The sequence below is a fragment of the Phyllostomus discolor genome, chromosome 11, assembly GCF_004126475.2.
Source record: "Phyllostomus discolor isolate MPI-MPIP mPhyDis1 chromosome 11, mPhyDis1.pri.v3, whole genome shotgun sequence".
Taxonomy (NCBI): Eukaryota; Metazoa; Chordata; class Mammalia; order Chiroptera; family Phyllostomidae; genus Phyllostomus; species Phyllostomus discolor.
The window spans coordinates 68,544,721-69,044,441 of NC_040913.2; the positions used below are offsets into that span (position 1 = coordinate 68,544,721).

Sequence of the window (499,721 nt, forward strand, 5' to 3'; positions counted from 1 at the left end):
ATAGAAGCATTTTGTCTCCTTTTAAAGTGGAGAAGAAATATATTTTTGGTTCTAGATTATGCCAGTTAATAGAGGAAACCTCAGGAGATGGGAGAAAGGAAACAAAAAGGGGAGGTGGTAGAGGAGAGGGGAGACAAACTGAAGAGGATGGAGAAAGGACTACAGAAATTAAAAGGAGGAGAGATATTTACAAATACAGGAAAGAGACACATGGCAAGAAGAAAGGAAAGGAGACAAGGAGAGAGAAGGAAGGAGACACTGGGTTTCATGTTGAGAGGAGGATCGTACGTACTGTGTGTGTACAGCCTGCATTTATTTGGGCTGTTAGCATCCATTCAACCGGCATGCACTGCACACCTGCTGTGTGCCTGGGTGTTGGGGAGGGTTCAAATTTGCATAGGCTAGTCCTTGCTGTCATAACATTTACACTTCGAAAGAGGCAGAAAACACACACAGCTACTGAACAGGACAGAGCTGCAGCGAAGTGGCAGCAGGGGCCCTGGCTGTCTGCTCTCTGCTGTCCCCCAGTGTCACCACAGGGCCTGGCACCTAGTGGGCTATCGTGAAATGGTTCTTGTGTTAAATGCTAACTTGTGATGTAAATATATAAGCACGCAAGAGGCACGGACTGCTTCCAGTTGGGAGGAGAGCAGGCAAGAAAGGTTTCCTAAAGATCGATGCTTGAAGGACAGGTAGGATATTCATAAGCCAAGTTGTGGGACAAGACTTTTTAGACAAGCTCCACAGTGTGAAGCTGCAGAGCCGGTATAGCTTTGGGGCATGAAAATGCCAGATTATCTGAACGCAGGATTTGCATCAGGAAGGTGATACAGTTGAAAGACATTAATGTTAGGTTGTTCTGGTTTTTGAAAATTGTCAAGAGGTTAAGTCTTCCTTTGGACAAGAAGGAGGGGTGGGCATCAAAGATGTTTTTAGCAACCAAATGAAGAATTAGACTTAAGTTCATCAAGATGAGTTTGATAAACTCGGAAACGTCTTGCCTGGAGCACCTGCAGCATAGTTTCTGACAGGAGGGTCGGTAATTTGTTACCCGTCTTTGGTAATTTGTTACCCGTCATTTGGGTCCCGTCTTTGACCCAATCTCTAGGAGTGCTTGCTCAAAACAAAGACGCCTGGCCCTTGCAGATATTATATTTCTTAGCTCTGGGGTGAGGTCGAAGATCCGTGTTTAAATAAGCTATCCAGTACATGAAATTTCCTATACATAAGGCTACCTAAAACTGGCTTAGAAACTAGACCAGAGAGGAGGTGTATTAGTTATCTATTGCTGTGTAACAAGTGTCCTCCCAATTGTGTCTTAATACAACACAAATTTACCACCTTAATGTTGCAGGCCGGGAATTCAAGAGTGGCTTAAGTGGGTGATCTCGTGAATTTGCACTGAAGCTCTAGGCCAATGCTGCAGTCAGCTGAAGGTTTGACTGGGGCTATAGATTGCATGTCCAAGTTCATTCTGTGGCTATTGGCAGGAGCCCCCAGTTCTTCTCCACGTGGGCTTGTCCATAGGATTGGTCATAACATAGCAGCTGGCTTTCTGAGGAGTAAATGATCCAAGTGCAGGAAACACACACACACCAAGACAAGCTGTAACGCCATTTATAGGCAACACAATGCAGTCCCCCCTCCTTATCTGTGGTTGGTCAACAGTGCTCTGAAAATAGTAAACGGTAAATTCCAGAGAAAAAACAACTCATGTTTTCTTTTTTTTTAAGATTTATATTTATTTATCCTTAAAAAGAGAAGAGAAGGAGAGAAATAGCAAAGTGTGAGAGAAACATTGATCCGTTGCCTCTTGTACACCCCCTACTAGGGACCTGGCTTACAACCCAGGTTTGTGCCTTGACTGGGAATCGAACCAGCAACCTTTCAGCCCACAGGCCAGCACTTAATTCACTGAGCCACACTAGCCAGGGCCCTACTTTTTTATTGAATTTACTGGGGTGACATTGGTTAATAAAATTACATAGGTTTCAGGTGTACAGTTCGTTAATACATCACCTGTGTTCAGCACTCCAGGTTAAGTCTCCTTCCATTCCCATTAACTAAGCCCATACCCTCTTCTATTCCCCTACCCCCTTTCTCTCTGGTAATGATCATTCTATCATCTGTGTCTATGAAACTCATTAGTTTTAAACTGCGTGCCACTCCAATGAAATCTTTCCTGCTCTGCCCTGCTCTAGACATAAACCACCCTTTCCTCCAGCATATTCACACTATACATGCTACGCACACCTTAGTGACTTAGTAGCCGTCTCTGTGATCAGATCGACTATCATGGCATCATGGTGCTTTTGCTCAAGTCACCCTCCTTTTACTTAACAATGGCCCAAAGCCATTCACATAACTTTTATTACACTGTATTGTTATAATTCTTCCATTTTATGATTGTTATTGTTATTAATCTCTTACTGTTCCTAATTTATCAATTAAACTTTATCATAGATATACATATATAGGAAAAAACATAGTATATACAGGGTTTGGTACTACCCGTGGTTGTAGCCAACCCCTGGTGCTCTAGGAACGTATCCCCCACAGCCAAGGCAAGGACCACTGCACTAGGAGGGGGATCGCTGAGGCTGCCTTGGAGTCTAGGTGCCCTAGGAGGCAAAATCCATAACCTAGGTGTGAAGCGATAGCTTGAAATGATAGTACGTGATGTGAAATACTGTGACCTACTGTGTCTGAACTCTTACTACTTCCAGAAACTGTTGTAAGCATTTTACATGTTTTACCTCATTTAACCATTGTTAACAACTTAATGAGTTAGGTAGGCGCTGCTGTTATGCAGAGGGCGAACCCAAAGGACAGAGAGGTGAGTAGCAATGTGGGAGCGCTGTGATAAAGGACCTGGAGAGAGGTGAAACGTGGTGGAAGGTAATTGGTTGTTACAAGTGCCCTATGGAATTTTTACTGCCTAATGAACCACTCTTCACGGTTCATCAGCTGTTCACTCCACAGAATGTTAGGATTCACTGTGAGCTGGCCACAGCTAACCAGGGGCAAATGTCACTGCAGCCAAAAAACACCCCACAGGCCATTCATTTAATGAGCAGAGGGGAACAGAACCTAAACCAGAAACTCCTGCCTGTTAGGATGCCTGGGATGGTTCCTAAATAGCTAGGTCTGGAAGGCTCTTTCTAACCCTGAGTACCTTCTGCAGTTTGGAGAGGCTGGAGGCAGCAAGACAGTGTGGTGTTTGAACAGAGCAAGCCAGGCTCCTGAATTTACTAGACAGGCTGGGGAGAGGTGGACTGTTTTACTACATCTTTCCCCAACAAGTGCGGTCTGGGGTTCGCCAAATCCAGCCACTTTTCTCCAGTTTTGTACTTTTCTCCTCAGGGGAACATACCCTCCAATGTCTCTGTCTCCACTCCAATTTCCCCTGAGAGCTCCTCCTCCGGTCCTCAGGCAGCTCCTCCCTTCATGCGCCGCCCCAACCTGTTCTGGCTGAAATTCTCAAAGTTCTTGACCTTCAGATTTTTTTTTACTTTTCGTGTCACTGTGGTTTCCAGTCTCCATCTTTCCAGCCTTCCTCCTTCTTGATCCTGTCCTACAAAGCCACACCGGTACTGGCAAGTGCCCGAGAGTTTTGATCATTTACTTAGTGGCAACAAAAGAAAAAAAGTAAGATCCAAAAGACGCTGGAGCAGAACCCGAGAGGTGAGCCGACTTGGCCCGTGGGACTCGGTGTAACTGAGAAAGGCCTGCCGGCCCCCGCTGGCTCCACCTTGCAAGAAACCTTGAGCTCTAGGGTGGAGAAGGGGCCGGGCCGCTGATATGAATAAGTTATGCAGAGACCCGAGATGGCGGGACCAGCAATGAACCGTCGGAGACTGCGGGTGGACCATGTGGCCTGGGCCTGGACCACCGCTGCGAGGCCAGTGGGCCCCCGGGACAGCGGGCCTGGCGTGCAGCCGGCCGCCGGGCCCCGCCGCCGCCGCCTGGCCCTGGAGCGTGTCCAGGAGCCCGGGCGGGGCCGCCAGCGCCCAGCCAGTCACCCCGGCATGCGGGCCGTGGGTGGGGCAGCGCGGGCGGGCCGGGGCTGAGGGACGCTGTTTGCCAACCTCTCACTGGAGTGTTTGTCCAGCCAGCCAGTGCGGCTCGCGGGTGCCTCTGCCTGTCCCTCCCTTCCTTCCCAGACAGCTTTGGCCGCCCCAACTGGACGTGGTGGGTGCGCGGGTCGCCCGGCCAGGTGAGCCCCGGCGCTGCAGGTGGGTGCCGTGGTGGAGGCAGAGGCCGAGAAGGGGAGGTCGGGAGAAGACTGGGGACCGGGCGGTGGGAGGTGGAGGGGGGTTTTTGGGGGGGAGCGGGAGGGCGCAGGGCTGGCGAGCGGCTAGGCCTGCGTGCCACGGCCCCTCCGCCGCGCGCGGGTAGGCTCAGGTGCAGGAATGGGCGGCGAGCAGGGCCCCGGCGGACGGGCGTCCGGTGTCCGGTGTCTGGTGTCCGGTGTCTCGAGCGCCGGCGGTGAGCCAGGGGGCCGGGGCTCCCGGTCGCTCTAGGGGGGACCCCGGAGGAGGCGGGCACAAGGCACGTGGGAGAGCCTCGGGGCAGTTCTGGGCTGCGGGCGGGGCTCGGTGTCCCCGAGGAGCGTGTGCACACTCGTCAGGCCGGGCTCCGCCCGGGAGGGAGCTGGGGCTGCGGGGTTGTGGCGGCCCGGGAGGGTCTGGGCTGCTCCAAGGTTTCTGGACTCCAGTCCAACAGCCCCAGCGCCCCACCGTCTCCCCCGCCGGCCCCCGCCTCCCGCGGCCCCGCGACCTGCGCACCACGCCGGTGCGGCCGCAGCGACTCGCCGTGGACGAGCACACGCACACACGTGGGTAGAGCCGTGGGGACCCCTTCGACCCACACCTTCCAAGAGAGAAAGGGAAATGGTTTCAGCGCGCCAGCACCGGGGTATCCTGCGGGCCCTGAGCGCGGAAGACCGGGGCCTGCTTCAGACTCAGACAAGGGCCCCGGGTTAGTTCGATGGCGATGGCCTTCCTCCACGAGCGGGCGCCGAGCGGTCCCTGCCCTCCCTCCCGCGCCCGAAGCGGGTGGGCGTGGAGACGCAGTGAGAAGTCACAACTTGTCTCTTCCCTCCCCAGGGTCGCGGGGAAGAGGCGAGTGTGGCAGATCTCTCTAAACGCAGTCTCCTCTCCTGTGAAAAGGCCTTTATTTGATTGCCTGTTTAATGGAGACGACTTAGATGCAATATTTTTTAAGTGAACAAATGGAAAGCATATGTGGCCATAGATTTGGCGTGTGAGTGGAATTTTCTAGAGAAGTTTGTGTGTGCAGTAATTTCAAATTTCTAAGGAATGGTATATATTTACAAAACTTACCGAATTGCCGTCAGCTCTGGTAATTTATTTTATCCTCAAAATGGCCCCTTTACAGATGGATCAATAAGATAAAGTTGAATAAGATAATTGCGAATCTGAAAACAGAGCTGGCTATTAAAAATAATTAAAATTCAAACTGTATTCTTAACATTATAGTCATACTGTCGACATTATAATTTGTTGTGATTTATGCTGTATCTCAGGTTGTTGTTTGCTTGCTTTGGTTTTTGTTTTGTCTCCGAGTCATTAAAGCACACCCCTTGTTTTGTAGAGCAGGGCTGGGACGTGTGCGAGTCAGGCCAGGTCTGCGGGCATCCTGGAAGACACGGGACCCTGTGGCCCTGGAGGAATTGAGTTTTGACCCTGTGGCCCTGGAGGAATTTAGTTTTGGAATACATAGCAGATGTGGGCTTATGGCTTGTCCTTACTGTCTTTTAAGAAAAGTGGTGCAGAGGAAGAAAACTGAGTCCGCTGAGCGCCTTCTTTCTGTTGGGTCCTGAGTGAATGGAAGTGTGTGGCACTCGGCGCGTCAGGGGAAGTCACTGGAGTTTGATTCAGCGTCACGATGACTATCCTGTCAGACAGCGAAAGCGGGGCAAACCCTGGCTGGTTAAGTTCCTCGTTCCTATTTCCTCTACCCTGGCTGACTCTGCTCGGCTCTGAACCTTCACACAGATTGTCTGGCATAGTCCTCAGAGGATTCACAGTGCAGGCCTTCCTGCACAGACGCAGAAACTGAGTCCAGAGAAGTGAAGTCACAGCCCAGAGTCACACAGCTCATGAGAGGCAGAGCTGAGATTCTGGGCGGGGGCCTTTGCCAGTTGTCCTCTGAGCACCCTGTGCAGGGTTTGACTTTTCCATCTGAAAGCCTGGGGGAGGAAAGAGTCCGTTCACACCTGTAGGAATCAACAGGCTTAGAATGGCATACGTGTCACTTAGCTGCCTGACCACAGGACTGTTGTCAATTGAGTCCCCAGGTATCCTTTGAAGACACAGGGAAGCCACTGTCTTTCCTTCAAGATCTGCTAGTTAACTTTCATGCTAAAGATCCACGTTTGCTTCAAAAGGCAAAACAAAAAGTGAAAACTGTGGGCGAACCTCAGCATCTCCCCACAGAGCTGCTGTGGCTGAGGCATCTGCCCGAGAGGCCCTCTGTGGCACACAGCTTCAGTTCAGCATTTCCGTGCTCGCCAGAAGTTGCTGGTCTTCATTCAGATATTTCACATGTGATGTGATATCACAGTCTGATGATGTTCTGGCTCTGGGTTCGCAAAGAAACTCCACGGTACTGGTGGAGTCCAGTCGAGCCGGCTCAGAGCCAGGCTGCCCCAGGTCCACCACCCTCCGTCTTCTCCATCTGAGACGTGGGGCGAGTGGGAGGCTGAACCCCGAGGGCTGCTGTGAAGACGAAAGGAGTTAATACACGTAGCGTGCTGAAGGCAGTGGCTGCAACAGTGAGTGGATGCTCTTGTTACCAGGCGTACTCTGTGTGGGGGAGAGGGGAGGGATGTGAATTTGGCACTTTCAGGGTTTTATTAGCTTTTAGGTTCTACCCACGCTGTTGCTGTTGCTGGGATTCACCCCATTTGAAACGGGGAACAAAGAAGCAGCCTCAGGTTTCCTCAGGCCCCTCATTTTCTACCATGTTTTATTTCTGTGAAAGTCAACGATTGGAGGCTTGGAAGGGCCAACAGAAGGGCATTCTCACTGGAATGCTAAGGGGTCATCCACTTTGATTTCTCAGAACTTCATCTCAACCAAATTCTTCCTCTGAATTTGTCTCCAAATTCTTCCTCTGGAGACAAGAGGTTGGTCTTGGGGCCCTCTCTCTCCATTAGTGTGAATTTAGTGAGCCCTGCCCCTTGGGAGGCTGTTAGAACCTCAAAGTCAAGAAAATGTCACAGGACATCTATTTTGTGGCTGTTTTAGCCTTTGAGGCTCACCTCAAAGCAAAATACAAAGGTAGATCCTGGGATAGGCATGCTTGGTTGAACTGGAGCCAGACACTGCTTTTAATTTATTTTAATTTTCTCTTAATATTGTGTTTCATTCAAATTCCAGTAGTTGAATGCTGCAGAAGATAGATTATAGGATGCAGTTAGCAAGAATAGTTGCAGACTGCTACACAAGGAATAGTTAGTAAATCTATGTGCTATGTTATGCAAACCACTTTAGGTTTGAGCACTAGTTTCAAAAGACTGGCACAGATGGAGAAGCAGTTTGTAAGGAAGAGGAGGAAGAGAGGAAACTCGGGGACACTCCCGGGGGGGCGGGGGTGGGAGGAGCACCACCGTCTGGCTGTGTGGATGGCAACAGGGGGAGGAACCTAGAGGCTTAGGAACTGGGGTGAAGTCTAAGAGAGTTTGAACTTAGTTTGGAGAAATCACATGTGAAAGGGCATGGCTACATAGTGAGATTATTGAGGCATGATAAGCAACAAATTATTAGTCAGTTTCTTAGAATTTTGGTGAGCCTACCACATTGAAACAAATGAAAGTCTTTTTTCCAGAATGGAAATGTACATATAATTTCCTTCTTGTTAAAAAGTATGATTGGCTTTTCTTTTTAATTTTTAAATGTTATTTATTTATTCTTAGAGATAGGGGGAAGGAGGGAAGAAGGGAGAGAAACATTGATGAGTGAGAGATAAATCTTGGTTGCTTCTTGCACAGCCTCAACTGGGGACCTGGCCACAAGCCAGGCACGTGTCCTGCCTGGGAATCACAATGATGACCTTTTGGTTCTCAGACCGGCACTCAATCCACTGAGCCACAGCAGTCAGGGCTTTTTTTTTTTTTTTAATCAACCGAACAGAAATGTGTAAAGTGGAATGAGACGTCAGTGGAATCGTCAGCCCCCTTCCAGTAGAGCCACTGTGAGGCACTTGTGAATATACTAGTCCATGCCACACTCAGGTGAGAAATCAAAGTGGACAACTCCTTGACATTCCAGTGAACATCCTCCAGTTGGCCCTTCTATGCTTCCAATTGCTGACTTTCAGTCTTTTTAAAGGAGCCTCTAATGAACTCTTTTTTAAAGCAAGGATCCTTTGTAATGAACCTAGCCACCTCTCCGTTCCCCCAGTTTATCTGATCTGTAAATTTAGATTTTATTAAATTAGGTTATCTGCAGGAGGTACACCTAAAACCTGGTGACCTTCCAGAATGTACGTGAAGGTTCTCTCCTGCACTCGCACTGTTTTCATAGTTCTAGTAGGTTGTCTGAAATTGCATTGTCCTTCTGTGAAGATGAGAGAACACGTGTGTTTATTCAGTGCTACTACGTTTAAGGGGAAAGTGGGAAAGTAACATTGTGGTCTAATTTTTATTTCTTCTTTTTCCTTCCTTGAGCATGGTTCTGTTTCGGTTTGGTTTGAGGTAGGCAATTCTGTGAGGTCTCAAAAACAGTATTTTTTTTAAAATCAGTTGTTTGGAAAGAACCTTTAATTTCCTCCTCTCTTTTTTTTTCTTTATTTCTTTTCTGAGCCACACAGTTGGTTTGTTAGGCTCTGAGGTAGTAATGTGTTTGCTTGGCTGGAACAAGGCCAAACCTCTGTTAAATTTTCTGTTTCCCTGAGGCTGACCTGTAAAAAAGTTAGGGTTTGCTTTGTTTTGTTTTGATAAAGTATCTTTGGAAATTACGGGTAGAGGTTACACAAACTCAACGAAGCGTGCCTCGGCTTTTCTTTTCTTTTCCTCATAAATGAAAAGCAATACTGCATTTCCGCCCAGCTTTATTCGTAAGCCTGTCCTTGCCTGGCATCTACACATTTTAATAGTGCCTGCTTTTTGGCTGTTGCTCCTGGCAGGTTCACGAACGGCGTTTTGGGCAGGATGTTCGGTGCCAGGAACCAAGAGCCCGTTTGCTGAGTTATTATCCCCGTCACTCGGGGCTGCTGTGAGTCTCTGGGAAGGAAGGTCCTTCCAAGCGCCAGCCCAGGTGGAGGGCACACCAGGAAGCCATTTTCAAGAACTTCTGCCACAGGTGTAAAAGACTCCAGAGCTGCGAAGATGCTGAAACAGATACTGTCGGAGATGTACATAGATCCTGATCTGCTGGCAGAGCTCAGCGAAGAGCAGAAACAGATCCTGTTCTTCAAGATGAGGGAGGAACAGATCCGCCGATGGAAAGAAAGAGAAGCAGCAATGGAAAAAAAGGAGTCCTTGCCAGTGAAATCCAGACCAAAGAAAGGTAAACTTAGCCACGTTTCTCCTGTGAATGCGCTAGGGGGACGGCTCCTGGCTCGTGTGAACATTTCACGCTAGTCAGAAGTAAGCCTTGTCGAGTTCCAGTTTAGTGGATGGACCCTAAGTGTTATTGAGATTCTAATAGGGCAATTTATCAACTTGAAGTCTACACTCAGGAGCACATACACACACACAGCAATTACCCTGGAGTTGTGTAAGCAGATTGCTTGAAACCAGACCGACCTTGGGCTGAAGTAAAAAGTCACCTGTGAGTTTGATGTGAGGGGCATTAAGGAAGGTTTCTATCCCCACTATTATCACAGATGCCTAGTGATCTACTTACCAGCATACAAAGTCCTTGTATCAGCATCTTTATAGCAATTGTGTTTGCATCTTTCAGATTTGAAGAGATTTTTCTTTGAGTTATCATTTTAAGAGAACCACCCCTTAAAATACAAATACTGCTACAAGGAAAAAAGTAATAATGTTTTTTAGTATTATAATTTCTTTTAGTGTGAGTTAACTTTTCAGATCTATTTCTTCCTGAGCCAAGGGATTCCTTGGTAGCTTGAGAGGCCTTTTGAAACTGTGGGGGAGGAATTCTCTGAGCATCGAGACTTAGAGTATGTATACACAGTCATAGAAAAGCACACGGTAACCTCCCTCCCCAGCCAGCGCCCTTACCCGCCCCGTCATATTTTATTATGGATGAATAACTAAGTTGTTTTTTAAAAACACACAGCTTTCAAGGTCACTTACACAGGCATTCAAGACCAATTTCTCCTCATTTTTTGTTAAGCTAGGGAAAACAAAATTTGATAAAGCCATTCAGGGCTTCAAAGATTGAAAAAATGAATCTTACTTGAACACTGATATGAGCAGACTTAAAAAGGAAGTCAGTTTAGTGACCTTTGCCTTATACTACTTTTTATTAAAACCTTTTTCCAATTAAGCCTTCATAATGATATAGAAATAAATGAGTATCTCATTCATTAGTATTACTGTTATTATCAGTGGCAGGTATTTGTTAAATTTGTCAGGCACTATGCAAAGCACATTTACCTACGTGGTATCTCACCTTCACAAAACTTCTGCAAAGTCAGTATTAATTTTCCCATTTTACAAATGAAGAAAACGGGATCAGAGCGGTAATATATGCAAGGTCACACCTCGGGTAGGCAGGTGCCCAGTTCTGTTGGCTATCACAGTGCTCTCCACCATCCAAAACAGAATTTTTCCTTCCACAAGTAACACGCCCAAACTGAAGCATCACCCTCTCACCTTTCTGAACTGGTTTATGCCTCTCCTTGAGTTCTTTATCAGAGTGGACCAGGTACAACTGGGCCTCTCTGGGCGCCAAGTTCACTGTGGACATAACACACTGATGTGGTGGGTTACTTTGGGGACTAATAAGAGCTGAAAGGTTCTGTCCCTTGGAGTCAGTGGCCCAGGCTGCTTGTTAGGCTCTGGGTTTCTTACGTTTGCTGAATCCATCTCCCTGTGGTGACTTAAGAAACAGTTGCAGTTTCTTTGCTTAAATTCTTCCTTTACAGAGTTTTGATTCTACCTCTCAGAAAACCTGTATAACTGTATGAGTTAAGTGATCATGAAAAAATGTATTACTATACACAGTGAACGTTTTATCGGTATTTCATGTGAGGAGTTTATTATTCCCTTAAATTTAACACTTGGAAAAATATATTTTGCATTAAGCTAGTTCCTCTTCTGACCACAGAAAAGGCAAGTTTTTGAGATTCTTTTCCCACTTCCCACTAAAAAGACAGTAGCTCTCTGTCTGTCGCATTGTTCTGCCTCTGGAGCTGAGGCCACAGATAAAGGCAGTGTGGTCATGGCAGGTGATTTCCAGAGGTGTGTTCTGCCACAGGCCTTCTAGCCCCTGGCCAGTGTGTCTTTAGAGGCCTCACCCTGGGCTCCGCTCCTTCTAGGCCTACCCTGCCTGCCTTCCCCACCTCCCGGCCTCTCTGCCTCCCCCCGCCTCCCCCCCCCCCCCACCTCTCCCCCACCTCCACCCCCTTCCCACCCAGCCAGCTTGTACCAGGCTGATTTGAGTTCTGTTTTTTTCTCTGCGGTTCTTAGCCAGGCTGCAGCTTTGGAGATGTTCCTGGCTCTTTATATGCATCATTGAGTTTGTCTGGTTGGTTTTGTGAGTTTGTTACCCCAGTACATTTAATTTTAAAAATGTAAATAAATATATCTTAGGCCCACCCCCCACTGCTTGACCCCAGTCCAGCCCATCACATGGCCCTGCTTTCACTGTGGTCCGGGCGTTGTTCTGTCTGCACGGCCGGCTGGCTCTGGTGAGGTTTCAGGGAGCGTCACTGAACTGTGTGACAGTGCGCATCCTCGGCGCCTGCCCACCTTTTAGTCCTTGAAAGGCTAAAGTAGGAGGGGCTAAAGTAAGTAAAACAACCGGAAGTAAGGACTTAATTCAGTAATGGATCAGAAAACCATTTCAAAATGTGGTGGGGAAATGTGATTCCTAGAGAGGGGGACATACGGACCTCCTCTGCCTGCGGGGGTTGCGAGTGCCGCTGTCCCGGGATGGCCGCGAGGCGCGCATGGTTATGGAGCTCTGGAATGAAGCTCCTCTCACTGAGGCGCGCTTTCGGTGCAAATGACCGATTTCAAAGACGTGGTAGGAAGGAGATAATGTAAAATACCACATTAATAATTTTATATTCATTCCATATTGACACAGTATTTTGGATATCTTGAGCAAAGTTTTACATATTAACATAGACTCACCTGTTGTTTGTAGTTTGCAATGGAGCTACTCCGGAGGTGTGAGTACAGAGGCAGCTCACATGTGGACAGCGCTGCTCCAGTCTATAAAAGTAGCACCGGCCGGTGTTGAGTGCGCTGACAGTGTCTGGGCCCTGAACTCAGTGAGGAAATACATTATCACATGAATACTCAGAGCCAGACCTGAGGCTCAATTCATGTTCACACTTTTGAGGCTGAGGGATGAAATGGACCTTGAGTCTCTTTCCCAACGCTGGTCCTAGGAACAAATATGCTGCATGTGGAGCTTACCTGGAGCTTGATAATGTGTGCTGGCATCGGGGCCTGCCCTGGAGCCTTCATCCTGCGTGGTGTTTTCCAGAGGAGGCCTTTGCTTAGCAGAGGGCTGCCCAGCATTGGTTCACTGGGTCTCTCTGAAGTCGCCGGAAACCTTATGCAATAGGGTGGGACCTGGTCACTGTGTGTGTGCCCTTGAAAGGGACTTGGGGTCCTGGAACTTCACTTGCTGCATTCTCATTGTTGCCAAATGGGGAAGTGCTTTATGCAAAGCCTTCCGTTGTTCAGGAAACAATGATCTAGCCCTTGGCTTCCTCCATCTGCAAAGTCCAGTTCCTTCTCTCCCTTCACTCTCAACCCCACTGTGGTGTCCTCCACCACTGGATTTAGTTCTTACCTCAGCTGATGCTCCAGCCACGTCTGAGCTGCTGCTGAGTCTCTCTCTCTCTCCTGGCGTCATGGGTCTCCTGCTGTCTCCAGGACAGTTTCTTTTCCATCTCTGCCTGACCCCTGAGCATCTGTGCTCCCCAGGGGGTGCCTCACTTGAAGTCTGAAGGGCTGGTTCTGGCCCCGTGTCCTGCCTTAGTCTGTTCCCCTAACTCTGACCTTGATAGCACAACTGAGCTTGGCTTCTTACGTGGTGAGCATCCATGTGTAGGTGATAGCAGCCCCTCTCAGCCCCTGAGCTTGTGGATGCTGCTGGTCTCCTCCCCTGACAGAAGTTCTCACCTCACCCCCACCTGCTTCCCCAGATGCAGCACTGTGCAGGTTCCCCAGCTTCCCGCTGTCTTTTTCTCTCTAAAATAAGCATAAAAAATTATTAACGTTTTAAAAGAGGGACTTTAGTGTTAGTCACTACAGGGTTACTACCCAGGATAACAAATCTGGCAACCAGTGGGGAAAGCAGCAGTCTTAAGTAGTTTCAGGAAGTCCTGACAGGGCTCGCTGCGGTCCTCGTTAACCTGCGCCTGGGCTGGACTGAGCCTTCTCCTCGCCCATCTTGCTGTGCGAAGCCCAGAGGGAATGTGACAGTAACGCCCCCCTCCTCCCTGAGCTGCTTCAGCAGAGTCCTGTTTATGTTTGTTATCCTGGCATCCGTTTGGGGGCTTCACTGTTTGCTCTCCGAAGTGTTTCAGTTTGGATGATACAGTACGAGGCTGCCCTAAACACACCAGAGGTATCGTGGTCACGCATGCCAGTTTTGAATTCTAGTTTCAATTTCACTAGCTCTATGATCTCAGACAAGTTACTTACCCTGCCTAAACCTTAATTTCCTCATGGTAAAACAGGGTTAGTAATAGCCTTGGGGAGACTCTAAATATTTAATGGCAAACACAACACAAGCATCTGCCAGAAGGGACATGGGGCGCTGGCCGGGGACTCAGTTGGTTAGAGTATCATCCGGGTATGCCAAGGTAGTGGGTTTGATCCCAGGTCAGGGCACACACAAGAATCAACCAATGAATGTATAAATAAATGGAACAATAAAATTGACCTCTCTTTCTCATCAATAATGAAAAAGAAAATAAAGAAAAAGAAGGGACATGGCCAGCCAGGCATTTGTCTTTCGTTTGCTTTCTGGATCAGGGGTGGCTTATCCTAGAAGCGGGGCCAGAGTGGTGGGAGGTACTTAGAATGTTCAGAGTTTAGGGAAGTATATCGATATTTTAACAACCTGGGTACAGGTAGGTGCCCTGCTTGTATCAGCCTCGATGACCCCCCCCATCCCCCCATTGTATTTAAATTTGTTAGGAGGCCCCTGGTGTGGATGCTCTTCTGTCTTCCATGAATCCAGTCCCTTGGCCAGTCCTCTCTGTGGGGATGGGGTGTACAGTTTCCCCCTTATCCATGGCTTCGATTTCCATGGTTTTAGTTACCCTTGTCAACTGCAGTCAGAAATATTAAATGGAAAATTCCTGAAGTAAACAATTCCTAAGTTTCAAGCTGCACTGTTTTGGGCAGCATGATGCAATCCCATGCTGTTCTGCCGTGTGCCCTGCCTCCGGACACCCCTGTCCAGCATGTCCAAGTTGTGGACACTCCCTGCCTGCCTGCTTCTGAGCTGCTGTCTCAGCTCTCAGATCCACTGTGGCAGGAGCACCCTGCTGGGGCTCAAATGACCCTTACTCCACTTAGTAATGTCCCCAAAGCCACTCACATAACTTTTGGTACAGTATATTGTTGTAATTCTTCTATTTTATTACTATCGTTGTTAACCTCTCTCTGTGCATAATTTATAAACTATCGCGGGGATGTGCATATAGGAATAAATACAGTATGCATAGGGTTCGGTACTACTCACAGCCTCAGGCATCCACTGGGGGTCTTGGAACACATCCCCCGTGCAGAGGGGGGTGACTGTATAATTCTCCTCCCTCCCTCTCACACCCTCCCCTGTTACCCTGGTTGGTTGTCCCGAGTTTGATCCAGTCACAGCGGAGTCCATATGCTGACTCGGAAGCACAGTCTCAGAGCTGGGAGGGCCCTGGTGCTGCGTGGACCTACACGTGAGGGGACCATCCACACTGACACCTCCAGTGTCTCCCTCCTGCACCCCTGCATCGCCGGCCCGTGCGACTGGCCCTGGGAATCACTGTGTCCGATTCAGGGCAATCAGACACAGTGATGACCTGAACGGTGTCATGCTGAAATATAAGCCTGGAAGAAGCCCAGCCACCTCCTCGTCAAGGACACGTGTCACCCGCTTCATGCGATATTTTATAGCACTGTATTTAGACGTTACATGTGGGGAATGAGGTGTGGGTATGAGTCTCTGCACAGCAATTCTTTGTGCTGTGGTACCAAGCAGGCCGGAGCCACTATTCTAGAAAATCTGTTTTTAGAAGAAATTCTCAAGCATCCCTAAGATAGCAAACATGACCAGCACTGTAATATATAAGCATGATTCAAGGACTGGGAGAAAAGCTTGTAATTAAATGGAAGTGCTATATAAAGTTCCCTCTCTCATTGTCCTCTGACTGAAGTGCTTGTAATTTCAAGGTGAAGTAGACAGAAAATCCAGAATGCCTGGATAGCACTGCATGTGTGTATATTATATAAAATACACACACACATATAATTTTAACTTAGAATAAAAGTTATATTTTTAAATTTTGTTTATTATTTTTATCTTCACCAAAGGACATTTTTTCATTGCTTTCAGAGACAGAGAAACATCAATGTGTGAGAGAAGCATCCATGTGCTGCTTCTCATTCACACCTGGACTGGGGATCGGCACCTGGACCAGGAATCAAACCCACAACCTATGTGTGTTCCCTGACTGAAAGTTAAACCCATGACCTTTCAGTTACGGGACAACGTACCAACTAACTGAGCCACACTGGTCAGGCCTTGATTTTTAATTTTAAAATATTTCTCAATTACAGTTTGTATTCAACATTATATTAGTTTCAGGTATACAGCATAGTGGCTAGACATTTATATAACTTACAGAGTGACGCCCCCATAAGTCCGGTACCTGCCTGGCACCACATGCTGCATTACAGTATTATTGACTGTATTCCCCTGCTGAGCTTTACGTCCCCTTGTCTGTTCTGTAACTGCCACTTTGTACTCCTTAATCCCTCACCTTCTCACCTCCCATCTGACCATCAGTTTATCCTCTGTATACAGGAGTCTGTTTGTTTTGTTTGTTTATTTATTTTTTTACCTTCCACTTATCAGTGAAATCCCAGGGTGTGGCTGCCCCCTTAGGAGCCCTTAAGTTTGTACCTTTACCTTCAGGAAGTATTTGGGGATGGAAATGTGGTTCTGAACCTACCAGTTTTCAGCTCTTGCCAGACTGGAGCTTCTCTGCTCTCCTTGTCAACACTGTCTCGTTTACCTGTTCTCCGAGTGTCCCTCTACCCATCAGTCCCTGAGCCTGGTCCCTGGCACCCGTCCTACAATCCAGCGGTGGAACCTGCCCTTGTTTCCCGTTTGGAGATATCTTCCAGCTGCCTGTGCTCCGGCCGATGCTCCTTCTGTCTCTTGGCCTGTGTGCAGTGCCCAGAGCACAGCAGGCACTCAGTAAATAACGAACTTCTCCAGAGCGCGTACTAGCAGCCTCCGTCTTTCGCCGTTGTTTCTGTCTCACTCTTTCAGCCTGTCCCCACCTGTCTCCTCCACGTTGTCCTCTCTGAGGCGGCTCAGTCCTCCTCCCTTCTCCCCTCCTCTCAGCGCATGGGCTCTGTTCCCTCTGCTCCTCCCTCGGCCGCGTGGCCCTGCGTTCTCTTCGCCTCCTTCCCTGTCAGTCAGTTACTCAGGAATCAGAATCTGGTTTTGTTTTGTTTGGTTTGGTTTCCTTTTGAACCAGCACTCTCTTTGCTCTCCCTTTTCTTTTGCCTCCTGAATAGAGCACGTGCTTTTCCAAGGCTCTCTCCTCGGCTTTGTTCTCTCTGTGACTTCATCTGTGCTGCTGGCTTCAACAACACCATCTGTGAGGTCACCCCAACCTCACGTGGTCCATCTCAGCCTCGCTTCTGACTTCAGTTCCATACTTTAGTATCAACTGAAACTCTGCGTGCAGATTTCTAGTAAAATTAAAAATAATTTTTTCTACATCTGCAAAATAGCTCACTCTCTAACTCCTCGAACAAATGCACTTTCTCAATGTCACTGTTCCTGCTGTCCTACCACTGACCTCCCAGTGGTTAAGTCTCAAAATGTTGGCATCATCTTTGAGTCCTTCCTTGATTCAGCCACCTGGACCTTACTGTCCAGCGTGACACTGCCCTTTCCCTCATTCAGGCTGTGGTTGCCCCCTCCTGTGTTCCCACCCTTCCTCTCTCCGCACTCAGTCACCGGGCTCCCACCTCCGGCCACCCTCACCCACCAGGTGCTGACAGGCCCCGGCGCGTCTTAGATCGCTCCTCTCATATGGGCACCACCAGCCCATACAGTCACGGGCCTTTTGTTGGTCACGAGATCAGGAACGGAGCTAGTATTTTCTGAGCATTTATCATGCGACAGGTCTGTGAGGCCAGAGTTACTACCTGGGTCTTATTAAAGAGGGAATTCAGGCTAAGAGAGGTAAAGTGACATAGATATGGTCACATAAAAAGTTGGTGGGAGCGCTGGGATCTCAGTGCCCCTTTCTGTGTTTATGCAGTACGGGCCCGAAGTTTAAATCCTCTAGCCAGGTGTCTAGGACCTGTGCCCTGTGGGGTTTGCCCCCCTGCACAATCCTCACCCTGTGTCCGGTGAATTCTAAACCTTTCCCAGCTCCGGTCAAGACCCTTCTTCCCCATAACCCCCACCGATTCCCTGCTGTGACCTCCAATCGTGCTGTTCTTTGTGTTGGGCACCAAACCCTCTCCTGCTCCCTAAATTCCACATCCCTCCACCAAAACTCAGCACAGACAATGTCCCTTCCTATTTCTTCTCTGTCCTTCCAGAGCAATTCCTCCATCCTTTGAACCCTCGTTGGACTTAAAATGTAAGATGGCCTTCCAAACTTGTTAGTTCATCTTCTGAAGCATTCCCTTACCACCTTAAACACCACCCTCCCACAAGGTGTTGCTTTTATAATTAATTAATTATTCAATGCCTGCCCCCTCCAACTGGAACGTAAGTTCCCTGAGGGCAGGAAGTGGTTGCTGTTGTTCACGTTTTTGCACGCATCTACCTCAGTGCCTGCACAGAGCAGACACATGATATAGTTTATCAGATATGTGACCTCATGCCTCGCTCTTTCTCTCAGACTCTAGGTGACTTGCAGGGAGTGGCCCCATCTGTTTTATCCATGTGTCTCCTGCAGCATCTGGCTCTGCCTTGTGCTCAGAGTTGGAAACTCCCAAGTCTTTGTGGAGTGAACTAAACAGAGGCTTAATGCCCTCCTTCACATCGGCAGGGGGCTGAGGGTATCAGAGTCTCCCCCCACCCGCCTAAGGTTTTAGCGTGGTGTGTGGAACCCTGGAAGCCTCCGCAGTCTCTCTACTTTCAGCCCTCGTATGAAAGCCCCTGAGGGTGAGGAGTAGTCAGGACGGAGATTACCGTCAATGCCACTCTGTCCATAGACCTCCTTTTTTGGCACCTGGCTAAATCTGACATTTTGTGTCTAATTCTCTTTCTTCTTGTCCCCAAACCACAATCTTTTTTAACTGCACCATACTCTCACCGCCCGCCTCCTTTTAAAGTGCCAAGACTCCGTCGGGTCCTCTGCTTCGGTTCTCTTCTCTAGTCTTAGTTTCTGAGGACCCTCCTCTGCTCCCAGGCAGCGCTGGGATTTCTCTCCCCCACCCCCCAGAGCAGTGCCTCCTGCCCCCGCCTGCACCTTGTGGGCATCTCTGGAGACGGTTTTGGGAGACGCGTGTGCTGTGCAGCACTGAGCAGAGCTTCTGGGATTCCTGGGTACCCCTGGGTACCCCTGTGGCCCCCCCACCTCGCCCCAGCACTCTGCTAGTCTCCTCTCAGGACATCTCCCTCCTGCTGTCAAAAACATGGTGGAGTGTGACTTAGGTGAAGGTTGAGAGATGGACACAGTGAAAAATGTTATTAGTTGCCCCGAGAGAGTGTGGTAGAGGGAGTTTTATGAGGTGTGACAGCTTTCGGAAGTTAATGAGCCATTTGGCATTTCTCCAAACGGAGCCCAGCTGGCTAGGGCTTGTCCCCAGGAGGGCGCACTCGGGACTGATCTCCCTTCACCCCTGGATAGCCCTTCCCTGTTTCTGCACTAGTGAAACGGCGTGAGGTCAGCTTCCTCCTGAAGGATACAGTCACTCCTTTCATAGTGAAGGCTGTGATTCATCTCCCCACCCCCACCCAGTGTCTTACCCAGCATCTTGCAGAAAGTCTCCACTGCGCCGGGCAGAGGCGAAGCACCTGGGAAACGCACAGCTCTGACCGAGCAGCTGCTTCTTCAGTGAATTCCCAGGCAACAGTAGGAAGTAGGGCAACAATGCGGGGGACAGAAGATGCTTTAATTGGAAACCTTCTTCTACTTAATGTAAGGAGACAAGACAATCCCAGTGTGGATTTCCAACCCAGAAGTGTGGTCTGGCCTGTGTTCCACTTGGGTGCCTTTTACATGTACCCGGACCCCCGGCAGGTTTGAGGTCCTCAAGGCCCTGGGATTTTGACCAGAACCAACTGTGGACCGGGGTGGCCCTGGGCAGTTCTGCACTGGGGCCTTCAGATTTAGCTGCAGCTCTGGCCTCTCCCAGCTGTGCTCCACTTTCCCTGGGTTTCAGGGAGCGTGACCTGTGCGGCCAGTCCAGGGAGTAGGGCACTGGGCTGTAACAGAACCCTTGTGACCAATTGTAAACAAGGGTTATTTAAGTAGCTTCACCACGTATCACACTACCAGTAGCATTATCTTCTCACAAGCGGGTGTGAATCTCTGAGCAGCCCTATAAGTAAACAGTAGGAGAGTGATGATAGCAGTTAACCTCTCTTGAACTCCTAGTACGAGGCAGGCACTAGGGCACAGGTGGCAAACACAAGGCCCGAGGGCTGAATCCGGCCCTCCCTCTTGTTTTATCTGGTGGGCACCTTGTTTTTGCCCAGCGGCAGCACCGAGCTCTTGCTTAACTGTTAAGGAGTAGTTACATTTATACAGTCCTAAAATTACATTCAGCCCTTTGAAGGCAACTGCAAGGCTGATGTGACCCCCCCCCCCCCCCCAGTGAAAATGAGTTTGACACCCCTGCCTCAGGGGAAGTGCCTGGTGTGCCTAGCCTGCCCATTCCCATGGCAGTCCTGTGTAGCAGGTATTAGTATTCCCACGTCGCAGGGGAGGAGACCGAGGCTTAAAGAGGTTGAGTAACTTGTCCAAGTCACAAAGCTAGTAGATGGCAGGGCTAAGATTTAACTCTAAAATGTATGCATTTTAGCCAGCAATGGAGCCTAGAGAGAGACTAGGAACACCAGCCTCTGGAGCAGCTGTTAATTCTGGGTCACAGGGACATGCTAGGCTCCAGGGGTTCCGGTAGCTGGCATTAGCTCTGCTGCCCTAAAGGTTGATGTAAATAATGCATGCTTTCTTCCCACCTTGCCTTCCTCATTGATAAAACAGACACATTCAAAACCCATATGTATCATATTTTAAAACAAACGTTGCTGCAGCCGCCGCCAACTGTCACCGTGTCCACTGCTGCCTAGAAAAGCTGCTCGTCCCCGGGAGAGTGGGAAGTGATTTGCTTCATCTAGTTATTTTCCCCCCAAAGACCCTAAATCCTTTAGCGATGGGAAACATACTAACCCCCACCGAAAGATTCTGTTCGATCCAAAGTTTGTTTTGCTTGCAGAGAACAGCAAATCTGTTCATTGGAAACTGGGAGCGGATAAAGAAGTCTGGGTCTGGGTGATGGGCGAGCACCACCTGGACAAACCCTACGATGTGCTCTGCAATGAAATTGTCGCCGAGAGGGCCCTGAAAGCACAGCAGGAGGCAGAAGAGCTCAGGTAGGAGATCTGCAAGCCCACAGCAGATGAGGCCAGGGTGCTGCTTGCTCACCACATCTCCTGAGAGCGTAGGGTGGGATTTCAGGGTCACTAACTTAGATTTCTCTGGGAAGTCTCTTTAGACATCTGGTAATCCCCTTCCTTCCCACAGTGCTATCCAATCAGCTGGGTCATGTTCCCACTCATTCTCATTTTGTTCTGGATGTTGTTTCCCCAGCGGTCACTGGCTTCACCAGAAGCATGCTAGAGCAATGCGGGCCGATACAGCTGAACAGCAGTGATGTAAGTGACTGCTCACGCTTCAGGCCTTCAGAGAAATGGCTTAGACATGGGCAGCTGAGTAGGCAGGCCTGTGAGGTGCTTACACTGTGCTAGGCACTGGGAATTCAAAAATGAATAAAGAGCTTCCACTCAGGAAGGACAAACAGGCAGCTGCCTACAGCCAAAACAGACTGTGATGGGTGCTACAATCAAGTTATAAACAGGGCATTAACAGAGCCTGTCATTCAGATCCACAGAAGAGGGGGCATCTGAATTGAGCCTGGAAGGAAAAGTAGCATTTTCTGGCTACAGAAGGTCAGAAAGGAAATTGCAGGCAGAGGGTATAATCAGGACCCCTAAACTCTAAACTTGATACGTGGTTCTTCAGGTAACGTTGAGTTATTCTGAGTGTTCGGGGCACAGGGGCACAGAGAGGGGACGGGGGCCATGCTCTAAAGTGCCCGAAGGCCAGGTTTAGGAGTTCGGACCTCGGTCTGTGTACAGTGAAGAGGTTTTTGAATAAGGAAGGGACATGATCAACTGGAGATGCAGGAAGGCGACTTGGTGGTGGCAACGAGAGAGATGACAGATGCCCTCTGCTTGGTGCCCCAGGTGGCCTCTGTGAAGCCTGCTATCCCTTGAGTGCTGATAGCCCTATCAGAGCTGGTGAAATAGATTCAGGCACACGGACCTCCATGCAGATCCCAGGGGCTGATGATACTGCCCACCCACTTCCGTAACTTAGAACTATGAATGGGCCTACAGAGATGAAGGCATTATTTGCTGCTGATTACAGGAAGGCAGTGTACCCTGGCAGTTTAACTTCTGAACCAGCAGTTGGGCAGACGTGAGTTCGAATCCTGGCTCTCCACTATGTGGCCTTGGATAAAGTACATAATTATTTTGAGCCTCTTATAAAAAGTAAAGATAACATTACTTTTACTTTTTATAATAAGTAAAGGTAAGTAAAGGACTTCCTCATACGGATTAAGTTTATGTCTTTCAAATACCAAGCAAAGAGCCCAGCATATGATAAGCACTCAGTAAATCATATCTATTCCTGTTTTTCATATAATTTGAACCTAGACATCTGCTTTGGAAAAGCTGTCGATACTGAAGAATGTTTTTGATGACCCCATATTTGTTTCCCTTCAGCAAAGCTCAGCCCAAAGAACTCACCAACAGCTTCACCTCGAAGTCACATTACTGTGACCCGCAGACACCTTGCACCTGGGAGCCTCAGAACCTCGGTCAGAAAGCAGCGGGAGAGGAGGAGTCGGGGCCAGACTCGAGACCAGCACCACCCCTCAAAGAAGAGAAAACTCCAGTGAGTCTTTCCTTCTGTAAATGTGCAGAATTCCGTCGCGGTGGGAGATAGAGATACTGGGACCCTGAGGTCAGTGTAGCTGGGCGTCAGGTCTTTCCTTGCAGGCCCTGCTATTCGTGTGGGGGCTCTGGTTCGCCTGTTACTTCCCCGAAAAGGTAAAGCACCCCTTCTTCATGGGACTGATGTGTGGGAAAAAAAGAACTCTAGGAATAAAATCTTGCTTTTGAAGATATTCTCAGGGTTTTTTCTTCCCTGTTGTGTATCTTTTATAACGGAGGTCAGCAGTTTTTCAGTGAAGGGCCAGAGAGTAAACACTTGAGACTTTGTGGGCCCCGTGGTCTCTGTTAGGATGAAGGGCCTGTCTGCGTTCCTTTTGGAGCCTTTGTTTGCCAAGCCGGGCGGAGGGCGGGTTCGGGCTGCAGGCTGCAGTTGGCTGACCCCTGTCCCGTAACGATGGCCTATCTGTGCTCTCAATTTTGCTCCATCGAGTCTTCCCCTGTTTGTTGAGGACAAACATCAGTGCCTCTTTGGTCAGAGGTTCCTGCCTGTATTGTGGGGACAGCTGTCCCTCAACACAGCAGAAGTTTCTACTTAGAACTGGTAGGAATTCTCTTATGTTCCAGGTAGTTTAGGAAGCTCGGATGTAAGCTCTTGCTCCAGGTGGCTTAAGAAGCTCTTGCTACACAGATTATAGTTTGGAAGAGCAATCATAGTATATTATAAAGTACCCCCTTGGGCTGGGGGTTTCATTACACCGAGAATTAGCAGGAGGTTTGCATGTGTTCGACTTCCGTTCAGGTCCTCGGCTCTCTGACAAGGGCTGCATGTCCTCTTGACCTCTTTGAGGCTGTTTGAAAGGGGTATGATTGTCTGTCTTGCCTACTTCACTGACCCCCCACATGGTGAAGCACACTGCTGAGTGTCTCATCTAAATTCTCACAATGACATCGTGACCTGGGATCTGTTTGCACTTGTCCATCTTATAGGTGAGGAAGCTGTGGGTAGGTGTGGCTGCTCCGCCTGCCTAGGGTCTTGCAGTTGATAAGAGACTGAACCAGGATCCAGACCTAGGTCTGCAGGAGCCCTACATGGGTCACTCCGTAACTCCTGTGCCCGATGGCCTTATTAATATGAGGAATGTGAAAAAGCTTTATGAAGGGCTAAAAATATGAAGTTTAAAATATTCAGAGCTACACAATTCTAAAATCTGGTTTATGCCCCAGGCTCAGCCCTGGGTACTTTCCTCATGGTTGCAGATTTTCCCTCCCAGACCTGCTTTGCACTCAACACGTTTAATGCCAAACTCCCTCCACACAGCTGGCGCCCTTTCCACGTCCCTAACGTTGAAACAGCAGCAACAACCAAACAGCTCCTTCAAGAGCATTAAGTCTGCAGGACTCTCCTTGTGCTTGAATTACAGTACTTTCCTAGACAACAAATTTCACAAGTAAGATGAAAGATTAAAATAAAAATTAGATACCATGGTATTTCCTGGGTCATAAATATTCCAGGGAGAGTGGCGCTCTTCCATTCCTGAGACATCTGCTCGGCCATCATAGGGAATGCCATTGGGGCCGGGGGTGAGGAAGCATGTAGGTACAGGCATACGGAAAACACAGGTAGGAGCTTTTTCCATTCTTGTGTTTCATCTGTCCCTGCATCAGAGAAAATGCTTTCAGGGTCTTAGAAAAAAATCTGTAGACAGTGAGGAGAGGGCCCAAGATGGGTGGATTTACTCATTTATTTAAGAAGTTCCCATTACGTGCAAGGCACTGAGATGGCAGTGTAGGAGGGAAACAGGCACCGCTGTCATGAACTTCACAGCTGAGGAAGCGGGCCGAGACCGCGTGTAGCAGATCATTTCGAACAGTGATACACGCTCGAAGGGAAAGGGCCCGTGTTCATGTCCCCCCAGCACACTAGCACTGGAGCAGTACCAGGGATCGCAGGACGGCTTTGCAGAGGACACGCAGCTGCAGACAGCCACACAGGACGCCCGCGGCCGGCAGTTCCAGCAAAGGGCCAGTGTGGGCAACGGCTGTGCCCCTGGAGGGAATGGGGGCTTTGGGGACACCGAAGAAGGCTGTGTGGCTGGGGTGTAGATGGGAAGGAGGAGAGTTCATTATTGAGTAAGAGGGCGGGGGGTGGGGGAAGGGCCAGCCAGGACAGGGTCTTGGGGGCAACGTAAGTGTATTGACCCTTTTTTTCAAGAATAGGAAATTGTCAATGATTTTGAAGCAAGAGCTTGACCTGATCAGATTTGTATTTTGAAAGGAACTGATCATGTGTGGATCAGAGTGGGTGGGAGGAGCAAGGTTTCCAGCACAACCCAAGTCTCTCAGCTTGGGTGCCTGGGAGAACCAGGGGTGCCATAGCATAAATAGAAGCAACTGGAGAGGAGCTGGTTTTAAAGGAGCTCATGAGTCTGGTTTAGAGACAGCAAGGATTTCTCATGCTACTTGAGGCGGCAGTAGTGGATATAAAATGATTTTATGCATAACAGTAAAATACGCACAGTTTGACTTAGAGTTCGCAAAGCTTTTTCTCATACATTTATTTCATTTCATAAAACTCCTGTGAGTAGGCCATGCAAGTATTATTTCTTTTGTACAGATAAAGAAACTAATGCTCAGAGATGAAATGATTTGCCTCCAAATAACAGAAAGCCCTTGTTTTTACACAGCTTCTTGAATTCATTCTCTAAAACACTTGAGGTATCTGCAACAGAATTCATCACCTGCTGTTTCAGATGAGCACTCTGGTGAGAAGGCAGGACTAGAGCTTAGGGAGCTGTCCAGTGTATATTTCCAAAAAGCAATTGGGGTTTGCACAGTAAAGATTCTCATGTTCCAGCCACAGTTTAACTGTAATATCTACAAGGACATTCTCATGTCTTTAAAATTTAATGGCTTACCCCAGGCCTAAAATTTATAATAAACAGAAAAATTACCTAGCATATTTTATTTAGTTTTAAGTGATCCTGATGCTTATTTAAATAACCATAAAAAGATTTAAAGAGTAGCCAGTCTTCTAGGATATTGTAAACCACAAACAAAATCAGCTCTAGACTTACTATGTAAAATGATCGTGTTAGATTTGCAATACATTTCCACATGACAGATCACCACCAGTGTGCCCCAGTTAAATTCAACCCAAATATTGACCAGCACTGTAGAAATTCTTGTGCCAGAGTCACTTACTTATAGGAGACAGTGCTTCTACTTGATGAAGACCCCATGTATTTATAGTGAGGAAGAAGAGAGGACTGGATTTTTGCATTTGTATCAGCCAGTTGCCCCCCAGCAAGGTTTGGGGCGGTATTCTATAATCAGTGCTATAAATAATGTAAGTAGTCCCATGTTATTTCAAGTCGGGTTTTCCCTTCAGTATAAGGTACATATTTTCAGAGCTTTTTGGGTTTCAGAATAGTTAGTAAGGGCTTGTGGATCTGTAGTAGGTTTTTGAGCTATGGTAATATAATGAGACCAAGTATGGTAAAATGTAGTAAGAAGGATGGGGTTTTCATTCTGACTCTGTCTCTGCAGGATTTCATTTTCCTTGTCTATAAATGAGGGACTTTTAAACAGTTTGTAGTCACGGAGCAGAAGTGCATTACTCTCCACACCTGCACCCAGGGCAGACATCACTAATCGATGGCAGCACTCCTCCCTGCAGAGCCAGGCTTGCCCTCACATCCTTGTCCACAGGCTGCTCTGGGCAGCCATGCCTGGTCATGGAAGCTAGCTGTGGAGATGGAATCTGTTTGCTTAGATGATTCCTCACAGGTTTCCATCTAGCTCTAAACTTTCACAGTCCTAAACGACGCCCATGCCTGCATGACCTGAAGCAAGATATTTTCTCATATCACTTTGGCTGTTAAGGAGAGCTTTTATACAGTTTCAGTGGATGAGCCATACCATAAGGTCCAGACTTCTCACGTTCAAGCAGAAGTTAGACAAGGGCGTGAGGTCTATGGCCAGAGTTAACTCAGTCTTATATCTGGAAATAAGGCACAAATTATGTCTTCCTCAGTCAATTAGCAGTCTTATCCTGAGCTTTTCACCTTAGCCCTCTACTCCTAGACTCAAAACTGAAACTCTTCATCCAGCTGGGACAAAGCTGATCTTCACACACTAAAAATGAGAAAGTTGTCCCTTCCCTTCCATGGAGTGAGAACACTGAGAAGCCCAATCCATAGGGCTGCCCTGGATTCTTTTGTACCATGATTCATTTTATTTGGGTACCTGCATTACCAGGCAGCTTCACCCGAGGACATCTCTCCTGGAACAATGAGAGATCTGCCCCGTTCCAAAGGCCCTCAGTGCCACAGGAAGCAAATCTGGGGGCTTTGAGAGGACTTGTTTGACCCCTGCTTCAGGGTTTAGAAAACACTGGGTCCAGCCTCAGAGCATCTTTCTACACATGATTATCTTTACAAAAAAAAATTTTAAGGACATGTTTATGTTGATTTAAAATTTTTAACATAACAAAGAGCCCGTTTAAGTCCCAGATACCTTGATGCTGGACTTGACCCAGCAGCGACCCTCTAGTCTGAGAGTGGACGTTTCAGTCCTGAGAGGCAGCTCCGTGGCTTGAGAAAGTGTGCGGGGAGGAATTAATTTCCATTATAAAATAGGGATTAAGTTAGCATACTGTTTCTTTACAAAGGAAGCTGAGACACTGTACAAATACAAGGATGCTTGCCCAGTATCATCCGATGAAAGCAGAAAGAATTGTCCCCTGCAGTCCTTCCATTAGAAGACACTATTCTTACTATCATGAGCCCAGCATTGGTCCTTCTAATCTTTCGGAGGAAGAGCTGGAAGCAGAGGGAGGCTGGGTGGTTTGTGCAAGCTGAGGAGGAGGCCGAAATAATGCCTCGATTAGAGCTGAGTGTGTGGTTTTCATTTTGAAAAGCTGTTGCCCTCTACAAAATACCTGACCTGTCCTTATTTTCTGCAGTGGTGACAGCACTTGGGGAACTCCGAAATGATGCTCTGCTCAGTGCCTTGTCAGGGCGCTGTGATTCTCAGTGGGTCATAGCGAACGGTGTGCCTGGTGCCTGTCACCAAACTGGAGGTGGTGGTGCATGTCGGGGTTTAGCTGTCACTCCACCATGTTCCGAGACCTGCAGGTTGGGAAGCAGGTGCCATTCGCAGGCAAAGGTGAATCTGATGGGGAGTTCATAGGAGCCAGAGGAGATGACAGGTGATGTGCTCTGTGAGCAGACTTACCCTGCCGCCCGTGCCCTGGGGGGAGTTGGGGTAAGAACTTGGGGCACCATAGCTGATCAGATGTTGTTAGGGGCCCCCGGTGTGGACAGCCCTCCACAGGCAGCGGTGTTTTTCCCCTCTCCTGCAAGAGAATTTGAGAAAACAGAGCAGTTCTACATGTGTTTGGGAGAAGGGCAGAGAATGCTAATGCAAAGATAAACCCCCTTTGTGTTTTTCCGTTCTACATAATTTGTAGGCTGGGAACTCAATAATCAGTGGGCCAACTGTCCTTGCCCCAAAGGGAACCTTGAATAAAACTATATCTGCTCACTTGTAGATTTTATCTCCAGAGAATTAGTTGTTATTTTTACAGAAATGGCCTTCAGCGCGGACCACACTGCAAAACAGGAGATTAAAAAAAAAATTAGAACACAAACATGTAGGATTCAAAGCATTAAAAAAAAAAGACCTTGAAACTAGTAGAAGGAAAAGCCTTGGGCAAGATTCTTTCCTTTAATATCTTCTTTAACCAAAGGGAGTTAGAGGTGAGACCTTCCCACCCCTACTATGTGCACGCTGACACACACATGTTGCCCATGCAACACCTACACTCACACACTTCCCACAACACCACAAGCCTCTGACAACAGCTTTTAAGTCTGTCATTTCACTGTAACAAATGGTAACAAAAACTTGCCATTAAAATGTACATTTTGATCGTAAATTTGACATTGAAACCATAGTGGTTTTCAGTTCTATTTTTAGGTGTTTTTCTAATTCATAGCCATATGTTCCCATTAGTAGGTAACAGTGAAGGAACAACCCATAAAATGATTTTCAGACACAATGAGAGACTTCCTCATCGGTTTTCCTTCCTCAGTGAGGAAACAAGAGACCGACCACAGTTAGCTTCTGTCCACTCAGAAACCAGCGGTTCTTTAAAACCGGATTTCAGGTGTCTGTCCCTGTAAACGAGAGATTCAGAAACAAGAGACTAAGACCAGACCACTTCTTTGAAAAAATAGAAGATAGTATGCTGAACTGCATTTTTTGGATCCTTATTCATCTCCAGGTCCTCCTGCATAGCAACCAAAGTTTGGGGTTTTGTGTGGCTTGGGCTTTCGGTAAAGGGTGGAGAGCAACATGAGGGCACAGCTCCTCAGGCGACTGAATGGGAAGTGAGTGCTAAGCCTGGTGAGTTGGCAAGGTGGGGAAGCTTGCCCCCGCCCCAGAGAGATGCCCTGGGCCTGGGCTTGGTGGCACCGTGTCGGGGTGGCCTCCCTCTTGTCTGTAGACAGCCATATTGCCAACCCCTGAAAGGGAGTCGGGCTCACAGTTATGCCAAGGAAGCCCACTGTAAGAGGACGAAAGAAGTGTTCCTGAAATGCAGACTAGAATTCTGAGTTGGATGTGGGAAAAGAGGGATCGTCCCAAACCAGTAACTGTTTCCTGTTTGTAATGTCCTCCCTTTTAGCGTACGTGTAGGGTACATTTCAGTACTACTTTTGTGAAAGATAAGTATTGGGTATAGTATCGGAATGAGGAATTAATTGTGCTCATTTTGTTAATTCAGGAGGAAGGTCATAATTAGACAGTTACACAATTACCGAAGCAGTTCTGTGTAACTGTAATAGAAACTTGGGGTAGTGTGTAAGGTAAAATTTTATGTAAGATAGATTCATAAATCCTGGACCTTAAAAGCCATTGAAGTTGTTGTTGTTGTGTGTGTGTGTGTGTGTGTGTGTTTGTGTGTGTATGTGTGTGTGTGTGTTTAAACAGTATGCTCCATGAAAAGCTTAACAGAAAGTAAATTACAGAAGGGAAAAACACTTCTGGTGTGAGAGTTGTACATTAGGAAGTTGGTGACACAACTTGGTTTTGTATGACTGTGAGTGATATTTGCAATACTCCACGTACCCAGCTCACTGGAGGTGGGGTGCGGGGAGAAAAGGAGGGGGTCCTGAGTTAGGAGACGTGCAGTCCTGCTGACCACGCAGAGTCTGTTATCCAGTCTCTCTGGGACTGTTTTGTTCTCTGAAAAATCGAGGTTACAATAGCTACATATCTGGTTTGAATGTGAGAATGAAATGAAATAATATACATAAAATTGTTATGGGAAGTATTAATGTATTATATACATGTTTTTCTATCCTTATTCATAGTTAGGTTCCTACTTTCCACTCTGTCAAGACTTCCCAAATCAATCATGTTTTTAAGACTCCTTGACTATTGTCTTAACAATCCTTTATTACTTTGTACTTATACTTTATATCTAATAATGACTTTGTTTCCCTTGCTTTTCTTCTTTTTCTCTTTTACGGAAAACATGTCTGGCATCTCTGTGGTGAGAATGTAAGAGTGGCGTTTGAATCTCCTATCTGGAATGCTTTGCTGTAACAACCCTTACCAGTTTTGCACTACTGTGTTTTGGGGGGATGTTCCTGCCCAGCTCTGATGTTCGCACATTGTTTTGAGGGGCTAGAAGGTGACTTGGTGTGAAGGTGACGTGTTGTGATGAAGTGGACATATATCCATCCAGTATGGGAGTTCTGTCCTCACATATGCTCAAAATCCACTCAGACTGTATTATTTAAAGGTGTGCCATAGAATTGCACATCATATTAGAGTCTGCTGTACTTTAAGTCAGGCTATCCAGTAGTTTCCGTGCGTAGATTTTGCTAGAGAAAAGATTCCCTCTGGCCTCTGTTGTCCTAATTCATGTTTCAATAAAACCATTCCACAGGGACTATGTACTATATTTTCAGCAGTAAAATTGATTGCTCTGTTTTTAATCCTGTTAGTCTAGTTGGCCTTAGGAAATATCTCCACTCTCTCTATATTGTTATTCTTTGTGACTTTATTAAAGCACAGGTCTATTATTCTGACTCTCCCATTATTTTTAAAGGAAAAACTAACTCCCAGTCGTTCAAGAGCTGAAGGTTGGAGTCATCATCGGGAAATTCCTTTTGCGCTTATGGCAGCTGGGAATAGAGCTGTCTGATTGTTGTGGTGGCTTGTGCAGCTCGATGAGTGAGTGATGAATCACTGGTTTTCACAGAATTTAAATTCAGCCAATCTTGATTAATATTAAAACTAGACTGGCATACCTTTTGGTGACTGAGAAAGTGCTTGATGAATTTATAATGTGCTCCTTCATTCACCAAGTGCTTATGGAGGCCTCCTTACATGCCAGTTTCTGTGGTGCTAGCGAGACTCCAGATGTCCGAGGCTGACTGGGTCTGGGCCCTCAGGGAGCTTGCTGTTCTGACAGTCAGTCTGTTAAGGGACCATGGATGTAAGAGGTGTGAGAACAGGGCTAGTAAATATCAGTTATTAACCTAGCAGTTTGTTTCCAAGAGTAGACTCTTGATTTTAGCCCATTAATGCATCAATCTCATCTTCACCATAAAAATTGAGTGCTAATCATGTTCTATTTATGGAAACTTTCTGGTTTACTTGGTGCTTGGCATTTATCGGATTGCATAGTCCTACTTTTAAACAGAGTAAGTATTAACTTACTGGCCAGAGTGAACTGTTTTTCAAGCCAGTTTTAAAAGTGTAATGAGACTAAACCCTCATATTACACATAGTTTCTGGGAGGAATATAATTTGTAAACACATCAATGTTGCTAGCAGCATCTTTGGATAGCCCAACTGCTTCTGCGGATACTCTAAGTTAATGGTAAGTATACGTGACATATGTTCCATCCCTCGGTCGGCATGGACGGGCTCTGCCCCCGCTCGTGAGAGAGGGCCGTCACCGCATCGTGATTCGGTGTCTGATGGGTGTCCACTAGCTTCTGATGTCATTGGCTTCCAAGTTTTCCCTTTATTTGGGGGGAACTTTTGTGTAAATATTGTGCAGCAGTTTTATTTTATCATTAAGTTAATTGGTTAGTAACATTATATAAATTCCGGGTGTACAGCTTTATCATATGACACGTGTACACTCTATTGCGTGCCACCACTGTAAGCTTAATCTCCTTCCGCCACCGTATGTTTGCTCTCCTTTCCCCTCTTCACGCTCCCCCAGCCTCTTCCCCTCTGGTGACCACCATTCTGTTGTCTGTATCTGTGAGTTTGTTTGCATTTTGTTTGCTCATTTGTTGTTTTCTGTTTTATATCTCACATGTGAATGAAATCATACAGTTCTTATCCTCTTCCATCTGACTCATGTCACTTGGCATAACGCTGAAGGTCCACCCACGCCATCAAAGAGGACAGTATTCCATCTTCTTATGGTGGAGTGGTCCTTTGTATGTGTGTGCAACATCTTCTTTATCCAATCATCCCTCGAAGGACACTTAGGATACTTTCATATCTTGGCTATTGTGAATAATGCCTATGTTCATAGCAGCAATACAGTTTTTATTTTTAAATAAAGGAAATATGAAGCAGATAAGACTGCGTTAACTCTGCCCATAGAGTTTCCTTGGTTGCAGAGGTCAGCAGGTGGGCGGTGACTGCAGTGGGTTTTGGGCATGGGGGCAGACGTGTGTTCCCTGGGATACCCCGCAGAATGAGCAAGTAGGCATGGGGAGGACATAGGCTTTAGTCCCTGCTCTTCTACCTACTAATAAGTCACCTTACCCTTTTGACACCCTTATGGGGTTGATATGAAGATCAAATGACGTACTAGACATGAAAGTACTTTGTTTGTGATTCTGTTCCTGTTCTGCTTGTTTGCTCAGTTATGTTTTTTTAGATTCAGTTGTTGATAGTTGTGAATTTGCTGCCCTTTAAATGTTCATAGCTTTGATCTTCTTTTTCTTAGATAAGCTGCTTTAACATTTATTATAATAAGGGCTTGGTGATGATGAACTCCTTTAGCTTTACCTTGTGTGAGAAGCACTTTATCTGTCCTTCCTTTCTAAATGATAGTTTTGCTGGATAGAGTAATCTTGGATGTAGGTTCTTTTTATCAATTTGAATACTTCTCGCCAGTCCCTTCTTGCCTACAAAGTTTCTCTTGCTGCTTTTAAGATTCTCTCTTTAGCTTTAACCTTTGGCATTTTAATTATGATGTGTCTTGGTGTGGTCCTCTTTGGGAGGACCGCTTGGGACTCTCTGTGCTTTCTGCACTTGAATGTCTATTTACTTAACCAAAGTAAGGAGGTTTTCTTTCTTTCTTTTTTTTTTCAAATAAGTTTTTCATTTCTCGCTCTTCCTCTTCTCCTTACTGGCATCCCTATGATTCAGATATTGGTATGTTTAAAGTTGTCCCAGATGTTCCTAAGCCTGTTCTTGTTTGTTTGTTTTTTTAATTCGTTTTTCTCCCTGCTATTCTGATTGAATGTTTTTTCCTTCCTTGTGTTCCAAATCATTGGTTTGATCCTTGGCTTCATCCTCACCGCTGTTGGTTCCCTGTAGCTTTTTCTTTATTTCACTTAATTTAACCTTCGTTTCTTCCCCTATGTTTTTGCCATACTCAGTGAGTTCTTTGAATATCTTGATCACCAGTGTTTTGAACTCTGCATCTGATAGGTTGGTTGGTTACCTCTGTTTCGTTTAGTTCTTTTCCTGGGGTTTTGTTCTGTTCTTTCATTTGGGCCATATTTCTTTGTCTCCTCAGTTCATCAGCCTCCCTGTGTTTGTGTCTGTGTATTAGGTTTTGTGTGTACAGGCTTTGACTTTCTGTAAAAGACACCTGTAAATTGTGTGGGGCAGAGCCTTAGGTAATCACCTGGTCACACTATTCTCAACTTATTATATCCTACTTAGCATATTCCCTGGATTTGTAGAACTTGTAAGTATACCTGAAGGAACCTGCTCTACACAAGCCTTGTTTAAGTTCTTCATATTATTTTAACACTTTGGAATAATGGCAAATCTTCTTTTGCCTTGAAAATCAGTATTTTTATAATTTTATAAATGTGGTTCTTAGCACGTGTGAATAGTTTAGAATTTACAATATGTTTTAGCCATATGGAAATCCTTGAATAGAAGTATTGATCTCTGGGTTGGTTGTTAAACTGATCAATTATTTAGGCTAAAACTCTTCTGTAAGAACCAGCTTTGGTCATTAAAACCAACACCTACAACTTCAAAGGAAGAATGCCAGCCCTGAGTGGCACCAGTAGGTGGTGCTGACAGTCACAAAGGTCCCTCTAGTCCCTAGCACCACATCCTTTTCATTTTCTGGTTCATGTGTCTGTGCTTAGCTTTGAATTATTTTAAGAATATTAATAGCCCATCATGTCTGACAGGTACAAAAGCAGTGAGTATGTGGGAAGTGCTAGTGAGACAAGGAATATGATGATGAAAGAAAAATTAACCGTAAGAAAAAAGCAAGTGGTGAGAAAACAATGTTGTGTGTGTGTATATAGATAAATAAATAGCCCAGGTGAAGGGCTATTGCTAAGGGACAGAGAATAACTCACACAGTATGTTTGAAGTGTACCCGTGCAGATGACACTGTTTGGCCAGTGATCGGGAAGAAATACTTGGTGAGACACACATTGCTTTGGAATACATGAATTAGAAGAGCAGAGCCAGATGCCTCTTAGCCCGATGCTAATTCAGGAAACACCTGACAGCTTAATTTGTTCGGCGACATAGAGGCTGAGCACGGTGGGGGTGCGGCTGGCTGACCAAACCTCTGTCCACAGTTCTGCTGGGTGCACGGGCCCAGGTCCTTCTGAAGCAAATGGGTGGAGAGGCTCTGAGAGCAGCTAGCGTGGGTGGAGCCTGTCTACAGCATTTGAGGAGGTTGCCTGCCTCCTAGTTTTCAACAAAGAAACGGATCCTTTTTGCAAAGGGATGATGCCCTACACATAGCTCTTCTGTCATTGAGGAAAGGGAGTGCGAGCCTGGCTTTAAAGCTCACATTCCCTAGAGTGGGGAGTGTATTCAGAGACTGCAAGAATGAGCCCTTCAAAGTTATCTGGGACTTTTGAACAGACTTAGACAAACCTGGTGGAGCAGTTCTAACCTGTTCATAAAGAGAGGAACTGGTTACCGTACCCTTCTGCCGTGGATGCAGAGCAGCTCTGTATGTTCTTATGACACTAAAATAAGAAACAAGTGAGACAGAGTATGTGAGTAGCAATTGTGACACCTATAGGATTCATTGCTTTGCCAGGTAATAAGTGTAAGAAATCTTTGACCTGCAGCCTCATTTTCCTATCATTACAATGCTGACTGTGGGAAAAGCATACACTCTGGTGCCAGCCAGCCGTGTGATCTCAGCAAGCCACAATGCAACTCCTCTGAGGGTCACTTTCCTCACCTGAAGATCAGGCATGGTGCTGCCTATCCACCAGAGATGTTGCAAGAAATAAAAACAACACACACTAATGCAGTGCCAGGTCATAGCAGGACCCATCGTTGGTGGAATTAGCCATAACAGCAGCGTGCATGACTAGCAGAAATGCAGCAGACAGCTTGATGAGTGTGCCGCCGGCAACTGTGGTGGCCGGTTCTAACTATCCGCTAAGATAGACCAAACTTCTGTAACAGACCAGAAAAGTAATGGTTAAAACACAGTAGAAGTTCACCTTTCTCCCTTACAACATCCAGGACCGGAGTCTGGTGCGGGAGGGCGCAGTCAGGCAGCCACTCGGGCTCTGGTGGCTGTGTCGTCTTCAGTAGTGCTAGCACGACAGCCACCGCCATTCCAGCCCAAAGGGAGGGGAAGTTGCCGGGACACTGTCTGAAGGGAGTTTTAGGGCCCAAACAGAAGTGAAAAATGCCAGTCACCACCTGCATTATTATATTGGAGATCACATATTCCACACGGCGCTTCTAAATGCTAGGGCTACCTAGGTCCTAGCACACATGCCCAGTTACTGTGAAAAAAAGAGGCAAAATTGAGGTATCCATGCTGGTTTATCACATAGCATAGCAAGTACCCAGAAGGAGCTCCCCTTTTCGCTCTGTGCTGAATCTTAATACCAACCTTTTTCTGAAAATAGGCAGATAATTTCTGATCTGTGCCAAAGTTCAGGGATGAGGCCTCAGGCACAAGCACAAAGTCATGGTAATATGGGTGGGGGGTGCTATCTCGGGCTGTGCAGTCCCTGCTGAGACTTGGCCCAGATTCTGCACTCAAGCCAGGGACAGGGTGACGAGGGCCTGTGTAACTGACCTGGTTTTAAGAGGCTCCTGGTGTGATGTGCCAGCTCAGTCACAGTGCCAGAAAGGTTGGCACAGGGCTGGCAGGGATAGCACCAGGCAATCCAGGCGGTGCATCTGGGAACCCCACTAGCAGGAGTTGCCCCTTGGGAAATCCATCTAGAGTAGCAGAAGCCCAGATACCGGATTGGGTAACGGGGTCAGAGGAAGGAGAGGGGAGGAATGTGATCAGTCAGGGAAAGTGGGCAGGGTGCCCAGGCACCAAGCTGGTATCCCAGGCATGCCTCCAGTCCTAGGTGGGGGGTAAGGCCACACAGTTGAATGGCAGAGACTAAGCACTGCTCTGGTCTGACCTGAAACAGGGCATGGGTAGGACAGGGATTTGGAGAGGAAGCGGAGATTTAGATTAAGAACTAATGTGGACATCTAGAAGTCATCTCCGAGGCCCTGGGGCCTGCTGGGAGCAAGACACACACACCTGCTTGTCACGAGCAGAGCACCAGCCCCTGGCTCTTGGTGGCCCTGCTGCCTCCGTCAGGATCCGCTCAGGAGCCCAGGTGCTGGTGGGAAATCTGGGGATCCGGTTGTGAGGGTGGGAGCAGCATTAGAGAATGTTGAAAGGAGAGAAACATTAACAGATTATTTTCTGAAACTGCACTGCAGCTCTCAAATGGTATAAAAATGTGTTTCATTTAATTTTTAGTCACCCTCCAGTTCCTCAAGAAATATTCAACAAATGTTGGCAGATTCTATCAATCGTATGAAGGCATATGGATTTCACCAGGTAAAAGATTTAAATTCTGTCTTTAAGGGGCTAAATGCATAGCCATTTCCACTAATGTTTCATAAATTGGTCTGTTGGTCTCATGCAGCAGTGAAATTAAGCAGCAGAATGTGAAATCTGTCTCTAAAAGCGTGTGAACCTAGCTGTTCATCTTCACCTGTTCAGCTGGGGTTGAAAAAGTATTGAGTATCATGGAAAGAACAGATGCCAAGGCGTATCTGCTAGACTCCTCAGTGAAGATCTAAACCGGAGACGATATCCCGGGCTGCTGCGAACACTGGGGAAGACTGATTTCGGAGAGTGATAAATGAGGCACTGACTTGCCAGAAATAGTGCATTCAGACAAAGTCCCTTACGTGTTCATTGTTTCTATGAGCCTGTCCCTTTACCCTGTCCAGTGTCTTGTACCACCCACATCCACTGTGCCAGAGTGACTCCGGGCACTCAGGTCTCCCCGGCATGCAGCCAGACAGAAGATCCCCGTCTCGGGCCGAGCCCACTTCCTCCATTGTGCTAGATCGGTACCACGTCATGCGTTGCTCACGATCCATGAGAGGCTCTAGGGGAAGGGTCCGAGTGGCCAACCACAGACCGGAGATGGGGACTGCGGCAGAGGCCGGCTCTGGGGCCTGCGTTCCCGTGGACAGTACGATCAGTTCCTTGATTTCTCTGTGGGGACATGAACTTGAATAATTCACGTTTTAGACTTCAGGAAATCCTGGTGGAGTTTTGGAGCTGCAGTCCTACAGATATAATGTGTACCTTTTTCTAAAAGAGCAGCCATAGAGTAACTAAAGGGAATTTTCAGTGATGCTGCCCGGGTGTCACTTTAAATGAGGATGGGGAGAAAGACAAAGGCTCGGTGTCCTTCCGGCCGGCATTCATGAGTGTCTCCCATGTGCAAGGGAGACTGTTATGGGAGTGCTGTTATGGACGCTGGAGGAAAGGATAATTTTTTAAATTTTTCTTTTTTAAGATTTTATTTATTTGTTTTTAGAAAAAGGGAGGAAGAAAGAGAGGGAGAGGAACATCAATGTGTGGTTGCCTCTCATGTACCCCCAAATGGGAACCTGGCCCACCACCCAGGCATGTGCCCTTGACTGGGAATTGAACTGGCGACCCTTTGGTTTGCAGGCCGGTGCTCAATCCACTGAGCTACACCAGTCGGGTGAAACTGTAATGTTTTAAATAGAGAAAGTAAAGATCAGCTTATAAGGGTTTGCTAAAAGTAAATTTTCTGGAGGGATCCTTAGAGAAACTCAGGATAAGTTCTTAACTTTTCTGGCTGCTTTGAATAAATACAATGGTCAGGGCGAGAGCTCATCTGCTGTTACTCTGTGAACCTCACTACTTTTGTCTCCTTTCCCACTGCACCCACGCATATTACTCTGTAGATTAAAAATCAATATGATTTACTAAATATGGCACTCTCAGACATATTTCTTATTTTATATTTTCCATGTTTCTTATTTTAAAAAATGTTTTTGTTTTATTTTTTAAAACAAAAGAATTCCTTTTGGAGCCACCTAAAGCCATATATCAGGAGCACATTTTCTGACTCGTGGTTCCAGAGCCTGTGGCAACAAGGCCGAGTCACCGCCGGGATGCACCCTCGTCCTGGGGACCCGTCAGGGACTGTAGTGTTTCCGTGGCTCCTAGGAAACAGTGTTTACACACCGCTTAGGGGACTCAGTTTAAAGCAGATAAGTGCTATGTCTGAGAAAAATGAATATTTATGGAACTCTTACTATACACTGTGCTAAGCACTTTTAAAAAATTACTTAGCCCTCATTATAACCTACCAAACATTCTTGATTTTCTAATTTGACTTAGGGGGAGCAGCCCGAAAGAGGCTCAGGAACCGCCTGGGGGTTGTACGATGAGGAGCCAGCTGCAGCTGTAGCCACGCTGTGCCCCCCCCACCCCACAGCGCCCCATTGCTCCCCACCCCCGGGTCAGGGCCAGAGAGGGTCAGAGAGCAATCAGGCGTGTGCGGAGCCCTCCTCCTCAAGGAAAACTTCCACGGTTGCTTACTGGTGTCTGTTTCTGGTTTTTTAAACAGAAGAAAGAATCCTCGAAGAAAACACAAGATGAAGAAATAAAACAAATAGGGGACGAGAGAACCAAGCAGATTTACAAGAGCTGGAAAGAGGATTCGGAGTGGCAGGCGTCCTGTGAGTACCCGGAGGCCCTGGAAGCCGACTGGCTCACACAATAAAATGGCCAATCTAGAAAGCACTGAAAGAGGTCATTGAGAGATCGATGTTCTGACACTACATTATCCCTGAAAGGCTGAAGAGCCACTTGTTGAATAGCAGAAAGGTTCTCAATTCATCTTGTACCATCAAAATTATGATGTGTTTATTTAATAGAATGGTATATAGCTATAAAAAAACCCAACATGTTTCCAAAGAGTATTTTTATGACCTTGGCATATGTTTATATCTTTTTAGCTTGGAAAAGAAAAAAAAAAAACATTATAAAATAGTATGCAAATCCTCTCTATTTTCAAATGTCTAAGTATATAGAAGAAAAGAAGTGGAAGGCTATTAACATGTTAACACTCAAGAGGTGGGACTCAAGATTACTTCCTCGAGTTCTTGTTATTCTGTAATTTCCTACATGTTCAACAGTGAATACATCTTAACTTTGTAATCAGGAGAGCACAGGAATCACAGGCTGGATACCTCAGCGTCCCTCCCATGCCCGTGGCCAGCCCTGACCCTTTTTCAATTAGCATCGTCAGAGATAAACCCTTGAGGGAGGGTCAGCACAGGTGAAGGCAGAGCAGGGCCTGCTCCAGGATGCTAGGCAAGTTCAAGTCTGACTTGGGACTAGTGTTTCCATTGGTCTCAGACAGAGAAGCTGTCACTGCCAGATCAGCCCTTGAGGCTGCTTGGAGGAGGGAAGTGGCAATGTTTGCAAGTTGTTGAGAATCTGAAATTGATCTTCAGTTCCATTACAAGGAGCACCATTAAAATGATAGTTTTTGTGAAATGAAAATATTTGCAAGATCCAATCACTTTCCTGCAGTGAAATCCTAGCATAATAGAAATCTTTGGCATCTCTTTGAAGTCACACATACCAGGGTTTGACTAATGATGCCCGAAGTGTAAATACACTCAAGAAAAATTATCCTTATATCCTGCATTAGAGGCTTTTAATACTTTGTTGCTAAAACAAAAGCAAAATAAAACAATAAACTCTCTATTTACAAAGCACCATAAAGAGGCAGCCTCAGGGTACTTTCCCCTGTACAGACCTGTTCTGGTTCTGATCTTCGAGGTTGAGGATCACTTTACTTCCCCCTCTGACAGGCTGATTGAGAGTGGCTTCAGCTGACAGTGGGCTCTGACATGGGGGCCTCACTGCCTGGTCCCCCCCACCTGCCTGCACAGCCTGAGCCTGTGAATGGTTCCTGACAGCCTGATCTTCTTCGCTCCTGACTCAGGGCAGGTGACATCCTAAACTCCCGTTGGTGGGAAGGAGTGACCATCACCTCTTATTATTCAAAGACCCGCCCCTCTCGCCCACACCCCACACCCTGGAATCCTCACTCAGGCCGTGACTCCTTACTTAGTCTTGCTTACTGCAGGGAAGTCTCCAACAAATGGTTCTACATTTCCGTCCTGTCCCCTCTTCCTCCTCTTCCTTCTCCCTCCCTCTCAGAAAGTACCCAGACTCCCATCTAAAGAGGAATTCTGCCGTGAACGCTGGGCTCTGGTGAATGTGCAAGCCCTAATCATCAGAATAACAGGCATCAAGGGCGATTGTTCATTATTATCAGCAGATGCCAGAATCTGTTCTCCAGGTGCGGTGCCAATTCTTCTAACCGTCTCTGGGGGCCTTCCTCAAACCTTTTGTTTCTCTAGTGCGAAAATCCAAAGCAGCGGATGAGAAGAGACGCTCCCTGGCCAAACAAGCACGGGAAGACTACAAGAGGTTATCCCAAAAAGCAAGAAGCAGTGAGGGACTGCAGAGCCCCCCAAGTGTTCCACAGAAACCAAAGAGACCCCCCCTTCCACCCAAGCCTAAGTTCCTACACCCAGCGGAGTACCCCCGAAAGCCTCTGAGGTAAGCAGCCGCACAGATGGCTTCGAGAGCAAGGGTTGAATGAGCTGAGTGAGGGCCAGTTGCACGACGGGCCGTGGGAAGTGGAGACGGGCTGGGTGGCTAAATGCAGCCTCTCTGCTAGGCCTGTCTTCCTGAGACGCCTGGTCTGGCACTCACCCCCTTCTTGTCGGTAGAGCATCCGTGCCATGTACCTCAATACTTAACATGCCCGGTGACTCAGTGAGCTGGCACCCTGTGTTCGCTGGCTTCCTGCGCCGCCAGCCTAACCCCACCTGGTGGCAGTGGGTGAGCCGAGGAAGGGGCAGCAGGAGACAACCAGGGTTCCCTGATTCCCAGTGTGGCTCGTAGTGGGGTCACTGAGAACATCACAGCAGGAACCTAAGGGCTTGCCGACTTCCATGTCATCAGGGGGGCTACATCTCCATGGCCCCTCAGGACTAAAGGCTGGGTGGCAGCTCTTCCTCCGGGTCGAGGAGGCGCGCTCACGTGTCGAGGAGTTGGAAATGTTCTTTTCTGCGGGAACTCTTTGGTTGTTGACGGTGGTGCTTTTGCCTCCTGGTTGTGGAAGAACTAGGCACAACAATTCCTAAAGACAAAGCACCATAACGTTCCAGCAGAACCCAATTATAAAATTATTCTCCCCTGGTTATCGGTATGCGATTGTTTCATATTCTAATATGTGGAAAGGCAATATATAAGATAACCAGGAGAAATGAAATATTGACTGAGTGAAACAGAACTGTCTATGAAGGCCTACCTTCTGAAATAAAAACTAAGAATAGTTCTCTGTTATGAGGATGGAGAAATAAAAACAAACAAAAATCTCCCCTCTGCTCGGAATCAGTAGTTACCTTCAAGGTTTTCCCTAACGGGGATGATGACCTCAGAGGAAATGTGAAGGTGGACCTTTTCCTCTGCTGTGATTACTTCTGCTTACTCAGTGGAAAGGTTCCACTTTGGGACTAAATGACCATGTTCCACAGAGGGACAGTTTGGGGCATGACTTTTCTCCCACGGACAACAAAACAAGGAAGGTCATCAGGAAGCAGGGCTCCTTGTGGTTTTGTGGCCCTGCACCCGAGTCTGTCTGGGAGCAGTGGCCCCAGGCCCCGGCAGGTCCAGGGAGGTACCTGCTCCTGTTCCCCAGGCCCTTCCGAGGGTGGGGGAGTGACTTGTGCCCTCGCCTGTGCTGTTTTTAGAGCACAGTGTCTGTCTGCGATGGACAACAATGAAGGTGGCCTTCACTAAGGGCGATTCTTGTTTTAAGCTGTGCTCATTGTGCTCATTCTTTCAACCTAAGACACTTGCATTAAGTGCTTCATGTGAGGCAGTCAGACTGGCTGGCTTTAAGGCTGATGCTTTAAACAGTGATGACTGAGGTTACGTAGGGTCCAGCCCAGCAAAACACAGAGGCCAGCTGTCCTGCGGGAGTTTTCCCTCGGTCTCCAAAGACTTCTCAAGGAAAAAAATACCTAATTTGAAAACTAGTATGAAAAACTTACCATGTGATCTCACGCGTGTGTAGTGCCTGCTCCCCAGGAAAGTTAAATATTATAGGCTATTTTCTCCAAAATGCTATGTATGCATGTATGTATATGCATAGGTACATATGTAAATGTCCATCTGACATATGTCACATGTAACTCATGGTAACATATGTACCATAAAAAGCATAAAGAGTCGTAATGTTAATTTCATGACAGAACATTCCAGTATCTCATCCACACTCGTTTTTACACTGAATTATGCTCACAATAGTGAGCTTTTCATGGGGATTGGGTATGTGTTTGTTACATTGCAATGGTACTTTTTGTAACGGAAACTGACTTACATTCCAGAACTTAAGTTCTGCTACTGAATAGCTTTCCAAAGGCTTCTGCTGCCTGTGCCTTTTTCTTACCAATCTCAAAACACTCTTCCTTCTTTAACTTTATATTTCTCAGACTGTCTTTTAACAGAACTAAACCTCTTCAAAGTGTGGGAGAGAAGAAACCAAGTCAGGGAGGTGAGTGGATAGAGAAAGAAGAGAAAAGGTTAGGGAAGAAGTTTATTTTGTTGCATTCGATTTGTTGTGTTTGCAAGAACATGTTCTCCAGGAAAATAGTGCTGGGGGGTGTATGTCACTTTTTAATGCTTATTTTCTCAAGTTTTAATTGGTAGTTAATGGAGCTTCTAATTCACACTAAAAATAAATTAAAATCTATGCATTAACGCAGCAGTAGCTTAAAAGACTATCCCTGTAGGGTTGGAAGGACAAATGACAGACTTACGTTCCTTCCTGTTTTCTGCTCGTGAGGGGCGGTGGCAGTGCATGTGTCCAACCTCCCATCAGCTCGGCCCATGTAATTAGATGTTCTGATGTTTATAGTTCTCATTTCTCTCTCCCTCCCCCTCTCGCTCCCTCTCCCTCTCTCTCTCTCTCTCTCTCTCTCTAAGGCAAAAGTGGTTTTACAGTTGTTAGATGGAAAACAATACAATAATTACTAACTACTAACACAAGAATAAACTGTGTTTCACATACAACTAGAAACCTACTTTTGCCCCACCCTGTGCATATATATATATATATATATATATATATACACACACATATGTAATTTTTGAAGGCATCGTTTTCAAAATAGTTCAATCTAACTTGATAAATGGTCTCACGAATGACAGAAATCAGGGATTGACGAGGACAGGCTCCGGCTGTGCCCCGGAGGACATCATCCGATGGTTTAAGGAGGAGCAGCTGCCTCTGCGAGCAGGCTACGAGAAAGCGTCCGACACCATCGCTCCCTGGTTCCACGGTGAGTGCAGAGGGCCTCCACTGGAGCCGCTTCTGATGGCAGATAAACTGCTGATCCACCAGGAGGGCACAAAGGATAAAGGCTGACTTTTATGTGGGCTGCCCAAGGAGAGTCTTTGCAGTTATTTTCACAATGCAGATTTTCAAAGCCTTCTCTGTGAGCTCCATTTCCATGACATATTTAGAAAAAGCAGTCAGCAGCCGTGGTCGCTGTATGCACGCACGGTGGGTTAATGTATCACCACAAATAAAACACCACTGGGTGGGCGGGAAAAGCAGTGCCAGGGCTCTCAACTGCACCACCTTCTGTCTCTGGGCCCCTGAGGGAGTCAGACCTGGCCACTGGGCACGGCGGGGGGGGGGGGGGGGGGGCGGGGAGGGTCAGGTTGGGCATCGGTGCGGCAGTCACAGAGTCGGCTGTCCAATACCTCGTTGAGCGACCTTGAGCAAATCATCTTCTTTCTCTGCAGCAAATCAACTTGCCTAAGCCTCATTAGCCTCATCTGTTAAACGTAGGAGTTGAACTTGTGATCTTTAACTTAAAAATTCTGTGCTTTTGATCCAGTCCGTAGTGAAGGCTACAAGATGGGCTTGTGGGAGCCTGAGCAGATATTAGCTAATAACTACACGGTCCGGCACAAATAACGCCCCTTTTTTTAAATTAAAAAATCTTTTATTACCAAATCATAAGCATGTAATTCTGTAACATAACAAAATCACACTCAAGCACACCAAATGACATTTTAGGTGAAATGTTAAAACTAAAACTATAAATTATTACTCCCATATTATTACCCTACCAACCACACTCAAGCAGGCCTTACTTCTGCTGGACCCTGTATTTCTTTATTTGACCCTAGAAACTCGATTAATTCAAGCCCCCATGCACCCAGCTCACATTTCACTGAGCTCTTAGTTTCTTGGACTTGAAGAAAATGAAGTGGTTTTGTTTTTTGTTTTGCCTCAATTGGCTTCTTAGGTCTGTGGTTACATTGGATTCATTAGGTTACTGTGGCTGTAAGTTCAACACGAGTGCTTTAAACACAAATAAAGCTCCCTCACAGGGCGTACTTGTGCTAAAGGATACCTTGGTTCGAGTGGTGTTGAGGCTTCTCTCTTTTAGGTAGTGTTGTCTCACACATACATAGATCTGCAGAATAAGCTCTCAGTCATAATACCTGGCAGACTCTTCTAAAAAGAACACGGTTGTTTGTGGTAGGCTTTCTGCTAAAGGGCTGCTTTTGCAGTTAGAACCGGTCCACAGAACTGCCTGGTCATCCTGGAAAATGCCTGTTCTTTGGCAATCCGTGTTTTTGTAAGTGTCCGCTTTCAGGGGTGGTCCCCTCCTGCCTAGGACCAGGTCGTAACCTCCTTCCTTCCCATTTCGCTTAAAGACACTGGAAGAAAGAGTGACGATAGTGTCAAAAGACAAAGAGAATGCAGGTCAATGGCACGTTCGTCATGGTGATTGTGGCTTGTCTCATAGCCGCCTTTTTTATTTCCCTTTTCAAGATAAGAACTGAACTGAGGAAATCAGCCACTTTGTCGTCTCTGTGTCGTTGGGCAGGAGATGCTCTCATCCCCGAGGACGAGGGTGGTCGTTTAACAGCAGAGAGTGAGAAATTGCCAATGTCAGTTGGCGTTATTAAAAATCCTGGTACTTGAACTTGCAGTTCAATTTGAAACAGTTGCCTAAAGCTAAGAGAAGACAGTTGGACTAAAGTTCCAGCTGGAACTTGGGTTTAAAAAGAAGATCCTTGAGTTTTACATAGAAAAACTTACTAACTGCTTTGTTGTTGATTTATTTTCATTTATACAAATATTTATCATAGGCCTAAGCAAAATAAATAACATACAGGAAAACAGCATAATAGATACACAACCATATAGTCAATATAAATGATTGTTTTCAGTTTTAGGGAGACGAATTTCACATATTTCTATGATAAGGAGGGATCACATCTTATCTTTTTGAAGTATAATTATTTATGTATCAGGAACCCTGCTTTGAAACGTTGGGATAGAAGCTCTTCTCTACTGGTTTACCAGTTGGCTTTCATTGTCATAAATTTGCCTTCTGCAATTATTGCTTTGGTCACCTGACTTTTCGCCTCCCAGAGGTTCATCCTTGCACCCTTCTCTCCCAGTTAGCTGTGTTAAGGATGGGCATGGATCAGGGGACGAGGGAAATGAAGGTACTGGGTCGCCGGCTGGTGGGGCTGGGTGGGAGGTGGCCTGCTGTCAGTTAAAAGAAGGAACAGAGGAGAATGAGGAAACTTAGGGAAGGAAAGGAGAGAAGAGGGCAGACAATGAGCTCGTTTGGGATGAGTTTGAAGTGCTGTTAGGACAGTCGAGTGGAAATATCCACTTGACAATCGGATTAATGGGTCTGTGTTAGAGGTAACAGGTTGGCGTTGTCAGCACGTGATTCAAAGCCTGAGGGGATGAGATTTTCCAGGAGTGAGGGGAGAAGAATGACAGGAGAAGACCCAGGACAAAAGCCGGGGGAGCCCCAGGGTTCAGTGCAATGGCAGAGAGCCCAGAGCTCTGTCCCAGGTCTCCTCTCCCTCCTGTATGCCATAACGGAGCACCGTGATGTACCTTGGAGATATCCTGCCATGGGACATGCTCTGTGATGCCCCTTTTGTAATCAGGGAAATAGGTATTGCCTCTGAACTCCTAAGATGTAGGAGCTTGACGAAGAAACCCATGTGCAAGAGAGATCCTGAAATGCAAGGCTACCCTCTGTTTCCTGCGCATCTTTCCATGATCTCAGGCAAATCTAGATAAGGGAAGTCTCCCCACATCCACTTCTCCCTCAGTGAGGCCACGGGGCCCAACTTTCACTGGACTTTTGGTCCCACTGGTTATGTGGGACGTGTGGGAGAGCACACTGGAAAGATGCTCAAGTTCTTTTTCATGTTTCGTTCATTTTCCTTGGCGCCAAAGCACATTTCTAGCTTTTAGGTGCATCAGTTTGGTGTTGTGACCCAGGTGGAATAACGCAGAGACTTGCTGGCCATCTCTTGGCTGCTTCCCGCAGCGGGTTGGAAATCAGGGACCTCATTCCAGGCCACGTGCACTCATTCCGTCCCTGGGCACCTTCCCACCTGCCCCGTGGGAAGGACCTCCCTGCACATCCCTAGCTCGGCCTACTGCACTGTGCAACCCCCGGGGCGCAAAGGGCGAGTGGGAGCCCCCACAGTCTTGGGAGAAGGCTTTGTGAAGGAATTTGGTAGTTGGCTTTTTTTTTATTTTTTAAGTACTCTATTTTGAATTGTTAAATAAATTCCCCATACAGGACATGTACCTTAAAAAACAACAGCAACAACAACAAAAAACTAGATTAGTCCTATGTACTTATAATTATTTCTATTTTGAATGGGATCTTTAAAACTAACTCATTGGTGTAAGGAAATTATGTTTTTTAATAAGATTTTATTATTTATTTTTAGAGAGAGGGGAAGGGAGGGAGAATAAGAGCGAGAGAAACATCAATTTGTTGCCTCTCATACATACCCTAACTGGGGGACTGAACCTGCAACCCAGATTAGATACCTCGACTGGGAATTGAACCATCGACCTTTTGCTTTGTAGAACAATGCCTAACCAACTGAGCCATACCCGTCTGAGCAGAAAATTATGTTTTTATATATTTATCTTGAATCCAGAAACACGGAAGTCTGATAGTAATTCTCATTGTCTGTCAGAGGATTCTGGTGGAGCTGTCATTTTCTGAGACCTTAATATGTGCCAAGCATTATAGCAAGCACTTTAAAGGAGATCATTTTTATTCCCACTTTATAGACTAAGAACCTAGGAACTAAGGTGTTAAGTTCTTCTCCAGGCTTCTACCACCCTGGGCTGCACAGACTACATTCCAGCAGCACAGAAAATCCTGCGAACGGCACTGCTCTAGGAGGTGCCTGGGCATCAGGCAGAGGGAGGGGTGGAGCGCTTCTCTCTGCCCTGCCTCAGCCCCAGGGGTAGGAGCCTCTGAGCGGGTGTTCGGCTCTCGGGAGCTTTAGCCCAGCTGCGCCGGCCGCACGTTCTTCAGAGCCAGGAGCGGTCCGGTAAACCCTCGTGTGGGGAGACCCCTGCATTGTTCTGGATGCCATAGTTCTGCCACGTCCCACCTGGACTCAGCTTTACAACAGACTGTTGCTGGGAGATCTGGTTCACTTCAGAAACTGGTGAAGGAAGCCCTGGCCAGGGGGCTCGGTGGGTTGGAGCATCGTCCCATGCACCAAAAGGCTACGGGTCTGATCCCCAGTCAGGGTGTGGCTGATCTGTATTTCTCTCTCACATCGATGTTTCTCTCTCCCCACAACCCCCCTCCCCCCATGCTCCTGGGTGAAGATAAAGAAAGGGTAAAAATAACCAATGAAGTAAAAAAGCTTTTTTAAATTACCCCTGCTCACCATCACAGAAATCCTCCCATGACCTCAGATGGGTTGGGCTTCTGTACGGAGGGCGCTGGTCAGAAGGAGGTGGCCCGGCGGTGTCACAGCCTTTATGGCTGGATGGGGACCCCTGCTTCAGGATTCTTGGTCGTGCGTGGGCAAGTCAGGACGTAAAAAACACTGCAAGGGGACTGCTCGAGTCCACATGACTAGTATCTGACACTGGATTTGGTTTGGCATTCAAGGCCTCCCTTCCCGGGCAGACAGAGCTCAGGGCTGGGCAGTGATCCGGAACGCACCCCCTGCCCTTGCTGCAGTCATGACAAATCACGCATCGGCATGTATCACCAGATGTGCCAAGAGACTGTGCTTTTCAGGAATAAGAATCCTGTTTAAAGCAGAAGGGACAAAGGCTAGTTCCAATAGCACTTACCTTCCCAACCTGCCATCGGCACCACTGTGTGCAAGGAGTCTCCATGAGGGCCTCTGCTTTGCCACGGAATCACTTTATTGTGTTCTGTTGTCTCCGGACATTAGACAGCGCCAAGTTCTGCACACAATGGGCGATAATTACAGTCGGAGAGGCTTCAAGCCTTGGTTTACAGCTACTGTATGACCTGCTTTTAGGAGCAATTTGGCCTTAACCCAGGCTTGGTTATAATTTCCCAGAAGAGCTTTCACTTTAGGGGTCCAAACCCGTCTGGACAACATCCAGACATTGTAAGTTACAACATCTGCCCCATCAGTTGAAGTCACTCGGGGTTTCAGAATCAGCCTGTTGGTGGGTCTGGGAGGGGAAAGAACTCTTCCTCCAGAGTGCCGCGTCCCCTCCACTCGTGGGAGGTGCAGCACCTGGGAAAGCCATCCCTGCTTCCATGCAGTCAGATCCAGGGTCTTCCGACCTCGGTCCTGCACAGCCCCTGGGCAGACCGGTTCCCCACTGCCTCGTTGCAGCTCACGGCAGGCCTCTGCAGCTTATCAGTGGGGCCAGGCGTGTTTAGAAAGGTAAAGCAGGTGGACGGAAGCAGCAGTCGGACCTGTCCGAGCTTGTGCAGGCATCATTTAAGTACATAAATTGGACAGTGCCACCGCTGACCCAAGAGACTCACTTGGCATCTGTAGTGTCTGCAGTTTCCAGTGGCTCAGTCCTATTGGGGACAGGGCAGGGAGGTGACCAGATGTGCTGGCTGTCACCCACTGGCATCACTAACCCCGCCGGGCACAAACTCACTGGAGCTGGGGCCCTGGGACGAGGGGCCTTTCTCTTCTGTTTCAAGGGCATTCCCTATCTGTGAGTGGAGTTGGGGCAGGGTGTGCCATGCCTTTTCATTGCCCACAGCTCTTACCCCTGCCTCTCACTGGGGCCAAGCCTCGTGAACTGCAAGTCTGAGGTCGGGCCCCCTGGAGGGTGCAGGGCAGGGACGCAACCAGAAGGGCTGGCAGGTTGGTCTCAGCTGGGAAACGACAGGTGGTTTTTTAAATCCTGCCTTTATTAAAGGCCTCCTTACAAAAACAAGAAAGTAGAGCTGTTTTTATTTTATGCTTTTCTATGGATAATTAGAGTTCAGTCCTCAACTAACTTTACCCACGACAAGACAGAAGGGCTGTGATTGCCTTTTCATTAGGTGGTTTTTCCCCCTAATGATATGAGACGGAGTATCAGCCGCAGAACAGGAGGAGACAAGCGCTTCTGTCGGCTGAGATGGAAAACGACACTAGGGCAGGGTCCCCAACCCATGGCCGTGAACTGGGCTGGGCTGTGGCCTGCCAGGAACCAGGCCGCACAGCAGGAGGCGAGCAGTGGGTGAGTGAGCGTGCTTTGACTGCGTTACTGCCTGGGCTCTGCCTCTTGTCTCCCTTCCACCCCCACCCAGTGCGTGGAAGAACTGTCTTCCACTGAACCGGCCCCTGGTGTCAGAGAGGCTGGGGGGGTTGGGGACGGCTGCACCAAGGGAACGCTGCTCCTCCCTCCCAAACCAGAGCTCACTGAGCAATTCGACCTCACCCTCTTCCCAAGACATGTTGGTGTGCTTTCTGTATGTTTGAACATCCCCGATTCATCTGAGGAATTACGGTAGGAGTAAGAAGGGAAACTGGACTATGAGCCACACCTCCTGAGTTTGAACTAATCAGAGAAGAGTCTGGTCTGAATTAGTGTGAATTCATGAGGCATCTAAACTATATATATGAAAATGTATACATATATAAAGACAATATATATGAAGATACACACACACACACACACACGTGCTGCCCCCGGGTATATATCCATGTGTCTGTCTCTTTAAATATATGAAGAGTTTCATTCCCTTGAGCATGTGTGAACACACACACACACACACACACAGAGGGTCTGGCACAAATAATGCCCCTTTTTATTACAAAATCATACACATGTAATTCTATAACATCACAATATCACACTCAAGCACACCATTTGATATTTTAGGTGAAATTTTTAAAATAAAACTAGAAATTATTACACCCATATTATTACCCCACCAGCCACACTCAAGCAGGCGTATGGTTCTGCTGGACTATTTGTATATATACATATACATACATATATATGAATTTGTGTGCACACATATATGTGTGTATACATGTATATACATGTGTGTGTGTGTATTTCCTTTATGCCAATGACCATCATTTAGGAGCAGCTGCAGCGGAGGGCGCTCTGTGGACCTGGGTCTGGCCCGGAAGTGTCGCTGACTCGCTGACTCGGGGAGCGGGGTTTCTCACTCCAGCACCGCTGACATTTGGGTTGGGGGATGGATTGTAGTGGGAAGCCCTCCCGTGCACTCGGGGATGTCCAGCAGTGTCCCTGGCCTCTACATACTGGGTGCCAGCAGCAGACACACACACCCCTGCCCACGACAACCAGAAAGGCCTCTCGGGAATTTCCAGACATCGCCCTGCTTGAGAACCTCTGTTCTAGACCAAGCAGGGCCATTCCCCGGGACACAGGGTCCTCATCAGCGCACTGAGGAGAGTATCTTCAAGCCCCTCCCAGGGTGACTGTCAAGGGTCCTGCCAGCCTCAGAAGCCACCTAAGCCCTGTGTCGCTGTAACTGGGTGTATAAGTGGAAATTTGTTCTCCCTGTTAAACATTTACGTTCTTATTTATACTCTCCATTGGCTGATGTAACCTGCCCTGCCCAAATTCCAGATTCCAGAAGATGAATATTTTGCTATAGTCCTCAGATGCCCAAAATGGACTTAAAAGCATGCTTATTTTTACCAAACTTTATCCGCACAGCGGTGTTTCACAGAGGAGAGTTTTGGACCCGATTTGGCTGAAATACCTGCTTTTCTCGCCCACAGGAATCCTCTCACTGAAGAGAGCAAACGAACTTCTGAGCACGTGCGTGCCGGGCAGCTTTCTGATCCGCGTCAGCGAAAGGATCAGAGGCTACGCGCTGTCCTACCTGTCCCAGGACGGCTGTAAGCACTTCCTCATCGACGCCTCCACCGACTCCTACAGCTTCCTGGGCGTGGACCAGCTGCAGCACGCCACCCTGGCGGAGCTGGTGGAGTACCACAAGGTGAGACGGTGACACACGGGACTCAGCTGCCCTGTGAATCACTGCTCTGCGGCAACTCGGACAATGAAAGGCAATTACCAGAAAAACAATTGAGATGAGTAATGTGGGATTAGTCTTCGATAATTCCTCCTGATAATCAGGATTCGTAATTGCATGGCCTTTATCTTTGAGCCTAGTTCCTCCTCAAGCACTCAGGGAGACCCCCCTTGGGCAGAAGACATAGGAGAGGCTAGAAAACGTGTACTTCCCCTGATCACATCTGGGGACATGCCTAAGCTAGAATTCGAGGGAGGGAAAGAGAGTACAGGGCAGTGTGCGGATGAGAAAAATCCCTTTTTAAATTGTCGTAAACCATAGCACTTTGTGTAGACCAAGGGTCGGCAGGAAGGTCTGTGCTCCGAGAAGGTGGGAGAGGCACGCCACCCTCGTTTATTCTGTCCTAACACCCGGCCCAGCCTCACCTGTGCCTTCGGATTCACAGGAGGAACCCATCACCTCCCTGGGGAAGGAGCTCCTCCTGTACCCCTGTGGCCAGCAGGACCAGCCCCCCGACTACCTGGAGCTCTTCGAGTGATGGCCCCCAACACGTCACCCTGCAGCCTCCAGCTGGGCTTTCCTCCGGAGAGACACCGCTGAAACGGATGTTTGCACATGAAGCCAAAATGACCCTGCGGCAGAGCCAGTACTGACCAATAGACAGTGTCCGTGGAGTCCTACGGAAATCTGTCTCCTGCACGAGTGCTGGCATCTCACGTTGAGGGGAAGTTACCTGGGCACTAGATGCGCTCCAAAAGTGAAGGGAGACTCCCCACTTCAGTGACTGCCCAGCATGAGGGCTACCACCTTAACGATGCACGTGAGATCAAGTGAACAAAGAAGATACTGAAAGCTTTCCAGAATGAAGGTGTTCTTTCAAAACCAGTAGCTGGTGGGAACTATTTCATGGCATGGACACTGTCTCTTGGCATCATCTCAGGAGGTCTCATGGTCCTGTTTATGTGAAGTTACATTCTGGCTTCAGGGAGCTAGCAAAAAAAAAACTATTTATCAATGGCTGGTGACTCCCCACACACACTTAAGTTATTGGGCATGTGGGAGCCAGGATGTAAGAGACATAGCACGACACAGTTGGGAATGTAAATTGAATGCATTTTAAAATATAGGGTGGGAGGCTTAACATGTGCAACACCGCTGTGGACCAGGAGAGCGAGCAGACATCTGTGAGAGCACTTCCGCAGTCAGGATGGCCCGGACCACGCCTGCCCATGTACTTGGGCTCTACCCAGGAGCACACCAAGGATGGACATGCGCATGTGAGGTGCTACTTACTGGGGGTGACTGACAGAAGAGTGAGAGGTGTGGACACTACTTCTTGCAGGTTGAACTGTGTGCCTCAAAAGATATGTTGAAGGCCTAGCCTCCATACCTATGAATGTAGCCTTATTGGGACACAGGGTCTTTGCAGATGGAATCGAGTTAGGATGAGGTCATACTGAATTAGGGTGGCCCCCATAATCAGTGACTGGCATCATTATAAGGAAAGAGGGATTTGGAAACAGATGCACTCATGAGACGACAGAGCAGAGATTGGAGTGATGCAGTTACAAGGCAGGACTGCCAAGGATCGGCAGCGACCATGAGGAGCTAGAAGAGCAGAGCGGCACGGGACAGCCTCTCCCAGGGCCTTAAAGGAAACGTCGCCCTGCTGACACCTTGACTTGCAGACTCGAGCCTCTATAACTATGGGAGAATAAGTTTCTGTTGTTTTAAGCCAGTGAGTTTCTGGTAGTGTTACCGCAGCCCTAGGAAACCAATGCAGAAGTTACACAATTACGGAACCTGATGCACATCCCCTACCCTTTGTTGATATACAGTCTGCCCTCCTCGTAATGAAGGAGAAATGGGAGAGGAGAAGGACTTTCCTCTGGCTCTATTCAGCTCGGGGACGCAGAGTTGCTCAGCCAGGAGTCTTCCGCTCCACCGCACCCTGCCTCCAGCCTCAACACGTGGATGGCCTGACCGAGGAGGCTCGGAGCCATGAGAGCATCCTTCCAGGAAGGTGGAGACTTACTCATACTTTAGGCCTAACTCCCTGTGGCAGCGTTGTTCTAAAGGAAGCAGGAGGTGGTAGCAACTTGCTCGGGAGGTTGTTGGTTGTGTAAAGCATTCACTGACGGTGTAAAATGTGCCCTGAAAAGAGGGCAGGGTGTGTGTCTGTGCATAAATATGTATGAGCGTGCATGGGTGGGTATGTGTACTTGAATGGGAAAGTGTTTACACACGGATAGTCATGAGTTTCTTGAACTGTTCGGTGTGGTTTCTACAGTCTGAGGGACGCTCTCGGACAATCGTCTAGGAGAACCCGTCACCAGCTCGTTTCTGTGACGCCGTAGTCACGGCACGGAAGAACTGCAGAGCCGCATGGGGCTGGGAGTCGAGAACCTCCCTGAACCCCAGTTTTCACTTCTAATAAAACAAGGCATTTTAAATAGGTGATCTTTGCTACTTCCTTTCAGCTATGAAATCTTCCAGTTCTGAAACGAATACAAAAGTACCCTGTAGTCACTAATAACTGTGAAGACATGGAAGATTCCAGCATCACCCTCCACCTAAAATTGTTTTTGGAGGAAATAAGTGCAGTCAGATCCAACTATAACTACACTAAGGGACATCCTACTGGGGGAAGATTTAGAAAACAGGAAGTGACCCGACTGAGTTCTGCACTATTTTATCCTGCCGGTTATTGACACTCGGAAGAATAGAATGTCCACTGTTTGATGATATGATGGTGAGAAGTAATACCTGAAACTCTGAGGGAAGGAGAATACTTGATAGAATTCAGAAATTGATCACAACTAAATGGGGTGGAGGAGACCTGAGTTCTCATCCCAGCTCCACTGTCAGACTCAGTCTCCCTGGGTCTGACCCTAGTTATGGCCCAAGGGGAGGCTGCCCACACCCGGTCCTGGTCTCCTCCTACTGCTGCCTCAACCAGCCCAGCACCCAGGCCTGTCCGCCCAAGGTGTCTTGGCTGGGATGTTGCCCCCATGTCATGTCAGGTACCCCAACCCCTGGTACTACAACTCACCTGCCTCTTCAGGACTATGAGCAAATGCCCCTCCCTCGACTCCCTCAAAGAGATTCCGGAATCTCCCCTTCACTCATCGCAGGCTCTCTGGTTGCCACCTCCCCACCTCCAGACCCACACGTACCTGTAAGGCCCCTGGTACTGGTCCCCTGCCCTACAGCACTGTAGTGGAATGCACACGAAAGTTACTTTGTCCCTCTGTGTCACCAGCAGTGCTAAGCAATGCCAGGGAATCTTAGTTGACTCAAACCTTACACTGAGAAGAGGAAAAACACAGGGACAGTTAAGAAGAAAAAGGACCAATTCAAAGGAGGAAACGAAAAATGGGGCATGCACAGGCCACTAAAAATATCTCAAGCGCATTGACAGGAGAAATTGCCTATCAGAGCTAACGCTTTGGATTAACCACCCCGTCCTCCACTGCCAAACAGCAAGGCCAGCACCTTAGCCTTATCTCTCGGGGCTGAGTAGGGGGCGGGGTGGAGCTCCCGGACAGGCGTCCCAGCCAGGCCCCTCCCTACCGTTCCCGACAGCCCGTGTGCTGCGGGTGTGGTGTGCTTGGCTCCGTGTGGGGCTAATAATTAGAATAAGTAATTATATGCATTTTTCCTTCAGCCTTTCTTTGAATGTGACTTGAGAGTTTTACAGTTTGTTTTTAAATTTTTTTAAATTTTTACTTATTTTTCTTAACCCCCTCAAATAGGGTTTAACATCCTAGCAGGCCAGGTGATACTTATTGTTCTCGTCCTTTATTCACGAGTTGGAAGGTAGTTTGGTGGTGGGCCGGTGCGGGGGTTAGAACCTGTGGGAGTAATGGTGGCGGGACTCAATTTTTCTGCTCATTGCAAGTTGAGGTGTCTGACTCTCAGGTGGATAAAGAGTCAGTCCAGTTTACCAAGCATCCCACCTGGGGACTGCCTGCAGCTACAGGCCACTGATGGCGGCCAGGCCCTCCCTGGACCTCGGGGTGGCTGTGAGCAGTGTCAGCCCCGAGGCAGCACAGCACTGGCTGCTCTGCCCAGACTCCCCCCTGCGCCCCGTCCCTAAGAAGAGTGGACCAGGCAGGCACAGCCCACAGGTACCAGGACTCACTACTCCACAGGGCGTCTGCGTTGGACCAGCCACGCAGGGACATTCTGAAAGGCACCTCTGCCGAGAGAATATTTTCTGGGTTGAAACCAACACCCAAAGCCCCCAACCATCTGGCATAAAACCCCATAGACTTTGGCGGCAACAGTGAAGCACTGAGCCCGCCAAGAAAAGCAGCTTTGAGTTCAAATGTGAAGCTAATCATAATACGGATCACACAAGCTGCGGGTTATTCCATGGGTGTCGGCCATAAAACACACCCATCCAAGGGGCTGCCCGAGGGCTTTATCATCAATTCTCAGAAACAACGTCAGGTCTTTTTCAAAGAGCAAGTACTCCCACCTGCCCTCCCCTCCTACTGAAGGCAGTCTTTACGTCTAGCACCTTGGGCTTCCTAGGCTTCCTGGGAGCGCTAGCTGGCAGGTAATTACCCAGCAGCTGGAGGGAGGCGCGGCCAGCTGTCCCTGGATCACTGCGTTAACAAGTCTTCGTTCACTGTCAGGATTCTGTAGGTGAGGCTGGTGAGTGGAGAACCCGTGGGAAACCCCGACTCCAGAGGACAGGCCCTGGATTCACCCCAGGCCAAAGCTTCCCCCACCCCCACCCCCGAGACCTTCAAGCCCTCTGGAGCTGGGACCATGGTGCGGGTCACTTTCTGGTTGGGCCTCCAGGCTAGTTCTATACCCTGTCTCAGCCTTGGTTTTCTGCACCTGTAAAATGGGAGTAATGACTTTCCCTACCTCAGAAGGTTGGCATTATGTCCGGAAGGTGCCTGGCTGTGTTCCTCACTTCAAAATCCTGTAATGCCCAGGGGATCATCAGCTCCAAATACTGAGTGTTGAATTTAGAGGATAATGAATATTATCCATTATATTTCTATTTTATGCTGCTAGTAACCCTTCTTCAGATAGACTGAAACTGTTTTCAGAATAATAGCAAGAAAGGACAGCAACACACACATGTTGGGTTCGGGATCTGTGACGTGTGACCCACAGTGGCCCTCTGCAGCCAAGCAGGACTGGGCATGGGGATTAGTGTCGACTAACACCAGCTGAACATGGGTACCTGCCACGCGTCTGATGTGTCCTCAGGCCATCATGCATGTTTACTCACTTAATATTCACTATAACCACATGACATGGACGAGACTGCATCCATCACCCTGAACGAGGAAACGGGCACGGAGACGCTGAGTGGCTGGTCTAAGGTCGTACAGGTTGCAGGTGAAAGAGGTGGAGTTTGGACCCAACTGTCCAGCTGGGAAAGCCACAATACTAACTACCACGCTGAACAGAACCCTCATAAGGTCAGATAGCATCAGAAGACTCTCAGAACCCTTAAAACAGTGCCCTGTGACAGTGCCCTGTTTCTTACCTGTTGAAAATTCCTAGGCCTGATCCTCTCTTCATCCCAATGTGTGTGTGGAGAGAAGCAAGTTGGCCATGTTCACAAATACAAAGGAGGGGCCACAAAGTAGATGATTGGAGACAGCAGTGTGGGGGTACGTAGTTAACAACTGGCTGGGGTGGGGGGTGAAGGGCGAGGCTCAGGGGGAGTCCTGATGTGTAGGTAGCCTTCACTAATTGCTGATTTCCATGGTGTAAATACTCCCACCACGGTCAACTTCCAATTCCCAGCCTGCCATTCCTGAGTGAGGAGTGGGAAGAGGTGCTAACAATCAGCTCTTCTGAGGCTGTGTGAGCACTCTGAGCGTGGAGGAGACCTGAGGCTGAGATCAGAGGCCCCGGCTCCGGTGGGATGACGGGGGCCAGTTACCAGGTGATTTATATCCAGCATCGGGTTGGCCAAAAAGCCCATCACGTTTTTTCTATACAATGGCTATAAGTGGTGCTTAGGTGTTTTTAACTCCATTTGAAAGGACTTCGTTAGAATTGTACTGTGACAGCTGTCATATCAGTGTGCATTTAAAAAACTATCAAAATTGGTGAATTTTTGTGCAGCCATTTTAATATTGAAGATGGAAGAAGATACGCAGCACTTTCGGCATATTATGCTTTATTAATTCAAGAAGGGTAAAAACGCAACTGAAACACAGGAAAAAGATCTGTGCAGTGTGTGGAGAAGGGACTGTGACTGATTGATCACGTCAAAAGTGGTTTTTGAAGTTGCTTGGTACTACTGACATTTTGGCCAAATAATTCTCTGCTGTGGGGCTGTCTCATGCATTGGAAGATGTTTAGCAGCACCCCTGGCCTCTGCCCACTAGAAGCCAAGAGCAGGAGATAGCCGACATACTCAAAATATCCACATGAATAAAGTTACTAGTGAAAACGAAATCTGTGTCTTCTATTTTATGGAAAACACCCAACAGACTTTTTGGCCTACCCAGGAAGAACACAGGGAGGGTGCAGAGGGTGGGAAGGGCCCTGACACAAACCCGGGGTTCGGGGCCTCCCTGGCAGCATCCTCCCTTCCGAAGAGGTAATGCGACTGGGTCCTTCAAGCCACAGGCTCATTATGCGTTCCTTTGCTGTCTCAGGTTAAATTCCAAGCCCCTAATTACAACATTTCAGGGGGACCTTTGCTAGTCCTACTCTTGGGGAAGGACTAGGGAGAGGTCCCGCTGTGGACTGCACGTCCCCACAAAATGTAGGTGTTCCATGTCCAGTGTGATGGTGTTGGAGGTGGGGCCTTCTGGAGGCAATTAGGTCATGAGGATGGAGCCCCATGATGGGATTCCTGTCGTTTTTAAGAACAGGAGGAGGGCTCTCGGCCACGTGAGGACATTGGGAGAAGGGCCCTCACCAGACCCTGTATCTGCTGGTGCCTTGACCTTGAATTTCCCAGCTTCCAAACCGTGGGAAATCAACACTCGTTGTGTGCACTGGTGCACTCGTTGCCATTTTGGGTGAAGCAGCCCAAACTAAGACAGATTTCCCTCTTGTCTGTGCATTAAGAGGGCTCCTGCCTTTTGATAAAACTGTCTTACCTGACTAAGCTTTAAAAAGAGAAAAACAGTTTAATATTATGCTGTTTCCTCTTTTCTGCTACCTTCAGCAACTTTAAAACCCAATTACATTGTCTTGGGCATCTGTGATGCGCAATTTAAACCAGCACCAACAGCTGGTCAGCCCACCTGCTGGATGCTCCAGCCCGCCTGGCCCTGGGGTCAAACACTTGCTGCCAGCCGCCAGGCTCGCTGGAAACGCAGCCTCCTGACCCTGGGAGAACGCGGCAGGTGTGCGGGTCAGTCCCACAAAGCTGTCAGAGCCCCTGGGGAGACAGGCCAGACTCGGGGCCCGATGTTCCAATATCACAGTGTGTATAAAAACACAAAACACAATTAGAGTTGAAAGAGGGCTTGGAAATCATTTCTCAACTTCTTCTAATAAAAAGAACGAATACATTGTGTTAACAGCCAGGTTTATCACTTTACGGTTCTCTCCTCCCTCCAGACCAGCGATTTTTGACCTTCCTCATCTCACGGTGCACGTAACCTAATCATTAAAATTCTGCAGCACACCAAAAAATTACATCTTTTTACACCTGACCAAAAAAATAGGTATAATTTTGGTTCATTCACCCTGGATGGCTATGGTTGTGTTGGCTGTTGTCATTTTTTTATTTGACAGTCTAAGGCGGCGGTCCCCGACTGTTGTGGCACCAGGGACTGGTTTCTTGGAAGACAATTTTTCCAGGGACCGGGGTGAGGAGGATGGTTTGGGGAGGATTCAAGTGCACTGCATTCCAGCTCACCTCCTGCTGCGGGGCCTGGTTCCTCACAGGCCACAGACCGGTACTGGTCCATGGCCCAGAGGTTGGGGACCCCTGATCGAGGGGAAAAGAGGCCAGTGTCCCTGACAAAGTTAGGTGTTGCATGCTTTACAAATGCTTGCAGCACACTGATTAAAAATTGTTGCTCAAAACAAAACAAAAAAAAACTAGCAAAATATAACCAAAGACACGGAAATAGGGGATAGTCTGACAGTGGCCAGAGGGGAGAGAAGAGGGAATTTCAGGGGGGAATGGGTAGGGATTACAGGAACAAATTTGGAGGACAAAAACTAGGGGTGGGGGGTAATGGAGGGAAGGGGGGAGGGTTGGGTGGGTGGGCTGGAATGGGAGTAGGGGGGAGAAAACTGTACTTGAACAATGATTAAAATAAAAATTAAAAAAAATTGTTGCCCTTGATCGGGTGGTTCTCAACCAGGGGTGGTTTGCCCTCCCTGGGATGTTGGACAGCAATGCGCTGGTTGTCAGCCTGGGTGAGAGACACCTGGGTGAGAGACATCTGGGCGTCTAAGTGGCAAGAGGCCAGGGATGCTGCCAGATGCCCTGTGGCGCTCAGGCAGCCCCACGGCGAGGAACGGGTTAGCCCCAGGTGGCCACAGTGCCCAGGCTGGGAAACCCTGGTCTGTGCACAAAGAAGCTCTTCCGAACACTGAAGACATGGCATCCTTGCTCCAGGAGGAAGTCGTATCTACAAATCATATTTTATTAGCCGTCCGATGCCACCTTCCATCCGTGTCCTGTGTTTTCATTAAATTTTATGAACTACCAGCACACATCAATACAATGCATTTTTTTTATAACACTCCAACAGCTTGAATGTTCTTGAAGCTTTTAAACAAGGACCGGACTGTGGGCAAACAGAAGACAAGGAATCAGAGATAATTAGCTCATGCATCTGGTCCCGGCTAATAAATAAATAATTTTCACATGAATGTAGAAACCACTCAATGTTAACTCCATTTATTTTTTAAATAGTTGGAAACTGTGATAAAATGCAATTTTCAGAAGCGTCTTGGTGACTGAGTAGAACTGCTTCATTTAAAAAACAACAAAGTTATGTCCCCCTGGACTGGGGCAGGTGAACGTGTAGCAAAATCTTCCTTCCCACGAGAGACTCCGGCAGATGAAGTGATCTTTCACAAATACATTTTCCTGCCATTCTTCTCGTGGCAGCCAGATGCCAGGAAGAGCACCCTGCTTGGAAAAGAGATTGTTTGGTTCACACGGTATTTACTTTGGTTTGTTTAAACAAGTAAGGAAGCGAGCCCCAGTTCTCCTGAGGACAAATTGTGTGTTCTTGCTTTTGAATAAATCAAGGTACCACCAGTTTGAAAGAGTTTCCTTTTCTGTCAAGATAAAAAAAAAGTATACTTTTGTTTCCCTCCAGTGTGCAGTGGCTCCTCTTTAGCATCGCTCATGGTGTAAAGTGTGTGTGTGTCTTTGATCCGGCAGTGGCCCCGCACACGCCCTCCCCACGACGAAGGTCCGACACCAGGGCCTGACAGGGCCGGCGCTCGCTCGGCCTGGCCTCGGGGACGGGCATCATCCGCTGCTCGGAACGGGAAGCTCCCATGATGTACCCAAAAGTGTCTTCTTAAAGAACAGAAAAGTGTGTGCTAACTTGTGCTCTCTGAGTAAGGCTTGGGAATTGGTCGTTAAATAAGCAAAACATAACTCTTGAGCAAAAGGAAAGTGCGTTTTTAAAATAAAATTAACAAATGGGCATAGTTAAAACTACAACAGAAAAGATGAGCAGATCATTTTTGGTTAATCTTGGGGGGAAAGGACACACAGTTATTCTTTCTTGTCTAGTCCATTTGGTTTTCCTTTGTATACTCACAAGAGCGCAATGAGGCTATCTTTGAATGTTCATGTAGTCTTCTCGGCTGCCTTCTGATTTTTAACATTCCTAAACACTACAGCCCTACTGACATAATCATTCAGATGGGGAGAAATCTGTTTGCCTTTCATTCTAATGGATTTTCTCAAAACTGGCTGTAATTCATGAATATTTCAATGAGCATAAAAAACACAGATCTCACTGTGCTGCAAACACAATCAAAACGTCCACATCATCAAGCTTCTAGTCTCACAATCACTCTCCTTTGTCAGACGCTGGGGAGGGTGCGTTGGGGCTACTGTTGCAGGCAATGTGTGTGTGTGGCGGGGTGTTAGTTCCTGCTGCATAAAACCACGTAGGCAGAAACTGGAGGCTCTCTCCTCCCATCGGTTACTCATCAGCCAAATTCTTTCTTGCCCTTTACGAAAATCTTTTCCTTGTTGCAGCCACTTGTCAGGTTAATTGCAAAAGGAAAAATGAAACATCTCCCCAAATGTATCCCTGGGAGTTCATGTTTTTTTGCTGCTTGTCTTCTGTTTCTGTTTGCGAAGGTGAGCCTCTATCTCGTGCCGGAAGACCAGCATGCCCAGCTGCCCGTGGGAGGCCTCGTTCATGGCCTTGGACTGCATGCACATCTTGTACTGTTCGGGGGTCAGCTCGTCCACACAGCGCTTCTCGTGCCAGAGGTGGAAGAGCCCCCGCACGGGCGTCCGCACCACTATGAGGTTGCTGTGGAGGTACTTGCGATACAGGTGCACGTCCTCTCCGCCCCAGCCTTTGATGTCCAAATCGAACCCACCTGCGGGAGAGAACACACCGCTGAGTCATGCCGGGCCCCCATCTCCTGGTCTATAGTTGCTTTCCCAAGCCGCACAAGCACAGAACTTTGCGGGAAGAGAGAAAGCATTTAGGGGAGATGAATCTCACTGCCCCTCCAAATTATGCATGTCCATCCGAGTCAGAGAACTGAGAATTCTTGAACAGAGAGGAGCTTGATGGCGGCCAGCACCAAGTCCTGGAGATGACAAGACTGCAGACAGAACCCCCAGCATTTGCCTGCCTTGAAGAGGTATCAGCAATGCTAATGAATGATCAGCCTCTGATTAAGGCTGCAGCAGCCTCCGACCTTCAACCCAAAACCCCCAAATGGCAATGCACGCATTTGTCTCTGAAGATGGCCTGCTCCTGCCGTTTCAAATGGGACGGACCAGAGGCGAGCGGCAGCATCTCAGTGTGAAGGGAAACCACATCCCACAGAAACACTCTTCCTTTTGGGGACTAGAGTGGTCCCCAAAAGCTGTGTATCCACTACAAGCTACTGAAAGGACTCACGTTAAAGGGCCGGCCTCAGTCAGTTCTGAAGCTCAACTCAGAAAACCTTGTTTCACATGGGAATGGACTCCTTCTTGGTGTGAGTTTGGTCCCCTAAACTCTCACCTTGGTAAATTGAGAGGCCCCAGGTTGTTTCTTAACCTAAAGCCCACTGTGCCTCAAGTAGAACAAAACAAAAACTGGCCTCTTTTTTGTCATTGTTCCTTTCTCACCTGGGGGACTTATCCAGCTCTCACAAGAGAGAGTGGAGTGATTGCCCACACCTTTCCTCAGTCAGCACGTAGCCCTTCTGTCCCCCACAGCCCCCACGCCGTGCCGCTCAGATCGGGGCCACCCCTGGATCGAAGGGGGCTCACCAAGCACAGGGAAACCGCCCCGAACCCTGGGCCAGGTGTACGAGTGCCTGTGGCCCCTGAAGTGTGTGCGGGCAAAGGCCATGCTGAGTCAAGGTCTGGAATTTGAGCCTCTGTTCTCTTCCACTTCACCTGCCTTGGACTTTGTTTTCTTTACCCTGAAATGAAGCGGATGTCATCCCCCAAAGAGACAGCAACGTAAGGGGCAGTGTTCAATTAGCTGTAACCGGTTCACGCTCCCACTGGTCTTGCCCAGCTTATTGAATAGATGGCATGCAAGTACGTGGCACTTGCAAGTTAACACAGATGGCAAGGAATGACTGGGGGACAGGTGTGACCCAAAGATTCAATCTGAGGCCTACTGAGAGAGAAAGCACCCGTCCCAGCCCGCCATTCCCATGTTTTTCCATTACAGCTGTGCCCTATCTTTAGGGAGAAAAATGTGTTATAAACCCACATTTGATAAACATACATCATCACAACATAACATTTCCCTGTGCACAGAGCAAGGAAAGAATTCCTTCAAATGGAAATCTCCTTTAGAAAAGTTTTTTTAAATATGTCATTTTAGGACATTGATTAGCACCAAATCATTTAGGATCATTTCTTAGAGAAACCAGAGAACACCTGTGGTTCACTGCCGGTTACCTGAGGGCGCCCGCCACTCAGAGACCGGCATCCTGGGCGCTGCGCTTCTCACAGGACCTGACTTCACGTAGTTTGTTTTTTTTTTTCTTTCTAACTGGTGATTTCTGTGAGCATTCAGTGTCTCTGTAGACCCCCTGGCCTCTGAACAAACACCCGGGCTGCTCAGAGACACTCACTGATCTCAGAACGAGAAGCTTCCGGCCTTGGGCTGGAGGGGGGCAGACAGGGACAGAGGAGCAGGCTCTGGGAGGCCCTCAGGGACTGGGTGGAGGTGGGCGTCTCCACACTGGGGAGGACAGGACCTCCCCGGCTCCAGCCTGGCCTGGGGCCACCCAGAGCCCCAGCCCGGACAAGGCTCTGACCTGTGTGTCCACTTCTGACCATGTGCCATCCAGGGCTCCAGTCCCTTCAGGGGCACATGAGCTCGCACCCCCTTGGGGAGAGAGTGTGGAATCTCCAGGGGGCCGGCAGGCTCTGCTCTCATCCCGGCCGAGCCACTCCCTTGCTGTGCGGTCCCTCTGCCTCTGAGAGCCTTGGTGCCCTCAGCTGAGCGTGAGGGCCTTCCCCGTCCATGCCCTGCCAACCTGTGTGTGTGGGTGTGTACGCACTAGCACACTCAGTCGGAGACTCAGAGACCGGGGGACACCTGGAATCTTCACAGGCGCAGCAGAGAGAAATTAGGCTCTTTTCTGGTGTGTGATTTCCCAAAACTCCCCATGTCACCCTATTTTTCAATGGACCCCCTAGGGTGAAGGCCCAGGAAGTTCTACATGGCGGGGCGCGGGGGCCAGACTGGGCTGGAACTGGGCGGCACTGGGGGAACTGTTTGAAGCCGCCTCTACTCCTCAGATATGAGCCTTATCTGGGACGGCTGACAGGTGCTGACGGAGCTCAGAGGGGCGAAAGTGCCACGCACTCGCCGGCCCCCTCCTGGTCCAGCCCCAAGACCATGACAAGAGGAATGAACTTGAACGGCCTTTCCTTAGGAAGCGGCACCACCTGTGCCCCTAGACTCCTTAGAAGCGGACTGATTCCCTTGCGGCCATTCCCTGGCCTCTAGGTGGCAGTAGAGATGCAGACTTGTTGCAAGTTGGTCTGTCTTACCTATATTGATGAAGTCTGACCGATACTGACATGTCATCCCAAATCCAAAGTCTCTCCAAAATCCAGTTTCCTTCTTTATGACCTGCAAGGAAAACACTGTCATGTGAGGGGGAAGGACAGAGTGGATAATAGGAAAGAGAGATCATTCAGAAACCCGTCTAAGTAACGTTCCGCAGGGAGCCTATCCCAGCCCTGACAAACAGCCACAGCTCCGTGTGGGAAATGCAGATGGAGTTGGTGCCTTTGGACGGTAAGGAACAGCCAGCTCACCAGTTCCAAAACAGGGCCTTGTGATTTTTGGCACCTGCAGCTGGGATGTGTCTAGGGCACAGGCATGAAAACACACATTTACACACACACACACACACACACTCAAAAACCAACCAGAGAGCAAGGTTTTGGGTGGCACCATGGAAAAGCCACCTACGTGTCTGGCCTGACACCAGTGCCAGTGAGAATTGGAGGCCTCGGCCCCTCACACAGAGCTGGGCAGGGAGCCAGCAAAGGGCTCAGGAAGTTGAGCAAAGGGAGAGAGAACAGCTCGGAATTGAGCTGTGCTGGCACAGTGCGCGCAGGGCTCCCTTGGGGAAGGAAAGGGAAACCTGAGACTCGGGCGTGTGACTCGGGCTCTGCTCTTCTGCTGGAGGAAAAGGGCACCGAGAGTCCAGCTCATGAAGAAAGACTCTGTCCATTCATCTTTCAACTGGTTTAAAACCAAACCGCTCCAGAGCCCTTGTGCGCGTGTGGCCGGGCTGCAGGGCTGCGAGAGGCCATCCAAGCAGCGACTGTCTTTAAAAGGCGAGGCCTGGCCCTGCCCCATCCCTTACTTCATGAGTGAATTTCCAGTGTGCTCGCTGAAGCTGCAAGACTTTGAAAACACTGCTCTCTCTATTTTTGGCTGAGGTAATTCTGGGAATGGTTTTGGGACCTATTTTAATAGTTACTTTTCATGATTCCCTTTCGTAGTTAACACAGGTGACTCCATGGAAGGAAGCTCCCTGGGGGAGAAGGGAGGGGCGGCTGAGGCAGGGCCCGTCCCCTCGGGTTTCTGCACTTTCCGTCTGGGACAGCTGGCGCTATGCTGCCCCCAGCTAATGAGAAACAGTGTGTGCCTGGTCCCAGCTTGGCCGCTGGCTGGCTTTTTTGCCTCAGGCAGGTCCTGCACTTCCCTGAGCCCCGAGTTCCTTTCCTGCGACTGAGGAAGTTCAGCTAAATCCGCCCAAAAGGCCTCTTCCAGCTCTGAGATCCAAACGGTTATCCTGTTACTGCCGTTTCGCCTCCCTGAAGTTTCCCGCTACCTATCCCACAGGCTAAACTGTATTCGACCAATGGCTTGCAGGAGGGTTGATGAACTTGAGAACAATCTTATTTTTACCCCAACCTCCACAGCAAGGTCGCGGACATCAGTGGGAGCTCGGGTCAGGACCGCCTGAGGAACTCAAAGACCCAAAGAGGCTTGTCGGCTGGTGTGGCCGCCGGCACACGCACTCCAGCTCTTCCTCAGGACAGAGGCCTGTTGCACCACACCTCCAAGTGACAAGGCAATTTCATTAGTATCAACTGGGAAGATTTTTCAGGGCAGGGAAGTCTGGGAAAGTTTCCAGTGAGTCGGTTTTTAAAAATGGTTCTCTTTCGTCCCTGTCATAGCAGGGACACCATTGCTGCTGCAGCTAATGGCTCAACAGCCTTCCTGCCGGCCTGGGCACAGCCACACCCTCTAAGCCTCTGGATGAAAATGGAGCCACAGGGAGTGCCAGGACCCAAACTTCAAATATTTGGCTGAGGTCTGTATGGAACGTGAAAGAGAAAGCTCCAAATGGAGAAAACAGTGGGTCAGGGCTTGGGAAGAGAGACGGGGGGATGGCAAGATGTGGGTGGCCTTCCCAGGCCCAGGGTGAGCGGGCGCAGAGCCTCACCAGTGGAACAAAGGGAAGAGCGACCCTCAGCTGGGGGCAGTGTGACAGAAACAAATGGGTCTGTGAGCAGGGGAATGAGCGATATGAATACTTATTAACATTGGCTTTAAAGCTGGCAGGCCATGAAAAGCCACTGTTTGAGGAGCTCGTTGGAATTCAGCCCTTCTTGGTGGGGCCGAGGTGAAAGCACCCACAGCACAGCACGTCAGGGCAAGATGGAGTACACTTACTAGGGTTCATTCACTGGAGCGGCTCCACTGGAGCGGCCTAGCTGGGAGTGAGTGCTCTCGAGTGCACAGCGGATCACAGCACGCTCCCACTTAAAGTCCTGCAGTGGTTTTAATTGCACTCTCTCTCATGCAATTAGGACAAAATCCGGGAGGAAAGCTCCAGCCTGCAAAGGCCCCATGTGACCTGGACCCTGCCTGCCTTGCCTATCTCGTGTGCCCCTTACACACAGACCCCTTCTGTTTTGCTCCTCAAACACACCCGGCTCACAGGTCTCCACAGCTGGGCACTTGCAGACCCTGTCCCAGGGTCACCCTGTCCTGTTCACTCCTGGGCTCTCTGCTCCAAAGTCATTGCTCAGAGTTGTCATCCTGGCCCTCCCAGCCACTGTCAACCCTTCCCACTCGTGTCATCCTCTACACCATCCCCTGGTCTATTTTCTCTACAAGCCAGGCTCTCTGGATGCATCTGTTTCTGTTAGCTTCACTCACCACCACAGGTGAACACAAGCTCAGGGCCCCAGAATCATTCACGGCTGTGTCTGCAGTCCCCGGGTCACTGTCTCGCACATACGAGGCACTCGGTAAATAGAGTAACTTGTCAGTGAACATCACAGATAGGTTCTGCGACTTCAAATGAAACAACATATACCAAAACCAGTTTTACCACAGGCTGATTGATATAAGCAGGAGTTGATGCCCTATGGCATCTCATCAACATTATACAGGAACAACATTGAACAAAACGATGTTATTTAAGGATCTGCTGTACTGCTCCAGTGAATGAATGAGGGGCAGTCCCAGGGCAGAGACAACATCAAACCAGTGGGAGCAGACGTGGTTCACGCCAGGAATCTTGTCAGGGAGTGAGTGGTTCAGCGAAGGCCTAGGAATTCCAGTGGGAAAACGCTCAGAACTGGGTGGCTCTGGACACAGACAAAGACATTTTCACCTTCCTGGGGTCTAAGCAGAGGGCTTAACTTTGTAGAACTTTGGCCCCAAGCATAAGGAGCTCCACTGTTCTGGACCAGCACTGAAAAGAGACACACCAATGATGTCTGGAGGAGAAAGAAATCCTAACATAAAGATTAGACTTTAAAAGAGAAACATGGTGCCCTGACTGGTGTGGCTCAGTTGGTTCGGCATCATCCCACAAAGCAAAAGGTCTCTGGTCCAACTCCTGGTCAGGGCACATGCCTGGGTTGTGGGTTTGACCCCCAATTGGGGTGCATAAGAGAGGCAACTAATTGATCAATGTTTCGCACTTCGATGTTTCTCTCCTTGTCTTTCTCCCTCCCTTCCCTTCTCTCTAAAAATAAATAAAAGTTTTTAAAAAAATAAAATAGAAACATCTCCTTCTTCCAACCTGAATTTCCTCATCTGTTTTCAAGTATTATTCTCATTTTTTAAAATGTCTTTCCAGGGCTGGCCTCCTCTGAACTCTCTGAGGCACCCCTTCCTCTCCCCACCTTGACCTTGGCAGAGCACTGCAGGTCATGAATACACCGAAAGGGCAGTTGTTGAGCCTGCTCTCCCAGACCTGCAGCTCTGGGGGTGATTTATGTGACGGGGGTGATTATTTTCTGTTAGGCCCAAAACAAGCACGAATCAGCATCTCTCCCCAAAGACACGGGAGGCGACCACCCTGCAGCCACAGGGGGTGGGAGCTGGGAGCCAGCAGCGCCTGTCAGGTTCGCAGCGCTGACTTGGACCACTGCCCATGAAGCAGTCTGGGCCCTAAAATACAATAAGTAATGCACAGTCAGGCAGAGTAGTTCCCCTAAATCAAAGAGTCTCCCAAGAACCGAACTGGGCCTGAGCAGCCTCACGTTCGCCAGAAGCTCCCTGGGCGTGTGTGCAGCCCGTGCGGCCCCCAGGCCCCATGCTGAGAAGGCTTCAGGCCCCATTCAATGCTCTGCTGTTGCCACCCTGACATTCCTAGTAATTTCTGAACACGGGTCCTGCCCCTTCATTGTGCACTGGGCCCCACCAGGTAGGTAGCCAGCCCCGTCCATGAGCAGCAGACACCTTGAGCTTCAGGGTCTTCTGTGGCTGGGTCGGGTGCCCCTGACCCCACACTACCCCTTCCTCATCATCTGGACCTGGGGGGCTTCGTGAGCACACTGTGCCAGATTCCGGGGGCTAGGTGCAATGGGCATGCACCCCGTGGGTAAGGCACGGTGCCGTGACAGTTTCTGTTTCTTGGGAAATAAAGTATCCTGGAGCCACAGCTTTCAAAGAACTGGTGTAAGAATGGACTCAAGTGCCATCTCCTCCAAGACTTGTGCTAAACCACATTTTCGACAAGTCATCTTCACAAAAAGAAGTGTCTTTGGAAGCATATCATGCTGGACAGGGAATGGTCCAGGTTCCCCCTGTTTTGGGGGTCTGTAACCGAAGGCCAGACTCCACGTCTCCTGGAAGTACTCTGAGGCCACAGGGTAAGTCCACTCGGCACCCTCGCCTGTCTCCGTCACACGGTGGCACATGCATTCCCGGTCCTGCCATTCAGTGGTCTGGGCAGGAGACTTCTGCCTCAAGCTTCACGTTTCTCATCTGGAAATGAGCACGATAACCCCCTTCGCCTTACTGAGTGCCACGTGAGGTAACGCAGGCTCAGCAGTGGCTTATGAAAGCCTACAGAGGCTGCATCTATTACTGTTGCTCGTGGTACTCAGTGTCTGCTTCCCAAATGAAGAAAAACAGACTCTGCCCGGGCAGCAATTCTTGTGGATTTAAACTGAAATGCAATTTAGTGGCAAAAACTTCTCGGAGGCAAGCAAAGAGGTCAGGGTCTAATCAGAAGGAGGGTGAGGACAAAGGCTGGCACACCCTCCGTGCACTGAACAGAGTGGCACAGAGTCACCGGAGGTGAATGCTGGGTGGACGCACGACAGAAAGATGCCGGGCACCGTGGGCATCAGTGGCACGGAGACGGCCCTGTGGCAGAAGGAGACTAGGAGACACCGGGCAGGGCGCACACCCGGCCGAGTCTATTGAGCCGGGACCCTGAACCAGGCACTGGGGTTTGTGAACACCTTCTCTGGGATGGGCTTTGGAGTCAGTTTCCAGTGGAGAGTTGATCCCAACAAGGAATCAGGGTTGCAGTGTGGGAGGCAGCCAGGATGCCGCGAATTTCTTGCCAGCTCTGCGTGGAGGGACATGGCATCCTGAAACAGGCCTCGGTGGGGGCATTGACACCGCGGGAAGAGGCAGACACTGTGAGTGAGGGCTCGCCGCCCTTGTCAGAGAGCAGGTTGTTAAACATTCCCAGCACACCGCTGGCTTTATGCCATGCCAGATTTTGTACTGGAATTATCTGCATTTTGGAAACAGCTCTGGCAGCGGGTGAAGGAAAGACTGGTGCGGAAGAGGGAAGGGGTGTGGAGACAGAAGCGGTGAGAGGCTGCCGCCGTGGCCCCAGCCAGCACTGACAAGGCTTGAACCAGAAAAGTGAATGTTAGTAATTGTTGAAATTACAGTCATTCTTTCTCAGAGAGCCTTTTCTACATTGAAGCATCAGCAAGTTTCATTTCAGGTGTAAACTCTTCCTGCATTTCCAATGAAACATTAGTATAAAATCCCATGATTTCACTTACTACGTATTACTACTGGTCTGTACACAAAAGTACAGAAACAAGTAGTCTGAACACACACAGAAGTCCTAAGCTTGGTTTCTTGCTTTTGTCTGCAGACAAATATTATCAAATGACAGTGGCAACAGTCAGGAGAGGTAATAACTAGCACATTGACTATGAGGTCATATCTGCAGGGCTGCTGGGGAAAAAAAAGTCTTTTATTTGCATTTATAAGAAACTTTTGTCACAGCGATATGCAGGGTCTATGTTCTCCCTCCGCCTTTGGTACTGAAGCATTCCAGGATGTAAAAGCGAGAACGTGTTGATACAGCATGTGCATCACATCATTCTAGACGGAGCCAAAATGAGCCCTTAGTAGGAAGTCCTTCCTGAGTTATCCCTCTCTAATTAGTACCTTTATTTTATGTCTTCTTGGCTCCTACACATTCTAGTTCCAGTGTATTAATTTCTGTAGTTTTATGTCTCCCTTGGAATTTTGTCAGGTCATTTCCTTTACATTTAAGCACCTCCTTTAGATCTTAAGCAAATCTATTTCCACTGCACTAGAGTAAGGAAATGCTAGTTTTGGCCTGAGCTCTGCTACTAGCTGGCTGTGCGATCTCGGGCAAGTCGATAAAAAAGAAGGGGGTAGTGGAAGTTCCCAAACAACCACTCTGAGTACACAAAACTCCCCCAGGCTTCTGACTCCCTGACCGGCACCTGGCCCAGCTCTCTAAGCAGCAGGTGCTCCAGAAACGGCTCATCCGGTAACGGCCATAATCAATACTTCTCTTTTTCAGATGGAGACCCTTGCAACTCACAGATAGCTGCTGTGTTTCTTGGGACTGAATAGTCATCAATGTTGAACCCCAAAAGATCAGACCTATGTGGTCCGGGGAAGGTCGAAGGTGCATTTAGAAGTAAATGTGAAAGGCTGCAGGACGACTCGGGTTCCAGCCATGGGCATAGCAGTCTGAGTCCTGGTTCTGGCCTGACCACCAGCGCTGAGGACCCGAGACCCTGGCTTCATGGCACCCTGCCTCTGGCTCCCCTCGGTCCTGCTCCCCTGCGGGAATGGTAATGATGAAATACAGCTTTTCACCTGGGAAATGAAAAAGAGTCCTTGCAAGCAAGTAAGGTCTTTAGGAGTTTGAAGTTAAAACCTTAATCACACCTGATGTCAAACGTAACATGGCACTTTATCTAAAATCAAAGGAACTTTTACTCTGATTGGTTGAAAGAAAATAAATCCTGTATCCCATTTCCCCCTCAAACCCTATTAGATGCTTAGAACTCTTCCAGAATGGAAATAAGAAGTTTTTCTGTCTCAACGAGGGTGGATAGAAATTGGTTTTGGGGGGAGTGAAAACCTCTTCCTGTGTTTATGTATGAAGTACATATATGTACATAAAGCACATAAACAGACATTCAGCATACCTCTGGCGTTAGAATTTCACTGGGGGAAGGGAAAACTGTATTATTACTGTTCTGCATGGCTTGGGTCCCAAGTGCTGGGACAATGCAGAACCACGCTGGGACATGAGCCTCATCCAACCAGAAAAAGCCCAAGCTGAAACTTTCTACAACAGGTTGTGACATCAGCTGCCACAGGTTAACTGCAGGGAGGCACAGGAAATGGCTGGAGAGAACAGGTTTCGCTACTTCTGGAAGCTTAAACACAGAGTCCACCTTACTAAAGAATCTCATAAGACATATTTTCAGTGAAAAGCAGTTTACCCTCCCATTGCAAACAAGCATGCAGGACTGGTCCCATCACTTCTCATTTTCACACGGCAGACTTCCTTTCCGCAGCCGACGAGGTACCCGATGGGAAGACACGTGGCTTTGCCTCAGCAGGAGACAAAGCAAGGCAACGTCGAAGAGCAGAAGCCCCCAGGCCAGATGCTCCCGAGAGGCAGCCTGAGCTAGCACACTGCTTCGGAGGCGCACAGCGGAGCTCTCGGCAGGAAAAGACCACACCCAACTTGGGGAACAACAACAAGAATGGGAAATTGACTCTCAAAGGGGCATGCCTGTGTGTGGTACAGAGACCCTCTTCTGGCGTGTCTCTTCTCCCTGTTGTCTATCCTGCTTCTCCGCCAAATGGACTGACTCACGCCACCACCAGCGGAGGCGACGCAGCTTACAGAGCTCCTCGGTGGCTATGTGGTCCCACTCCACTATCCATCACCTATGCAGCTAAGATCCTAGCAGAGCAGCCACCTCGCAGGTGCCACTGGTGATGCCAATGTCCCCTCTCCCCACCCCGCCCGGGCACTGCAATGCGTGGGAATAATGGGAGGGCACGGGATCTAGTCCCTGCTCCCCCGCCGACTTGCTCACTGTGTGCTGGGGTGAGCCACCCCTTCCTGGCTTCCGGCTCCCCTCTGTCACATGGGACACGAATCTCACCTTTCTTACCTTGCGGGATTTGGTAATAATAAAGAGAAAATGTGATGCATCCATAATGCAATAATACTAGTTTCCAAAAACCATCGAAGAAAACTAGGAAGGTGTGAAATTACCTTTCTGCAAGGTGCTATTCCTATTTATTTTCCACTTTTAAATACTGCAAGCACCTTCAATCAACAAGGCACTGGGAGCAAAGGCCAGAACGTCTGCCAATCTTAAAAATTAATACACGAATCAGTCCACAGATTCCCACTCACCTCTGCCATGGTCAGGTGCCCCTGGAAATGAAAGACACGACACAGAGCCACACAAAGGCACCTGCGGCGCTAGTACTCACCAGCTGCTGTTCCAAGGGCGGGACCGCATCGTGATGGCCGTATATGATGCCAGGATTGTACTGACTGAAAAGGACAGGATAAAATACTTTCCTCCCTGCAAACCAGAAAACAAACATTCACTGAAAGCAACAGATCAAACTATTAGGTTAGTTCATGTATATTCAGCGCTCTGAAACACCCTGGATATGTGCATTCACTCTTCCTTCCCCTCCACTGAAGTCCAAAACAGGCCGCAGAAGTTCTGCACCACGTGGACCAGACGCACAGACTCTCAAACAGTTCTGGCCTCTCAGCCCAAGAGTGACATTCAAAATACTGACAGTCGGTGGCATCAACCAATGAGAGTGGGTGTGGAAGACAGTCCCGATGCCCTCTGCCCTGCCAGGCATGAACCCTTTCGTTGCTGGCTCGTGGGGCAGTCTGAGGGGTTGCCAGAGGCTGCAGTGACTTCGGGCAGCAGAAGTAGAATTAGGGAGCTCAGGGCAGTTACTCTTCACCAGTTTACGTGCAGAGTTTCCAGATTTTAATAACCGATGTGCCCATTCCAGTAGTGACCAGCTGAGTATCAGTCTTGTCTATGAGTCAGACTCCATGAAAGTAACTTGCACCTTGTGGGGCATTTCTGCTCAGAGCGCTTCCTCCCTTCGTAACTGCCCACGGCTACTCCTTTCCCTGTGGTTTCAGGGCGTTTCTCCAGGTCACGTCCTCCCCAGCCCACTTTCTCCTGTGGACGTCCACCAAAGCCAACCTCGCAGGTGGAAGTGGAAAAGAGGTTAGAAATATGAACTTGGGACAAAGAGTCCCAAAGCTATGGTGGTCGACGGGCCCATGCTGTGACACCAGAGGAGAAATCAAACCAGAGGATTTTCCTCTCCTTTGTCACTGGGGTAAAAAAAAGCTGACTCAGAAGCAGGACACAGAGTGAACTGTGAAGACCACAGTGTGAGTGTGAGAGGGCTAAGCGCCACCCTGAGGCGGAGGAGGAGCCGACACCCCAGGCCCTTACCTGGCTGTGTGTTCAGCCGACAGGTATTGAGGAATTCAGAGGTGAAGTAGATGTCAACGTCACAGAAAAAGAGAAGGACATTGCTACCCTTCCAGAAGCGGGCTCCAATGTCAAGTCCCTTTCCCCGGGAAAACTCTCCGTTCAGCTGGATGAAGGTGAAGTTCCTGAAGTTGGCAGCTCTAAACGGAAAGATGACAGGGTCACCGTAGGCCCACACTTCCCAGGCCAATAGAATCCCCTGGGAAACGCGTGAGCGTGGCCCATCCACACCTGGCCACGTGTCTTGTGTGACCCCGAGGGCACTGAGACAACCAAGCGGTCACAAAACACTCCGGACTCATCGGGGACTCACTGGCATTGAGGGTTCCAAGAGCAAACGTCTAGTGAAGTTTCAGTTCCAATTTGTGTCTTGTTTCTCAGGAATTTCCCCCAACTGAAAACTGCACTGTCATGATTAATATATATGTTTTTTTGTGATGGAGGAAACTTGAACCAGTGAAGACCAGGTCACCAAAACCCAGGAAAGTCTCCACGCCTCTGAGTCACCCCAGCGAATCCACTGGGCCCGGGCAATGAAATCCCGCTGGAATGGCCCCACCTGGCCTCTTCTCATCTCTGTGCAGCTCTAGGAGTCAGGCTCCAGGGTCCTGATTCATGCCTTTCCCCAAACAGACTGACACCTGATCCCTTCCCAGTGCCCAGGTGAAGCGGCAGAGCAAGTACCGCAAGGAAAACGCCAGACTTGGGTTCAGAAGCCTAGGCCTGCCTCGGATGCGGCTCCCCTGCAGATTAACTCTGAGATCTAGGCAAGCCCATTAATCCCCCAGAACCTCAGTTGTCTCATCTGCAAAACAGGAATAACACCACCTTCCCTAATTGTCTCACAAACTTATTAGTCAGATAAGCACCGCCAAGCCTGTAAAGCACAGGGTAAGCTGCCGTCGTTAGCACAGGCGAGGTTCCCAGGCCTGTGGCCGGCAGGAAGCCCAGAGGTTCCATGTGGCTGTTCTTTCCCAGGGGCAGCAGCGCCTTCTGAAATGTCCTGAGCGCAAGTTTCGGGAATTCATTCAGTGCCTAGTGGGACAGGGATTGCCTTCTCCCAGACAGAACCAGAGAACCACGTTTAGCCCTGCCCTTTCCTGCTGACAGCACCCTTCTCGTCATACTCTGAGCCCTCCCGCCCCCCGCTACCTGGCCTGCCCCCTCCCCCAACGTCTCTCTAATCTTGATGTGGTCAAAATGCACACAGAACCCAACTTCCATTTTTTACGGTTATTTGTGTATTCCAAAGAACTATCTTTGGTAAAGTTCAACACAAATATAGAGTCATAAACTTTCCGAATGCTACTCTGTGCTTGTATCTGGTGATTCAATCAGCAGAACAAGTTCTGCTACCCCTTCCCTGACTTACCATCCTTCAGATCTGGGAGTGAGCTTGGTGTTTTATCTCGGGGATCTGTGGGCCCCATCCTGTCTGTGTCCAAGGCCAGCCAGGCTTTCCAGACTTAGCTCGAGGAGGAGGCGGGAGGCCTGGCGGTGGGAAGGGCCCTAGTGGATGAGTCAGGAACCCGGGACCCAGGGCCTAGAACCTCGCCCGGCCCGGAGGGTGCTACGCAGATGTTTGTGAACGAACGTGTGATTAGAGGAATGACTCCAGTCCTGGCTCTGCCCCTACTGGACTGGGGGCGAGCCCCTTCATTTCACTGGCCCCAGTCTCCTCACTGTAAAATCTGATGGTCATAGAGCCCGAAGGCCCCTTTGCACTCTAAAATTCTATTCTTCTGCATTCTGCACCCTGTCTGGCACGGCTCCACATTTCGAGACATTTTCCTCCTCTTTCAGGGCTTGACCTTCACTCTTCCTCTGGCTGGGGGGCCGTGTTCACATTTTCTGTGAGCAGCCCCGAGGTGCTGCCCCACGGCCCCTTCAGGCCTTGGGCTGGCCCCGGTAACGGACAGCTACCTCCCCGTCTCCAGAACGGGTCAGGTGCAGTCCTCCTTGTCTCCCTAGACGTCTCTGTAGCCCAGCCCCTGAAAGGTGGGCTGAACTCCCTTCTCCCTGCCCTCTTTGTTCCGTTTTATGAGACGTTTTACCCGGATGCTTGTCTGTTCATCTGAGGGAGTCTCTGACCAGGTCTCACAGTTCACCGTCCTGTGACCATCTTTCTCTCACAGCCAGGAGCAGGTCTCTTTCTTTGCTTGTCTCAAGGTTCATGGTCTTTGAGACACCCCCACCCCCCACCCCCCAGACCACAGGGAGAGCCACAGCTGCTCTGCAGAGCAGGGGGGACTGGCATACCCACGCACAGGGCAGCAGCATGGCATCCTCGCTCAGACTGCATCTGACTCATAGCTCAGGGTCCTCCTGCAAGAGGTCTTCCAGAGGCTACACCACTTGAGAGCTCAAATACAGAAATGCTTCATAGCCAAACAACAGCAAGCAATCTTTGTCAAGGGAAGAAGAACACAGCTTCCTAATACTTTGCATTACAGGAACTGCCGATTTCCCTCCCTGAACAGTCTACAGCCCATTTGTATAGATAGACCAAATATTTACAAAAGTCGCCCTGGCTGGTGTGGCAGCTGTGAACCAAAGGGTCCCCGGTTCGATTCCCAGTCAGGGTATAGGCCTCAGTTGTGGGCCAGGTCCCCAGCTGGGGGTGCACGAGAGGCAGCCACACAATGACGTTTCTCACCCTCTGTTTCTCCCTCTCTTCCCCCTCTCTAAAAATAAATACATAAAATCTTTAAAAAACTATTTACAAAAGTCATGTTGAATACATAAATAAGAACTCGAGGCAGTATCAGAAACCGAGGTAACAGTATCGAAGATATGACAACCTGGAGGCGGTCACCCTTGGAGTGCATGCTAGAGAGACAGTGAAGGGGTCGTTTGGCGTATATATACGCTTACCCAATACATATGTTGATCTGGTTTGTTCTGTCCCCAAACTCTCCAGACCCTGGCTTGAGCTGCTCTGCTCTGCTGCAGCAGGGGGCTTGCCTGGCAGTCAAAGGCACAGGGGAAGGGGTGGGGAGGACATTGTTCCAGTGTTTGAGGAGAACTTCACTGGGAAGAACGTTTTTAAAAAAAGATTTTATTTATTTATTTTTAGAGAGGGAAGGGAGGGAGAAAGAGAGGGAGAGAGAAACATCAATGTGCAGTTGCTGGGGGTCATGGCCTGCAACCCAGGCATGTACCCTGACTGGGAATCAAACCTGAGACACTTTGGTTTGCAGCCCGCACTCAATCCACTGAGCTACGCCAGCCAGGGGGAAGAACTTTTTAAAAAGTCTTAAATCATCTACCTCTAGGCTTCAACGTATTGCCTTTGGGGAAAGAGAGTTCAGGAAAATGGATGCTGGGGGACCCTCCAACCTCTCTATAAGGATGAAGCAATCCATGTTGTGTCTGTGGCAGCAATACCCAATCTACACCTGCATTTCACACCCCATCTCCAGAGAGCCTGTGGGCCACACAGGAGGCCCAGGACACGGCACCCAGCTCCATCCAACCGCTGCACACACAGACGCCCATGAGCCCCACGACCAGTGCATATGTGGCACCAGCACCCTCCCCTCGCCCACACAGACCCCACCCAGCCCAGCACTGCCTAACTCCCTCACCCGCCCTGAGCAGAGCTGGCCAGCAGGAGCCATGTGTCATACTGCTGGCCTGGCAGCACGCATACATGATGTCTCTGTGCCGGAGGCCTAATCAGGGCCCGGGCATCAGTGCACGCAGAGGTGAGGGCAGGGTGGCTGGGGACAGTCATCACCAGCCTGGGAAGCCCCACCAGCCAGTCCAGGGCACTGCACTGCAGGAGGCCCAGGGCTAACCTGAAGTTGTCACCCACCTGTGGCTTGAGTGTGGCTGCCAGACCACCGTGCTGAGCTAGGAGTCCCTCTGCGGATGGGCAATGGCACTAACCTTCCTCCTGACCACTCAACCCCAGCACTTCTGGGGGAGGCCCACTCTTTCCTCTCTTGCCATCAGAAGGGCCTCGGATCATCAACAAGTGCTCTCTACAAAGCAAGGGGGCGGGGCTGGAAACACCAGAAAAAGAATCCAAAGGACTTCACTTCCCCTCTTTCCCAGACAGAGAGACTAATATGCCGTCAAACACCTGCACCTGGAAGTGGGGCCCCTCCACCCCCTCCGCTCACCTCAAACTCATCGGCACCAGCTCCAGCTCCACAACACAGGACACAACGGGGCAACTGGGTTCTGCAAGACAGCCGGGCCCCTTCCCTCAACACATCCCACGACCTCACTCAGAAACACTGCTCGCTGGCCAAGGTACTCGATCACTAGGCCGGAGTACCCCTGCTCAACGGTGTTTGAAACAATGTATTAAGAGGCAGCCATGCCATTCAAAAGCAAGGACACATTTCAGTGTGGAACACTGATGTGCCCCAGCGCGGTCTGGCCACGGTGGGTTTCAAGCCTGTACAGCATGGCTACAGGCTGTAACACCAAGACGCAGACCACAGAGCTGCACAGACGGGGACCCTGTGTTGTCCCCTGTCTGTCCCCCTGCCCCACAGCGGGCAGCCAGAAGATGGCTACCGATGGCATGCCCATGGCTGGGACCTCCTGTCTCTGCTCAGGGGTCCCTCCACCGACTGCGCTCTCTCCATCCGCTCCAGAGAGAGTCACACTTCATCTTCAGGACCCACATCAGGAGTCACTGCCCCTCACACCTGCTGCAAACTGAAACCCCTCTCTGGGCTCCCTTCTCGGTCCCACCTCTGTCCTCCTGTGTCCCCTGCCTTCCTCTGCCTTTGCTTGGGCAGACATGCACAGGACGACCTAGCCGGCTTCCGACCTTGGAGGACAGGGCCTGCTCCCTCAGGTGGGCTCTGGAGAAACCCCGGCACGTAGTCCACCTCCCACACCAGAGAGAGTCATGGCCAACAGATTCCAAAGGACAGGCACAAACCCAGGCTTTTAATATGAAGACAAATACATCGATAACAGAAAAAAGGAGAGCTGAGGAAAAAAAGATTCAATCTGGTTTGAAAAATGCAATTCACCCATACAAAGAAATGTAATATTTTGTGGCATGTCTCGTAAGGCATGGGCATTTTTTTATGGTAGGACGAGAGCACTACTTTCTATACGCTGTGATTTCCTATTATAAATCAGAGTCTGCAGTTTCAAAGGCCACATGATTACTCATAATTATCTCTTCTTTTCTTCTTGACTTGTATTATTGGCTGATGAACTCTTGAGCTTTTCTTTCAATTCCTCTCTTTTACAGAGTAAGTCTGGTGTATGGGGACTCCTCCCAGTCATATATAACCATTCTGGCAGAGGTTATAATGACCTGGGAAAGCACAGTGTCTACTAGAGATTTAATTTCTCTAACTGACTTGCATTTCCCAGAACTGCTGGATTGAAAATGATAAAAGATCTTGCTGTCTAATATGATTTATTCTAACACAGACTTCTTCCCATCATTGCAAGGAAATTGTGTTAATGTGGGACTTCCCACAATAGCCCTTCATTTTAAAAAAGCACTTCAAATTTACATAGAAACCAGTATTATACTCAATGTGTAATTTACAATTTTAAATCTAACAGCCCTAAATATTGAACTCGCTTATAAGTTCTACTTACTGAAGACATTTGAATACAGTAAAGAGTTAACAGTAGGCACTTTAAACAATCAATGTAGAATTTTCTAGACTGTGAGCTTATATCAGCCTGCTTATACAACTGTTTTAACAAGTTTCTTTTGAAAACATAAACCACTGACCAACCATTAGCTAGACTATCTAAATAAGAAAATGAGAACTCAAATTAATATAATTATAAAGAAAAGAAGAGATATCACAACTGGTAACACAGAAACACAAAGTATCATAAGAGGACTACTATGTATAATTATATGGTAATAAGTTATATAACTTACAAAAAAAGTGAATAAATTCATGAAACAGACAAGTTACCAAGACTGAATCATGAATAGAGAAATCTGAACACATTAATGTGATGGCAGGCAGATTAAATCAGTAATCAAAAACCTCCTAACAAATAAACGCCCAGGATTGCTGGTTTCACTGGTGAATCCCACCAAACTTTTAAAGATAAATTAATCCCAATCCTTCTACACAAACTCTTGCAAAATCTTGAAGAGGAAAGATCACTTCCAAACTCATTTGACAAGGCCAGCCTTATTATGATACCAAAGCCAGACAAGGAAATTACAAGAACAGAAAATTACAGGCCAATATCCCTGGTGAATGCAGATGCAAACATCCTCAACAAAAGGCAGCAAACTGAATTCAAGAGCACATTAAAAGGATCACACACCACAATCAAGTGGGATTCACCACTGAGAGGCACGGATAACTCAACATCTGCAAATTAACAACTATCATTATACCACGTTAACAGAATAAAGAATGAAATCATGTGATCATTTTAATAGGTGCAGATAAAGCATCTGAAAAATGCAACATCTTTCATGACAAAAACTCTTGAAATATTAGGTACAGAAGGAATGTACCTCAACATCAGGCCAGGTATGACGAGTCCGCAGCTAACATCACTCTCAGTGTGAAACGTTAAGAGCCTTTCCTCTAAAATCAGGACCAAGACGAGGGTGCCTACTCTCACCACTCCCATTCAGCACAGTCCTAAAATGTCCTAGCCGGAGCAGTCAGGCAATACAAATGAACAAAAGGTATTCAAATAGAAAAGGGAGGTGTAAAATTGTCTTTGTTTGCAGATGATGTGATCCCATATATTGAAAATCCTAAAGAGTCCATGAAAACTGCTAGAACTAATCAGCAAATTTAGTAAAATTGCAGGATAAAAAAATAACATGAAAATCAGTCATGTTTCTACACACAATGAGCTATCTGAAAGAGAAATTAAGAAAGCAACCCACTTACCATGAATCAAGAACAACAGAACAAAAAGGAGTGAAGTGCTGATAGATGCTACAATGTGGATGAACCTCAGAAACATTGTGCTAAGAGAGGAAGCCAGATGCCAAAGGTCATATGTGATATGATTTCATTTATATGAAATATGCAGAATAGGATAAATCCATATTTTTAAATGCTTTTTCTGTGTGTATAAAGATGGCCATGTGGTTTTGGTTTTGTGTATTATGCTGATTGATTTTTGTTGAGTCAATCTTGAATTCCTAGATAAATCTCATGTGATCATGGTATATGATCCTTTTTCTTTGTGGCTGGATTCAGTCTGCTAGTGTTTTGTTGAAGATTTTTGCATCTAATATTTGTAAGAGATACTGGCCTGTAGTTTTTTCCTTGTTATGTCTTTTTTCATTTGGTTTTTCATTATAGCTGACATACAATGTTATATAAGTTTCACAGAGCGAGATGGAGAATGTTCTCTCTTCTGTACTTTGAAAGTTTGTGAAGCGTTGGCATTAAATCATCTTTAATGATTGGTAGACATCAGCAGTGGAGTGATTTTAGCTGGGCTTTTCTTTGTGGGTAGTTTTTTTAATTACTATTTCATTCTATCTATTTATTATTTTATTAAAATAGTATCTTTATAGCCTTAGCCGGGTGGCTCAGTTGGTTGGAGTGTCATCCCATACACCAAAAGGTTGTGGGTTCAATTCCCAGTCAGGGAGCATACCTAGGATGTGGGTTCAATCCCCAGTTGGGGCATGTACAGGAGGCAACCAACTGATGTTTTTCTCACATCAGTGTCTGTCTGTCTGTCTGTCTCTCTCTCTCCAAAGCAACAAACACAGATTCAGGTAAAGATTAAAAAATAAAAATTAAAAAATAAAGTGATATCTTTATACATGTGTGTATCAATATAGTATTTAAGCAATATTTATTGCTTTATGCAGTTATCTTTTAAATCATGTAGAAAAAAATACTGTATTTTATATTCCCCCATGTCATTACTTTCACTTCCAGTCCTTATTTCTTCACATGGATTTTAGTTGGTGTTTAGTGACCTTTCACTTCGGACTCAGGTCTCCTTTTCACAGCATGTTGCCTAGCGATGAAGTCTCTCAGTCCTTCTTTCTCTGAGGAGGCCTCATTTCTCCCTTACATCTGATGGATGGTTTTGCTGCACGCAGATTTTTTCTTTTTTATTTGTTTAAATTTTATTTTAATTGTTGTTCAAGTACAGTTTTCTGTTCTTTACTCCCAGCCCAGCCCACCCTCCCATCCCTCCCCACCTCCCTCCCATTTCCACCCCCAATTAGTTTATGTCCATGTGTCTTTTCTACTTGTTCCTGCAAACCCTTCCCCTTTTCCCCTGAAATTCCCTCCCCCCTCCCCTCTGGTCACTGTCAGCCTGTCCTCTATTTCAGTGTCTTTGGTTATATTTTGCTTGTTTGTTTGTTTTGTTGTTTAGGATCCTGTTAAAGGTGACATCATATACATGCCGATTTCTTGGTTGAGTTGTCTCTCAGCACTTTGACTACACCATCGCTCTTGGACTCCACTGTTTCTGAGGAGAAGTCAGCTGTTGGTCTTATTAAGGATCCTTTGGACCAGATGAGTTGCTTCACTATTGCTGTTTGTGACATTCTCTCTTTGTCTTTCAGCCATTTGATCAGATATACCTGGTATGGATTTGAGTTTTCCCCTTTGGAGTTTGTTGAGTTTCTTGGATGTATAATGTTTTTTGTTAAATTTGAGGAGTTTGGGGCCATTACTCTTAAATATTTTTTCTGCCCTTTTCTCTCTCTCTCCTCTCTCTGGGAGTCCCATTATGTCTTTGCTGGCATTCTTGACGATATACTACCAGTCTCTAAGGTTTGTTCATTTTCTTCATTGGTTTCTTTTTTTATTTTTGTTTCTTGTCGTGGACCTATGTCGTGGACCTATTTTAAACTTCCTTGATTCTTTTTCCTTCCTATTCAAACCTGAAATAAGTACCCTCCCCATAAATTACACTTTTTTTATTTTAGTATTTTACTTCTCACCTACAGAATTTCTATTTGGCTTTAAAAAAATAACCTCTAACTCTTTATTTGGTGAGACATGGTTCTATTTGGTGAGATGTGGTTCTCAAAATTTGCTTTAAACATGTTCTTTAAATAGTTCTTTAAATATGGTCTCTTTTAATTCTTTGAACATTTTTAATACAGTGATTTAAAGTCTTTGTCTAGTTGTTCTAAAACCTGGGTTTCCTCAGAGACAATTTCTAGTGGTCAGTTTTTTTCCTGTGCGTGAATCATATGTTTTGTTTCTGTATATGCCTCATAATTTTAAAAAATTGAACATTTTAAATAATGTCATGTGGCAACCCCAGAAATCAGAATCTCCCCAGGTTTGTTGTTGTAGTTTTTTGCTTATTTCATGACTTTCATAAATAATTCTATTATGTGTGACCACTTAGTATTAAAGTAATGATTAGAAAGAGATTTCCTTTAACGCCTGGAACCACTAAGTCTTTACGTCTTTGTAGAGGGACTTTGTGTGCATGTTGGGGTATGCCACAAACACTCCACCAGGCAGCTGATAACTTAACCTTAGTCTTCTTCCCTTCCTGCACAGAGCCCCAAGGTCGTCCAGAGAGGAAATGTCAGGGCCTGCTCAGGTCTTTCCTAAGTATGAGCACAGCCCCGGACCTATGTCTGCCCTTCCAGGTCCCTGGAAATACACTGGAGCATTTCAAGCCCCTGTGAAGATCTCACTCCCCAGCTTCACCTTTTAAGCTTTTTGATTAGTCTGTTGTTTGTCCCAACTCTTACCTACCACTGCAGGCAGCCACAAAGTTATAGGCTTTCTGTAATTTTTTTTTAAACAAACTCCCCCTAGAGAAAAGGCTCTTTCCACTGGAGAGCTCTGAGCCAAGTGGAATAAGGACAACCTTGTAAGTGGAGTCTTCAAGGGACCCCAGACAGGTCTACTAATGAGAGTTCTTGGGAATAATGCTCGAAAGGAGCTTTAGCCCCATTCTGGCCCCTGGTGGCTGCCAGGCTGTGGCTCTTGCTGTGCTTGAGGGCTGTTGGATTCCAAGGCTACTGAAGGGCTGAAGGGGTTGGGGGAACAGGGCAAGTTAGAGCTCCAAGAAGCTCCCTGTTCACACCAAAATTGAATAAGTTTTTAATTTTCCTAGGATAAATGCTTTACAGATTGTTGCAAGCTTTGTTTAATTTCCAGGGTTCTTAGAAAACTGATTCTAACCACTGTAACTTCTCATTACTTTTGAGGAGAGTGTTTGCATAGACCTTTATTTCACTGACATCATGTTTCTTTCTTCTAACCATTGCGTTGTATTCCATTGCATGACCTTCATATCATTTCATTGTTTTCATAATATACCTTCCCAATATATTTATATGGAAAGATGTTGAATCTTCAGAAATTTCAGAATAGCGCGAGCACCCACACACCCTTCACCTAGCTAGATTCACCGGGTGCTAGCATCGGCCACCTGTTCTTCCTTCCTCTGAACCATCTGAGACCTGGGTGCAGAGGTCACGGCAGCTTTACCCTCAAAGACAAGTATCTCTCAAGAGCCCTGACACTTTCCTTTATGACCTTATAATGATCACAGTCAGGCTACTGAACATTGCTACAAAGCTGTAATCTATATGCCACGTTCAAATCCCCCAGGGAACTGAGAATGCCTGAAAACACAGGCATGTCTCTGTCAAGAGCTGGAACGCCAGGCAGAATCGTGCCGAGCGTCGTCTCCGGCCAGCGCTGGGGGAGGCAGCCACAGGCCTGCGTGCTGCCGTCACGTGTGAGGAGTTTCCGAGGGTACGAGACGCCTCATCTGCAGGGGAGCGGTTCACTGTGTCACTTTTCTCATTTTAGCAGGTGAGATTACCTAAATGTTCCTCCTTTAAGAAAAGATTAAATGAAGCAACAATTCTGCCAAATTTCAGAAACAAATCAAAACCAAACAGAATAAAACCTTCCCCCCAAATTTCCTTCTGGAGTGTCCTGATAAGTCTTCCTGAGGGTACATGTCAAACAATACCTTGAAGGCGGTGTGATGTGCTAACACACCCATGGCAAGGCATGTACCACACACACACACACACCCTTTCTGATGTCACATAACTGCAATGGCAGGGCAGTGTCTCATTTCTAGTGCATCAGTCTCAGAGACGAGTCCTCTGAAAGACGCCTTTGTTACCTCATGACTGAGCAAAGGTGAACTCACAATGTAGTAAATGTCAGCTCATGCCAACTCATCCACCAGTTACAATTTTTTTAACATAATTTCCTAATGCAGCAGGTCCCCAGATAACGTTACGGTCAATGTCATTTTGTTATAAGGTTGATGAAATGCTGTGGGAACTTAACTCTTGTTTGAATCGATTAGCCTATGGTAAAAGGGGTTTCACTGGACACTGTTTCACTTAAAGTCACAGAACCTCTTGAGGACATTAAGTGAGGACTTACTGCACACAGCTCCAAGCAAATGTCCACCTCAGCCAGCATTCCTCAGGGTGCGAGCCACGGGCCACCCACATCAACATGTGGAACTCATCCTGAGTGCTGGATCCCAGGAACGTGCATTTTCAAAAGCGTCCCAGGTTATACAAAGCACATTTATATTTGAGAACCACTGAGCGAGGCTTTAACCTGAGATTAACTGAAGCTTTATGGGAAAAACTCTGTGGAATAAGAATCAGCTTTGCAAACTGATATGTACTGTTTTCTGTAGCAATGGCTTTTACATATTTTGACCAAAGCTCTTACAAAGGAATATGTTATATATTATGACACAGAACACACACACAAACAGAAATTAAAAATTCATGAAACAATATTTATCCTTACATACTTGTGATGCATTCTGATATATTTTATCCACTGTACCTCAATTTTTAAAAACACTGAACAGAACTCCCTGAATCTATTTCACAATCCTCTAATGAATCACAAACTACAGTTTGCAAAACACTGTAATCAACTGAGAAGCAAAGCTCAACTGAGGGAGCACGAACCAAGTGAGTAAAACATCACACGTAGTCATCAAGTGGGATTTTTAAGAGATATTCTTAAAATATATACATTTAGCTGGATTTAGAACAGTTTAATCATGATACTGATATCCAAATGAGAGAAATTTCATTTAGCCTGATTTCAAATCTTATTACTGTCAACTAACAATTAACAATTAAGGGTTTTAGGATGGAGTACATTGGAGTAAAAATTGGGTGCGATTTTAAGACTGGGAGTCCTGGTAAATTCACACACGAGGCTGAGGACCTGGCCCTCCCACGTGTCAGAGACAGCAGCCTGAGTAAGAACCTCGCTAAGGCTCAGTTGTTTTTATCTATGAAATGGGGCCAGTAACGGCCCCTATCTTGTAAGGTTGCTGTGAATATTAAGTAAGATCACCTACACAAATAATGACGATTATTATTCAAAGCTAAGATGCATTTGAACAGGAGTTATACCATCTTAAAAGAATGAAAAAATGATTAAATGAAGCTCCTTATATAACTTTTCACTTAGATTACCATGTGTACAAATTTACTGTAAGCTGGTATTATCTTTCTCTCGATAAACACTGAACAGTTTCCGAAGAAGGCACTTCATTAAGTGCTGGAGTTACAAAGAAGCATGTGATATGGCACCTGATTAAGCAGCTTGTCACCCAGTTAGGGCAACAGGAAGAAATGTAAACACCAAATCATATGCTGAGTGCCAAGTGTAACAGGTGCTTAAAGGGACTATAGTTCAGAACACAGCGGACTGGAGGTCAGAAAGAGCCCCAGAGGTGTGGCCCCAGGAGGGGATGGAAGGGTGGGGGGTTTGAGTAAGTAGAAAGGAGGGTGGAGAAAACGTCGAGTGGGAGAGAATAGTGGGAGCGAACACAAGGGGGGCCAGCTATGCCCCCAGTGTGGCCGGGCACCGTGAGTCACCAGGACAGAGTGAGAGGTAAGAGCCAGTTTGGGCGCCAGGCCTGGGCCATGGGAATTTGACTCAGGCTGGCTGCAGAGGGCGCAACATTCCTAGGAGAGGTGGCCCGATCAAAGCAATACAATGGAGGGGGCAGGACATGTCCCAAGGCAGCAGGGACATCAACCCTGCAAATGTCACTAGTTAACAGAATGAGGACACCAATGCAAAAGATGGGGTTCCAGTAAATTTTGTCAGCGTTCCTACAGTGCCTCTTTAAAGCACTGATCTCTGGCACAAAGTTACCCACACGAAGTTTTAAGTAAAGATCCCTATCCTCAAGTGATATAACTTTTCTTGTTCAGATTCTGTTCACTCTTTGCTTATAACCCAACCTCTGATTGAGAAGTCAGCTTGCTGGGTAATTGATGTGGTAAAGCATGCCTCGGTAATGAGCCCTTAAGCACTCTAGTCACTACAAAGGGTATTTCCCGTAACCATGACTAAACCGGCTACTCATCCACCAGCGTAAATTTGGCTGCATGTATCTATCAGCAAATGTCTGGTCCTTTAATGTCGTGGGAACGCACCAGACCCAATGGGACTGAGCTTCTCGATCCTGGCTGCACGTTAGGGACACCTGGATAGCAAGCTACTCAAAAACCTCAGAAGGGGAAGCTGGCGGCCGTCAAGGCCTCCCTCAGACAGCCCCTGGGGTGGACCGCCACTTTCTCAGGCAATGGCTTTCCATTCTGGCTGCATGTTTGAATCACCTGGGAAACCTTAAAAGGATCGGTGCCCAGGGATGGACACTTCCAGAGATGACAGAAACTCTCCACTATGCAGAGGACGTGAGTTCTAACAGCTCATGCTCCTCATTCCTAAGCAGAGATGAAAAGGATATCGCAATGCATCACAGTTGAGAGGTTTCTATTTCGCTTACATTTAGGATATTCCACTATTTTATTCTTTGATTTCCCTTCAACAGAGGCCATCGCTTTAAGCTGTTACTAGTTTTAAACTCTTAAGTGCTAACTGATTTAGAACAGAGGTCAGCAAACTTTCTCTGTGAAGGACAGGTAGAGAGTCTAGGCTGTGAGTCTCACAGTCTCTGTCCCCACCCCTGAACTCTGCAGGAGTGCCACAAAGCCCATAAGTGACGTGCAAACCGATGAGCGTGCCTGCACTCCAATAGAAACTTCTCCACCAAAAGAAGTGGACAAAATTTCGCTAGTGGAGTGCCTCAGAATGTTCGGATGATTATAATTAGCATTCTGATCTTATGCCCAATGATACAAAATTAGTACCAAAGCATGAAAATAAATACCAAAAGTGCGCTCAATCTTGGAATCTTATCCTTTGACTATCACCTTACTACTATTTACCAGAAATTCAACAGAAGCCCTGGTTTTATATCTAGACCATATGTACCTGTACAGACTCTCTCTGCCACTGAGGACTAGTGACCGCCCTCCAAGCTTCCCTTATAGAGGGGCTACTGCCCCCACACCCCCAACCTCGATCACTCAACCAGAATTCTGCAGACCTCCTTGGCAAACCCCAGGGGACTGTGGCAGTGCTGTCCCAGCTTCCTCGCTAGTAGAAAATGCCATAGATATTTATTAAATAAATGCTTGTATGTTTGTTGTGGCAGGGAAACACCCATCCCTGCTGGCTCTGGATGCATTGTTTTCCCCACGCAACTGGGGAAATGGGGTATAAACATACAACCCTAAGTCTAACCTTTTGGTGAAGTAATTTCTGTTCAACTGGGTAGATTTAATTAAGGATCCTGCCATCACTTCTGACATTCTCCGATCTCTCAAAATGCATAGCAAATGAAAGTCAGAGGGGCAGGCCATCTGCTGAGTGGATCTCACTCTCAGCCTTACAAGCTGTGGCTGAGACGGAGCCACCGCACAGCTGTGCCCGTCCCAACTCCCGCTCTGGCATTGAGGCCCCACCTCTGCAGCGCTGAGAGTGAAGACATGCAGTGATGCGGAAGCCCAGAGAGAAGCCTGTTCCCTACCCTGGCGCTCAGGGCAGTTTATCTCAAAGTCACTATCGACACCGTGCACAGTGAGGACCAGTGTCAGGCAGGCGATCTCCTGGGGAATGAGGGAGCAGAATTCTCCCTACACACGGTCAGCAACAAGCCAGTCTCGTAGCTGACCTACAGTGTTAAGGGAAACAAAAAAACAAACTAAAGCAGGAGTTTCAGCCGGGGATGTGTCTGAGCTCAGGCGCCATGACGCCGGGTCACGGCTCCACATCGTACTTACTTGGAAGTGTTTTCAAGTATTCCCTTGACCTCGTTCATGTCTTCTTTCCCAAAGTAAACAACGGTGAGATGAATCCTCCCATCCTGCTGGATGCACGTCTCCCTAGAAAACAGAACACATGTGTGTCTGGACCTGTTTTCCCAACGACGGGAAAGGCCCAAACAAATACCTGTTTGGTAAAGTGCACAGGAGTTTGAAGTCAACTGAGTGACTTGTCAGGAGGGCCGAGATGGGGCATTTCTGGCCAGCTACCACAATTACCTGTATTTGTATTTATCTCACCAGGAAACAATGAAATTTAAGTGAGCGAACCTAGTAAATGAAAACCCACATGTCCAATCTGCCGTAGGCTGCACCCATCGGGACCACCCAGGGTCACGAGATGGCACTGACCCTGCCTTCTCTGCCGTTAGAAGTCTAGGACGTGAAGAACACACACACTCTACTTTCCAGATGAGCAAGCTAAAGTCCAGAGAGGGGAAGACTAGAATCCTTGTCTGTGACGTTTCTCTTGTGTGCCAAGCCCTCTTAAAGACTGGGTGCGTGAAGGTAAAGAGACATTCTTTCTTGTAAGAGTGTAGAAATCTTTGGTGACACCCTGGGGGTGGCTGTCCAAAGGCATGATAAAGCAGAAGCACAGGTGCTGTCTGTCACCCTCCCCAGGCAGATGTAGTTACCTTCACTACACCCCCATGTCCCCTCTCCCCGTGACTGCAATTGTCCCAGGCTCCTGGCACTTCATGCGGCAGGGTCCCGACAGCCCTCTCAGGGCCAGGTCTCTGGCTCTGGATTGGTCTACACCTGCTTTCCCCAGCAAAGCGGACGTTAATTAGCCATGTCCTGTGCTCTCACCGGTAACCCCCAGCTAGCGTGGAACGATCCGCTGCTGTGTGTGTACTATGTGTGTACATGTATATGCAGATGTGCGTGTGAGTGTATGTGTGTAAATATACATGTAATAAACATGTGTTTATGTATGTGGGCCTATGTATAAATATGCATATGTATGTGTGTGCATAATTTTAATAGGTGTTTTCTGGAAGCATGTTAATGGAAAGATTCTACTGGTGAGATGACATTTTGTGATACTTTGATATTTTGCATGTCCTTCCATTTTATTGCTTTTGTCACTGTGTTGCCTACTTTCCTTAGCCCCCAAACAACGATCCACACCGTAGCTTTCCAGAAAGCCCTGAGCTCTAATTGCAGGGGCCAGTTTATTCAAGGCACTTTACAATGAAATAAAAAAGGAGTGATTGTCTAGCCAGGATGGCTGGGAGAAGTCCAAAGAAACAGATGATTTAGTTCCTGACCTCAAAAAACTTATAGAAGAAATAATATGAGCTCAAAGAAAATAAGGACACCTCATGGCACTGATAAAAATTAAAGAGAATTCTGAAAGCACAGGAAATTCGGTGGGCGAGGGCCTTGAAAGGTGGAAAGGATTTGAAAAGGCAGAGGGGAGAACAGAGAGAGTCCGGGTGGAAGAAATATGAGGGGAGATTATATTGACTCTGGGCAAAGGGCATGCAGGGCTCCCCCTGCTCACAGGCTTGGTTCTGAGAATTCTGTTTATTTCCTGCTGAAGAAAGGTAAGGGCTGCCTCTGAAATTCAGACTGATGGCAGAGCTCTTAAAAGCAGACAAGGGACCAATAACAAATGCCTGGGATGTGACAATGTGCTTCAAACTTAGAGCTCCCTCAGAGCCCCAGTCCCTGCAGACTCAATCGTCACCTGCGAACAATAAAATTCTCTGTGCATAAACGATCCCTTTTGCACACTTGCCAGGTAGAAGAAAAGAATATACACAGCACCAGGCTCCAGAAAAACTGCTTTGAATGGTGTGTGCAATTACAAAAAATCCACCCCAGAATCATTAGAGGTGTTACCCACTGAGCCTGAATTAAAAAAGTATTCTTGTTTTCTTTTCTGGGAACATCTTTGCTGGCATTTTAAAATCCATTCAAAGCACTTCCTGTTTTCAAGCAATAAAGCAGATACATTGGACCTTGACTCTGCATTCACCAGCTGAGGCCTCCCCAAAAGCAAAACAGAATTTGCTCAGAGGTCCACTCCAGGGTTCCATTCCATTCATTCATTTCTTCCTTCCTTCATTCAACAAACAATAACCAAACAAACAACATACCATGTGCCAAATACTCTACCAGAGGAGCTTAAAAAATAAGACATTTCTGCCCTTGAGAATTTCTCCATATTATGCATGACTGAAACTGTCTGTAAAGCAATAAACAAATACTCAATGAGAAATTGAGCGTAGTACTACGGAAACATCACTCTCTGTCTGAATGGTCTTGTAATGTTTGTATTTTTCCAAAGAGTTCTCCCTAGACTTTAGCCCAACGATGTGAATGAGAAAGAGTGTGTATGTGGGTTACCATGTACATGATGCTGTCTGTGTTTTGCTCTGAATATTTGTACCTGGACACAGTCTGCCTGGATCCCTCAAGCTAACTTTGTTATGGAAAGCATTATTCTAGTGTAGCATCAGATTTAAAAAGAATAAGAATGTATGGTCTCTGTTGGGGAGCCAACCATCCAGTTTGCCTGGGACTCTCCTTTAGCCCTAAAATCCACATCCCTGGAAACTCCTCGGTCCCATGCAAACAGGACAACTGGTCATCCTCCCTGTCTCAGAGATTTCACAGTGTATTGGAAGACATGGACAGTTGAAGCGCTATCATACAAGGCAGGATGGAATAACTTCAGGGACAGTACAGTGGTCTACAAAGGGTGTTTGCCTTTGAAAAGATAATGCTTTCAATAAATTAATTTCAAATAGTGATAACTGCAAACCATGTATCAAAATGTGGAGAAGAGCAAAAGTCTTGCTACCAATAAATGACCAATGAAAGGGACATACTTTTCTGCCTTAAACGTCACAAAAAGGAGACCAAGAAGAGAAACGGAAGATTCTGTTTCAGCTGCATGCAGCTCCCAGAGGAGCCAGAGAAGCAGGGCTGGGAGAAGGCAGCCCCGGGGAATGGCTGGTCTGGGGAGAGACAGGAGCCCCAGCTCCCACTGCAGCGTCTCGGCACAGGAAGAGCCACAGCGGACATTTGGTCTCCCCACGCCACACAAAAAGTTGAGAGGGAAGAAAGAACTATCCTAATTATGCTGTGTGAAGTGACCCCTGCAAAAGAGGTAGACTTGGCAGAACCAAAGGACAAAAGACCATCACATTGAGTCAAGATCTGTCCTGAGAGCAGGAAGAGGAGAAGGGATGAGAGATGCTAACAACCCGATGAAGCATCTTAGACATGTCTTCCTTTGACACACGTGAACCTCTAAGGGAGCCAAAACCTTACCATTTCTCCTCTTTTTGACTTGTGGGAGCTTTCAAAAGAGCTGCTGAAGACTACAGTAAATGAGATGAGAAGGAAGCAGATGGGGCTGATTCTCTCTGACGTTCCAGGCCTCAGCCCTTACCTGAGGACCTCTTCTAAGAGCCGAATAAGCCACCCCTCAGGGAAAAGATCCCTCTGCTATTAAGCAGAGTGAGCTGGTGCCACTCACAGGTCCATCCCAGGACTCGGAAGAGCCACAGGAATTGGGAACCTCCAACAGAGGCTGCACAAAGCCTCAGCCAAGTGCCTGCTCCCCTCTCCTTGTTCTCTCAAACTACAAATGAAGTAAGTAGAGCAGTGAATACCCTGTCCTCCGAATACAGCTAGGAGTGGGAGGCAAACAGTTCTCGGTCAAGACACAGAGGCAGCCAAGAAGAATCCACCCATAAGTCAGAGCAAATGGTCTGGGTGGCCTCTGTGTGCCATAAGAAGAGGGATGAAGACAAACATCACAGCTACCATGTTTCAAGAATAACAACCAAATTAAAGGAAGAAAGAGAAAGAGAATTAAGAACACAATAGTGTTCAAAAACCCAATGAGAAACCTAGTCTGAAAGAAAATACAACTCCAATAGAAGAAAATGTCCTACAAATGGTTCACACTTTCTTAATAAAATGTGAATTCAATTTTAAAAAGTTCAAAGAAGAGCACCAACTGGAGTAGCTCAGTTGACTCGGCATCGTCCAGCAAACCAGAAGGTCACTGGTTCGATTCCTGGTCAGGGCACATGCCTGGGTTGCAGGTTTGGTCCCCAGTCAGGGTACACACAAGAAACAACTCATCAATATTTCTCTCTCACATGGATGTTTCTCTCCCTCTCCTCTCCCTCCCTTCCCCTATCTGTATAATAAAAATTAAATAAAATTTAAAATGTTCAAAGAGGCCCTGGCTGGTGTAGCTCAGTGGATTGAGCATGGGCCTGCGAACCAAAAGGTCACGGGTTCGATTCCTAGTCAGGGCGCATGCCTGGGTTGTGGGCCAGATCACCAGTACAGAATACTTGAGAGGCAACCACACACTGATTTTTCTCTCCCTCTCTTTCTCCCTCCCTTCCCTTTTCTCTACAAGTATATAAATAAAATCTTTTTAAAAAATGTTCAAAGAAAAAATGACAAAAACAACAGATTATGCCTCACAGGCACACTCTATGCTTAGAAAATATATTGATAAACAAAACAAACGGAAGTAATAATTTAAAATACTGGGGTACAGAATAGATATATCTGAAAATCAAATTCCTCACATAAAAGAAAGGCTTATGTGAAAGCAGATAAAAGACAAAGGCATTAAAAATAGAGAGAAGCTAAAAAAATTGAGAAGACCTGAGAATATACAATTGTGTCTACGAAGCAGAGAATCCAACAACAATAACAACAACAAAAACAGGAGAAGTACTCAAAATTAGAACAGCAAAAATAGTTCCCTAAAATGAAAATATCCATGAAGCAAAAAATGGTAACTGAATTACAGGAAAATCTGAGACTGAACCATAGGCACTGAGATGAGATATATCCTGATTAAGTTATTACTACACGATTGGAGACAAAAGAAGGAATTCTTTGGGCATGAAGGTAAGCATAAGTCCCTTACAGGAGAGACAAACTAGAGCTGTCTGAGCACTTCTCCATGGTACCAGTAGGTGCCAGAAGAATGTCTGTCTGCAAACTCCCGAGGAAAGGAAGTGTCCCCCAAGAATTTCAAGTCCAGCCAAGTTATACTTAAACTATCAAGATGATAAGTAGACCTTCTATTCTCAAGAACTTATGATTCAGCCCTCGCTGGTGTGGCTCAGAGGATTGAGTGCCAGCATTGCGAACCAAAGCGTCGCCAGTTCAATTCCCAGTCAGGGCACCTGCCTGGGTTGCAGGCGAGGTCACCAGTAGTGGGCATGCAACAGGCAACCACACATTGACGTTTCTCTACCTCTCTTTCTCCCTCCATTTCCCTCTCTCTAAAAACAAACAAACAAACAAACAAACAAACAAATAAATAAAATCTTTTAAAAAAGGAACTTATGATTCTTCTTGAAAAAATTTCTTGACCATGAAATATAGCCAACCAAGGCCTCAGAAATGAAGAAGCTATTGTCAGAGGGCTGATAACAAATACACTAAATCCACTTAAGTGTAGGAATTGTGGTTATAATACAGGCTGCAATGTTTGCAAACCCTGACAAGGTACAAATGAAAAATTAGAAAACAGGACATAGGAGAGGGAGAAAGCAAAACTGTGCTAATTCCCTCTTCTTATTGTAACTTTCCAATCAATCCAGTCTAAAACTAAAATGTGTGGTAAAAACATACATAATAATTCCAACTTTCTGTCTTACAAAATCACCATTTTAACTTTAGAGGTATCTCTTAGGAAGCAGTATTTCTTATAGTTGAGAAACATTTTCTTAAAGATCAGCAATTTGTCCTGTTATACTTCAGATTCTCTTCTATAAATTTAAGTAAGGTAAAATTCAATTCTTTAACTGAAAGTAGAATATATAGTATATCTCATGTTGTATTAAAGTATCCCTAGCCAGTTTTTATATCTGCAAATATACAAAGAAAGGTACCTAGAACAGTATTCAAATTATTATTTAAAATGATTAATTTTGGGAGGCAGGGTCAGAAGTGAATTTTTAAAGAACTTAACCCTTGTTGTGTTCTCTTTGCTTAAACACCTTATAATAGCCATGTATCACTTTTAAAAACTAAAAAGTCGTGTTTAAATTATAAAAGCCAAAAAATCCTGTCATTGAATTTTTAAACAAAACACACAGTAACTATATAAACATTTATAAAAGAGAGAGAATCCAAAAGAAGAAAATAAATTACCCATCATTCCATCTTCAGTGCCTAGCAGTTAATAATTTCCAGTCTTAGGATGGAAGGGACTTCATAAAGACAACATCAAATATTTAATAAATAGCCCCTTATATTTTCTCCCAATACTTTTTATGGTCATATTAATTGCATTTAAACATTTAATTGACCAGAGTTGACTTTGGGTTTTGGTGTGAAGTAAGAATTAATTTTTTTCTGTGTTTACCTAGCAGTGCTAAAGCCATGCCCTGAACAATCCATTCTCTGATGGCTAATCTGAAGTGCCACCTTTACCCACGTAGAATTAAACAGCCTCAGGTTTGAGTACCATCTCTCATCTCATTTTTTTCAGAAGCCTCAATACCCTCAGAAACGCTGGACCACAGAGCAAACTCCCCACTCAGGTTTCTGCTCACGTGTCCCCTGCCCTGGGAAGCCCTTCTTGAGCCCCACTGTCCCCTGTGGCTATCTCCGCTGTCGCTTCCAGCTTCGTGTGAGTAGACTGACCTCCGTGAAGGCAGGCACCGCATCTCCAGCCCGTCTTCTCGGCCCTATGTTGGGTGGAGTGTCCGGCACACACACAGGCCTCCCCAGAGCAGGGGGCATCTCAAGGTAACAGTGAAGATACAGTCCCTGGGACGTGTGTTTGTTTTTAAAACATTAACTAGAAGTACATTTCACTTTACCATCTCAATATCAGTGACTTGTGAGCCACTTACTTTTACTTTTTTCAACAATATTTCCCTTCTAGGTTTATTTCCATTGTTAATTACTTGCAATCCTCATGACACTAAGGCAGTATGTATCTTACATATACATGCCAGTCATGGATGTCTTGCTATTTCAAGCCCCGGAGTCCTACCCAGAGGACTTGGCCCTCCCCTGAGCAGACATTCCTTTAGCGCAAGCACCACCTTACCAAGGCCGGCACACTCAGAGACTGGTGGGCTATATGCTGAAGCACGTCTCAGGGCCCTTAATCCGGCCAGCTCTGGGCAGCTTCCCAGCTAAAGGAACTGGTCCTCGAAATGGGCACATCAGCTGCTGGGAGTAATGATTTGACTCACCACCTAGTGTGAGGCACAGGTTCAGCCCTTCTAAGGACATGATGCTTAATCAACCAGCAGTGCTCTGCCATTCCAAAGAAAACACAGAGACAGAACATAGAAACACCACGGAAAGGCTGAGAGAGGCCAAAGCTACAGGGACACTTCAGTACTGGAGCTGGAAGAACACAGCCAAGGGTCAAGTGATGGTGGCCACAGGGATGTTCTACAAACTGGGAACAAGCGGAAAGATCGTACCCTCAGACCGTATGATATCACAGAAAAGACAAAGAGAGTTATGATAGCTTTCTCCGAGTATTTGCAAGCCTACGATGTTTAAGAGGAAATGGATTTCTTCAGTTATTTCTTCAGAGGCCAGCACCGGGGCCCACTGGGTGAAATTACAGGGAGGCGGACTTCAGGTTCCAATAAACGTGAGCTTTCCACCTGGAGCTGGTCAACGCAGAGGAAGCGTACCTTGTGAAGCAGGTAGTTACCTGGGACACACACAGATTGCATAGAAAAACTGCCCGTCAGCATGCTATCAACGGGTTCTGCACTAAGGGAGGGTTAGACCAAATGATCTCCAAAGGTCTCTTCTAAGACTACTGGATTCTGACCTTAAAATTTAATTTGAAAGTTACTCTTCAAATGTAAAAATTACAAAAAGAGTGCATTCATTATCCAGAATTTTAGCAAGTATGAACCATACCCTTATACTCAGCATTACTGGCTTTTAATAATGTGAATTTAATGATAAAAGATGAAAAATGAATTTGATCTTCCAAGATTTATAATCGGACACATAGGACTTCCTATCTTTAAAACAAGCTGACTGAGTAAGTTAGCTGATTAACCTGGACCAGTAAGTGAATGTTAGTCACTCCAGCTTATAAAATCCAACATTGCGCAAGACCTTAAGAGACGCACATGTGAAAACTGCACTCCTGCATCTGAAAATAAAGCCCCACTTAGTCTTCTTGAGTAGCTACAGAAATGAGCACCTGGAAACTTCTTGGCATGATTCTAAATTTAGTCTCTGGAGAGACATAGGTTAGAATAAAAAATAGATTCTGATTCACTCCACTCCAGCCGCTGCTAGAGTGGGACAGCAAACAAAGCCAGCCTGCGGCAGAGCAAGCTTGGCCTCTAGCACAAGTCCACAGCCACGAGGCGCTCGCCTTTGAGAGTCTGGGCGGGGGCCCACTCTGCTGATGGAATAGCATGGGCCCTGCTGCCCCAAACCTGAGGCCACAGTCAGGTTGGAACTGCACACAGCAGGCAGGAGGCCATCTTTGCAGATCCTGATGAAAACCCAGTGCTTCCTACTTTCCCCTCCTGAAGGTAAATCTGCTTATCTGGAAGCTTTTATAATTGCTTTAAGGGAAAGGCAAACACAAACGATAACACTGAAGTGAAGAAAACAGAAGTGAACAAGAAGAGAAAGAAGCCTTTGTGCTTGGCAGGGGAAATGAGGGAGATGACGGGAAATGATATCAGCATTTAACGCGCACCACATGGAGGAAGATAAACAGGTGCAAACAAACCAACCTGAAATTCTGCATGAACTGTCGGAACTTGTCCACCCTCCTTGCCAGGGGCACGATCACATTGATAAGTGTGTTGGCCATGTTGAGTTTTTCTTTTTTTACTTTCATGATAGGGCCAAACGGTCGAAACAAGACCAGTCGTCTGAATTCGTGCTTGTGGTCCCCTTTGAACGTGAGCTCATACAAAGTGCCTTTATCCCTTTCCGTGCGGTAGATCCCTGTTAACAGAAACACAGGAAAAATTTCTTATCACTGAGATCTAGCACAAAATGACTTTAAAAAAACAAATTAAAAAAAAATAAAATCTCTACATCCAATAATTATTTAAAAGACTCAAAATGCTCCCACTTTAAAAAATCCCCAAAGACATCAAAATACCATTAGTTTAAAATCAAAGTTATGAAGACTTCATAAAAACAGGGTAAGTGTGTAATGTTGGGTATGAAACTATATTTAGCAGCATTAAAGAGAGGACTGTAAGGAAATATGTCAAAATAAGACTGGCTATGTTGTCGAGTGGGGTTATGTATTTTTTCCTTTTCTGCCACTATCTGCATTTTCTGCAATAAGATTAGATAAATGATCATGTTTATTTAATTCAATTACTGCACTAATATTATCTCTTACAAATTATAGCCATTTCAGATGAACTGACCATAGTGATCTATTCAAGGTAACTTGGAGTGGCTCAGGGTCCGTCCTACGGGTCATAGGGCCCTCTGGAAGCTTCTGGAAGCATTAAAACAGAAAACACTTAAAATGCCCGGCATCATGAGAGCCACACATCTTAATTTCAGGTTGTCCTTCCTGCCTCTGGGAAGCAGCCGAGCTCAGTGCTCCACTGCAACTGTTTATGGACCACCCCCCAAAACTGTGTTCTGCCCCGTGTCACTGTTACTGAAACCCCACACAGTCTCCCTTCTCAGGCTGAAGACGTGACCCAGAATCTCGGCTCAGCTCCCCGGGTGAGCCTCCCAAAGGCCAGGCCCAGCAGAACTTCCCTGTGTAATGGGTGCCCGACCCCTGGCGCCTACACCCCACTGCCTTGCCAGTCATGGGTATCGTGGGCATTTTCCCTATAGTAAAAAAATAAATAAATAAAGGTAAAATTCAACAAATCACCAAGTAAGCTTTCTCATCTGTTATCTTTGGTTTGCCATGTTTTCTCTTTCATGCCCGCAATAGCTAGAAAGCACGCCCTAGTCTCTGAGTAGCCGCACAAGCACCTTTCCAGGGAACTGTCAGCCAGGGTCATTACAGTTCTCAGGGCCTCTCCCAAACCGCTTCTCTTTTCTTCCTCACTCTCCCCCCTCTTTTCTTCAGTGGGAACTACAGGTTTCCTTCCCAAACTGCCCAGTCCTCACCTCTGTCCTTTGCCTGATAAGAGCCTTTCAAACTATAACCTGTTTTATGGCCACTTTGATCCTTTTGAGCTTGGATCCCCTTCAGGTGTGACACAGAGGACTTCGGGATTTTTATAGTGCCATTTCTCACAGCTGTCCCACACCTGCCTGGAAACACAAAGTGTGCAATCCCCAGGCAGTGACAGTTGAGCGCAGGTGACCGGAGGGACTGACGCAGAGTTACAAGGACTGAGTCCTCTTCTGAAGCCTTTGTCACTTCCTTGGGTGACAGGGAAGTCAGGGAAGCTGAGAGAAGTTTGCTGAACTCATGTTGAAACAGAATTCAGAGCCCCTGCCGGGGCCATTCATGGGAGAGAGGAGGAGGTTCATTTCTTCGGAAGCTCAAAGGATCTCTGTGACAATGTGAACTGGTTTTCTTCAAAGGCTGTTAATTCTCTCAGGCAACTAGTAACTCATTAAGGAATCAGGCTCTTCCCACACCGCTAACATGTCTACACAGCTGGATAGGCCACCAACTCCAGGGCCCAAGTAGGATTGGGCTGAGTCAGAAGGGAGTTGCATTCGGTAACAGCATGTCGGCGCCACGCAACAGGCCTGCCGGGGTCGGTGGCTGAGTCTTGTCAAGCTCCCGCTGTTCACGTCAGCAAGTGTACCCTCTCCACACAGCAATAAATGTGGGAAAGGCTGCTGACAGTTTAATGTGCAGATAAAAATGTATGTGGGCCAGGGATTGTTTTTTTTTTTAACTAAGTCATTTTCTTTTTCAGCACCAGAATAAGAATCATTAATTTTTTAAATCTAAATCCACAGATTTGAAAATACAGGTAGAGATATATACAAACTCGTCTCAGGAGATGAACATCTATTTATAAAGAACCCAGAGAATGAAATGTCTTATTAATAAGGATTCTTAGAACCACATCAGATGGCTGCCTGTGCGGAGCGTGCACACCCCGCCCGGAGTGACAGGCAGCAGGCGCGTTAGCGGTGTCCAGGGAGGCCAGTGCACCCAGGCCAACTCACAGCCACCGTCCCACCTGCTTTCTCACTGTCTTCTGCATCCTCTGCCCCGAAACAGTTATTACATCAACACTATTGCATTTCCCCATACTCTGCCTAATCAAATTAATTATGGCTTATAAATCTAATTGTAGATTCCTTTAGTCTACCTATTTTAAATAAGTTATTTAAAACTCTCTTGCAACCTATGTCCACGGAAACCCACACCCAGCCATCGGCTCCTTACACCCAGAGGCACGCACTCCTACACGGGCACACATGCAGCACTCTCAGGCTCCTTGTGACACCAAGGACAGCACCTAACTGGACCCTTGTGCCTTCTAGAAATCTTTATTGGTGGAAACACAAAGGGACTGAGAGAGACGGGGACAGAAACATTCTGAGGCAGGAATGGTTTTAACCAATAAGCTGGCATGCACAGTGGCCAATGCAAACTGGTCACATAAACACCTTCCTTGTGATATTTTATAGGATAGCGTCATTTTCATGCACTATGCAAACTGAAGATCAAACTAAGAATTTGGGAGCTCGCTTAAATTTTGGTTTAGACACCCTAACTGGCATCCTCTTTTCCCTTCGTTCTCTCCATGCTTACTTTGAGTTTGGTGTTGCTGCTCCCTGCATAAGTATCCTAATGCTCACCTTACCCTACTCCGGGCAGCTGAGCCCTAGAATGGCCAGCTAGGTGGGGACACCTCCCGGTTTCCAAGAGACAGTTCCACGGCCTGCCGAAAATGTTTACACCTTCAGCAGACAAGGAGCTAACCAGATGCCCCCTCTCTGCACCCTGACTTCAATGTAGGACCTCAGAAATCATGAAGTCAGGCCCTGGCCGGTATGGCTCAATGGTTGGAGCGTCATCTCATAAACTGAGAAACATTGCTTGCAGGTTCGATTCCCAGTCAGGACACGTGACTAGGTTGCAGGTTTGAACCTTAGTCAAGGCATGTGTGAGAGCCAACCAATTGATGTTTCTCTCTCACATCAATGTTTCTCTCCCTTTCTTCCCCTCTCTCTAAAATCAACAAGCATGTCCTCGGGTGAGGATGAAAAAATGAAGAAGAAATCATGAGATTAAGGAGGTACCACTCCTTACGCTCACATCCTCGCCCTCACTCAACCTGACCGTACACAGGCTGTGGCCAGTGCTGCGCTGCTGAGCCCAGAAGTGTCTCCACTTTCATCCCTGCCCCTGCCACCCTCCTACATGGAGCCTTGGTCTGCCCGCAGGACTGCTGCCATCTGCTGCACACCCATGTTCCACGCCCAGGCCCCAGTACATCCTGCACATGCCCTTTGACTCTTAGCCCTCCTATGGCACCACTACCATCCTGCTTTCCCCGTAGCTCAGGAGCCCTCACCAGCTTCCCAAACCCTAGAGAATAAAGTACCAACACCATGGCCAGCTTTAAAGACCCCCCATATTGGGCCCCCACCTACTGTCCTAACGGCAGGTCTTGCCCCTGCCTCATGTAAAAATCGGGGCTCCAGTCAAGCTGGTCGATACTGAGCACATACAACCACTCTCCCCCAGGAGAAACTGGAAGCCTCCTACAGTGCTGGTGGGAATGTAGAATGGAAAACAGTTGGGCGGTTCCTCAGAAAGATAAACACAGAATTGTCACATGATCCAGCAATCCCACTTCTGGGTAAGTACCCAGAAGCAATGAGAACAGAGGCTCGAACAGATACTTGTGCACACATGTCCACAGGAGCATCTTCCCAGCAGCCAAGGGATGGAAACAAACCCAACTTCCATCAACAGATACACGGATAAACAAGACATGCTATATGCATACAATGGAATATTAGTCTTTAAAGGAATGAAATTCTGATACACTTACAACACGATGAACCTTGAAAACACAAGTGACGTGAAATAAACCGATCACAAAAGGATAAATATTGCAGGATTCCCCTTACGTGAGGTACTTAGAATAGTCAAGCTCATAGAGACAGACAGTAGATTAGTGGTTATCAGGGGCTGGGCGGGGCGGGGGGTGGGGCAGCAGAGCAGGGAATGGGGAATTAGTGTTTAAAGGGCACAGAGTTCCTGCCTGACATGATGAAAAAGTTCTGGAAATGGCACTGGTGATGCTTATATAACAACGTACATGTACATAATGCCATGAAGCTATACACTTAAAAATGATGAAAATGGTAAGTTGTATGTTATGTGTGTTTTACCACCGTCACTGCTCTCCTCTGACGAGGCTTTGCACTTTCTCCAGCCGCACTCTCCCAGCAGTCCACCCTCCCCCTTGCACCCTCCCCAGTTGGACCCTCCTCCTCTGGGAAGACTCCCCGCGAGTCTCAGCCCCGAGTGATCACTCAATCCTCCAGGCACTTGAGTCTAAGGGCTTTCCCACTCTTCTTGACTGAACCACCTTTTTGGCCCAGGAGAGCATGAAAGGACAGCATCTAGTCCAGCCTTTCCACTTTACAGATGAGCACACCAAGGCCCCGAGAAGCTGTGCTTTGCCTGCGTTCACCACATGCATTCATGACTGGTGGGAACAGACCCCTGCACGTGGGTTCACACCCTAGAGGCCACTTTTCATATGTGACTTGAATAACTCAGAGTGCAGAAAAGCAGGAACGTAAAAACCGAAAGTCCAAATCAACAGTCGCAAGTCTGTAGTAAAGTCTTAGTTCGCTTCACTTACCCACAGATAATCCACATCCACCCTCAGGGCTGTCCTTTTCCTTTAGTAACAATAGAGACAGTTGCTAAACAACCATCAACTGAATTCACAGTCTATTACACATTCAAAGCAGTGCATTTCGAAAGGAGGTGTTTTCATGAACAAGTATCGCTAAGAAGAAAAGGAAGGGTACACAGGAACGGAAGATCTATAACGGGCAGAAATGCTGACAGTAGTCAACAGTGACAGGTCACCTCCTGGCAGCGGGCGAGGAGGCAGACCATCACTCTAAAAAGAAATTTAAATGTCTGCGGTCATTTAATATAAAGAGAAAACACTCCACCCATGTAAATTGCCTCTGAGCTATCACGTACCTACTTACTCTGTTCCTGCAAGAGGAAGAGCACATTATTCTGACTCTGTTCAAGAAGCGAAACTCGGAAATACTTGAGAGAGGTTTTACTCCAAGATGATGCTTCGGTTATCTAGAAAATTCTGAGTAGATAGACTATCTCAGTCCCAGGCCACACGAGGTGAACAAGGCACCAGCACGGTGCCATCTGTAGTCAGATCTATTTTCCTAGAGAAAGTAGCTGATATTTGACATTTGTGCAAAGAGGTCCTAAGACTGCCAGATGCTCAGATACTGTAGCATGAATACTCTCTCCCTAAAACAAACAAACAAACAAACAAACAAACAAAAACCAATAAGAAGTGACCACTTAAAGCTTTTCCTCATCTGCAGGGTCACAGAAATGCCTGTGGGCGCCTTGCTCCCTCCGGCACCGCAGGGCGTCTGTGCAGAGCAGCTTCTGGACAGATTCTGATTCAAGTTTATCACCGTTTTCCACTTCTACTAAACGTGTCTTTCATTTGATAAGAAGCAGTTGCACAGACTGATGTCCACTGCAACAATTCATAAAAGGCTTTTCCTGTTTCTATTTATTGCATTTGGTGTGTACTCGTGTCACAGATCCAAGCAAATTCAACACCTGGCTCTTAGTCAGAAATTTCTAAGAACCTCACTTACTCAGAGCTCCTCCTTACTTCACCACTAGTACTAACATCTTTCTACAGCCATGTTTCCCCCCACAAAACTGAAACCTACCTATCACTCCATGAAACTGGTCGGTATCTGACAGTAGGTAGGGAGCAAACTGATTGCTGTGTGGTGGCGAGCTGGGCTCCTCACCAGGTGACCCACCAGCCTCACACGGTTCATATTCACCTGACATGGCTATTTTTATCTTTATCGATCTTCCCTATAGCTGTTATTTACCATGGACTGTGGTCTGTATTAGATATAAAGGTGAGCATGACAAAAATCACCGTGCTTTCAGAATTCACATTCTAGAGAAGGCAGGCAGGTAAACAGAACAGGCGAAAATAACAGGAGAAGCATCTGTGAGAGTCTGTCCACAGTGTAAGGGAAGAGAAAGGAGGGCATCTCCACCTGCTGGAGGGTGGGGGCAGTTTGATGCTAAGGATATTTCAGCAGAACTGAAGACTGACTGCGTGTTTGCCATGGCTACAAAATCAGAGGGCATTCTGCGGAAGATAACAGCATAAGCAAATATATTGAGTAAACAGAACAAGCAGAAACCAACTTGTTATGTTTGGTAAACTTCAGCAAGGCTGGGATGCAAGCAGTAGGAGTGGAAGAGAGGTGGGCGATGAGGCTGGCCAATCAGCCTGGGCCACCAATGCGGCGGGTCATCCTCACAGCTTTGGAGCTCAGAAGCACGCTAGGTCTTTAACAGGAATGAGACGAGAGACCGTTCCACTGTTCCCATCTCACAGCAGTGTGGAGTGTGAATGGATGATGGGGAATGAGACCAGAGAGCAACAAGGGAAGAACCACAACCATTCAGCAAGAAACAGCAAGGCCAGAAAGGTGATGAGCAGCAGAAATAGCAGGGGAGAAGTAGGTTAGGACTGGGATGGCAGGAGAGGGGAGGAGAAGGCAGTGCGACTCTGGTCGCAGGTGAGAACAGGGACATGAGTTCAGCTCTGGATGTACTGACTTGAGGAGCTCCATGGGGGGGTCTGATGAGCAGCGGACAGGCCTTTTTCAGACAGAGGTAGGTGTCCCAGCACATCAGGTGCAGCTGTGAGTGTGGGTTAGGTCACACAGGAAGTCTGCGGAATGAGAAGAGGGAGCCGAGGACGCAGGCCTGGGTAGCCCAACCGTGCAGGTGCAGAGTGCACAGGCCCATGGAAGAGACGGAGAGGTCGGTGGCAATGAGAGAAGTGCAGAGAGCGGCAGGGCGGAGCAGCAGGGAGGCCACCCCGCAGGGGAGGAAGGGGCACTCCACAGTGCAGCTGTTACATCAAGGTTAAGCACGCTGAGGACAAAATGGGACCCTGGATGGCAAGCAGGAGATCACTGGTGACCTTATCAGTAATGGTTTCAGGTGAGTGACCTGGCTTCAGGGATGAAGCCAGATCTCAAAGTTGAGGAAGTAGGAGTACTTTTCTTTGAACTTGACTCAACAAGTTTATTCCTGCCTCAGGACATTTGCTTTGCCCATTCCTTGCCCTCTCCCTGGGATGCTTTCCCCCCAGGGTCCCAGCATGACCGACCCTTCTCCCCTTTTAGGTCTCTACCCGAATGCCACCTCCTCAAAGAGGCCTTCCTGGTTTCACTCTCCAAAGCGCACCCCCCCCCCCAGTCTCTCTGTCACCTCTTTCACAGGACTCTGTTTTCACTGCACATTATCCGACTGTGTTTACTTACCCACCTATTGATTACTGTTCCTTCCACTAGAGAGTCAGCTCTATGGAAACCTAATGGATGTCTGCTGCAGAGAACAGAAGGGCGGGAGGGAAGTGAGGCGCTTGGGTAAGCCAGGAATGAATGCCGTGGAGTGGCAGCCAGAGGAACTTACAGAGCTAACGGTGCCTTCTTTTTAAGGACTGGGGGGAGGGGAGGAACAACTCCAAATGAAACAACTCCAAAGGGGAGGAAGGAACAAACAGAAATGGATAGCAAGGCTACAGGATGGAATGAGGAAACGAGAGGTGGGAGGCATCCGCTACCCGGGGAAGGCCTGGGTCATGGACAGAGAAGGGTAAGGAGGAGAGTGGGGTGTGGACGGCCCAGGTTTGGGGCAAGGAGCCAAAGGAACTGGAGCGAACAAACATCAGTAATTTCTCAGTGAAGGACGGGGAAGGCAACACTGGGAGTGAGCCGACTGGGGTGCGGCACAGACTCTGAGCGGAGTGATGTGGGGCTGGGACGGTGATGGGGAGATTGGGAGACAGAGCTGGGTGAGGACGTGGAAAGGGGTAACAAAACAGGACAAGTGGGAGGCGGGGCTGGAGATGCTGATTTTGCACCTTCACCATCCGCACGTCCATTCAGTGACCCTCCCAGTGGCGTGGAGGATGGGGAAAGGGGGAGAAAAGATGGGGGGCTCACTGATCTAGGACTGGGCACCGCAGGACAAGGGTGAAGGGCACGGAAGTCAGGCACTGGGAAGAAAGTGGCTGAAGGAAAACACCGTGGGGTCCAGGAGAGGGAGGGGGAGAGGCAGGGTCAACGGACGTGAAATGGGTCGAAGTGGGAATAAACAACGAAGAGACTGCAGTCTGAAGTACTAACAGAATGCGTGGGAAGAAAAGGATTTCTGAGGATGTTTAAGTTTAAGGAAAAAGCGGGGCTCTTCCGGATATGAACAGGCCCGGGGTACAGCTGCACTGGAAATCGGGCCTCTGCACTTCCTCTCCCTCCAGGCGTGCGCGTTGGCCGAGCAGCCAAGGTGCTGCTCAGGACTCTGAGCAGATACACAGATCTCTTTTCACCCCAAGTTCCTATTCCTCAAGGGCTGTTAGCTTCTTAGGAAGAAATGGCAGCTCCACCTCTTTCCATAACCTTACTTTAAGAAACCGAATGCGAAAATGTACACAGCCCACCTGGACTAACTGGAGTTTCAGAGGCTAAATCACAGCGGTGTGGGGGCTAAGGTGGTGCAGAGTCCTGCAGGGATTCCAGAACAAACATCCGAGGAAGGGAAGTCAGAACGGCCACTATCAGGGTAGCTTCCGAACAGCTGCGGCGCTTCCTCTCAAAACACCGGGAGACGGTGTGTCCAGGATGTGGTTGAAAAGCAGAACTTTTAAGATAGAGGCGGTGGCAATGAGCAAGGTCAAAGAGCAAGGAACGTGCATCCCCACCATTGTCTCTGGCTAACCATTGGGTTGTCTGTGCCCAGCTGTCCCTAAGATAGGGGACAAACAGCCTAACTGTGTTTGCGTCACCTGAGTGTGTCTCAAACCATGTTCACAACTGTCATCTTCATTCTAAAAAGTCTCCAAAGCGGTAGGCCATCTACCCGTTCCCTTTCACAGATGGTGAACTGGGGCCTTGCCAGAAGTTAAATAAGTAACTTGTTCAAGGTTACAAATGATAAACTCACAGAGAGACGGCAAAATGACTGAACTTAAGAGTGTGGGACGGTGAAGCTCTTTAAAGGTTAATCAACTTTACAATCAAAGGAATGTTTACAACTCTTCTTTCCTTTCTGTTCTTTTTTTCTTTCTGAGGCTGACTTTTGAAGACAGAAACCATCAATAAAGACACTTCAAAAAGCTAATCAACTTTTGAGGTATACCAGAAAAGTCAGTCTTAAAATTTGCCTTTGAAGATTAAGATAATACATGATTGATTGAATCACTGACATCAGTGTCCTCAACTTTGAAAAGTGGGATTAATAATAACGCACGCAGGAAGTAAATTAATACACGTAGACGTGCAGGCCTGTAATGGGAGGGACTCGGTGATGTCAGCAATAACAACTGTCACTATAGGACTATTTTGTCACGCTGCTTGGCCCCATCAGCCGTGTCATGCACTGCTGCTATCGGTCACACAGGTCAGCTCAGGGATGAGCCCCTCTTGCTGGGCTGCACACTGACATTAAATATGCCTGGAAGCTGAACCTCATCACTTATTTTTTTGCTTGTCACTGTGGATCCAGAGATGGCAGGATTCTCAATATTCTGGTAAAAAAAAAAAGCCTGGTGATATACAAATTAGCATTTATAATATTTGAATCTAGGTAACTTTTTAGCAATATCGCAATAGGATTTTTTAGCTGTTGCTTGAGAAACCCATTTCTAATGTATAAGATCAACAGGAATTTTCCAATTGTTGACCTCATAGCCCTGTATCAGGTACCACAACATTTTAACTCTCTACACGGCCCCTCATACCAGTCAGCACGACTCTCACCACCTTGCACCTGCAGCCCCCACCCCCAGTCAGTAACATAGTTAGAATGGCCTCCTTCCTGATGCTGGACACTCCCAGCCTCTTGGCTGCTCCTGCTGCCTCTGATGCTTGACCAACACCTGTGCCAGAGGCTCAGATCTAGCCCTGACTTGGCCCCTGACTTTGTACCACCTGAAACAAAATACTGAATGACTCTGGGTCCTATGTTCTAGTCTTAAAAATCAAGTACACATTGGATGCATCAAGGAAAAGAACAACTTGCATCACTTAAAGGCATTTATTTTATTTGAGTAACTCATCTAATTAGTCAGTGGTGAGAATTCACTTCAATAAGTCAGATGAAGACAAATTCCACAGGATTTCACATATAGGTGGAATCTGAAGAACAAAATGAACGACACAGAAACAGACCCACAGATACAGAGAACAGACTGATGGTTGCCAGAGGGGAGTGGGGCTGGGGGTTGGGCGAGAAAGGTGAACAGACCAAGATGTACAGATTGGGAGTTACGGCATCCTTATGGCCACGTGCCACCGTGTAGGCATTTGGTTTTGTTTGCACACTGGTTTGTGGGTTTTCTTTTATTTTGGGGGCAAATCGCAATAGCTAAAAATATAACTATCCTAAGCTGTAAAAAGTATGTTCCAACCACTGTAAAGTTCTGAAGAAAACCCCCTGGTTTTTTCAGCTTTCAATGGGAAAAATGAATCCTGTGTTCCTCTTTCCTCCAGGTCCTAGAAACGCAGACTCGGACATGGACACGCACCTGCACTTGGCCGCCACGGGAAAACACGGCACACAGGAGGGCGCAGAGACCGTTTCTCCTTTGGAGTGAAAAGCACACTAGAAAACAAACTTAATACCGGCTACTGGGAGCTATGAGGCTTTTCAGCCCAACAGGAACATACTTCTTAATAGAATAACCTACCTTAGAATCATGCAGAAACCCTGTGAGGCGGTGAATCATAACACAACCCCTTAGGTAATGAAGCAAAGGAAAGTTCTTAGAGAGACAGTCTGACCCAGGAGGAAGAGCGACCTGAATTTTCACGCCATTCAACCAAAAACTTGCTCTGTGACTTTGGACAAAGTTCTCAAAGCTTCAGTTTTCCCAGCTGTGTAACACAGGCACTAAACATAATGACTCACTGTGTCCACAAAATAACAATAAGCCAGAAGAAACACAATTGCAATCTTAGGATTAAGAGAGCTACTGCCTCTACAAAACTCCTGCAGTAACTTCAGTAACATATCAAAAGAGTGATGTTGTACAACTAAAGCATAACTTCCATAGGATATCAAAATAATGTGGTCTATCAGACATGCAGTTTTCATGATAGTTTAACATAAGGAATTTTCTTTCAACTCAGAGGGGATTATAACAATAGGTAATATTTAACCTATTTAGGTAGTAACTCCCTAGATACTGTTTTTGTCAAGTAAGTCATGACCTCCCAAGTTCTTTGACAATGTTCCCACCAAGGGAAGAGGTCTACATCCCCTAAGGTTGAATCTGAGTGGGCTTGTGACTGCTTTGCCTACAGGAGGACAGCTGAGCGATATGGCTTCCCCCGTTTGCTGGAACATTCTCTCTGGGAGCCCAGGATGCCCTGTGAGAAGTGCAGCTACCCTGAGACCACCATGCTGTGAAGGAGCGCCACCCCAGGGGCAGGCCACGCCCAGGCATGCCCATTAGCAGTCCGGAGCCTCCTGTCATCACAGCCCAGCTGCAGATCTGTGAGGAAACAGGCATTCAGATGATTCTAGACCCCAGCTGTCCAGTCAGCCGCAGCCTTCCAACATTCCCAGACGAGGCCCCAGACATGCTGGAACAGGGACAAGCCAACCCCACTGTGTCCTTTCTGAATTCTGGGCCATCAGCATATAACAATGGTGATCTTGAGCCACTAAATTCTGGGATGATTTGTAATGCAGCAGTAATAACTGGGGCACATGTAACTGGTAATGACATGCAAATATGTAAATATGCCATACTACTCAGTAACAGTAGACACAAACACCCGCTATCAGTTTTTGTGCTCGAGGCATTATTGGCATCCTCTTATGGCACGCTCATTAGAAATGTGCCAGAACATAAGGCCATCCAACTTCCACATGGAGCCGGACAAGGAGAATTCCCCAACCAGGACTAAACTTTTTGAGTTCTAGACAAGATGGAAGCATAGGTAGAAACGTTTTGCTTCCTTGCACAACCAAAAGAAGGATAACAACGAATTTAAACACAAAAAGACAACCAGAACTGCCAGAAAATCAAACTGTGTGGAAATCCGACAACCAAAGAGTTAGAGAAACATTCATCCAGTCTGGTAGGAGGGGCTGAGATGGGCAGCTGGGGCAGAGAGGATGCACAGCAACGCCGTGGACTGGACAGTCCCACATTTGGGTGCAGATAAGCCAGGAGGAACAACTGGGGAGCAAGACAGACCACAAAACCCAGGGTTCCAATGCAGGAAACTAAAGACTCAACACCTCTGGTTGTAAAATCCTGTGGGGGTTTTGACAGGGGGAGAATCTCCCTGTCTCACAGGAGAGTTCATTGGAGAGACCCACAGGGCCCTAGAACATACACAAACCCACCCATGTGGAAATCAGCACCTCAAAGGGCCCAATCCACTTGTGGGAAGTGAGGGAAGTGACGGGCAGTGGGGCGAGAGCCAAGCAAGCTGCATTGTTTCCTGTCTGACCCCTCCCCTACAGATAACACTGCACCGCAGCCAAGAGGGTTGCTCCACCCTGGTAAATATCTAAGGTTCCACCCCTTACTAGGTAACAGGTGAGCCAACACAAAGAAATACGGCCCAAATGAAAGAACGGAAAAAACTCCAGAAAAAAAAACTAAGCAACAAGGAAGTAGAAGACAACCTATCAGATGCAAGTTCAAAACACTGGTAATCATTATGCTCACAGAATTGACTGAGCTCAATTGCAAAATAAAGGAACAAATGAAGGATACCCAAAATGAAATAAAGGAAAATGTACAGGGAACTAACAGTGATGAGAAGGAAACTGGGCCTCAAATCAATGATTTGGAACAAAAGGAAAAAATAAACATCCAACCAGGATAGAATGAAGAAACAAGAATTCAAAAAAAAATGAGGAGAGGCTTAGAAACCATCAGAACAACTTTAAACATTCAACATCTGAGTCATCAGGCTGCCAGAAGGAGAAAAGGAAGAGCAAGAAATTAAAAACTTATGTGAAAAACCAATGAACGAGAACTTCCCCAATCTGGCAAAGGAAATAGACTTCCAGGAAGTCCAGGAAGCTCACAAAGTCCCAAAGAGGTTGGACCCAAGAAAGCACACACCAAGGCACATTATAATTACAGTACCCAAAATTAGAGATAAGAAGAGAATCTTAAAAGCAGCAAGAGAAAAGGAGACAGTTACCTACAAAGAAGTTCCCATAAGACTATCAGCTGATTTCCCAAAAGAAACCTTGCAGGCAAGAAGGGACTGGAAAGAAGTATTTGAAGTCATGAAAGGCAAGGACCTATATCCAAGATTGCTCTATCCAGCAAAGCTATCATTTAGAATGGAAGGCTAGATAAAGTGCTTCCCACATAAGGTCAAGTTAAGGGAGTTTGTCATCATCACACCCTTATTATATGAAATGTTAAAGGGACTTATCTAAGAAATAGAAGAAGATCAAGAACTATGAACAATAAAATGACAACAAACTCACAACTGTCAACAACTGAACCTAAAAAACAAAAACAAAAACTGAGCAAACAACTAGAACACGAACAAAATCACAGAAATGAAGATCACATGTAGGGTTATCAATGGGGAGCGGGAAGGAGGAATGGTGTAAAAAGGTACAGGGAATAAGGAGCATAATTGGTAAGTACAAAATAGACAGGGGGAGGTTAAGAATACTATAGGAAATGGAGAAGCCAAAGACCTTATATGTATGACCATGGACATGAACAAAGGGCGGGGGGTGGAATGTAAGAAGGAGGGGGGTACAGGGAAAAGGGTGATAAAGGGGAGAAAAAAATTGGGACAACTGTAAAAAAATAATGAATAAAATATATACTTTAAAAAAAGTTTCCTCAGAAAAATGGTCTAGGCCTACTAAATGCATGGACAAATAGGCAGCTGAGACCCAAAATCCCATGCAGTTAACTGAGCATGGCTGCACTAAATTCAGCATAGAAAACTTTTCAAGTGGACATCAAACTCTTACTTTGGGCATAAAAATCACACAAATAAACAAAGACCCCTTGGTCAAACACCCACTGACAGCTATTTTAATTAGGGCTCTTGATTCAGTCTCTAAAATAAAAATGTACTCTGGTTATATAAATAGTTAACTTGGGAGACATAAACTCTAACATATCAAGAATTACCTCAAGTCTAAATATACCGATTAAAAGGAAGACACTGGCAGAGCAGATTAAACACACACACACAACACAACTGTAGGCTGTCCGCAAAAAACTCTCTTCAACGAATGGCAGAGGGATGCTGAAAGAAAAAGGATGGAGACGGATATACCATGCAAACATTTACAAAAAAAGAATTGGCTATATAAGATGGAGTAGATTTAGTAGATTTTAGAACAAAGGAAATTACTAGAGACAAAGAGGAACATTATAAAGTGATAAAAGGATCAATCTACCAGGAAGACATAATGAGCTGCAATGGTTATGCACCAAACAACTGAGCTTCAAAACACATAGAGCAAAACTGACAGAGCTGAAAGAAGAAATAGACAATCCCACAATCATAGTTGAGGACTTCAATCCCCTTACTGGCAACTGAAAGAACTACTGGATGTAAAATCATGAAGGAGAGATAAGATGTGAACAACACAATCAGCCAACAGGATCTAGTAGACACATACAGAACATTCTACCCAACAATAGCAAAATACACATTTTTTTTCAAGCATCCATGGAACACTCAACAAGACAGGCTATATTTGGGGCCATAAAACAAACTAAAAATTTTAAAAGAATTGAAACTATACCAAGTGTATTCTCTCATCATAATAAATTCAAAGTAGAAGTCAGTAACAGAAAGACAAGAAAATCTCTAAACACTTGGAAATTAAACAACATATTTCTTTGTAACCCATGGGTCAAAGAAAACTCAAAGAAAATTTTAAAAATACATTTAATTAAATAGTTAACATGCTGTATAAGGTTAGATATAGAAGAGTTGGTATTATAGGATATCTAACCAAGAATAATTATTCAGAAACCACTGATTTTAAGTCACAGGTCTATTACCTGTTCAGCTCTTCCTAACAATAAAAGCATGAGTCAGTGTGCTTGGACATTCTAGAGAAGTGCCTGGCACATCACAGGAGTTCAGTCCACACATATCTGTTGAACGAACCAATGTCTGCCTTCCTGTGTGGACTGACAAGTAGTGGGCGGGAGCACGGCATCTAGAGCTGGGGGCATGGGGTTAAGTTCCCACTGTGGAATCTCGGGGAAGCAATGGAATCTTTGCCTTTGTGTCCTTAGTCATGAAATAAAATTGATCATCATAAAAGACTATGTCAGAAGATTGCTGCGAGGATTGGAGTGCACACAATACACAAAATATTTTAAGCACCCAGTAAGCATTAGCTAGCATACTACTTGGGGTTGTGGGAAGAAAATTGTCATTCCCCTTCCCCAAAGAAAGTCAAGTACTCGTTAGACAGAAAAGAGTAAATATATTTCACTATGTTTCACAAAGAGTATCACAATGTCCAGGGAGCAGCCCCCAGGACAGGCACAGGCTTGAGAACTATTACCCATGAGGCTATCTCAGCTCTATATCTCGTGATACCTTTAAAGCAACGGTTCGCAGCCACAGCTGCACATTGGAATCACTTGGGGAGCTTTAAAAATCATGATGCCCTGTTCCCATCCCCGGAGATTCTGATTTCATTCATCTGTAGTGCAGCCCGGACCACCCCCAAGAGACTGTCATGTGCAGCCGAGGTCAGAAGGCACTGCTTCCAGGAACATAATTTCACTGCTCCCACCATCTAGTGATTCCCAAATGGAGGCGAAGCCATTCACCGGCAGTCACGGGGCACTGGTACTCTTCAGTATGATTCTAGAAGTTAAGTAATGACAAAAGTAATGCCTTCCCCTTTTCCACCACTGAATTGCTCCATTACTCTAAATTACGTTGGTAAAGGAGCATTAATGTTGCAGGAGTCTAATGTAATAGAAGTTTTTATCCCTGAAGGCCTGAGAATCAAATAAAACTGGAGTGAGCAACACTGAAATCAGAAGAGCTTCTAGCCCTCTGTACTTGTTATTCTTGTTAAAAGGACCTTTAAGTACATGTGTGTAACAGCAATGATCTTGGTAAGCCCTGGGTTTTGCATGTTATACAACATGCATTTTAGGTGAGTGTTTGGATGGGGAGCATTTCTATAACAACATGGAGATGAAATATTGGCAGCACAAGGAAACCATGAGTGCCTGCAGAATGGCTTATCTGATGGTGATACAGACATGAAATACAAAGAGAAAACCCCAAATGGTAAATGGCCTTGTGAATGACTGCAGTTATGACATGTTGGTCCAACTGAAGAGAGGGAATTGGAAAGTGATATGAGAAAATACTGCACTCAGAGACGGGGACCCATCTGTAAACCTTTTGTGAAAGTTGTCTTCTGGCCTCAGGGCCTCATCCATTTCAATAAAGATGGCAGTCATTAAGCTGTCACCAACACAGAATAAGACAATTCAAATTCCACAGCTACAAAGAAAAACACTCCAGACTCTGTCCTCCTTTGTATGATAGTTTATTCTCAAAGTAGACCATGGGGGAAGGTCTCAGGGGACTGGAAGACCATGGTGAGTGCAAGGGTTCTCCAAGTGTCATTTGTGGGCCTGTGGTCCAAATGCCCTGCAGGCTGGCCTTCGGTTTTACCCCTGCTAACAACCGGATACAGCTGAATTTCTGCTTTTTCTCCCACTGCCACGTGCAAAATCTAGATACTTCATACTTTCTCACTAATTCCCCTTCATATAAGCTTATGGAGTCTTAACTGTAGTGGTTGGGGCTTATGAAGAAACCTGGTGCCACACAGAAGGAACACAGATCAAAGGGTGTAAGAAGAGCTGTTATAACCAGGCACATCCCGAGAATTAGGGGCAGTCCTGCAGCTTCAGGCACAGAAAGCCTGGACAGTTAGGATTCCCCATTGAGTGCTCTCAGAAGCTATGAGATGTCAAGGACTGAGGGGGAGCCACATTTCTTGACTTAAGCAGAAAAGACACCTTTCCGTGAATCACACCAGCACCTGTCTTCAGGAAAGACCGTTTCCCTGCATACTGGCTCTCTTAAAGAAGCAGGTGCGACAGAAACAGTGGGCTGACAGATGCCTCTCTGTAGCAGAGCACTAAAAGAATAATTCTTGACTTCCAGCCAAGATGGAGGCATAGGTAGACGCAATGTGCCTCCTCCCACAACCAAAACTAAGGAAAACAAAAACTTAGAAGCAAAAAAACAACCAGAACAGAAATGAACTGAATGGAAGTCTAACTCCCATACATCCAGACCGGTAAGGAGGGGCGGAGACGGAGGCCTATGGAGAGGGGTCTAGGGGTCCCGGCAGGAAAAAGCGGTAGCTGGCAGACGCGGGCGTGCAGGGCGCAGACATCAGTTGGCGGACCCCAGAACTGCAGGGGCAGCTGATGGACCCGGTGGCAGACCCTGGGCTCGGGGGCAACGAGCAGACCCAGTGAGGTGCGCAAGGCAGCTGGCTGTCGGAAGTCACACATTTGTGTGCAGATAAACTAGGCGAAAACGGCAGCAACACAGACCACGCAACCCAGGGACCCAGTGCCAGGAAACAAAGCCTGAAGGCACCGATTGAAATCAACTGTGGGGGTTGAGGCCGGGAGAATCTCTCAGCCTCACAGGAGGCTCCTTGGGGAGACCCACAGAGTCTGAGAAAGTACATAGCCCACCCACCCGGGAGCCAACACCAGAAGGGCCCAATTTGCTTGTGGGAAGCAGCAAAGGGGACTGAAGTCCTAGAGAGAGCGGAGCAGGCGCCATTGTGCCCTCTCGGACCCTGCCCCCATGAACAGCGTCACAACCCAGCAACTGAGGTGTCCCGCCTTGGTGAACACCTAAGGCTCCGCCCCTCATACACAACAAGCGTGACCAGACCAAGGGGGGCAGGAAGATGGCTCAAACAGAATTAAGAGCCCCTCCGCCAGTAGTTTTAAGTGACCAAGAGATAGCCAACCTATCAGATGCACAGTTCAAAGCACTGGTGATCAGGATGCTCACAGAATTGGTTGACTTTGGTCATAAATTAGATGAACAAATGCAGGCTACGATAAGAGAAATGAAGGAAAATGCACAGGGAACCAATAGTGATGGAATGAAAACTGGGTTTCAAATCAATGGAAGGGACCAGAAGGAAGAAAGGAACAACCAAACACAAAAGAATGAAGAAACAAGAATTCAAAAAAATGAGGAGAAGCTTAGGAACCTCCAGGACATCTTTAAACGTTCCAACATCCGAATTATAGGGGTACCAGAAGGGGAAGAGTACATGCGTGTAACAAACAAGCTGAAAAGTTATTTGGACAAATAATAAAGGAGAACTTTCCCAGTCTGGCAAGGGAAATAGACTTCCAGGAAGTCCAGGAAGCTCAGAGAGTCCCAAAGAAGTTGGACCCAAGGAGGAACACACCAAGGCACATCATAATTACACTAGCCAAGGTAAAAATGAAGGAGAGAATTCTAGAAGCAGCAAGAGATAAGGGAACAGTTACCTATAAAGGAGTTCCCATCAGAATGTCAGCTTATTTCTCAAAAGAGACCTTACAGGCAAGAAGGGGTTGGAAAGAAGTATTCGGAGTCATGAAAAGCAAGGACCTACATCCAAGATTGCTCTATCCAGCTAAGCTTTCATTTAGAATGGAAGGGCAGATAAAGTGCTTCTCAGATAAGGCCAAGTTAAAGGAGTTCATCATTACTAAACCCTTATTATATGAAATGTTAAAGGGACTTATCCAAGAAAAAGAAGATAAAAAATATGAACAGTAAAAAAAGACATCAAACTCATAGTTAGTAACAACCATAACTAAAACAAAAGCAAACTAAGCAAACAAATAGAACAGGAACAGAACCACAGAAATGGAGATCACATGGAGGGTTAGCAACAGGGGAGTGGGAGGAGGAGAGAGAGGGAAAAGATATAGAAAATAAGTAGCAAAGACAATAGGTAGAAAATAGACAGGAAGGGCAAGAATAGTATGGGAAATGTAGAAGCTGAAGAACTTATGACACATGGACATGAGCTAAAGGGGGAGAATGTTGGGTGGGAGGGGGTGGGCAGGGTGAGGGGAGTGAAGGGGGAAAATGGGACAACTGTAATAGAATAATCAATAAAATATATTTAAAAAAAAAGACTGGAGAAAGCCAAAACTCTCTGTGACCTAAAGCATTCCTGAGAGTACGCTTAATACAACTTTAAAGACATTAAAAGTTTATGGTTGCAAAAAAAAAAAAAAAAAAAAAGAATTCTTGTGTGGTGGGTAGGCTTATTTTCAGATTAAATTATAAATAACTACATCAATGCATATTTCAGTTGCCTCCTTCTTAAATTCCAACTAGGAAACAAGGAGTGTGTTTTATACAAATCTAGTAAAGCACACACATGCTGAAGCATCACCAGGAATCTCTGATTCTCTGAGCAACGTAGTGATGAGGAATGCGTAGTGCTAGGAAGTAAAATGTGAATTTACCCAGAGGGGCTTGTTTCTCACCCTGTTTCACATCCCCCCGCCACCAGCTTACCTCAGCAGTGCGTTATGTGTAAGATTAGAAGCAACATGGCAGCATTGGGAAGAGAAAGGAGACTGTTCCTCTTAAACAGCAACACTGACATGTTCTCACAGTGCCAGGCACAGGCAAGGACGGTGTGTCCCACCCCTGCTCTCTGCGGCTCTGGTCTCGCACTACTGAGGGATGCCAGGTCCACGCACTTAAGCAAGTTCCCCCTGCACCAAGACATTTCCCTGCACAAGTACCAATCATGCTCCTTTTTGCTGGAAACAAAGTTACAATTCTTTTTCCAAGTTTTAAAGGCCATCATGAACTAGACACCAGCCTTATAATGCAGCAGATTCTCGTGTGTGGCTAATAAAATCACAATTGCTCTTTCCAGTCACATCTTACAACTGTGCAGCCTCAGTGACCCCAGCTGGGCCCCCAGTGCGCAAGATGTTTGCCCTCCCATCTGCCCCACGCTGCCAGGCGGCACCTCCCTAATCACTGTCCTGTTTAATCTTCATGCATGTATGATGTCTCTTACTGCGTTTACAATGTCTCTTATTCCCAACTAGAGTAGGGATTTCATCTTATTTTGAATCATTGCTACACTCTACGACCTAAAAAATGGGGAGGACTTTAGCAGAAGCTGAGTAAAGACAAGCAGACAGGTGTGCCTCTAGGGGCTGCAGTGTAGTTGAGGCTTTAAAATGTCACAGCTCTCTAGCTAACGACCCTGCCCGAGGACTTCGGCAAGGCTACCCAAGCTCCCCTTGACCCCCAAATCACAGCACGGGGCAATACCCAAATGGACCTGAGAACTGCCCTGCGTTTGGAAGAGTGCAAACCACAGACACAAATATGTTCTTGTAGTCAAAATGCATTTCTGAGTCCTCAAGATGCAGCACAGCAGCCGGGGCACAGAAAGGGCTCAGCATGAGTTTGCTACATGACCACATATGCATGACATCACTGGCACCCCAGCACCCCAGTAGCTGCTCAGAGTTTAAATCAACAGACATGTATCAACCCCTTTTTATGCACAAAGCTCAAAATTATAGACACAGGGATAAAACAATATTTTGTCTTCCTAAGTAAACACACACACCACACACACACAACCACCCCTGAATGCACGCACACGTACGGTCCCCTCAGTGGTCCCCATGGGACTCCCCTCTGTGACCTCACGTCCACCCGTCTTGTCACCCACTCCGCACGCCTGCAACAGTGTTTGAGCGGGCACTCGATGCTGTTGAAGGAGTAGGAACTAAAAAGGCCGTCTACTCTTTAATGCCTGTGTGAACACATGTCCTCTGAGGAAACCAAGGTGAAGAGAAATCCTTTAACCATTATTTTTAGAGAAGACAGTTAACCTACATTCCCATGCCAACTCACGCTTTTACGTGCTGCTTCTCCTCTGAAGAATTAGCTCCATTTTTTTCTCAAGCTGACAACTCTAAAGAGCTTACATTTTATCCCTGAGAGCTTGTGCTTCAGCACTTACTCATGTTCTGCCCCAGGGACTCATCTATCATGTTAACATTTAAAAAGCTCTATGAACTGGGTCCTGCCACACAGTCTTGCTTTAAAAAGACAAACAATTTCACAAAAGACAACCGACACCCAGAAGAGATGACCAGTTCACCGCCAGGAGTACCTGCGGTGTCTGGAAATGAAAGAAGAGCTTCTTTTACTGCTGCTCTCGCTTACTCAAATGGGGGCCAGGTCCAAAGAGCGCCGCTGCCCTGTCTCCGTGACAGGGAGGTCCCAGCCACAGCCTGCCCGGGAGGAAGGGGCAGCTGGGTCAAGACCACAGCAGAGTCTGCACTGAGCACAAAGGGCAAAAGGAAGGAGCCCTGGGCCCGAGAAACTAGAGCTTAACAGCAATTAACATGATGAACGGAAAGTCAATAAGGATAAAGGGTAAAATTCCAGACAAGAATAACGGTCAGGCTTTGAAAGACTCAGCCGTTCATAAACTCCAGCAGGCGAGAAGCCACGGCCCTAACAAACTCGCCTGCAGCTTCGGCTCCGGGGCTCGGTGCACGTCTGCAGCTCGCAGTGCTTCCCAGCCCAGAAGTGTCTTTCCACATGCCAGCCGCACCATCCCGCCCGTGCCATCCAACTCTTAATGGGGCTCTAATTAGGGAAACACTGAGGAGTCATGAAATCCTGGTGCTCTCTCTAGCCAAAGAAGGCTCAGGGCTTTGGAATGGAACACAGCAGCCCAGAGAAAGAAATGAGGAAGAATGAAAACGAACCTTCCAAGGTATGCTGGAATAAATGTGAGTGAATACTGATATTCTTCCTACGTCCAGAATTCTCCACATCACACAGTTCCCAAGAGACACCCTTTCACGTCAACAGACACTGTATGCACAAAAATGACTACTAACACACTGCAGACATTTCAAATATGGCCACTGGTAACCATAATATTAAAACACTGGGTTAGATTGCAATTGTAACTTTGTGAATGAAACTTCTCAAACCTTCTTCACCAAGAAACTTGTAATTTTGCTTATATTAAATGATATTTTGGAGATGAGGCAAAAAAAAAAAAGGGCAATGAACCTACCACTGTCTCAATGGTGTCTTAGAGAAAATCAGCTATACTGGCAGAGGATATGAGGAGCCAGGAGAGGAATCTAACAAGTTTCTGGGACTCTAAAACACTTTCTCCCAGCCCACCAACAAGTAATCTCGGTGGTAACAATCATTAGCATCTGTTGGGCCAGGCACTGCTAAAAATGCATTAAGTGCAGTAGTCCACATATTCCTTGAAAAAACTCAGGAGGCATTATCAATGTTCATTTAGAGGAGTTAGGCACCCTATCCACGTACCACAATTAGTTAAATGGTTCAAGTGAGGCTTAACTCTAGGCAGCCTGCCTCCAAAGCCAGACTTACGAAAGAAGACAGTGCAGGGATGGGACTGTCTAATAAACGCGCCCCACTGTGAGAGAAGAGAAAATGCATCCTGATCTCCTTCTCTAGTTCCTGGCACAGAGCTCTTCTGTATAATTTCCCAAGTGGTAACAGCACTAGGACCATTTTTTGTTTCAGTATTTGGCCTTTGAACCTAGGTTTTTGCCTAGGGATCCTGAAACCCTTCTAGAATTTCCTTGGGTGACAGGACCATCTTTTGTTTTGATGAAGTGACTCTGAGTGGGCTCCTGGATGGCTCCTGGGTGAGGGCTGGTCACCAGAGAGACCAAGTCACTATTAGAAGCTTGGAATTGTCAGCCCCGCCCCCAAATCTCTAGAGAAGAGAGAAGTGTTGAAAATGGAGTTGATGATTAGCCATGCCTGCATAATAAGACCTCCATAAAACCCCAAACATACAGGGCTCAGGTGTTGGGAACCACCCTGTCTGGATTCAGAAACTGTAACCCCCCGTGGCTAAGGCTGAGTGAGAGACCTTGGGGCCATAAGCCACTAAGGAGACAAAGCTTATCTCCCTGGCAGCGGCTCCGCCTCTGCCCCCTTTACTTCACCTGCTTGGCCCCCAGTGTATGACTGGTTAGTCAATGACGGGTAAGATTCCTTAAGGCAGGGATGACCTAAGACAGGCATGGTCACGAAGGGGCCCTCAGGGAAGGACTTGGGGGGCTATACAAAAAGGGGGTGATGGACCCTTGCCCTTCGGCTTTGACATAAGCCTAAGTCCTCATTCTATTTACAGGAAGTCTCCTAATCTTTTGGCTGCCTTACTTCCCCTGCCTGACTTAAGCGTGAAACAATGCTGGAGGTGGGTGTAGCCCTGTTCTGGAAAGGGTGGGTTCCCTAGGGCATCAGGCATAAGAAAGTGCATAAAATCCTATGAAACCTACTTTGCTAATACCCTCAATTTAAATGATAAGAGTCCAATCAGGAAGCGAGTTTGTTCCCCAAAGTTTTATGGCCCTTTAACTACCTGACCCTGACTCAGAATAAGCCCTCAGAGTTCTCTGAATGTTATCTATTGTTTGATCATTTCTACCTGACAATGACTGATGAGCTTTAACTATACACCCTGTATTCCTATGCAAATTAACCCAATAAGAGCCCACTGAGGAACAGGTTCCTTGTCCTTCCCCTTTGAGAGATAGGCCACCTTTCTTCCCCAAGCAGATCATGTCTTGGTAGACTTATTCTCATCCATGGCAGATGGGGGGGCCCTGTGGGCAGAGCCCCCTCACACTCAGGGAGCTTTCAGGTTGATGAACAGGTGGAAGTGCAGGAGAGTGGTGGACCTGGAGAGGGTGTGGAAGTTCCACACCCCTCCCGTCCCATGCATCTCTTCCATCTGGATGTTCCTCTGTATCCTTTATCATATCCTTCTCTAAGAAACCAGTTATCTAGTAAGTAAAATGTCTGTGAGTTGCTCTAGCATCTAAAATAGGTATAGGGGGCAGAGAAGGATCCTGTGGGATTGAGTCCTTAACCTGTGGAGCCCAGTGCTGTCTTCAGGCAGATAGTTTCAGAACTGAGTTGAATTATAGGACACCCAGATAGTGTAAGAGAAATGTCTGTTGGCCGTGTAGGGAACATCCACTCCCCACACACATGCACATTGGAATTGGGTGTAGAATCCTTTTACCTGTTCACCAGTCACAGTAGAATTGATGGGTTTTGATTTTACATAGAGCCAAGATTGTTGAAAACTAATTATATGCAATTATAAGTGTGTGTAAATATGGCCAAGAAGAAACAATCGCCCCCATTGGGAGGGTAGAAGATGTATCTCCTATAGGTACAGTATGGAGATTGGGGGATGGGATCCCTGAGACAAGTTAACAAGAAAGAGAGGGGTGTGAGTCGCAGTGGGAGGTGGTGTCCTTGGAAGAGATGGAGGATGGGCCGAGGGAGAGAACCAGAATGACTACTAAAACACCAGGTGCACAGTTAAAACAGCTTTCTACTTTGAAGACTCAAATCAAAATACAGAGATATGAAGGAATAAAAGTATCATATGAAATCGTCACTGTTAAATATTTACTGAATAGCACAGTGATTACCTTTATGTGTTTAGACCTTTAATTCCTAGCCTTTGTCTCAGAGAAAAAATAAAATAAGCAAAAACTTACTCATCACTCTGCAGAGCCATCAAAGGAAATGTTTTTGCTCCTATGCTCTTGTTCCTACCCACTCTGTGAGTTCATTCATTCACTCAACAAACATTTGTCAGCATCTATGTATTAGGGCTTAACGTTTGAGCTATTCAGTGGTATGAGGAATGGCTCCTCATCTCAGTTCAGTGGGGGGCCCAGAAAATGTAGCAACCACAGGACACAGATGCTATGAAAGAGAGGTGAGTGGGGTCTGCACCATCAAGTGTCCTATTGTCACTGGCTCCCTGGACAATGACATCTTTCTTTTGCCTTATAAAACAGAGCTGAGTATATATTTCCAATTTCAAATTTAAAATAAAAAGCTCTCCTTCCATCCTTCCACCCTTTTGCTAGGAGGCTTTTACTCAGGAAGCCAAGTTGAGCTGCTCTCAGCTGTGATGGTTCATTTACATACACTTCTGAGTGCTGTGTGTTCTAACTGAAGCCTCTGTCCACAACTTGAGTGGCACACGCAGAAGCCAAATCTGGCTCCAGGCTCAGAAAATGCCCGATCGCCTCCACGGACTAATCACCACATGGACCAGCTGCCTTCATGGATCATCTGCTCTCTCAATGTCCCCAAAATGTCTCTAACTTCTGGGATTGAGCGTAAGAGCCAACAGTGTCCAGGAGCCAATGCTGATCGATAGCCTCCCTCCTGCAGCCGACTTTCCAGCTCCTCTGGAAATAGCACAGAGAACACTACTAATTTAGGCATTCTAAATATATGGCGCATAATACAGACCAAGCTGCAGATGGCAGGCCACATATGAGAGGCTGCTGCAGCTCACGCTACTTTTCACAAACCGACTGCAAAACATATTTTTGGGAAAGAAGGGAAAAGGGAGAGACAGGCTAAAAAAGAAAAGGCACTGTTGACAGTGGGATCTTTTTTTTTAAGGGAAGGAAGAAGAGGTGTTTTGTTCTTTCCTCTTGCCATTTAAAACTCCAATCCTGCTCCTAGGAGCATCAGGAGGCTCTTCTGTAAAAAAGTTAGAAAGCAGTGTAAGGTGCCAGAAGGAAATGACTCAGACAGAGAGCAGCAGAGCCGCTGGCAATGTCAGCTGAACACAGGTTCTGCCGAACCCTCGTTTAGGCCCATGAGGACCAAGAGCCACTGTCCTCCAGAGCCAATGTGTGAGGGTAAAGCTGCCTCCACGTGGAACTTTATGTTGAATTGTTCCCTCCAGTGTGGATACCTGCAATCAACCACAGTGAAGGCAGAGACAGAACTTAGGGCACAAAAAACCTGTGTTCAAACTTCTTCCAAGACGCTGATAATGTGAACCCTGAGGACTGAGAAGGGCTCCTGGTGGTTACCTGGGAGCAGAGGGTTGGGGAAAAGGCAGAGCCTAGCAGCCATTTCTGCACTGAGGCCTCTCATGTAAACTGTGCTTCATGGAAAAGCCACTAGATTGATTGCCTGCCTGCCTGCCTGCCTGCACTGAGCTCCTGCCATAGAGCCAGCTCTCATAAAGGAGTTTCTGGAGCCCTATCACAACCAACAGGACTGAGGCTTTTCCCATCCGCCTGGAGCTACACAGCTCTGACCAATCAGGGTGGCTCCATTCTGACCAATCAGGGACCAGGGCAGGGACTTCTGTCTCTATAAACCAGCTCCCCTCTGGCTAGGGAGCACACTTTCCACCAAAAACTATGTGACTCTGCTTTAAGCGACTAGAGCAGAGGGGACCTGCCTCACAACCATGCTGTTGCCACAGAAGCAGTGCTGGAGCACTACAGAGCTGTGCACAGCGGGTCTGGACTAAGATGGTGTCAGTCCTGTCAACTAAGAGGGCATCGAGGAAAGCCATGTTTAGAGCGTGCACAGCAGGGCAGCGACTCAGAGGGACACTGCAACCCCTCAAGTCTATGCAGTACAACACGGTAGACAACAGGTGCTCATCCGAAGGGTAGCACCACCCTCTCAAAACATGTGCGGTAGAGTGACGTAATCAATGTGTGCTTATCAAGGTGGCACAAAGAGAATGTGTTAATCAGAAGCTGATGCAACGTTGCCATCACACAAGAGTATTGAAAGCCAAGGCCTTCGAACAGACAGCTGCAATGGCCAAGAGACGCTCTGCTGCTCCAATGGACCTGCTGTAGCTGATGCCGAAGCTGCCACAGACTCCATCTTGCAAGACACTGCCTAGCCTCCCAGACCCAGACCTGATCTGGACCCTTGGGGCTCAGGTTCATTATCCCCCAATTCTCTTGTGTGATGTTACTGCTGACTGTTTCTGAGTGGTTATTATTGTTATTGGGTTACTGTAGATTTGGACTGAACCTGCATTAATAAAAGCTGAGTAAATGGCATCGTCACCTGCGTTGACTCACTGTTATTTCTTGGTGCCGTAGGGCTGGTGGCCCTGCACCTCCTGTCCGTGACAAAGGCCAGAGGCTGGATTATAGGACAGACTCTACCACGAAACATTCGGTCGTGACCTGAGTCATTCCACAGAAGTGCTGTATCACAGCCTGCTCTATTATCTGGAGCTGTCTGCACTAAATAAAGTTTCCCTCTTCACCACACTCAAAATGAGGGACTTGTGTTGGCATTGAATTGGCACCAATGGTCACTAGTTGACAACAATCACCGTCCTAAAAACAACCTTCACCTTCACAGGCTGACTGCCTCCTCCGGTCTTGGTATTTAGGGTGAAGGTCAGTTGAGATTGAGAAAGTTACCTACAATTTTTTTTTCTTTTTGGATTCTTCAGATGGACCAGGAAGCAGGCAGAAGTGCACTAATACCACCTAGAAGTCTGTGTCTGTTTCAACTACCAGATTTTGTCACTATGAAGAAATCAAACATAGTTTCTTTTTTGAATCATGTCAACATGACTCAAGCATTGAGTAAGAGCAACAAATTTTCAAAGTAGAATATTTGGAAAACACAGCATCACCTAGAATTCCACTACTGAGGACTAAAACCATAAATGATTTGTTATAGTATTTTCATCCTCTCAATTTTTTTCTTTACACAGATAGATGTAATCTTTATAATTATTTTCACAATTAAAATTATAGTTTTTCTCATGGCTTTGACCCATTTTACTTAATGGTTACTGAATAAATTATTTTAATTGATACACAGTATTCCACTGCATCAGTCCACATGATGTTCCCAGTCTCCTATTGTCAAGACACTTGGGTCATTCTACTTACTTGCTATTAAAAATAATTCTACAATGAACATTCTTGATATAAAGATTCATGGGCATTTCTGAGAATAAGTTCTCAGAAATAAAAATACTGGGAAAGGTATAAACATTTCAAAGGCTCTTGATATAAACTACCTTACGCAATGGTTGAATTAATTTATACTGTCACTACTCAGTATAAATGTTCATTTCACCTCACCAGTGTCATGCATTGTCACTTTTTTAAGGGTGGCAATTTAACATTCTATTTTTGTTTTAACTTGTATCTATTTCTCACTTTTTCATATGTATATCAGACACCCGTATCTCTTCTTTTGTGATCTGTTTATGTCTTTTGCCCATTTATCCTTCACAATGTTTACCTGGATTGAAGGTTAGGCAAGAACTTGTATGGTGCGCATGCAGTTCTTTAACCAAATAAAACAAGGTCTTTTTAGATTTCACTCTCAGCATTCCATGTGTGTCTCTCTGTTTCTCTCTCCAAAAGGCATGACTGATTCTGAATAACTTTGGTGCCTAACTGAAGGGTACTAAGTCATACTTTTATACCCATTCACTTTGTATGAGGCTATACAGTCTGCTGTTTTTCATGAATTCCAGTGCAATTTAGTTTGTGGGTAGAGGTTACAGAGATTAATGGTTTCATTAAACACAGAAGAAAGGCCAAAGTACACTTTGTACTATTAATAAACTCTATTTACTTATTGACCATAATCATAATTTGAGGAGGTTCAGCCGTGAACTTGAAAATGAATAACACGTTTATGAACTATATAGCCTTATAGGAACACTGGCACCTTTTGAGAATCCTTTAGAAAATGTTGTCCAGAAATTCATAGGATTCAAGTAACAAAATATTAACCCTATGAAATCATGAAGGTTCCTGTTCCGAGAAGCACACAACCTTCACCTGAGATGGACCAACCTTCCCTTGGGCCATGCCTGACATACAGTAAACATTCAGTGAATGCTGGGCAGCAAATTCATCAGCCTCTTCGGTTCTGGCACACTACTCCTGATGTCCTGGTTCAGATCTAACCTCCTGCCTGTTTCCTGGTGTCTAGCTGAACCCCAGACCTCTATCAGTGTCTAGCCCCTTGAACTCTGTGCTGTCTGCTTGGGCCGCCCTGCCAACTGGTACCAGCCAAGCCTTGCTCCTGCCCCTGTCTCACTTGGTTTCGCCCTACAGGCTTTCCTGGGAATGGCATATTCCTCCTCAGTACCAGCTGGAGGCCCAGCTGTGTTTGGTCTCGCAGCTGCTCCTGCCAGCCCGGCTGCTGGGCCCCGCTCTGACAGCCACCGCCCAGCAATGGCATCCGTGCTTTCAGTTCTCATGCCTGAACGTTTGGCTTCAAACTAGTGAAGGCATGCCTGGAAAATGAGTTCCAAATTGGAAATTCGTTCTTCAGGCAGTCAGTGGACACCATAGTCAGAAACATGAAAAGAGAGATTTTTCATATTTCTGTCTGTTGAATTAATAATCTTAGAGTAAAAGCAAATCTAGCTCTTCCTTCTTGCAGCCTCTGCGCCAGCTCCCGGTCCCCTTCTGTAAGGAGGATGGGATGTAGCACTTACACAAGCAGGAAAGAGATTTGACATCAATAAGTATCACAGCAGCCTTACATTCTTTTGTGAAAAAGCCACGATATAAATGTGTTCATAGTAGCTTACTCATCGAACTCTCCTGAGAAACGCCTGTGGAAAACCCTGGGAGTCCACAGCTAGCTGTGAAGAACGACCACCTCCCCAACAAGGTCAGCCCCCCTCCTGTCCTGCCCGCTGCCACGGCCTCAGTTCGGGGGCCTTCACCACCTGACTGTTTTTCAAGTCTTTCATTAGTCTCCGAGCATTCACCCCCCCACCCTTTTTTTTGAGAACCAAGATCATGTCATGTTTATTTGTATTTATTTATAAGTGGCTTTACTGAGATATAATTCACAAAGCAAACACTTTACTATTTAAAGCATACAAGTCACATTTTTTTTTTACTATATTCACATAGCTGTGCAACCACAATCTAATTTAAGAGCACTCGTCTCCCCAGAAAAGAAACCCTGGACCAATCAGCAGTCGCTCGGCAGCCCCTCCCCCACCCCCACCCGCCAGGCCACCGCACTCCACCTTCCGCCATCTCTACAGCTCGGCCTGTTCTGGACACCTCACAGAAATGGAATCACAAAATACGTCATCTTTTGTATCCAGAGTCTTTCACTCAGCATGTTTTCAGGAAACATCTGTGTGGTAACGTGTATCATTTCTATGACAAATAATTCTCTGTCATATGGATACATCACATGTTGTGTATTAATCTACATACTGATGAATATTTGGAATGTTCCACTATTTTGGCTATTGTGAACAATCCTACTACAAACATTCACATACCAGTTTTGGTGTAAATACATGTCCTCATTTCTCAAGTAGAATTGTTGGGTCATGGAGTAACTGTGTGTTTAACATTTTAACCTTTTGTCCTGTAAGGCAGACTGGTGTACAAACCCTTGGATAGCATGCAAAGCTCTCGACAGTTTCTGACCGTGCTAATTCTCTCTCCCGTGCACCACTTATTTGAGGTATGACTCTGCTCTCCTCACGTGTGTACATGGGTGTCCCTCCCACTGGGCCTCGGGGCTCGTGAGGGGGCAGGGACCATGAATGCAGCCTCGTCCCTCCCCAGCTCTGACGATGTCTGTTACACAGAGCATGTCCAGTGCAGGAACAGACCACTTAACATCCAAGCCTTTAAAACTCTCGAAGCATAAGTCTCACTCGCTCCCATTACCCATCTATTCCTGCATTAACACGCTCTGAAGTTTCAAGCAGTGCTTAACCTAGTTACCTCCTCCTGCAACTTAATTTCCTCTCGGCTCTGCTCTCTACCATCAGTATTCTCCCTACAAAAACCTCCACATGAAGTCACCTCTCAGAATTGTATTTAACAAGCCAAAGAGCACTCTCCAACGCTGGAAAGGTCTATTCCTTCGCTTCGTCTATGGTCAGAGTAAAAACCGCAGGCCGGAGGCAGCAGGAGAGCCAGGTAGGATTCAGGTAAGCGTTTCCAGGACGGAGTCACTCTGTGGTGTTTATCCCTCTCCCACCTCAGCTCCTGGAGGCCCTATGACGAGAATGAAGCCATCCGGCCAACGGGCGCAGCAGACCCATCTCTCTGAAGAACAAGCCCGCCTCACTCTGTGGGTGCAGATTTCTGATGGGCAACCTCACGGAAACAGACGGACAGAGGGGAAAGCTCCTCGCAGCCCCTGTTGGCTGCTTGCAGTCAGGACGTCTCAGCGCTGCCATCCGTCGGCTCCCCTTGCCCATAAGTCAGATAGTTTCTGATTTTTGTGCAGAGAAGTGCTGGCTGCTCCCAGAGACATTTACAGTGCAGAGGAAATGGGGGTGGGGGTGGGGTGGGGAAATAGTCCTTTACTTAAGAATGGGTTGTGTTCAAATGTTTACCTCGAAGTCACTCAGAAGTCACAGAAGCAATACGATCTATCTGTGTGGCGAAGTTCTCAGACCAGCCCACAGAAACCTCTGTAACCCACTGTGTGCCCATGGTGCAGCATTTATAGTGCCATATAAATCGGCCCGAAATCCATGCAGTTAGGACTTCAAAAGTTAGAACCACATTTTGAATGGGAAAAGGGATTGCCCCTCCCCCACCAGACAGGTGGCAGGCTGGGCACTAGGGAAGTCTAAGTCACTGGCGATAGCCCCAATGGCTCGCAGGGCACGATGGGCTCCAGACCATGAGGATGGGCACAGGGATGGGGAGGTGGCAGTGGTGGAGGGGGGCAGGTAGGGAAGCAGAGGTGACTGTCTGGGACAGGGACCCACAGGAAGAAGAGGATTAGAAGGGAGAGCACAGCCCCCCAGGGTGCTAAAGTCTTAGCTTTATTTCCTAACTGAAGGTTTGTGCATGGTGCAGATGAAGAGGTGGGCAGCGGGTGTTGACAGTTCGCCACCAATGTATCCCCAGACCTGCAGGGGTAGGGCCGTGCAGGAGCCAGTGGATATTCGAGGCGGGGATGAGATATTACCTTTTCCCTTCCCTCTAATACCATTTCACCCCACGCCCCAGCCCAGCTACCGTGGGACTTGTGTCAACACTGCCGTGAGGACACCAGGGATTCTGGGTAAAGACCAAGGTGAAAAGAAGCAAGGGATGGAAAACAATAACCCCAAATCCTGGGGGCAAACAAGGAGACAGCTCAGCCCCCAGTTTGGGGTGTTTGTGGTGTTTGGGGATGTGTGCTTGTAAAGGGTATCTGGTCACAATACGAATAAGTTTACTTTTATGATGACATGGCATCTGACAGATGACATCCAAGTGCCCATCACTTCCACATTAAAAACTCAAACAAATGATAATACAAGGTTACAAGGTAGGGTTTGAGGCAACAGTGTCATTTCTTTGATTCATGGCCACAGGAAAGAGGTCATGGGATTTGAGGTTTTCATTAAAGTAAATCTAATGACAGACTTCCAGATTCGGGGTGTGACTGCAACATTCCCATTCTCGGGTAAAATCAGTGCAAGTCAGCTCTGTCAAACTGCTGGACTGTGTGTGGTGCCTGAAACCAGACTGTAAGAAGAGATTATTGATTTGTATGGAAATGGAAATAGACAAAGGAATCAATAGGTTTTAAATTATTACTTTAAAAAGTGGCTTCACACTTCTGCTTCCACTGCAGGATGTAATGAGCTTGAGGAAGCATCACTTACAACAAAAAAAGAGCCAGACCATTTTCAAGTGCAAGCCTTGTTTGAGCTTGATGGAGAGCTGAGGTCACAGAACCAACAGCTGGCCCAAAATCTGAGAACAGACAGGGGCCTGCAGGGAGAGCAGAGGCGACTGGACACTGGTAAGAAGAAATGAACAAAATGATGAGGCCAAGTGCAGGCTGGCAGGTCAGGGAGGCCCCGGGGTTCTAGAAAGTAGAGAAGCCTGGGCCCCTCCGCAGGCTCTGTCTCCAGGAGCCTCACCGGGTATTTGCAGAGAAATTAGAAAGTGCCCATGCGGTGCAGGCCCAGGTGTGGGGAGCAGTAGCCACGCGGGGGGAGGCAAGAAACTTCTCCCAAACTTTTCTCTACTGCCTATTGTTCCTAGGGAACAAAAACTTCATGAGTGGGGAGAGGGCAACAAACGCTGTCACCCTCGGAGAACTGGTGAAAAATCACAGAGTTGGGGGAAAGGAGGAGTCAAAAAGGCCTTATTTCCGGCAGTGGGCAGCGGAACACCTCGGGATCCAGTGATGAGGTGCCTGTTCAGGACTGAGATTTAATCAGAACCTCAGGGATGGCCCCATCCCCCACTGCACTGCACAGCTAAGCCCACAAGCCCGAGTAACAAGTCACGGCAGAATGGCTGCACAGGGACAGGAGAGAAGCACCAGAAGTCCTTGAAGGTTCGGTGCCAAGGGAAACCCTAGGCTGCAGGGCGGGCACCCGGCCTCGGGCAAAAGCACTTTCCTCCTGCAGACCCAAAGGATCACCAAGGGGATTTAAAGCCTGGGGTGCGCTGAGGGGAACCCTAACCACAGCAAAACTCACACCCAGCCCAAGTCCTGACTAGATTAACTCACCCCCAGATCCACACAACACACTAAAAACCCAGGAGAAAGAAAAGAGTGCCATTTCCAGGCATAAACGTGAGTCATCTCAGTTTCTACTAGCTGCACATGATGTCTGGTTTTCAACAAAAATTGTGAGGCATAAGAAAAGGCAAGAAAAAAAGAAAGCAAGAATTAGAACAACAAAGCAATGAGGCCCAGGTATGCCAAAGATGTTAGAATTATATGGTGGAAAACTTAGAATAATTATGATTAATATGTTAAAGGATCTAATGGAAAAAATGACAAACATGTGTGATCAGATGGGGAACTTTAGCAGAGAGATGAAACTTGTAAGAATCAAATGGAAGTGCTAGAAATTAAAAAGACAGTAAAAGAGATAAAGAATGCCTTGGAGGGATTCACCGGTAGCCTTCTCTCTGCTGAGGAAAGCATCAGTGAACCTGAGGTGGGTCCCGAAAAGTTACCCAAACTGAAACACAAGAAAAAAAGTGGAAACACAGACAAAAACCAGAACATCCAAGAGCCGTGAGACCATGTGGAGCAGAGGAACATGCACGTGACTGGAATCCCAGCCAAGACAGAAAGAACAGGGCACAGACGTGTCCGAAGAAACACTTGCTCAGAATTTCCCAAAATGAATGACAGACATCAAACTACAGATCTGAGCAGTGTGGAGCCACAACAGCCAGTGGGAGACACACGAGAACCACACAAAACCAAACTGAGGCCTCACTTGGGTCACAGTACTGCACCAGCGCTGTCGTCCCAGTTTGGATAATCGCACCCTTATGTAAAACGCTGACACTGGGGGAAGCTGGTGAACTCTACAGGAGCTCTATGTGCTATTTTTGCAACTCTTCTATAATCCTAAAATATTTCAAAATGAAAAGGTTTTAAGAGTGGTTTTAGTGCTAGGTACTACATGGAGAGCGTGCCAGTAAAACCTAGGGGAGAAAATAAAAATAACTTCCTAAAGAAGCGATGCTCCCCACCTGCTTATCCCCTGGCATTTGTGCTCTTGAGTTTACAGCAAATCGGCTTTGCGGTCTGTTCTAGGAACGAAGCACAACTGACTGGATTACTTCTTGGGAAAATATCCTCCAACCCAAACACGAATTTACAGTGGAACTTTGAGAGCAGAGCGGATTTGTAAGGTGAGCGTTATGTATACCTTAGGTTTTATATAAACTTTTCTTCCAAAGGTCTCAAGCCACTTCTTTTTACACATATTGATTGTGCAATGTGTACAGGGGGTACGCGAGTTGAAAGCTGAATTAGACATGGACCAGCCCTCTGGGAGTGCACTGCATACAGGGGGCAGTAAGATGGGGGCTGGGGGGTGAGGCCAGGGACCTCCAGGTACAGGCAGGAGGACCTTGGTGGAGTGAGACTTCCCCAAGGCTCATTTAGCTGGTTCCCAAAAAGGAAAGGTGGCATCAAGGCTGCAATTAATGAATAAAAAACCTATCGAGTACCAATTACTGCTGCTGGAAGTTGTCAGTAAAGACAACTGAGTGGAAATGGAGTGGAAACTGAGTGCTGAGTGGGAATGGAGCACTACAAACCTAGACGGGGGAATGGGAAGGGCCCTTGAGCACAGTATACCACCTCGGGGACAATGAGAGAGGACTTCCTGCTGGGGGAATCAGAATAGCTTTCCGGGAGGGAGGTCTGACAGGACGTCTGACACTGGGCCCCAGGCTGGGAGCCCGGCTTCTCCAGCAGAGGAGCACGCACACAGCAGGGAACGGCGGCAGCGCACACAGAAAACAGGAAGCATTCGGAGGAAGGAGGGGAGGGCAGGAAGGGGCAGCAGGAAATGAAAAGGGAAGTTGGGGTCAGATCTTGGAGTCCTCCAGCAGTGCCTACACCGTAAATTTATATAAAATCTAAATCTAGGAAAGTTGTGTATTTTGGAGAAGATAACAGAAATGTAAGCCTTATTTCTTCCCTTAAGGAACAGACAACACACCAGACAATCCTTAAGGGATCTCAACTAGCCCTGAATTCAGCGTGCTCTCCTGACTCTTTCAACTCCCTGCTCCTTTCCAAAATTCTGAGAAGAAACACATGCCTGGGCTGTTTAAATAATGCTTTTTGTGCTAAAGGCCTCGGGTGCCTCATGCTCTTCCCTCGGTGAAGTGAGCCGTTTGCCTCCTGCAGCTTCTTCCTGTGTCTCCGCTTGTCTCCCCCAGGAGTTCATGGTCTCCTTCTCTTCCTATGAAAACTTCTTCCCGAGAAAACTTATATAGCTCACCAGGGTAGGACCTCTCCCCGGGGGGGTTGCAAGCCTTGCATGTATTTTTAAAATATTTTTTCACATCACTGAGGGACCAGAGATGCATGTGCATTGTGTCCAAGACCCCAGGAGGCAACAGGCCACACAGTGAGGAGCTAATATCTGAAGTTCTAGAATCCTGGCTCTGTCACTCTCCAGCAGAGTGACTTTGAGGATATCACTCGACCTCTTTGGGTTTTGGATTTGACATTGACAAAATGAAGATAATGAGAGTGTCCACCTCCCTAGTGGAAGAGGGGTACAATTAGTGTTTGTGAAAGGTCAGAAACAGTACCTGGGGCAGAGGTGAGGTCAGCAAGAAAAAAATGAGGGCAGCCCCATCTCCAGTCCCTAGGACCTCCACGATGCTGCCACTGAGCACCGGTGAACCACACACAGCACTCGAGGGGAGGTGGTGGGCAATGTGGGACTCAGAACTGAGCTCTGAGAAGGTGCTCTGAGCACCTTCTGAGACGGAAGAGCCTTCTAACCCCCAAAGCAGACAATCCCTACAAGCTGAGCTCCTAGGCCCAGCGCTGCGGTACTTTGTGAGCTACAGCCCAAGTGACTCGGGTCCTGCTTGCTGGCTAAGCTGGTCTCCACCCCACAACCCCAGTCCTGAGTCAGTTGGCTTTCTGGTGCCCCTCCCTCTGCCTCCAACCTATCCCGGACCTCACTCCCTCTGCAGTAACCCCTTCTCACCCTTCAAGACCGGCTCAGGTCCCACCTCCCTCAATGTCTTGCTTGAGCATCTGCTTGCGTCCAGCCACCAGTTCTGAAGCCCACAGCACTAAGGGTCAGCTCCCCCAACTGAGCCCTCAGTCATTCAGAGTTTAGTCTCCGCATGAGTTTAATAGTGGCCTTCAGGTCTGAGACCTGGCTTTATTCTCCTCTCCAGCCCATCCCCCCCAACCCCACAAACAGCTGGGGATGGTCTGCACACATGGCAGGTGCCCACCCACTCACGCTGACTAAGCCTTGGTGCAGGGCCTCACCCATGCTCCCCACAGAGGACCGACTGGGGGTCTGGTTAAAAACTGCAGACCCTCTCTGTAAACACCAGCTCCTACCTGACCTGACTGACCAGGCTGAAGTCTGAGCAGCAGCCCCTGCCTATCAGTGGGGCTGCACACTCACGTGAGGGTGGCGGCCTGCCTCCCCACCTTCCCCCACCCCTCCCACTCCCACAGAGCGTGTGTCCTTCCGATCTGCGTGAGGCCCTAGGTCTGGCCCTCTCTCCACTGAGTCTTTGCTCTCGCCACTCTGGCTGAAGCCAACCCCTCCATCTTGCACACCCAGAGCATCACAGGCGCTCTCTTGCAGCCCCTTCTTAATACAAAACAAAGGCTTGAAGAAAATGATGCCTCAAATATATTTGAAAATGCCCTGATAACAAAGTTGCTTTGAATGAGTATGGTAGAAATACTAACAAAGTCATCACAAAACAAAGTCCGACTTGCCAGCTTCTGCAGTCTTGCAACAAAATGCCTCGTGCACACAGGATGGCCGTCACACACGGCTCCGCATGCCCCAGCCACTGAGGGCCAACACGGCTGCTGCTCCGTACACGTCGGACTTCACAGTTAACCTTCTAACCCTGCCCTCCTCTCTCTTTACCTTTCCTTCCTGTTCTCCTGACCTGGGGTGTAGGGTCTAGACGGCAGGGCTCAGGGCAAAAGGAAAATGTAGGGTCCCTTGTTCACAACATACCGAGAATTTCAAAATACTCTGTGACAGCAAAGCATTTACTCTAGTGCCAGGCTCTTCTGCTCAGGGCTGGAGGGCGCGGCCCCTCCCAGTGGCAAAAACCCAGGCTGGGACACTCTTTCTCATCCTCAGCAAGGGGAGAATTCACTCTCCAAACTATAGCCTCAAGCCATTTATTTGCATTTAAGTTTTTTTTTTAATTGTTGTTCAATTACAGTTTTCTCTCTTTTACTCCCATCCAAGTCCACCCCCTCATCCTTCCTCACGTCCCTCCCATTTCCACCCCCTCTAGTTTTTGTCCTTTATACTTGTTCCTATAAACCCTTCCCCTTTTCCCCTGAAATTCCCCCCCCCCCCCCCCCCCCCCCGCTTTCCCCTCTGGTCACTGTCAGCCTGCTCTCTATTTCAGTGTCTTTGGTTATATTTTGCTTGTTTGTTTGTTGTTTAGGTTCCTGTTAAAGGTGAGATCATATGGTATTTGTCTTTCACCTCCTGGGTTATTTTGCTTAGCATAATGCTTTCCAGTTCCATCCATGCTGTCACAAAGGATAGGAGCTCCTTCTTGCTTTCTGCTGCATAGAATTCTATGCATTTAAGCTTCTTAATCTCTGATTTTAGAATAATGAGCATTTCTCCCTCCTTAAAGGAACTTCAAGCAATTAGAAACAAATGAGGAGATTTGTGGGAGCAAATGGAATAGAGGGGACAGGGGAACTTGGGTCAGCTCAGACCTTAACAGCAGACCAGTGTGGTGGGTCCAGGGCATGGTGACAACGTGAGGGGGCTCGGGAGGGCCATCCTGAGTTCTGCTGCCCTCGCTTCCCTAGAGATGCCAGCTGAGAACTGAGGCAACTCAAGACCTGAGGTCCCCTTGCTGTCTTGCCTGCCAGCTGGTGTCCCTGCACCACACTCTCTTGCAAACACAGGCTAGGCCCGCCCGCTGTGCGGAATCCCTGCTCTGGTGTATTTCTGCACTGCACCCCTCCCCAGGTTCCCAGAAATGCATCTGAATGACTGCCTCGACATCTCTACTGCAAGTCACAGAGCTGTCGACAAAGAAGCACATACTTATGGTCCCAAGTACCTTGCTCTCCAAGCCCCCAGGACCTGGATTTGACTTGTCTAAAAACGCTTTAGCAAAGTGGTCATAAGGTGTCCCTTAGAGGTTATGATGAGACGGACAATGGAAGTCGAAAGCTCAGGATCTCCATGCCTTGCCTTAGCTCTGCAGAAAGCACGAGGGCCCGGCTGTAGAGTGCAGAATGTTGGGATTACTGTGCAGGCAGCTGCTAAGGTTGTACAGTTCTACACCCTTGTTTTAAAATATATCATAGGGTGTCCTGAAGACCTTCACTTTCTAGTGGATCGTAGCTTGGCTCCGCATTGCCCCAAATCAAGTCTTCCAGTGTCTTACCCCCTCTTGACACCACTAACCCTGCAAAAGCTGCAGGAGGGTGGGCTGCACGGGCTGGTGGCAGAGGGCGGCCCCATGGGGTCAGTAGTCACAGATGCCTCGCATAGCATTCACATGATCAGATGTTTGGATTGTAGAAGTGGAATAATTCAAAAGCCAAACTGTTCTACGGAATGACATCAAATCTACGTCTGAGAGCTCTGTTTAAAGATACAAAGTCAAAGCCCCAGGTTGTGCTGCTCAGAGCCTGTACACCCCACACTGAAGGAGCAAGTGAGCTCCATGCACGAGGAAGGGGTTTCCGCTGCCTTGGGGAGATGAACACTCTGGCGTCCAAAGGCACAGGGTCTGGTCACGGTTTTCTTTCTACTTGGACTTCTTTTCCCAGATGGTCGTAACCAAAAAATTTGGTGAGAATCCAACACAAAAATCAGTGCCAATGAAACATGTGGGGGAAAGGAAAGGAGGCAAACATTGCACCCTCTGTGTTTGAGAGATACGTAAGAATTAAATCAATGTAGATCATAAATTAGGTAGTCATCAAGGTGGTATTCTCCCTTCGCAAGCTTCATAGAATTGTAGAAAGTGGACGCAGTCGGACCAAACTATAAGTAATCTGTTTGAATTCCTCCTTTTATGGAGGAAGTTCCCCAAGGGGAGGTGGTGTGTCCTTGGTCAACAAGCAGAGCGGGAGGCAGAGCACCTCAGGGATGGCTGCCTGGCAAAGCGAAGACCAGAAGCGGAAGCAGTGCTTTGTACTGTGCAGAAGGCTGGGGCTGGGCAGGGCCTCGGAGGACATCCAGGCCAGGCCCCCTATTGACAGATGTGAGACTGAGGCTCAAGGAGCTTAAGTGTGTTGGTCAAAGTTGCACAGCTTCCCACACTCACGTCGTCATGCCACCTGCCTCACCGTTAGCCTTTGGTTTCATGTGCCTATTATCATCTGGAAGCATTCCAGGGCTTTGATCACGTTGCTGTAAGCACAAAGAATCCCCGTGTTTACTATACTCATTCGGGGTTTGGCAAATCTGTCGCCTTTGTTTAAAGCTTTGAGTGTGTGGAACATCTCACTAGTAACATAAAATGTTCCCATGGACTTCTAAATTGCCCTGACTTTTGGCCCACGAACTCCCAAACACAAACTCTCCCTCTCTAAGGTTATGCTTGGAGACCCAAATACGTTACTCCAAAGATGTATTGTACTTCACCCCTATAAGATCCTGTCACTTGCTCTAATTCATCACAGAACACAGATTTCAGATGAGACCCTTTCCATCCCCCTTCTCTCTCCTTGACTAGGTACAGATCAAAGAATCGTAAATCAGGATTGAAAGGTCCTCAAACGTAATTCAGTCCAACCACCTCTGTGAGGCTAGAAGCACGAATTCCAGCCCCCCCGCCCACCCCCCCCCCCCCCCCCCCCCCCCCGTCCAAGCAGCTGTCAGCTGATCCTCGTACTCACGGGAGCCCCCGCTTCGTTTGGAAACAGCGCTGTTTCAGAATTACTCCTTACGCTGAATTTATCTCTGCCTCCCTGCAACTTCCTCCGACTGGCAGCGTCTCTCAGAATGCCCCATTTCCCGAGACTAGGAAAGACTGACTCCACAATATTTTGTGACAAGAGCAAAAAAATGAAAGAAGCTGCTTCTCACAACAGTCAAATATGTGTAAATACAGGGATGGGCAAAAGTAGGTTTACAGTTGTTCATATGGGAACCAACGAATAAATAACAACACAAGAATAAACTCTGTTTCGTGTACTCACAGCTGTAAACCTACTTTTACCCACCCCTGTATATTTAAAGCGCGTGTGCCTATTCACTCATCGTCTGAAAAGCGCTGACTAGACTTTCACCACATTTGGAAAGTGCGTGTGGACTGATCTGCTTTGAAACGCAGGCTGTGCGCTGCCTGTGAAACCAACACAGCACCCCCGCAAGTACAGCGCCTCCGACGGGAAGTCAGCCGCATCTCAGGGCACATACACTTGGGGACAAGAGGCCTGTGCCACTGCTGATAGAGACCAACGGTCCTACGCATTAAGATGTGTAAGAAAAGCAGGTGGAGATTTCAAATACAAACACAGGTTGAAAATCACAAGGGTAAACATTCCAAATTGTAGACTCTGACTTGTAATTGAGTTCTTTTGAAATGGCTTTGTATGCGGACAGCTTCTGTAGCATAATTCAGGGCCAGTGGCAACCAGGATTCATTTTTAAGGATGTTTAATGATTTCCCTGGGGGTCAGCAAGTAAGATAATATATGTGGAAATGTTCCATAAATTCTGGAACACTGTAAAGTCTGAGGCTGCATCATCATGGTATTTCAGAGCCAGAGTGCTCGCCATGAATTTATACTTGCAGCTGCTGAGTGTGCCAGGCATTTTTAATACCTCATCTAAGTGAGTTAAAAAAAAAATCTTGACACCGAAAGCTTGGTCTTGTAAAAGATTTCTTGACCTCGCTCTACGTCTACGAAAAATGATACTATCACAAAATTGCATGAATTTATAGTTCACATATAAAGTGGGGGGAAATCATAAGACAGGAAAATGTCCAAAGAGCACACAGGCATGAACAGCAGTGGAGGGGTTTCTGCCACAACTGCAGAGAGGCCGTGTTGCCCGCAGGCTGAGGAGAGATGGTGGGCACGGAGCTTAGGCAGTGAGGGGGCATTTGGACACAGCTATGGTACACGTCGGGGAAGTCGGACTGGATCTCTCAAGAAACGGGGGAAGAGTTGGATGCCTTTGGAGGCACTTCCTCTCCCAGATTATTAGCTGATTTTGAACCAGTAACAATGGGAAAATTGATAAGGGAGAAAATACAAAGGAGTCTGCCAAGAAACTAGACAAGCTTTCTTCTGAAGTTAGACAAAATCAAACACAAATTAAAACGACGTTGTTCTGTGCCTGTAAGCAAAAGCTCAGTCATTCATCTCACTAGCTTCCATATGCTCCTTAGGCTCCATCCACACAATATACAACCTAGCGGTTACTGGCTTGGGCTGTGAAATCCGACCTCCACAGTTCAAATCCTGGCTCTGTCACTTACTAACTGAGCAACCTTAGGTAATTTACTTACTTAATTGGAACCTCTATTCCCTTATCCCCTAATGGGGTCATTATGAGGAAAAAGTGAATTAGTATGTGTCAAGTCCCCAGAACAGCGTGTGGCAAACGTAAGAACTATACAGTACATTTGCTGCCCTTCTCCTGTTCTTGGGCCTCACGACCAGGCCGTGCCTGGAGAGAAATGCCTGTGAAAAGGGATAAATTAAAACTGCCTATCACAGTCCTCTTGGGTTTCAAAGTTTTATGTTTGCATTTTGTTTTACTTTATTTCTTTATTTTTTTAAAAGAAAGCAAGTTCTACTTTCCTCTGCCAAGAAACAATGAATCTGTCCACTCAATGACTGCGGTTTCCATGAGAAAGTAAGTGGAAACAGATGTTTCTGAGAAATAAAAACCACACTATATACCTTTAGTGTCGGTCACATAGAACTTCCCACCAGCCATCCCCAGAGCCAACTGCCAGCCTCCCACAGCTGTGACCTGCCCGGGGGGCTGGACCCAGATGCCTTTTCCTCTACTTCCTACCCCAATCCACAAACTTGCCAACCTTCTATGAAATCCGAGGCTGTGTAAGGATGCTGATTTAGGCTGCTCTCCGCAGGGCTATTCAGGGTCTCCAAGGCTGACTCGATAGCTTCTACCAACTCATCCCGCTTGTCTTTCCTCACGGGTTTCTCCTCGGGGTGGCGGGTCAGGCCAGTCTCCAACTGGTACACTTTCTGCAGGGTGAAACTATCGAAAGGCACTGCGGCGTACTCAGTGGCCAGCTTGACGCCGGCATGCACCTCCGCCTTGTCCACCTGTGAGTGCAGGAAGGCCAGCAGGTCAGCCTGGGTTTTCTCAGGGGCGCCCCGCTCAGGGCCCAGGCCCGCGGCATCGCTGGCATGGTACTGTGCATTCTTGAGCTGCTCACTCCTCTCCTGTAGCTCCTCCTTCAGCTGTGCGATCTGCCTCTTGAGGCTGCTGATGTAGTTGCGGTGCTGCTCCTCCCACTCCTGCAGGACAGCCTGGTACCCTTCCTTCCCCGTGGGGCTGTTGGCCCGGGGCAGCCCCAGCTGCTCCTCGTTGCCTTTGGGAGTACAGGCCAACATGTAGAGGACGGAGATGGCACAGCAGAGAAGCACCAGCAGAACCACCACCCGAGAGATCCACGCAAGCAGCCCCCGGCGAACCATCGTCATTCAGGAATCAGCCATGCGTCCAGCACTGGTGACATCCCAGAACGTCTGGGCCCCGCGGAAGGGCTTCCTCGGACTAGACCACAGGGAGCACGCGTTTGGGGCCCCCTGAGCTGCCTTCATCCATTTCCTTCTAAAACACTTCTCGTCTCTTGGAGTCAACTGGCATGAGGAGCACTTTTCCTACTTCTAGAGGATAGTCTTCCAGGCAGAAGCAACAAGTGAGCTGAAACCTCCAAATTTTCACATTCATGCCCATGATAGCCTTCCAAATCTGCAGCAGAGGACAGCAGAGGACCTGGGAAGAGACCAAATGACAATAACACTTAATCAACATAACAACACACTTATGTTCATGATGGCAATCAATATTCAATAGGCCACCCTTGAGGTTTATGGAAAATGCTTATGACAGGTGGTTAAATACTGTTAAGTGTCTGTAAATCGGAATGCAAGCATGCATTTGCAGAGTAAGGTACACAGAAAACGAGGGGTACAGAACAAGATTAGAAGAAAACACGGACGGCAAAATGTGAATTCTCTCTGGGTGGAAGGATTAACCATGGATTTTCTGCATCTCTACACTCCAATGTACCTTGTAAGTTTCCCACAATGGCACATACTATTTTGATGGTTAAGAGGGGAAAAGCAAGACTTGAATGACACTGAAAACTGCAGGCAGGGGCTTCTCTGCCCAGGGTTTGCCCAGCAAGCAGGGCTGCAGAAGGCGAGGCCCACCGGGGCTCACCTGCGGGCGCCCATTCAGCGCAGGCCTCAAAGCTCAAAGCGGTCTTCAAGCAAACCGGCGAGGTGGTGGGGAAGGCCCTGGAGGTTCAAACATGCAAACAGTAGATGTGGCCAACAGCATTCAGAAGGGGGGCAGGGGACAGTTGTAGTAGCTGCCTCTCCAATCCGACACGTGGACAGGGGACGATGAGTTCACCATAGAGAGAGACGAAGTTGGGAGAAGAGCAGGGACCCGATACGCTGTCCTGTCAGGACTTGAACCCCAGGCCTGCCTCTGCTCCAGCCTCTAGGAGGAATTCTGTGTCCTGACCACTCATCAGAAACATCCGGATGGATCACCAGGCCTTTCCCCTGACTACACGCTCTGCCCCTCAGCTCCAAACCCCTGTAACGCGTGAGTCGACCTGACTCGCCATTTCCCCAGGCGTCCTTCCACTGTCCCCCACCCATCACACACATTGCCACAGCATACCGCTCCTCCCGTGCTCCCCCTTCCTTAACACCGGCCTGAGCCAGAAAGAAACAGAGAATAATCGGTGGAAAATAGATCAAGTAACATTTCCTGTGTAGAGAGGACTTTTTAAAACTCTTCCTAGATGCATCTTTTTCTACCACTTCTCTTTTTTAAAAAAAAGCTCTCTGAGGGTACCATGTGCTGGCCTTTTTATAAAATTTGACATTTTCAATAAGCCACATAATACTAAGTTATTACTTCATCTTCGCCCAACCAGAATCTGGGCCAAAAAGCATCTCTTTTACTGGCAGTCTGACCCCTTTACTGCGGTGAATTAAGAACTTCAGGACCCCTGGGAGAAGACAGAGATGTTCCTTCTAGCATTCTCCCCATGCTGGCAATGTCGTAAACAATAAAGGCTCACTGACCATCTAAGTAGTCACCCGCCATATACCATGGTCACACATGACAGTCCCCCTGCAGTCCCCCTGGTGATGTGACTCTTGCAGATATCGTTATGTTATCAAAGCAGTTTATTTCTTAATTGTCCTTAAACATTGAACACATAACATTCTTTCCAGCACTTCCCTTGGCCTGAGGATTCTCTTTCCCATAATTGAGAACAATACACAGTTATTGGTGCTAAGTTTAACGTGCATGTTTAGCCCTGGGAGCCTTTGCTGTCTGATGAAAATCTTGGGATTTGTATAATTACTATAATTCTGTGATTAAAAACATCTCAGCTTTGGTATTCGGGCACCTTGCTGTTTTTAATGAAATCTCTCAGATAAACTCATTATATCCAAGTATTAAATTACTAGTGAAGATGTATTATCACATTTTTCTGCCACTTTAAAGACTTTTACTTTAAATGAGTTGTCATTAAGAACAAAATAAGCAAATCAAAAAGCAAAAATGAAATTCTCAACACAATTTATTGTGCTGCAGAAACAAAGTATGCCATCCTTCTAACAGATTTTTAATGGAATAATTGTCACATTTGCATAGTAAATTGAAATCATGTTGGTGAACTGAAGCAATGTACTGAAGCCAAAGAAACTTAGCGCTGCACGATAATTGCTTTGTTCTGTTCCATACGTCTCTCTAAAGTCTAGTTCAGCTTTTGGAATTCACTAGTATAAATTTCAAAGTTCTTTAATATTCCATTCTTCCAGATGCAAAAGGAGAAAAAAACAGATTTTAGAAGTATATGACTTATTAAAAGGAATAATAAAAAAACCATAAAAACTACTACCAAAGAAGCAGTACTGAATTTCTCCTTTTAAATGTCAGAGACAGAAACTGCATGACAGAAACAAAATTCTGCGTCCTTTCATAGACAAGCATTTTCTAATGATTCTTGCAATCTCGTCTGTGATCAAAACAGCAACAACTGGCCAGCCCATAGGGGCTGGGAGTACCTGCCTGATGAAGTCAGAAGGCTTATCCTTCAGATCCTGGCTTCCATGGAAAGTTCAAGGTTTTCATTTGGCAGCACAGAACATCGTTCTTAAGAGCAGATGGCACTTTACCAGCTCTGCCACATCTCGGAAAGAACACTTCGATGAGGTGTAGCCAGACCAAACAAACAGCTTAGCCACAAAGGCCCTGTGCAATCTCTCCCTGTCTCTGCAGAGGTGTTGCGGGAATTCAAGAGTTAACATTTATAATGTGTTTACAGACTTGCAGATGGAAAGCACCGTGTAATTACCAAGCCCTATTACAAGTCAGAGATGACAGTGAAAATATAGCTTTAGGGGACCACAGCAGCATGTGCTACTATTTCTGAAACTTAGAAAAGGCACCCAGATTTTAGACTAGGTGGGTCTTTGGGGGTGGTTGGGGACAGGGGAGGAGTGGCGAGCAAGAAGAATCCCCTGTCAGTGGCCAATTTTAGGACATTGGAAGAAGAGAGATGCATATTACTTTTTTTTTTTTAATTAGAGAAAATCCTTGTTACTGATCTGGTTCCTTGCCACTTGCATTTTTAAATGTCCATCCTTACTAATTGGTTTTGCCACTTTTTATCCCTGGCCAAATCCCTAAGGATGGTTCTTGTCCAAAACAATGGATTCATTGATTAGGCCGAAGGGAACATCCAATCACAACAGTATCGCTGCCAATCTTACAATCTAGGCAAGGGGCTGCTTCAGGGAGTTGCGGCACTTTGCGAGCACTTAAGGCAGGGAGTCTCAAAGACATGGGGTCACGGCAAGGGGCCCAGCCCTGGAGCGGGCTCCTCAGACTCCAGGTGCCTGACAGCCCTGACACCCTGCCCAGCCCAAGGAGTATCCCGGACACCCCCTACCAACCCCCATCTCCAAATACCATAGCAATGGCACCAGGATGGGTCCCAGTCACAGTCTCCTCCTAGGACACTGTTGTTACCCATCCTTGTAACGAATGTGTATGAAACACCTGCTATGTCCTATATACTGTGTAAGAAGGTACAATAGACAAGAAGATGAGTCAAGCACAAGTTCTAACATCAGCAAGTTTATAAGCTTATTGAGGAATTAACTAAGGCCTTCTCCAATAACTATAACATGAGCCCAAAGAGGCAAATGCCATTAAAATAGATACAAAATGCGAATGCCATGCTCCTACCTGCTAAATATATGTGTATTAAAGGAAGCAGAGGATTGAGAGGTATAAACAAATAAACTTTTCATAATTTTTAATTATTGATTTGAGAAGGAGAGAGAGAAACATCAATTTGCTGTTCCACTTATTTATGCATTCATTGGTTGACTTTTTTATGTGCCCTGAACGGGGATCAAACCCTCAACCTTGCATATCAAGATGATGCTCTGACCAACAGAGATACCCAGCCAGGGTAAAATAAATAAATTTTAAAGTGACAAAAGCTTAAAATAAATGTTAGGCATCAACAACGCTTGTTAAAATAAGAGAAGCAAGTGGCTACAGATAAAGTTTATCATCTCATCTTAGAGCAGAAGCTCCCAGCAGTAAAACTATGACAGAGCTAAGTGTGGCCCAGAGTCTAACACTTCCCCAAAACAGGGACAGTGGGAATCAGAATTTCTATGGCCAGGACAGAAGTAGCTATTAGAAGGGGTGTGTGCACTTTACTCTACAGGTCCCGGTGAATATCCAGATCACAACAACTGCATATGATGACAGAGAGCTGCCAGACGTGTTTACTAATGTCCACAGACGCTCAAAGACCCAAAGGACTCCCGGACAAGCCCCACTGGTGAAACGCTGCCAGGGCAGCAGCAGGCAGAGGGAATGGTGGCTTCATGGCGAGGCCAGGCCAGGCAGCAATGCTCGCTGCCGTGACTGGTCTTGTGAGTGATAAAGAAAACTATTCAAGGAGTGGCAATAAAATCTACAAGACACCTCCACCTGGTGTTCTGGCACAGCCAAAAAAGGCTGATGGGGAAGAAAACAAGCAGTGTCTACTGGGCCAGCAAGGGGCAGACCAAAGCCCGCGCCGCCGCGGGAGGCTATCCCACTTGGGCGCACACAATGGGCTCTTTGATGGCAAGGGCACAAGCTAGCCTTCCGTCAAGGGTAAGCTGTACTCACAGAACATAAATCAAGGTCGTATCTCCTGAGTACACACACCATCCTAAGTGTGTGTGGAAAAGGCATTGGGCAGGGATTCTTATTCGGAGTTTTTAAATGCTCTCAAAAATGCACATAAAGTGAATACTGTAAACTTAACTCCAACACTTGGCTCCATTTAGAATTCCCTGTACTGCGGTTTAGCCCCCATGTGTGCAGGGGGGCGGGGGGGGCAGCTTCCAGGATGGCCCGCAGGACCCCATCTCCTCGTTTCCACACCACGGTGTGTTTCTCTCCCACCCACGCTGACCCAGGGACCGACCTGAGCGGCAGAGGGGAAGAAAGCGCTGCAAAATTTAACAGAAGATGATAAAAAGCCACTGTGAGAGCTGAAAGATCCTGAACTTCTCGGCCCAATTCCCAGTATACATTATGTTTACAGACTTTTCTTCCCCATTTGTCCTCCATCTGCTTTCACTTAAAGGAAATGAGTACATACGATCAACTCCTGCAACTGCTTTGTGGAGTCCACAACAATCTGCCTCCTGTACACACTTAAGGAGTTGGTGAGGCTGAGCACTCGCAAAGAAATTAAAATAGCCTGAAATGAGCGTGAGAAGAGCCCACAATCTCCCTAAGCCACGTCCACCTGGACTCTTTAGAGCAGGGGTTCTCCAATATTGCAGATCCTTCTAGAACTCAGTTTCTTTCTTTTTATTATTACTTTACTAAATTGGTTGCGGTAACACTGGTTAATAACATGTGAATCTCAAGTGTATATACAAATAGAAATATCTGTATACTCTATGGTCAGGTTTCTTTCTTCCACTGAGCCTTTAGTCAGCATGCACTCATGTGCCAAGTGCTTTTGCCTCAAGTGTGTTCCTGGGAGCAACTGAAAAGCTGAGGCAAGGAGGTTGGCAGATTAGGGTCCGTCTACACACGAAGAGGTGCTGAAGCCACATCCCAGAGAGGGGACGGGGCTGCCGCTCAGAGTCAGCAACCAAACATCCAGAGTGTGGCACTGGCCGGGAGGAGTCCGGAGCACTCCTCCCTGGCCTCCTCCAGTGCAGACACTGGGCCACTTGGCCTGGACCCGAGGCTCTGCCCTCACACAGGAGGGATCCACACGGGCAGGGGCTCTGCCCTCACACAGGAGGGATCCACACGGGCAGGGGCAGCCCAGGTCGGACCCGGCAGTTCTGCTGACTCCGGCACTCAGCACCAGCTGTCTTCAAACATAGTAAACACAAATAGCACATCCCAGGCAGTAAATAGCTTTGAGCAAGTACATAGATGGAATTTATTCATTTATAAGTTATATACAGTATTACAGTGTTGTTATATTATGTATTCACAAAACAATACCACTATAGTAAGGAAATGTAAATGTTATAAATGTTTTCTCTCTCCAATGGACCATCCTAGGCACCCCGGGAGCCCTGCTGTAGGTTCCCATAGAGGTGACTTCCTGATTGTGCTTCACGTTTCCACGGGTCACAGCTCCAGCCACTGCTGATGCCAGAGTCCCGGCATCAGGCTCCTGCCTCCCTGCCCTGCTCCTTGGTGTGACTTCACTGCCTCCAGACCCCACCGATTCCAGGCCAAGGTCCCCAACACCTGCTGCCAGGCCTCTGCAGGAATACGCTTCCCTCCCTTTCTAACCCGGAGGACTTGGACTTGGCCTTCAAAATGGCCCTTGAGGGTCTTCTCCATGAGGTCCTTCCTATAACCCAGTTCCGATCTCCAGGGACCAGCATGGCGTGACCCCCCCAAAAACCAGCCTGATCACTTCCCAGTCAGGAATTCCCTAGTTGAGAGGTGCCCCTTCAGCACCTGGACTCCACACTGGTCTCCTGAAAGCTTCGTTCTGATCCCTTGTTCTCTACTTTGAAGCAGGAAAAGGGGAATGTGACAAAAAGGAAATGAGGCCCACTAATCAGAAAATGAAGACACAGAGATTAATGACAGCCTCGTGTGCCGAAAAGGTGGGAACAGCCCAAAGCCTTTTTGGTATTCTCCTTTGTTTTTATTTTGATTTTTAATTGTGGGTGAGCCTCTGGAGGAAAGACTTGATAGAGAGGGACTTCCTGAATAGGCATAGATTTTCCATGACCCTCACGCCCCTCTGCCACCTCCAACACTGTTTCAGAAAGGATCTCGGGCAGTCAGTCGGCCTAAGAGATGGCCGTGGAGGTGGAGTGAAAAGAGGAGGCACTACAAGAGCCTTAGAATAAGTAGCATAAAGAGCCCTCTCCCCAAAGGAAAGTATCTCAAGCACATATGCAGGGCTGAGTCGGCTGCCAAAAGTCCATAGAGAGACCCGGCACCCGGTCCTGTAGGGCTCTCCGTGGCTGGGGGCACCGCCCTGCCCGCCAGCGTGAGAACCCCCTGGAACCAGGCTCCCAACACCCTCTCATGGCTCATAATTACAACCACTTTGTGCGCATTTACTTTAGGCCAGTCAAGGTATGAAGCACTTTACAAACATTATCTCATTTAATCCTCAAAACAATCCCATGGGCTAAGTCTCATCATCCCCATTAAAGATAAGGAAACTGAGGCTTAGGGCAGTGAAGTAACTTGCCCAAGGCTCACCACCGGCCAGCAGCCAAGCCAGCTTCAAATCCAGCTCAGTCTGATGCTAAAACCCTGCTCTTACCCACTAGGCAATACTACTCACCACCCTCAATAATCCTAAATAAAGCTGACGTGTCATTGTGCACACGGCATGTTCAGTTTTCCTTGCTTCTGAGCTCCTCATGAGTCTTCCTATTCATGAGTCTGCCTGGCCCCTTAGACGGGGCACTGTTTTTCTCTATAAAAGTTTTTGCCTCCCCAGCTAGCTGGGATTTGCATTTCCAAACCCTTACGAGCTACACAAACTCACACTATTCCTGGAAATGACACCGGTTCCGCTGTGCCCAGCACAAGCCTCATTCTGGCCCCAGGCAGAATTCCTCAGCACCAGTCACATGCTTCTGAGCAGGTGCCCAGAGCTCATACCCACACATCAGGTTTAAGACAGCTCAACTAAAAAGCAACCTGGCAAATGAAATTTTTAATTGACAGAGATTTTCTTCTTTGAAGGAAGGAACAAAGAGAACACCTCTAGGTCAGTTAAGATGCTGGCTGGCGTCACCACGGACTTCTCTCCTGTCAAACACCGAGTCCTCGCTTCTTCCCTCCAGAGTGCAGTGAATGAGATGCCCGAGCAACAACCAACATGCTCGGGGGCAGGCGGAAGTCAGCCCTGACATCATGGGGCCTCAGGGAAGCACGCCCCCGAGGGACCGCGTCCCAGGTCACCCAGCACAGTTCCAGGGAAATGCACACAGCTAATTAACAAGAAGAGGACTAATTAAAAGTGAGCAATGCTCTGCAGCCAAGTCCCTCTGATTGAGCAATAAGCACAGGGCCCTGGGCAGATGCCAGGCGGAGTGGAGGAGTGGTAAATACCAGCTCTGAGGTGAGGGCAAAGGTGTGTATCATAACACACTGTGCTGTGAAGGTGGTTGTGGTGGCTCCAGGTGAAATGGGCTCAACTTAATTTTTTTTATTTTTATTTTTAATTTATTGATTTGAGAGAGAGAGAGAAAAAGAGGGGATGGAGAGACAGAGAGAGAGAGCGAGCGAGCACGCAACATTGACCTGCTGTTCCACTTATCAATATATTCATCAATTGACTCTTGTATGTGCCCTGACCAGGGGTCGAACCTGCAACCTTGACACATTGGGACAACGCTCCGACCAACTAAGCTACCTGACCAGTGCCAAGATGGGCTCACTTTAGTTACCGTGAAGCAGCACAGGGAGGAAAAAAAGGAGCCCCCTCCTTCCTCATCAGTAGATAGAAGGGAAGAGGAAGATGAGAAATAAAGTATATGTCTCTACCATGTACCAAGCAGTGGTTTTAAAACGTTTCTAGACACAGAACTCCCAGAAAAAAGCACTATAAAAAGCCTAATTCATTAACAGCTAAAGGTAAAAATGTTCACTTTGGGTCAGAGGCAGTCACCTTTCAGGCAGATCACCCAAAAGAGGGGCTCCCCCAAGGACTGTCGGGGAATCACTACACCTGCATTACCTGCTGTCTCACCTGACCTCATGGGAGTCATTGATCCCTATTCTCCAGGGTCTGGGGAGGCTGGGCGACTGACCCACACAGGTAGCAGGCCTCCACATCCCAAAACACGCCTAAGTCATCGACTTCCATCAACACTACTTGACTGAAGCAGTTCAACCAACCTGGCCTTGCAGAGTACAGACAGAGCTACACAACATGCACAGAATTCACACCAGCAAAGGGGAGGCAGTGCCCACAAGTGGGGCCACAGAAAAACAGCTGCAAAGCTGAGAACCCATGCTACAGGGAAAGCCCTGGCAGCAGAACAAAGCAGAGCCTCTGAAGAGAACCAGGATGCAGGCACCAGTCTGTAAAAGCACAGAATGGGGCTTCTCTTGAAGGCGAGAGAACTAGGGGATGCATACACACCCTCACCCTTCTCCGCCTTGGGTCCCCCTCGGTGAGACCCTGCTTTAGTGCAACCAGTGATGACCCGAAGAGCTGGCCAGAGCCGTGGTCCCCTCGTGGCGGGTGTGTGCTGCCCTCTCCCAGAGGTGTCACGCTGTCGCCCTCACACCAATCCAGGGCATCAGCCAGCAAGACTCATCATGAGTTCAGCCCCAGGTCTCGTGAAAGAAGAGAGTGAGCACAGCGAAGTCTCCACACCCAGGGGCGAGCCCCAAGGGAACTGGCCCTGGAAGCATCTGGAATTGAAAGGGGCTGACACCCCCCCTCTGAGTCCTTTGATGTGTTCTGCGGGTGCGGGTGCGCTGAAGTGAGAAGGGTTAAGAAGGAAACTGCTACTTTGAGTCAAGACAAAATACACAGCACAGCTCCCCTCGGTTTCCCCTTTCCTTCCCCACCTACAAGGAACACAATAGCACACAAACAAGGGTCTTTCTTTAGAAAGTGGTTATTATATGACGGGGCTAGAGAAAGACCGGCTTGCGTGGAATTATTTTAGAAACCCCAGGAAGCTAGACCAGCAGAGCCTTTGCTCGATAGGCCCTCTCTCTGGGGACGGAAATAGAACCATAGAAAAAATTACCAAGAGGATGCCCTATAGTATATAATAGATAATTATATTGTTCTTTTCATACACACCAAAGAACCTCAAGCTGATAGCAGATCCTGTTGTTTAGGTTCAGGTTCCAATCCACCATGCCTCCAGCACTCTTTCCGGGGTTCCTCACCCTCTCCTCAGGTTCCTTCCCCACCCCCCAGCACCCAGGGCCAGGTCTACCTTGTCTTCTCCTCTCCCTGCTAGGAAGCTCACTGATTGTTGAGGGATTCACTGAAAACATTTTAAGATTTTTACTCCCGTAAAGAAATTTATCTGCAATAGACACTGTCTTATTTCTACACAAGATAGATGTCACAGAGCCCTTATTTAATGCAAGTTTGTTTTATAGTTTAATACTATTTAACAGTCTACTAACATGTTCCCTCTGCGTCACTCCTAAACTGTTCCATGTTCTTCTGTAAATGTTCACCTTCCTATCTATGACCCACTCCACCTGCATCTTCCTCCTCCTTCTCCGGTGTCTCCAAGGAGGCAGGTTCTATTCACGGCATACCCATTTTGCAGATAAGAACATTGAGGCAGATATTAGTCACTTGCCCAAGTCAACCAGCAATGAAATGGCAAACCTGGGTTTCTGACCCAGGCAGCATCTCTCTCTGGTCTGTGCCCTTGGCGACTGTGCCACACTGTTTCTCTATAATTGGCTATGAGCTTTAACAGAGGTGTTCCTATTGTGAAGGGAAGGCAGAGAGAGAGAGCGAAGGCTGACCTGGGAATGCACAGGTCAGAGGGGAAGGGGCAGGGGAGGAACGGGGGTCAGGCTGCCCAGCAAAGAGCCCTGGAGGGAAGAGTGCTCTCACCAGAGCCCGACCGTGCTGGCACCCCAACCCCAGACTTCCAGCTCCCGGAACCACGCACAACAGATGTCTGGTATTTAAGCTAGCAGTTGATGTTACTTTATATCAGCAGCCTGTGCTGACTAGGACAGGCCCTTATGTCATGACAGGGAATTTAAATTTTACTCTCTAGGGATGGGGAGCCAGCCATCTAGGTTTTGAAACTAGCAAGTCACATGATCAGAAAGCAATTTTAGCCATGGGCAATGCTGAGGTGGGCTGGAGAGGGGAAGGTCAGCAGTAGGCAGACCAGGAGCGAGGCCACTGCACCACCACAGTGCTCTGAATAAGGGACTCGGAGGCACAGCACTAAATGCAGGGGGAGGGGCGGGTTCAGGAGCTATTTCTTGGTACCATCTCCAGGACATGGAGAATGAGATCCAGGATTTGGCTTGTGTGACTCAGAGGATGGAGCTGCCATTGAAAAAGAGCACACACAAGAGAAGATTTAGCAGAAAGACGAGTGTGGTTTCAGACGTGCAGACTTGGCTCTGCCCTTGGGAACAGCAGGTAGAGCGGGAGGACTTTGGAAGGGAGGCCCTGCCCGCACCCCTCCACCTGCACAGGTGGGCGCCCACCCTGCTGATCCCGCACCTTGCTGAGACTTCACACTTAGACTCGCTGGGCTCTCCGAAGGGCTTTCCTGTCTTCCATCGCCTGCATCCCGTCAGTACGGTCTGGCCGTTGAGAGCACAGGTTCTGGGGTACTTCCCATTGAAGTCCTGCAGTTACGTGGCTCGTCTTAGCACTTGTGTCGTGAACACAGAGAGCACCGAGGGCCTGTCTCGCAGACCCTCATGAAGAGTAAACGAGACAGTGTGTGCAAGGTGCTCAGCACAGCGCCTGGCACAAATCTCCTCCGCGACAGCGCGAGCCAGAACACGGCCACATCCCATCAGAGGGACAAGCCTGGCATTCACACCATTTCACTGATGAGAAAACGTAACATGAAGAAATAGCTGGTATTCAAGCCTGGCGTAGCTCAGTGGATTGAGCTCAGGCTGCGAACCAAAGTGTCGCAGGTTCGATTCCCAGTCAGGGTACATGCCTGGGTTACAGGCCATGACCCCCAGCAACCTCACATTGATGTTTCTCTCTCTCTCTCTCTCTCTCTGTCTCCCTTCCTTCCCTCTCTAAAAAAATAAATAAATAAAGTCTTAAAAAATACATTAAAAAAAAAGAAAAAAAAGAAATAGTTGGTATTCAGATGAAGTCACAAAGCTGGTTTAAAGCACAGTCAGAACCAGAACCCAGAACTCCAGACTCCCAGTCTCTTGCCTCGAACTTTAAATCAAAGTAACTCTTTCATATCCTTATCATCCCATGAAGCCCAGTCTATTTTTTAAAAGGAAACAGTAGTGTACTATAAAGCTCTCCCCAAGCTGCCCTTTAAACAAAGCTATAGGGATCTCATGCAGGTTGCAGGGAGATTTAAAAGACAATTGCATGCAAAAGGCTCAGTTCAGTGACCCCAAAATAGTGCAGGGGTACAGGGGAGGGTTTCTTTATGTTTCTTCACCATTTGGGTTGCAGGATGATATATTTCACCACTGTGGCATGAGACTGCAAGCAGTAAGCAAGCTTTTGTGACCAAAGGACGGACCTGTCGAGCCCTGGGCACAGCTCCGCTGGTGCAGAACTGCCGAGTCACTAGTGAAGGGACAGCAGGTACTATCTGGGAGAAATCTCAGAACCTACTAAGGTATTTTTGAAATGCAATTTTCAGTAACTCAAAATGAGGTGATTCAATACACCTGTGTTCTAATTTCAGCTACTGGAACTAGAGGTATTCCCAGGGTTCAAAAGAAAGCTTAAAACAACAATAAAAGCTGCTTCCAAAAATAAGGTTTCTTGATGTCTCCAGTGAGAGGAGATCCTTGACACTGTCTTTTGACAGCACACGATTATCCTGGTATGTAACAGCCCTCAGTGCAGAGCTGTCCAGGATGGGCAGAAGATGTCTCTTCTGGAAAGACAAATTGGAATAGCATCCTTTTGAGTACCCCAAACTGAACCTGCAATGATTGCTGAAATGACTACAACAGTACTCAGTACACAGCCTCCGAGGAGCGAAACCAACACACACTTCCAACCTGTGCTGCACGGCCCGTGCCGTAGCAGGCACCTGTGGACAATGCACAGTGGCTGCGGAACCACCCCATGCTGTTCCACCCGCCTGCTTTCCCGCAAAGGTGGTGTGTGGGCCCTGGCCAGCGAGGCTCAGTTGGTTGGAGCATCATCCTGTAACTAAAAAATTACAGGTTCGATGCCTGGTCAAGGCACATACCTAAGTTGCAAGTTCAATCCCTGGACCAGTCTAGGTACATTTGATCCCCGGTCCCAACCTGTGCAAGAGACAACCAATCAATGCTTCTCTCCGCATCAATGTTTCCCTTTCTCCCTTCCCCTCTCCCTCTCTCTCTCTAAAACCAATGAAAATATGTCCTCAGGTGAGGATTAAAAAAAAATTTTTTAAAGGTGGCCTATGGGCCTCTTCTAAAAGCACGTACTCCAGAGAAACAACATGAATACAGAAAATAACTTTTCTGAAATTCAGCAAAAATATTATAATAAATGTGAATTTTATCCACCCAGCCATCAAACAGGTACTGCACACTTATGTCTGAAAGGGACCATGTCAACTACGGTCGGGGACACGGAGAAGGGTCCATCGAAGTCCCTGCTCCCACAAAGTAACAGGCAGTGGGAGGGGAAGGTATAAGAATGACTATGACTCTGAGGAATGTGATCGCTCATCAGTGACATCAACAAAATGCTGCTGTAGTTCAGAGGAGAACAAGATCGTTCTGGCTGGGAAGATCACAGACATTTCAGATGAACTTTTCGAGGTGGATATTATTATTTCTTAGCAGAGGATGGGGACCCCTGGGAGAGGCAGTAAATGATCATGGATAGAAAATATGCAGACCTAATTAAGGTTATTCCACTCATCCTCCAACTCTACTATTACGGATGCATATTGCCTTAATAAAAAAAGAAAAAATAAAGAACTCTAAAAATCTACCATTTTACTGAGTGTTTATTTTTTTCCCTAGATATCCTTCTGGTCTAATTGTGTCTGTTACTGTTCAAGCCTTTTACATATGCCCCAGGGCCAGATGAAGATGCAATGGACCTTGTCACTGTCCTTATTTATTATTTTAATATTAGATCTTCTATGTAGAAAGAAGAGTTGGAATTCTTTTTTTCTTGAAACCAAACTAATGGGTCTCAAGACTGATGTAAACGCAATTATCCTGTGGAATAGTGAGTCTGAGGAGGGTTCAGCCTTTAATGAGCATTGCTTTATCTCTATTAAAAGCCTATAATGAGATAAGATTTTTAAGAAGTTCTCTTAGTTACGAGGGCTAACACTGTTGCTTGGCTAACACTTAGCAGATGCTTATTTCTGACTTTCTGGCTCAGTGGTAGGACAGACATAAGCCAAAACATAACAAAACAAAGCGAAGGGCACCTGTGTCAGGTAGTCCTCAACCTCAGCCTAAGAATCAGACCGAAGATGCTGGAAAGAAAATGAGGCCTTCTCTACTGCGGTCACTTAGAAACCAGCTCTAAGAAGCAACCAGGGAAACCGGAAACAGTGCGAAACACAAACGACCACCTCCCCAGGCCTCTCAGCACCGCACATAATGTATCTGCTTTGTCGCCCTTTCCCCACAGCAAGTCAGAAAGACAAGTGAGGCCCTTCAGGGCAGAAAGTGTGCGTCGTCTGTCTGATTTATCTGCCAGACCAGGGTATCCAGGGCACACAGTCCCGGTGACAAAGTTGATCAAAAAGTGATGTTAATTTTCTTTAAACAAATGTGAAAATGCTTAGCAGAGTATAAACTGAGGCACTCACAATGGGTGGTATTACTACAGCTTTTATCTTCATTATGACTGGCACTAAGAACTTGCAGAAATCTCAGAGGGATATCACTTGAGGAAACCAAATTAGGAGGCAAGAATCGGGGAAAAAAAAATCATTGTTTCAGCTCTCAGATCACTGGCGCCTGCCTCTCTCCTCCAGCTCTCTCCTCCTGCCTGCTCCCCCCTGTACGCACTGCCCACCCCTGCCTGGCACCAGGTGTGTTCTCAGGGCCTTCCCTGCATAGCCCGGCCCGGGCAGCTGCACTCTGCCTCCCCTCCCCCAGACACAGGCGGGCAGCTGGCAGAGACTGCTCAGTGTGTGGTCTGGCTCAGACAGGTGAGCAGAGACCTCTCAGCAGCCTCGCTCACGAAGGTGCAGTACGTAACCCAGAGGGAAGTTGCCAGGTGGGAGCAGGGTGAGAGCAGCGGGCACTGGGAGCGGAACCGAGTCACAGCGATGCCCAGAGCCACAGGTGCACAGGCTGGGCGCCTTGTCAGCGCCGGATGGGTGAGGCCAGAGGTGCCTTCTCACTGCTGCTCCTAGTGGAGGGACTCCTATCAGGGCCCACTGATGCTGCTTGCTGTCCCATCCCACTGCCCACCCACTCACCTTTCCCCAAATCCAGCAGGTTCTAGGGAAAAGAACATGGTCCTGGAGGCAGAAGCCCAGGTTCCACCTCCAAGTATTACAACCCCTAACTAGGAGGGTAAGATAGCCATCATTTAAGGAGCCCTTAACTTTAAACTTGTAGATAAATTTAGGATAGACAGATTAAAATTATAGAAAAAACAAAAATACTTATTTGACTGATAAAGATATTACTTACACCCAATAGCAGTCAATCAGAAATGAAAATAAACTATTTCTGAAAATATCGTGTAATTTAATAGGAAAAAAGCTGTGCACCTTACAAAGTTCAGTCTGTATACTACTCTTGGGAACTGCATCCTGAATAAAGGAAACTATAACCAGATTTTAAAAATACTTGGATTACCCTTTGCAACATTGGAATTACGGAAGCTGTGGCATTCTAGGACTGGACAAAACGCTAATAGTCTTAAGACAACAAACAGTTTAACAAACATACTGAAGACTCATGAAGTGCCAGAGTGCCAGGTCTAGTTCAAGGTAGTAGATCTCTGTATCTCTCTGGATATAGGTATTGATCTGTACCTGTATGATGATACTTAGATAGACCAAGTATAGATACACAGACACAGATATAGCTCACGATATAAAGATGCATAAGACAGAAGTCCTGCCCTCAGGGGTGTAAAGTATAGTGAAGGAGAGAGACACGTGAACAGACAAATCAGTGAGTTAACTGCTATGATACAGGAGCAAAAGGTAACAAGGAATTGACATAGAAGAGCAGCATTCAATCCAACCTCGAGGGTTCAGGAAAGGCTTTCTGCGTGACGCGGCACCTGACTTAGGTCTTGGGGGAGTTTAGCAAGGAAGAGAAAGAAATAACCGATGGCAGGGCTTGGAGGCCTGAAGCAGCACCATGCAGGCAGATAGGATGGCTGGAATGTGAGGTGAGGCTGTCGGATCAGGCTGCAGAGAACCCTGGGCACTGGATTTAGGGAGAAGATTATGAACGTTGGCCTTGGACACGTTAAGTTGAAATGCCTCTGAAACATCCAGATGGAGGTGGTGAACAAGCACAGCAGAGAGGAAGTCTAGCCTAGAGACAGAAATTCAGGGCCATCAGCCCACAGGTGGTAATCAAACCACAGGACAGAGTGAGACAACTTAGGGAGCATGCAGTGCGAGAAGGCAATCTGGTTCTGAGTCTGCAGGAACTCCAACACTGAGTGGCCAGGGATGGAGACAAGCCTGCAAACGAGGCAAAGACCCCAAGTGGGTTTCAACTTGAGCATTTCTAGTGCTGTCCATGACTGAGCAGGGAAGTCTGCCTATTCCAAGTTCAGTGTTAGGAAGCCCATTTTTGCCACCTACCCAAACCATGCTCTCCAAACCAAACTGGAAACAAAGCTGCTGTTTTGGTCCCCTCTGCCTGAATAGTTTCTAAATCTTGTTCAGAACTGTAAAGGGGTATGGGGGGCGGGGGGGGGGGTGGGAGAAAAGGAAGAAAGCAACCCCTGACCTTCAGAAGCTGCTGTGACATCCACAGCACGAACATATGTTCTACTGGACATAAACTATTGAGAGAATGCCAGCCTTGGCCAAAGTCACTATGACACCTGATAAAAAGAAACAGAGTAAGGCCGTGTCATAATTTTGTCTAATCGAGACAAAAACAAAGTCAGTGTGTCACCCACAAAATACCACACACTCGGTGACCAAAATGACTGACTGCTACTGCTTCACCGGTTCCGACCTTGTCCTCATTCTAGCCTCCCCCACCCCCGCCCCGATACAGAAGATATGGGGAGATGCCTAATCCGAGAGTGGCCCCTGCTTCCGGACAGCATCCAATCAGAGCAGATCTCCCCTTCCTTAGACCCTCCTGCACATCCAACTAAAAGCCAAATCCAGACAATAGGTTCTCTGTCACACCCTCTTTCTGAGACACCCCATGATTCTCCAAGGTGGGTGTTCTCCCTCGCTACAGTGAGTAATACGCCCAGCACATCCACGAACTGTGGTCCTGATGGGTTTTGACTGAAGGGAACTGACAGAACTCAGATGTGGAAGATAAATACATTGAGCGCCTAAGGCCCCACAGACACCAAGGTCAGGACAATGGTTACCTCTCAGGAAGGGAGAAGTTGAATGTGATTGGGGAGGGGTATAGCATATTTGGAAACTCTGTAACTAAACAGGTATTAATGTTACTAAGATTTTATTTTTTTTTAAGTTTTGCCAATTCTTCTTTTTTTCAGATTTTATCTTTTTATTTTTAGAGAGGGAAGGGAGGGAGAAAGAGAGAGAGAAACATCAATGTGTGGTTTCTGGGGGCCGTGGCCTGCAACCCAGGCATGTGCCATGACTGGGAATCGAACCTGAGATGCTTTGGTTCGCAGCCCATGCTCAATCCACTCAGCTATGCCAGCCAGGGCTCAAGATTTTATTTCTTAAACTGGGTGGTGGGTATATGGGGTTGTCATATTCTTCATAAAATGTTTAAGTCTGGAAATTTTAACAATATGTTTTAAGAAGGATGCAAAATGAACAACAATGTCAGATGCTGCTGAGAAATCAAATAAGCTAAGAACTGAGAAAATGCCACTGAGCTGAACACCATGGAGATCATTGGTAATTTAGGGAAAAACTGTTAGTGAATTGATGGGTGCAGATGACATATCAGAATGGATTAAAGAGCAGGAAGGCTCTGGCTGTGTGGCTAGGTTGGTTGGAGTGTCGTCCTGTAAACTGAAAGGTCACAGGTTTGATTCCCTATCAGGGCACGTGGCTGGGTTGCAGGTACAGTCACTGGTCAGGGCGCATACAAGGGGCAGCTGATTGATACTTCTCTCTCACATCAGTGTTTCCCCACTCCCGCCCTCCCTCCCTCCTCTCTAAAATCAATAAGCATGTCCTGGGGTGAGGGTAAAAAAAAGAGTGGAAAGCAAATTAAGACAATAGAAAATTTTTTCAAAAACTTTAGCTGCAAGGAAGAAGAATGAGAGAGTGGGCAATAGTTGGAAAGGTAAGCAACAGGGCAGAAGCCTACAACATCCTCGTAAATGGTGACACCTGTGGGCTCAGCCCTGGACAGGTGACAAGTGGTGGGAGCTACATCAAGAACAGGACCCTGTCTCCTGCTGTTTCACTGGACCTATGGATTTGGGCTCTGAAGAACATTTAATTGATCACCACTGCAACCTTCCTTCCCCATTATGGACTAATAACCATCAGGAATAAATGAAAGGATGGTAAAGGAGAATATTGCTTATGCACTTAATCCCAAACCCAGACTCGTATCTGCAACTCCTTCCTGAACTAACACAGATAAGTAACAGACGCTGCATTTATAGTTTAGCCTCTACTTTTATAAATTATAATACCGCAATATATAAACTTTAATCCAGATACTAAACTTTTGCTTCCAAAAAACTGTGGAAGCAATAGCGAACTAGTAAAAAGTGATTGTCCACAAAATTTTCAAGGCTTTACATCTCACACTGTAAGTATTCTAATGAGAAGCGGGTTGGTGAAAAGAAGAGCCACACAAAACGAGCGCCAGGCGCGGTTTTGTTCCACGCAAACGCGGCACTGCGACGGGGCGCCTGGCCTGCGTGGCTCCCGCTTCCAGCACAGCCGGACGGGGCTGCAGCCCGGTGCTCTGCGCCTCTCCACAGCAGCGCGGCTCACCGGCGGAGGCCCGCCGGGCTCGGGCTCAAGCCTGGATGGACTTCAGCTGTGCTCTGGGCCCTAAGACCCCACATCAGTGATTACTTGGTAAAGCTGCCCTTTCCTAGTAAATGAAAACATGATTATAATAAATTAAAAACTTCTGCCTCATTCCAGAGGGCTCAAAATTCTTCACAGATAAGATTATGTCCTAATTCTTCATGATGTGCTACTAAAGCATCAGATATCTTTTCTTTTTTTAAGAGATGGAAAAACTTAAATCCCAAAAGCACAACCTTTCTAGATGAATGTAAAATAGTCAGTCTGCCAGAATGTCCACTCATATCTACATGTAATTAAGAAAGAAAATGTATGTCAAATAAGGTAGATCATAATTTTGCAATGTCAGTTAGACATATGCTGGATTGGTGAAGGAACTCCACCATGCCCACCTCAGTGCTAACTGAAAATACAGCTTTGAGGGAATCACCTCATTTATTGAAGTTCCCTTATTTGAAAACCTTCTGGAGTTGGACTAAGATAATCTCCAATGTCCCTTTGGCTCACAATCAAAACTTATGATTCAATGGAATCTCCACATCCCCTTCCCACCACCTCTTACCAACGAAATAACCTTGGCGAATCGCTGACCTTCTCTGGGTCTAAGTTTCTCAAGTGTAAAATAGAGGTTAAAACCTTACCCGCCCCTAGGCAGCAGACCTGAACGTCTCAGTTCTTCAGAGTGTAGCCAAAGTGAAATTGTGTATCAACTGTGACTTCTTTGAAAGAAAAGAACTGTATTTCCTACAACTGAATTCAGCCTTGCTCTCATTCGCCTAGACTGCATGGGGCGGACTGCCTATCCTATCCCACTGCGGTGTACTCGCTGCAGTACAGGGATTCTTTTCTGTTGGATTCAGATATAACTGTGTTCCCCTGAAGCTCCATCCCTTTCTAGAAAACGGTGCTCGGGGTTTCTGCTGCCCTTGCCCTTGCCCTTCTCCCTGAATGCACGAACTCCTGGAAGGGACTGGAGGAGCCCTCTCCTTGGAATCTCTCTACTTCCTGCCTGCTGCCTGCGTTTTTCTTTTCCATTCTCAAGACAACAGCCTTGGGGTCACATCCTGCATTAATAATATGGCTTACTGTAAATTCGATCCTGAGACTGTCAGCTTTGGCCCGCAGGAAAGCACAGATCTTTTTTGGTCATTGTGTAGTTTCCTTCTTTCTCTCTCCTGACAAAGCCTAGCTTTTGGAAATGGAAACTGCCTGCTTTCAGATCTTTGTCTCAAGATGGGCTTTAAAACAAACTCTCCTCTGGAACCCAGAGGCCCAGCCATGGCTGCTTTATCCAGGCAGCAGCCACCCTCGTCCAGATACAATAAAAGTCCCGGTTTCCGTGGAAGGAAAGCTGCAGGGCAATGAGGAGTAATTAGGGCTTACTGGGGACAAGAACACATGAGTTCGATGTTTTCAAAGCCATTATCCATGTTACAAAAACCTTTTGTGCATGTCTTCTCTTTTCGATTCCCTTAAACATCTCCCTGTATGCGGTTCTGATCACTACAAAGGGCTCCCTAACCGGTCTCCCCACTGCATCCTCCTCCACAGCTGCCATTATAGTTTTACTAAACTCACAACTGCAACGGTGACTTTTAAAAATAAATAACTGACCTTCTGAGCCTCTCTAATTTGAACCTCTCCCTGGTTTCAGCCTTGCCTTCTCCATGGTCTAACAGCGGGAGTGCTCAGGTGACAGGTGGTGTCTGAAGAGAGAGTGAGCTCCACACCCCGCTCCCCCCACCCCTGCTCCATGGGTGTGCACCTCCGGGCTGGCTAGCCCTGTGGCAGAGATGGCGTAGAGAGCTAGGTATGGGCTAACATGCCTCGACTGGGAGCCATCTAGCCCTGAGGACAATGTTTACACGTACCCCGCGCCTCTCAGTACTACAGTTTGACTAGTACTCAGTGCTTTCCTGCTGCCGTCTCTTCGTTCACGTTGTCATCTTTGTCTATAAGTCTTCTTTGAATTTTTCCCTTTCTAAATCCTACTCCTTCTTCGAGTCTAATCTTAAAAGCCTAATTGTTCATGAAGCTTTTCTTTTCTTATGAATCCTGAGAAAGAAGACACCTACTAAGGAAGGTTCCTGGTGGTTAACTGGGCTTTAAAAGAAGAAGACAACGACAAACAGACCCTAGCAGCCATCGGTACACAGGGTCCTCGCACCCCAACTGCACTTCACGGAGAAGCCTCTGAGCTAACCCACTTGCCTCTACACTGAGCTGCTTGCCTGCACTGTGTTTTTGCCATCTGAACCAGCCCCCCTTTTTAGTAAGACTTTATTTATTTATTTTTAGAGAGAGGGGAAAAGAGGGAGAAAAAGGGAGAGAAGCTTCAATGTGCAAGAGGTCCATCTGTCAGTTGCTTCTCACATGCCCCCACTGTGGACCTAGCCCACAACCCAGGCGTATACCCTGACTGGGAATCAAATCAATGACCTTTCAGTTTGCAGGCCAGTACTTAATCCACTGAGCCACACCAGCTAGGGCTGAGCAAGCCCTTACAAAGAAGTTTCTGGGATCTTATTTCAACCAGTAGGACTGAGGCTGCCCCATTCAATTGGAGCTGTGCAGCCCCAACCCACCACAGAGGCTCTGTTCTAACCAATCAAGACAGTGCCTTTTGGATCAGTCAACCCAGGAAGATTTGGAGTGCTCATTTGCATGAGGACAGACCAATCAGGGGCCTGGGGCTGAGACTTCTGTCCATATAAGCCAGTTCCCCTCTGGCTGTGAGAGCACATTTTCCCCATCCACCTAAGACTGAAGATGACACCTCCCTGGCTGGGCCGACACACCAAAGGCATCTCACCAGGGCAGAGTGGAGCAGATGAGGGCAGCACAAAGCAGACCCATGCGAGCAGGGCAGACTACCCAAGAGCAGAGCTGTCTAGCCAGAGACGTGCCCCCCACCTCTCTGCCTGGCCCCTGGGGTGTTCCACAGCCGAGCTGCATCACACCTAAGCTGTTTTGCAGTGAGTAAAGATACCTTCTTCACCGCACCCCAAACTGAGGATTCCTGTAGGAGTTGAGTTGGTGCCAATGATCATTGGTTGACAACTGTCACATATTCTATCCTGCTTAGCCTTCGGACACTTTGATTGGTTCTTTCTCATGACTTATATCATATCTGTCCTCAGATCACGTACGTTTATACTTCACATCCTCCTAACAGACTGTGAGCCCTTTGAGAGCAAACATCAGATCTTGCCTGTTTGTGTACGAACAGCAAAGGGACAGAATAACACGCAGTTTGGATTTGTGGAGCACCCAGAATATATGTATCATGCTTGTTGCTGCAGGATTATAGGAGACATTGGTAAAGATTCTTCAAAAATATGTCATCTAATGAAGGAGCAAAAATAGACATATGAAAAATAATGCTTAAACAGAACTCTTATAACAAGATGCCTAAAACCACGAGGGCAGGAAAAGAACAATTTTTAGCATTAGGTAAAACTTTCTGGCAAGTCTCCCCTCTCCTTCTTCCAGCACCCAATCAGTGGTTTGAGGTGCTCCGATCCAGCATTTGGGCTTCCTTCCTATCGGCCTAAATTTAAAGTAAGTATAATGAGGAAACTATATCCTGTTCAGTGATGTTGAAAAATAGAATAAAGTTAGGAAAAAAACCCACTTGATATTAGCAGGCTCACATTTGGATATAATATTCAGCCGCACAAGAGTAGTTATATAATAAAGAAGCAAACTGCAGGGAAATCAAATGCCTATCCCTCGCTCTGCTGGAGATGGCAGTGTGTAAGCGGGAAAAACCGATCGTGACCCTGAGGAAGCCATTAAGCCAGGGGCAAGAAGAGATGAAATGAAATCCACCAAGAATGATTTCTTGGCAGAACTAAAGGCAAAAGGACTAGAAAATTGAATCAGAAATGGAAAAGCCCCAAGTGACCTCAACTCACTCACGTGTATTTAAAATGCACAGGGAATGGCAGTTTAAAGAGGCATTAAAAAAAAATGCCTGGAAGCAATCAAGTAACACTAACAGACAGCTTATTAAAACCCATCTTGCGTGTGGCAATATTTTTTCCTCTTCAAGTTGAGTGGGGATTTTTTAATCCAAACACTTTGGTGATTACAATAATATATTTTGCGTCTATCCATCACACTTCGCAATAGTTCCTTCCAGGAGAAGCTTCCTATCCCAGGAGGCTGCCCAAGTGCCCGTGGGGACTGACACAGCCAATGGCGTTGCTGGGTTGAAGTGGGTGAGGGCGCAGAGTCAGCAGTGAGGACCAGAAGTGTGTTCAGAGAGGAGAACAGCAAAGGTTTAAAACCGTCTGTGACGAGGGAAAGGTTGTCTAAAGAGACGGGTTTCTGATAGATTAAAAAATTTTAAACCTATTTCCAAATTATAAGCCCCGTGCCTATTATCCACAAGTAGACTACATCAAACAAGAAATAAGAAACATTACTCACTTATTTAATTTTATGGAATAATTAGGGAAGCTTTACAGCTCTCTAAAGGCCTGCTAAAATTTTTAAGAGAATTCTCCCAGCATGTGAAGAAAGGGTTCATCATCCAAGCTGTTCCTTAAACTATTTCCTAAAAGGATGGTCTAAGATAACTTAGTCATTTACATCTTCTGTTCCAAGACGGTGGTAAAAAATGAGAAAAAGGTTGACTGCTATTTAAAATAGACTTCCTTGTAATGAATGATTCATCAACCGAACTTTCCTAATTAGAAGGTTTAGAAAAATATATGCACTCAATCTCAAAATCACCAGTTCAATTAAATGTCCATTAATAACAACAACAATAACATTTTAAACACTTGCAATCATTAAGCACTGATTAACGGACCCAGATACACAACTGAAAATTAAAATTTGGTTTCTTATTACTGAGCTAAACACAATGTTCCAATTCAATTTCTGGAAAATTAAAAACTATGCATGATTCTATTTGCAAAATGGTGACTTGAACCCATGCACTTAAGCTAATGTAATATACCATATCAACACACTAGAAAAGAAAAATCACACAAGCTCATCAAACTGGTACAGCAAGGCACTTAAAAAATTCAACATGTATTCATGACAAAAACTCCCAGACAGCTTAGACTAGAGGGGACTTCCTCAAATTGATTAAAAGAATCTACAAAAAATTATAACTAACACTATATGTAATGGTGAAATATTGAACTGAGGACAAAGCAAGGATACCCATTTCCACAACTTTTGCTGAGACACAGTATTGAGAGTTCTCACGAGTGCAACAGCCAACAAAGGAAAACAAACAATGGCCCACAGACCGGATGTGAAGAAATAAAACCGCCTTTAGCGGCAGCTGTCATGACTGTTGATGCAGAAAATGCAAAAATCAGTTGTATTTCCACAAACCACCAATGAACATATGGACACTGAAATTAAAAATATAATAATGGTCAGAATCACTCAAAACACTGAAACTCTTGGGCATAAATCTAAGAAAACATCCATGACCTAAGTTCTGAAAACTACAAAACAGTGATAAAAATTCGAAGATCTAAATAAATGAATTCAGGGATCAGAGAACATATTCATGGGCTGGAAGACTCAACATAGGAAAGATACACATTCTCCCCAAGTTGATATACAGACTTAATGCAACCCCTATTTAAAAATCTCAGCAAAATTGTCTTATGCATATACACGAGATTATTCTATACATGGAACACACTGACAGATCTCAGGAGGGGTGGGGGGAACTGGAAGAGATTAGCCAAAGAACACTCATGTGTATACGCACAGACCAACCATGTGGTGAAAGCCGGCTGAGGGGGTGCTGGGCAGAAGGGGGCAAAAGAAGGGGAAGGGGGGCATCTGTAATAGTGCCAACAACAAACAAATAAATAAGATACAATAAAATGTATACAAGAAGGTGAAAGATAAAGAAGAATAAAATGAGAGTAATCAGTCTGCCCATTCAAGAATGATTATATAGCTACGGTAAATCAAAGCTGTGATACCGTCAGAAGGACAGACACACAGACCAAGAAAGGAACTAGAGGAACTGAAACAGACCCAACTGACATGCACAGCTGATGTTTCGTGAAGGCGCAAAGGTAACTCCATGGAGGACGAAGAGCCTTTTCGGCAAATGGTGCTGACGCAATTAAACAGCCATAGCCCCCCGCTTCCCCAAATGATCTCAACCTAAATGTCATACCTTACTCAAATTAACTCAAAATGCATCACGGATTTAAACTGAAGACATTAAAACAGAGCTTTCAAGAAGAAGAAAAATAAACATGGCACAAAATCTTTGGGATCTAAGGCTAGACAAAAAGTTCTTTGGTTTAGCACCAAAAGTATGATGAATAAAAGGAAAAACTGATAAATTGGACTTCATCAAAATTAAAGCCTTTTGCTTGCCAAAGACTTTGTTAAAAGGATGAAAAGACAAGCTACAGATTGGGGAAAATATTTGCAAGCTACATATCCAAAAAAGGACTATTCTCTAAAATATACAAAGAACTCTCAAAATTCAACGATAAAAACCACAAATAATCCAATCAGAAAATGGGCAAAATGGTGCAGACAGACATTTTATCCCGGTGGAAATAAGCCAGGAAGCCAAGAAAATAACCCAAGCAAAGATTACAATGGTTTGAATGAGGACAAGAGCAAGGGACAAGAGCAGAAGTGAATGAACTTGAGCTCTCTGCTGGATGTAGAATTGAAGGACTGGCCGATCTGGATGGGAAACAAGAAGGAGGTAGCGTGGATAACACAAGCCCTGGACAGGTTGGATTTCCTGCCTGAACTACGGGAGACTGGAAAGGTCCAGGCGAGGAGGAGAAACCAACCAGCTGTGCTTTGGGCAGAGCAAGCTGAAGATGAGTATGAGAACTTGAGTGGAAAAGGCACATTTTGGCCCTGGCTGGCATAGCTCAGTGGATTGAGCTTGGGCTGCGAACCAAAGCATCGAAGGTTCGATTCCCAGTCAGGGCACATGCCTAGGTTGCAGACCATGGTCCCCAGCAACCGCACGATGATGTTTCTTTCCCTCTCTCTCTCTCTCTCTCTCTCTTTCTCCCTCCCTTCCCTCTCTAAAAATAAATAAATAAAAAATTTTTTAAAAGAAAAGGCACGTTTTGTATAATTTCCTCTGTGCACTTGGGTCAGGGTTACAATATAGGTTTTCTACCCTTGGCCCCTTGTTCCCATAATGCCCCACAATGATTTGGTGTCCCTTCTCCGAGCCCACGAAGCTCATACTTGCCCCATGCTTGTATATATGGTGGTTTTCCGACTATAAGATGTACTCTCCCCCACCCCAAATTTGGGAGGAAAATGCAGCGGCGACCCTGCTCCTGCCTCCTGTGACCCCACTCAACCACCGCCCCCGCAACAGTGAGCCAGGCAACCTACATTTGGACTATAAGACACACCCCCTTTTCCTCCCAAATTTGGGGGAAGTATGTCTTACAGTCTGAAAAACATGGTATTTCTTCTTTCTGCCTGGAACATCCTTCCTGAGACTTCTGCCCTAAGGGCCCCATCTCGTCTGTCAGGCCTCAGCTGTCAGGCCTCAGCTGAGACCTCTTCTTGACTTCCAGTCACTCTCTATCACATTTTGTTTCCTTTTCTTCATAGAAGAAGCTTTCGGAAATTATGTTACTATTGCCTTACATATTATCTGCCATCCCCCCACCCCAAGAAAGTTAAGTCAATTAGACTAGGGATCTTTGATGTATTATTCTAGGTGTTCCCAACAGGACCTGACACATAGGAGGTGCTGAATAAATACTTTTTGACTGAAAGTGAGGGAGGGAGGTTATTTAGACCAAGATTTCTATAAATCGTGAATATCAGAAGGATTGTTAAGTAGAAAAATGTCCTCTTAAAAAATGCCAATCACCCTGGCCAGTGTGGCTCAGTTAGTTGGAGCATCACCTGTAGACTGAAGGGTCACGGGTTCGATTCCTGGTCAGGGCACACACCCAGGCTACAGGTTGGATCCCCGGTCGGGGCACATATGAGAAGGCAACCAATTGATATTTCTCTTTCACACTGATGTTTCTCTCTCTCTATCTCCCTTCCTCAGTCTCTAAAAGAATGAAAAAAAAAGTCCTTGGGTGAGAATAAAAAAATGCCAATCAACATATTGCAAACAAGACTGTCTGATAAATATATGCTTTCCAGACCAAAGGCAGTGGTGGTAGTCCTGCAAGGCTGCACTAACCAGACCACGCCAGGAATGTGCATAGTGAGGTGCAACACAGCAATATTTACCCTTGGGGAAAAAATCGAAATGACCGATCCTGGAAATATTAGCCATGGTGACTGTGGTTCCCCCTGGCCCGTTCTATAAACATGAGGCACCTCCTGCACCCCTACTGAGAGCACGGTCTTGGGCTGTTGAACACAGATGGCCAGTGAGATGACCTCAAGAGGAGGGAGAGGAGGGGGATAGCAGGTAGCCTGGAAAGGATGTTCTGTGTCAAAGTCCTGGTGAGTAGCTCAGCCCCTCAGATTCCTCACTCTTCTGGGAAGAAATATTGAGAGAATTAGTCAGCTGGGTGGTGGAAGTTAGAGATACAGGGAGAGTAGCAGAACCACAAGACACTCAAGATCACAAATTCCTGACACCAAATGGATAATAAGCCAACTATAATTGTCCCAGACCCTGAAAAATGAACATCCCTGGTTCCCATGAGATCCCTGCCTCCCTCGTGTGTTTCTTGACAATTTCTCAGCTTCGTGCATTATTTGGGAGCTTGTTCCTTGCTACCAAAATAGTTTAACAACCTACATATGCAGCCAGAAAATCAGGCCCTATCCAGTTAATTATGGTCCTTCCATCTGTCAGATTATTACATGGATGCTAAAAATGATTGCTAAAAGGGCTGTGTGGTGACATGGACAGAACAGCGATGCTATCATGTCCCTGGGGCCAGGGTCTTAACGTAGGTCCACCACCCCTCCCTCTCCGCTTGCTCTCTGGGTTCCCACCACACCGGCTCACCACAGGCACAAAAATGACTCAGTGTGAGTTCAAGTTTCTGGCACATAGTCAATCAATGCTTACAAATCTCTGGAAGTGAATAAATGTTTGTCCTGTAATTATAACTAGAGAAAGACTGTGATACATAAGATACGGGAAGGAAAAACATCGCAATGATCATCTCCAAACTTGGTGATGTGATCCCCACTCACCTCTCCTGTCCCAACCCTCAGCCCTCACTGCTGAGATTCCATACTGCAGCCACACTGACTTGCGGTACAGATTTCTCCATGTATCATTTCTCCATGTATCACTGTCTCCTCGCCTGTAGAGCTTTGTTCATTCTATTCCCTTTGCCTGGAAAGCCTTTCCTCTCCCTGCACCACCTCTGCCTGAATAATCCCCATGCATCCTTCAGCATCAGCTAAAAGGCCGCCTTCTGGGAAGCCTCATGTGCCCTCAAGCTAAATGCCAGCCCCCCGCCCCCCACGTGCTCACCTAGAACAGCACAGCCCACAGCCACTCTGCCGTGGCTGCTGTTCCCTCAGCCCTCTCCGCCAACCCTGTTCCCACACTCTAGGTCATTTAAAGAAAGAGATGTGTCTCATTCCTTGTCCCCTCCACTGCAAGTCACACCTGTACCCATATGTGTGAAATAATCATACGTGTTTTCTCCAAGTGATAGGGTAATAAAGAATCTTTACAGTTGTTAGTTTGGCCTTCAGAGGTTTTCAATATTTATTTTCATAAACATGTGTTTTGAAGTAGGAAATGAATATAATACCCCGCATGTTTCCATTTTCCCATTCCATAAAATGAGTGTCTGGAATGGAAGAATGAAGGGCCACTTTTCAGTGAAGTCCCTTTAGGCTTGTGTCAAACATTGCTCTTGGCAGGTCTCCGTGAATCTCACAGCACTGGACAGAAAAGGTCTTCAGTTATCAACAGATTCTGGGATGAGGCATGTTTATTAAAAAGGAGAGGAAACTTTGGCATGGGTAGACCTTATCATGGAAAACATTTCCTACCCAAAAAGGCTGTTTAGTGTTTGATGGAAATAAAAGTCCTTAAACGAAAAGGCATCATCCTCTGAACGCACCCAGGAAAGAAGAAAGCACGAGGAAACACACACACACACGCAGTTTCATTGTTCACTGAAGTCTGCTGGGTAAGCCCCAAGGAAAGCCATTTAAATTCCCCATGAAGAAAACACTGTCAGTCAAACTGGAGCTGCACCACTTAAGCAGTAACAAGAAGGGAAGGATGTTCATTTCACAGAAGACTGGGACTGTGTTGGTGTCAAAGGGATCATTAAGTATCTTAAACAACAGGCTCAGTGGCACGGTTCCTTACGACAGTTCTCCCCGTCCCAGATCTCTCAACTTGTATTCCTCCCCCCCCGCCCCGCCCCCCAAGCGTTTCCTGCCCTCCTGCTTCTCCCCCTCCTCGGGTTCTGGATGGTAACAACTTGTGAAACCCTAATGACACTGCAGCGACAGGCGATGATGATTGATTTGTCCTGGGGAGTTTCAGGAATCCGAGCCGAGGAGCAAAACACCTTTCTGTCTCCAGTATGAAGACAGATGGGCAGCCTCTTCCGCTAGCCATTTCTATTTATCTATCTGCCTAAAACCTCTCAAATCATGTGATTTCTTCAGAGTAGTTGTTATTCAGAACAAAACCAAAAAAAGAAGAAAACAATTTCTTAATTGCTTTTTATTGCTTAAATGGCTCTAAAACTACTGGGTTCATTTTATAAAAAAATAACGTAAGCACTTTATGAAGCCCTTCCCTAGATTCCAATTCTGTTTCCTGATAAATCCAATTTAGTTTTCATACTTCAATAATGAAATCAAAGAGGTAAGAGCTATTCTATTCCTAGAGCATTCACCCACTGGTGTAATTGTTTAGCAGCAAGCAGAGAGCACCGTCTAAGAAAAGCTACTGGCAATAAAATCAATTTAAACTGTATGACGCCCGAGTCTGGGAATTGGAGAAGCCATCACCTGCATATGCGAGTTGTAACCCAGATTAGGAGTGAACTGTAATTTTAAAATATCAGGCTCATGAGACTTCTAAAAATAGAAGTATATTATACAAAGAACTCACATGTTTTCTCATCTTCGGCTCCAGATACCTTTATCAAATGCAAAGTCTGATCTTGCTGACAGTTCAGAGAGGCAATCACGTTGCCTTCCCCATCACTACCTCTTAATTCACAGTGTTTCATAAACTGCTCCGCCAGGAGTGAAACAGGCCTGCACAGGGAAAGCGCTAACACAGCAGGCGGAGGCTGCTGTCCTGAGAAGGGCCTGCTCGCGGGGCTGGCCCTTGACCAGCACCTGGGACCGTGGCTCGCAGAAGCCACCCTGTGCCCGCATGGAGCGTTCCATGCCTGACACGGGGTCTCGCTGTGCCCCGGCTGTGCACATAAATAAACAGTATGATGCACAATGAACACCTGTGCTTTACACTCTGAGAGTTTCAGTAGAACTTGTTAGGCAGAAAATGCCTACACGACCCCAATAAAAACCCCAAACTCAGTCTCCAATGGGCTGCCCTTTCCTGAGCAGAAACACTGGAGACAGTAAGAGGCGTTTTCCGCTGTGAGAGAGGGCGCACTCTGTGGGACCTTTCACGGAGACAGCCCGCGTGGGAAGACCACACGTGGACTCCTCCAGGCGCCACCTGCGTCATTCCCCCTTACACTGGCTGTGCGTCCTCGCTGTCACTGTGACCCATCTTAGCCACAGTCTGACTCTGTGCTGACCCTGGGCGTCCTTCTAGTAAACCACCAAATGGGCGGATGGTTTGGGGTCCCCCCCAAACAAGGCTTAAAACAAAACACGAGCTGTTCCTGGGTAAATATTTTGTTTGTCAATTTTTCTAATGGGGAAAGGTCGCCGTCATTAAATCTGGCCTGCATTATAGCCTGGTGCTGCTAATGGAAAGGGTTTCTATTAAGGAGACACGATGAACTTTTTACAGGTTGTTTGCCACTATTTAGTTTACAGAACGAGAGTAGCTTGATGGCCACAAGGACATACATGGCCACAAGGACATACAAGGACACACTGTAGATTCAGACAAAACCCTAATAATAAATCTGCTCCTGGCCAGAGGCAACAACGTAACCTAGAGCAGACAGCTGGAACATGAGCTACCACCGCAGAGACTAAGGTTTTATTTCCCCAACTCCATCTTAAGACAGTTATAATTTAATAGGACTCATCTCCACTGGTTTTTAAATATACAGTTAAAAGACACAGGATACAAATTATCACCAAGTAACTTTTATTACTGAAACACTGGACACAATAAACATAATTAAAATAAGCATGCAAAAGTCTACTTTTTTTCTCCAGTAGTGAAGAAAAAAAACTATGGAGCTTCATGATAATTCTGAAAAAAAGAAAACTCTGATTTTACTGTTTTAGAAATAAAACTAAACCAAAGATGACCCCCAAATAAATATGCACCTGCTTAAATGATCTCTTTTCTTTTCTAACCACTCTGATGCTACAAATCCTAGAGAGGATCTAAACTTGGCTTATCCAAATATCACTGCATTTCCAGAGAATATGTAGTATGTCCCCATAATTATGCAGGGAGGAAGCCAGGGGTAGATTAACAAACCCCTGTCAGCTAAAAGTTCAAACCACTCCCGCCCAGAGTCCTGACTCATACAGCAGGTCTGACCTTCACCCACCGGCTGGAAAACCATGGACACAACCTTGCACTCCAGATGGAGATTGTGTATCTAAGAAAACGAGGAAAGCCCTCCGAGGAGACAACAAATAAACTACAGTTTGTAGAAGAGACATTAGGCCTTTTTCCTTTCAAAAAGAGAAGCTTTCAGATACAAACAGTGGGGGCCCTGAGAGGAGCCAGCCCATTCTTTCAGAAGCTTTCTGTTTTCAATAACTTAGCTCCTAGGACAAGGGACGGGGAGACCACAGCTGCCCGGCGGTTCCCTGGGGTGGGACTGAAGCACAGCAAGGCCACTGCCCTGTGATTCCTGAGGCTAGAGACACACTGCTTTCCATGAACCCACTGAAGTCAAATTTCTGGAGTCGACTGAACTGAGGCTGAGTCTCACCTGTGCAGAGAGGCCGGTTCACAGCAGGGAAAGGGCCACCGTACTCGGCACGGCCTCTGCTGCAGCAGGGTGCAGGGATGCAGGAAATGAACAAAATCCCCAGTAAAGATTGTTCTATAGAACAATGAACACTTAATTGAAAATTTAAACTCACAGGTAAGGCTTTTGTGGAAAATGAGGTTTTGAGAATTTTCTCACAGACTTATCCTGGAAAAGCAATCCTTTGCCTATGACTATTTTTTTTTAAATAATAACTAATGCTGAGAAAGTATAAAATGCCATCACTGATTTTGTCAGATGAGTCCGTGGATGGCTGATATGCTGACGGCAAGGACTTCACAGACACCCAGGACACGGCTTCAAACATAACAGGCCATCAATAAATGTTTCTGGGCGAACGAAATTAGTATATTAAGTAGTAAGAAATAAAACTAAAAGAAAAACTCTGAAGAACTAAATGAATCAAATTACCAGACGAAACCACAATATGCTGTTCCTCCCAAAGTCTCCAGGCAGCCAAGGATGGAAGATTCTGAGAGGGGCTGATGAGGACTGGCTCCGGCGACCCTGTTTTCCTAAAACCACAAGACGTACCATGCACACACAAAAAAGCAAACGAGCAAAGCACACAGTTTGTAAACTGCGAGTATAAATAGTTACAGATGTGGTAAAGTTTGAAATCCGAACAACCCAGAAAAATTCAGGACATGTTGTTGCCACAGTATTGAGTCAAATTACTATAGTACTTTTCATTTAACAGGAGGGAAAAATAGTTTTTACAAGGAAACAAGGAACGCCTCAAAATGTTTTACATATGTAATTCAATGACACAAATAGATATAGATACATTCGGTAGAGGTAAAAGATCTATTTTCTAGTATTTTAACCCAGTTTCTATATTCTTGAGACCTAGTGACCAAAGGCAATCACTTTCAACTTTCAGCTCTTTCTTTTAGTATTTAATTCATATTTTAACAAATATTCTTAAATTGTTATTTCTGGCCTGGCTGGCATAGCTCAATGGATTGAGCGCAGGCTGCGAACCAAAGCATCACATGTTCAATTCCCAGTCAGGGCATATGCCTGGGTTGTAGGCCAGGTCCCCAGTGGGGGTCACATGAGAGGTAACCACACATTGATGTTTCTCTCTCTTTCTCTCTCCCTTCCCCTCTCTAAAAATAAATAAATAAAATCTTTTTAAAAAATGTTTTTAAAAAATTGTTATTTCTTACCCGTTTCTAATATCTATTGGGTTCCTGCTGTGGAAGATGAGAATTTAGCTTTCTTCCACACTTGCTTCCCTGCACTCCACGCAAAAATCCTCTTGATTGAACTGCATCACAATTTTGGTTACAGTAATGCTTAATATTTACCTTACATTAAGGTAAGGCAAACATTGCCTTACCTTACATTGTGTATTGCCTTACATTGTGTTTAAATATTATTCATAACTGAGCCCCACAGTATACTATATTTCTTTTCTTATACAATCACTTGTCTTTCCTAACGTGATTAGCTCAATTTTTCATTTGCTTGATTTTTTTCTTATGCATCTAACACTAATTTTCCCCACACTCTAGCACAGACCTAGAAAACTCATCGCATCAAAGATAAACACACCAGATGATCTTTCTGATTTGTTGTTTGTTTCCTTATTTCCTGGCCTGTCTCTCCTCCCGTCTGACCTGAAAAGATTGCCCTCCAGCCCTGACACAGGTGATATCCAGGTGCCACCCAGAACTTCTCTTTACTTCCCATCAGGGATCCTCCTTCACTTTGCCCCACTTGCTGCATCATTTTTGGCTTATTCCCTCACCTTCGTAGAGTATCTCCTCCAAGAACTACCCAAGAAAGAGTGCATGGGAGGCCAATTTTTGAGACCTTTCATGTCTGTCTGAAAATAGCATTATTCTGCCTTTGCTTTTGATTGACAGTTTGGCCAGATACAAGATTCCAAATTGGAAATAATTTTCCCCAGATTTGGAAGGTATAGCTCCATTTCTTCTAAATTTCACTATTACGGTTGAAAAGTCAGGCACCAGCCTACTTGCTGAGTCGTTGTATGTGACCTACTTTTTTCTCTGTGAAAACTTTTAGGAAAATTTTATTTTATTCACAGACTTTATCAGATGTGTCTTGGAATTGGCCTTGTTTCCATTCATTGTGCTGGGAACTCAACACACCCTTTCCATATGAAAACTGATATCCTTCATTTTTGGAAAACTCTTCTATATCATTCTTCTACACTTTTTCTCCCCTGCATTTTCTTCCTAAAACTCTTATTAGTCAGATTTTGAACTTCCTAAACACAGCTTATTTCCTCTCATGTTTGCTGTCTCTGTGTTTTCATTCTACTTTCAGGACAGTGCCATCAACATTGTAATTCTTTGATTTTTAATTCTGAATTTTTAATTTCTGCTATTATATTTTTTTAATTTCCAAGCCCTGTTTTGTGAATGAAATATCCTCTCTAATCTCTCAAAGGTGATCAATTATAATTTTGGGAAGTCTTGTCCTCCCTGCTTTTCCCTCTGCTTCTTCTGAACCTTCTGTCCTGATGATTTGTTTTGACCCCATTCATTCTTGACCCTCAGAAATGTGGTGATCCTCGGCAGTTCCCTGTGAGACCTAGACAGCTGAACTTGCATGGTATGAATGGGTGGGAGACCTCTGAATGTCTTTCCTCCTCAACCAGTCAGTTCCCCAGACAAGAATCTTCTAATCCTCTGATCCAGGGATAGAGGAATATAAACCTAACTGTCAGAGTTCTGGATGCCCGAAAGGGATCTTACCCATTACGTCATCTGTATCTTTTTTCCCAGTCCAAAGCCTCTCTGATCTAATTTCTCTAGAAAATGTATCTGCCAGGGGTATCCGTCCAGCCTCCTGGAGTAGGAGGGGTCTAACTAGCATCACCAGTTTTCAACTTCGCCCTTCACACCTGTCTTCTGGCACGGCTGTGGTTCCAAGCACAGAGACTTCGTGTCCTGACCACACATCCTGCTCTGCAGGCTGACTTCCCTCTCTGTGGACACGAGGCTTTGAGTGTTCCACCTCGTCTCCCATGTCCTTTGTCCACGTGGACTTACACCTTTTTATTTGCCACCTATCATTTTGGGCAGTCTCAGAAAGGGGAGACAAACAAGTGTGTTCAAACTTCCATGCACAGCCGTATATCAAAACATCTTTTATCATGAAAAGAAATTCACATCAGAAGTCTCCGAGAACTCTCTGGAATATCATCCCTATTGATTAACTAGCATTTGGTCATACCTTGGCAAAAGTATTATGTTCAGTTTTTGAGCCTATAAATCATAATTTATAGATGACACAGGAAGAATTCAGATGGAATAAAAAAACATTAAATAGATGATTTGGAAACTGGCTTAAAAGAAAGTACTAAACAAACATAATAGATTATACCATGAAGAGAAGGCTGAGGGATTTAGTAATGACCATCAAGTAAATGAAGAATTATTACAGACACAGATGGTTGGCCCGATTTCTCTGTTTCCATTTCAACTAGAATAAGAAAATGGACTTAAGACATAGCATAAGGAAAATTATCTGACAGTGAAGTATATTAAATATTACTAGGAAAGAGTGTGGAATTTTCTTTTCTGCAATTATATTAAAAGTGAGAATAGTCCACTTCTTAGAGGTAAAATGCTGCACTAGATGACTTTAAAATTCCTTCCAGCTGTATGTTTCTTTCCTTTCCAATAGACCTGTAATGCAGAAAATAATCACTGCTGCCCCAACCTTGCTTTTCTTTTTCCTTTCCTTTCCTTTCCTTTCCCTCCCTCCTCCTTTCTTTCTTTCTTTCTTTCTTTCTTTCTTTCTTTCTTTCTTTCTTTTTCTTTCTTTCTTTCTCTCTCTCTCTCTCTTTCTTCCTTTCTTCCTTTCTGTCCTCTCTCTTTCTTTCTTTCCTTCTTTATTTTTTCAAATAGAAACATTCTTTTCTAGGCTTTTTAACTATTCTTTCATTTTTTTGTTCTTTTCCACTATTTCTAAAATAAGTTGGGTTTAATTTTAATATTCACACTTGCAAGTTCCAATAATTTCTTAGTGAAATTAAAGATCTACATGTTAAGAGCATGACTGCATTCGAAATATGGGTAGCACTTCAATATTGAAACAAAAATAGGCATTGCTCAAGTTTTAGATTTTGCTTTATAATAAGTTGCACTTTAAAAATGTATTAGTTTTCCTGGTATAAAATGACTCATGCAAATAACATCAAACTAGAGCTAAATAGAATGTTTAGAAGATCAGAAGGTAACGCATTTTTCCTTTCCGTTCACCTTCAAGAACACGCTGACCAAGAGCAGGATGACGGCTGATAAGAGGCCACTGGGAGGGACAGAGGCAGCAGAGCATGCACTGAGGACAGACGGAAGACACACCTTGAGGACACGCAAAGGCTCAGCCGCACAGGGCCCTGCCTCCGTCACATGCTTGATGCTGGTGTTGTTGTTAAAGAAACACAGGTTTGCTGTCTCCACTTTTTGTGCAGAAATCTGAGCCTGACCTCACACCACACGCAGAAACTGCTCCAGGTCCGCTGAAGACCCAATGTGAGAGACGAAACAGAGCTTTTAGGAAAAAAAGATTCAAATCAATACCTTGGTGACCTCTGACTAGGAAAAGATTTCTTAAATAAGAAAGAAAAAGTACTAACCACAAATACTGATCAATTGGGCCACAATAAAATGTTAAAAATCTATTTATTAAAAGATATCCAAAAGGAAATAGGAAGGCAAGTCACAGAGTGGAAAACAATGTTTGGAACACATATAACTGATAGACAATTGAAATCCAAAACACATTTTTTAAAAACTCCTGGAAATGAAGAAATAACCCAACAGTAAAGAAGAAATCCAAATGTCCAACTGACATGTAAAACCTTCAGCTTCATCAGTCATCAACAAAAACGTAAAGAAAAACAACAAGATGCCACTCTATGCCCACCAGAATAAACAATTTTTTAAACCTAGCAATATGATGCGTAAATTGGTATAACTCCTACAGAAAACTATTTGGCAGTACACAGTAAATTTGAAGAAATGTATGTTTTATGATAAGCAATTCCACTCCTCAATATATATTTTGTGGAACTATGAGTTCCCATTTATGAGGATAGCAGCATTACTTATAATAGTGTAAAACTGGAAACAGCAGTATTATTTACAAGTGTACAAGTGTAAAACTGGAAACAAATATCCATAAGTAGTAGACTGGCTCAGTAAATTATCATATGCTCATGTCATGGAATATTTTATAGCAATTAAAAATGAATGGAGAGCTTCTCCCCGCACCAGAGCTATGCTGGGCTTGGAGGTCTGTGGCCAGCTCTGGATGTGGGTCTTTCATCCGCAGGACGGGGTTTGTAAAAGTTGTCAAAAATAAGGCCTACTTCCAGAGATTCCAAGTGAAATTCAGAAGATGACAAGAGGGTAAAACTGATTACAATGCCCAGAAATGCTTGGTAATCTAGGATAAAAATAAGTACAACACAGCCAGATACAGGGTGAGAGTTCGTGCAGCCAACAGAGATGTCATTTGTCAGACTGCGTATGCCCATGTGGAAGGAGATATGATAGTCTGTGCAGCTTCTGCTCACGAACTCCCGAAGCACGGTGTGACGGTCGGCCCGACAAGTGCTATGCTGCAGCACACTGTACTGGCCTGCTGCTGACCTGCAGCTTCCCAACAGGTTTGGCACAGACAGGATCTGCGAAGGCCAAGTGCAGGTGACTGGAGATGAACACAATGTGGAAAGCACTGATGGTCAACCTGGTGCCTTCACCTACTATTTGGAGGCAGGGCTTGCCAGAATAACTACTAGAAATAAAGTGTTTGGGGCCCTGAAGGGAGCTGTGGGTGGAGGCTTGTCTGTCCCTGACACTACCAAACGATTCCCTAGTTATGATCCAGAAAGCAAGGAACTCAATGCGGAAAGGCATCGGAGGCACATCATGGGTCAGCATGCGGCAGATTATATGCACTACCTGATGGAAGAAGATGAAGAAGCTTACAAGAAACAGTTCTCTCAATACATAAAGAACAATGTAACTCCAGACATGATGGAGGACATGTATAAGAAAGCTTATGCTGCTGTACGAGAGAACCCAGTCTATAAAAAGCAGCCTAAGGAAGAAATTAAAGAGAAGAGATGGAATCATCCCAAAGTGTCTCCTGCCCAGAAGAAAGATCGAGTAGCTCAGAAGAGAGCAAGCTTCCTCAGAGCTCAGGAACGGGCTGCTGAGAGATAATAAACCACAATTTTCTATGAAGGTTTTTCAGATAAATACAACAAACTTACTGAACAGCAGCTAAAAAAATGAATCAAGAAGTTTCAGAACCCAAAAGTAGAAAAAAATTTTGAAGTTTAAAAAAAAAAGTATAGATCACTTGAAATTAGATCAGTGTAAGACTTATCTGCAACACTGGAGACCAAAAGGAAGTAATGTCTCCAAGATCTGAGAAAATCAATTTACTGATTTATCAACTAAACAGGATCGATTTTGATAACTGGAAAGTCAGTGCCCACAACACGAGGGGAACGAGGAAAAGGAAAGAGAGGAGCTAAAGGGAAGGGTGCGGGTGCAAGATCCTCACTTGCTAAGTCAAGGACCCAGTGATCCCACCCAAAGGCGAAGAAGCAAGATATAAGGCATAACTACATTACTTAAATTACTCCAATAGGGAAACTAAAAATAGTGATACGACTATGCTGGGCGAAGAGGAGAGGCGAGATAGAAAAGTGTGGCAGGACACCAGCAGACACGTCTGCAAGGACAAATGGGGAAAGAACAGTGTAAGTGTAGAACTTAGATACTTAACAGTAGCTACCAGAAGCAGCAGTGACAGCAGTTAAAAGTGGGCCTTTTGGCAAGAAGGAATGGGCGTGGGGAGGGGGTGGGGCAAGGAAACCACTGCTTTTCTATTCTAAGCCATTCTGCACTATTTGACTTTTTAACCATGGGCATGAGTTACTTCGATAAAAAATTTAAATGAAGCTTTAGTATAAAATGTCTTGATAACTTGGTTATTGATCTGTTGTTGCAAGGGACGTTTCGAGTGGCTGAGGGACAGATGGTGGGGCCACCAACGAAGGCAGCGTTCAGATGGAACAAAGGCCAGGCTGTGGGGCAAAGTAAAGAGCCTGGCTGTGAAGCCGTAGCAGAGTTGGAGGCGCCTGCGCCACACGCAGAAAGCAATGACTCACTAGACGTGGATGTGCAGATCAAAAGTGTAAGGCAGAGGTGTGGGCCAGAGATGACAGTTTGACAGCCATCTGTCTCCAGGCTAGATGTGCGTGAGACTCTCCAGGAAGATCAGGTGGTGGAATTAAAGGAGAGGGCCGAGGATGAAACCCTAGAGAATGTCAGCGTCCAACGGCGGGAGAAGCCTGCAGAAGAGACAGGGAATGTTTGGTGTTCCGGAAGCCAAAGGGGTGCAGTTTGAAGAAGGAGGGTGACGAGCTATCGGATGCACCAGAGAGGCCCATTAGAAACGGCCCTAACTCCCAAACTTTTGAAGATTTCACATGCTTCCCATAAGTACTCTGACCTAAGTATTTGAAATCTGTCCAGTAGGCTGAAGCATAATTCCCACACATCTAATAAGGAACTAAAGCAAGACCTTGACACTGGCCCAGCTGGAAACATCTGTAAACATTCAAATGCATCTCCATAGTGAAGGTGCCGTTTACTCTCCAAACCACACACTTTCAGACGTCACCTGGCATGGCCAGGTGACTGGGACCCAGGGGAATTAAGAGGTCCATTTCTACTCATTTCTTTACAAAACGGGATTTATTGTCACCCATATAGACTCGCCTGAAAACACGGCATATCTGCTTTGTGGCACAGTTCAACCTGGTGTGTAAACCACTGAAAACACAGCTTTGTGCAAACACACCCACAGCACACATTCCTCCCCTTGGTAACTCGGGGGGGTGGGGGGGACACCACAGAAACTGAAGAAGCAAAATGCTCGTCTTCATTGTGCCCTTGGAGCCCCGTTTCTAAGACAGGCATCGGGAATGTGTGCATTCTTCCCTCCGAGATAACAACAACAGTAACACTGGAAATGGCGATGGGAAGCACGGGCAATATCCTGCATTAGAAACCTACATGAGAAGGAGCATTTTATTAGCGGCTGAAATCCTGACTTAACCCGAGTTCCCTTTGTTTGGGCAGGGGGATGCTCAGATGACAATCAGCATTCACAAATCCAATGCATCTGCCTTTGGCATCAATTCAGGGTCAAGTCCAGTGTCACTGCACCACAGCAAAGGAGACTGCTCTCCCACACTGCTGTCCTCCAGGCCACTTAATGAGCTGGCACTACTGGAAGTCTGCGTTATTAGGTCTGTTCTACACGCAAGCTCTTATCTGCTGCAAGCAGGCACAAACTAATAGATTCTCTCTTTTTTTCCCAGGATAATTTCTTTAGTGCCAATACACAGAGCTACAGTAGTCATATTAATGCACCATCTATCTTGAAGCGAATCTAACCTCAAAAAGACTCTGCAATGCTTAGGTCAATGCAGAGATTAAAGTAGAATATTATTAAGTTTCCAAATGCAAACTAAAATGGAACCAGATGCAGACATTTATGAAAATCAGATACAAAGTCTGGGACACCTGTAGGCAGATGTGCTATAAACAAACATTATACTATATGCAAATGAGAAGGATCATCTGCCCAGCACACAGTCTTAAACCTTAACTTGCACATGCTTCAGAGAAAAAGAGCAAAATTAAATCCAGAAAAAGCACCCTAACATGGCCTAGTGAGGGGAAAGGAAACGGGCAAAACTGTTGAGGACCCTGAGTATCCCTGATATCCCACATTCGATTCTTCTGCAAAACTTATTGCTCTGCCTTTAAGATGTATCAAGAAGTCATCAAGCTGTGACTTTTTCACTCCCTCCTCCTAATTCCCCCTCTTCTTGGTCTCTCACTACAAAACTCCCACCCCCGTGTCTCTTCCATTCTTGTCTCTCTGCGGACTAGTCTGCAGCAGCCAGAGTGTACCTTTCAGAACTGAAGTCAGATTGTGTTATTTCCCTGCACAAGACTCTCCGATGTCTTCCCTGCACACCAGGAATAAATCCCAAAGTACACTTGACTCTTGAACAACATGCGGGTTAAGGGAGGCTAACCTACAAACAGTTGAAAAATCATGTATAACTTTTGACTCCCCAAACAGCCTACTGTTGACTGGAAGTCTTACCAATAACACAGAAGTCAAATAACATATATTTTCTGTGTTCTATGAATTTTGTTCTGCATTCTTACAATATAAAGTAAGGTATGAAAAGAAAATCATATTTTAAAAAATCATAAAGAAGAGACAATGTATTTGCAGTACTATACATATTTATTGAAAAATCTTCATATAAATGGACCCACACAGTTAAATGCATTTTTTTAAATTGATCTGAGAGAGACAGACAGGCAGAGAGTCATCTATTTGATGTTCCACTTATTTATGCATTCATTGATTGCTTCTTGTACGTGCCCTGACCAGGGATCAAACTTGCAACCTTGGTGTATCAGAACGATGCTCTAACCAACTGAGCTACCTTGCCAGGGCTCAGACCCCGCTGTTAAAGGGTCCACTTACTTACCATGGCCACCCGATCCCTAGATGACCTGGCACCCGGCCTCCTCTCCCACCACAGCCCACCCACTCATGCCCCTGGCTTACCTGCTGGAGCCACACTGACCCCCTTGCTGTTCTAGGAGCACACTAAGCATCTGCACTTTTGGTTCTCTTTTCCTAGAACATTCTTCCTCAAGATTATCACTCAGGTTTCACTAAAAGGTCTTTGCTTCAGTGAGACTTTTTGACCATCCTACCCAAAACAGCATTCCCTGTCACCTCCGTTCCTCCCCTTGCTTTGTCCTTCCTCCTGCCTCTTCTCAATGCCATCATTTTATTGCACAGCTCTTTGATTACTGCCCGCCTCCTACTTTGGCATATAAACCCCATGAGGGACAAACTTCAGTTGTTCAGCCCTGTAGCCCCACTATGTAGAACAACTTCTCACAATAGCAGGTTCTTGGTAAATCTGTGTTGAAAAGAGGAAGAAAGAAATTTAGTCCCAACTCTAATAATCAATACTTATCTGATTTTAGGCAAATCACTGGTCTAATCTCTGGGATAAGAAAGTCAGACTGCACGGTTGCTAATGTCTCCTTGCATTCTAAAACTCCTCCATTCCCTTACCAGCTTATCGCCACCACAGATCAGGGGACACTGCACATGGTCAGTATACAAGGCAGGGCAAAGCAGGTGCAGTCTCGAGTACGTGCAACCCAGCGTTTATTCTTGTAGCATGTAGCAACTGTTGCGTCGTTTTCCATGTGAGCAACTGTAAACCTGCTTTGGCCCAACTCGTTTTCCATGTGAGCAACTGTAAACCTGCTTTGGCCCAACCCGTATGTCAGGTTTGCTATAAATTATATTGTAGCTCAAGTGTTCATCCAAACTACGTCTTAGCACACTTCAACTTTCCTTTTTTATGGATTCATGGTTCTTTAACAGATTCAGTTTGTTTTGATTGTCAGTAGTATCATTTTTTATACAGATACACACTCAACTCCATAGCCACCCCTGGGAGGTGGGAACCTTTTTCTCAGGTAGGCTGTCTGGCTCTCTGTTCTTCCCAACACCAGGTCAGAATTTTGTTTTGTAAGATTAGGAACCCAAGGGTCCCGACAGCTGAACGACTTATACCATCAGGGTTTCCAGGTGGTTTCTGAACACACTTGTAAAATAATATGTTAATGCAGAAAAAGAAATTTAAATGATCTGGGAAGTTAATCAACATCCTTCAAAATTATGTCATGTATTCAACATCATGTGGCTTTTATCTAGATTTTACTCTTTTAACTTATAACATTTGTCTTTTCCTTCCAAAACAGGAAACTATTTTTAGAATATACACTATTCGAGTATTGACTCAATACTCAAATTATTAGTGTCATGAGTTAGCCAAGATAAGAAAGATTCTTTCCATGCTGACATTTAATTTAGAAGTTGAAATGGAATAATGAACAAGTTTTAAATCTAATTATCTTTTAAAAACGTTTATCAAAGGATAAGTCCACAAAACAATTTATATAAAGGAATTTTTTCATTATCAGCCAAACTGAAACATCCTGAGCATGATTTGAAATTTTCCAAAGGAAGCCTGTTTCCAAATATTTGATACTCCCTGAACTCCATGCTGGGATAAATAGTTCTATTTCAATGCAACTGTGCCTTTCACATTGAAAATCACAGTTTTTATTCCTCAAACTTCAGAAGGAAATGAAATATTTCAATGCCTTATTTTAACAATAAAGATGGTATGAGAAAAAAATCACAAATTAATATCTCTCATGAACACAGGTACAACCCCTGCCCCCCCACCACGCTCAAAATTTTAGCAAACTGAACCCAGTCAGGCATAAACTTTCAAGTTGACTTTTATCCCAGGAGCTAAGTTGGTTTAACATGCTGAGGTAGTATTTCTCACCTTAACAGTCTAACGCAGAAAAATCATATAATGTCAATAAATGCATAAAATATGTAAAATAAAATGCAATATTCATGATCTAAAGCCCTTAGAAAGGTAGAAATAGGTCACATCTTTCTTTCCTATAGCAAACATCATATGTAATTCTTAAATGCAGAAAATTTCTCACTGCAATTAGAAGGAGGAACAATGCACCCCACCAGACCTTACAGTCAGCCATAAGCTGGGGGCCTGACCAGTCCGTAAGCATAAGTAAATACATGGTTTAAAGATTGGAAAAGAAGAAACAAAGATGTCATTATTCACCAGTGATATGATTACATTTGTAGAATAGCAAAGGTATTTACAGATAAGTTGATAGGAGAGTTTAGCAATGTAGGAAAGCAATTAGCAACGTAGAAAAACAAACTAAATTTCTATGTAACAGCAAACAGGAAATTAAATCCTAAAAAAGAACATTTAAAACAATATAAAAATATGTAAGACTTCTGAAAAAACTATAAAACATTATGAAGACATTTTGAAAGACAATAGAGGAAGACTCCATATTGTAAAGATATTAGTTTTCTCCAAATTAATCCATAGATTCAATGCAATCCCACTCTAAATCCCAAAATTGTATTTGAGGGATCCAAAACTTAAACAAGTTGATTCTAAAATTTTATGTGGAAATGTGAAAGGCCAAGACAGGTCAAGTCTCTCTTGAAGATCAAGAATGCCTTCTCGAATATCAAGACTTTTTAAAAAACATTACACCCATGTGGTACAGGCCCAGAAAAGACCAAGAGAACAGACCAAAATGCTCAGAATCAGACTTACACTCATGATGACATGGGATACATCACGGAGGTAGGAAAGTTAGTCTTTGCAATAAATATCTAGAGAGAATAAATTAGTTTGGATCTTTACCCCACACCACCCATAAATATTCATTTCAGATGAACTTCATGCCTAAATGTGAGAGGTTAAATTTAATACAGAAAATGACTTAATGCAGAAAATATATTACATTTATATATTAAATTTTATATAGAAAATACATTAAATATGGAATATAATATAGAAAATACTTCATGGCCTTGGGGTAGGGAAGGATCTCTTAAGGCACAAAAAGCACGACCCAGAAAGGAAATGACTTATAAACTTAACCGTATCAAATTTAAAGTTTCTGTTTGCCAAGAAACACCATACGAAGAGTCAGCACAGAGACGGAGAGATTCGCTATGTGCACAGCTAACAGAAGAGCAGGATCCAGAATGTACAAGGAAGTCTGCAAACAATTCAAAAGAGGCGGACAGCACAACATAAAACTGATCCATTTCACAAAAGAGGAAAGTCATGTGACTGTAAACGTACAAAAAAGTCATCAACCTCACTAGGAAACAGAGAAAATCAAAGAAAAAACATGAAGAGCTATGAATACACACACTCATTTAACAAAACAAACAAGCAAGCAAATAAACCGCAGGACAATACTAAGTGTTGGCAAGGTCCCAGGATCTCCTGCAGCACAGCAGAGACAGAGAGAGGCGCATCCATGAGCCAGCGATTCCTCTTCCAGGCTGACGGGAAACTCACACTAGCATGCACTGGGATCCCGGCACAAGAATAGTCACAGCTGCATCATTGGAACGTCCCACATGTTAACAACTCTTAAGAGGTAGATAAACACGTCATGTTTTCATTCAAGGAAATACTATATGGTAGCAAAATTTAACAAACTATACCTACACACAGCAAAAGAAATACATCTTATAAAACTAATGTAGAACAAAGAAGACATAAAAGATTATAATCTGACTCTATTTCCATATAATCCCAAAACAAGCAAAACCAAATGATATTATTTAAAGAGTGATGAGACTTCTTTTAGAGCAATATTTATTTATTTATTTATTTATTTATTTATTTATAAAAATGGCAGGAGTGGTCACCAGTGGGAGGGAGAAAGGCAGTCATTCGGCGAGGACCCTGGAAGGCCGGGGGCAGGCCAGCAGTGTTCTGGTCACACCGGTGGTTGCCTTCTAATTACTTATTAACCTACACCATTTTGGCCTATGGACTTTTTTGTACATCTATTATATTTTATGATGAAAATGACTGAAAGGAAATATGTAAACTTGAGAGCTTGATTTGGGGCTATACTGGATAAATGTTCATTAGCATAGACAAGCACAGTAAGATAGGAGAATGATAAGAAATACACTAAAAATAAGAGTGAGGCTATTCCCTATTTGTTAGGCCCTCTTGGCCACACTCAGCCCTTCAATTGGAAGCCCTCCACAGTGTCAGAGAGCCCCTAAAAAATTTCACACCCAAGTGCTGCTTTCATGCTGGAGTTCTCTTTCCTGCATTGTGCTGTGGTCTGGTGACCAGGACATATGTGCCAGCCTTGTCTTCCTTCACAAAGGCCAAGGGAGAAGTGGGGGGAGGGGCAGGGAGCCCCCCCAAAAGAGAACTCTATTGACCTCATTTGCCATGTTACTAGAAACTATCACAAGTCCAAGAGCAAAAAGCACATGTTGTGAAGCTAATTCTGCTTGCAGTGAACCAATAGTGAGGAAGGCCCGTGGAAGCAGCAGGGGCTGCAGCAAGAGGGGAAGCCAGCAGGGACCCAGGAGGCAAGATGTCCAGAAGACATGAGCCCGACCAGGGCCCAGAGGGGTTAGGGGGCAGTCACTGCTGTCACGGCAGGAGGGCCCTGTCTCCCCCATTTCTCACTCTGGATGCCTAGCAGCTCTTGGCCCTCCCTCCTCCTCCACCCCAAGGCCTGAGCTCCCACCCACAGGGGGCCACTCTGAGGCCTCCGGGACACTTGAGGGCCGAGGGGTGGGTAGCTGCTGGGGCCCCCATCTGCACACCACCCTCCTGCCACAGCCCCAGTCTTCCCAGGGCCCAATTAGAAGCTGGGAGCCCCGTGAGCTGTGTTCAACTTTAAAAAGGTCATTCCCGGTCACTTCAAGCATGTTTTCTTATTAGGTGGATTCACTCACTTCGCAAAAATTCTTTAGGCTGACATGCACAAAAAAATTATTTTGAAGTTCCCTTTTATATAGCAATGATAAAAAAAATTATGTTCAGCATACAGAAGCAACAAGCAAGTCACAGATGAGCTGGAGTCACTTTTCACTGCTCCCTGGCTGTGAAAGCCCGTCCCCCACCCTCCACATCCATCACCCAAACAGCCTGGTCCAACTGTCTCCATCTTCTCCCTTAACTCTAGCAGCTCTCGGCTAGTCCCCCAGCCACTGACCATGGCAGGTACTCATTCGTGGGCTCTCCCACAACTGCCCACAGGAGCCTCCCAAGTGCTCCTCGCACCTCAGTGTCTTTAATCCACCCTTCAGGGCCACTGGACCAAGCCTTCTAACCACACCCTGCTCAGACCCCTCTAAGCCTTGGACATGCTCAGTCACTCCCAAGGGCTCATGGGGACTGTTAAGCTTCCCTGCATAACTAACACTCAGAGGCCTCCAACCTACAGTCCCAGCCTCTGAGCTGGCCACGCTGCTCTCCACAGTGGCTCCTCCCGCCCTGACTCCAAGCCTGAAAGGAGTGACTCTACTAGCCTACTTACTATACTTCAAACCACATTTCTTCCACTGGGAACTTCCCCATCCTGATTTGATCATTCTGTGTTCTGGGCACCCACAAGATCTTGTTTTTAACTTCAGGTGAAGTATTTGTTTCACTTAATACGTCCACAGCCAAACTTGTACTTTTCCTCTGCAAACCTGCTCCACCTTGGGCTTCCCCGCCTCAGTACACTGAGCTCCCATCCACTGGTCACTCAGACCAAAGAGCCAGGTCCCATCCACGGTGCATTTTTTTCTCTCCCCTCATATTCAGCTCCCACCTGAAAATATAAGATTAAAATTCTTGACTCCCTAAGGATTGTAGGGATAATGTAAAAAAGGATGATAACAACTACCCCTCGAAGACTCTGCTAAAACAGCCTTTGAGGAGTATTTAATGCCGACCCTCACTCTGGGGAAGGGGACAAACACAAAGGCTCCCAAGGGCAAGGCCCTTGCCAGGAGCGAGCCAGGAAGACGCGGGGTATCTTGATTCTGGCTCAGAGCCCTTTTGCACAGCAATGTGCTGCCGCCTCTGGAAGAATAAGGATGACATTCCCAACTCAAACCCACTCCACCTGCTTTCTCCAAGAACAGGGGTGAGTTTTCTCTGATTCCATGCAAACACCTGGTCACCTTCAGGGCTAATGGCAAAAAGTAAGGTTGGGATACAGGTTATTTTAACTGAAAAGACTCAAGCCTAGGCTTGAAGGGAGAAAAAAAAAAAACGACAAAACAAAAACCCAAAGTATACTACAATAATAATGAGCCAGTCCGTGCTCAGAACCAGATTTCTACCAGAGCGAAAAAAGAAGCCTTAGGCAACTGTAAACATCAATTCTTCCAGCGTCCATTAGCCAAGAGAGGGAAAGGATCTGCTTGGAACCCATCCCAGGTAATAATCACCAACCTAAAAGACTCACATCTTAAGGAGTGTAAGTCAATATGGCCACCTTCCCAGTAAAGAGACAGTGTGATAGACAAAGGCAACGTGTGTGATAAAGTTTATCATCTAATCAGGATAAAATCCCTTAACATCTGGGACTAGGAGGCAACTTTTTTAATCCGATAAAGGTTATTTATGAAAAATCTACAACAGGCATCATGCTTTTTGATGAAATGTTAAAAAATTTCCCTTCAAAAGATATATGCATTCATATGTTTCTTGCAGCATTATTTACAATAGTCAAGATGTGAAAGCAACCTAAGACCTAAGTAGCCATCAATAGCTGAATGGATGAAGAAGTGGTATATAGTGGAATATTACTCAGCCACGAAAAAGAATAAAATCTTGCCACAACATGGATGGATATAGAGGGTATTCTACTGAGTGAAATAAGTCAGACAGAAAAAGACAAATGCTATATGATATCAATTGTATTTCAATATATCAGCACAAAGAGTTAGAAAATAAACTATTTTTAAAAGATATCATTGATAATATCATTAAAAATATAAAGTATCTAGAAATGGATTTAACAAAAGATGTGCAAAACCTATACTAGGAAAATTATACAACTTTTACTGAGTTTTCTAAAAGCAACTTGGGTGTGTGCATAGGTTTTAACTGCAATCAATGAAAGAAAAATAAACTGAATATAATCATTAGCATATCTTCGCAAACACTGGTTCTGAAATATAGCAGTATCTTGATGTGTTGTGTAAGAATTCTGATCAGGCAGGTGTAATGTGTGTTCTGATGGGGAACCAGAATTCTTATCATCAGTCCATATTTTAATTAAACATTGAAGAAACATTTGAATTTCCACATTAAGTATCATAGTAACTGTGAAAAAAGAAGACTTTGTAAGTCCTTTAATTTTATAATTACTATAAAGAAAAGTTTTTTGGAATATAAGATATAAAGTGGCATTTTATGGATATATAAAAAACTTCAACACATCTGAGATTCTACTCAGCAAATCCATTTAGAATAAGTGGCCCTAAACAGTGGATATATATTCAGGTCAATTCATCCTTGCATGGGAATTATTGGAAATTTCTGCCTTCTTTTTTAGTCACCCTTTATGAAATCTATCTTTGAATATAGGTGGAATGAACAGCTTTCCTTAATGTGATATTTATAAAGTAGACCTCAAAGTTCTCCATTAGCCTAAAAACATAAAAATTCCAAGCATCAATGGTTAATTCCTTTGAGCTAAGACACTATAGGTCTCCCGAAATCCATTTTTAAAAGAAAAATACTCCTTGGAGGAGGTAACATAAGTGAGTTGCTATCCGATTTTAATACCAAACTTAACTTACTCAGAAGCAAGACTCTGGGGAATCAAGTCTGACAACACAGGAGAAAAAAGCAGAGCACTTTCAGGGACAGACCTGGAATCCTAGTGCTACCATAGGCAGATGGGCTGGCACAGTGCAGTATCCTGGAAAGCACAAAGTTAATGACATTAAGCACTCAAGGAGAAGTGGAAAGATGCTCAAAATGTACTTGGCCATTGAGCTGAGGAAGCAACCCTGCTGTGGAGACATGTTTGAGAGACTGTTGATCATGGCACTGATCATATCCCCACCTGCTCTGCTGATGGCCTGTGCTCTGCAGCACCCCTAGTGGAATACGGCAAAACCAGGAAAGCAGGGCTCGTGGTTTTGTTTTTTTTTTTAATAGGTGCCACAACACAGGGAAGCACTTTGAACCCAGTAGGCACTCAATAATGCCACTTGATGAATTTAAATTCTGGGGATATAAAATATATATATTTAAATTAGAGCTAGCATTGTTAATGTTAAAGTTGGTTGTTGACAATACCAAGTGTTGACAAAGATGTAGAACGACTGGAACCTGCACAAATCACTGGCAGGAGTCTAAATTGACACAATCAATTTGGAAAATTAATTATTAGTGTGTTCCAAAGATAAATATAGGCCTACTCTATGATCCAGAAAAATCAAGAACAGATGTGTCCACCAGAAAACATGCACAAGGATATTCAGAGTAGCTTTATTTATAACAACCCAAAGCCAGAAAATACAAACTGTCCACCAACAGTTTGTAGAATGGATACATAGAATGTTCATTCAACGAAATAGCACACGGCAACAAAAGAACGAACTTCTGCCATATGCAGCAACAGAGATCAACCTCTCAGACACAGTAAAAGAAGCCAGATGCAAAGGAGTCCATATCTTATGATGTCATTTCTATGAAGTTCAAAAACAAGCAGAACTAATCTGAGGCGCTGAATTAGATTAGAGGTCAGAATAGGGGTTATCTTCGGGAGGGGATCATAAGTGTGAGAGAGGGTGGACTGAGCCTTCTTTGAAGCCAGAAGTGTTCCAATCCTTGATTTCTGTGGTGATTACAACAGGCATATTCACATGCAAAGCTTCATTGAGCTGTACACTCAAGATTCGTGTATTTATATAAATTACACCTCATTAAAAAGGTAAGTAAGAAAAAAATGTTGGCTGTTTTCCAATGAGTAATATTTGTTTGTTTTAATCACCTTAATTATGGGAAGCCAATTTTTTTGAAACCTATTTTTGCTGTTGGGTATAATTTGAGTGTCTCAACACTTGATAGGACCTTTTAGCCAATGGTATGAAGAAGAACATTTTCTCGCCTACACAGATAAGAGATATGAACTGTTCTGTCTCAATAGTTTGCTCTTCATTAACATATAAAAAGAGCCCTAATCCAAATCCAGGCCTAAACAGGGAGCCAGAGGTGATGAGGACAGGCACAGAAACGAGCAGTACCACCCCCTGCTTCCTGACTGAAGGGCCCCGCAGGGTCAAAGGCAATGCTCAGGCTAGCCCTGTGGGTTCTACTAACTCAGACAGGTCCCAAAATGTCTCTGATTCAGGAGGCTCTGCACTTGATATGCATGAAACACCCCCTGCTAAACCCTCTGCCTTGTATGAGCCCCCAGCTAAAGACCTGTTACTCAGGAAGTCATAGAAACCTAGAGTGGGAGGCACTTGAGAATCATCGCTGACACAGTCAGAAAGCACGGCCAGGAAGGGTCACTGTCCGCTGCCACCTCCTTCTCCACTAACGGACGCGGCAATGTGGCATCTGCACTAAGAAGGTGCCAAACATATTTTAAGTTAATGATTAAGACAGATGGGAGTTTTCTTAAATTAACTCCAGATGGAAATGACCAATAATTGAAAAATTCTTCAGAAAAGCCACAGAGCGGGGGTTTCCTTCACCGCGCACAGCCAAAGCCCCTGGGAGACAGCGGCCTCGGCTACATCAGCCGCCTTTCAGAGGACTTGAAAGCGACCTTCAGGGATCAGTGAAATGCGAAGAGGAACCTTTTGCCCGTTTTGCTACCAGACAGGGGCCACCTGAAAAGCTAACATATGATCTCTCTGAAATTCTTATAAGAAGATACTGTTCATTTCCTGTGGGGCCTAGATAGATAAGTTAGATTCATTTGGAAATCTTTAGATTAAAACTGTGTGCCTCGTTTTCACCCACAAACAAGTTACTACATCATTTTCCCCTTTGGCTGACTTCCTGCATGAATGAAACACACTCCTCATGAGCCACACCACCATTTGTTTTTCAGATGACTTCAGAAAGCCATCCATCCACCATCCAGCGTCTCTCTCATGCTGAAGAAAGTAAAACCAGGCAGTCGACTGGCAAAACCTCCCCAACAACACAGAAATGTAAATACCTCCTTAAAATAATCGTCGTTTTCACGGTTTTTTCATTTCAAAACCCCATCTCCCCGCCCCCATAGCATGCAGAACCGCTTCCCCAGAAGACTTAAATGTTTATCTATGAAATTCATCTCCGCTGATGAAAGGGACGAAAACTTTCAAAGCCATGCCAGTGGTTTTCTCCTTTCTTAGCATTCTCCATGGATATAAGGCAGTTAAAAAAAAATAGTATCGCAGGGTTAGCACTGATTCTGTGAAAAAAAATCATAGTAATTTTCAGAACAAGTTAACACAGCAAGTCAAGTGAGCCAAAAGCAACAAAATTCAAGAGTTCCTTCCAGGGTGGGTACTTGAATTATCAGGAGGATCAGTTTGTAAGTTATATAATTATGTACCCACTATGCTGTACTCCCGAAACTAATGTAAAATAATACTAAAAAAGGAAAAAAGAGTCGCTTCTGGGAAACCAGCCTTATTGATATAAGGGCCCAAATACTAACAAACGAACAAAGTCCTCATTAGACAGCAAAAGAAACACTTTATGTGTATAACACTCACAAAGAAAAAGTTTTAATTCAGCAATATAATAAATCATTCCAACAGCTCACACCAACTCTCCTTACCAACTACAAATACTTTTACCCTTTGATGGATAATGTTACAAGGCATTCTTCCAGTGCAAAAGGAAGGAGATAGAATAGCAAATACTTAAAATGACATTTTATTATAAGGACTAGTAAATGTTTATACAACTTAATGTTTTACTATTTGGGGCCACTTATGACAATTCATACTTAAGCTTTTCATAGCAGTCCAAAAAAGACAAAATATATTCATTTTCATTCTGTCCCAGTGCAGATAAACAAGAGAAATGAGATGTTCATGTTGTTAGGTACTTTCTCTAGAAAACAACCACGGCCCTAAAAATCATGTTTCGAAAGCAAGAAGACAATACAAAGGATTTAGAGTCAAAACTGGAGACCCATGAAATGACACTAAATGAGAAATACAGAGGACAAAGGATGGAGTGGATAAAGAATGGGTCTGAACCTCCCACCAGCAAATCACTTTGAAGGATACAGCCCCACAGCTGTAGTGTCTGACGTTTTGCTTTGACCTTGAGACATGAAAACGATGAAGTCAGTTTGGTTCATCCTCTCCCCTCCTAGCTATGCCCAGCAAACGAACCCTCACCCGTTTCTCCACTCGCGCACGGACTGACTGAGCAGCCAGCATGTTGCACGAGCACAACCAGAGAATGGGATCGAAACAGGGCCTCTCCTCCTGCCTTTTTAAGAACCTGTCAGTGGGAAGTGGCCTTCCCTTGCTCCAGAGGAAAACTTGGGCAGGTACTAGGTCCTTTCTGTTCACTTGTAGGAAATAAAAGTCACTTAAAGTCATAAAACAATCTTAATTTGGAGATTACTTCCCAGTTCTTTTTAATAATCAATTCTCCAAATAGGATTTTTCATCCCAGCCTCCCCTCCAGGACCAGGCTGGTTTCAGACCCCTGGTCTCGGAACGAGGTGCGTCAGGGTGTCCTCCTTACAGCTGCTGACCCCTCAGGTGTGGGGACGAAAGGAAGGAGAAGGGCAAAGGGGTAAGAAAGTTTTTACAGACCTGATTCCACTGTAGGCTGGCACCCCATTCTCTGGGCCTGGCAAATACCTAAAGCTCATTCTTCCTCGTATGAGCTGCTTCAGTGGGTTCCTAGGAGGTCTCACTGCCAGAAACTCAGCGCTGTCAAGCTCCACAAGCCTTGGAATATGGCATCTATTTCCAGCCTCTTGCTCCCAGGGGCCCTCTGCGTGGCCCAGCCTACCAGACAGAGAGCCCAAGCAGACACATCCCAGGCACCTCTGGTGCACAGACCACAATCCCTTAGCTTTGCTTGGCTCCAGTAGGATTGCTGGGGCAGGTGGTCAAGATGCCAAAGACCAACGTTACAACCAGCCGCTTCTGGCCACCTGAGGTTTAGGAGCCCCACGACACAGCACCTCCCAGCGGCCCAGCCACAGGACTGCTGCTCCAAGGAGCCCTGCTCCCATCCCACGAGGTGGGAGTAAAAGGGCGGGCTGTGTCTACAACCCTCTCTCCTCTCCACAGCCTGAGACGTTCAGAGCCGTGGGGCTGGTTTTCAAACCACCTTGTCTGCCAACTCACATGTCTACTGAATTTGGATCCCTCATGAAAAATGCAATTTGAAAATTCCATTACACCTCTCCTTCATAATCAGAGTGGCCAAAGAGGCTCAATTTATTGAGTAATAAAGCCAGTGATTTTATTTTTTCCAATAACTGCTGCCACTGGATTCACACAGTGTCTTTCCTTTCCCCCTGCAAAACTGAGTGGTTTTTATTCTCAGTCCATCCCAAATGTTTGAGTCCCAAAAGTCCTTGGTCATTAAAATGACAAAAAGTGTATACAGCACCGTCTATGAAGTATTTCTGTCTAAAAATAACTGAACCTGTATCTAATCAAGTTTCTAAATCTACCTGCTAGCTTGCAGGTAAGACCAGGGACAGTGAAACAAGTTAAATGTCACCACGAGGAAGCAATTGGTCAAGAAGGTAAAACTTTCTTTAGAACAAATGAATGCTTCTCCGTCAAATAAATGTCATGAAATAAAAAGAGAGAATGAAAATAGGGGAACTACATAATAAAAGAGACTTACAAAACATAGTAACCAAATGCAACATGTGTGCTTTGATAACATCAAACTTGAAAAGTAATTGTGAAAAGATACTTTTGAAACAATTGAGGAAATATGCCCTGGTGGTGTGGTTCAGTGGATTGAGCGCCAGCCTGTGAACCAAAGTATCACTGGTTCAATTCCCAGTCAGGGCAAGAGCTTGGGTTGTGGGCCTAATAGGGGCTGTGTGGGAGGCAACCACACACTGATGTTTCTCTACCTCTCTTTCTCCTTCCCTTTCTCTATAAATAAATAAATAAATAAAATCTTTAATAAAAGAAACAAGGCAATCTGAATGTGGATTAGGTGCTCTGTGATATTAAGGAATTAATATGAATTTTGTCAGAAACAGTTATGGCATACTGGTTTTGAAAAAGAAAAATCCTTACCTGTTAGAAATATACACAAAAGTATTTACATGTGAAATGACATAATGGCTAGGATTTGCTTTAAAATATTCCCATAAAAATGTTAATAAAATAAAAGTTGGAGGACAGATGAAGTAAGACTGGCAAAGTGTTGATCAGTGTTGAGGTTCAGTGCTGAGCTCATGGGAGTTCACTGTGTTCCACTTTTGTGTGCACTTGAAGATTTTCATAATAAAATTTCTCTAAGTTCATGCAACACTTTGAACTCATGTTCAATCCTAGGACCCCTCCTCTCTTCAGAGCAGGCCCCGCTGGTGGTTCTGACAGCTCAGAGAGAAGAGGTAGGGGGCAGAGGGGGGCAGGGGCAGAGGCAAAGGAAGGCGGTGCTGTCTGCTCTCCGCACCACGTCTCTCCTGGGCATCCACTCCTCTGACAGCAACGCAGAGAAAGGCTGGGGGAGGCCTTTCCTTCAGATGCTTCTTGTCATTTTCTTTGCTGCTATCCCTCTGTTTTACAGGACTGACACCCATTGCAGCCGGTGGCAATGGACGGACGGATGGGGGTCCCAACAAGCCCTGCTGGCAGGGGCCTCGATCCTGAGAGCAACAGCGGTCGTCTCTTGTGAGACCTGGTTGCATCCTCCAGCTGACCCCCAGCTGGCAGTCTCATGCCACCTTGCACGGGCCTGAGAGCCTTGTTACCCCACCTGGTGATAGCCCAAGCCAGGCTGCTCTAGGCAGGCCAAGGCCACTACTCGGGCCTGCTCATGAGTGGAATCCCACCTGCACCTATCTCCAAGACCATGGATTTCAGGAGACTGTCTTGTTTCCTCTGCAACTGGCTACACCACAACACCTGCTCTCACTAATGCTCTCCGCACCCCGTTAGCACTGAGGTAGCGCCACGAGTTCTGTAGCTCAGCAGACATCCAATAAGACAACACACAAGTACTCTTCACTTCTTGGAGACCCCAAGACCTATGTGAGCAAGCCTCTTGCCCCCTCCCACCTCAGCTCAGAAGCATGGTGACCTCCACACCCTCTTAGCCTCTCTGTCCACCTTTGGGAATGAGAGAAAAGTCACTATCACTCACAAAGCTTGTATTCAGAAGCACCCCTCCATCTCTATCCCATGTCTCAGCTTCTGACTGGTAAAAGCTTTACAAATTAGTGCCCCTTCTTGCATCTGGAAATTGACTGGGGGATGTATTGGGCCTTGGAGGACTTCAAATTTTGTTCTTAGCAAGATATTAGCCCTACCGTTGGACTGGGAAGTGGCATAAAACAGCTCAGTTATCCCTCCCACTGCCCTGCTGCATCTCTAGATATCAGTTCACTACACCAGGTACTGAAAATGTGAAAGTAAGTAAGACACACTCCCGCTGGCTTTGAAATCACAAGGAATGAATTCGGATTCAGGATCTGCCACTTCCCAGCCGTCTGACTCATGTAAGCACCTGCAGCTGACGGTGTCTCTAACCAGAAAATGAGACAGGTACCTGAGATGACTCCCAGATCCTGGAGTACTCTCAACCAACGACTGCATAACATTGGCAACATGTGAGTCCAGCCTTCTGCCATGCATGATTTGAAAGTAAAATAAAGAACTAGCTGCCATGCAAAATAAGTGAATCCCGCGGGTGTGGCTGCACTGAATGGAGTGGTAGAAAAAATTATGCCATAAGCACTGCCTGCTTTCATGTGGCCAAAGAGCTGGTGCAGGCCCACATCAGCCATAGCAGTCCCAGTGTGGGTGCAGCTGGGGTGCATGGGCACCCTGAGGCATGCAGACTGCCGACACTGCCTTAAATCCCACACCCTGAGCTAGTCGTTCTGTCACTGGCATCTAGAATAATAGTTTACCATAACTTCTTGTTGGGAACTGCCCTGCATAGTATCAGAAGCTATAACCCTGCCAAGGCTAAGGCTGAGGGAACGACCTTGGACCATAAGCCAGCAAGGAGACAAAAGCTTATCTCCCTGGCAGAAACACCGCTTCTGCTCCTTTTACTTCACCCTGCCTGGCCCCCAATGCTTGGTTGGTTAGCCAATGACTGGTAAGATTCCCCAAAAGGGGAACAACCTAAGACAGGCATGATCACGTGGGAGGCCCCCAAGGAAGGACTTTGGGGACTACAGCAAAAGAGGGTGATGGACCCCCCACCCCTCAGTTTTGACAAAAACCTGAGTCCTCACTGCCTATGAGAAAATCTCCTAATTTCTTGGCTGCCTTACTTCCCTTGCTCCACCTAAGCCTGAAACAATGACAGAGGGTGGGGCAGCCCTGTGCTGGAAAGGGCAGGTTCCCCAGGCAATCAGGCCTAAGAAAGAATATGTAAAATCCTGTGAAAACTGCTTTGTTTAGAATGCTCTCAATGAAATGATAAGGGTCCAAATAAAAAGTAAGTTTGTTCCTCAAAGTTTTACAGCTCTTTAGCCATCTGACTCTGACTCAAAACAGGTCCTCAGACTTCTTTGTTATCTATTGTTTGATCCTTACTTCCTGGCAATGATTAATGAGCTTTACCTGAATTCCTGTGTAAATGATCCCAATAAAAGCCTGCTTGGGCAGGAAAACGGGATGCTCTCCCCTAGAGAGGGTGGCTGTTTCGTACCTATTTCCCTGCAGGACTTGGTTGTCCGTGTTTCGACAGGCATCCGCAGCCTCGATGGATATTGCTGGCCCAGTATCCTCCACAACTTCTAACATTATCTCTTTCAAAATCCCAGCCCTATTATGTGATATGAGTTAGGCTGGCACACAGCCAGTTGAAAGGACTTTGGGATCACCTGCCACTCTCAACTGCCAGCATCTGTCGTGTCTGGGACCTTGTGTGTGCCCTTCCTTTCCGTAGGGATCAATTGCCCATGAACCTGCTGCGACAAGAAGGAAGACATTTATCTTCCCAGCCTCTCTTGCATTTTGGGTGAAATGTTTCCTCTGACTTTAAGTGATAAAAACAGCTTTTATTTAAGTCACTCTATCTACTCGAGTAGCTAGCCCATACTCTATTACACAAGCAAAATGAAGACTTTCCATTCTACAGGACTGCAGACCATATCATCTCTGTATTATTTATAGCCTTACATGAGAGAGGAAGAGAGAAAGAAACAGAGAGAGACACACTGATTTAAAACTGTACTGCCATCCTCCCCCAGCCCTGCAAAGCCAAGGTGCCAAGACCGTGTCAGCCCTCGTGGTCACCATTCTCTCGCCTCTCAAGTCCTCAGTCTGACTTCCGCCTCCATCACTCCATCAAACTGCTCTTCCTGAAGTCACCCCTGATTTCTTTTCCAGACCCCTGACCGTCCAATGCCTTGGGAGTCAGGTAAACACAAATACACCAGCCTGAAATGCCACACCAATCATTACAATTCTTGACTGAATCCAGGTGAACAGCTTTATTCTACTACCCACCAGAAAAACATTAAATATTCTCTGGAGGAAAATAATGTCCAGAGGTCCTGAAATTTTTCCTACACAGTGTCAGGTACTTAATTAAAAATTACAAAACACAAGAAGAAACAAAAATGATGAAAATCTAAAAGGAAAAATGGACAATATCCACACTCTAGGTGTAGTATCTAGGTGATTTAGACATTGCAATTGTCAAAAAGGAATTTCAATGTAAGTATAATTAGTATGTTTACATAAATTAAAAATGGAGAATTTTATTAGATAACTGGGATCTATGTAAAAGAACCAAATGGAAATGTAACAGTTGAAATAAAAAGTCCAACAGATGAGTTTAACAGCAGATTAGAAATAGTACAAGAGGGGTTTGCTAAAGTGAAAAAGTTGTCAGCAGAAAGTATCCAAATAGAAGCACAGAAAGAAAAAAAACTACAAATACAGTAAATAGCTTGAGTGGCACATCAGAGACATAGATAAAAGAACTAACATACATGTACTCGGAATCCTAAGTGGAGAAAGGAGAAGGAAAAAACCAATGGCTGTAGAAATAGCCACAAAGAGTTTCCCAAACCTGATTCAAGATATCAAGCCATAGATCCAAGAAACTTCCTGAACCACAATTAAGGTAAATATACAGAAAACACACCTAAATCCCGTCACAGCAAAATGCTGCAAACCAGGCACATACACAACGTCTCAGAAGCATCTGTGACTGGGGGGTGTGGAGAGGCAGGAAAGGCGGACGTGAACAGCACATTCAGTCCTGGCTCACAGTTTCATGCTCAGTTACGGAATGTTGACAGTGTCTCTCACCCACTTTGCTATTAAGTGAAACTAAGGACAAAAGTCAGATAATTCCCTCTTAAACCCTCAAAGCTATAAGGTTTTAATTAATTTGGAGCAGAATTCTGAAAGATGTAATTATGACATATAAACCCATTTCTTTCTTCCTTTATTTAGTTTCAAAAACCTGTCATTTACTCTATAAAGATAAAAGATTTCACTTTAAGTCTGAGGCTTCTCTAAGTCCTGAAGTGAACACAAAAATACATCACCTACTGGGTATCATCAGTGCACTAATATATTCTCATAATGTGACTTTCCAGGAAACCAAGGCCCATACAGGAGAGAATAAAAATGAGTCATTATGTTGGTGAGGTGAGTGTGATCTCTTAACACGGAGACAGGGAGCTGCTGTTGCAGATATTTAGGAGTGGCAAACTCATCATAATTTTAGAAGATTCAGAAACTTATTCTGATTTTTCCAACAATTTAGAGAATTATTCATCTCTGTTAACAGGGAAAAAATCAGATGCAAAAGCTTAAAATGCTTTTATGATAATACTCTACCAGCCCAGACTCTGTTTGAGCTATGTGACCTACCCAAATGCATCCTAGAAATGCTGGGATAGGAAAATGAGGCCTGACACACAAGTGTCACTTAGCCCTTCCTCAAGAAGGCCACCGCTGTTACTAGGCACTGCAGCTGACTATATGTCCCATTTGCCGAGATTTTGGAGATTGTCCTGGCAAATGATAGCATAATAAAAGAATATGACTACTTAGAACATTCAAAACCTATAATGCACATGAATGACACTGTAGTGTGCAGGTTGGGGGAAAAAACTCTTGTTACTCATTTCCCCTTAAAATCCTGACATTTTTATTTAAAGAGCCTAAGAGCATCTACTAAAATCAACATTTTCTCTAGCTCATGTGTGAAGGAAGTCATCTGGTTTCAAGAGTGATACACCTGACCAAAACCTGCTCAACTGAGTAATTCAGTATCCCGCACTACCCCCTGGGGTCCACAGTGATTGGTTTGGAGATGGACACATGACCCCATCGAAGCCAATGACAGTCATTCTTGGGATTTTCTGGGAAGGCTGAGAAAGAAGCATGCTCACTCTTCAGCAAGACTTAGATCTAGAGATGCTGTCACCTTTTGCTACCACCTAAAAATGAAGCTATCATCGAGAGCAGAGCCAAAAGATCTGAGTCTCTGAATCAAGGAATCCCAGAAGCCAGCTGCCCCTGTGTGATTATGTAAACCAATACATTCCCTTAACTGACAAGGACACAAAGACTTTGAAGGGAAAAAGATTCTAAGCTGCACTGAACCCAGTGCAAAACTCTGGAGTATGTATGATACCAGGCCAGCCTCTAACATTAAAATAGAAGTACAGTCATTTGGTTCCATGCTAAGTGACCTTTCCTCGAAACTTATCAGGCTACTGAATGTCTCAGTCCATTCTGATAAGAAGCAGCAGGTATAATTCAGAACACCTAACAATAGAGGCCTACATTCAATTTTCATTAAAATTATCCATCACTATAAATCCAGTTACTCTGACTATAGGTCATGCTTCAGATCATGTTCACCTGCAGGCGTTCGGTTTCAGCTCATGTAACTGCCCCAGTCATCCTCCTGCCACCTTGCACTACACAAGCCACCGAGCCTCCACATCTGGGGTGGAATGGCCACCTGAAAAAACACTGAGTGCTCTGCAGCTGAGTAACTGGAATAAAATTCCAAAGGTCTCCAAATTCTGTTGGCCACCTGCTCTTACTTTGGGTTTGAGAGACACAAACCAATGAGACTGAACACTGACAAATGTCACTTTATGCAGTCTGCAGCTTTTGGGACATGTTTATGTTGCCTGGTTACGACTCAATGACACATCAGAAGCATGAAGTGGGCCAAGTCTGTTACATTCACAGAGTTGGCCGTAGTGTTCCTTAAAAACACTCCAATTAAGGCAACACTATCTATGGTGACACCAGCCTCAGGACTTTTGAAAGACCACTTGCCTCTTTACTTTTTCACCTGTAGAACATCAAAGTCAAATGAAATGGTCACCAGCCAGAGCTAATATTTGAGAAATCTGTGGTCCCTAAACCCGGAAGCTTACAGTCCTGTGCCTCCTGGGCAGTGGTATTTGCTATTCTGTAATTAAATTATGGAGACAGTTAATATTACTCATACTACATTTTTACAAGTCTATGGTGATTTCCATATTAGAATTTCAAACTAAGCTGTAATAAAGTATTTTTTAACAGAGTATGACTTAGCTTGGATTTTGAATTAAGAGAAAGTGTAAGCTAACAGTTAACCTTGGATTGATATTTATTTTGCTAATGTTAGCTTTACATCACATGGTGATATTTTGTTTCCTCCAGGAAAATCTTTATGTCATTTTAAAGATCTAACTAATGCCACTAAATTTTAGGCACAAGACACACTGCTAGTGAACACTATTAATCACTTACTCAAATACCAATGCCTATTTCTAAAATCGAAAGAAGCATAATCTAAATATACTCAGCAGAGACGATCCTCTGCAACCATATTCATTTCTTCCAGAGCCTGTCCCAGAAAGACTGGCAACAGGAAGCATCTGAGGTCACAACTGTAGCTCTATAGAATAAGCAATAAAGCATTGTAAGCTGTCTTTTTATTTTTTTATTAGGAGCTTGTTATTCTGCTCAACTGCACAAAAGACATTCAGATGGAAGAATGATGGTACCACTGCCACGGGTGCCAGCGACAGGCAGCGGGATGGAGGCGGGAACATCAGAATGGACTTTGGACTTGAATAGATTTCAACTTGAATTCTAGCCCCATCCCTCTAGCCGGGTTCTGCTCAGGCGTTCTCTCCCCGAGCCTCCATGTCTCATCTCTATGTAAAGAACTAATAAGGAGCACTCCCCAGGGCTGCTGTAAGCAATAAATAAAGGCATTATATATGTGTACATATGTAAATAAGGGAATTATATGTGTGTGTATATATATATATATATATGTAGAATAAATTACCTAGTGCTCGGAACACTGCAGAAATCAGTTCCCGTTCTTTTCCTCCGGCCCACTCTTAGGCAAATCACTTCAGAGCACCATGGAGAGAATGCAGGCCAGTAAGTGTTCTCTCCTCCAACGGTAAATGAGCAGGAAGGGGGCTGCTTTCTGTTTGAGTTGATGCTCTTTAGTAACCTTCGGCACAGTGTCTGTGGCAAGACCAGTAACCACACATAACTGAAGAAGGAAAGGCACCAACGATCCTCATCAAGGCACCTCCCCAGCCACATGAAGACAAGCTTGATTGCCTTGCTTCTGATTTAAACACTTAGCTGCTGGGGCCTTCCCCACAAGCTGTGGTACAACCTTCTCAGTGCAGGTAGGTTTGGTAGACTCTGACTTCACATCAGCGTCCTCCGTCCTCGCCCTGGCGCTGTCCTAGACAAATCACCCGGGCAGCCTGCGGCCGCACCACACAGCCTCTCCACCCTGCACCCGTTCCTTGAGTGGTCACCACTAAACCACTGGCCTCGCTGAGCTGCTTCCTGCCTGGCCCCTTGCCGTACGATGGTGGAGGAACAGAGATTATAGAAACTGTTAGGCTGTGAGGTACATGCATGATGAGAAGAACCGTAACAAAGACTGTCCCTCCAGGAGAACATCAGATCAACCTCCACGTTACCAAACCGTCAGCCTACTAATGACCCAGAGCCACAGGTCTCTGCAGCACCCGCCAAGAGGAGCGACAGCGGCCCCCTCTTTACCACTTCCTTACGCCCTTCCAGGAAGCTCGGGGACCACACCTGCAAAGGAGCAGTGCCAGGGCCCAGGCATGCAGCCTTGGGGGGGACAGGCCCAGAGGCTGAGGACCTCTGGGCCGGCATAACACGTCCATTTTCTTCAAACACAAAACCAATTCCCTTTGGGAAATGCGCTGAACATCAGAAAGAATTGTGAAGTAGAGACACCTACTGCAGCCTTAGAGGAAAGAGGTGGAACTTAGAAACCTTTTCTGAGTAGAGTGATTTTCTCAGCCTCTAGAACATATAAGACCACTTACAGAGCATCTCAAAAATGTAGGTAACTTGGCACCAACCCAGACACACAGGACCAGAACCTCTGGGGACAGGCCTGGGCATCTGTGAGGGTTTTTTTAAGCTCCAAATCAGAGGTTGAGAAACGCTGGCTTCACCTGTGACTACTAGTAGGTGCAAGTCACACTTAGAATCAAGGTTCCCATCATGGGCCGTGCCTTTCAAGGCTGCTCGAGCTACACTGTTCTTAAAAAGACTAAGAAATGTCATGCTGGGAAGGGATTCTGTGAGGTAAAAAGCTGGAAACCATGAGGTTAAACCAACATTCATCTTTACTTTAGAACTCACAGGCCTTTCATGGACCGAGGTGCCTTGTACCCTACAAGACAGGAGTGCATTTCGCAAACTTACCTCAAAAATCTCCCTTTGAAAAGTATCCCAGGGCACTCATAATCTCTGAGAAACCCTTAGGAACCACTGGTCAATGCGATTGTCCCCCGCTCATTGTTTCTAGGGGGCTCCTGAAAGGACACTGCGGTGAAAATATTCACTTCAAAACACATTGGCCTTCCCTCCCCTGGGGCTGGAGTGCAAGCGGGGCCATGGTTGAAAACTGGCTCTGGCTGGAGATGAGCTTCGACTCTGGCAAGGAGGTGCCTGTTTCTCACTTCCCACCACCTGCGATGCTCCTCTAAAGCCAACTCCTCTCTAACTCGGTCCGAATGTAAGGAAAAATAAAAGCTACCAAGTGGTGAATGAACATGAGAGTGTGTACACATCACCCTGTTTCTTGGAATAAAGTTGCCAAGCGTGTTCCCATTCCCAGTGAACCTCCTTCTGCAAAGATGATGCCACAGAAACCCCATATGCTGTTATTCTAGGAGCTGGTACTGGGGGCAGAAATACCTCTGCATGACCAGAGAAATCCTTAAAAGAGAAGTATACCTTCCAACTTTGGGTTAGAAAATACCACAGTTATCAAAGGGCATGGCTTTCTTCTCTGTTTTCCCCACCGGGGGAGTCAGAAATTTAAACCCTCATCACATGCAACAGACTTCCAGCCATGATCAGTTACATACTTAGACTCTCTTCTGTGAAATGACCAGCATTTCAAGTACACAACAACAACAAAAAGCCACACAGAGGGGCCCTGGCCAGGTGGCTCAGTTGGTTGGAGCATCATTCCATACACCTAAAGGCTGCAGGTTCGATTCCCGGTCAGGATGTATACCTAGGTTGCTGGTTTGATCCCTGGTCAGGGCATGTTTGGGAGGCAACCAATTGATGTCTTCCTCTCTCTCTAAAATCAATAAACATATTCTCAGGTGAGGATTTTAAAAAAGCCACACACAGGATATTCAATTAATGATGACAAAGATGCTAATATCATAATACTATCCTCAATATCATCTTCTAGCCAGTGAGAATTCATCACAGACATTATTATTTGTGTAGATCATTATTTGAGTAAAATGAAATAAAGTTTAGCTAAGAAAACTTAAAAATAAGCCAGTGACTCATATCCTACCAGAATACTGATCACCCAAGCATGAATATTATCCATAAAGTACACCCAGGCACTCGATCAAAAAATTTGCCGAGTGTTTCCTATGCACCAGGCAGTATATTCTAGGAGTTGGAAACACAGCAGTGAACAAGGGATAAAACCCTGGCCCTCATGCAGCTTTTATTTTAGATCTAAGAATCCCATTTTTCAGCATGTTAACTGGATTTTTGTCATTTCCATTTTCTTTCAAGGTTTATTCATGATTATAACTATTATCTCTCCTGGATCTGAAAAATTCTGGATTGTTAGAGCTGAAAGAAATTCTGCGCGTGGCGTGAATTCCAGGCAGGTGGGCAGGGGCCCTAGATCCTATCTGCACTTGTATGTCTGACCTTAGATGCAACATCTGGTTGACGCAATGGCTGAGTGGGCCCAGGAGTGCTGAACACCCCGCATGTCCCAGGACAGGCCTAACCTGGGTCACGCAGCTCCTGACAGCTGAGCCGGGAGCAGGAATGAGATCTGCGACACTCAGTCTGGGGCCCTTTCCAAGACACCACTCCATCCTTTTAAGGATTATTTTGGGTGACATGCTCCCTGATTTCCATCCATTTTAAAGGCCAGATGAAACACGAAGGTAACTTTGATGGGAAAGTTATCGGCCAAGATCCTGTGCTTTGAAATCCTCCGACTGGGTAGAGCAGGTCACCTCTAGTTATTGTTCTAAAACTACCTAGATTTTTTAAACATCCCCTAATTCCTATCAGGAAAGTCTTTTCATAGCTAAAGCTCAATCAAATACATAGCTGAAGCTCATAAAAATTAAAATTATTATGTCACCTAGATCTAATTTCTACTAGGCTCTAGCTAATTTGCATAGCTATTGTATCTTGTTACACAAAGATATAAACCTTATTACTTCCTTGGTTTTGAGAAGATTTAAAGCATTCTTCCAAAGCCTGAGTGAGATAATGCTAAAATATCTTACGAGAAAATTATCAATCCATAGAAAATAAGCAGCTTGTGGGGAGAATAATAAGTGTGCCAAACAAAAAACTTAAGTAAAAAATCTTATCAAATAAACAATGTACTTGAACAGCTAATCTTATATTCACTGGTAAGCACAGTGCAATGCAGCGCTGTCTGAGAGGCAAAAATCAGACCTCTCTCTCTACTTGAAATGTATCATAAATAAAAGAAGGAATTTCCACCTTTCACTAGTTAGGTTGAAATGTCAGCTCTGCCTCCTGTCCGTGTGTGGTGAAGTTACAATCTGGCTCCTTAGAGTTATTTAACCCCTAACCTGCCCCGAAGGCATCTACTTGGGTAGCTGAAAGCTACAGAAGGATTGCAAAACATCCCCAGAAAGACTCTTACACCTCAATCAGTGGTTCTCAAACCGTGCACTGAGGCACCCCAGGGCACCAAAGGGAGTTCACAGTGTGCTTCCAAATATTTTCAATCTGCAAGCAAAGCACTGTAATACTAGACATCTGTTGGACATCATGCAAACTACTAGCTCAAGAGAGTTCACATTTCAACATTAGCTTGAGCTACATTCCTTCTGATGATATCACATCTTTGCAAAACTACATTTTCAGCAGTTACTGTGATAAAAAGCAACTGCTACACAGAATGAAGTGGCGGTGTCTAATCTGATTCCAAAGTTTTAGAAGCTGTGCAGTGCCCGAGATGCACACATCCCGTTATTAATTGGGCTTACAAATGAGATAAAACTATTTTTCTTTCAATGTATTGTACTTTTTTAAGCAAGTGCTAAGTTGTTAGGACACACTCATAAACTAGTGGACCTAACTACTTGATGAAAAACGGTTGGCCATTGCTTTCAGTCAAGGGCTGTTGGAGAAATTAACGAGATGCCAATGGCATCATGAACTGAGAAAGTTAAACCTCTGACCTGAACATTTTGGTCAAGCTCCAAAATACGGCAGGAATAGGAAAGTTTCACTTTTGATGAGCAGATAGTTGGAGAAAGAGACCCACTCCCAGGCCACCTCTGGAGCAGTCGCAGCAGCAGCAACAGCTGCAGTGGCCCTGTGGGAGGGTCAGGAACTGACCCTGGGTCATCAGCTCCCCACATTGTACTGGCCACTGCCACCTTTCTGAGGTGCCCGGCTCTGGTAACAGATTGGAAGGAAGAGGACTGGGCTGGTGACTGAGGTGAGAGCTCGGCTGGGGACATGAGCAGAGGCCGCTGGTGAGACATGCAGTGGAAGTGACCAGGAGCCTGTGACAAGGCGAGTAGAGTGAGCGAGGGGAGCAAATTTGGAAATCAGCAGTAGATGGATGAAAGCTCACCATTTCCAGTCTACAGACCAGTATAGATGAGAAGATACTATGTAGATGATACAGAATGAGAGGACAGGAGAGTATGGAATGCTAAGGGAGTATCAATGTGTAAGGACTGGGACATGCAGAGACCTAGGGGAAGAATTAGAAGAGCTTATTGTCACCTGATATGAACCAAAGGAAGTGAGTTTCAAGGACAGCAGTCAAATTGTCAAATGCTGTGGAGAAGTCAGGTCATGTCTGATATCCGTAATCTGGCTAAGTACTGAAGATAGGAATGACGATGCCTTGTACCAAATGGCAGTGAGCTGAACAATTACACTGGGACTGAAACACACAATGAGGACTTCAGGGGAAGAAAAGCTGGGTGACCGTGTAACGTGAAAACAATGCAGCCAGCCCACCTCTAATTGGCTAACCTGCACCCAGGTACAGCTCTCACTCAAGCTTTGGGTCAGGACTCAGTGGGTGCTTTGTTTCACTTCACTATAATAAATTAGCATAAAAGTCACATGTTATATAAATCAGATGATGGTACATAATATAATCCTTTTCCCCCGATCAAGACTCTATTCTTTCACATATATCTCACAGGCTTGGGACAAGGTTGGCTATTCACATGTTCTATAAACTTAGAAAACACATTCAATGATACAAGTAGCTCTGGCTGCAAGTTTATATTTTACTGTGTATGAGATTTTGGTTCTCCTATCAATTCTGTGGGAAATTCTTCCAATAGATTCTTTTCCTGTTAAATTTGATTTCTATTCTCAGAACCAAGAATCCTATTAAATGATATCCAACATTTTACTTTGCCAACAAATAGAATTTTAAATATTAACTATTATTATATTCTAAAAATATTTTAAATTTAATACATAAGAAAAAAATCAGAACTTCAAAGGAAAAGTTATTCCTTTAAAGTGAATGTTACCTCTTTGAAAACATCACCATATTTTTCTCATTTCTCTGCAGATGACTGATACCTTCACCAAGGACTGGATTCCAATTCAAGGATTGGCACTTGGTGACCACAAAGCGCATTTAAAGTCTAACACTTAGTAAGTCTCAGTATATGAGGTCTGTCAGGAAAAAGTCCAACAACTGTTAATATAACAGGAATAGTGTGCATGACACTGATGTAACCTGGTGGCCCAAAAGAGTGGACTGGAAGGCACATGTGTGAACAATGATGACTTCACTGTATTAGTCAGTGGGAGCAGTAGATGCTATTGAGTGAGTATGTGTACTGTGTGGTCATTGCATTCAAAATGACTGAGGAAATACAGCAATGAATCTGCCATCAAATTTTGCATTAACTTGAACATTGCTCCATAGAAACTATTCTAATGATTCAGAGGGCCACAGCTATGGGCAACTGGTGATTGGCAGCTTCATCATGACAATGTGCCTGCTCATGTATCACATCTCATGCAGAGTTTTTTTGGTGAAACATCAAATCACCCAGGTGACTCAGCCCTCCTACAGCCCAGATTTGGCACCCTGTGACTTCTGGCTTTTCCCAAAACTAAAATCACCTTTCAGAGGGAAGAGATTTCAAACCATCAGTGAGATTCAGGAAAATATGATGGGGAAACTGATGGTGACTGGCAGAACTGTGTGAGATCCTAAGGTGCTTACTTTGAAAGGGACTTAGGAATCACTGCCTTGTGCATAATGTTTCTTGTATCTTGTATCTTCTTCGATAAATGTTTCTATTTTTCATAGTGTGCGGCTGGATACTTTATGGACAGGTCTCATATATTCATTGAGCTGAAAATATGCAACTTGTTATTAAACACTTAAATGTAAACATTAACTAATATTTCAAATTACCATATATATATTTTTTAAACTTCAGAAAATATTAAAATAGCAACTGGGATTGAATTTTGTTTTTTTCTGGTGTCTTTGACCATACAACCATGTTTGTAATGTTATAAAAATCTAAGTCACTACTGAGCTGCAAGTTTCCAGAGAGTTACAATTATTTCATATGTCCACCCTCCATCTCTAATTTTCATCCCCGCTTTTCCCTCAAACCTTTATACCAGCTCCATCAGGTCCTTGCCCTCCCTTCTCAGTGTCCCCAGGCTGATGGGATCCAGGTCTCGCTTTAAATTCTTCAGGAAAGCTATTACATAGCGGGTCAGAACCCTTGAGCAAAAAGAGAACTGCTTCCTAAGTGTCAGCTAAACATTTTGAGATTGTACTCTTTCAAGCGCCAGAGTGTAATTTACAGTTTTAGAGTCATGATTTTCCACATGAAAGGTCCATTAGTGTGATAAAAAAAAAAATGACTGAAGTAGCTGGCTCCTAGCCACCAAATCAAACCTGGAGTTTGTCATGCTGTCTGCCCGTGAAAGAACAAACATTTCTGCTCTTAATCACAAAAATAATTTTTAAGTGTCATACAAGTATTTCTAGAGAAGCAATGAGATCCTATTTGTTGAAGAAAAACAGGTAGGGAAGTAGGTAGTTTTAAAACAGATTTTAACTGCAAGTATAGGCAAAATAATAAAAGAACAAAGTCTAAAGTTAAATTCCAAAGATCTTGTCAATGTCAATACTGTTTGTTTTATTACATAATGCATTTTCAAATAAAAAGTGATTTTAAAATTGAGCAAATGAAAAATAAAGCTCGGGGAAAGAAAAGTTCCCAAATCAAACAAATTACTTTTGATTTTTAAAAGAATTTTTATTGTTATATTACAGTTGTCCCAATTTTTCCCCCTTTGCTCCCCTCCTCTGCCCACCCCCTGCTCCCACAGTCCATCCCCACACTGCTGTCCCTGTCCACGGGTCACTCATACATGTTCCCTGACTAGTCCCTTCCCCTTCCTTCCGCCCTGATCCCCGCCCCTCTGGTCACTGTCAGTCTGTTCTGTATTTCCATGCCTCTGGTTCGACTTTGCTCGTTAGTTTATTATGTTCATTAGAGTCCTCTTACAGACAAGATCATGTGGTATTTGTCTTTCATTGACTGCCTTATTTCACTTAGCTTAATATTCTCCAGGTCCATCTACTGATTTATTTTTTTTTTTTACTTTTAAAAGTATGAACCCTGGGGGACGGCTCCAAGACGGCAGTGCAGTAGGAAGATAGATCACACACCTCCCCAAACCAGACTGCAAATAAAATTAGAGAACCACCACCCGAGTTAAACTGAAGGCTACCTGAAAAAGAAACTTCTAACCAAGGATGGCCACAAAACCACCCCAAGACTTGTGGGAAGGGTGGGGACATCTTAAAGGGGCTGGCCCCATTCACATGAGTGGCTGCCAAGACAGCGGCGAGGCTGTGGGGGGTTCCCCTTCAGAGGAGTGAAGCCAGGACCACAGACCAGGTTCCCAAGCATGGAGAGCCAGTGTCTCCATCACACAGCAAAATCAGTGGCTAAAGGCCACGGGGACTTTCTCTGCTGCGGAGAGACAAAAACTACTGGAAACAAACCCATCATCTTTTTCTTTCCTTAAAGGGGCAAAGCACGGGGTTCATGCTTGTGGCTACTGACTTTGGGCCCCAGCAAAGGGAGGGCAGCACAGACTGGAGGAGAGTCTGGAGCAGGAGGCACTGGGGAGAGACTGGGGTGTCGGGAGCCGACCAACAGCTGACCTTTGACATAGTCGGGATGGATGAGACGCATCTGCACAGCAGAGGCAACTATGGTCGGATCTCCTGTCTATCTCCTCCTGTATGCCTGTCCCCACTAGCAATAGGTGGTGGGATTTTTAGATACCTGTGTGTTATAATAAAAAATCTGCACAATGCCCCTGATTCTGCGCGAAATGACTTGCTGACCACAGAACAGAGACCCCTAGCAACCCTAATGTTGCCTGTTTCCCTCACCTGGGAAGTTATGGACAAAATTAAACTATGGGCAGACCAACTGCCAGAACACTGGAGGAAGCTGTTGCTAGGAATGTTTCTTAGGGAGTCACCACCTGAAAGCTTAAGATTTATTAGAGCCACTACCCCTCCCATACCCTGGATAGGAGTGTAAAGAAGCAAGGAGTTCTAGTTGGAAATAATAATCTCAGTACATGGAAACCAACACAAAACATGCCCCCCCAGATGTATAAATCAAAAAATACAGGCAAAAAAATCAGTTATCTGATTGAGATAAATTTAATTTTAATAGATAATAGTTAATTTCTATATACCTATAAATCACCCCTTGCACCCTTTTAACTTAGACCAGTCCCTAGAATCTTAATAGACACCTAGTTACTAATTGGCACCTGAAAGTCTGTGCCTATATAGCTTCACTGGCTAACTGATTAATGACCCTCTTGGTCAAAATAACCTTTGTTTAATATGGTTGATCTGTGGGACCTTCTGTACTTTTTGGTTATTTCTTTGTTTAACATGATTGATCTGTAAAACCTTCTGTGTTTTTAGAAATTATTTTTGTGGTAACCATTTCTGTTTTAATAATCACACTATGCACTGAATGTTGGATAACCTCCCCTATAAAAATAAAGATTGACTTTTCTCGGTGAGTCAGTCGGGCCCAAAAAGCCGGACTGTCCTCTGGCACCCCACCCAGTGTCTCAATTCAGTCTCTTCGCCTTAGCTGTTCATCCTTCGGGGACCCTGAGACCCTGTCGAGGCTGGACCCTGGCACAGGGGGGTATGGCTGTGGGATTTTCAGGGCCAGGATACACCTGGGCACCACAGCAGCCACCTTTCCAGAGAAGAGCTAGCCTCTCCCAGGGGAAAATCAACTACCTTACTCTGCAGGATACCACTACCCCAACCCTCTGAAATTCCACTCACCACACCCTCCGCAATCCTGTCCACTCCCTCCACCCTGAACCTTTTTTGATCTTCTTTCAGTTTGGCTCTGTTTTGGTATTTTGTTTTGTTTAGGTTTTTCTCTCTTTTCTCCCATTCTGTATCTTAACCCATGCTGAGGAGACAGCAATGTAAACGGACTCAGGGGGTGTCAGAGACTGCCTGTAGGGTACAGCCCACCCATACACTTTCCTGGAAAACAGACTGGTACTCCCCCCTCACAGGACAGCCATTGAAACATGCTCCCAACACCCAGCAGACCCAAAAGCTGAGCTCTGGAGGCCCTAGTAGGGCCCCTGCCCTGCTGAGTACAGGGAAATAATCACAGACAGACTCAGACTAGTGGCTTGAGGGCAAGGGAACACACCCACCATCTTCCCTCAAGTCTGAAAGGCACCTGTAATGGGAGATCCAGAAATCAGAGCCTCCTGACTTCCCCAGAAGCCCTGTCAGAAATAGTCTGGTCTGTGACTAGTCTAAGATGGACAGCAGGCCATCAGGCAGAGACAGGCAGAGGCAGATCCTGCAGTGACATGGGACATTTGCTGACACACCCATTGGACCAACTGCTGATAAAAACCAGCTTTTCAGAGCAGCTTGGCCCATCCTGGGAGCAGCCAAGCCCAGAGGAATCAGCCACAAACTGTGGATCACCTGTAGTTTCAAAAAGGCAGCTAAGGGCCGGACACGGACAGCACCTGACATTGGCTCACACCAGAGCCAGACATCAGAGCCAGAGCCAAAGGGAGAAACCAGCAGGCAGACACTAAACTCTGCTGAGGAGAAAGAACCCACTTGGTTCTTTTTTCATTATTTTTGCTATATTCTTTTTCATAGCCTTTTCATTACTTTTTATCTTTTTAATTCTATTTTTAGTATTGTATTTTTTCTTTCATATCTCTTATTTTACTCTAACTTTTGATTGCTCCATTGCTCCCTTCTTCTTTTCTTTTATTATTTTTGTTACTTTTTTCTTTTTCTGTGTTCCTTCTCCCCATTTTCCTCTTTCAGCTCATTACTGGTATTAGTTCTCTTCCCTTTTCTCCTCTCATAATCACTTTTCTTTCCTTTGGTCTACTCATATTTTTTTCTTTTCACTTTCCCTACTATTCCATTTCTCTTTCTGCTTGTATTATTCTTTGTTCTTTTGTCATGGATAGTGCTGTTGTGGGTGGGGGAGTTGCTTGTCTTAGTGTTGTTTTGCTCTGTTCTGCCAGGACCTATACAATAGTATATGAAATGGTGTGGGGGTTGGGCCTCATAGACAGCCAGCTGTAGAGGAGTCCCCACCAATGAACAGATCAGTAACAATCAGGACCCAAATACAACAGGTGAGTCCACATAACCCACACAAAGGATATTCCTAGGGCATCCAGATCTGGAGATCAACGAGTCTGCACCACTGGATTCCACAGGATCCTAGCACATAAGGCCACTCCACACTACAGGGAGTCAAAGCCAATCATAATAGAAACAACACAAAGTGACAACTAAAATGTAGAGATAAAGGAACAACCCCCAAATGAAAGAAAAGGAGGAATCTCCAGAAAAAGACCTAAACGAAATCAAGACAAGCCATTTATCAGACATAGAGTTCAAAGTAATGGTTATAAGGATGCACAAGGAACTTAGAACTACAAGGAACTTAGTGGGGATTATATCACCATGAAAAAGGACACAGGGACTATGAATAAGAACTAGGTGGACATGAAGACTACAATATCTGAAATGAAGAATACACTAGAAGGAATTAAAAGGAGGCTAGATGAAACAGAGGATCAAGTCAGTGAATTGGAAGACAAGGTAGAAAAAAACACACTGTCAGGGCAACAAAGTGAAAAAAGACTTAAAAAGAATGAGGATATTTCAAGGGAGCTTTGGGAACATTAAACATAACAATATTTGCATCATAGGGATACCAGAAAGAGAAGAACAGGAGCAAGGGCTAGAAAACCTGTTTGAAAAAATAATGCCAGAAAACTTCCTTAACTTGGTGAAGGAAAAAGTCACACAAGTTCAGGAAGCACAGAGGGTCCCAATCAAGATGAACCCAAAGTGGCCCACTCCCAGACACATCATAACTAAAATGGCAAAATTTGAAGAGAAAAAAGTGAATCTTAAAGGCAGCAAGGAGAAAACAGCTACTAACATACAAGGGAGCTCCAATAGGTATCAGCTGATTTCTTAACAGAAACTTTGTAGGCAAGGAGCTGGAAAGGAGTATTTAAAGTCATGAAAGGCAAGAACCTGCAACCAAGATTACTCTATCCGACAAAGCTATCATTTAGAATGGAAGGACAAATAAAGTGCTTCCTAGACAAGGTAAAGCTAAAGGAATTCATCATCACCAATCCCTTATTATATATGATGTTAAAGAGACTTATTTAAGAAAAAGAAGAAGATCAAAGCCATGAACAGTAAAATGACAATAAACTCACAACTACCAACAACTGAATCTAAAAAACAAAAACTAAGCAAACAACTAGAACAGGAACAGAATCATAGATATGGAGATCATTTGAAGGCTTATCAGTGGGAAGGGGGAAGGGGAGAATGGGGGAAAAGGTACAAGGATTAAGAAGCATAATTGGTAGGTACAAAATAGACAAGGGGAGGTTAAGAAAAGTGTAAGAAATAAAGAAGCCAAAGAACTTATATGCACAACCCATGGACATGAACTAAGCAGGGAACATTACTGGAGTGAAGGGGAATACCAGGTGGAGGGGAGAAAATGGGAAAAATTGTGACAACTGTAATAGCATAATCAATAAAATATACTTTAAAAAATGAAACTAGACCACCAACTTACCCTATACACCAGAACACACTCAAAATGATAAAAGACTTAAATATAAGTCATAATACTATAAAAATCCTAGTGTAAAACATAGTAAAATTTCAGACATCTCATATAGCAATATTTTTGCTGATGTGCCTCCTAGGGCACAGGAAATAAAGGAAAAACATAAGCAAATGGGACTACATCAAAGTAAAAAGCTTCTGTGCAGCTATAGAAACTATCATCAAAAAGAAAAGGGAATTGACTACTTGGTAGAACATATTTGCCAACAATACATTGGACAAAGGTTTTTTGCATATATGTCCAAAAGTATATTGTATAAAGAACTCATCTGACCAGGAAAACAAATAATCCAACTAAAAATGGGAAAAGGACCTGAACAGACACTTCTCTGAGGAGGACATAGAGAGGGCCCAGAGACATATGAAAGGATGGTCGGCATCACTAGCCATCAGAGAGATGCAAATTAAAACCACAATGAGACTTCCAACCAAGATGGAGGCACACATAGACACACTGGGCCTCCTCACACAACCAAAAGGCAACAACAAATTTAAAAACAAAAAAACAGAACTAACAGAAAATTGAACTGTATGGAAGTCTGACAACCAAGGAGTTAAAGAAGATAAATTCATCTAGACTGGTAGGAGGGGTGGAAATGGGCAGCTGGATGGAGAGGACTGACAGCAAGGCAGCGGCTGGAGGACTGGGGTGGGCAAGACAGTGGCTGGCGGACCTGGCAAGGTGGAGGCTTGAGGAATGGGTGGTCCCACATTCATGTGCAGATAAACTGGGGAGCAAGATAGACTGCACAACCCAGGGTTTCAGAGCAGGGAAATAAAGCCTCAAAGCCTCTGACTGAAAACACCTGTGGGGGCTGAGGCAGTGGGAGAAACTTCCAGTCTCACAGGAGAGTTCATTAGAGAGACCCACAGGGTCCTAGAACGTACACAAACCCACCCACCTGGGGAATAAGCACCAGAAGGGCCCAATTTGATTGTGGGTAGCGGGGGAAGTGATTGAAAACTAGCAGAGAGTGGAGCAAGTGGCACTGTACCCTCTCGGACCCCTTCCCTACATACAGCTCCACAACGTAGCGATGTGGGTTGCCCCGCCCTGGTGAACTCCTAAGGCTCTGCCTCTTACTATGTAACAGGCCCAACAAGGAAAAAAAAGGCCCTAATGAAAGAACAGATCAAAGCTCCAGAAAAAATACTACTAAGCGATGAACAGATAGCCAACCTATCAGATGCAGAATTCAAAACACTGGTAATCAAGATACTTACAGAACTGGTGGAATATGGTCGCAAATTAGAGGAAAAAATGAAGGCTATGAAAAGTGTAATAAAGGAAAATGTACAGGGAACCAACAATGATAGGAAGGAAACCAGGACTCAAACCAACAGTTTGGACCAGAAGGAAAAAAGAAACATTCAACCAGAACAGAATGAAGAAACAAGAAGTAAAAAAAAAGTGAGGAGTGTCTCAGGAACCTCTGGGACATCTTTACACATTCCAACATCTGAACCATAGAGGTACCAGAAAGAGAATAGGAAGAGCAAGGAATTGAAAACTTATTTAAAATTAATGAAGGAAAACTTCCCCAATCTGGTGAAGGAAATAGACTTCCAGGAAGTCCAAGAAGCTCAGAGAGTCCCAAAGAAGTTGGACCCAAGGAAGCACACACCAAGGCACATCATAATTACATCACCCAAGATTAAGGATAAGGAGAGAATCTTAAAAGCAGCAAAAGATAAGGAGACAGTTACCTACAAAGGAGTTCCCATCAGACTATCAGCTGATTTCTCAAAGGAAACCTTACAGGCAAGAAGGGGCTGGAAAGAAGTATTCGAAGTCATGAAAGGCAAGGACCTACATCCAAGATTACTCTATCCAGCAAAGCTATCATTTAGAATGGAAGGACAGATAAAGTGCTTCCCAAATAAGGTCAAGTTAAAGGAGTTCATCATCACCCAGCCCTTATTATATGAAATTGTAAAGGGATTTATATAAGAAAAAGAAGATTAAAAATATGAACAGTAAAATGACAACTAACTCACAGCTATTAACAACTGGGCCTAAAAACAAAACAAAACAAAAACAAAAACAAAGCAAACAACTAGTACAGGAACAGAATCACAGAAATGGAGATCACATGGAGCCTTATCAGTGGGGGAGTAGGAGGAGGAGAGAGGGGGAAAGATACGGAGAATAAGTAGCATAAATGATAGGTAGAAAGTAGATGGTGGGGGGCCATTAAGAGTAGTATAGGAAATGTAGAAGCCAAAGAACTTATATGTACGACCCATGGACATGAACTAAAGGTGAGGAATGTGGGTGGGAGGGGGTGTGCAGGTTAGATGGGGAATAAAGGGAGGAAAATGGGACAACTGTAACAGCATAATCAATAAAATATATTTTAAAATAAAAAAATAAAACCACAATGAGATATCACCTCACACCTACCAAAACAGCTATCATCAAAAATCAACAAATAAGTGCTGGCAAGGATGCAGAGGAAAGGGAACCCTAGTGCACTGTTGATGGGAATGTAGACTGGTGCAGCCACTGTGGAAAACAGTATGGAATTTCTTCAAAAAGCCACTGCTGGCAATATACCCTAAGAATCTTGAAACACCAATTCAAAATAATTTACGTACCCCTATGTTCATAGCAGCACTATTTACAATAGCCAAAATTTGCACCACCAGTAGATGAGAGGATCAAAAAATGTGGCATATTTACACAATGGAATACTACACATCAGGGAAAAAGAAGGAATTCCTACCTTTTGTAACGGCTTGGGTGGAACTGGAGACTATTATGTTAAGTGAAATATGCCAGTCAGTGAATGACAAATACCATGTGATCTGACTTATAAGAGGAATTTAATGAACAAAAGAAACTAATGAGCAAAATAGAACCAGAGGCATAGAACCACGGAACAGACTGACAGCTGTAAGAGGGGAGGGGGTGGGAGGGGACTGATTTAAAGAAGGTAAAGGGATTAGTCAAAGAACATATAAGAAGGACCCGTGGACAAAAACAACAATGTGGGGATTCACTATGGAAGTTGGGAGAGGACTGGGTGGAGGAGGTGAAGGGGGAAAAATTGGAACAACTGTAATAGCATAAAAAATAAAACATTAAAATCTACCAAAAAATGTGAACACTGAGAAAGAAGACACCTACTAAGAAGGATTTCTAGTGTGTAACTAGGCTCAAATTAAAAGAGAGAGAGCCCAGCAGCCATTTCTACACAGGGGCTTCTCACACAACTGAACTTCATGGGGAGGCCGGCACTGAACTGCCCGCCTGCACTGTGTTTCTGCCATCTGAGCCAGCCCTTACGAAGGAGTTCCTGGGCTCCTATTTCAACCAGTAAAACTGAGGCTTTTCCCATCTAATGGAGCTGTACAGCTCCAACCCACCAGAGAGGCTGTATTTCAACCAACCACAGCAGTGCCTTTTGGACCAATCAAACTGTTGGGATTTGGAGTCCTTATTTGCATGAGGAGAGACCAATCAGGCACCAGATGTAGGAACTTTTGTCCATATAAGACAGCTAGCTCCCCTCTGGCTCTGAGATCACACTTTCTCTTCCCACCAAAGACTAAAGACTGAGTCTCCCTGGCTGAGCTGAAACACCAAAGGTGTCTTGCCACAGCAGAGCAGGGCAGACCAGCACAGTGTAAAGTGGACTGGGAAGCAGCACAGCAGATTACCCAGGAGCAAGGCAGAGCTGTCCAACCAGTGAGGGGCCTGGCCCTGGGGCTGCCTCACAGCTGCGCAGTTTTAAGAGCCCTGCTGTATCACAACTGAGCTGTTTTGCACTGAATAAAGTTTTCTTTTTCACCACACCCCAGATTGGAGTTTCCTGTTGGTGTTGAATTGGCCTTAATGACCATCAGTTAACAAAAGGATTAAGTATAGTCTTTAAAGCAAGGTCTTACTTTTTGCTATTTTTAACTATGGTAAAATGCACACAACATAAAATTTACCATCTTAACGACTTTTAAATACACAATTCAGTGGTGTTAAGAACATTCACACTGCTGTGCAACCAGTCTCCAGAACTTCATCTTGCAGAATTGCAATTCTTTACCAACTAAACAACACCCCACCCTCCCCTCAACCCCTGGCAGCCACCATTCTACTCCATCTTTATGAATATGACTACTACCTCGTATAAATGGAATCACACAGTATTTTGGGTTTTTGTGACTGGCTTATTTCACTTAGTGCAATGTCAAGATTAGTGCAATGTCAAGATTCATCTTACATTGTGGCAGGTGTCAGAATTTCATTCCTGTTTAAGGTGGAATACTATTGCATTGCATTCACATACCGCATTTGGTTTCGCCACCCATCTATCAATGGACACTTGGCTTGCTTCCAACCTTCTCTGACTTACTTTTTAAACAATTTATTTAACTGAGCAGGCACTGGTGCTGGAGTCAGACCACTTGGGTTCAACTCCCACTCCTCCATGGTAGCTGAGAAAATACATGTTAAAAAGAAAGAGGGGAGAGGAAGGATAGGTATACCACGAAGCACTCAGCAAGTGAAAATACTGACATCACTACATTCTGATGAGGGTTTTCAGACACCAGAAATTCAATCAAACATTTGTTTTTCAGTACGAATATGAACAAACATATGCTAGATGCGGAAAGTGCAGAGACAGTGCCTCCTTTGAGGGCAACGATGGCCAAAGGACAGGCGTCTGACAGGTAAACAATTGTAAACAGTGAGGAAAGGAAGGTGAGAGAGGGGTGCAGGGCCAACCCCCACCCTCGGGCAGGGCTCTGGAAAGGATTCCCAGCGCAGAGTCCTAGAGGAGGAAGGGGCAGGAGGACACAGAGGAAGGAGAAGGCGCTGCAGAGAGGGGACAGCAGAACAAGATGTGGGTGTGAGAGGGTGAAACACAGGCTCGGAGGCAAGAAGCTAACTTGATGAAAAGGGAATCCCAATAAGCAGAGCCCTGAAACAGAACAGAAAAGGCAAAAAAAAAAAAAAAAGGCTAATGTAGTGTCAGTCGATAGGAGGAGAGGAAAACCCACTGAGGCCAGGCATCCCTGGATACCCATTCCGGTGCCAGTGTGACTCTCCTGGCCCTTGGCTGCAGTACCCTCGGGTGTGAGAACAGATTACGGCTCAGGAGTACACATTAAAATTATAGCGGCAGAAGCTGAAAATCACTAAAAGACCCAATGTTACACCTCATTCCATTATGTGGAAATATTTTTAAAGTCTAAACATGTCCAAAAGAAGGCCATTTCATAAAATACGACATGATCTACTCAAGTCTCTGCTTCTTCAAATATGAGCAACTTGTCAAGTTACTACATTATAGTTTTATATTAGTATTTACTTTCAATACCTGCTTCATTCCAAATTAAAAAAAATAGATTGAATCATCTAGGTTTATGTCATCCAGTAATCATATCTCAGGGGCTCACAGAACTGCAAGATCTACAAGGCTACCGTCTGCAAATAGAGTTTCTATTCCCCAGAAACTACACAAGGAACTAACTAGACCATGAAAATGAGGAGAGATCTGCGCCCTGCTCAGGTACGAGACCAGGAGGCCACTGGCAAACAGTGATGATGATGCAATGACATGTGCCAGTACAGAAGAATGTGGAAGGGATAAGAGGAGGCACCTCCAGGTCTGGGACATCCCTTTACTCACTTTTCCACTCACTCCCTCACCCACTCATTCTTTTCTTCAGGGCCTCACAGGCGCCAGGAGCTGTTTCTATGTGTTGGAGATGCCTGTGCAGGAATGCCCCACAGGTGGCTGCTGAAGGATGAGTAAGAGTGCCTCGGGTGCAGGTGGGAAGGAAGAAAGTGTTCCCGTTGAAAGAAGAGTGTGGAGACCAACACAGCGACCAGCAGCCACAGTGAGCCGGGAAGGGACAGACAGGAGAGGAGTGGAAGGTGGGAGACCCGAGAGGGTGCGGCCAGCAGCACGGGTTGCAAGACAGCAGCACACCTTTCCCTTGACGGGAGAAAGGGGATGAAGGACATGTGGAAACAGGAATATATCTGAGGATAGGGAGAGACCAGAAATGCACCAACAGGGCACTGGTGGAGTAAAACATGGTGAGCAGCAATTCACTGAGAAAAAAACCATCATGAGTCAGACACCAGGATACCCATATTGCAATTCTTTTATGGCCTAATGCTATTAAATATTTCAATCAAACCTCTCCCCGCTTGCATTCCGTGACCACCGTGCACTGGTACGGATTTTCTGCCTGCCAGAGGGAGAAACAACCCTGTCACTCTTTCATAATTTATCATTTGTTTCTTGCAGGTCTGGGGAAGGCCCACTGCTGAAGGTCCATACTGTGAGTCCATACAGGACTCAGTGAAGAAGGAGTAATTCCTGGGAAACTGACTTTCCCATGCTCGTACTGCCCAGTTGGAGACTTGGCTCCCTGGTAACATCCTGCATCTCTGCCCAGAGATCTCTGCCACAGCACTGTGACTGCCACTAAAACCCACCCCTGGATGTCCTGCTCTGCCCTTTCGCACATTCCCCACCCCCAACATTCCCTGTCTTACTACTCTAATAGCTTCATATCAGAGCATAAACACCCTATTACTTTGCATGGGCCCAAGTAGACCTCAATCAGCTTTTGATTGCTCCTCTGTTTTGTACAGTCTACTTGGGCTCTTTCCTATGGTTATCTCAAGGTTTTCATAACTATGGTCTACACTGTATGTCAATGACATTGTTCTCTTCTACGCATCCAAGCCATTCACAAAAACATTAAACATCACAAGAACTAAGATTAGACAGACAATGCCCTATGTCTCTCAAGTTGGGCCTGAATTACTCAGGCCTCTGAGCCACTTGAAAAGAATTTGAAAAATTATTCTTTGGTTATTTTTATTTGTATTGTTAGCTTTTGGCCAATGTTTTCATTTTTCTATTATTAGTAACTCAGACACAATCCCTTTTAAACTCCTCATACTCTATTGTTTTAGCACAAAGCAGTTCATTAACACAAAATCAAATGTTTTCACATCCACTCTTTAATTTTAACCAGTGTAACAAAAGTAAAACAAAAAATACAAAATCACGAACAAAACCTCTACAGAAATTTGTTAAACGAAGAGGAAGGGCGTAGGGAGTTTTCTTGATGATATGTATATGTGAGTACAGCTTACCCATTTTCATTAAGGTATCTCTAGTTTCTGAAGAAAACTAAAAAAGGTTTGCTCTGCTGAAGACAGGAACCATATATATAACTTCCCATTTCATACTGTTGCATTTCAACATTAATGATGTCCCTAAAGTTCTTTTTTTTTTAAGTTTAGTCTTGCCAGATGTAATAAAATACCTTGTTGCAGAGAAACACAAAATTACCGGTTACACTAAAACAACGTTCCCAAGATTTACATTTGCCCTCAGACTAAAACCAACCATACAATCCATCAGGGTGCTGTTCTCCAACACTTCCGGAAAGCACACCCTTAAGATGTTATAAGTCAGAAAGGAAGATCATCCTTCAATTTCCTAAGCCATTTTATTTAAATAATTATTTTGTAGCCTGGTCAAAATTATGGTGCCCATCTGATTATGGGATACATATTTGAGAAAGCTTAATACTCTGCCACAACTTCCGAAAGGAGAACAAATTTTCCCTTTCAAGTGAACAGTTTTAAAAGAGAATCATGCAGTTCTTTTAACTACATTATTGATTTAAGTCATTTGCCACTTTGGGAAGCAAGAAATTCTGAAGAAGTTGGTAAAGTCAAATGCAGATTACAGGCTTTACAAAATGAATAAAAGGAATCAAAGCAGCCAAGTAATTGTATTACTTTGAAAAAGTATTCATATCTTAAAATAGTACTTTGCTATTAATCAAACTATTGAAAGTGAAATGAAATGAACATATTTCAAACACAGCCATAATACTGAGTTCAAGTCAAACCATACAGATCTTCATTTCTTAAGTAATTTAAGATTAACAGACTCACTTACCTGGAAGTATAAAAAGAGAAGGTTATGGATGGAACTACATCATTCCTCCACGGGGTAAAAATTCCTTGGATTCTCTCCTTGAAATGGAAAGGATTCTAAAATACAAAATCAATCAATCAATCAATCAATCAATAAAATAAAATAAAAATAGAAGGTAGCCCCTGTGAATTTCCATGTCTTAAATGTAGGTAGTATTACAAAATGGTAAAATTTTAAATCATGTAGTATATAAAAATACAATTCATCCAAAGCATCACCCCAAAAACCAGAATGGTATTTTCTCCTCCCTATTTTAACTGGTAATATACAAAACGTTAAAAAAAAAAACTCATAAAGGTTTAATAACTGGTGAAGCCACAAAGAAGTGTGTGTAAAAGCAAAGCAGACTCATATTTACTTGATAAAGAATCAAAACAGACAAACAAACCCCAAACCTCGCAAGTAAGAAACGTGCCTGCTGCCCACACGCTGCGTCCTAACTCCCTGCTGCTCGGCTTGGGGGCCGGAGCAGCACTGAGGCCAGTGGGCTGCCAGTTTGGGGCCAAGAGTTGAAATGCTGCCCCCCTCTGAAAGGACCGTGCACCGCGCCACCACTTTTTTTTTTTAATGGTTCTGTGGAATGAAATGTTAAAATAATAATAACAAATCCTCCTGGAAATTTTCACCGGGGGGAAGAAAGGGTTCACACGTTCCGAAGAGTCGGAAGATGGCAGGAAAGCCCGGGTCCCCAGACCGCCCGCAGCGCAGCCCAGCGCCGCCCCACCGGTAGCGTAGCCGCTGCTGCCTCCGCGCCTGCAGCGTGGAGCTCGAGCTCCCGGCAGGGTGGGCGCGCGCTCGGCCCCCGCGGGACAGCGGCCCCAGCGCCGCCGGCCCTCGGGTGCGCTAGCCCGTAGCCCTCGCTGTCTTCCCAGCCGAGCGAGGCAGGTTCAGCCCTGCGCCCCCACACCATCCTTTCCTTGAAGGAATTCCACTGGAAGACACAGATGTGTCAGGGAAGATAAAAGCAGATGGAAACGGGATCACAAGCAAAAGACTCTGGAAGCAAGAGCCAGGAAAATATCTGGAAAGGGAGTAAACCCTCCTGTTAGATAAGTGTTAATAGTGCTATCTTCAATTAATTAAGGCAGTCGTCTTTCCCAAGAGTTTTCATGATTTTATCTCATCTGTCTTTGCATTTCAAGTAACAGCGAAAAGTAAAAGGTACTATTGTTCCCGTTTTCCGTTTTACAAGCAAGAATTAAAAAGGTGCCGAATGGTGACACAGGGCCCCAGGAAAGTTTTAACCCGTTCATGTCTGCATCCACTAGCCCCTTTCTCCAAGGGACAGCCTCCTGGTGACTAAAGCTGATCAGCCACATTTTTGTCTTCCTTCACCACAGTTTGAGATTTTCTGCGAGGCACTGGCATGAACAAAGTCAGTAGAATGAGGTGTGTCACTACAGAAGTTTGGAGTCCATTTGCATACACACACTGTCACCCTCACTCTGTGGCTTTCACGTGACAGTGGGCTGGGCCAGGCGGCTCTGCGGACTCCGCACAGCGCCCTCTGCAGGTTGCAGCCCTGCCTCTCCTGGCTTTGTTCTCACAGCACACTTCCGTCTCTGCCTGCCTAATTAATCTGTGTCTAAATGGAATTGCAGTTGGCAGAAAGGCCGCAATGCCAAAGTGGAATAATCACTTGGACCCGAGTCTGAGCTGTTTTCCATCCTTGACAACAAAGAATGTTATTCCAGAGCCTGCAGGCCAAGAGTTGAAATGAGTTTATAATTTGGCTTTTCATCTCATATTCTTATTCTCTTAAATTTTCTTCTCTGTCCAGGGGACAGCTTTGGAGGCTAGATCACCAACACGGTCTTTACTGATATCCTCAATAAATCTTCTTTGCCATCTAAATAAAAAGGGGGGAAATCCCGACTGTTCAAAACCACTCTTGTTTTAATGATGAAACTAAGTAGACTGTCAGCTCATACCTCCATATGATCATCAATAATCTAATTTGTTCTTCTCACTCCAGCAACTTGAAGAGAAATGTTGAGCGTTTTCATCTACACACACTCACCAAGCCTCTAAGAGTCTGGTCCTAGGGTTGCCAAACTGCAGGTTAAGAGCCATAGGATGGCTGGGCTCCTGCCTCTTTTCCTAATAAAGGACTTATTAAAACCCTGATCTTTGGCTCTGGGAAGTATATTGTCTCCTTAGCAGCTACCCACATCATGTTCCCCAAGAAGGCAGTCATCTCAAGCTAGTACTGGAAAAGCAAAGAGACAGGGGGACAGAACCATTGACAAGACTCCCTTAGTGAACGAACACTGTGAAAGAGGGATCAGCATCATGAAATATTACTGAAGGTGGACCACAGGTATGCTAAGGAAAGTGGTGGGTTCGGCTGGACACATGCCCCATTAGGAGAACGGGAAGGAACCTTGACTGCACATCTATAATATTCCATACGCTGAGCTAGCTGCATGACATATGAATTCATTTGCCCCCACAACAATGCTATGGACATGCGCATTAACATTCCCATTGTGCCCGTGGAGGAAATGGGGCTGAAAGGTGTTAGGAAACTTCCCAACTAGTGCACACTAAAGCCAGGGCTTTTCTCACTTCAAAACTGAAGCTCTAAAAAGAAAAAGGAAAGCAAGCCTTTAGTTTTTCTATTATGCAACACTGCCTTATCTGATTCCTCCTGTGTGATTCTCTAACAGAGGTGGGTGCTAGCTACCCTAAAGTGGGAATGTGGCCGATTCGCTGCCGGCTTCCAAACACTGCCACTGAGGCCTTGGAAACACAGACCCTCCTCGGCCTCCTGCATCCTTCATCCTTCGTAGGAGATTACAGAGACAAAAGCATACTCTTGGACAAGTCTTCCTGAGTGTCAAGAAAAGAAAGAACAAGAATGTGCTAAAAATGAAAGCTAAATCCAGGAGAGCAACTGCAGGTACACAGAGTAGATACAGTTCCTTGCTTTGCCTGATTCAGCAAATAATTGTCAATAACATTCCCTCAGTTTTATACTTGTATATAGGGCTGATGTCTCCTTTCTTGTAATCTGATGCCCACTGTGTTCTCGACAGTTTGGCACAGAGAGTGAGGATTTCAGAGGAGCTTCTGTGGTGGTTTCTTGAATGTTAATTGTGGTAACGAGTGGACAGGAGAAAGCAAGAGGTACATGAGAGTGGCTGGGAGCATGTCCACGGAGGCATCACACACGTGGGTTTTGGAAACGTCCCAGTTGGGATTCTAAAGGTCGGGGGGTCTGCCCCACTCCACCCCCAGGAATAGAGTTTGACATGCATCCATTAGCAGGACTCCGTACATAAGTTGGCTTTTCATCATGCTGAAAGAAGACTACCAAAAATCAACTATTGAAAAGAGCAGTTGGAAATGGGGACACTGAGATCAAGAATATTTTAACAATCTAGGGACTGATTCTATATGATGTATAATTAACGAGAGAAAGTTCCAGCATTTTCATTTCCAAAGAACTTCAAAAACACTATTGGTCCAGTGGTGTGACAATATCCACTGGTGTGCCTTGTAAGTCCCACAGCTTCCTTGCCCTCACAAATGTAAATCTTTACATCTTTATTTCACCTAAACTATATGTCAGATACGCTGATTCCTGAATAACAAATGAAAAGTACCAAGAGACTACACATGCCTCTGCCAACTAAAGCTGTCTGGTGAGATTTTCTTTGTGCATATGTGGATAATAACATATGTTTTAAAATTATGATAATGTTTTTTACTTGTAAAATCAGTGGAGTCCTCTCTATGTCAGCAGTCCCTTTTGGGCACAAGGGACCGGTTTCGTGGCAGGCAATTCTCCACACACCAGGATGGGGGAAGGAGGGATGGTTTGGGGATGATTCGAGCCCATAGGCTGATCTGACAGGAGGTGGGGTTCAGGCAGTAACGTGGGCCAGGGGGAATAGCTCTAAGTACAGATGAAGCTTCGCTCACTGGCCCACCACGCCCTTCCTGCCATGCGGCCCAGTACAGGTCCATGGCCCAGGAGGTTGGGGACCCCTGCTCTGTGCTATAGTGATGTTTTTCAGGTGTATAAGTCCACGGAGTCCTCTATGATATGGTACTGAAGACAGCTCAGATGGGGTCCAGAGCGATGCAGTCAACTTCTAAAATGATCATCTCAAGAACATGTTTCAGAAAAGAAGGTGCCCCCAGATGTATGCATTATAAATTGCATGTTACTATATTCTTGACCACTTCCTTCCACATTAAATGGTTTTACTGAAAATAGTAGGTTTTAAGGCACAACTGACTTTAAATGTCATGAGTTCTTCCCCCAAAATGTTGTTTTCTGTTATTCTGTGAAATGAAAAACAAGACCTCTGTGTCCTGTTCTCCTGTGCACAGGCTACATGAGGAGATACCTCCTTCTTATTCCTAATCCTTCCAGTGAAGGTCACCATGATCTTCTTCACTTCAGTTTCTTCACTCTGATAAATGGGGATCAGCTCAGGTACTAGTAGCAAAACTACCAAGGCTATGAACAAAACTATCTTACTAAACTGTTTGAAGTCTTTTTTTTAAATGTATGGGTTTATTATCACCTTCAAGGGTATCAAATAATATTTTCCTTACACTCCAAATATTTATTCAGCACCTCCCAAGCTGGGCAACGGGTGCCTGGGAGTTTCTTTTTTGAACCATCTTCACATTATCAACACGGGAACCACTAACATGATGAAGAATGAAACGACTCACAGACTAAACAGAGACACAAATAATGCACTGTTGGAGCATAAAAGAGAGACAGTCTAATTTGGATTGGAGAGAATCAGAGCAATAGCTAGCCTCTTGGAAAGAAATTAAATTGCTCTGTTTGCCAATCTTTCTCCTAAATCAGTTAAGATACAGACAGACAGTTGATGGACCTTCACGAAAGAGAGCTGTTTGCCAGTACACAGACTGCAGTGTCAGTCATACTCACATGCAATTGCTCATTTTATGGGACACCCTCTCCCAGGAAATTCTTCTGGGCCAGCCCTGCCCCGATTAGACACTGCAGCTGCCCAACACATGTTAGGCACCATCGCGGATGCTAATGAGGCATGAACAGTATTTCAGAGAGATCTGCTACACTCAGTCCTGTGCAGAACAAGAGACTGGGTTTTCATCTCTTGTGGACTAGCCATGTCAGCTCAAAATTCAAATGTTGAAATTCTAGCCCCAATGTGATGATATTTGGAGGTAAGGTCTTCAGGATTTAATTAGGTCATAAGGGTGTAGCTCCCATAAGTGGGATTCGTGCCCTTCTAAGAAGAGGCCAGAGGGCTAGCTAGTTCTTTTTTCACCATGGGAGGATACAGAGAGATGTCAGCTGTCGACAACCCCAAACAGGGCTCTTGCCCGACCCTGACCCTGCTGGCACCATGATCTTAGACTTCCAGTCTCCAGAACTGTGAGAAATAAATTTGTGCTGTTGATAAGCCACCCAGTTTATGGTGTTTCGTCATAGCAGCCTGAGCTGACTAATACATCATCTTAAATGCTTTACTGCAAGACTTTAGACAAGTCTATAACTTCTGAGTCTTCATTCCCAGATCTGAAAAACAAAGGGGTTGGACTAAATCAATGATGTCAGTGGAAGAGGATGATCTTTACTTGTTGCCTCCCCACCCCCACTGAGAATCCCTGCATACTAAAAAATATATATGTTACTGATGGGAACAAGCTGCACGGAGAAACGATGAAGATTCAACATAGCATATAGACTTAGATGTTAAGACTAGAGAAGGGGAGCTTAAAACAGTACAGGCTCTTGTGAGAATTAAAATTATGGCTTTCCCAAAGAGAAAGATTTTACCAGACTACTTCATAACAGGTCATTTGACAATCAAAACCATGAATTTATCCATTAAGCAATTGTTACATCTTGCCGGGGCCTTTCTGACACACAGCTGGCTGGCAGAATCAAGCAAGCACAACTTTCCACTCAGCAGAGTAAGCTCACCCCCAAGGAAGACACAAATCTCAAGAAGAACAGCTCAAGAATACAAAGTCCCAGGCAACAGAGACCTTGACACAGGGCAGCTCAACAAGAACAATCATCTATTCTAACACCCTACACACCAAGAGACCAGCCCCAACAGAACAGAAGGCACAGCATGGAGAGGGCACAAGTGTGTGGTTCTTAAGTACCAGGTCTAGTGCCGGTTCTGCCAGTGAGTTATTGTTTGGCCCTGGTCAAGTCGCCTGCAACATAAAAGTGTAGACCAAATCATCTCCAAGTTACCTTCCAGTACAGAAACTGCACTTATTTTTTATTGTTCTCCATAAAAATCTGCTACTGGAATCCTTGTAGCACCTCTAAGGTCAATACATACATTGCTGTTGCAGGCTCAGTTTTTCAATTCCTGTATCCCCAGGCCTCTCAGGCAGAGTGCGCCCAGGACGACTGCTCGGAACGCAAGTTTGAGATGCAGAATAGGGAACGTTTGTTTTCTCTGGCTTCTTTATGATTCCCTCTGGCTAAATGCTGCCCTCCTACACTGCCAAGCTTCCGTACTTCTGGCACTGAGGCTTGATCTATAGTATTCATAGGGCTGGTGACACTGTGATAGATGAAGAAATTAAATCTCTTGCCAAACTTGAACAGGCATTTTGAATGGAAATTTTTACTTTCTTTCTTCCCAAATGCAGGAATGTCCAGAGTTGAGAGATACTATGAGGTTGGCAAAAGTCATTACAAAAATGGACTTGCCTCCCAAATGGTCTCTCGTTATCTTGCAAATGTATTACTTTTGCTGCATCAATTTTTTTTTAGTTTATTTCATGTTATGCTCCAGCTGCAAGGGAATTGAGCACATACTGTCTACATTTTCAAAAAAAGACTGTAACATTCACAGAATAAATATTTCATCATGAAAATAAAAACTACATGGAAATATTTACAGAATTGAATTTCCTAAGTAAATTCATTGGGTTAGGCCAATGGAAGGATGCTTTCTTTATACTGAGAGCCAATGAGAAAGAAGGAATTTAACTTCAACATTCAAATAAATAAATAACATTGCTTATAGACACCATTTTAAAAATATGCATACAGAATGTAAATGGGTTTTATTCTCAGTGAACCTACAAGTGCTGTATTTACTATGTACACTGAGTAACAATGAAATGGGGCAGGGGGAGGACAAAAAACACAGATATTTAATCAATGAATATTTTTAAATATTTAAAATTTATTTGCCTTCCAAACCATGGCCAGTTAAGCAAGACAGGAATAAAGAGTGAACAAAGAAAATATCATTAGAGTACTCAGTAATCAAAAGAAATGAACTATTTATACACATATCGACATGGATGATAATTATGCTGAGGGAAAGAAGTCAGACAAATAGAAACCATACTGTATAATTCTATTCGTATACAATTCTAGCAGATCACTTTTGCCTAGGAGTGGGGGTGGAGGGTTGGGAGAGGCCAGGAGGGGCCAGAAGGGGTAGGATGGCAGATGACCACATGAAAATTTTCCCGGTGATACATATGTTCATTATCTTGATTTTGGTGATGGTTTCATGTGTATGTCAAAACTAATCAAATTGTATACTGAGTTTACCGTATATTGGTTATACCTCAATACAGCTATAAAAATTATTGAGAGATGAAAATCGAGGAAAATTTAAAAATAAATAACAGTTAAAATTTGGGGGCAATTAAGACAGCTGTTGGATGTAAAACCCCAGGGGAAAAAGCTACAATAGACCCATAAAAGACACCAGAGAAAGATTTCTGATTGTTGGAAGCCCAGGAGGTTTCACGATCCCAGCGAAGACTTTCTGAGTACCCATCTCTCCCTTAAGAACTGCTTTTCTTATTTCCTTAAGATTGTTGACAGAACTAGTTCTAACTACCCTTGGAGTAGTAATAACAACAGCTAGCATTTGTTGAGGACTTACTGTAAACCAGGCCCAAATCTAACTGATTACCCAATTTAATCCTCACCTAAGGAAACTAAGAGATGGATACTATTATGATCCTCCATTTTAAAGATGATACTGAGGTTCACAGAGGTTAAATAACTAGCTTAGTGTCGTCCACCATCCCTGTAGTGGACCTGGGACATGAACCTAGGTGGAACTCTTGAAATTAAACTTCTCTTCCTACACTACACAACTGGGATCCTGAAAGGATGCTATAGATCACGATTTGCTGACTCACGCCTCTGACGGCTTAAAGAAACTGCGTGCGTCAGCCACATTTCTAAGTCTGAGGGCTCATCTTCTGCGTGGCAGCCGCAGAAGAGCCATTAATGCAGCGATGGTGGGAGGTGGGGGACCGCGGCAAGGGGGCGCAGGAACAGTAATGGCTGGAAATCCACGGACTTGGTTTTGCCTGTTCCTGCAAACTTGGGAAAGCCTTTTCTCCCTGAGTCTGTTTTCTCTTTGGTAAAATTAAGGATTTGGACTAGTCAAATCCTAAGATTCCTTCCAATTCGCTGATTCTGCCAGTCCACTTTTGGGAAGTACTCCTTATGTTTTGTAACTTGGATCAAGAATTTTCCATGACACCAAATACATTTCAGATACAAAGCTTCCTCCATCCCCAGAAACATCTGGATGCCTCCCACACCTAGCAAATTCCATCATTACTTCCCTAAAATATTCTATCCCAAGGGCCAGGCCTAAATGAAGGCCAAGGCGAAGGAGGAAAGTTTCTCAACCAGGGCCCACCATGTTCTGCCATGCACTCTGACAATCTTTCTCAGTTGAAAACACTGAAGAGTTCATTTGGACTTTCAGGTGGAGACAAGGAGGCCCCCATCGCCCAACACCACATCCCATTTTCCCTGGGAAGCCTCTGACATCTGAGACAAGCCAAAGTACTTAGTGTGTTGCGGCTGCAGGTGCCAGACTCTATTCATTCCATTCCTGTTAGTTCTCGAAAGTGGCTATTCTCTCCGTGCACTAAAAACACATCATTTTTCTCTTTTTAAATGATGGGCCTTGTGACCCTTTGGGGAGACATAAAAATAAGAGCAACTAAATAAGGCCACCATAAACCATTTCAGCATCTATAAAATCTTCTTCTTTATCACAAAAGAAAATTTTAAAAAAGCAGCTCAGGGGGGAAAAACATGTAGGCAAAGGGGGACTTGATAACTTTAAGGACTTCTCCCTTCACCTTTGGAGGGGGGGGGGGAACCCTCAGACACTGAGGACAGTATGGTGACTGCCAGAGGGAAAGGGGGCAGGGGAGGTAGAAGAGGGTAAAGGGGGAATGAGTGGTTACAGAAGGAGGCTTGACTTTGGGTGGTGAACACATGATACAATATATAGATGGTGTATTGTAGAATTGTATACCTAAAACCTATATAAATTTATTAACCAACATCACCCCAATAAATTCAACAAATAAAAATTTTTTTAGTTTTAAAATAAATTTTATTTTACAAAATAACCACTTCTCCCATGAATTTTCATCTCCATAATTTCGCGGGTCTAGCTGACTTAATTATTTCTAGGATATGCATTTCTCAAGTGCAATATTTTCAAAATGCATTGGTGAGGCAAGTTTTTAAAAATATGTACAAGGAATATAATGTCGATTTTTCTGTAACTCTCCATATATACCTGCTCTACATTTTTATTCTGTATTGTGTACACCGTTTTCATAGATGCCCTGTTCTCTCTCAGAGCACATGACCTTTTGTTTCCGCTTCGTTTTCACCGACTGACCTAGGAATCATTACACTGCAGTAGATCTCCCTTACCTGCGGTTCTGCTTGCCTCAGTTTCAGTTTCCCACGATCCACCTCGGTCTAACAATATTAAGTGGAAAATTCCAGATAAAACTTTACCCGCATTATAAGACTTATCCACATTGATAAGACTTAAACTGTGTGCCGACCGAACAGCACAATGAAATCTCGGAACGTCCTGCGCCATCCCGCCCGGGACGCGAACACCCCTCACCCAGCGCCTGTGCTCCCAGTCTCCCTTCCTGGGCAACGGCCCTCTCAGTTGTTAGACTGACACTCGTGACGTCACAATGCTTGTGACCAAGTGACCCTTACCTCATTACATAATGGCTGTGAAGCCATCCACATGACTTTTATTACAGCACATTGTCATAACTACTCGATTTTTATCATTATTGTTGTTAACCTGTTATTATACCTAACTTATACATCAAACTTTCTCATAGGCATGTATGCATAGGAAAAAACAGCATATAGAGAGTTCTGTATTATTCATAATATTCCCTGTGGACAAGGGTGGACTACTGGATACTAAACGAAAAATTAAAACACAGATCACCCCTGTCCCACATAAAGCCAGAGATTTACAGAGCTCACTTCCAGCCTTTGTCACCGCACAAACACAGGCTTTGTGTGGTTGTGCTCACTATGAGCACACTATTTTCTCATTTTTTTGCTCAAATTCTCCATATATCTACTTAGTCCATACACATGTCATCGTAAATGGAGCAATTTCGGCTAGTTGTTTCCACACATTATTATGACCCAGTTGACCATTTTTTCTTTTTAAATAATTTATTGGGGTGACACTGGTTAATAAAATTATACAGGTTTCAGGTGTACAATGTTATAAAACATCATTTATACACTGCATTATGTGTTCACCGCCCCAAGTCAAGTCCCCTTCCATCACATCTGCCCCTTTCCCTCGGGGAATCGCCGTACTGGGGTCTGTGTCTAAGAGATTCTTTGTTGCTAAACCCCTTCACCTTCTGCACACAGCCCTGCACCCCCTTCCTTCTGACAGCTGTCTGTTCTCTATCTGTAAGTCTATTTCTAGTTTGTTTCTTAGTTTATTTTGTGCATTAGCTTCCACATGTGATGAGATCATATGGTATTTGTCTTTCTCTGACTAGCTTATTCCACTTGGCGTAATGCTCTCCAGGTCCATCCATGCTGTCACAAAGCATTTTTAAATAGATAAATTTTGTTTTTTCCTTTTGAGCCATTTCCTCAGGCTATAATCTGAAAAATGGGATTAACAGCTCAAAGACCATAATCAGCTAGGTGGTTTTTATTATAAATTGCCAGGTGGCTCTCCAAAACAGGTATTACTAATTTGTAATGTCACCAGAAAAATATGAGCCTACCTTTTTCTTCATAGTCTAACACTGGACTTTCTGGGTTCCATTTATTTTGAGGTAATTTAAAAAAAATAAGGTGAGGTCCTTTTGTTCTTTGAATCTGTCATATGCTTGTTTAATACCCTCTTACTGCCTCTTTTGAAAAATATGTATTGATCCCCTACTACATGCTGGGTGCTTCATGTACCTTATAACTCATTTAACACCTCTGACAGCCCCATAAAGTAGAAACTACAAATTTTATTTTTATTAAGGAAACTGAGTCTTGAAATGTTAAATACTGTGCATAAGATTCCAAGGCTAGTATTGATGTTGTCAGGATCCAAACTCACTGTCCACTTCCTGTGGATTCTCCATGACACCATCCTGCTTCACAATCACAACCTTTGAACATCCTGCTAGTTTTTCTTTTCTTCTTAAACATCTTAACAGTTTTTCTTTTCTTTCTTTTTCTTTTTTTTGGTTTAGTTTTCCTACTTTTGAGGTATAAAATACACAAGTGATTAAAGTACCCTCATCTTAAAGGTACAACCCAATGAATTTTTATACACTATACACAATGTAAACACCACACAGATCAAGATACAGAATCTTAGGACCTTTTCTCTTTTTTTCTATATATTTTTTAACATAGATAAGCTTTGTGCTTCTCATTCTATATAGGGCCTGGTAGAGAAGTTATACAAATAGGTCCTTAATAAACTCTGTTTAATTATTGAAGGTAAAAAGTAAGAGTGGCCTCAAAGATTAGCTGTTCCCGCCTATAATATTAAAATTCCTCCAGAGGTGGAAACTGAAGCCCAGAAGGAAAGTGACTTATCCAGGTTCTAACAATTCAGGACCCATTCTGCCGTTTGCTGCCCTCAGCTGCCACTCACTAGTTGCGCTCCACTTCTTACATTAAAGACGCAGTGAAGGATGACAAAGAAGGCAGTGTACACAACAGAGAAACAGGGCCTAGTTGGAGGTTTTTCACTGTTATCATGATCTTTATTTTAAACCAGTCTTGAAGTAACCAAAGGGTCAGATTGGTGGACAAAGGCTCATTAAACTGACCTTACCGTAAAACTACTTTTTTAACCTAAACGCATTACGCTTGAAATAAAATGGATTTTGTCCTTCAGCACAACCTACTTAAGAGAAGAGACACTTATTCTAATAATGCACCATTGCTTGTGACTTCTTTTGAATACCTCTTTCTAAATGAACTTTTAGAGCATATTTGAGTGAAACAAATAAACCAATTTTACTTATAAAAACTACAAAATTAACAAAAACTGGATGTGTGCCTTTTAAATCACTAGGAAAAGAAACAAAAATAACATTCCATGTAACAAAATCACAGAGAATGTGATTTTGGTGTACAGAGTCTATCAAATGTGACAAATGTGAATGGGTTAAACATCTTCCACAAAGACAAAGATTCTCAGCATCCAATAATATGCTGTTTATAAGTCAGCCTAAAACCAAATGGATCAGAAAACTAAAGTAAAAGAAAGAGTAAAATGTATCTAGAAAACACAAATGAAAAGAAAGTTTGGATGGCAATATTTATATCACACAAAGCAGAATCTGAGGCAAAAGAACATTTCAGACAAAGAATATGTGAAAAATTTCAACCCCACTAAAAATTCCACTATGAAGAGACAGTCTAACTTACCAAACTGACAAATATATTTTAACTGTAACTTTTTTGTCACTGAGGGTATAGCCAAATAGACACAAATATATTCTACTATTAAGAGAACAACAGGAAAATGGTCAACACAATATGGAGCACATAATGTAACAAATATGTATCCACTAAAAACCATGTTTTAAAGAATACCTCATGAATGGCAATGTACAATGTACAATACAATACTAAGTAAAAGAAGCAAGACACAAGGCATATACAGTTGGACCTCAATTTATCTTACATAAAGTACAGATGTGAGATATTGTCATCTTAATCCTCACCTGAGGATGTATTCAGGGAGAGGAAGAGGGGGGAGAGACAAACATCCAACAATTGCCTCCTGCATGCACCCCAACCGGGAATCAAACCCACGACTTAAGTATGTGCCTTGACCAGGGATTGAACACACAAGCTTTTTGGTGATTGGGACAATGTTCCAACCAATCCACCCAACTTTCAGGCCACCCAAGCTGTTTCCAGTGGCTTTTCTGTACAAATGGTTTGCCCTGGCTCATGCTTCAGATTTACCTAAATTCTCTCAAACAAGCAGCATCTGGCCTCATTTGCACCTCTCTCAGGGGTGTCCAACCTTTGGGCGTCTCTGGATCACACTGGAAGAAGAAGGGTTGTCTTGGGCCACAAATTAAATACATAAACATTAACAAAAATTTTTTTTAATTATTCTCCTTTTTAAGATTTTATTTATTTATTTTTAGAGAGAGGTGAAGGGAAGAAGAAAGAGAGGGAGAGAAACATCAGTATGTGGTTGCCTCTCACTTGCCCCCTACTGGGAACCTGGCCCACAGCCCAGGCATGTGCCCTGACTGGGAATTGAACAGAAGACCCTTTGGTTCACAGTCCATGCTCAATTCACTGAGCTATACCAGCCAGAGCCTAGCAAAAATGTTTTAAGTAAATTTACAATTTTGTGTATTCACAGCCATCCTTGGCCGCATGCAGCCTGTGGGCTACGGGTTGGACACCCCTGCACTAAGTGTTCCCAGGACCAGAACTAGCAGCAACTGGCTTTGGTTCACAGCTTGGTCTTACTTGGAACCTCCAAGCCCAGCACAAATAGCAGCCATCTGCAGATCACTTTGTAGCTTATGCCAGGGGTCCCTGGACAGAATGCAGGTGGTGGCTGAGCTTGGCCTGCACCTCCCAGGAGGCCCCAGAGCCTGTGCAACCAATAGACAGCTACAGAACACGTCAAAGCACCACCACCTAACCATCTCCACAAGCAACACACTCCATCAGCAGACTCAGTGGGCACCACAGCCCTGCTAAAGTAAGTCCTGTTCTGTGGAGTGAGCCCCTGCACAGCTGATCCTCCACTGTGGTCGGAGGTTGACGGTCAGTGGTCACAGCCAGTCCTTGCAGCTGATCAGCCTGGGTAAATCCCTCCCATTGACCCACCAACAGCAATCAATTCTCATCTACAAGTACATTTTATGTAAGATAAATTGAGGGTATACACAGCCCAACAGTGGGCTGACCTCAAGTACCCTGCTTGGGTGATAGGGAAGTCTGTGCCACTGGACCCTATAGGACAACTACTACATTGGGCCACTTTACCAAGCCAGGAAGTCATAGAAGCTCCACTTAATGCACAGAAACAAAAACAGGGAGGCTGCCAAAATGAGGAGAGAAACAAACATGACCCAAATGAAAGAACAAAACAAAACTCCAGAAAAAGAACTAAACAAAATGGAGACAAGCAATCGACTAGATGCAGAGTTCAAACCACTGGTAATAAAGATGCTCAATGAACTTAGGGGAAGAGTAGATGAACTCAAAAGAATATCATTCAAAAGGACATGGAAACCATAAGAAAGAATCAGTCAGAAATGCAGGATACACTAACTGAAATGAAGAACAATTTACAGAGAATCGACAGTAGAGTGCATATAGCCAAGAATCAAATCAGCAATTTGGAATATAAGGAGACAAAAAATAACCAATCAGAACAGCAAGAAGAAAAAAAAAATCCAAAAAATGAGGATAGTGTAAGGAGCCTCTGGGACATCAAGCATACCAACCTTCGTACCATGGGGATGTCAGAAGAGAGACAGCAACAAATTGAAAACCTATTTGAAAAAATAATGACAGAAAGCTTCCCTAACATGGTGAAAGGAATAAACATACAAGTCCAGGAAGCACAGAGAGTCTCAAACAAGATGAACCCAAAGACACTCACACCAAGACATATCATAATTAATGCTAAAAACAAAGAGGGAATCTTAAAAGCAATAAGAGAAAGGCAGTTCATTAACTATAAGGGAGCCCCCATAAGACTATGGACTGATTTCTCAAGAGAAACTCTGCAGGCCTGAAAGGGTTGGCAAGAAATACTCAAAGTGATGAAAAGCAAGGACCTACAACCAAGATTATTCTACCCAGCAAAGCTATCATTTAGAATCAAAGGACATAAAAAGAGCTTCCCAGACAAGAAAAATTTAAAGGAGTTCGTCACTACCAAACCATATTTTATTATATGAAATGTTAAAGGGTTTTCTTTAAGAAGACAGTCAAAAATATGAGTGATAAAATGACAATACATACATACCTATCAATAATTGAATCTAAAAAACAAAATAAACAAAAAAGCAGAACCGAAACAGAATTCTAGATACAGAGAATGTTTTGATGGTTGCCAGTTGGGAGGGGAGTCCGGGGATGGGCTTAAGAGGTGAAGAGATTAATACAAATTAGTAGTTACAGAATAGTCATGAGGATGTAAAGCACAGCATAGGGTAGTAGCTAAAGAATATATATGCAGCCCTGGCTGGTGTGGCTCAGTGGATTGAGCACCAACCTGTGAATCAAGGGGTCACAGATGGATTCCCAGTCAGGGCACATGTCTGGGTTGTGGCCAGGTCCCCAGTAGGGGGTGTGCAAGAGGCAACCACACATTGATGTTTCTCTCCCTCCCTCCCTTTCCCCTCTCTAAAAATAAATAAAATCTTAAAAAGAAAAAAATATATGCATGACCCATGGACATGGACAATGGTGAGGGGATTGCCTGAGGGAATGGGGCGTTCTGGGTAGAGAGGGACAAAAGGTGAAAAACTGGGACTCCTGTAACAGCATAAACAATAAAATGCTCAAATAAATAAATAATTAATGAAAAATTAGAGAAAATATACCACAATAATGCTGCAGTTAAATTAGAGGAGATTTTTTGTTACTTCTTTATGCTATTTTTTCCTATTAGAAAAACAAGAGGATCCCAAGGTTCAAGATAAATGAGAAGATAGCATGAGGGGACTTCACTTCTTTAAATGACTCGGGCGTCCAGACCTCCAGACCCAGACGAACTCCACCCCAGGGCGCTGACAAGGGAGTCCGGGAAAAGATTTTTGCGCTGCATGAAAATTCCGAACCTCCCATCACCTGCAGGTTCTAAAGCCCCGTGACTTTTAGTGTTTTCTTCCATGTTGGGAACCGCCCTGACTGGTATCAGAAGCTGAAACCCCCACCTAGGCTAAGGCTAAGGGAACGCCCTTGGAACCGTAAGCCAGCAAGGAGACAAAAGCTTATCTCCCTGGCAGGAATGCTGCTCCTGCTGCTCTATTCATAACTGAACCCCAAAAAGCTTGGCCGGTTAGCCAAAGACGGGTAAGATTCCCCACGGGCGGGGGGGGGGGGGGGACCTAAGACGGGCACGATCACTTTGGGAGGCCCCCCAAAAGAAGGATTTGGGGGGCTGCAGCAAAAGGGGGTGATGGACCCTCGCTCCTCGGCTTTGACATAGCCTGAGTTCTCATCGTCTGGGAGAAAATCTCCTTATTGCCTTAGTTCCCTTGCTCCACCTAAGCCTGAAACAATGACAGGGTGGTGTAGCTCTGTGCTGGAAAGCACGGATTCCCCGGGTGATCAGGCCTAAGAAAGAATATGTAAATTACTGTGAAACCTTCTTTGTTTAGAATGCTCTCAGTTGAATGAGAGGGGTCCAAGGAGGAAGTTAGTTTGTTCCTCAAAGTCTTACAGCTCTTTGACCCCGACTCAATAGACCAGCAGAGTTCCTTGTTTTCTATAGTTCCTTACTTCCCCCTGATAAGTACTGTACTTTACCTGAATTATTATGCAAAATGAGCCCAATAAAAGTAGGTATGGATGGTAAATCAGCGCGCTCCCCACTAGGGGGGGTGGCCATTTCATCCCTACTTCCCCACAGAAACTGGTTTGTCTCTGTGCATGTTTTTTCTCGCGTGTTTTTCGGCGAGCCATCCACAGCGTTCTGTGGTCACTGCTGGCTGGTGACCCATGCATCACTTCCAAAGACCGATTAATGTTTACTGAGCTCTAGTGACTTTTCTTTTTAATTTTTTGCTCTCTAAATGAACATATGCTACTTTCTTAAGCAGAGTAAGGAAACAAATAAACAAAACAATAACACAGTTCAATCACCCACTTTGTTCATAAATCTATCCCACAAAGACACGGATTTACCAATGTTAAAAAAAAAAAGAATGTGCAAGTTCTCGAGAATAATCCTGAGCAAGAAGTTCCAAAATATTTTAAGCGAAGGCAGTCTCATGGGAAAAGCTCCCAAAGTATCTTCATTGAATCACATTGCATCCATTTTGATGTATATATTTTGACATGTTAGGGCACCTTAAAATAAAATTCTACTGATTCATGTTAACATATCATTTGTTTATCAATTTGAAGGAAGAGTAGACAAGCTTTTAGAAGAGAGAACCAAGAGACACTGTAATCCTACATACTCAACATGAGATTTGTACTAGCTATCATGACTAGGAAATAATCAGATTCCACATCTCTTTAGAGTTCTCTCTCTTTGCACAATATCTACCAACAGAAGTTCTAATACTAAGGGCTATCAAGTGTGACTATAAGATTAGTCTTCACAGACCTCAAAGAACCTTAGCAACCATGGTGTTCCACTTCCCATTCTCGTAGAAACCACAGTACAGAGAAGTAAACCGACTGGCCCCAGTTTTTAGCTGGCCCTTTTCCCAGCTGCATCTCTAACCTCTTCTGAATTTTTCCTTCACGCTGGATTTAGATCATGTAGTTATCACCACCATCCATTTTCTTCCACACTGAACTTTTTACCTCCAAGGAGAAAAGAAAGAGACATTTTTAATAGACTGGAGCACAGATGATTGAACAGGCAAATCTCTCGTCTCTCATTCACTCAACAGAAACGTCCCAAGTGCCTGTCCCGAGTGCCTCCCAAGTGTCAAATTCTGTGATGAGGCTGCAGTCCCCGTCCCTAGGGGGCTCACAGATTATCTACTCTCCAACCATCCACTATTTGGACAGTGATGGGGTGTGAGGAAGCATGTGCAGGGTTCTGTGGGAACAGAGCATCTAATCAGATTAGGCTAATCAGACTCACGCCTGAAATGCAGGTAGGGGTGCAGATGAGGGACAGAAATGGGAGGCAGGGAAATAGCATTCTCAGCAGGGTGACCCATTGGAGAAGCAGGCGTGAAAGTATGGCCGAGTTTAGGACCGGTAAGGAGCTCACCAGGTTGGAATGCCAGATGTCTGTGGGAAAGTGGAAGCAGTAGGTGTGGTGATAGAGAAGGCTGGGGACCTACAGTAAGTGAAGGAATCATGTCTGAAAGGCAACAAAGTCACCAAAGGAATTTACACGAGAAACTGAAATGGTCATATTTGTGTTTTCAAATGCTCGTTGTGGGGCCGTGTCAAGGCTGACCTGGAGAGGTGAAGACCCAAGGTGTGAAACCAACCAGAAGGCTCCAGCAGTTACCCAACTGAGGACCGGGGGCTGGTGCCAGCCGAAGGATAGGTTTGAGAAATACCTGGATGTGTAATCCAGAATTGGCGGTCATTTTCACAAGGGGTGAGGGAATGGGAGGAATCTACTGAAAGTTTCAAGTTTCTTCTTTTTCAGAAAACATTTTGAATCAGTTACACATTCATGTCATAACAAAATGGCACTTGTCCTCAGACTTTAAATTTCAAGAAATACTGACTAAATTCTGACAATCGGAAGGGAAGCACAGGCCAATGAGTTATTTGAGAAACAAAGAAGAGACAGAATAGACCTGTGGACAAGTCACAGAATTTCTGATACAGTAGTTGTGATGCCAGCTGAACTTGGGTTCAACTCCCAGTCTGACTAATTGAAATCTTGGGCAAGTTATTCTTTTTAAACCTCAGGTTTCTCATTTCTAAAATGAAGATGATGATAAGCCCTACCTAAGGAGGTGAATCAAGAAGTTGAAAGTGCAAAATGCAGCATCTGATACAAGAAATACTCATTGAATGTACACCATTATTATACAATATAGAGGGTTTCCTGGGGCTGGAAAAAAATAATCTTCAAATTTAAAATACTAGCTTTTACTGTTAAGATACCCTGAGTTCTGGGTACTGGGCAAGAAAGAGAGCTTCAGGACCCTGGTGGGTAGCAGTTGATTTCAAGCTGTTGTCGGATGCGCCTTCTTGGTTTCAGGCAGGTCATCAGAAGCACAGCTCTTCACATAAGAGATGCTCCCACAAACAAAATCTATCTGAAGAACTCTGGGAATTAAAGCTTAAAAGATGATGACACAGTAACAAAAAACCTTTTAGGCAAAAGCAGAGGAATTAACTATCTTGTATTCTGAATTGATAAGCAGAGAAACTCAATACTATGAAAAAAACAGTTGTAAAAATATTGTGAAAACCTTGAGGCCTCAGTGGCTGGAGGTGATGAGAGGACCACTAGTCCAGGCTCTAGGAAGACCCTAGTAGAATAAGGAATGCGTAAAGCAGCCATTGCTTTATTTAAGTCAGTATCATGGGTTCACTTCCACCCTAGGATGCTTCAGGAGCTCAGCAGACACAGTAACAATGCTGCTTCTGCAGTTTTGGACAGACAGAGTCGGTGGAATTCTGGCAAATGTTTAGCAGCCAGCTCTCCCAGGAAAACATCACACCTATATCTGTATCTTGTACATAGTCAATTACAAATTGACTATTACTGCACAATTTTACAAATAAAAATAAAATGTACACTATTCCTTATTATAACTTCCATGTACCTGATTCATTCATTAATTTTGGCCAAATTCCTGTATCTGTAGAAAACCTACAGTTGCAATTGATCAACGAGTACATTTCCAGCACAGATGCTTGATATTTTATTTTACATTAAGAGTAAGACAACAAATCACTTGCTTATCAATGGCAAGAATGATTTTTTTTTGCTGAGTTAGGCAATTGTTTTTGAATATTAGAAGACTACTCCCACAGCTTTCTGTGCTACTCGTGTTCTAATGCTCCAGAGAGGAAACACTATTAAGCTCAATTGGCAACTGTCTTCATTTTCTTAGATCTACAAAACAAAACAATAAATCATGTGCTGACGTGCAGTCAACACTCCCACGAAGTACATAGTCCAATGTGGCTGATTTCAAGCTGCAGCATGACCTCCACTGAACACAGTGTTGGGGAGACATATGCACTCGTGCATCATTCCGCTGTGTCTCCACCACACAGATACTTTGCTGCTGCACAGACACAAACTTCTCGATTCCTTCATCCGGGTCATAGGTACAAATGTGTCCCTTTTTGGTGCACTTGACAAAATATGGCGTTTGTTTGACTATTTAGGAATCATAGATAGCCATGTTTGGATGCTGAGCTGTCTGTAATTCCATGGATTATCTGCAATGTACTTGGCCCCCATTCTAAGGCATGGCCTCACTTAGTAGTGTACTTGCACCAACTCATGTTGGCTCACAAGAGATAATTATTAAATGTTTAGAAATTTTGCTGGCTGTTCAATATAATCATTATTAAAAGTGAATTATATAAATGTATAATTAAACTACAGTTAAATGTTAAAAATAAAAATATTAAAGATTCAAGATTCGTCACTTTGTATTCATTTCATTATTATCTACATTCTTTGAGTTATTAAAAAATACATGAAAATAGTAGCAGACAAGTTTGGGAGGGGTGTGAGCAGAACTAAAGTAGTTTAGGGTCTTTGTATTGTTCAGGAAATGGTAAAAGTAGTAATTTGTATTAGTCTTGTTAATAGGTTGAACATGAATGTTGTACTCTTTCTCAGGTAACCACTAAAAGAATGCATAATAACAACCCACTAGAAAAGGTAAAAAATGAAAGTTTTAAAATACTTAATTGAAACTAAGGCAAGAAAGGGGAGAAAATACACAAGAAGAAGTGGGATAAAGAGAAACCAAACAGAAAGATGACAGATTGAAACCCAAATAGGTTTCACTAAAGATAAACAGACTAAATGATCCAATTAAAAGACAAAGACTGATAAACTAGACACAGTAAAATTTAACTATGCTGTTTTTAAGAGATATACAAGGTCTGTCCAGAAAGTATCCATCCACATGCTATGAAAAATAAAGACATTTATTGAAGAAGATATAAGAAGCATTATACATAGAACAATGATGCCTCAGTTCCCTTCAAAGTAGGCACCTTGAGACCTTACATAGTTCTCCCAGCATCTCTTCAATTCTTCAAAACACTCTGCAAAATCCTTTGTTGGAATCGCCATCAGCTGCCCCGTTGTATTTTCCTGAATCTTATTCACGGTCTGAAATCTCTTCCGTTTCAAATGTCATTCTAGTTTTGGGAAAAGCCAGTGGTTGCAGGGAGCCAAATCTGGGCTGTAGCAGGGCTGAGTCACCCAGGTGAATATATGTTTCACAAAAAAACTCTGCACAAGATATGATGCATGAGCAGGCATGTTGGTATAATGAAGCCGCCAATCACCAGTTGCCCATAGCTGTGGCTATTTTCATCCTATTGCATCTCTCAACCAATGGAGAACACTGAGGTAGTACTCCTTATTGTTTGGCCTGGAGGGGTGTACTCGTGTTGGACAACATATTCCCAATCGAAAAACACAGTTAACATGGTCTAGATCTTGCTGTGACTTTGCCACATCTTCTTTGTGTGGAGAACCAAGCAGCTTCCATTGGGACAACTGGGCCTTCATTTCCAGATCATAGCCCTAGACCCACGATTCACCTCCGCTTATGACCTTCTTGGTAGCTGTTTGCATCAAGTCATTAGCAACTGCAGCACGATGTCCCTTCTGCTCTGGTAGCAGAAGCCACATTACGGATTTTGCCACAGTACATTTCATGCCAAGATCCTGTGTCAAAATCTCAGACACCATAGTTTTTGGAATTCCTGGATCAGCTTCTACTTGTTGCATTGCCAGTCACCAGTCTTTGTTGACTGCAGCCTGTCACGTTCAGCATTCTCAGGTGTTCTGCTTATTGCACACCTTCCAGAATGTGGATCACTTTCAACAGATTATCGACCATCTTTGAAGCATTTGTGCCCCATATATTTGGGCTGCACTGATTGCATCATCCCCTAAAGCCTTCTGAATCATCCGAATAGTTTCCACAGAGGAATGTTCAAGCTTACTGCAAAATCTGATGCAGATTTGCTACTCTGCTCATTCAGTTATTTTGAATGGGACAGCCACACAGTACACATGCTCACTCAACAGCGTCTACTGTCCCCACTGAATTTTAGTCCAGTGAAGTCATCATTGTCCTCTCATGCACATTCCAGTCCACTCTCTTTAGCTGCCAGCTTACACTGATGTCATGCAAACCATTCTCATTATATTAACAATGGCTGGACTTTTTCCTGACAGACCTTGTACTTTAAACATAAAGATACAGAATATTTGACAGTAATAGGATTTTTAAAAAAAGATATACCATGCAAACACTAAGAGCTATAAGAGCTATGTTCATCAAAATACACTTCAAGGGAAAAATCATGATCACCAACTAATACAGCAATTTTTCTGTATTTTGCATGTATATAAGGTGGCTTTGAAATAGATAAAGCAAAAAGTGAAGAAACTAAAGGGAGAAATAATCATGAGCTATAATTCATAATCGTAATGAGATTTTAACACACCTCTCTCAGGAGTTAATAGAATAAACAGAAGAAAAAAATCATTTTTCCTATGACTTTACTTGTAACCTTTATAGCCTTAATTTAAGAAATGTCTATAATAAGCAGCATAAAGTTAGTCTTATGTATTTTTAATTGAATATTATTAACACTGTTAAATACTATACCCAACAACTATAGAACATGCATCATTTTCAGGGGTAAACAGAATGTTTATAGTAATTGACCACATGCTGTGCCAGAAAGCATGTCTCAACAAATCTATAAAGATTAAAATTACATTGAGTGGACTCACTAATCACAGTAACCAGAAACCAGTGATAGAAAGAACTGCAAAATCCTCAGGTGTTTGGATATTAACCAATAAGCTTTTAAATAATTCATGAGTGAAAACCGACTTAGAACTAAATGATAATGAAAATATAAATCCTTCTAGAGGGAAACCTCTAAGCCAAAAAGGGTCTTTTGATCCATCCACTAAAAGTGGTGGATATCTGCCCCCCTTCAATAATGTGCTGATCAAAGACATCTGCTATTTTTACAAATAGACCATATATTGAGCCTATGCTTAAAAAGAGGCCTCCACCCTGTCCTAGATCTAGGAGGTCATTTGAGGCAAATGGTTAAATACCTTGGATCTGGACCCTACATAGCCACCCCATGGAACACAAGAATGCTCTTCTGTTTCACAGTGAGACAGTTATCATCTCTACAGATGATGTAGAAAAGGAAAAGGCCCTTTGTCTTTCCTTCCAGTGCCCAGCATTACTCCCCCGCTGGTGGAATGGCCACCCCCATCTGGACTATTAGCACCACCTCCTCGACAGTGCTGAGGTTCTGGTTCCTGATGGTCCTGATATGCCAAAGGGACTCTTATCTCGACAAGGGACCTGCCTTGTGATGTTGGGAACTACATCTATACACAAATCATACACACAAACCAAAAATACACCAAAGCCACAAAAATATTCTGGCTTGCAAGAACACTTTTTTATTCACCACAAATGATGATCTCCTCATGCTAGAGCCTCCTGCTGAGTTGTTGGCATGCTTTATAATGTATTTCCTGCAGCTAAGTCATAAAGTATTTACAACATTATAATAAATATAATATTTAAAACATAATTTTAAGTTTTTAAAATCCAACAATATATTAATTGAATAATTAACACTAAGTGCTATAAGCCATTCCCCAGAATCTCAACAAAAGCTGAGTTCACTTTTGAATGGATCACCACCTAATGTGGTTAAAGGGGTACTCTCCTCTGAACGGTGACTCAGGGAATCAGGCAGCTAGCACCTTCTTGCTTCAGTGTCATCCTGGTGTCACCAGCTAGCAACAGAAGAGGAGCACAAAGGAAGGTCAAATCAGATCTTTGACCTCTGAGCCAGGAAGTGACACACATGGGTTATGCTCACATTCCATTGGCCAGAACTAGCCACATGACCTTACCTAGTTGCAAAAGGGGCTGACAAGTACAGTCTTCCCGGTGATTGGGAGAAAAGTGAAATGGTTAAATGTAACACTGTGTCTGCCTCAAAAAGATATGAAACCTCATACTCTATTAAGGAGAAAGGAAAGGTAGGAAGCAGCATTCACTGCTTTGGGGTAACAAGTTTAATGCAAAGAATTTTATACACACTGTGCTTAAACAGGAAATAAACTTATGAACTAGATGTTATGATCCCCATCTTATACACCAAGAAACTAAAGCATAGAGTTATTAAACAGGTAACTAAAGCATTAAATCCAGGTCTGACTCCAAGACCCACGCTCGTCTCAGCTTGCTCCGAGTGCGGCCTGTAGCCCACTGGAAGTGCCTCTTCAGACTGTGGGTCCCTGCGTCCCACACCACACTCACTGAACAAGAGTCTCCAGGGCACAGGAACCCACGCTTTTAACACAGTTCCAAGGGGACTTTCCACTGAACTTGATCTTGCTCCCTTTGGACAACATAAATAACCACTTTCAAGAAAATAGGGAAATGTATGAATAGCAGATAAGATTCAGTAGATTTAAGAGCAGGGCCTTGTGGCAAACTGCAAGTCCTACCCACCAAGGGGCTAGATGCCATGAAATTAGTCCAATTAACCTCCTGAGTGACCTCTAGAAGTCATTTACCCTCTCTGAATCTGCTTCAAAGAGAGATTAAATTTTCTCCACTGACAAATGTTACAATCAGGCTAAATGATCTCTAAATCCCCCTGGCTCTACAATAACTCGAGATCTGTAAGGTGAAACTATAAAACAAATACAAAATGAAGAAAAGCAGTAATAGTAACATTTAAAATAACAGCTAATCCCATCAAGGTTTTTGCAGGTATAGACGAGCTTCTTCTAAAATTTACATGGAAGAGGAAAAGAACTAAAATAGCTGAAAACAATTTTGAAAAAGAAGAATCAAGTTAGAGGAATCACAAACCCCAAATTTAAGACTTACTATATAACTACCGTAATCAAGACAGTGTATTATTGCCATAGGAATAGACACACTGACCAGTAAAACAGATTTAAGACCCATAAATAGCTGTACCTAAACATGGCCAGCAGAAAGGTACAACAGCAACTGAACAAAAGAAGGATAGGGATTTCAACAAAAGACGTTGGAATTATCTATATGAAAGAAAAATTCAATCTAAACCTTACACCTTAAACAAAAACTAAATTAAAAATAGTTCCATTTTTACATCTCAATGTAAAAATATAAACTTTTGAGGGAAAAACTGAAGAGAATCTTTGTGACAGGGTGAGGCAAAGAAATCTTAGACATAACACCAAAAAGCATGATTAATAAGAGGAAAAAAATCAAAACATTGAATTTATTGATTCACAAAAGACCATGTGAAAAAGACAAAAAGACAAGCCACAAGAAGAGAGAAAATATATATAAATCACATATCTGACAAAGGACATGTATGCTAAATATATACAGAACTTTCTAAACTCAATCGGAAGAACACAAAGAATCTAATTTTTAAAATGGGAAAAAGACTCAAACAGATCTTCACCAAAGAGAATGTATGGATTGCCAATAAGTACATGAAAAGATGTTCAACATCATTAGTCATTAGGAAAATTAAAGCCACAATAAGATGCCACTTCACATCTATTAGAACAGCAAAAATTTTAAAAATACTGATAACACCAAATTCTGGCCAAGATGCAGAGCAACTGGCTCTCGCATCCATTCCTGGTGGAAATGTAAAGTGGTAAAGCCACTAGAAAAAAAACCAGTTTGACAGGTTCTTTTTAAGTTAAATATACACTTAACATGACTCCACAATCATGTTTTTGGGTATTTACATTTGAACATAAAAACATGCTCATACAAAATGTGCATGAATTTTCATAGCAGCTCTGTTTGTAAGATCCAAAAAAATTGACAACAACCCAAATGTCTTTAAGGAGTAAATGGATAAACAAACTTGTAAACCCATACAATGAAATAAAAATCAGTAATAAAAAAAGAAAGAAAGCGAGGGAAGAGCGGGGGAGAGAGAGAAAGGGAGGGAGGAAGGGTGAACTACTAATACACGACCAACTTGGATGGAGCCCAAGGTCATTACACTGAATGAAAAAGACAATCTCAAACAGTGTGATTCCAATGGTATGACATTTTCAAAATGTAATGGGCAACAAATCAGTGGTTGCCATAGGGTAGGGGTGGAGGGAGGGTGTAACTAAACAGCCTTTGTAAAAGTGGAAAAATTCTGTATCCTAACTGTGGTGGTGGTTACACAGACCTGGTAAAATTACCACACAGACGTAGTAAAACTTTGTAGAACTATACACACATAGACATGAACATACAAAAGAAAGCATAAAAAACTGGTACCTGAATAAGCTCTGAACAAGCTTTGTAGTTCAGTTAATAGTGTTGTACCAATACCAATCTCCTGGTTTCGAAAAGGATTATGATTATGGAAGATGTTTTAATTGGAGAGAGCTGGAGAAAGGGCACATGGGAACTTACTGCACTATTTTTTCAACTTCAAAATAAAAAGTTAAAATAGCTAATACTTTTGAATGTACCCTATGCAGCCATGTTGTTCTGAGAATTATATATGTATATTTCAACATACTAAATACTTAAATCTTGCAGTAGATAATGCATTCATCATATCCTACAGATGAGAAAACTGAGTTTCAGAAAAGTTAAGTAATTCGGGCATTTAGGTAATTGATTTATCCATCCCTCAACCCAGGTGGTAAGTAACAGAGATGGGACTCAAACCCAGGAAGTCCAGTTCCAGAGCTCTCGGTCTTAACGAATAAGCAATACTTTTTGAATGGGGTCAGGGGGGAGGCAAGACAAAGAAAAGGTCAGAAGAAAAGTTAATCCTGTGGAGGAAAAGAAAAAGAACACAAAAATGCAAAGTAAAACGAGCAAGGCATGCAAAGGCCCCCGGAGTAGTCTTTAGGAAAATACGCTGGAAAATCTTTAGGAGACTTCGGATGGTGGGCATACAACGCAATACACAGATCATGTATCACAGAAATGCATACTTGAAACTCATATGACCCTATTAACCAATCTCACCCCAATAAATTAAATAAAAGATAAATAAATAAGAAAAGTTAAAAATAAAGTCTTTTCCTGACAATCTGAGGAGGAATAAAGCTAAAACAGATTAAAGGGACGTCGTCTTCCCTGAGACCTTCAAGAAGGAAACATGAAACTGACAGTTCATTCTACTGAAAATTAAACCTGCACGGACAGTGCAGCCTGCCTTGTGCCAGGCTGAATAGAGGGCACATCACACATACCATTCGTCTTAACCAGCTACTTATAAAGGAGGTGTGGCCATTTATCCCCATGTTACAGCCATGGAACCGGAGCTTCAGCGAGGCCCTTCATGCTGCCCAGGGATGCACACGTGAGATTCAAACCCAGGGTTCTCTGCCTTCACAGCCCAGACCTTCCCACTCCCTTGCACACACTGCTAAACTTGGAGACTTAACGGACTTGGGGAGCCCCTGGCTGCCAGCGTAAAGGTGAATCAAAAAATCGATTATGGTCCCTTCCAGCTTCAAAAATATCTATCCCTCAAAATGTGACTATCCAGATTTTAGATCAGCTTTATCTCTGTCAGGCTCTTCTTTTTGAAACTCAATTTTGTCTGGTAAATTACCCTATGTCTCTAATTAGCATTCTCCTCACAACATTCCTGTGGGGTGTGACAGATTGAATTAGAAGAAACTAAAGAGAAGGAGTAAGCACAACGACTCCTATTCTAACAGACGAGAAACTGAGCTGCCCGGTGAGGCAGGGGTGGAATGGAAATTGTGTACAGATGGAAAGAGCCTGGGGCATTGGGGGGTGCAAACCCCTGGATTTCAAAATAGAAGTAGTACCGCCCAGTGGAAGCCTCCTCAGAGGAAGGGCCGGGCTGGAAGAACTCTTCTCATGCAGCCAACGGGGGCCCACTGGCAGTCGCTGGCTCCCCAGCCTCCGCCCTGCACAGCCAGTTACACTAGCCATGGTGAAGACGTCAGAAATGGTGTGCCACCGAAGTTCCCCAGGCGTGTATTTATGTGTGTGTTCCAATAAAACTTTATTTATGGACACTGACATTTAAATTTCCTATAAGTTTTTGCTGATTTTTAAAAAAAATTAATAGACTTTATTGTTTAGAGAAGTTTTCAGTTCACAAAAGCATTGAAAAGAAAGCACAAAGTTCCCATATGTTCCCAACCACCCCCCGGGTTCCCTGTTATTAACGTCCTACACTGTGTGGCTCAGTCATCACAAACAACGGCCCAGGGTGGACGCGTCACTGTAAACCTTGCTCACCTCACTGCGCACATGCACTGACTGCTAAAATCCTGCAGCCTGTCAAAAAATATATTTTTTTTCCAGTCTGACCAAAAAAAATAGGTATAATTTTGAATCCTGTACACCAGATGGCCACTGTTGTGTTGCCTGTTGTCATTTTTCATTTGACAATCTCGGGAAAAAGGGGTCACTGCCCCTGGCTAAATAGTCAGGTGCTGCACGTTTTAAAAAGGCTTGCAGCACACTGGTGGAAAGTCACTGGTACAAACTAGATAGTCCCAGGGGTTCTGACAAATGCATAGTGACATGTATCCACCCTCACAGCATCACACAGAATAGTTTCACTTTGAAAAATCCCTAAAAGTCCTGTATGTGCATCCCTCCCCACCCCTGGCAACCACCGATATTTTTTCTGTCTCCAGAATATCATATAGTTGGAATTCTATAGGATGTAACTTTTTCAGACTGGCTTCTTTCATGCAACAATATGCTCTTAAGTTCCTCCATGTCTTTTCGTGGCTTGATAGATCTTTATTTTTTCATTAATGAACTTATTCTTCTAGAGCAGTCTCAGGTTTACAGAAAAATGAATCAGGAAGTACAGAGAGTCCCCATGTACTACCTCTCCCCACACATGCACAAGTTCCCCCGTTCTTTACAGCTTTTGTCAGCGGGATGCATTATTATGACTAAACCAATAGTAATGCATTATTATTAACTGAAATTATGCTTTAGCACTAAGGTTCACTGGGTCTCCACAGATATATCATGACATGTATCCATCATTAACTTTAACATCCATCTGAACTTGAACATAGTTCCACTCAGACCTAAACAGTGTGCACTCCTGCTTTGTACTATTTCTAAGACACTAAACTGCTTTGTACTATTTCTAAGACACTAAAAGTTCTGGGTAGGTTAGAGTAGTAGGTCTGGGTTTTTCCCTTCTTCTACAGCTTATCCAGATGTCTCTCACAGTTTTTACCACTGAGTAATATTCCATAATGTGGCCACACCACAGTTTATCCATTAACTATGGAAGCATATTTTGGTTATTTCCGGTTTTTGGCAATTATAAATAAAAATGCTATAAATATTTATGTGCAGGCTTTTGTGTAGAGATAGTTTTCAATTCATTTAATTAAATAGCTAGGAGTACAACGTCTGGGTCATATGGTAAGAATATGTTTAGCTCTGTATGAAACTGCAAACTGTCTTTCAAAGTAGCTGCAGTATTTTGCATTCCCACCTGCAATGAATGGAGCGTGTCTGTTGCTCCACATCCTTGCCAACACTTGGTGCTGTCAGTTTCAGATTTCATCTACTCCAACAGGTGTGTAGTGGTATCTCATTGTTGTTTTAACCCAAGTGTATATTTTTTAAAAGCACACTGTTCAACTCTCCAAAGTAAAAAGCAAGTCATAATGAAGTGCATAATAAACTGCCAGGATTCAGCCCATAATTATGATTCTCAGCAATTCCAATCAACAAGAAGACTTTGTTGAGAGAAAAAATATTTTTTCAAACAATTCCTGTTGCTGAAGGCAGGGCTGGTATTATTTGGTACCTGAAATATACTGAGCTTGAAAATGCCAAAGTAAAAACTGTCCCTTCATCTAAAATAAACTTTCAAAGGCATGAGGACACCTGAAGAAGAGAGATACAAATTGTCTTCCATTGATCACTAGCCACAGAAAGGCATTTATTTCCTTTGATATCAACAGATTTGCTTTCTTTAACATGGTTCCGCTCAGACCTAAACAGTGTGCACTCCTAAACTGCTTTGTACTATTTCTAAGACACTAAAAGTTCTGGGTAGGTTAGAGTAATAGGCCTGGGTTTTTTTCTTCTTCTATAGCTTATCCAGATGTCTCTCACAGTTTTTATGGAAACTGGAGCAACAGAATAATGAGAAGAAAGTTTTTGCTGTATATTATTGCACCTATTATGTCTTGAATTTTCAAACAGCGAACGTTATTTTCTTACTATGTTTATTTCAAAGCAGCGTTTCACACCTGCATGCTCTTATCTCTATGAAGAGTCAGGCAATAAAGTGCAAAAGAAATTCTTGAAGGAAGAGAAGTCATTCAATTTCACATTTTTTGCAAACAAGCGAGCTTGCCATACTTACGGCTTTATGATTATGAAACTTAACATAATCAAAAGTCACATAATACATCTACCTTGAAAATTATTGGTGAACATCTTTAATGTTTAAATAGCCCATTTTGTGGTCTCATTCTTAACAAGCAAGATATAACCATATAAAACAAGTGCTTTTTCCTCAACTATGGGTCTGCTGTTTATGGCAGCTCCTCAAAAGCCTTGGAAATAGTCCATAATTAGGTGGCAAAGATGCCTGAAAACTTCTCCAAACCAAATGGCAGAACATTTAAGAGAAGTATCAAACAAAAAAAGCATTCGCCAGGAATAAGAATAACATTTGTAATACCTTTTTCTTTGGATTTTTATCACTGCATTTTGGAGGGTGCATCCAAATGCTTCTGCCCTTAGCCACTGGCTACATGCCAGAATTGGTGCTAGGAGTCCCCATATATTTTTTAAGATTTTATCTATTTAATTTTAGACAGAGGGGAGAAAGAAAAGAGGGAGAGGAATATCAATGTGTGGCTGCTTTTCACGTGCCCCCTACTCCTGCAACCCAGGCATGTGCCGGAGACTGGGAATTGAACCAGTGACCCTTTTGGTTCACAGGCCTGAGCTCAATCCACTGAGCTATACCAGCCACAGCAGGAGTCCCCGTAGTTTATATGGCAACATCTTCTAGTGTAAAAACTTCAAATAAAAAAGCTGAAACACCCACACTTCAGTAGCACTAAGAAAATTCTCCCCATTATTTTGCTGTCAACCTGAGCAGAGTGACTATGCATTCTGCTGAGAGCTTTTTTTAAGGTAATTTGGGGACTAGTAAAACTCAAATATCATAACTTTTTAAAATTTTCCAGTGAGGTCCTTCTGGCCCAGAGAATACTTGATTATCATTGCTGCATTGAAGGTATCTTCACCAGCTCAACCATATATCCTTACTTACTGTGTTGAGCAGTTTCCAGGAGAGGAGAGTTGCAGATGTTTAATATAGGACAAGTAACTGGAAAATTTTTGTAATCCATTTCTTTCCTTTTCCACCCTACAGCTTGATAAATCTACTACTCCCATCCACACCAAAGATGGAAAATTTTCTAGCAGGCTTTTAGGAATAGAAATGTGTGCTCCTAAAAGATATGTTGAAGCCCAAACTCTTAGTGCCTAAGAATGACCTTATTGGGAAAGAGCATCTTTGAAGATGCAGTTAGGTCATGCTGGAGTAGCTGGGTCCCTAATTCCATATGGCTGGAGTCCTTATAAAAAGATGATATGAGGACGCAGGGAGAGAACATAAATACAAAGACAGAGGTTGGAGCGAAGCAGCTGAAAGCCAAGAAAGGCCTAGATGCAACGGCCATCACCAAAAGCTAGGAAGCGGAAAGGAAGAACCCCCTTCAGCTTTCAGAGGGAGCATGGCCCTGCTGACACCTTTTGGACTTACAGATTCCAGATTTTTAACTTCTGGTTTTATGAGACAATATATTTCTGTTGTCTTAAGTCACTCCGTTTGTAGTAATTTGCTATGGCAGCCTTAGAAAACTAATACCCACCATGATCAAGTGGGATTTGTCCCTGGGATGCAAGGATCATTCAACATACACAAAGCAATCAAGGTGATACAGCACATTAGTATAATGAAAAATGAAAAATTGTATGTTCATCTCAAAAGACACAGAGCATTTGACAAAATACAACATCTTTTCATGATAAAAAATGTCTAAGAAATTGGGTATCAAAGGAACATACCTGAACATAATAAAGGTAATACATGAGAAACCCACAGCCAACACCATACTCACTAGCAAAAGATTGAAAGCTTTTTCCTTTAAGATTAGGAACAAGAAAAGGGTGCCTACTCTCACCATTCTGATTCAACATAGTCCTAAAAGTCCTAGCCAGAGCAATCAGGTAAGAAAAAGAAATAAAAGGCATCCAAACAGGAAAGGAAGAAGTAAAACTGTCTGATTACGGAAGACATAATCTTATACAGAGAAAATTCTAAAGACACTCAAAAAAACTGTTAGAAATTATCAGCGAATTCAGTAAAGCTGCAAAATACAAAATCAACATATAGTAAACAGTTGTACTTTTATATACCAACAACAAAATATCTGAAAAAAGAAATTAAGAAAACCCATTCACAACAATATTAAAACAACAAAGCACTTAGGAATAAGTTTAACCAACATGGTGAAAAATTTATATACTGAAAAGACATTGATTAAAAACAATGAAGACACGAACAAATGGAAAGATATTCCATGTTCATGTATCAGAAAAATTAATATTGTTAACATGTCCCTATTACCCAACACCATCTACAGAGTCAATGGAATCCCTATCAAAATTCCAATGGCATTTGTCACAGAATAAAAAAAAAAAACTATCCTAAAATTTGTATGGAGCCAAGAGCCAAAAATGACACTAAATGCCAAAAGCAATCCTGAGAAAGAAGAACAAAGCCGGAGGCATCATGATTCCTGATTTCAAACTATACTACAAAGTTATAGTAATCAAAATAGTACAGTACTGGCATAAAAATAGATGCATAAACCAATGGAATGAACTTGAGAGCACAGAAATAAACCCACAAATAAACATCTCATACTCGGCAAAGGCACCAAGGACACATAGTGGGGAAAAGATAGTCTCTTTGATGAATGGTGTTGGGGAAACTGGATAACCACATGCAAAAGCATTAAACTGAACACTTAGCTTACCACTCACAAAAATGAACTACAAATGGATTCAAGACTTAAAATTAAGATGTGAAACTGTGAAACTTCTAGAGAAAACAGAAGAGAAAGCTCCTTCACATTGGCCTTGGCAGCAATTTCCTGGATACGACACCGAAAGCACCAGCAACCGAGGCAAAAACAAACAGGCAGCGTACCTTAGACTAAAGGCTCTGTGCAGAAAGGAAGCCAACAAAGTGAAATAGCGGCCTCCTGAGTGGGAGAGAATATTTGCAAATCTTGCCTGGCAAGGGCTTAATATCCAACATATATAAAGAACTTGATAGAAAAAAACTGATCTAAAAATGGGCAGAGCAACTGAATAGACAGTTTTCCAAAGAAGACATCCAAACTGCTGGCAGTATGTGAAAAGGTCCATGCCATCACTAGTCATCAGGGAAATGCAAGACAAAGCCACAACGAAATACCACCTCACACCGGTTCTCACACCAGTTGGAGTGGGTGTGATCAAAAACCCAAGCTACAAGTGCTGAGGAGAATGCAAAGGGAGCCCTTGGGCACTACTGGTAGCAATGCAAGTTGATACACCTGCTGTGGAAAACAGCATGGAGATTCCTCAAAACTTAAAAATAGAACTACCATATGACCCAGAAATCCCACCTCTGGTTATATCCAAAGGCACTGAAATGAAGATCTCATAGAGATACCTGCACCCCCATGTTCACTGCAACATTATTTGCAATAGCCACGATATGGGAACAATCTAACTGTCCATCAACTGATGAATGGATAAAGAATTCATGGTATATATACACAATGAAATATTATTCAGCCATGAGAAATAAGGAAAACCTGCCCTTTGGGACAACTTCAATAGAACTTAAGGGCCTTATGCTAAGTCAAGTAAGTCAGACACAGAAAGATGAATACTATATGATATCCCTTATATGTTAAATCCAAAAAAGCCAAACTCAGAGAAACAGAGTAGAGTGGTGATGAGCAGGAGTTGCAGATAGAAGTGGAGAGATTTTGGTCAAAGCTATAAACTTCTAGTTACCAGATGAACAAATTCTGGGGCTCTAATGTACAGCATGGTGATTACAGCTAATAACACCGAATCATATACGTGAATGTTGCCAAGGGGGTAGGTCTTAAATATTCTCACACAAATAAGTAACTTTTGCAATGATATGGAGGTACTAGCTAATGCCATGGTAGTTATCATCTCACAATATAGAAATATATCAATAAATATATCAAATCAACATGCTATATACATTAAACTTATACAATATGTTAACTATACCTATATAAAGCTGGGGTAAATAAAAATAAAGTTAACCATACAAAAGGAAAACAAACCCACACATGGACCCCGTGGTGCCCTGTGAAAAATTCGCCCTGCAGGCAGGTAGGGTGCACGCTCTGCTGTCTGGACAAACGCGCATGCACTCAAAGCCCCTGTGGGGTGTCTTGCCGCAGTCACCCCATCCCCAGGGGCCAGAATCCTGCCCAGGCCCAGAATCGGTCTTGACACCTGTCCCACAGTACCCCTAGCCAGGACATGGCCTCCAGCGGTACTGTCCGAAGGTCTATGGGCAGAACCCATGAACTTGTGAGCTTGTTTTTTGTTTGTTTGATATGTAATAAACACAAAATATGCTGGGAAATTCATAATTTCACCTTAAAATTAAAATGTACCTATGATATTTTATGTCATATCTATTAATCCTAAAAATATATTTAATTGCTTTTATGCGTATAAAATAACGTTGGTTTAAAAGTTGTTGGTGTGGATTGAAATGTGCTCACCCCGAACCCCTATGTTGCAGCCCTAACCTCCAGCTGAATGGTATTTGGAGGTGGGGCCTTTGGAGGGAATAAGGGTGAGATGAGGTCATGAGGGCGGGGCCTTCATAATGGGATTAGTGTCCTTGTAGGAAGAGATGCAGGGCAACTCTCTGTCTGTCTGTCCTTCTCCCGCTGTGCCACGTGGGGGCACCATAAGAAGGTGGAAGTGTATAAACCAGGAAGAGTCCTGACCAGAAACCTACCATGCTTGCACTTGGACTTCCAGCCTCGAGAACTGGGAGAAAATCAATAGTCGTTGTGTAAGCCTACCAGTCTATGGTACTTGTTATGGCAGCGTGCATTGACTAAGAGAACTGTCATATAAATGAAAACACCTCAGACACACAGTCGTGGTAATGAGATATCAATGGGCTATCCCCTTCACTGGAAATTTTGGGCACTTTAAGTAAAAAATGTTTAAATGATTGTGTTTAAGTTACTGCATTCCTTTTCTCTCAATAATAAATGAGATCTGTTGATTTCGTGTTTCACAGCACTGCGCTGTGCCCCGGGGTTGGCTGTCAGAAGGCGGGGCCGGGAGAGAAGAGGGCTCTCCTACCTTCCCCTGAGCACACGCTGGTTAAAGGGTTCCGGCCTGTGGCTGGCACCTGCCGGTCAGTGGTGACCGTGCAAGGCCATGCCTGTTAGAGTCAAGGCTTGGGTGAACCCAGGCGGCTTCACTGTCCATCTTCCCTGATACGTACTTCTTGTCTACAAGAGCCAAATGTCTACTGCTCCTCCCCGCCCCCGCCCCCATGCATCTCCACCCACTTCCTCGCGCACTGGGGTCACTTCATAAAGGCAAGGGAAGAGGAACGTGTGAGGCACCCAGAGTGGGGCATTGAGGCAGTCTTCCCACTTTCCTCTTCATCTTTTCACTCCCCTGTTCTTTTCAAGCTTTTTTGCAGAAGGTTTCTTCCACAATTTCTCCAATTTCACGATAGTATTCCTAGAAGTGATATATAAGAGGAGCCAGAGTCCCAGAAAAAATAATACTTCTGAAATCAGAACTACTTTTCCATAGTTGGGGTCACATCATCGAGAAGGACTGACTTCTGCCTATATTCTGTGTTTGTCTCTGAACAGAATTGACAGGTCCCACGGAGGCACGAGTGGTTTGTTACTTTTTTATTTGCCGGGACAACACACCCGTCAGGACAAGCTCAGCATTCACAGCAGTTGTGGGTCACTGGTGCCACATACACACAGCCAACAGTGCTTTTCCCAATTTTAGAGAGGCCTTTGTAACATCCTTCTAGAACTTTCTATTCAACAGTAATGGCTGAGGGTCTTTCTTCTCAGGTTTTATGGACTGTTTTAACCTGATTATGTAAGGCATCATTTTATACCATTTAAAATATGGATGCTTTCATAAGCTAATCAGAATACTTGAGACAAGGGTTTCAAATGCATCATTCATTAAAGAAAGCAGTGACTTACACTGTGTCATCTATTTTCATTAAAATGTCTCAGGGAAATTGTTCCGCCTTCAAAGGCTCTCTCTCTCCTCCCTGATATGCTGCCAAACCACCCTGTTCTTTTCCATGAGAAACCTGTTTTCCTCAAGTTAGAGTTGGGGATTTTAGTATTTAGATTTAATGGCAGCAATCACTCTTTTTTATTTACCATATGCAGTTGGTAAGATTTTTATTTTACTGTTTTTCTTTCCACTTTAGAGTTAATGTGCTTTTTTGTATGATAATGTCATAAGCTTAATTTTCCCTTCTGTTAGGTCTTGATTATTCCCCCCAAAGGCTGATTTTTACAACGAAAGCATTTAAAATTTAATGGTAGTGGAATGATTATGTGGTCACATGCATATATTGGGGGGAAAGCCTACAGATACTGTTAATATTATTCCATGCAAATTAAGTCTAATGCAGCACACATAGTAAGCAACTTCCCTTCAGGGCTGATCTGATTGTAAAGCTGGGGCTGGAGTTTTTAAAAGGCAATAACTAAGAGGAAGGGCACCTAACTAGGAGTAAGTTTGTCACTGCTGTTGCAGGACTGAGTGACTTCTGAGTGCCATTTTCATCTGACATGGAAAATAGCAGCCTAAGAATTGTACCCATTTTATGAGAGTTCACTCTAAATTCACCTGACCAGTTTTTTGTTGTTAGTCTTTAACACACACGCCAGAAGTGGTGCCTCTTACACACGTTGGCTGAAGTTAGCTATAGGGATGGGTTAAAGAGCTCCCTTTAAGGTTAGCTGGAGCCAGCCTGCAGGTTGAAAGAGAAAAACACCTTTAACTGAAACCAGAGGTTACAGGACGTGTGGGTTTCAGGAAGGCAGGAAGTGGCCGTGGGTCAAGCTTAGCGCTTGACAACCAAGCCGTCAGGTCCCTGACCAGGCACGAAGTAAGATTTATTCATCCCTGGCGTGTGCTGAGACATCCTCTCCGCCTGAAATTCCCTTCCTGCCTTTCAGCGTAGATGGGTCCACCTCACCCTTCAGGTCTCAGCGTGACCTTGACCGGCCCCCACCCTGACTGTTTACCGCTGCAGAAGGCAGAGCAGAAAATGAGAAACAGACCAGGCCAGCCTTCTGGGAAGACGCGGGCAGAGGCTGCCCTGCCGGGAGTGAGAGCCACGCGCCACCAATGCCTACTTGTCTTTGGGCTCAACCTAAGCTGGGACCTACCCTTTTTCTTTCTGCTGTGTAAGATTTTCATCTCACTTGGCTCTGTTCTAATTAACTGCGGTTCCTGACAGCATCAAATAGGTTGTCCCAAAGTAAAGAAAAAGAAACTGGAGGAATTGGAAAGGCAACAATAGGAAAAAAGAATAACACAGAAGAAAAGGGTATGTGAAATGTATTATAATTGGATGAAATCTAAATGCACAGAAGACTGACCCATCTGGAATTTTAAACAGTTTTAGGAGATTTTTGCAAGAAGCGATTATGCAAATGGACTGAAGAGAACAGGAACAGAAAGGAATACCACTGAGTGGGTACTTCCTGAAGCTAAGAAAATACAGTACCAGTTCACTGCTCGCCACCACGAACCAGCTGAACTCGGCCTCTGGGAGGGCATTTTGTAAATTCAGGAGAGGATCACTGTTTTTAGAGACCACACTCTGATATAGAAGCACATACAAAGACTTACATAACTTCCGAGGTTGGTTAAAACCACCACGTAGACCATTTGCCGAAGGCTTTTATACCCTGAATGTCTACTTTCTGTGTTCTTTTCCGGTCTTTCATGGCTCACAAACACATAGATGTGCCGTGATGATCCATGTGCTAATGAAGTCTCCCTGTCTCTTAAGCATTCTCAAAAGGGGAAATTGGGAGTCAATGTAAATGTTTTCCTAAGCCCTCTGTAAGAACAAAATTAAAGATGCCCGTTATCCCGTAATTAAAATGCTCCACTCAAATGAAATCTCATTTTCCAGTGATCCCACTGCAGAACAGCCCACAATAACGGGCATTCTGTCCAAACGGGAGCGAAGGAGAAGGGCAGAGCGCACTTGCCCTGGGTTAAGAAGGGTTATGTTTCAACAATGAGGGATAAACATGTCTATAAGATAGGGTCTGAGAAAAATATGCTGAGTATTTCCTTTTTAATGAATGGAAATGTTGCTCCCAAATTTCCACAGAAAGCTTTTTCTTTTCTCATCTGATTATTCCCCGCACTGTGAACCACTGCCAGGAATAAGTCCAAGAATCGTGAAAGTCTGCTGAGCGCATCCGAAGCGCTGTGGGGCAGGACTGACAGAGGACCAGGGCGCCCAGTGCCCGGCATGTTCCGACAACGCTGGGCTGCTGGGGGTACTGGGAGGAGAGATGCACAGAAGGCACCAGGCTTGGGGGACACTCAAAACGGGAGACAAATCTGCACTGAGAACTACAACATTACCCCGAGTTCCCAGCGGCAGGAAGCTGGGTCAAGTAATTTGACACATTTTGACAGAAAAGATTCCCTCTCCTTCCACACCTTCAGGGGAAGAAGGCTGCTTTTCTGAATGAGGCCACAGACAACATGTGGCTGTTCTGACCTACTCCATGCCACTGTAAACTCATGGCAAAGCGTTAAAGAGTTTCCCAAATTCACAGAGATACATCCATTTGCGTTCCTGGGAGTGTTCTTTGGGGTATTCACTTTTAAAAGAATAGTTTATAGAAACATATAATAAAAAGGTAGGAGGGTGGCGATTAGAAGGTGAAAACCAATCAGTTTAGTTGAAATTAGGTTGAATATCATTCCAATCTAATGAAATGTCTGAAAGATCAGGCCAATACAGTTAAGTGTTATGTTGTAACATATATTATTTTGTAAGACAGGTAAAGGGTTTATTTTCTTGTAACAATCATGAAGCTTGTTACCTGCGGACAGACCTGCACAGGACCAGTGCATGGAGCAGGTGTCAGCAGTAACATCATTGTACCTTTGCACAGTACCTCATGCCTCTGCAGGTGCTGCGTTATGCGTTACTTTACTTTACTGTCAAAGTAGTCGTCATTTCCCTGTGAAGAAATCCACCCAGAGCAGTGGCTTAGCTACATGTAAAGAGAGTCAGTGATGGAATCCATCTATAAAACCCCCAAATCAAATACTTTTTATTACTCTCCCCCTCATTAAGGGAAAGTTTTCTTTAGGAGAAAATTAATTTCCTTAATAAGAGTTGTATTGCATAGTGGCTGAGCATGGGCTTTGAAAACAAATAAATCTCAATTCCAGGCCTTGCTCTGCCACAGATCAGCTGTTGACTTTAGACAAGTAACCTCTCCTCTCTGGCCTCCGTTGTATCATCTGTAACATGGGGATAATTGCATGATGGACCTGCCAATTTCTGGTTTTCCTCCCCTTCCCAGCACACAGAACACGGCACTTCCCACCCCGCTGCAGTTAGTGGTGCCATGTGACTGGTTCTGACCAATGAAATGTGAACGGCTGAATGGCCTGTCACATCCAGGCTCGGACAACGCACAAGGCCGAAGCCTCCCTCTTACCCAGCCTTGGGCTGAGGGGGCAGAGTCACGTTGAGAGGAAAGCAGCCCAGGCCTCGGAGTCACCTGATGGAGCAATGCTGTCCAGACTGCAGTGGACTCTGCCTGTTGGTTGAGGCCACTGAGACTGTGGGGTTGTGGCCACAGAATTTAACATATGGAGATTAATGCATTCCTCATGGTTTGTGGTGAAAATCAGATGAGATTTGGAGGAAGTTCTTGATACAGTGCCTTGTCCGGTCACCAATGGATGAAGTCAGCCCCATTATTATAATTATACAGTGGCAAAGTGTGAGAACTGGGATCGTAATCTCAAGATGCCTACTTTGGAGTCCATTCAGTCCCTCAGCAGGTGTCCACCGAGTATCGACAGTGTGCGAGGCATGAATAGGAGCTGAACGTACAGTGATGGACAAGACAGACACTGGAGCTCATATAGCCCCAAGGGAAATGTACGTCTTTAAAAATTATCTGGACACCCCTTCGGAGGCAGTTTGGGCACAATTCTCCGTAATTATATGTGGATTGCTCCAGTGACTTGGAGAGGAATGAAGGCTGCCCCGGCGAGGACTTGAGCAGCCATCGAGGGAGCCCTCGAGGCCCCAGCCCGGCCCACATGCAGGACTCACTAAACCGTCCTGCCCACTGGTGGGAACTCTCAATGTCCGACGCAGCGGGCACCAGCGGGAGTGACAAAGACACACCAGGGAAAGAGAGCTGGTTTCCAGCACAGATGGTGCAGTCATCGAACACAGGGTGGGCCCAAGTGGGTTTACAGTCGTGAGACGGCAAAACACAATGTTTATTCTTGAATTATTGTTGTTACTTCATTACTATAATTGTTTCTTGCTATAAATAATAAATGCATTAATATATTAATAGTTATAAGCGAAATAATTTATTGACAGTTATAGCGATTTCCATGCAGACAACTGCAAGCCTACTTCTGCCCCACCCTGTGTCTATCAGCACCAACATCTCACATCACACCCCGCACGCGCCAGACACGGCGTCACTGTCTCAAGAAATGTCTGTATACCAGCTCACTTCCTGAAATACATATTTGTACTTGTAACCACACATACAAACCTCCCAATATTTTAATCTTATTGTTTTCTCCTTGATTCTTGAAACTATACTTTTCCGAAGCAGGAATGTCTCCACAGAGTCCTTAGAGTTCGGCTGCTAGAATATTCCTGACAGACCACACTGCTGCTAGCCGTGTTCTCGATGCAGCAGCACTGAGCGCCTGACACACAGCCATGTTTCCATTTACTTGGGTACAATAATTGCATCTGGGAAACGTATATACTTGGACTTCAAACTCAGAACCAGAACCCCACCGCAACAGAAAAAACACCACCATTAACCCTAGGCCGGTTCATGTAGAACTGAACAACAAGGCCCTATAGCATTTCTCAGTAGCTGGTTTGTCACACTCAAATCGAATTTAAATTTCCAGCAACTTTGCTTTAGAAGTTTTTCCATGAAAGTTGGTCTCTGCCTGACTTGCCTGCTGCAAATTCTATTAACCAAAATCTGCGGGACCTTACATTACTCTTGAATAATTCTACACTGGGTGGGGGGAAAAGATATGAGACCTCTAGCAAACACCTTCTATATTTCAAAAGTAAACTTATGGGCTTAAGACTTACACTTTGGTTGTTTTTCCTTTCTGATTATTCAAAACGCTGGATTCGATGCCTGAACAATTACACTGTCTAAGAAACAGAAGGGAAACCCTCATGAAACCCCTTAGCTTGGACCCGCCCCGTGAGACTCAGGCAGCTTAAACATGAAACCAGCCTCGCTGCATCCTCTCCTGCCCTTTTCTCAGCAACGGTGGAAGCCTCTGGAACAGAGGCAGTATCAGTGCCATTCTTCTGGCTCATCTCTCTGAAGTCTCTCCTTCCTTGAGGTTTTCACGTCTCCCTTCAACATCGAATCTACCCGCATTACCAGTAACCGTGACCTGTAGATCGTCTCTGGCTCTTTTTCTAACAATCACTCATCTCCTCCCAAGGCCTTGCAAATGTCTTCAAGTTCCCTCAGGAAACCCAAAAGCCTCCACTGGGCTGATCCTCAAGTCAGCCTGCTAGACACATACTCCCTGTCCCATCCCCAGGGGAGTCTGGATTTTCCCCAGTGAAAACAAATGGGAGTGTGAAAAAATGACCTAAGTGCAGCCATTTTTAAAGGGAGCCAGAGCAGCCACTCCAGGAGGTCTGCTTGCACCGTCTTGCTCCTTGGCGCTTTGGAATGTTTGAATGGGCAAAGTAACCTTGGCCTGGGCCACAGCAACACTGTATCACAAACAGCTCTTTGCAAAGCTAACAGGGAAGCAGACATCTTGACTACAATGACTGATCGTTACATACTCTTTCTGAAGATAGAATCAGTAATTAGCCATGCATATAGCTAAAGAAAATAATTCAACTTGTTGGCACCAATAGAAATGTCTTTCTTCTTCTCATGTAATCATTTCCTTTCCTTTTCTCATAAAAACTCCTTGCCTTCACCTTGTAAGCCAGACACAGTTTGGGTTTCTGCCTAAATCGGTGCTCCCCAAGTTGCAATTCTTTTTTATCCCAAATGAGGATTTGTGGCCTCTCATTTTGGCTTTTTATTTTTAGATTAACAGGAGTTAAGCAAATAGTAAACCAGATTACCACAGGTTAACAAAATGCCTTACTCTATGAAAGACAAATATCACATGATCTCACCTTTAACAGGAACCTAAACAACAAAACAAAGCAACAAGCAAAATCTAACCAAAGACAATGAAATAGAGAACAGACTGACAGTGTTCAGAGGGGAGAGGAGAGGGAATTTCAGGGGATAAGGGAGAAGGGTTTACAGGAACAAGTATAAAGGACACATGGATAAAAACTAGGAGCAGGTGGAAATGGGAGGGAGGAGGGGATGGCTGGGTGGGTGGGTTGGGATGGGAGTAAAAGATAGAAAATTGTACTGCAACAACAATTAAAATAAAATTTTAAAAAAGATGTCTACAAAGTAGTGCTGCTGCTGGGGTCTGCAGCATCGGAGCCGACCTGGGGACTCTCCCCGGAGGTTTGCAGTGTTCCTGCGCGGGCGGGCAGCTGCTGACCTCGCCCAGCCTGCTCCAGGGGCTAGGTCATTAAAGTGAGATGTTCCCACAAGCAGACGTGATCTCTCAAAAGGAAGCACCCAGTTTCAAGTTTCGCAACACACACTCAAAGCATTTTTTTAAAATGTATAAAAAAACATTTTAAGATATACAGAGAAAATAAGGGAAGAAAGAAACATCACCTGTAAGCATTCACTCATATCCTCACATAAGGTTATCTTAAAGGCATTAAAAAAAAAAAAAACCAAAGAGCTAACATCCCAGTCAATGTGCTGAGGAGGGAGCAAGTGCATGAGAGCTATGACTCAGAACTAACATGTGAACTCCACACGCTTCCTGTTTGCTTGCCAGGGTTTTGCTATGCAGCGCCCCCAGCAAATGTTATCTGTAAACAGCAAGAGAGTAAATATTTTAAGCTTTGTGGGCCACACAGGTTTCCATCGAATACTTTTGTTTGGTTTATTTTATGACCCTTTGAAAGCATAAAAACATTCCAGTTCAAGAGACACTATCTGGCTGCAGCTGGCACACCGGCCCCGTGCAGCTGTGCCGCAGAGACCCGCCTGGCAAGGTCTTCAGTGCCGACACAGCCGTGCGTGATGACCACCTCCGACCCGACACAGTTACTAATTAGGCACAATACAGAAAATTAAAAAACTTTAATTTAAAAGGAAAGTGCCTTTCTAGATAGCTGTCAAAAGAGTACAGTTCTGCCTAAATCATTTTGTGGGTTTTACACAATTCCAGCGGAACTCCCAGAGCGGTCTGCTTCCTGTTAGTTTTTATTTTGTTGGTTTTGCTCCAGGGCAGGAGAGGGAGGTCAGAAGGGTAGAGGACAAAGAAGCTGGCAAAATGACTCATGTAATGTATATTTTAAAAATTAAAAGGCTGAAATAGGTAAGTTCCAGACAATGACTGTAAGAAGGAAAAATACAACCTCTCAAATAATAAAACATTACAAAGCTACAGTAATTAAGAGTGTGATTCTAGAGTAAACAAGGAAGAGATACATAAAATAACATAGAAGCAGACCCTAAAACAGGTAAAACATAATCCACAATGAAGCAGCGACAAACGTCTGTGGTGGCTTATTCAGCAGAAGATATGGCTGGGCCAACCAATTATCTTTGCAGGAATCAGATTAGGTTTTTTTAAGTCTGCAAATATACTCCAAAATAAATTCCAAGTAAATCATAGAGGAGCTAGAAAAATACATAGTTAAATATATTTCCCCTCTTTCTGTATAGGGAAAGACTTCCTAAAATTATGGCAGAAATCACATATACACACATAAAAGACACAATTAAAAGTTTAAAAATTAAAAACAGTAAATTAAATTAGTAAATTTATTTTTACATAGAAAACTACATACATTATAATAAATTATTTACTAAATAATTTTAATAATTTTAAATAGTATAAATTATTTACTAAGTTAAAATGCTAAATAAAATTAGTAAATTAAACACATGTAAACATCAAAAGTTATTAAAAAATAAAAGCCAACAATTAGGAAAATATTTTCAACAAACATAAGGGAAAAAGCATTAATACCCTCAATATATAAAGACCCCTTATAAACTGTAAGACAGTGCAGGTAAGACACGGGTCTGAGAGTGAAAACACCAGCAGCAACAAAAGGAAAGGATCCATCTAAAAACCTCGTAAGCAGCAAAGTTGAATTCATTAAAAGGGAAATCATAGTCAATAACCTTGTTTTATATTATTAGGTTATCAGAGCAACATGTTATAACTAATTTAGGGCTGCTCTCACTGTGGCAGGAAGCTGGGAAACAAGACTACCGCTCACTGGATTCTGACACAATGAACAAAGGAAACAATGTACTGGGATTATTAATGAATCACACAGGGAGAGATGGATAACTCTAGGGAGCATGACACACTGGTATCAAGACACAGCAGTGGGGAACACCTAAGACACCCCCCCAATGAGGACACGAAGGATCTAATCCACATGCTCAAGTATCAAGTTCATTTTGGCAGAGAAAGATATGTTGAGGCAGAAACGGTGCAGACTGTGGAGTCACACAGATAGGAGTTGGCATCCCAGCACACCCATTCACAAACTGTGCTCTAACAAGACTCTTAACATGCGTCTCCTCGGCCGGCCATCAAACATAGATAGTAAGTAACCTTGCAGGGTGGGTGTAAGGTCTGAGACAGTAACTACTAGATGCCTAGTTCAAGCCCAGTATGTCTATCAATGAATGGAGCCCATTACTCTCCTACGAAACCAGGGGCCACAGAGGCCAACCATGCACCCCTGATGTGGTGGGCCCTGCGTTTCCCCTTCCTGGCCGACTTGCAGACACTGGGGAAAAGCCTGGCGTGGAACTGGCAGGGGGCGCTGAGACAGGTAGGGAGAGGATGACACAGCACTAACCCTGAGTGGTTATATAAACCCAGGCCCTGTCAGTCCCTGTGGGTTTCCCCAGGCAACTGGCCTGGGCTCTGCTCCACCATACCTCAGCCCAGATTCCAAACAGTCTGGAACAGAGCTGGGGACAAAGAGATGGAAAAACACAGCAAAATAATCCCCCAAGAAGTTACAAAATAACCGTAAGAGCAGGGAGGAAAAGGGATGCACATTCTAGAAAGCACAATAAGCTTTATAATTACAGAAAAATAACAAGAAATAAGCTAAGAATGAGAAATCAATAATTCCAGAGTAAGCCTAGAGAATGACATTTTTAAAAAGATGTTGAACAAAGGATGAAGAAAACTGGCAGTGATGGAAAGAATTATGCAGACAAAAATCAATAATACTCGGTAGACAGGTTAAGAGAAATACATGAGAAATATACAGTAAGTATGTGTACAATAAGAATGCTGCCTGGTGTGCATAAGAGAATCAGACACTGACCTTGCAGAGAGACAGAGAGAGAGAGAGAGAGAGAGAGAGACCAAGAGACAGAGAGACAGAGACAGAGATAGACTTGCAAAGCTCCAGCCATCAGCAGAAGCTGATGCAAGATCCCAGGTGATATGGCGGAAAACAAAAGCGAAAGGGCAATTCTAACAACCTGTGGATAGATTAAGGCCTCCTTTTCAGAGAAGTAACATGAGGAGATACTGCAAATCATTAGCAACATTAAAATTGATTGTCGTTACATTACAGGTAGTTGAATAATGAAGGAACAAGCCCTTACTTAGAAAAAGAAAACTGTGTCAGACAAATGTGACAGCGCCTTCCCCTGGCATAGGCACTTCTATTTTCAGCTGGCAGGAGAGCATATCAGAAAGACATGGGTGTGAATCTCAGCTCTGTCTCCTCACTAGTTTACACATGTTAGTTAAACTCTGTAAGCCTTAATCTTTCATCTTTCTCATTGGCGTTTAACAATTAATTGACAAAAAGACCTATCACTTAGTAAGAACCACATAAATCATACCTATCGTGAAGCTTAACAGCATCTCTTATGTTGAGCTATATTCTAAAGAGCAGGGGAAAAGCACACAACCTCAATGTCAAGATCTTGTCAATTTGCTAAGAGGAAAGGATGACTGCCATGTTGACAAACAGTCTGGTGCCTGGCTCCTCGGAGAAAACATGCATTATCTAGACGGCTGAGTGATTCGGCTCAGCCCAGAGCGTCTGGGAGCCCTACCTGTCTGCCGGTCCCGTCCACAAGAGCAAACCTTCTGTGGTTCCCACGACACCCTCAGCAGTGGGCCTCACAAATCCACAGCAGCCAACCTCAGGCATCACAGGCCATCCTGAAGGTCATTTCCAAAAGTCCCACAGCAACAAGGGCATGCCTGCCAGGTTGGGAGAGGTCCACTGAGTGCCCACTTGCCCTGTGCCACCTCGACCGGGTGCCATGTTTGCCACATTTGCAATGCAGCCAGCATTTTCTGACTGGTGCCAGGGACGGAAAGCGGCCTTGTGCTTACATGCCTCCTGGAATGTAAAGTTACGTTTGCTTCTCTTTCAATTCTTCATCTCATCTGAATATTCAAAAAGAACCTAGCTAGCGCTCATCTGCTAAATGGATTAAAAATGTGTATCTCAGTACTAATCATAATTCTCACCACAGACTAGAGTTCTATTTCAGGAGAATGGATCACTCCGTAAAATTCAATGGCTGAACTGTTTCCAAAATGTAAAATAGATAAGAAACAAATTCCAAATATTTTGGATTGCTCAAAAATTACTAACTGAAGGTCACACATGTTATAGAATACTAGATTCTGGTCCTATTTACTTCAGAGATCACATTAATATTTAAAAGTCTTTAGAAGAAACTATTTCGCCTACACCCTAAATAAAAGCTGTATGGTCAGCTCCGCTGGCAGCAAGAATTTGTATAATGAGATGTCTGAGTAAAAGAAAGAGGCTCTCTGTGTGGTGGCAAACTCAGAAAACAAACGCAACAGACAGCACTGCTCAGCCAAGATATTTCAAGGAGCCCTGGAGAGGCCAGGCGGTCTCGGATGAGAACTGAAGCATGAAATATACGCTGTTGTTGGGGGGGGGGGGGGGGTGTCCAAACGCTGTGTTTTGTGTCAGTATCTCAGAGTAGGCGAACACAACGACAGTTTGTTGCATGTTGCACCGTTCCTCTTTAAAAACAGCTCACAGTTCCACTTTGTTGCTCCTTCTTTCACTGGAGAATCAAGCAATCTTAAACAAATTCCAAGTATGTATGGGTTTTTGATATATCCATGAACAAAATTGTTATCTTAAAAATGAAAGTTACCATTTGACTGTCAACACAAGTATGAGAACTCTCTGCAGGCAGGGACACATCATTCTGTGGAGGGCAGAACCTCCTAACAAAACCAAAACCTATCCTTTAGCCATTTCTAGATTCCATCTCTACAGATTTACCCTGCAGGCTCACCACCACACGGACACATGCCATTTCCCCAAAACCTTTTATAATAGTGTAAGAATGGAAACAACCTAAATATACACCAATAGGGGCCTCAATAAATAAATTACATCCATAAAACAGAATAATGTGGACTCACTAAAAAGAATGAGGCAGTTCTATGCATAATAAATAAACCAATAGCTACATGTTAGGTGAAAATCTCACATTGTTAAGTTTGTTTTTTTTTTAAAGCAAGGAGTGAAAATATATATGCTACTGTTTATATATAGAAATGATGAAGACAAAGAAATGCTCACATTATACTAGTAGTTAATATTTGTTGACTGTGTTCTGCATGCCAAGAATTGCTCTTAGCACTTTACATGATTTATCTCATTAGTTCTTCCCAGCAACTCTGTGCATACCATTAATATACCCATTTAACAGATAAGAAAACTGGGGCACAGCAAGGTTAAGGTCACCAAGTTAGTGGCCGAGGTTCAAACTCTGTCTGGCCCCAGAGCTTACCCCCTTGGCCATGACTATATTGAACTTTCTAGTCCATATACTATCTCTGAAAGTGTTCGTAAGAAACTGGTATGAACGGTCGTCCCCAAGGAAAGAACTACCTGGCCAGACAGTGAGGGTAGGAAGGAGCGTAACTTTTCACTGAACCTTGTGAATTTTGTACATGTGCATGACCTGTCCAAAAATAAATAAACATATGCAGTAATGTTTTACTCTGTCTGCTTGGATTAATTGGCAAGAAGGATGATAGGAATTACTGTTATGAACAAAATGCAGGGTCCAGCAGAAGTAACACCATTGAGTGTGGTTGGTAGGGTACGTGAATGTCTCACACGAGCTGCACAGCAATTTGAACCTTTCACCTAAAATGTCATACGGGGTACTTGAGTGTGATATTGTAATGTTACAGAATTACATGCTTATGATTTTGTAATAAAAGATTTGGTATAGATTACTAGCTCATTAAAATGGGGCATTAATTGTGCTGGACTGTGTATATACAATGTTCTTGAAGAAATGTAGTTTTATTCATATGTTTACTTGTTTTCAAGGACTTGAAAAAATGGGAAATAAAACTGCAGTAGCATTCGCAGTTATGCATAAGAGCAATGTCCAGGATTATCAAAGGGGAATAACAAAATACACATAAAAAAACCATCACTGTCTACCGCTGCAGTGAGGGCTGAGGCTGCTCACCCCCCACAGACCACCCGGCTCACAGCGGGGACCCTTGTAAGGCTTTGTTATTTCTACATAACGAGAGAAATTAATACACTCCAGGTAGCAGAAAGAGCAAAAGCAAACTTGATCCATCTCTTAATTATGACCTATCTCTAACAATAACAGAGAAAAATAGCATCTTTTTTGACAGAGAACATATTCATCATAACATATAGAACCACACCATCGTAACACAGGAAAGGTACAGAAGGTCTGCGAGGTAGGACCCCAGGTCTTGTGTGCTTGTCTGAAATACAAGGTCAAGGCCCAGAGCAGTGCTTCCCAAACTTAAGCGAGTAATGCATCACAGGGATCTTGTTAAAATGCAGCTTCTGGTTCAGTGGGTCTGGGGTGGGGCCCAAGACTCTGCCTTTCTAACGAGCTCCCAAACGATGACCACACTGGTGGTGGGCCAACTACATTTTGAGTAGCAGGGTGGTAGCTGATACGTGTAAGTGAATACAACCACAATCTGATAAATTAAGGGGTAGACCTAAACCATGACTATCAAAACCGTAACCTTTTCAGAAGCATTTGAAAACTCGGCAAAGAAATGGATTTGAACACATTTTGCATTTTCTCTTGAAAACCGGGCAGTGTGACATGGAGAGGGAAAATGCACCTACAAATACGTCGCTTTAAGTTTGGTCAGCACTGCAAAGTGGATTTCAAAAAATTCAGGAGAGGATCTGCTTTCAAGAACGGTTGAGAAACGCTGGTAATCAGCACACCATTTTTTACATAAGTGAGCAATTGCAAAGCACTTACATTTTTTCAACTTAATGAAAATTCATCTGATGAGCACCAAGAACTCTCAGCAATGGTGGGACACAAGGTGCTGATGACAGGAACAGTGCTGTCCCTGTCCTCCAGGGGTTAGAACAGTGTGCTCCCTTCCTCCAGGAGACAGTACAGAAGCCCCCAGCACAGGAGGGGTCTTTGACAAGAGATGGACGAGAATGGAAAATGTGTGTGGGGGATGCAAACAACACGCAATTGCTAACAAAATTCAAAACAAAGAAACAAAACCACTGGGATAAAGAATACATATGTGGTGGTTTGGGCCATGATTTCAGAGAGGAAGTGAGTCTTGGCTTCTTAGAAAAGGTGAAGAAGGAACTGGCTGGTGTGCTCAGTGGATTGAGCGCCAGCCTGAGAGCCAAAGGGCCACAGGTTCGAAGCCCAGTCAGGGCACATGCCTGGTTTGTGGGCCAGGTCCCCAGTAGGGGGCGCTTGAGAGACAACCACACATTGATGTTCCTCTCCCTCTCTTTCTCCCTCCCTTCCCCTCTCTAAAAATAAATAAATTAAATATTTAAAAGAAAAGAAAAGGTGAAGAAAAGCAATCCAGTGTGGCAGAACAAAGCAGCGCATCCTAGGTCATGCAGAGCCATGGCACTCTCCCCTGTCCAGCACATTCATTCCACTTTAGGAAGAGCTGAGACAAAGTAGTGTTCTAGGGTGGGGCCAGGACAGGTTTAAATTTGATCTCTTTACAATGGCAACAATGGAAAGTTCCCGACTTGGGAGTTACCAGATAATTCTAAGAGTAGGCAGCATCTGGACAACACCAAGTAACACAGAAGAAAAAGTGGCCTCAGAGATGAATGGCGAAGCACGGGTCCTCTGCAGTCAGCATTCTCTCTGGGCCTCGGCTGTATCAACCGTACAAGAAGGCAGCAAGCTTTTCTGAAAAGGGCCAGACCGTGAATATTTTAGGGTTTGCTGGTGCATGCAAAAGCAGCTATAAGCAATATGTAAATGAATGAACTGGAACGGGGCCGTGTTTCAGTAAAGCTAGTTTACAGAACAGGCAACAGGTGGGCTGGGTTTGCCAATGCCCCGAACTGTAAAATGGGGGCGATGATGACTTTCCCAGAACTAAATATTTCTGGACCAAGATCAGGAGCGGAAGTTGACAACACTGACCAGTGACACTGATACTAATTCAAATATTCATTGACTGTAAGTGTCCATGTATATCTAGAAACACCTGCTCCCTCTCATCTTTACCTCCGCCCCTCCTAACGCACGCGTTGAAGTGTCTCCTCCCGTCCACCTCTCTCCTCTGGCACCTGACTCCTTAAATGTTCTGCTGTCTGGGATCTTGAGACTCCCTCTCCGTATAGCCTCTCCCCATCAGCAAACGAACGGCACAAATCTATCCCATCCCCCAAAATAATACCCCTCCCTTCTTCGGCCACACCCCTTTGTATCTCCAACTCCCAGTCAACCCCAGGAAACGGCCAACTGTACCGGCTTTCCCCACTGCTCAGCACATCCACTTCAACTCCTTTAAGATCCCTGCGTTGGTTGGATTTTGACCCGATACACTTCTGAAGAGTCTGCCAAAATCAATAGCCGCTTCTCAGTCGTTAACTCACTTGATCCCTCTCTAGCGATGGAAACCGCTGACAGTCATCCTTTCCTGCAAACTCTCTCCCCGCCTGGCTGAAGAGACGACACCAGCTTCTCCTGCCTGCAGCCTCTCCAGCCTTCAGCCTTCTTCACGTTCTGCTCCTGCTCTTCCTTCGAGCACCCCCATTCACCAGCTTTCTGCTTCCAACCTCTGCTCTGTCTATGCAATAACTGACGGAATATAGGTTTGAGAGTCGTGAAACTACCACTTTGATGAAAGCCTTGGAAGTGAATCATGAAGTGATGAAAATGGAATCTATCCCCTTCTCTTCAGACCTGTCCCTCCCTCCCAGATTTGCTGACCCCTGAAAGGAACCAGCAACCACCTGGTGACCCAACCCAGAACACTGCTGTTCTCCCCTACTTCTCTTCTCCTTCAACCCACCTTGCCAACCGACGGTCATCTCCTGTCAGTTTTAATTTCTCACAGTTTGTTGCCAAATGACTCCGATGGGGACTTTCCTGAGTCACTATGACCTGAGCTCTCGGCAGGGTGGACACTGGTGAGCACTCTCTGGGAGGACGAGCCCCCACCCCTGACTGCAGAGGTCCCGCACTCCCGCCTCTCCGGGCACTTGCTATCACCACCACCTGGAGGCTCCCTTCTCGTGGGCTGTTCTGTGCCTCGGGCCCTAGCCCCTGGCCCTGGTCCAACTGCGTGGGTTTAAGTCCCGTCTCTTTGTACGCCTTCAGGACACAGTCCGAATCTTTAGCCATACGCTCCTCCCAAGCATCCAGCCCTGCATCCAACTACTCACCTTCACATCCACTTAGCTGTTGCAAGTGCACGCGCAGCTGTAGTTTTCGACTGTGCAGCCTCCCTCCACGCCCCACTTCCTTTGTGATGGGACTCGTCTTCCTTGTAAGGAAGTCTTCATAGGGGATGTCCCACCAGAAGCAGGGTCCGTCCAGTCAGAGCCCGGCACCCTTCTCGGTGTGCCCATTGCACAAGAGTGCCTTGTTCCACAATCGTGAAATACACACCTCCTGACTACTTTTGGAGGGCTTTAGAACCTGTACACTAGTGAACACTAGTTCAGCAGGTCAGTCATAGCCACTGCACACAATACTTCCCAGTTGCTTCTCCAAATACAAATAAACAAGAACAGAAATCATCGCTTTCCTATAGGGTCATATCCTGTTACTGTCGTAATGAGCTTTAGATTTCAAATGGGTGGGGAAGACATTTAAATGAATTTAATGTTTAAAATGTAAAAACCTGAACCAAAGCACACTGGGAAGCCAAGTCTGTGAGTGTGTGGCGCCCAGAGCCCTGCCATCCGGAGAACCTGGACCCAGCGCGTGGCAGCCCCATCCCTCACTGGCTGAGTGACCGGGACAAGTTATTCTGGCCAAAGCTTTCCCATATTTGAAATGAAAATCTTGTGGAATCTTTAAAGATTTACAGCAGGTGATTTATAAAAAGTGTCCAATACAAAGGAAATTTCCAGAGGCATCAGAGCAAAGTCGAGATTTAAAATAAAGCATTTTTCCACTTCTACTAAAATATAATTTTTTAAAAGTTCAAAAATCACCTCATAATGGAAAAGAATTGGAAAGCAACAGAAATTGTGACATGAGCTCACTCACTTAACAAACTGAGTATTGATCAAACAAATTTTAGAGCAATAATTTTTGCAGAACAGTATGGCCTAAAGCTCTGAATAAAACAGTGATTGGTAAAACTCATTTTCCTGGAAGAGTACAAAGACTTTCCTCTGTAACAGACATCTCTGACTCCATTAAAAACAGACAGAAGTTTTGCCAAACCACTCTAAACTTCAAACATTGAGACAATGCAAAAATAAAAAAACAAAAAAATCCTAAGCTCTTTATAACACAGGACGCCACTGCCCAGAGGAGACTCTCACCCGCTTTAACAGCCTTACTGAACTATGCATGCGAGACGCAGAGAATCTTTACGCACCATCCAAATTGCTAGCCTTTTGTAAGCCTTTGTTTAGTAGGTTTGCATCCTGTTATTCAATTAAATTCCTTCCTTTAATTACTGAAGAAAAATATTCCAACTATGTGCTTAAGGCCTTCCACTGAGTGCTACTGAACATGGAAATATGAATAAAACATGCAGCTCTCGGTCTGGTAATGGAGATAAGATTGAAAAAGTGTAAGTAACAAAAAGTAGTCCATTTATGAAAAATGCACCACTGCTACTATGCTAATTCAGCAGAGAAGATGCCGCTTATATGAGAGTAAGGAAATTAGGGGTGTCTGCTCGGGGGATGGGCTGAGTAAGGCACCGAAGGTTGGGCAGGACTCAACAGGCCAAATGGGGTGGGGGTGCACTATGGCAGAAGTAAGGGCAGCTTGTGAGTCACACAACTCCAAGGCCATCATCCACATCACCGTCAGTTTAGATTTTAATGTTATGAAAGTTTTCCAGCCAATAGCAATTAAGTGTCTTGAGAAAAAAGTGGCTTTTTCTAATTTACACACTGTCACAGTATCTGCAAGCATTATGGCTGCGTCCCAGGGACTGCAGGAAAATTTGACTGTCTCAGACCCTACAAACATGTGAAGAAAACAAAAAAACTTCCCTAAAAATCCGTCACCAAAATCTAGTCATCACACAGGACCTCCAGTCCAAACTCACAGCGCCTGGGTGGCCTGGAAAACCTCAAGCCAAAAATTTGTTTTAAGGTGGTCCCAGGTTGGTAGGAACCCAAGACATCTGGCAGCAGCAAACAAATTCTCTGGAGAAACCTGCTTTCAATACAGATCTCCAAGAAGCCCGCAGATAAGTATTTAAAAAACTGAATACACCTTTAAAAGTCACAAATACGCAGGAGCAAGAACCAGCAGAAACCCCCCCAAAAAACAGATCAGCAAGGATTTCAGATACTGGAATTACCAAACGTAAAATATAAACCAATTATGTTTAAAGAAATAAAAGTAGCACTTGATGAGTATGAAACAAGAAACAATTAAAAATAAGCAGATTTTTAAAATAACTAAAGAGAACTTTTAGAATTAAAAGTATGTAAGATGAATGACATTTAAAACAAAAAGGATATGTTTATTAGCAGACTAAGCACTTGTGAAGAGACATTTCACGAGCCTGAAGATAAAGCTGAATAAATTATCGAGAATAAAGCAGAGAAGGACATAAATGGTGTGTTAAGTGAGAGTTAAAAAGACATGAGGATGTTGGAGATATCTGACAGGCCCAGCTAGATTTCCATGAGAAAAGAAAGCTAATGGGTTAGAGACAATACAGCACACGTGGCAAACACGAGGCCCACAGGCTGAACTAGCCCCCCACCTTGTTTTACCCAATCCGGCACCTTGTCCCTACCCAGCGCAGCACTGAGCTCCTGGTCCCTAGTTAAGGAGTAGCTATATTTATACAGTCCTAAAATTACATTAGGTCCCTTCAAGGCAACCTCGAGGCTGACGTGGCCCCTGGTGAAAGTGAGTTTGACACCCCTGCAATATATGAAGAGACAACGGCTGGGCGTTTTGTAGAAGTGATGGGAAACATCCGTGCAAAGATACAGAAGACCCAATACATCCAGGACAGATTCCTTAAAAGCACTCCACACCTAACATGGCATGGAGACTCCACAGAACACCAAAGATGATGGGATCTAAAAAGCAGCCAGAATAAAGAGACAGGCTACCCTCCAAAGAACAACAATTAGCTGATTTCTCAGGAGTTATAATGCAAGTCAAAAACCAATGGAATAATATTTTCGTGTGATGAGAGAAAAATAAATGTCAATCTAGCATTCATTGAGACTAAGAAAGCATCTCAGTACAGAGGGCAAGATAAATACATCATGGAAAGGGTATCCAGACAGAGGGAATGGAAAGTACAAACACCCGGAGACGAGCACATGCTTGGGATACTCGGGAAGGGACAGTGTGACAAAGCAGAGTGAATGCCAGGAGACCGAACAGAGGACACCATGGGGGCAGATTACATGAGCCTTTAAAGCTCATTTTGAGAACCTGCATTTCCCCACCGGGAAGCCAGGGGCGGGGCCAGCAGGCCACTCGGGCTGAGCCCCGTATCGCTGAGTGTCCAGACACCAGTTAGACACCTGATGCAGAGAAGCCTCGGGCACCCGCTTTGGGTTCCAACTAGCTGTCATTAAAACATCTTTCAACTTTGAAATCTTATTCAGGCAGAACAGTGATAGAAGAATTATGGCTAATTATTGTCCAACCAACCATCCTTTATTAAGAGAAGTTTCAAAACAGTAACCACCAAGAAGAGTCGTAAGGAATTCCACAATCAGAGCAAGTCTTCTGCTCCACCGGATCTTTATCAGCCATGCTGCGTTAGCAGACTTCAACTCCTTTAAGGGAATTTGGGGGCTAAAAAGTAATACATGCTATTCACCTTCTAATCTACAAAACTGTGTGTTAAATAGGTCCTTGGGGTGTGATATTCAAAAGCCAGTCTCTGATGGCTAGTTACATTTGCTGAAGTTGTAACTAGCTTCACAAATGGTTTTTCTATTAATCTAAGTAATGGACTGACTTGTTCAATCCTCACTGATAATACTCAGGTTTGGTTTGGTTTGGTTTGGTTTACAAAGTACATGTCTTTATCATGTACATCTTCTACAGGATGGCTTTGGCATTTCAACGTCGAGTTCTCCTTTACAGAAGTACATACTATATTCCGGCGAGTTGATCGAGGATCTCCCAGAAGAAGAGTGTGCAAGGGTATTGCGTTGCTCACAATCTTGAGCGCATGCTGGAAGACAGAATCCTACAACCCAGCCCCACTTTGCCTGCGTCTTCCATCATTTCCCATCTGTAACTCTCAGCTCTCAGCAGCCCTTTCTTTGCCCCAGCTGCATTATCATGTTACTAGGGCCCGTTCCCTCTCCCTAGGTGCTCTCCACACTCTCTCTCTGCATTGACCCAAAACATTAATTTTCACTGCCGTTTCAAACACTTCCATAAAGCCTTCTGCAAGTAATTGTGTGTTTACCACAAAAGGGAATGTTTCTCAGGAGTAGACAATTAGTCATAGGAATCCCCCAGAACACGTATCTCTGTACTGGCTGTGAAGTATTCAGACTGAATCTTCCCAGACCTCACAAATTACCATGAGAGAGATTGTCATCAAAATCAGTTACCGGCTGAAATTCTCATTTTCTTTTTTGCGTAATACAAGTACAGGACACACACCCTGTTCATCGAGGCCTAGACTGTTGGCTAAAGACTAGCAGGTCATCCACTTTTGCTTCATGCACTGCCCACCGTCCACACCTCGGCCATCAGAGCGTATAAACCTCCAGCATGGCACCCGCCGAGGGGACAAAGCTGTGCTCCCCACCAACCACAAAGTGCCCACCTTTTCTCTTGTCTGAAGAGATGGGAGTGATTTATGGCAAAAATAATAATGGCTCACATTTATCGGGGGCTTATCATAAGCTAGACTCTGTCCTAAGTGCTCTCTGGGTAGTCATTCATTTAAAATTCTAACAACTACAGGGTAGGTACTGTCACTGTCCTTGGCTTATAGATGCGGAAATTGAGGCACAGCTAAGTTCAGTAACTTGCCCAGTCTCACAGCCAGGATATGGCCAGTCTTGATTGAAACCTGGTCCATCTGTTGGGCTCTGGAGTTCATGCTATTAATTCCAATTTCATACACGCAACTGTAAAGGGCCTACTGTACTACCCTATCCATTCCACCATGGGGCCAAAGGAGATAAAAATGTCTTCTCCACAATTTTTAAAAAAGAAGAAGACAACGAGAGAGTACAGCAGATTTAAGAGTGCAGTCCAGAGGGCCAGACAAGCCTGAGTTATCTTTCCGACTCTTTTAACTACGCAACCTCAGACGAATTACTTAATCTCCCTAAGCCTCAATTTCCTCATCTATAAATTGGAGATAATTACACCTTCTATCACTGCTGATGAGTGGCAGAAGTCAGATTCAACCCCATAATTTTTCCATAACACCAGTGCCACATCCTCCAAAAGATTATAATCTTGCAGAGCTGTGGGAAATACCAGTGCTTCCCTGCTGCCGGCCGGTTTGGAGGCAAGAGTACCTCCAACCAGAACCTCCTGGCCCCATCCCATCCACGAACTCTGGGGTTCTGAGTTAGTCAGCGTGCCATCACACCAGACACACTAGATAACGCAGAAGGCCATTCTCGTCCTCACGAACAGCTCCATCAGCGAAAGGGATGTTCTCAGGGCCACTCCCATGCAGTCCCCTGTATCAAAGGCAATGCTCTTGTACGTGAGAATTACCAGCAACAGGAGCACCCATGTCTCCTTTGCTCAGAACACATTCCCTTCTACACACAGCATGTTCTTAAAGAGTGTGCATCCCCAAACTTCCTAGAGCGACCTCATTCTATGGGAATAGGGCCTTTCAGATCTCCCACCCTGGAGCCCCAGAGTGCTGGCACCTCCTGCTCTCGTCACCCTGCATGGTGGACGGCTGCAAAGTCCTTTCCTACGCTCACTCGGCAGCACCAAGTAACGCTGTTTACGCAATGAAGGTCAACAATTAAAATGAAAAAAACTCTCTAGAATCCAAGGAATGTATTCCTTGTGGGGGATCTGACATCATGGCTCATACTTTGAGACTTTTCAAATGTTCTGTAATATAGTACTACCATTGCTATACAGTGGGGTTTTTTGTTGTTGTTTTTTTTTAAGTAACACAGGCAACATGTAGTCTGGATTGGAAGAGACACAAAGTCCTTCATTCCTGATCTATTTCATGATCATCTGGATTATGGCCCCAATAAAAATAAACTCGACAGACACCTAGAGTATTCTGCTATTGTGGGAGGACAGGGTCATCCCTTTCCATAGGCCCAAAAGGTCAGGTTCATCTCGTCTCCTAGTAGACGTCCTTGCGGATCGCCCGCTGACGCAAAGTCACAGACATGCCCTGCTTTCCACTCCTCGGCAGTAAATTCCATCTGTGCACAGTGTCTCCCTCAAACTTATTTTGATCAAAGAGTGCCCTTTCCTGTAGTATTTCAAGGTTTGGTAAACAGCCCACATTCCATATCCACTGCCCCCTTCCTGATTTTCAGTATTCTCAGATTAGGAGGTTGGATATGTTGAGAATCTGGCAGCTACTTCTTTCCCACCTATCATTTGAAGTTGCTCCTCTGCCTTTTCTCCTGCTCTTTACTGAAATTCAGTAGCTAAGACAAGTACAACATAAATTTATGTTCCCAACACTCTTACTGATTTTTAAAAATCCAAGTTAAAATGAGCCTTTTAGCCTCCTTGCACTCGAGAGAGCAAGATGGGTCACCAGCAGCTCTCCTGGAGACATCAGAGAAAATCTGGCCAAGGTTTTCCTTCTTGCCACATCTGCTCAACGGGAAACTCGGCCTCGACATGGGCCGCCGGTGTTTCCGTCAGCGGGAAGGACACGGCTTCGGTAAGTTGGGCCAAAATCACTTCCTTGAATGGGTCACTTAAGGCACCTACCTCATCACAGAACCAGTGCTCGCTAACTAGCTAGCTCTTTGTACAGGAGATAAAATTTCAATTCGGAAAAAAAAATGTTAATGTTTTCATTAAAAAGGTTTGTATGCCATCTAACTAGTTAATGACTGCGTGTTGCTAGTAAACAGTATTGCCTCCTCAGGCAAAGCCTCCTACAGTTTATGATTTCCTCTTTCCCGATCAGAAACCTTTCAGTCCTGAAGTGAAACACAGCAACCGGCCCCAGGCGATCCCACGTGTAGGAAACATCAGAAAGAGATGATACCGCTCAGTTTCACTCCGCTGGTAATGTGCCCAATGCTGGTAATCCCTTCATCGGGCTCCTTCACTACCACCCACTGAGAGTGACGGGGTGGGGGGGGGGGCGGGGGGGGGGGGAGGGACAGCAAGACCATCTGCTGTGGCACCAGCAGAGCTGCCATCTCCCTCCATCAGGAGGCTGCCCCGTGCATCCAGGCTCTCTGAGCCTTCAGCCCCTCCCAAGAGAGAGAATGCCTCTGCCTGCAGCTCGCCACCCCATGGTCACCCCCAAAGGTCGAAGCCCAAGCATTCCCTGCCTACAGTGCCGAGCACGTCTGTAACTGCAAAGGGAAAGACCAGCCAGTGCCACACACACCTGCAAGGGGGTGGGAGCACGAGGGACAGCAGTCCCTGTTAGCTGCAGCCGCACTTTCCACGGTTTGTCAGCCGTGGTCTGAAAACAATAATTGGAAAATTCCAAAAATAGACAATTCATCAGTTTCAAATGGATAAAATCTCTTTCCATCCCACTCTGTCCCATGTGGGACATCATCCCTTTGTCCATCATGTCCGCACTGTGCATGCTCCCCATCCCACAGTCACAGAGTAGCCACCTCAGTCACAGACCCACTGTCGCATTATCATAGTGCGTGTGTTCACGTGACCCTTATTTTACTTAATTGTGGCCCCAAAGCACAAGAGTAGCAATGCTGGCAATTCAGGTAAGCCTAAGAAAAGCAGTGAGGTGCTTCCTTTAGGTGAAAAGGGTGTATGTACAGGAAAGAAATACAGCATGTACAGGGTTGGGTACCATGCGTGGTTTCAGGCACCCGCTCCAGCAGACAAGGGGAACTACTGCACGTTTTCTGTCTGAGGGCCTATTATGTTTCCCATCAGTCACGATCACTCTGCTCTATAATGCCACAAATCCCCCAAACAGTTATGAAACCACTTCAACACCATCAACATATTTAAAATTGACCGCAGTCCTAAAGATGATTTTTCCATCTTCCACGACTTAAGATCAGGTCTGAACTTATGGTATGCTTTTTAACTCCTACCATGGCTTAAGGATAAAATACTATGGAAACCCTATGTTTTCTCTGGAAGATTATTTTGCTTTTAAACTTCTCTTTCACCCCATCCCCCCAAATCTAAAAGGAAAAGGTGTTGAAAATCACTTGCTGTGACTAAATATACCCAGAGCAAGTCACAAATTTAAAACAACCAACGACCAACACCCCTATCTGTCTCTCCTCCTAGGATGGGGGGTCCCTACAACGGGCTCGCTTCCAAGCGGCACAGTGTGCACACTCTCGGGGGCGGGGAGCAGACCGTCCTGGAGGCCACAAAGAAGGCCTTGTTGACACGCCAGGCATGCGCGGCCGGGGATGGCAGTGCCTCCTCAGGCTTCAGTCCTGGACGAAGGAGGAAGGTATAAAGAGTGACTACCGACTGGGGATGAGGGAGGGGGACTAGGGGCAGGCCTGTACCGTCTGACACGTAAAGAGACAAGTGTATCACCCGAAGCAACCTGGCGAAATGTAACACCGTATTTCTGTTGTGCAGAAAGTTTCAGCTCATCAAGAGGGAATCTTGGGAATGAGAGCTGAGAAGAGCCAAGCCGGTAACAGTCCTCTGCTCCCCGGCACCACAGGTCTCTCCCCTTGGTGTTCTGCATGGCCCTGACAGTGCCTTCAGGTCTGGCTTTGGTGAGACTCTGGCAATTGTTTTTGATTTTTATTTATTGATTTGAGAGAGAGAGATCAATTTGTTGTTCCACTCACTTATGCATTCAGTGGTTGCTTCTTATATGTACCCTGACCAGGGATCGAACCCACAACCTCTGTATATCAGGACAACACTCTAACCAACTGAACTACCTGGCCAGTTCCAAGACTCTGGCAGTTTTAAAACAATAGAGAAATGTCACTTTCTGTACAAAACCAGAAACTCTCCTCACAGCGAAGACTTCTCCAGTCACCAGCAAAGGGGCTCCCACGCCCTTGGAGGGCCCAGGCAAGGGCTCGGGATAAGCCCTTGGAAATAAAGCAGTTTTGTTCTTGTGACCTCTTAGCTCTGGTATATTCTTCCCAAAAGTTCCTCAGATGCACATTTGTGCTGAAAACATTTTTCAAAGCCATAAATCTAGGCGAGGGATGAAGACATTACTGATTTTATTGAGTTGCTGGATACAGAAATGGCATTTTTTACTCAGCTTCCAACTATCCTAATTGATAAACTTGGAATTTATGAAAATAAAGTACAAATTTGTGTGTAAAAGTACTCACCACGGATTTGTGTTAAATACCACGGCTCCTTCAGGCTTTTTATGCAGTATTTAAAACAGTTGTAAAAGCGTTCGCTTGCCTCCTAAGATAGTAAATACAGAGGGGCCAGAACTCAGAAGGAAGGATCAAGAACAGGCGACTGTCTCCAAGGTGCTCAGGCTCTGAGTGGACTTTTGATGGAATAAATGCTCCTATTCACAGCCTGTGTCGATGACTCACCCCACCTCTTCCCGGCATCCAGCTGGAGGGCCAGGGCCTTCACCACCATCCTCCCTGCCTTGCAGCCCCAGAGCAGAACCGCAGTCCACCCACCACAGCATTTGGTTCTGTCACTGCAACCGAGGTAGACTGGTAGCATCCAAAGACACGGTCCGTCTCCCCTGTTATGTCCCAAAGGACACTGATTTTCCCCCATACTTCACACATTATGTAAGTGAGTAGGTTAGTTACATTTGGGATAATGAATAACTAAAAATGTATTTTTTAGTTATTCATTAACATCCTCTACTCATTCAAACTTAACTCAACTTCCAAGAGGTAACGTCACGATGTCTTCTCCCTGGGTAAGGTCAAGGGCCCAGATTTGTCTGCCCACATATTGATGATGTTCCAGATTTAGCTTCATCTTTCATTTCTCCAGTCAAAACTTCCTCATCGTTTGCCCTGGCCTGTGTGGCTCAGTGGATTGAGCACTGACCAAACAGAAAGGTCACTGGTTCAATTCCCAGTCAGGGCACATGCCTGGGTTGCAGGCCAGGTCCCCAGTTGGGAGTGTGCAGGAAGCAGCTGATCAGTGTACACATAGATGTTTCACTCCATCTCTTCTCTCTCTCTCTCAAAATAAATAAATAAATCTTTTAAAATTTTTCCTCATCTTTTTGTATTTTCTTAATGACAGCTTTCCCGTGGCAGCCCGGATTTAGCTTATTTAATTCCTTTAGGAGTCATTTCCAGTTGTCTGTCTAGTTTAAGTCGAGGCAACATTCAAAATACTTCTCTTTCCTGGTGTGAAACGCACAGTAAGAGGAGGGTTTTCTGCGCTCTGTGAAAGCTCACAGAACCTCAATCCACACGCTAGAGGAAAACGAGAAGAATATTCTACCAGGGTTCTTCCTGCAGCCTCAAAGCGCAAGGTATTGGCCTTTCGAAGTTGAAGTCGGACTATAAAGCGACGGTGCTGTAGGGAAATAAAAAGTATCCAATCCATTGCCCTCCCTCTACAACTAATTGAACCGGGGCCCGGAGAAATCCGATAGCTTGCCCCAGGACTAAGAAGAAAACCCCATCTCTTTTACTTCTTCCTGTAGTTTGCCAGTTCACCCAGTCATTTATCAACATTTTCTCCTCAAGAGACATGATTTCCACTCTGCCCGAGTACTTACAGCGAGAACAGACTTAAGCATTACTCCGCACAACCACAAGGGAACAGGCTGTGCCACGCACGCCCGGTGAACAAGCCCGACTGCAGTGCGAGCAGGTCAGGGCCCTAACTAGTCCATCCTGACCACGAGATGACGGGAGGGAAACCGGCGTGTGCAGCTCAGAGCCGCACGTCTCTCCCTCCAGCGGGGAACACTTTCAGAACGCCAAGGAGGTCACTGCTGCTGTGCGAGAGACAGGGTGGAAATCACAGGCCGTCACAAACCACGACAAGTGACACCGCGGAGAACGGACCATGAGATTATGCGAGCCACACAATTTCATTATAAAAGTATTAAATATTGGTAAGAATTCAAAAATTTGATAAAGCACACGAAAAGGTATTAAACCGTATGAATGACCATGGAATTTCCTTCCACTTAATATTTTAGAAGGACTATAATGAAAACACAGATTAGAACTGCTGCGAAAATGACCGTGAAGCTGCACAGAACCACGCAGTCCAGCGCCGGGGGAGGCCGGCAGTGCGCGGAGGAAGGAGAGACGCGAGCAGCACAGGCCACGGTCCTCCCCTTTCCCCGGGGCAGGAGAACATCGGCCCACAGGTGAAACATGGTAATCGGCACAATGGGGAGTAGTTCTGACAAGCACTTTTTCTACTTTTCTTTCAAAAATGCAAAAAGAAAGGTAAAATCACACATGCTCTCACCACGTATTTTAAAATTATGAAAGTAAGTAGAGACTGTCCCTTCCTCCAGCCCTTCAACCCACCCTCGTCCTGGCAGCCAGCTCAGGAACGCAGTTTGGGAACAGATGCTCCGCAGCTTGTTGCTCCACTCCCAGAGCCGCAGCTCTCGCATGTGCACGCACACATGCTGCACGCACGCACACACATACCACACACACACACATGCACGCGCGCACACATGTGGTACCCATGCATACATGTGTGCACGTGCACTCACACACATGCATGTGTGGTACAGGTACATACATCCCCTTGCCACCCGCGCATTCACACGTGCACTCACATGCACACACATATACACACATTCACACATACACATAACACACCCATACACATACATTCACACATGCACTCACATTCTCACACATACACACATTCACACATACACAACACACCCATACATCCACACACCATACATACACACACATTCGCGCATACACTCACATGTACATGTGTACACACACACATTCACACATACACAACACAGCCACACATCCACATACCATACATACACTCATATGCACACATACATATATATATACACACAAAATAGAGGAAAATTTAGTTTTTACGAAAATAGACAAACATTCCACATATGAGTCAACTGGTTTTCTTTGAATATATTTCAGAATCTAAAAACTAAACAAGGAACATCTAAAAATTTTTTAAGTAATAGAAAAACATTCTTAGGTCATGGATCAATTACTTCATGAGAAAAGTCAAACCCAAAGATTCTTAGCTATATACTTCTAAACTATATGCCAATCTATTTAAATAAGAAAACAGATAGCTCACAGAGGGTTAGTAACACATACTTGTGAAGCCTCTTTAAATGCTCTGAGAAATAACTCGTGATTTTCCAGAAGCCGGGGTGGGAGGGCCAGTCACAGGCAGGGTCTGACTCGGGCGCGCACCGGCCAGGCCGTCTGCCCCCCACACAGAAACACACACAGAGAGGCAGCCAGACTGGGAGACAGGAATCTCGGTTTGGATTCCTCCCCCAAACACTTTTTTACAAAACTGGTTGTAGATGACTGTTTTTTTACTCTGAATCAATTTCTGCACAAAGCAAGAGACAGAAAGAACACTGATATCAAAACACTCACTGTGTATACATGGCATCAATCTTATTGATAACATTCTGAGAATCATCACAAAGCTTCTTAGCAGGTTTCTTAGAGTCCAGACACATGGATCTTATTCAAATGTACAGTATTTTAATAATTTGCTATATTGGCTTTGAGGAAATAATTTACCTATGTGAAATTTACTTTCATTTCCTCAAGAGTAGTTTGAGTAAATTTGCCGATTTGAGCTCTAGTCCAACCCAGTGGCTATGCAACTACAGGGGAAAAAAGAAAAAAAAACCTATGTTTTTGGAAGCAAACAATTCTCTCTTTGATTTTATGTATTCTCACTGAATAAATTTCATTATGAGATGAAAGGCATTACCATAAATATCACAGATATCAAAAGCATATGATCACTCTTCTATTTATCAAACCATATCAAAACTGTAAGCCTTTTCTTTCAAAACCCATTTCTAATGTAAAATACCCAAAGGGCCTCTTGAGAGGCTGATAGCAGAGCTTCTTACTCCAGCACGAAGGCTCTCCACGTTCCCCAAACCTGCCTGCTGGCTTCATTGCCCACAACCCTCTCCTCGTGTTCCCTACAGCCCCACCCAGGAGTAACCCACTCTTCTCCCAAACGGCTTCACCCCCACCCCTCTTCGATTTTGTTACCTCCACCTGGAATCCTTTGCTTCCCCACGTCTACAGTCTCCCACCTAACACAGTTCCTCATTCTGGGCTCGTCACAATGTGCCCCGCCCCACGCATACTCGCCTGCCCCTGATCGCACGCACATAGTCCCCGCGTGACCTCTGCGTCCCCTTCAGTACCCACTACACTGCCTTAGGAGTAGTAGAATCTCAATAAATATTTACTGAATTGAATAATCTGTTGTCTAATATCTCACTGCCAAAAAATCTATCTGTATTCCATGAATAAAAATGGTACAAGTCTAAGGCAGAATGTTACTGCAGCCAAGTTGTATCTTGAACATTTCACTTCAGTTTATTAGCTTTTTAAATTATTAATAACAAAATGTCATTAAATATATATGTGCATACATATATAATGCCTTCTACAGTGCTTGAATCACTGTCCTTATATTATTCTTATGCCATCTCTGAAAGGTCAGAAACATTTATTTTATATATGGGAAACCAAGGACCAACCAACAAGTACGTGATAGCAACTTGGAGACCAGAACTGTTTCTGCGCTAGTGAAGGCATGAAAAGTGGAAAATAGAAACCTTTTTCTCAAGCAGCTTGTCATTTACTTGCAGAGAAAAGATAACATGAGACAAGTAGAGCATATGTGCTTAAAGTATTTCTATGGTTTCTGTCTTAAAATAGCTTCCACTGGCTCCCAGCAATGGTAGCTTTAGCCTCCTCGGTCGATGGCCACGGCAAACACGGCTCCCCTGAGGGCCAGCTGTGAGAGCCAGGTACTAAGAATGACGGGCAGGGTCTCCCCCAGCACTGTGCTTGGCACACTCTGCAAGTGCTGTGGGAATTCCAAGGACAATGTACCAGGGCAGTCACAGAAGGCCATAAAAAGAAAGCATGACTCAGTTGAAAGAAACACAAAATTTGAAACAGTGACCAGAAAAAATAGGAAGGAGAATGCAGAAGCAAGGCATGGAGGCAGCCACAAGCAGGGGGCACAACCGGCGAGATGACACAAAACCCAGCTGCCAGTCAAGTCCAGGACCCAGACCACAGCTGTCAGGTCCTGAGATCCAGCCAGACACCGTTCTCTGCTCACAACTGGGAGGCTTTGGTTCCACCCTCTTTGGTTGCCCCATCAGCCATTTCCCCAGATAAACTAGTTTGGTCTACAGGAGGAATGCATATGTACCAGTTATCTTTTTAAAAGCTTAATCCCGGTTTACTATAAAAATATGTGAAATTCAGAAAAGTAAAAAGAAAAAAATTAACAATTGTCTCTATTATAGTCCAACCACATTTCCTTCAACATTTATTCAACAATTACAGCATTCCCTAGGGCCTGCCATGTACCAGACACTTTCCTAGGCTTTTTGGATACATCAGTGGGTAAACTAGACCCCCCAAAATTTCTGCTCTTCTACAACTTATATTTCATCCGTAGAAAAAGACAATAAGCAATAATGAGCAAGGAAACTATATGTATTTGTTACGAAGTGGTAACTATGAGTGGTAAGGAGCAGCGCAGGGTGAGGCCACTGGAAGTGCAGGGCGGGGAGGGGTGGGAATGGCTGCGATTCCAACTGGGCAGTCCAGGCGGGCTTGACTGACAATGTAGCATTACCAAATTGAGATCTTACTGCTTTATAGGCTCCCCCCACCACTTATTATATGGTATTCCCCATGCCATTAAATATTCTTTTGCAACGTGATTTTTAATGACTGCAGAGAACTCCATCTCATGAAGGTACCATAATTTCATCCTTCTGGTCTATGGGTCAATTAGACTCTCTCCCTTTTTTTAGCTATTATATATGCTGCTTCTATTTTCTCCAAAGAAACACAACGAAGTGAAATTACATAGAACTGGGTACAAACAAGGTCGAGGCTCACGGCATGTACTTTAACAGCACAGGACAGCAATATCTTAAAGCATGTAAAGCTCAGACTCTTCTTCCTCTCTTCCTGTCAAGGTTCCTGCCACCCACACCTGGACCGCTTTTTCATTCGGCTCCCAGGAATGCTCTGGCTTCCCCATCTCTCCACCATCGGCAACTCTGTGTATCAGAGAGGAACTCCTCCCTAGATGCCTACCTAGTATAGTGTCTGATACAGATAGAGCAGAGCACACAGTATCTACTTGACTGATAAATGAACAAAACAATGAATGAGTACTCAAAAGACGCTCTGGCTTTCATACAGCTGGGAGACGCTTAGAAATATTCCCTCCCCCAAGGCTTCCTTCCACCAAGAGAAGTGAGTCACGCCTCAGACACAGTCAGCATCTTCCTAACAGGACTCCTGTAACAATGTCTTCAGGATGCTGGAAACTGCCACAGGACCTGGACAGCTGAAAAATACTATTAACTATCTAAATAAAATGCTGAACAGCACCCAGAGACTATGTAGAAAACACTTCTACTATTTCCCCCTTTCTAGTTACTTAAAGATGACAATTACATAATTTCTTACTCTCAAAACACAAATGAGAAGTCTATCTTCTAATAGTTCATAAACCACAATTCATCCTAAATTCCAACCATGGCATTATTAGACTGCTACTCTCATAAAAATAGAAATAAGACACTTATACTGTCACATAAAGAAGGAAAAAAAGCCTTAAATAACATGCATAAACTTGACAAACAAGAAAATACTGCACTGGGAAAAGCAAAGAAAGAACAGGACACGTCAGTTATTTACCACTTAAGCTGGTGCATCATGCTATCACTCTATGGAGCAACAATGGCCTCATTGTTGCGGCAGTGGGAACTGAGTTGTCAGCACTGTATTTCACTGTTAGAATAACATCTTCAAAATCCTCCTTCTGAAAGCCCACTTTCAGAAGTCGAAAGTGAATCTAGAAAGCCATCTCAAAATATTGCCTAATTTATAATGTAGCCTTAGAAAGAACAAGAGGCAAATGTCCTCTTAATACTCACCAGCAGTGAGAACACACACCGTGGAGTGACCACTGGCCTTTCTGTGAATAACCCACGTGGTCACTCATTCACTGCACTAACGGGGGCCTTAGATGCAAGAACGAAGGTAAGATGGATTTCAGAGCCTTTGATGGGTTCTGAGTTTAAGTATTTGAGCTACACAATTACTGCATCTTCACAACTGGCTGTGCTTCACAGATGCTGAAAATAGAGAGGTGAGGATGCTAGCCTCAGCAAATTATGTGAAGAAGTTGAGTTTAGGTGAGAGGTACAGGCAAGAGATAAGAATCTGAGTGTTGCCATTAAGACATTTCAAATCATAGAACTATCTTACTGGTGAATGCCTATGATAATCATCCTCCCTCTGACCACAACTGGAAACTCTGGGAAAGTGACAAAAAGCTGAGAACCATGAAAAGGAAACAAAAGCAGGCAGATTGTGCCTACAGTAGTTAAAACAGTATGTACCAGCATAAGGACAGATACACAAATAAATGGAATAAAATAAAGAGCCCAGGAACACACCCTCGCATATACAGTCGAGTGATTTTTGACAAGAGTGCCAAGACCGTTCAGCGGTGGGGAAGGGCAGTCTTCTCAACAGATGGTGCGGGGAAAACAGGGTGGTCACGTGCAGGAGGATGAAGTTGCACGCTTACCTAACGCCCTGCACAAAAATTAACTCAAAAATGTATCGAAGACCTAAAACTATAAAATTCTTAGAAAACATAGGACAAAGCTTTGTGATCTTGGGTATGGCAATGACTTCTCAGATGGGATACCAAAGGTACAGGCAACAAAAGAAATATAGACAAAATGGACTTCATTAACAATGAACACTTGGTGCACCAAAGGCCAATGTCAACAGCGGTAGAAGGCACCCACAGAAGAGGAGGGAATATTTGCAAATCATATACCTGATCAGGAATTAGTATCTAGAATATACAGAAAACTCCTAAAACTCAACAATAACAACAGCAATGAAAACCTAGTCCAAAAATGGGCTAAAAACTTGAATAGATACTTCTCGAGGCTAGACGTACAACGGCAAATAAACTCATGAAAAGATGCTCAACATCACGGATCATTAGGGAAATACAAATCAAAACTACAATGAGATACCACCTCACATCCGTTAGGATGGCTGCTATCAAGAAAAAAAAACCCAGAAAATAACAAATGTTGGTGAGGATGTGGAGAAATTGAAACCCTTGTACACTGTTAGTGGAACATAAAAAGGTGTGCCTGGAAAGTAGTGTGTTGGTTTCTCAGAAAACTAAAATACAATCGAATTCCCACATGATCCAGCATTTCCATTTATGAACATAAACATAAAAGAACTGAAATCAGGGTCTCGAGGAGGTATTTGTACGCCCGTGTTCATAGCAGCATTATCCTCGGTGCCTAAAATGTAGAAGCAACCCAAGTGTCCATAGATAGCGGAACAGATCAACAAAATGTGGTATATACATGTGATGAAATATTATTTAGCCTTAAAAAGGAAGTCTATTCTGATATATAGGAGAACATGAATGAACCTTGAAAACATTACCCTAAGCAAAATAAGCCAGTCACTAAAAAAAAACAGCTACTGTATGATTCCACTTATATGAGACACTTGGAGTAGTTAAAACCACAGAAGCAGAAAGTAGAGCGGGGGTTTCCAGGGACTGGGGGAAATGAGGAGTCATCATCTAATGGGTACAGAGTTCCAGTTTTGTCAGATAAAGAGATTTCAATTTTGCAAGATGAAAAGAGCGATGGAGATGGATGGTGGTGATGGCCCCACAGCATTATTAATGCATGTAGTACTACTGAATTATATACTTAAAATGGTTAAGATGGTAAATTTTACGTTATGTGTATTTTATGACAATAAAACATGGGGGAAAAGTAGAGTGTAGAAAGGAGGCAAAAGTTAGAAAAGTGACCTGCAAATGGTTAATTCTCCTCTCCCTCTCCCTCGCTCACTCCCTCTCTTGGCTTCTCTCCAGGGGTAGGACCCACTCACAGAAGTGCACAGTCAGACAGATCTCCGAAAGGAAACCCATCTCTCTCTCTCGCCTATGAATCAAAAAGTGTGAGTGAACCACGGAGAAAAGAAAGCTAGAGATGGGGATCCTCTACTTCTGTCTGTGAACCCAGCCAAGTCTCAAGTTCACGCCTCGGTTGCATGTGTCAGGACAGACCTAGAACAGAAGGCAGAGCCTTTGGAAAACTCCACTGTGTTAAAACCTCCACTCAGAGAGGGTGAGACAGAGCAGGGTCTATCCCGAGCCATGTGGATTGCTAAAACAAAAAACACCAACATTCTCCAGGATTGCAAAAGGACCCAGAGTTTACACAACATAACATTCAGGACTATGCAAAATTAGTTGATGAAGAAAGAACCAGGGAAACGTGAATAGCTCCCAAGGGAAAAGATAATCAATAGATGCCAACTCAACATGACTAAGATGACAGAATGTTCAGGCGAAGGCTTTAAAGCAGCTATTATAGTTATGTTCCGTGAGGTAAGTATTCTTAAAATCGATGGAAAGCTGGGTGCTCCCAGCAGGGAAACAGAAACTATAAATAAGCACCAAATGGAAATTACAGAACTGAAAACTAGAATACCTATAATCAAAAACTCATGGGGCCCTTGCAAAAGCAGAATGGAGATGAAAGAGGAAAACTCAGTAAACTTGAATCAATAGACATTACCGCATAGGAAGAAGAGAGAGAATAAGATAAGAGAGTCATATAAAACTCACAGCCTCGGGAAACTGGAACGATCTTAAAGATCTAATAGACATCATTGCTGTATAAAAAGGAGAAAATAATGAAATTAAGACCAAAAATAAATACCTGGAGAAATAAAATCATGAAACTAGATAAGAACATCTGTCGAGTGAGTGAACAGAGAAAAGAAGAGAGTCGATGGCTGAGCCTGTGGTGTCCAGTGGGAGACACTGGCAAGAGGAAGAGAAACCACCAACAGTGATGGGAATGAAAAGAGAGAAGAACTGAAAAGCTAGGTCCTGGAGTCAGGGAAGAAAATCAAGAAGAGGAGAGGATTCTGTCAAATGCTGCTGAGGAACCAAGTATGAAAAAGGATTGAGAACCAACCATTGGATTTGACGACGGTAAAAGTTATCGGTGATCTTGGTAAGAACTGTTTGGCAAAGGGGCGGGGATGAAAGCCAAACTATTTAAGAAGGAAGGAAGGAATGGAGGGAGGGAGGGAGGAGTGTAGATGTTCTTTTGAAAGGTTTACAGTACAGGGGAGGAGACAGGAGTGGTAGCTACAGCCTGGGGAGTTCAAGAGCACATTTTTTAAGATAGAAGGTGTTGCTGGACACTGATATTACTGACTCAGAAAAGAGGAAAAGTCAATGATGTAGGAAGAAAAAGATGAACTTTAAAGGCCACCCTTGAGTGGCGAGAGGAGACAGAATCCAGAGCAAGAAGCAGCACAGACCGTGGACAGGGCCTGGCTGAATACGATGGTTTAGCGGGGCAAAACCAGAGTCCAGAAGTATCGATGGGACGGGCTCGTAGTTTCTGCCCTGAAAGGATATAGTCACTGTCTTCAACGCGTTTTCACTTCATCAGTGAAACAAAAGGCAAGCTCACCAGATGATAGTAAGGAAGGGCGAGGAGATGTTGGAGGCTCGAGGAGAAAAGGTGTGAGAAGTCATTCTGAAGCGTGAGGATATGTGGATGGGGAACGTGCTGTGCAGAATGCAGCGTGGAAGCAGGGAGGACTCCTCTGTGGGAAATGTTATGGTACAGATGACTGGAATTTTCAAGTTGTCTGAAAAACATCACACCCCACTAAACGCTGCTCGGCTACAATAAAAACACATTTCCCAAGTCATTTCCTCTGGGACTGATCCCAAATGTTAGACAATCACTTTAACCTAAAAACCCAACGATCAGAGGCAAAGGGATGGGCAGGAGGTAGAAAAAGGTCTCTGTATATTTGCTTTGGGGCCTGAGATCCGGTGGTGAGAATCAGTGTGAAATAGTGAAAACTAGCCAACAGAAAAAGGTCAGAAAAGGGACAGGGAAACTCCAGACTGGCACTGGTTATTCATCAGACAACCAGTGACGTGCAAAAACCATTCTAGGAGAAGCCACAGAAAAGGGCAGCTCAACTTGAGGAGTCTTGTCTTATGTCGTCCTCATAGCTGAGCAATCACTAATGATGTTCAACATGCGTGCAAATCAGGCACCCCACAGAGAAGGTAAATAAGCTTAAGGAATATTCCTGGGTCCCCAGCTTATTAACGAAACGAGATCCAAAACTAAAGGCTCACAGGGAAAGGTCAAGGAAAAAAGCCGTGGCTGAAAGGACTTCAAGGTAGCCGAGAGAAATAAAAAGGAACTCCTGGAATGTAATGAATCAAAAATCTTAAAAACATTTTTTTAAAAAGGAAAAATTCTGTACCTCTTGATCCATGAAAGAGAGCTCTTCAGAATATAAAGATATTATATATTATAGATGGCCAACAGCCTCATGGATGTTATGCAATCAGTACCACAGAAAATAAATTTCATCCAGTCCTGAAAAACGGTAGTTGTTATTGTAGGTACCAGAACTCTGAAAGATAAGGCAGTTCAAGACCGCTGCAAAGCCATAAAAACATTTCCAACAATGCACTCCACGTACAGACCAATCTCACCTTAAAATAGGGAGGAGGACACTGTTTGAGAATGTTGATTGAATGGCCCCGTGGCCATCTTTAAACTCTAAAAAGCTACGATTCTTGCTTCTTCTCTTCAAACATGGTCTCACTCTAGCATGACCATGTGCATGAAATCTAATGAGCTCTAGCGGGATTGAGGTTCCTGTGCGCACAGGTGGGCTCCGGCAGCACCCACTGGGGTCCCAGGCCATCACAAGCCCCTGCACACCCTCCCTGAGCTCCCTGCCCCCAAACAGACTCTGGGGCCGGATCCTCTGATAAGCAAAAGGCATGCTTATATCCTGATAGGAACAGAAGACAGCAGCAGGGTGGGATCAGAGGCCGGGCTCCAGAGAGAGCTTTGTGTTTCCTTTTATATAGATCACTCCACGTTGCCTGAAAGCAGCTTCCTCACCCACTAAAACAAGGGAGATGGACACAAATCACTGACACTTCAGAAATGGAAGGGGCCCCACACAGCAGTTTAGGCTTAATTAAATTCATTTACTGACGTACACAGAACACTTTTCACATCCAAACTCTAAAAATAACAGCCACACTGACAAGCACGTTTTGTTCTGAAAGTTCATTTGCAAATCAGTTACGTGAAACCTGGAAGGTACTTCTCCATAGAAATAATGTTATTAGGGATACTTGCGTTTCCATGTCAGCCCACAAAACCTTATTTAATTTGTAAAACACCTGAACACGGTACAATGACAATGATATCCCAGCCCACTGGGATGCAAGAGAAGCATGTCTCCCCTCCCTATAAAGCCCCCGCTACCCCTGCCAAGCCACCACCATCGGGAGGAAAGAGATTCTCAGACAAAAAGAAGGAAGTGAGAATGAGAACAGAAATGAAGTGGAAAGACAGATATCGGGTGACGGTGGGGAGCTGAGGCAAAGAATGAGGACCAGCCCAGCAGACCTGTAAGAGCAGAGCAAGCAGACGGGAGCAGAGAGACAGAAGCCATTTGCTCCCCCGCGCCCCCCCCCATCCCCCACCCCACTAGCAGCTCCTTCCACCACAGCAAACCCGTTTCCCCCAACACCACAGCCACACTATACAGAAACACTGGGCACTGGGAAGGAGAGGGGTCAGAGGCGGGGCAGGACATATCCACTGGGCCCACCTCTGACGCATGGTGATTCTGTGCACGAATCACCCACAATCCAGAAGTTAAAAGGGCATTTCTAAGAACACAGTTTGGCACTTCCTGTTGCCCCTGTGCCTGGGGTGCCCAATCGCACCCCTCACAGCACCTCACCTGCCCTGGATGGGTTTCAAGCTCCTGTCCACCCTGCCCACTCCTCCCATCTCCATCCCCCACCCAACCGATCTTAGGCTGGGCAAGAGGCTCAGCCTATGTGCTGGACACCATGCTTAGAGGGCCCTGCACATACCTCCTCCAGCCACACATGCCCAGGGGCCAGGAGCTCACAGAGCCCTGGGATGCACCTACCCGGACCACGCCACAGGCCCGTGGGGCCTGCTCCAGCACCTTCCTGGTTCAGCCTCTCAAAGGTGGAACACACCTCCAGTTTGTACAAGGGAGGCTGTTTGCAGAGGGTGCGGCCAAACGTGGGACCTGGGGCCAGGGATGCCTATTCGTACCACAGGGAGATTCTAGACAAGAACCTGAGGAGTCTGGGGATTTGACTCTGGCCATCCAGGATGACAGGAAGGTGTATTTATTAAGACAGGAGGATAGAACTGGGTTTATGCAAAGGTTGACTTATAACTTTGAAATACTTATTTAGTTTTGGGGGGTACTATGCTAAGTGAAATAAGCCATACCGTATGATTTTACTATATGTGGGATCTAAAGAACAAAATAAACAAAACAGACAAAATAGAAACAGACTCGCAGGTGCAGAAAACAGACTGATGGTCTACAGAGGGGAGGAGGGCTGGGGGATGGGTGGGAAGGGTGAAGGCACTGAGAGGCACAAACTGGTAGTCATGGGGCCGAGTGGGCACTTGAAATAGCCACTACGCTGTACCTCTGAAACTAATACAGAATAATACTGAATGTAAACTATAATTGAAACAACGTTTTTAATGAAGTATTTATTTAGAAACATGGTGTGGAAGCCTCTGTGTGTATTCCTGCCCCAGGCCCAGCACCTGTTAGGGGCGGGATGTCTTTCCTCTGCCTGCGTTTGGCCACCGGGCCACGTGCGGGGAGGTCTGCACAGCAAGTCTGCTAATGAGCTGGCAAACTAACTTCCCTTCCTAGGCCTCTTCTTAATTAGAAATAAAATGGCTCCCAGCACTCCCCAAACAGAAGGTTCCCAGATTTCTGCCCCCCTTTCCCCACTGGGGACACTTCCCTTTGCCACACACCACACCTGTAAGGTAGAAGATGACCCCAGTCGACCCCAGTCACTGCCGCACCCCTGGGACTTGCAGCCTCCCCCCTGCTGGTTCTCCTGCAGAACAGCACTCAGCAACCACACAGGGGTGTAAAGCCCACAGATTATGGTGTTTCCGAGTGAAACAATGTTCAAGAAAAATCCATCTAAACCACAAGATGATACAGGTCTCAGGTTACTCACCTCCATGTGGGCCAGGGCCGTGACACAGCACAGCCTGAGCGAAGCTGCTGCTCTGGGACAGGCCTGCCTGCCCACACCAGGGGCCTGGGCGCAAGCAGCCTGTCCGACAGGCACAGAAGACGGGTAACACAGCCCCGCGGGGCATCTGAAGGCAGGGTGCTGCAGCGGGAGCCCCACCAGTATGGACACCCAGTGACACTCAAATGTTTAGGAAATCCCTAAAATCTGCGCTCAATGCCACCTGGCTCCGTGCGCTGCAGCCCTTTACTCCATGAAGAGCAGGTAGGCCGAGTTCGCCCGGAGCACAGCATCCTGTTAAACAACCCTGGGGGAATAGACATGCCATGAGGGACAGGACGGATGGGGACACCAAGAAACCGCTGTGTTCTGTCGCAGGACCGAAACAGAGCCCACGTCAGCTCAGGATGTGTGACTGGACTGTGCTGCAGTTCACTCCGTGCCCTGTGACCCACACTTGGTCGAGCCTGCAATGACTTGTGATAAACTCTGTGCATCCCGACCTTGACCCTACTTCGGTCGATCACGATCATTCTGATCGGTAATCCTGCCCGATCAGGTCACAAAGATGATATCCACATGCCCTAGCCGCCTCCCACGGCTGAGGGGCCTGTCATTTTAGCACTTTACTGATCAGAGCCCACTCCAAAAATGGGTTTCAGAAAGTAGAAACAAGATAAAAAGGCCTGACAACTGAAAAACCATTAGAATTACTAAGAATTTGGTAGTATGCCAAATTCTTTTTTTTTTAAGGCCCGTATACATACCAACAGCATCCAGTCAGAAAAGAGTCTGGGGGAGGATAGAAGATCCCTTCTACACGAAAAACAAAAGTAACTACCTAGAACAGAACATGAAAAAAAATTGCAAACAAATAGTATTGAAGCAACTGGTTAAGATTTGGGGGGAAATACTAATAATAAATAAGATTTAACAAAGACAAGACATGGAACCATAAAACTGGGCGAAGAAAATGCCAGCAAATATTTACAGCACCTTGAAACAAGACAAGAATTTCGTGTCACTCCTGCTGGGGTGACGCTCCGCAGCCCCCTTGAGCTCTCCTCCCCTTGCCACAGCCCTGGGAGCCCGACCTCCCTGGCGCCCTGTCTCCTGCTCAGCCCGGGAAGACAATGAAGCTTCGGCAGCAAGGCCCCTTCCTGACCCCAGCCCTGGGAGGGCAGAACGCCCTGGGTAGGAGGAAAGGCCAGGTTCCCATCCGCAAGCCTTATCAGGTTAGCTTTTCTGGTCGGCTGCTGGAGGGGAGTTCACAAGGAAAAAGGGGGCTTGACTCTCCAAAGCATCAGTGACTTCTTGTGATTGTTTTTCTCATTGTAAACAGGCACGTTTGTATCTAATTCTGTAACTTGAAATGGTATGTTTTTTTCTTAAAAAGAAAACCAAAATTGCCTAAGCATCAGGCCCCAGAAAACCCGGGCCCATCCAGCTCACACACTCCCGCTGCGGCCCAGCACACGCAAGTGTGACACGACCCTTGCTGCACGGGCCAGCTGCGGCCCGAGTGAGCTCCGGAGGCGGTGCCCGGTAAGCACTCATCTCACAACCACACGTCTATAATGGACACATACATTATAGTGTACACTGTACATGTATATTACAGTGTACATGTTTTTTTAAAATATATTTTATTGATTATGCTATTACAGTTGTCCCATTTCCCCCTTCTCTTCCCTCCCCCCTGTACCCCCCTCCCACCCACATTTCCTCCCTTTAGTTCATGTCCATGTGTCATACTTATGAGTTCTTTAGCTTCTACATTTCCCATACTGTCCTTACCCTCCCCCTATCTATTTTCAACCTACATTCTATGCTACTTATTCTCTATACCTTTTCCCCCTCTCTCCTCCTCCCACCCCCCTGCTGCTAACCCTCCATGTGCCCTCCATTTCTGTGGTTCTGTTCCTGTTCTAATTGTTTACTTAGTTTCTTTTGGTTTTGCTTTAGGTGTGCTTGTTAATATTTGTGAGTTTGCTGTCCTTTTACTATACATGTCTTTTCTTTATCTTCTTTTCTTAGATAAGTCCCTTTAGCATTTCATAAAATAAGGGCTTGGTGATGATGAACTCCTTTAACTTGACCTTATCTGAGAAGCACTTTTTCTGCCCTTCCATTCTAAATGAGAGCTTTGCTGGATAGAGCAATCTGGGATGTAGGTCCTTGTCTTTCATGACTTGGAATATTTCTTTCCAGCCCCTTCTTGCCTGTAAGGTCTCTTTGGAGAAATCAGCTGACAGTCTGATGGGAACTCCTTTGTAGGTGACTGTCCCCTTATCTCTTGCTGCTTCTAGGATTCTCTCCTTCATTTTTACCTTGGCTAATGTAATGATGATGTGCCTTGGTGTGTTTCTTCTTGGGTCCAACTTCTTTGGGGCTCTCTGAGCTTCTTGGATTTCTTGGAAAACTGTTCCCTTTGCCAGATTGGGGAAGTTCTCCTTTATTATTTGTTCAAATACGTGCTCAATCAGTTGCTTTTCCCCTTCCAATTCTGGTACCCCTATAATTCAGATATTGGAACGTTTAAAGGTGTCTTGGATGCTCTTAATCTTTTCCTCAATTTTTTGAATTCTTATTTCATCATGCTTTCCTGCTTGGTTGATTCTATCTTCCTTCTGGTCCACTGTATTGTTTTGAGACTCATATTCCTTCCTTTCACTATTGGCTCTCCTCCGCGTATCTTCCTGCATCTCTTTTATGGTAACCTGCATCCTTTCATCTAAATTGTGTCCAAAAACAACCAGTTCCGTGAGCTTTCTGATCACCAGTGTTTTGAACTGCACATCTGATAGATTGGCTAATTCTTGGTCGCTCAAAAGGATGAGTCCTGGGGGACTGATCTGCTTTGTTGAAAACATATTTTTCCCCTGTCTCTCCTTCCCCCACCCCCACCCCCATCTAGTTGCTCTTGTTACGGTGCGGGGCGGAGCCTTAGGTGCTCACTGGGGCTGGGCACCCCAGTCGCTAGATTGTGACGTTATATGTGGGGGCGGGGCAGGAGAAAACAATGGCGGTAGTTCCATTCTCCTGGACTCAGACCCTTGTCTGGGCTTCCGGGCCGCGAGTTCTGCCCTGGTCCACAGTCGCTACCCCTCTGGGTCTGCCAGCCGCAGCTTGCGTACTCAGGGATTACCGCTGCGTTCTTGCGCCCCCGGAGGGCTGTCGCGCCGATTTCGCGCCAAACTTTCCCCGACCTCCGCGCGCCGCCGACCCGAGCCAGCCCCGCGCCCGCCCGCCCTGCTCGTCTTCTCCTACCAGTCCAGATGAACGCGTCTACTTCAACTTCTTGGCTGCCCAACTTCCATTCAGATAAATCCTCTGCCGGATCTGGGTGTTATTCTGATAGTAAATTATTGTTGTAAATTAATGTTTTTCTAATCTTGGTTGTACGAGGAGGTACGGTACGTCCACCTATTCCTCCATCTTGCCGGAAGTACAGTGTACATGTTTTAAATGTACACGTACATTTATGTAAAAGCACAACCTTTGAAATTAGACAGGCCCCTTTAAGCCGAAGTTCCCTTTTCTACAAAATAAGGATTATAATATCTTGCGAATTGGGAAGCACTTGATGAGATTAGGTTTGAAAGATACTAAGAACTATAGCTAGTACAAGGTAGTAAAAATTTAAACAGAAAGAAGGTCTGGAAAATATACATTTAAAGTGGTTATTTCCAGGTGGCAAGATGAGACTTTTTCTTTATTTTCTTTTGTTTATTTGTATTTTCTAATTTTTCTTTACTTTTTTGTTTATTGTATTTCCTAATCTATCTGCAATAAGCATATATTATTTGAGAAAAAAGGGGGGAAAGTTATTTTGGGATGATCCTAATTAGTATTAACTAGTTCTTAGCGTCAAATAGCTCTATAAAAAGAGCACTTCAATGTAAACTGCCCAGACTTGGGAGCTGACCCGCCAGGCTGTCCCGTGGGGACTGAAGGAGCTGCCGATGGGTTGGGACTAGAGCCCTTGACCGTCACTGTTGCAGAGCCCAGTGTTGTCTCAAGTGGAAAAGAGAGAGAGAAGGTGTTCAGCCTACCAGCCCCTCACCTACCCAGGCAATGGGACCTAACATGAACCACACGCCCCTAGGGAACTCAGAACAAGACTGTTTGTGGTGATGACACCAGCTGGTAACTCTTCTTACTCAAATATTCCTCATCCGCAATTCTCAGTAGCTGAGATTTCTCAGTCTGATAGGTGTGATCTTTCAATGAAGGATGTTTCGTGACAAGGCTAACTCTGATGTATCCGAGAGATATGTCACGACTCAAGCCCTATTTCTGCCAGTTAACAGCTCTACAACCCAATCACGTAGCTCCACTGAAGCTGTTGGATCACCCATACTACTCGGATAGTAGTATCTACCTGTATGCAGACATCAAAAGGATCAGGTGCATATGTGCTCAAGTAAAGTGTCCCACAAAGGTAGAGACCACAGTGATGACACCCATTAGCCATGCACAACAAAGGCAAGAGGACCCCGGTTCTCCTCCTCAGGTAAACTCACCTGGGCTAATGGAGGATGGGACCATCAGCGCTGTTCCATGCTCCACCCAGGGCAGGAGAAGACCCACAAGAATGCCCCAGAAATGAAGGGCAAAAAAGAGAGTGTGAAACCAATGGCAACCCGGAGGCCACCCAGGGGAGGGGGTCTCTATGTCAGTCAGGGCTTGATAACAGGGCTAAATCTAACACTTGCCAGTTTAAGAGAAAATATCAGACTAACAAAAGCTCACTCTTGCTTTATCCACAGGAGGGACCCACGGGGCATTGACACAGCCCACGGGAATGCCACCACCATGGCCACAGACAGATCCACTCATCTTTCCTCTGTGAACTGCTTGCTCCAGAGCTGAGATTCCTACCCTGACCCGTGGCTCAGTGGGTTGGGCGTTGTCCCCACAAAGTGAAAGGTCACCAGTTGAATTCCTGATCAGGGCACATGCCTGGGTTGCAGGTTCGGTCCCCAGCTGGGATGTATAGGATGTCTTCTCCCTCAGTTGATGTTTCTCTTCCTCTCTTTGTCCTTCCCTTTCCCTCTCTATAAAAATAAATAAATAAAATCTAAAAAATTTGTAAAAGCTTCAAAATTCCAGGGGAAAGAGCATCCAGTTGGCTGTTCTGGGAGGCATGCCTGTGATCAGCCAGGGTGAATGCCTGCCTGCCACCAAGACCACACACAGAAGGGGTGTCCCCAACATGGATGTGATGGCAAAAGCCCAAACAAACGTGCACTCTTCTGAATGCTCGGTTCCCACAGAAACATGGGCCACACGGAGCTCAGGCTCCTCTGCAGACGGAGGCTGTTCACCACCTCCCCCTCACCCCTAGTTAGCACAGAAAGCACTAGCTGGCCTGGGTGAGGACACTGGGGATGTGGCAATCCCAGAGAGGGACAGCCTCAGGCCAGTAGCACCCTAGGTAAACCACAGGGGTCACTGTGGTGATGGACCTAGAGATGGGGCTGACGGTTGGTCACGTCTCTCCCTTCACTGACTGCACTTCCAAAAACGGCCACCTAGGTCTACCTCTCACGCCTGACAGAGAAATTCCTGCCAGGGACAAAATCTTATAGAACACAGAAGCACACACACTAGGAGATGCAAATGCCAAAGCCAGGTTTTTCCAATGCTCTCTGCCATTTAAGGGCCTCTGTTGGTGAAGAACTGCAGCGGTGTGCACGGTGGGACTGCACTTGTGACTTTCACTCCACCGGAAGGAAGCAGATATCCTGGGGGCCTCAGATCGCCCCTAAGCTCGGCACCAAACTCCAGTATCGGCCTCTACCTGTGATCACTTCAACCCACGCTCTTCCTCTGCCGAGCAGAAACACTTAGGAAATAAACACACAACTCACGTCTCACCCTTGGTCCCCATTAGAAGTGTTGGTTTGGAAAGGCCGTAGTTGATCTGAAAGAGGTGCCTTACTGAAAACCATCACATATATGCGCATTGCAACAATAATCTGGTGCAATGCGCATATGTGCTGTACAGATGTGCAAGTTACTAGAAAATGAAATTAACGAAAGCTGAAATTCTTTTTATCTAGCAGTTAATTAGCACAAATTATAAACTGGGTTGCATTACTCTCTACATGGTGTGTGCCTCAGACCATTACCACACTAATAGGAGTGACTTTGGAAATGTCTTCAGCCAATTCTCACGTGTCAGAGAAAATCTGGCTTCTAAAGACATGGTTCCACCGATGGAGCACCCTTCTCCCACTCACTGTTTACTCCAGTCGGTGGTGTTCACTCCTTAGAAAAGAGAGAGAAAGACTACACGTGGATAGTACTGGTATTACTATGTCCATTACAACTGTAGATCATGAAGCAAAAAACCGCTGCAATTTTTCATTTGCTGACATTTCCCTGCCAATTTCTAACACAAGTCAAAAAATGGAAAACTGACTGAAGCAGATGCTCTATGACCCTCAGAGAAAAAGTCAGATTCCTAATGAAATATAAACACCCCCAGCGGCCTCCAGGAATACAAATCATCAGTTTCTGACATTAGCACAGGCTCCGCAGATCGCAGTTGTGACCGTTTGGAAAGCGCTTGTACAAAAGTGATCCATCTCTCCTCACTCACAACATCCCTCCGAAGCAGGTGTCCACACTCCATTTTATAGATAAGCAGTTGACACCCTGCGAGAAAATGATGCTCTGACAGCTACTGCTTTGGTCCCTGGGGGCTTCTTGGAGCCCCCGAGCTGTGGGCCTACCTATGGGTTGCTTTACTTCAATGAATAATTTGGGAAAATAGATAGTTTCTTGTTGAGGCGTTTGAGGTAAGAGTAAAAGGAGAACTCATTATGAATTCCAGTGAAGGTCACTGGGGGTGACCACAGCATCCATCAGTGTGGGAGACTTTTATCTAAAATCTTCGTGGTCTCTTGTGAAACAAAATGACAGGCAAAGGGCCACGCCCTGGAAGGGAAGGAGGGAGGCTAGGACAGGTGGTGAGCACCCCCCAAGCACCATGCTCTTCTACAGGTGGAATTCCTTTGTTCTGCAGCACATTTTTAATGGGCCCATCGTGTACAAAACTGGGCTGTGATCCCTGCACTTAAGGAAATCTAGACGAAAAATTAAATCACACAGGTGAATGGGGAAAACACCGCCTTACATTTTGTATTGGCTCCTTTCCTTCACCCTACGAACTCTCCCATCCTTGAAAAAGAAAAAAGAAAATGCTTGCTGGCTGGCTGGGTGCCACCCTCTTGTTATTGCCCTTTCGCTCTTCGCGCCTCCGCCAAGCGTTTTGAAAGCACAGTCCATACCTGCACTCTCCACCTCATCATCATCATCATCATTAAACCTTTCCTGGTAGCCCTGCAGCCTGACGCCCTCCCTGCCATCCCAACAGAACTGCCCTCACCCGGCTCTTACATCCAGCCCACTGCTCTGCAGACCTCAGGGACATGGCTCCACTCAGCACACACCCAGCGGAGGGGCCGAGACAGACTCCACTGGGCCATGTGATTTGTGGGGAGCCGCACAGCCTCACCCTGTCAACAAGTGACCAAGACTTTCCTTTAGAAGCCACTGTTAAAGGTTCATCAGAGGCTCCTATCAGGGTGCGGCAGTTCTAAAACAGGTCAAATTCTGTGGCAATTCCCTCATCAGCAGGGAGAGTCTGCAGTCCCTAGCCCTTCCGCACTGGCCCACCAACAGAGCCCAGCAGAAGTCATGCCATGAGACTTCTGAGGCTCTCAAGAAGCCTCATCACAGCTCGCCACTTGCTTCTCTCAGGACAATCACTCTTAGGGCCCGGCTGCCGCGGTCTGAGGAAGCACAGGCACGTCATGGGGTGTCTTACATGAAGAGGAACCAAGGCTCCTGGCGCCCAGCCCCAGTTGAGCTCCCAGTCTGCAGCTAGCGCCAACTCCCCAGCCATGGGAGTGGCCACATGGGAAGAGGACTCTCTAGCTCCTCCCCCCACCCTCCCTTCCCCCTGACCCTTCCAACCCTCGGCTGAGCCGCTCAGGGAACGTGCAGAACGTGCGCCAGCCTTCCCTGCCGAGCTCTGCCCAGACTTCCCATTTGTGAACTCAGTCCGTGACGGCCGCTGTTTCGAGCCGCCTCGGGGAAGGTCTGCTGTGCAGCAGTAAACAACAGGTGTGCGCGACTGTAGAAGACTCCGGCTTCTACGTAACAATTCTAGGAGGAATATGGTGAGAATTTCCTATTGTTTTAAATCCATTATATAAAATACAAAACTAGATTTTAGAGTCCTACAGGTACAAATTTACCAGAGCCTGAAAACTGTGTTTTAAAAAAAGGTCACAAGCAGTTATCTTCTAACGGATTCCCTAATATTGGTGGGGTAACTAATACATGAGTACTTTTGGAACCGATTTGTAAACTAACAGAAAATGCGATTTTACATCTTTTCTCTCCACGTGGCAACATCAACCACATCTATAGCCAAGTAACGCTGTTTTCACATTTCTGTTCTCCAGATTATCTATATTATTATGAATGCATCGATTGTTCTAATATACTCTGGGGCCCAGGACACAGATCAGTCTACTTGGGGTCTGAACTCGCTATTTCTGCGAAGGAGACACGATGGGAGCCACTGCGAGTGTGATCGAGAGAACTACTCAATAGCAAACGGCTCACAATTCTCCTAACTCAGGATCTGGCTACAGTTTACCATGATGAAAAAATAGAAACCATATGTAAAACAGCTTTTTCCTTTACAAGCAAAGCCCACTTGTAATAACCTACATGAGATATTCAAATTTGCTTGATCAGAACGGCGCTGTTTAAAAATACATGGCTGGAGTTCACATTTGCAGCGTGCAGATGAAAAAATAAAGACACGCTGGATTAATAATTAATATGTGACTGAAACCCAGAAGGGAAGGAGGTGGCGTGTTATGCATACTATCGCACCCTTTTTATCAGCCCTGGGTCTTCCTGCGGGCCGTTTGGTACAATGGGCAACTCGGGAAAGGAGGCCAGTGTGCTGGCGTGGTGTAGGGGAGCAGGGCTCGGGGGCCCACGACTCTGCGGCCGTCCCTGGGGAAGGCTGCACGTCCATCCATGTGGGAGGCTGATTTTATTCGACGCATCCTTGGTTTACTGCGAAACAAAATGCAGGCAACAGGCCAGGCACCGGGGCAGAAGGGGAGGTCTGAGCATGGTGGCAAATGCCCCACAGTGCAGGGGGCGGGGCCCAGGTGCCCCACCAAACCCCCAGGGAGTCCTGGCACAGCGGTCCGCTGGTCCTGCGGAGGCTCCCTCTCCGAACACCCAGAGTGGGGCTTCGCTGCCTCAGACAACACACCAGCCTCAGCCAGCACGGGCATTTGTGCCAAAAGGGGAAGATCCTCAAACCAATATAAACAACACCCCATTAAAAAAAAAGTAACCCACCAATTTACTTTCACCAGAGAATAAAATTTAAGAAAGAAATTTGTAAGACCAAACACAAATTCCGCAGGTGTCCAATGGCCTGGCCCACTGACAATGGCAGCCATGGGACCTGCGGAGCCAAGGCCCTAAGGGGTGGTCTGGGCCTGGCCAAGACTGTCAGGCCGGGGAGGACACCAACAGCTGACCCGCCAGAGACCTCCCACCGCTGCCGCTCAGCCATGTGCCTCTAACTAGTCCGGCAACCTCGTCAGGCCTCAGTTCCTCGGCTGCAGGATGGAGATGGGAATACCTGCCTCCGCAAAGAGCCAAGCCACCAACGCAGAGGTTCCCGAGGTGGGGCCCCAGGCCAGCAGCAGCAGGACAACCGGATACTGCTGAGAAGTGCAAACTGTCAGGCCCCCCTCCACACCTGCTGCACCAGACACACAGCGGGAGGCCACAAGTGGAAGGAGCTATCTGCACATTAGCAAGCCCTGGAGGTGATTCTGAGTCACACGAGAACCCCTGTGTAACTATTCTTAAAGCACAGAGCCTGGCATATATTAATGGCTCCACAAATGATAATTACCATGGTGACAAACAGCTGAATCGAGCTGACCTCACCCCTTCACCACCACGCAGATAATACAATGTTCTACTTACAGCGGATTCAATGCCTGGAGTGATGACAATGGAGATGGTCATAAATGATGGCAGGGATGATGACAAATGACAATCTTTCTAAATAGAGTGACTGGAAAGGGGACAGAGACCAGCAGATGTCCTAATTCACGGCTGAGAATTTATACGACTCAGAGAAGTGCTGCTTCTGTAGCTGTCCAGGGCAGAAAGGCATGAAAGAACCCTTTCTCTACAGAACTTTCCTTTACATTAGTACTCACGGTCATGGAACTCTCCGTCACTCATCCGGAGAGTTTCGACCACTCACAGGGTGGTTTCTGGGAGTTCTGGTCAGGGGCCGGCCGCTGAGGCCTCACATGGGGCAGGAATCTAGCAGAGTGCCTGCATCCTGGAAAGGATGCCACCTCCCCCAGGTGTGCCTGAGCGTCCAGTGGGCCAGAGGGCAGTCACCCCCCACACACGCAGGGCTCTCAGGCACCAGCCTTGGAAAACCACGGAAGGCCAATGCTCCAGGCTCTTTACCCCTCGGTGAAGTCTTACTCTGTGCTCCAGTGGGGTCCATCAGCCTATGGCCTCCTGTCAGCACACGTGAGTCTCCCCCAACCCGGCCCCAGACTTGTGCCCCGGTGCTGGGGGTTTGCCTGTGTGCAATCTGATCCACTCCCAGCCCTTCTCCCCACTGCCCCACCCCCCACACCCCTGGGCAAACTACCTTTCCAGACACACTTGCCAACTGGCTCCAGCCAGGTTTTTAGCTGGGAGGCAGGAAGAAAGAAAGGGAGGAGAAAGAAGGCAGAGCATGTCTTCCCCTTGCGCTCTCTGCCTTGGACAGTACCTCCAGCAGTGGCTTTGCCTTCCACTGGGTTCCACTCCCACCAGACAGGCCTTCCCCGATGGTCCCAGCTGCTTCTGGGAGCTTCTGTGTAGACTCAGCTCTTGGCCTCTGGTAGCAACACCCCACCCTCCTTCTCGTTTTTCCCATCAGCCTCAGAGGTGTTAGTGGTTTCCTGCTATTGGTAAATCGCTGGGTGACCTCATCGTCCCCTATTTGGCTTTCAAATCTTCCAAAGACTTTTGTAACTAAGTCCTTGCATTAAAGGTTTTCTGTTTGACTCCGTGGGCGATGACTAATGCAGTCTCCTCCCACATCTTCGGACTTGACCATGCCTTACCTGATGCTTGCCTGACTGAGTCAGCTCCCTATCCAACGCTTTCCTTGGGGCTGTTTTCTCCTATGGGGATTCCTTGTTCTCATTTAGGTTCTTCAGTTCTTACCTGTCTGTGATCACCAGTTTTGATACCAGCACATGCAACTGTGCCCTGACGCCAGCCCCAGCCCTGACCACCCAGACTTGGACACCCATCTAACCCCAAGCACTAGGGGGGACCGGCCAGTCTCGACTGGCATTTGCCACCTGCCTCTCCTTGAACTCTGTAACTAAGTCAACCTGCACACTGAGGTTCTCAATAAATATTTTACACTGTAAACTTTTTCCAGGAACAACCATACACCATTAGCAACTAAGTGAATCAGGCAAAAGTAAATTTGTCATGTGAAATAACTAGCCAACTGGCCCCCAAACTCACCTGACATTTTCACAACGTTCCACTTTCTTTTGGCTAGAAAGATACCACAGCAGAACCAACCAGAGTCAGAACACAGTGTTCCAGAAAATGATGATGCTACTGGCAACTACTCATAAGTGCAGTAAATACAGTATTAACGACTACTTGTGTGACGCTTCTTGTTTTGCAGAGAGAGCTGCCCCCACTGCAAGTCTTGCATTCCAAAAGAAATCACTGAACTATCTTTAATGACCAACCTTAGGAAGTTCAACTCTCTTAATTAATTTTTCAAAAAGTTAAAAACAAAACAAAACAGAGACAACTGCATATAACGAAGATTGTGGCGTTGATGACTCGGGACTGGAGCCAGGACTGGCAGACACAGCAAGTCCCCTGGGCAGACAAGCACTATATTTGTACGTGTTGCATTCTGCACTGCAGCTCTTGGAGGGTCTGAGAGGCCTTCTAGAATGGAGAAGAGATGGGTTGCCTTAAATGTTAAATAAATAAGCTGCCAGAAGGGATCGCTGCCTTCATATGTGCTTTTGAGCCCTTCTGGAGTTGCTCAGCTATTCCCAGTTCGCCCTTAAGTAAATGCAGGCAACTGTCTTTTTTAAAAGCACATTAATAAAAAGAAGAAAGAGGCACCAACTCATGGGATTTTTTTCTAAAACAATCCATTGCACACATCCACAAAGTCCCCCAGAGTGTGTGCCGTGGTGCCTGAGCAGCAAATACTGTGCCCAGAGACACCAGGCCTGCAAAGAGCCCGAGCCCCTCCCACCTGCCAAGCCCAGGAGACCAGACACCACAAGAAGCTCCTGGGCCAAAATAGTCCCCCGTCTGGCTTTGCAGTTGAGTGCCTACAGTCTAGCACTTGAACATCATCCCCTAACATTGTGAACAGTGATGGAAAGTCCCCCAGGAAAGCCTAGCTATAGAAACATTGATTCAGCACACTTTCAAAGTACATTGTTACTTTTTTTCCCCTAAAACCACTGACTTAATTTCAAGTTTCTACAGAATTGGAAATCATTTAAATCCTAATAACTTAATTTCAATAATAAGAATTTGGACTCCTATTATTTTTCTGCACTCAAGTTTCTGGACAATTTCATCCCTGAACATTTACAAAGGGGAAAAAATTCAACAAGGAAGTTTTAGCATTGGATTTTCACCTGCTTCTTGCCTTTGCCACTATCTAGTTGTGTGACCATGAATGTATTTCATAATCTCTCCCCTGGCCCCACTTTCTTCCTTGTAAATAGGTGGTTGCCCCCTCTGAGGCCTAATATGTTCCTATTAAAATGACTGTACAACTACTTCGAAAAGATTATGTACACCTGTGCTCACTGCAGCATTATTTACAATAGCCACGATATGGAAACAAAGTAAGTATCTGCCAATGGAACGACAGCTGAAGAAGATGTGATACATACACATACACACACACAATGGAATATGACTCAGCGATAAAAAGGCGAAATCCTTCCATTTGCAACAACATGGATGGACCTTGAGGACACTGTGCTAAGTGAAATAAGTCCAGATGAAAAAGACAAACACCACAGGCCAAATTCACTAATATGTGGAATATTAAAAAACAAAAACAAACAAGAGCTCACAGAGGCAGACAACAGGTCCGTGGTTTCCAGAGGGGACAAGGGGTAGAGGGAGGGCAAAACAGGTGAGGGGTCAGTCAGCTGTGCGGTGACAGGTGGACACTATGCCTTTGGTGGGGAGCACACCGAAGCACATGCAGATGTCAAGTTGTGATGGTGCACACGTGAAACATATAATGTTATAAACCAATGTCACCTCCATAACAAAACTAAACATGAACTAAGTGGCTATACAATTGGCTCCAGAATAATAACCTAACAAATCCAGATTTTTTTAAAATTTTTTAAATTTTATTTATTTATTTTTAGAGAAGGAAGGGAGGGAGAAAGAGAGAGAGAGAAACATCAATGTGCAGTTACTGAGGGTCATGGCCTGCAGCCCAGGCATGTACCCTGACTGGGACTCGAACCTGCGACACTTTGGTTCGCAGCCCGCACTCAATCCACTGAGCTACACCAGCCAGGGCTACAAATCCAGATTTTAATGCAAGGTAAATATGAAGCATCTACATAAAAACACTGGCTCTTAGATGTCTAAGATATTTTGGAGGCTGCCTTCCAGCTTGGGCAGAGACTGGGGATATAAGAGAAACAACGACGTCCAGACAAAGGCACACGTGTGATTTCGAACAGCTTCCAGAAGTCTCTAAGGCTTCACAGGATGTAATGCACATGCATTTTTTTTAAATTTGGAGTCAAAAGCTTTTTCCTTCAGTACAGAAGACTTTGTAATATTTCTAAGTGATCCAGCTCGGCAGCATTTGTGGGAGAAAAAAGTCAAACGCTGCACTACGTGGGCTTTCACCCTGTCACACAGCCATTAGCGCCAGAGAAAAACGAAGGCATTGTTCGGGGTTAGTCATGGCTCCCTCTTAATAAAATACAGAATGGGGCAGAAACACACTCTGAATATAAATTTTTAAAGGCTTTAAAGATCGAAGACTAGTAGCAATACACACACACACACACACACACATAATAAGCCTATAGCCTTTTTTTTAAATGTGTACAAAGTATTGCCATGGCTCCTACTGAGCTTTGCCTTTTTCCAAGCCATTATGAATAATTAGGTATCCCGCCATCCAGGTCATTGCCGTCAGGAATCTGGGGACCTGCAAATGTGAAAAAGACTCTGTCTCCAACTTGAATTGTACACAATCTGTCCTGAACACTACTACCTGCCCTCCAGTGTAACCTAGTGAGGCAAGACATTGTGCAACGTATTTCTTAAGTCACCTACCCTCAAACTAACCAGTGACACCTTTCCCTAATTTAGGTCTAGAAACAACAGAAAAAATAACACGTTTTTAGCCCCTGCTGCCCAGGGCTTCACCAACTTCATCCCATTTAATCAGGCAAGTATGTCCAGAACATCTCACATATTTTTAATATTGCCCCCATCGTAATGCATGCCAATAACACTAACAGTTTTTAGGATGAGTATTTGTAATGTTTTATCAGACACTTAGACATAACAATAATATAACAACCAAAACTAAAGTAACACTGCTATTTAAATAGCACTCTGAGCAGGGACCAGCAAACTTTGCTGGTAAAAGGCCGAAAAGTAACTATTCTAGTTACTTACAAAGAGTAAGGACTTTTAGGCCAAGAGAAAACACTGTGGACATTATGTAGGTACTTACATAACCAGAGAGCATACAAATTTCCTCAAATTTGTTGCTGACAAAATTCAGGAGATAGTAGTAGCAATGGAACACAGCGCAGACCTACTAATGAGGAGGAGCAGAGTTCTTTGGGGAGGGCGACATCTCCCTTAACTGAGGGTCAGAGCCACTGCTCCCAGCGTCGGGGGGGCTGTAAATGTCCACCTGCAGGAGCCGTTCTGAGCCGTGAGCAGCGCAAAGCAGGCAGCGGCCGGATCTGCCTAGAGCTGGCCCACCCCTGCCTTTACACCTTACAAACTGTTTCACTCATCATGGATCCACCTAATAATATTCATTATATGCCTCCAGTTATTCTTTCAAAAAATATTTGTTGAGTATGAACCATGTGCCAGGTGCTTCACTAGAACTCGGGGGCACAGGATTGGGCCAGCTGGGGTCCCTGCACCAGGAGGGACACAGTATGACTAACAGACAGGCCTGCCCCCAGGGGCTGTGCGCTTGGAAGCGTGTAAACCGAATGCGGTGAGAGAGATGGATATGACTCTGCTGAGGGCGGGCAGCACAAGGAGGAAGTGGCCACCCTTGTCTGCCACAGCTGGTGGGTAAGCGCCCACGGGCCAGAACGAGAACGCCTGCCTTCAGACACAGTGTGCCACTTGCTAGCTGGGTAACTCCAGTGAGACATGTAACCGCTTTGTGCCGCCGTTTCTCAGTTGTAAGACGAGAGTGATACTGATGGTGCCTCCTCCCCTGCGGGCACCACGAGAGGGCTGTGAGGACTCAGCAGATTAATTCACGTAGAGCACCCCGAACAGTGGCTGGTACACAGGAAGTGCGTGCAAGTGTTGGCTGCTCTCATTATGACGGAGAGGGTTATGAGTGAACTGAACCTTAACTGATCAGTGGGAATTTCCCAGGAAGACCGGTGGGAGGAGACCCTTCCAGGCAGCAACCAGTGCGGGCAAATGAAGACAGGCATGAAAAGCAGCCGGGAGTGGTCTGGTGTGGCTTGCAAGTGAAGCAGGCTGAGAGGCAGGAGATGGAGATGAGGAGAGGAGATCACAGAGGGCTTGTGTGTGCCATTCACAGGACTTGGTCCTTGATGCCACAAACAAGGGGACACCAAGTTTTAAGCAGCTGAGAACATGAACAACACGTGACCTAGCGACAGAGTGAAGGATGGTCAGGAGGAGGCCGAGATGAGGACAAGGTGACTAGGTCAGGGACTTCGAGGGCAGACGACCACAGCCCCAGAAAAAGAAAAGTGATGGTGAGGATGCGGAGAAGATGAGGACTTGGGAGCCACGGAGAAATGCTTTCAGAGTCACAGTGGCCCTCAGCTGTGGGCCACAGGGGAACGAGGAGAAGTCGGGAATGACACCCAGATTTCCGGCCTTGATCGGTGGGACGGACCCTCCCTGATGGGAATCCAGGCAGGGGCACGGCCATGAACACGGAGCGGCCCGGACAGAACAGTGAGTCAGGCCAGCCCTGGGAAAATCCAGCCGTGTCTCCGAGAGACAATGGGCACAAAACCGCAGGGCCAGGCGCAGCAGGGCAGAAGACTAACAGTCAGGAAAGTCTAGAGATGGGACCAAGTGCGGCTGGGGATGGGGTGTCGGAGGGTGGGTGGCACCATCCCTCCTGGGAATGAAGGACCAGCAGGCGCCACACTGCCGGCCCGCTGCCTCGAGGCCCTCAGTGGGGCGGAGTGGGGACGCAGGTGTGGGTTCACTGCGGGCACGCTGATGCTGAGGATCTCAGAAGAAGGTTGTAAGGAGTCTGGAGTTCAGAAAAGGAGATCGGGGAACACAGATTCTAGGGTCATCACAGAAAGTGTGTGGTGGGCATCCCTCCCGGGGAGAGGGAGGAGGATTAAAGGGAGGGGAGAAGGCGGACACTGAGAGAACTGCCTGAAGAGGACGGGGAATCAAAAGGATACGGCATCCCAGGAACCACACAGGAAGGTCAAGAACTGGTACAGCCACCACGGAAAACAGCGTGGTGGTCCCTCAGAAAACTAGGAATAGAGTTACCGTATGACCCAGCAATCCCCCTACTGGGTATCTACCCCAAAATTTGAAGACATTTATTTGCAAACACATATGCACCCCTGTGGTCACGGCAGCATTATTCACAGGGGCCAAGACATGGGAGCGACCCAAGTGCCCCTCAGTAGATGACTGGATAAAGAAGACGTGGCACAGATATGCTATGGGACACTCCTCAGCCAGAGGATGAAACACTGCCACTAGCGACAACACAGCCGGACCTCGAGAATATTACGCTAAGTGAAGTAGGTCAGTCAGAAAAAGCCGGGAAGCATATGATTTCACCCATATGTGGGATATAAAACTGAAATTCATAGACACACACAACTATATGGTGGTCACCACGGGGAAGGGAGGTGGGGACAGTAGTCACCAGGGGGAGGGAGGTGGGGACAGCAGTCACCAGGGGGGAGGGAGGTGGGGACAGAAGTCACCAGGGGGGAGGGAGGTGGGGACAGCAGTCACCAGGGGGGAGGGAGGTGGGGACAGCAGTCACCAGGGGGGAGGGAGGTGGGGACAGCAGTCACCAGGGGGGAGGGAGGTGGGGACAGTAGTCACCAGGGGGAGGGAGGTGGGGACAGCAGTCACCAGGGGGGAGGGAGGTGGGGACAGAAGTCACCAGGGGGGAGGGAGGTGGGGACAGCAGTCACCAGGGGGGAGGGAGGTGGGGACAGCAGTCACCAGGGGGGGAGGGAGGTGGGGACAGCAGTCACCAGGGGGGAGGGAGGTGGGGACAGCAGTCACCAGGGGGGAGGGAGGTGGGGACAGCAGTCACCAGGGGGGAGGGAGGTGGGGACAGCAGTCACCAGGGGGGAGGGAGGTGGGGACAGCAGTCACCAGGGGGGAGGGAGGTGGGGACAGTAGTCACGGGGGGGGGGGGGGGGGGGGGGGCAGCAGTCACCAGGGGGGAGGGAGGTGGGGACAGCAGTCACCAGGGGGGAGGGAGGTGGGGACAGCAGTCACCAGGGGGGAGGGAGGTGGGGACAGCAGTCACCAGGGGGGAGGGAGGTGGGGACAGCAGTCACCAGGGGGGAGGGAGGTGGGGACAGCAGTCACCAGGGGGGAGGGAGGTGGGGACAGCAGTCACCAGGGGGGAGGGAGGTGGGGACAGCAGTCACCAGGGGGAAGGGAGGTAGGAGTATTAAGGATAAAGGAGGTGAAATACATGGTAACGGAAGATGAGTTGACTTTGGGCGGTGGGCACACAATGCAGTGTACAGACCATGTATCATAGAAATGTGCACTTGAAACCTATATAACCTTGCACTATAGAGTGAGTTTATATGATATAATGCAATACAAATCTCAAATCAAGTAAATCTGTATCTAGCATTAATTGTTGCATGAACAAATTGCTTCAAAAATGATAGCATCTGTTATTCACACTTTCTATAAGGTGAAGAAAACGTGATTTGCTGGGAGATTCTGTCTTAGGGTCTCTCCTGAGGGGAGGCCTGCGTCTAAGGCGGCTCACTGGAACGGCCGGCGGTGGCGCTGCCTGTCAACAGGAGGCCTTAGCTCTTTGCCCCACAGACCTCTCCACTGGGCCACTTGAGTGTCCTCGGGACATAGTGGCTGGACTCCCCCAGGGCAAGCGAGCTAAGGGAGCACTTTGGAGGAGTTGATGTGTTCCATGGTGGGCTGGTAAGCCCATTGTTTCTACTGTATGGCACACACAGGGCGGGAGGGGACTCTACCAGGGTATGCGCTTCGGAGAGTAGAGAGGGGCAGGTCTATCTACATAACCACCTGCACGTGCACACATCCCACACGCACTGAACACATCTGCCTGTCATCGCAAAAGAAAATCATTCAACATGTGATTTAAACCTTTTGAACCTTATTAACCAGTGTCACCATAATAAATCTAATAAAATTTTAAAAATCAATTAAAAAAAAAAAACAGAACAAATCGAGAATGGGGATAAATACTGTCAAATGCTTCAAGAAAGTCAAGGAAGATGGAGGCCCAAGCATCTCCGATTTGCTAATCAGAAAGTCATGGTGAGGGGTCGGAGAGGTTCTCGGGGAGCCTTGAGCTGCAGGGGGAAGAGAGCGAATGGAATGTTATAAGGCGGGAGCAAAATGTAGGCTGCTGGAACCCCACTTCTGAGCATGCCCAAAGGAAACAAAAACACTGTCTCAGAAAGATACCCGCATGTCCATGTTCACTGCAGCATAATTCACAATAGCCAAGATCTGGAAAGAACCTAAGTGCCCGTCAATGATGAATGGATAAAGAATACACAATAGGGACATTGAGGGCATTGCCCTTGGATGAAAGAAGTCAGGCAGAGAAAGACACATACCTGATGTTCTCACTTATATGTGAACCTAAAAACGCCAGACACACATAGAAACAGCAGGTAGAATGGGGTTGCCAGGAGCTGGGTTGGGGGAAACGGGAGCTGTTGGCTGCTCACAGGTGAAGAACTTCCAGTTATTAGATGAGTGAGTGCAGGGAGTCTATCATACAACAGGGCGACTGTGAGCAGCAACACTGTATTTCATACTTGAAAGGTGCTAAGACAATAGATCTTAAATGTTACAGCCACACACACACACACAATTGGAACTGGGTGAGGAGATGAAAGTGTTAACTAACCTTATTGTGATATCCATTTTGTAACATATATGTGTATCAAATGATCACACTGTCACCTTAAACATACATCCGTTATACGTCTACAACCTCTCAATGAAGCTGTAGAAGAAAAGCTAGCCGGGGGGAGGGCAGCCCCACGCAGTGACCACTGCTACACTGTTTTTACAGGTAACGGAGTAAGACCCAGGACTTGGCCTGCAGCCCCTCAACTAGAAAGTGGGAAAGCTAGAATTCAGCTCCATGACTTCTGGCTCCGAGATCAGTGCCCCATAACACTTGGAAATATCACGCTGTGGGTTAGGATATGGGAGGAAACCCACCACTAGAAACAGCAGGAATATTAATAATAACATACATTTGTTAGTGTTTTTAGCTTTTCCAGGGCAATAAAATTAATACTCGAGCGGGCGCATAGCACAGGGCAGTATTCCAGCAGCATCCACACAGCCCTTCCACAAAGACATTTACATTGTACGGAAAGTAGAACTGAGGCTCACAGGCTCCGTAGCCTGCCCAGGAGGCACCAAGATTAAGCAGAGGAACAGGGATTCAAAAAGAAGGTAATCTGGAGGCACTGCTGATGTGACTTTAAAAGTTAGGGAGGCACTGCACACCTTTTAAGATGGCTACTGTCAGAAAAACAAAGACAGAAAATAACAACTCGTGGCGAGGATGCAGAGAAACTGGAACCCTTGGGCATTGTCGGCACTGTTGCTATGGAAAATAGTGTGGCAGTTCCTCAAAAATTAAAAACAGAAATACCATATGATCCAGCAATTCTACTTCTGGATATAAATCCCCCAAAACTGAAAGCAGGGTTTCAAAGATGTACTGTTTGTACATCTGTTCATAGCAGCATTATTTGTAACAGTCAACAGGTAGAAGCAACCCGAGCATTCATTTGCAAATGAATAGGTAAACAAAATGTGGTCCATCCATACTATGAAATATTATTCAGCCTAAAAGGGAAGGAAATTCTGATGCATGCTACAACATGGGTGAATCTGGAAAATATTATGCTAAGTGAAATGAGCCAGTTGCAAAGGGACAAACACTGCATAATTCCACTTCTACGAGGTATCTACAATAGAAATTCATAGAGCCAAAACAGAACAGTGGTTGCCAGGGGCTGAGGGTGGGGGGATGAGGAGTTACTGTTTAATAGCTACAGAGTTTCAGTTCTGCAAGAGGAAGGGGATGGACTGTGGTGATAATTACACAATGTGAATGTACTTAAAGCCACTGAACTATACACAAAAATGGTTCAAGATTGTAATTTCTGTTATGTGTATTTCACCACAATTAAAACAAAAACTTAGGTAGGCATTACTTCTCATTTTAAAATGAGAAATATGGCTCAAAAAGGGTAAGGTATTTTTTCTTCTTTTTATTTTCTAATTGAATTTATTAAGACAACATTGGTTAACAAAATTGGATAGGTTTTAGGTGTACAATCCCATAATACTCCATCTGTACATTGTATTGTGTGTGCATCACCCCAAGTCAACTCTCCTCCACCACTATTTGTCCCTGTTTTTTCCTCTTCTACCTCCCCTCACCCCTCTTTCCCTCTGGTAATCACTACATTGTTGTCTGTGACTATGCGTTTTGTTTTTGTCTTTGTTTTTTTGTTTTTTGGGTTTTGTGGGAGGGGTTTTCTGCTTAATCCCTTCACCTTTTCACCCAACATTATATACCATTATATACACCGTTGACGGCAGATCTGGGCCGAGATCCTACCCTCCTGCTTCCAGGTGTGTGGTCGCATCAGTCAGCACGCATGGCTTTGCCTTCAGCTTTGAGTCGAACTTAAGATTAAACAAGTCTTCATAACTTGTTGCCATGGTTCTTCCTCATGCATAAACCTTGCTTGATCATCTTTCTTATCTGCAGAATCACACTAGTTTCCTGCCTTCTCTGCGTTTCATGATGCTATTGATAGCGCTTTTCACATGACTACCAACCCGGAGTGAGGACAGACAGGTTGTGGACCACACAACGAAGCCTCTCTCACCATTACGCAGGGAGCACCTACGGTGTGACCCAAAGGGTGCATCTTCGGTTAGCATCTCAGAACCCCTCCTACACCTTATGCTGACAACCATCCTCTGTTCCCATCTTTTCCTGTAATTGTCTTTTCTTTCTTCAACAAACTTTTTAAAGGCAAAAATCTAACAAAGCCCAAAAAACATAAATGACTGGACTACCAGAAGCTGTCAATCTGGAGAAGTCAATCAATTGCTACCTTAGAAACAGACACAACTTCCTTGAAGCCCGGGAGGTGGCACCCCTGAGGCGAGGTCCCACTGTGGCAGAGACCACTCACCCACCGCCCACCAATACCCTTCCTTCCCTTTTCCTTTAGTAACAGATCACCTGTATTTTTTATTGAATTTATTAGGGTGACACTAGTTAATAAAAGCATACAGGTTTCCAGTGTACAAGTCAATGAAACATCATCTGCACACTGCATCATGCACTCGCCAAAGTCAAGAGACCCAAAATCAGGTCTCTTTCTGTCCCCACGTATCCCCCTTTTGTCCCCTTCCACCTCCCCCACCCCCTTCCCCTCTGTCACCGCACTGTTGTCCATGTCTATGTATCATATACATATATTTTTGCTCAATCCCTTCACTTTTTTAATCAATTTCCCCCACACCTTCCCCTGTGATAGCTGTCAGTCTTTTCTATGTATCTGTGCTTCTGTTTCTATTTTGTTTGTTAAATTATTTTGTTGATTAAATTCCACATATAAGTGAGATGATATGGTATTTGTCTTTCTCTGCCTTATTTCACAGAGCATAACAGTTTCCAGGTCCATTCACAAGAATAAACTCAAAGTGGATAAAAGACTTAAATGTAAATTGCGAAACCATAAAAATCCTAGAAGAACACATAGGCAGTAAAATCTCAGGCATCTCTCTTTGCAATATTTTTGTCAATATATCTCCTCAGGCAAGGGGAACAAATGGGACTTCATCAAACTAAAAAGCTTTTGCACAACAAAAGAAACCATCAACAAAGTGAAAAGGCAACCCACTGCATGGGAGAACATATATGCCAACAATCCATCTGATAAGGGGTTAATTTCCAAAATGTAAAAGAACTTATGCAACTCAACACCAGAAGGAAAAACAGCCCTATTAAAAAGATCATCTGTATTTTTAAGAGGGGCAAAATGCCCAGAGAAAATTACGTTTCCCAGCATCCCTGGAAGACAGAAATGGCCAATAGATATTAGAAGTCCTTAGGTGGGATTTCTAGGAAGAAATTTTAAAGTGAGCTTATCCATCAACGTGCAGGTACCCTTTTTAAATATATTTTATTGATTATGGTATTACAGTTGTCCCTATTTTTCCCCCTTTGCCCCTCCCTCCCGTCCTTCTTTCTTCTTCCTTCTGTGAACCAGACGTGATGGCTGGAGCTGCAGTGGCCATGTTGAGCCCGTGAAGAAAGGAAATCAGGCAAGAGAATCTCAGTTACCCTCACACTCTTAAGACACTAAAACTATGCCAGCAACTGTCTAGCTCTAGTCTCCTCATCATGTTAGGGAAATAAACCTTTAGGCGTTTAAGACCATGTAGTCGGATGGGGTGGGGTTAGGCAGTATCTGTTACTGCCGACCAACTGCAATTCCTAAGAGGCCATACTTAGGATACTGAAAAGATTCTGTATCTCTGTGAGGTAAGACATTTAATTTGCTATAAACATTAATACATGTTACTGGATGATGATGACTATGATGATGACGTTAACCTTATGAAGCATACCCTCGCTGGCAAGCACTGAGGCACAGAACGGTTAAGCAATTTGCCCAAGGTCTCACGGCTACTAAGTGGTGAGGCTGGGCTTTGAATCCAGGCAGGCTGGCTCCACAGTCCATGCTTTAACTACAAGACAATCATATCAAACTCAACGAACTGATATGCACAGCACAAGCTAATCTCCAGAGACACACTAGTCTTAAAATATGTTTTATTGATTCATTAAAGAAAATTATCATCATTATGTCATCCCTAAATTGCTCTTCTGTTTGAGAGATGATTTCTTGAAGATCTGGTAAACATCTGACTGGTTTCATAACTGCCTCGCATGTTACATAAAATACTGCTTAGACCATTCCCACAGTCTCTTGAGAGAAGTTCTTCCTTCCCACCATCCACCAGTGCAAGATTAATCTCCCAAAAATAGAGCTTTGGCCACCAATTAGCCCTTCACATAAGTCTTCAGTGGATGCCTGTTGCCTAAATAAAGTCCAAACTCTTTAGCCTGCACCGGCTCCAACCTTTCTCACCTTCCCCGCCTTCCTCAACCTGCCCCGCCTTCCAACCACTCCCCCTCACCCTCCAAATCCTCCAGCCAAACTCAGTCACCAATGAGCCCTGTATCCACCTGGGATTTTCCACCTCAGACCTTGACACACACCGCCCCCGGCCCATCGGGATGCGCATCCTCTCCCATCACTTCCCCGGCTCCATGTGTCCACCCCTCAGCCTCACACCCACGGCAAACATCTCACATGCCACATCAACGGTTCCTTCCAGTCTGGGCTGTGCTGCACGGATCTGGTTTTGGAGGGAAAGCACTGGGTTTCAGAGTCTCCCCTGCAGAGAGGGCAAGGGATACCCAGCCACGCAGCATCCCCCACGTAGACCGGGGCCAAGGACTCGAGCCCTCTTCTCCACTACTCACCTTCCTCAGCCTCCTTCCTAGTGCACTTTCACCTCCAAGTACATTTTATCTGATCAAAATCAACACTGTGGGCAGACAGTCTTCCTGCTAAAGACACCTCGCCAAAGGGAAACTTATAACCCTAAGGATTTGTGAGAAAGTAGAAAGAGGAAGGCCACCACAAAGCTCGTCCTGGTGCTGAGGGGTCCAGCCGACACGAAGCCTTCCCCACCTACTGACCAAAACCGTGCAAGTCAGGAAAATCCAGGAGGTGGCTTGCTCCAGGTTGTTACATCATAAGAAGGAGCTTATTTCTCCTAAAACATTCCTGTAACTTGGAGGACTAACTACGGTGGATTCAGAACCCGTGCACCGGGAAACAAAGTTTAACCAAACACAAAGAATCCCTTTGCTGCTTTGGAAGTCTCACTGATTAGCTGGTCCAAAGGTTGTGGGTTATTGTTAAGCTGGAAGTCTCACTGATTGATACCAAGTTATCAGACTCATTTACTTAACACAACATAATCTAAACCAAGTTATGCACAATGTCCAAATCTGGAGCTTCTGGGTACGACTAATTTCAGTTCTCCTCAAGGTAAATTATAATTGATGGTGTTCTCTAGGAAACTGCCCATTCACAGGCTCAGACTTAATCCCACCCCCCCCTCATCTCATGTCACTCTCAGCGGCCTCAGATACCATGCATCCTCCTAACTCTCAGCTCCTGGTTATTTTTATTTGATTTTTTTAAAATCCTCACCCAAGGACATGTCTTTTTACGGATTTTCGAGAGAGAAAGAAAAGTGGGGTGGTGGGGAGAGAAACATTAATTTGTTGTTGCATTCATTGGTTGATTCTTCTGTGTGCCCTGACTGAGGACTGAACCTGCAACCTCTTAGTGCATGGGACCACACTCCAACTAACTGAGCCACCCAGCTGGGGCTGTTTTTCTTTTTTTAACTTGATTATTCTGATCTGCTTTTCCAGCCCCCACTCAAGACTACCACAAGACACTGCATGTGGGAGAGTTATTTAAAGTTCTGAATGAATGAAAACACAAGGATACTCCAAATTTAACGGTTAATTGAGCAATTCAATTAGTCTTTCTCTCTCTCCCCTCTCTTCTCTCCCCTCATCTCCAACTCCTGGAGAAACGAGGCAGTAAATGAACTCGCTGCCAAAGAGGAGAAAAGTAACCGGGCACTTGAATCACACCCCCTTCGTGGTCCCCTGGTAATTGGAGGCTAGGTGGATTTTTCCAAAGCACCACAGACTTTTTTTTTATTTAAAAATGGATTTCTAATCTCTGTCCACCCCCCACTCATACAGGGAGGGCCCTTACAAAGTAAACCACGGTGTAGAGGAGACTGGCTTACACCTCTCTTTAATCGTCTGTCAGTGAGCTCACCAAACTCCCCCACAATTTAATATTTAATTCACCTAAATTGGGATAATTCTGTTCCCAGCACTAAGAGGATTTCGCAATCGGGCAGAAATCATTATCCCTATGGTGTGTGAACCAAAGCCTGGCTCAATCCATATCTGTGTTGTGGCGAACAGAGTTTCCTCAAGATCCGCAAAGGAAACGTGACTTCCTAAAAGGAAAACTGCGGTGGAGGCTGACGGTCCCCTCAGGGAGCGGGCGGGCTGCGGTCACACCGGCCACCAGGAAGGTGAAGGGTGCAGGCACTGAAACCGGAGGCTGGGATGCACCGAATCAGGCACAGAGGAGCGCCTCTCCCTCCCCTCAAGGGCACAGACACCCTCCTTCGTGGCCTCCGACCCCAAGGGAGGAAGAGGAGTCACTCTGGGGGAAGAATGCATAGCAATGACAAATGTCCGCAGTGGCCGCACCCCAAGGCGTCTGGAGGTCGGGCCCCCCACCTCCAGACCCTGACACAAAGCACAGGCCTCACGGGGTGGGCCTCACTGCCCTCCGCCTCCGACCTGAGCGGGATCAACACCACGGACGGTTGGCCGGAAACACTTCCCCACAGGAAACTGGGGACCCTGAGGATTCGTGGGAGCGAGGCAGGAGGGAAATCCTCGTCCCAGCACCTGGGGTCCCACGAGGCTGCCGCATCTCTAGTCTACTGACTGAATCACCCCCGTCGCAGCATGAGGTTAGGCCTGGCCACCTGGCTCAGGTGGTTGGAGCCTCGTCCCATACGCCTAAAGGTTGTGGGTTCAATTCCCGGTAGAGGCGCATGTGGGAGGCAACTGAACATTGTTTCTCACATCAATGTCTCTCTCTCTCTCTCTCTCTCTCTCTGTCTGTCTCTCCCTTTGTTCCCCTCTCAAATCAATGAACATATCTGTGGGTAAGGATTGAAACAAATAAAAGTGGCATGAGGTTGCACAAGATCTGAGAACACCAACAGTGTGGCTGGAAACACTAGTACTGGAGCCAGGAAATTCTTTGTTGACAGATCGAGGAGTTCCGTGTCCAACAGCACTGTACAATTAAGCATAGCCGATTACAAGGTTTAAGTCCCAATTAACAGCTCTGTGAACTAAGAAGCCAAATAACACAACAGTTACCAATTTACTGATTATGTCCTCTAAAGCTGGTTAATTTAAAACAACGACATACGTGTGGGACAGGCCAGCAGCCAGACCTCTACAAGCCTGCGTGTAAGTAATACAGTGCCAAAGATGGGGACCGTTTTCTTTCAAGTGCCATTGGTCGAACATGGGAAGTTGGGGAGGAGATCGTGCTGGAACGAGGGACTGCTGTAGTTCCTCATGCAAAGCAGAGCACTTCCAAGAGCAAAGGTGTCACTGTGAATAATTGTGCTGGGACAGCAGACACAACCTGGACTGTCTCAGGCAAACCAGGGTGCAGAGTCACCCTGCTCAGGGGTCACACACAAACAATCAATGACGGAGGACCCATGTTTAACAAGATTTTAAAGTCCACCCAAAACCACCCTTAAAACCATGTAAGATATAAACCACAAAAACACGCTGGAGATCCGCGCTGGGAAGGGCAGGAGGGCAAGCGGGGCGGTGACAAAGGCGAGCACTGAGGAGGGGGAGGGAAGCAGTCACACCATCCTGCGTTATTTCTTACGTTATAATGGCTGAATGATGCAATATCCCGCACACTCAAAGGCACGTAAGTGACAAAGAAAACAAGTAAACTCAGCACCCGTGAGCCCGGCGCCCGTCTCAGAACCCGAGCTGCACCAGTCCCACCACAAGGCCTGGGAGGCGGGGCAAGGTGACACACTTTAATCTCTGTTAGTCAGGCCCTTGGAGACTGACTCACTGGCGAGCAACTCCCGATTGGAGGGTCTGTTCCTGAGACTCATGGTCCACCACGATTAGGGCACCCCCCGCAGTGCCCTGGGGAGGGAAGGCTTCCCTCAAAAGCCAACCAAGTGAAATAAAGCCAAGTAGCTCCAACTCCTTGTCTAAAAACTCCCTCTGCCCAGCATTCACGGTGAGTTAGGAAGGCCGTGTCCATGAGGTGTGCGTGAACCACTACAGTGAAGGAAGTCAGCGCAGATCCGGCGCTGCGCCCAAAAAGAAGAGGGAAGAGGGGACAAAAGCTTCCTCCTCCACACCTCTCCAGCCTGTCTCCATGTCCACTCACTGCCCTATCCACTCCCCGGGGGAGTTTCAACCAGGAGAGCACTGAAGATCAGGGGACAAGAGACTGACTGTCAGCACTGGGGGGAGGAGCAGTGAGTGCCCGAGATCCTGGAGAAGTCGGAGGCCCAGTCTCACCCCTCCCACGGTGTCCCGGAACAGGTGCGCACTCCCGTGCCATCGCTCCCCACGTCTGTGGCCTGGACGCACTGTGTGACTGCCCTCAGCCTGGTTCAGTGTCTGCACGCGTCACACCCACCCACAGGAAAGGACCAGAGCAGATAAAGTGTGCGAACGCTCCTTGAAGCTGATTGTGATCGCACACCTGTCCGTGTGTGTCTGCATCCGAGTTTTTGCTGTTATTATTCACGGGAGATGACGAGGGCCAGACCAGGAAACAGGGCCAGGGCGGGGTTCGGGGGTATGCTGCCCTGCGTTCTCCTTACAGAGAGAGACAGAGGCATCCTCTCAGAAAAGAAACTAACCCTCCTCCAGGTCTTAGAAAAAGGACCTAGACTAATGCTCAGTGGCCCTTCAACGCATTTTGACACTAGAATTCACTGTCGTTTAAGGATTACTTTACATGTACCTGTCATGCCGGCACCGTGCTGGACCCCAGGAACACAGTGATGAGTGGGGAAGCAAGGTCCTGCACTGAAGGTCTAGTGGGGAGAGGGGACACAAGTAAGTGACAGATCAACAGACAACTTCAGATGACTCTAGTGCTAAGAAGGAAGATAGGCAGGGTGCCATACTCTGGTCCAGCTGGTCAGGAGTGGGGGGACTGTTTGGGATAGAATGGTCAAGGGAAGTCTGAAGACACCACAATGTGAACAAAGGGACTAGCTCTGACAGAAGGACCAGGAGTGCTGCTGGGACTAGGAAAGCTCGCTGCAAGTTCAAGGGGCTCTGAGGAGCCCAGGGCGGCTCAATGCTTTCAAGCAGTGCTTCTCAGCTTGGTGAGTGATAGAATCCCCAGGAGGGCCTGAGACCACTGACAGGGGAGCCCACCACCAAGTCTCCCCCACCCGCCAGATTCCCGTGATTATCTAGGTGAGCTGGGGCACAGGGTGTCCACCCAGCTCCCTGAGTGTCTCTGAGGCACTGCCCAAGTTGAAAACCACAACAGGTAAGCGGGCTCAGGACAGAGCCCCAGGGCCCTCGGGGATGGAGGCCTTCCTCTCGTAAGGACTTCTGCTCAGCGCTTCCACTCGGGTCCGAGATTACACGAATCGTGGAGGTGAGGCCAGGGGAGGGGGCATGTCCACAGTAGGTGCAGATGAGTGACTACTGGTTTCTACCTCACAACCTGGAAGGGGGCAAGACAGTGTGTGTGAATATTTACTCCTTGAAGGCTGGGTTTTGTTTCCCTCCTGAGGAACTCTTCTAGGAAAACAATGCAGCTAAATCAGCTTAACCCATATTCCCGGAAATTACCTGCGCCTTTTGACCTAAAGTGTTAAAAATATATATATCAAAAAAGCATAAAGTAATCATAACTGTCTCAGTCTATAAAATGCAAAATTCAACATTAACCTAGCATGACTATGCATGGGGAGTAAATATGGTTTATAATCCGAATGTCAAGACATAATGACCCGGGGTGCCATCTCCTAGTTGACTTCATGGCACATGTCAGGAAGCAGGCAACTCATCTGTGACAAGGACACTTGCTGGAGAAGATGAGGATCCTGGAAAAGAAGTGGCGGAAAGCACACCGAATTCACCAGCACGGCTTCTTCTGGGGAGAGAGTGAGGAGAACAGAGTATATTTATCAGACGCATTTAACTTCTCTCACTTTTAAAAAATCAAAAGCAAATATGGCAGAGTGTTAATATTTATTAATTCTAGGGAACGACCTACGAGTGCTTGTTATATTACTCTCTGTACTTTTCTATATAGTTATTAAAAAAAGGAAAGAGAACATGTTTGAAGGGTAAAAACTCTTCATCTAACACTTCTTGCGTAATGTGTTAAATTGGGCTGAAACCCTGTGATTATTCCTTACCGGGACTGTTTGCCAGCTTCGGAGGCAATGGTCCTGAATCATCATTAGCATTTGTGCTCCTGTTATATTTCTACACGAGGGCTAAGGGGCGTGCTATTAACTACTTGGTAGATTGTCTATTTCACATTCTCTTCTTTTATTTTTATTCAACTGAATCACTGCCTTAAGCACCTCTTTGACTCTTTTCCTAAAAATCCTACAGAAAGAAGGATTAGTAAGACAGTCTCCATTTTCACCAAGGAAGCGACTGATCCAACACAACCGCTGTCTTACGGCCCAGAACTTTTCCTACAATCTTCCAGCACACCACTCCGTCTCTTTCAGGAAAGCTCGCCTGATTGGTTTCCATTCACCCTGTAGCCCCTTTATCCTAAACTCCCCAATTCTCCCTTATCTCCGAATCCCCAAGTAATGATTTGTGCAGGCTCGTGAGACCCTAAGGCACAGGTGGCAAACAAGGCCCCGGGGGCCGAATCCGGCCCTCCACCTTGTTTTATCTGGCCTAGCACCTTGTTTCTACCTGGCAGCAGCACCACGCTCTCGCTTAACAGTTAAGGAGTAGCTACATTTATACAGTCCCAAAATTACATTTGGCCCTTTGAAGGCAACTGCGAGGCCGATGTGGCCCCGGTGAAAACGAGTCCAACACCCTTACCCTGAGCGGTTTCACGAAGGAGAGCCTCTGGGCCGTGTGAATGCGTGGAGGCAGCTGGACGCGTTCTGCTCTCGGGAAGAGGGGCCACACTGGACACACAGGGATAATGACCACACAAGGGATATAACTTATTTGGGATCACGAAAAAGAGAGCAGCAGGGAAGGAAGTTCGTGAAAGGCTACAGGTAAGAGGTAACATTTCAGTGGGCCTTACACACTGAGTTAACTTCCCCCGGAAGAAAACTTCATAAAGAGGGACTAAGACTTAGTAGGTATATGAATCGAAATGCGTCCCCCAAGAAAAGATAGGTTGAAGCCCTGCCCCACGGCACCTCAGAATGTAGCCTTATTTGGCAGTAGGGTCATTGCAGAAGAAAGCCGTTAAAAGGAGGTAGGGTGGGCCTAGAGTAGGGTGGGCCCTCGGTTCAGTATGAATGGTGCCCTTGTAGGACGACCATGTGAAGGCGGAGACACACAGGGAGAATGCCACGTGACAACAGTCAGGGGTTGAAAGTCTGTAAGCTGAGAAACCCCAAGGAGGGCTGAAAACCACCAGAGACCAGGAGGAGGTGAGGAAGAGCTCTCCCCTTCAGGTCTAGAGGGAGTGTAGCCCTGCCCGCACCTTCATTTTGAACGTCTAGTCTCCAGAACTGAGAAAATAAACTTTTTTAAGTCACCCAGTGCTTGGAACTTTGTAATGGCATCCCTAAAAAAGTAATGCAGTCGGGGATTTGGAGAAAGAGAAGAAAACGAGATGCGGTGAAAGGAAAGCACGGAACACACTCAGGAAATGCCTTCCACTGCAGAGGACCCGCGTCCTCCCGGCCTTCGCCTGACGTGGAATGAGCTCACTCCGCATCCCCCCCTCTGTATCCAGGAGGCGCTCACTTCGCCGCCCTTTCTTCCAGCCTGTCTTTAAAATGAGCTCTCTCTCCCTTCACAGGCTAACTCTGCCTCCTCTAAACATCACCCAATGACCTTCACTTTTTTCACCATCTTGCTCTGACAATTTTACACTTTTGTTGTCTGCTGGGTAAACCACAGATACTTCCCACAATTCCCCTTCCTCCCTGCCAGCTCCCCAACTGCAGCCCTCTCGACGTTTCCTTTTAAAAGCAGCCTGTGTCAGATTCCTCTACTTTCCACGTGTGTGACTCAACCTTTTGTTGCAATGACCTCTCCTGACCCTTTATTAAAGCTGCTCTGGAGGGGTGCTGATTACACCACCTGATGGCTGACTTTTGAACGGACACTTTCCTTCTCATTCTCTGCAAATCCTCTGCCTTACTCAACACTAACGTGCAATTTCTCCCTACTTAGAACACTCTCCTCTTCTGACGCCTAGAGGAATACGCTCCACTCATTTCCTGGGTGGCTCCTTTTCTGTCTCCTGCATTTGATTGGCTCAAGATAATTTAGGTGCTCCTTTCATATGTTACCACTGTACTTTGTACAAACCTCTGTTAGAGCAATTATTTTTAGTATTTGCCTGAGGGTTTACAATATGCATCTTCAATTAATCTGACTTTACTTCTGAATATTACACTACTAGAGCCTTACCATGGCATGCTCCTAACTCCCCACTCCCATTATTTGTGCTATTGTCATATATTTTTAAAGGGAGATTAGAAATAGACAATACATAGCAACTACTTTTGCTTCAGACAAATGTTCTCTCTTGGAGCAATTAAAAGTAGGCAAAATTGAATTTTATCTTACCTTCCTGTCACTCCATTGTGTTCTAACTTGCATAGTTTCTACGGAGGGCTCTGCTGTCATTCTTATTTTTGTTCCTCTGTTATGTGTCTTTTTCTCTGGCTGCCTTTAAGATGCCTGCTTTTTTACTTTGTTTACAGCTGTTTGAATGTAATATACCTACATGAGTTTGGTTTTGCTGTATTATCAGAGCTGCTTGGAACAGTAATTTGGTGTCATTAATTTTGGAAATTTCTCAGCCATTATTTCTTCAAATATTTTTTTCTTCCCCATTTGCTCTCTCACATCTCCTTCTGGCATTCTAGTGATGTATACATTTGACAGTTCTTGAGAGTTCTGTGCTTGTTTTGTTTTATTCTTATTGATTTTACTTTTTATTGTCTTTGTTTCATTTTGGGCAATTTCTATTGACCCATCCGATCTTGCACATTGTCTGCATGTTCTATTAGAGTCTGGCTAATCCTAGTCATTTTAAACTCCCTGTCAGATACTTCCCAGATCTGGGAGATAGCTCTGTCTGCTTCTAATGACTGCTTTGTCTCCTGGGGAGGGGGCGGTTCTTACCTTTTCATATGTCTGCTAGTTGCTTATTGAAAGTTGGACATCTTAAGTAGGATAGACTAAGGCAAATATTTTTTAATGCCTGTAAATGGGAACACTTTCCTTCTGTTAGGACTTCGTGTGAAGGTGTGAGCTCATCCAATTAGGAGCTGGGCTGGCTTTGAGGTTTGTTGTTGCTATCTCACGTCATCCTCAGTGCCCCACAGGCCATTAATACCCCGTGTCCAGGTTGAGGGTCAAATGCCAGTCTATTCTTTTTCTGATGACTACTGTATCTTCACCCTTAAGTATGTCCTTTGCATCATGCCTCAGAGAAAGGCTGCCTCTTGCAACGCTCCATGCTTGTTGGACAGATGAGGGGTGTGGTAGGAGTGGAGGGTGTCCTCTGTGGTTCCGATGAAGCCTCAGTCTTATGCTGACGCTGTGTCCCTGGATCTTTGGGGGATGGATTATGCAGTGATCCTGCCCATCCTTCAGTGATCCTGTCCTCCCCTGAACCCATAGTCCTGAATCCAACCTGTAATCTTGCCCCTCCCCCAGGGGTTGAGATTTTCTTTTCTGTTTCCTTCCCCCAGCCACAGTGAGTTTTCACCAGTGCCCTAAAGATGGCAGTCTCCCAAAGCGCAGCCTCAGGTCTGTATGGGAGATAGAGGAGAAGCGTCTAGGCAGAGTTTCTTGCCCTTTCCACAGCAGTGTCTGTTTTCTCCCCCACCTCTGCCCATCAAGGAAGACTTTCTCTGGACTGTCTCAGTCTTTTCTATGAATGACTGATGTGATTCATGGGTTAAAAAAAACTTGCCGGAGGGTAAAGATCCCTTCCCCAGTTTGCACCCCGCAGGGGCCCCGCTCACTTTCACCAGGACACACTCAGCCAGCCTCCACGAGCCTCTCTGGGCCCGATTCTCCAGGCACCCAGCTGAACAACGCTCGCCAGAATCAAGTGACATCTTGCCCAGGTAAGTTAGCGCCTGTGTCTCTCCCTGCAGAGGCCTGTCTGTCCTTACACTCTGGCCCTTGCCCCCTCAGCACTCCTGTGTGTTCAAGAGCTGTCATTAAGTATCTGTTTGTCCAGCTTTTACTCCTTGTAAGGCCGAGAGTGATGCTCTTCCCCAGTCTTTCTACACTTCTGCATCTCCCACCAGAAACTGAACACCTCTGTGCATTTTTATCTTATTCCCTCCACCAAACATGACCTTCCTGCTTACCTCTAAATACCAAAACCCATCTCCATCTCCAATAGTGCAGACCCATCAGAAGCACTCCTCATTCCTCCCATTGGTCAGCCACTCCCCTTCCTCTGCTCCAGAGCCCTGCATTCGTGCCTCTTCTGCACTTAGCACATGCTATCTGATAAGCAGTACGTTCTGCCCCCGTTACAGAGTATGCAGTGTTCCTGGGTGTCACTCTTGTCTTCTAAGTGCAAATTCGTCTGTACATGCTTGTCCTGTGTCTTAAGCAAAACCATTTGTTCTTTGATACTGCAGTACAAACTATTTTCCTTTTTAAAAAATTAAAATTTTCCTTTCATACTACTTTATACTCTTCCAACCTTCAAATACACAAAGAGCACAGAAGTTAAGATTCACCTGATCCTTTTCTGTCAGTTATTACGATATAGTAGTAATTATACATGATTAAGGGTTAGCAGTTTTATTTTATTTGAAATATGTTTATTGATTTTGGAGAGAGGAGAAGTGAGAAAGAGAAACATCAGTTGGTTGCCTCCCATATGCGCCCCAGACGGGGATCAAGCCCACAACCCAGGTATGAGCCCTGACTAGGAATCGAACCCCCAGTCTTCTGGTGTGTGCTCCAACCAACCAAGCCACCTGGGCAGGACAAAGGTCAGTGGTTTTATATTAGAGCCACAATTCTCCTCTCAGTAACTGTGTGGCTTTAGGCAAATGACTTACACCACTAAGCCTCAGTGGGGATAAGTTGGGGGGGAAGTTAATACTTAGGTCCCACAATGGTGAAGATTAAAAGAGAAAATGCATGTGATGAGCATTATACAGCTATTTGGGGAATTTTTTTGTATAGTTATCATTTAGGAAAGCATCGCTTTTGGCAGAGGAGAAATGGAACGCACTTCTGCTGAGTCCCAAGCACGGTACTCTGTGCTTCTCAGTCTCTGGCCCATGGAAGCCGCCAGCTTCAGACGTATGTGCACCGCCACTCAATTTTGACGTGAGGAAACTGAAGCTCAGTGGTTTGTTGAAGGCCACGTAACTGACAAGGGACAAAGTCGAGATTCAAGTCTGGCTGTCCAAAGGCTGTTCCCACACCCAGCACTGCCCCACTGGCCCGCTGGGCCTGGCGATTTGTGCAGTGACTTCTCAGCGATTCTGTTCATAGTAGACCTGAAGCCTCAGAGAACCACACAGCACTGGCCACTTGGCACAAACCCTTGTGGCCATAAGGGTGAGTTTCACAAGGCATTGGCAGGAGGGGAGGGGCTGCCTGGTGAAATGCCTGTATCCCTTCAGAAAAGGCCACGACAGAAACAGAAGGTGCACTCCAAACCCCGGACCCACTGTCTTGCCAGGCCTCGGCCCGGGTGGCCTCCCAGACGGCAAGGAGGGAGCCCAGCGCACCACATGCACGACCACAGCGAAAGTCTGCACAGGGCTGATCTCTCCTTTGTCTCCTCCTAAGTCGCCCTGCCAGGCCCATTGAGCAACAAATGAGCAGCTTTAATTTCCTTGGAGAAAGCCAATGTCATTGTGTGTTACTCAATGCAGGTTCCAGAGAGTGCCACCTGAGTGACAGAAGCGTCACAAATTTACTGTGTCGCTGCTGAAATGGCCTGCGTAACAGTGAGTTGTTGCTGTCTTCTTATGACTGCAGAAAATCTCTGGAGGGTCCTAGAGACACTAGTGTTATGCACGAGGAGGTGGCAGCGCGGTGACCTGTCAGTGAGTTCACAGCCAGGCCCGCAGACCCTGTGTGCACACAGCTACATGGGTTTCGACAGACGCAACGAGTCACGGAACGCCGCCACAGAACAGTGCCACTCTCAGAAAAGTCCACCATGCTGCCCTGTGTGTAGTTTGCGGACCAGGGTAACACCAAAGTCTAGCATGCCGGGCTCAGGTCCCTGGTTCCCAGAACCCAGTTTCCCAAGATCGTGATCGGGACCAAGTTAGCCACCAGCCCAGCTGGGTGGTCCAGGGACCACAGGCCCATGACTTCTCTCTGCAGGCTGTTTTCTTCACAGCTAGAGACCATTTCTAGTTTTCACACTTTAGCCCCCAAACTGTCCCCTAGCTCAGTCTCGGGCACTGCTACATGGCAGGCACTAAGCATCCGGGGTGGCCAAGGAGCCCTACAATGGTCCCTGCCTCATCCCCCTGGCCACAGACTGGAGCACGCTGGGCAAGGGCCTCAGTGGTCTCTCTCCCTGGAGTCCCAGAGCTCAGGGCCGACGGTCCCCATTGGTGATGCCTGGATGGCCCAGTACACACAACAGGGTCTCACTCCTTACCCATCTTCCTGTTTACAAAGTAGAAGCCAGAAATGCACGCCACAGGAAATACATGTTTAAATGACCTCACTGAACACATTCTCTTTTCTTTTTCCTTGCCATCCGTCTACTGATTTCATTTTATTTGGACTCACCATTACCATCTGCAGTGCTTTCTCATCATGAGCACTTAGTAATGTTTCCAAAACACTGCTTTGATCACATCATTCCCTGCCCCAGACTGTTTCTCAGTTTGCTGCTGTTTACCCGATAAAGTCCAAACCACTCGGCCATCCCTAAATTTGGCCATGTTGCCTTCCACACGCCTACACACAGAGCTCTGCTCTGGCCAAACGGACGTATTTCCACTATCTCCCTGCCCCTTCTACAAGTGTTGCTACCCCTGTGCAGTCCTCGCAGACCACCATGCACAGGAATAAGATTCTGCCCTCACCTGGGTTTCCAGGGCCCAACCTCCTCGTTACCCTAAGCTACCTTCATGTGTGAGGTTGTTGACAGGTCTCCTCTCTGCCCTGCAAGATCTCTGCAAAGATCACAAAGAGTCAAGCTTCTGCCCTGGCCAGCATGGCTCAGTTGGTTGGCGCACTGTCTTGTACATCAAAAGGTTGCTAGTTCAATTCCCGGTCAGGGCACATACCTAGTTGCAGGTTCGATCCCCAGTCAGAGTATGTAAGGGGGGGGGGGGAGCAACTAATAGATGTTTCTCTCTCCCATCGATGTTTTTCTCTCTCTCTCTAAAATCAATAGACATGGGGGTTTTTTTGTTTGTTTGTTTGTTTTTTAAGAATCAAGCTTCTCCTGAGGAACTGTCTGTCTTGGCCTTATGGACACGTGAACTGCATAGTGGATTCTTTCCCTCTAGCTGCTGATGCTAAAAACCTCCGAGCTAAATCTGTGTCCTACTTCCAGCAAGTGTACAGACTTCATGGTACACACTTTGTACAGTAACTTCAGCTTCAGCCCTGGCTCAAACCATAGACCCCTACCCTTATCTTCTCTCAGACTCCTTTGTCTTCTGACTTGTAATTTATTTTTCTTGCTACGTGTTTGCATTTCTGTGGAGGGAAGGTGAAAATGCGTGAAAGACAGACCCTCCCTGACCATGACTGGCGCACCCATCCCGCACTCTCCATGATGCAAAGCTGCCATCAGCGATCTAAACTTGCTGACATTGTCACCATAGAAAGAGGGTCTGGAAGTAAGCACAGGTTCTTCAGGCCGCCACTGCTGTGACCCACCAGGACCCATGCGGGACAGAAAACCACACTGAGGCCCTGACCTGCCCTGAAGACATTTCCTAGTCCTTCAAAATACTTTTAGAGAAACTGATAAGAATGTTCACATTACCCAAAACAAGCTACAGATTCAGTGAAATCCCTATAAAAATTCCAATGGCATTATTAACTGAAATAGAAAAAAAATCTCAAAATGTGTATGGGACCAGAAAAGACCCCAAGTAGCTAAAGCAATCTTGAGCAAGAACAAGGCCGGTGGTATCATGCTTTCTGAGTCCAAACTGCATCACGTAGCTAAAGAAATCAAAAGAATATGGTGTCAGCATAAACACAGACAATGGAACGGAACAGAGAGCCCAGAAAGAAACCCAGGCATAAACAGTCAACTAGCTTTTTAAAAAGTTGCCAAGAATAAACAATGCAGAAGGGTCAGTCTCTTCAATAAATGGCACTGGAATGACTGAATAGCCATATGCAGAAGAATGAAATGACACCATACACAAAGATCTACTGAAAATGGATTGAGGCTAAAATGTGAGACCAGAAACTGTAAAACTCCTAGAAGAAAACATAGGGGAGAAGTTCCTGGACATTGGTGTTGGCAATGATTTTTTTGGATCTGACAGAAAAACAAAGGCAACAAGAGCAAAAATAAACAAGTGGCACCACATCGAAGTAGGAAGTTTCTGCACAGCACAAGAGACCAGGGAACAAGTGAAACACGGCACAGCAGACCAGGAAGAAGTGAAACACAGCACAGGAGACACAGGAACAAGTAAAACATGGCACAGGAGACCAGGAACAAGTGAAATACACACAGGAGATCAGGAACAAGTGAAACATGGCACAGCAGACCAGGAAGAAGTGAAACACAGCACAGGAGACACAGGAACAAGTAAAACATGGCACAGCAGACCAGGAACAAGTGAAATACACACAGGAGATCAGGAACAAGTGAAACATGGCACAGCAGACCAGGAACAAGTGAAACACGGCACAGCAGACCAGGAACAAGTGAAATACACACAGGAGATCAGGAACAAGTGAAACATGGCACAGCAGACCAGGAACAAGTGAAACACGGCACAGCAGACCAGGAACAAGTGAAACACGGCACAGCAGACCAGGAACAAGTGAAATACACACAGGAGACACAGGAACAAGTGAAATACACACAGGAGACCAGGAACAAGTGAAATACACACAGGAGACCAGGAACAAGTGAAACACACACAGGAGACACAGGAACAAGTGAAATACACACAGGAGACACAGGAACAAGTGAAATACACACAGGAGACCAGGAACAAGTGAAATACACACAGGAGACCAGGAACAAGTGAAACATGGCACAGGAGACCAGGAACAAGTGAAATACACACAGGAGACCAGGAACAAGTGAAATACACACAGCAGACCAGGAACAAGTGAAATACACACAGGAGACACAGGAACAAGTGAAACACGGCACAGGAGACCAGGAACAAGTGAAACACGGCACAGCAGACCAGGAACAAGTGAAACACGGCACAGCAGACCAGGAACAAGTGAAACATGGCACAGGAGACCAGGAACAAGTGAAATACACACAGGAGACACAGGAACAAGTGAAATACACACAGGAGACCAGGAACAAGTGAAATACACACAGGAGACCAGGAACAAGTGAAACACACACAGGAGACCAGGAACAAGTGAAATACACACAGGAGACCAGGAACAAGTGAAACACGGCACAGGAGACCAGGAACAAGTGAAACACGGCACAGGAGACCAGGAACAAGTGAAATACACACAGGAGACCAGGAACAAGTGAAATACACACAGGAGACACAGGAACAAGTGAAACATGGCACAGGAGACCAGGAACAAGTGAAACACGGCACAGCAGACCAGGAACAAGTGAAATACACACAGGAGACCAGGAACAAGTGAAATACACACAGGAGACCAGGAACAAGTGAAACACACACAGGAGACCAGGAACAAGTGAAATACACACAGGAGACACAGGAACAAGTGAAACACACACAGGAGACCAGGAACAAGTGAAACACGGCACAGCAGACCAGGAACAAGTGAAACATGGCACAGGAGACACAGGAACAAGTGCAAAGGCAACTGTGAGGTGGGGAATACTCACAAACCGTACATCTGCTAAGGGATTAATATCCAAAATGTACCAGAAACCCTTACAACACAATAGAAAAAACAACCATAAATAACCTGATTTAGAAATGGGCAGAGAAACTCAATGACATTTTTCCAAAGATAGCCAATAGGTACATGAAAAGATGCTCAACATCACTAATTGTCCAGGAAATGTAAACCAAAACCACAAGGAGATACCACCTCACATCTGTTAAGATGTCTATTACCAAAAAGACAGCAGATAAAAACTGTTGGTGAGGATGCAAATAAAAGGGAACCTCTATGTACTATTGGTGGGAATGTACGTGGGCACAGCCACTCTGGAAAACAGTTTTGGGCTTCCCCAAAAAATCAAAAATGGAACTCTAGCATATGATCCAACAAGCCCATATTGGGGTGCTTATCCAAAGGAAATGGAATCGCTATTTCGCAGAGGAATTTGCACCCCCACGTTCATTGCAGCATCATTCACAATGGTCAATATATGTGAGCAACCAGTGCCCACCAACGAACGAATGAATGAAGAAAGTGTATCATATATCACATATATAAAATATGTACACACAAACACAATGGAATGTTATTCAGGCACAAGAAAGAATAGAATCCTACCATTTGCAACGCCATGGATGACACTGCAGGGCTTTTGCTAAGCAAAATCAGCCAAACAGAGAAAGACAAATACTGTATGGTGTCACTTATGCATGGGATCTTCAGAAAAAAATACTGGAACCCGTGGAACAGGAGAGTGGAAGTGGGGTTGCCAGGGGCTGGAAGTGTGGGAAATGGGTGGATGTTGGTGCAATGGCTCAAACCTCAGTTACAGGAGGAATAAGTTCTGAGGATGTGGCATGCTGACTCTTATTGATAATACTGTCTCACACACTTGACTCTGCTAAGAGAATAGATCTTAAAATAAGCATTCTCACCAAAAAGAAAAAAGTAACTATATCAGATGACAAATGTGCTAATTAATTTGATTGTGATGATCATTTCATAATGCATATATATATATAATAAATCATTGTATGCTTTAAATGTATCACAAATTTGTCAGTTGCACCTCAGTGAAGCTAGAAGAGAAGAAAAACTATAAGAAGATAATGAATACCAAAAGCTAAATGCTCAAAATAGTCTTCTGATGATGAGAGAAGCAGCCTGCACAAAATCCCTGTGTTATTCCTGGGACTGGACCTTGACCTTCCCTCCCGCTATGCAGCTTCCTGTCCAGCTCACAGCCACTCATTTGGCAAGTGTTTTTTTGAGTCGCTTCTGACATTATTAGGCGTAGGGAGTACGCCTAACAATGCCAGCCTGCCTACATTCTCCTTTCTCCTTTACCAGCAGAACACTACATTTGCTCCAGACAGCAAAGTACCCTCCTTTAAAAAATATTCATTTCCCCTACTGTCTTGCAGCTAAGGATGGAGTACTGCTGACCAGTGAGAGGTCCGCAGAAGCCTCCTGGTTGAGCCTTCCAGGAAAGCTGCCATTCTCCTAATGAAAGCAGCACACCCAGCTGGCCCAGGCCTTCTGACCCTGCAGTTTCCCGTTCTCACTACTTGCAAGGCAGAGGTAATGACAGAAGCACCAGAGTCACTTTGTACATCTGAGAATGACAGAAAAGCAGAGCAGAGAGCTAAAGGGCCCTGGGACACTGTGACGTGGAGAAGCTGCTACCCCAGTCCTGGACACAACCTTTGCACATCTTGCTGCAGGAGAAAAACGGACCCCTACATTTCAAGCCAGAGTTGTAGGTTTTCTGTAACAGGCAGCCGAACTCAGGCCCCAGGTGATGCAGGGAAGCCGTTTGCTTAACGATAAGAGAGAAACGAGACCTGGTCCCAGCCGCTGAACAGGAGTGAACTATGCGGAAAAATAAGAAACTCAGAGGAACAGTCATTATACCAGATGGAACGTGGCAAGTTCATGAGCCGGAGCTGCAGCCCTGAAGAGAGTTCAGAGGAAAGGGAATGGAATCTAGCTAAAAGCACTTAAATTGGGCCACTTCACACTAAAATAATCACATTTATCCCACCTAAAGAGACGCTGTTCAAGCCAAGAGAATAGGTCTCTGCTGGCGGAACTGGGTGCATCTGAGCATCTTCGGGCAGTGGTGCCCCTCCCTGGCCGAGGCTGGAGTGTGGCTGTGCCAGGCCTGGTCAGGCAGATGCATCCCTCGGATTCACTCTCTCCACTCTCCCTCCTCCCCTTCTCCCATCCATCCGCCCATGTTTGCTCAGAGTCCTAAATGTGTGATGTCAGGGCCCAAGGGGGGAAAACTTTCCTCCACTCCTCACTAGCTGATTCTGGTGCTGCTGGCTCACGCCCGAGGAAGCCCCCACTGAGAGCTCCCTGAAGAGGGGTTTGGGTCGAGGTTTTAAGCCATCACAAACGGCTTGATGAGGGATCCGAGCCTGACATGGGCCCTGCTGAGGCTGTAACAACAGCCGTGGGCAGAGGTCTTCACACTCTCTGAGCTCATCTTCTGTAGGAGTGGCACAGTCGAGATAGCCAAGAAAACACACCCAGAGGGCTGCAGTGCTGTTTCCCAGACGACAGGAGGCCCAGGAACCCAATATGGGGTCTCAGGGAACACTTGCCAAACTGTGCAGCCGGCCCTCTCAGTCCCCGTGGGAATTTGGTCACCCTGAAACATTCCCCACTGGGTTGTCCATTCAAGGCCTGTGTCCACAAACCACATGGGGGTATGTCATGTCTGTCTTCCTCTTGACTCACGGATGAGTCCTCAGTGACCGGCAGTCTCCACCACCTACCGCTGCTGCACTCGACCAGACGGTGCTGGCCTGTCCCTGGCTCTGCCCTTCCCAGTCTCTGACTCACCCGTAATCCCAACGGGGGCGCCACCCTTCATCCCCCCACACTCTCCAAGCAGCGGTACACAACACTGCCCCGTGCTGTCAGCCTCCCGCCAGATGCCGGTCGGTGTTCACTCGCCTCGCTGCACTTTGTTTTGAAAAGCACCACTGTCCACCGGGACGCAGGCCAGGCCAGGCACAATGACGCAATGTGCTGGGCGCAAACCCCACGCTCCCCTGCAAAGCTGACCACAGCTACTGACCCTCAGGGCCATCTTGCTGGTCTGCACCCTTTCTCCAGACGCGTCCTGGTCCTCCCTGTAAACGATACCCTAGAGACGACGAAATCAGTCCTCCAGACACACCCAACAAGCCCGAGTTCCCCAGCCAAGACCTCAAGCTCTCCGCCTCTGCCTATCCCTCCGCACACAGGCAGAGGGAGTCTGATCAAAAAGTACGGGAAACACTGCTGTCACTGTGAAATCAGTAACCACAGAAATGCTTTACATGGGATCAACAAGTCAACAGAATTCTGTTTGTTGTTTTAAAAGGTTAAATTTGAAAAGGTGGCCATAAGTCTTCTCGCCACATCACACAATCAAAAATATGCATTACATCGAAAACACGCTTGCAACTGACAAACTGGACTACATATGCAAATCAGCCCATGCTAATCGGCTGTGGCTGTTTCTTTCACGCAAAGTCGATATTTCTACGGATCATTAAATGTCTCCCTTAGCATATTAACGTCAAAAGAGAAGTCAACGGCGAGAAAAACAAATCCCCGGTGGAAGGCAATGTAAAGATTTAAAACTAAAATGTTGCTGTGTTTTAACATGCTGGCAGCCAACACCTAGTGAGTCTTCAATGCAAGCAAAAACTAAATTTTTTATTGAATTCTTGTTTTCTGTGATTTAAAGCTGACAGGTTAATTCTGGGTCAAGCATTTATCTTGAAATGCTAACATTTCAAATGGCTTCAAATAAGTATTTACTAGTGTATTTATTTATTTTCTAATTAGACGATGAAAAAGAAACACAAAAACCATTATGGCAGCAAAAGGAATTAGGCCTTGAGGCTACCCACGAACTCCCACCACCTCCTGCACACGGCTTCTCTGTCCTCCCGCCGTGGGTGGTTACTGGTGGGTGGTTACTGAGGAGCGTGTAGACAGGCCCCACCCCAGGCCTCACAGGCCCCGCCTCGCACCTCCGGAGCGTGCAGACTCAGCACTCAGCACTCCAACACGGGCGGACTAACCAAGCCCACAGTGCCAGCGGAGCAGGGCAGGAGCACCAGTTCCTCTGGGATGGGAGATGACATCACAGGGTGCCCGATGTCTGTGTCTCCCTTTCTCCAGGAGGAGCGCGGTCTGCGACATGAGAAGCCAAGGAATCCTCTGCAGGTTGCTGGGGAAACCTGACAAGGGTGGGTGCGGTCACTTCCAAGTCTTTTCAGAACAGCTAGAGTGTGGATTTCACTGGCTGTCACTACCTGCCACCCATCTCTGCTCTGGGTGAGCAGAGTCAATTCCAACGCCTGTGGAAAGATTTTCCCATTTCAAAGCCCCCGCCTTAGAGCAAGCCTCTTCTGTTTACACGTGCGAGTTCACTCCGGTTATGCTGCTGGCTGAAGTCCTGGGACTCCACACCTCTTTAAAGAGACGAGGCACTCTGGCCTGAAGACCTCATAAACTGATGTCAAACGTGAGGGCAATCCTAATGTCCTTCCCTTTCAAGTTCTTATGGTCGGAAGGACTTCGGTATAAACCTAAAGGACCAAAAACAGTATCATACATGTGTGAGTTTAAGATTTTGTTTAATCCTCACCCAAGGATACTCGTATGTTTACTGATTTTAGGGAGAGAGGAAGGAGGAGAGAGAGAGAAACATCGATGTGAGAAACACCAATCAGCTGCCTCATAGGCATCCCAACCAAGGATCAAATCCAAAATCTAGGTATGCATCCAGACTGGGGATCGAACCTGAAACCTAGGTATGTTCCCTGACCAGGAATCAAACGCATGACCTTTCAGTTTAGGGAATGACGTTCCAGCCAATTGATCCAGCTGGCCAGGGCATGAGTTTAATATGTTTAGCATGGTAATAACAACGATAAAAACAAAAATAACAACAACACCAATAACAACAAAAATCTGACCATCACCACTCTATATTAACATTATATGCTAGCACAATACATATTAGCATTATATCAGTGAAAACATCACATTTCCATGCTATCCAAACACGACGCACTATTCTGAAAAAGAATCAGTGTTCATCTTAAACCTCTAGAGTAGCTGACTTTGTTGGGTCTCAGGTTACCGAGGGTGAAAAAAGGGAAATGGAATTTATAAAACTAACCGCCAATAAGTAGATGCTGCGGGGATAAAAAGAGAAGAGGAAGGCAGGGGGAGGAAGGTAAGGCAACGGGTTTATTTTCTAGTTCAAGAATACAGAGATCATGGTTAGCTCCTCCCACACTGTGTGACCTTCTTTTTGGAAAAAGTGCCTCCTATGAGATGTTCATAATTAAGCTTAATGATATGCCTCTACTGTGTAATGGTACTGTACGTGAGAAAATTCTATAAACACTTTGGAAAGTTCCAGTGGCTACATTATAATCTGTCAACAGTCCCAGCCCCAAACTCAGATGAAAATAAAAACAGCTGGTTTGAAATAGAGCACTCACCTATAGTTCTATTTTTAAGCAAAGAGTCTAACTTTAAAGGGTAGGAGACTTTTTTCTATCAATGGAAGTAGGAATATATTATCATTAATCTTGAGGAGGGGGACTTCAAATATCCCACTTCTAAAACCTTATGATTTTCTGGCTCTTGGGCCTATTTGTGCCCCTAAGTCCCCCCCTCACCATAAAACGGGGTTTCTGCATCAAACCTCCCTACTGGCTTCCCAGTCTCCAACACCTGAGCGGGGCTTAGCCAGGGAAGCAGGAGCCAGCCAGCTGCACACTCACACTCATTCCTGTGGCCGCTGGGACACGCTGCCACCACACATCTATTCCCTCACGGTCCTAGAGGTCAGAGGTCCAAAATAGGCCTCGCTGGGGTAGGTCAAGGTGTCAGCGGGGCTGTGCTCCTTCTGGAACGCAGCGGAGAGCCTTTGGGGGAACCCATTTCTTGACCTTCCCCAGTTTCCAGAAGTCACCTTCAGTCTTTGGTGGTGGCTCCCCCATCTTCAAAGCCAGCAATGGCTGGTTGAATTTTGCTCGTGCTGCATCATTCTAGTTCTCTGTTTTCTTCATTACTTCTCCCTCTCTGACTCCTTTAAGGTTTGTAATTACATTGGACCCACCCAGACCATCCAGAATAATCTCCCCATCTCAACGTGATTAATCCTAATCACAGCTGTAAGGCCCTTTTTGCCACGCCAGGTATAGGAGACGGTTCTGCATGGTGTGGGCCCAGCTCCCACTCGGAGATGCCCAGGACCCACGCCCACGGATAGGTTCTCCTGTGGGGAATCAGGCCTGCATTGTACCTGGACTGCTATGAGACTTGCTTTTGCTAAAACTCCCTACCCTGAATTGAGGCAGCAAGTGCTTACTGTAACTTCCTGAAGTCTGTGCTAAACCTCCCCAGTATGGAGTGTAACCAGTTCAACCACTTTTCCCTTTGCATTTGCAAACATCCTTCTTCTGTGATGTGATTAGCGGCATCCTCTCCTTTGTTTCCTGTAAAAGGTAACCACCTAAAGTGAGCCTGTGCATAGTAAATGAGGACCATCATGTCATGTGCCCAGAAAAGAAATAAAAGCTTGTCAAGGCAAGGGCCGAGGCTTTTTCTCCTCTTGAGAGAGAAGCCATGCTATCGCTTTTCCTCCACAGAACTTGGTAGTCGTGTGAATTTCTCGTGCCTCATCCACAATGTGGCGGACCCCATGAGCCGGGGTCCACATCAGTCAGGTAACACATGCACAGATTTCAGCGATGCGGGTGTAGCCACCGTTGGGAGGCCATGGTTTGGCCGGCCACCACACTCTCCACTGGTAAATAAGGATAACGAGATACAGTGAAGCTGCAGAGTTCAAAACAAGGCACAAATATGAGTCTATTCTGACCAGATGTCCTAGGTCCCACGGCCTCATGGGCTGCGCGTGTACACAAGTTATAAGCTCTGTACATCAGGCCTTTGTGTCATGACCTGTCAGGAGGGTAAGAGGGCTGGCATGGGGGGTCAAGCAGGTGGAAAGGAGAGAGCATTGCATGTGCTCAGTGTGCCCACGTTCCCTCCCTCGGTGGGTGACTACGGCTCTCCTGAACGGAGCAGACCTGACCCACAGCCTGTCCCTGACCAGGGCACCTCTGGCGGGCTTCATGGTGGCGGTCTGACACACACTCCAACCTTGCTTTTATCCGTGCTTCCATCCACCCATGACCACTGCTGTTTAACCTGACCCTGACTTCGTCCTTGCCCAGGAAGCTACGTCAGATCAGAAATAAGCACGGAGTCTTCCTCTGCAAGTGCAACTGACCATTTTCAGATGGGTGGAGAATTCTAACGCACTAATCTCTGGCGAGCCTCTCGCCACTGCAGCCTACCCTGCACTCTAATTAAAGAGCTGGCTGAGTTCTGGGATGCGATCCGAATTATTACCTGCTGGCTGCCCGAGGCACTGGGGGGCACCCAGCGTGGCTCCGGAAGGCGGCTCAGTAAGTAAGATACAGCCCCAGACAATGCAATGACAGGCCTGAACTTCTGCAAAGACTCTGCAGCAACATTACCTGGGGAAAGTCAGAGGGCCTCGAGTTCCCTCCCCAAACACTGGTGCTTCTGCCTGGACTGCCTGTGTGTTAGAAAGCACATAAGCTCCGCATATGTAGGATTTTGTTAAAGGGTATTATAAATAGTTACAAACTTTAACATAAGTGAAAATTAAATTTTAATGCAACAAAATTTGGGGCAGTTAGTAAATGAAATAGCCCTGTGGCCCTAACACAGTGCCCAATTTAAAAACGTTTATTTTAGACACAAAGAATTGTTAGCTACATTAATAAGAGTGGCATATCCAATCTAATATTACATAGCTACTTTCGTAAAATAGAAAAAAACACATATTTTTAGAATGGGTATAAAATTTTGAGAACAATATAGCATTGACTATGTAAAGATGTATTAAGACACAGTAGAAGGGAAACACATCGAATGTGCACAGAGACCCCCTGCACAGCACGTGTATCCGTCAGCCGTCTTTAGTTGCAGACAACAGGGGCCAGTTCTAAGTAGCTTGAATGAAAAGGGTCTCACTACAATACTCAGGGCGTGAAAGCTGGGGGACCACGCATATCAGTGACAACTAAGGTTGCTCTTCCAGTGAAAGTTTCAGGAATGTCCTCGGACAGGAGTGCTGGCCAGTGTGCCACCACCAGGAGTAAAGGAGCTCCAGCATTTTCAACCTCTTTGTCACTGTCCTCAAACACACCCCAGGGGCCAGGGGAGAGCTAGGCACCTGCTCGTCAATCCCACCAGACTCCACCCTAGGGGGAGAGATGTCACCCCCCGAAAGCAAGTCAAAGGGCCCAGGGGAGGGAGACGGTGGTGGGCAATTTAAAATGAAGTCTGCTTTGGTAGAATTAGGAGTGACTTTTTTCTCTTCTTTAAATATATTTTTATTTGCCAGGTTTCTTATCATGATGATACGCTCTTTATATGGAGACAAGTATGTTCTTTTTTTATACACATGGTGGAGACTGCTGCTTGCCTGTCAAAACCTGCTCTCCCGTTTGTCCTAAACCACAGCTGGATTACATTTCCCGCCTTTTTCTGCAGACAGGTGTGGCCTCATGACCAAGGCAGGTGTGGCTAAGCTCTCTCCAGTGGCAGAGAGCAAAAGTACTGCATGCCACACCTGGACCAGGAGGCCTTAGAACAGGAGATCTGCAACCTCCACGCTTTCTTCCCCTTCCCAGTGGTTTGAGGGGGGATCTGCCCCCAGCTCCCATTATTCGAATGACAACAGTTCCTCAAAGACGATGAAACCGTGACTTGCAAGGAACCTGGGCCCTGGAAAGATTCCATGGGGCAAAACTGCCCTGCTCACCTGGAATGCCCCCCAAACTTACATTTCCTTAGGCCACTAAAATTATTGCTGAGACTCTTTATTGTAACCTCCTGGCCTTATCCTAATTAATACAACAGAAGCGGGGTGCCATTACAAGGGTGACAGCAGTGCTACTAGCTACGCTCTGAGAGGCTGAGTCACACAGTGAGTAGGAGTCCACACTCAGGAGCAGATGGCCAGGGCTTAAACCTGGGATCCACTTACTAGAGGCCTGCCCCAGCCCAGCTGTGGAGCTGGACAGTGCCTCGGTTTCCCCATCTATAAAATGGAGCTAATGACAGTACCTACCTCATAGGATTGTTGTGAAGATTAAAACACAAGAGTGATTAGCACAAATGAATCACTTTCACAATTCCTACATTACTTTTAAAAGGATGCTCTCAATTTTACAATCATACTTCACCTATTTGACTTGGAAAAGATGAACACATCTACAAGTCAGCCCTAAAATTTAAAAGTGAGCAGGGATGAAAGTTACGTTTCATAGGGAGCATTCTCTGTTTCTGCTGCAGGAATTAGCAATGAGCTGTTTGGGGAGCCTAAAGCAATGCTTAGACTCACCGGTGTGAGCTGAAGAGACAGCTTTATTCTAAATGCTTGTTTCAGATTTCTGTGAGTTCAGGGCAGGCTTTTAATCTTGTTTGCACACACTTGTTCTAATCTGAGTGTGCGTGCACACGCGCACACACACCCTCACTGATTCAGAGGTCACAGGCTCCCTCCACATGCAGCGCATGATTTACGCGGTTGTGGAATAAAGTGCCATTCATTCGACCAGGAGGCGCAGTGCTGCCTCATGAAAAGGTGGCTTGTTCATTCACTTCTCCAGTTTTAACACTTTGTCACAGTTTCTCCCGAAACTTCTAGAATGTTTTCGGTGTGCATTACTGCTCTGTGGAAAGGAATTAACTCCTTCCTTGATCCCAGGAGACTTAACTCACCTTAAGCCGGGGCCCTTCAAGAAGATGAAATGAAGAATTAAGTACAAGTAGTTCTTCGGGCAAGCAGCCTGGTCTCTAAGGAGCTATACATACGTGGCTTTACGGGTGTCAGGTTACGCAATGAGATTACTAAGGGAAGAATATTAACTTTTTTTAAGCGGAATTTATTTTCCCAAGACAATTTTAACACAAATTTCCTCTTATTTCTTCTCACAAAATAATCCATGGATATTTCCATAACAGTTTAAACCAGGTAAACCAGACACTTACCAGATTCAGCTAAGTGTGTGTTGAAAAGTGCCCCCGTGGCAAGGAAGGAAAGAAATACCCTTTGAAAAATCAGTGCCCACACTCACTTGCCTCTCCCCAGCAGCTTCAGCTCTGCAGGGTAGAGGCTCTCCGATGAGCTCCCAGGAGGGGAAGTCGGGGTGTGAGCAGGCCCGGTGCTGAGGTCTGCTGCCTGCCCCTGGGTGCAGAGGGGGAGACCCCAGATGGGGGCTCCAGCAGACTGGAGACCTCCTAGGCAAATCCTTTCAAATCTCTCTGAAAAGTGATGGGATTAAGAAGTGCTAATGGGTAATTACAAAACAGTCGTGGGGATGTGAGGTAAAACACAGGCAATAGAGTCAGCAATACTGTGACAACTGTGGTGCCGGGTGGGGGCACTGGAGGTGTCGGAGAACACTTTGTGACCTACATGAATGAATGCCCACCGCTGTGCTGTACACCTGAAACCAACACAAGAGGGTGTTGAATGCAAACTATAATGGAAAAATAATTTTTTTAAATCTTCCTGCCCTGGCCGAGTGACTCAGTTGGCTGGAATATCGTCCCATACACCAAAAGTTTCTGGGTTCAAATCTTGATCGGGGCACATACATAGACTGAGGGTTCTATTCCCAGTGAGGGCACATACAGGAGGCAACCAGTCGATGTTTCTTTCTCTCTTTCTCTCCCTTCCTCTCTCTCTAATATCAATAAATAACTTATCCTTGAGTGAGGATTTTTTTTTAAACTCTTTTTGATGGTGCCCGTGAAATATTCAGAGATTCCTAGCGTACAGCCTCAACTCTCATCTGCTTGGGGCACAGAAGAACAGAAAGCTCATCCTTGAGGAGTGCAAAGCAAGTGCAGCATTAGAAATCATCACAGTCCACAGTCCTTTCTGGAGCCTCTCAAGAGCACCACTCCCGCATCCCAATGCCCCGGCCAAAGGCTTAGGAACACAAAGACAGAGCGACTACGGGGAGGGGGCATATGTCTCCCAGCACAACTTGCGGCTGGCTGTGGAGAGGTTTAAAAAGCAGTCACCAAGGGAATTTGCGTTCGGAAGGACTTCCAGTGAAACACTAACAGAGAAACTAATTATGCTAGAGGACCAGAAATGTTCTGCACAGTTAAACTTGTATTATGTGCATGCTGAGGTCAGAATGACAATGCTTGAGTGGACTGCTCTTCTGAACGGACTTTATCCAAAACAGAGGGCGGGCAGGACAAAAACATTAAATGTAAAAGGTGAACCCACAGGAGGGAGTAAGAAGGTCATTGCTCTGAGCTGACTGCTGGCTGTCCTGGTGTGCACAGCGGGGGACATGGGTCCACCTGGCAGCTGTCCCTCCCAGTTCCAGTTCCATCAAAAGACTACAGGAGCTTGAACTCCTCATTAGGAGCGACAGCCCCAGGTCTGCAGACCTTTCCAATGGTCCCCGTTCATCCCTCTGACTGTATTCCTAGAGCAGTGTGCCCTTTAAGTCACTGGTGTTTATCAGTAACACTGAAATAATTCTTGTGTTCTGTCTTTCTAATCATCTTGCAAAGTACACTCCAAATGCCACTGGCAAAAACTTCCTCGCTCGCCTCACAGAACCAGGGTTCCCAGGCAGCCTGGAAGCAGATCTCACGCACCAAGTTTGGGGCGACTGTAGTCTTTATGCCACCAAGACATGTTCTGAAGCTTTCGGGGACTTTGAACAGATACCTCATGGAGAAAGCGTGGGAGAACTCATCAAAGCACCAGGAAGAACTAACCTTGACAGGGTTCCCCACTGGGAGTGGGGAAAAGTGGAAGGACTCCTTTAAAGAAAGGAAATGAGGAGCCCCTGAGAGTTGGGTGTTTTGTGACACATCATCTTACAACTTCAAGACCAGAGAAACTTGGGATGCCACATTTCCATAATGAAACTCCATAAGGCTAGCTAGAACACAGCGCCTCGGAATAATTAGGAATGAAAATAAGACCCTCTGCCCTGGGCCGATGTGGCTCAGTGGGTTGGGCGTCATCCTGCAAACTGAAAGGTTGCTGGTTTGATTCCCAGTCAGGGCACATGCCTGGGTTGTGGGCCAGGTCCCCCAGTTGGGGGCGTATGAAAGGCAACCAATCGATGTTTCTTTCCCTCTCTTCTTCCCTCCCTTCCTCCCTCTCTCTAAAAGTAAATAAATAAAATATATTTTAAAAAAAAAAAACAGAAAAAGAAGATCCTCAAAGAGCTCCGGAGGTGGGTGGTGGCCAGAATTGTACGACAGTGTGGGTGTATGTAATGCCACTGAGCTGCACACTTAAAATGGTTAAGATGTAAATTTTGTGTTCTATCTATTTTACCAAGAGGTATGTAATTAATATCACCATCTCTTTGAAAAAGCTCTTGCTTAGACTTTCTTTCTTTTTTTTAAGAGAGAGGGGAAGGGAAAAAAGAGGTAGACAAATGTCAATGCGTGAGAGAAGCAGAAATCAGTTATCTTGAGTACCAGCCCTGACCAGGGGCCAAACCTGTAACCTAGGTACATGCCCTGACCGGGAATCAAAATGGCGACCTTTCAGTCTGCGGGACCACTCTCACGCCAGCCAGGGCTAGACCGTAATTCTTGATCAACATCCTCTATAATTTTATATTAAAAACCTCTTTTAAACTGTTGCAGTGGTTAATAATTTAGGAAATAAGTAAAATGTCGAATCGAACAATAGCTAAGCTGTCAGGTCACACTGCAATTTTGTCTTTGGTGATGATGTCCATAACTCGTTGAGGGTGCACAGAAAACGAGGCCATTTCTTCAAAGAAGCATCATTTGAAAAACTCTTTTCTAAATCAGTTCGAAATCTTTCACCTTAATAGAATCAGGTAACATTGCAATCTGGACCAACCTGGCTTTAATTACATCTCCTCTTTTTCTAAAAATTAGTCTGATCAAAATGGCATGTTTTCAAATAAATTAACAAAACAGTTAATTGGGTTCCTCCTACTGTCTTTGATGGATATTAATAACAAGAAAAATCTGCCATCAAAAACACTATTTTTAATTTCCTGAAATACTGAAGTTAAAAAGAGTTTTTAACTGTATTTCTACAATAAGATACATAAATTTAAAGTCAATAAATAAATATCTATTGTGCTTAACTCTATTTATTAGCTGCCATAAGACACGTACCAGAATTAGTTGCTATGTTCAAGGACCATCTCATGAAAACAAATTCTGACTTGCCAGTACTTGACCCTTCACTTCGATAGTAAATTTCCACAATCCTAAAATTAGAATAAAAGCTGCTGTATCTTCGTGTGACTTTTCCCCAGCACCAACACAATGGCTAGGCACATAGCAGGGGCTCAGTGAACATATGCTAAAAGAATAAACAAAAAAAATAATATCAGCCCTGGCTGGTGTGGCTCAGTAGATTGAGCGCCAGCCTGCAAACCAACAGGTTACTGGTTCAATTCCCAGTCAGGGCACATGGCTGGGTTGAAGGCCAGGTCCCCACTCAGTAGGGGACACAGGAAAGGCAACCACACACATTGGGATTTATCTCCCTCTTTTTCTCCCTCCCTTCCCCTCTGCCTAAAAGTCAATAAATAAAATCTTTAAAACAATTTTTTAAAGAAAATAATATCAAGGTTCAAGAGTTTACAATATATACCATATATATATATATATATATATATATATATATATATATATATAAAGACACCTTACTTTTTGCAACATCAAGTTGCAAAGAGTTATATATGTGGATCTTCATAAATTATTCCATTTCCAAATTCACAGCCTTGCCGTATGAATTGCTACCTGTATTACCCTGCATCACTGCGTCCTATGAAGGAAAGTTTCGTGGGGTTTTTTTTAAGAATGTGGATAATTTCCTAATTTATCTATTTTGTAACTTTGATGATATTGAATTTATTGTTGTTGATGATGATTTGTTGTTTTTAAAAGTAGAACATGTAGATATCTCCAAATCATTTTGGAAGTATGAAGAGGATAAAAAATAAATAACTAAAAAGTGGACTGTCTGTACTTACAAATGATACTTCTTAACCAGCCCTTTATGCTGGCGTGTTGGGGAATGGATGGTGCTGAAGAAGGGTTTCTGCAGGTCATAACTAGTCTGACAAGGGGCAGAACATCTGGACAGAAGTGGAAGGAACAGGCAACATCAATCTAACAAAAACCATTGTTTCCTATTGCTTTACCCAGCTGTGCTTTACCTGGAAGGTCGCCAGCAAACTCAGGTTAAATATAAACAAAATCTTATCATGTATTCTAAGCACACACTGTCATAAAGCCCTCTCGTCGATGTGGAACATGATGCTCGAGGTACGTTGCACTACAGGAGCCCATCGGAAGCCCACACTCTACCAACTGACAACGGGAAGTTCTGCTTAAGCGTAAAATAGGTTCCATTACTTCCCACTTCGAACACCTGTCCTTTCCATTAGCGAGAATAAATCAATTCTCTGTCTAGGAGAACCACCTGGTTAGACTCCACTGTCTCAGACCTTCCGATGCAGGAGTCAGCAGCTGCGTGACGCGTGAAGTTTTGTGCCGACGTGGACTGTCGCCAGCCTCCTCCACCATCCCTGAGACAGAACTTGAGCCAAAGGGCGACAGAGGCAACGCACAAGGCGTCCTGCGCACGGAAAGGTCCGGGCCCACCTGCTGACGGGGAACGCCAGTGCCCACCTGTGCCTGCCACACGCTGGCCTTTTGCAAGTGAGCTTCAGACAAACAAAAGGAGATACTTCTTGAAATAAATCAAGGAATGGGTATTAGGCGGTTTTAAAGGATGATCATAAATTTTTTAGGTGTAAAAACAGGGTGATGGTTACATATAATAGAGACCTTATCAAGTATGTTTCCCACTGCTACTCAAGGGAAATTCTAGTACATCCCATAACTCCCCAGCCTTTTGCAGGTAACAAGAAGTCCTAAAGTTACATAAGTCACAACACAATTGTGATTCAGAAAACAGAATGTTCAGGTCAATACATTAATTGACCCTTTAAGTAAGGCCAAAGAGGAAGTTGTTTGCTCCACCCCACACCCCCACCAAGGATGTTGGCCTCTGCATTTCCTGTCCATCACCTCCCCCACCTGCTAGCTGCTGCTAGTCCAAATGGAGAAATGGAACAAATGGAGAAAGACCACTGACTGCTAATGCCACAAAACTGGAGCAACAGAGACTGCTGGCTGCCTCTATTAGCCCCTTCCTCTTAATAAAAAAAAAAAAAAAAAGAGTCCCAATTCTGCCCTGGTTGGGAGGCTCAGTTAACAAGAGCATTATCCTGTGCAACAGAAGCACCATCCTGTGCACCAAGTTTGCAGGTTCAATTCCTGGTCAGGGCGCATACCTAGGTTGCGGGTTCAATCCCTGGTCAGGGCATGTATGGGAGGCAACTGACTGATGTTTCTCTCATATCGATGTGTGTGTGTGTGTGTGTGTGTGTGTGTGTGTCTCCCTCAAAAAAAATCAATAAATATATTATCCTCTGGTGAGGATTTAAAAAAAAAAGAATCCCAATTTTAAGTTAGGCCCATTGCGATGCAGCAACAAGGTTCTATTTCCTAGCCTCTCTCAGAGCTGCGTGTGACCCTATGACTGAACTCTCTGTAGGTGAGATATCAGCAAAAATAACTGGGTGCAATATCCTGAAAGTATCCTTAAAAAGGAGCAAAGAGACCCTTTCTCTGCCTTGCCTTTCCTCCTGCTGCCTGGAACATAACATCATGGCTGGAGCTTCAGCAGCTCTTTCTGACCATGGCGTGAAGTCCACTTTCATGGGCCGTGGGAGCAGCACCTCAGAGGCTTATCCCCGATAACTGTATAGAGCCACCACGCCATCCTTGCTTGTATTGCCTACTCCCTGAATTATTCTATGTAAGATAGAAATAAACTTCTATTTTGTGTCACCATTGTTCTTTCATTCATATGCAGGCAAACTTACTCCTCACTACTACGGATGGCTTCACGATCTCTGGACCAGCTGACACTTAAACGTAACTCCCTGTCTCTCGTGGGTACTTTTGTGGGTTCTCCAGGGGTTCCCCTCAAAATCCTTGTGATATGGGTAATGCATTCAAGTCTTCTATTTGTCACTCCCCACCACCACCCAGCCCCTGAAATTCACTCCACAAGCTCTGTGGGCTGGGCCTCTTGAGGTCAGCCAGTTCCAGGCTGGCTCTCCATCCTTGCAGGGGCCTCGTCTGGTCCCTGCGAAGCACCCACAGTTGCTCCAACAAACTTGCCAGCTGCTCTCCACTCGGTCCTGCCACCAGAATGTCTCCACAGGGACAGAGCCAGCTCCCCATGCTCCCAGCTGGAGGGGACACCCAGCATGCTCTCCAGGCAGCGTCTCTCGAGACTTAAGGTGAGGGGGCAGCACCGCCACCTCACGCTTCCTCCAGGACGAGGGTTTGATGCAGGCTCACAGCAGAGGCTTCTCCAAAGAAATCTCCTTACAAATCCTGTATCAATGCTTTTCATACCCTCAGAGGGAGGAGGATTTTCAAGAGCTACGAACCTGGTGTTCAGCTATTTTCTTTGAAAATCCCCATCGTGGTCCTGCTCATAACTTATTTTAGCAACTGCTAGCTGGTACATCTTGAGGCGTTAGTCAAATTTTCCAATTCAACAGCCTGTCACAAAAATAATAAGTTATGTGGGAATGCACATTCATGTTAAAACTATAAAGAAAAGCAAGGAAACCATTAATACAATATTTGGGAAAGCAGTTACTCCTGGGCTGGGGGTGGGGGTAGAGGAAGGAAGGAAATATGACCAGTAAGCACATACAAGGGGCTTCAAAGGGAATGTTCTGGATGCTTATTTGGATAGCTATTTACTTTATTAATGTAAGTTAAAATGTACACACATGTTACATATACATATATTTATTCATAATTTATGCATTTAAATGTAAGCAAAAAACCAGGCAGAAGACAGCATCTAAACTCCACAGCAAAACAATTTGGAAATAAGACTGCACTCTGAGAATTAGCCTACAAACTCAACACAAAATGGAGAAAGCTGGTCAGGAAATGACTTTTACAAGTGGAAAAGGGATTCCCTCAAAAGCTTGGTGCTGCTCTTAGGGACTTCTGCAGTGCCAATTAGTCCTGTGGCAGAGACGGTGCCCGCAGCACAGCCACGCTCCTCTACCATCTGGATGGGAGGCTGGGGGGAGCACTGCAGAGGTGACCTGGCACCCCGGATCCATCTGCGGTGCAAGAAATCTGCAAACCCTCTGAGCTGAAGAGGAGTCTTGGCCAAAACCTCAAACAAGCTGGCCATGCTGGCCAACTCTGCCGTGGCTCCCCCAACGCTGCCTGAGCAGGAGGACATTTTGGAGAGTCTTCTGATTCTCTCTGCATTACTTTTGTAATTGCCAACCCAACTTGCTGATTATGATCTGGCTTCCACGGCACTTGTCTATGGAGAAAGGAGCTGCTGATCATGTTGGTTTTATTGTTGTTGTTAAGGTAATGTTAGCTTTATTATCATTGACAATGACAGCTAATATTTCTTGCACGCTTATCTCACTTGATCCTTACAACAATCTGAACCCTATTGAAAGGCAGCATGGGAAAGTGAGAAAGAGCATCAGACGGCCAGGAATCCAATGCTAAGGGCTCCCGCCCTTAGTAGCTGTATAACCTTGAGCCTCGTTGGGCCTCAGTTTCCCCATCTGTGAGGTGGAATGATGGTAATACCTGTCTGACAGGGTTGTTGTGAAGATTAAATGAGTTACTGTTCCTAAAGCACTGAGACAGCGGCTGTCACATGGCGAGTGGAAGACAAATGTTTGCTATTATTCCCATCTTATTCCAGCAGTAAAGCAATCTGCCTAAATTCCATGGGCTGCAGACGTCTTGTGCTCAACCATCATGCTTGTTATTAACCACCACCACAGTTATTTGTCAAGGTAAATTAACACCTGTGCCTTCGGGGTCCTCCTTGACCTTGGGGCATGTTGGTTCAATGGCTTAGTCAAGGCCTGATGGCGACCACTGCAGACCAAAGAAAGCCGGACTCTGGCCCTTCAAAACAGAGACCAGACTCTCCCCAGCTGAGCCTTGGTCTGAGCCAACAACAACCACCCTAACCTTGAATAATCCCAGGACAACTGTCGGCCATCCTGGCTGACATCCTACTGAACTTGGAAATTCTCAGAGACAGGCCCCAGACTCTGAGTTCTCCATTTCTAGCAATATGCCAATCTGCAGATATAAAACATAAACTCTTCTGTAACCCCAGATGGATTCAGATTACATCAACTCTGTCCTCAGTGGGTTGCAAAGCAGCAACCCCCCTTCAGAACCTTTCTAGCCTGTGCAGACTAAGGTCTACTCTGCCCGTGAAGGGCCCACGACATGGGCACTGGTCCAAACATCACGACCTGCCAAGGGCCGCCAGCAGCCTGAAGGCCAAGTGCAGCGCACTCGCAGAGCTCCGGTTCCATTCCTGCTGCTGACACCCAGCGAACCTGACCGAGCCCCTTGGCTCTTTGAGCTTCAGCAGTGTCCCCATTTGAGGACCAGAAAAATGAGACCAGATGATCTGTACGTTCTCTCCCATTCTTTGATCTTTATATCCATGTTTTAATTCAGAGCCAGAGCTCATTTTGATTTGATCATATTCAAAAACAACTCAAAATAACTCACTCTAAGGAGATGCACTGCTTTCCACAACGCATAAGTAGAAAGCAATGCTGTTGCTATTTGTGGCTCTGAAGGGGCACAGGCACTTTCAAAACCCCCCACCGGAGCTGCTGCTGGGACCACTGAGAGGGAAAACCCTACTGGCCTGATAACCATACGTTATGTGAAACTTACGGCTTTAAAGCTTCTCTCCCTGAGAAGAGTAAGCAATCCACTGGGCTTACTCCTCATCTGGTTCATGTCAATCAATGTGTGCACATGCGTGTGCTTGTGTGTTTGTGTACGCTCACAGCACACTGCAGATTTTTTAGAAATGTAAATAATAGATGAGCAAGTACTGTGAACACTCCAAAAAAGGACAACATCCATTACAGTGGCTGTCTCGAAATGATGCTGGATAGCTCATCCGAGATACTAAAGTGATTCATAATCTGCCAAGTGATGAGCATTCCCGGCTGGAGCTCTGAAGAGGCATGTGTGTGTGTGTGTGTGTGTCTGTCTGTCCTGGTCTGTGCATGCATAATCTTACTTTCTTTGGCCCTATACTAACAAAATGCTTGCTCTGAAATCAATGGTGCAAATAAATTTTTGAATTAGACTGCAGAAAAGAAGTGGAAAAAGTAAGAATGAACCACCGCCTGGACTTCCAGGTGATGGTGGTTTTATATCTAAAAGTATTCGTTTTATCAGGAGCATATATAAAATGCCACTTCTTACCAATTGTTTTTTTTTTCTTCCAAACATCATTATAACTTGCATTTCTATCCTCTGAAGCTATTTTAAAATTCTTTAATTTAGTAAAATTAATTTTCTCAGATATATCTATTCAGAAGCCTGGTTCACGAAAAAATGCAAACAGTAGAAAACAAATTTCTGCACTCGTTTTTCAAAGGTCTCACAACCTCTGCAGCATGACCTTTCTTAATGGCCCAACAGTGCCGAACCCTTCATCAAACTTTCATGCCCTGCGTTGGATGCACTGGACTCTGAGAGGTGACAGGGGTGGGGCGTAGATAAATGACCCGGGAAGCTGAGGTATGTCGCAGGTAATGACCGGGCTATTATTCTGAATGATAATGCCAGGCTTGCACAGAACACTTTGCCTAATTAGACTTCACACAAGGGGAAAAACGCTTTAATATTTAACAAGTATAATGGTGTAGTCAATGTACACAAATCAGCCCGATAAGGAATGGTGCTTATTAAAGAGAGAGACAGATGGCTACGGGAAAGGTACGGGCATTAGGTGTGAAACCTCACAGGCTCCAGCTGTGAACAGCAGCAGCCAGTACCTTCAAATTGCCACTTCAACCCAGATACCCTGCGCATCCTGTAGTCCTGTCGTCCTGCTCAGCAGGCCACAGATGCGCCCACGCCACAGATTTAACAAAATAACTGGGCTCCAAGAGACCATCTTCGCTGCTTCTCAGAGCTGTCTTTTCTGAGCCACTGGTGCTGCTGTCAAAGGCCCCGTGAGTCAAGATGTCCAACGCCTCCTAGAATCTGTTCAGTTAGACAATTCACCCTCCTTTTTATTACCTTCGAGAACACTTATGTGTTGGAAGCCTTCCTGACTCTATTAAATCCACCCAGGCTGCCACAAGATTATGAATACATAATTTGTTTATAGGTATCTTTCAAGAAAACAAAGAAGACAGTATAAATGAATATAGTTAGAAACAGGCTTCCTTATGAACTAAAAGTTATAGCAAAAGAGATTTCTAAGAGGGGGGGTTATCTGTTCAGTTTCTCCAGGGTCAGAATGACATTCAGTACAAGGACCCACAGGCAATCTGCACATTTCTGAACAGTCTCCTACCAACCCCGCTGACTATCAGTCGCTGCATGCATTCATCCCACACACACTCACTGAGAACCTACCATGCCTGCACACTACTACCGTGCCTACTACATTCCGTGGGGTACATCAAAAATGTGTAAACTGGGGTCCCTGTGCTCTTGGACTCCATGGTCTTGTCCGAACGTGATGTAAAAGCAACCACAACGCCCGTCGCCATGTACCGCGTGGTTACACAGGTACCTCTGGAGGCCCCATGGCAGTCGTTGGAGTAGGAGCTTCAAAGGCAAACAGACCTGTGTTGAAATGCTGGCTCTGTCGTGGTCATCTGAACCAGCTCAGGTGCTCCATCGGCCTGAATCTCAGACCAAGTATTTTTGTATGGGTTCTGTTTTCAATTCCACAAATAAAGTGTTGCAAATAGTGTTTAGCACATAGCAGATTTTTTTCCTAACCTCTGCCATTTGTGTATGTATTTCAAGTTTCTCCTTTCCCAGGAGAAAAAAATGGGCCTCCTTTTCATTGAAAAGCCAAGTATTCAAGCTGCAATGATAACCATATCTAATGATGTCGGGGTAAGATGTGAATCTTATGTCTCCTTGGGCACAAACAATCCCATTTTTGACTTGTGTCCCTAACCAAACTCCTCCAAAACTATTCTTACCATGTATTTCCAGAATAGAGCATGGTTTTTGAAGTTCAGAGAACAAAGAATTTCAAGTTTTAATTTACTAGCTGTATGTTTACAGATGAAGCTGAAATCACTTAGAGTTGATCTGATTCATGAAGCTTATTGCCATTGTTTCCATTTCTGATGTTATAAAATCAACAGGAAACAAAATCCCCTTGGCCTTGAAGCTGGTACTGAAAGCTTGCCATCCCCAGGGAAGATGTCCCACATGTCATTAAGCCATAACTTGATAATATATTCTACTCTGTGTCTCACTCAACTGTGAGTTCCTCAAGGTCAGAAACTCCTGTATTTTCCTCCAGTACTGAGCACAGTGCCAGGCACATGGTAGGTGCTTCATAACTACCTTCTCAGCAGATTCTGAGAGCAGAGGTTTGTGTAGGTGGCATCGCTGAAGGGGGACCTGAAATGGCCTGCCCTGCCCGCGGCTATGGTACTAAGGATGCCCACGTGGCCCATCCAGAGCAGCACTGAACACACAGGACCTGGGTTCCATCCCCAGTAATGTCATTCCACTAAGTAGCCGGGTCCTCTTAATTAAGACACTTCACCTCTTTGGGCTTCCTTCTGTTCATTTGCAAAACATGAAGATAATTGATTATGAAGACCATCAAAATGATCTCAAACGTGCTATTATTTCTGCAAAAGACTAATGCTAGACCTAATGATCTCAGAGACAATACTGTTTTCATTGATGTAATCTTGCTAACCAGTGGTCCTCCCGTTACTTCTGACTCCAACAGGTCATTGTCCAGACTACTCAGTGGGGACCACAAATCCTCCAGGACCCAGGTGTCCCTTCCAAATGCACAATATATTTGCCCTTTCAAAGATTTCTAATTCATAGAAATAAAATAAGTCAACATTGCCAGCTTTATTCAAAGCTTCTCCATTTATTCTCTGACCCTCATTCCTAAGTGATGAACAGTAGGAGTAATACTTGTCCATTTCACACCTGTGTGACATCTGCTCCCAAAATAATCAAAGACTCACTTGTGGGGACCAGGGAAAGGAGTTAAAAGAAGCCGGTGCATCCCGTGCACTTTCACCCCAGGCTGGACCATCACAAGCAGAACGGGCACCTCCTCAGGCACACAGAGGGTTCTATAAAGGACCCACATCCACCTCCCACTTGCCCCACCCCAGTGAAAAGTTCCAACACCCACTGGCTACCCTGTGGTCAGCAACAAAACTCACCATTTAGGGAGGATGGGAAAGAAATCACAGTCCTGGTCGTCAGTGAGCAGATCATTTCCACGGCTGGTCTCGAGTGGGAGAGAAACCAAGAAGCCTATAGTTCCTGCATCTCCTCCTACCCCGTTTCCATCAGAACATGAACTCGAAGTCACCCTCTCTACCTAGAGGGTCTGCAGAGGTGTCCCATGGCCTCTGCTGTCCACACTACCCTCAGCCCAGACTCATTCTGACCCAGACTCGCTCTCAGAGGAAGACGAAAAGGTAATTCTAGTAAAGCCGGGTGAGTTCTCCTGAGTACCCAAGGTATTCATAGAAAAAAGTCCTCAGGATGTTTAACTACTTAAGTGACTAAAACACTCTCTACAAAGAAAAAACACTTTTCAGACAATCCAAGACCCAAAATGTTGAATCGGATCCAACGAAGTAACAAATTTTAGGCTCAGATTTTGGCTGTGGCCACTATTTGGATGGACGAATTCATTCACAGTCCATAAATCTCATTTATTTGCATTCAAATGGCCCCTGCGTCGCACTGATTAAATTCCTACTTTAAGAACTTACTTATGGCCACAGAGTGAGTCAGCTCTGGAACCCATCTGTCCTCCGGCTTTGCAGCCAGCCACTCACCTTCCCTAGCAACTGTCTACACTTCCATGGGGAGGAGATACGAAAAACGAAAAAGTCCTCAAACTCAGCTCTGTCCTGCTATTCGGGGCCAGAAATCTATGGGCCCCAGAAATCTAAAGGTCTTGAGTTTAGTAAAAAAAAAAACCAAAGGAACCTCCCCACCAAAGAACATGGTTTGGGTAGAAACCAGAGCTTGCAGGTCGCAGGTACATCCAAAGAAGCATCTGCCCAAAGCACAAGTCTCCTCCCTTCTTGCCCCATTACGCAGCTGCAAACGTACTTAAATCAATCCTATTTCCATATAAATAATACATCCAAAAATACCCTGGGTATTTTGAGTTACTCATGTCTATGGAAGCCCAAGAAGAAGTATTTATTTCCTCTCCATTTGTATATGGAGTGAATGAGAAATAAAAGAATAGCTACTGTCCTTTGAACAGCTAATTAAAGTAGCCAAGGGACACTAGGAATTCATCCTTTAACATCACGCCCCACTCACTGCCTCCCTGCCCTCAGTCCGAAAGGATGCCAAGGGTGGTTTTCTGGGTTCATTTCCAAACCAAGGGACCTTCTCAAGTGACACGTACGCAGTGGGTGTTCAAGACACATTTTATTATAATCATCTAGAATTTAAGATATTAAAAAACTATCCAAGAACAGAATTAGAAGATTTAAGGTCCAGAGCCAACAAATACAGACCGCTCCTCCTGGTCTTCCCACTGGGCCCGGGGCCCTTGTTTTCTCCTTCACGCTTCCTTCCTGGGGCCACGAGCTAGGCAGTTTGTGTGCATTACCTAAATCCACCAGCAAACTGCCCAATAAGATAGGCACCACCACCCTCATTTTTCAGATGAGAAAACTGGGATCTCAAGAATTATCGTATTTTACTGTGTATAAGGCACTCTTGTATATAATGTGCACCCAAGTTTTTGGCCCAAACTCTCAGAAAAAAAATCTTTTGTTCTAATTTTTGAATTCAATTATGTATTGATTTATATTTAGATATTTGCTTTTTGTATAATAAAGGAATTTTAGCATTTATTTTTGAACATATATTATGGTACAAGAAATTTTATGTATCAAATAATTCCAAAACACAAGAACAGAGACGAGGTATTTCAGGTACTACCCATGTATAATGTGTGTCCTTATTTTTCCCTCAAAAATTCGAGCAAAAAAAGTGGGCATTATACACAGCAAAATACGGTAAGTAGCTTGCCTGAGATCACAGTTAAGAAAGACAGAGGGGAGTTGTGAAACTGGGTGAACTGGCTCTAACTCCCAAGCCCACTCACAGCCGGGTACTTCCTCCTTCGGTTCCTTGTTGGTTCCCTGTTCCCCGTTTTCTCACTTTTTACAGTGCTCCGCATGCGCTCATTCTGCTGAGCTCCCCCAAAACCATCTGCACTAACTTGGATTTCATTTCAAGGGCTATGTCTCTTCCTACAAAGCTAGCTATCTTTGTGTTGTTTTCTTCAAGTCTGCTTGCTCCTTTCACTTCCATAAATATGCACTCTATTAAGTCCATAAAATGGGCTGTTGAAAATTACAGTAACTTGCTTTAAACTATTCCCAATGCAAGTCCATTTTTTTAATTTTTTGTGTTTTTTACAAAACCCTGAATCAACCTTCTCTCGCACCTGGGCAGGTTCTGTTTGCTTACTCGCAGAACGGCTGGTGTGTGCCTCTGAGCTAAGGCACAATAAACAGTGAGCCAAGGGCTCCCGCTCCCTGGCTGCGGCAGACAGTGCTGAACTGTAATGATGTGGTACAACCCTCGCTCCCTCCCTACCACCCACAGCATCTACCCTGGACACCAAACAAGGCAGCTCATTATCACAAAACCACCAGGAACATCTCTCTAAAAACATCCTCTGATCTCACAGCCCCACCGGGTCTACAGAAGTGCCAGCAGGACCCCCTGCAGGGGCCCCTTGGACCTGGCTCTCTGCCTCACTGTGTATTTAACCAAATCTCCAACTGGAAAAAAATTTTAAAGGCTTATTTCCTGACACCAGCTACCCCTTGAAGATCTGGAGTGGGAACTGGCAACAACGAATAATTTTGACTTAGCTCCTTGCTGAGGGAGGATGCATTGCTTTTTGGCAAAACCCTGCAGCAGGAGACGAGGGAGCTAGAAGCACACAGCAAGCACCGCCTGGGGGATGCAGACCCCTTCTCAGCCTTCAGCAGAGCCCACCCTGCCTGGAGCTGCACATCTGAGCCACTGACCCCCACCTCGTGCCCTCAAAAATAAGATGCTCATTATTCTCACCCTGCCCTCCAACTAGATCCCAAACTGTTTTGGTCTGACCCACCTCAACTTTTGTTTTTGGCTTGTTCCAATTTCCATGGGACCTGAGTTCTCGGCCACTCCCCCGAATAGCCTCACCATCACCCCTTAAACCTAAACCTTCCTCGTCACCCCAGGCACCTGTCTTGACCTCCAAGATGCCATTGTCTCCTGGAATTCCTCTGCTTCTGGCCAGCTTGGGTAACGGCCCAGTGGGATGGGAACCCTACACTGGCACCAGCTCACATGTCACTCCACACCACCCCAGTTCTGTCACAGTCCCAAGAGAAAGGATTAGAAAGTAACGTTTTAAATGAATTCATCGCAGTCTAGCTTGGATTTTAAATATCTTTATCTCTATCACCCTATACGTGTGGGAGCAGGAGGGGGAGAGGGATGAAGGGAGCAAGTGAGAAGAGACAGACAGAAAGGAAGAACAGGAAAGGCACCACCACCACCTCCTACTTCTGGTGGCCTGGAGCTTTCCTATGCATCTCATTCGATTCCTGCAACAGCCGTAAGGTATTATTATCTCCGTTATGCTCAGTGATGGGACCAGCACTCCCAGTCAGTAAGTGGTAGAGTTGGGGTTCAAACTCCAGGACTGCCCAGCTCCAAAGGCTTGAATGCCTTCCTGTCTACCGCAGTCTTCCCCATCTTTGAAATCTCTGTAGTGTCCAGCAGAGTGCCTTAATATGGGGGTAAGTAATAAATACAGGGTGGGCAAAAGCAAGTTTATGGTTCTGCGTATGCAAAACACAGAATTCATTCTTGTGTTATTATTAATTATTGTATCATTTTCCATACAAACAACTGTACACCTGCATTTGCCCCACCCTGTATTTGTTAAGTGAATTCATAAATGGTTGACTCCAGCCTTCATGCCTTAATATTCCGCAACCCACACACCTGATCTTATTCCTATATTCTGCTTGTAACTTGCCTGCAAAGTGCCTTGATAAGAAGTTAAATGTTGTATGTAAATAAGTTGTACTACATATTGTATTGTATTTGGAGCTGCTAGGAAAAGCTACATATAAAAATCTATAAATAAAAAGTGCTGAAGCAAACCCACTGATAAAAATTCACTTGTCATCTTGCTCCATCATGCCCAGAAATGGATACAAATACAATATTCTAAGGAAAATCAATGTCTTCACGTTTTGTTAACCCTTAGAGCTTGACAGCACCTTCTGGCCTGCCCATTCAGTGAGGATCTGTGCTGGAAAAGACGGCACAGAGGCTGTGATCCCCGGTGCTGGAGCCAGGCGGCCGGAGGCTCAGGGCCCAGGCCCACCGCTTATGAGCTGACCTTAGGCAAGCAACTCACCTCTCTAAACCTGGGCCTTCCGGTCTGTAAAATGCAGACAGTAACAGGGCCACTTCCTACACTGGCTGTACGGATTAAAAGAGTAACTCATGGGCCACACTGGGCAGAGCGGCTGCCAGGTGGCTGAGTGCTCCACAGGCATCAGCCACTTTTACCACGTGGAGAAAAAAGAACTGCAGTGGAAGTGCGACGAGAAACCTGAAATGAATCGCTTGCTTTTTGCAAACATTATTAAAAGCACTAAATTCACCTGAATCCTCTGGTCTAGGTTACTGTGATTACTAGAAAGATCGATCCTGAAAGCAATGCCACCACTAGTAATGATGATGACCGGCGGTGATACATTTCTCACTGACTATGTGCCAAGCGCTGTTCTAACCACTTTTGCAGACAAGAGCATCACACAAGTTGTGCAGAGTGTGCCACGCAAGAGTGCCCGGTGGGAGGTGAGGGGGACTGACGTCCAGTCCACGTGCTGCTTACCACACCACGCACCCTGACACGGGACAGTCCACCACAAAGGGTACTTTGTGGGCCAGCGGCGCCCGGTTTCCAAGTGAACTGATACATTAACTTCAACAAGTTTCTTACAAATGGAAGACAGAAAAGGAGAAAGTCACTTCTGACCCTTACTACTGTAAGCGTATCCCTATACCTTTCCAGGACTGGCAGCCCAGAAGGTCCGTTTACACCAGCATCACCACAAACACACGAGTAATGCGGTACACGAGGATGTTACTACAGCTAGATGTCACTAGGTGATAGGAATTCTTCAGCTCCATTACAATCTTAAAGGACCACCGTCATATATTCGGTCCATCATTCACCAAAACCTCACATGGCACATGACTGCAATTTCACCACCAGAGTTGATGCGTAATCCCAAAGTCACCAGGGAACAACACCTATTATTAAGCTTCACAGTGTGTACCTAAGTGTTTTGGGAACCCAAAAATTAGCAGGCCCTCCTGTTCAGTATAAATACACAATTCCTGTCCACCTCCTCCCTGCTTCCTACTTCCCTTCTCCTCCATCAACTCAAATGTCCCTGTGGGTGAAAATAAAACATAAAACAAAGTATCAGACATGACGTGGGGATAACCAAATGTTATATTTTGCATTGTCTAAAAACAACAACAAGAATCACCTGTGCAGCAAAGTGGTATTTTCACTAAGCGAGAGGGTCAACATTTCATTGCCATTTCCAGCGAGCGGACCATCCAGGACGCACCTCCCAAATTCAGGTCCCTAAAAATGACTCCTGTGTCTGTAAAGACACGTTCATTCCCAGCCGCCTAGGGCATCCGTAGTCTTGGTCAGCTCGGGGGCTTTCGTCCATACTGAAATGCCCTGTTCTGCATACAGCTTTATGCCTCTGCTTTTGGCTTGGACTCGGCTTTACTCTGGGAAGGAGTGAGAGGCAGGGAGATGCCATGGCCTTTGCTAATGGATGTCTGAGGGCAAAAGCAATACGTTTTCAGTTCTAGAGAAGCATTACTTTGTGGAGGATACCGGCCAGAAGTATCCATCTCGACTGCGGATGTTTGTCGAAACATGCTAAAAACATACAGAGAGACTACCAGGTCCTGTAGGAGAATAGGAACATAAGGGCCACTCCTCATGTGGGGAGCGCCTTGGCCACCCTCTCTCCTGGAGGGCGCCATGGCCACCCCCTCTAGTGGGGAGCGCACCCCGTTCCCCCTCCAGAGAGCCTTTTTATTGGTTTCGTTTGCATAGGGATTCAGGTAAAGCTCTTTAAACATTGCCGGGAAGTAAGGATCAAACAATAGATAGCAAGGAAGTCTGAGGGCCTATTTTGAGTCAGGATCAAAGAGCCGTAAAACTTTAAGGAACAAACTTACTTCCTTGGACCCTTATCATTCTACTGAGAGCATTCTAAACAAAGCAGGTTTCACAGGATTTTACATATTTTCTTAGGCCTGATCACCCGGGGAACCCGCCCTTTTCAGCACAGAGCTGAACCACCCTGTCATTGTTTCAGGCTTAGGTGGAGCAAGGGAACTAAGGCAATCAAGAGATAAGGAGATTTTCTCCCAGACGATGAGGACTCAGGCTATGTCAAAGCCAAGGAGTGAGGGTCCATCATCCCCTTTTGCTGTAGCCCCCAAAGTCCTTTCTTGGGGGCCTCCCACGTGATTGTGCCTGTCTTAGATCATTCCCCCCCTTGGGGAATCTTACCCATCATTGGCTAACCAACCAAGCTTTGGGGTTCAGTTATGAATGAAGCAGCAGAAGCAGCGCTCCTGCCAGGGAGATAAGCTTTTATCTCCTTGCTGGCTTAGGTCCAAGGCCACTCCCTCAGCCTTAGCCTGGGTGGGGGTTACAGCTTCTGATACCAGGCAGGGCAGTTCCCAACATTACTTTATGCAAATGGATCTGTATAATCTTCAAGATGCTAAGAATCCTAAAAATAATCCCAAAAAGTTAGCTTAATTAGAGGGAAGTGATAAAAATTACCTGAGACCTTCACTCAAAAGTTACTCCTTTTACCCAGTTCCCTAAAGAGTACTGATCTAGACCAGGATAGAAAAACAGCAAAAATCAGATAGATTGCCTTGTTTGAAGGTCCCACCTTGTGAAAACCAGAGCTGGAGGCGTGATCAGTTTCCAAACTCAGAGGCGGTCTGCTGAGGGGAGAAACCCCTGGGCGAGATCGCGGGCCTGCGATGCCCTGAACTCTCCTCTCACTGTGGTTAATTTTACTTTAGAGATTCACAGTGTTCCGTGTGGTGGCACTGGAATTAAATTTCACTGAAAATCTGAAAATATATGGTATTCTCTTACTCATCTGCAAACAATATGGCAGTGTTTTCAGCAACAATGTTTGCGTGCATACATTGTCAGCACTTTGTCCACCAAACAGCAAGTTATAGCTGACAAATAAAAACACCAACACACCTCCAAGTTGTTCCACAGTCTCAAGCCTGACTAACCTCGTTCAAATTAAAATTTAAAAATAAGAGGCTTTTTTGAATCTTGGAGTGTAATAAAACATTTTCTTAAAGGTGGAGTTTAATGTGGCCCTCTTTTAGAAAAAGAAAAGACACTGGATGTTTTCATTGACCAGATAAAATTCCTTTTTCTCTACAACAAAATTCATATTGTCGTTAGTGCTATGAGCACCTGTCCAGGAAACAAAGCCACTCTAAAAGGTAAAAAGAAGCACCCTGACCAGTGTGGCTTTGCTGGGCATTGTCCCTCAAAGCGAAAGGTCGCCGGTTCAATTCCTGGTTGCGGGTTTGGTCCCCAGCTACAAGAGGCAACCAACTGATGCTTCTCTCCCTCTCTTTCTCCCTCCCTTCCCCTTTCTCTAAAATAAAAAATAAAAATAAACTCCACGAAAGGCATTTAAAAAACTTTGAAAATACTAGATCAAAATCCCATATTTGATTTTTAGAAAGTTTTTTAGTCATATATTTGAAGATAAGGATGTGCAAAGTAAAAAAAAAAAAGCCCAATTCTTCAATCTCCTTTAAGCCTTTAAGTCGAAAGTTATTCCAAAAGGGTGCCTAATCTGTCATTTAAGACCACTTTCATTTATTTTTAGACCTTTTGGTAATGCTTTCCACACAAGGTTGCTCTTTTCTAATAAAGTATTCCACGTCCAGAACCCAGGAAGTTAAATTCCTTCGCTACCTTAAAGAACAGAATACTGGCAGTAACTGCCAGCCCGGGGTGATACACGAGGCAGAGGAGGCCCCTAGTGGTGAGGCCATCGCTCCACTTGGCTTCATCTGTTTTGTAAGACTGCTTCATCACAAGGGCAAAATCGATAGGTAATAAAGCCTACCTGAGTTTGCTTCTTTAATAACCTCTATTAGCCCTGAAATATAGGAGGGCTATCATTCAGAATCCCAAGGTTCTTTCATCAGGAATATTAAAAAAAAGAAGAAGAAGAAGAAAAATGGGACCTGAAGAATAACTCCATTACATTCTGTATTTCAAAGCAACAAATATTTATTAAGCCCAACACCCTGCCAGGCCCTGAGCTGGGCCTGGAGAGACGAGCACCCTCACGGAGCGTCCGGGGATTTCCTCCCGTGTCATAACATCACACTGAGGACAGAGCTAGGGCGAGATGAAGACCGGGACGCACAATTTATCACCGCAGGACCCTAGGATGGATTCTTATCAACAGGAAAAGCTTCAAGCCTCGCCGCCGCCAACCTCAAAGCCTCAGCGCCTCACTGTCAAACCGCCTATAGAGGGCAGCACCTGAGGTTCTTCAAATCATAATCGGATAAATGAATGACAAGTAAGATTGATGGCCCAGAAGAAGGAATTTCAAATTAAAAAAAAAAAATGTTGAACTAGGCCAGAGTTGGGGATGCCTGAAAATACAGGAAGGCAGGAGACGAGAGGCAGCGCTGACAAAGCTCCAGACAGCGGCCTGAGCTCCTGAGCGTCCTGCCTCGCCTGTCCGTGAGGTCAGGAGTGTGACGGGCATCACGGCACGCGGGACACCAAGGCTGGGGAAGAAGCGACTCCCCTTGGTCACACAGTTAGCACATGGGGGAGGCCGCCTGGAACCCAGGGATCGGGGATGGCTCTCTGCTTGGAGCCCCATGGACGCTGTTTGCAAACAGACGTGGGCGGTGTGGGGCACGACGATGGACCGCACTGTGTGATTTGGAGCACACCCGGCAAGGCAGTTCCACACAGAGGAACTGTATGATGACACAGCTCCTGGGCTGCCGCAGGGGGCATGGCCCGCCCTTGCTGCCCGGAGCTGCGGTTCATTCTCCGGGCACACAGGTCAGAACCCCAACCCTATTCTGCACGACCACACGCTGTCAGGCCCCTTGTTGTGACTCAGGCTTTCGTTTTTGCTTTATTCTATTTGCAGTGGAAAGACTTTTCTCCTTCCAATTAGCAACATGACAGCACTGCACAGGGCTCATTAATGCTCTTTGTTACAAGTAACATTAAGATAATTATGACTTTCTTGTATGAACACTGTTAACAAAATCCAAGAAATCTGGTAGGCGCACATTTAAATTTCTAGTAAAAGGAGGTGAAGGAACAGTTAATTATCTTTATCATCTAGCCCCATCTAATGACATTTAAGTTAAAACTACTCTGAGGCTTTGAAATCAGAATAAAAGTGGGGTTTGCGAAATAGCCACTGTCATTTATTAGTGTTTACCAAGGCTCACTGTTTCAGCATGCACAGTTCTGTTAAAATCGTTTCCTCTCCTATTATCTTTCTTTGCTCATTGATGAAAAGATAACTTCAAAACTCACTGACGGTAGTGCAGGTGCAGGAAGTGTCGCGGAAACAACAACTTTGCCTTCTCTTTGTACAGCTTTCCTCCTCCCCCCGCCAGGCAAACCCCGGTACCCCCAGACCGTGCCCTCCAACAGCTTCCCTCCGCTGTCCTCACAAAAACTCTTCCTCAGGGCAGCCTGGGTCGCGACGACCTGGTCCGGGGCCAAGACTGCAGGGCGTGCTGCCCACCCGCCACCCTCGGCACGCCCCCTCCACCCTCTCCATAGCAGCAAAAATAACACCAATACCCGCAAAGTAGCCCCGCGGTCGTGTACCGAGGCTACTTTTTAGTAGGTGTAGGAGAAACTCATCAAACAGCTAAAGGCCACGAGAAAGACTGGTGGAGCCAAGTGACACCCGGCGCGGCCGCAGCCGGGACCCTCCCTGGAAGCCCTCTCCGCGCGTCCCTGCGCGTTCCCCTGAAGGCGCCGCGCCCTCGCGGGGCCGAGCCGCCCCGAGCGCCCACCCTGCACCTCAGTCCGCAGCCCCAGCGCGCCGGACGACGACGGCAGGCCGGGCGCCGCACCAGCCTCCCGGGCTGCACGAGCCTCCCCGAGGTCGCGGGCTGGAGACCGCGAGGAAGCCGCTCCAACGCCCCTGCGCGGCGCGCCACACCCGGCCGCCCGGAAGGGGACCCCGCTCACCCGGTGTCGCTCGCGGGCTGCCCGCCGGGTCTCGCTGCTCCCGCGCCGCCGAACTTTCCCTCCTGCGCGGCCGGCGGGGGCTCGGCTCCACCTCCGGCTCCGGCAGCCGCGAAGCCTCCGGGGACCCGGAGGGGCGGGGAGCGGCGGCGGCGACGGCGGCGGCGGGCGGGCTGAACCGCGGCCGAGCCCCAGCGCTCGCCGCCGGGTGGGGGCCGCGGGGCCGCGAGCCGCGCTGCGGCGGCCGGCGGGGGTCGCGCTTGACTGCGCCCACCTGCTCCCCCAGCGCCCCTCCGCAGTGCGTCCCGCTGCCCGCTCGGCGCCGGGCGCCCTAGCCGAAGCCTGTCGGTCCTCTGAACGGGGCACCCCTGCAGACCCGGGGTCCCCTGCAGGTGGGCAGTTCTGCACGTGACTGGTCACTGAGCTCCGGAAAAGTTGAGGGAAGGGGCTAAGACGCTGGCGCGCGGCCGGTGCCCCGGAAGAGGGGTGATCAGGTGCCTATGCCACAAGTAGGTGGTCCTCCCTCTCTCGAGAACGAGTTCCCCAGGCCCCCATCGTCCCCGTCCAGCCCTTTTCTTTTACCCTCACTGGGCTGCTCTCCCCTCTGTGGGCCTACTTGCTCACAAAAACTTTGTGCATTGGACCTTGGAGAATTTGTTCTGTAGTCAGTGTCTTTGCGACGCTGGTTAGTTATAACGGTTTCACTAGGGAGCTTTTATTGACGCCGAAGGTCAGAACCCCTTTAGCCCTGAGACCCCCACCACCGTGGGGAAGTGATGTCTGCAGAGACCCCTGACGGCCACTGGGCGGCCTAGGAGAGGAAGCGGGATTAGGATGGAAGACAGGTAAGCGGGGTGTTACTGAGCGCTAAAAGCCACACACACAAACGCACAGGCACAGGCAGGCACCCTTGAATGCCTTTTATTTGTAAACGCTCCAGCACCTTTTTTGAGGAAGAGCTTGGGAGTATTGTGATCCCCAATCCTCAGTATAATGGGGACTCCAGAGGAATCAATGTCAGGTCAGTCGAGGGCAACTCTCCAGCCCTACAGATGCAACTTGCAGAGGCCCCTCCGCTGAGCCATCAGAGCAGAACCAGAGGTAGAAACCGGTCCCACGATTCCTGGCGCGGTGCTCCTTCTACTACCTGGCCACTTCCTGGCCATCAGAATGCTCAAAGCCCCCATCGGGGAGATTTGGGGGCACCAGACTTTATATGACACGGGGTAGGAGTCCTAGAGGCAATAGGCAGTCCTAACGCATCCAGTGAGCAGTTGTTTACCTGCAGTAGCGTCCTAGAAAAATCTCTTGCTTGCTTCCTACCAACTCCCCAGCCCACCTGGGTCTATCCTCCTTCCAACCCAGGCTGCCCTGGGAACTCAGGGGGCTCTGTCCCCACCCCTACTACACCCCTGATAGAGTCAGTCATCGTTGTGGCATGAAATCCTCACAGCAACTCAGCTGGGATGTAGGAACGAGGAAAGAAGTACCCAGACACGTAGGTACAAGTCATTGGCCAAGCGTTCTCCATGCATTGTTTCACAGCAGCCTGGTGTGGCAAGTGTGTAACGACCCCTTGCTGCAGATGAGACGGAAGGGCCACGTGGAGGGTGGTGTTAGTGATTAGTTGTGTACAGGTTTGAGCCTACACAGTGGAGCCCACTTTGGATAAACCAGTAATCTCTTCAAACCTCCAGCTGTCACCAAAACATTCCCATTCCTTCACGTTAAAGCGTTAATACTTCTTCCTCTTCTGAGTTATCTCCCATCACTGTTCAGGGACGTCACCAGAATTTCTATATAAGAGAGTTTAAGCAAGGAATCTGGAGGAAAAGCAAACCAAGGACTTGACTAGGGGCACAGAGGTGGACTCGGAATGTAGGTTCCCGTGGACTGGCTTGGGGAAGGTGCAAGAGGCTGCGATTGTCTCCGTTCCTGTCATCCAGAAGAAAAAGGAAGGCCACTTCAGAGTTGATTACATTTCCTTTAGGGGCTTGTAAACACCCTTGTCAAGGTACCTGAAGTTTTCCAAACGTTTACAGTTAGGATACAAATATATCAGGGTACTAATACATCAATATGTGGCTTATCAGTACACATCAATGTAGATTGAGTCATAAAGCCAGTACTAGCTAAGTGCTTAGTGCCTCTGGATACATCTTGACAATAATTAGTACATGAAAAAATATGGGAGTTGCCCAGACTAGTGTGTCTCAGTGAGCTGGGCATCGTCCTGCAAATCGAAAGGTCACCAATTTGATTCCCCGTCAGGGCACATGCCTGCGTATCAAGTTCCCTCCCCAGTAGGGGCACGAACAAAAGGCAACCAATGGATGTTTCTCTCTCACATCAGTGTTTCTCTCCGCCTTTCTCCCTCCCTCCCCCCTCTCTAAAAATAAATAAATAAATAAATAAATAATCTTTTAAAAATAGGGGAGTTGAAAAACATAATAAAACTATGGAAGTCAGTGGTATTATAATGTGAGAAAAGATTCATTTTCCCAGATGCACTACCCAGAAAGGAAGTAGATGTTGTTCTGATTATTATTTGGTAGATCTAATTTGGACGATCTTTCAGGGGCCGTCAGTCATTAGGGAGCCGTGTCAGTCATCCTTGGTCTCCGCCACTGGCACAAACAGCATTGAGGGGAAAAACCAGCCAGGTCGCCTCTGCGGGTCCCCTTCCAAAATGCTGCCTGGCAGAACTGAGACGGTGGAGCCAGTCAGAGGATGTGTTTCTTTACACTTCAAAGCCCAGAGGATTAGAAAAACTGGGCTGATCACCAAAGCCAGATGTTAAGAAACAATTTTCAAGGCTTACTACCAAAAAAATGTGGTTTTTGCATGGATTTTAGCTTTCACTGCAGTGTTTTTATGTAGTTATACATTTTTCATAACCATCATGATTTAGGAATCAGAATATGTTATTTGAATTTTCAAGCTTAGTATAAAGGTAACTTAACATGGGCCTGGTAATGTGGTTGCAATAAAGAATATGTAGAAGGTTCTGGAAATAGCTCATGATGCCAGAGTGATGTTATCCCCTTGGGGTGGGAATGTTAGTCCATATAAAAGTATATTCTAAAACAATACATACAGTGTCAAGCTTTTACACTCATAAAAGGCAAAATATGTACATTATAATATGTAATTTTTAATAGCTTGTTTTCAAAATATATTGCATACGTATTAAACTTTAAGTACAGGCATATTTCACACAGTTCAAGATCAGACTTCTCAGACTCACCAGGACCCCTGAGAACCTTGACCCAGAGAGCCAAGAGCTGAAAGAGCAGCTGGGAAGTTCATTCATTAAAACACAATTACTCTACTTTCTAAGATGCATCAGGCAATCACTTAAGTTGTGTTGACTCTTTAAATAGATCTAATAATCAGTGTTATCTGATTTTTTTAGATCACTGCAAATGTGCTGTGTGGTCAGAGGTAGCTCGTTAGGTGGGAGAGGTCTGTTGTACTAAGGCATAAAGACTTGCCAGATGCTACTACTGTGAGTGGTAAATCACTGAGATAGGATCTAATTATAATCCACATAGTCTACTTTAGAAATCTTGAAAACATGCAATATATTCCCAAGTAGGTTTTCATTTTACATGAGTAAAATAAATAATGTATGACCCAAAAAAGCAAGCACTATTTCCCTAGGAAGAAAAAAAAAACACACACACGTTGAGGACCTCATTCGATAAGCACTATTAACTCAGACACGCTCAGGCTTAATTAAGATTGTTGACTGAACAAGGGATGCCTTTACCTTCTTCTGGATGCTTCACGTTGACGTCCTTCAGTACACACCCCAGATCAATGGGTTGGCTCCTGACGTTTTCAGTCTTACACTCTGCATTATTCATGCCCTTTCTGCTCAGATCACTCCAGAAAAAGGACAGGCTCTCCTCACTGCTTACCCACAAACCTCTGTCCCCAAATGACAGGTGGCTGGGGCAGCTCCACGCTGTCAACAGTAAAACTGCAGGTTCACATAAAAGCCACCTAGTGCACCAAGTGCTTCACAGCTCGACTTTCCCGCTCTCCTTCTGTGCCCGGAACTTACAGCCCCCTTGTTTAAGGAAGCAAATGAAAGGGTTACAGCGGGAACTACAGAAAAACAAGAGCAGGGAAGCGCCAGAGACTAATCCACATCTGGTCTGTGTCTGCCTGACATAAATCCCAGATAACCAAACACAGAACAGCCCGAAATCTGTCTCTCACTCCTACAGTAGTTGCGCTCATCCAACCACGTGCACTTCGCTCACCCAGGCCTTTCTTTTCGCAAACCCGGAAAACTGGTTTCCAAACATCTCCCTGGGATAGCTCAAGTCTCTCTGGTTTGCAGAGAAGAGGTCCTCTGCCTTTCACTCTGGCTTTTTTTTTTTTTTTTACTCTGATGGGTAGACTATTTCAAATTATTATTATTGTTTCTTTCCAAGGATTATTAGCATCTTTTTTCTTTTTTTCAAAACAGGGCTTATTTATCACTTAAGTCAACATCTGCTAAGTACTGTTCATGTTCGGGCCCCACCTGATGACCTCTCACTGCTACAAATGCACAGTATGGTAACATCTCCATTAATAGGAGAATCTGTCTCAACAACACACACTACTGGAAGAATTGTCATTACTGACAGTAGAGAGAGGATGTATGAAGGTGCACTCGGGGGTGTTAGAACAGGAGGGCTGCTGTATAAAATACCAACACTGACCCGGAAAAATGACTTGGGGAGAGGAAGGGAAAGCAGAGCCAAAATCAATAGATCCAACCATGAGAAATGCCTGAAGGAGAGGCAACAAAGGGAGACACCCACCCAAAAATGACAAGGACGTAGAGAGGCAAAGACGATGCTGATACAGAAAACAAACTTCACCCATTTCAAGTAAGAGCATTTGCCTTCTCTTCTTCTTAAGCATCTGAAACCTGTGTGGGCAAGGGCATCGTCGTGCATAGCTGCACACTCGCGCTCCAAGCGGGTGACGTCAGTGGTGCCCCCTTGCTCTCTGAGACAGATGCGGCTTTTTGTGAATGCAACCAGAGGGTGTTTAGTCAAGTTATAATTCATCCAACAGCAGGCAGTTAGGCAGTGAGTGTGTGCCAGGCCCAGGGGGCACTATAGCCATAACTCTGCACAGTCCTTAACCTCAAGGAACCTAAAATCTAGTAGGAAAAGCCAAATACAATATTGTAAAAATTCAAAGGAAAAAATGAGAGAGATCCCTGAGCTGCCCATGGACGGCTTCATGTGAGAAGTGGCTTTTAAGACAGATCCTCAGAGAGGAGTGGGGTTGTGATGGGCAGAGAAAATAGGAGGGGGCCCCAGGGAAGCCAAGACGGGTACTTGCTGCATGTGTCCTGCAGACGGTGATCCTCAGTGGCCAGATGTAGGGGACATTTAGGGAGAAAAAGAGTCTAAAAAGTGGCCTGAGTCTAGGTAATGGAGGACTTGGAACGACAGCCAAGGAATTTGTTCCATGAATTTTAGAGGGTGGGAAAGCGTGTTTGTGAACAGGCTCTGTTAGCTATATGATCAACAGCTTTTCTTGCTTGCTGAGGAACCCTAACTTTGTTCAGAGCCCACCTCCAAGATGCTCCATAAGGCCCCCAAAGGCCCCCAAACACACCCCCAGCTCTGGGAGTTTGAGGGTGAATCATGGTTTAAGCCAACAGGAAAATCAATGTGAAAAATGGCTGAACTGTGGTATTTGTGCGATACTTCAGAAGAGAGGTCTGACATCAACTGGAAATAGAGAGGGCCACAGCCAGAGATACAGAGAGGACGGGGAGTCCTCCACATAAACAAACAATCAAAAAAAGTAATCATTTAAATAAGAATGAGAAGACCAACTAATGGAAGTTATCTCATGGGAAAGAAGGTGGCTGACAGTGAGATTTAGGGAATGTTAGAACTAACAAGGCAAGAGAGGGTTCTGCAAAGGAAATTGGGAGGAAATGGTGAGAAAGACAGGAGAACCAGGGATGTGCCTGAGGAGCCAGAGAGCTTCAAGAGGTGGATGATATCACACACAGAATTCTGTAGCATCCATGGACTTTGTAAAGAAGTTACTGTAGCCATAGATGAACCATTATCAGCATTTCAGAAACCCAAAAGAAAAGGTATATTTATTCACAATGGAACTGCATCTGCTAACTTTTGCTGGTTTTTACTAGAATCATACAAAATCTGTACAGTTACACTGACATTTAACACTGGGCCCTAGCTAATTTGCTGTTGATGACATCATAGGACTTTCTGGGACGTGAATGGTGACCCTGTCACCGTGCACAGAGCATCCCACATGTCGTTGATCTTGGCCTGGAAAACAGCAGCCAGAATTCAGCAGCCAGAAGCCGTGGACAGGGCACAAGTATCTATATGTGTTTTTTTTTTTTAATCCTCACCTGAGGACATTTTTTTATTGCTTTTTTTTTTTTTTAGATAGAGAGAAAAACATTGATCAGTTGCTTCTCATAAGCTCCCGGACCTGGATTGTCTGGGGATTGCACGTGCCCAGACTGGGGATTGAACTCTCAGCCTAAGTGCAGTACATGCCCTGCCAGGGAATCGAACCCACAAGCTTTCCATTACAGGATGATGCTTCGACCAACTGAGGCACACTGGCCAGGCTGCATGTCTATACGTTTACTGATCCTGATTGTTTTTTAGCATCGCAATCAAGTCAAACCTTGAAGCAATGACATAAATTTATTATATCCCTTTGATAATGGTGAGTTGGATCAGAGAGGAAATAGGAAACTAATATAATTACAAATGGAAACAGTCAGTTTTTGTTATAGAACCTTGAGAGCTTTAATCTGCAGACCCAGCTGTGTTCCAGCCCTGAGTTTGTCCTAAACAAATATGGCAGTCTGTTGGGGTCCACAGCCCCACCACAGAGCAGGGGGTGTCGCTGGTCTTGCTGTCCTCAATCTGTGTCCACTATGAGCATCTGCCTGCCAGCAGCTACACCCCCTCCCTTTAGCATCTGCTTTTTCGGGCAGTTTGAAGGATTGGACTTGGTGTTCTGGAGGTATGAGTCCTCCTCTGAGAACTACTTCTGCTTTGAAGTCAAGTATCTGACCAAAGCCCTGGTTCCTTCTTGTTGTTTTCCAGGCTCGGTTCCTCCACCTGCAATACTGTTCTCGAGGGGAATCCTGCTCCGACCTTGACGACACAGGCAAAGTAAGTTTTGATCTCTGCACCTGAAAAATAATACCATGTTTGCACCTAAACTCCTGTTGCCCACTCCCACACTCCCTTAAAAGTTCAGCAACATCACTCAGACCAAAGTTTCTTGCATCCGATGGGCATTGTGGGTGGGCCCTCTAGCCAGCTCTCAGAACGGCCAACTCTTCCATCTGGTTAGTTCAACTAATGACAATACTGTTTTTATTATGATCACTATTGAGATTTTGGCTTTTGCTATATTCCAGGCACTGCTAAATAAGATGTAGCGAGCTTATGTAGCTCTCCCCAGGTCTTACCGCCAGCAGGCCACAGGGCCAGGATCCACACCCAGACCAGCTCTCTTTTCGCTTGAACACAACCATAGGGTTCCCACTTCTTAGCCTGAGACAGAGGAATTCAGATAACTCATAAAATTTTTCAAAACATTACATCTATGAGACAAAAACAATAACAGCCCAGAATTCAGGCCGAGCTCACCTGACTCACAAGCCAGCACCCCTCTGCTGGGCATTACACGTGTTCCTCCAGTGTGTTCTAAACACAGCCCACCCGGGTTTTGGGAAGTGAAGCAAAGTATTGCAATGCAAAGTTGAACAAGATTCTAATTAAAGGATCTGTGTCATCATTTGCTTTGTCCTGTAGTAACATGACATCAGGTTCTGTACCCTAATTGAGGTGATAATCAACATCATTTATGCATTCTCCATTTACTAAGCCAACAACTGCAGCCGTCCTGTGTTTACCTATCCAAATAGTGATGCTTTTTTTGTTGTTTTTCCTTCTCACAGAACAGACACTTCTTGTTCCTAATTTGTTTTTTTTTATCAGCATCTTGGAAGACTCCCAGTCCTAAGATCTATAAACAGAGCTTCCATCCAGATAGAGATTTTATCTTGATTGGCCAGAGAAAGGAGGATGGCTCCCTCCCTGATAAAGGGCTTTTTGAAGACTTATTATATAACCTCTGTTATGCATTAGCGAGTAACGCCCAGGAAAGGGGTGGACGAGGGAATATTGCCTATTGACATATGTGCAGTTCTCTTTTCTTCTTCAGAGTCATATTATGATTACAGATAAATAATCTCACACCACCACATTGCAGTTGAATTTCATCAAAAGAGAACTGGGCATTCCTCCTTAAACTTTGGGGTCACGCGCACGCGTTGCCTCTGTCCCCGGGGAAGGAAGAGGCTGCTGGGGCCAACTCCTGCCAGGAGGTCGCTGGAAAACTCACCCGGCGTCGGCACAGGCTAGGCTCATGCTCTCTTCCAACCCTGCCACCCACAACCCACTCTGAGGAGAGTTGGGGAGTAACATCACATTTGGAAGTGGTTAAGAAGCTGTCATGCTTACCGGGGAAAATGTTTCCTAGCCAGGGCCCCTGGGGTCCTCTCCTGGCAGGAGTCTGACACAGCTCTGAATTTTTAGTCACAACTAACTGGAGATTGCCAGCGGCTATGCCCTTTTAGTTTGGGGGTGGGAGGGTTGCAAAATCTATTTATGTTATAAAAGAAGCATACCTAGTCTTAGCTTTTAGATTGTCTTTCTCCAAAGGGACCACTCAGAGTCAGAGAAATTGAGAGGCCAGCAGGCAGCTTCTTAGAGTACCAGTCTAAAAGAGGAGACTAACATTTTACTAACGTAAGTCAGAATTATAGCCCCAGTTAATCTGAGTAAAATGTAACTGGTCTCACTACTCTTACAATATGTGACATTCTGAAGTGGGAAAACGGATACCACACACACGCACCTATCTCTGTTGAGTATGTTGTCAGTGTGTAAGTGTCAAATAGTAACTAGTTGCCTTCAGCATTATTCTGAAATAGTGTGTGCCATAATGTTTACTGAAGTGTATGAAATTCTAGACCTTTTAATATACGTCCTAAGATGCTGTCTGCTTTGAAAAAATCACAAAAGGAAATGGAAGTGCAAACAAAAACTGCAGAAAAATGGTAAGTAAATTTAAATAAATATATCATCAGCCAATGAAGTTAAATAAGTGATTCTAATTCTGCACCATGTTCATTGCTATAAACCAGTTTCTTCCCATTCCCATTGAATGAAGGTTAAATTGTTATCTAAAGAATGTAATCTGAGTGGTATTATTGCATTACTAGCTTGCTTGGACTGTGCATATGAAAATCTTAAACCAGTGTCAGAAACACTGATACTTTTTTACTACCAAAAAATAAAGAAAGAAAAAAATTGGCCTCTGCCATTTTGGAAAACAATTTGGCATTTCTTTAAAAGTTACACACATATCAACCACATGATCCAGCCTTATCACTCCTAGACATTTACCCCAAAGAGAAGGAAATACATATCAAGCAAAGATCTGCACACAAACGTACACAGCAGTGTTATTCATAATAGGTAAAACCTGGAAACAACCCAAATGTCCATCAACAGTGGAATGAATAGAGAAACCGTGGTTTATCCATATACCCGAATACTACTCAGGACAAAAAGGAATGAACTATTTAGACACTCAGCAACATGGATGAATCTCAAAACAGTTATGCTGGAGTGAAAGAAGCCAAACTACAGTGCATATTGTACGATTTCACTTATAAAAATTCTAAAAAATGCAAACTAACCTAGAGTGAGAGGAAGAAGACCAGTGATTGCTTGGGCATGTGTGGACAGGGAGGAACGGAAGGGAGGAGTCACAAAAGGACATGAGGAAACTTTCTGGCGTGATAGGTATGTTCCCGTTCTTGATCGCAATGATGGTTTTGTCAAAACATAGTTATGTCCGAACACAGCTAGCTATAAATTCCAAATATGTGCTATTTATTGTATATTAATTTTTCCTTTATTAAACTATTTTTAAGTTAACTTTAAAATTTAAAAAATAGACCTCTGCATGTGAAAGAACACATTCTGTATATTGCTTTCAGTAAAAATCAGGAAGAACCTTTGGAGACTAATCAAATGATCCTGATATTTTTGCTCAATGGTTAAAGGAGTGGTTCTCCAAATTTAATAGGCGCAAAGATACCTGAGATGCTCATTTAAAATGCAGATTCCTGTGTTTCACCCAAGGGTGACAAAAGACAAAAACAAAAAATAAAAAAAAAAACAATGTAGGTATTCCATACATATAGAAATATAATATATATTTTGCTGATAAAAAAATCTGTAGTATGCAATTTACAACATTCAATGTGTTTTACATTTGTTTTTGTAAATTTCATAAAGGTAATTCATTCTTAGAGAATGCTTTGGTAATTCTGCCAAACTCTAGGTCTAACCTTACGGTTCAATTGGTGAAGTATAGTTCCAGCACGACTGTTGGTTGATATTTTCATTGTCATCAATGAGCAAAACATAAGTGAAACATCATTTGTTAATGATGTGAGAGACTTCTTTGCTGAATTGTGTAATAGCTTTCGAATACTGGAAGAACCTTTCCTCATTTTGTACCATCCACAATGTGTGATGATGTGACACGATGTAAAGTTCAATCTGCATTATTAATGTTTTCTGTATCGTGTCCTTAAGTCTGGACAATAAGTAAAACAATAAACCGAACCTGGTTTGTATTTGCCAATTTCCATAGTGTAAATGCTGTTTACACCACATGGCCAGTTTCAAGCTGCCACCGAGTGTGGAACAGACACACACTTGGGCACAGACGCACAGCAGCACCCCTCCATTCGGTGTCCTACCACCCACATACAGTAGACGTGACCTCAAGGACACAGATAATAGTAAAGTGTAGTAAAGGCCAGACAAGTGGTGAGTTCTGAGTATTTTTTTAATTTAATGGTAAGCTTGTAGCATTTAATTTTTAGTGATTTTTAGTAATTGACTCATAACATTTCTTAAGATGCAGTAGCAGTAGTTGGCTCTCAAGAGCATTCAAACCACTGGCGCCACCTCAGTCCTAAGGAACGAGAGCCTCTGGGACGGGGGCTCAGGAATCCGAGTTTTTAATGTCTCCCAAGACGGTTCTGAGGTGAGACGCGAGTAGAAAATCTAATTGCATTTTTATTTCTGTTTAGCTAGCAAATAGGTCATCCTCAGAGGCAACCTGTTTTGGGGAAAGAATACAGGATGAAGCATTCCAGCATGAAGGTTCTCACTCTGGTTATGCCACTGGTTGTATTGCCTTGGGCACGGCACTGGCCCTCTTAGCTCTCTAATCTAATAAGGAGGGAGGGGACTAAGAAAGGATTGACAGCTGTCATTTTAAAGAGATTTACTTAGTACCAAAGTATTCAGGGTTTAATGGTCTGGTGTCTATAATTCGATTTAAAATGCTTCAGGAAACAAAGAAATTTAAAAAAACAGTCGGGCTGGGAGGTAGGTCAAATAAGATTGGCAAGCTGTCTTTGTGATGAAGGCATGAGGATGTATTACACTGTTCTCTCTGGTCTTGATTATGTTTGAAACTTCCTATAATAAACTTGTCTCGGAAGTGACTAATACTCTTATAGGATCCTTTAAAAATATGTTTCACAACAATTAAATATGTATGCAAATTGGGAATACTGGGACATTTTTGTTAACTTTCAATGTTATTGTCTAGACTATCCGGATAGTGGAGGCCCAGTTTTTGAAGGCCATGGAAAGATTTAAACGGACATGATTTTGATGGTAAATGGATGAAAATTGCATTTGTTGATCTAACATTAAACTAAGAAAGCAAAAACATTTTTTAAAGTTTCACATCGTCCATGGGTTTCTTCTTTGTTTAATGGGATGCGGGTCAGAGATTGGCATCTATTATGGATTTAATCCTGAGGAATCTGAGTCTACCGGGCAGTCACAGAGCAAATCAATGGCTGAGTCAGGATTCGAATGCCAAGGCTTTAAACTGGTACTTGGGGCTTGTCCAAAGCCTGTGCGGCTATTTGAGCTACATAACACTAGGTAACATTGAGAACTTCCACATTGTGAATATATTTAGTAATTTTTGATTCATCTAACCATTAAGAAATTGTTATATCAATAATGCTGCTGAAAATTTTCAGTATAGGAATTTTAGGCCTCTCTTATATAAACCTTATACAATAAAATTAACTCTATAAGGAGCAACTAAAAGGTAAATTATTAGATTAGAGTAAGCAAGAACCAATTAGATGGCAACTAGTAAAAACATCTTGAAATACAAAGACATAGATAGGTTAAAGTACAAGGATAGGAAAAAGTACACCATGCAAACTCTCATCAAACAAAAAGTTGTAGTGGCTGCATTAACATCAAAGTAGACTCCAGAACAAGAACTATTGGCCAAGACACAGGGGCAATACACAATGACAAAGGGGCCAGTCGCCAAGAAGTCAAAGCGATCCTGAACATATGCACTGTGCAACAGAGGTTTAAGATACATGAAGCAACAAGACTGATAGAACTGAACGGTGACGCAGAAAACTCCACAGCCCTTGAGCTCACCACAAGGTCTGGCAACTAAACCTCAGAGTCTCACATTAAGCTGGGTCTTCTGAAGGCACCAAAGTAGTCCCCCGGCACACACCAGAAGGTAAAAAACAATTCTTTCTTAAGAAAGCATCCTCAGTGTAGGCCCTCAGTATTCCAAGTGATTAAATTGACCAAATCTGAGCTCACAGTGAAAGATCACCAAATGTATGGGGAAATAAGCCACCATGAGCGAAAGTTCAGAAACAATAAACTCAGAACTCCAAGAACTTATTGGAATTATCAGGCACAGAATATGAAATTAATTTGTATGAAGTGGGAAAAGTCTGCATAGCCAAGGGACAAAATGAGAATGAGAAAGCAACAGAACAGAAATGAGCCAAGTCTTTCTTTAAAGAATTAAACAGATCTTTAAACTGTAATCATGGACGCTAAAGCCTCCGTGAATGGGTAAAACGGCAGGACAGACGTGGTTGAAAAGAAAACTAGCAAACACGAGGCTAGGTTTGAAGAGATAGCACAGACTGCTGCAAAGAGAGACAAGGAAATAAAGGATGTGCTGTGGGTGGACCCGGCACTCATTGCTGCTGAGCCTGTCTTGGCCTCTCACCTTCCTCCCTGAACAACACGAGCTTCGGCACTCTGGCTTCTGCACAAGCTACTGGACCCTGGGCCCCACACAGTCACCCAACCACCAGGCCCAGCCTGCCAGCAGCAAGGCCAGCATCTGTGTAGGCTCCAGGGGCTCAGGCTCCCGGATCTGTGTGTCTCACTCCACCAGTGTGTGGGGCAACTGAGCATCTGGGGGCCCAACTGTAGGGATGACCAGGGATCTGACAGGCATGGGAGGCATCCGGAATGAGAAGAAAACTATGCAACACCTAAATAACTGTCTGGCTGCCTACCTGGAGAGGGTGAGAAGCCTGGAGGCTGATAGTCAGAGACTGCAGACCAAGATCTGGGAACACCTGAGAAGAAGCAACCCCAGGTCAGAGATTGGGGGCATTATTTCAAGACCATCAAGGACTTGAGGGCTCAGACCTTTGCAAGTTCTGTGAACAATGCTGGTATCATTCTGCAGATTGACAATGCCCCAAATTGCTGCTGATGACTTCAGAATCAAGTATGACAGGGAGCTGGCCACGCACCAGTCAGTGGGGAGTGACATCAATGGGCAAAATCTGCAAGGACACTGATAACATCGATGTCAGTTGGCTGCAGCTGGAGACAGAGTTCAAGGCTCTCATGGAGAAGTGCTCTTCATGAAGAAGAACCATGAGGAGGGAGTAAATGGTCTACAAAACCAGATTGTTGACTCTGGGTTGACTGTGGAGTTGGATGCCCCCAAATCTCAGGGCCTCAGGAAGATCACAGTGGACATCTCGGTCCAGTGTGACAAACTGGCTCAGAAGAATGGAGAGGAGCCAGACAAGTACTGGTCTCAGCAGATGGAGGAGAGCGCCACAGTGGTCACCTCACAGGCCACTGAGATAGGAGCTACTGAGATGACACTCACACACCTGAGACTTACAACCCAGTCCTCAGAGATCAACCTAGATTCCAGGAGAAACCTGCAGGCCAGCTCGGAGAACAGCCTGAGGGAGTGAAGACGTGCCGTGCCAGGCAGAGGGAACAGCTCAACGGGACCTGCTACACCTGGAGTCAGAGCCGGTCTAGACCTGGCCAGAGGGGTGCACCAGCCCTGGGTGTACCAGGCCCTGCTGAACATCAAGGTCACACTGGAGGCTGAGATCGTCATCTACCACCTCCTGCTGGAATAAGGGGAGGACTTGGATCTTGGTGACACCCTGGACAATAGCAACTCCATGCAGTCCACCCAAAAGACCACACCTGCAGGACAGTGGGCAGCAGCATGGCGTCTGCGGTCACTGACACCAAAGTTCTGAGGCATTAAGGCAGCTGAAGAGGTGCACCTGTTGGGGGTTAGGAGGCCAATTAAAAGTTCAGAGATCATCATTAAAAAAAAAAAGAATGGGCCATGTGTCAGGTGGCATGAATAAAAATAAATCTTATTCTAAACATATTTTGTGAAACTGAAGAACACAAAAGAGAAAAAAAAATCTTAAATGCTATGGTAACCATACTATTTATTGTGCAAACTGGGACACCCTTTGGAGTCATTATCCCAAGACAACAGACTTACACCGGGCTGTGCTGGGCAAACCCAGACAGAGTCATCCTATGGAAGGGCTGTGACACAAGAAGATCACCTCCACGGAATGATAATCAGACTGACAGCAGACTTCTCATTTGCAGCGATGGAAGCCAGAAAACTGCTGAGTCCTATCTAAAAAAGCTGAGAGCAAACTGCTGTGGATTTGAATTATGCACTCAGAAAACCTGTTTCAGGAAGAAAGCAGAAATAAAGACATTTAAGGTAAACCAAAACTGAGAGTGTATTCCACTACACCTTCAAAGAGGCTTGTAAAAGGTCTTCAGGAAGGAAAGAGAAGTAAAAACCTGCTGTGGGAGCAAAGTGTGGGATTTGAGAAGCAAGGAGTCAACAAAGATATGGAGAAGTTAGTAAATGTGTGTGTGCACGTGTACACCTAAAGCAGATGTTGTCTGTATAAGATGATAGTGTCTACTTTGATGGGTAAAAATAGAGTTGAAATGTGGGCAACGGCAGCATACATTAATGAACTGGAGAGAGTGGTCATGAGCAATGTTCTAAAGCTTTTTATGACCCTGGGAGAGAAAAATGATGATGAGCTTTATTATGGTAAAATACTAAGGGCAACCACTAAAATAAAAGAAATAATATCTATAATTTCCAAACTGGTAGAAGAGGTAAAATGAATAAGAAAAAAAATTCCCCAAAAAGAAAGAACAATTAGCAAATCTGATAATACCAAGTATTAGCAAGATTGTGGAGTTATGGGACATTTTATACATGCTTTGAAAATGTGACATTATCTTAGTAAAATGAAATATGTATACATTACAACCCAGCAGTTCCACTTAAGTATGTATGAGGGTATAGTAGAAAAGCTCATGTACGTGTGTATACAAACAGGAATGCTTTTGGCAGCACTGTTTATAATATTAAAAACGAGAAACAACCCTACATTAGTTTGCTGGGGCTGCCGTAACAAAGTACCACTGGGCGCCTTAAACAACAGAAACTTACTTCCTCCCAGTTTTGGAGGTTAGGAGTCGGAGTTCAAGGTGTAGGCAGGTTTGGTTTCTTCTAAGGCCTTTTTCTCCTTGGCTTGCGGATGGCCGCCTTCTTGCTGTGTCCTCCGCTGGCCTTCCCTCTGTTCCTCACATCCCTGCTACCTTTCCGAGTGTCCGACTTCCTTTCCTTAGAAGAACACCAGTCGGATGTGTGAGGGCCTGTCTGAGGGGCCTCATTTTAACATTATCACTTCACTAAAGGTTCTGTCTCCAAATCCAGTCACATTCCAAGGTGCTGGGGGGCCAGGATTTCCACGTGTAAGTTTTAGGGAACGCAATTCAACCCCTATCAAACCCAAATGTATAGCAACAGGGGAATAGATAGAAGTCTGGGATAACTACTCAGAGAAACATTATACAGCAGTGACACGAGTGACAACAACCACATGTGATGATACATAACGTTGATTGGAAAAAGCGAGTCATAAAAGACTAACTCCATTATGATACCATTTTTTTACAGAAGAAAAAAAGCAAAACTAAAAGAAAATAATATAGGGATATATACACATGATATCACTATTTTTAAAAGACCAAGGAATGATAACCACAAAGTTCAATACAGTGAATTTTTAAATTTTTGTTTGAGAGAAGCAGGGGCATGGTACTCAGGAGAACCCCACAGCATTGCTAGTGTCCTAATTCATAAGTAGGGTGGTGGACATTTAATAAATCGTTATTTATATATATTTACATAATCACATATAACATTCATATATAAAATATAAATGTATATAATTATTGTACAGATTCTTTTGCATGTATCAGATATTACAAACCCCTTTTATGGCTCTGGCCAGTATGGCTCAGTTGGTTGAAGCACCATCCCATAACCAAAGGGCTGCAGGTTCAATCCCCAGTCCAGGCACGTATGGGAGGCAACCAGTCGGTGCCTCTATCTCGCATCGATGTTTCTCTGTCTCCCTTCCTCTCTCTCTCTGAAAGCAATGAAAAAAATGGTCTCAGATGACGATGAAAATAATAATTTTTAAAAATTTTTAAGCCCTCTTATGATAATATATTTCATGTAAATCTATTTGAGAATAGATGCTAATTCATTTATATTATTTCAGTGTTGTCCGTTTTTTATTCTATTCGTAGAATAATTTAGCATGGGGTGTGGAATTATAAGACATCTTTGTAGAGACTGGGATGTGTCTCCGGAACACGATTGTCCACACATCAGACTCTTCTCTTCTTATGCAGTTCACGCATGACACATTCGTGATTTTATCCCACGCATAATGACAGCATGCAGAATCTACTTCTTTTACTCCCCTTATCCTTGCAAATTAATGACTGTGATAGTATAATTATACTGATTACTCTTTTAGAGCTGGTTTCTCAGCCTCAGCACTATTGACAATCTGGGCGGGTAACTCTTCGCTAAGGGAAACTGTCCCGAGCCAGGTAGGATGCTTAGCCGCACCCCTGGACCTTACCACTAGATGTCAGTAGCACACCCCTACCCTCAAGCCCTGGTCAGGACAACCAAAAATGTTGCCAGGCACTGACAAACGTCCCTTGGGACAAAAATTCACCCATTTCAGAACCAATGTCCTTGAGCATTCCTGATGCAAATAACAGCCCACACTGAAAATTTTTTCATATCTTACCCCACTTTTGTTTCTTGCCAAATACATCTATTTTGTTCCTTAATATGAGATCTTAGTGAGCCACCAAAACAAAGCTGACCACAATGTTGATTTTGATTTTTTTAATGGCTTATTTCACAAAGGATCTGTGGATATTGAGTGAAGAGAAAGCACCTGAGTTTCTCTGTGTTTTCCTGGCAACAAACCTTAAAGTTTAATGTTCTACAGCTGTGGACTAATCCACGCTTTTACTTAAGTTTTTCCAATTATGTCATGGGAAAGTAAAATATATGCAGAAAGTCTTCTTTCTACTTTTTCATATAAAGCTCTTTATACATTTACGATAAACCCTTTTCTCAAAATGGATTTACCATAAATGAAATTATTGGCTCAAGCTTACGACTAGTTTTAGAGCTTTCAAATGTACTGCTTTTACAGAAGTGTTGTACCAGTTCAGTCCAGCACCATCTGTGGTTTGAAATAATACCATTTAGTAAATAACACTACTAAAACAATAAGGCTTTTTCCAACCACCTTGAGGACATTGGCTTTCTAGAAACTTAATTTCAAGAAGGGAATTTCTTCTACATGATCAAGGCAATATTCAAAAATATATATAGATAACATTACACTCAATTAGGAAAGGTTGAAAGTTTTCCCCCTGCAGTCATGAACAACACAAGCATGCCCATTCTTGCCACTTCTATTCAACATAGTACTGGAGTTCCTCACCAGAGCAATTAGGCAAGAAAAAGAAATAAAAGGAATCCAGATTGGAAAAGAAGTAGAATTATCTGTTTGCAGATGACATAATCTTGTATGTGGAAAACTTGAAAGAGTTCCCACAAAAACCTGTTAGAACTAATAAATGAATTCAACAAAGCTGTAGAATACAAAATCAACACACAAAAATCAGTTCAATGTTTTTATTTAGATTTTATTTATGTATTTTTAGAGGGAGGGCAAGGGAGGAAGAGAGAGAGAGAAGCATCAATGTGTGGCAGAAACATCGATTGGTTGTCTCTCGCATGCCCCCAACCAGAGACCCTGCTCACAATCCAAACATGTGGCCTTACTGGGAATCAGCAACTTCTGGTTCACAGGCAGGCACTCAATCCGCTGAGCCACACCAACCAGGTCAAAATCAGTTCAATTTTTATACACAAGCAATGAACCATCTAAAAAGGAAATTTAACAAATTATTCCATTTATAATGGCATCAAACAGAATAAAAACTTTGGAAAAAATTTAAGGAGGCAAAAGACTTGTACACTGAAATTATAAAACAGTCCTTAAGAAATTAAAGAAGACCTGGCTGGCATAGCTCAGTGGATTGAGCACGGGCTGTGAACCAAAGTGTCGCAGGTTCGATTCCCAGCCAGGGTACATGCCTGGGTTGCAAGCCATAATCCCCAGCAACTGCACATTGATGTTTCTTTCTCTCTATCTCCCTGCCTTGCCTCTCTAAAAATAAATAAATAATTTTTAAAAAAAGAAATTAAAGAAGACATAAATATGGAAAAACATCTGCATTACTGAAGGATAATTTAATATTGTTAAGATGACAATACAATCCAAAGTGGTCTATAGATTCAATGTAATCCCTATAAAAATCACAATAATGTTTTTTGCAGAAATAGAAAAATCCAACTTAAAATTTGCGTGGAATCTCAAGGGACCCCAAATAGCCAAAATATTCCTTTGGAAAATAACAAAGCTGGAAGTTCTCACACTTCTTCATTTCAGAACTTACTATAAAACTTCAGTAATTGAAACAATGAAGTAGTGGAATAAGTACAAATATACAAACCAATGGAATAGAACATAGTGCCCCAAAATAACCTCTCACATAATATGGCCAGCTGGTTTCTGACAAGGGTGCCAAGGCCGTTCATGGGGGAGAAGGGATCATGTTTTCAACAGAGGGTGCTGAGAAAACCGGATATCCTCATACTACATACACAAATGAACTCAAAAATTAACAAAAATTTAATCAAAGACCCAAACTTCAGAGCTAAAAACTATAAAACTTTTAGGAGAAAATCTTTATGATTTTAAATCTGGTGATGATTTATTGGATTTAACACCAAAACACAAGAAACAAAGAAAAAATAGGTAAGTTGGACTTCATCAAAATGTGAAACTTCCGTGCATCAAGGACACTATGGAGAACAAAAGACAACTCACAGAATGAGAGAAAATACTTTCAAATCATATATCTGATAAGAGACTAATATATAGATTATATAAAGAACTCCTAAGACTCAACAACAGCAACAAAAACAACTCAATTCACAAATGGCAAAAGACTTGAATAGACGTTTCTCCTAGGAAAATGTACAAAGATCAAAAGATACATGAAAAGATTCTCACCATCATTATCCATTAGAGAAATACAAATCGGAATTACAATGAGAATACCATTTCACACCGGTTAGGTTGGCTATTATTTTATAAAAAGTGGGGAGAGGGGAATGGCAAGTATTGGCCAGGATACAGAGACCTGGACCCCTTGTACATTGTTGGTGGGAATTTTAAACGGTGCAGCTGCTATAGAAAATATTTTAGCAGTTCATCAAAAAGTCAAACATAGAATTATCATGTGACCTAACAAATCCAGTCCAGAGGTAATGCCTGGAAGAACTGAAAGCAGAGACTCAAACAGACACAGACACCGGTACACTGTTCCCTGCAGCGTTATTCCCAGCAGCCAAAGGCAGAAACATCTTTCTGTCCATCGACAATGAATGCGTGGACCAAGCATGGTCTGTGCACGCAATAGCGTATTTTACAGCCCAAAAAATGAAACTGTGATACATGCAGTGACATGGATGAACCTTGAAAACATTACACTAAGTGAAATAAGCCAGGCAGTAAGGGGCAAATATTGTGTGATTCCATCTACATGAGATTCGTAGAGTAGGGAAATTCTCAGAAACAGAAATGACAGAAGTTACTAGGGGTGGGGAGAAGAGGAGAGGGGAGATACTGTTTAGAGGGCACAGAGTTTCTGTTTGGGATGGTGAGAAGATGTGGTGAAAAGGTGTGGGGATTTGGTGGTGATGGTTACACAACATTATGAATATACTTACTGCCACTGAATTGTACCCTTAAAATGATTTAAATGGTAAATTTTATGTCATATGTATATTTACGTAATTTTTTAAAAGAATGAACAGGTAGTTTGAGATGCCAACTGCACAATTAGACAAAATTGAAATCAAAGTAAAACATTGAAATCGAGTTTTTAATTTATCGAATTGACAATCTATTCACCCCCGCCCCGCCCCAGTCAATTGGTTTTCATTAAGCCCTGGCCTTACATGATTCAGCTGGGTGTTCCACCCCACCTCAGTCTCTTAAAACCTCTAGAGGACAAACCGTAAACATTTACCAGTTTCTAAAAGGTGAAAATGTGGTTCTTAACTAGGAAATAAGAGGAACTCTTATACTTAAAAGGAGGCATTTACAAAACCAAGCGGGGTAAAGAATGTACAACGCTCTTGAATAACAACGTCCACTGTGTGCACGAAACAGACCCCGGGCCCGTCATCGCCCTCTTTGTCCGTAGAATGAGGTCAGCGTTACCTGTCCTGCATCTGTCCTGCATCGTGCTCTGTGCCCGGTCCCTCCCCCTGCGTCACAGAGAGGTGAACACCGCAGCATGACTCAGGCTCTAAACTGAAAGTGAGAAGTGGGCAATCTATTTTTTAATTAGTTCATGCTCAATAGACATCTTTAAAGATATACAGTACTTTTTAATTCTGCAAATTCAAGGGGGGACCACTTTTCTCAAGGACGCATACATATATTTTGTGTGTGTGTTTTTGTATGAAGGAAAATCTAGTCTTACTGAAATATGGCACCTATTTTTATGTAACACACTTGTCAAAAATAACACTAAATGACACACAAATCAATAGAACAAGAAACCCCGGGAAGAGGTCCTCTTACCCCTCAGAATTCAAAGCATGATCACGAAGGCACTGCAGATCACTGGGGAAGGCCCAGATGGGGGGACGCCTGGCCCAGAATTTGGGGAAAAAGTGCATTTAGATCATCATCTTACAATATATTATTCTGTGAGATTAATAAATTTATTTCTTTTAAAACCTAATTACATTTAGATCATCACCTTACATATACACCAAAGAAAAACCATAACAAAAACCAGCAGAAAAAAAGAACTTAATATTTATTGAAACTTTAAATGAAGTGGCCTTTCTAAGATGAAACTTTTTTTCAAAGCATAAAGAAAAGATCATCAGATGTGACAGCAACAGCAACAAAGGCAAAGGCAGCAGCAAAGGCAACAAGGCTCACAAACAGAAATATATATATTAGCAAGTACGAAAGACAAAGGTGAATATCTTGGCTTCATAAAGAACTCATATCGAACTCATTTCCCCTCATTACCTCAGCCACCAAAACAAAAGCCCCAAACTTGACTGCTAAGTTTTGGAGGAAGGCCTGGAGATACATGCACCAAAGCAGTCTGGGGAAATGAGATTAGGTTGATGCAGTGAAGGAGAGGAGCTTGTTTTTACGTGAATTGCACATTTATTTTTACAGTAAGCATATACTACTATTATTTTTAAAAACATACATTTTTGAAGATATAATGCAACATCACACCAGATAAACAATTAATTAAAAAGGAAATAATACAGGTAAGCATACATAAATGATTAAACTCTGTCATTCTATTAAAGAGAAACTAATTAAATACACACTATCACTTTGCTTCTATCAAATTATAAAAGGGTGGGAAACATAATTCCCAGTGTTATTATATAATGACTATAGCAATATGAATTCGCACAACCTTTGATAAAGCAATTTGAAACTATATCCAAGAGCTCTAAAACTATTCATTACCCAGAACAAATAATTTCACTTTTGATAGATCTGTTTTAAGAAATAATCCATCGAAAAATAATACATAAAGGGCTTTATAGGAAAAAGTAGAAACAAATGATGAAAGTCTAACTACATTGAAACAGTTAAATAATTATATACATGCATTCACTCACACATTAGACAGCCAGTAAAAGGATACTTTTTGAAGACATTAAAGAACATACAGCATCACAGAAAAAAATTTATGAAAAGTCAAAATCCTGAACTAATTATATACTACAATTATAACTACATACTCTTTAGAGGCCTATACACAGAAGGAAATAAAGCATCAGAAATGAGTGTTCCAAATGTTACCCCCCAAATGGTCGTGTTTTTATGCAGGTAAGCTCCTACCACAGGGCTAGCACTTTCCAAGTGTTAAACAGAGTAGCCATTATTATTGCCCTTACAATCACTATTAATGGGACTACATGTTTCTTAATTTAATGAACATGTGATACTTTAAAATAAAAATGAATTCTTTTGAAAAGCATTAAAACTAAATATTAGTGGTGGTGACTCTGGGTAGTGGAATTGTAGGTAATTTATATTTGTTTTTTGCTTGTTTGATTCTTTTGAACTTCATACAAGAAATACACATTGCTTGTATAAATTTTAAAGGGTTTAAATTTTTAAATTTTTACCACATATATTTAAGACGTGGGTTTTACTGATCAGAAAGTCTCTGAGCCAATTTACTGAATCCTATTCACTACAATACATTGATATTGGTCAAGATGGATGTTCTGGAAAGACAGATTGACACTTCTTATGCTATACACTTCTGTAAAGTTCTACATTCTTACACTGAACATGTTTAAATATATTATTGCCTGTGTATTTTTTAAAACAACTTGAAAGGAAACTTAAAGAAAAACAGGACACCTCTTTGTTCTCAGATTATAATCAGAGCACATGGCACCCTAACTAAAAATCCAGTAACTACTCGACTAGCAATCTTGGATACACAGACTTCAGGACCCCAAGTGCCGCATGTGGAAGGCTGTTCAAAAACAGAGAGAAAAGCCAAGTGGCCAGTCGTTTCTTCGGTTTGTTGTCTTGGTAACTAAGGCAGCTGTAGGAACTGTTTCCTATTATTTTCCAATCCTGTCACAAGAAAATTTTCAAATGGGAAAGCATGCGTGCGTGCCAAGGGTATAATTAATCTCCCCCAAAATGGCACATTAAAATAATGTCAGTGGAAATTGGATAAAAATGAAACCAAACAAAAGAACTAGAAAAATATAATCCCGAAGCCAAAGAGTGTTACACCTTTGTTTCCCTCTATGCAGTAACGTGAACATTTTTGCGACAGGCTGAAGGTCTCTGCAGCTGGGATCCAAGGCGGCCCAGGCCAGCTTACTCAGAAACCAGTCGGAGTGGGAAAAAGCTTCCTGGGGCCAAAATCACTAACACAGAGAAATAGAACTTCCACTGGTAAAAGCTTCAAAGACAAAAAGTATGACTTCATGGGATAAACCCATATGCAGTCTGCTTTTAACTGCCGTGTGTCAAATGAGGAATTAATACTCCCAGTAGTAATTCAACCAAGAAAAACTTTTGTATGCAACTAACGTTGCAGGGCCGCGTTAGCACAAGGACACGTCACAAAGCACTCACATGTGCCAGCTTTTAGAACTGGTCAGTTACTGTCACCCGCATAGATCCCACCAATGTCTGTGAAGTGTGGATGCAAGCAGAGATGGATCGCTCTGCGTGGGGTTCGATTTGGGGTTAGCTCCAAGTCAGCCGAACTCGAGGCAACTGAAAACGTTAGCAACTTTTTACTCAACTTGAGAGAGTAAAAAAGATCAGGGAACTTGTTTTTTACTTTTTTCACACTCCTCATTGCCCAGCACAGAGGAATGATTTCTCTTTTAGTGAATCAATAAACCAGCTGGGAAAATGTCGGAGATGTCGGTTAGCAATTGAAAGAGAGATATCCTCAATCAGATTTGGGCAATTAACAGGTCAAATAAGCAGCATTATTATCTGGGTATGCTAGTATTCAACCAAAATCTTTCAGGCCAAAAGGGTTTTTTTTCCCCCCCCAAAAGAAAGGGTTTATTGAACCATATGTTATCCAGAAAAAGGCCCAGGCATGGGCCATACAGTCTGAAAGCAGTGGGGCCAGACGGGGGAGACAAAACATCTCCACTGGCTTGGGGTCAGCGGGGCTCTTTCATACAGTAAGTTTGGAGAAGAAAGATGCAGTTGTTTTGAAAGAATTTTCATTGGCTACAGTTAAGGGGTGGGGAAAGGTGAAGCAGAGGAAGTTCTGGGGTAGGTGTATAGTCCTTTGGGAAGAAGACGTATTTGCTGATTTTGGATTGGTTGTGTGTAAATAGCCCAGAAAGTTCAGGCGTAAGAAAGGTGCTGTGGCATCTGGTGATCAGCTGTTCTCTCCAGACAGGGGCTGAAATAGCTGCTTGAAGTCAATTCAGAGTTTCCACATACATTCAGGAATGAGAGCAGACTTTTGCTGGTTTTCTTTGCTAACTGTTCAACCTCCCTGTCTCTCTCCCGTTCTCTGGCCTACTGAAAGTGAATTTATTTACTTTTTTATCTCAAAATTTTTCTTTTGTCACTAGCTTGAAAAAAAATTATTTTAAGTTAAACAAAACAAACAACAAAAAAAAACTCAGCTCATCCTAAGAACCATACTTTTTGAGTTACCCTCTACACAGAAAGAAAAAAAATTGAGGTTAATTATTGGCCTTTTTTTATATTTAAAAACTAGGTTTCCACTGATTTTTCTTATTACCAAAATAAATTATGCTCATTGGCCTTCCCTCCTAAAGAAGAAGCATGAGGAAGACTTGGAAGAGGAAGAGGAGGGCAAAAATAAAACAAAACAAAACTGAGATAAGCAAATAAAAGAAAAGAAACACAAAGCCAATCTCCCAGCAACAACCACTGGGGGCCATCTTGGCATATGAATGTCCTTCACATGTACAAATTTTTCCTTAGAATATATTATTTAAATTTTTTTCATTTAAAGTGTATAAAATGTTTTTCTCTTTGCCTTTTTCTCCTCCTTCTCCCTCCCTTATTGAACAATTTGCTCCTTGAGTCATTAGGTCATTAAGTGGGGCCAAGTAAGGCAGGTGCCAGTGTGAGGGGTAGGGTTGGGGTAGGTGGGCCCGGCAGGTAGATGTCAGAGTCTGACAAGGGGAGGAGGGGATGGGGGCATGAGGAGTGACATTGGCAGCCCAATGTGTAGTGTCATAAGCCATGTGGGTGTGGAGGACGGCAGCATGAGTGGCAGCCTGATGATGCACAGTGGTCCCTTGCAGAGAGCTGGAGCCTAGGCAGGGCTTCGGGGGCGTCAGTGAGGAGGTGAGGCAGCAAAGGTGATGGGAGACTGTGTACATACAGGGGACTAAACTGATAAGTCAATATTCTAAAGACCATGGGAACCAGGTTTTTCACTGTTAGATAAGAAAGGTATTAATATGGAGAGAGAGTTCCGGCCAAGATGGAGGCATAGTTAGAAATCCTTCACTTCCTCACACAACCAAAAGGAGGATGACAACCAATCTAAAATCAATAAACAACCAGAAGTGCCAGAAAATCAAAATACATGGAACCTTGACAACCACAGAATTAAAGAAACAGTCAACCAGACCAACCAGACTAGTAAGACGGGCAGACAGACAGAACCCCCACAAGGCAGGCGGTGGACCTTGCGGGCGGGGCTGGCCGAACAGGAAACCGAGACTCAGCTGACTGTGGATTATAGCGGTTGGCGCAGCGAGAGAAACTCCCAATCTCACGTGAAAGTTCATTGGAAAGTGCGCTAGAGCGAGCAGGTGAGGTGCATTGTTCCCTCTCGGGCCCCTCCCCCACAGGCGGTAGTGCAGCGCAGCAAGGAGGGTCGCCCTGCCCTGGTGAATACATAAGGCCCTGCCCCCTTACAACTTACCAGTACACCAAGACAAAGAAATATGGCCCAAATAAAAGAACACAGCAAAACTCCAGAAAGAGAGCTAAGCGATGAGAAGATAGCTAAGCAATGAGGAGATAGCCAACCTATTTGATAGAGAGTTTAAAGCCCTGGTAATCAAAATGCTCACAGACCTGAATGAGCTTGGTCGAGAAATGAAAGAACAAATGAAAGATACCCAAAGTGAAACAGAGCAAAATATTCAGGGAACTAATAATGACAAGAGGGACTCAGGAAACCAGGACTCAACTCAATGATTTGGAACAAAAGGAAGAAATAAACATCCAACTGGAAAAGAATGAAGAAACAAGAATTCAAATAAATGAAGAGAGGCTGAGAAATCTCTGGAACAACTTTAAACATTCCAATGTCTGAATTATAGGGGTGCCAGAAGGAGAAGAACAAGAGCAAGATATTGAAAACTTATGTGAACAAAGAATGAAGAAAACTTCCCCAACCTGGTGAAGGAAGTAGGCTTCCAAGAAGTCCAGGAAGCCCAGAGTCCCAAAGAAGTTGGACCCAAAGAGGAACACACCAAGGCACATCATCATTAAGTTACCCAAGATTAAAGAGAAAGAGAGAATCTTAAAAGCAGCAAGAGAAAAGGAGACAGTTACCTACAAAGTTACCAAGTTTTATGAGTGCCCATAAGACTATCAGCTGATTTCTCAAAAGAAGCTGTACAGGCAAGAAGGGCCTAGAAAGAGGTATTCAAAGACATGAAAGGCAAGGACCTACACCCAATATTACTCTATCCAGCAAAACTATAGACTGGGTGGCTTATGAACATCAGAAATTTATTTCTCAGTTCTAGAGGCCGGGAAGACCAAGGTCAAGGTGCCAGCAGAGTCTGTTTCTGACGGGTAAGAGCTCGCTTCCTGGTTGATACGCAGCTGTCTTCCCCCCTTAAAGGACCCCCCTGCAAAGTCATTATATGGGGAATTAGGTGTCAACATCCGAATTTGCGGGGGACATGAATGGTCTATGACAGGTACGCAGGAGGTGATTTTACAAAAGTCAGGAGAGTGGTTACTTGTTGGAGGAGGGGAAGGGAGAGCGCAGGGGGCACATGAAGCAGCCTCTGGGGAGACCGAAGCTCTTTCCTCACCCGGTGGTGGTCACAGGGCTATTTGCCTTAGAATAGCTGACGAAGCTGTATGTTTGTTTGGTATGGTCTTGTATATTCATGTTTTATTTTACAATGAAAATAGTAACCAAAATGAAATGACTGTGAAAAAATATACATGGCAGCAAAAGATTAGTATTCTTATTTTATAATAATATTTTTAAATTAATAAGGAAAAACATTAGTATCCCAATTAAATAATGAAGAAAGGTCATTCACAGGAGACCTACTCCAATGGTCAATATGCATGTTCTTAAAGGTTCAACCTTCCTAATTATCGAAGAAATTCAAATTCAAGCAAAAGAACATTGATTGATCAATTTGGAAAAGATTAATAAAATGACAATACCTGATATTGAGGATGGAGAGAATTAGCATTCTCCTACAATGCTTATGAAAATCAGATTTGTCCTAATTTTTTTGGACAGCAATCTGGCAACATTTAAACTAAAAAACCCTTCAAAATGTATGTACTTTATTCAAATAACTTCGCTTTTATGATTTAGCCAAAAGAAACTATCAGGAACATTTGAGGAGGTATATTTACAAAGATGTTTATAGCAAACCATTATTTATATTTAGAAAAGTACAGCCCTGGCTAGTGTGGCTCAGTGGATTCAGCGCTGGAGATTGAGCACCGGCCTGTGAATCAAGGGTCACCAGTTTGATTCCCAGTCAGGGCACATGCCCAGATTGTGGGTCAGGGCACATGCCCGGATTGTGGGCCAGGTCCCCAGTTGTGGGCATGTGAAGAGCAACTGATCTATATATGTCTCACACATCGATGTTTCTCTCACTCTCTTTCTCCTTCCCTTCCCCTCTCTAAAAATAAATAAAATATATTTTAAAATAAGAAAATAGAAATAACTGTCTGATAATAATAAATGTGTTAAATAATCAATTCAAGGAAATACTGTGAGGCCATAAAAAGCAGAGGCAATGAAAATGTTTTTTAGATATGCTTTTGCAAAAAGCAACTTTAAAAGCAATGTGTAGTGCACTACTTGTGTTTCCTTTTAAACATTTGTATTGCTCAATGTCACATACATAAATAGTAGTACAAAAGAAGCAGGTATGGCTGATTTACCACGAAGTGAATGTCTTGTGACTCCCATTGGGTCCAGAAATAGAACCATTCAGGCATTCCAGGAGGGCCCTCGTGCACCCTCCCGAGTTTTACTTCCTTTCTTCTCCCCAAATAAACACACTGCTGACATAGTTGTAATCATTTCCTTACTTTGCTTTCTAGTATTGCTACTTTGTGTTTATATCTGTAAACACTGTAGTTTTGTCTGTTTTTAAACATTATGTAAATGGGATTATATGGTACTCGAACTTTTAGTTCTGGCCCCTCCCACTCCCTGCCATTTCACGTGGTAGTCGAGCCATTTTTCATGGTTGTATGGGGAATGGGGAAAGGCTCTCTGAACAGCAGTGTGAATATACCATGATTGATTTATTCATTCTGCTCTTGAAAGGCATCCGGGGCTATTATGAATAAGGTTACTCTGAACATTCTCCTATGTCTTTTACTGCACAGGAGCACGCATTTTGTGCAGTAAATATTTAGGGGTGGGATTGCTAAGTGAATGATAGGTGGCTCTTCAGCTTAGAACATAATGTCAGTTTTCTAAACTGGCTGTAACCAGTTTAGAAAACTGACATTTTCATCAGCAGTGTGAGAGTTTCCATGGTTCCACATCCCTAATAATTAATACTGATTATTGTCAGTCTTGCTAAATTTTAATAATTGTATGGTTACAGAGCATTATCTTATACATTTTTTAAAATGAGTTATTCTACTTTTTCTTTTTTTAAAGATTTTATTTATTTACTTTTAGAGAAGGGGAATGGAGAGAAAGAGAGGGAAAGAAACATCAATGTATGAGAGATACATTGATAGGTTGCCTCTCACACACCCACAGCTGTGAACCTGGCCCACAACCTAAGCATGTGCCCTGACTGGGAATCTAACTGGTGACACTTTGGTTCACAGGCTGGTACTCAACCCACTAAGGCACACCAGCCACAACCAACATTACCTTATAATTCAATTTGCACTTTCCTTACTTCTAAAGGGCTTATTGGCCACTTAGACGTAGTCTTTAACTAATCACTTATTCTAATTTCCTGCATTTTTTCTATTAGATTGTTTCTCTCTTTCTAGAAGTAGAAAAAAAATTTTAAATGACTGCATAGATATTCTATCATGGTAATAATTATTTCTGAGTGATGAAATTATGTGTGATTTATATTTTCCTCCTTGTGTTTTTCTGCACTTGTCTAATTTCCTATAATGATTATGTGTTATTTTCAGAACATTAAGTATGGCACAATTTTAATGAAGAAAAACAATTGGTTTTTTGCAAAAGATATTTTCTAGGGAATAAAGTTTGAATGCTTAACTGTTAAATTTATGGGATGTTTGAATGATTTATGGTAGTGATTCTCAAACTATTCCAAGGTGTTCTACAGCTACAATTGAATAATAGTACCCTTTTCCATTTTACAATGGTTTTATTTATTTTGTTTAATGCCTTACAACCAAATTTAATGCATCAAATTATCAACCTGTACATATCACACATCAGTGAATTATTAATATGCCAAATAGGACCCAGCAGAAACAAAAGTTATGAAAGAAGTTTGAGCCATAATTAGGATAATCAAACTCCTATATCAAGAAGAATTTCTGCTTTCAGTCCCATCAGAGCTCCTATTAAAATAGCAGCTTCTAAAGTAAACGTATTTGCATGCTGACAAATGACAAGTTAAAAGGCCTTAGATTTCTCATACTCTGAAAATATAATTATCAAATATAAATTGAATTACAACTATTCCCAATGGTATGTAGGATAAAAAGGAATTAGAACGTGATGCTTGACCTTGAAGAGCTCGCCACCTAACTGGAAAAATAAAGCAAGCCTTCTGAAAATAAGAAAATGCATGATGATGTATAAATGATGTAGGTAGTCAAGGAAAACAGACATTGTACATAGGATGAAGCCTTAAGAGAAAAGCTAGGACAACAGGAACACAGGCTTTGGGTAAACATTCTTTTCTCATTCTTGGGACTGAGCACTGTCCCACAGTAGATGCCATGGCACAACAATGGAAGATTTTCGTCTAGATTCATGCTACCCTCTGACTGTTACCATAGAGGCAGATCAAACAGCTTTAGGATGGTCTCTAAGCTACAACTCCCCAGGATCCCAATCCTGCCTCCGCTGCTTTGCTATGCTCTACATCTTGTTCATACACAAAAACATGCTTTGTGTCAGCCAAAGTACCAAGTGTGCCCTTGCATAATCTGGAATAACTTGGAGTAGATCTTGAAATGTTAGTAAAAATTTAATTTCCAGCTATCATTCTCAATAATTCTAAATTCCACAAAGCAACCTGAAGTCAGCTTTTATAACTGTTAAATTAGAATTTTGACACTGAGAACTGAAATGAACTACTCCAGAGTGTAAGACTAAATAAGCCTGGATGTCAGTGAGGATGGTGAAGTGCCAGGAGTTTGTCTTTCCATCAGAACAACATTATACTGGCAAAGTCTGCATTATGTAATCATTTTAGAATTCTATACTCTATGCAAGGGCTTGTAGTTTCCAGGGGAAGAAGTGTCTGGTAAACTGTGATTAACTTTGATCAGTTTCCACCTCCTGCTCCTCCCACACCCCAGCCCCCTGGAAGGCAGGTGTACCAGTATGCCTAGAGAGTTGCAGGAGCCAGAGTGGCAGTAAGGGCTTTGTCCCCCAAACACCAGGAATCGGTGTTCTGATCACAGACTGCTGCTTCTGATCATGGAGGTGCAGACAAGAGGCATTTACTGTTGCAACTCCACCATCATTATTTCATGCTCCTCCAGCTGAAGCAGCTTCCAGGGGATTGAAAGAGAGAATGGCTATTTTATTTCCTTCATTTCCCCTTTTTCCCCTTTGGGGTGCCTGATATTTAAGGACCGGTTACACATACATGGAAATTTAGAAAGTTTCCCCTCGTGCCCAAAGTGCAAGCTGAGGAAAGTCATGAGAAGACCATCAGTTTACATCTCAGGTGGATCCCTGACACAGAGCCACCTATACACACAGAGAACAACCCTAAAATGTGTGTGGAACTACAAAAGACTCCAAACAGCCAAAGCAATCTTCACAAAGAAAAATAAGGTTGGAGGCATCACACTTCCTGATTTCAAACTATATTACACAGCTACAATAATCAAAACAGTATGGTACTGGCATAGAATCAGACATATAGATCAATAGACCAGGAGAGACAGTCTAGAAATACATAAACCCATGCATATATGGTCAATTAATTTATGACAAATTTACACAATGGAGAACAAACAGTTTCTCCAATAAATGATGTTGGGAAACTGAATAACCACATGCAAAGGAATAAAATGGAACCCTATCTTACAATGTGCACAAAAATGAACTCAAAATGGATTAAGGACTTGACCATAAAACCTGAAACTTGACCACAAAACTCCTAGGAAACATAGGCAGTAAGCTCCTTGACATTGGTCTTAGTGATGACTTTTTGGATTTGACACAAATGCAAAGGGAGGAAAAAGTAAAAATAAACAAATGGGACTACATCAAACTGAAAGGTCTTTCACAGCAATGGGATCCATCAACAAAAATGAAAAGGCAACCTATGGGATGGAAGAATATAGTTGCAAATCATATATCTAATAAAGGGTTAGTGTTCAAAACACGTAAAGAACTCATATAACTCAATAGCAAAAAAAATCATTAAAAAATGGGTGGAAGATCAAAATATCACAGACATTTTGAATTCTATTGGATCTTTTATGATAGTTGCAGATCCCTCTTTTGCTGTGGCCCTGAAGTGGCTATTAGAGTGCCTGATTCAAAGATGGCCTAGATCAGGGGTGTCAAACTCATTTTCACCGGAGCCACATCAGCTTCACAGTTGCCTTCAAAGGGCTGAAATAATTTTAGGACTGTATAAGTGTAACTACTCCTTAACTGTTAAGGAGTTGAAATTACATTTGGCCCTTTGAAAGCAACCACGAGGCTGATGTGGCCCCCGGTGAAAATGAGTTTGACTCCCCTGGCCTAGACTGAGGTGCTGGAATTTTCCTAGCATACTTTAGAGAAAGGAGTGTGATCACTTCCTGAGATGGGAATGTTGGAGTTAATTCATCATGGGCAGCCTGTTCAACCAACCCCTACCACACAAACCAGGAGGGCCCAGAAAAGCATTAGTGAAGGCAACACTAACAGCCAAATAACTTTTTTGCCAAGTGTGCTCTGTAGGCCAGAGATGCTGGTGGGAGATAGTGCCAGAGAATTAAGCTTCCTGACATCAGTGGGAATAACGGGATCCTGGGTAGTAGAAATCAGGGGGCAGCAACTGACTAACAGAAACAAAGTAGGCACAATACCATGCTGAGGCACAGGGATGGGGTAGCAATCAGAGCATTTTGGTTATCAGGGTCTGTGGAAGTGTCTAATTGATCATAAAGTTCCCAGGAATAAAAGAGATAGGCAGCCTACTAAGTTATGGCTTGATCTGTAAAATCAGAGAAAATCCAAGTCAGGTGAGCAGAAATCTGCCTTGAGTGACTATAGGGAAAGTACCCGATTTCAGTCCACTCGTACATCCTGAGTTCCTTAACAGAGGTGGCTCCCGGTTCTCTCTGTAAAAGGACATGGCAACTCAGTCACAGTTTTCTGTCATATTCCTCAAAGCGGTCCACAGAGGGACCTGAAGCCATTTACCAGGGTGCTGGGCACTGGGGGAAAGGAAATGCCGGACTTCCTAGCATTATTAGAAACCGACTCCAAATTAACATCGACTCCTGAGGGCCCATAGCACCACGTTGGTCTACTGGTCAGGTGATTAGTGGTGTCTTGCTCCAAGTCCATCTCACACTGTGCCTGATAAAGCTCACAGGAAATGGGCCTGTAATTATTTCCCCACTGGCATGCTCAGCAACCAGCACAAAGAATCCTCAAATGGGTCCCTCGACTAATGCAGTAAGAGCCATTATAAAGGAAGGGTAGAGTGTGTCTCTGAACCTACTCCATCTTGCCAAAACAGTCATCCAAAACACCACGGTAGCCTCCGGGGGAATTGCAGATTAATGCCACCACCACCTGTTTGAAAGATGTACAATAGATGACTCCCATTGCATTCCACTTAATTTACCTGATGGTTCATCCTTGGAAAAGTCAGATGGATCTTGGAGAATGACCGGATTATCATGAACTTAATCAGGGGGTGGTGCCAGCTACAGCTGTGTATTAGGTATACACCTTTATTTTACACTCAAGTAAGTTAACACAGCTCCCGACACACAATATGCAACTATTTCCCTAGGAAATGCCAGCTGAGTGGGGCCCAGTGCGGGAGTGATTCCAACACGTCTGTAACCCAGGGAAGCTGATTGGAGCCTGTGACAAGGGCTAACAGGAGAATAACAATGCAAGCACAAGGCTCGCCCGTTTGAAGGGCAGTTCCCACATGGCTACTGGAGCCTGGCGGAGACTGACCCCTGGCCGTGGGACATCAACTGACCTGTGATCTGAGGTGCCCGTCATGATCTTTGTATTATCTGAAACATCATTTATGATCCCACCACAAAGTTGGGAGCGTGTACAAGCATTCAACTATTTAATGGGAACATGATAGAGAAGAGAGAGCCTGAGCAGGTCTGAAAAGCACAAGGAATTTTCAAGAGCGTGGCTCAGAGTCCCATGCAGCTAGACCTACTGCCTCGCGACCCCCTCCCTGAAGTCACATCAGTGGCCGCATGGGAGTAGAGAAGGTGTACGGAGGGTGTGCGTGGTGTGCGGGAAGATGGAACTGGGTGACCACCAAATGACAGCTGTTCTAGGGGGCGCCCTAAAGCACAACGAGGAAAGTATCTCCAGTAGATGGAACTTTGGCCATTTCCTCTGATGGTCCACTCTGGAAACAGCTGACATGATAGGTGGCTGATGGACTGTCTGACAGATCAGGGGCTTGAAAAGAACAAAATTGGTGACAAAGAGATCTCGGAGAGAAGTATTCGGACACTCAGAATGGGTGCAAAGTGTAAATGCAGTTGGGTTCTATGTAAAAGTTCCCGAGAGGACATCCACAGCCACGAAGACTCCCACTAATCAGCTGGAAACAAGATGACTGGTCCCCAGGACTGTCAGTCAGTCTCCTTCCCCAGCCATCTGGGGTTTACTCAAGGGATCCATGGGAAAAAAATAGCCATGGCAACAGGGATGCTATGTGTAAACTTAACATGAACTTCCCCTTACGGAGAATTTGACTAGAGCTACCACTGAGTGTCCAAACAACTAGTGGCGAGAGCCAAAACTAGTCCCCAAATAGGCACCATTCCCCAGGGGAACCAGCCAGCTAGCTGGTGGAAAGTGGATTACACTGGACCTTTCCACATCCTGGAGAAGGGAGTGATTGGTCCTCATGGGATTCACACTATGACAGATTCAGATTGCACACTTGAGCCTAATCTACTTTTCATGAACCTTCAAAACACTTTATTCATTACCACTGTGCCCCATACAATATCATTTCAGACCCCAAAATTCATTTTGTGGCAAATGAAATGTGGCAGGGGGAAGAGAACCGAGGTATTCGCTGCTCCTGCCCTGTTCCTGTCACCCAGAAGTAGGTGGCCTAATGGACAGTGAACTGTGGTCTACTGGAGCCTGTGGGTGCCAGCCAAACCACATCCTGTGGGGCTGAGGTGTGTATTATCCTGTAGACACATGATACGCTTTAAACCAGCCAAGGGTGGGAAGAGGGAATGGCCCCTCAAATTATACCTAATAACCCACTAATGGAATTTTCCCTAGCTGTCCCCTCATTCTGTGCTCTGAGAATTCAGAAGTTCTGATTCCCAAGCGAGAAGGGCTGCCCCAGGGAATGCAATCATGTTTCCACTGAATTGAAAGACTGCCACGTGACTAACAGGCAGAAAAGAAAGGGAGTCATTTTATTAGCCAATGATCGATCTTAATTACCAAGGGAAAAGAGCCGCTGCTACACGAATGAATCCAGAGGGTGCACGAGACACCTCTTATTACTCCCAATCCTGTACAAATGCTTGCCTCAGGGTGGGTTACCCAAAGCGCCCGAGAGGCATGACTTACGGAGGGAGTGCCCTTCAAGCACAAACCTGTGTGGGAAGGAAACAGGCTGAGGAAGGGGACAGCGCTGAGCAGGGATGTGGTCTCAGACACATCTACCTTTAACGCATATGCTATGCCATAGATCTGCCCCTCTTGAAGCAAGGACACTAACATTTTGTACCCTACTCACGGCTTTGGGAGTTGTTAACTTCTAAATGAAGCCGAAGGCGTTTCTCTACAGAAGAGGACAGCTGTGAGGGGTTAGCAGCCAGCACACACAGCAGTAGGGGACAGGCACCTGTGCAGGGCACACCGCATTTACTAGATCAGTAGGCGACTGCAGCAACCCGACCAAAACATGCCCTCTTCTCAAAGGACCAGCAGAAATAGTAGCTTCAGGGATAACTGATAAGCCAGATTCCCTGAGGAAGCCAAGGCTATGGGATTCTCAGCACAGATGAAGATTTTGGCCTTGAACAAATGGGATCCTTTATCCTCTGAAACTGAAGGGAATTAAATTTGTGTAAAATTAGGTTTAGGCAAATTTGCAAATAAAGGGTGAAGAAATTAAAAATCCACCAGAATTTTCCTGATAGCCATGTCCACAGTATCTTAGTGGCTGGGAAAGTAATAACGTTTTAAAAGACAGCATAAAGGAGCTTAATGTCTGGTAAATCATCAGATATAAAACAGTATAAGGACTGTGGAACAAAGGCGGGTTGAGGTCGGGGAGTTTCCCTGAGGCAGTGCCATCTGAGAGTCGAAGAATCAGCCCCTTGAGTTGGCAGTGGTGACTATTCGAAGCAGAGCAAAAGTGACAGCACACGAGAATGGGAGAGGTGACAGAGGACGTGCCTCACTGAAGAAGGGAAGACATCCTGGGTGATGGCTGGCAGCAGAGCACAGTGCAGAGCAGTAGCTGCACACCAGGCATCAGCACTGTTGGAAAACACAGGAGGGTTCTAAGAATACACATGTGACCAGATGTTTGGCCTTGGTATATAAATAAGGTCATCATGTCCAAAATTGAAGGAGTTTAAGGCTTGATGACCTCAATCTTCTCAGTAAAAGGCAAAGTCATCCGCTCACGGTGAAGGTAAACACTTGAGAAAAACAACCAAGGCTTGAAATACAGTTGACCCTTGAACAACATTAGTTTGAACTGCCTGGGTCCACTTACAGGCAGGTTGTTTGTTTGTTTGTTTGTTTTGATAGTCAGCCCTTCACATCCGCAGATTCAACCACCCGCAAATCAAAAACAGTATTTCTGCATTCTCAACCATAGATTGAAAATACTGTTTTCTATCTGCAGTTGGTTGAATCTGTGGATCCAATGAGCTGACTATAGTTAATGTTTGGGGAGAGTCAAAAAGTTATATGCTGATTTTCCAACTTAGCAGCGGATGGCATCTCTGACCTCCATGTGGTTTAAGAGTTAACTATAGTTGGTGAAAGAATGGGAAGTGGATTACTCAAGAGACCAAACTGATACTAAAACCTGCAATTGGCTACAGCATCAATTTGCACAACAGAACTCGGTCTCCTGGAGATTCACTGAACATATATTTATTGCACCTATTTCAAGCCAGTCACAACATCCAGGAAGGTGCACCATAGGATGTGACCCAGGGTCGGTAATTTGAAGTGTGAATACAGCGATAAGATAAAGAGGCAAAGCTGCTGAGAATCTGAGTGTCCAAGCACAGGCTTTAGCATGAGTAGGAAGTGGAGTGAACCCAGGAGAAGGCAGATACACCAGGATAAGAATGTAGATGTCAAGGGAATAGAGGTCTGTGAAGCTACAGTCAGGGAGAAGAGAAGTGAGAAAACTGCTACAATTAGAACCGAGCAGGGAGTTGAAGGCAGGAAAGAGACTGTATTAGTGAAAGGTAAGAGGGTGCATTTGTGAGTTTTAAAATCTTGAAGTGGAAGGTAAAAAGCAGTATCACGTTCAATATAAATCACTGAACTGAGTTCAAGGAACCTGACATTGGATGCTGGATATCTTACATGACTTAGAAGTTGTCATGGAGAACGTGAGCCAGACTGAAAAATGTTTCCAAATTGGGCAAAGTCTCCAGCTAAATATTTTTCTTCCTCAAGTGTGTCTTGCTAGCATCTCAAAGTACAGAAGGAAGGTACCACACTGAAGGAAGTGTACGTCTTTCGGCCTCCGTTCCATGATCTCAAAGCCTCACTAACAATCTGGGCCCCTGGCTCATGTTTTCCAGATGACAACTTCTGAGTCAGGGACAAGAGCCAGGTGGCTCAGATTCTCCACGGCGGCATCAGAGGCCTTGAGGCGGAAGCTGCTGCCCTGACGAATTCATGGATATTCTTGCGTACATGACCACAGCCTGGAGGAGCAGAAGTGCTCTGGTGTATCTGCAGCAGCCTTCTGCTGGAAAGAAGATGGCAAATACAAATTCATGCTGACTTGAAAAAATAAAAAAGTTGGGTAGAAAATAGCCACAAATCTTTCTTTTTTAAAGATTCTGTTTAATTTTATTTTTTAAGGTTCTATTTTTATTTTTTTAAGTCTGTTTTATTGATTATGCTATTACAGTTGTTCCATTTTCCCACCTTTATTCCCCTCTATACTGTGCACCCTGTCCCACCTGCATTCCCCGTCTTTAGTTCATGTCCGTGGGTCATACATATAGCTTCTTTGGCTTCTACATTTCCTATACTATTCTTAACCTCCCCCTGTCTACTTTTTACCTACCATTAATGCTACTTCTTCTCTGCACCTTTTCCTCCATTCTCTCCCTCCCCTTCCTCACTGATAACCCTCCATGTGATCTCCACTTCTGTGATTCTGTTCCTGTTCTAGTTGTTTGCTTAGTTTGCTTTTGGTTTTGTATAGGGAGCCATTCTGGGTGGCATGGGAATGTAGCTCAGCCTCCACGTGGAAAACCAGTAAGGAGTGAGTTGGCACACAGGACCATACCCACAGAGGTTTTCCTGTGGGGAATCAGGCCTGCATTGTACCTAGGCCACTATGAGGCTTGCTTTTGGTAAAACTCCCTCTACATGAATTGAGGCAAGTGCTTACTATAACTTCCTGAAGTCTGTGCTAAACCTCCCAAGTATGGAGTGTAACCGGTTCGACCACTTTTCCCCTTGGTCTGCAGCATCCTTCTGTTTGACGTAATTAGCAACATTCTTTCCTTTGTTATCCATAAAAAGTAAGTGAACATATGCATAGTGAATGAGGACCATCCTCAGTATAATGTACCCAGAAAAACAATAAAATCCTGTCCAGGTGGGGGTTGGGGATCTCTCTCTCTCTCTCTCACTCTCTCTGTCTCAGAGCGGCCATGTTGTCCCTTTTTCTCCACAGGATTTCTGTAGTCCGTGTGTATTTGTTTATTGCAGCCATAAAACACACGGATCCTGCAGGCCAGGATCCGCATCATTTTTATTTTAGGTTCAGTTGTTAATAATTGTGTGTTTGTTGTCATTTTACTGTTCATATTTTTTTATCTTCTTTTTCTTAGATAAGTCCCTTCAACATTTCATATAATAATGGCTTGGTGATGATGAACTCCTTTAACTTGACCTTATCTGAGAAGCACTTTATCTGCCCTTCCATTCTCAATCAGAGCTTTGCTGGATAGAGCAATCTTGGGTGTAGGTTCTTGCCTTTCACTTCTTTGAACACTTCTTTCTAGCCTCTTCTTGCCTGTACAGCTTCTTTTGAGAAATCAGCTGACAGTCTAACGGGAACTCCTTTGTGGGTAACTGTCTCCTTTTCTCTTGCTGTTTTTAAGATTCTCTCCTTAACTTTAAGCTTGGATAATATAACTATGATATGCCTTGGTGTATTCCTCCTTGGGTCCAACTTCTTTGGGACTCTCTGAGCTTTTTGGACTTCCTGGAAGTCTATTTCCTTTTCCAGATTCAGGAAGTTCTCCTTCATTATTTGGTCAAATAAGTTTTCCAATTCTTGCTCTTCCTCTTCTCCTGGTAACCCTATGATTTGGATGTTGGAATGTTTAAAGTTGTCCTGGAGTTTCCTAAGTCTCTCCTCATTTTTCTGAATTCTTGTTTCTTCATTCTGTTCTTATTGAATGTTTCTTTCTTCCTTCTGGTCCACACCGTTGATCTGAGTCCCAGGTTCCTTCCCATCACTGTTGGTTCCTTGTACATTTTCCTTTATTTCACTTAGCATGGCCTTCATTTTTTCATCTAATTTGTGACCATATTCAACCAATTCTGTGAGCACCCTGGTTACTACTGTTTTGAACTGTGCATCTAATAGGTTGGTTATCTCTTCATTACTTAGTTGTATTTCTTCTGGAGTTTTGATCTGTGTTTTCATTTGGACCATTTTTTGGTCTGGGCACACCTGTTATGTATAAGGAGTGAGACCTTAGTGTTCACCAGGGCGGGCAACCCACTTCACTGAGTTGTGATGCTGTTTGTGGGGTAGGGGTTAAGAGGCAACAATGCCACTTGCTCTGCTCTCTGCCATTTTCAATCATGTCCCCTGCTACCTACAAGCAAATTGGGCCCTTCTGGTACTGATTCCTGGGTGGGTAGGTTTGTGTACTTTCTAGGACCCTGTGGATCTCTCCAATGAACTCTCCTGTGAGGCTGGGAGTTTCTCCTGCTGCTGCCTCAATCCCGACAGCTCTTTTCAGTCAGAGGTTTTGAGGTTTTATTTCCCCTCACTAGAACCCTGGGCCACTCAGTCTGTCTCGCCCCCCCCCCCCCCAGTTGTTCCTCCCGGTCTATCTGCTCATGAATGTGGGACCACCTGGTCCACCAGCTGCCACCTTACCCCAAGTCCTCTCCACCAGCTTCCCGTCTCCGCCCCTCCTACTGGTCTGGATGACTGTTTCCTCTTTAACTCCTTAGTTGTTGGACTTCTACACAGTTCATTTTTCTGTCAGTTCTGGTTGTTTTTTGTTTTTAAATTTGCTGTTGTCCTTCTTTTGGCTGTGCAAGGAGGCACAGTGTGCCTACCTATGCCTTCATCTTGGCCAGAAGTCCTGTTTATTTAATTTTAGAGAGGGGAAGGGGAGAGATAGAGAAACATCGATGCATGAGAGACATATAGATCAGCTGCCTCTCACACAACCCCTAGAAGGGACCTGACCTGCAACCCAGGCATGTCTCCTGCCTGGGAATCAATCCAGCAACCCTTTGGTTCGCAGGCCAGCACTCAGTCCATTGAGCCACACCAGCCAGGGCCAGAAAATAACCACAAATCTTATGCTGTATTTTGGCAAAAAGACAGATGCAATCTCAACTGACTAGCATTTAAAATACACATAGACCTGGCTGGTGTGGCTCAGTGGGTTGAGCACTGGCCTGCAAACCCAAAGATTGACAGTTCCAGTTCGATTCCCAGTCTGGGCACATACCTGGGTTGCAGGCTAGGTCCCAGGTGGGGAACATGCGAGAGGCAACCACACATTGATGTTTCTCTCCCTCTCTTTCTCCCTCCCTTCCCCTCTCTAAAAATAAATAAAATCTTTTTTAAAAATTCCCACGTGTGTTTAAAAAATAAAATAAAATACATCTAGAGTTCCCTTATTTAGCCCCTAGATTTAAAAAATTAATTTACAATTACTATCTACTAGAACACTAGAAAACTAAAGATTCAGGAACAAGTGTACAGTTTTGTTTTGATTCTTGTTTTGGTAATCCCAAACATAAATTTTAAAGACCAAATCAGTCATTTCGCCATTTGAAAATCCCTACATAAACTCTGTACATTAAAATCAATAAAATAATGAAAAAATATAAGACAGAAATCTGTTTTCATGACCTACTCTTTATAAGATAAACATTATCCTGATCTGTTAAATTTAAATTTCTATCTTCTTTTCTACAAAGCCAAAACAATTTTATCACTGAGCTTTCCTGGCCTACAAAGCAATCACAAAATTAGGCTGTTCCTGTACACGATCAAAGGACATCAAATAGCACCCCTGGAAACATAATGCTTTCCTGAATGCTAATACAGTCGCGACACCACAGAATGACTGAGGTAAATGCAGTGAATCTTACCTCAAGGTATCATTGAGGATACCTATACAACAAAATCAAATTTTATAAAATTTTGAGTAAAGGCAAAGATATTTAATGTTGCCATTTTTAGAATGAAATAATAAGCAAAATAACATAATAAAAAAGCGTTGGACATTACTGATTTGATGGCATTGGCACTTTACATTGTGTTCCTCTGTGCTAGCCCTGTTACCCTAAAACCAGCACATTAAAATGAATAAACGTTGAATACTAACTTTAAGATTATTTAAAAATTAGTATATATTACACTTTACATGGTATAGTGTATATACCATAGTAATGGTATATATTTATATTTACTTTTAAAACATAATTATGTATATAAGTATTACATAATAATTTGCTTTTTAAACACCCATCAGCTTTGAATCCTTAATCTCTTGATTTTAAATGGAAGCTACCAGTGGTAATACAATTTCTAAAATTTCTGTCTACAGAACTTGGATTGAAAGCTCTAGTGAACTATTCAGACCCCACACTTTCGTACATTCTTCCTATTGGGCAAATAAATCCTGCTTCCTCTGGCTCTTAAGTGAGGCCTCCCTTCAGCAGAGCACGGAGATGATTTCGTTTCCCTTCCCTCCAATGAAAAACACTGGAGTTTTTGTGAAAATGACATTGATTCTGGTTGGAGATACTTAAAAGAACGTATTCTTCTGCAGGTCACATGCCCTTGCTGGGCCAGGTACAACCACTTCTGTAGCTCCCACAGGATGGAGCAATTTTTTTTAGTGCCAATTACTACTGCAACTGCTCGATAAAAGTCTGTTGGAAAAACTAGCGAACAAACGCGCAACAATGAAATGTGGACGTCGTCAGAAAAGATACACGGCACCAGACCAAACGCATTCTCCCCTGTACCGAGCACACCGTACCGGGGGCCCCACATTTTATCCGTAAATTTACTCCCGTGCAGTGACCCAGAGGCTGGTCTCTCAACCCAGCGACACTTCCCGCCGCCTCCAGACGGCCCTCTGCTTTTTCCTCTCAAACTTCTTCCCAGCCTTGTCCCGGCACCCAAGCCTTGGGGAAACTCAAAGACCCCCCACCACCAGGGAATACCCGTCTGCTCCGCGCCTTCCGAAACCTGCCTCGGGCGCAGAAGTTTCGAGCCCTGGGAACCGCAGCCTTGCGCCCGCCGGCTCCCGCGCATGCTCTTTGGCTTGGCCAGGGTCCCGAGAAAGCCGCCAGAGTGAAAAATCCACTTCTCCAGGTTTTGAAGGTGACCTGGGACAATCGGTACAAAAACATTAGCTCCGCAGGAGGAATGAAGGAACTTGGCGGTAACTGACAGCGGACCAGAGGGGGATGCTCACAAAACCCGGAAAACTCTTCCGGATCCACTTTGCTGGCGTCCGTGCGACCCCAGACATGCGCAGTAACCTCCGCGGAGGCGGCAGTGGTGGCGGCAGCGGCGGTGGCGGCGTCTCCCGAGCCCGAAGGTTCGGCCACTTTAGGCCGGCGGCCAGACGCCTCGTGGGCCATGTCGGCCCAGGGTGACTGCGAGTTCCTGGTGCAGCGAGCCCGGGAGCTGGTGCAGCAGGACCTGTGGGCAGCCAAGGCATGGCTGATCACGGCCCGCAGTCTCTACCCCACCGACTTTAACATCCAGGTGAGGTCAGGCCCTACCTTCGGTGCTGGTGTGGAGGTGTGAGCCTCGCAGATCCGGCTGCCCCGGGTTAGCCGCCTCCTGCCCAACCCGCCCTGCCCGGTCCTTTCCCACTTCTCTCTACATCCCCGCGCCCGTTCTACCAAGTCTTTAACAAGCCTTCTCCCCGGCGGGGCCGGCACAGGGACACCCGGCGAACCCCGTTGGAGGTCGGTGCTGGTAGGAGGCGTGGCGAGTGTTATGCTGCTGTGCGGCCCCAACTGCACATCAGCGCCACTAGGAAAGGCCATTCGATCGTTCATTCATCGCGATGGCAGCCATTTGTTCAGCGCCTGCTACTTTTAAGACAGTATTCCACTAATCCCAGGAACCTAAGGGGTGATCCTGAGGTCATCAGGTGATACCTTATTCTCGGGAGCGCCATCCCTCAGCGGGGTGGGATCGTGCTTTGTGAAGGCCAACTAGCGGTGCAGGTGGCCAGCTTCCAGCGGCCTCCGCGGAGGTGGTGACCCCGGGGCCTGATCTGTGTTGCAGTATGAGATGTACACCATCGAGCGGAACGCGGAGCGGACTGCCACCGCGGGGAGACTGCTGTACGACATGTGAGTGGGGACTCAGGACTCCAACTCTTACTGCACTGGATCTCTCCTGAGGTTTTGTTTCTGTCTGTGAGGTGGGCATTGAGGGAAGAACTAACTTCAAGTTTATCTACATCCCTGGGGCCTAAAGCTTACTTAGACTTGAGTCTAGTTTTTCTGTCAATTGCTGACAAGCCTTCTGCAGAGGTCTTCTTATGTTAAAACTTTGCTGTCCAAGAATTTGTTTGATTTTTTAAATAATACATGCTCTATGTAAAAGTTAAAACAGTACTGATATATACAGAATATAAAATGAAAGTCCTTCCTAAACTCAATCAGGGTTACATTTTGCGTGTGTGTGTATACACATACACACAATTTATATAATAGGTTTTGGGGAGAGGGGATTACAAAAGCAAGATCATACTAATTATTCTGCAGCTTGCTTTTTTCACCCCCTGTAATGGATTGATTTTCATGTTAGTGGGTAGAGATATACTCATTCTTCTTCATATCTGCATAACATTTCATAACCACTCTCTTATTGGTAGTTTCCAATTATTTGAAATTATAGTGTCAAAAGGCAATTTTGTACCTCTGTTTTGGTGTTTGCTGTAGAATAAATTCTACATGGATTTTCATAGTGAAGGGTATGCACATTTTAAATTTTGATACATTGTCAAATTACTCTCCCCAAAAATAACTATTCTAATTTACATTTCCCACATCTTTGCCAACAATGGATGTTATCAGACTTTTTATCAGATTTAAATTTTTGCCAGTGTGATAGAAGAAAATGGTATTTTGCTATTTTTAAAAAATGTTTCTATTTTATTATTAATAAAATTGAGTATATTTTCTAATGTTGTTTTTGGCTATTTGTATTTTTTCTGTGGTTTGCCTTTGCCCACTTTTTCTTTGCCTTTTTCTTTTTCTTTATTTCCTTGTTGATATTTAGAAGTAGTTTACATTATTATGATAACTCATCTTTTTATCTTTTCCCCTATAAAAATCTCTAAAAACTTTTGTGGGTACTTCATTTTTTTTAATTAGTTTTTATTTTTATATATTCATTTTGATTTGTTTTGGTACATCTCTGTATTCACTTGAAATAAAGAAAAATGTATTTTTATCCAAATGCTAATGTTCTTACTTTCTTTGTTGGATACTATGTAGAATCTGACATTTTAATTTAATGCATTCATTTTAAAACTAGGTTTGTGAATTTCCCAGAACAGCCGGTGGTATGGAGAGAAATCAGCATTATTACGTCAGCACTAAGGAACGATTCACAGGATAAACAAACGCAATTTTTAAGAAGTAAGAATGGAGTAATAATTTAAAGGTGTATAGATTTCCATTTCTGGAATACCAAGTTAAATCTAGTAATTTCACAGAAAAGTCACATCTGTCATATTGGTACCCATATGTATGTTTTAGTCTTGGCAACTAGAGTCTGTACAAATTATGTCACTTGGTCCCAGAAGCATATGCTTAGAATCCTATAAGCTTCCTTAACAGATGTGGATTTACCAGTTACCCCAGAAAACCGAATAGATATATTTTTTAAGATTTTATTTATTTATTTCCAGAGAGGGAGGGGAGGGAGAAAGAGAGAGAGAGAGAGAAACATTAATGTGCGGTTGCTGAGGGTCATGGCTTGCAACCCAGGCATGTACCCTGACTGGGAATCGAACCTGTGACACTTTGGTTCGCAGCCCACACTCAATCCACTGAGCTATGCCAGCCAGGGCTATGAATAGATATTTTTAACAGGTTTTACAGTAATCAGGAAGCATCTATAGATTAGGCAGACCTCCACAAAATAAGAGAGAAACTTTTATGACCTTTCTTTAAACTTATACTCTTTGTTGGTTGCTATAGTCAATCACAGATTTCAAATCCTGGATTAAAAAGAAAATAGATGGTTTGTGTCATTTCAGCATAAACGAGTATATGTTCTTTAGCTTGGCCAGCAGCAAGCACTGTTGTGACCTTTCACATATTTCATTCTTGTCTTCTGGACCAAAAGGTCATTCCGCAAACATCTTGTGCCCAATACCATGTGACCCAAAAGCCTTCCAGGTTGTAGGTGAAACCCAACAATAGGGATTCTTTGATAGTATGTATTGTTCTGTATATAAAAATACCTTACTTCCACTTTGGTCTCAGTGTTCTTTCTGAAGGGAACTTTATAAAATGTCATGTATCATGCACAGGTTTATTTGAAACCCTTCCTGGTCGGGTCCAGTGTGAAATGTTGCTGAAGGTTACAGAACAGTGCTTCAACACATTGGAGAGATCAGAAATGTTGCTTCTGCTTTTGAGACGCTTCCCTGAAACAGTGGTGCAACATGGGGTAAGTCTGATCCTTTCCTTTTTAAGAGAAGATAAAATTCAACAAATTCATCAGTATGGTCAGGAGCTATAGTGGGTATTACTGTAAAGCAGAAATTCTAAGAAACACTGGCTAAGATTGAACTTAATCAAGGAATTTTTGTCAGTAAAGCTAAAAGACATCGCTATTATCAAACAATGCATGTCCAATAGAAGTTGTCTTATCAGTAAGGAAACAGTCACGGAGTTCTGACAGTGCTATTTATTTGCTGTCTACAGTACAGTCAAGTTTTCTTAAAGTACTCTTATTCCGGTGTACTCAACAATGTGTTTGAATTTTAATGAGAGCCATAGTTTATCTTCCTAACAGACATGTTTTCCATATGCTGTTGCCCTGTGAACACTGTTTTCTGTCTATACGTGCCCCTTCCTTACATCTGTAATAATTGAGTCCTACCAGCAGGCACTGGGAAGTGTTAGGAATCTCCTTCTGTTCTCTACAGATCCCCTGAGGCAGATTGCAGCCACTGTGTAGAGGAGGAAACTGAATCTGGAATGTTAGTAACTTCCCATAGGCAGTAAGTGGGAAAGTCAGGATTCAAATAGTTAATCCTCGCTGCCACTGCCTTGCCTTCGGTGGTCACTGGCACTCTGGCATTCCTTGGCCCGCAGCTACGTCACTACAGTTTCTGCCTCCACTGTCACGTGGCCTTCCTTGCGTGTCTATGTCCCTGTCTTCACATGACCTTCTTATAAGGTCGTAATTGTATCTACAAAGAGCTTACTTTTTCATAAGGTAAAATCTGTATGAGGTGACATTCTGAGGTCCTGGGTGGACATGATCTTTTGGGGGGTTACTGTTGAACTCAGTACACTCCCTGGTCATACTCTGACCTTAAACTTTCTGTGTTGTGCAGTCTTTCACGCTGTCCCACCCCAACCTTGTGCATCCCAAGTGGTCACAAGGTAGATAATGTAGACATCTCAGTGGATTTTGATGAGCCGACTTTCAGTTGTGCTAGGGTGTCCATCGTGGAAAAGGAGGAACTGCAAAACCCCCAGCAGTTCTGTCCGGCCCGCTGCAGGCTGTACGATTGGCCACTCCCAGCAGCCCAGGAGGGTGATAAGTTTCATCCACATCATACATCTTGATAAAGTTAGTTTCCACATTTCTTTAAAAGTCTGCACTTCTCTATCATTTTAACTCTAGTTCTAGCCCATGCTTTAAGTGTCTTATACATTTTGTCAGTGTGCTCATTGTATCAGTTCAGAGGAAGGTAACCCAAAGTGGTCTGTGGTCAGGGGAATTTGGGGTTCCCTTCTAAGAGACTGTGTTGCTGATGTTCTTTTGTTCTCTGGTCTTTAAAGTGAAAATCTCTGTTTCTTGGGGAAGCTTGACTATGCAAACTATGTAGTAAATTAAAAAATCGCTGTTGTTTTTTTTTTTCCGTGTGATTCTGGTGTCTTAAACTGTAACACATTTAAATGATTAAATGTGTTTTGAAACAGGTTGGCCTTGGGGAGGCACTGCTAGAGGCAGAAACTATTGAAGAACAAGAATCTCCTGTTAACTGCTTTAGAAAATTATTTGGTAAGGAAAATTGTATTTTGTATTAATTCCTTCTGGTAAGTAGAATACACTGGGGTGAGTATCATTTCAGAAGTCAGGCCATTTATAGAATGCAAAGCAACTTTTCATGTTATGGAATTTAAATTTTTATTTATTTTCTCAATCCAGAGAGCATTTTGAACAACTTCTAAATTTTTATAATGTAATGTTTGATATCTCCAAAAGTATATGTTTGTATAGTTAAATATGAAGCTTAATAATAAACAATTATCTGAATTACCGTCCAATGTAAGAACTAGACCAACAATTTTCGACCTTTTTCATCTCATGGCATGCATAATCTAATTATAAAAATTCTGTGGCACAACAAAAAATATATTTTTTGCCAACCTGATTTAAAAAAATAGGTATAATTTTGATTCGTTTACACTGAATGGCACAACAGCTATTGTTGTGTTGGCTGTTACCACTTTTCTGTTTGACAGTCTAAGGGAAAAGAGATCAGTGCCCCTGACTAAATAGTCAGGTGCTGCACGTTTTAAAAATTCTGTGGCACATGGGTTGAAAATCGCCTAACTAGACCTTTACCCGCAATGTAGAATCTTTCTGTGTTTCCTCTCTGACTTCACCCACTTGTGTGCCTCTGCACTGCAATTTTCAAATAAACAAGCCTTAAGGGTTTTTTATCCCCTATACGTTTTAGGTACTGCACTAAGTGAACTCGAAAATAAATTTTGTTTTCGTCAGAACCCTAGGATAGACAGGCAACTTGTTTTTTTTTTCTGATTTTTCTTTCAACAGTTTGTGATGTCCTTCCTTTAATAATCAACAACCATGATGTTCGATTGCCTGCCAACTTATTATATAAATACTTGAACAAAGCAGCTGAATTTTATATCAACTATGTCACCAGGTCCACTCAAATAGAGAATCAGCATCAAGGTAAGTGAGAATGTCCTACAGTTTTGTTCAGACAGACTTTAGTAAAATTGCAAATTCAGAAATCCCTCATCATTCTGATTATTCTCCTCTAGATGCATACCAGTTTGATGGTACTTCTTAAAGATGGTTTCTAGAAAAAAAATACTGCAGTTAAGAGATGAGTCTTTTCTGGAACCACTTTTCCCCCTAATTGAAACCATCAATTTGCTGAACTGTGGCGTTAGTACACTGAGCTTTATACATATATCCCAGTTCAAAAGTCATTTCCTACTATAGGAATGGCCAGTTGTGGGTCCTTAAATAAAGGACATAATGTGTTAAGGTTCTGTGCTCCAGCTTTTTGAATGTGAAGTCAGACTTCCTTTTTCTCTAGCAAGCACTACATAGATAGTTAAGTAGTAATGTTAATCGCAGGCTGGTTTTTTTTTTCTTCTCACATCTCAGGTGCCCAAGAAACATCTGACTTATTGTCACCTAGCAAACGTAGCTCTCAGAAGTACATAATAGAAGGACTGACTGAAAAATCATCCCAGATTGTAGACCCTTGGGAGAGATTGTTTAAGATTTTGAATGTTGTTGGAATGAGATGTGAATGGCAGATGGATAAAGGAAGACGGTAAGAAATTGTCAATTTCTAGAATTGCCTAACAAATTTTTGATAGCATAATCTCCAGATCCTAAGAATCAAAAACACTTTTTTTTTCCCCCAAAGCATCTCTTTGGGAAAATTCTGTAACATGCAATATTTATGCAAAAGAGGGTAGTTTTTCACTTTATTGAAAGATTCCCAACCGAAATATGAAGTCTTAAGATGACATTGAATTGAAGGCACTCTTCGTGCTTCAGAGGAAAGAGACACTACTTGGCAGGTTTATGTCATAAAGTCTTGGTCTGGTCGCAGCTCTAATTCAGAATCCCCATCCGTGTGCAGACAATACAGAATAGTTGTGCATGCCTAGACTACATTTGGTAAATGCAGTGGTTCCACTGGGGCATTTCCCTAGACCTTTCGCTGGCAGGCCCAGAGTAATGAAATAAGCTTTATCGTTCTTCATCTTTCAGAAGCTATGGTGACATTTTGCATAGGATGAAGGATCTCTGCAGATACATGAACAACTTTGATAATGAAGCTCATGCAAAATACAAAAACCAGGTGGTTTATTCCACTATGTTGGTCTTCTTTAAGAATGCATTCCAGTATGTCAACAGCATACAGCCATCTCTCTTTCAAGGTTGGTTTGGGAATTGTAGAGTGCCCCAAAATACTGGCCTCAGCAGGGATGGCGAGGAAGATGGCAACACTTACCTTAACATTGTTCTTGGATCCAGATAGTTGTGGGGTGATGCCAGTGCTTTTCTTAGTTGTTGGTTTTTATGTAAGTACATTTTCATTAAAAGTCTCTGTATCAAAGGAGGTAGTGGTACAATGAAACTTAATACAGGTATTGAATGCAGCAGATGAAGCAAAGCATTGAAATAGATTTCACAAAGACTTTGCAATAGACAAAGATTTTACTAAATAATATATATGCATGTAAATTCTGGAAAATGTGAAAAATAAGAGTGTAAAGTCTCCCCTAATTCTTCCAGTATAACGCAGCTCTCACTTTTGTATATTGCCTTATAGTCTTTTCATATATTATATTTGTTTGGAATTTGTAACCATAAGGTACATGTAACTTTGCATCTTTTTTTTGTAATTTTGTGATTCTTGATAATTATAAAAAAATCTGTTGACACATAAGAACAAATACAAAAAGGGGACTTTGATTTGTAATGTATATCTGTACAGTCTTTTTTTCTCTACATACATACTTGTTTTTCTAATTGGGGTCACACTGAACATATTTTTTAATTACCTATATTTTTACATAAAAGTTGAGTAAACTTCCACCTGATGTTAAGTATTCTTTTTCTTGCTGCATGTTTTTAAGTGTCGGTGTTTTCCCCCACCCATAGGTCCTAATGCCCCAAGCCAGGTTCCACTGGTTCTTCTGGAAGATGTATCAAATGTATACGGTGATGTGGAAATCGATCGTAATAAACACATACATAAGAAGAGGAAACTGGCTGAGGGAAGAGAGAAAACCATGGTAATCCTTTCCGATATGATGATTATTAACAGATTATATGTTTATGGTTTGCAAGAAATGAATATTTGTAGAAGGTGTCTTTGGAGCTAAATTGATAAAGCTTGGGCCTTTTAATTATAAAATGTAATTACTTGTATACATCAGTGGTTCTCAGCTAGAGGTGATTTTGTCCTCTAGGGACATTTGGCAGCATCTGAGGACACTTTTGATGGCCATAACTGAGTGGGGAAGGGTAGCTATTAGTGTGCAGTGAGTGGAGGGCAGGGATAACTGCCAGACACTCTACAATGCACAGAAAGACACCCCCAACAAAGAATTATCTAGCCCAAAAGGCCAGGAGGGTGGGGGGCAGGGCATGCTCTTCCCACAGAGGCCTGGCTGCCGCCAACCCCCCCACCCCACCCCGTCTGTCCACCACAGATGAGAATAAGTCTACCAAGACATGACGTACTTGGGGAGGAAAGGTGGCCGATCTCTCAAAGGAGAAGGAGGAAGAGCCTTTTCTTCAATTTCTTCAATAGGCTTTTATTGGGTTCAATTTGCACAGGAATACAGGCAAAGCTCTTCAATCATTGTCATGCAGTAAGGATCGAAACAATAGATGATATACGAAAGAACTATTAGAGGGCTTATTCTGAGTCAGGGTCTGTTAGATAAAGGGCTAGAAAACTTTGAGAAACAAACTCATTTCCTGCTCAGATCCTTATCAGAAAATTGAGGGCCTTCTTAGCAAAGCAGGTTTCACAGGATTTTATGCATTCTTTCTTAGGCCTGATTGCCCTGGGGAACCTGCCCTTTCTAGCACAGGGCTGCACCGCCCTCTGTCATTGTTTCAGGCTTAAGTCAGGCAGGGGAAGTAAGGCAGCTAAGAGACTAGGAGACTTCTCGCAGACAGAACAAGCACTCAGGCCATGTCAAAGCTGAGGGGTGAGAATCCATCTCCCCCTTTAGTTATAGCCCCCCCCCCAAGTCCTTCCCTGAGGCCCCTCCATGACCGTGTCTGTCTTAGGTCATCCCTACCTTGAGGAATCTTACCCGTCATTGGCTAACCGGTCATGCACTGGGGGCCAGGCAGGATGAAATAAAGGCTGTAGAGGCAGCACCCCACCAGGGAGATAAGCTTTGTCTCCTTAGTGGCTTATGGTCCCAAGGTCTCTCACTCAGCCTTAGCCACGGGGGAGGTTACAGCTTCTGAAACCAGGCAGGGCGGTTCCCAACAGTGCTGAGGCTGAGAAACCCTATGTAAGTTATTCATACCTCTTTGGACTGAAACAAAACCAAACAAACCACATGGGACATCTAGAGCAGAGTGCTATGGTGCATACTGGCCTCAGAATGGCAAGTGCCTAGGTGTTCGGGGTAGGAAGTAATTATAACCTATGGGAAGATGTTGTAGAAAGGTTTTATGAAGGAGGTCAGGTCAGCCTTGAAGGGTGTGTATGATTTTGTCATTTGGAATTGAGAAGTAGCTTTTGTTGAGAGGGGACAGTTTGCACAAAGATGCAGGAGGCTAGAAAACGTGAAGAACCATCAGTCTTCTCACTGGCCAGGGGGCAGGCCTGTGCAGGACCCCGGTTTCCAGAGGAATCCTTTCTGTAACATCCTGAGTGGAAGCTTAATGTGTAACACGGACGTGGGGATGTAAGGGGCCAGGTAGTAAATATTTTAGGCTTTACAGGCCACAGGGTCTCTTGCAACTACTCAGCTCTTCTGTTACATTGCAAAAACAGCCGTAGACAATAGTACAGAAATGACGTGGCCATGTTCCAATACAACTTTATTTACAAAAACAAGGTCTGGCCTGCAGGTCACAGTGTGCTAACTGCTGCTCTAGTTGAAATGCCCAAGGGGAGCCTGCAGTCTCACGAACTTTTTCCCACCTTCTCCCTTAACCCTTCTTCTTCAGTTCTCAGTAACATTTTACTGGGCCTGCCAGGATGAGCGGTGTGCCCTAAGATCACTTTAATCTGATGTCTCCATAGGCTGTGCAATACAGAAAGGATTGGAGCAGGGAAGATGTAACCATTCTGAATGCTCGTAAAGTTAACCCTTTTAACACACTAATTTGTTTCCTCCCACAGAAAAACACACATATGCACAACTTTGCAAATGATTTCAGAGGTTGACAGTTGCTTTGAAACACAGCCACGAACCCCAGGTTGAGAACTCTGTGCTCACAGGCTTTCCCAGATGGCCTGTGATGTTTTAAAGGATCGCTAAGGCTGCGGAGAGTGACCCCCCATTTCTAGGTTCTCCTTCTGGTGTCTGAGGGAGTGAGGTATATTCAAGTAGTTCACAGTATAACATCCTCCTCCCATGTAGATAAAGGTTGTATATTACTAGTTTGAACTAAGGGCAACGGAGTGTCCCCATTTAATTAAGTACACGTACCATAGCTCCATCCGTCCATTCCTGTCTGTCTCCCCTACTTCCTCCCTGGTTAGGCATCCCAGTGTCTGTCCTGGATCATGGGAGTTGGCATCCTGTCTCCCTGCCTTCATTCTTCATCCCCACACTGCTCTCTACCCACCAGCCTGGTTGATCTTTTTAAAGCATGAATCAGACATCACTAGTCTGCTTGCCGCCTTTCACAGCTTCCCAGCATGCTTGGAATAACACCCAAACTCTTCACTTCGGCTTCAGAGCACTTGCTGAGCAAGCCCTTGCACGCGGCATACACGGTGGGCTCTGTGCTGCTCCAGAGCTCTGCGGGGTCCTGCCCCTCCAGCCGCTGCCCCTGTCCGCAGTGTGCTCTCGGGCAGGAATGCTTCTCTCTGCCAGGCTAGGTCCTGCCACTCAGCTCGCAGCCTGAACTTTCTCCCTCTGAGGCCGCCCTGAACACCCATCGAAAAGAGCCATCAATTTTCTTTTTGTTACTTTATTTTAATTCTTTGCATAGCCATTTTTGCTGTCTGTCTCTTCTTGGTTGGTTGGTGTGCTGTTTGTCCCTTCACTAGAATGTAAGCTCCATGGACCCTAGGACATTGTGTCTTGTCCACCTCTCCATTGTGGACATTTGAACAGAGCCCGCGCCCCAGCAGGTGTGCGGAGAGCCTCTGGTGAGTGAGGGACTTCCCAGACTTCCCTCTTGGGTTTGGTGCCCAGGCCGCGATTGAACTGCCATGTTCCTCCTCCCCCTTTTCACCTGTCCCGTGTTACCTACGAGGCCCTGCTCTTGTACTCTGGCCCTCCAAGCACTCTGGGGTTTTCATTCTTTTCTGTTGTCATTCTCTGAAATAGTTTCATCCTCTTGTTCACTCTGCCCCGCCATCTGCCTCCACCAGACGGGGGTCCAGCCAGGTCTGGCTGTCAGATCACAGCAGAGGACGTGGTGGCCCATGAGCTCAGCTCTCTGACACATCTTGTTTTGTTCATCGTGTTTTGGTAACCTAGCATCTAAAAATTCGAGATTACTTAACAACAACCCAGATGTCTGACCGCCCCTTAGTAATCGGAACATCTGATGCCACTGGTCCCTGGTGGTGGCTCATGTGACACGCCAGGCCATGGGAGCTAGGGGTTGGAGGGGCGATCCTCTTCTGCTCCTACCCCTTGTGCACTCCTGTGCACTCCCTGCGGTCAGGACCCTTGCTTCAGAGCATCTCCCCAGAGGTTCGGAGTGCACTTCAACATCAGTTTCTCAAAATCGTCCAGCAGGAACTCCACAGTATACCCATCACACCCGAGGTCCTTTCCGTAAACCCTGGTCACGTTGTGAGGCAGAACATTTTCCAGTGGGCACACCGTTCATAGTAGTGTATCTTACTAGGTGACGGCCGTGGGGCAAGGAACAGGGCCCTGCTGAAACAGGATGCCTGGCACTTGGTTTTGATTGTGGAAGGGACCTTGGTATGTGTCGTTGCTGAGGGAGGGTACCCAGCATCCAGGAATAGCAGGAAGATGCCGAGCCCTGAGAGTATGGGAGGAAGGTGGGTGGTAGGAGGGAAGTGCCTGCTTTTTCTGAGATTACCTTGAGGGTGGGGCTTTTAGCTAGAGTATTTGTACCTTTTAAATGGTCTTAGTAAGGGGAAAATCAGTGGGAAGAATTTAATTTGGGTCGTAGAATAAATAAAAGTGACCTAGGTAGAATAAAAGACTCAAGACATTCTCAGCAAAATAAAAATAAGTGAGCTGTTTTACCTTTACTGATTTATTTTTTCAGCAACACATCTGAGCACTCCCTTTAGCATTTACAGTAGCTGCCTTTCTCCGTGGCCCCCTCTTTGGCTTTCTATTACTTACAGTGCAGAGCAGGAAAGCAGGACTCGGTGGATAAGTGCAGACAGGAGTGACTCCAGGCTGGGCTCCCTGCAGTGGGGAGCAGAGCTGAAGACGGGGGCGGCCACCGGGGAACTTACATGCAGAGAGCAAACGGTCATAGCCGTTTCGCTGAGTTAGTTACAGGGGACGCAGGCTTTAATTTTATTCCACTAGGTAACAAGCTATTATTTGGAAGCAAACTAATGTCGCACATTGATAAGAAAGTACATTGTAAAGCAGGCACTACTTACGCTGTGGCTGAGTGTAAACATCTAATTTTTGGTTTTTATAACATTGATGTGTTTTTAAATTATTGGAAGTTTTACATAACTTTAATGCTGAAGCCAACAGAAGCTTAGAATTTACCATCAGAAAAAACATAAACTTAATTTTAGAAGTAAAACTGGAATGTGTGAGAGTGTAAAGGTGAAAAGTTTATATTAACTTTTAAAGCCAAATTGTTCAATTTAAAAAATTCAGTGTACTCACGTTAGTATCCATTGATACAAAATCCATATAATAACCAGAATTGGCAGCAATAGCCATAACAATGCTTCACTATGTAAGTACATTTGTGATTTTAAATTAGTCGTGTTCTTCACACTCTAAGCAGAGTTCCGACGATGAGGACTGCTCAGTGAAAGGAAGGAATCGCCACATCGTCATCAACAAAGCGGAGCTTGCGAACTCGATGGACGTGTTAGAGAGCTTTAAGTTGGCCAGGGAGAGCTGGGAGCTGCTCTATTCCCTGGAATTCCTTGACAAGGGTAAGAATATGTTTGTCGTGTCAGCGCTGTTCAGTTTTTCATTTACAGTCATTCTGCTAAAAAATATTATTCTATGTGAAATGACAAGTCACGTATGGCTAATTAAATTGATTATAGTAGTTCACTTTAGGGTTCTTTTGAGCAAGACCGCTCATCAGTTACTAACATTGAAATAACCATTTACTTCTTAGCTTCTCCGCTGAGGGTATATTAGAATTTGGATTGAGGTGAATTTTGAGGGAGAGAGAGCTTTTGGTCTTTTAAAATTTGTATTGCTGGCCCTTTTTTTCCTTGCTGTGCGTGTGTTTTCTGCTTCTGGTTGTCCTGCCCTCTTGCTTTGTATCGCCTTACACCACATGTCACGGAGAATGCAAAAGCTAATGCTGCCTGTATCCAAACATTAACTCCACTGCCTGGAAACCTCCAAATCCAAGTGCTACAGACAGTCGCTTCTCTTTCACATATAGACATACTTAATATGTTTCACTGAATAATATTGAAATATTAAGTATTTCAGCCTTTCTTAGAAATGACCAGCACTTTGCTAACCAATGTACTTTCACTGTCCTTTTGAGCCGAGGCCCACCACTTCCTTTTAGCCAGTAGACATCCATCCTCCAGCCTGCCCTTTGCAGAGCCCTCGGCCGTGTTTTCTAAGTAAACAGAGCGTCGTTCTCCTTCTCCTCGTCACATCTAGAACTGTGAACGTGGATGGGCCTTTCCCTTTATCTACAGACAGCCTTTTAAAAAATGAGTAAAACTCGTAGTGCCACATGCTATTTTAACTGGGTAAATATAAAGCAAGACCTCTTGGGATGAGGGCAGCAAAGTAATTTAAAAGATAAATGGGGGCCCTGATTGGTGGTGGCTCCGTGGGTTGGGCATGGTTCACAAACAGAAAGGTCGCTGGTTCGATTCCTATCAGGGAATGTGCCCGGGTTGCAGGCCTGGTCCCCAGATGGGGGCGTGCAAGAAGCAACCATTCGATGTTTCTCTTCCCTTCTTTCTATCTCCCTTCCCCTATCTCTAAAAATAAATGAAATCTTAAAAAAATAAAAGATAAAGGAGGTAATATGTGAAAAGCATTTTAAACAGTTCTTGGCACATGGTATGTGCTTGGCAAATGTTGGTGTCTAATTAAAAACATGCTGTGTATTACTGGTAAGTACTGTATTTTAACTTTACTATCTAATTGAAGTTCTAGACCACTGCTTTAGAAGTTACACTCTAAGTTACCATCCACTTTTTGGTAATTTGTCTCTCTGACAGTTCTCTCTTGCTGAGTTTGTTAGTTTTGTTTTCTGCTTCTGTGTTACATATTTTTGGTAAATTTGCTTTGAACTCTCGCTCAGAATTTACAAGAATTTGTTTGGCATGGAAGACGGATACTTGGCTTTGGTTAAGAATCTTCCTCACTGATATGATCATCTATCAGGTAGAGTACTGTGGAAGCTAAGTACCTGTGTCTGTACAGGATGCTTGTTGTCGCGAACCGTCGGCATGCAGGATGCGCTGTTCCTCTGTGGGTTGCTGGTCCGTGCTCTGAGGACAGACATCTGTCTTCAGTGGCAGAGGAATTAGGGTCCACTTTCATCGCATAATAACTCCAAAATGGCAGGGCTGCATCTTCTGGGTTCCTTTTGGTATTTCCAGTCCATTCCTTTGTAAAAATAAGACTTTTACTTTTGAATACAAGATGGATCCCTCTCACCCCTCCCACCCTCTACTCTGATGGGGTCTTTCTGCCTTGCTCTGCTGTTCCCGAGCTCCGTAGACCTGGAGTGGAGAGAGCAGCTAATTCCCTGCTGGGATGGAGAGCCTCCAGCCGCTGTTGTTGAAACGGGCAGGTTGCTGCTTCCGTCTTTCATAAGAGAAGTGGTATTAGTAGTAAAGTATTCATGGAGAAATGGTATATTCAAAATGTACTTTATCAAAGGGCTTGTGTTATTTTATTTAGCCTTAAGAATTAAGACCAGACCTGGCTCGTGTGGCTCAGTGGATTGAGCATTGACCTGCACATCGAAGGGTCGCTGGGCTCAATTCCCCGTCAGGGCACAGGCCTGGGTTGCTGGCCAGGTCCCTGGCTGGGGGTGTGGGGAAGGCAGCCAGTTGGTTTCTCTTACACATTGATGTTTGTCTCTCTCTCTTTCTCCGTCCTTTCCCCCTCTCTGAAAGTGTGTGTGTGTGTGTGTGTGTGTGTGTGTGTGTGTGTAAGTATAATGTTTGTTAAGAAAAAGAAGCAGTAGCAGCAGCGCTGGCCTTACTAGAAGTCTGTCCTGCTTTGTAGACTGTGAATCCTACATTACTACCCCTAAACAAGCTTTTAAAAATTAAACAAAAAAAGGAATTAAGACCAGAAAGACTATTGCTAAGTCTCCTTTTTCCTGCTCAGATGATCAAGCAGAGTTACCTTGTTTGTAGTTATCTGCTAGTTGCTTAGTTAAATTTCTAATTTTAATAGCAGTATTTTTTTAATAGCAGTATTTTTTCCTTTCTTGCTGTTATGTCTTTCTAAGGGTCAGTATAAAAAGGCAATAGCCAGCCTGCATCATTTAGCAGCTCTCCAGGGATCACTTCCTCAGCCACCGATCACGGGACAGGGAACCTTGGAGCATCAGAGGGCGCTCATCCAGCTAGCGACGTGCCACTTTGCCCTGGGGGAGTACAGAGTGAGTACCGCACACCACACACTACACACTGCACACCGGCTTGGGGCCCTCCGGTGCACTCAGCCGCCCCGCGGCTTTCTCTTCCTAGAGTGGCTTTTCTGTTCTGTGCATGTTTTCTTGAAATTTGGTCTTTCTGCCTAGATTTATTATCTAATCTGCTGGAAAATCATGGGGATTTTGTTTTACTTAATTTCCTGTTTACAGTAAAATAACTTCCCTGAAATTGGGCTTTGGAGCTTTATTATTATTCCATTTTGTTGGAGGATTTATTTTATTTTATTTTTACATTCTTGCCTGGCATCCCTTTAGAGTGGAATCAATGCTGCTGGACTGGGCAGAAGGGGCCAGGACCTTAATTAATCCAAACCTCAGATTCTCCCCCACGGTGACGGCACCCCATGAGGATGTGGAAGGGGCGGGTGTTTCTTCCAGGATCGTGAGCCCCTCCCACTGGAGTGGGGGCTAGTGTCCTTACCCTGGGTCTACCTCGCAGTACCTGTCACAGTAGCTTGCACAGCTTCTGTGCACAATAACTGTTTGAATTCAGTTTGGACAGTGGGTACGTGCTTCGTACTACATGTATGTCCTGTATGGATTGAGGGCCACGGCCTCACACACAGACTCCGATCTCATCTATGTACGTGTTAAATTGATTACTTAGTGGTTAAAAACCCTAAATTAAGTTTTTAATCTTGAAATTTGAAATAGGATTTATAATTTGCCAGGAGTTTTAGAAAGAAACAATTAGAGAGTGTGTAGAGTATGTGCATTTAAAACTGAAAATGCATTTCCACCATTACTTAGGTAATTGTCAGGTACCTAACCCTTGGTTTTAGGTAGTTCTGTCTGCGCACCTGAGAGAACGCGTGCTCACCCCATACACACACTGTACCACGGAGAAGCAGGCGGCTGTGCGGGGCGCTGCTGTCCGCACTGTAGCAGGACATACAGAATACACCGGTCCACTTCACTAAGCTAGGAACCCTCGTTCTCTTGGAGAGCGTCAGTCTCACCTCTGAGCTGACCACTGTTGGGCCTGCTTGGTTTCTGACTTGTCCAGTTCCCCCGTCTCTAACTGCCGGTCTTCAGCTCAAACTCAGCATGTCAGAGATACACGCTTCCTTAGCTCCCTGGCCCTTCGAGGTGAAATATCCCGGTCATGGTTGGCTCTCAACTCGCACCCTTTAGATTCTTCCAGGGTGACACTAACATCTTTGGTATAGTGCCTTTTAGTTCCATTGCCACCACCCTGACCCATGGCCTTTAACGGAGTTTCTTGCATATAACCTTTTTCCCGTCCCTATAAACGATGGTCACTGCTTTTTAAAATATTGCTGGCAGCATTCCACGTACTTGAAAGACTGGTATTCTGGGTGCCCAGAGTTGAACCATGTGCTGGGAAGGGGCGTAGAAGCAGGGTGCAGGGAATATGGGATGCCTGCGTTTGAGGACATGCCATTTGAGTTGGAGAGAAGAGCACAAGACAGCTAAAAATGAAATATTAAGTGGCATACCTCAGATGTGTGCACAGGTGGGATTCGGTGGTATTCACCAGGGTGCAGGTAGTCAGGGGAAGGCGTACGGAAAAGGCTGGCAGCCTGGGACTCCAGAGTGCAAGTTCTGGCCCCGCCACATCCAGGCCCTGTGACCTGGGCAAGTTACCTGGACCATCTAACTCAGATTCATGTTCTTAACGACCAAGCTGCCAGTCTCAAAGCTAGAGCTTCACAACCCTATGGCGGTGGAAGAGGGGAGGGAAGAGATACCCCCTCAGCCCTCGGGGCAGTTAGATGTGACCCTGGAAAGCTAGATCCTCCAGGGCGGTTGCTGCCGGTTCTGGGCAGCCTTGTCCATAGTCCTTTCTGTTACATGCCAAGACAGGGAAACACTTGGGAAACGTGGGTTTAAGATTTGACTTCCTCATTGTAAAATGGAGATAATAAGAAGGTTGTCAGGTTGTGCCTGACACACAGAAAATGTTACCTAAGTGGGATCCCGTTGTTATTATTAGACTCTGAGTAGGTAGCCGAAGGCGAGCAGTGAGTGGAATGCCTTCCTCTCTGAGGCCTGAAACCAGCCTGCCCTGTCCACCAGCGCTGTGTCCGTCCTTCTGTCCCAAACCATTCCCTCCTTCCCCTAAGGAAGTCACCGCAGCATATCTGCAGCTCTTTCCCCTAGCTTCCTCCCCTGCTTTGAAAACCTTTGTCCTCTTTTCTACATTCTAAATTCTTCCCCTACTTTAAAGCTAAGGTCAGATAACCTCCTGCTATTATGTTTTAAATTCAGTTCTATGCTACACCATTTAGTTCTCTACTGTATGTCCTATTCTGCTAATTTTTCTCTATTCAATGAATTAGTAAAATTTTTTTCTAAGATTTTATCTATTTACTTTTAGAGAGGGAAGGGGGGGAGATAGAGAGAGAGAGAAACATCAATGTGCTGTTGCTGGGGGTCATGGCCCGCAGCCCAGGCATGCACCCTGGCTGGGGATCGAACCTGGGACACCTTGGTTCCCATCCCATGCTCAATCCACTGAGCTACGCCAGTCAGGGCTAAGAGTTAGTAAATGTTTTTAAGACAGAGGCATACTTCTTTTGGGTGCCACCATGCTGTTTAACACCTTGGTGGTTTAATTAATACTTGATTACTTTGAAAGTTTTGTTTGTTTGTTTTTTTAACAGCAGAAAATGAGTTATTGCTCCCTTGTGGTCTAGTGCATAGATTTAATCTTGCTGGTATGTTCTCTGCATGCACTATTGAGCATGCAGTACTGATCACTTGCAAAATCTTGGGATGGCTTAGAAAATCAGACCTCTGTGTGCACACGTTGCCCAGTTGTATACAGATTTTTTAGTGTGAATGTTGATTTGGTTTTACTTTCAGAAAACTTCAGAAAGTTATTATTTCCTTTTGCCTCAACTTCTTTAGATGACGTGTGAAAAAGTCCTCGATCTGATGTGCTACATGGTACTCCCCATTCAAGATGGAGGCAAACCACAGGAAGAACCTTCAAAAATAAAAACCAAATTTAGAAAAGGTACAGTGACAAGTTTTACTTTTATTTTGTAAAAATAGCTTTAGGGCCCAAGGCTGGGAGTTTTCTTATAATTCCTTGTAAGGTAATACTGTGATCTTCAGGGCTTGACAAAATGTATGAAAATTTAATCCCTTGCCAAACTCTTTCTTGGCTGTGAATTCCTAAGCAGCTGTAAATCTGTCTGTCTTCCAAGTTCTCTTCATTCACTGAGTTTGTTATCTCTTCAGTCAGAACTCCTTTTCCTTCCTTGACCCATTCTAGGAAATCACGTGGATGGTTAGTTAGGTGTCTCGTATATATCCTTGGGCTGCTCTGAGCTTTACTTCAAGTTGCACATTGCATGAAAAGTACGTAAATTTAATGGTAATACTTACAGTAGAAAGGAAGAAAGATTCACTATCACTGACCTAAATTTCCACCTTAAAAGTTGGAAAAAGTTGGGACATTAAACCCAAAGAAAGTAGAAGACAGGAGATAATAATGATATGAGCAGAAATCAATGAAGCAGAGAAAATTAATACAGCCAACAGTTGGTTTTCTGAAAAACTAATAAAATGGATAAACCCTAACACGACGGATCAGGAAGAAAGTGAACACTACTCACCAGGGTCGGAACGAAAGAGGGAGTGACAGTCACCGCGGAGACCAGGAGACCAGGAGGGCACTCCGAGAGCGAGTTATGAGTGGCTGTGTGCCGGTAATTCAGCAACTTACCACAGTGGTCAAAAAGTAAATAGAAAATCGGGTTGTTTCTATATCTGTCAAAGAAATTCAGTGTATTATCAGAAACCTCCCCAGAGAGAAGACTCCAGGTCCACATGGCTTCCCTGGTGAATTCTGGCAGCATTTAGGAAGAAAGAAGACCAGTCCTGCCTGCACTCTTTGAGGAAATAGAGGCAGGATTTGCAATCCAGTCTTAAGGCCATCATAACTCTGATGGAAAAACCAAACAAAAACATCACAAGAAAAGAACATTAAAGGGCAGCACCCATTCTGAACATAGATGCCAAAATCCTTAACCAAATACTAGTAAGTCAGATATAACAAATAATGTAATACAAATGGCCAAGTATGTGGGGAATGCTAAAGTTGTTTAACATTCAAAAATCAGTAACTGTAATTCACCACATTAGCAGATTAAAGGAGAAAAGTCGTATGATTGCCTTAATAGGCAAAATTCAATTATATTTATATTTATTATTCCTGATTTTAAAAGTCTTAGCAAACTAGAAACAGAAGGGAACTTCCTCGGCCTCATACTTAACGAAGGAACACTGAATGCTCCCTCAGATCAGGAACAACGCAAGGGCGTCTGTTCTCACCACCTCACTCAGACAGACTCACCAACACGACTGGCAGGAAGAAGAGACAGAGGCTTAAAGGTTGAAAAATACTGCCTTTACTTATAGCTACATAGAAAAGTCTAAGAAACCTCCAAATAAAATAACATAAAGAATAAGGAATACTTAGGGATAAATTTCATGAGAGATGTGTAAAATCACGTGTATAGATCAGCAGGCACAATACAGTCTAATTACATCCGCAGTCTGTCTATAGAGTGGTGCAACCCAGTCAGAATACCAGCAGGCTTTTTTGGGGGGGGGAGGGGTAGAAATTGGCAGGACTGATTCTAAAATTTATGGAGAAATACAATCTTGAACAGGCAAAACAGTTTTAAGAAAGATGAACAAAATTGGGTGACTTACCCTACCCAAGAGCAAGACTTACTGTAAAGCCAGTTATTAAGACAAAAGTGGCATAAGAATGGAGAATCCAGAAATCGCCCCACACAAATATGGCCAAATGATTTTCAGTGAAGGCACCATGGTAATTTGGTGAGGAAAGGAAAGCCTTTTCAGCAGATGGTGCTGGGACAAGTGGGTTTTCATGTGGAAAGAAAGAGGGGCGTGAACCCCTCCCTTGTACGATTCACAAAAAATCAATTTGAGATGGAGCATAAACTAAGTGGAAGAACTAAAATGATAACATTTTTAGAAGAAAATACCTTTGCAACTGATAATAGGTAGATTCCTTAGGAGCCTACACACTTTCTAGAAGAAAGCATGATAGCTTTGGTAATTGTGAAAGCTCCCTGAGGGACTGTGCTAATCATTTTGCAGTATACACAAATATCAAATCATTATGCTACTCTGTTTATTTTGTGTGTGTTTGAAATTTTCTGTAACAAAAGGTTTTTTTTTTAAGAGATATAGCCCATACCCCTTTAAAAAGTGAGTATCTCTGTGGAACAGGGACAGACCAGGTGGGTAAGACTTGATCTAGCAGACGTCAAGGCCAATTTTAAAGCCACAGGAACTACAACAGTGTAGTTGGGCACGGAGACTGACCGACGGAACATCACACCGAGGAGATGACGTTACAGCTCAGTGTGGGGGAGAGAGAATGTATCCATCCACAAGTGGGACTGGGACAGTTGATTATAAAAATGGAAAACGACCATAAAAATGAGATCTCTCTTTCAACACAGAAATAATTGACATTTTAAGATTTAAATATGAAAACTAAAACTTTTAAACTGGAAGAAAACCTTTGTGCCTTCTAGGTGGGGAAGGGTTTAGGCCACAGAGAGCGTATACCATAAAGGAAAAAGATTTAGATGGTGGTTTAAAAACCAACGCCTAAATTTTTTCCCACAAGTGTGCAAGAAAATGTGTATACGGATGTTTATTTCAGCATTGTTTGTAATAGTGAAAAGTTGGAAATCTCAGTGCCTGTCAGCGGAGAAGAGATAAATCAGTCGTGCCGTGTGTAAACAACAGAATACTCTGTACCATTGAAAACCAGGGTGGGGGAAATAGGTGAGTGGAGTCAAAGGTACAGACTTCTAGTTATAATGTAAGTCGGTCCTGGGGGTGTCACGTACAGCGCGGTGGCTGTGTGTCATAACACCGTATGGAGTGTGTGAAAGTTGCTGAGAGAATAGATCTTAAAGTTCTCATCACTAGAAGAAAAAAATTCTATAACTATGTATGTGACTGATGTTAAGTAGACTTACTGTGCTGATCATTTTGTAGTATATACAAATATCAAGTCATTATATTGTATACTTGTAACTAATATAATTTTGTATGTCAGTTAGACCGCAATAAAAAAACAGTGACTTAGAGCTACAGGTATTACCACTGAAAATGCAATTTGGAGAAGAGTATGTGTGATATGACACCTTTTATGGGGTGGACTGAAAACATGCAAAACACCCCTCTGTGTTGTCTGTGAGTACAGATTTCTGCGTTAAAAGTATGCAGTGTGCACTGGATGATGGACACTGTATTGAGAGTAATGGTTATCTCTAAGGAGGGAGGGAGGAAGAGAATGGTATCGGAAAAGATACACAAGGATTTCAACTGAATGTGTGAGACTTGATATTAAAACCTTTAAAAGGTAAAGCAAAATGTTAACATTTTATAAAGCTTAGGGGTGAGCATACTGGTGTTTGTTATATTCTAATTTTCTATGTATATGAAATTCTAGTAAAAAATATTTAAGCAAGTTTAGGAAAGATTGATAAATGAAATCCAGAGACCATTCAAAAACTAAAAAAACAAAACAATTTCTCCTCCACGAAACATAATTGTGATTTAACTACTTATGAAACCGTGTGACTGTTGCCTGTCCTTTTCTTTGAGGAAGGCATCTTAAACATGTGCTTTTCAAAGCTGTTTTCTGTGCTGGTAACAAGCATACCGTGCACTTTTGTTAGGTTCAGACCTGAAGCTCCTGCCCTGTACCAGCAAGGCCATCATGCCGTACTGCCTGCATCTAATGTTAGCTTGTTTTAAGGTAAGCTTCAAGTTGATTTGTGGGAAAGAAACTTAATTTGGAATATTGTTCTGATGACCTGGGGTGACTTGCCTCGAGAACCAGTGTTAGTTTAGCCTCTGGAAGTGCAGGCTGGGCAGTGAGGAAAGCACACGGGCTAGGAGCGAACACATGTTTACTGAATACTGACTGCACGAGGCAGAGACGCGTAGGAAGAGACTGCTGTCCTTGAGAAGTTTACAAATGATAGTGGGACAGATACTCAAGTAACCTTGCCTATAGCAGTGTTTAGTAGATGTTTCATGAACTGATAAACAGTTTAGACTCTATTAGCTACAGAAGAAGGGGGTGTAAATGTTGGATTCATACAGGGGTGGTGAATTTATTATCGTGAAGATACAGTGGGTGAAGCTGTTTTAGGCATAAGGATGAGCACCAGCAAAGGCCCAGCAGAGCTGGGAAAGGTTAAGGACTTGAAAGAACCCCAGGCCCTTGGCTGCAGGTGCCTCAGACAGGCTTATGAGCAAGGGAACAACGTTGGGTCTCCACTGTAGAGTAGTAACTCCGGACTTAACCCATCATCGGATTCACTCAGGGCGACGGAAACTGTTCAGAGTGTGATTTCAGGCACAGCTGCTCACTCAGACAAAAAGCCCTTTGCCTGTTTTCCAGTTCACACCGCCGTGTACTTCCTCGTTGCTCACTGCCTTTCCTTCTCCCCAAGTCCGTGTTTTCAACTCGTTCTCTCCTGGACGACTTCTGGCCCCCTCTCCACCCCCAACTGTCTCCTTAAAAAAAAAACACAATTCTCTCAGTTATATAGACCGCTCAGCTGTCTCTTGCCCTTACTTCCAAATTCAAAGCTTCAGGCCCACCCTGCATGCGCAGGACCCACCAGGAGGCTCCTGGAAACACACTGCCAGGCACCATTTCCACGGTGCGGGGGTGGAGGTTGCCGAGGCTTCTCGAGCTGGGACGCGCCCTCCTTAGTAGGCAGCTGTGTGGTGTTTGCAAGGCAGGTTTGTTTTCTCCTTTGTTCCCCTCTTTCTCCAATGACCTCTCTTGTGCATTTTCATAGAATAGCATTTTTTTAAGGAAGTGGTATTTGATGAATTTTATTTAGATTGCCCCGTGATTTCCTTTCCCTTCTGTGTCTGCACAAACCCTTGCCTTGCAGCTGAGAGCCTTCACAGACAGCAGGGACGACATGGCACTGGGGCACGTGATCGTATTGCTTCAGCAAGAGTGGCCGCGGGGAGAGAATCTTTTCTTGAAAGCTGTCAACAAGATTTGCCAACAAGGAAACTTCCAATACGAGAATTTCTTCAATTATGTTACAAGTATCCTTTTTCTTGTTTAAGCATAAGAAATTCTGATTTTCTAAAAATGAATGCATGCGATAAACATGAATGAACCATTCTGTGTAGAAATGCTTTTCACAATTGTGGGGGAGAGAAGGGATGAGGATCAAAGTGGGACCGTGGCCATTAGTCTTGTGAAAGTCATGACAGGCTTCAGAGAAGTGATGTGAGCGATCAGGAACGTCGGCAACCCTGTTCCATTTCCCACCTCCAGCGACTGCTGGGGAGGCACCCGAGATGCCTGAAGGAATGGCCTACAGGTCCCGACAGGCCCAGAGTGGCTGGTTTGGCCATCGACTGTAGTAGCTCATTGGCCCGCATCCCTCAGAAGAAGGCCTCCTGGGGCATTGGCTGTCCCTCGGGATTAGCTGCTGGAGCTCTGCACCAGAGTTGTCACAGCTGCTGCCGAGCACTCACCACAGAGGCTGCCCGGCCCAACGGTGGCTTCCATAAGAAGTGGTGTATTTCATACTGTTCGTTAGGGAAAGACCACCTTTGAATTGAAGGTTGTGTACCCGTTTGGTGTGTATACTTTATTGCCTATCTCTGCATTATTTTTGAGTTGCAAGGAATCTAATAATCCTTGCCCAAGTGCCTAGAGCAATAGTTCTTAACTTTTTGGGGGGATGTAACACCCCCAGTGCCACTTTCATTTTTTATTAAGAAAACGAAAGATTTTGCTCTTATGATCATATAGAACATTTGATTGTTATCTCTGTGAAAAGCGTGTTTATCTTGGTGAGGTAGTTCGGTTGGTATAGGAATCGATAGCTTTGGGATCAGACCAGTTCAGATGACCCTGCCAGATGCTGGAGGGTGTCAGTTCCTCAGTCACCGCAGACCTGTGTCCTCACCCGAGACACCAGGGCACCTGTTCTTACGTGTGGTTAACCTGAATCTGGCCCGCAGATATTGACATGCTGGAGGAATTTGCCTACTTACGGACTCAGGAAGGTGGGAAAATCCATCTGGAATTACTGCCCAATCAAGGAATGCTGATCAAGTAAGCAGACTGACTTTTGCTCCCCTGTGCTAAGTGCTCACCTTTCGTGTGCTTGTGGGAAATACTTGTAAGTTTCTACACCTTCCAAAAATCTAACAGAAAGGAATCCAAACCTGGTCTCTGTTTTTGAGAACAGATTTGATTCTGGTGCCTTTAGAAAGACTTGATGTTTCCTTAATGACTTTTCTGATAAAACATTATTTGAATTGAGGTGTTTCACTTTTGAAACTTTTTCACTAGACAAGTCTCATTCATGATATTTTCCTTCCCAAAATTTACACAGTCTACAGTGTGATTAGACATAGAGTGCTTTTAATGAAGCCTGCTTAATTAAAGTATCAGATTAGGACAGTTCATTAGGAAAAACTATAGACTTTATGTATAAACTGTATTTGGATTTCAGGATCGAGTTGAAACCCACCTAAGCAATCTTCATTGCTCGTACAGCACAGAGAAAAACAGCCCAGTCTAGAGCCTCCACGAACACACCTGCCCCAAGAAATGCTGGCGGGGTGCTGGGTCTCAGGCACGCCCTCCCACACCTAGAAGAAGCCACTGACCATTTATGATTTTTAAATAGCTCATGAATCTTGCTTCTCTCCTTCAGTCCTCATTGTAGTTTGGGTAATATATCCTCTGTGCTGCGAACGCCACACATAGTTTGATTTCCATACGGCCTCTTTTGCGTCCTGCATCTTCAGCGTGTCTTCAGTCAGCATTAGAGTCGCTGCAAGAGACTGAACCCAGAAGGATGAGGAAGTGTTGCTAAGGCCCAAAACGGTTTCTTTTTTCCCCTCAACTGTGAAATGAACGAGTCTTCAGTGGTTGGAATTTGTTCTCTGCAGTCTTATTAGAGACGTCCATTCTGGGTTGCCGTGACTCCGCAGTTGGGCGCAGAGCAGACAGTGCTGTCAGTAGTAGGGTCCCGTAGCATCTGGTCTAAAGAGTGGGAAGATTAAGTGGGGTGGTTGTCCTTCACCTTATAAATGTTACTAAATATTCTAAACATTTACAGTAAAAGAACAAATGCTTTTTCTTAAAACATGAGACCTTTATGCATTAGGTTGCTTCAGCAAGATGGCCTGGACATGCTCATCCTCCCATCCCATTACTTCCCTAAGACTGAGTACAGACTGGGAAAATAATTGCACGGTTCACAGTGTCCTTTACGTGTCTGAGAATGAAGATGACTTTTTGACCTGGGAGCCTAGGTAACCCCTGTTGTGTTGTGATTTCTTTTCTAGGTTTTGAGGCTGGGTATACAGGCATACCTTTAAATAGCTTCTTAGTTAATTTCCCATTGGCACTCATCACACAAATTATCACAATATAGAGACAGCCTCAGCAGAACTAACTCCATTTACTTAGGATTAAACCTACAGCTGAGTCTCACTTTCATTAGATAATTCTTAATTGTTTGTGGGAGTGGGAGGAAATGGAGTGCCAAAAAATCAACAGCTGAATCTCAAAAGTTGCTTGTACTGAACCTTTCTTTTTTAGCCAGTTTTTACTGAGCTAAACAGTGGCGGGTACATGCAGATAACCTCCAAGATGAGGAATAAGAGCAAGAGGCTTGGACACCCACATAATACTGTGAAGGGTGTTTAGGATAAGGCAGGGGTACACAGCTTGCATTCCTAGGCTTTGGGGAGAGAGTTCATGCTCCCCACCTTGGTCAATATAATACTTAATGTCTAGACTGTTCAACTTCATCAGAAACCTGCTCTTCCATCAGCCTGGAAGCAGGAATGAGGATTGTTACTTAGGGAGCTGACCTTGTAGGAATTTGCCCAGTCTTCACTGTGTGAGTTTCAAAGTTCATTTGAAGCCTGCGTTCCAAATTACTGTGCCAAACCTACAGCGGGAGGAGCAAGCTGCATAAGCCCGAGCACCCTTGCTAACGGAGGTACGATGAAATCTTGAGTAAAACTATCGATATTCCTTTTCCCTTTGGGTTGCAAACAAATCCTCTGAAGCCATTGCAGACCTTTTGGGTGGCCCCTGCAGCTCAGTGGCAGAGATTGTGAGCAGTGCGCAGCCCCTCCCCTCGGGTAAGGTTGTGAGTCCGTCCTAGGTGGGGCATCTGGGTGAAGCAGGTATGGTACCACCCCCAGGGCACCAGGGCTGCCCCACAGGAGGGGTCGGCCCCTCGTTACATAGACATGTCACCCTTAGGCATTTTAAAATGGAGACACATTTCTGTGCTGATACTTGTAGTATTTGAGGTGCAGTAGACTGGACGAAATGGGGAACGGTGTCCTGTGTGTGCTCTCAATAGGGTGGATGATAATATTCCATGCGGTGACCACCAGCTAATGTAATAAATCTTTGTTGTTACAGAACTCTGCAAAGCTGTGGGGCCCAGACTTAACCCCCGCCCCCATTTTCCTCTTCTCAATACTTTCTGAAATTCAAACTTGACCTTTCTTTATCAAAAACAGTGCCAGCCCCTGTAGTTCTCTGGAAGGGCCTCTTCAAACTGAGGCTTCAATCCTCCTCGAGGATGGTTACAAAAGTCACCAGGTTCATTTCTAGGATTGGCGTGGGCACGAGAAGAGTGGAGAGTGAAGGAGGCTGGACTGAAAACGTGTCCTCTGAGATGTTAACCCCTCTCCCCACTGCCATTCAATTGCATCTCACCATCCTCTTCCTCAGTGGTTGCTTTTTATGCCAAATGTCAAGTGGGCTGAGCTCGGGGACCAGGAACCAAGATGCCCGTGAACGTGGCCCAGCAGCAGGGGCAGTGAGAGAGCTCGGTAGCTTCTCTCATCCTCCTGACGGCACTGCGGCCAGGGGCCTGTGGCGGTGAAGGGGTCTCTGTATGGTCTGCTTCCAGTCTTGTGCATTTTCTCTGGAGTGTTGTTTTTGCAGTGCAGGGTGAGTCGGTGTGGGTGTTTGAATGCTGCCGTTTGCTGTTTTTTAAAGGCCTACTAGCCCTCCCATGGGGTTACTGCAGCAGGAATTCTTACCTGTGCTTCAGCCCAGCATACAGACTGCTGACAGGTACCAAGTGGAAAAACACCTGCTCATAGTGTGCTGTTTGTCAACATGTTTTACTGCCCATGGTTTTCAGCTCTGTGTTCCTCAGTGCTCTTTTTCATGCTTTCTTTATTTTCTAATTCGTTCTGCATTCCTTGGCAAAACCATCTGGTTGTAATATTGTAACATTTCTTATTTTTTTCCATAAATTGCCAGTGTTTTGTGTTCGATTTAAAAATCATTATGGATCTGGAAAAAAAATGAAAATTATATAAAACTGGGTCAGGTCAAGTGCATGTTAGGCACTGAGCCCTCTCCTCCGAGAGAACATGAGGCATTCATTCCGTTACAAACACTGAAGGACAGTGAGACTTCTCTTAAGTCAATGTCTACTCTTAAATTCTTATGAGTGGCCAGTGTTAGGATTTTGGTCTCAGCCGGCATTAGCCCCGTATTTGCCTGTCCTCCATTACACTTTTTTCAGGCCTTACCATTCTAAACTGAAAATACTGGGTAGGCTAGAATGCCATGTTTATCAGCTCATTTAAACCACAATAGCTGATTCTGTCCTTCCTCCAAATTTGTACAAATTTGCTCCAGTACAAATCTAAATGAGCTGAGCTGCTATTTATACATGGAAACAGTAACACTGAACCATGATCAGCAGGACACAGCTTACTGTATTTTCACTAGTATTAACAGGAGAGTTTGCTTTGAACCATCAATGCCCGTCACTGTCTGCAAGTACCGGTAACGTTCCTTCGGTTACTCAGAGAGTTGGCTCCAGTTTGGGATTCAGTCTGGCTCCCAGAAATGCAGTGTCTCAGGACAACCTAAAAACCTGTGTCTGTTCCTGGTGTGGGACTCATGGCCTCAGCCCCACTGACACTGTCCCGATGACCCAGGGAACCAGCCAGACTTGATGAGAAACGTCCCCGGAGAACTGCTTTCTCCATGGCAGTGCCGTCTCACCACGTCGTCCATGGGCACTGCAGTGTCCCGTCACGTCCTCAGTGGTCTGACAAAGCTGGGTTTTCCTTCTGTTGCATTGCAACTTTTTGAGCTCGTTGTACTAATGATAATACAAGTTTTACAAAACAAACCTTGTAGAGTGGTTTCAACAGTCTTCTTTTGGCCAATAGAGGAACATCTAATTTTAAATCCCTCTTACCGTGTCTGAGGGAAGTGAGGCAGAAGGGTAGGGACTGGAGGTGGCTTCTATTTGTCTAACTCCACCAAATTACTGCACAAGTATTAAAAATCCTTTTCTTTTAGTTGCACCCGTAGACTTTTGCTAGATTTGCCTTTTCCTTTCATTTTGGTGTCTTCACTTTTCTGGGATTTCCCCCTCTAGAGCACAACATGTCCAGTGTAGTCGGAGACTTTGGCTGTGCTCCACCGGCCCTTCCACCAACGTGCTGGTCCCCCGAGCACATGGGCCAGATCTGCTCCGCAGTTTGTTGGCCTCTGGCTGCCATTCAGTGACTCTGCTTCTCTCTGCCCACCTGGGCCTGACCCTTGTCTTCGGTGCCCCAGCTCCTCCTGCTTCTCAGGCAGGCCTGAGTCTGGCTGGCCTCAGCACTTAGAGCCACTGGCATGCTCTGGCAGCGTGGGGACCGAGAGGCTTGCAACCAGGTGGCCATGCACACTCTCTAAGCCGTTCAGGAGAACCAGCCCAAGGGCCCAGGTGCCTAAGCTCAATCTGCAGCTGGGAGCTGACTCATCCTTTGGTTCCCCTCCTCCCTGCTGCTGCCTCTGCAGCTGTAGGCCCCCTGGCCTAAACTAACTGAATTACAACTGCACAAGTCAGTGTAGGGTTGTGTAATGTTAGAGCTTACAGGAGTTCACAAGCAAAGCAGGTGATGTTTTACTGAGCATTTCTATCTTTAAAATATTCTTTCATTGAGTGGGAAAGATGTCTCTCTAGTTTTAAGTCTTTCCGGGAAGGAATGGGCACCGGGGGCGATTTGGTTAGGGCTTTTCTTTTTTAAATGTGTTTACTTAGATTTGAGGTAGGCTTTATTCCTACCCCAGACACACGGAGCTGGGATTCCGGTGCTAACCGTGGTGTCATCTGTTTCCCTGTCGCTGCCCTCAGGCATCACACGGTCACTCGAGGCATCACCAAGGGTGTGAAGGAGGACTTCCGCCTGGCCATGGAGCGCCAGGTCTCCCGCTGTGGCGAGAACTTGATGGCGGTGCTGCACAGGTTCTGCATCAACGAGAAGATCTTGCTCCTGCAGACGCTGGCCTGACCGGGGCCTCTGCGCCAGAGCGCTCGGCCGTGGGAGTGTGGGGAGGACGCAGAGCCTTGATAAACGTTGCTTTACACCTCTTAAAAAGAAAACCATCTGAGTTTTAACTCCTTAAAGGTAGTTTCCAAGAACCTGAGAAGCTATTTCTATTTTTTAAAAGTCATTTTTTGTAACTTTTGTAAAAACAACAGAATCAACCTGTTTTGTAAATAAAAATCATCCTAAATTTGGAGGTTTTAAAATTTTAATTCTTAGGAGTTTCTGAGCAAGGGTGTACTTTACTTACAAAAAGACATTATTCCTTCCATGACCTCAATATTTGACTTTCCAGAGTTAGGCTTTGGTTAAATACTACATATCAACACAGTACTAGGCTTTTTGATTCCGGAAATTTTAATACCAAAAACCTTCATGCCAAAATAGACGTGAGTGAATTTGCTGAAGCCATGTGTGGGGGGGGGGGGGGGCGGCGAGGGCGTCTGCCAAACAGCCCACGAGAGGGAGTGACAGTGGGGGGAAGCACTTCCAGCCTTCAGCTATGGGGACAGTGGGGCCACATTGCCCAGCGCCCAGCTCTGCCTCTGGATGGCCCTTCATTTGCCACCTACCAGGGACAGTTTCTCGGTGTTTCAAGCCTGTTGTCTGAAAAACAAAGGCAAAGGCACGCCTCTCACAGGTGGTGGTTGGAAAGACTACACGTGACTTCACATGAAACGCTTGGAGGAGTGACTCACACTGGTCATTGCCCAGCCACTGCTGGCTGCTGGGTCCCTTTCTGTCTTTTGCTCTTCTAGAAACATCAGTAAAGAGCACACAAACATTTGTTTCTAGGGGCTCTTTAAGAATGAAAGAGCTGCCCTGGCTGGTGTGACTCAGTGGATTGAGCACCAGACTGCAAAGCAGAGGGTTGCTGTTGCGATTCCTGGTCAGGGTGCATGCCTAGGTTGCTGGCCAGGTTCCCAGTGTGGGGAGTGCAAGAGGCAACCACCTGATCTCAGAAAATGTTTCCTCCAGCTCATTTTAGTGTTTATCAGTGTGATGAGTTGATTACAATATACGGACCATCCTGTTGTTTTTATCACAGTGTATCGTCCCTCCACAGCTCTCACAGTAAACACTCGCCTGCCTTTTGGTTTTCTGACACCTTCACGTTGGCGTTTGGAGGCAGCACACATCAAAACGGAACACTGTAATACTCGAATGGCATGGCACCAGGCAAAGAACCACCTTCCGCTTACTTGTTCAGCGGTGCCACCACTGCATGCCGAACTGCAGGGGAAGTGAGCGGGGTGGCTCCAGGTCAGCTAGGACAGAATAACAGACGGCTGGCTGTGAATGGTGGGGAAAACCAGAAAAACAACATCTCTATAGAGAAAGTCCCAAGAGTCAGGACAGAATTCCAGCAGAACCTCAAACAGTATCAGAAGCTGTGGGGCTGAAGCACCAGCGTGATGGTGGCACCATTGTCTGTCACGGTGTTTTGATAAACACAGGGAAGGGCTTTGTGAAGTCCAAGGCATTTCATGACATGATACAAACATGTACCATTTCTATCAACGTTGAGTTTGGAAATCGCATGTGGCCTGAAGAAAAACACTCTTGGAACTAATGGCCAGTGAAAGCTGATTACCAAAAGAAAAGTGTGGCTAGGTACACTGGTGAAAAGAGTATAAAACTAGGCAACTACAGACGAACGAACACCCGCTGTGTGATTCCCGAGGAGGTAATCACGGCCCTCCACCTAGCCACAGACTTGTCTAAACCGGTTCCCTCGTCACTGCTGGCTTTTTCATCAAGGGACACACTGGTGGCCTACGAGGCCTCAGGGGAGGGCTGCCTGGCTGGTGAAATGAAAAGCCACCGGGCTGCGGGGGGCCCTCTCTCTGTCCAGTGAGTGTCCCACGGCCGAGTGTCAGGGCGGCAGCCCTCCCACGGCCACGAGGGAGCTGGCGGAGCCAAGTGGACAGCCAGGAGCCAGCCTACGTCAGGGCTTCTCCTGCGGGTGAAGCCCCTCATAACCCGGCCAAACCAGGACCCGTCCCCAGGGTTCAAGACATACTAACTGTATACTCCCCGGTTTAAGAAAGGCTTCTGGACACCTGCCTCATCTGGAGAGGCCCGCCCAGCTTCACTTGCTAAGATCTGGACGACACAGCTGTGACCGTCCATAATGGCTCCCTGAAGGGAAGGGCAGCAGCAGGTCTCCTCAGCAACGACTGTCCCCAAACCTTAGCTCCAACCAAGACCATTGTCACGGGGCATGCCAGACGCTCACATATCAGCACTTACATAGTAAAAACAAAGACAGCCACCGTTTTGCTTTGCTTTAATAAATGTTTATTTAGTGCCTGCTATGCATAAGTCACTGTTTGTGCCATGAATATGCAGAAGAACAAGGCATAATCTTGCTCTTAGCAAGCTCCCAGTCCAGCGTGGGAAACGAGACATGTACACAAGTAACTCGCACAAAGTGATGGGGGCCATGAAATTGGTCCCAACAAGGTATTACGAGAAGCCAGAGGAAGAAAATATTACGTTTGGACGAGACAAGAGATTAGAGAGGTGCCTTAGAAGTAGAGGCTCTAAAATGACAGGCCAAACATACACAGGAGAAAATGAAGAGGAAAAAGTAATGCAGGAAAAAGTAAGGCTGTAGTCAAGGTCAGGAGCAGGAGGTCCTGGCCAAGTGACGGGGTGGGGGGTCCAGTGGGGCTGGAGTAAGCAGGGTGGGCATGGGGGCGGGGGAGGGAGCTGGCAGGGCGTGCTGGGCTCAGCCAAGGAAGGTCATGTATGTCCGGCGAAGCTATATCGGCTTCAGTGTTGGTTTTTATAAAGCAGTGATGTGCTCTGAACTCTGCTTCATACAGCTTAATCCAGCCACGAGGGAGAGTGACTACCGGAGGGGTTGAGGGAAGGGGGCCATTTGAAATGAATCACGAGGGTCTGGACCAGAGTAACAAGGCAGTGTGCCAGTGAAATGAAGATGCTGACGGGAAGACAGAGGCAGGAGGAGGTGCAGCACTGACTGAATATGGGAAAGGTGGGGATAACCGAGGTAGGTGGGTGACAGGTGGCGGCAGCTTCATACCTACAGATGAGAATGATCCATTCACAGAGCTGGGAAAATCCAAAGAGGAGAGGGCTTGATCTGGGGGAACAGAGGAGGAAGGTGAGCCTAGAGGCCGGCGGAAGGACGTCCAGGGGGAGGGTGCAGCGGGCAGGGACAGGCCGGTGAGCGTTCAGGGTGGAGGTGTGGGCTGAAGCGCAGACTGGCAGTCGTCGTGCAGCAGCGCCAGGCGAAGGGACGTCAGGACGGCCCCATCTCACCACAGAAGGATGCTCTGGAGCACAGGCTATTGTCACATTTTCCTTAAATACGGAGTTCTCATGGAAAATTCACAAGTATGATGATGCATCATAGAAAAGTGCGGCTTCTCTTTGGGTGCCCTCCCTCCCTCACTCCTGAGGAAGTACATCTTCGGGGGTGTGGCTCCACACGGGAAAGGTGCCTCCACTGTGGAGGGTCGCTCCGAAAAGACTTGCTCCAACGAGAGTTTTTGAAACTTTTCGTTATCGCTCATCTTAAAGAGTTCTCTGTAATAAAATGACTTCTCTAAGGATTTCAGAAAAGCTATCGATGTCGCCCACCTCACTGAGTCGTAAGAGTTGGAAGGGACCTGAGAGGTCATCGCTACCTCCCTCCCTTCACAGATGAGGAAGCTGACACTCAGACAGGCCCGCGGACCTGCCAGCATCCTCTACGGCAATGATGGCAGAGCCGGAGCCACAAGCAAGACAGTGAGCTTTAATCTCTTCCAAGCCCTGTCCCTGGGAACCAGCTACCGTCTGGATACACAGAGAGACAGACGGGCAGGTAAGCAGGTGGGTGGGTAGGCAGGTGATTGACAGACAAGGCAATACACAGCTACGTAAGTATATAACTAAGCAAGAGTGGCTGGGAATAACACATTTATATTTTAACTTTTTTTTTCAAGTAGGAAAAGAAGAAAGTAGCTTCTGACAGAAAGGCATTTTCTTGGACCCACCAATGTCTTGCAGACCTGAAAGGTAAATTACCCTGACTTTTTTGAAACATTAAATTTAACTAAAAAATATTACACTCCATTGTTACACCTCACATCTCAGTCAGCTCTACAGTCAGCCAAACGGAGACGACGGACTCATGGCGGTGCCAAAAGGCAGTGTGCAGAAACGCCAGCTCAGAGAGAATCGGGTGTCAGTTACACCGTGCCATCCGCCACAGAGGCAAATGCCCATCCATGGCGACTGCCTTTGCAAAGGTTATCTGAGAAACCCTTACATTAGAGTTCTAAATCCATCCGTTTACACAGAAGATGGAGGGAAAAGGTAGTACCTTCCAACATTTAAGTCCCAAACCTGCAGGCAGAGTCCCGCCCCAGTGCACTAGCCTGACCACATCAGCACCTTCCCCAGTAACCTGGAAACACACGCCCCACGGACGGTGTCATTAACGGTCCCTTTAATAAAGGCTGTGTCAGCACTCCCCCCAGGCCCACTAGAGAGTCTGCCAGCAACATGCTTCAGCTGGAGCGATCAGATTTTCCAAAAAATCTTCTTTTTATAGAGAATGTAAGCAATGAGCACCCAGAGTGCAGTGGCGATGATGTTCTGGATGAGATGCTCCTTGTGCGACTGGGTGTCCTGCAGCTTCCACTGGAAGGGGAAGTAGTTCCGGAACACCTCGTGGCCGACGTACACCAGGATGGAGTTCATGCCTGAGGAGGGACATGGGTGATCGTGTCTTCCTACGCCACCTCTGCTCCTCTGCTCAGTTCTCGACACTGGACTTTAGTGCAGTGAAAACCCAAAAGCACGAGCCTCTAGCACCAATGAGTGACCCATAATCTTAGATACTCAAGTGCAAACTATCTCAAAAATTGTTAGGAAATACTCCCGACAGTGTAATTCTTGAATGCTAAATCTGAAAGGAAAGTCAAAATTATTGACTTCCACTCTCTCACAGAAAGCTGGAGGTCCAAAGACAGTAACTATTACTGGGATCGGAGGGCGGCAACGAGCCGTTGGAGCTCCCTAGTCTACCCTGCACCTGCAGTCTCCGGGCAGAACGGCATGTACACTGTTCTGTTTATCTCCTGGTATCGACTCTTGTTTTTCTTATGTGTCATCTGTAAGCAGTGCACTAACATTAAGGCAGAAAGTATACCCCATTCCCGAAACACTAGAAACTGAATGATAGTCCCTGAACCGTTGCCTGAGGTATCAATACCAAATACCAATGTAAGTAGGTAAAACAGGGGGACTGCTTTGGAGCAGACCAGTGCCTGCTGCATGGCCTGGGGCTGTGTGGCTCCTGCTGCCTTCTCCCTCAGCCCATGTGGCGGTAACCTGCCGCCAGGGCTGTGGCTCGAGGCCCCGGCACTGAGCGTGCTCAGCGGGTCTCTCTGGGCCAGTCTGGTTGGTCACTACTGTCAACTTTGTTTGGGGTTGGAGGCAGCTTACCCGGGTAAAAGAACGGGGTTCCTGTCCACACGCCCTTCACATCCACAATGGGGTAGAGGATGAGCAGGATGAAGAAGGCGAAGGAGCTCAGCGTGGTGACGTAGGAGACGGACCTAGGAGGAGGGGAACGAGCTGTCCCAGGGCGGCCACCGCGGACGCAGGCACGAGCAGTCACGGGCACAAGCAGTCAAGAGCACAGAAATGACTGTTCTCTGTACCTACCAGAGATTTTTGTTTACTGGAATAAAGCCTTCGTTTTCAGAAATTTTCGTCAAAGCAACAGAGATAAGCCCCTATCGTGGGGGAGAAAGATGTTAAAGTTTTGTTACATTATTTCAAAAGACGGTTATGCTTTAAATCTGAAAAATATTAGTTATTTGTTTGCAGGGGAGCTGAAAATTGTCATATTCCTTTAACTGGGGAAAGTTTTTAAGACATGTGACTAAAAATACTCTGTAAGAACATCTTTTCAGCATTCCTCGGAGTTGAAGGGAAGCTAAGCGATAAGTGAAAGTGCAACTGGGAGGAAACGTGAGTGCAAGGCCAGGGGCCACAGCACAGTCGGCCTCACAACCCCTCCGTCCCCTGTAAACCTGGAAGCCGGTTACCATCTGCCTGGCCTTTGGGTGCGGCTCCCCACCCAGACCCAAACCTCAGTCTGTTTCTCCACGCATTGCTGCCTGGCTGGCTGGCTGATGGCAAACACTGACTTATTTTTAACAACATTTCCCTTAAAAAATGAGAATTTAGGTGTAAAGATTTGTTCCTCTCAGTTATTCAAGTGAAGAACGCTACCTATGGTGACAGCTGATATACCAGTGTTGCTAAACATTTTTTCTTTTAAATTTGTGTGAAGAAAAGGCATTTTAGGGGAGAATGTCGGTTACTCACTAGAAGACAACACCAGGCGGTGAATCTGACCAGAATGTCTTTGGTCTGCTCTTTGTGATACAAGAGTATTTTTCCTGCCTGGAAGAGAAAACTGTATGACCAAGAGAATCACCTAAGGTATATTCGTATTTCCTATCCACCCATTATCTTAATCACTCGACTGACTCATCTGCCAGCACACCACTAGACACTGGTGGCATCACGAAGAGGAAAGGCACTGCTCTCCCGGCCCTGGACTAGTGGAGACTGAGAGAGAGGCACGTGGGACCACCTTCGGGGAGAAAGACATTGGAAAGGAAGGGTCCTAGAGTCGGAGGACAGGTATGCAAAGCAGGAAGAGCATCCTTGAGGTGCTGCAGGTCATTCAGAAAGCCTGGGGGTGGGGAGGGTCAGGAGGGGAGGAGGTGACAGTCAGGTTGACTTTAAGTCTCACTGAGAGGCACTTCCTCCCCCATAGGTGATTGGCAGCCAAGGAAAGTCACGTCCCCCACCAAAACAGTACCAAGGGACCCTATCAGATTGGCCTGCGAGATGGTCCACTCTGGCGGTGGTATAAAAGAGGGACAGGCAGGGTGGAACTGGAGACAAGGAAACATTTTAAAAAGAGTAAAATCTCAACTTCGCATAAGAATCCTCCCAGCCCTGGCCAGTGTGGCTCAGTGGACTGAGTGCCGGCCTGTAAACTAAAGGGTCACCCGTTTGATTCCCATTCAGGGCACATGCCTGGGTTGCTGGCCAGGTCCCCTGTGGAGGCCTGTGAGAGGCAACCAATTGAGAGGCTACTGATTGATGTTTCTCTCACGCATTGAAGTTTCTCCCTCTTTGTCTCCCTCCCTTCCCCTCTCTCTAAAAGCAAATAAATACATTTAAAAATATGTTTTAAAATACACAACTTGAAACCATGTAAAGTGTACACAAAAGAAACATGCCAGGAGCCCTGGCTGGTAACTCAGTTGGTTAGAGCGTCGTCCTGATACACCAAGGTTGTGAGTTTGATTCCCGGTCAGGCAACATATAAGAAGCAACCAGTGAAAGTATAAATAAGTTGAACAACAAATTGATGTTTCTCTCTCTCTCTCACTTCTCCTCTCTCTCTAAAGTCAATGAAAAATAAAAGAAAGAGGAGATGTGATCTGTGACTTCCCAGCATCACCAGTACCCAAACCCTCTGCCCAGCCCAGCAGGGAATCTTCTATGCAGAAACTGCTGTGCCCGTTTCTAAGAAGAGCCATGAGAAAAGTAAGAATTTACTTTGAGAATATAGAAATTATACCTAATTATTTGAATGTGCTGAATTTTTGTGACTTTTAGTTTTGACAACCTGTCAAATGTAAACAGAATTTACTAGACCTATAATACACAGAAGGTGATATGTTTCCAGTTACTTACTTTAATAAAGTAGTTTTTGAATTAGTGATAAATCATCAATCACAAGCTGTCACAGAGTCTCCTAATGAAATGTACAAATACCTGAACTCCTAAAAATGCCATCACAATGGAGTTGATGGTCCCTAGGATTCCTTCCGGGTCGTAGGCCACCCTGGTGTGATACAGCACCTGAACAGCGCAGGACAAGAAGCGGCACTCAGTGACCTGGAAAACGCACACCAACAGCCCGCAGACCAACTGCAGACTTCGGTGCCCTGCAACACTCAGTGTGCTTTGTTTTTACTGCAGAAACCAATCCATTGCCAACTTCTGGGGCTTATAAGCAGAATACTTCCGGCCAAGAAAGTGTGTGCCGTGTGACACTTCGGGAGGGAACCCAGAGACCAAGGCTGCGCCGCGGTCCAGCGCTGCCACTTCGCCTCCCGGCGGCTCAGCGACACAACACATCCCGAACCAGCTCCACACACCAGGTGTAACACCCTCACCATTTCTGTTTATTCTTTGTGGTCAACCCTACTATAACTTCAGCAGCTTCCTACCTTCTTTTAAGACAAATTGTATTTAATGCTTCCATATCATTTTATTATAAATGTTATTGTAGAAAGTGTAGAAATTTGGAAATAGCGTGTGGATGTTGTAATAATGTACCACCCAACCATGCCCCTCCCCCACCCCTTTCAGGACTAAAGCCTTCATTCCTCAGCTGCTAGAAGTATCAAGGGCCAATAGCTCTCAGCCAAGACCCTCTTCTGGATTTGTCCTTGACTGATGAGAGCTGCCTCTCCAGGAGTCACACCCCCTTGCTGGGGGCAGTCCCACCCAGCCACTGGTAGAAGGGCCAGATCCCTCCCCTCAATTCAGAACAACTCCGAAGGGCCACCCCGCCCCGTGGGAGATCAGCTGAGGCCTTCGCTGGACTGCGGTGCAGGTCCGTGGCTCCTCTGCCCTTCACTGCCCAGCAGGCATTGGTCCCCAAGGGCTGCCTGCCTGACAGACCTCCAGCACGTGAATCTCTGTCTCAGCGTCAGCTGCCAAGAAATCCAGCCTGAGACACAGAGAAGCACCACACAGCACACTGATACAAGGTGCTCTCGCTTTAGGACCCAAAGTAATGTTTACGTGCTGCCCCACAACGACACTGAAGTCACTACAGTCAGTTCCTTTTTCAAATAAAGACTGGTTCCCATCGCAGTTTATTCCATGGACACGACTGGAAGTTGCCCAGCCCTGTCTCCCTTCCTTCCCTTCAGAGCTCCTGCGTGTTCCCTTCTGAGCGCAAGCCCGAGCCACTCACGGTCGAGGAAGGGTGCTGATAAATGTGATCCTCTCCCAGAAGCAGGCGGTCGATGTAGCCGGCAGCCCCTCCAGTGCAATTTGGATACTTCCCCAGGTCTCCAATGCCGCCGGGGCCGAGGTAGCCGCTGTGGGGGAGAGAGAACGCGCACTTAACAGACAAGATGCCAGCGGGGGAAGAGTGTGCACTGGTTGTGTCGGCAGCCCAACAAAGACCCTCGAACCCATACAGGCCTAGGAACACCCGCCTTGCTCTGTGACTCGACTATCCCCCCACATGTTAAGGTTTGGCAACTTCCATTCAAACTGACCCTGAAAACAACCTCACACAGACGGTCTACTGGACACTCACACAATTTTCCTCCCCAAACAAAACAGGCTTCAAAGGAGAAGAAAGAGTGGACGAGGATTCCTTTGACTTGGGAAATTTGAAAGCAGAGCCCCAGAAGGTCTAACGTAGAAGAAAAGGACATGCGGAAAGGGATTACCTACACAGGGCACTTACGTGGGGCACCCAGGAACAGGTAAGAAGAATGTCAAGGCCAGCCAAACGCTCTCCAGCATCAGGATGAACAGCCACTGCGGCCAGCTGGATACGACGTCTTGCAGAGACCAGCATCTTCCCTCCTGAGCGAGGAGCACAGAAATACACGTAAACCAAATCCGAGTAGAAGGGGAACTTATACGCAGTACAGGTATTTGGAAAAGTCCCTGAGGTTCTTCTCTTGGACTTTACTGTAGTGATACAAACACACGTGCAAGTTTATTTCATTTGTATTCTGTGACCCAGATGTTCCCTCTCTATGAAACACCACAATAAAATGGACAATTCCAATTCTGTACCCAAGAGGAATGAAAACAGGTGTTCACATAGAACTTGGACACAAATGAGCACAGAATTGTTAAACTGCAAAATAGCCAAAAAGTGGAAACAAGTCAAATGCCCATCCACTGAAGCAGGGTTACAAAATGTGGCACATTTACAAAACGGAATGCTATTCACCAAGGAATCCAACACTAATACAGGGCACCACACAGAAAAACCTTGGAAGATATTATGCTAAGTGAAAGAAATCAGACACAAAAGCTGCACGCTATGTAATTCCACTTACATGAAACACCCAAAATCAGCAAATCTACAGAAACAAAAAGTAGACTGGGCTGGGCTAGGGGACTTGCAAGGGGACAAAGTGGCCAGCAGTGAGCACCAGGGTCTCTGGTGGTGGTGAGAACGTTCTAGAATGAGACAGGGATGATGCGTGCACAACTCCAAGTATCATTAAATATCACTAAATTGTGCACATCAAACATGTCAGCTTCATGGTATGTGAAATATAGCTCAATAAAGCTGTTCTTAAAAGTTAAAAGAAGTTAAAGAAGAAACGTTTTAAAAGAAAAATGAGCCTGGCTGGTGTAGCTCAGTGGATTGAGCACGGTCGCTAGTTCGATCCCCAATCAGCGCACGTGCCTGGGTTTTGGGCCAGGTCCCCAGTGGGGGCCACGTGAGAAGCAACCATACATTGCTGTTTCTCTCCCTTTCCCCTTCTCTCTAAAAATAAATAAATAAAATCTTGAAAAAGGAAAATGAAATTAAAGTTTTGCAACTATTCTGGTTAAAGAAAAAAGGGTGCAACCCACCTATTCTCAGGGTCCCACCCAACCCCTGGCTCCAGCATGACGGCCAATGACAGAGCCCGGTCGAGCCTCCAAAGTCCCTGAGGCCCCTCATGGGGCTAGCCACACCCAGGTTCACCTGCACAGGTCTAGTCTCACTGCACATTAAGGAAATCCACACTGGAGGGTACAGACAGGTCACAGGGAGGGCAGAAGAGGTAAAGGAACGACGATTAAACACACTCCAAAAACATGTAACTGGGCAACCAAGAGAATTTGAGATTTGATGATGAATTTGTTAATTGCATGCAAGTTTATTTCATAAGCAGAAAGAAGCTAGAAAACAGGTACAGCCTTACTAATTTATTGTTTAGTAGGACCCCAAATGGAAGGGCTTAAACACTCCCACCTGAATTGTTACCTCCATCAGGGAAAAAGAAATCACTGTCTGTTGGGAACCGCCCTGCCTGGTATCAGAAGCTGTAACCCCTGCCTAGGCTAAGGCTGAGGGAACGCCCTTGGAACTGTAAGCCAGCAAGGAGACAAGCTTATCTCCCTGGCAGGAGTGCCGCTTCTGCTCCTTCATACCTCACCCTGCCTGGACCCCAGTGCTTGGTCAGTTAGCCAATGACAGGTAAGATTCCCCAAGAGGAGAACGACCTAAGACAGGCACGATCACGTGGGAGGCCCCCAAAAGAAGGACTTTGGGAGCTACAGCAAAAGGGGGTGATGGACTCTTGCCCTTTGGCTTTCACAAAGCCCGAGTCCTCCTGCTCTGCAAGAAAATTTCTTAATCTCTTGGCTGCCTTACTTCCCTTGCTCCACCTAAGCCTGAAACAATGACAGGGTGGTGCCGCCCTGTGCTGGAAAGGGCGGATTCCCCGGGTGTGCAGGCCTAAGAAAGAACATGTAAATTCCTGTGAAACCTTCTTTGTTTAGAATGCTCTCAGCTGAATGAGAAGGGTCCAAGGAGGAAGTTAGTTTGTTCCCTAAATTCTTACAGCTCTTTGACCCTGACGCAAAATAGACCCTCAGAGTTCCTTGTTACCTATCGTTTGATCCTTACTTCCTCGCAATGAGTAATGTGCTTTACCTGAATTCTTATGCAAAACGAACCCAATAAAAGCCGGTTTGGACAGTAAATCGGCGCGCTCCCCACTAGAGGGGGTGGCCGTTCCATCCCTACTTCTCCACAGAAACTGGTCCGTCTCTATGCATGTTTTTTCTCGTGTTTCAACGAGCCATCTGCAGCATTCCGTGATCACTGCTGGCCGGTGACCCACGCATCAACTGTCACCGGGGTAAACTCAGCAACTTATGGGAAGGCAGAAAGGAATCACCTGACAAGTGACCCACATAGTTCTCACAAAGAAACAGCCAAGGACACACTGTCACTCCCCCACACCTAGCTTGGCACTTGTCCTCTACGGTGAACCTGTTCGGCCTTTTGAATAGGTGTTAATATGTTATGTAAGTCTTTTAAAATATATTGTACATCATGGGCAATGAAAGAGCCTGAACTAGCAAACTAGAGGATGGTGATATTACATCAACGCCATCCAAATGCATCTGATTACAGGACACTTGAAAATATGTTAGGAGAGTAGATCTTATGTGGGGTTTTTTATCACAAGAAAAAAAATTACTGATACAAAGACTAAATACAACTAACTGCAGGGAAAAAGAAAGTATTTGCCTAACAGCATTAAAGAGCCTACTGAAGTGTACAGTACTGCACTCAGAACTAAAGAAAGCTCCAAAAACTACGCAGTGCTACTTCCTGCTCTCTCTTGCTTAAAAACAGTGGGGTCACTCACCCAGGCGCCGCGTTCAGGCACAGGCTTTGCGAAGAGGAGCTCTAACACGGCCACCACAAAGTAGGTCACGCCCAGCCGCTGGAGCACGCCGGGGAGTCGCATCCTATCCCAGGACACTGCAGGAGGTACAAGTGCGGCGAACGTTAGCCGGCATTTCTCATTTCACCCCAGACAACGTGACCTTTTCTAAGGGTGAGACACACCCGTATGGCACCTGAGTGAGTCTTCTTCGGGGTCTCAGAGATAAAAATACTACATACCGTCAGGACACATGGCTCCCACTCACAGCAGGAAGCTGGCCGGCTGGGAGGCTGGGATGAAAACCGAAGTGCCCCCTCCCTCAGGTGTGGGCATGAAGCAAGGACTACCCCGGCCCTGAGAGCTCATCTCCTGGCCCTTTCTCCTAACCGTATGGACGCCACTCGCACATCCACTGGGAACTTGCCGCCCCAGCACAGGCCCCGACAGACTGCCCCTGCCCCACCAGCTACATGACTATGTCCCTGGAACTGTGAACCCGAGAACGGACCCCAGAATGTATTGTTTGTGGGCAGTGGCCTGCTTCTGGAGATCCGCTGAATCAACTTTATGTGGCACCTTCCCTTATGACCCAACTGGAAGGGACCTCTGCCCCCCTAATGCCTAGAGTCTCAGTGCTTCTGGCGGCAGGGTTCCTCTGGGTGGCATCTAGATACCTGTGCCCACTTTGTTTAATGCCCCTTGAGGACAGCAACCACTGCCTTCCTGAATTCTGATGCCCGGTCCCAAACACAGGGTTTCCTGTACATCCTTCCCTCAGCTTTCCCATCTCGCTCACACCTAAAACAATGACAAGGACGTCATTCCTTCCCAGCCATGCAGCTGGCATACCGGTGGTGACAAAGGTGAATTCTTGAGCCACCACAGGACAGCCTTATTGTGAAAGCTGATAAAACCAAGGCGGCAGGAGGGCAGGGTCTGAGAGCTCAGTGACCTGGTCCGGTCCCACCCTGCCCCTCACTACACTCAGCTAACCTGGAGAAAGCGCTTCAGCCTCTCATGGCAAGAGACAGGTTTGGGTCATCTTGGAGGCTCCTCCCAGGTCTAAATGTCCAGTGTAACAACAGTAATGGCCCTGGTTATACAAGCATTACATATACTCTTCTAATAACTGTTCTTTTTGCAGGTACCTGAGATGGAGGGGTTACACGTCTTTTGAATTACAACACGTACTTTCTGTATTTCAACCTGAATACACACTAACAGAGGGGAAAATACTCACATGGACCAAGGCAATAGTTGGGATTTACAACGATGATTCCTATACAGATTAACAGGAAACTCCTCCACACAATCTTCCCCAGCAACCTGGACTTCGAACAGCCCCGCTGCAGTATGGAACTCATTGACAGAAAAATGGAGGTTCCCATAATAAACACAAACCTAGAAAAAAACAGCTATTACTAGGTAATCATTCCAATTTTTTTGTCTATATGCCATTAATAGTTTATAGTCTCCCAACAGAGAAACAACACGTGATTTTTTAGAGTAGCCGACCCCTGGTGTGGCGCTGGGTCAGAACGGGGCCCCACGGGCTAGAGGGTCCGAGTGCCTCCGAGTCCTGTCTCAGAGGACGCTCCTCAGTGCCGAGCACAACGTCCCGTCCCTGGGCAGCTGCCCCACTTAGTTGTCAGAGAGAAATGACAATGAAGACGCTGCGTCCACACTGCTCAGTGCACCCTCAAAGTCCTTGAGAAAGAGACCACACACTCCAATCGCCTCTAACCTCACTTTTGCTCCTCAAAGAAAAATGAAAGCTTTTTTTCCGATTTTGTCTGAGCCACACACCCTTCCTTCCTTTTTTTACCATAAAAAAGTATCTTTTTTAAAAAGCCAGAGTAGTAATTTGTCTAGTTCTTGACGCAGGGCTGACAGAGACCGGCCTGCTCTTGCTGCGCTCCTCCCCATCCCCTGGCTGCCTCTGGGGGTCACGGGATGGGATGAGAGCCTCTGGTAACGGGCCAGGCCACTTTCCCACAGGGAACCTCACACAGAAGATGCATAATTACCAGGCCTGCAGGCTTGCAAAAGCTCCTCCTACCCAAACTCACCTCAAAAAAGAACCCCACATCCCCTCCCTGCAAAAGCCCCGAGTTCACGTTAGTGATGAAACACAAGAGACCAAACACATGAACCCACAGCCAGACTGACCCCCTGACAACAGAGCACGGTTGCTCCAGTGTCACAGCAGAGACACAAAGTCCACCTTGGGCAGGAAGGCAGAGTCCCGCAACAAGATCCGCAGGTCACAGGGGAGTGACGGCAGTGTTTGGTCACTCTGGTCTCACTCTGAATGTTAGAGAATCGCTGTCCTGCTACCCACTTCTCAGAACTCGCTGATACCAGTACACTACCTTCCTATTAGAAATGATTTCACGTTTATTTTTAGAATTAGTGGTATTTACACAGAATTTATAATTTCCTACAGGATTCCAGGACCTTCTATGTCACACGCACACTGACGGAATGATCCCTCTGATATCATTCGTCTCTTATCCGTACGTGCGTGCGTGCCTCAGAGAGGCACTATGCCAAGTGTAAGCATTAGTCGGTGCCACAGCTTCTGGAAGGCGCTCACAACAGCGGAGGCCTGTGAGTAACGCAGGCTGTGACCCACAGTTCAAGGCTGGTCTTGGAGAGAGGCTCCAGCATCAGCCGAAAAGAAAAACCTGGAGCCGACCTACGGAAGAGCTGGCGGCGGACTGCCCACTCACCATGGGAACACAAGGTCAGCCACCGTCAGTCCTGCAGAAAAACACAGAGAGTGAGGGAAGGGGAATACTTCCTAAACCTAGAGTGGCCCCATTATATTCTGATAAGTAAGGAAAGTAAATTGAGAGCCCAAGGAAAACACTGGGAAGGAAGAGACACAGACACTCCCAGGGACTTTGCCGCCCGTCACCAGGCCGAGAGCATTGTCTGAGGGCACTGTGCCCGGGGGGAACCACACTGGAAGTGTGTGGACAAGTCTGTGACCTTTAAGTGCCGCTACTCAAAACCTACTGTCCAGCCAGCCACCAGGCAGACTCACCGCTGTCACTCAGCACACCCGGGCCAACCTCAGGCCAAGGGCACCCCAAGGAGGACAGTGAGTCTCAGAAGGTGTGCATGTGGCTGCACAGAAAGGCATGTCTAGAACATGACAAGGACCATTTACAACTAAGTTCTTAGCATCTTCTGCAGAGCCCCACATTCCTGCTGCAGACACTTTCGGAGTCTATGCATTATCATAGTGAAGCATTACAGAGCCACAGAACACAAAAGAATGAACAACAAAATAATCGAAGGGTCATTCTATTGGGGGCAGGAGCTCAGTGGCTCTGAGGAGGCTGCCAGGGGGCTGGGCTCTGGATCCCCTGGGGGCACTGAGTAATTCTCCTGCCCACAGTTCTCTGAAGTGATCCTACTTAAGCAATGATGCCTTTAAGGAAGGACTTACCATTCCAACTTGCATGTTTGAAATACCAATACTTTCCTCCTCCGTAATTAACGAAGACCATGAGGATGAGAGCCAGCCTGCAAAACAAGAGCATTTTCAGGGCACACACAGGTGACAGGGGATGGCTCCGCTGCCAGGGACACACGTATCCTCACGAGGCACAGTCACGACACAAGAGGACACTTAAAGAGCAAGGAGTGATGACGTCTCATCAGTACAATAGGGCCCTGCACCAAAGTGCCCCTGTGGCCGACACGGCCAACATGATACAGTCTTAAGAAAAATGTACATGGACAGTAAACCGGACAGCTTGAAAACAAAGCAAAACATTTCCAGTCTCCCATTTCGTGCTAATTATTTAGGTGTCTCAAGTTAAAGAACTGTAGTAGAAGGCACACAGCCACTACACTCAGAGCTGAGGGATCAAATCTTGAGTCCTTCTCTCCTGTGAGCCACAAGGCCTTGGGCGAAACCCTCGCCAGTTACCTCAGTGCACCCCTCTGTGACAGAGAGAGCACCTCCCAGAGGGACCGTGGGACTCCTGACCATACTGTATGGTATAGGACCTGACTGAACGTGGTGAGTTCAGCACTTAATAAACATTAGTTCCTGTCCACCTGTGAACATGTTATCTCCAAAAGTAGCAATGAGAATCAGAGAGAGAAACACAATAAAATCAGTTCTGGATAGGCTACTATTTGATGCTGATTCTGCAGAAGGCAGAGAATGAAGGCTTTAGCATGTTAATGGAGTAATTTTGTGGGGACTCTGGAGCCAAACCGCCTAGAATCAAATCCTGGCTGTCTTCCTTAGTCCCTGCGTGAGCTTGGGCAAGTTACTTAACTCTGTGGTTCAATTTCTTCAGCTGTGAAACAGGCATATTAAAAGCCTCCTAGGCTTTTAAGAGAGCAAATAAATTAAGACAAGTTAGCCCTGGATGGTGTGGCTCAGCAGACTGAGTGCCAGCCTGTGAACCTAAGGGGCTCTGGTTCGATTCCCAGTGAGGGCACATGCCTGGGCTGTAGGCCAGGTGAAAGACAACCACAAGTTGCTATTTCCCTCCCTCCCTTCCCCTCTCTAAAAATAAATAAAATCTTAAAAAAAAAAAAAAAGACAACTCAGAACAGTGCCTGGCACATGGTGAGACTCAAGACTGTTTGCAATTGTTACTATTATCACGTTTGTTATTATTATTTGGTTTCTTGTATACACTCCAGGAGCACTCGGTGCTCTGGTGAGGCTGGGACAGGGTTACTCAGTCATCACTGGAGTTTAACAGACCTGGTGAGTAGAAACGGAAGACCTGATACCTAGATGTTTATTTCTGGCTACTAGTTTTATACTTTATTTTTGGAGACTGCCCTCCTGCCCTTCGATCTTCTACCAGAACTATAAAATAATAATAACGATTTATTATATGACGCTGTGGTTTTGTTATCAAAAAAGTCCGATACTCTAGCTGTTCTGTCCGCAGTGGTAAAGGATGAGAACTGACTCCTCCATCTGGAGTTTCCTTCCTAGACTGGCTCATCTTCTCACCTGTCAAGCTGGTGATGGGACATGGGGGATGAAGATGGACACGGGATCCCATGCACAGCTCCTTGACCCAGTGCAATGACCTTGACTCGGCAGAGTCTATATACCAGTAGAAACTGGTTCTGGTCACGTCCCACTACTCCTCTCTAGCAACGGAGTGTACAGACTATCATGGCAGTTTTCAAGAAAGGAGAGGCTGCTGCTTTACTTTTATTGCAAGAAATCCTTTCTAGCCTAGAAAGTAAAAGATCTACTTTAATTTAAAAGTATACTTATGTGCCCTGACCAGTATGGCCCAGTTGTCTGGGCATCTGCCCATGAAGTAAAAGGTCGCTGGTTCAATTCCGGGTCAGGGCACACTCCTGGATTGCAGGTTGTGTGTGACAGGCAACTTAACTGATGGATGTTTCTCTCTCACACTGATGTTTCCCTCCCTTCCCCTCCCCTCCCTCTAAAAATAAATAAATAAAACCCGTAACAGTAAAAGTACATTCGTGTGTAACCACGTAACTGGGACTACCTGTGCCCACCACGTTACAAGGGAGCCCACGTACCCCCTGAACGTGTCCACGCAGCGGAGGCGCACGGGCGCCGCAGACGGACGCCACACTTCCGGTTGCGCGTCGTCGCCGAGCTCTCCTGCCCGGCTTGGGGAGCCCAGCTCCTTCCGAAAAAAGGGGAGAAGGACAATGACCATTCATAATGCTAGGGAATAAATTTCATTTCTCGACTGTTTAGAGAGAAATTAACAGAGTGGACAGTTAAAGGTCATCGTTCTGAACAATACTTCAATTTGCTTTTGAGAAGATCCCACCCAGAGGTTTGGTTTTTCGCTTTATTTGACTTGGTGCCTTCCGCCGAGCTTGCTGTGCCGGTGCTGATAAAATGACCGCAAAGAACTGGTGCGTAAGTGCAGCTGGTGTAAGTGTACAAGGAACTGCGTTCTTAGTGGACAAAAGTAGTCCACAATGAATGTACTGGCACAAATAACATGTTTAGCCATCTCGGTGGGCCACCGCATTTACAGATTCAATACTGATATCTCCTTTCAATACCGAGCCTCAGCGGGGTCGATCAGCAGTGCCGCCTGCGGGGTGGAAACGTCCCCACACCGCGCCTCATGGGGCACCCCGAGTCCCAGCCTCACCGAGGAGACAGGCGGGGACAGCGCCCTTCTCAGGAGCCGGGAGAAAGCTGCTGCTTAGTGAGAAAACAGGACACAGACCCGGCCTTCCACAATATAAATAAGATGAATTAAACTGGATAGTAAAGATTATTTAAACGGGAAACTGCAAATCCTGAATCTAAAAATCCACCCAGACCACATGTGACACATTCTGGTAACTCACCGAGTTGATGAGGCGATCAGTCTCCCGGGAACTCATTGCTTTAGAAATCCAGTTATTAAAGTCATCCAAACTGTAAAGAAAGGAAACCTCAGTAAATTTATCTTCTTTGGCAAAATTTTCAAAATGACTGGATATCACATTGAAAGTACGTGGGGGGAAAAGCAGAAAAACGTACTTTAACAATTAAACCAAAAATTAAAAAAAATATATAAGCCATATTACAAGTAAATACTATGTTCCAAAAAAAGAAAGTATATTAATTTAAACTCCATATCCCAGACAAGTCAAAGAATTAAACATTTGTTTTTAATGAAACAAAAGTAGAAATCAAAGTTTATAGCAGCAGTATTTTTAAATGCTCAACCCTTATAGCACCATTTCCTCATCGATAAAAACAGGAATAAAGATAGAGCCTTCTTTCAAGTGTTTTTGTGAGGGTTTAATGAAATCATTATTCCCCAGGGCTAGAATTCTTATTAATAACACTATTAAAATTAGAATAGTAAAAAATTTCAAACTCGCTCATGACAAAAATGACTAAACACAGGATATGACGGCCGTGTGACAGGGCAAAAGGCAGCTACCAAAACACCACAAACATCCCTGACCGGCATGGCACAACGCAGCTGGCTGGGCAGTGCTGCTCAAAAGCAGAAAGTCACCATTCAGTTCAAAGTCAGGGCACAGGCCTGGGCTGCAGGGCAGGTCCTTAGTCGGGATGCATGCAGCAGCCAAGCGAGCGGTGTTTCTCTCCCTCTCTTTCTGCCTCATGTCCCCTCTCTCTAAAAATAAATAAAATCTTTTTAAAAAAAATTAAAATAAAATAACAAGAATGTGGGCTCTCTGCATACAAAGAAATATCAATATAAACTACTGAAAACAAAAACCCATTACACAGACTTGATCGTAAGTAAAAATGCATACATGCACACTGAGAAAGTTTGAAAGTAACTTTGGAGTAATTCAGATAGTTAATATATTGGGTTCTTTTTTCTAGACAGGTACTTTAGTTCCAAAAGATATCTAGATGATATTATACTGATTTACATGATTAACAAAAGATAAATATATATTTACTACTTTTTCTCTAAGATGAGATTTCTACTTCCCACATTTTAAAAAAGATTTTAATTATTTATTTTTAGAGAGGGACAGAGAAGGAGAAAGAGAGGGAGAAAAACATCAATGTGTGGTTGCCCCTTGCACCCCCACTGGGGACCTGGCCTGCAACCCAGGCATGTGCCTTGACTGGGAATCGAACCAGTGATCCTTTGGTTTGCAGACTGGCTCTCTATTCACTGAGCCACACCAGCCACGGCACATTTCCTACATGTTTTACATAAACTTTGCACATTTAAATTACCGAATGCATAGGATTTTTTCCCTTTTCTTTCTTTCATCTTGGAAAGTTTCAAGCATATGCAGAAGCAGACAAACTAGCACAATAAACCTCCGTGGACACATCTCCCAACTTCAACAAGTATCTACACATGGCTGGCCTTACCTCACCTACACTCCCACACACTACCCCTTTTATTTTAAAGACTCTCAGACATCATAACATTTCACCCACAAACACTTCAGCATATATCTCCAAAAGATAAGAATCTTTTAATTTTTGTTTTTTATTTTAATTTTCTTGAAGATTTTATTTTCAGAAAGAGGAAGGAAGGGAGAAAGAGAGGGACAGAAACATCAATTGGTTGCCTCTTGTGAGCCCCCAACTGGGGACCTGGCCCTATAACCCAGGCATGTGCCCTGATAGGGAATCAAACCAGTGACCTTTATAGTTCACAGGAGGGTACTCAATCCACTGAGCCACACCAGACAGAGCAGGATCTTTTGGTTTTTAAACATAGGTGCAGTACCTTTATTATATTTGAAAATATTATCAATAAATTCCTTAATATTATCAAATAGCCAGTTCAATTTCCCTGTCTCTTAAGTTTTTTCTTACAATTGAATTGCTCAAATCAGTATCCAAACATGATTCATATATCCAATGCATATATATATTTTTAATGTTTTTAAAGATTTTATTTTTAGGGAGGGAAAGGAAGGTTTCTAGGAAAAAAGGGAGAAACACCAATGTGTGGTTGCCTCTCAAGTGCCCCCTACTGAGGACCCAGCATGCAACCCAGGCATGTGCCCTGACTGGGAATCAAATCGGCAACCATTTGGTTCATAGGTCGGCACTCAATGCACTGAGCCACACCGGTCAGGGACAATGCATATATTTTTAATTTCTTCCCTTTTCCCCCCACAACTAAACTTCTATTTCTAGTTTATTCAGCACTGGTAACATCACTATTACATGAAAAACATTAAAATAGAGACATCTAAGGAAGGGTGAAAAGAAGAAGTTAAAATATGTTGAAGTTAAAATTTTTAAAAAGCACTTAAATTTTTTTGTACAGGAGAGAAGCTGTATCCTCACTACTCTTTCAGATCCTTTCTGGTTCAGACAAACCTGAACTTCCCTGGATGTCATGGGCAGGCTGGAAAGTCATGGGGCCAGGGCAAGGGCCTCTTGCTTTGCCAACAAGAGCATTCTGCCTGAGGTTGCAAAGGTGAAAACACACGCAGAGGAGAGTTTCAATTCCACAGTGGGGTGAGGTGGTATTTCCTTCCTTTGCAAGAGGCAGATATCAGCTACCAGGTACTTTCGAAAGTGATGTAATAGATATATTTGCATTCAGAGCACGAAATGAAAAAAATCCTAATAAACTGGAACACTATTTGCATTATCTGAAGACTGACAAGATAATACCTTAATTCAAATAAGTTAAATGTCTCTGCTAGGATTATACTCTGTTCCTAAAAAAGCAGACAGATTGACCTGGCTCATGTGTCTCAGTGGATTGCCGGCCTATGAACCAAAGGGTCACTGGTTTGATTCCCAGTCAGGACGCATGTCTGGATTTCAGGCCAAGTCCCCAGTGTGGGGGGCGCTTGAGAGGCAACCACACATTGATGTTTCTCTCCCTCTCTTTCTCCCTCCCTTCCCCTCTGTCTAAATATAATAAAATAAAAAAGCAGAGAGGTTACACATTTGCTACTGAGCCGCAAGTCCGTCTGCCCCTGTACGCAGCCAGGTTTCTCGTATATGGAATTATTTCTAGGATGCATGAAGGTAGAGGGTCAGAGTGCATAAACTCCCCAAAGTTGCAGGGTTTCCCCAAACCAGCAAACTGAAAGGCTAACTTTTTCTTCCAACTTGGATACAGCTCACCAGTAAAATCTTGAGGTCCTTTCTGAGACCCTAACAGGCTGAGCACATGAAAAATCCATCTTACTCCTTTTAAAACATACTAGAACTTTCCTTTGAAAGGTGATTTACCAGGCTTGGATCTACTTTACTTTCTTTTTCTTATCCAGTCTACTAATTCACTCTCACCAGAATTGCTGTTAACCAAAGAATTCCCTGTCCCGCGCTCCCCACACCCCCCCCCCCCCCCTGCCCCAACCCTCCAAAGGGAAGGAGTTGTGCTGCCACCTGCAGGTACTGCACCTTGTCCTCCATCTCCGCTGCCCAAGACCCAAGGCGGGAGGGAGCTGGGCAGCCAGACTAGAGGAGTGGCCTCAGGGCTCAGAGCCAGAGAGAGGGAAGAAAAGTTCAGCGTGGCAGCCACCTCCTAAAACCATCACAGCCCACTTCTACTCACTATGAAACAGGAAGTGAGATTTCTTCAGGAAAGTATTGCTCAAGCATTTGCTTCTACTTTTTCAGCCATTAGGGAGGATTGAAGGCAGTGACCATTAGAACTAGGTTATGGTTTCCCTGAAGTCAGGGATCATCTTCTGAATCCTTACACCTGGACGGGCCAGGGTGGACACTCAGTGTTCCTTCCATCAAAGAATGACGGTCATATGATGGGTCACGCTGCCCTCTGAATATGCTTTTTCTATATTCCCCTTTCCCCGACTGTGCTTACCTCAACAAGAACCTCAGAAAGCACACAGCAATCACGAGCGCTAGACCAACCAGGAACGCAATGCACACGGCTACAAAAATAACAGAAAAGATGTCGTCACCAAAAGTACCATCATAAGAGCCAACATTGTCACATAATCACTTTGAATCTTTAAATGAAAAATGCAAAAAAATAAAAACAAATGAGGGTAAAGGCTATTAGGCTAAATTTCCTATAAACAATTGAGAACACTTCATAAAGGAAGTGCAATTTTAATTATGGAAAACACCAAACACACAAAAACACAGAGAACTGTACAATAAACCCACCAATACCCATCACCTAAATTCTAGAATTATCAGAATATTGTCACTCTTGCTTTATGTATTACCACTGTCTCCTGTTTTTCTTTTTCTTTTTTTTTTTTGCCTAAAGTGTTTTTAAGCAAATCCCAGACACATGCAATTTCTCCCCACACCTCCAGTCGCATCTCGTGTCAGCATGACGCATGTCCTGACAGGACCCGCCAAGAAGGACACAGCGTCACTGCTGTTGGAATCCACCGAACAGCACGCCCTCCACCTCATCTTGAGGAAACAGCAAGTAAATCCAAACAGCAAACTAACTGGCCAGGCCTCTTCAAAAGTGCCAGGACCAGGAAAAACAAAGAAAGACGGAGGAACTGTCCGAGATTAGAGGAGAGGAAGGAACCTGACAATTACAGATAAATGCACTGTGGGAACCTGGACTGGATGCTGGGCCAGAAAAAAACATCAGGAGGAATGACTAGGGAAAACTGAAGAGTCTGCAGATCAGTGAACAGCACTGTATCAAATGTTAGGTTCCTGGTTTCGGTACTTGTACGTGGGAGCACTGTACTATGATGACATAGTGTAGGGGTTTGGAAACGCTGGGTAAAGGGTACACAGAAACACTATTTTGCACTGTTTCTAGAAGTCTAAAACTATTTCAGAATTTAAAAGTTTCTTAAAATTGAACCTTTGGTGGTAGAACCATAGTGTCACACAAAATTAATGAATATTTCCTAGCTGTCTGTAGCCAGTATGTTCAAATCAGGGTCCAAACGAGGTTCACATCTGCATTTGATTGTCTTGTTTCCTAAGTCCCATTCAGTCCTGAGCAGCCACTGGCAGGAGTTAACCCCCAGGTCAGCTGCCATCAATCCAACCGCCTCGTGTTCCAGACCCGCCAGCACACTTCCTCGGGGCGTCACTGAACTCTCTTCCAGCCTCTACCTGTTCTGCACACGGGAAGTCAGCTATGAGGGCCTGACTGACAAGTTCAGCTTTCGGGAAGCATGCTTCACAGGAGGTGCAGTGTCTTCCCCCCTGCACCACACCAGAAGCCGCCCCAACACCGATCACCTGCCCGATGCACGTGTTCAGCCGGTGAAAGCCGGATTCGTGCCAAGTTCCCATTTCATCTGATGGTGTCGCCCCTTCATGATTTTTTGCCTACAGCAATTATTTCATTAGGGTTGCAAAGTACTCTGTCATTCTGCCCTTTATTAACTGGAATTCTCTAAAGAATTCACCTGTCCATCTGGGGCTATTTAATTATCCTAAAATACAGTTAAAACACGAAGAACAGGATAAATACTTAAATCTTTCCTTTCAACGGACAACTTTACATCAGGGTAGTTAACATCGGGTGTGCTATTGCCTCCAAAGGCAACCAAAGTGCTGTTCTTGTTTTTGTTTGGGGAGTGGGGCCTTGCTCTTTTTAGTGTCCCAATGAACTCACTGGGCTTTGTATATTCAATGTGCTCCCATCAGTTACATTCGTTATTCTTTTCAATACTTAAGTTGCCCCACACTGGCCCTTTCATACGGGCTCTGATGTTCTCATGACATGGCCCCACAGCCTTCAGTAGCTTCACTGGGAGCAGTGCCTGCTAACGCCCTAGGAGCTTACTGTCTGATGGAGGGCTCAGAGTGACAGATGCTCTTCAGTGGCATTTTTATAGAACGAACGGTCCCTTCTTAACCTACGGGGACCTGTGAACTGTCAACGGCAGACCCGTACAGGAAATACCGGACCCTAAATCCAAAAACAAGGAAAGACACTGGACAGTTTCTTTCCACGGCATTAACTTTTTTTGGCTTATTTATGCTTCATAATTAAACAACTAAGACTATGTTGATATATAATTTTTTTATACACACATAATCTTCTTGGTAATTTAAATACCACTGACACAACAAATATACCATAATTATGAGACAGATAACCTATAATCCAGGCTTTAAATTACACAAAGTGTTGCAAACAGCACTCAAAAACTAAAACATCTGAAAACAAAAATCTGAGGTCCACAAAGAGCATATACATACGAAGGTTGCTGTCAACCGGATTCTGATTGACAACCAGGTCACAGGCAGTACCGCTGCCTCCACTGCGGGCGTGCTTTACCAAGAGAGAATAGTTTCCAAATTCGCCAAATTGGTATTCCAGCCTGTGAAAATTAGGTAAAGTTTAGGAAAAGGATTAGATTAGGGAAAAAAAAAGGAATTGGATTTAAAAAATACTTTGAAGGAAAAAAAGCTAAAAAACAAATAAGACGACAAGTAGAGAGAAAACACACTTCAGCAGATCACAGTGAAGTGGGTACTAACCTACAAACTTCCTTCTCTTCCGAGGAGTCCTTCAGCTGCAGGATGGACCGGTGCTGGGTGCTCACGGCCACAGCAGCAGTACTGGGCTGGCCGGGCCTCCCACTCCCGGAAACGTTCACCAGGGCCTGAGGCAAGCACTGCAGAACAAACGCACAGCACGCTGAGGATGTGAACACCCAACCGAAGATCTTTTTCTATTCTTTCATACTTATGGAAAAACTTTAAAATTTCAGTAATTTAGGTAAAATTTGTATGCTGCCTAAATGTGTTGTTATGGAGCTAGACCTTTATTCATAGGTAGATTTTTCAAATGACTGACAAATAACAGCATACATTGCATCTTGTATTCTATTGTTTTATTATTTAACAAATATATTTCCATGATTGTACCCAATTTGCATATTTATAATTTTTAACAGCTGTACTATATTCCATGAAATATTATAATTGTGAGTTTTTAGGCTGCTTTCAAAGCTTGTTTTATCTTTTTATATGTGATTTATATAAATTATAGTTTTCAAAATTATATAACTTAATTATAAGTAAATATATCTATAGTTTACATGCTATATTGTTTTTAAAGATCTATACAAGAAGCTCTTATTCATTTAAACTTTTACACAGTTATAGTAATCTGGTTTGTCATGTCTTCCATTGCTTCATTACTTTAAACAGGTATTCTGCCTTTTGTAGTATTTTTTAAATCTGTGGCAGTTTCTTTAAACTTGAATCCACTTGGAGCATTTGGTAGATGGTGTATGACAATTCTAAACACTTTCCCCCATGATTTGAGTTGTAACATGTTACATTCTTGTGTAAAATAGTTTCTGCTTCCTACACATACTTTGGTCCAGCCTTCACTCCCTGTGTTCTGCTGACAGATACCACTGACCTGTCAAAACAGATCTGACCTGGTCCAGCAAGTCCCATGATGCCCCTTTCCTTTGGGGCAGCCCTTTGATTCCCTGCTCACTGACTTTTTCACACCAATTTGGGAATTACGTAGGCAGATTCTATAAAGTACCCACTGATATATTAACAGCAACTGTGTAAAATGTATGAATTTGGAAGTACTGTCGTTTTCCTCTTCAGTCGTCCTATCAGAGTGCACTGGTGATCGCTCCCTTTAACCTCTACTTTTCCCATTAAAATTTCATAATTTTCTCTTCATATGAGCTCTAAAGATTCCTCAAAGATAAAAATGTCAACATAGATAAATCTTTCAATATGCTAACTTAGCCTCCTTGATAGAACTTTATTTAAGATTTTTGAACCCCTATTAATTAGAAAAGTTTGCCCGCACTTCTTGTCATATCCTTGCCAGGTCTGAGGGTGAACATCCTATCTGAACAATGCAGAATAAATCCAGTATCGAGCATCATTTGTGAGAGGTAGTTGCATTTGGGTCAATTCATACAGACTTTGAGAATTACTTACTATTGGAAAATGTAGAAAACTTTACCTATTTTTGAGTAGAGGAATTCACTACAACTTCCCAGATTTCTTCATCAGTTGCTGATCTATTAATGTTCTCAATTTCTTAAATCAACCTTCATGTATTTTTGAAGGAAATCAATCAATTTTTGAATGCTGAATTTATCAGCTTGTAATTGTTCGTTGGTTCATAATTATTTCAATTATAGTGGTTATATATCCTAATTTCTAATTTTATTAATTTCCATTGTGCTCTTAAATTTACCAATAAATTACCAATTGTGTGGCTTTTCTTTTAAAATACCATTTCTTGATTTGTTCCTATTTGAATTTTTTCATTTTCTAGTTTACATAGTTGTCATTTTTATTGCTTTCTTTTTTTCTCTTTGTTTGGATGATGATACTTTGCTTCCCAAAACCCTGAGATCCCTACTCAGTAGCCTTGCATTTTCCCTTTTCTTTCTGATTAACATAAAGCAGGGTCCTAGGAACAGAGAGAATATAAATCCACATTAACAGCTGGGTACAACAGGAAAAAGTTACTTTACTTCTCTCAATGTCAGCATCACCACCTGCAGAATCCTGGTACAACCTCTCTACCAGACTGTTGTGAGGACTATATGAGACACAGCATCTCTGAGACACAGAATGTGGGAAAGAGCAGCAGCAACCTCTGTTGTCATGACCTTTATTATTGGGAACATCTGAATACAACATGTCATGAGAATTTCTTTTGCCAGAGCAAAGATTTTTCTATGAAATGTATTTTCCCTAAACATAATTATCTCCATCCTCTTTTAAATAACTTCACCTTTTTTCTCCTGAGTTAGTCTTAGTAGTGAATTTTCCTGTTTTTTAACTCTTCAGAAGTCTGTCATTAGTGTCGCTATTTTTGTACCAATGATTTTATTTTTATTTTAGAGATGCCCTTACCCTTACCTATGGCTAATACCTTTTCCCCCTCAACTTGTTTCCCAATGATTTCAGACCTTTATTAAGTCTGTTTAGAAAACATTTTTTCCTCATTCTTTGAATTATGTATGACTCTTGTAACTTTTTAATTTAGCTATTGTTGATTTTTTTTCGGTTTTTTCTTGAGGTCCTTCTTGCAGACTAAAACTTTTCTTCGTTGTAAGCTACACTTTTTAATATTATAGATGTTCTTTCTTTCACATTACTTTACCAAGCTCTCCATGGGTTTAACCAAACAGAGGAAGCATCATGGACCCCTCCACCTTCTTGGCCGGTACCCATTCCAGGGGTACACCATGCATTCAAATTCCTCCTCCAGAGAGGGTAAGTTGAAGCTCTTGATTTTATTTAGAAATAAAGAATATTTTATTCTACATGGAAGAATGGTCTCATGCTTAAAAAAAGCATAAAGGCCTAGAATAGGAGTGAACCCTTCAGATAAAATAAATCATTTGTATCATCAGAGAGGCGGATCCCTGGAGTAACTGCCATCTGCCTCCACATGACCTCGCCACCGCCCTCACCGCCCTTGCCCTCGGAGGATACTCAGGTGTCTCACTCCCTCCTCTGCTCCAGCAAAAGGGTTAGGCACAAGCAAAGGAGAAAAACAAAATATGCTCCCTTGATTCCACTCATCACTGATAACTGGTTTGCTTTTCTTTTAATGGGTCATGGAAAAGATAGACAAATGTTGCTCTTTGCTAGGCATTCTCCCTCATTACAGTTCTCCTGCTTCTACAGCCTGCCTGTTTGTTTCCTTACTGATAAAACAGCAGGTGTGAGGGCATTAGGGGTACGTTCAACCACCCCCACAGTGAACACAGTTGTGAGCGTGAACAGTATACCTACGCGATAACAGCGCTCCGAATTCCAGTAGACAGTCAAGTGTGTCCCAAGTAGTTCATTATGGACGAGCAGCAAAGCTTGGTCCATCTTCAGCTCTATGTGTCTTTTTTTGTCTAAATCTAGTAATTAGAAAAAAAAAGTTTTAAAAAATAAAAGAAAAACAAGGTACTTAAAAATGTGTTAAAGAAAAAGTACACTGTGTGAATGGTGGCTTCATAGGAGTGCTTCTCAAACACCTGCATTCCGGGGTCTCTGGTCCCTTGCTCTGTGTGTACACACACATGCATGCACACACATGCATGTGACACATACACTCAGATCCCCTTTGCACAGGTGTCTCTACTACACATGAGGACTCAGCCAACAGCATCCACACCCAGTATATAAAAGGACTGTGTGCATTCATCAATTGCTAAGATGCGATAGGCACTGAATTTAGCACAATAGTTTCCACGTATTTTCTATTTTGATAATAAGACAATCTCATGAGCTAGTCACTTTCTCCATTTCACAGACGAAGAAATTAGGGTTCACGAGGATTAGATAATTGTCCACGGCCACAGAGCTTTTCTGTGAAATGTTTTGAACTGTTCTGGACCCAACTGGGAGATTTGAAAGTCCAAACTTTCTCTGACCGTGTTACTCAGCTCTGAGCGTGCTGTGGGCAGCGTGAGACCTGCAGAACCCCAGGCCTGCTGGGCCAGGATGAGCAGGTCAGACCTACTGGGGCACTTGTGTGCCCTTCAAAGTCTGCTTTGCATCGCTTTGGTTTGGAGTTCTGAATCTCCTTCTAGTTTCCACAGCAGATTTTGGGGGAGTAAGAGAGAGGGTAAGCTTAGAGCTCCCCACTTCATTAGATGCTTTTAGAAGTCCACCAAGAAATGCACATTCTAAATTTAAGTTAGCCAAATGTGGAGAAAAACAAAGGGAACTATTATTAACTAAAATTAAAACAAAATGCTTCACTGAGACCAACTCAGCCATTTCCATCTATTACATTATATGAAGGAGAAATTAATTTACCTCCTAGCTTCTAGGCAAAGGGAAAGCATAGGAAACTAACTAGGAAAGTAATAACATAAGCTCTTATTTCATAATATGAAAGCTTCCTTCAGGGCTAAAAACAAACAAACAAACAAACAAACAAACTAAAGCCCCACTTCAGACCAACAGAATCAGAATCTGTACACAATCAGCAAGATTTTTAAAACTCCCTTCCCAAAGTAACAACAAAAACTCCTTGAGTATCAGTAATTCTATTATGCAGCCAAGGATAAAAACAACAGCTAGAGAGGCTGTGAGTACAAAGCCAGGGGATTTTGACACCTTTGTACTTTTGACCATTATGTGAGCATATTTTTCTTTTTAAGCCAATGAGTCTGTATTACTCAAACACACAAGGGACGCAATTCCTAAGCTATCCAATGACACTGGAATTGAACCTGATGCTCAGTTTTAAGAAAAGGCTGCCAAGTTCAGACACAGCTGATTTTAGAAATACCAAGCTTAACACTCAAGGAGCATTTCCACAAAAGAATAACCCCCTGCTCTTCTTCCTGTCTGCATGCTTTGGTGATGAAATAAACCAAATAAAGTCACCTCTCAATAGTCCTGGGTAACCGTGCTGTTTGTATATTCGACTTCTATTCCATTTCCAAATATTTAACTTCTCGTGCTAGCTCTGCTCAGAAGTGTCTTTCCTGGGCATATTTTAAAGGACATATTCTACTCAATTTTTTTTCTCTTTTGAAGTAAACGTGAGTCCTCAAATCATATATGAAGATGGAATTCTTTGTAGGCAGTTGTTCAGCCCAAACCTGCCCTCCAGGTAGTAGTGAGAGTCTGGGTGTCCTCTCCACACAGCTTGGTGAAGGTTCTGGGGTGCATCAATTAAGAATGCCATGATCTCCCCCACTACACACAATTACTATTGACAAACTACCTTTTCTTCCTAAAATAATTATGGTTATGAATCGATGCTAAAATACAAAAAAGAGCATTGTACGAATCTGTCCCTGACAAACTGTGACTGGACACATTCTGTTACCTCTCAGGCTCTGTTTCCTCAAATTATCAAAGGAGAGGAGAGAAGGGATGAGCCCGAGGGTAGGGGAGGCAGCATACAAAATGTAATCAGCTAAGATGCTTTCTCAAAATTTATTCTGCCATACCCAACAAGATTCTGACTGGGGAGGAGAGACAATCTGAACTTCACCCTGACACCAAAACCCCAAGTTCTGATACAGAAGAGGGGATGACAGGAGGGAGAAGAGAGGTGGGTGACTTACCCCTCCAGTGGATAGCCTGACCCTCCCCAAACGCCGACCTGCTCAGGGCTTGCTACAGTTGGCTGATCTCACAAACCCTGACGGAGGCATTGCCAGAAGAGCGCCTTCCGACCCTCCTTCCAGAAGTCTAGAGAAGGGCTCTGGAATTTGCATTTTTCACATTTCCCCTGGTGAGTTCGGAGACCAGACAAGTTAGGGGAAATAGATGAGCGGACTGCCTCTCTCGGCCGCACATTGGAATCACTCTCCATCCAGGCAAAATCAACCCCGCCAAGCCCCTCCACCGTGCGAACCGCGAAGCTCGCTCAGTGGCGTCCCCACAAACCTCAGGGTGCCGCCGCCGGCAGACCACAACCTCGACTGTTCCTCATGCCACCTCGGAAGTAAAAGCCCCCCGAGGGAGGCTGCGGGGGGGGGGGGGGGAGTGGGGAGAAGGTTCGCTGGAGACTTGACTTGTAGTGTTAACTACCAACTCCTGCAATCACCGCCCTCCCCGCGCTGCCCGTCACTCCAGAGTGTAATCCCTGTGCTGAGCGAGGCCTTTTGGGATCCAGTTCGACTCCCGCTGACACGCACTCGAGTCCCACCATTCTAGCCACGGGGCAGGGCGGCGCCCGAGCATCTGCTTTCCCGCCCCGCACTCGGCCCACCGCTAAATCCTCTGTCCTCTGGGGAAGGGGCTTCATTTGCGCGGAAGAACTGTCACAAAGTGCACTAGAGGAGCGTCGCGAGTTGGGTAAACCCCTCTTGACCAGTCCGCCTCTCATCTAGCTTTACACTGGGGAGGGACTGGACTCCGGATCAGAGGCACACTTAAGACAAAAGTCGCCATAGATGCTGGGTGCCCCGCGATCTCGGGGCGGACGGGCGAGGGGTTTCTTTGCTCCGCGGCTATCGGAAGGACCGGCGCCCCGCTCCCGCCCCGCTCTCCCCGCGCTGTCGGCCTCGGGTTGGTGCATTTCGGATGTTGCCCCCACCCCGCAGCATGGCACGCGCTAACGTGCTAGCGCGCAGGACTCCTGGTTCTTGCATGGTCACACTGCGTGGTGTAAACAAAAACTCCAGTTCCGGGGAACTGCTGTTCCGAGAGCCCGAGGGTGGAGCGTCACAGGCCCCGAGGGGCGTAGCGTCGCCCAGCGGGCTCAGCAGCAGGAGAGGGCGCGGGGTCCGCCGAGCCGCCCCGGCCGGGCCTCGGCACGCACTCACCTCGCGGCGGTGCGGGCTCGGGGCCGCGCTCCACGGAGCCGCCGGGGGCCAGCAGCGTGGCGCTCAACGCCGACGCGACCAGCAACAGCACAGCCAGAGTCCGGCCCGCGGCCCGCGCCCAGCTCATGCTGCCCGCCGTCGCCTCCACCGGCTGCTGCTCCCGCCCGGGGGCAGCCTGGGCCACCGCTCCTCCTCCTCCTGCTCCGACGCCGCCGCCGCCGCGCTCCCGAGCCCTGCGCTTCTTCGCCGCGCACGGCCGCGCGCCCGTCATTGCCTCGCTTTCGACCGCCGTCACCGCCGCCTGAGTCACCCGCGGGGGGCGGGGGGAATGGGCGGTGCCGGCTGTTGCGGGAAAGTCGAGGGGCCGGACCGCTCTCCGCCGAAGGCTGGGGAAGCTTACTAAAGGCCAAGATTTCCTCCCCGCTGCACAGTGCTCTTTGTCCTCTGGGAAACGTCCAGAAGAGGCTTTCCGCGGGCCACAAGCCACTGCTCCGGTCTCTGATCACTACCCTGAGCATCTTTCTGCTGAATTCCTATAAATTTTGTATACCGTTCACCATACAGAAAAATGGGTGTTCGTGTCCTCTGTCCACTGTTCTGGAAATGTCAAGCTGAGTACGACAGGCAGAGCCCCATCCCAAGACGGTCACTATCCGGAGAGCAAGATGAGACTTAAAAGCCATCATGTGGTATACCACCACTTTGAAGAGCGTTACCAGTCTCTGATAAAGCTCAAGGCGAGCAGGCACCATGACCCCGCAGTTGCACTCCCAGCTATATGGTAGAAGAAACTATCATATGTATAAAGGGGCATGTATAATAATGGTTGTAGCAGAATGGTTTGTAATTGCAAAACCCTGCAAACAATCTGAATGTCCACCAATAGAGAAAGTGGATAAATTGCGGTATAATGTATAAGCAGTAGTAATGATCTAGAGTAACATGTATCGAAACGGATGAAACTCAGGGCAGAGAGGAAAATGCAAGTTGCAGAAATGCCTCTGTAATAACTTACGTGTAAAGTGTAAAGCCAAGAAAAATACTACTATATGTTGTTTGGGGATATATGCATATGTAGTAAAAGTCTAAAGACATGTAAGGGAAGACAAACACTAAACTTAATAGCTAACATGATACTTGAAAGACTGTTCTCCCCCTTGCATCAGGAACAAGGCAAGGATATCCACCCTTACCGCTTCTACTCAGCATTGTCTTGGAGGCCCCAGTCAGTGCAAAAAGGCAAGAAAAAGGGAGAAAAAGTATACAAACTGGCTTTATTCAAGCATGGCATGAAAGAATGTGCAGAAAATGTTAAGGAATCTCCCCCTACCTTCCAAAAGTACCAGAACTTGTAAGTGAATTTAGTAAGGCCACAGAATTCAAAGTCAATATACAAAAATCAATTGTATTTTCATACCCTAGATATAAACAAACTTGGAACTTGACTTTTTAAAAATAGCATTTACAATAGAATTTCTTTTTTACCCTCACCCTGAGGGCATTTTTTCACTGCTTGTAGAGAGAGAAACATCTGCATAAGAGAAACTTCAGTTGGTTGCCTCCATACATGGGGAACCAGGGACCAAACCTGCAACCCAGGGACGCTCCCTGACCAGGGATCAAACCGGCAGCCTTTCAGTTTAAGGGACGATGCTTCAACCAACTGAGTCACATCGACCACGGCAACGATAGAATTTTTTTAAATTAATACATAAATTAACAAAATAGGTATAAGACCTGAACCCTAAAAACATCGAGAGAAATTAAAGGAGACCTAAACTGTTGCAGAGATCTACCGTGTCCATAGATTAGAAGACCATTACTGTTAAGATGCTGGTTTCCCACAAACTGATCTATATAGACTGAGTGCAATCCAAATCAGAGTTCCAGCAGGTCATTTGTTGTGTGTATGTGTGTTTGTGTGTATAGAAATGGCAAGTGATTCTAGAATTTATGTGAAAATGTGAAATGATTTTGAAAAAGAACAACAAAGGTCTTTCCCTACCTGAGTCCAAGATTTACTGTAAAGCTATAGTAATCTAGATAGTGTGTTATTGGTATAAGAGGAGCAATATGGATCAATAAAGTAAGAGAGCCTAAAAGTAAACCCACATAACTGGTTTTTCACCAAGTTGCCAAAGCAATTTGATGGGGGAAAGAATAATCTTTTCAATAAATGATGCTAGAACAATTGGACATCCATATAGGAAAAACGTGAATGTTAACCCTGGCCTCACACCATACACAAAACTGAACCAGAAATGTATTATAGACCTAAATATAAAAGCTAAAACTATAAAATAACTTCTGAAAGAAAATAGGGGAGAAAATCTTCATGACCTTGGGTGAGGTAAAGCTTTCTTAAACAGTATATAAACCATTTAAATAAACAAACACACTGGTAAGAAAATGATAAGGCAAGCCAAGCCTCTGGCTGTGAGAAAACAATTGCAAAAGATAAATCAGGTAACAGACTTAATTCCAGGTTAAATAATGAACTCTTACAATTTAAAAATAAGCAAATTATTTTAAAATAGGCAAAATAGTTAGACTCTTCACCAGAGATGATATGTGAATGTCCAATAAACATGAAAAGGTTCTCAGCATCATTTATCTCTGGGGAAAAAGGAAAGTAAAACTACAATGAGATGCCACTACACACCCACTAGAAGAGCTAAAATTAAATGGGCTTATAGTGACAAGTGTTGGCTACGCCATGTGCAGCAAATGAAACTCTTATGTGTTGCTGGATGCTTCGGAAAACAGTTTAGAAGTTTATTATAAACATACTCTTACAGGTGATCACTGACTGGGACACTCCTAAGTATTTACCCAAGACAAAAGACTTTGTTTAAATGTTAACAGCAGTTTTATTCATAGTAGTTCCAAACTGGGAACAACCCCATGTCCATCAGCGGGTGGCTGGGTGGTACATATATACACAACGGAATATTACTCATCAATGAAAAGCTATAAATTACTGATATAAACAACAACAAAAATGGATCTGAAAGCATTAGACTGATTGGAAGGGGGGCAGACTGGGTAGAGGGGGGCGAAGAGGTAAAATGGGACACTTATAATAGCATAAACAGTTAAAAAAATTACAGTGAATGAAAAAAGGCACAACAAGGTTTATACCATGCTGTATGGTTCCAATTACATGAAATTCTGGGTAAAAAATTCTCCTCTTTCTAAAAAGCAGGCAGTCGTTGCCCAAGGCCAGCAATGGGGAAAGGATGGGCAGGATGGAACTCGGAAGTTCCAGCAGAGACAGAATGTTTCGTGTTTCGTCTGTAGGGTAGTGGTGTGAGTATGGGAGTTTACTGAAGTGCATTGAAGTGTTCGCTTGAAATGGCTGCAGTTTATTTTGTATAAACCAGGTTTTTGCCTTGGAAAATCAGGTGAATGGTGTGCCATTTACAGATGTACGAAACACAAAAGCAAATCTGGGGCAGAGAAGATATTTGGGAAATGTTGAATGTGAGATGTCCTTACTCTGGACTTGTTTTCAATTCTTCTGGGTGAATTCTTGGGAGTGGAATTGTGGGTCATGGTGGCTCCATTTCTAACTTTCCAGGGAACACCAGATTATTAAAGCAGCTGCACCATTTTACCTTCCCACAAGCAATGCAAGGGTTCCAGTTCTCCACATCCTCACCAACACTTGTTACTGTCTGTCTGCTTGATTACAGCCATCCTAGTGGCTGTGGTGGAATTTTTATAACAAAAAGCAGCAGTTAAAACAATACTGTGTCAAGCATATTTTCTCATCACCCAGAGGGCCCAACCCACCACTGGCCGTGAGTAGGAGGCAAGACCGATAACACTGCCCTATCCTACTGCCTGGGTGTGCTGTCCCCGTGATTCCAGCGATCCTGCCCCCATGTCAGCTTTAGCTACCTTACCAGGGATGATTAGCGTGCACCAAATCCATCATCTTCTGCCAGTGAGGGTGAGTGAGCAAGGAAAGAGCTTTTGGAAAGATGCAATCATGCAACTGGGGTGGGTTTGACACTTCGCAGTAGTGAGTGGCAGTGTTGATGTAAAATGTTCACAAAAATTAATTTCAGACACACAAAACCCAGTGGGAAGGTAAATAGGCATTTCACACAAGTATCGACCAAGGCAGTGATGCATATTTCCCTCATACTTGCTGTTTTAAATATTCCTTATCCATTCACAATTTTAAAGAGCATGCTCTAATGGTTCTTCTTTAGCTCCTAGGAAGGAGGATGGCACGGGAGCGTGAACAGATCAATCCTTCAGCAGGGCACGACAGTAAAGATGGCCCCACCCGCAGCCAGTGAAACAGACCAGAAATATTCCCATGACACGGGATGTTGATTATCATCTAAAAAAAACGAGGAAGAAAATTCTTTGGAGAACTACTCCATGTTTTTTTTTAATTTTTATTTATTGATTTGAAAGAGAGAGAAACATCAATTTGTTGTTCCATTTATTTATGCATTCACTGCTTGAGTCTTATATGTGCCCTGACTGGGATTGAACCCACAACCTTGGCATATCAGGGTCAGTGTTCTAACCAAGTGAGCTACCTGGCCAGAGCTATGTTTCTTTCATATATTGCCATTTAAAAATCTTCTCTATCTACCTTTCTTACAAGCTTACAAACTCAATTATTTAGGATAGGGGAAGCCTCTTTGTAGCTACGTTTTTGTTACTTCCTTCGGATAGAGTTTAAATTCACTGCTTCTCTGCATCTTCACCTGGGAGGGATTATTTTTAGAAGTAAAACCAGACTTAAGCCTGCTTTGCTCTTGCTTAGCAACTGCCGCCCAGGTGGCCGGGGCGGGGCGGGGGGCGGGGGGGGGGGGGGGGGGAGTGTGCAGAGGAAGAGCCTCAGGGCTAAATAGCAGCGAGCTCACTGTCAGAGCAGAACTGTGTCACTCTTCCACGTGTTCCTTAAATCCCTTCCCTGACTGCACTGGTTTTTAGAGCATTTCTCTTGTCTGAGACATCACCGTATCTCTGAGTGAATTCAACACCTTCCGGTAAGTGTCCAGGACGTCCTGAGCCGTGGGTCTCTCTGCAGGAGCCTGGCTCTTACAGGCCTTGTGAATATCGAACAGATGGAATCGGACCATATCACTCCCCTCAACCTGCCCCAAAAGGAAACTGGAGACATCTGGAATCTTCCAGATATCAGTCTTCTCGTCATACGAGGGCATGAGATGGTCCTGAAAAGGCGTGTCCTCTCCATAGGGCCACAGCTGCTCTGGAGCCACAAAATCCCCATGAAGCTCCCTGTGGCCGCACTTCACAAATGTCCCGGTGCTGCGGTTCACCAGGGGCAAGGCGTCCAGGTCGTTTACCACGATGCTGAAGTTACTGGTCAGCAGGTACTGGGACAGTGTCTTGGGCAGGTCGTTGGAGTCACACATGACCAGCGTGCCCAGGGGGCTGTGGTGCAGGTAGTTGATGATGCTGACGTAATCCATGGCCAGCTGCAGCCTCTGCTGCCAGGTGTTTACATGTTGGTACCTGGAAAGGTTTAACGTTTCTTCCAGGCTGCTCAAGGACCCTAAGGGGTGATACTCAGTAAGAATGGTGTTGTCATCCTCGCAGAAGCCGAGCAGCGTGACAACATGTTTACTCTGCAGAGACTTCAGCATCTGCAGTCCGTGAAGGAAATCGTCCTTCATCTCCAGACCGGTGAGCCGTGAGAGAGCGACTTTGCGTTCCTTCCACTCCGACAGAAAGACCTGAAACAGAGCCAAAGAACATCACCTGTCTTAGGGCGCCAGGAAACAACTCCACATCTTTTAACTGCTGGATCTGGTGCAGAGCATACAGAAATTAATGAGACATAGACCCAGCCCTAGGGCTGCTCTTAGTCTAGTTACAAAGATTCACTTATGAGCAAACACAAGATACCCAGTGAGGCAAGTGCCATGTATCAGCAAGGTCCAGGAAGGGAGAAGGTGGGAGGGGCGGGCTCTGGTCAGGGTGCCAGGGGCCATTGGGAGAGGGTTCCAGCAGGCTCCTGTGAATTGCTCTGAGGATGATTGGGGCTTGCAGGGTGACGTGGAGCATGGGGAACGCATCCCCAGGAGAGGGGACTGACTGTGTAATGGCACGGAGTGGCAGGCTGACTGCCTGTTCCCAAATACTGCAGCACAAAGTGGGAGAGGGTGGGAGAGGAGAGAAGACTGGAAAACCCTGCATGGGGGGTCCAGCCCAGCCAGCCCATCCCACGTAATAAGACTACTCATTAATTTTAAAAGGTAGCACAGCAAACCACAAGAATAGTCCTGTGTAAAGTAAGCATTTTTACAGGGCACTGTGGGTTAGTGTGACTTCAGCTGTAAAAGCAGGAGGTAAAACGCCACACACATCCTGGCACACAGCATCCAGGAAACTGCGTCACTGCCTGGAGTTATCAATTGTTCTTAGCTCCAGAGGCTCACAGGAAGCACTGCAATTCAGAACCTCTGATCATCCACTTACATCCCCAAAGGAGAGGCAGAAAACAGGCTTGAAGGTCAGATCACTGCTCCAGGCTTTTGGCGCCAGTGGGCTGTTCCTCTCTGGGCTTCTGCCTCTTCATAGTTAAAGTAAAAGGCAATCTGGGACATCATTTATCAAGAGCTTTTAACATCTAAGTCTATAACCTACCTAAAAATGCCTAGGAGCCCTCACTAGTGTGGTTCAGTGGGTTGTGCATCATCCTGCAAACCGAAAGGTCACCGGTTCGATTCCTGGTCAGGGCACATGCCTGTGTTGTAGGCCAGGCTCCCTTTTGGGAGCGTGCAGGAAGCAACCAACAGATGTTTCTCTCACACATCAGTATTCCTCTCCCTCTCTTTCTACCTTCCTTCCCTTCTCTAAAAATAAATAAATAAAATCTTTAAAAAGTAAATTAAAGAAAAGCTCTTGGAATAAAAATCTGGCATTATTTATAAAACCATGAACTGGAATCTACCCATCCAGCAAAAACCGGGGAGTAGTTCAGTTATAGTAGGATCAGCAAACTGTGTATATAGGTAGAGTTTTCCCAGATAAAATTATGCTGCAAATGAAAAAGGATATAAAATCACATAGAAATAGAAGGCAATAGACGTGTTTCAGCTCTCAGTTTTACGGTATGACTCTGGGTAATTATTGTCCCTTACACCTTTTGGTTATTGTCCATCTGTTCCAGAACGAATATATATTACTTTTATGTTTTAAAACAGTTTTAAAAAAAGAACTCGGAAACATTATATGAAATGGAGGTTGGCTAGAGGACTTAGATTTCTTTTGGATCTGCACAGGGCAATTCATTGATAGAAAAACCCAGGTAATGGACTGGGTCCCCTTTCCCACCTAGTCTGTAATTTTGTATGGACCTGTAACACCATCTTCTGTGATCTATTTCTAAAGACCTGATGGACACTTAAATTGCTTCCCTTTTTTCTTAACAACAGTGCTACCATGAATAGCCTTATATCTACACTTCTGCGCACATCTGCATGGAGGGTTATAAGCGGGGTGGCCAGCAGCCTCCTGGATGGGGAGGGAGCGGGTGCAGCCCTCAGTCCCTCCCTCCACAGTCTGTGCCAGTGCGCTCGCCAGTCATGTGACAGAGTCTCATTTTCTACAGGCCTAATCCACCAGATGTTATCGATCTTCGAGATTTGTGCCAATCTGAGGGATCAAAAACACTTCCTGTTCCAATTTTGACTTCCCTGGTTACTGAAACAGTGCTTTTCATCTTAACTGGCATTTTGTTATGTCTTCTGTGGAAAAGATGTTCATTGTCCTTTATCCAATTTTCTATATGGTTGTTTGCTTTGTGCTTATTAATTTCCAGTAGCTCTTTACATATTATCCAGGTGATCCTTGATTATAAATGTATAGGACAAATCTTAGAAAATAATCCACTTAGTTTATATGGTCTTTGGTAATACAAAGAATGTAATGTAGTCAGATCTGTCTTTCATTTAACAAGTACAGCTGATGTTGAACAATGCAGGGATTAAAACTACCAACCACCTGTGCAGTCGAAAACCTACATGTACTTGGGTTGACCTTCCACATACACAGGTTCCCAACTGCCAATGGACCTGACAACAACTTGAATTTAAACTGAGGCCAATTGAACAGTGTGGATTAACTGAAAGAAGTCCATATGTAAGCAAACCCATGCAGTTCAAGGGTCAACCCTGCATTGTTCAAGGGCCAACTGTTTTTGTGTCAATCAAAAAACCGAAATAAATCCCTGCTCTTACGTAATTTACATTCTGGTGCAGGAGGCAGGCAGCAGGAAAAATAAACAGGAAATGTATGAAGTATACTGGAAGGTAAAATGTGCTTTGAAGAAAAACTGGGAAGGTTCACAATTTTAAATAGTGTCAGGGAAGCTCTCGCTAAGGTGACGGCTGAGCAAGAAGCTGAAGGAGGGAGAGGAAGGAGCCATAAAATCTCAGGGGGACCCACACGCCAGGCAGAAAGAACAGCCAGGGCAAAGGCTGTGGAGAGAGCGCGCCCAGAGGCTGCCAATCAGCAAGGCCAGGGCTGCTGAGCTGCAGTGCAACAAGCAAGGGAACAGAACAGGGGCTGGTGAGGGGCGCAGACCTTGTGCGGCCTTTCGGTTGCTGAAGGGACTCTGGCCTTCACCCAGACTGAGACAGGAGCCACCGGAGGATGCGAGCAGAGGAGGGACACTGGCTGACGTATCAGCTAAGAGCAGCATTCTCACTGCTGTGTTAAGAAGAGACTGAAGGGGAAGGAAGGAGGATGAGGGTGGAAGCAGAGGCCACTTGGAGGTCACCACACAAGATGATGGTGGCACAGATGGGGAGGAAGGGATACGAGAAGTCTAAAGTGTGGTCAAATCCCGATCTCTTCTGAATACACAGACAGGACAATTCGCTAAAAGACTGGAGGTGGATGTGAGAGAAGAAGGAGTCGAGGACGTCTCCCAGGCCGGTGGCCCGAGCGGCTGAACAGAAGGAGCCCTCCATCACTGTGACGGGAGCATGAAGGAAGAGCCGGCTGGGGGGACGATCTGGGGCACACTCAGTTTGAGAGGCCTTTCTGGCATCCAAGTGGAAACGTGCGGTGGGCAGCTGGGCAGGAAAGTCTAGACGGTCCAGGAGAGAGGTCTCGGCTACAGATGAAAGCCTGTGGTTGGACAGGGCCATCCAGAGGGCGAGCACAGGAGAAGAAGGTCGAAGGTTAAGCGGGGTGAGGAGGTGGACCCTGCAAAGGAGACTGAGAAATGGACAGTTCTTCAAAATATATAATTCATGCACCAACTGACGGCACTGCTCCAGGCCGAGGGCACGTGCCTGGCAGTCCCAAACCCAAACCCAAATAGGCAGACTGGGGAGAGAAGGTGCTCGTAGGGGGTTTGTGCACTGAGGAAGCCATCAGAGCTAAGCCGGTTATTTTAGCTTCTGAGGATTCAATAAATGAGCCTTTGACTGCAAGCCCCTAAAATGCATACTGTGAAAAAAAAAAAACAATTAAAAAATAAAAATAAAGACTAAAAAAATAAGACAAAATATAGAGACAAGTACAAGTGTTTTCTGAAGCAGACACTGGGCTAGACGTGGAGGACACGTCCCCTGAGCCCTCGGGGAACTTACACCGTGAGACAAAGCAGCGCAGACAGAGGAGAAGTTCAGATGGGGGTGGTGGGGGTGGTCGGGGAAAGCCTCTTAGAGGAGCAATACCCGTACCAGAGCTGAGACCTGGATGACGAGGAGCTGGCTGTGTCCAGGGTGGAGGAAGAGAGTTCCAGGCCGAGAGGAGCAACTGCACAGGCCTCGAGTTGAGAAAGGGCTGTGCGATCGAGGAGCGAGAGGGTAGGGTGAGCACAGGGTAGGGAGTGAGGGTGTCTGGGCTGAGTTCAGGAGGCAGCAGGGCCCAGATCCTGGTAGGAGGTTGGGGTTTTTTCATAAGCACAGTGGGAAGCCACCGAGGGGTCTGAAGGAAGAGAGCGGCATGATGTGAGTTGTGTCTGGAAGTGCCTCGGCCTGGTGCAGGGTGAAGGGCAAGGTAGGGAGGCCTGTTCCAGGGTGAGAGCGAGCGGCGCCTTGACGAACATGGGTCAGGGCACAGAGGTCGTCGAACAAGTTTGGGACATGTGTTTGAAATATGACCGACAGAACCTACTCTTGGCTTGGATAAGGGGAAGTGGGTAGAGGACTCAGGATGGCTCCCAGGTTTTGGCTCGAGCAGCTGGGTGGGTGAAGCACAGGTTTCGGAGCAGGAAATTAAGAGTTCCTAATGGGATGTACTTAGATGCTCAAGAGACCTCCAAGTAGAGGTCTGGAATCATCGCTGGATAATAAACAAATAAACCCGTGGCTCAGCGGAGCGGTATGGGGTAGAGATGTAAATCTGGGAGTCACCAGCATGTACAGTGTATTTAAAGCAACGGAACCAGATTAAATCACCTAACAGTGTATCTAGGGAAGACAAAAGAAGAGGATCCAGGAAGGAACCAACAGGAATAAGGTCCCCAAACTCAGCGCTACTGCCAGGTGTTAGGCGTGGAGGGCGAGGGCTGGCCATGCACTGCAGGGTGCAGAGCAGCATCCCAGGCCTCTCCCCACTGGGGGCCATGGCACCTCCTCTGCCCATCAGTGTGACAACCTCAAGCGTGTCTCTACTCATTGCTAATGTCCCCCAGGAGCAGAATGGCCTCTGCTTGAACACTGCTGATTCAGTGGCGAGATGAGGAACAGAAGCAAGAAAGAGTAATCGGGAGTGGCCAGTGAGGGAGGAGGAAAACCAAAAACAGGCGGCAGCTGGAAGAGCCAGGGTTGCAAGGTGAGAGGAGTCAGCTGCGTCGAGGGCTGCAAGAAGGAACAAGAGGAAGACAGAAACGTCCAACCTGAAACCTTCGGGCATCTGCATCATAGCAGCGGCGGAGTTTGGAAGCCGCAGGGAAGAGGACAGATGAACGAATGGGAGGAGGAGGAGAGACTGCTCTATGGAGGTTTTACTACAAAAGGACAGGGAATCAATAGAAGAGGACATTCTTTTTTTAATTTTATTTTTTAATATTTTTTCTCACTTTATGGCTTAATTTTTCACTCTTTAAAATTTTTTTTTCTTTTTTGATTCCAGAGAGAGGGCACAGGAGGGAGAAAGAAAGAGAGAGAAACATCAAAAGGTTGCCTCTTGCAGGCTCCCTGCCTGGGGACCAAACCCGCAACCCACGCATATGCTGTGACTGGGAATCAAACCTGAACCTCTTGGTTTGTGGGATAACACCCAATCAACTGAGCCACACCAGCCAGGGCCAGGATGCTCTTTTTTAAAAGACTGTGTGTTTGTACGCCAGTAGGAACATTCGTTGGAGTGGGAAACACTGGTGATGCAACCGGGAAAAGCTGAAGTGAGGGGAGTTGTGAGGAGTCAGGGACCACACCTGAGCTGGAAGATTCAAGGTCCACTGAGAGGAAGATGAGGAGATTTCCTCTGGGTAGTTTCTATTTCATCATAACTTAGGTAACGAGATCATCAGGCACCTCGGGTCCTTCTGGACACAGCTGCTACCTCTCCTCCTCACCCCGCCCTCTGGGCACGCGGGTCCTTCCTGGTCCCCGGACAACAAAGCAAGTTCATCCTGGGGCCTCTGCTGGCCCCCGTCTTTCCTACTGGAACATTTTTTTCCTCAATGTCCACACGGCTCGCTCTCAGATGGTTCTGGCCACCTAGAGCAACAAGCCTGCCACTAGCTCTGCCGTGTCTTCACAGCACGTGTCACGGACACACTTCAGGACGTTCTGTTCTTATTGTCTTGACTGTCTGACTCTCAACTGGAAGGCAAGCTCCAAGGACCTTTGTTTCGTTTGCCGTCACACCCCTAAACACATAACGATGAACGAGTGAATCTTCACAGGAACCAGTTGCCTTGTTTTACGGTTTTACTTTATATAAACGCCTGTCCCTTCTCCCTGTCGGACTTCCTCCTTTCTGCAAACCTACAATCGGCAGCCACGGCTCCCGGGTCTCCCAAAATAAAGACCAGCACTTTATCACACTGCAGGCCCACAGCTGCATTTCCTGCCCCTCCTTCTCTATCGGTCATTCAGTGCAGCCTCACCAAGGAGCTGTCTCTCTCCCACGTCCCTGCACTGGCTCCGGAGTTGCTCTCGGCCTATCAGTGAGCCTCAGTTACCACAGAAATGACAGCGGCCACCGGACTGCAGCACACCCCTAGCTGATGAGACAGGGGCTCCTGAGGCTTCTGTCTGAGAAGTGAATTCACCCCTTTGGTTTCTCTTATTAAAATTAAAAACTTAAACATCAATATATCATCACAGTGTTTAATTGTAAGAATGAAAAAATTGCTGATAACCCTTCTTCACTGTAGCATAATTTCTACCATTTTTATATTTTCTACATAAATACTAATTTTGCAGTTGGAAACAGTATGTTCAACAATTTCATATTTTGTTTTTTTCACTTATCATGAAATTTTTTCATATTGCTGCCTACGTTTCTAACTACACTTAATGGTTACAGAATATTCCATCAGGTGGTTGCACCACAATTTAATTAACTGTCCCCTTATAGTTATTATTTCCAGTTTGCTATTACAACAAAAAACAAAGCAAAGTAACCCTTTAAGCATTTAACTTTTTCCTTCCACTGGATTATTTTATCAGGTAAAGTCCCAGATGTGACATTGCTGGGCACAAGGGTACAAACACTTTGATGGCTTTTAACACCTAATGCCAGGCTGCCTTCCCCAGGGCCACCCCTCAAAGGGGGGGGGCGGCAGCACACAAGCCAAGCAGGCACTCACCCTCTTCACGGCTCCCTCCCCAACGCGCTTCAGCTGCCTCACTTCTGTCCTCAGCTCCTGGCAGGACAGCCACGGGGAGCAGGTTTTCATCTGTCCCATTCTGAAGGAGCCGTAGGGACAGTGACCGGGGCCCGGGGCAGCACGCCGAGGGGAAATGAAGAGCCAGTCGAGGCAGAGGTAGAGCAGCAGGTTCATGAGGGCCATGGCCAGCAGCAGCCCCACGACGGGGGGCACTTCTCTGTGGGGGGCGCCTTTCCTGCCGTCCTGGGGCTTCTTCTCCATGTTGGTGTCCTCTGCCACTTCCTACAACACAAAATGCAACAAGTGGTAACAGTCGTTTCTTATCTCCATTAAGGTGTTTGGACGATGAGGGGGTTGCAGGTGACACCCTCTATGCCTCTTATTCGCAAGGACCCTGCACGTCCGCGTCACCGTGAGGGTGAGAGAAGGCACTGAATACTGGGCTCGCACTAAATGTTCAGTGTCAGCTGCTCTCAGAATCAGAATTTTTTGTTGCACACCATGGTCCAGGTTCACCTCCTTTAGATTCCGTTAGAGGGGAGGTGTGAGCATGTGTCTGACTGTCTCGCACTCCCCCACAGTGCTTGCACTGAGGACACAGTCGATGAAGAGTGAGCAAAGTCGAAGTGTGGATGCCAGCCCAGTGGGGCCGGGACAGAAGGTGGACAGAGGAGAGCAGCAGGAGATTCGCTAGGGTGGGGGGTGGGGGCTGGAACGCTCTCGAACCCACCTAAGGGACTGGGATGTTCCTTGGAAGGTACTCAAAAGCTCCTCCATGTTGTTAAGCAGCAAAGGCTACTCTTCAGCAGGGGTGGAAGGGACTGAGCCTGGGAGGCTGCTTGCGAGGCCCTGGCAACCACCCGGGATAAGAGTTGATGAGCGTGTGAGCCAGAACCGTGGTGGCGAGAGTGGGGAGAGGGTGAGGCAGAGAAGGACTGCGCACTAGGTGACCACCGAAGGCACGGTTAGTCACCAAACCCACGGCGCGGGCTCCAGCACTAGAGCCGGGGTGCAGATGTGGTGAAGCTGCAGGTACCACAGCTGTAGTTGCTGGATGGGGAGGGAGGGGAGAGAGCTTGGGGAGGACCCTGGACATCGGGTGCCTGACTCTCAGGGTGCTTGAAGCAGAGGCTACTTATGGACCAGAATGGAACTGTGTCAGTACTTCGGCCAGGGATATGGCCATACCGGTTAGTGTGTGCCCGCTGAAGATAAGCACTGAGAGGCATGGGGACAGAAGTGACAGGACTGACCCTGCACTTCTTGGTTCTGAGACGCGTATGACATGAAGCGTTACCTCCTAGGTACGTCTTCCTTCTGCTGGTTCAGGTCTCCATGCAGACACCTGGGTCAGTCAGTATTCAGGATGGCCCCGGGCACTGGTTAGAAAGTACTCTGCCACAAAGTGCCAAAAAGGTTCGTTCAGTAACAATTGAAACTCCACACACAGACAAACAGCAATAGTAGAAATGGTTTGCCTCCTCCTGGGGCCCTCCCTGTGTCTGGGTGTCCCTCCGGCTCTTGATTCCCAGGACGGCTCGGCGGCTGCGGTCGTGAAGCCCTGTCAGCCTGTCTGGAGACGATGCCGAACACCCACGTGACTCTGCAGTCTCCCAGGAATCCAGGCCCTGGGGTCTGTTTGAGATCCAGACCAGATCTTGACCTCTTTACAGACAGCGCTGCTTGCCTTTGAGCCCATCAAAATAAAGCATTGCTTTGATTTTGCCTAAATGCCGCCCGCCCCCCTAATTCTATAACAACTCTCTGTTCCCTGACTGAGACACCAGGTTCCAACACTGTGCGCGTCACTCGGTGCAGTGGGTCAATACAACTCACAGGTTCCTTCCCATGGCCTGGGTCCCCCTCTTCGAACTGTATCACCTCCACCCCACCTTCTCTCTCAGCTGATGCTCTTATTTCCTACATCCCTGAAAAAACAGAAGCAATCGGAGAGCATTGTCATGAGCCCCCATACCACACTGCAGGCTCCTGCTCCCCATCCGTCTTTTCTGTGACTCTGAACGAAATGGCCGGCCATTGCAGCCCCCATGCCTGTGCAGACCCCTCCCTGCCTGCCTGCTCCTGGCGCCACCCCAGCAGGACACCCCCTTCTCCTGAATGGTGACCAGTGTGCCCTAACTTCCCCTCCATTTCAAACACCTTCCCGTCACCCTACTTCCCCTCCATTCATTGCCTTATTTCTCTCTTCCCTTTTTGCAAACTCCTTTGAAAACTCTCTATACTCACTATATCCACCTGTCCCGTTTCTCTTGAAATCACTGCCACTCCGCCCACACAGACCCTGTCAAGGTGACCTCCACAACAGCAGACACAACAGTCAATTCACAGTCCTGGTTCTGACCCCTCAGCAGTATCTGGCATGGCTGATCGTCCCCTCCTCCTCCAACTGCTTTCTTCCCTCGGTTCCCAGGGAACTGCACCCTGGTCCCCCCCACCCCCCCCACCCAGTCTCTGACTGTGGCTGCTGGAGTGCCCCAGGCTTGGACTTGACCTCTTCACCCACAGCCTACAGGGCTGGGTGACCCATCTAGACTCAGGACTCCCCCATCTCCACCTGTTGCCAGCTCCCAAATGTCCAGCCTTCTCAGACCTCTAGACGTGCTTCCTTGATATCTCTATTTAGATATCTGAAGGACAGCTCAAAAAAATTTGTCTTCAACATAAAAATACAGTAACTCAATTTTAAAATGGGCAAAGAACCTGAACAGACATTTCTGCAAAGTAGATGTACGCATGGCCAATAGGTCGGTGCAAAGATGCTCAACCCTATTATTCATCAGGGAAATACAAACCTCATCACACATCCACAGGATGGCCGTAAACAAAGTCAGACAATAACAAGTGTTGACAAGGATGCAGAGAAAACAGGAACCCTAATGCACTGCGGGTGGGAATGTAAGATGATGCCGCCACTGTGGGAAACAGTCTGGCAGGTCCTTAAAAGGTTAAATAAAAAGTTGCCATGTCACCCAGTTAATCCACTGCTCGGTATATACCCAAGAAAACACATTCAGAACACTTGTAGAAGAATATTCGCAGCAGTGTTAGCTAAAGACTGAAAAAATCCCACCTGTCCATACTCCAAAGGCCACGTACGATCTGACTCCATCTGTATGAAATGTCCAGAGCAGGCACATCCCCAGAGACAGAAAGCAGACTGGTGGTTGCCAGGGGCTGGGTGAGACGGGGTGTGGGGAGTGGCTGCTAGTGGATCCAGGGTTGCTTTCTGGATGAAGTGTTTAAGAATCTGCAGTAATGGTTGTAAGTATACTAAAAATCACTGGTTGTACATGGTAAAGTAGCAAATTTTATGATATGTGAATATCCAACTTTAAAAGATAAAAATATTCCCCAAACAGAGCGCCTGCTCTTTCCCGCCCAAATCGCTGTTCTCGCAGTGTTTGCAGTCTCGGTAAATGACAAGTCTATTCTTCCCGTTACCCAGGGCAGCGAAGCTACAGGTCGAGGGTGACACTGCTCCTCTCATAGCAGGGAACTTTAGAAATAATGGCCTCTTCCACAATTCTGTGTTTTTCCTATTTACTTGAAGAAAGGGCTGCTTTGCTTATCTCTGCTGTCACTAAGAGGTGCCCAAGAAACCCTGGCTCCAGCATCGCTCATCAACCTCTTCTTCTTGAAGCGATGCCATCTGCGCACGCTACCACCTACCACCTCGGCCTTCCCAGCTCTGCCCAGCAACCAGCAACGTTCTGATGCTTGCTTGTTCCGCTTCCTCACACAAACTCCAGGCCTGCATCTTTCTCTCCAGTCCATTCCATCATCTTCAAGGGCTTCAGCTGAAACTACAGTAACTTTTACCACTCAGCCCTCAGTCTCCTGAGCTCCTTCCACTAGTCCTGATCCTCAAAAGCTGCTCTTGAAGAAATGAGTAAAACAATTGCCATCTCTCTTCTACAGCAGTTAAAGCTGACCAAGTATGTCTCACTCGGTCGTCAGGTTCAGGGACCAGCAACTTTTTCTGTAAAGGTCCAGATGGTAACTCTCTAGGTTGAGGGGCCAGAAGCTAAAACTGAGATAATCGCATCACTGTGACTTGTGGAGAGCTGAGCAGCCGTGCAAAGGGATGAGAGGTCATGCGCTGTCTCTGTCACAGTTACTCAATGCTGTCACCAGAATGCAAGAGCAGCCCCAAACACTACACAAACAAATGTGCATGGCTGTACATTAAACCACTATTTACAGGCACTGAATTAGGATTTTGTAGTTTTCATGTGTCATGAAAAACTATTCTTTTAACCATGCCCCCCCAATATTTAAAAAATTTTTTAAAAAAGCACTTAACTCAGAGGCTATGCAAAAACAGGTGGGGCAGTAGCTGGCCCCGCCCCACCATAGGAGAGGATGCTCCTCTGGGTCTGCTGCAGGCCCTGCTTCCTTCCTCTGCATTCCCTCTAGGTGGTCTCACCCACGAACACAGCCTTCGCAGCCACACAAACAATGTGTGGAAACAATGATTTCCAAGTCTCTGCAGCGGCCCAGATCGTTCTGTGCTTCACTCAGCGGGCTCTTCCATGTCCAGGCTGTCTGTGTCTCTCCTGTCTACAACATGCCCCTTCGCCAGGGTTCCCTCTCTGTGACAGGCACACAGCACACCCACTCCCTCAACTGACACAACAGGTGACTTGATTCCTCCCTTCCCTAACCGCTAAACCAACCAATCACCGCATACAGTCCATTCTATCACCCAAATGTCTCTCCGACCTGACCTGTTCACCTCTCCCCTTCCTTGCTCCCCCACCCTGGTCCAAGTCACCAGCATCTCTTACCTGGGCTTCTGCAACAGTTTCCTACACCATCTCCCACTTTCTCTTTTCCAATCCATTCTCCACACAGCAAACAGGGCCTTTATTCTTTCCTGAAATGCTTCAAGCACAGAGAAAACTAAAAAATAGGACATCCACTCAGCTTTGTCAGGTAACACTGCATCACATTTTTAAAATACTTTTTTTTAAAGATATGAAATACCACACACATAGGTGAAGCCCAGTGAACTGCCCCCTCCCCCCCAGCCCTATACTGCCCCCTCCCAGGAAGTAATCACCATCCACAGGTTGGTGTTGTCAGTTCTCAAACTCTGATCCCAAGACCTACAGCAGCAGCATCACCTGGGAACTCGCAAAAAAATACAAGTTCTCGAGTTCTGGCTCCAGACCTTGCCCAGACCTCCGAAACCAGACACTTTGAGGTGGGCCCCAGAAATCTGTTCTGATAAGTTCTCTAGGTGATTTAGATGCACATTAAAGTTTGAGAATCACTGGTGCATATAATTTCCGTACCTGTGTTTTATTTTCACCAATAAGCGCACTTCTTGAAGAAGGCTTTTTAGCCCACCTCAACACCTGACGGGCTTTCTTCTTTCAAAGGCGTATTTTAGAGTAGGCTGCCCAGAGCCTGGGATATAAGCCGTGTGGCTGAAGGAAATTTCTTGCCCAGAAATAAGCAAAAAGACACTGGTTGTGGGGGAAAAAAACAACAACCCAGCAAGTTAAGGAATAACAATTGTGGAGCCAGCTGGGAAGGAGAAATTCAGGCACTGTTTAGAGAAAAAGGACTCCTGACATCCATAAGGAAAAGCTGGTAAATGGGGAAAAGATTAGGAACCACTACTCTAAACTCACAGTTTAATAAAAAAAAAAAAAAAGAAGAAGAAAAGCAATGGAACAAAATGAGTTTTTACTTACAAAAAGTTTATATAACCAGAGACGACACGGATTAGTGTCACTCAATACAATTTAGAGTGGAATGCCATTAAAATACTTGTTTTAAATGTTCCAGGTGCTGACTTAGCCTTAAGGTTCTATGCAGTAAAGATAAGGGATGGCGAAGACAGCACTACTAAATAAAACGGCTCAGTAAAAAAAAGCAGCGTGTGTTTACACCTAACAGAGCTTGAACCTAGAGGCCGCTAGCAGTGCTGGCACGAATGATCGAATGATCGCTTGCAGAATAAACGACCGGGAGAAGGACCCGAAGTCTGTTAAGTTCATGCCCAGCTCATGCCCAGCTCGCGCTCCGGGCAGGATACAGAGGGGCCCAGGAGGGTGGGCGCCGGCTGCCCCCGGCCAGCGTGGCCTCCAGCTGGACTTCGATCTAGCCGCCCAAGAGGCAAGCGGAGGGCTGCCAGGGCTTGGGGTTAGGGAACGCGAGCCGGGCCAGGGACGAGCCCCGCAGGAGGCAGAGCTGCCCTCAGCACCCGTCCCGCAGCCCCAGTCTCTCGCCCACCGAGCGCCCAGCCACATCCCTCCACGCTGTTGCCCCATCTCTCCCTCGATCCGCCGCGCCTACCTGCGGCCCTGGGCCGGGCACGCAGCCTCTTGCGCCTGCGCGGCCGGAAACGAGCCCGTGCAGGACGGGCGCTAGGCTGCCCCCTGGTGTCCGCCGCCCGCCGGCCCCCGGAGACCCGCCGCAGCACAGCAAAGGAGTTGGAGCGCCTCACAGATTCCAGCCCAGGTGCACCGACCGGTCATTCTCCTATTCTCGCTCCTTCTCTACAAGCGTAGATGAGGTGTTGACCTATCACTGTTTTAGTTCAGACACCCAGCCTGGTTGTAGGTACGGTAGAGAGGAGCTGTAACGTCTAGACCCTTTAAAAACCTGCCAGTCGGTGCAAAGTCATGGTTTACAAAGGGTGGTCCTCAGACCTCCAGGGAAACTGTTAGGCTTGCACATTCTCGGCTCTGTCCCAAGACCTAGGGGGTTGGGGCCGTCAATCTGTGCTTAATTAGGCCTCTGGGCAATGCTGATGCCGTGAAGGTTGAGAACCGCTGGTGGAAGGGAAGAGGCTTAGCCCGGAGCAGGAAAGCTGAGCTTCTCACGTTCAAGGGCCCCCAAGGAGGAGCACTGGAAAGGAAGCAGGAAGCTGGAAGGCTCAACAGGTTCCATCCTCGTTTGTACCCCGTGGAAAATACTAGAGGAAAGGTTGCAACATTGAAAGTTTGGCATAGGATTATATAACTTTTTGTTTGTTTAAACCAGAAGTGTTATCTTCCACACTGACACATTTTCCAAGTTTGGAATCAAGAAGCTATCATGATGTATGTTAAAAAACGGAGCCTGTACTGGTAATCCAAACAATGAAAATTAAGAATAACTTGAAGCTACTTGCCTGAGATTGGCAAATAGCAAAAAGCATGGTAATGCCTCTTGATGTACAGAATCTAAACGTTTCCCCACACCCACGTATGAGTGTAAATTTGCATAACCTGTACCAATTCACCTGTGTATAATGGGCCCTAGCAAATCCCCCTTTCTAGAAATTTACCATGCAGAAATAACTGAATGTGCAAGAGAGCTCACTGGAGTGTTGTTGACAACGGATGTTTATAAGAAGAAAAAAAAAGAAACTTAAAAGGTTAACAATAGGGCTTTCTGAAAGAAGTTACATCTGTGCAACCATTAAAAATGATGTGGTGGTATAATGGGTACAGAGTTTCATTCTGAGAAGATGAAAATGTTCAAGACGGATGATGGTGATGGTTGCATAACAATGTGAATGGACATGATGCCACTTAAAAATGGTTAAAATGGTCAACTTATTGTTATGTATATTTTACCACAATAAAAAGATGCTATAGATCTATGTGTTCTGACATGAAAGGGTATTTATAAACTATGGCTAAGGGTAGGGAAGTAATCCCATTAAAAAATAACTATATACAAAGATTCTATTAATTCTATATAACCACTATATAAAAAATTCTATTTTGTTGGTGATAACCACAATATATGGAATGGAATTTTGGACAATTTAAATGTTTTTGTTCACATGTATTTCTTAATGTTTATGCAATTAACATGTATTACTTCATATGTGTGTACATACATGAAAGATGAGCCTGGTATCAATATGTGATATATATGAGAGGAAGGATCCTGAAACAAGCCCATTAAATAATATTTTTTAAAAGAACATAAAAAGAGATGAGTGAGATAAGAGAAACTTTGTATAGGAAAATCAGGAGTTATCTGACAAGACAGGAAATGAGGGAAGAAATGAATAAAATGCAGTCAGTTCTGCTGTAACACATTTTTAAAAAGCAAGCTTATTGCAATAAGATTGATGTATTGAGAAATCATTTGAGAGTTGCACAGATTTCCATTTGTTTGGGTGTGATTTCACCCTGGAGAAATGCTAGGGGAGCAGAAAACTGCACAGGTTGAGCCACACTGCACAGGAACGATCAAAACACACCCTCATGCCCATCAACATCTACCAGTGTCTTCGGTTCCCGTGGGGGTTTGAGCCACACTCGTCCACATCCGGTGTCGCAACTTCCAGATCAGTTTCAGATGACTCTCCCTCCATCTCGCAGTAACTCCCAAGCTGCAACACCTGCTCCAGTGTCTGCACCCATAGGCAAGCTTCAGGTGTTTCCAAGGTCGCCAGCTGAAATGTGTACAACTGTGTTGCTGTTGTGAATACGTGTCTCTTTTAAACTGGTGAGTTTTTGAGTGTTGTGCCTCTAACCCCATTTTTACCACAAGCTCCCTGGTTTCTCTTGGTGATTTTGCAACGCATGGTGACATAGGAACAGGGAATCACATTCTAGAAGTGACTGGACGTGGCTTTAGGGGTGTTTCAGGTGCAACCACAGTAGCATCACTGACAGGGCAGACATTTTAAGTTTGAAATGGAGTGGTAGTCCAAGTTAATACCCTACATTTCTGGTGAGTGGACACTAATCGGGATTCCCCGTTTACAGGAATTATCTCCCTGAGAGGATCCTGTGATGCTCTGGAAAAGGATGTTCTTTCCGAGAGAGAACACGCAGAGAAGAGAGCCAAAGCTGAGCTCTTGGAAACTGTAACTGCAGGACGAGAGGGCATTTTTGTAAAAGACAGAGAATCTGTAACAGCTAATGAGGGAGAGAGTCCAAAAGAGACAAGAGGGCTAATTCCTACTATGGTGGAGCAAACACATGCAAACGTTTCTTTCCCCCGAACACAACTGGAAAACCTGACAACAATCCATCGCACAGTTGTCTGGGGTCTCTGAAAAGTGAATGTCACCAGATCAAAGAATTCCGGACTTTCCCACACCACTGACCGGTCACGATGTTCCTGTTTTTCCTCTGGTCTGAACTCACACAGCCCAAAACCTGGAAGCAAGCACTGGGGCCGGGCGGGGTGGCGGGTGGGTGGTGAGGGGCCACAGAAAGATACCCTGGAGAAAACCTCTGGCTCTGGCTTATTAAAGCAGGAATGGCAACTCCTACAATTTGGAGATTGGAGAAAATTATTCTGTTTTCTCTCTTTCCTTTTTACTTAATTCCCTTGCACCCCCAACTCCCAATAAACCAGTGGCAGGAGCAGCGCAGGAGCAAAAGTGGGTGGAAATAGAAAAGTAGGAGTCAAAGCCGGGAGAGGGTGCACTTCCTTTCCATCAGTGCAACTCTGACTCCAAGAGGGCAGGGACAAAATCCATTGCTTTTTCTGTTTTTTTCCTGTTGCTGTGGCATAGCTGTGGAAGTGGGAAGTTTCTTGTTTGAAATGGGAGGTTTCTGGCCAGAGGACTAAAATGAGGAACCCCAGGCAACTGGAAAGTACGAAGAAGAAAGTGAAAAGGGAGGAGATCAGGAAAGTAATTCCTTAAAGTTGTTTATGAACTCTTGGGCTCACCCCAACCATCATATATCAGATGCTAACTGGCATACCAAAGAACATTCTAGAAACAAAAGTTAAAATATCAGTAAAGAAATAGACAACACTAGCCTTGGCTGGTGTGGCTCAGTGGATTTGAGTGCTGGCCTGAGAACCAAAAGGTCACCGGTTCGATTCCCAGGCAGGGTACATGCCTGAGTTGCAGGCCAGGTCCCCAGTTGGGGGTGTGTGAGAGGCAAACAACTGATGTAGCTCTCATACATTGATGTTTCTCTCCCTCTTTCTTCCTACCTTCCCCTTTATCTAAATATAAATAAAATCTTTTAAAAAAGGAAATAGAAGATATCAAGAAGGATCAAACATTTTAAAATCTAAAAATAACAAACAAAAAACTCACTGGCTAGATCCAACAGCAGAGTGGAGATGACAAAAGACAGAGAGAACTTGAAGACCTATGAATGGAAATGAG

General features: G+C 45.3%; 5 protein-coding genes and 2 pseudogenes across 22 annotated transcripts; 4 read left to right on the top strand and 3 right to left on the bottom strand.

Moving 5' to 3' along the window:
- Positions 1 to 3,517: 3,517 nt before the first annotated feature.
- Positions 3,518 to 53,942, top strand: SH2D4A (SH2 domain containing 4A). Of its 5 annotated transcripts, none has more exons than XM_036011516.1 (10): positions 3,518 to 3,684; positions 9,154 to 9,536; positions 20,819 to 20,975; positions 22,392 to 22,563; positions 36,553 to 36,633; positions 38,696 to 38,807; positions 40,506 to 40,707; positions 43,369 to 43,499; positions 51,229 to 51,449; positions 51,931 to 53,942. In XM_036011516.1, exons 2-10 carry the CDS (start codon positions 9,356 to 9,358, stop codon positions 52,021 to 52,023), a joined length of 1,350 nt encoding a protein of 449 aa, XP_035867409.1. In that variant the 5' UTR covers positions 3,518 to 3,684; positions 9,154 to 9,355; the 3' UTR covers positions 52,024 to 53,942. The 5 variants fall into 5 exon arrangements, with proteins under 5 accessions (XP_035867409.1, XP_035867411.1, XP_028382380.1 ...); XM_028526579.2 differs by lacking the exon at positions 3,518 to 3,684 and adding an exon at positions 4,053 to 4,235; XM_036011515.1 differs by lacking the exon at positions 3,518 to 3,684 and adding an exon at positions 4,053 to 4,216.
- Positions 53,943 to 60,323: 6,381 nt separating this feature from the next.
- Positions 60,324 to 310,659, bottom strand: CSGALNACT1 (chondroitin sulfate N-acetylgalactosaminyltransferase 1). 3 transcript variants are annotated; one of them, XM_036011519.1, is made up of 9 exons: positions 310,552 to 310,659; positions 223,960 to 224,054; positions 140,908 to 141,836; positions 98,014 to 98,230; positions 89,237 to 89,338; positions 74,134 to 74,312; positions 73,127 to 73,221; positions 64,657 to 64,738; positions 60,324 to 62,018 (listed from the first exon to the last, which is right to left on the bottom strand). In XM_036011519.1, exons 3-9 carry the CDS (start codon positions 141,539 to 141,541, stop codon positions 61,729 to 61,731), a joined length of 1,599 nt encoding a protein of 532 aa, XP_035867412.1. In that variant the 5' UTR covers positions 141,542 to 141,836; positions 223,960 to 224,054; positions 310,552 to 310,659; the 3' UTR covers positions 60,324 to 61,728. The 3 variants fall into 3 exon arrangements, with proteins under 3 accessions (XP_035867412.1, XP_035867414.1, XP_035867413.1); XM_036011521.1 differs by lacking the exon at positions 310,552 to 310,659 and adding an exon at positions 224,394 to 225,030; XM_036011520.1 differs by lacking the exons at positions 223,960 to 224,054; positions 310,552 to 310,659 and adding an exon at positions 194,863 to 195,922.
- On the top strand, positions 178,097 to 179,824 carry LOC114508406 (annotated as a pseudogene).
- A 75,083-nt stretch (positions 310,660 to 385,742) lies between the features above and the next one.
- On the top strand, positions 385,743 to 386,387 carry LOC118497249 (annotated as a pseudogene).
- A 28,397-nt stretch (positions 386,388 to 414,784) lies between these two features.
- Positions 414,785 to 444,884, top strand: INTS10 (integrator complex subunit 10). 6 transcript variants are annotated; one of them, XM_028526527.2, is made up of 18 exons: positions 414,785 to 415,024; positions 415,556 to 415,623; positions 416,816 to 416,919; positions 417,819 to 417,958; positions 419,446 to 419,527; positions 420,308 to 420,448; positions 420,893 to 421,064; positions 421,511 to 421,680; positions 422,408 to 422,541; positions 427,415 to 427,568; positions 428,921 to 429,003; positions 430,085 to 430,237; positions 433,166 to 433,274; positions 436,996 to 437,075; positions 438,232 to 438,394; positions 439,325 to 439,418; positions 442,344 to 442,421; positions 444,496 to 444,884. In XM_028526527.2, the coding sequence occupies exons 1-18, from the start codon at positions 414,896 to 414,898 to the stop codon at positions 444,650 to 444,652; spliced, it is 2,211 nt and encodes a 736-aa protein (XP_028382328.1). In that variant the 5' UTR covers positions 414,785 to 414,895; the 3' UTR covers positions 444,653 to 444,884. The 6 variants fall into 6 exon arrangements, with proteins under 6 accessions (XP_028382328.1, XP_028382331.1, XP_028382327.1 ...); XM_028526526.2 differs by having other exon boundaries at positions 414,786 to 415,024; positions 427,412 to 427,568; XM_028526530.2 differs by lacking the exon at positions 442,344 to 442,421 and having other exon boundaries at positions 427,412 to 427,568.
- A 2,088-nt stretch (positions 444,885 to 446,972) lies between these two features.
- On the bottom strand, positions 446,973 to 463,591 carry HGSNAT (heparan-alpha-glucosaminide N-acetyltransferase). The gene is made up of 12 exons (XM_036011525.1): positions 463,522 to 463,591; positions 460,637 to 460,713; positions 459,912 to 459,942; positions 458,420 to 458,580; positions 457,159 to 457,274; positions 454,233 to 454,354; positions 453,729 to 453,855; positions 452,516 to 452,602; positions 451,046 to 451,123; positions 450,377 to 450,447; positions 450,155 to 450,267; positions 446,973 to 449,409 (listed from the first exon to the last, which is right to left on the bottom strand). The coding sequence occupies exons 2-12, from the start codon at positions 460,695 to 460,697 to the stop codon at positions 449,228 to 449,230; spliced, it is 1,149 nt and encodes a 382-aa protein (XP_035867418.1). The 5' UTR covers positions 460,698 to 460,713; positions 463,522 to 463,591; the 3' UTR covers positions 446,973 to 449,227.
- Positions 463,592 to 481,643: 18,052 nt separating this feature from the next.
- On the bottom strand, positions 481,644 to 496,018 carry POMK (protein O-mannose kinase). 7 transcript variants are annotated; one of them, XM_036011527.1, is made up of 6 exons: positions 495,938 to 496,018; positions 494,419 to 494,515; positions 492,424 to 492,567; positions 490,908 to 491,005; positions 489,590 to 489,892; positions 481,644 to 482,543 (listed from the first exon to the last, which is right to left on the bottom strand). In XM_036011527.1, exons 5-6 carry the CDS (start codon positions 489,869 to 489,871, stop codon positions 481,773 to 481,775), a joined length of 1,053 nt encoding a protein of 350 aa, XP_035867420.1. In that variant the 5' UTR covers positions 489,872 to 489,892; positions 490,908 to 491,005; positions 492,424 to 492,567; positions 494,419 to 494,515; positions 495,938 to 496,018; the 3' UTR covers positions 481,644 to 481,772. The 7 variants fall into 7 exon arrangements, with proteins under 7 accessions (XP_035867420.1, XP_035867422.1, XP_035867423.1 ...); XM_036011529.1 differs by lacking the exon at positions 495,938 to 496,018 and having other exon boundaries at positions 490,864 to 491,005; positions 494,419 to 495,883; XM_036011530.1 differs by lacking the exon at positions 495,938 to 496,018 and having other exon boundaries at positions 492,424 to 492,543; positions 494,419 to 495,881.
- Positions 496,019 to 499,721: the final 3,703 nt, after the last annotated feature.

Excerpts from the sequence above, each read along its gene's own strand:
- SH2D4A (XM_036011516.1), top strand. The coding sequence starts at position 9,356 with ATGCTGAAACAGATACTGTCGGAGATGTACATAGATCCTGATCTGCTG. Across the intron at positions 22,564-36,552 it reads TCAAAGAAGAGAAAACTCCA|TCACCCTCCAGTTCCTCAAG; the intron begins GTGAGTCTTTCC and ends TTTAATTTTTAG. Across the intron at positions 51,450-51,930 it reads AGCTGGTGGAGTACCACAAG|GAGGAACCCATCACCTCCCT; the intron begins GTGAGACGGTGA and ends TCGGATTCACAG.
- CSGALNACT1 (XM_036011519.1), bottom strand. The coding sequence starts at position 141,541 with ATGACGATGGTTCGCCGGGGGCTGCTTGCGTGGATCTCTCGGGTGGTG. Across the intron at positions 64,739-73,126 it reads CGCCCTTGGAACAGCAGCTG|GTCATAAAGAAGGAAACTGG; the intron begins GTGAGTACTAGC and ends TTTTCCTTGCAG. Across the intron at positions 62,019-64,656 it reads GTCAGACTTCATCAATATAG|GTGGGTTCGATTTGGACATC; the intron begins GTAAGACAGACC and ends TCTCTCCCGCAG.
- INTS10 (XM_028526526.2), top strand. The coding sequence starts at position 414,896 with ATGTCGGCCCAGGGTGACTGCGAGTTCCTGGTGCAGCGAGCCCGGGAG. Across the intron at positions 415,025-415,555 it reads CCACCGACTTTAACATCCAG|TATGAGATGTACACCATCGA; the intron begins GTGAGGTCAGGC and ends TCTGTGTTGCAG. Across the intron at positions 422,542-427,411 it reads AGGGAAGAGAGAAAACCATG|CAGAGTTCCGACGATGAGGA; the intron begins GTAATCCTTTCC and ends TCACACTCTAAG.
- HGSNAT (XM_036011525.1), bottom strand. The coding sequence starts at position 460,697 with ATGGTCTTCGTTAATTACGGAGGAGGAAAGTATTGGTATTTCAAACAT. Across the intron at positions 453,856-454,232 it reads CCTGTTCCTGGGTGCCCCAC|CGGCTACCTCGGCCCCGGCG; the intron begins GTAAGTGCCCTG and ends TCTCCCCCACAG. Across the intron at positions 449,410-450,154 it reads AACCCCGTTCTTTTACCCGG|GCATGAACTCCATCCTGGTG; the intron begins GTAAGCTGCCTC and ends GTCCCTCCTCAG.
- POMK (XM_036011527.1), bottom strand. The coding sequence starts at position 489,871 with ATGGAGAAGAAGCCCCAGGACGGCAGGAAAGGCGCCCCCCACAGAGAA. Across the intron at positions 482,544-489,589 it reads GGGAGGGAGCCGTGAAGAGG|GTCTTTCTGTCGGAGTGGAA; the intron begins GTGAGTGCCTGC and ends GCTCTGTTTCAG.